Genomic DNA, 520940 nt, shown 5'->3' on the forward strand with positions numbered 1-520940 from the left:
TACTATTCCATGGTTGAGGGAGAATTTCCCTTAATTTTTGTTGTGTTGGGCATGAGCAGGTAAACACACTGGCAGCCATCTTGTGAACAGGAGGGAAAACAACTTTGGGGTGAAGTTTATACTACTCTAGAGAAGAGAGAAGAGAACCTGGGTCCTTGATGACATTATGACTGATGGAACTGTGGCTAGAGCCCACCCCACACTTTTGGACCTTCAGAAACGTGTAACAATACATTTCCTCATTATTTTAAGCCAGAATCAACTGGAATTTTTCTTACTTGCAAAGTATTCTTTCACAAGAAAGATTAAAAAAATAAAAAAAATAAAAATAAAAAAGCAATAAAAACAGAAAGCATAACCTAAGAACAAAGATATATTACATATAAATATAAACTAGTGTATGAAATGAGAGGAATCACAAAGCAAAACCCACTATCTACTATATTAAAATACCTAAACAAAGTGACACAAATATTATAAAAAAATAAAAGCACCTTGCCACAAGTTCTCTGTCCTTTAATTGTCTCCTTCCTGCTCCCACTTCCCGCTCAAAGGGAACATGAGGTAAGGTGTTCAGCACATTTTTCTACTTAAACGAAGTCTAGTATAACCCCTAAAACATTTGATATAGTTGAGAATGGACTACAAGAACTTATTAGTACCAGAGCAGCAGAATCTGCTGGTGTTAGACTTCAAGGGCCAAGTTAGGTCTGAGCTCAGGTGTAGGGTTCTTAAGCGTGAAAAGACTGAATAATGCACTATGAAGATTAACATGCCAGGACAGTGGGGCAGTTCAAGCTGGGCTTTCTCATCTCTTTGCTGGATGGAGGACTAGGCCGCAAGAAGTATCTTCTAGTATTTAAAACAAAAAGAAAAAATACACACCTTCAGAATCAAGTGAGAAACAGATGCTTCAGCCAAACTTCCACTAAATAGTGATGACAGTAATTTCTTGCTCTGATATAGAAGACTTTTGTTGTTTTGGAAAATGATTGTAAGATTTTTATAAATTAGACTGCCCAGTCCACAAAGCAGTATTACTGAGTTTAGTAATTACAGTGAAAACATAGTTCTTCTATAACAATGGAAAAAGTGAATCGTACTGAACTTTCTAGATAATTTCTAGGAAATTAATATGTGATGTGTATAGCCAATAATAATAAATTTTATTTAATATACAAGGTAAGCATTGTTTAATATTAAAAGTTTTCCTTACTCTTTCTACTTTGAAAGCAAAAAAGGAAAGAGATAAATAAGAGAAATAATTAGCCATTTAAGTCACTGATTCTGGAAATAAAATATTTTAATTCAGTTACACTTAAAAAAAATAAAAGTAGTTTCCTTCCTCCCACTATGAGCACATTAACTACATTTTCACGTACAGAAACCGTAGGAGCATTCAACTGTTTGCAAGACATGTCTCCACATAATACATTTACATTCATGTGACGTATATGAACTTACATAATTGTATATATTTGTGACTTTCACATCTGGTACCTTTTAAAACTAACATGTAATAAGCTTATTTTCTAAAAGTCAGTTCATATATGATGATTTAAAGGTAGGAGAGTCTCTTTTGAAGAGTTTTAATAGTTGTATTCATATGAGAATTTAATAATTTTTAAAACATGAGCTTCAAACAAAAGCTTTCACAACTTAAGTCACCTGACTGGCAATGCATGGAATTCTTATCAGGTTGTACTATTTGGTTTATAGTTTAAGTCATTTCAAGTGGTATATAATTAATTATTTATGCAGAGAAAAAAAGCACCACGGATAATGTTTTTTCACATCATAGGTGAAATCACAACACAATGATCTCAATTTCCCTTCAAAATCTAATCATCTGAAAAATGCATTTATTTCAAACATTCAATCTTTAAGCTTCCTTAGTGAGATCAACTGAAACACTAGAGATGGAAATGGTAAAAACAGGCACTATACATAACATCTACTAACTACAGGATTCAGACATTCTTCTCACATTGATGACTTCTATTTTTGAACTGAGTTCTTTAGATCTAAAAAGAACTCTGAAAATAAGTGTTACATTTATAAACTTGTCAACTATATCTCTTAAAAAGAAACTGTAAGGATGCCTTTCTTGCCAATATATAAAGCAAAATTTTCCTGATGAACAAAAGCACCCTATAGTAAGGAAATATATAAAGAAAATATTTTCTACAGATTAATATACAAATTTACGTACGTAAAGGTAGTTATCCCAGCTCTATATGTAACGTTTTAAACAACACAATAAAAATTCTAAAGCACAGATTGAAAAATAACTCATATGCTAAAACTCCAGTTATTAAATATTGCAGCATATATGTAATTGTAACAATTGGGGGGGGGAATTTCTAATCTAAATAGTCAATGAAATCTCTTTGGAAATATACTTTTTATAAGTCCCCAATATGTAATCCTGACCATCAAATTTCAACCCAAGCTATAGGTTTTTACAGCCAAGATGCAATCTCATGAAAATGAACGTGTGATACAGAGGCCACCTCACAGATTCTTCATTAAACAGCATCGTGTGACATTAGAACAGCAAGCTGGGCCTTTGTGTTCCTTTTCTTTACTACAGACACAATGTAAACGCTAGACCTTTATCACCTTAAGTTTTGCTATTCATAAAATGCTAATAAACATTGTTTTCAACATTTCCAAATCATGGCAAAGGTTCCTTAACTGAATGTATATACAAAGAACTCTCTAGATTTAACATATTTTTAAATGAATACAGGCATGAGTAAGGAGGAACATAAACTATTTGCTTTGACAGGTTTTAGCCAAGGCTTAGAATGCGTCTTTTCCTAATAAAGACACGATTTTCCTAAGTATAAGGAGTTCCAGTTCCTGCTAAGATTTCATTTCTTTTTCCCAGTGGGTTTTTTGTGTTCATGCATTTCTGTTTTGCTAGTTATAGTCTTTTTCCGAGATGAGGTATTAGGAACAACTGCACCAGAAGGTCCGCTGGTAGCTATACAAAAAAAAGAAAAACTATTGCTTAAATATTCACAAGCAAGCCAAGTTCAAATAACACTGTTGAGTGTCAAAATAATTGACTTTATAATTGTGATGTAAATGAAACATTGTAAACATTTAATAGAGCACTTTTAACTCTTCACTTTTTAGAATTCAACACCAATACAGAAAAGTAATGTAATGAGCTGTGCTCACAAGGCAAATTACTCTTTTCACTCTACATTCTTCCTGGGAAACTAACTTATTCCATCATTTTTAACGACCATTTATTGTGCTGACAACCTTCAAATACATACTTCTGGCCCAGACCTTTCCCCATACCTCAAGATCTGTATATTCTGTGTATCCTACTGGAAATCTCTATCTATGTATCTGATAGGAAACAAACTTAACACGTTTAAATCCAAATTTATCATTTTCCCTATAAACATCTATTTTCTCCTATACCTCCTATCTCGTCACTATCTAAAAATCTAAAGGGTTAGAAAACTAGAAACATTCTCGACTTAAGACTCATCTTTCTACATCCAAATGAACACCAAGCCCCAATGAGTCATCAGAAAGATAGATATGAAGCCAAGTTACACTTCTGGTATAGATGGGTAAGCGCCTGTCGGACCAACCCTCCCACATATAACAAGTATTAACTCTAGATAGAGTATCAAAACAACTACCTAAAGACACTGAAGAGTGAACAAAGGCAGGCATATACTGGAAAAGAATCAACATTCAGAAGGGAACAACATGAGACGAGTGTGTGTCTCTCTTTCCCCCCAAACTTTATTTTTAAGCTTTTGACCTCAGGACAGGATCCAGTCTGCACCAAGTGGAATGGCTAGAACCCCAACATTAAACTCAGTCTTATTAGCACAAAGAAACAAAAGACAAGTACTGGGGCAACTATAGCTGCTGAAGTCAGGCGGGAATTCCAGAAATAGAAAGGCCCCAATACTTTGTATAAACCCTGATCCAATTTATGGCATGAGCAGAGTAAACTCCAAGTAGTCCAGCTAAGGCTAAAAGAAGTGAAGTGACAGCTGAGCTGCTAGCAATTTCAAGGGACACAGTTTTGCTATCTGAATTCAGCCAAGGTTAAATCTTTGCTTTAAAAAAACCCAAAACAACCCAATACTCTTCGGAGGAACATAACAAAGTCCAAAGTTTCTACAACATACCCTTAATAATGTCTGATAAAATCCAAAATTACTCAATATATGACAAAACAGGAGCATGTCTTTCTTCTTGAGAACAGGTAAATTGATAGAGATTAATCCTGAGATCAGCTAGATTAATAGACAAGAACTTTAAAGGAACTATTTTAACATGCTCAAGAACAAAGGAAAATATACTTATAATCAATACAAATATAATAAATCTCGGAAGAAAAAAAAACTTATAAAGAAGAATAAAAAAGAATGTTTAAAACTAAAGAATAAATATCTGAGATAAAAATTCACTGGATGAGTTTAAAAAAAAAGGAAAAAGGAAACCTTCATATAAATGATACCTAGGTTCAACAGAAAAGCAAAAGAAGACAGTCCATGAATTAGTTTGGTGAAAAGTATGAGTATGAAATATATTTTATTAATAGACATGGGGGAAGGCGGAAATAATAGAGAAAAAAATACAAATATATCAATAGGCTAACAGTAACAGATTTTTAACTCTTAGGGTCAAGTAACTTACTAGACTGTAATGAACCCACTTAAAAACAGACTTCACACTTAAAAAGCGAATTGTCACTACTCCTCTAACTGCTATACAGAATGCACTAATTCACACCCACTCCTAACCTGGTTTGCTGCTTGCTTTAGTACCCTTTAAGGTAGCTGGTGGTGTTGGGAGGATCTTTGCAGGTGTATATGTATTTAAAGATACTTTTCTTCTCATTACTGGACTGGAACGTGAAGCTGTAGAGGCTGAAACAAAAATAAACAGACATGGTAATTCAATAATTTCCTGCCAATTCTATCTTTACATTTTAGAAAATTTCTTATGACATATTTAGTGAATATACACAATAACGGGGAAATACACAAGGCAAAGTCTGCAGAGCAAGTTCAACAAAGCCATCTGCTCTATAAAAAGTTCTCTCATGTTCTTAGCCAAACTGATGTTTTGTTTATGTGTAAATAATAAGCATTTAATAGTATTCACCAAAAGAATGCCAATAAGAATAGAGCACAGACTTAATTTTATCCTGCCCTAACAGAAACTCAGATTCTTAAGGGATGGCAGAGAGAGGATGGCATAGTTTTATTGCTTGGTAACAGAAGACAAAGAGTCCCAAATGGTTTTTCTATCAAAAATATCAAGCAGAGATTCAGGGATAGTTCATTTATAAACATAATGGACTACTAAACTATCATGTTTAAGAATAAACTAACTAGATTACAAGTAAATAAATCAGATTGTCTTCCTATATTATCCAGCCAAAATTTATCTTCGTGCAAGGGAATTTTAAAGATTTTTTTCCCTTTCTAATGAAGGTGGGGAGATTGAGAGGTGTGAAAAAGAAAGGCAGAGATAATTCTTAAGTATGGAGTCCTCTGGGGAAGGACAAGCCCGAGTTGGGGAGCTACTGGCATGAGCTTCTGGGTTTCCAAGCAAAGGGAAGTGTGGAGATAACAACAACAACAAAAATATTTGCTTATTTTTGCAATTTTTGAGGAGGACTTGATAGAAATAAACAGTGTGTCTCTGAAAAACCAATATGTGGGCCAATTATAGCAAATGTGTCTTAGGTGGTTGGTATCTACAGTGAATGAATACAAATTCCACTGGCAGAAGTTCAAAGTAGTCACCATGAAATAATATAAAAGTGACATAAAAGTCCCTAAAACATACAAAGCACTATACCATTAGTTAGCTCTTTTCTGCTTGCATTTTTTTATCCTATTCTGCTAACTTCCACCTCTAACTTACCCAGTTAGTATTCCCACACCTTTTCCCCCAATCGGATATTTTCAATGCCCCATTAGAAGCTATCTACTATTTACCACAAAATTAATTAATTTTGTCCTACATGAGGAAAAATAACTTTGGGGATGACAGAGGATTAACAATGCCTTCTACCTTGTAAAACCACGAAATGAATATAGTTCTATATTATGATGCTACTTCCTCGATAATTTAAGGAATCAAGTATAATGTAAATATACTGTGATTACTAAATATTAATTCTGCAGTTACACTATAAAATACAGGATTCAGATATCTGTATTATAATTGGTACCCTATGTTCTTTAATATTCAAAAATAATTTAAAAATCCCATACATTTTAGAATACCTGGGTTTTGGTCTTGTTTGACCACTAACTAGCTGATTTCCTCAGCAGTGCCTCTCTAAGTTTTCCCCTTGAAACAATAAACTTTTCTCAAATGAAATCTTAAATGGATCAAAGCAAACTTTGGTTGAAGCAGCTATGAAAGACACAAGGCCTATTCAGCATACTTATCTTCCTCTGAAATTTCCAAAAGCTCTTGGGAGTATATAGCTTGAAGTACAATGAACTAGATTAATTCTAAGGTTCACCCAATTCTATGAACTGCATTAACTATACTTACTTTCTTCTCTAGTTCCTTTAGTAAGGAATGACATGAAATTTTAAGAGAACCAGAGGGATTGCGGGACTGGGGTACAATCTATACCCATGATATAGAGAAGAGCTAATTAGAACTGGAGAAGAAATTTAATATCCTTCACTCCATTAATACACCTCAATAATACACTCTGATGAACTGAATTTGCTAACCACAGAAATGAAGCCATCCTAAAATAATAGCACAAATAAACCTTCAAAGATCATCTTTTTGTAAATATTCCACCAAAATTCTCTTTCAAAAATCAGTTATTACTGCTGATATTATAGCTTTAAGTCAATTCATAGAAAATTTTCTAAATTCTAAATAGTACTGATATCTACCCTCAGTTCTTAATTATTAATTAGAATATTCCTTTAATCTCTATATTAAGATTGCAAATCCTTGCCCCAGGGAAGCAGTAAAACATCAAGTATAAAGAAGGGTAAGATGGGAAATGAGAATTTATTCAGGTTCTCTACTGCCTTCTGAGGAGCAACACTGTCATGTTTTCACCTAACAGAGAGCATAAAAGGAGATGAATGTCTTTATTTTTCTGATTTTGACTTTATGGTTTGGAAAAGTCATTTCATTTGGAGTACTATTAATTCTCAGAATCAGACTCATTCCATATGAAAAAATTTGAAATTAAAACCTACTTCCCAAAACAATTCCCAAAGTGAAATATTTTTAGAACATTCATATCAATTGTATTATAATCATTAATTGTATTACAACCTATTATAATTAATGATTGACTTCTACTGCCAGAAGTGGAAGAAAAGGAAAAGGCTACTATACTGCAGAAATGCAGGGGTGCTGGGGGCACCATTTCGATAGAATACAATGTGAATAGAACTCTCTTGAATTATATAATGTGGTAGCCCAGGAAAGGAAAGAGAATAAAGTGTTTTCATTCCAAGACCTCCAGGTTTATTCTTGGGAGAAACATTTATAGCATTCTCTTTACAAAAAGGAGAATGTATACAGTTTGTAGCTTTTCTAAGCTATGACTAGGACTAGCAAGATTCTTAACTCAAGGCAGAGCACTCTCTACTAAAACTAATGCTTCCTAAACTGGAAATTCCAACGTGCCAAAGGATCTCGGAGAGCTGAAAACGATAACAGCCAGCTGACTTCTCACACCTAAAAAGGCAGCCCTGAACATTTCCCAAAATGATGTCCCTCAGAATAGTGCTTCATAATATTTAAATGTGGTACGAAAAAAGTGTTTTCTCAAAAAACAAGTTTTGGAAAATCTGCGTACATAGCTTTCCTTACAGAAGAACCTTAGCTAGTCACACGTTAATGTAACTATACCTCTTTAAAAGGAGATAGGGTATAACATAGTTTCCAAAACTTACTTAGCCATGAACCCCTTTTCTTCACACACACAAATTAGCCTCTTCAGACTATCTTCTTTCTGAACACAATTTGGAAAACTGTTGTCCTAATTTCCTCCCTTAATTTAAGAGCTCTTTCTGAATCAATGTGATTACTTACCAAAAGGGAGGCGATGGGCTGTGTGCACGTGTGGGTTAATGTAGACTGTATTTTGTAATGTTTAAAGAGTTTATTGTAAAATGACATAAAACAGCAATGGGAATAAAAGACCATGACTCCATGACTTTATATTATGTTGTTGACTTCTATGGCTAGGTCTTAGATTTTCTTTAACTTTTTGGAAAAAAAAAAAAAGAATTTCTTGGAGATGTTCAAGAAAAGTAGTACATTACATATTAAACGAAATATTTCCAAATGTTCTTTTACATCCCTTTATTTCCTAAAATTATATTCGCTACTTGAGTTTGTACTTTATAATTATTTTTATATTCAGATAATATCTACTTTCCCCAAGTGAAATACTAATACTAATAGTACTACTACTACTACTACTAATAATAATAATAATCCTACAAATTTCAGGGGTCTTCTGTGGAGTTTCACTTGATGGAGAAGCAATGGAAGCAAGAAATTCATCCACCTGCTTTAAAGACAGGGCATTATGAAGAGTTTCTAGAGGACAAATAGATGGCACCATGGAATACAATTCAAAGCCTGGAAAACAAAAAACAAAAACAAAAATAAAATTTGGATATTGAAAAAAAAATCATTATAAAAGGAAGAAGATCATTGCTTAGAACTGACCATTGGACAGTTTAGGTCTTTTCAATCTATCACATGCAAACACACGAGATCTCTGAAGTCATGACACCAGATGCTATGCAATATGGGGTTGGAACAAGATGTGACAAAGATTTCATTTTAAATGTAATTGCACATAGTACAGCATGCACACAATTTCATTCTATATTTTTGTAAAATCTAAAAATAATACTTAAAGAAAAAGACCTAGGGAAAAAAATACAATTTTTCAGTTTTTGACTTTTAAAAATCAAGTCTATTTGATAGGTGAATAAGCTGATGCCATGATGTGTCCTGACGCCAGGAAGTTACAGGTAACTTCTTGTTGAAAAACAATTATGTAATTACATGTGAAGAGTGATTTTATATACTTTTCTAGTCTTACCAAAGCCAGCGATACTCTCTAATGTGATCCCAAAAGAACATTCATTTACTTACGCTGAAATTAAAATTACAAACCATATTTCACCTACCTTTATTGAATTAACACAATAATTCTATTGTTGGAAATTGCTAGCTGAGTAAAGTTAGGCCAGGTAAAAAGGAATACAAAATACATATATGTTTTCATTCAACAATGGCACAGAAATACAAAAATTTCATGAAACAAACCATGCAGATATGTATTAATACCATCAGTGAAACAATATACAGTTTTTAAAAAAAACAAACAAGATATAAATTATTCATCTTTTATAAAAACGGCTTGTTTATTTAAACTTTATTCAACTGAATGGCTTTTAAAATTGCTTTCATATACAATTAAACAAGACTTTCTGCATTTACTCTTTCAAAATTCAAATTAATTTCCCTCTAAAAACACTTTTAATACTTAAAGTTTTATTTGAAGTCTAATAATATTATAAAAGTAAAAATTAAACTCAAACAGACTGAAAAACTGTCTGCTTTAGTAGGCATGTGCTCATTTTAACACTGAATTTATTTAATCTTAGGAGGAAATACTGACCCAAGAACTGCCTAATTCTTAACTGCAATAGAAAAACTTTGGTTAAAAGGGAATCTAATCTTCCTATGAAAATAACCAAAGGATTTATAAAACTGATATGTTTATCAGGTACAAACCAAAGCATGACGGAACTTTACATATACTTAAAAGGAAAAAGAAAAAAAGAAAAACAACTGTAACAATATAATAGCAGCTAAAGCACCTAAGCTAAGCACTAAAGAAATTAGGCTTGCACAAGTATTACATTTTTTTTTAAAGTACAAGATCCATGCAAATAAGCGCAAACCCTTTCTTTGCTATACACTAAAATTAACAATGTGGTTTCTCATTCTTTCCTCAGAATGTATATAAGTCTTTGGTAACAACTATTTTCTTGCAATTGCCATTTAGACTTTATAAGAGGCAAATGACAATATACTCAAGTTCCTTTGGACTACACATTTTCCCCATTGATCTTCATAAACATTTTCTTTGATGCACAATGAAAGGGTTAGCGCAGCAATTTAAAAAGCCACCCTGCTGTCATGTGTAGAAGCTATAAAAACATACCACTGGAGCCTAGAAATTCCACAGAGGAAACGGACCAGCACCTATAGAGGTGTAGGTGTTCTGCACAGAGGCCCAGAAAATAAGGTAAAGCACTGTCAGAAGATACTTGTTTCACCATGTTCCTCGAACTAAAGATGAAGGGAGGGGTAAGTCCATGATGTGTGTTAAGATGGAAATAACATGAAAGTCAGGGGAAAATAAAAAGTGACAGAGTCAAATGACAAATCATAGGACAGATAAGACAACACAATATAAAAAAGAAAAGCCCCAAAAGAAATATTTCTAGAGTTGAAAGGAATGCATTTCATATGCATTAAGTTTTACAAAGTCTGGAAAATTCACATTTTAAAAACCAAAGAAATACGAAATTATTCTATTTTTCTGTTAAATTTAACAAAAGTTTTTTTTTAGCTACAGGAAACATAGATTTCTCCTACACAAAACTTATAATACTGTCTATAAACACCTAAGCATTCTGCACAAAAATCTATAGTCAGTCTTAAACCTGCAGTGTCTCCTCTTAGAATTTTATGATTTCTGTTTTCCTTGTGTCTTCGGTTCTTAAGCATGCGGGCTCCTTAGAAGCTGCACTGTATCAAATAAGGATCTTTTTCTCCAAAAAGTAGCATTTAAACAGCTACAATGGAGGGAAAGCACATTAAGCTTTAAGGCTTAATTTTCAATTGTTGAGGATGAGACCTTCTTACTCCACCTTCAAGAAGTACCAGTGCATTGTTACTTAGGTGTGCTGTTAAAGGACCTAGAAGGGGAGAATGACTATGAACATGTGCTCAATCCTTTAGTTTCACAGAAGTTTCTGAGAGACCTGACTTGAGTTTATGAAGACTTATTTGCAGTTAAAAAGAAAAAAAATAGTTTCAGGAATAAAAGTACCTTTATTCTGGGTAACAGTAAAAACTTGTACGTTTTCTATTCAATTTTGTGATCCAAAATTATTTCAAAATGATTAGTACATACTCCTTCTTGCAACTCAAGAATGAGCTCTATGTAAGAAAGTTGTAATAATGTAACAATTCAGTTGACAAATGGACACAAAATACTTTCCTATTCAGCCTCAACAACTGAATTTAATCAAATTGGCTTTTTTAGAGTTTTAGCTTAGTCTTCTTCCCGTCAGAAGTTCTCCACAATGTACCAAAGGGAACTGGCTGCTTGACAACAGCAAACCATATCGTCATACGAGGATGAAGTCAATGGTGGATGAAATTTTCAGAGTGCTCCAGACCAAGTCGGGTTTTGCTTTAGACAGAGAGCCAGGGATAAACGATGCCACACAGTGAAATCTGCATCCCCTGGTTGCAAAGAACTTGTCAAAGACATGTATCATTTGGCTATTTGATGAATGTAGCTCTGTATTTTTGTTAAATAGTTCAATAAAACAACCATGTGATCAGAAAAAGAAATTTGGAACAAAAAAAAAACATTAAAATTAAGAATTAAGAATAAACTAAAGAATGCTAATTGTTGTATTTTTAAAATTTGTGTAGACTGATCACTTGAGAAATTAGAAGGAATTTTCAGGTGTTAATTTAGTATTAAGACTCATCATCATTGTGTTCATTTAAAAGTTTGATGAGTGCTGTTAAATTACTGTGTAAATTACAGCTGAAAAACGGAGCCAGACAGTATCAATACTTTGGGTGAATTATAAATTGGAATTGTATGCCAATTGAAATTAAGGATGGAGAAATGAATGATACTGTATACCCCAAATTTTGAAATAAAAGAAAAATAAAAAAGGATGAAGCAGGGGAGTATCTTTTAAAATAAAAGCAAAACGTACCATTGGTTGGGTGTCGAGCAAATGAGATAGAAAACCTTTTAACAGCAGAACCGCGTGTGGCGTCTGAGAAAGAGAAAAACAGGTACCTGAAATTCATAACAGCTACCAAAAGGACACTTAAAAAAAGGGGAAAAACAAATATAAAAGGACGTTAGTATTAGGCGACATGCAAAAGGGACAATGAGAGGAAGTAATAAGCCAAATATGGGTTAAAAGAAGTAAAATGGTTTGATGACAGAGGCAAAGTGTTTCATGAAATATACAAAAGAAAAAAAAAGCAGGATGAGCTGGCAATTCTGAAAATCATGTTCTACTGACTAAAGTAAATTTGTGGATACATGAGAAAAAGTTTTAAATAAAGGTAATCCTGAAAAGACTAATAAACACTGCTATTAACAAAAGGGACAAGCCTCCATGGGCCTCAAAAGACATTCTGAATATTAAAACTTAAGGTATATTAACAACAGTGAGAGGATTTCCTCAACCAGGGATCCTAAAATATTCTCATCCTGTTTATTTTTATAAAAATATTGCCAATATGGTATTTTCTTCTATTTATAAGCATTCCATTCACTTTAGTTTATTTAGATCTGTATCAGTAACATTAGGATTAACAACGAACGAAGTTTAAAAGAACAAAGAAACATTTCTTCTTTATAATATGGCTTACCAACTATCTAAAAGAATATACATGATGCAGTTCTAAATTTCACTCATTGAACTAACTACTCATTGAACAGGTACTGTACTTCTAACTACAATGAACTGCTTGATGAAACATGGATCCAAGCTGTGGATAACAGAGTATTGATAGTCATTTAGGCAAAGGGTGCTAGGGTTCCACTTGACTCAATCAGTGGCCTGAAGTTTGCCTTTGAGAACTACTGTATGCTCATGGGTGTGTGCGTGGGTGTAGGTATGAATCTGTGTGTGCATGTGTGCACATACCATCTATGCAGCCAGAAGAGGTCAGCTTTTTACGATGCGTACGAGCATAATCCTGTAGGTTAGGTGCGCTTGAAGAACCCCCGAGCACCGAGGTGCTAAACAGGCCCGCACAGTGTGACCCTGATGGGAGTTAGAGAAAATACATACAACAACGGGTGTTCTTCCATTCACATTGGGAATTCATGCAGCATGCAATAACATGGTTCTTACCACACGTATTGGCAGTGCCTTGAACAGGCTCACAATTTGCTTGTAATGCCAACTTTAATACAATCAACTACGTACCATTATTTAGCATATGTACAAATGAGGGTATTTAACACTGGACAAAATGTGGTCTTTGAGGAATATGCCCACACAATATTTAGACATATACTTATTAAAAGTATTAAAACACTACAAACACTACAATGAAAATTAATTTAGGATAAGGGATTCTGTCAATTTGCATGAGCAAGACATATGAAAAAAACCTCTCCTAGCACAAATTAAGTCATATTAAATCAATATTTTTGAATGTATGTCTGTAAATAATCTTTTCTGATGCCCCTAAATTAAAAATGATCAATATTTGTTATAAAATAAAGCAAATCAAAGCTTATTTAGTTATGAGACCAGCTGAAAACAATTCCTTTTAGGTAATCTAGGCCTAAATCAGTTTAAATTCTAATACGTTAATGACTTAAGATCTTAATTAGTAAGACCCCAATGAAATACATTATTAGCAAATAAAACAAAGCCAGTATAAACTGATACTTAATTTGTAGCAAAAGTTTTTACACCCAAGCAAAACTTTTACCACTGAGTAAGGATTAAATAAATTTCTATCTAATACATCATGATACATACATAAAGGAAAGAGATATATATGTATATATACACGTATACACATATACATATATACATATATATATTTCTGGCAAGATACCATGGAAATACTAAAAGCTACAAACATTAGCTATATGTAACTAACTAAAGAAACATCTTCAAGTAGGTAGGCAGCATCAGGTAGTTCATATACTTAGTATAGAGATCATCGTACATACATAGTTGAAACTTATTTATGCTTCTATTAAACCTATTTAGACAACTATTTACAAAAAATAATATGCCATTACCTCATATAGCTTATCAATAATGAGCTTAAAACCAAATAAGTTTAGAAAGGTCTTTTTCAATGTTGCTTTGCTTGAGTGTTAGCGAAGAACTAATTATGTTCATAGGTCAATAAGATAATAACACTGCCACTGTGCATTTGCTTTGCTTTGGTTTTCCTCAAGAGATGATCAAAAGAAAAATTAATATACCCAGATATGGTCTGAAACTCTCCCCACTTAATTTTTTTTAAATCAGCAAAGTAGAAGTTTCTTGATTGTATGCCATAGCATATTTTCACCTTTATCAACTGGGGAAAACGAAGTTTCCTTCCTAAAGTGAAACATGTTGGGATTTTAATTTATAAAATACAAGATTAAAAACTAGCATTGATAACTGGACTACATAGTTTAGACTGTGGGCATTCAAAAGGATTATAAAACAAAATTAAAGGCATTTCTTGTTCATTTTATCAAAACTTTATTGTATATTTTGAGTAGTACAACTGAACACTCCTGAATTAGTGTACATTACATAGAAACTAAAGCATAGCATTTGGTCATGCTTTCACCACTGAGGAACTTTACATGTGCGCAAAATAGTGAGTTTAAGAAGGTATGGAATGCAATTTTTTTAGACCACATACCTACAGTAGGGTTCTGCTTCTGTTCCACAAGAGTTCTTGGTGTTCGCAGGTAATTAGCATTTTCAGATACAACCTACACAAGGAAAGCAAAATAGATGAGGTAAAACAGTAAAATAAATCAGAAGTCCTTCATTTGCAGCCTGTTCCAGACAGACAAAGGTTAATAAGCTGTATGATAAATATTAGTAGAAATACATAAAACATGAAAGATCATGCAAGATCCCCTTCTGAAGGGAGTCCATTTCATATGAGGTCCTTGCAATGAAGTGGTGCGAAGCAGGCATTCAGAATGAAATACCATGTATGAAGCAAGACAGATGAAAAGAAATAATTAATAGATTGATATAATTTCACTTTCTCTTAAAAGAAGCCAAATGCCCACTCTTAAACAGCTCCTGTATTCGAAGGGGGGAAAAACAATCACAAACAAAAGAAAAGACAGACAGAGACTGTTGAGATCACCATACAATTACTGATACATGCACAGGCTTTATCAGAGTAACCTTTAAATATTCACAGCCTTAATGGATACCATAATCCCTTTTCCTATAATCAAAAGCATTATATTTCCAAAAGGAAATTACTGAAATTCTCGGAAAAGTCATGTGTAACAGCAGACCTTCCATTATTTAAAAAAAAAAGAAAAAAAGAAAAAAAAAGTAGTATTTTAAGCTTCCAAATGTCATCACAGAAAGTCCTTCTGAAGTCATTTTATTTGACCCATATTGTTGATGGGCACATATACATTGTCCCCTCTTATCTTAAAGAAAACATTAAAGTTTTATACAACTAAAAAAATCATACTGTGTGTGACCTTAAATTAGATACTTCCAGATATGGAATAATGAGGGAGAGAATGATACATTTTAGATGTACCCTGCTAATTAACACAGGACCACTTAAATTTTGATATTTAAAAAAATGTTTACATCCTTAGCAAATTCCAAATGGAATCTAATTTTTTAATTAAATTATTTAAAAAACAATTAAAGGGGGGTAATTTTTCTTACCATCAACTTATGTAATTTTGTTTCTGAATGTTTCAAAGGACAACTGAGTCAAAGAAAGATTTCTTTCCTTTTTAAAAAAGTTTACTAAAAAAGTACCAGGAGTGTAAAATTCATTAATTTTTAAATCCTGAATATTTAAAACCCTCCCAGTAAAACAATAAACACATGCAATTTAAGTGGTTTCTTTCCCTCAAATATTGTCAGCTATCACAAGCATTTTTAAATGAAATCAAAATTAAAAAAACAGAAGGATTTACTCTGATGTAAAATATAAGGGATTAGATGTCCTCAAAGACAGCTGTTTGTTGCTCTGAATGCGGGGAGGAAAAATGTTTAATGAAGTAAAGTTTAAAAACCTGTTGCCATGAGCCAAAAATACTGGATGTGAAAGCCAATGATTTGGGGGAGACAGGGGAAGAAGTGATTTGTTCCCCTGATCTGCGTCTTCGACGCCCAGTACCCACACCACTGGTATAATGCAGCCAGGTACCAGTACCCTCTGGGCTAGACACACTCAGGGGGCTCTCTTCCTGGAAGTGAGAAAGGGGGCAAAAAAAAAAAAAAAAAAAAAAAAAAAGCAGAGCATGCAAAGTTAGATACAACAGAGCCAATGATCAGAAAGAAAAAAAAATACAGTTTGTTTGCATTTGCTTATCAATTTTTAAAAACCTATTCAATAGTAATTTGGGAGCCAAATATTGCAATATTTGAGAAATTGATAGGAATGACATAAATCTAATTGTATGTATAACAATTATGAAAATTACCTTATTTTAAATATGCAAGATATATTTCTACTGCTTAATAGTTGTTCCTTCCCTCTTAAAACTGGAGCAATTTTTAACAATTTTTTATCTTAGCAATTTTTAAAATACAAAAGCATTCTGCTTAATCTTTAATATTCAAGAGGTTTTGTGCTATATTGGGCAAAGTTTTCAACCCAAAGCACAAAAGAATCGTGCAAAGGGTTAAAGAGATTTCAGTGTATAGAATGTAGAAAACAAAATCTGTCTGCCAGACAATTAAAAAAAAAAAAAAGAAAAAAAAAGGAAATTAACCATAAGATAGATTCAAATTGCACTTGTTTATTTACACTTTCAAGCTATCTATTTATTTACACCTTCTACAGATTATTTATAGAGTTCAGGAGGCAAAACATGCAGCAAACATTCTCATTTTACATGTTTGCATGTTCAGATTCCAGACAGTGAGGACACAATAAAATCTACTTGCACAAAATGAAGAGAATAGTCTTTTTCTCTGTGTGTCATTTGGAAGTACAAACTTCTGATATCCATGGAGATGGTAGACGCTGGAAAGAGTCTTCAAGGTTTTACTTGAATAATTTACCTTATGGAAGTAAAAGTTTAGCATGGCACAGAAATAATCTCTTGAAAGCAACTATTTAAGTATTTATGAGAAAAAAGGTTTATAAATGTGTTGTTTTAAGAGTTAACAAAGGGCAGTGATTTTGTTGAAGATTTTACAAATACAGATGAATGCTCTATCAGTTATAGGCTTTTTGGAGTGCAGGAGAAGATTTAATGGTGAAATTCTAAACAATCTGGTTAATTACAGATTGCTTTGTTCAACAATATCAAAATCACTGCCCTCACACAACGGTAGTTTAGGTTGTTTTCTGAAATTAAAGATACCTAAACATAACCCCAGGGTTCATATTTTTTAATTAAGTTACAATAAACAACCCAAGTTCTACAATTGTCAATCATCCTCCTTTATAATTAACTTAAAATATCACCTTTGCAGGAACCCTAACTAGTATACAATTTCCATTATAAAATTATAACAATCTATTTTATTGATGGATTTTTTTCTATACATAATTGTCAGTTTGAGGCATATATATTTGAAATTTAAGAATCAATGAATATAATTTGTTGTTGTTGTTTATATTCTTACTCCCCAATTGCAAGATAATGTTATACTCTTAAGACATGGTATATTTAATTAGCAACAAAAAATATTTTCTAGTTTAGAAGTTGATGGTTCCTCTGTCTTAAATTCTTGCTTTAGATTCAAGCATTTATAAAATATTTATAATCATTGATTTCAATCAATGCTTGGAGAATCATTCTTTAGAGACTATAGATAACCCAAAACAAAGGCATTTAAAGTATAAAGTTGTTAAAGATTTACTTAAGCTTCATTCCAACTGTTCAACTTTCCTTTTAAATGTTATTTTAGTAGCTATTTAAAGGTTATTTTATTAGTAAGCATAAGAATTAGACTTAGCCTTAATTGTAGATCTTAATACAAAGATACATTTTTTAACTATATCATCAAATTTTTAAATTCCTATATTGATTTCTGCCATCAGGCTAGCAATTTTGAATTTCATACCTTAATCTACAATGTCATTAGAATCAGTTGTTGAAGCATCTCTGGCAATTTCTCTTTACTTTTAACCAAAAACTGTTCCTGATCCATTATTTAAAAAGTATATCCTGCTCCATAATTAAAGCTGTATTTTCTTTTCTGTTTTATTAAAATAGTTAGTATACTTTATGAAAAACATGCTCTGACAAATGCACTTACTTCATTGGTAGCCATCTTCCTAGATCTGGGAAGTGGAGACTTCCTGTGTATATGAATTGGCTCTGATACCATAGGTTTGAACAATAGCACACCCCGATCAACCTCATCCTTTTTAGAAGTATGTGGTTCATCATCATTATCAATTTTAAAAGATCGCTTGCCTTCATTCTATGGGCAAAAAGTACAACATATAAAAAAACTCAGATAAAACAACAATCTCTTCTGATGAACAAAATGAACCACCAACTGGTATAAGTCACTTGAAATATATATATATATATATACATATATATACATATATATACATATATATATATATATATATATATATATATATATTTGTTTATTCAAGTGAATTAGTATTAATTAAATTCTTAATAACATCCTAGTATTATTCTGAGTATTGTGAGACAGATGAGAGTCCCTGACTTCAAGAAATATATATACTCTATGAAGAAATTAACAATAAAATGATAATAAAAAGCCATATTAAACAAATTGCCTAATAAAATTTCATCAAATGCCTCAATAACTAAATAAACAATAATACTAGAGTAAAAAAGAGTAGAGATCAGTTTTGTTATAAAGAAATGTCATCAACCAGAGCACAAACTAAAAAATTTGAATTTATAGATTTTACAATATTTAAATTTTATTCCAAATAGTTCCAAAAAAATGTGATGATCACATACATAAATAACAATCATCTGATGACTCACTAAATATTTACTGAGTGGGTACCATGTGCCAGGACACAGATGAATAACATACAGTCCCAGATTGCAAGAATTTCACAGTATAGTATAGGAAAGAGACAAGTTAAAAAATTTATACCAAATACCCATCTATAATAGAATGGGTAAATTGGGGCATAGTCACATAGTAAAGCACATATTTTAAAGAAATAAGAATGGACAAACTAAAACTAAATACAATTACATCAATGAATCTCATAAACATAATATTAGACAAATGAAGCCAAGCAGAAATATGACACATAAAAAACCCTCATCAAAGTAAATGGTACAGAAAATAAAGAGGAACTTTTTTAACTGGATAAGGAATGTCTAAAAACCTGAAACAATCAATACAGTTAATAATAAATCACTGAGAGACAAGAGTGACACCATCACTGAATCTATTCAATATTTTAGTGGACATTTGTCATCATTCAGAGATACAATCATAGAAAATCCAAATGACTCCACAGATAAATGATCAGAATGAATAACAGCATGTAGTAAGGTTGCTAGTTATAAAATATCTGTACAAAAATGAGTCAAAATTCAATATGACAATAACAAAATGAAATTTAAATAAGCCATTTATGAAAGCATAAAAATGTAAAGAACTTAGGAATTAATCAGATAAAGAAGGTAAAACACATACAAAAATCTTAATTTTATCAAAAAGATATAAAAAAATAGCTAAATAAATTCAGAGCAATCCCATGTCCTTGCACTAGAAGATCCAATACGCACTATAAAAGTGTTCTCTCAAAATTGATCTGCAGAGTTTATGTAAATCTCAATCAAAATCCCAAAAAGTTCTCTCTGGAACATTGCCCTTCACTTTAGTTTAAGAATGAACAAGGATGCTTAGTATCAACTTCTATTCAACACCATAGTGGTGGTCCTAGCCAGTAGCACTTCACCAAAAGCATATCCAGATGGCCAGTATACATATGAAAAGGTGCTAATCCTTCCTGGTCATGAGGATAATGTAAATTTAAACCACAGTGAGATAGCACTACGTGCCCCTCAAAACAGCTACATTAAAAACACTGATCATACCAAGTGCTGACAAGGATATGGCAGTATCTTTAGAAAACAACTGGGAAAACTATTTGACTGTACCTTCTAAAGTTGAACATATGCATACCCTATGACCCAGCAATTTACTTCTAGATGTATATACACAAGAAAAGTGTATATTTGTTCACCAAAAGACCTGTGAAAAAATGTTCTTAAAAACATTAATCTTCATAACTTGAACTGGAAACAAATAACATGATCATCAAAATGGAATAATTAATACATTCCACTGTATTTATTTAATGGAATCCTACATGGCAACAAAAATGAAGAACAGAATAGATGAATCTCACAAACAAACGAAAAAAGCCAAACCCACTCCCTACACAAAAAGCATGTATTTTGTGATTTCATTTATATAAAGTTCAGAATTAGGCAAAATTAATCTATGATAGTAGGTACCTTTGGGGAGAAAACAGGGAGGGTGTGATAGGGAGGGGGCACATTGGATCTTCTGGAATAATGATATTGTTCTACTTATGATCTGGCTAGCTGTTTCACAATTGTGTTCATTTTATAATATATCACTAAGTTACACACTTATGTTTAGGTACTTTTATCAATATTATAATTGACTAAAAAAGTTTTAAACAGCACATATTTAACTTTGTAAGGTTATTGTAAGGATTAAAATGCACTAATTCATGCCAAGTGCTTAGCACAGTGTTTAGCATGGATTAATCCTCAAGTAAAACAACAACCAAAACCAAAACAATAACTATATTTTTTCATCCATTCTAAAGTACGGGTCTTAAAAATCCAAAATAATCTAAATAAAAGATAAAATTCTAATATGCCTAAAAATGTTGTCCATCCAAATCATACTTAAAAAAATGTAAACCATTCTGCTACTAAGTAGTTGAGATAAGAATTATAGTACATAATAGACAATTCCTATAGAAACTTTGTGAAAAGCTAAAAGTGTAGTAACCAAGTACTGATAGTCTCATCTTTATTACCTCTCTTGAAGCTGGTCTATATCCATAGCCAGATGGTAAATTTTTGTCTTCTTCACATCCTTTGGCTCCTGGACTAAAGTGTAACTCAACATGAAAGCGTTCCTCTGAGGTAAGATCCTAAAAAATATTACAGAACATTTTTAAAATAAGAAACTTCAAGCTATTTATTTACCTCTGGTAACACAAGCAAATCAAGAGCTGTCACCTTGTTAGGATCCTCATAAAGCATGATAACAATCTGAGTCATGTAGTTGAGTTCATTGACAACCTTCAGATAATCCATAGCTCGTTTCCATTGTTCATCTTTTGATTCCTGAACAAAAAATACATGGACAGCATTTTTCTCATATTGCATTACTCGAAAGTCATTTTATTTTAATTATGGTAGTATGCTTAATCCTGAGTGATACCCCAAAGTAAGGTGAATATTTTACATGAACAAATCTTTCAAAATAACTTGACTATATTTAAAGTCTCAATAAATTACTTAAACTTAAGTAAATTATTTTAGAAATCTCTTACCAGGAGCACTATAAACTCCTGTGGTAACTCTTAAAAAAAAAAAAAGCTTATAAATGGTAAAAATAAAGAATCTCTTGAAATATGATACCCACAATTGAATTCTGAGGGTAATTGAATTCAGTTGTTAACCTTAAGTCCCATGGTGCCCAGTACAGTAGCATGCTTCATAAACAGAATTCTATCCTATAAAAGTAGTGCTATTTTCCCCACCATCATATAGTTCGTATATGTAATACACGCCTATCACAGTAAATATTCCTCATTGTACTGCAGTGGATATTTAGAAACAATCAGCAGGAAGAGGCATATGAAGAGTCTATTAATATTACCATATCCACCATTCCTCCACCTTCATTTAAAGAATCACTGGTCTTTAAACATGTAATCATAAAGCATCAGAACTCAGAGGGATTTTAGAAAATATGTACAAGATTCCAGTAGAAAATTCTATCTGAAAAGATAAAACTACTCAAAGTACAAAGTCTAGAGTTAACGGTCACACAGTCTGCTTAGAATTTACGTATATCACAGATAACTTTCCTTCACAAAGATTGATTATGACAAACATATGATTACATGTTTATGACATATCATAAACATTACAAATATATAAAAACATCCAACATTTTTTTATACAATAATCTGTACTTCGGTACAGAATGTGCCTTCTTTTGAAAACAAAATTTGAACAGCAAAGCCAAAACTTATGAGACCACATGCTGACTACTTCTTAAAACATCAGCACATATTTGCTTTTTAAATTTAGACATTATACATTTGTGAGGGAGCACTGCCCTTTTGAAGTTGTTGGAAGCGTCAAGTTAAAAACAACATAATGTAATTTGTGTAATTACATGTACTCTTAGCTTTATTTCAATAAATGACTATTCACACCTCTAAATGCTCTCAGGCCAAGTCACCAGAGCAGCTCCTCCCAACCTACACAACACTCCAGAGCAAAAATAGCAACTGTGTATGTGTTGTCTGTGTTTGGGGAGGGCATATGTGCAAAGATGTATATATGTTTTCAAAATTCGTAAGAGAAAACAAATTAGCATAGCATCACGAAGTTTTATTAGATATGAATTACTATAAATGATAGGTTTAAATTAAATATTAAAAATTTTCAATAGGTAAAAAGATCTATTAGACCTTCTGATACTACATTATTAATAGGAACACCATCTACTATCTAATTCAGTGCTGCAGTTACAGATTTTGCTAGGTCTGTTTCAATGAACAGATAAAATTAAATAATATTTAGTAGCATCCTACTGAACACAATTAATATGCAAGAACCCATAAAAATATTTTTAAAATTATATCTCATTAAATATAGTCCCTGAAATCTTGCTTATAATCTTATTTCCTTAACAAACCCTTTTTTAAAAATCTGTTATGGAGAGAGAGATTTTACCCAGTCCATAATGAAAATTTAAAACTTTCAACTGGGAACAGACTGAACGAGGTTTTAAGTATATTAGTCACAGGGTTTTAAAAGCATAATATGAGTTGGGATAATGATTACAGTTCAAATATATTAACTTTTAAAAACTAGAAAACAGGACATCATTTTGGTATAGACTTTAATTTTTACTTTAGTAAATATAGGTATTTTTTTTTTTTTTTTTTATCCTGGAAGCACAGATTTTTTTTTTTTTAAAAGAATGGAGTTGTTCGGCTTTTGTTTTTAGAAATGCAGCCGAATAAATGTATACTCAACAAACTCTAGTTCTACTGTTTCCACCCTAATCCAAACTACCATCTTTCTTTAATTTTTATGTATAAAAAAAAATTATTGTATTTTGCTAGATTAGAGATGGCTGAAAATATATTTTTGAAACATAACAGAAGTGACATGGGATTCTCGGTAATCTATGGTTAGAGTTTACTGAGAAAGAAGCGGGATATTAAAATTTATACCTTTTTAGTACAGATCACTTCCATTGTTAATCCCTAAAATGTCATTTTCTTTATCTTTTCAAACGAAAACTCCATGGGCATCTTATCAACAGCCACTATGTCAGCTGTCATAAAGATGCTGGCTTCCCAACTCTATACCTTTAACCCAACCTCTGTCCTCACATAGGAACATACTATTGGTCAGTTTTACTTGACTGGACTACTAGTCCCTCACACTCCATCTGTCTAAAACTAAACTCATTACTTTCCTTCTAATATCTGATCTTCCTCCCAAGTGTTACTTATCTCAGTGAATGGTAAGATCATCTACCAAGTTACCCACATAAGAAATACGGGAATCTTTCTTGACTCTCTTCTTTCTTGTCTTTAATACCTGTAAGCAGTAGTAGGTCCTTAAGGGGCGTGTTGGTGAAAGTTTAAGAGTCTTATAAAGAGAGTGTTAGTAAAAGCCTACAGGGCATTGAGGAGGTTGCTGGTGAGGGATTCAAAGAAGGTAAGAAAAATGTTACTGGAAGCTATAGGAAAAAGGACCCTTTCTACATACGTGGCATAAAGTGTAGAAACACTGTAGCCTGTAGACAGTGGAAAATAAGAAGTGTATCTAATGAACTCAATAAGCTAGCTATAAAGATTTCCAAGAAAAATACCAAAAATGCCACCAAGATTCTTCTCACTGCCTGTGATAAACTATGAGAGGAGAGAGACATGCTACAAAGAACCTGTTAATTAGAAAGGAGCAAAGACTTATTGGGTTAAAAAATAAAACTGTTTCTCCTTCCCAGCCTGTCCAGAGAGCAAACAATGCTATAATTAAAAAGTAGCTTCTAGGAAGAAAGGAAACACAGGAATCTGTCACGAAAACAGGGGTGTGATTGTAAAAACAGGAAGATTTACAGAGGTACTTCACAGATGTTTCAAAGACACAAGAGACTTTCTCAGGATTGTATAAGCGTGTCTCTCAGATGCTCACTACTTAAGCAACAAGACTGCTGAGGGCTCTCCCCCAGCAGCCACACGAGGAGCCCCATGTAGAAACGAGCTCAACCTTAAGAAATTTGTGAATATGACTTGTTTAACGAAAATTATAAATTACTCTGTTTTATTTTTTTAACTTACAGAATCTCGAACTAAAATCAAATAGCCCTTTGCATCTCAAATGTCTTTGGGCAGGAAGCAGGTTGAAGAAAACTACTTAGCTGCAAACATGAGCTACTTTTTATGAAAAAAGAATGACCCAGCTGAAGCAATCAAGAACCCAAAGCATGGAGCCATGAGTCACTGTATACACACAGCTCCCTCCCTACGTAGCAGTATGACAGAGCCCTATAATTAAGGAATGGGCAATACATACCTAGGCTGATTTCAAAATTGCTATGTACCAGTGACTATGGTGTACCTTCTGTTTTCCCCTCTTTTGAAAAAGTTGTCTACAGCAGTTATTCTATGCCCACCCCCTGTATGTTGGGTATTTAAAGGACAGATAATTGGTCTCTTCAGTTCACAGGTCTTTGAATTAAGACTGAATGCTCTTGAGCACTCAAGGACCTGTGTCCAGGGAGCCCCATGCCCATCTGTACCTCATTTACATGAGATCCTAGACGTCAAGTTTATGCTGTAATAGAATAAGACTGGGGGAATACTGGAGCGGTTAAGAGAATTTTGCAGGTGCGAGAAATATGCATCGTGTGGCCAACGGACATACTGTGATAGATTCGATTTTCCAAAGATGGCCAAAATATATCCAATCCCAGTTATTCATTTCACTCCATTCATCTAGTAATGTGTGTGTCTATTTCCCTCCACTTTAACTGGGATGAACCTGTGGACTGCCTCAACCAATAAAGCTCAGCAGAAATGATGCTGGGTCATAAAAAAGCCTTGCACTGTCACCCTATTCTCTTAGGAAGCTCACTCTTGGAACTCAGTTGCTATGTTTTGAGGAAGCAGGTCACCTGAAGAGGCCAAGTGTAAGTATTCTGGTCAAATAACCCCAGCCAAGGTCCTAGCTGACAGCCAGCAGCAAGCACCAGACATGTGAGGAAAGCAGTGAGGTGATTCGAGCCTCAGTCACTGTCTGACTGCAACTTCAGGAGAGACCCAAAGTGAAACTACCTAAGTGATCCCAGCTGGTCCTTTAAACTGTGAGAGATAAAAATAAAATGATGTAGATGTTTTTAAGCCAATAAGCTTTGGTATGATTCATTACATAACAGTAGATAAGAAGTACAATGTCCAACCAAACACCAAGTATTACCAACTCTAAGCCCCAAATAACTGAAATTCATCAGCAAACACTAAGTCTTGTCAATTCTAATCCCTAAATAACTCAAATTCATCAGCTTCTCTTTATCTTACTGCCACCAGCCTATAACATCACCTGAAATACTGTATGTTATTGTTGGCTTAAATCAGGGGTGTCCAAACTTTTTTCAAGGTTTTTCACCAAGGGCCATATGCGGTAAAATACACAAACAGCCGGGTCACTCACTTGAGGTGAAGTACGTATTGCCTCACCTGGTTTAAGTAAACTAAATATATTTTTGGAATTTGCTGCGGGCCAGTTAACAATGGATCATGGGCTGCAGTTGGCCCGCGGGCCGTAATTTGGAAACCCCTGGCTTAAATGGATCTTCTCTAAGGGAAGAGAACCTATCTTTATCCCCAACATTTAGCACGGTGCTTGGTATATAGCAGACCCTTGACAATGGGAAATCAGGAATTATTAAAATTGCACAGTAAAAACAGGTGTTACTGATTTGATTACAAATTCAAGGAAATATATTTGTTAAGGAGATTGGAATAACTTACTCCACTTACATTGCATAAGGCACCATAGCGAAGAATAGATAGTAAAGAATGTACATGACTTTCACTGGTGAAATATAATCTGGTACGGACATGACGTTCAGGAGACAGAACACCCCTGGAATACCTAAAGCGAGAGGCAGACAGTGTTAAAACATAACCATATAGTGAAAGCTTATTAAACATTGAAATCATTTTGTAAAATGGAATTGAATCTTACTAGAAGTAAAATACCATCATAAATAAATCTATCACTCTTCCAACCACAGTTGAGGAATTAGGAGATATTCCTTTAACTTGAAGATAACTGGAACTAACTGGGGCCTCTAAGATTAGTCAAAGAAGAGTTAATATTAGTCAAGTTCACTGTTAATAGTTCATTGTAACTCCTCTATTAACAACGACAGAAGAAGCTCACACTTTATGTTGGCCGAATGGGGTACATGCTGAATAATGTGAATAATGACACATATTATTCACCCCGGTTCTTCTCCAATTTGGCCCCAAAAAGAACCCTGGTTGGAGTTAACTATTAGGAATAATGATGCAACTCTTATTTCCACAGTGTGAAGTAAGATTTCTTCATAGGAACATTAAAAAGTAATTTAGATTTGAAGTATGCAAAAATAGATGCCTGTAGATTTAAACAATAGTACAGTCTCTTACACAGGATGGAGTTTATTTACAGTGTCATCATCTTGTGTCCTCTGAAGGTCTGAGCGAATTTTTCTAACTAGAGGAGTACAGTAGCCTTTGGCAATCTCCAGTTTTTCAGCTTTGGTTATACCATATTCCTGAGCAGAGAATACATGACATTAGAAAAAGGGTATAATGCCAAAGAACTCTAACAAATGCACCGCTAAAGAATTCTAGTGAGCCTTATTTGAACACTATACAACTCCTAGTTTACATTTCTGCAAATGCAAGTATACCATTCAAATATATGCAAGTATGTTCAACAATAGTCAAGTAAATGCAAGTATAGTTTTTGGTGGAATTGAAAGAGCAAGTAATTTCTGAAGAAGGTAGGATGAATGGATAAATGTAATCTTTATGGATAGTTCAACTCCATTGGTAGGTTTTAAATGTAGAAACAGACCTAAAAGAAAGCTGGATTAAGGACACAAATACTAAAGCACAGAACAAATAGTCAATAAACATATGAAAAAAACATAAATTGAAATCATGGGATTTTTGTCTATTCAAATGTTAAAGATTAAAAAGGCTAACAAATTATTTTAAAGCATTTGGCCAATACTTTTAAAGTTTTAATTAGTGGTGAGCAAAAAATGCCATGAAATTACCTAATTTCATGATGTATATAATTATTATGGGTTAATTAAATTTATGAGAAGTTGCGATCTAAAATATCAAGAAAACGTATTAATCTTAATGATAATTGTAATAAAAATTACAGTTCAAAGAGGTAGATAGAAAATAACCTTATATGAGAGGAAAATCTGTGAGAAATTGCAATCTAAAGTATCAAGAAAACATATTAATTGTAATAATTGTAATAAAAATTACAGTTCAAAGAGGTAGATAGAAAATAACCTTATATGAGAGGAAAATCTGTGAGAAATTGCAATCTAAAGTATCAAGAAAACATATTAATTGTAATAATTGTAATAAAAATTACAGTTCAAAGAGGTAGATAGAAAATAATCTTATATGAGAGGAAAATCTGTGAGAAATTGCAATCTAAAGTATCAAGAAAACATATTAATTGTAATAATTGTAATAAAAATTACAGTTCAAAGAGGTAGATAGAAAATAATCTTATATGAGAGGAAAATCTGTGAGAAATTGCAATCTAAAGTATCAAGAAAACATATTAATTGTAATAATTGTAATAAAAATTACAGTTCAAAGAGGTAGATAGAAAATAACCTTATACGAGAAGAGGAAAATCTGTGATGTGCCCGCAGATGGAATGGAGGGAGGGGGGAAGGGGGCAGATAAAGGAAAAGGGCAAAAAGTGATGTGGGGCGGACAGAGAGGAAAAAAAGGGAAAGTAGAGAGAAGGAAGGAAGAAATAGGCATATCCTCTCTCTCTCCAAGTACATTCTGGGATACCTGAATTTAAAGGCTACCTCCTGCTGCCAGGTATTTCCAGATGGTCAAACATGAGTACGGATAATAGATCTCAAGACTGCCTAATAAAGAAAAGACTGATTGATTACAGATGGAAGATTTATGAAAATGGAACTTTTTGAAGTCATTTACCTTACACTAAAGCTTGGTTGGTTTAATAATCTTGCCAACATAGGTAACTACGAATTAGATATGTAAAAAGGATATAAATGCAATTGTGTATGTATGACTAAACAAAAGGAAAATGCTGGAATTAAAAATCATCAGGGAAAATTTTTGTTGCTAGCAAGGTGTGATAAAATACATAATCTCATACACTGCTCATTTGGAAGAAAACCAGTAAAAGATTTCTAGAGCTACAGAAATAGTTTTGAATACATGTACAGACACAGACACACACACACACACACACACACACACACACACACTTAAAGAGAATGAAAAATATTAAAAGAATCCAGATTTCCAAATGCAAGAAAGTGATTAAATAAGTTACTATTACATCACACTATTCAGCCATCAGGAATAATGATGTACATATAGCTTTACTGACATGGAAAGAGGTTCTTGATGCTAAGTGAAAGAAAAAAATCAGGTTATAAAACAGCATGCTTTTTCTGGTTCTATTTTTACAAAGAATACAATAATTAATAAAATAAACAATTTTAACAATACACTATAATACAAATTGTGTGAATGTGGTCTCTCTCTGTCTCAAAATATCTAATTGTACTGTACTCACCTTTTTACTTAAAGGAAGCACTTTATGCTGCTCTGGGGCATATCTGAATTGCTAGCATCATTCCTCTCGTGCTTTGGGGCCATTGTTAAGTAAAATAAGGGTTGCTTGCACACAAGCACCCTTGACTACAACAGTGACTACAACAGTCGAGCTGGTAATCAGTATGGCTACTAAGTCACTAACGGGAGGGTGTGCATGCTGGACAAAGGGATGACTCATGTCCCGGGCAGGAGGGAGGGCTCACCATGCTGCTCAGAACAGCACACAACTTAAAACTTATGAATTGTTCATTTCTGAAATTTTCTGTTTAATATTTTCCGACTGCTGTTTACCATGAGTAATTGAAACCACAGAAAGCAAACCACAGGTGAAGGGGACCTACTTTATGTAAAATTTTCATTTTTTCCCATTAAAAACTAGTTTCACTATAAGTACTATAAACGCAGCTAGAATTTTTAGTTATTTGTTCAGGGATTGCAAAGGCCTAAATTTTGTCCATGGGTTTTGGATTTATGAAGGCTAAAGGAACAAAGCAAAATATTTACTGAACTGAACTTGATGCTCATTTAAAAAGAAATCCCAAGTTTTGGCTACAATAAGGAATATCAAGTAAAAAAATTACGAAGGTAAATCCCACGTTGTCTTCTCCTCCCTCAATTTATAATCTCAAAACTCCAAGAAAGCATATAAAAAATCCTCTGATTTTAAACTTATAAATTTACCAACATTTAATTATGTTTTTAACCAAAATAAGACTTTGATTTCTGGAAGTTGGGGCATAATGTTGTCTGAAGAGTCCCAAGAGTTCAAAGATAAATAATTTGTCCAAGAAAGATAATTTTGGAGATGTCTTCAGGCTGTTATTGTGAAAATCTAACCTAATTACATCAAAAAACAATTACTGTAATAGAGACTGAGAACAACTAAGCATTATGAATTACTTTAAGAGATACAAATGATGTCTCAAATCTTTCCTAGCTATTCTAATTTTCAGTGCTTCTTCTAATTACAATCTTTAAAAAAATTCACTATAAATATTTAAGGAGATGGTGAGAAATTTCTTTGTCTATGTGAACGATATAAATAAGATACATACACAAAAAGCAGGAGAAATTATCATCTAACACCCCATTAATACTTGAGTACTCTTTCAATCCTGACTCTTAGAAACAAATTTTTCATTCCCAATTCTAAAATGTTTAGTATACATGACTGAGAAAGAGGCTTGAGATCAAGTATAACAAATCATTTGTGTATTTAAGGCACTGAGTAGGTAATACACTTAGATATACTGAAAGGCTATCTTGAAAAAAAGCATACAGCCAAATAAATACTTAAAAGGGTCTTGTATTTACAGCTTATCTGTTAAAAAATGTACTTTTAAATAATCTCCATTGTAGGAATAAGTATAACTAAAATGTACTGAGCATGGACTAATGTCAATGCAATCCAAAATAAAGAAAAAAATCAGGGTCTTATTTATACTTCCAATGCAAATTAATAATGTTTACCAGAATTAACAGTAACTATTACTCTCAGAATCTTTAATAAGAAAATTTTGAATGAATTCTCTATCTTGAATTTTGTAACAAAGATGGATGCGGATTTAGTAACTTTACTGAATGAGTTATAATCAAATTAGTGTTAGAACAATGATCATTTGTCTATACCTGTAGCTAAAACGGAGTTTTACAGAACATAGTATATTCACATTGATGGTAATCTTAAAATATCTTAATTATAAAAATAAAACTTTTTATTCTGTAAAATAAAGTTTCTCTTCCATTTAGTAAACAAGAGTTGTTAGTAAATAAAGTCCTTGTTTTCTAAGTCAGTGTTTCTTAAAGTAGGCCCTAAGACATATTCTTCCTGTTTGAGATATTTTTATCCTCTTTTAAAAATAATTCATGTTTGCAAATCACTTATTCACACAACATACTTAAAACTGTCTTTATTATGTATTTGACCAAATAAACAGTTGTTCTTTCATGCTGAAATAAGCTAATCTTTAACATTTACACAAGTAACTATAGGTAAGTTGCATACTGTCTGAATTCCCAGGTTTTCAGTCTGTAATTTTTCCTGGACTTTCTTTGAATATTAGGGAAAAAACATTATTTTAGCCATTTTTTATATATGAATATTTTTAAGTCAGGCTACTTTTATTGAGAATATTTATACTTTTCACGTATTTCATTTTTTCTGCTTCTTAACTTTGGTTCACAACTAGAATGCCTGATCTACTCCCCCTTTATGATATCCATATAATCTTTTAGTAATTGAGCTGAAAAAAGGTCCAGAGAGGGCATCCTGAATTATTTTCTTCTAACATATCTGTTATCTCAACTTGTCTTGTCACTATGTCTTTAGTATCAATCTGATTCTCCACTTAATTGTATTTCAATCACTTGAATTCTTGTTTTACCTTTATTTTTATTTTCCTATAATAAAAAGACCCAAGAACACTCCTCCTTACCAATAACTACTTATATATTGACCTCTAAATAACATTTTCAAAATACTTTCACATAAAGTAAAAATAATTTTAAAATCTACCATGTTTCCCTTAAAATAAGACATAGCTGGACCATCAGCTCTAATGCGTCGTTTGGAGCAAAAATTAATATAAGACCTGGTATTATATACTGTATATTATATTATATTATTATATTATATTATATTATATTATATTATATTATATTATATTATATTATATTACATTATATTATATTAAAGACCTGGTCTTATATTAAAATAAGACCAGATCTTGTATTAATTTTTGCTCCAAAAGACACATTACAGCTGATGGTCTGGCTAGGTCTTATTTTGGGGGGAAACACGGTATATAGGGCCACAACTACCTTTTTCTCCCACTCCCCGCACATTTCCACAGCATACAGCTGGTTGGTGTATAATAGGTACCCAATAAATATTTTAGTAATTTAGTCCATCCTGTTTTCAGTTGTCTTGTTTTGTTAGTACATTATTATTCTTCGAGAGTATCAATTCTTAAATTTTCAAAAGTTAGCACAATCAAACTGTGAGAAAATCAAATAATTATTTAACATAACAAATACAGAGTTTAAAATATAAATACAAAATTACTTACTTTCCTTTTTAAAGTTATGGGTTTTATATGGACATGAAAATCAGCTATCTTTTATACACTGACAGACATTTGTAAAGTATCTATACAACACATAAGAAAAATGATTCCTAGGAATTACTTACCTGAGGGATAACAATGTCTGCTAATGCCTTCGAAAGCCTATATAATTCCATTGTGTTTTCTAATTTCAAGGAACCATTATGCTGGACATCGTATTTTATACAGTCATATATGTCAGGGATTTTACTAATATCATATCTTCCATTTTTTGTTTTAAAGTCTTTCTCCAACTTGGACCATCTACGTAGCATAAGCTCTAATGTCTCACTATGGTAAAGCTGAATATCTAAAACAACATAACATTTTTAGTATATTAATTAAAAATCAAATTAAGACTATATTAAAAAGTTGATAATTAGAACTTTTTAAAATGTCAAAGATAAAATTGTTAAGCTAGGAAATGTTACCATAGGCATATACTATTAGTAACCAGATATTTTGTTGACTTAAATAAAGGTATAAATACATAGGTTAGGAACATGTTACATGTTACATATTTCAATAAGAAAAAAAAACAACAATAATTATAACAAAATTCTTTTAAGCTAATACATTTTCTATTCTGAATTTTAAATTACTTTGATTAGATTATTACTTATTATTTTCATTAGATTCACATCACTAACAGAATAGACAGTCATTACCAGAAAGGGACCCTAAAAATTAAACACCTCAAAGGATCCATTTTCACTAGTAAGCAATCTAAGATGTCAATGTTGCCCAAGTTATTAACCAAGCCAGTCTTAGAATCAAAGCCCACATCACCTTCCTACTGCTTGCTTTTTCTTATTATTCTGCCTATTTCCTGATTAGCTATATGGTAATGCTACATAATTAATCATAGAAGAATGTTTTATTATCTTTTTCATGGAAAAAAGCAACTATAACTTAATTATGTTTTTGCTGGATATATATTAACTCATATTATACCTAGATTTAGTATGAAAGGGTTGATTTCTTAATATTGGTGCATCATATTTTAAAATATTTAGAGTAATTGGATAGTAATTTTTGTTTTATGCTCTAAGAAAAACAGTATTTACCTGATGATTTGGGATCTTCCATGCGATGTCTGATTTGAGAAGTCAAACTTTGTATCAAGGAATAAACTTTGTCACAGGTCTTCACAGGATTTTTAATTAAATGCATTGATTTGATAAGAGAAATGCTTCCAGATGGAGTAAGCTACAAATAAGTAAAGTATACATTTTATACCTGGTTATGCCCAATTGCCCAAGAGAACAATATACAAAATTTTCCAGAAGCTAGAGAATAATTCCACACCATAAATTAAGATGACCCCCAAAATATAGTAATAAAATCAAACAAAAGCAAAAACCCTGGAATTTCATGTTAAAAAACTAATAAACTTTAGCTATTATTAGATTATTCACAGAGAAAATGTAGCAGAAGTAATCTAACTTACAATGACATTTTATTCTAAGTTACGATGACAATTTGCTGACTCACTTAATATGTGCAAATAAGGTTCTAACCATTTCACATATATTTACATGTAATAACCCTAAGACTCTATTATCATCATCATTTATTTTTCCAGATGAAGTACTTAACAGAGGTTAAGCAAACTGCCCAAAATCAAACCACTAGTATGTGAAGAGTAGGATAAAAAAAGTGGGTAGTCTGGCTATAGAGCTGGTGCTCTAAAACATCATGCTCTTAAACACCCTTGGTGATGAGATTTTTCCTAAATCTACAAAAGCCATTAATGAGAACACAGTTTCAAATTCCAGTTTTGACACTTAGCTTGGCAAGTTATTTAACCCCATCAAACAAGTTTCTACAAAAATAAAAAATGTAAAGTGGAATTACACTTCTTGTTATGGTGAAATAGGTAGTTTGCATCAATCTAATCATCAAATATAAGCAATAATCTTGGGCAAACAACTTCTATACTTCTGCTTTAAAGTATATGAGAGATACAGTAATAAATTATAGAACCAAAATTCTTAGGTCAGTGATGTAGAGAGTGACTCTGGCATTTAAGGCTGTTTCTGCACTGGAGACATTTGTTGATCCTGTATAGACAACAGAAAAGTGGAGTAGAACTTTAATAGCCTTGTTAGGTTAAGGAGACAGAAGTGAAGTGAGGGTTCTCAAAGGTGGAACACTGGTAAACTCTCTGTATTTAGGGTTCAAAAAAGTGAGGGTGAATCAGAAGCAAACCAACCCATCAACAAACTGCAGACCAAGTTTAGGTGAACTGTTGGCCCAGAAAGATCTGTTCTAAAACTGGATTAAAGCAATCCTAGATTGCAGTGTCCACAGGCACATAGTAGAAACAAATAAAAAATCTTATTGGAAGATGATGATATAATCTTAAGCTCAATTTATTTCCACAAATGAATAAACAAATCCATCCATAATTAAAGATATTCAGGTACACAAGAAAACAGAACGGTATGGATGCCAATCAGCAGAATAGGCAACACAAACAGAACCAAGGAGACTCCAGGTAATAAAATTATCAAACAGTAAAAAAATAAAGAAACTTCCTCTGTTCAAGAAGATAAAAGGAAACACTGAGAATCATCAAAGAACTGCAAATTATTGAAAAAAGAAATGACAATAAATTATATTTTTTAAAAAAGCAAATGGAAATTCTGGAATTGAAAAATATACGGGCTGAATTTATAGCACATTTGATACAGCCAGAGACACATTCAGTAAATTGGAGACAGTACAAGATTTTATCCAGAATAAAGCATACAGATAAAAGAATGAAAAAAAATCAAAAGAAAGGTAACAGTAAGTTCTGGCAAACATATTTAGAGATCCAGAAGGTAATAGAAGCAATATTTAAAAAACAAACAAACAAAAAAAAACCTTAAAACAACTTTCCAAAACTGAAACCAAAGATCCAAGAATCCTAACAAACTATTAGGATAAGTTAAAAAGCAATTTACATTTAGAAACACAATAGAAAAACTACTGAAAACCAAAGATAAAAATAAAATGTTAAAACAGGCCAGAAGAACTTATTAAGAAGAAGAAACTATCTTCAAAAGGTGCAATAATAAGATCAACAGCTAACTTCTCAAGGTAAACATTGGCAGCTAGAAGATAGTGAAACAACATCTTCAATGCAATGAAAGAAAGTGCCATTCTAGAATTCTATACCCAGTAAAAAATATCCAAGAATAAAGTTAAAATGAAAACATCTTCAAACAAACAAAAAAGAATTAATCATGAGTAGACTAACAGAATTATTGCATTGTCCTTCAAACAGAAAGAGAATTATCTTAAATGCGAACTATGAAATTCAGGAAAAATTCAATGTAATTAAAAGGATAAATTCATAGATAAATCTAAATGAATACTGCTTTATAAATAATAATGACGACACATTGTGGGGTTTAAAAAGTACAGAATAAAAATAAACAATATTGGGCAGACGGGTGGCTCAGTTGGTTAGAGCACAAGCTCTGGACAATGGGACTGCCAGTTCGATTCCCACATGGGCCAGCGAGCTATGCCCTCCTCAACTAGAATGAAGTCAATGAGCTGCCGCTCAGCTCCTGGGTGGCCAGATGGCTCAGTTGGTTGGAGCACGGGCTCTCAACCACAAGGTTGCTGGTTCGACTCCTGCACTCCTGCAAGGGATGGTGGGCCGCACCCCCTGCAACTAACAATGGCAACTGGACCTGGAGCTGAGCTGCGCCCTCCACAACTAAGATTGAAAGGACAACATCTTGAAGCTAAAATGGCACCCTCTACAACTAAGATTGAAAGGACAACAACTTGAAGCTGAATGGCACCCTCGACAACTAAAGATTGAAAGAACAACAACTTGACTTGGAAAAGTTCCGGAAGTACACACTGTTCCCCAATAAAGTCCTATTCCCCTCCCTGCCCAGAAAAACATACTATTATAAAAACAAACAAACAATAAACAATATTAATAGCATACAAATTGCAAGCTGGGCAAATGTTATAAAGATTTTAGGCCTTGAGCTAAATGTATAGTTCAAGGACTAGCAGCACTGGCATCAATTGGAAGCTTATTAAAAATGTAGAATCCCAGTCCCTACCCCAGATGTGATGAATCAGAATTTGCATTTTTTACAAAACCCGAGATGACTCATACGCAAGTTAAAGTTTGAAAAGTACTCTCCTCTATCCTAGAGTCCTTGCATTGTCCAAGGAAAGAGTGAAAACATGATGTAAACATTCAAGTTTTAGAAGTCATAGAAGCCTATCGTTATCTCTGGGGTAACAACAAAACAAATACTAAAAATCTAATAAAAATTGCAAACTAACAGAGAATCAAATAAAGTATTATTTCCAACAAAACAAGAAAGGAGAGAAAAACAGGCAGTACAAATATAAAGCGCTTAAAAGGAAAATAGATTTATACATAAATTTATAATATAAATGGAATGATTGCCCTCAACAAAGATTTTCAAAATTGTTTAAGAAATAACCATATGCAGATTTTAAGAGATACAGTTAAGAAACAGTTTCAGAAATATTGAAAATAAGAAGATATACTATGCAAACACCAAATTAAAAAACAAACAAACTGTTGTAGCCATATTAATCTCAGAGAAAGTGAACTTTGAGTCAAAGAAGTACTGATTGAAATATACCAACCCAAAATGTGTATGCATCTAATAACATGGCATCAAAGTATGTAAAGCAAGGGTTAAGAGAAGTAACAACACAAGAAAAATGCACAATTATAGTGGAAAATTTTAACATACAACAATAAAAAAAGAAAAACATGAAAAAATCAAGAATTTTTGTTTTATCTAAAATGATAGTTAAAAACAACAAAGGTATAACTTAAAATTGCCATAGATTTAGAAACTTTAAAAATGCACTTTTAAATAACCTATGATCTAAGAAAAAATCAAATTAGAAAATGCACCAAATTGCATAAAACTCAAAATTTATAAATACTGTCAAAACAGTGCATAAAGGGAAACGTATGGCCTAGTGTATTTATTTTAGAAAAGATTCATGAGTTAATAAGCATTCATCAAGTGACATTAGTATCTGAGAATTAGAAAAAGAGCAAAATAAAATTATAGAAGGAATAAAATATTAAACAATAACAGTTAATCAAATAGAAGACAAACACATGATTCAGAAGGCCAACAAATCTGACAAATTTGAAAGACAGTTCGTTGAACGAATAAAACTGATCAACCATGGTAAAACTGATCAAGAAAAAAATGGTATAATGTCATGAAACAAAAAGGGATGTCTCTACAGATCCTAAAGACATTACAAATAATGTAAAGAGGATATTATAAACAAACTTCTGGAAGATTGTAACTTAACACTGACACGAGACATAATAACTGAAAACTACTAAATTACTCTGGAATCCATAATTACAAACTTTCCCACAAAGAAAATACCCACAGAATTTATCACAGGATTTACCAGTAAATTTTATCAAACATTTAATGTAACATAAGTACACAGACTATTCCCCCAAAAGAGGACTCACTAACTAATTTTATGATACTAGCATAAGTCTGGTATTGAAAGCTGACAAAGTCAGAACAAGAATAAAAAAGTCAATCTAACTCATGAGCATAGATGTAAAACTCCTAACGAAAAATACTGGGAAACCCAAACCAGTCATATATATTTTTAAAAAATACACAAATATTTTTAAAAAATACATATTTTTGAAAAATACATAAAAAGAGTTGAGCTTATTCTAGGAACTAAGGTAGCTTCACATCCCAAAAAACCGTATGATACAATAGATGAAAAGAAAATATGATAAAATTCAATCACTTTTCATGAGAAAAATCTTAGCCGAATAGGAACAGAATAGAGAGTTTCCATATACTTAAGAGTAGCATAAAAAAAATCTACAGAAAACATCATACTTAATGGACAAGTATTAAAAGCTTTTCCTTTGAGATCATGGACAAGAAATGCCACTTATATTTATCACTGTTTCGAAGGCGCTAGCTATTAAAGTAAGGCAAGAAAAATAATTAAAAAACGTAAGAATTGGAAAGGAAAACCTGTGGATATGCTTTTAAAGGGTCAAAAAAAACACCCCAAAACCATAAATTATTAAATTAATAAATGAGTTCAATAAGGTTGATGCATATAAAGTCAATATTAAAAATTTTTCTACATAGCAACAACAATTAGAAAATAAAATTTTGAGATACCATTTAAAATTGCATGAAAAAAATTGTAAAAAGATATAAATTTTCATAAACTACACATTTAATGCAATTTAAATCAATACCCTAACAGGATTTTTGACCAGCTTATTTTACAACTTATATGGAAATGTAAAAAAAGCCAAAAAAAACTTCAAGAAGGAACCATGTAGGATTTGGGAGATCTTATTCAATGGCACAAAGATTCACAAAAGAATATAGTCTAAAAAACAGACCACACAAATACGAGAAAGACAGTACTACAAAGTAGTGGGGAAAGGATGGTCTTTGCAGTATGTGGTACTGAGACACCAGGATGTACATATAGTTGGGGGAAAAATATCAATTTTGACATCCTTACCTTATAGCACATACAAAAGCCAATTTTAGCTGGATTGCAGATAAATATGAAGGGCAAAACAGTAAAGATATTATAAACAGTATGTTAAAAATGCACTGATCATAAAGGAAAAAACTGAACTTTATGAAAAATAGGAACTTCTGCTTAACAAAAGACATCATTAAGGTTCAGAATAGGTGGTAGTATTTATGAAACTTATAAAAAAGACTCATATCCAAAATATACAGAGAACTTGCACCACTCAAAAAGAAAAACACAGATAACTAGTAGAAAGAAAGGACGGAGACTTGAAAAGAAGTCCTCATGAAAGACAATTATCAAAAACATTAAAAAACAACGAGGTATTACTATACATCTACCTTCCAAATGGCCAAAATTGAATAGTCTGAGAATAACATGAATAGAGACTATGCAGAACAATGACAATTCTCATGGGGGGACTGTGAAATGGTTCAATGACTTTGGAAAACAGTTTGACATTATCCAGTAATACTGAAATCTAGGCATATTGTGGGTCACAATTACACTCCTAGAATACAACCAAGAGAAACACATACTCTTATGTACTAGGAGGCATCCAGGATATTCATAGTAGTATTAATCATAATAGCCCCAAACTGTAACAACAGTAGAAGCATATATAAACTGTAGTATATTCATAAAATAGAACATGGGCCAAACTATGGCCTGCAGGCTGAGTGTTGCCTGTGGTAAAGCCCATGAGCTAGGAATGGTTTTTACATTTTTAAAAGGTGGTTAGAAAAGAGATGCAGTAAGAGATAATATGTGATCTGCAAAGCCTAAAATATTTACTATCTGGTTTTTATAGGAAAAATTTGCCAAGCTCTGAAATAAAATACTACAGAGATGATTATTAAATATTGAAATTCTCAAAAATATGGATGAATTGCATGAACATAATATTGAGCAAAAGAAGCCAGACATAAAAGAAAACATGTTTTATTATACAAGGCTTAAAAAATAGCCAAAACTGAGACTACAGTAGGGATGCACACTTATCCAAATAAGTATTCTGGTTGTGACAAGACCATAAAAAAGCCATGTAAAAAGTCAGGATAGTAGTTATTTCTAAGAGTTATTTCTAGGGAAAGGGTTGCAACTGGGGAGGGGTACACGGGGGCTAAAGTTGTTCCAATGTTCTTGTTCTCTATCTGGAGGGCGATGATTATGAGTATTTGCTTTATAATACAATAAAGACTAAGTTTATGTTTTAAGCACTTTTCTACGTGTGCATATTTCACATGTAAAAGAGTTTGCTAAGACCCACCTTTTCATAATCTTCAGCAGTAAAATCTCTGTCTTTCTGAAGTATTTCATGAAGTCTTGCTTTCACACGTTGCTGACAACTGCTCAGAGAGTCACTATCACTATCCAGAAGACCATTCATGTTTGCACTTTTTACCATCTGAACCAGAATGGGTGTCAGCTCTCCTTCCAGAGCTAATAGCCCCTAAACGTATTAAATAAAGCCAACACAGATTTAAAAATTAGCACGCAAAACAATAGAAAAGTATCACAATTATTGTGTTACATGTTGAATTTTATAAGGTATAAGCTAACTATTTACAATAAGTAAACTTTATCAATAATATGGTTTATCACTGCCATTTTGGGGCTTTAGTTGGAATTTTCAAATTTAGAATTTTAAAATATTGCCTTAGTAAAAATCTTTTTAAAATGCAATATTAGATGAACATTCCAGTAATTCTAAAAGCATTTATTTATACCTTTGCAAAAGCGGCTGCAGTCATCTGCACTCGTCCTTCATCAGAGGCATATATTTTGAGGTCATGTCGGTAGGTACTATGCAATCTAAGTAAACCACAACCAGGAAATCCTGCATAATCTCCTGAAAATAAATCCTCAAATCACTTAAGCTATATTTTTATCTCACTGTATTTCTATAAATATTTAATAACATCTCAAAATAAATGAGGATTTGAAAACACAGTGTATAAATTTAACCAAATTAGAGAAACTCCAAGATTTACCTTGACCTCCAGGATACATACACCTGAAAGCTCTTCCAAGTTCTTCAGCTTGGACCCTGCCTGCCGGGGTTAGTTCTCCTCCCCATTTTAGAACCAAAAGTAAGGATGGTTCTTCTCTTCGGCTGTCTAAGGTATATGAGAATGGATAAAGCAAGTGTCAAATTTGTTTCTTTTAAACAGACATGTTTCAGGATTAATTTTTTCTTTGTCCTCTCTTTTGCAGTAGAATATAGCCCTTATGTATTATTTTATTCCTTAAATGTACTTGTATCTATCTTTGTAGGCTGTTGCTTCTGTCAGGAATACCCCTTGATCTACTTGTTAAGATCTTACTAAAATTTCAAAATCTCCTCTATATTTTAGGAAGAAAGCTCTTTCCCAGTTTTCTGAAAGGCGGTATTGCGTCTCCTTTTGCTGCTATCATAGTAGTACGACAGCAATGGTATTTGCCCAATGTATTTAATTGTGCTAAATATGCTAGATTAAGAGCTCCTTGATCACAGGATCCGGATCTTGTCTTTACATCAAGAGCCTTCTGCAGTGCTGTCACATAGAAGGTAATGTTAACTGAAGTGAAGATACATTCTTTTTTCATGATTAGGGATTAGTGATTTGCATAATCTTTAGGAAGATGGGAGATGATAGAGCCTAATGTATGTTAGAATTTAAATTTATGGGTGAGATACACAATAAATGTAGCTAAGAGCAGCTTTTAAAATTGGAATTGTGAAATGTCTAATCACTATGTTATACTCCTGAAACTAATATAATATTGTATGTCAACAGCAATTAAAAAATAAATTAATAAATACAACTTGGAATTGTGGAATCACTATATGTTCCAGACCAAGTGTTTTCTCAGACATAGGGGAGGTAGCATAAGTGAATGAGTTTCAGTACTTAATTCTGAGCTGCCCTTTATCATGTCCTAAGATTGTGTTACAGAAACAAAGGTAATTAAAAAAAAACAATATAAGCGCAAAATAACTTAATGATGATTCATTAAAAGTGATAGAAAATCATCCTTTCCCTTGGGGTTAGTTAGTAGTTGCATGTGCTTTACCATGCAGACCAATATTAATTTATGGAAGGACAGTTAAATGACTTTTTTATTATAGTTATTTATAAAATGTTTTGATCCTAAATATTAAGATATAGGAAATTAAGCTTATTGCTATTAATCACAAAGTGTGACGAGAGCAACACATCAAATTTTTAAATAAATATATAAAGCCCAACATAGTCAAACTTGTATTTGCATGTATTACTACTTCAACTTTTGCTAGTATAAATAATGCCATTGTAAATATTCTGACAGATCAATCTTTTTCTGAGTATCTGATTACTTCCTCGTGATAAATTTGTATAAGTAGACTTAAGATCAAAGCATATGAACATTTTTTGAAGTTTTTGATATACATATATTGGCAAATTACTGTTCCAAGAGTTATGTCAGTTTATACTCTGACTGAAATCCTGCTGCATTAAATTTTCATTAGCATTTTTTTTTACCAGTTTGAAAACGAATAAAATAAGAAAACCCGATCTGAAACTAGTATTATAAAAAAAAACAAAAAAAACCTTTGTCAGTGTGATAGGGAAGAGTAATTATTACTATTTATTATATTATTTTATTGGGCATCTGCATTTCTACATAAAATTGTTTCTCTAACCCCTGCCCGTTTTTCTTCTGAAAAACAAATGAATTTATGGACATTTGTGCTGACTCCTCTTAGAAGACTAATTTTATTTAAATGCTTATTCTGATTTACTGCGTGGAGGAAAATATCTATTTTAGAACACATTAATTGTGTATTTTTTCAAATAGTCTTTTTGAGCTTTCATCCTGTATACTCTGCCCTGTTCTACCAAAAGAGGAAGAAAGAGGCCCATTAAGTAACATTGAATTATAGATAAATAAGCTTTCTGAAACAACCGCAGAGTAAAAGGGAAGTCCTACAGAGTTTTCAAAATAATAAAATCTACCCTTTAAGGATAAAGAATAAAATCTATACTTTAAATACAAGGCATAGTTAACAAAACTCCATCGAATAGCATGTCAGTCCCTATACTATTAGACAGAGAGTCCAAAGGCAATCAATCAAAAATGAGTACTAAGTCCCTACATCTAATTAAAACACAATAGGCATTAATAATAACATACCTTCCTCTTCACTAGATGTTTTAGGACAACCATGAGGGAGATAGGTTAATTGGACCTTACGATTTATTCCAGAAAAATGGCCATACCTGAAAAGTAAAATGGCAAGCAGAATGGAAAATACTCAGTAAGCGTTCAAGGTGAGCTCCTAGAGAAAAATTTAAAATCCATCTACAGAAAAACAACCTTACACTTTGAGGCCCCCTTCTATTTGTAAAACCTTGTTGAATTCTTCAAAATATGCTAGTAGAAAATCTGTACCATAGATAGTCATTCTAACCACATCAAAAATAAAAATACAAAAAAGTTTCTCAACAAAAAGCTAGACAATTTGAAGAGACGAAAAAGTATAGAAATATATAAAAACCTAAAACTGTATGTGTCTTAAAAAAATAAAGGAAATATTAACAAGATCATAAGTGGTCAAAATTATAAGCCTTATAACAGGAATATTGGTGGTACCAATTTCACTTGATTAAAGCACAGTTTAAAATTGTTTTTTTTTTATTTAAACGGCACTGAGGCTGTGGTCAAGTTAGCAATGTAGCTTTCATTCTAAGTAGCACTTCACTGAAGATCCAAATTTGATGTCCTCTTTTGATCTTCTTATAAAATTAAGGGTAAAGCTAAAACAGTAACTTTCAATACAACAATCTATTTTCTCACTAGTAAAAATAAAAATCTCATTAGACTTTCACTAATTTCACCTCAGTTACAGTGATAAAGAGCAAAAGATCAAACTGTGAAGGACACTAACATGGAAAGCCACAGATATTAAAGAAAAAGCACTATAAGTCATTATCAAACTTAAGGGTTTCCAAAAGATACTCACATCTCTAACACTGTCTTGAGTTGTTCAAGTTTTGGCTTGTTTTCTTCAATGTCAGAATCATTATTTTGCCCCAGCTCCATAAGAAGTTGTCGTGCAATATCCAGCACCTCCTATAAAATAAATTAAGAGGAAATTGAATTTTTATGTAACTTTGCTATTAGCATTAAAACTCAACAAGAAATCAAATGCACTTGCCTGTAACTGTTTTGGCTTTTTGAGTTTTAATTTCCCAGATTTATATCCATCACACTTTTCAAAAAGATCAAAAAATCTTATAAAAAAGAAAGAGCACTATTAGTCACTCGCAATAATTAATATTACCACCATATACTAAAATCAATGATAATAGATATGGAACTAAAACGATAATAAATAATAGAAATGGGACTTGTGGTCTTTGGATTTCAAATACTGTGTCTTCTTTCACTATACCATGTTGCTTCTCTACTTTGATTGATAAAACTTCATATTTTCCTAAATCATATCAAACTAATAATCACTAGATAATTTTTAAGTTTTCTCATGATTGAAACTATGATTATAATACAAAAATACCATATATTCTCGGAAGTCACTGTATACATACACATATTTAAAAAAATGTTTCAACACATATGTAATGGTTTGGGCTTTCAAATTTTATTATTTTCAAATCAAATACTGAATGGAAAAAACATAAACTTCATTCTACTAATTTTCTTCTATAAGGTTGAGAGGTCAGAAAGCAATGTAAGAGTACAATAAACCAAAATTATATAGAACACCTTTACAACAATAACTGAAAGCCAGGTCAGACTGATGGGCATTTGTGGATATAGCCACAATTAATTTTCAGCTGCAGATAAATGTAATTATTTTAAGTGAATTTTGTTTGTGTCCAGGGGTTTAAATATAATGGTCAAAAAACGATGGTACAGTTTTCTATATATTAGTCAAAACAGCTAATCACCTATCAGGAATTTTAAATTATCTCCTGAGTGTTAAATTATTCCCCTTAAAACATACTTTTGATGCCTCACTTCCATTTTCATTTTTTGTTTTGGTGTTCGATCCCCATGACGTATGACAGCTATGACACATCTAAGTTCCATCCTAAAATTAAAAAAATAAAGAGGTTATCAACTTTCTAACAAAGATTTGTATTGTATAAGGCAGAAAAATACAACATCTAATTATTTATTTAGAGTCATCTTTTACCATTTCAACATCTTCCCTAAGAGAATAGTACTTCTAGCAATGAGTCTTAATTTTATCAGATCAAACCCTAAAAAGACTAAGAAGTTAGAGGTGGAATAATATTAAGCTATAAAATATTTGCTTCCTCTCAGGAGACAACTACACTAATGCTGGGAAAAAAGTAAATGGACTGCAATTCTGGAACTTCATTAAACACCTGCCCTAAAGCATAAGTTATTATAGACTGAGATTTCATTAAATCAAAATAAAATAAAGCTTTCCTTGATAGCTGCTATATTTATTTTGCCCATGTAAGAAGAATAAGTATTTCAAAGTCAAATTACTGGAAAATATAACTGTCTTAGGAAAAATGCTAGGGTATAATTTAGTGTTTGCCAAACTGTGAGCCACAGAACACAATCCTGCAGGATTTTAAATGTTACTTGGAAAAATTCTATGTTAAATAAGTTTGAAAATACAGGCTTAAAACCAAAATTAAATATTTTTGTTTTTTTCCCCTAAATCACTATTTCTCAGAATATTTAATATGCTAATGTAAATCTCTAAGCTATGAATATGAAGAATTTGGTCAACTCACCTGAGTAATAGGTAAGTTTCAAGCAGTAACTTTCACTAGTAGAATGTTATGAAAACACTTTGGCAATATTGGGCTAATTAATTTACCTCAGGATACAACTGTATATTTTTTCTTTACATACCGAGAGCACCAACATTGTATGACCACTGACTATAAACCTTTAAGTAATGTACCTGTTGGCACCTTCTTTATTTTTATGTTTAATTCAACAGTTCTATAATTATCCAAACACTTCTCAGAATTTTATTGGTAACAATATAAAAGAATTTTAGTCTAGGTGGACTCTTGTAAAAGCATATAATTTATTTCTTGATCTGCAAAGTGCATCATATGAAAATATAGTAAGGTGTCTAATAATCATTCAGAAATTGATCCAGATTGCAATAAAACAGTCTGATGGGGAAAACCCAACGAATTTCTAAATGAACATTTTCAAACTTACATAGTTCCAGATGTAGTTGGAACAATTGGGATATCTTCAGCTTCTAAAGGTATTGACCAAGGGATATGAAATTGTGGAGCAAGCTCTCGCATCACAGTATTACTTCGAGACAAAGAAAAAAATTAAAAATTAGTTCATTTTAAGACAAAACTGGATCCTTAATGATAAATAATAGAATCACGGGAGTTAAAGTCAAACTGTCTAGTGATTGTGATAACAGCACATACTTGTAAAAACTAACCCAAAGAATCAATCCTGATAAAGCAAAACTAGATCAGGAGTTCTAAACTGCTGTATTAGAACACATTAAATGGATGCCATGAATTTGGAATTATTTACTTATATACATTAGTTTTAAAAATATAAATCACAAAGATTCCAATAATTCACTATAACTGTATCATATCTACTTTACATAGGTTCTGAAATCCAAGACTGTCTCTTCTGTGTGGCCACTAATTAATTATTTCTCACCAGCTTACTGATCATCTACAAAGCTATTCTAAATACCATGCCCATTTTAAACAAATTTCTGTCATTTTACTAATAGAGTTAACAATGGAAACATGTTTAAGTCATTATAAAATATTTTTTGTTTTGTTTAAATTTAGCATTTATTCATGCTAAAATTTAGTAAGCTCCCCCAAACTTCACTTTAAGGGTAAGTTCACAACTCTGAAATATACTATGAAAGCTGACTCCAATTATTAAAATACATTTAAAAGTGTAAGTTTCTTATGGCTTTGTGATATATACTTTGAAATGGTTTAAAAAGTTGTCTTACAAATCTTCAAAATCAAGGTATAAGAAAACAGGTCATAGAACATAAAAATGGCATTTCTACATGCAATAATTTCTTTTTCATTCACTTGATAATCTCATGAAATTATCTTTAAGTAACACATGCTTGTAGAAAGCAGCATCATTCAAAAGAACCCTGAATTCCAAATGTTTCTATTTTACTCTGGTTACTTTTTTCATTAATGCTAATTTTGTGCCATGAATAAGTGAATGGAACTATAGCATTTCTAAATCTATGAAGTTAAACTGCCTTTAAGCCTTTACCTCTACTGGTCATAAATTAATCTGTTTTCGGTAACCCAAAGTACAAGTCATGATTTGGCATTATCATTGGGGATGTCATTTTATGAACACTGATTTTTATTCTAGAGTGCTTACAAAATCCTAATCAATTATGTTTAGAATTATTTAGTTTCTGAATAACTAGCATGCTTTAGCTATAACAAAGGTAAAGAGGAAGAAATATGATGGAGAAAATTCTTACCCAAGTATTTTTGCACAATCATCATAATACTTCATGGAATTCTTCACAAAACTGAAGCCATTGACATCACAGACATAGGACTGTCCATTGGCCCGTAATAAGTCAAAGCCACAAACTGTTTGCTATTTAAAATAAATTATAAACTTTAAAGTTTGAGTTGAATTAAGATTTACAGTTTTCTAGAACTAGAACATATCAAATTTTATAAATGCCTAAAGGTGCATTATTATTAGTTTACTGCATAGTAAGTAAAACAAAAAAAAAAAATGAAAGAAATTATGCATATGTAACACACAAAGGGTATAGGTAAACAAAGGCCTTCATTTATTATGTTTTTATTGGCACTACAAGAATCCCTTGAAAAGTACATACACCATTCAGATGTAACACTTTTTAAATTATAAACCGAAATAACATCTCTTTAATTCAAAAAAAGAAAATTAGAATTCTTTTTATAAGGATCTATGTGGCCTGTATAACATCTCACCTTAAATGCAAGGCAGACTTTCCAAGCAATTAATTTCTCTCGTGCATTGAGAATAACAGGGTATCTTACTTCTTTTCCCTCACTATCTCGTTCCACCTTGCCATCGAGTGCTGGAGATTTTCGAGCTTCAGCATGGGCATAATCTGGACCCACTGTATAAACCTTTCGTGAATGTTAAAGTACATATTTTATTTAAAAACTACACACACACGCTGATAACAAGTTCAAAGAAAAAATAATAGAAAATACTTCAGTCTCCTGACCATTCTTTCACATATCTTTTAATTTACATGCCAAAATTTTTAATACATTTGGAAGAGATTATAAATAATTAATTATGTCAGAACTGGTAAAGTGAAGTTCTACTCTATAGAAAAAGATTGTACTGAGCATCGTGAGGGAATGAAAAGTACGCTGTGTATGATACGATCCTTCTTAAATTGTTTTAGTTTAACAAACGAGAGGTACAAATAACTATAAAAATATTACGAAGGAAGTAACTGCCCAAAGAAAGGTTTAAAAAAGGGAGAGGGGTGAGAGAGAGCATGAATTTGAAGGCAGAACAAGAGAGGGAAAGGCACTGTAATCAAAGGCAATAAACACAGAGGGCAGAGGCATGAAATAGCATGATGTAGTCAGGTCAGAGCAAGTTATTTGGTACAGTTGATACTGTAAGAAATAAGGTCCATAGGACAGACAGAGGGCAGAGTGGTATGTGTCTTGTATATCAGCCGTACAACTCTGACTATTCTCCTGTGGTCAATGAGGTTCCACAAGAGAAATTTTTAAGAAGTTCATGATTAGCTTTAAGAAAAAGCACTCTGGTTAGACAGAGACTGGCTGAAGATAAAGCAATTAAGACCTTATTTGCACCAAGAGAAATCACACATATTTTTATATCACGACAGTGGTCACAGATCTCAAAACATCACTTACATTAATCGACGCTTGGAAACTGGTGGCTATTAGACCCTTACACACTATATTCTGATTTAATGTCCTTTTAAAGAGGCATACATATTATTGTATCACAAAGTTGGTTTTTAAATATTTTGATAACTATATTTCAATAAAATGTGTCTTCTTTTTAATCCTGTATGTTTTATCTTAAGCATTTAAGAACATTATTCTAAAACAATAATTATTTTTTTAAAAAGGCCATACGCTTCAGACCGCCAAAGGCTTTCATAGTACAATACACATTAAGAATCCCTAATCAAAAAGAAAGAGAACAGAGGTTAAATATAGCTAATTACAGGGTAATATATTCTTCTGATATCACTCAAAATTCTAAATACAAAGTTAAAATACACTTTAATCAATCCTACCTTAACATCAGTACCATCTGTAGGCATAAACTCTTCATATATATATGAGCCTGTTTTTCGTACATTGCTTTCTGGGGAATAAACACTACTTCTACTGCCAATCTGAAAACAAAAGATGTCCATCAATATAACAACTAAATTATTCCCCTCATTTTTATAATATAACACTTTTAACATCTATTTTCAGCTAAGATGTTTCCAAAATAATTTTTTAACCCACAAATTTAACACTAACTATGAAGGTGACACTCTAATATTTTCTGCCATAATAGTAACTTACAGGTAAATTAAATAACATTAAAAATACAATGAACCCTAAGAATAATGTTTCTAAGATTCAACCATGTTGCTGCATTAACTCTAGTTTGTTCATTTTTACTACTATAGAATTTTCCACTGTATAAATACACCATAATTTATTCATTGTCCTAGCAATGTATATTTAGGTTGTTTCTTAAGCTTTAGCTAGTAGAATATTCTTACAAGTGTCCCTGTGGCACATATGTGCAAAAGTGTTTCTAAGGCATATACTAGAAATGGAATTGCTAGGTGATAAAATATGCTCATATTCAACTTACACAGATGATGTCAAAAATCTGTTTTATAAACTGTTTTAACAATTCATAGTCTCTCCAGCAATGTGTAAGAGTTGCCACTGCTCTACGTCCTTATCTACCCTTGGGATTGTCAGACTTAAGATTTGTCACTCTAATGGATATAAAATAGTATCTCACTTTGTTCTTGCTTTGCATTGCCTTGATTATTTATAAGGGTATGTGGATTTTTAATCCTGACATATTACTAAATTATGTTGCTAAGAGGCTACACTAAACGCATTCCTGCCAACGTTTGGACTTGTTTTCCAACTACCACAAGCCTTCTGATCTCTGCTAATACAAAAAGTAATTCAATGTCATTATATTTTAGACTGGATTTGCACTTATTTACTATGGGTCCAATTTTGAGAATACTTTTATATATGTAAAAGTTACTGGTATTACTTTTTCTACGAACTATCCATTTTGGAGGCTATTTTTCTAAAAGACTACTCATCTTTACCTAAACTTGTTATATGATCAATATGTAAATGGAAGACAAGGAAAATCAAGTAACTTCATGGTATTCTATAGGCAGAAATTTTGCATAAACAACATTAAGTAACAAAATTATACCTTGATTTTTCTAACAAGTATGGTATCACTTTTATTAATTTATGTCTAAATGATACATTCTCATTTAATCATAGTTTTATTAAGTACTCGATTATTTTTAGTAAAATTTACACAACGTATGAAGAACAGCATCCACTAGGATAACAATGGTTTACCTTTCGAAAAAGCCTTTGACTTCCACCACCAGCAGATGTTGGATAATAAATGTAAACATTGTGATCTTCTGCACTGACTGGCTTTTCTACAAATGGCTTTTGGAAAACTTCCCCATTCACTTCTACATGATCCTCCCCTTCAATCAGACTGCATTCTATAAATCAAACAGAATAGCAAGAAAATTACATACTGTATACTATCTAGATATTATTGACAACTTTTTTTCTCAAATATAGATTACAAATAAAAGTAACCTTGGATAAAGTACTGATTTGATTTTAATTAAAAATGTTGATGCAAACATATGCCCACGTTTATGATACACGGCATTAGGAACTCTAGCTGTTCTTCAAAATCTTATGGACCTGCCATTTCACCCCACTGTCCCTTAGAATTCAAAGACAGATATGAAATGATGCCAACAAGAAAGACTGAGAAATAACTCCAGAATGCCAGCATTTTCTGAAAAATGTATGGGATTATTCCTATCACAGAAACCACAAAACATGAAATTACTTAAGTTAGAAAAGTAACCAATATACAGAGTACGCAAGTGAGTCAATAAGAAAGTAAATTTTGACCTTTAGACAAACAAGCAATGTTCCCTCTTACAGATAATAAATGCTATAACTTTTTTTTAATATAAATTGTTTTAAGGTACAATAAAGTTATCAAAATTCCTTAAAATACTTGTTATCAGAATATCAAAACTTAAGACAGATAAACATTTATGTTGCCTTTTTAGACTAAGTTATGTATAGCTTCACACTGTTTTAGGTAACCAAAATGAAGCAAAGGGTACTTCAAAATATTAATAAATAGAAATATTTCAAAATTCCTAGTCATCAGAAATGTAACTGTGCCTAGCATGAAGTTTCTAATACTTAATTCAACAGTCACAGATGGAATACTTGTATATTCCTAATCAATACTAACTTATTAAAGCATGTAATTTAAAAAGTCTTTATGATTCTCAGAGATGTGTCGTATACAGACCAAAGAAAAACAGAATGTATAATTTCTAAATTATTAATTATTAGCCTTTTAGCTCATAGTGTCACATTTTAACTGAATGTAATGTTTTATTCATGTGTTTGAAAACAACGAATAGAATACTATGAGTTCTTTATATTCCTTCCACTTAACTATAGAAGAGAAGTGGCTCAAGTATGCTGAATGACAGAAAGTAGCTTGATTAAAATCTCTTACTCTACCTTTGGGATTATTTGGGTCACGGTTCAAAATTGCATAACGAGGAAGTAAAATACCTTCAGCTTGAAGAATACTATATACTTCTCTCCTGAAGAAAAAGGAAAACATTTATTGTGTTATAGCTCTATTTCACAATGAGTATATTATTGTACTGTTCATAAAGGATATTATATTGTTCTACTAAAAAAGGAATGTGTATCAAGTCTTTATTTTTTAAATAAATACATAATTTAAAATATAGAAAAAACATTCTAAATATGTAGCAATTAGAACAAAAATATTCATAATACATTTTGTGGCATATTACAATATTAATTTTTAAAATTGAGAATGTAAATGTATAAAAAGAAATGGTTAAACAAAGTTGCTATCTTGTAATGACAAAGCATTACATAACCATTAAAAATCTTATACTCTATAATGTAATGATATGGAAAAATGTTCACAATATTATAAGACAATAGTGATACCAATTTTGTAAACTGTGAGTATATGTATGTATTGCTTTCTATCTGAACAAATATGGCAGATGTAGTGGCAGGGTAAAATGCTTTTCTTTTCCAAACTTCTTAAAATTAATTTGCATTTACACACACACACACACACACACATTTATAATGTATAAACATGCATTAATATGTAAACCTACAAAAAATGTTTTAAAATTTTAGATGTTAATGTTACTATCTAATAGGAAAAAAACAAAAATAGAAAAACAAAAAACTATAGGGCGATATACTTTATAAAGCATTTTCATATATAATCTCATATTGTAATGCTAACACAAAAGGAAATAGAATGCTAGTGAAATGATAAGGGTAGCCATCAGAGTGAAACACCAACTAAATGTAATACATAAATACATTCATATTTTACAATTTCTCTTAGAAATCCATGCTTTTGGCCTGTTAAATGCATGCTAAGATATATAGTGAAATCTTTTGGTTACTCTTTGCCATTAAAAACAATCTAGTTATGTGTACAGCCCTAACTGATGAGTCACATGATAGAATAATCATTCTTAATTTTCAACGGTCTAGTAGGCTTTGGAAATTAAACAAACTGATATAAGTTCTTGTCCCTTACTTGTAGAACTACTTGTGACTTGGGGCAAATTAACTGATATCCCTGGTTCTCAAGACTCGTCATCTGGGAAACTGGATATAAACACCTATTTCTAAGTATTATTTCGAGGATAGCACAAATTAATGTATATGAAAACACCTGATACCATGTCTGCTTATAGCAGATACTAAATAAATGTTAATTTTCCTTCCCTTAATTCCGCCAACTTCACCACTCACCTATCTTGTATGAGATACTGCATATTCAAGTCATTGATTACAAACGGATTCCTGAGTTTTGCATAGGCAACTGCTTTGTCCAGTGGAAATCCTAAGAACACATATTATTAAGATACTCTGTATAATCTCAAGATAAATTGACATCTACAACTTTATCAACTTGAATTTATGCCACTTCCCATAAAAGTTTAATTTCATTATGTATATAACTGCTTTCTACATAAGGCATGGAATAATAAGTACATAAAACTTGATTTAGTGTGTACTATTAAATAAATCTTATTTTTTCCTAGTGTGTTTGATTAATAAGGCACAACAAGCCAGTGGTTATGTTAGTCACTGCCTGACTATTCAAAGTTACCTGATAAAAGGTTAAGATTACCTCATATACAAAGAGAAATCTATATATAAATAAGTATGTCACAATCACCTGGTGATTTTTAAATATACACAACTCCTTTTCTCACTTAAAATATTTTGATGTTTTATATATATATATATATATATATATATATATATAAAACATCAAAAAATATATATATATAATATATAATATATATATATATATATAAATTAACTGATAGTTCAAAGAAGTTATGCATCTTTAAAAAATAGCAGCAAAACCAATAATTGAGTCACATACAATAGATATGCTTGAAATATGAAATATATGAACAAAATCATGCTTGCTCTTACTAGGCCAATGTTAAAATATCAGATATTAACTCTCAGAAATTTCCCAAACTTTGCTAAAATTACTAATTACAATAAATCAAATGGCAGATATAGTAAGAAACCTAAAAAGAAAACCTAATGAATTTTAATGATTGTATTTCACTCCATATTGGCAGTAAAAGTCTGCAACTTTATCCATCAACACACATTATTAAGAAAGGACACCACAGAGGTTAAGGGCATAAACCAGAGTTCAAATCTTGGTTCCATCTTTCACTAGCTATGTGGTCTTCAGCAAATTTAGTTAGCATTTCTATGCCTCTGATTTCTGACTGTAGATGGGTATTATACCATTCTTACATAATAGGGTTCCTGAGGAATTAAATAAGAGTGTACATTAAACACTTAGTGCAATACCTGACATAGCAAGTGCTCAATAAATGTTAACTATTATTATTCCTTAGACGACAATATTTTAATGAGTATCTTACCTAAAGAAAAGAGTAAAAATCAGCAAGCATGCATAGCTTAAGCATTTCACTATAATATATGATGGTGTATACCTGTGAAGACACTGTATTTTGTAGCATTATCAGACTAGTTAGTAGAGGAAGAAAATGTTACAGAATACGGAACTTAAAAAGCTACAGTCAGTCTAAAGAAGATTTATTCCAAAATTCCTCAGTTTTAAAAATTTAAATAGAAGTACTCTATACCAGGAATCACTTGGCCACAAATTACAAACACTTCAAGTTTTAAAAAGACTCTCAGAAAAACTCTTCATTTGTTAAGATGTCTCAATGTCTATGATTTTGAAGTCTAACAGAATTCAGCAACAGTCAGTTTCCTGTTTTTGTTATTGTTGTTAAAGAGGAACTTTTTCCTTAAAAAAAGACAGCATATGGGATATGACCTTAGATAGCACCTAGTTTTTATAGGCAAATAGGTTTTGTAGAAAGAACTATGTGGTAGTAGGGGAAGAACACCTTACCCTCAAGGACAAGCAAATTTTAAGATTCTCTGAAATGATGAACTTCAGGCTATAAAGATCAGGGCCTTGGCTTCTCTATGAAATAACGAAAATCAGTACAGGCTAAGGGAGCATGAAAGGTCCCAACCATGGTCCATCTCCTTCTTGCTGAAGGAGATGCTTCTTGAACACCTGATTAAAGTGAGATAATTTTTTTAACACAGCTAGGGACTACATTTTTTGGTAACAAGAACAATTTATATAAACATTAGGTTTAACTGAGTGGACATCCTTTAAATTATAGTTCTTAGTGAGAAATTCACTTAATTCAGAGTCATAGGTTATCAAGTTTCAGATATACATTTAACAATAATTTTGATTAGCAGACTTTACTATGAAGTACTACTTTATTATGAAGTAACATTAGGTTGAATTGATATTCCTGTTTGTTTTATAAAAGACAACAAGTAAAATCTAAACCTGAAATATTAAATTCCTAAGAAATAAAGTATGAATACATATATGAGGAGTGGCAGATCATTTCCTATATTCAAAAGCACAGGGATTAAAATAGTCAATAATTCAATATACATTTGAGGAGTTCATCAAAACCTTATATTTAATACTGAAAACTGAAAACCATCTAATTGTTAGGATGCTGGTTAAATCTACATGTTATACACTATAACACCATTTAAAATCTGGTTTTTGAAGAATGATAGGGAGGAAAAAAACTTGATATAATTAGTGAACAATTTAAGTATAAAATTACATATACGCTATAATACTAAATGTTTCTACACACAGAAAAAAAGACTGGAAAGAAATATATTAAAGTGTTAACATCACCTATCTGTGAGAGTGGATGAGTTTAATTTTATTTTTCTATTTTATCTAATATTCTACAATTAGTATGTATTAGTTTTATAATCAGAGGATAAAGGGGTTTCCTTCCCCATTCTTTAATACCTTTAGAATGGAAAGAAATAAGACAATCACATAAAGGCCAGTTTTCCACTGGTTCATTCAAAATAACATCTTCTTCAAATACTACTACTGTGATATATTTAAATAAGGAGATCCGTTCAAGAATTTCCTTCATTGGTTTGGATTTGGATTTCTTTGCCATGGAACATATTCCAACCACAATCTGCCTTTCTGGTGGCTAAAAACAGAAAAGAAACAAAAAAATCAGGTTGACTTAATAAGAACTCCAAAGTACAGCTATGTTAACTCTTTTTAAGAGGTAGATGAGGCGTGTGATGAATCAATAAAAGTTACACATTAACCAAAAAAGCCTTTTATTTTTTTCAAAATTACATTGTTATAATACATCCGTAACAAAATAATAGTTTCCTACAAAGGTCTGATAAAAATTTTAAAACAAAAAACTTTCAGAACATTGTTACTATTTTCATTCAGATTTCAAACTTAAACAAATACTTCTTTGTTCCTAGCATTTATTTGTGTTCCTCACACCAGAAGGGGCAAATAAAAGCCAAAACCTATCTAATCCAAGTAGAAAGGCCAATGGGAGTGAGTTAAGAATTCACTTGCCTAAAATAAAATGTTCTGACTACAAAGCTATACTAACTACAAAATATTAACTAATTTTGTAGATTGAGCTTGAATATTAGTTGGTCACCTATGACAACTTGGAAGGAAATTTGGGGGAAAACCACACTGCTCACAAAGGCATCAATGCTTTTTGAAACCCAGCCCCCGCACTCTAATATCCCTCTTCCATGGTGTTGTCCATCGCTGCACCCTTACTACATTTCAAAGGCCATGATTTGGCCTGAAACTTAACAAGCAGGATATGGAAATAATAACTTACAAGTAGCTCACACTTATAAAATCACTCAAGATTCATTCTGAGGTCTTTGCATTCAGGTGCTTAGAGTTTTATCAAATATATAAAGCTATGTCCAGTTTTTCATTTCCATTGTCTATTCCATGATAACTTATATATTTCATATGACATTATAATTCACACTCAAACTATATTAGAGCTAGAAAGTTTTATTAGATTTTTCCTTATTATAAATCTGACAGTATAATTAAGTTGTAATTCTTCTTTAGCCTAGGATTATATTTCTTTATTGCCTCCTCTGACTCATATTAAATTCAAACTGGTATTGGATTTGATTGTAAATCCTAATCTCCCTGGGATCTGCTATCTTTCCCACTGTGATCATCCATTTTTATGTTCCCTTATTCAGTTTTTTTCCTGATTAAAAGCCTCAACATAGCTCATGATGATGTTTCTAAAGTAGATTTCCTCAGATAACAAAAGTACTCCACCTAACATTTCATACTGCTTTACAGTTAAAAATCAAAAAACAAAAAAACTAATATGCTAAGTTTTGTTTACTTATTATAGATCTACTTAATGAACATCTAGTCATTGGCTAAGATGAACTGGAAACATTCAAGTTTAACATGTACAAACAAACCTACATTAAGACAAATTACAGAATTTTCCTATTAGTCAAAAACTTAGAAGCATGAAAATGATTTTTTTAAACAGATCTAAGTTATTTTGTTAGATTTAATGTCTAAATGAAATGCACATCTTTGAAATCTTAAAAACAGAAGAATGATCTGGAATGAATTGTTTTATCAATCTATAGGTCAAATGAACCGTATGTAACGGTTCATGAATGTAAACTCAATTTACTTAGTACCAATAGTCCAAAAACTATATTAAGCACTCAAGAGTCAGATATATAGAAACTACCTGTTCTTAAAGCACTTTTAGACTAGTGGGGAACATAGTAATAATACAGTACATTATGATACATGGATTAGAAGTATGTATGTCAAGGTATAGAAATGGTACTGAGGAAGTATTCCAGTTTCTCAAGGAGAAAAGAGCAAGGGGAGTGAACAACATGAAATCTGAACAGGGTTTTGAAGAACGAAAAACAATTCACAAGTTACTCCGAAATAAGGTTACTTAGAGATAAAGCAGTGCATATAACAGCAAAGAGACGTGATAGCACATGAAATGTGTGGGAAATGAATATTAGCTATACATAACAGGTAGAAGGGATAAGAGACAAGTACTGTTTTAGATATAGGTGACAGAACAAAGTCCTTACATGTAAGAAGACTGGATTTGATCTATCAGTGGTGTTCAGTGTATTCAGAAGAAATAAAGACAAAAGGTAAGGGTAGGAGAAGCAAGTCGGTAGTACTTTCTAGTCTATGTCAGCCAGACAATCTCTGCTTTTCTGTTTCAGTTCCTGGACTTCTAGATAAGACTTCAGATGAAGAAAAATTTTGGCTATAAAGAGAAGCTTGAAAGTAATTTTTTCTGGGGTGGAATAATAATATTAATTCACTTTTAACAGTGATCAGTAAAAAGCCTATCCTGTATTGGTCTTCTCTCATCAGAAAAACAAACAACTTACAGACTCATCCTCCTCTTCATCATCTTCATCTGCATGGTGGAAGAAACGTCTGTAATTTCCAGGATTGATTTCTGTATCTTCAGGCCCAACAAAGAATCTGGGGACTTCACTCATTTTTATTTCATTTGATATAGAGTATAATTTAAATGTGCTATAATAAAACTGCTTCTAAATAAACAGCCTCAGAAGAAAGCATTCTCTCTATACTAGCTGACACATAGGTCTGTTGCAGCTTGTTTCTCCTTCTTTAGTCACTTGAATTGCGATGACAGTTAGTTGGCAAATGTTCTTTTGTTCTCAGATATCATTGCTTCGTGTTGATGCAGTCTAAAACACAAAGATAGTGAGTCTATTGCTTCAGTGAGGTGATACAGCAATCTTTTCACCTAAAATGCAATGAAAATATTAATTTTAGAGACTATATTTCAAAAACATTGATGTAAAAATATTTCTAAATGATTTTAAAATTAGTACCAATAACTTGATATATACCTTAAAAATGAAAAGACATTTTCTTCCATAAAATTAAAAAATTAAGACTCCGATTTTTAATTAAACATACATCTTAGCAATGTGACAAACTGATACAGAATAACCAAAAGCTAAACACTAAAGTCCTCATGTCCAAACTTATGCAACAAATTAGAAGAAAATTATTCAAGTTATAACAAAATTACATTAAAGGCTAAATCCTTCCACACATAGTTCAGTAATATCTGAATAGAATGGAAAAGAATAGACAAAATGTAATGTGGGTTTAAAAAAACATTCACAACTATACATCAATCTGAAATTGCATTAAATCAATTTTTGGAAAGGCTTCAATTTATAAAAGTTTAGTTTGTAAACAGATTTTTTTTTTTTAGAGAAAATAACCATTCTGGTCTCGTGTAAATCAGCAAAACAAGATTAGAGTGAATATAGTATTTCATTATGACAACAGCTCTTAAACTTTTAGAAGTCAAAAAATCTTTGGCAAATATAATAAAATCTATGGATCCTCTCCTCAGAAATAAAGTGTACACGTGCAGTAACATGCAAACTCTTCCACATAAACAGATGCCCACAAACATCGGTTTAAAAACTATCACATAACAGTGACGTAACCTCAAAGATGTTTACATGTACTTATTCGTTGGTCATATTAAAACTATCATAATTACCTACCAAGATGAAACTATAGGTCAAATGCTTCATTTGATTACTGATAAGCAATTACTTGATCAAATATTCTTAAGAAGAGTTGAATATGCTAGATAGAACTGCAAAGCAAAACTCTGCAAGTGCTATTCCCAAAGATCTATGAGTAATTCCAGTAAAATGGGGTGATAACTCTGATTGTTTTGAACACACCATAGCAATTAGCCTATGGTAAGCACTAAGTAAATGTTAGCTGATTACATATCCTGTTAGCTGCTATAATTAAGACAGATTCCTGACCTAAACTTAACTAGCACAGAATACATACAATTCAACTTATCTCATTTGTGCAATGAAACCGGACATTCCTCTTTCCCCCTGCTACTGCTGGAGACCTCATTACATCTTTTCCAGTCTTACCACACTGCTTGAGACTACAGCGTTTTTTTCGGGGAAACACGGTATCATGAACACTACTGCCTGGAATAAACATCGTCTTCTCATCTTCACTGGTCATGGTCAGAGCTACTTACCGTAATCCTTAAAATGACACCTTGTATCATCCATCACTTCCAGGCAGTATTCAGAAACCCCCCTCACCTGAACTTAAAATCTTTCCAAGCCATCAATGTAGTCCTTTCTATAGGTTCCCTCAAGGACCCTAACTATGAACCAGTAAATCTCTGCTCCCCAAATCAGAGAAAACAGGAGCCCCGGCTCCTGCTGCTCGTCTTGAAGACAGACACATAACCAGTTTTCCTGAAATCCTAAAAGCAGTTTCCAGTGGAAATACTGCTACAAATGGTGACTCATTGCAGGGCACTATTACTAAAGCTCCACCATAGGTTATTCTGCAGGCTGGCAAAGGCAGGCTAGTATCATTTATAAGATTACTTATACAAGTAAATTGCCAAGTTCCACACAACCTTCACATTGATTTTTTTCCTTCTTCAAATGTTCATTCAGTACCTTTTTACTGAGCTTGCCTTCCCCTCTGCCTGGAATTCACTCTCCTTAAAAGTTCTATTTCTCCTTCAATAACCAACTGGAAAGTCCTCAATGAATGTTTTTCTGACAACTCTCATGCCTCTGAGAGCCCTCAAATACATATCAGCATCCTCTCCCATCCTCCATGCTCGATAACATTTCAGATCTATTTTTACAATTATCTGTTTCCCAACACCTTCGATATGGGGTTAATACCTAAACTATAAAAAGAACTCATACAACTCAACATCAAAAAAAAAAAAAAATCCAATTGAAAAATGGGCAGAGGACCTGAACAGATACTTCAAGAAGACAGACAAACGGCCAACAGGTACACATATGAAAAGATGCTCAACTTTCCCAGCTATTAGGGAAATGCAAATCAAAACCACAAAGAGATACCAGCCTACACCTGTTAGAATGGCTATCATCAACAAGACAAGCAATTACAAGTGTTGGAGAGGTTGTGGAGAAAAAGGAACTCTCATACACTTTTGGTGGGAAAGTAAATCGGTACAGCACCAATGGAAAACAGTATGGAGTTTCCTCAAAAAATTAAGAATAGAGTTACCATGTGACCCAGCAATCCCTCTCCTGGGTATCTACCCAAAAAATTTAAAAACATTTATCTGTAAAGATATATGTACCCCTATGTTCACCGCAGCATTATTCATGATGGCCAAGACACGAGAACAACTGAGTGTCCTTTGATAGATGACTAGAGGAAGAATTTGCAGTACATATATACAGTGGAATACTACTCAGCCATAAGAAAGGATAAAATACTGCCATTTGCAACAACATGGCTGAATCTTGAGACTATCACACTAAGCAAAGTAAGTCAGACGGAAAAAGTCAAGAACCATATGATCTCACCGTATGTAGGATATAAAACTGAAAGCAACAAACAAGTAACAAAAACTCATACACACAGACAACAGTATGGCGGTAACAGTAGAGGGTTAATGGGGGGGTGGAGGAAGATAGACAAGGGTATAGGGGTCAAATATATGATGACATGAGATCTGACTTTGGGTAGTGAACACAGTGCAATATACAGATGATGCATTATAGGACTGTACTTATAGTATAATGTAGTATAGTATAATGTATAATGTAGGATGCATTATAGGACTTGAAACCTATATAATTTTATTAACCAGTCACCCAAATAAATTTAATAAAATTAAAATAAAATGTTTCCTTTCGAGTTAGGGTTTTCCGCCTCAATTTTTTATTATGAAAAATTTCAATATTGAAAAAAGAAAGAATAGTTCACTATAAACACCCATATACCCACCACTAGACTCAAAAACTGCTAACACTTTGCCATATTTACTTTCTATTTATATACACATATACATACTGTACCATTTGAAAGTTGTAGACATCAACACACTCAGTTCACCTCTAAATACTTCAGCATGCATCTCCAAAAATAAGGACATCCTCCTACATAACCACGATATCATTTCTACTTAAGCAAACTAATTGTTCCAGAATACTATTTTTATGTAGTTGCATGGGAGCTTTTGGAGAACAAGAACTTCACCTATATTCTCTGTAGTTAATTGGTGCATAGTACTTATTTAGGTGATCAATAAATGTTCTACCAATTGTTCAGCGTAATACCCTCACAATAACTACCATGCAAGTAGTAGGAGTTTACAACTTAAATAATAAGGTTTGATTGTACAACTCTGACTTTCTGCACATTAGTTTCAGCACTGCTTTAAACAAGCCTAAGCTACAGTAAGTATAGCATTTTGGTTTCTGAATTACTTAATTCTGCATCACGATACTGAAGCTTCATGAAGACAAATATCATGTCTGTCTTTCATGAGACACATAAGTAGGCATACGAAATATTTTTTTTAGTGAATGAATCCTCTCAGCCACTGCCAATAATAGTGAAAAAATAGGAAAAAATGAAGCATAATGGTACGACAATAGCAATATAATAAATAGTTAAGAATACAGATTTTGGAGTATGAAAAATCTGGTTTGTAATAGAGATTCAAATGTCCAATACTACCACAAGTTTATTAGGGAGAGTCACGTGGCCTCTCTAAGCCTCAATTCCTAACTCCTGTAAAATGAGCGTAATAATCTACCTCATGGGATTGTTGAGGCGTATATGAGAAAAACATGTGAAGCACTTGGCACACAGAAGAATTCAGTTAATGGTAACTATCGTTATTATTTTATCTGCCTGAAACAAACACTTTTTCATTGAAGCATTTTCAATAGTAAAACAAAAGCCTATCCCAGGGTAGAGCAAGGATGGTAGTAAGTGCTCAAGTCAGCCATGCTTCCTACTTCCACTGCTAAACCTTCCAGTACGCTGAAGCAAAGCAAGTGTTAGCCACCAGACTCCAAAGGTCGCAAGCGGCCAGGAAGTCGTCGAGAACATAGTAAATAATACCCCATGGTCAGCACCCTCGCCCCTTCTGCCTCAAAGCGCGAGGATGCCACACTCTCCAAGTGATTAGGTGCGGCAGGGACCGGCAGCCGCGGTCCTCGCTCTGGAAAGCTGCAACGCCTGCAGCTTTTCATTCTTTTGAGGTGCGGCAGCAGCCGGCGCGGAGCAAAGGGATAAAGACCGTGGAATGAAAATGAAAATCGCCGTCTCTCCCCACAGCAGTCTCCAAACTCGAGGCTGCCTAGTTTGGTGGAGCGAGACTGCAGTCTGGAGTACCAGCTGGAAGCTCAGCAGTTCCCTTCTAGTTGAGCTGCAACCTCTGGTATCTCAAACCCAAGAAATGAAAAGGGAAGCAATGGAGGAGGAGGAGAAATGAAGACGCGAAAAGACCCCCAGCGCTGTACTGTTACTCCTCCACGCTCACGCTGCATTTCGCTCTGCCACTTGCCCTCCCACCCCACGAGGAGCGCGTGTTTAAAGCGCCGCAGAGCTCAGCAGGAGACAAAGCAATTGCCCAGAAGCGGCCGCAAACCTGGTGACCGGGTTCCGCATCCCGGTTCTCCTTCGGTCTTGGGGCTCTCACCTGCCACCGCTGCGGTTGTCAGGCGAGCAGCTGGAGAGAGCCGAGCCCATTCAGGTCTCGGTTCCCCTCGGAATCCGGGGCAGGGGCGAGGTGTTGGCAAAGAGACTCCAGCTGTTAGCGTGGACGTGGGTCTTCTCGCTTTAGTAGCAGCACAAGAGCCACATAGAGGTGCTGCAAGGCACTACCACGCTAGCGAGTTTCAGCCACGCCTCCTCCTCGCCCGCTTCGGGTCTTACACGGAAATCTCCCCGGGCGGAACAATTTCCGGCAAGAACCCCACGATCCTTCCTCACTTTCCCTGTCCGAGGCTCCACCGCCTCCGTAAGCACCTTTTCTTAACGACACGGATAGTCCCGCTTCCGGCAGCGCCAGATAAGTCGCGAGAGGAAGCTTAAATCCTGTCGCTTGCATTTAGGACCACTTCGGTGAGTGGTCGTTCCGGTGTGCTTTTCATCCCTAATGATTTTTAAAGTGAGGCGTGACCTGACAGTAATTTCAAAACCATTCGCGTTGAATAGCCTAGGAAGGGTGTAACTGACGGTGGATGTCGCGCAGGCGCCCTGGGCGCGGGAGGGCCTTGCTTGGGCGTTGGGATGTCCTGCGCCTGCAGAGCTGAACGGCGGCTTCCGTTGTCGGGCCTGGGGAGGTGCCTGATCGGTGGATTCGAGTTTTACTTAATGGTAGTTTTTCTGCTTGTGCTAAATTTCGCTGGACCTTGCCCGTAAGATTTATTTAACGAGCTGCTTAAGCTCTGGAAATGCGCCTTCGCAGTTAAAGTAGCGTCCGAGATTCCGAGGAAATTCAAAAGTTGAGTGCGGTACATCGTTGCCATTAAATAATTCTCTCCCTTAATCATAGTTGTTATTTAATCAGAAATATTATCCTTTGCCCCGAATTAAAATCTCTTGTGCGGGGAGAAACGCGAGTTCAAGGGAGAAGCTTGTCCCGTAGTTTTGAAGGAAAAGTAGGCATTTGATCTCAGTATGGGTTTTCCTTAAATGGGCGTTTCTGAGCGAGCGTAGAGAATTTTCAAAATGGAAATTCATGTATCACATGTGGCTTCATGTATCACATGGGTGTGCATTTGAAGATGACGTTTCTGTTAAACGGATTTGTACATTGAAATGAAGCAGATTATAGAGAAAGGTCTGGTGTATTTAGATTTCCCTGCCTTTGACATTTCATAAAATTGTGCTCTTAACATTTTTCAGAGGTTAAAATAGAATAATTCAGAAGTAATATTCTGATCTCAGTTAACATGGTTATGGAAACATAACAGGTTTTAAGATTTTAGGTTGGAACATATGCATAACACAACCTTTTAGAGGCTTTAATTGGTAGCCTTGATGAGTTTTGTCCTTGGTGAAACACTTAAATCCTAATTTTATTTAAAGTGATACTTAACTGCCTTTATTACACACACAAGATAAAATTATTAAAGGAATTAAGTAATAAGTATTTACACATGTATTTATTGATTTTATATGATGTTGTACAAGGGACATAGTATAAAAGTTCAACCAAATATGATCCTGACATTTCCTCTTGAAAAACTAGAAGTTGTAATAAACCACCTTCACTGCCTTTTCTTATTCCTGCATGCTTTAATACATAAGCAATTATTTTAACAAAAATTCTTGAAACTATGAGCATATCCAAAGAAGGCCTAATATTAAATTATTATTTGTTTAATTAAAGTTTATTGGGGGTGATAGTGGTTAGTAAAGTTACATAGGTTTCAAGTGTACAATTCGGTAATGCATCATCTATATATCACATTGTGTGTTCACCATCCAGAGTCAGTTCTCTTTCCATCACCATATATTTGATCCCGTTTACCCACTTTTACTATCCCCTGCTCCCCGCTTATCCTCTGATAACCACTAAACTGTTGTCTGTCTGAGATTTTTTTGTTTATTTGTTTGTCTTGTTCCTTTGTTGTTTTCAGTTTTATATACCACATATCAGTGAAATCATATGGTTCTCGACTTTTTTTTGTCTGATTTATTTGGCTTAGCATTATAATCTCAAGATCCATCCATGTTGTCTCAAATGGCACTATTTCATCTTTTCTTATGGCAGAATAGTATTCCATTGTGTATATATACCACAACTTCTTTATCTAAGGACACTTTGGTTTTTTCCATGTCTTGGCCACCGTAAATAAAGCTGCAGCGAACATCGAAGGACATATATCTTTATGGATAAATGTTTTCAGATTTGGGAATTATTTTTATAACTCAGACCACTTAACTCACTCCCTTGTATATGATATTTTGGTTAGAAATATTTGGCCATTGGAAAATTATGTTTGTGCTGAATATTTAACAGGTTAAAGCCATTTTCTCATTAACTCATCAAATGGATGGTTTCTGGGGACTAAATGGTGAATATACTTTGAAAAATACGTTATTGCTCTATGTAAATACCAAATGTTAGCAGCAAACTTTTAACCATATTACTTAAAATACTACATTTCGTGAACTTATTTTTGTTTCTTATGCATTTTCTGTTTGTCCTTGTCGTCTGTCTTTACTGGTAGAAGTAGAAGCTTTCCCATTAGACCATAATCTCTTTATAAAATATACAACTGTTTAGTCTTCTGAGTTTCATTGTGAGTAAAACATTATAAACATTGCTAGAAAACATTAAACGCCATTAACGAAAGGAATGAGATTTTAAAATCTTTTTCTTGTAAATAAAGATTTTGAGAAAAAGGTTTCTCTGTTACTTTGAACAGCTTGATATGGATGATAACATATAAATATTTTAACAATAGTTATATATTGATTTACCATTTGCAAAGGACTTTTGAAATCTGTTATCTCATTGATCCACATAATTATGAAAAAGGAGGGATAAGTATTATGTTCTTTTTCCAAATATGGATATTGAGGTAATGCACACATTAGAAATTGACTCCTAGGGTAAAAGCCTTACCTTCTTAGGCACACCCTATTTGCAGTGCCATATATATGCAAGTGAAATAATGTTTTCACCAAGTGAAATAATAGTTACCTTGGAATGTGTGCCCTCTTAATTCAGTGATACCTCTCCTGTCAGGAAATGCAGGTAATTCTTTATTCATTCACAGATGGTTGAATGTCCACTGTGTCCCACTGTGTGAAACAATGTAAACATTAAGAATTAATAAGACCTTCTTATTTCTTATTTATAATCTAAATTTTTTATTACAAAATCACATTATAACTTTTTTAGCAGAGGCCTGAACCAAGTATGAAAGCTGAGGATGACAGATAATTACTAGTGTAGCAGGGGGAAAAAAACAACATGAAATTTGAAGCAACAGAGACCAAGGTTCAAATGTCAGCACATTGCACTCACTAACGGTTGCCTTGAGTAAACTGGATAATCTCTCTGATCTCCATTTTCTTGTCTATAAGATGGATATAAAACTAGTATCTACTCCAGAGGATGTTGTGAGGATCACCACAATAAAGTACCTCATAAATGTTTGCAATTATTTTTAAAAATTGCTCCTGTAGTTGTTTAAAATTTTCTTTGAATTTAAAAAAAAAAATATTTTCTCTCCCTATAGTTTTGATTTTTCCACGTATCGTATAAATTGTAGCATATAATATGTTGCCTTTTGTGTCTGGCTTCTTTCACTTAGCACAGTGATTTTGAGATTCATCCATATTGTTAGGTATATTCATAGTTTATTCACTATCAATGTTGAGTAGTATCCCACTGTGTGGATCTACCACAATTTGTTTATCCATTCACCAGTTGATAAACATTTGGATTGTTTTCAGGTTTGGGCTCTTATGAATAAAGCTTCTAGAAACATTCACATATAGATTTTTGTGTGGATGTATACCTTCATGTCTCTTGGGTTAAAACTGTTTTCTAGAATGTTTACGTTATTTTGTATTCTCATCAACAATGATCTGCATCCTTGGCAGTACTTAGTATTGTAGGTTTGTTTTGATGTTGTTTGCCATTTAGGTGGCTTTGTAGTGGTATCTTATAATAGTTTTAATTTGCATTTTTCATTGTCTAATGGTGTTGAGTATGTTTCATGTGTTTATTTGCCACCCATATCTTTCATAAAGTGTCTGCTCAAATCTTTTGCCCATTTTTTAAATTGGATTGTTTGTTTTCTTATTGTTGAGCTTTGAGAATTCTTTATAAATTCTGGATACAAGTTCTTTATTATATATATGGACTGCAGATATTTTCTCCCAACTGTGATTTCTCTTTTTATTTTCTTAATAGTATCTTTATAAGAACAAATTTTTTTATTTGTTTCTTTAATGGATGGTTATTTTTGTTTGCTATCTGAGAACCTATGCTCACAAAGATTTTCTTTTTTGTTATCTTCTGGAAGTTCTACAGTTTCAGGTTTTACATTTAAGTCTATGACCCATCCTGAGTTAATTTTTACAGATGGTGCAAGGTATGTGTAGAGGTTTATCTTTTCTCACATGGATGTTGTTCCAGCATCATTTCTTATAAATATTATTCATTCTATATTGAATTCCCTTGGCGCTTTAAAAAAAAATCAATTTATTATTGCTGTGTAGCTCTGTTTCTGGACACTCTATTCTGTTCCATAGGCCAATGGCTATCATTTTGCCAATACCGCACAGTTGTGATTACTACAGACATACCTCGGAGGTATTGCAGGTTCAGTTCCAGACCACAACAGTAAAGTGAATCATTATAATAAAGTAAGTCACATAACTTTTTTGGTTTCTCAGTACATGTAAAAGTTATGATTATACTATACTGTAGTCTAGTAAGTGCAATAGCACTATGTCTAAAAAAAATGTACATACTTTAATAAAAAATTCTTTATTGCTAAAAAATGCTAGCCATCATCTGAGCCTACAACAATTCATACACTTTTTGCTGGCGGAGAGTCTTGCCTCGAGGTTGATGGCTGTTGACTGATTTAGGGTGGTGGTTGCTGAAGGTTGGGGTGGCTGTGGCAGTTTCTTAAAATGAGACAACAGTGAAGTTTTCTGCATCAATGGGCTCTTCCTTTCATGAACAATTTCTCTGTAGCATGGGATGCTATTTGATAGTATTTACCCACAATAGAACTTCTTTCAAAATTGGAGTTTAATTCCACTTAAACCCTGCCACTGCTTTATGCACTAAGTTTATGTAATATTCTTAATTCTTTGTCATTTCAATGGTCTTCACAGCATCTTTACCAGGAATAGATTCTATCTCAAGAAATCACTTTCTTTGCTCATCCATAAGAAGCAACTCCTCATCTGTTAAAATTTTATCATAAGATTGTAGCAAATCAGAGACATCTTCAGGCTCCACTTCTAATTCTAGTTCTCTTGCTATTTTCACCATATCTTCAGTTACGTCCTCCACTGAAGCCTGGAACCCCTCAAAGTCATACCTGAGGGCTAGCATCAGCTTCTTCAAATACCTGTTAATATTTACATTTTTACTTCTTCATACAAATCAAGAATGTTCTTAATGGCATCTAGAATGATGAATCCTTTCCAGAAGGTTTTCAGTTTACTCAGATCCATCAGTGGAATCACTGTGGCACCTATAGTCTTACGAAATATGAGGTGTGATGAGAAAAAATATGGTGAATGTTTAAATTTAAAAAATGTATTATAGTAAAAGACACATTGCCATTAATCCCTCTCAAATACTCCCTCTCACTTCAAACACACTTATCCCATCATTTTTACCACTTTCTGAAGCAGTTCTGGAAGACTTTCATGTCTTTAGTTGTGCTGTTGTGGCTGCCTGGGTGTACCTAAATCCATTCAAAATGTTTACCTTTCATGGTCATTTTGACTTTGGGAAGAGTCAGAAGTCTCATGGTGCCAGATCCACTGAATAAGGTGGATGAGGACTCACCATAATGTTTTTATTTACCAGAAATTGCTGTACCAGAAGCGATGTGTGACATGGAGCGTTTTCCATTGTGATCAAAACATATGATGAATGCTGCTGCCAAGTGCCATCCAATAGAAAGGCAGGGATCTTTGATATGGGAAGCAATGTGTTGAACCTTAGTAACAGCGTGTGACAAGTTTCAACTTATTTGGTGCAATCAGTTGGGTGTAAGCTTTGGTTGAGAGAAGGTGTGTTTTAAAGTGTGCCTAAAATCATCCTCTATCATGACAATGTTCCCGTGTCACACATCGCTTTTGGTACGGCAGTTTCTGTCAAATAAAAACATTACAGTGTGTCCTCATCCACCTTATTCACTGGATCTGGCATTGTGCGAATTCTGGCTCTTCCCCAAAGTCAAAATGATTCAGGACATCGAGGCAGCCACGACAGCACAACTAAAGAACTAAAGACACGAAAGAGGACTTCCAGAACTGCTTCAGAAAATGGCACAACGATGGGATAAGTGTGTTCGAAGTGAAGAGGAGTATTTTGAGAGGAATTAATGGCAAAGTGTCTTTTACTGAAATAATTTTTTTTATTTTAAACATTTACTGTATTGTTTGATCACACCTTGTATATTTTTTAAATAATAGTCATGTGCCGCAAAATGACTTTTTGGTCAACGATGGACTACATATGACAGTGGTCCCATAAGATTATAATGGAGCTGAAAAATTCCTGTTGCCTAATGACATTGCAGCCATCTTGATATTCTAGTGCAACACATTACTCACATGTTTATGGTGATGCTGGTGTGAACAAAACTGCACTGCTAGTCATATAAAAGTATAGCACATACAATTATGTACAGTATATAATACTTGATAATGATAATAAATGATTATATCACTGGTCTATATATTTACTATACTATACTTTTTATTGTTATTTTAGAGTATATGCTTTCTACTTATATAAAAAATGTTTACTGTTAAATAGTATGCCATGTTGCACCAGCAGCAGCCTCATACATTTGTGTTTACTGCATTTCTTGGTTGCATCGTTTTCTCTTGTGCTTCATTTAATCTTGTTTTACATGGTAACATGCTGTATAGGCTTGTAGCCTAGAAGCAAAAGGCTATCCCATGTAGCTTAGGTGTGTAGTAGACTATATCATCCAGGTTGCTGTAAGTGCGCTCTATGATGTTAGCATAACGATGAACAATGTATTTCTCAGAACTGTCCCCGTTGTTAAGTGGCAAATGCCCGTAATAAGACTTGAAGGTTGAAATTACTTTTTGATCTATGGGCTGCAGAATGGATGTTGCGTTAGCAGGCATGAAAACAACATTAATCTCATTGTACGTCTTCATCAGAGTTCTTGGGTGACCAGGTGCATTGTCAAGGAGCAGTAATCTTTGTAAAAAAAAAAAAAGTAAGAATTTTTTTTTTCTTTTTTTCTTTTTGAGCAGTAGGTATCAACAGTGGGCTAAAAATATTCAGGAAACCCATGTTGTAAAAAGATGTGCTGCCATCCAGGCTTTGTGGTTCCACTTATATAATGCAGGCACAGTAGATTTAGTATACCGTGTTTCCCCAAAAATAAGACCTAGCCAGACAATCAGCGTTCTTGTTTTATTATAAGACCGATCTTATGTAATATAGCATAATACCGGGTCTTATGTTAATTTTTGCTCCAAAAGATGCATTAGAGCTGATTATCTGGCTAGGTCTTATTTTCAGGGAAACATGGTAATTCTTATGTATTCTAGGATTTTTGGAATGGTATATGAGCATTGGCTTCACCTTAAAGTCCGCTGCCTTCACCAGCTGCATTAGACCCTAACAAGAGAGTCCACCTATCCTGGGAAGCTTTGGAGCCAGCTATTGACTTCTCTTCTTTAGCTATGAAAGTCCTATATGACATCTTTGTCATCTTAACTATTTTAAAGTGTACTGTTTAGTGGCATTAAGTACATTTACATTCTTGTGCAACCATCATCACCATCCATCTCCGGAACTCTTTTTTTCCTTGCATAACTGAAACTCTGTACCCTTTAAACAATTACTCCCCCATTACTCCCAACTCCCACCCCAACAACCACCATTCTATTTTCTGTCTCTATAACTTTAACCTTATATGTGTAGAATCATAGTATTTGTGTTTTTGTAACAGGCTTATGTCACATAGCATAATGCCCTCAAGGTTCATCCATGTTTTAGTATATGTCAGAATTTCCTTCCTTTTTAAGGCTGAAAAATTATTCCATTGTATGCATATATCCTGTTTTGTTTATCCATTCATCCAGCAATGGAAAATTGGGTTGCTTCCACCTTTTGGCTATTGTGAATAATGCTGCCATGAACATGGATGTCAAAACAATCTCTTAACCCTAATAGAATGTAAACTCCATAAGAGTCAGTAGGATATATATCTTGTTCATTATTGTATATCCAGGGTTGTGTGTGACACATACCATAGCAGGTGCCCAATATTTTTTCGATCGGTGAATGAACCTCATATTTTTCTCTAGCAACTGTCTTGTAGTTACTTGCCTTCATAACAAAATTTAAGATTACTAAATTCACTTACTCAATGTCCATTTATTCCTTAGGTGGTTGCGGTCTGGTTTCTACCTGCCCCCCTCTACTGTAACTATTGCCAAAACCACTAGACACATTTTACTTCTGATATCACTTAATTTCTCCTCTACTTGGCACTTAAGAACTCTTTATTCCATATGCTTCTATGACTAGAACCTCTTCTGGCTTTTTTCCTATTTCTCTGGCTATTCTCATGTCCCTGGGGGATTTACAATATATTTAGGAGAGAAATATGTATACTAGTAAGTTCAATGAAGTGTTGCAGAGTTTATAAAAGTTGGTATATGCATTGTGGGTGTACCAAGGAAGGTGTGCCCAGTTCTACCTGAGAGGAAATAGATGTGGTCAGGAAGGATTCATAGATGAGTGAACTCATTAATGTGAATGTTAAAAGATAAGGATATATCTACTCCTCTTCTCACTCAGTGCACTTTCCATGAAATCCTTCTTCCCCTGCCTTAACTTCATCTACCACCCATGCTCAGTTCATCCATGAGCTGAATACAACACGTTCAATACTATCATCTTTCTCCCTAAGCCAGAACTTCAGAAGTGATCCCAGACAGGTTTTATTCACTCCACACATCCAGTCAGTCACAGTTCTTACAAAATGTGTCTATCCATTTCCACTGACACTGCTTTGACTCAGAATTTTATCATTTCTTGCTTTAATTATGCAATAGTCCCTTATCTGACTGGTCCTGACCTTTCTATCTCTCCACCTTAGTCTATCATATTGGTGCAGAACGGACTTCGTGGAATAGAAAACTATAACTGCAGTCTGTAAGGGTCAGTCTCCTAGGGCACAGTGGCAGGGAGAGAAAGGTCAAACTGCTTCTGGATGGGTAGGGATGCTGGCAAATAAAATAACCGGCACTGGGTAAGTTTCTGTCAACTGAAAACATGAAAAAATATGGGTTTTTTTCCTTTTTACTGTAGTGGTTTCCCATATTATTTGGGGTTTAAAATAGAGACATTTTGCTTTGTTTTGGATAGTGCAGCCAAAACAAAGGTTCAAAAATCATTTCTGTTTATAATGTAGAGAAGGTATACACAGGACCAAAAATCATTTCTGTTTAAAAAAAGCAGCTTACATGTATGTAGTTCAGAAGAGTGTATGTGACCTAGAATAGCTAAAGATCTTTTCTGTCAGTTATCATTTGAACATTTCTAAAATATATCGTTCTCATAAATGATTTGAATGTGTTTTTTTGCATTTTGCAATGACCATGAATATATTTAGAAGTAATAACGAACTATATTTCTCTCCTTATAAGCTAACATTTATTTAAATGTCTAATAACAGAACCATCCTATATAAGTAACACTTCAATTAATGATAATGAGAGACTTTAAACAAACTTTTTGAAGTATACTTGTTCATTTCCTTTTTTCCCAGTATGTGGAAAATTTCCAGCATTTCTTATCACGTGGAAAGAGACAAGATAATTTGTCATGATGTATCTCAAAAATAGCATTGGAATATTTTAGTTCATATACATCACATTGTTCCTTTTCTGTGTTAGTTATCTCTGTCATAGATAATATTCCGGGAATGTTCAATCCATATGTAAGCAGAAATACGACAGAAGCCTCAACTGAAATAGCAACTGAATTAGCTTATCATTTAAATTAAACCTTTAAATACCTTTTACCTAGGTTCACAATGGTGCGTAGTGGGAAAAATGGTGAACTTCATCTTAAACAGATTGCATATTATAAACGAACTGGTGAATATCATCCAACTACACTGCCAAGTGAGAGAAGTGGCATAAGAAGAGCGGCCAAAAAATTTGTCTTCAAAGGTAAAAGGAAGGCCCCGAATCTTGAATGTAAAATTAATATAGACGCTCTACATATGGGTTCTTTGTGGAATCCTGAGAATTTCTGCAGTAACTGGTTGTTGCTAAACAGTTACCAGTTGAATTGATGATGCCACTCATTCAAAAGCTAAGGTAAAAACCACACTGAAGCTACCTGAAGGCCAGTAAATGATGAGAACATTTAAAATCATAGACAGAAAATGATACCATGAAAAAAACGAAACTTACCTAAATTAAACTCTCCTGCTTTTTCCCTCAGGTGGTTCCTACTCTTATGGTGTGCTTTGAAGCACTCATGTCACTGTCAATGAAGAATTTATTTGATGCTTAACATGAAAATGTTAACAAAGTTAACTTGTGTGTTTATTACATTTATTTCTGTGGTTCCCCCCCACCCACTGCCATTAAATAATTTCAGGATTACGTTTATTTTTGGACCCCCGAATCCTCCTGAATGGATTATATATTTGAAAGGTGATAGAATATTTATCTTGAAAGATTATAATAATTTTTACCTCTTTCTCCTCTTCCAAAGGGGAAGGGAAGAGAAGTTTTGAATGAGATAAGCAAGAAGTAGTCACCAGATAATTAAATGAATTTTGGTGCTAATAATGGGAGGTTTGCCTGGAGGTACAGAATTAGGCTTTTCTCAAAGCAAGTCAAGAAATTTCTAAGATGATAAATAAATATCTGCTCATTTCTCCTTATGTATACCCCTTCAAATAATGTCCTTAAACACTTAAGAATAGGCATATCTATTACCTCTTAGCCTAAAGTGAATATTCATTGATTAATTTATTTAATCATTTATGCAATAAATGTTTACCAAGTTCCTACTTTGTGCAAATCACATTTTAGTTATTTGGGATACATTGATGAATATGATAAAGTTCCTGCCCTCAGGTTGCTTACCTTCTAATTCAAGTAAGGACTGTTCCATGCAGCATGTGCTTAATTAAGCACATTAGTAGCTTAATGCTCTGTTCTGGAGTTTGAACAGTTACCTTATCCACACTGGAGAGGCAGTGATTTTCTCCCGGCCCTGGTTGCTTCCTAGCTGTAGATTGTTCTCAGGTGTCTGTCCCCTAGAGGAAAACAGAGAACTATCTCAGAATTAAGGTTCTCCCACTTTCTGGCTTTACCAACCCTACCTCCTACTCAAATCCAGAAACTTAGGAGAGATGGATGCTTATAAAAATGCAATTATGATAAAATACTGTTTCGGAAAATTCTGTTCCTGAGGTTGCTTATCTACAATTCATTTGCCAATTCATGCCATTTTTAGGAGGTGCCTACAAGTATTTTTCTAGTTTGAGTACTCGCATGGAAAGATAATTTCATACTCCCATAGTTATCATGTGCTTTGCTGAACTAACTAGCTTTACCTGTATTGCTAGATACAAAATTATAGCTGCTAGTGTTCCTCTTATGTATCTAGTAGATGTAACGGCTGAGGACCTTTCAGATTGAATGCTAATCTCATTACAAATAAATATTCTGTCTTAGAAGGAAAAAGCTGTTAAACACCCACCATGGTTTAAAGATAAAAGCTATGATTATCTTAAAACAATATAGATCTCCAAACATTGCAATTATATCTTTTTGGTATCGTTTATTCCAGAAAAAAAGCTGTTTTATGTTGGAAAAGACAGAAAACAAAATCGTTTGGTAATTGTTTCAGAAGAAGAAAAAAAGAAAGTCCTAAGAGAATGCCATGAAAATGACACTGGAGCCCATCATGGCATATCCAGAACCCTTACTCTAGTGGAATCCAATTACTATTGGACTGCTGTGACCAATGATGTCAAACAGTGGGTATGGCTTATGTATTTAAAATATTTTGAATAATGTGTTTGTAATAGATATCCAAAATTCATTATTGCTCTAGATTTACTCTTAGTAGCCCTTCTCATTACGTACTTTTTGTGTGGGTAGTTTCTGTACAAAAACATTTAAAGGGAGTTTTATTTCCCTTCAAAATTCTTTAAAATCACTAAAGTATAATTTGAACTAGATAAAAAAGCACTATTTAAACATTATATTTAGATAGATTTTTTTATTTGTTTGTTTAGAACCAGATTTTCGTCATTGAACTCTTTTGTACAAGCAGAATATAAATAGAGCCGAAATTCCTTTGACTAAATCATTACCTCTTGGATAGTAGTCATCCAGTCTTTTCTTGAGTGGTGAATATGTTCGTAAGTCAGGCCCAGTGTGTGTGCTTTCATCTTTTGTGCCTATTGACAGAAAATGTCAAATACGGAAGAAACCCAAAAGCAACTAAATGCAAAATCGAGTTGTAAAGATAATGAAATTAGTCTGACTTTTATAATTTTATAACCCACTAGGACCTTCAACTTCTTATAATAGAAAATTCACCTAGGGATTCTGGGATACTTGCTGGTAGATCAACTGATCTCTACTCTTCCTAGTATACTCTATTTACAAATGGTAGGAATTCCTTGGTATGTATGTGAGATCCCTTTAATAATTATAATAGTGCATCAAAAAGACTGTCATTTCAGGCATAAAAAATTAAACCAACATTTAACAAAGTATCACTTGTGAGTTATCAGTTTATGAGTCAGTGAAGGTATTCCAAAGACCTCAATATTTGTATTTGCCTTTAGAATCTGCTACAAATTCCTTTACAAACATTTGAGGAAACCTTTGTCAAATCTTTGTCTTTTGAGAATGGAAATGATTTTTGGAAATAACCAGAGGTTATTTGTGCGTAAGTTGGAAAATAAAATTTTTGATCAAAAGTAACTATAATGTAACAAGATAGTTTTAAAAATTTTGTTCAGGAGTAGGTTTGAAAGTAGTTTCCAAAGTGGAATTCCAGAAATATGGAGCAATGGCACCATCCATAAGTTGATCGATTGACTTCATCTCATTCAGATGAAAGCCCCATGACAGCATGAGCTTTATTTCTGTCCATTCTCTTTTCTCAGAACCTAACAGAATTTCTGGTATCTATAAATACTGTTTGAATAAAATTATGTATAATAAATATTTATTTAGATGAAAGAATGAACTTATTAGAGTGGTAACTTTGAAAGAAAAAATCTTTTCTTATAGGAATTTTTATATATGATTTAAAAATTAGAGCAAACTTGTTTTAAAGATCTATTCACTTAATAAATATTTGTTGATTGTAAACCAGAATTATGTTCCATGTAAGCCTCCTTAAGATGGTCATTGAATAGCAGTAGCAATTGATGCTTGCTTAGTATCCTAAAGAGGAGTTTTTATTATGTTCTAGAATAGTCCAAAATTTTCTTCTTTAAAACACAAATTACCTACTAACAATTTTAAAGTTCAGATTTATAAGACTGCTTTTGTTATGTTGAATATATTAACATTTGTCCGTCTTTTTTTATTGTGTGCCTGTTTTGTAGGTATATGCTTGTCAGCATTGTCAAGTGGCAAAAAATACAGTTATCCTAGCACCTAAACAGCACCTTCTCAAGGTGGAAAATCCGTGGAGTATTGTTACTGTTGATCTGATGGGCCCATTTCATGCAAGCAACAGAAGTCATGTATATGCTATAGTTATGACAGATTTGTTCACAAAATGGGTTGTGATTTTGCCTCTATGTGATGTTTCAGCGTCAGAAATTTCAAAAGCTATTGTCAATATATTTTTCTTATATGGACCTCCTCATAAAATAATAATGGACCAAAGAGAAGAGTTCATTCATCAGGTAAGACAAATGAGCTGCTTAGGTCTAAGAGCATATTTTGCTCCCGTTCAGTGCCTAGCACACCTGTGGATTGTAGGGTGTTTAATGAGTTTAGATAAATTGCTGCAGACATAGAGGTTTGATTTTGCATAGTACAAAGGTAGTTGGACTGGAAATTAAGAGACCAGGATTTTAGTACTTATTGTGCCACAAAGTAGTTGTAAATCTATCTTCAGGTTTCCTTAAACTGAAATGAGCTGGTTGGACCCTAAATCTTTGTTTACTTCTCGCATAAAAATTCTGATTGATATGCACAAGGCGAATTGACTAAATGATGAAATACATCATGTGCATGAATGAGAATATTCAATATAGAAAGGTATTGATTTTTCCCATATCAAAATTAATTCATGTAATTAATGAATTTCCAATCAGTCTTAAAAAGGAGGGAGGTTTTCCCCTTGTCCTGGCCTTTTTCCAGATTAAAGTTAATCTGAAAGAATAAGCAGGCAAGAATATACATGAAAAATCTAAAAAAGAATATAGTAATTACTAAACTTAAGGCATATTTAAAATCTTTTATAATTGACAGGGTACTGGTATAAGAAAGATATCAGAACTAGCCAGACTGTCTCAGTTCACAGCACCTTTGATATCTCACTCCAAAAGAAATACCTAAAGTTGTATTTATTAAGTAGTTATGTCCTGTGTCGGGGGTCCCTAAGATATCTCCAGGTATTATGATTTGCTGGAAAGACTCAGCAGGTAGTCCTACTTATGGCTAAGATTTATTAAAACAGAAGAATATGTAGCAAAATAAGCAGAGAAAAAGCTCATGGGAAAAGTCTAGGGGAAACCAGTTACAAGCTTCCAAGGTGTCCTCTCCCATGAGAATCACACAAGGCATGTTTAATTGTCCCAGGAAGGAGCTGTAGCAACACATGTAAAATGTTGTCTACTATGGTAGCTCATTTAGAGGCTCAGTGTCTAGGATTTTTATTGTGAGCTGGTCACACAAGTACCCTCTGCTTGGTATGTGCCAAATTCTAGACTCCCAAAGAAAAAGAAGATGTTCAACATAAACCACCTTGTTTATATAAACCGCTTAGGCACATTGAGCCACCTTTATCATTTAGGGAATGATGGAAACCGTCCCCAAATCCAAGTTCCTACACACTAGTCCAGGGCCAACCTTATAATTAGGCCTTTCAAAGGTCTACCATATGTTAACTCTTTTCTGCACAGGTCCTAACCACTTAACCATTTAAAAGAAATACTCATAATTGAAAGAAAAAGTATTTTTATTTTATTCTTAAATAACCACAGTTGCTTACTAATGGGATGTGTGTACCTATTGACCACTGCTCAACTTCTCAAACCTTGGCATCAGATTGAACAGTGCCATCCTTATTTCCTGTTTCACATTGATTTGAACACAATAATTGCTTTTTATCACAACATCTACACAAAAACCAGTTCTGTAAAGATATGACATCATTGAAAAGAATATAGTCTTACCTACTGTTGAAACCATAAACCACCATAAGCTAGTAGTTTTCAACGTATCCAACAAAACCCTTGGCATAGAGTTTGGTAACCATGGTTAAAATTATAGAGGTGGCATCACATGAGTAGAATAGAGAAGGATTATTTAATTAATAGTATAGGTAACAATTTTCTAATTGTTTCTAATTATTTCTATAATATGATTTTAGAGTCACATACCGCATACCAAAATTACCTTGTTTTCAAGTAAATTAAAAGAATTTATTATTTTTTTAGAAACAAAAAATACAACTGACTTTTTTTTTAATCTCTAGAGATTAAATCTCTAATTTTAGGAACAGTGGTAAGAATTTCAATGGAAAACCTCACCAAATGTGGCTACATAAAAATTAGAAACTTATGTGTGGTAAATTAACCAAAACATAAAAGCTAAGAAGTAGGCCAACAAAAATAAAGCAAATTCATGCAGGAAAGAGCTAACATCTTTATTATAAGAGATTCAAACAAATTTAAAAATTTAGTCAGTGGCAAAAACATAATTTACAAGACGGAATAAAAATAATAAACGGGAAAATATACAAACTCAGTATTAATGAGTAATGCAAGTTAAGACCACTTTCTGCTTATGTAATCAACAAAAATAGTAATAATGCCAAATAGACTACAGGTAGAAGAATATAGCCTTACATTACGGGTAGCTTTGCAACTTGAAACTAGCTCTTTTTGTAAAATAGTTTGCCAACTGTCCGTTAAGAGATGTAGATATATTTTTGTCTTCTGGTTAGCAGTCCTGTATTTAAGAATTTATTACAAGGCAATTATTTAAAGTATAGAAATGGCTCTACTATTTATTATAAACACCACAATGCTATTTATTTTAGTGAAAGTATATCCTGAATATCCAAAATAAAGGAAATGTTTCCCAAAAGTATGTGTAATCAGATGATGAAATAGTTTGTAGCCATTAAAAATGATGTTTATAGACTCCCATTTACAATTGCATCAAAGAAAAAAAAAAGACCTAGAAATAAATTTAACCAAAGAGGTAAAAGACTGTACTCAGAAAATTGTAAGCCATTAAAGAAGATACAAAAAACTGGAAGCATGTACCATGCTCATGGATAGAAAGAATTGACATTGTTAAAAATGTCCATATTATTCAAAGCAATCTATACATTCAATGCAATTCCTATCAAAATACCAATAGCATTTTTCACACAACTAGAAAATATATTCCTAAAATTTATGTGGAATGTAAAAGACTCCGAATAGCCACAGCAATTTTGAGAAAGAAAACCAAAGTTGGAGGTATCATGATACCTATTATCAAACTATACTCTAAGGTTATAGTAATGAAACAGCATGGTCCTGGCATAAAAACAGACACATAGATTAATGGAACAGAATAGAGAGCCCAGAAATAAACCCATGTCTATATAGTCAATTAATCTGTGACAAAGAAAGCAAAAATATACAATCGGGTAAAGATAGTCTATTCAATAGTGTAGGGAAAACTGGACAGACACATACAAAAAATGAAACTGGATCACCTTCTTACCTCATATGCAAGAATAAACTCAAAATGGATTAAAGACTTACAAAACCCAAAGCCCAAAACTTCTAGAAGAAAATGTAGGTAGTAAACTCTCTGACATTGCTCTTAGTAATGTTGTTTCTGATATGTTGCATTGGACAAGCAAATCAAAAGAAAAGAAAACAAATGGGACTAAATCAAACTAAAAAGTTTTTGCACAGCAAAGGAAACCATTAAGAAAATGGAAACAGCCAACTGAATGGGAGAAGATAATTTGCCAATGATACATCTGATAAAGGGCTAATATCCAAAATTTATAAAGAACTCAATACAACTTAACACTAAAAAAACTAACAATCCAATTAAAAAACGGACAGAATAGATATTCCTCCAAAGAGGACAATGCAGATGGCCAATAGACATATGAAACAATGCTCAATCTCACCGATTAGGGAAGTGCGAATTAAAATCACAATGAAATATCATCTCACACCTGTCAGAATGGCTATCAATAAATCAACAACAAAAAAAGTGTTGGCAAGGATATGCAAAAAAGGGAACCCTCATGCACTGTTGGTGGGATTGCAAATTGGTATGGCCACTATGGAAAACAGTATGGAGTTTCATCAAAAAATTAAAAATATGACCCAGCAATTCCACACCTGGGTATTTATCCAGAGAAATCCAAAACACTAATTAAAAGAGATATATGCACCCCTATGTTCATTGTAGCATTATTTACAATAGCCAAGATATGGAAGCAACCTAAGTGCCCCTCAACAGATGACTGGATAAAGAAGATGTGGTACATACATACAATGGAATATTAGTCATAAAAAAAGAATGAATTGTTACGATTTACAACAACATGGATGGACCTGGAAGGTATGCTAAGTGAAATAAGCCAGAGAAAGACAAATACCATATGATTTTACTTATATGTGTAATCTAAAGAACAAAATAAACAAACTCATAGGGAACAAACTAATGGTTGCCAGTGGGGAGTGGGGTTGGGAGGACGAGGTGAAAAAGGAGAAGGAATTAAGTACAAATTTGTAGTTACGAAATAGTCACAGGGATGTAAAGTATAGGGAATATAGTCAATAATATGGTAATAACTATGTATGATGTCAGGTGGGTACTCGAAAAGTCAGGGGAGTTATTTCATAATGTATATAAATGTCTAACCACTATGTTGTACACCTGAAACTAATATAATATTGAATGTCAACTGAAATAGAAAATATTTAAAAAGGGGGGGACAGGGGAAGGGGAATAAGAGGTTCACATTTCCAGATATAAAACAAGTCATGGTGATGTAATGTACAGTGTCAGATGATTGCTGGACTTACCATGGTGATCACTTCTTTAGGTATAGAATAACTGGTGTTGAATGACTGTGGTGTATACTTGAAACTAATACTGTATGTTAGCAATATTTTAATAAAAATCTTTTAAAAATGATGTTTACGAAGAAAAGGAAATGACATGAACAGTGTTTACAACATGTTAAAAACCTGGATAAAGAATTTTATTACATATATTGCATATTCATATATTTACATAGGTAATTATATAAAAAATAGATATAAAAAACTAAAATGAAAATCCATAAGGTTAACTCATGGAGTTTTTTTTAAAGAGTGATTAAATTTTATAGATTGTTTTCTTAATTTTTCAGTTTATATGTATTATGTTTTTATAATTTTTAGTGATTAAAATATACATAATTATATATTGCTTTTGTGATATAAATTACTAGTGCTCAGCAATACCTAGTTATCCTAGTCTTTCTAACGTAGACGGCTCCTTCTAGCCTCTTACAGGTAACCAAGCCCAAGTAACTGCTAGATTTGGCCAAAGAAATCAAGTGGATAGATGTATGCCACTTTCAGCCTGAGGCAGTGAAAACCTCATGCATAACTCTTCAGTCTCCCAATCTTACTCTTTCTCTGGAGAATCGACAGACTATTTCAGATATTATAGGGTGATGGAATTTCTCTCATCCAGAATTGCTGAGGCACCTAGTGGAGAATAGTTGCTTTAGAGAGACAGTGACCTACAGCTGACTTTGAATGAGCAAGCAGCAAAACTGCTGAGTTAAGCCACTGAGACTTCAATGTGTTTTGTGACTACCTGGCTGACACAGCAGTGGTCTGCAAAACAGTGTAAGACAATCTGTTTTGTGGGACTACAGTATTAGAACTTCTGTTTATATTTCTTTTGATGTAATAAATAAAGAAATGAAGCTTTACTAATGTATACAAATTGATAATAGCATTCTGAATCAATAAGGCAGATGATTGTGTGTCACACCTAGTAATGCGAAGGTATCCTAGAGAAAAGTGAGAATCCACAACATGTAGGAGTCTACAGTGGTTCCCTGACTCATTCTTTTGCTTTCAGCAATAATTGAATTTATGGCTGTTGTCTAGTTTTCACTAATCTACTCCTCATAGAATAGCCACGTGGCTTAAGTTTCTTGCAATAAATCTAGATAATATTAACAATGCAGTCACCTATCAACCGTAAGAAAATGATAGAGCTGGCACTTCTTCTTAACTTGTACTAGCACATTAGTGAATAGACACATTAATGAAATGAAAACAAATATAAACCGATCTGATTTAATAGGAAATTTACCACCAAAATTCAAAATTGTCAAGAACACTATTTGATATATTAATTTGCTTCCACCTTTATTAATAAAGAGCCTCACCCTAAGTGCTTTAAGATATTAGATAATGGCAGTTTAAAGCCAATATAAATCATCAACCGTTTTTCAAGTCATGTTTAAAATCATGTGATAATCAATCCAGGACTTTGAAAAATTTACCAAAGTTAACAATAAATGTTTATAAGCCTCTTGTGAGGTTTAATAATAAAAAACTAAACACATATGATTGGGAAAATGTGTTCTTTTTGCTGTGGTTTAAATGGCTTAAATATTATACAGAAAGCATAATGGTGACAAAATAAATTCATTTTGTCAGCAAATACTGACAGAAAACATAGCTAAAGTGTTGAAATAAGATTAGAACATTACACAAAGTGGGAGGTTTATTATACAGTTGGATGAAAATGCAGGTGTTTCTAACATAACTTGGCTTGAAGTATTTGCTAAATTGTTTCAATAAAATTTACAAAGAACTTTTTGTAAACCTCTGAAGGAAATAAAACATTTTCAAATGGAAAATTACTTATTTAATTTTAAAAATACTTCTTGTGGAAAACCAAAATTGTAATCACTAGTGGAATGTCTGGTTTGAGGGGGAGAAAAAGGCTATTGGGTAAGGATATCAAGATAGCATTTCACAAATAGATTCACTGGATCATTCCTAGGCAACTTCGTGAAACAAAGAAGTTGAAGCCTTTTCCAAAGGTCAGTCATTTAAAACCATTGATTATGACCTCAGATTGAAGCTGACCCAAATATACCTATTATCTGGGATTTCTTTTTAATGACTTAAAAGAAGACAGCTTAAATTAGTACATATATTAGCTAGGAACTGGATTCAGCTGCAAGTAACAGAGAATGTCTCTCTTCCCCCCAGTACATAAACTACAATATGAGGTTATTTTGTACTTAGGTGAAAGAAGGCCAGGCTGTTCCAGGTTGGAAGGGTAACTGAATGTCATTGGGAACTGATGCTTCTAGCTTTCTGTTCCACCATCTTGAAGATCTGACTCTCAATCTTATGGTTATAATATGGCTGTCAGAGCCCATGGCACAAAGTACGTTTCAGACAGAAAGAAGGTGGAGGGCAATGGGCACAAAAAGCTGAATCTGCCCAACAACTGTTAAAAGCCCAAGGTAAGGGGCAGCTGGTTAGCTCAGTTGGTTAGAGCTTGGTGCTCCTAACAACAAGGTTGCTGGTTCAATCCCCACATGGGCCCCTGTGAGCTGCACCCTCCACAACTAGATTGAAACAACTAGTTGACTTGGAGCTGATGGGTCCTGGAAAAACACACTTAAAATAAATAAAAGTTAAAAAAATAAAATAAAAAGCCCAAGGTATAACTTCGTTTACATCTTTTTGGCCAAAACTGTATCACATGACTGCACCATTCTGCAAGGGAGCTTGGGAAATGTAGTTTTGTTTTGGTGAGGCTTTTTCCCTTATTTATTTGCTTTACCTTTTTAGTTACTCTGATACTTTTCTTCTTATAATTAAGCAACAAAAAATATAGTATTTTTTTAAAAAAAAACAAGTTTATCAGCCAAAAGTTTACTCAATTAAAAATAATAAAAGTAGTCTGAGGCATAAGGTAGGAGAAATAAGTTATTTTACATTTAACGGGCTTACTGTTAGAAATTTTCTAACCTCATTTTGGCTTCTTTTAGGCCCTGCATATAATAAATATAACAATAATAATAGTAACATTGAGTTATAAAGTGCTTACTACTTGCCAATAACTGTTCTAAGTCTTTACAAACGTTTACTCATTTAATCCTCAAAAGAGTCCAGGGTAGGAATTTCCTTATTTTACAGATGGGGAAACTGAGTACATAGAGGTTTGGTGACTTGGCCAAGGTTACATAGCTATTAATTGGATTATGTGACGTAATGTTTTTATTTTTTGTTTGTTTTTAAGAAGCTGTCTACTGAATGTTATTTGAACTGAGTTGATGTTAAATTCTGCTCTACTTCTTTGCTGTATGTGTGTCTCTGTGAAGGCACTTAACTTCCCAAAGCTTCAGCTTCTTATCTTTAAAATGGGGTTAATAATAACCTATAAGATTGTCATGAGTTATTATGACAATAACGCAAGTTAGTGTCAATGAATGGTAATCACTATTTTAAACAAAATGTGTATGTTTACAGAGAATGACTGTAGTCAATGAAAAGGGCCAGATTCAAATTCTTTTGAAAACTTTGAAGAGAAAAATAAAATACAAATTTTAAAGTCAGCTTTGTTTTATATATTTTTTCAGATCAATGTTGAACTGTGTGGACTGTTTGGCACAAAGCAAATTGTAATTTCCCACGCATCTCAAGCTGTTAACCAAACTGAAAGTATACCTAGCACAATCAAAACATTTCTTTCCAAACACTGTGCTGAACACCCGAACAACTGGGATGATCACCTACCAGCCGTTTCATTTGCCTTCAATATAACTCATTTGGTATGTGCCTCTTTGTAGTTCTACACTTTTGAGTTAGGGCTATCTCTTGCCTAGATAAATGCTTTATTACAGATTGTTGTTTATTTTCCTTCAAATAGGAGCCTTCTAAAAATATACCATACTTTCAAATGTTTAATCGAAATCCTTGTATGCCAGAGACTTCAGATGTTCTCCATGAAGTGGATGGTGATAATACAAGTATGTTTGCCAAAATTCTGGGTGCAATTAAAGAAGCCGATAAAATAATGGAGAATAAGATAACTTCAGTGGTCAAGGTGATTCTATTTAACACAAAACTCTGTAATAGAAAAATCTATAAAGTGATTTGAAAAAAAATTGTAGCATATGTACACACAGGGACAGACAAACACGATATACCTTTAAACCAAAATCTTTTTCTACCAAATGCTGCTTGTCTTGATTAAACAATATGTTTATTAGCTGTGAAATTCTGAGAGACAATTATGGGAAGGACAAACATGCATTTTGGAATCAAGCAGAGCAGAATTCAAATCCCTGGTCTTGTTGCTTTCCAGGTGTTTGACTTGGAAAAATTACTTAAGCTATATCTGTTTACCTTATTTATAAAGTTGGGGTGATTCTGACTTTGAAATATTGTTTTAAGAGTTAAATGGGATTCATGCCTACCTTTTAAGTGGCATCTCAATAAATAATCATTTTGTTATATTATCTGTATTTACCTTCAAGAAACTAGAGTTCTTTCATCCCTTTGTTTTTTTTTTTTTGCACTTGTAGATGGAGAATAACAATGCTGATGAACTAAGTAAAAGCAAAATCATTGTTAAAAAGAAACCAAAGCAGTTAAATCCATTTCATCTCAAAGTGGGTCATGAAGTTTTAAGACAAAGGAAAAATTGGTGGAAGGATGGCCGTTTCCAGTCCGAATGGGTTGGGCCTTGTGTCATAGACTATATCACAGACAGTGGATGTGCTGTTCTGAGAGACAACACTGGAGCTCGACTTAAAAGACCTATCAAAATGTCTCACCTTAAGCCCTATGTAAGACAACCCAGTGAACAAGGTAAATATCTGTCACTTTTCTACATTTTTACTTCTTTTGAATGAGGAGAGAAGTTAAAAATACAACCCTTTCCCCCCTTGGTTAAGTTTTCCTTTCTGTAAAATTCGGTATAGTTTTAGATCCTAGGTAGTCTCTTTTATTAGAGTGTCTCGTCTAGAATTGTCATGCTTGTAAGAGATTTTTAAGCTTTATTTCTAGTGTACTTTTTACACACTTGCTCACAGTTCAGGTGGGAGATACTGAACGTTTCACAAGGAAGAGCTATGTGTTCTGTCTTCACTTTTTCAATATTTTATGAGTAACTTTGTGCCTCATTTTAGCATTAAAAAACAGCAGCTAAGATAATTAATGCCAAAAACAAATATACTGTCCAGAATCCTGTTGTGAGATAAACATATTAGGGGACTTAAAAATGTGATTAATTTTTAACATTGCATCATAGTCAGGTTATGGTGGGTGCAAGGCAGGGTGCAGAGTGGCTTGTATTTAGAATGTTATAAGGTGCTATAAGAAGAGGTGATTGTACCCTAAACAACGCTATACTTGCCCCCAAATATGGTTATGAACAATCAAGATAATCCTGATTTCTTTAACCCTTTCTTTCATAGACTAGAGCTAAGTTATATTTTTGCCATAGCTTTCAGATTAAATCGCACTTTTATTGAGACTGTTTTATTTTGTCCTAGTGTATCTTCTTCCTAGAATTTCTCTGAGGTGGATAACTGAGAGGGAGTTAATTTTTACCTTAGCCAGTTAATTTTGTTTTTTCTATAAAGTAAAGCATCAATATTATTTGAATATGAATAACAATTAATGGGAGATACCATTTAGTATATTTTTAAACAATGTAAACAATTGAATTATTTAACAGGCTTAACTAAATAATAATTATAAGAGCAACAGCAATAGATAACCTATGCTTTATTAGGATATGAAGCCCTTGGGGGCTGCTCCGTAACAGCTCAACTCTGCTTCTAATCCAGGTCACAACTCACATGTTAAAAGCTCAGTACCTTTCCATCTGCTTGTGACAGATCCAGTTGCTCTACTGGTAAACTTATCTTGGACTGTTCTAATTCTAAACAGTACCTTCATTCTTTCTGTTAGAAGATAAGCACTGCATTTCTTGTGCCTCTTAATTCTGAGCTACCTTTATATTTCTCCCTCCTGCAATTTAAGTAGAGAAGATTATACAGGTACATGTTGTCCTTCCTTCGTCAGCATGATTTTTCTCCTTAACCTTTGACATTCAGGACTTGCCCCCTTCTAATGTGTTAACCTTCCTTAGTTAATACAAAATTTACGTTTAAAATGTTGCTGTGTCAGGATCTGTTTCAACATTTTGTAATTTGCTCTTGCCAAAGAAAGGAGGCCAAACATTTTGCTGCTCCTGAATATTTCAGAGTCCAATTGAGCAGAACATTTTCTAAAGAGAGGAAGAATACTTTTTGCCTCATGCTTGAATTCTCTGCAGATATTTCTTCTAGTAATATAAAGGAAATTGCAATTTTAGTACTAGTGTATAATAAGGAACCTGCGATTGATGGATAAATTTGTTTTTTCTTGTTAAGCAAGAAAGTGATGATCCAGCCATCCTGGAACCTGGTTCTTGAGTACTACCGTGTTTCCCCAAAAATAAGTCCTAGCTGGACAATCAGCTCTAATGCGTCTTTTGGAGCAAAAATTAATATAAGACCTGGTCTTATATAATGTAATATAATATAAGACCGGGTCTTATTTTACTATAAGACAGGGTGTAATATAATTAATATAATATAATATAATATAATATAATATAATATAATATAATATAATATAACATAACATACTGGGTCTTATATTAATATGTTCAGTCCTAGAACTGAAATTAAAGCAAACAAAATGGCTTTGAATAAGCACCTTATTCTTTCATTTGACATAAATGTTCTTTTCTACACAAACAATTAGAACTGATTGTCCGGCTAGGTCTTATTTTCGGGGAAACGGCATTTGGTCCTTTTTGTATGTTTTTCTTATTTGCAGAAATTCACAATGTAATTTCTGCAGTCTTTTTATTTTCAATATCACATATTTTCCTGAAAACCTTTACCTCAAAAGCTGATTTTTAAACAGTCTTAGAACTGAAATTAAAACAAACAAAATGGCTTTGAATAAGCACCCTATTCTTTAATTTGATATAAATGTGGGTGAGCTGTAGCCAAAAGAACTATGAGTTTGTCTTAAACTGTACTTGTCATTGCAATTTTTACCAGCCTTGAGATTTCGTAGCTATATTAAAGACTCATTGCCCAAAGCAGATCTGCTTCTGTTGCCAACTTCTTATCCCTTCTTATCTAGAACATAGTGTAGAGAGAACACATTCCATACTAGGGCTACAATATTTCTCACTGCTATTTTCAGCAAGCCTATTTGTCATTTTGTCTAGTTCAATGCCAGCTACCTTCTCAAGACTAATTATTTTAACAACAAATGTTATGATATGCCATAGTGTGTCTCTGTAATGATAATGTTGCCCTTTGAAAGGAAACATGTTATTGACCCATTATTTTGTCCAACATAGATTTTTAAGTACTTTGTTTTGTTTTGTTTTGGGCAGGAGTTATTGTGATAAATTTGTGTCTGCCTTCTCCAACGGTGTTAGTGTGATTGCCCTTCACAGTTTGTGAGATGCTTTCCATTATATTGTAAGTTTCTTATTGCTGCCACAATTAATTATTTCAAGTTTAGTGGCATAAACAACACACGTTTATTATCTTACAGTTCAGTAATTTAGAAGTCCAACCTAGGTCCCACTGGGCTAAAATCAGTACATTGGCAGGGCTGTGTTCCCTTCTGTAGGCGCGAGACAAGTTCGTGTCTTTGCCTTTCCCCCCTTCTACCCACATGGCTTGGCTGATGGCTCTCTTCCTGTATCTTCAAAGCCAACAATGGCAGGCGGTACTTCTCACATCACATCACTCCAACCTCCTGCTTTTCCACATTTAAGGACCCTCGTCCTTGGACCCACCCACATAAACCAGGGTAATCTCCCTATTTTAAGATCAGCTGGTCACTAACTTTAATCCCATCATTATCCCAATTCTCCTTCGCCATGTAAGGTAACATATTCACAGGTCCCACAGATTGTGGACATCTTTAGGGACCCATTATTCTGCCCACCACACCATGGTTTACCTTCATGAAACAAAACAAAGCTTAGTCCCTGTATTATCAAGCCCATGATTTTGACTTTATTATTTTTGCAAAGAGCCTCTAAACGTTATGTAATCTCTAAACTCAGAGTACTTCTGTTAGTATTAGTACTTTATTATAATAACAATTATGTAGTATCAGATTATAGTTACTGTTATTTTTGTCACGGGAAGATGTATTTGTATGGCAACACATTCTAATAGTTTTGAATTATCTGGCCATATATAGGATTAACCTAGTCACTGCTCTTCAGAATAAGAAAATTAAGTAATCTGAAACCTTGTACTTTCTATTTGAAGAAATAAATTAATCCAAATCACTCAGACTTTTCTGAGGCTTTGATTTTTCACTTATTTTTCTCCTTAGGGAAATTTAAAAATGTGTTTCCTAATCTCATTTTTCACTCGTTAAAACTATATAAGTAGAAGTATGTCAGAAATGCTGTTAGTACCTTCCTGGAATGTGTTGAAAATAGTTCTGTTTCTAAAACTAAAGACAATTATTCAGTCTTGTCAAAACTGAAATATTGCTTTTCATCCAACAGATGTCATAATCATAACTAAATTAATAGATTGAGAAGAGAAAAATGCTTTAAGTCTATTGTGTAATGTGACTTAGTGGAAAAGTCCTTTAAAATGGTACGCTTGTTTACCTCTCTATATATAATGAGAGTTTACCTCTCTATATAATGAGGGCAAAAACTTACCTTGTTATTTTCTATGTCCCTAACTCAGGATTATTCTAGGTCAGTATTGCCCATTAGCTATATAATGCAAAAATTATGTAATAAATAATTAAAAATTTTCTAGTAACCATATTAAAAAATACAAGTGAAAATAATTTTAATAATATATTTTAAGTAATCCAGCACATCTAAAATATTATTTCAACATGTACATAAGGTTTCAAGAGTCTCTTTTCTGATAATTTTTGGTAATCTTTTTTTGAAATTAAAGAGCATTTGTATTGGCTCTTTATGGATGTAGACCATAGTAGGAATTGAAACATATTTGACCTTTCTGAATGAATGAGAATTTTGTTCTTTTCTACACAAACAAGGCTTGAAATCTCCAGAGTAGTTTTCCATTGCATATAAAGTGGTATGTGTAGAATTTGCTGAGTATAATCCTTGTTCTCTACAGTTTTATTACAGTAAGTTACTTTAAAGTTATCACTTATTTAAAAGAAACTATATATATATCACTTAATAAAACATATATATATATACATATATATGTATATATATACATATTTGTATATATGTATATTTGTATATATATATACATATACATATATATGTATGTATGTATGTATCACTTACTCATGTGTAGAACCTCTCTTCTTACAAACAGATGAGTTTGGTAAAGTCCATTTGTTTCTAAGTCCAGTATAACTAGGAAGTACTTAAGCTCAAGAATCTATTTCTAGAAAATTAGAGTGGTATTTTCTGTGAGCTTTACATCTATGCGTATTTTCCCTGTTGATACATGTTTACTAGACATATTTTTCTAAATAGACCTACTTCATCTGTATGGGAAATTGTTTTTGAGACAGAAAACTTCATCAAAATGTCTCTAAGGATCTCTGGAAATACCTTAAAAGCTGTGGTTTCTTCTGTCACTGATACTTTGCAGCATTGTATCGGCCATGAACCTATGGAGTTCACCATGGGTTATTAGGAAAATTTCATCAGTAACACTTGTACCATACCTCACCTTTATAAGTTCTCTTATAAACCACTACCTAACCTTCTCCAGTATTAACAGGCTTATACTGAACTTTGATTTTGAACCTCTTAAGTAACATATTCTAAAAATGTTTCAATTTCACTGATCATTTTTTCTTCATACTCGCTGCTGTTGGACATAGCACTTCTCATGGGTTGCATGATTCTTTCATTATCTTTTAGAATTGTACCTCTTGTCCAGCAATCCATCCCATACTAACTACAAAAGTCGTTTCTTGCCACTTTCAATGATCCATACTTTTTTCCCATCATAAATATGTATATCTTCTTAACAGCATTTTCAATCTCATTACTACTTTTGTATTTAAGAATTGGTGGGGTTAAACTTGGAAAACCTCTCAAAACTAAAATACCAACTACACTTAGCCTAATGAAGAACCGAATGGGTAAAACTAAATGTCTATATAAATCCAAGACCACTTAATACCATCTGTTGGTAGAAGGCATAGATTTGTTTGATCAATTGAAGTTTGTAAATTGAAAGTTCTTAATATGTCAACTTATGGAGTTGAGATAGGGCCCGTGAGCTTTTCACATATTAATATGAGGGTGGGTAGAGTGGGATTGTGTTCCAGGCTATCCTAGCAACTTTATCTGCTCTGAGAAAACTTCATTGATCTCTAATCTAAATGGGCAGTTAATCTTCCTTTTGCTATTTCTCGAACTTAAAATTTGAGGGCTCTTTAAGCTATTGAAATCTTCAAGAGAATCTGTTAATGTTTTGGGAGAAAAATCCAGAGAGAGAAGGCAGGGGTCCAGGAAGTTTATCAGCTATGGTGGAAGAATTCCTTGTTGTAATGAATTAAAATATCAGGTGGGGAGGAATCCTTTTATATATATATTAACCTTTATTTATAAAGATGCTACTGCTGTGCCATCAGTCGAACATTCATTTTTCCTGATAGAGATGATAAATTTGCTCAAAATAGAATAAAATGCTAGTAACAAGGAAAATTCCTTGTGAATATTTCAGTATGGAGTTAGCAACACCTTAAAAGTTCATGAACATTTTGGTATTTAAGCTAAGCTTTCTAAACTACGGCATTGCAGTCTGTCTACTTACACATTCCTATCACAGAAGTCTTATTCTAGGAACTCTATCTTCATTTTCATTGATGTAACAATTTGTACATTGATGTAACAACTTCATAATGTAACAATTTGATATTACTATCCTAATATGGGTTCTATAAAGATTGGAGAATTATCTAAAGTAAGGATTTAGCAATTTTATTTTTAAAAATATCTTTCAAGACCCCATTAATTCACCCAGAAATGTTTTGCAGAAGCATTGTAAAGATATTATCAACATCAAAAATTAGTTTTATAACTTTGGTTTTAATTTATACTATAATCCCCAGCCTTTTCCACCCCTTGCCCACACCTACCAAAGACAAGTCAGGGAACAGGAAAACCTGGCTCTTTTTAAATCCTTAGTCTTTCGTGAACTCTATATGAACTGTCAAATTTATATATCATTTTGTTCATTCTTTGACATGTCTATTTAGTAGTTAGGAGAACCCACCAGTAGTTAATCTAATCTTGATAGTTAATTATTACTTGGGATTTTGTTCCTCATTTAACATTGTTTAGTTTAAAAATGATGTTTAATTATAATTCTAAAACACAAACTTATGATGTTTCTTCTTTCAGACAGTTTTTATATCTTACAAGGTTCAGTAGTTGCAGATCATGACTACATTGGATTGCCTGGAATTCCAGTTGGAGCATACCAAGCAAATATTCTGGTAGAAGATGCAGCTATTGGTGTCATTGATAATGAATTGCTGACATCAAGCAAGGATCGTGAACTACTAGAATATAGGAATGCCAAAATCTCTCCATTGATAGAAGATAATAGTACTCTTGAAAAGCAGACTTTCAGCCTGTTGGACTCTTCAAACCAAGTCCTTGAGTACTTAAGTTAGTAAATACCAAAATTCATTTAAAGAGCTTGTTTAGAATGTAGAATTTTTGAATTTTGCTCTTTTCCATCAAAAAAGGTTGTATAGAAGGTATCTTAACTCACTCTTAATGACTAAATCCCGAAGATTTATTTTATAACTATTTATTTATCTAAAGCTGTACCATGTTTTAATGTCAGTATATATATATATATATATATATATATATATATATATATATATGTATATATGCAAAGGAAGCATATAATATATAAAATTCAGTTTTTCTTCTAAAAAGAGAACAGCAAAGAATGCTTGTTTCTTAGGAAGTAAACTAAAATTCCAGCTCAAAACTCTCAAATCTTTGTCTCGTGCGGTACCATGTTTTCAGTTTTCATTTGTTTTTAGAATACTTCTCCTTTTAAAAAATAAGTTTGAATTTCCTATCCTGTTTTCCTGAAAATAAGACCTAACCCAACAATCAGCTCTAATGCACCTTTTGGAGCAAAAATTAATATAAGACCTGATATTATATTATATTATTATTATTATAGAACCGGTCTTATAGTAAAATAAGACTGGGTCTTATATTAATTTTTTTTGCTCCAAAAGACACATTAGAGCTGATTGTCCGGCTAGGTCTTATTTTCAGGGAAACACGGTAGAATGGGATTAATAGATATTTATTCAACCATAACAATGAATTAAGTGAAACTTCTTTCTGTGTCACTGGAACGTCTAAAAACAATATTGTAGGAAAATATTTAGAGTTATTCAAGAGGCTCTTACAGGATATTGGTAATTTCACCTTGTTAGATAGACTCAGGATTAGGATCTGAAACTATATGATATATTGGTTTGAAAAACATTTGTACACTTCATAATGTATATTAAAGCTAAAGTCATTCATTAATAAGATTTTTTTCTGCAATCTTAAAGAAGTAAATACTAATGATAAAATAATGAATATCAGATTTTAAATATAATTTCTATATTTATAACTTCGTTCAACAAATATTTGTTATGGAGCACTTTGAAGAATGCTGTGGAAAAATTAAAAGATGATTCTGGCAGGTATGTATGTGCCTGGCCCTCATCAGGGACTTGCAGTCTGGTAAGGGATAGAGACCCTATACACCTCGTACAACACAAGCACTAGCTCTGAAAAGATTGGCTGTGAAGTTATGCGCATGCTTCCTCCTCACATTCTAGTGGTCAGACATGGTGACACACTGCCAAAGGGTATGGTTTTCTTTTTGTGGTGATGACAGTGTTCTAAAGTTAGTGGTGATGGTTTCATATCTCTGATAATACTAACATTCATTGAATTGTACACTTAAAAAGGGTGAATTTTATAGTATGAGAATTATCTCTCAATAAAATTGTTATAGAGTTTAAACCAAAGTTAAAAAAAAACAAAGAAAAAAAACTTAACCACATCTAATACCAAAGGATAGGTAAGTACAGTCCTGCTACTATATCCCTGGAAAGAGGAAAACCAGAATATGGTGCAGAGCTATAATAGCTGCCATACTCATCTTTGTTTGCAGAGTCTATTGTAGGCCATTTACAATGAAAGTTATTTTTACTTCCTGATAAATAGCCAATACAGGCTATTCAAATAAAATGCTAATTTTATTACTAAAATCTCAGGATTCTAATGTAGAGATTCCAAGTATAGATTTTTAGTAAGCAAATACAAACAAAAATACCCAGAAAATAGATACACACACGTGTCTCTAATGTTTGTAGGGTCCTGTCAAGAGTGAAAATAGAGGTCCACGTGCCATCTACATAAATATTTAGAAGTTATTCATCCAGCTAACATACTGTTCGTACCTTGTCAAATACGCCTTCCTAAGGTTCCTAGAAGTCTTAGACTCCACGAGCCCCGCACTGAGTGCCAAGGTAGGGAAAGCTGGTCTCCAAGCATCTTTGTTCCAACCCCACCATCTCCCAAGGAAAGCCCACCCTGGCTTTGGTAGACACGCCCCTTGGCCAGACAGATCTTTGGAATGTGCCCTCCAACTGTACATCCACCTTCCTGGAACAGACCAGGAAGGTCTTGGAAGAAGAGAGGAGAGCACATTTCTAAGCCCTGTGGTCTCACCCTGCAGGGAGGGACATACACTGAGCGGGGCAGAACCTAGCCCTCAAGCACAGGGCCCAGCGTAGGGTCCTTCTCGCCTGGATTTAAGGGAGGTTTTCTATAGAATGAGTTTATAGTAACTTTTTAACCAAAAAGTCCAGAAATATCTTTATGAGGCTTTGTATGCCACCTTGTGGTATTTTTATGAACACTTAAAAACAAGATATAGAAGGAACTGGAGATGCTGCGTTAAAATAAAGAAAAATATATTCTGAATGAGAATAATTGCCTGATTTGAAAAGTTATTTTTAGATATGATTAACATTTCAAGTGTAAAATTTTCTTATATTGCCATCTAAACAAAGTCACACTAAGACACAAAACTTACTATATGTTTAGTTATGGGATTAAAGACTCAAAATAGATATGTATTAAATGCCTACTATGTTCCAGGTACTGGTCTGGCAGTGAGATTATATCAGTGAGAAACAAATATCCCTGTCGTCCTAGAGTTTACATTCCAGTAGGGTAGTGAAATAGTGACCAGCAGTTCTTAATATATTTCTTTACTTAGAGCCAATCTTAAAACCTTATTGATAACCTTTTGTGCAGACATCTTATTGGGATCCCTACCTTAAGCCTTAAAAAGCATTAAGTGTTCTGTTCCACTTATTTGGGACAGTGTAGTAAGTTGTAACAATGGTTTGTCAGAGGTCTGAAAGGACAGGGTCTTATATTGGGGGAAAAAGTTAAAAAGTAATGAGCGACACATGGAATTTAAGGTAGTATAAAAAGCACAAGTGAATAAACCTAAAGAAAATAGAAGGGTTGAAATCATGAATAGAAATTAATGGAAAAGGAAATGAACATCTCATGCGAGAAGAAGCTGAGCCAAACGTTGCTTCTTTGAAAACACTAATGGAGACAAATCTAGCGAGCCTAGTGAATAAACCTACAGAATGTGTAAACAATTCTGTGATGTAAAAAGGATCGGAACCACATTATGATGCAGATATCTAAAAGACAGAGGATATTACAACTTTATTCCAGTAAATTTGAGACCTTAATAAAATAGACAAATTTTAGAGAACTTTAACCTGCAAAAGTGGTTCAAGAAATAATAAGTTAGATGATTTTACCAAACATAAATTTTAAGGAGTATGTAATTTTAATCTTACACAAATTATTCATGGGTAGAAACAGAAGGAACTCTCCTTATCTTGTCATGAGGGTGGCATAATCTTCAAAATTACAGATTGTGAAAGGAAAATAACAGGTCATTCTCTCATGAACCTAAATACAAAAACCTAAAAAAAATTACCAAACTGAATCCAGTGACCTATAACAATATGCGTTATGACCAAATTGAATAGATCCCCAAAATGCAAGGTTAGTTTAATGTTAAAGCAATTTATACAATTAATGGTAGTATTTCTAAGAGACCTGGCAAGAAAGAGATGAAACACACAACATGGTTTAACAGCCAGGAACTATTCAAAGAAGGATTAATGAAACACAAGAGATGGTGGGACATTTGGTGGCCAGCAATAGCCAGAAACAGCCAGAAACCTCTTGGCTTGAGAGGGCAAGGAGAGGAAATGCCCAGGGAGAGATGGATAATAGAATGGGATTTAACCATCAGTATTCGTAGCCATGGAGGAATGCCAGAACCATAACAACTCAGAACTGCGACAACCATTGTCAAAACTGATACCAGTTTGGAAGGTGGAATGATGGACTGAGAAAGGGCAATGCAGGACTAGTTGGGAGTCTGTTGCAATAATTGCGAGGACAGGTGATGATGGCATTGGAAATGGTGAGACATGGTTAGTATCTGTTATATTTTGAAGTTAGATTAAACAGAATTTGTTGACATTGGATGTAGGTGTTTAGAGGAAGAGAAAAGTCTTTGATGATTCTAAACTTTTTAGGCTTGCATAACTAGAAAGATGAAATTGCTGCTGACCAAGATGAGGCAGACTAGGAAGAGCAGGTTTAGGGAGGAAAAGAAGTTCAATTTTGAACATGTTGATTTTGAGATGCATACTATACATTCAAGTGGCTCTGTGAGATAGACATTTGGATACAGCATGTGGCGTTCAGGGGCTAGGAATTCAGCATTCATTTATGCACAATTCAGAACTCTCCAAAATAAAACTAATTAATATGTGTCCCTTTGGGGAGACCGAGACATTCTCTTTGCTGCAGAGATGTGCACTTGCCATTGACCTGCCACGCTTCTTGTTAATCATTGCTGAGGCAGCGATCCAGAGCATCTGCTGATTGATTATACATATCCTATGGCAGTATTTATATTACCTGGCAGAGCAAACTGATGCTCAAGCAAGTTTCCTAGATTTATGAATGATGGCAGCAGACATTTGGCTCCCTTCCCCCTTTTGATGGATATAGCTGATGCTAATACCACATTTAAGGGACTACAAATAATTCAGGCAAGTTCTCAAGAATCTCATTTTCATTTGCCAGTGGAAAGTGAATGAGGCAAAACATTAATAACTTATTATTTTGAAATCACGTAGTACTTTGGCTTTGCTAAGGAATTTACAATCCAATGTAATTTATATAGAATTTCTGAGGTTGTTCTAATATCACTTTTCTATTTTAATCTCAATTTGTGATTTAAAAACTGGAGAGAGAATTTTTCTTTCCAGAATAAGAATCAGAAATTCTTCAGACTATCTTCGATTCCACCTCACAAACTTGAAGTTGTTAACCTTTAATTCTAAATCTTCCTTTGAATTCCTGTCAATGAATAGTAGAACCTAAAAGTCTTAGCATTGTACATAATTTTACTAAGATACCTAAATTATCTAGGTCATTGGGATACAGGGCTTTGCTGAAGCAATATGACATTTCAGTTCTCTCAGAGGAGGAAGCTGAGTTTGGCTCCAGTGGTAAAGAGTTTTATTCCAACTGTGATAAATTACTAGAAGGTCATGTGTAATTGGGGAAGATAGAGAGGGCATTGAAGGCAGCAAAGAAGCAGAAAGCTAAATGCTTCCTGTTCTCCCCACACACAAATTCAGCTCTTCCCATAGCTAGCTTCCATCTCTCCTCTCTGTGAGGCCTTCTGTCCTTAAGACTTTGAATCTCATAGACTGAGGCTCCCTTAGCTGAGGAAGCTAAAGTAGGAAGTAAATCTACCTAATGGTGGAGGTGGCGGAGAGTGTTATCTATGGCAAGAGGACACCACCAGGCAGGGAAATTCTGCTGTGGGATACAGAGTTCCACAGACAACAAAAGTTTCCCATGTCTGTGGGTCTCTCCCTAAGTAAGGAAGGCAGTGTTGCAGGACACCTTGGTGGGGTGGTGGGGGGAGGGGGCAGGGCATAGACTTGGCCTAAGCAGGCCACCTGCAGTGTTTTCACAGTGTGAAGCTGGGTAATGACTTAGGCCCTTGGTAGTAGGCGTAGAATGATTCAGTATTTAAAGGAGCCATGACTCCGTTTTAGAAGCTATGAATGCATTTCTACATGGCCCAACTGGGGGAGTTTTTAGGCCTTGGGGACAGACGATGGTCTACCAGGCTTGAAGATGATTACATAGGACTTTTTTTCTTACAGCGTTCTATTGAGGTATAATTCACATACCATAAAGTTCACTCATTTAAAGTGAAAATTCAAGGGAGTTCTGGTCAAAATGGCAGAGCAGGTAAATGCTGTGTTTGCCCCCTCTCATGACTACATTAAAATTACAAGTAAACTACAAAACAACCATCTTTGAGAATCACCAGAAATCTTGCCGAACCAAAGCCCTGCAACTAAGAACATAGAAAAAGTTCCCTCGAGACTGGTAGGAAGGGCAGAGATGCAAAATGGTCTGGTCCCACACCTGCGTGTGACCATTGAAAATCTGGAGAGAGATATCAGCTGTGGAGGGTCTCCCCGCTCCATCCCCACCCCCGAAAGAGCAAGGGGTCCCAGAGCCACACCCAGCTCCCCAGCCCAGGGTTCCAGTGCTAAGGAGAGAAATTTCCATGATTTCTGGTTGTGAAAACCAGCAGAGATTGTGGCTGAGTGAGATGGAGGGCAGCTGCACTCCCAGGTACTATTAAAGGAACCATGCACGGACTTACCAAGAGAATCACTGGCTCTGAGCTCCAGCACTGGGACAGCAGCTTGGAGAAGCCACAGGGACAAATGGTGGGGAACTGAGTTGTCTGGTTTCAGGATGAGGGCTGGAGGGGCAGCTTTTTCCTGGATAGAGGAGGTGGCGGAGGCCATTATTTCTTTGTTGAGCCATCCCCCTTCCTGGCGTGCAGATGCAAGCAGCTGCGGTATCTGAGTCTCCATCCAGCTGGCTAGGGCTGTTCGTTGGCCACACCCTGGTGATTTGAGACGCCAGCCTGCAAAACTTTCGGGCACGCCCAAGCTGCTTCCAGTGGCGTTTTCTTACAAACCTCTTACCTTGGCTCATCCTGCAGACTTTTCTAGGGTCTCTCAAAGGTTCACAGAACCCAGAGAAGCAGCACCTGGCATGAGCATGTTCGTACCTCTGGCTGAGCAGCCCTAAGCCCAGCATTAGCTGCAGCTGGCCTTGGTTCACAGCTTGGCCTCTCAAGTCACCTCCAAGCATGGCACAGGCAATAGCCATCTCTGGATTGCTTTGTGGCTCCTGCTGGGTGGCCCCGGGCAGGGCACAGGCTACGGCTGAACTTGGTCTGCAGCAGATCCCCTCCCAGGTTTCCCTGGGGCTGACGTGTAGAGTAGCCAGCTTTGAAATGAGCTGGAGCATCACCCAGCTTTCTCCAAGGATGACACACCCAGGGGGCAGATTGGGCAGGCACCAGAGACCTGCTGAGGCAAATCCTACTCAGTTGGGTCAGCCCCTGCACCACAACGCTTCCACTGTGTAGTCACACCAATCCTCACAACAACTGAGCCCGAGGGTCGATCTCTCCCATTGACATGCAAACAACAGCCAAGGCTTAACTACAACAGGAGGGCACACACAACCCTATAAGGGACACACCTGCAGTGTGCAGCTCAGGTGACCAGGGAGATTGTGCCACTAGCCCCACAGCACACCTACTACCTAAGGCAACTCTACTAAGGCCTGGAGACATAGCAGCCCTACCTAATTCTTTGAAACAAACACAGGGAGGCAGCCAAAATGGGAGATGAATAAACATGTCCCAAATAAAAGAACAGAACAAAGCTCCAGAAGAAGAACTAAACAAAATGGAGACGAGCAATCCATCAGATGCAGAGTTGAAAAACTGGTTATAAGGATGCTCAATGATCTCAGGGAGAACTTCAACAAAGAGATAGGAAACAGAAAAATGGAGATAGAAAACAAAAAAGAACCAGTCAGAAATAACAGAGGTCAAGAATGCATTACAGGGAACCAACAGCAGATTAGATGAAACAGAGTCTAGAATCAGCAATTTAGAAGATAAGGTAGAAGAAAACAATTAGAATAGCAAAAAGAAAAAAGAACCCAAAAAAATGAGGGTAGTTTAAGGGGCCTCTGGGACAATATCAAGCACACCAACATTTGCATCATAGGGGTACCAGAAGTAGAAGAGAGAGCAAGGAATTGAAAATGCATTTGAAGAAATGACAGAAATTTCCCTAACCTAGCAAAGGAAACAGATATTCAAGTCCAGTAAGCACACAGAGTCCCAAACAAGATGAACCCAAAGAGACTCACACCAAGACACATCATAATTAAAATGCCAAAGGTTAAATACAAAGAGAATCAAAAGCAGCAAGAGAAAAGCAGTTAGTTACCTACAAGGGAGCTCCCATAAGACTAGCAGCTGATTTCTCAACAGAAGCTTTGCACGCCAGAAGGGGTTGGCAGGGAATATCAAAGTAATGAAAAGCAAGGACCAACAACCAAAATTACTCTACGTAGCAATGCTATTATTTAGATTTGAAGGACAAATAAAGATCTTCACAGACAAGAAAAAGCTAAAGGATTTCATGAGCATGAAACCAGTATTACAAGGAATCTTAGAGGGATTTCTTTAAGACTAAATAAATAAATAAATAAATAAATAAATAAATAAATAAATAAAATATATGAATAACAAAATTATAATACACACCTATCAACAATTACTTTCAATGTAAATGGATTAAATGTTCCAATCAAAAGGTAGGGGGGGCTGAATGGATGCGAAAACAAGACCCTTACATATTTGGCCTACAAGAGATCAAAAGACACACACACAGACTGAAGATAAAAGGATGGGAAAAGACTTTTCATGATAATGGAAACAAACAGAAAAAGCTGGGGTAACAATACATCTACAGACAAAATAGATTTTAAAATAAAGACTATAACAAGAGACAAAGCAGGACCTAGTAACCCCTCTTCTGGATATTTATTTGAAGAAACCCAAAACGCTACTACTTCGAGGGGACGTACTTATCCATATGTTCATTGTAGCATTATTTACAATAGCCAGGATGTGACGGCAACCTGGATGTCCCTGAATGGATGAATGGATAAAGAAGAAGTGATACATATATACAATGGAATATTACTCAGCCGTAAAAAAGAATGAAATCTTGTCATCTGAGATAACACGGATGGACCTAGAGGGTATTGTGCTGATTGTAGTTAAGCCAGACAGAGAAAGGCAATTGTCATATGATTTCAATTATAAGAGGAATCTAAAGAACCAACCAAACAAACAAATAAATGAAACAGAAACAAACATAGATACAGAGAACATTTTGATGGTTGCCAGATGGGGTTGGGGGTTGGTGAAAAAGGAAAAGGGATTAAAAAGTACAAATTGATTGTTACACAATAGTCATGGGGATGTAAAGTTTAGCATAAGGAATATAGTCAATAATATTGTAATAACTATGTACGGTGTCAGATGGGTACTAGATCTATCAGGGTGATAGATGGGAGGGGCTTTGGGGGGCAGGGTAAAAAAGGTGAAAGGATTAAGAAATACAAATTGGTAGTTATAAAATAGTCATGGGGATACAAAGTAAAGCATAGGGAATATAATTAATAATATGGTAATAACTATGTATAGTGCCAGGTGGGTACTAGTCACTTCATAAATTACATAAATATCTAACCAATATGCTGTACACCTGAAATTAATATAAAATAATATTGAATGTCATTAGTAATTGAAAAATTAAAACAGGGAGGACAAGATAAAGGGGAATAAGAGGTCCAAATTTCCAGGTATAAAACAAATAAGTCATGGGGATGTAATGTACATCATGGGGAATATAGTCGATAATATTGTGATGGTGTGGTATGGTGTCAGATGGTTGCTGGACTTATCATGGTGATCACTTCTTTAGCATAGGGAATATAATCAATAATGTGGTAATGAATATGTATAGCACCAGGTGGATACTGTTGAATAACTATGATGTACACTTGAAACTAATATAATATTGTATGTTAGCTATATTTTAATAAAAACCTTTTAAAAAAGTGAAAATTCATTGGGTTTTAGTATTCACATAGATGTAATTTTAAATCACGTAATATGGAAACTTTAATTATAAACAACTTGAAACCAGCAGTTCTGACAGGGACGGCAGGAGAGAGTGGACGGGAGGAACACCTACCAGCCGCACCCTCCTGTTTAGTATCTCCCCCTTCTTCCACCTCTGTTTCCACAGGATTCATGTCAGGCTGGAGTCATAGGGCCCCACCATGGCTGTGGAAACCTGGGCAGCTGGGTAAATGACAAAGTTAAGTGTGGACTTCTAGCCATTATCCACCGAGAGCAGCTCCATGAGTAGAGATGCAAACCCAGAGCATGGCTGCCCTGAAGCCCCGTCACAGAGTGGAACCAGCTGATGACCAGGTCAGTGATCTCCTCGCAGATGGAGGAATGGCCTCTGGTATAACTCCTGGCTGCATCTTCCTTCCCAGTGATCACCTGCTTCAGATGGAAGAGATGCTTCACCTCCTCTCAGTCCAACAGCACCCACGCAACTCTGTGTGTTTTTTTTAGTTGAACCTAATTTTAATTTATTCTGATTTCTTAAAATGTCACTAGATTGTGCTCGCTTCGGCAGCACATATACTAAAATGTCACTAGATTAACAAAACGTGCAGATGATTTTGAATGACATTATATATGTTATTTTTGCTTCTTTAAGTGCTTATGTATAAAATATAGCTAAACAATTTCGTGATTTTTTGTTGTTGTTTTTTGGTTAGAGACTAGTGACTCTTAGCAAAGAGGACATGGATACTGTCAGTATCTGTGTGTGACCTCTGACATTCCAGATATTTTCAACTATCTGGATGCTTGGCATGATGTAGACATAACAACTGGATGATGAGCAATATTTTACATTATTCTCATTGAAGACAAAGCCGTCATTCACTGAATAGCATCTCTTTTATGAGAGCACAAATCCATGCAAATTTTTTACTAAGTTTTACCACCAGATGTCAGCCATTCACTACACTGGTAATAACTGAAGAACTTTAGGAGAAATCTGTTTGTAGATGTCTCTTTCATCTCTCCATTCCTCCATCCTTCTTTCACTCCTTCCTGCTATGACTGTCAGTCTGTCTACAAGCAATCATTTATTGATCCATCATCTCTTTATGAATAGCACCTATCTATTTAATATATCTAAATAATGAAAGCAAGCATTTTAAAGAAAATAACACATAAAGAGTTTAAATATTTACATATACAAGTGTAAAATGACACTAAAATATTTTCTAAACTTTCATCTGGAATTCAAGTTCTTTTTATCCTAGTAACTTTGGGATTAATGCAATATTTTTAGACTTTGTTTCAGAGCATACTTTCAATTGTCATCCAGAATCTTTGCTTTTTGGAATTTTGATTATATTCTTGTTGTTGCTCTGGAATAATAATAGTCTTATCAGAAGAATATCAACAACATTGAAAAACTATGCAATATTTGGTTTTTAGAAAGGCTTTAGGGTTATTAAAAAGCTAACTATTGGAGAACTATGCAAAGAAAATTTTCCCCTACCAACATCTACCAACAACTTCTATTTTAATTTTTTCTATCTATGCCATTTTGAACATTAACATGTATCTTCCATGATTCCTCACTCCAAACTTTGTCAGATGACTGGCTCTGCTTCCATCACTGAACTTCACACAATGGATTTACATTTTCTTTCCCCTCTGTATTGTGAGCTACTTGAGGTTTGGGAGTTTAGCAGATATCTATTGATAAATACATTTTATTTTCTAAACATGGACTACAGCCAGCTTATAGTGGATTGTTGGTTACCTACTCAGCAACCATTTTCTTCTGTCTTACCTTGCTATCTGAATTTTGTTTACGTGTCTAGCACTTCTCTTGTGGAACCATGGAACCTATGGGAAATTGATCCCACCCAAGCTTCCTGCATTGACCTGGGTGGTCTAAAATAATCCCATTCCCTTTGCTAAGGATTAGCTCAGAAATGACTATGTGATGCATGTGAGGAAAAAATTTTTTAGAGGGTTTAAAGAAAACTTTCCTTACTATGAAAGAGTGAACTACAAGAGGACTAGTGGATATATCTTTGCAAATCCATTGTCATTTCTGAAAAAGAAAACACTATTGTTCTTGTGTTTCTGAATCTCTTTTGGGGGTTGATATAGATATGGGGAGAGTAGGGAAATCTCTCTCAAGATACCTACCAGAGACATCTTTCATATCACATAGAAAGAACATTCTAGAGAATGAAACCAACATGGAGGAAACCAGCATTGGGGGAGAGGAAAGGAGGAAGGAAGAGAGAGAGAGAGAGAGAAAGAGAGAAAGAGAGAGACAGAGAGAGAGAGAGAGAGAGAGAGAGAGAGAGCTGTCATTATCCTTTGTGTCCCTAGATCCTTTTACTCTAGAATTTTTATGAGTCGATGAGCCAATAAATGTGTGTCTCTCTTTCTCCGTTATTTACAAATATACAGCTCAATGAGATTAGTGCTTTGATTGGGGAAGTCTGTCTAGGCAGCTGGAAAAATGTCTAGAAGCTAGTAAGGGCATGGTCATTTCAGAAATAAGTTGAATATGGCCTCTTGGAGTGAGAACTGTGGGGAGAGTTAGGGGTGAGGGTAGGGTGCTGGGGGTGAAACGAGGATAGAGAGTTACTCAGGCTGCTGGGGCATGAAGTCTCCTTAGTGTTCACCTCTCTTTTCAGAATTGAAACAGAAAATTCAGAGCCTTAGTGAAATTCTTAAAGATTTCTGGGAGCCTTATTATGACTGTTGGGAAATATAATAAATGTTGACTTCATCCAAATTAAAAACTTCCCTATGAAAAACAGGTTGAGAGAATGAAAAGATAACTCACATACTTGGGTAAAATATTTGCAAATCAAATATCTGATAAAGGACTTTTATCTTATAAATAAAGAACAACACTCCATTTCCTAAGAATTTGGACTAATTCGAGTTAGTCCATATATTACAAGTATAATTTATTTTCTTTGTCATGTTCAATAAATATTTTTTACTTTTACTAGACCAGTAAAAAAAAAAAAAAAAGAAAAAAGAAAAAATACACACACACACACACACACATATGATAAAATCAAATATATCAATCAAATATTACCTTTAGGAAAACTCAGTGTTCTTCAATCAATCCGTAGTTTGATAGAATTTGCATGTGCTCCTTTTATGCTTTATACTGCAATCATTTATAGGCTTATTTTAGCTCCCTTGATAGATTAAAAAAACCTCAAGGGCAAGACTGTGACTTTTTTAAATCTTTGTATTTTATACATCATGAAGCTCAATCAATGCCTGTTGAATGAATCCTTTGACTTTCAATTTAATTTTTATTGGATTACTCGGGGACATATTTTATTAGAGATGTGAGAATTATGGTTGTTTTTTAAAGAAAGGAGCACTTTCTTTTTAATGGAGGCCAAGCAAGATTTAGAACAAGGCTCCAATAATTTGAAACTCTTATTAAAGGTTTCTGTGAATTCTATGATGTCTGGGAAATATAAAAATATAAGAGGAAATAAACTGAAAAATCTAAGTGTCAGAAACTAAATCAACCTAAAGAAGCATTGGGATTAGTATAACTAGTCAATTCTTTTCTGTGGGTCTCATTTTAAAAAATCTATTAATGTATGTTATGGAAGTACCCAGCCAGGGATTACATTTCTGTCTTTCTCTTAATAAGAAAAAAAAAGAGAGAAAAAAATGTACACACCACTGGAATGTAAATCCCAGTAAAGCTGGGATATTTCCGTTCACTGCGTCCTCAGGACTTAGAATTTTTTGCTTGTTAGACACTCAGAAATGTTTTATTAAATGATAGGGAGTCTCTCTTCTGAAGGGCTAGAGGGCCAACAGCCAGCCCATCTCTGGTAAGGAAAGGCTGATGGATTATTCATAAAATCCAAGAAGTGGAAACAAACTAAACGCCCATGGTCTGAGGAAGGGATAAAGAGAATGCATAATGTCTTAACATTCAGTGAAATACTATTCAGCCTTAAAAAGAGGGAAATCCTGCCATACATGACTACTAAGTGAACCTGGAGTACATTACGGTAAGTGAAATGAGCCAGTCACAGGACAAATAAGTGAAATCATCATGATTTCACTTATGTGAGGTTTCTAAAATAGTCAGACTCACAGACGCAGAGAATAGAATGGTGGTTGGGGGGTGCGGAGGGGGGAGGGAAAATGGGGAGTTGCTATTCAGCAGGTAAAGTTTCTTATGCAAGATTGATTTCTCGAGATCTGCTACACAACATTGTGCCCGTGGATAACAATACTTACAATTTGAAGAAGGTAGAGCTCATGCTAAGAGTTCTTACCACAATACAAAAAGTGGGGGGCTAATGGAAGTAGGTGAGTTTTGAGGGAGAGAAGGCACACATATGAGGATCAGCCCTGACCTGACCCAGGACTCCTGGGCCTATAAGCACCCGCGAAGAAGGCTGAGTATAAACTAAGTGTCCAGCCCTAAAAACTTCGGCTCTCAGAGGCCAAGTACAGCACTGTGGGAGACTGGTCTGAATTCGGGCAACCTCCGAGCAGCAGGGGAGCAGCAGCTTTCTTAAGGACTAGGAGCACCGTGTTTCCCCGAAAATAAGACATAGCCAGACAATCAGCTCTAATGCATCTTTTGGAGCAAAAATCAAGACCTGGTCTTATTTTACAATGAGACTGGGTCGTATATAAATAAAACCGGGTCTTATATTAATTTTTGCTCCAAAAGATGCATTAGAGCTGATTGTCCCACTAGGTCTTATTTTCGAGGAAACACGGTATAGAGAATAATCTTCAACAGCGACATCATGAGGCAGCAAGTAGCAATTGCAGTGTGGACGAATCAGACCTCAACATGACCCTGCGGCATATGCAAACTTGCTGATTCCATGCCCCCTATTCTCCTTTTGCGATCTGGAATTTTTCTGACAATTCCAGAGAAGGAACGGAGGGCAAAGCCAGACATTAAAAGGCTGATGTAAAGACTTGAGCAATTAACTAGGAAAATAAAAGGTATTTGATCATATTTGTACTATGGATTTGGGGAACATGTCACACTAGTTACAAATAAAATGAGGGGATTATTTCATGCTCTTAAGCAGATGCTGCCAATATCTCTTGGGGTGAGTCAGTAAGACTCTCAGTCATTTACAGAAGAATGGCAGCTAATAAATGAAGACGAAATGATAGAATTAGAAAATCATCATTATTTACACATTTGCCACTGATGCAATTAAAGGGGCATAAAAGAGCGGTCAGAGGGAGGAAAAACGTATTCTTCATTTGAGAAAGAAGAATACAGGAATAAAAAAGTGAAGTTTCCACATGAGAAGGTTGCCCAAATTAAATTTTAATAAGAAGGTGAGGTAAACTTTTGGGAAGTGACAAATCAATCCTTCAGATACTCTTTGGTATCAATTATGAGAGAAGGAAAATCTATGTTGTTAGATTTTCTAAATAACAAAGCCGTAAGACTTTATATTTTTTTGCAAGGTACCCTGCATTATATTCACAATTAGTTAATTAAATCTCTAACATCTCAACTACTAAGATGACTGAATTAAAGAAAGGGTTCCAGAATCTGATTATTCTAAAAAGAAAAATGATCAGCTTCTTACTGAACTGCATGGATGGATTATGAAAATGATGTTTTAAAATTATTTTGTACTCACTGTAAGAGATGAACATTCCTGTGAACACATGAGAATTTGAAATTATTCTTTAAAAGAAAATTTAGTAATCTACACTAATGGATTCATTTGATATGCAATCTGAGACACAGTTTTCCTCTTAGCTATGATCACCTTTTATTGAAGTATTAACCTTATGATTGATACACAGGCAAAACTATCTTTGAATTTTAAAAGAGAGCCTGGTTTTACACATGTATGTAAACTCTTAGGCTGCTTTTTAATTTATATCGGCTACATAACAAAATATCTTTTTAATCTTAATACAATACAACATATTTCCTTTGGTTGAAGACATTGAGTAGGTTTCACGATATATGTGGTTTGTGTAATTATTACAAAAGTTGTATATAAAACCCTGCAAATGTGCAAAAACTGCAAAATACACTCTGACAGCTAATGCTCTGAAAACACTTTATTACACAAATTACATTCAGATTCTGAAAATAGTGTTCTAACAGTGTAACCATCTAAAAATAAGACATCCCCAAAACACACCAACTGAAGAAGAAAATTAAAAAAGAATTTAAATAGAGACTTTTTTTTTTCTTTCCCTCCTTGCAATATAATGCTAGTGATTTTAAAAAAATAGAAGGAGATTTAGCAGCTTTGTCATCATGTAGCATAGAGTTTCTCTTCACTGCCACAGGCTGAGAATGCTGAACAGGAAAGGCACCAAAGAAAGACATCGGCAATGGAAGCGCTATTGGGAAAAGACTGTGTTCAAGCAGAAAAGGGGGTTATTTACATCTACAGAAAAGTCTCAAAAATGTAAATGAGCAGACCTCCCATCAGTAAGTTAGTAGTGTGATGGAAGAAGAGGACTGTTTCTCTATTCTCTATAAAGACAATGGCACTGCTATGAACTTTTAGGAAATGCCTCAGCTAGAAACAGAAGCCAACTAAACCAAACAAAGAAAAGAAAAATGTGTATCATCCCGCATAGAGTAGTACAGTTGACAATTAAATACACAAAACGCTAAACGTGCTAAAGGGAAAGGACTCGGGCATTCTTGGTAAATCTTATCAGCCGAATGAAAGCCCAGTTTTCAGGAGGAGGAAGTTGTGGGTGCAGGCAGAGGAGCCGAATACTCCTCTTCTGATTCACTTCCATCTTCTTCATCTTTCTCGTGGTCACTTCCCTCGGTGCTAAGGCGGTCGAACCCTTTGCGACTGTAGCCTTTACGACTGGCAAAGAAATTTCCAAGGTTTAAGCCTCCACTTCCCTTTCCTGAAGAAAGCAAACAATAACATAGAATTGAGGTAAAATTTGCACAAATGACTCTCAGTTTCTTAGTAAATTCTTAAATGGTAAACAAAGAAGCTGGGGATGGGAAAGGGTAGATATTAGCAAACAAAGAAAAAAAAAAAAGATTGACCTACAGCGATCCTTAACCTACAAAGTCAGAAAGATACTACTTCACACATTTATTAAAATACGTAAGAAAAAACCGAAGCTCCCCAGGATTATGTGTTTCTGCAGGATTATTTCAGATTCACTTTTCACCTCCTGTTTTTTCTGGGCTCTGGGGAATTGTCATCCCACGAGCAGCTCTTCATTTCAATGACTTTATGAAAAGGTCATCTTCACTGTGACAGGAGAGACAGAAAATTTACTGGAGACAAATGAAGCCAGATAAAAGGCAGGGGAAGAGGATTAGTTAATACAGAATGGCAAGGTGGACAAAATGAAACTGGGAAATCCGCCACCAGAGCCACACACTTCGGTTCAGTTTCTGATCTGCATTCTGCATTTGACGCTGGGGGGATGCTGTGCTGCACACCAGGAGTGACATTTTCAGAGAGAAAATAAGAGATATCTCCTTGCTTTTTAAAAGTCATCAGCTGGTTGACTTTGAACCAAACATGAAGGACTCTACAAAGTCACAGGCATACCTCTAAGTTTTCCCAGCACTCTTCCTGAACTTGCCTCGAGTTTGTGTTCAGAATCTGCTAGAAAAAGATGGCACATTTCAAAACGATTCCCAATCACCCTCCTCAATCCATGGGCTCAACTTTCAATACAAAATCGGGAATTCATAAATGATTAACAATGCCTGGCTCTTCTCCGTATGCAATTCCAAGGAAAAACGATAATATATTATTATAATGTACGTAAGGGCCAGAGCTGGGTTAGACTCCTGCCTGTGCCTCTTACTGGCTGTGCAATCTCAATAAATCACTTCTTTGAGCCTCAGTTTTCTCCTCTGAGAAAAGAGGGATCAATGACAATCTCTACCTATCTGTAAGGTTTAGATGGGCCATGGCATGTGACATGCTTAGAACAGTGCCTTGTACATATACAGTAAGTGCTCAATAAATATTAATTTTTATCAGGACAAAATTAAATACCAATAATTTATAAAAATTTGGGAGTTTTGGTTATTATGATTTAGGAATAATTGTCTTAGGCTTCAGTCTTTCCATGAAGAACAGTACATGTCCTGCTTGGGAAAGCTTTGGATCTGTATATATCATTTCCCCTTTATAACCGTAAGACTCAAGTGAAGGCAAAGGACCTGAAACCCTGACTAAATTTTTAATCATACAAGGTGACCCAGAGGCTGTCCATAGGGCTTCTCATCTCCATAAAGGATCAACTTTCTTTCCTAATGGGCTGGCAGAACTCTGCTGGACTTCAGTTTTTCCTTTGCTGTGTACCTCCCTGCCCCCTCTGTTCTGGCTTCCACCACTCTGTTAGGGCTGTGGTCAGGGAAGTGAGGCTCAGAGGTTCTCCTATGACATCTCTAACCAGGAGTGGAGGCAGCATCATGGAGAAAACTTGCAGGCAGATGACAGAGGAAGGCAGAATCATGGGTGCGGAGAGAACAGACAAGAAGGGCAGAAGAATCTGACAAGACTATTAGAAAGTAAACAAATTAGTCTATAAGTTCTGCAAGGATGCGGGACAGTCCTTAATTGGTTTTGCATCCCCTGAGCCTAGCAACGTGTCTGGTGTGGAGCTACCATGCAATAAGGGTATACTGAGTAAATGGAAGGTCCTTTATGAGGGTTGCTCAAAACCCTCATGGATTGGATAAGATCTATCAAGAACAAATGTTGAAAAAATGTGAGAGGCTGATCTCTATTTAGAATTAAAAATGTGTTAGATTGAACCCTATAAAGCTGAAGTTTTTTCTAAATAAAATGTGATTGAACAATGGTTGTTGCATTTGTTCGAACTGGGTCTCTGCCTTCCCAACATATTCTTGTGGACTCAGCATTCTGTACCAGGGCCATATTACACATGCTTCACAGCAATCAGGAGAGACCAGATCTTCTTTTCCCCCCACCCCCCGCCCCCATTCCTTCGTCCAGGGTGGGCTGACGACTAACATTCCTGCTATCTACCCCTCCTGATATTCCTGGTAAGTATTTATCACTGCACTTTCCACTCTCAATTATTACTTTTATGTGCTATCTATTCTGTGAGCTCCATTTATTTCTCCAGTCCTTTTTCCAACAATTATTTATTGAACTCCTAGTGCCAGGAACTGTTATTTGTGCTGGGGATATATCAGTAAACAAGCAAACATGCAAGATTCTTGTTTTTTTGAAGCTACCATCTCACTCCATGAAGACAATGACTAAGTTTATTGATCTTTGCCCTCACATACCACAGTTCCCTACCCATAAAAGGGGTGCAACAGATGTCTTTTTTAGAAAGAGTTAACTGTATTTGTGCAGAGCTTTATTGATTGCAGATGAAAAGTAAAAAAGTCCTAGAAAAATTCTCTTTCATAGCCTATTAAATTGAATCCTCTGGTATTTGTTTCTGTGTCACTGACTCCCTGCCGTGGCCGCCTTGGCCTGAAATATGATGAATCAGATGCTGTTTCTTGATCAAATGCTGCCTCCCATCCTGGTCCATGGATTCCTTCCCAGACGTGGCTATAGACTCTTGCCTTAGCACCTGGGGACCCAGCCAAGGGACTGCTTGTGAGAGGTGAGAATCACAGGTCGGATTATTTATTTCTTTGGATGTCCTAAAAAGAACCCAGCTCAAATCATTATACTATGATAATGATTTGATAAAATACTGACTCCGGTATTGAACTCTGCCTTGTTTGCTTAGGGATGGCCTAAATTATGACTGTTTAAAAACTACCAAATGGTTTGTTATAGAAATAGTTGGCTTCTTGAGAATGCTGAGGTTTAAGACAATTATCTTTTTTCACTTCTTATGACTTTTATTTCTTTATTACCAATGGTTATTCCCCATAATCATTGGTGGGATGAACAACAAGCACTTACTTACTAGGTAACAGGTACTGTGATAAATGCTTTCTGTACATTATTTCATTTAATTCTTGCAAAATTTTGTCTTTTATTCCCACATTATAAATGAGGAAATTGTTTTAGAGAGATTAAGTAACTTGCCCAAGGTCATGCAGCTAAGAGCTAGAGCCAGGACTCGGGGAAAATACAACTCCCAAATAACTGACTGCACTATTTTGAGGACTGGACCTGTTTCTAACAGCAGGGATCCCCTCCTTCCTGACTCTTCAGCTAATTTACCCTGACACTACTTATCTATATAGTTTCATATGGAGACATTAATTGGGCTTAAGCCAGTTGCTAAAAGGCAATATTAAAGATTACATTTTAACTATCTAAATTTCTGAGGCTGCACAAATATTTTCTACTGTGACATTAACTACAGACAATATTTGGAACATACACAATATTGTTAAAAAAGGTAGTGAGCACTTAAAAAAAAAACCTGAAAAAAAAATCACAACCGAACTTTGAGGATAAAAAGGCCAAACACTCTTTCAAAAGTAGGTTCCCAATTCAAGGGGCTCATTTTACTTGCCTCCAAAGGCCCTTGATTTTTTCCACCGAATAAATATGGCAATGGCCAGCAGGACAACCACCGGAATAACCAGAAGGGTTGTAATGAGAACAACAGGCACTCCGGAGTCTGGCTCTTTGATCAGTTTCTGTTTCTCTTGTATCTTCTGCAATTCTGAGGAGGCGGGATTGTTCTCCATTTTGGTTTCAACAACTGCCTCGGATTCTTCAGGGAGAGAAGAGTTCACAACATTCAACTGACTCAGAGATTCCAAAACCCTCCCACCCACCCCTACCCAGTCAAATCAACAACTGTTCACAAAGAACTTGTTGAGTCCAATCGACATGGGGTTCATCGTGCAATGTCTGAATCCACCAAGCTGGCAGCATGTAATTTGATTAGTAATTTCCACTGAATGGTTTTTCACCTTTAAATTGGTTTTCTTTGGTTCTATGCCTTATTCCCTCTAGAGCTGTAATTTCACAAAATTATATCTTCCTTTTGCATTTTTTCAAAAATAAAGTTATCACGCAGCATGGTGTAGGGGACAGAACTGGTTTGCAGACTGGAGTCAAATGAATCTGGGCTCCAGTCCCAGGTCCCTGTGTAACTAGCTGTGTAACTTTGGGCAAGTTACTTAAGTGATCTGGGCCATAGTAACTTCATCTGTGAAACTGTGATGATAATGCCTCCTTCATAAAACTACTGATTGTAAATGTTATCAAGAAGATATTTAATAAGTATTTGTTTCCTTGTATCTTTAGTTTCCATGAATCTCTTTCGTGTTCAATGAGTTACTGATACATCATATGCATAGTTGCACATATTAATTCTAGGATTACACACTGGGAAGAGGACTATGTCCTTTTCAAGTTCTTTTCTACAGTTCCCAGCTATCTGTAAGTGCACATGAATGCACTGTACATCCTTTTGCTGTTGATGAAAATAACTTATACAACCATTCTGGGATATGGGCAGGGACTGGGTAGATATCAGGCCTAAAGTACTGTTTGGGAAACTGATGCAATGAAACTATATAAGCTGCTGCAAGGATCTCAATAACTACTGATCTGAAAATGAGGTTGAGCCTTGAGACATTCTTACCCCCAAGAAGTACTTATGTGTTGATATAAAAACCCTAGTTTGCAAAGCCCAGAAGTTACAACCATGTTTGCCAAAATGCCCACAAGGTTTCTGGAACTTCAATTTCTTGGTGTGCCATCTGCCCTATGATACAGAGTGAATCATATGGCCTCATGGAAATTTTGACAAAATGGCAGGGACAGGTGATTTAACATCATCAGGAAAATCTTTGGTCAATGTTTAATACATATAGACACAGTTTAATAGCTTGCTGGACACTTCTCCAAGGAAGCATTTCTCAAATTACTTAAGACATTGTAAACACAATTTATGATATACACAAATGGCAGGTTTCAGCTTTTTGTTTCAATGTTCTGAGCCAGCCCCCTTCACAGTCTCAATGATATCTATTGAGCACTAAACGCTGTATCAGGTATTGTTCTCATTTAATCATCACGCGAAGCCTGTGAGTAAGCACTAGCACTGTCACCATTTTACAGGTGGCCTGTCACAGTCCTCATTTCCTTCCCTGTACCATGGTTAAGTGGAGACCGTTATTTCTCTTCCTTTTCCAAATGGAGTGGCTCTTGAAACTTCAGCAGGAGAGAAGGAGAGGGATTGGTGCATACGTCTAGATGATTCACATTTAACCTTTCTAATTCTCAGTTTCTAAGACGAACATCAGTGTAATTCTCACTTCTCTGAACCACTGGTTTGCCTTTTTCTATACTACTGTAGAAAAGGTATACAAGTTGTTTAATATTTAACCTTATTCTACATTTAAGCAGGAAAATAACAATAGATGATAGGATTTTACAAACATAGGCCAAAGATGTAGGTTGGTAGTCAACTTACTGTCGTGGAAGAAGGGTTTGTTTCTATTTGAAGGCAACTATAATCAGAGAAGGTACTAGTGTTTACTACCTGTTATTTAGTAGGTTTACCTATACCTAAGACAATAGCTATACCAGTTCATATCTAGTTTCTTTTATAAGGCAGAGCTAGCATTGGGCTCCATTAAACTGAAGAGCTATGGAGAAAGTAGGTGACAGACTAAAAGAATCAATTTAGCATTCATAGAAAGTGTGTTGAGATGAGGTAATAAACTTGGTAAGATATACACCATGCATTTTAGAAATTCTTGATTTCCACACTTCTTCTGGTACTTTGTCAACTACTAAAAATACTTGCACGTTCTAACTTTTGGAACCAGCTGAAGTATGTTTAGATTTTAAAAGATGATCTACATTTTAAAGAAGGAGGATAAAAATTTAAAGATTTCCAGTCTAAAAAAAAAGCAATTTGCTGCTGTTCTCAGAAGCCTTTTTATAAGTGGAGAAAAAAGCCTTAAGCGTTAGTTATCTCTTAAGATTCTATTAATTCCATTCAAAAAATAAAGAACAATTAAAATTCTACCACTTTTACACTTTATCCAAAGTTCTCTTATCAAAAACCTCAGAAATTTGGAGTATCCCCGGCAAAGGAGGACTGAAGCAGCTGTAAGATTGGCCAGGACCTGGGGCTTCTGGCAGATAGGGGTTATCTAGTTATGACATTCTTCTGTCATAAAAGATACAAGACGCATTTCATCCAGAACAAAAATGTCTTCAAAAAAGTTCCTCTGGCATCTCTATGGATACTTGGAAATAAACATAACTTTGATAAGCTGATGTATAAGAATTTTTTTCCCCTTCTTTAAAGTAATCATTTAGAAAGTGAAGCTAGGTGTGTTCCTGTGTCAACTCATGTACCAGCATGTGCATGCCTCTCTCCCCTGGATAGAAGGGGAGAAGCCCAGAGACCATTTGGAAATGGATTAAATGAGACAGGAAAGGAGATGTTCTTAATAGAGCAACATAGTGCTTATTACCTTGTTCATCACAGACAGAACTGAAGGCTGAAGGTTTTTAGATGGCATACTAGCAAGCAACCTTTTAGAAGACATGAAAAGTGCATTTAGCCCCAATGACATATTTTTTTTTTTAATGCAATGTGCTTCCTCTACAATATGTTCTCCATAAGGCCTAAAATGCTAACTGTACCAGAAAGTTTCTTTTTCTGTTTCTTATTAGTTTCAGGTGTCTTTTTATTTTCTTGAGACAAATTCACCATCATCATATTTTAAAGTCAGGTGAGGGATGGGTGAAGGCTATGCTTCTGGTGGGATATTGGCATATCTGTTTAATCCCTGGTAATTTTACTTGAAAATTTAAAGTACTTCCTAAGTTTCTTATCATCATAGATTCTCTCATCCCTGCAGCTCCCTGAGAGCACAACACTGGTTCTGAAACTCTGATATTGCTGATTAGTTATATGACCATTTACAGTGGGGATGAGTGTCATCAAGGGTTATTTTGGAAATTTATAATTAAATGTATCTACAGGACTATTACATCTGGGATGGTGTTTCTCCCTCTGTTTTGCAAGGGGTGGTTTAAATTAAGCTTCCAGATTTTGATAAGAGACAAATTCTTGGAGATCCAGCATGATGTATATTTCTTTTTGTAGGAAAAAAAAAAAAAATCTTTACATTAGAAAAAAAAAAAAAAAAGGTTGAATGAGAGTCGTACAGGTTCAAAGAAGAATAGAACAACTTCATTTGAGTTTGGATATTCCAAACTATGAAAATGGGACTGTGATGACCAGAGATTTCAGTAAAATTTACTATTTGAATTGCTGCATTCTGCCTCAAGGCTGGGAGGACTTCCAGCCCAATGGACTCAGGGGTATGCACCGAGGAGAGAGACACTGACCTATGAGAGAGCATGGGCCAGCCAAGATGAGGTCAGGGTGGCTGGATTGTTCTCAACAGGCCACCCAGTACAACTAGGGCTTTTTGGGGAGATCTATTTAAACAGAAATGGTATGAGGCCACTTTGACATCCCAGGCATTTGGAATAAACTACAGCCCTCCTCAACCTGTAGTTCTCAGAAGCATTTATGGTGAATGAATTGGTGGTCTTTATCTGTCCTCAGTAGTATAATAATAGAAGTGAAGTACACAGGCTTTGGTATCAAACAGACCTTGGTTAAGACCTGGCTTTATCACCTATTAGCATGGTAGGAATTCTCATTCTCAATTCTTCATTTGTAAAACAGGGATAGTGACAATTATCTCATGGTTGATGTAAGGATTAAACTTGTTAATTTTTTTATAGCCCATTGTTTGTGCTTCATAAGTGATAGCTATTATTAGTAATACTCTTTCCCAAGATTTTTATTTTAGGGCAAATAGAACTTATCAATAATTCTATATATAACGATAAAAAATAGGGGACCAGGAACTTCTTCATTACAGGAATGTGGTATGAATGTCATTCACTAGTGTCACCTAGGTAGAATCTCTACAAAGGTCAAACTGTTGCTACTTATTTATTTTATAATAGCATCTTACCCTTTCGACCTTGAGCCGGCTATATTTTCTTATCTGCCTACATAAAATCCCTAAACTCACTCTTGGTTCTTGCTTCTTTCGTCTCTTTTCCACCTGCTTTTATGAGAAAGGAAAACAAGTAAGCCTAGGGTTACTCGGAATACCTGGGTGTATCGTTTGTAAAGCAACTAAAAAAGGAATCATTTTGCTACTTAAACATTAGGAAGTCCTCTAGTGAATTCTTAACTGTACATAATGATGTGAAAAGCCTGCAGATAGTAGCAACTGTACAAATATAAACTGATCCTAGGTAAGAGAGAAAATAATTTGACTGGGATTCCATATGAACCAAGTGCTTGCTAAATCCCTGGTTACCAGTGACTAAACCCCATTCCCCCATTCCTGATAATATATACCAATGATATACTTATTTGTATATATGTATATGTATGTACACACACACACACACACACACACACACACACACACTTCTTACGAGCTATAAGTCTCTTGAACTCAGGCAATTTCATTTCCCTTAAAACTGCTATAGTGCCTTATGCATAGATGGACCTCAGTAAATGTTAGGGGCTGAATGGTAAACTAAGATAAGAGTTAAGGGAGCAGCTAATCTTTTCAGGCCCTTGTAATATTAACTCACCAAAGATGTTTTTCATTCCTTTAGATTAGAGCCCCTTAAGAAAAGGCCTTTTCCAGTACACTGAACAGTATTTTTCTGCTTCCCGAGGTTAACGCACTTAGGAAAGTTAGTGACTTACTTTTTTTCCTCGCTGCATGTTTCTGGCCCCTTCATTATAGATTTTTTTACATCCCCAGTCACTTTCCATCACTGAAATCAGTGAATTTGAGCTCATTATTACTACTCCATTTATCCGAAAAAGCAGTGGCAACATACAGGTTTAAAGGCTCAGATAGCAGAAGTTTATCAGATTATATTTTCAGCTTGACATTTTTTAAAGTGCGATCAAGAGCCATAAGATAATTCAACACAAATAGCCTCAGGTTTTAGTCTTAAGAGGAATCTGACCAACCTTTGATTTCCTGGGCCTCAATGCCAGCCTTTTTAACTGATCGATGTTCCATTTCTGTAACATAGCACAGTAAAGACACAGAGAGAATCAGAATCTCCAAAAATAACACTTGAAAACTGAATTTTGATATTTACTTTACTCAGTAGAAAACATTTCCTTAATTCATCAAAGGCATCATCATATGAGAAAAAAGTTGAATACAAACCACTCATTAGGTGCCAGGTCCATGGATCCTGGTTAAAATCTCCCAGGAAAAGCTGAAATAATATTTTTAAGGTCTTCATACTAAAAATGAGATTTACCTTATAGACTTCATAATACTGTTTTATTCCTGAAATATCAAGTAGTTCTGTTTTCATGTGGACATCTTAGAGCTAAATAGTTCTGCCATGTGTGATTGCTAGTCTTCTAGCTGACATACTATGCAGAGGGCTTTTCTATTTCAAAGCTGAAAGTTATGCTGCAGTGCTTCTCAATCAGGGGATGAATCAAAACCACTTGGGAAGCCTTTCTAAAATACTCACATTATCATTCGTCTTTCTATTGATCTTGAGTAGGGTCTGGAGATGTGTATTTTGAAAATCCTCCCCAGGTGACTTGGATATACATCTCTGTTGAATACCAACTATGAGGGTGGTATAAAGAGCCTAAGACTGAAATCTTAAGGAGTTCAAGTATCATATTCCTATCTGCAAAATGAAGATATTGGCTCGATTTCTGAAGTCTTTTCAGTCTTGAAAGGTATTTATTTTTTTCATTCTGAGAAGCCTGGGTTTAATCAAGCAATTGGGAATTATCCATCTATCTTTGCTTTCCTGTCTGCCCACACTTTCTGGTTCCTCTTTGGGGAGGTGGGTGGCGGCAGAGCCACAGTGGCAAGGGGAGAAGCTATTGCTGGAGTGGAATGGGCACCTCTGTGCACTCAACCCTAACTGGGTCCTTATTACAAAAACAGCAAAAATTACCCAAAGGATAATTCTGAAGACAGCAGTTATCAAATTTACTTGTGCTCTGAGACCTATACAGTATCTAATTTCTTCATTATAACTTGTATTGTTTTCCTTGTTATGATCTGCATTTTTTCCTTGTTACAGTATTTACTATCTTCATCAAGCTGACATGTCCTTAGTATTTCTCTAAAACTGCCTGCTGCAGCTCCTGATACCTCAACTTGATCATTCTCAATTCTTTTCCTTAACCTCATCTTCCCCTATCATTTGGATCCTGCCATATTTTAAAAGCAGCTCTGGACATTGAGGTTTGTGTTCTATTAAGCATTAAGTGCTCTTTAATTTAGAAAACTTATGTTTTTCAGTCTGATATCAGAGACTAGGTTATTGTACTTTTCAAAAATCAGAAATGATGTAATTAGAAATTATTAGAATGATGCAATTAGAAAACCCCCAAACTAGCCAGCTTGATCGTGATAGAGAAACTCTTCTGTCCCCATACGTAGTTTTGAGTTATATGAAAATATAGTAGTTCAGTATTTGGAGTAAGCTGAAGCCTAAAGGAAAAATGCAGAGTGTCTCCTGTTTGGGATAATGTGTGTCTGACACCGATGCTGGCATTCACAGATACTCAGCAGCTACTGAGAGCTGAAGAGCCACACAGGAGGGGATGTCTGTGTGGAAACCAGTCAGCCCCTCTGCCTTGCCAAAGCCATCTCCTCCCCCTGGAACTGAGTTGGAATTAAGATTGGCTTCCAATACAGCAGACATCACTTCAGGCATCAATAATTTCTTGTGAAATATCTGTGGAAACAAAGGGATGACTGCCAGCACAAAAAAAAAAAAAAAAAAAAAAAGTCTCTCTCCACTTTAAAAACAACAAAAAAAATTAATTTAATGCCTGAAACGAATACCAAACAGGCCTTTCAACAACTACTAATTATACCTTGATTTCCCACTCCTAGCAATAAAAAAGAGAAGGAAATGCAATTTTTTCACATGCTTTTAAGCAATATGGCTGAGGAAAAGTGTGGACCATAAGACTGTAAAAACCGTACTTTCAGCTGAGGTGAACTTCCACACCGTGTTGGTGTGAGCATCTCCGACGTACACAGTCCCATCTGCAGAGGCAGTGATGTCATGAGGCATGTCAAAGTGCTGCCAAGACAAGAAGCACACATTAGGGTGCTGAGCCTATACTTGAACTTTTCATAAAAGGGCAGAACAGAGCACAGCATGCCACGAAACAAAAAGCATATTACTATAACCCCCCCCGCAAAAAAAACAAAAAACAATAATTCTCATCAAAACAACTCTAGGCTAAAGAGAGTCATTCATTCATTCATTCATTCATTCATTCATTCATTCATTCATTCATTCATTCTCAGGGCACTGACTCTGCCAGGCATAATTCTATGCATTGGTAGATGCTAAGGGACCCTCACCACTGTCTTTCAAGTCTTTTAAAATGTTAACATTTACAAGTAGATTATCTTTTTACAGTGTTCTCTCAGTGTTGTATTATCTACCTATATATTTTGCCTTCATGTTTCCTCTACCTTTTCATCACCATCAAATTTGCCTGTTTTAATCTATATAAGTCAAAAAGACCAGGTATTAATTTTGGTTATTATCCCCATCAAGCTATCATGTGCTACCTTAAAAACTATTTATACATTATTGATAAGAGGAGTCATTTCAAAGATTCAGAGTGTTCAGATTATTTCTGAAATGCACACTAGGAGATATGCAACGTGAGGTGTTATACTCTGAAGCCCAGCATTTGCAATATTGTCAACCTGCGAAGGAAACTCACTGAATATTACCTCCAAGTACTTCCTCAGCTTTTGTATATACTTAAATACTCGGTGTCTCACTGTGTCTTTCTTCATGACATATTTCCATTTCAAGTCATCATCATCTCAGTTCAAGGACACAGAGACAGAGGAGCACTTCAGGTGACTCATGAAGCTAGTTCCTGGAAAAGCAGCCTTAAAATGGTGCACTGCTGCCATTCCCAGCTGTCTACTGAAGTCTCCAAAGGTGCCACATGTCTGCCAGTTGGCAGGACATGAATGATGCTTTTGCCTCTGAGGCCAGCAGGCCTGACTGAATACACCGTTCTCAAAAATATGACCAAGGGAATATGAACAGGATTATTATCCTGACTGTGGCCTTCTCAGCCAGCATCTGCCCACTCTGGTTTGCTGAGTACAAAAGGTACTCACGAAACAATCTGAGGTGCTTGGCTCACTTTAGGAGGGCTGCAATACGTGCTTTGGAGATACTATTGTGCTTTAAAATCAGGAACAATTTGTCACGTGAAAAGAAAAATGAGACAGCAGTGACAGGGAAGCTTGTTCCTTCATACCATCAAGTGAGCTGTGACAAATATGCACGAGAAGGACAGAGAGCCAGAAATCAAAATGTTGCCTTGCTGAAATCTTGCAAGCCTGTCATTAAATGTTCATCTTTATTTGGGGTTCAGCCAACGGGTGGCAACCCACTGTCCAAGTAGAGACAGTTCCTCTTCTATACCAAAATATGTTCTTAAAAACTGCTTTGCAAAATACATAGTTGTAAAGTGCTTCATATCCTCCAATAGGAAAAATATTATAGTGGGTGGCAGAATAAAGGTCGGAGGGGAATGTGTGAACCATTCATCTGTAAATCGCAATGTGCCATCAGTTCAAGGATCCAATAACAATAAACCTCTAGCTGTGATTCTCAAACTGATCCAGGTAGCCAAGGATTCTATTGGAAATACTTTGGGGCCATTAGAGGGATTGAGAGGAGGAGGCTTAGTGCATGGGACTTCGAGACCTCTATTCTTACTGAAATATGGGGCACTCAACTGTAATCTTTTTAATCAACTCTTCTATTGCTCTGTGTCATTTGAAAGGGAAAATTATGTTGTAAGCTTTAGGATTTCAGAGTTGAATGGACTTAAACATCTTCTAATATAGGCTTTGTAAACTCTTCTTTTGAAGTACCTCCCCCTAGTACAATAAAATAGACAAGAGAGAAGAATGACAGCATCCTTCTGAGCCATCTGGTAACATAGCCCGGGGCAACCTGCCCTCAAAATCTGATATTTTGTCTTAAAAATTCATAAGGAATTTGTGTTCTCCATATCATAACTTGTTTCCTTTAATACAAAATAATGTTCAAACTTACTTAATATTAAGTAAAACAGTTCTCTAAGAAGTTGCAGCAAGTTTCTGTTGTGGCTTAAAAAACTTAAAATATCCCTTGGCATACCAATGTGTACTTCTGGGGATTCAAATGTTAAACACATTTTAGAGTCACAAACACCTGGGTTTGAGATCCAGGTGTGCTATTTACTAGCTTTAGATAAGTAATTTAACTTAGGTGCAACTTTCTGCTCATATATTGTTAAATATTGTAATTTTAATCTCTATCATTAGGCTTAGAGAAATAACATGAATCTGGACTCACTTAGTTTTTTGACTTTTTTTATTTTGTTTTGTTTTGGCATAGAGGGGCGGAGATCATTTTCTTCCTTTCCCACATGAGTTGCCTTGCAGAGAGAAAACCAAAAATGCCAGCCTGAAGGGTGTGTGTGAAAGTAGATGATAAGGACCTTTCATGTGATTACGGGGGAGAAGAATTTGGGGGACAACCATGTTCCTTTTGACCTCATAGCTTTTAGATACCTTTTGATAGAGCCATCTATATTGTCCTACGTCTCAGCTTCCTTGCATAGACATAAAGATGAATATCATACATTCAAGACAAAAACATTTCTAAAGAATGTAATGAATGTAAAGAATGTAGTGAATAGGTACAGAGGTGCAGACATATTATGTAAAACTTGATTTTTGACTTGAAAGAAGACGCTCTTCTTATATAGGAGTCGATATACCATATTACTTCCTTCACCCAAACTTAATCTTTGTGATGATAATCTAATTAAATGAAAATTCTGAGAGATTCATAAACTGATTTCAGTTTACTGAGTCAACACAGAACAGATTTCAATGTTCTGGTGTAATATCAAGTGTTGTTTATTGAAGGGAAAAGCAAATTTCACCTTGGGGTTTAGACTCTCTTTTCAAATATGCTGTGTTGACCCATATATTGTGACTCATTCATCACCGAATGTCTGATGAATGCTGATGTACAGGCACAATGCTTTCTGAAATTTTAATTCACATTTTTACGAAAGTAAGTCTCATTTTGAATCTAGCCTTTTGCTTAGCACTTAGTTTTAAGAGTTAATATCCTGGTTGACAAAGTACATTATAATTAAACAATAACTAAGACATATACTACACTAATATAAAGTGAAGACGTAAAAGTTAAGCATTTTGCTTTCTTTACCAATAGATGTGAGGGAGTTAGCTCAAAGGGGCAAAACAACAAAGGTCAGATAATTAATAACAAATCTGAAACACCACTTAAGTAAAATGTATATTATTAACGTAATGAATTCCTTTCAGAAGAGCTACTATGATTGGATATTTGATTGCTTATTGCTTTTCAGGTGAAATACTCTGTGAAAAGTCTTATTCCTATATATGAATAAAACCCCCAAAAGGGAACTTATACTGCAATCTTTAGTTCTGATTCAGTTTGCTTTAACTCAGATTCTGTAATTTTTGCTAAAACTCCATTTGAGGGAGAGGCTGTGTCCTGTTTTGTTCAACATCAATCCTTAGTATCTAGTATAATGCTCGACACAGAGCAGGTACTTAAAAATATCTTGAGAATAAACTCTCATAAACCCCAGACTAGCTGTCAGTATTCTAACAGACACATTTTAAAAATATTGAGGCATCTTAAAGTTCATTTAATTTAGCAAGTTTGGTATCTTAAAGAATACTATAAGAGTTATAAGTATGGAGATATAGTTTGTCCAGTAGTTTACGATAGTTGCATTCTGATCCAAGTAAAGCCAATAAATTTTTATATATTTTGAAAAATAACTCTCATTTACAGCATTTTAGCAAGCTAAATTTTCTAAAATTGAGGTACCACAAGCACATTCAGACAGTATATGTGAACACTATGATTATTTTGGTAATCATATTGCAAGAAAGTAAATTGAAGAGATACAGGGCTATACGCACAGTGGACCATAATCACTGTATTTGTAAATGGCACTGTTAAAAGAAACAGTGGTACAGCATTTGTGAAGTCTAAACTAGCCTTTAGTTTCTTAACCTAAATAAAGTCTTTAAGACTTGACTAAGTTCCAGGAAGGGCTATTTTCAAGTCTGGTTACTCATTGTAGTCATAGCATCAAAAATGCAAACAAGATTTCTGTTGGATCTAAGAGAACTACAAAATCCAGTTTAACATATTGTGGTATCTTTTCTACTAGGATGAAACCAGAAAAGACATTATTATTATTATTATTATTATTATTATTATTTATTCTAACTACAATACATTTAAACCTGCCATTTATGTAAAGTCTACTAAGACCCTTAGAACTGCACTCTGTGTTCATTTGCATCTGAATAAATTGATAGGAACAGAGGGCATTTATTCTAAACAAAACGTTGTAATAGAACACTACCATCAACCTAAAACAGTTATCACATCTCCTTAAAATTTTTGCGTGTGAATACCTTGCGCACTGGCTTGAAGGTGTCGATAATTTCACCATTGGAAAAGTTCATCACAAATCCTTGTACAGGTTCTTGGTCCCCAAAGTAAGGCTTCCCATTCACCGCAAAGAGCAAACCTATGACATGATATTTAGTTAACATTTCTTTAAAACATGGATATGACTGGCCTTCAAATACATGCATGCACCTTACAGAAACAACAAATACAGGGTTGATCTGGTCCCTACCATTGGCAACAAAAGTAGAAAATAAAACACGTAGCACATGTCTCCTTCTGAGTAACAAGATCAGGGGCAAACAGGTTAGGAGACGAACCTGTTTGTAATAAGAAAACCAGAAAACGCTAGGCCTGTTCCATGTCGGAAGCCAATAGAAATCAGGAATATGTAGACATAGATATATAGATAACAGGAAAATGTAAATATAAAAATATATATAGTATATATCCCAGGCATCTTAAATAGGTACTGGGAAGAGCCAGGTTATATAAGCAAATCATTTGGGGGTGCCAGATCTTTAAAAAAATTATATAATATCCGCTATAATGAAGAGGAAAATCAGCTAAAAATATGCTAGGAGATATGTCAGTAAAAACATTACTAAGGATAATGTCTGAGAGTTTACTGTCTATGTTTTCTTTTAGGAGTTTTGTGGTTTCAGGTCTTATATTTAAGTCTTTAATCTATTTTGAGTTTATTCTAGTATATGGAGTAAGAAGGTGGTCCAGTTTCATTTTTTTTTTTTTTTGCACGTGTCTGTTGTTTTCCCAGCACCATTTATTGAATAGACTGCCTTCACCCCAATGTATATTCTTGCTTCCTTTGTCACAGATTAAATGACCATAGACATAGTCATGGATTTATTTATGGGCTCTCTATTCTGTTCCCTTGATCTATGTGTCTGTTTTTATGCCAGTACCATGCTGTTCTGAGTACGATGGCCTTGTAATATAGTTTGACATCAGGACGTGTGATACCCCCAGCTCTGTTCTTTCTCAAGATTGCCATGGTTATTTAGGTAGGGTCTTTTCCAGTTCCATAAAAATTTTAGGACTATTTTTTCTAGTTCTGTGAAAAATGTCATTGGTATTTTGATAGGAATTGCACTGAATCTACAGATTGCTTTGGGTAGCATGGACATTTTAACTTTATTAACTCTTCCTATCCATGAGCACGATATATGCTTCCATTTATTTGTATCTTCTTTAATTTCTCGCTTCAATGTCTTATAATTTTCTGAGTACAGGTCTTTTACTTCCTTGGTTAAATTTATTCCTAGGTATTTTATTATGCCTTTGATGCAATTGTAAATGGATTGTTTTCTTAATTTCTCTTTCTGATAGTTCATTATTAGTGTATAAAAATGCAACTGATTTCTGAATATTAATTTTGTATCCTGCTACTTTTACTGAATTCATTTATCAGTTCTAATAGTTTTTTGTGTGAAATCTTTAGGGTTCTTTCTATATAGTGTCATGTCATCTGGAAATAATGACAGTTTTACTTCTTCCTGTCCAATTTGCATGCCTTTTATTTATTTTCTTTCTTGTTTGATTGCTGTGGCTAGGACTTCCAGTACTATGTTGAATAAAAGTGATGAAAGTGGACAACCTCGTCTTATTCCTGATCTTAAGGAGATGGCTTTTAGCTTTCCCCCACTGAGTAGATATTAACTAAGGGTTTGTTATATATGGTCTTTACTATGGTGAGATATATTCCCTCAATTCCCACTTTGCTGAGAGTTTTTATTATAAATGGATGCTGGATTTTATCAAACACATTTTCTGCATCAATTGACATAATTGTGTGATTTTTATTTTTCATTTTGTTTATGTGGTGTACCACATTAATTGGTTTGCAGATACTGAACCAGCCTTGCATACCAGGAATGAATCCCACTTGATCATGGTGTATGATCTTTTTAATGTTTTACGGAATTTGGTTTGCTAATTTTTGTGGAGGATTATTTCATCTATGTTCATGAGGAACATCGGTCTATCATTTTCTTTTTCTTAAATGTCTTTGTCTGGTTTTAGAATCTGGGTAAAGGTGGACTTGCAGAATGAGCTTGGGAGGCTCACCTCCTCTTGAATTTTTTGGAATAGTCTGAGGGAAAGAGGTGTCAATTCTGTTTTGAATGTTTGGTAAAATTCACCTGTGAAGCTATCTGGTCCAGAACTTTTGTTTGTTGGGAGTTTGTTGAGTACCGATTTGATTTCATTAGTAGTAATCAGGTTGGTTCAGATTTTTTGTTTCTTTTTGATACAATCTTGGAAGATTGTGCTTCTAGCAATGCTTCTAGGGATTTATCCATTTCTTCCAGATTGTCCAATTTGTTGGAGTATAATTGCTCATAGTATTTTCTTAATCTTTTTATTATTTCTGTGGTATTTGTTGTCACTTCTCTTTCATTTCTGATTTTATTTATTTGGGTCCTCTCTCTTTTTTTCTTTATTAATCTGGTTTAAGGTTTATCAATTTTGTTTATCTTTTCAAAGAACTAGCTCTTGGTTTCATTGATTTTGGTATTGCTTTTTTCGCCTCTATTTCGTTTATTTCTGCTCTGATCTTTATTATTTCCTTCCTTCTACTCACTTTGGGCTTTATTTGTTGTTCTTTTCCCATTTTCCTTAGGTGTAAAGTTAGATTGTTTATTTGAGATTTTTCTTGTTTGTCAAGGTAGGCCTGCATTGCTGTGAGTTTCCCTCTTAGGACTGCTTTTGCTGTGTCCCATAGATTTTGGGTCATTTTGTTTTCATTTTCATTTGTTTCATGGTATCTTTTGATTTCTTCCTTGACCTCATTGTTAACCCATTCACTGTTTGGTAGCATGTTATTTAGCCTCCATGTATTTGTGTGTTTTTCTGTGTTTTTTTTTTTTTTTTTTTTTTTAATAATTGATTTCTAGTTTCATACCTTTGTGGTCAGAGAAAACACTTGATATGATTTCAGTCTTCTTAAATTTATTGAGACTTGTTTTGTGGCCTAACATGTAGTCTATCTTGCAAAATGTTCCATGCATACTTGAAAAGATTGCATACTCTGCTGCTTTTGGTTGAAATACCCTAAAAATATCAATTAAATACACGTGGTCTAGTGTGTCATTTAAGGTCACTGTTTCATTGTTGATTTTCTGCCTGGAAGATCTGTCCATTGGAATCAATGGGGCATTAAAGTCCACTACTATAATTGTGTTACTGTCGATCTCTCTCTTAATGTCACTCAATACTAGTTTTATATAGTTAGATGCTCCTATGTTGGGTGCATAGATGTCTATTAGGATTATATCCTCTTGTTTTGGGTTATATCCTCAAATATTGCTACCCCAGCTTCTTTTTGGTTTCCATTTGTGTAAAAGATCTTTTTTCATCCATTTACTTACAATCTGTGTGTCTTGTGATATGAGGTGGGTCTCTTGTAGACAGCATATGTATGGGTCTAATTGTAATTTTAATGTGATTCTGTGAGGCATCAGACATAGTGTTTACCTATTCTGCCATCTTTGGGAACAATTTTTTAACCCATTACAACAGTTGTTAAATCTTTGAGTTCTTCATTATTTCCATATAAGGAACAGTAACCTTTGAGTTGAAACTGATTTACAATGCGCCAACAATTTTAAAATTATTTTAAGATCTGACATATAAGACATCTTTAATCCCTTAATAGGAAAAAAATATATAAAAAGAGCATGTTAAGACAAGTAATTTTTAAGGATACAGTATGACAAAACACACAAAAGTAAATTAAGATGAAAGTACCTGATACATATGAAATTGCAAAAACATTTCTTCCAAATGATGCATGCTTAATCTCTTGCACAAATTCTTTGGTGTCAGTTTTAAAACACTGGATCCGACCATTTTCCCTATCTGCCACACATAATTGATCCAAATGAGGCACAAGGGCCAAACTGTGAGGAATACTGAACTGGCCTGGTTTAGGATTCCTTCCTGAAGACTCTGAAAAACAAGGAGAAAGCGCAGATACATAATTTGTAATATCCAAAAGTCTGACTCTAAAGTTTTCGAATTTTCCAAATTTATGATAGTAAACTATTAAATATCTAGAACCTGGGGGAAAAAAGGTAAAGCATTTTATAAGTTTATTCCATTAATACCTCTTACCCACAAAAACCCATTGCAGATTTTCTGCCTATTTGGACAAAATTCTTTTTCCTCTATAAGATGTGTGTGTGTGTGTGTGTGTGTGTGTGTGTGTGTGTGTGTGTGTACAGCCAACTGAACATATACAGATGCCTTGTTTTCCCCAATGCAGATGATAATTACATGTTAAAGGATGTAAAGGGCAGCCAATCTCCTATTCCTAGTGATATTGGCTAAAAATTACAATTAGAGATTAAGCATATTATTGAGTACCTTCTCCCCACTGTGTGATGAAATTTCCACTTGGTGAAAACTGCATAATACGACTGTTGCAGTAGCCATCTGATACAAAGATGGTTCCAGTGTCTGGATCCACAGCCACATCGGTGGGTTGACAGAAGTGATTCTGATCACTGCCTGGTTGCATGCTCCTTCCCAGGATTAATAGAGGGCCTTCTTTACTGTTTGGATCCAGTTTGAATACCTTTTTAGAAAAGAACAAAAGCCTTACCCACTTTGCATGGTTATTATTGATACACACCCATATGGCTAAGACCACTTGCACAGGAAATTAGAGCGTAAGCTCCTAAAGACTTATTTAAAAGAAGATACATTTTAGAACTGGATGGGACTCTAGAAATCATCTGGTCTGATTCTTTCATTTGATAAATGAGGACCATAGAGATTAAGTGATCTGCTCAAGGTCATCCAGGTAATTAGTGGTGAATGGAGACTAACACGTGATGCTGTCCTGTTCCATCCACACCTGCACTTCTTTTTTATCTTTCCTTAGCTAACAGTACAATGCTCTCCAGACAATACCTGAGCAATAAGTATTTACTAAGATTATGTTTGAAGACCCTTGTAGGTATGTCCTGAGTTCGAGCTTCTTTTTCCCCCCCCAGTGTTTCTAGTTCTTTGCTATCTACCCATAAAACAGGTATCAAACATAAGTTTATCTTTTGAGGGAAAGTCCTTATGACTATTTTGTGACTGAAAAATACAACTTCTTTTAAAAAGGACAAAAATTTGATGTTTTTTACATAAACATGAATGTACCAGAGGGCTTGCCTCAATTTATTGAAGATTAAAGTAGCTTAGAAAAGAAAACATAAAACACAAGTGATGAAATAGAACTAAGACCTGGGACAGAGGAAAGAAAAGCAAATGTGTAAAACCGAGAAGGAAGTTGACCCCATGTTCCTGCCAGTTCATCAGAGAAAGGTGACTTGATCATTTACATATCAGCTTTTCTTAGCACTGATTTCTAAGATAAAAATTTCAGATGTGGCTTTTCCTTTCTCTTGGTATAAACTTACTGGGTCACAGAAAAAGACCCAGATAATGCCCGAGCGTTGTGAAAGTATAACTTCATTAACTTCTATTTAAATAACTGCCAAATGGAAGATTACCTGATGCAGAGCCACGTCTGTGACCCAGTAATTCCCATCTTTATCTACACTCAAGCCATGTGGCAAGTAAAACCTGCAAAACAAAAATAATTGTCTTTAATATATATTTATTCCTGAAGCATACATGAGAGGATTTTTTTGCTAATTAACCTGTAATGGCAATATAAATTTATAAATTGATAAATGTATACCTGCATTACTATAGAAAAGACCAAAGTGAATTGTTAAATGAAAATACCTGTTATAATAGAGACCTCCCTGTGACAAATCTTTGTTTTTTTTTAATTCGTTTATTGGGGTGACAATTGTTAGTAAAGTTATATAGACAAATCTTAATCAGTATTTAATCATTTAAAAATCTATAAATATAGACTACATATAAATTACAAATATTTATTACAAACTATGGTATATTAAACACTAATAACATCAATTTAAAAATAAGTTTTAAGATCATAAAAATGAACATCTTAGAAATTTGTATAAACGAGTTTGTTTAGAGAAATACAGATGGATTTCTATAGCTTGAATTGTTTACATGTACTGCAAGGTAATTTAATTCTGTATTAATATAAAATATCAATTATATGACTCAAAAGCTTTAAGAAAGCCTTCTAAAGACAGTAATACCCAAACAAAAGAACTTTCAGCAGACATGGGCTGTGCTTATCTAAGCACAGTGAAGTGGTTTGCTGGATAATCATTAGGGAAGGTTAATGTATTTAACAAATCAATTGGGGTGATCTGGGTAAGAGAATTGTAAACTACTGCAGACAGAAGCTCACAGGCTTAAGGAACCTGGACAGAATTAAAAAACACATGGACAATATCTTAATGTGGTGGTGGTCAAAGAACATCTGACAATCTGCAAGCTACGTTTGTCAGCTTCTAGCCTGAGTATGATGCTGGCACAACAGATTTCTTTCTTTCTTTCCTTTTTTTTTTTTTTTTTTAATGAGCCAAGACTGTGACACCCTGATCTTGACTAATTAACTGAACTAGATCTCTGTTTTGGTGATGGAATGTGAGGGCTATGATTTGCTTTTGACACAGACACCCCACTGCTGGCCAACTTGATTTAACAGCAATTGCTCTGCCTTCCTCTTTAATTCCTTTCTGGAATGACAATGCTTCTGATTAATAGGTAGAACACAGAAAAGACAGGTTCAAACACACTGAGTGGTAGAGCTGGTATTAGAATTTGGCCCCTGACTCACCATCTTAGAATCCTATAAAAAATCTAATTATTACCATCTCCATAAGCAGCTGTATTCAAAGTAGATGGCTCCCTGCCTTTCTAAGAAGCTGGCTTTCCCTGTGCTAAGCAGATGGAGTACACTTCCTGAAGCTGCCAGGTTAAAACGGTTGAGGACATTCTGTAAGTAGGTGCCCCTTTCTTTTCAAGGACCATGAATGTCAGCCAACTTTCTTTTTGGCTGCCAAATGCCATCCAGGAATAAGATCAAATAATCAGTGGCTTTCAAAGCTAAAAATGACATTTGTTCAGTCTTTGTTTTGAGATGGGAAGAGAGAAGGCTTTTTTCTTAGCGGTGATTACTTGATGAGTTTGGTTCTATAACTTTTCTGCTGAAGAATTTTTTTTAATCTTCAGATCTAGCTGACCACTACTCACTTTATTAGTTATGTGTATCAATGGCTCTCTCAAGCTTGACTACTTATTCTCATAGGTAGAGAGCTTTAAAAAGTACTATTTTGATGCCTGGGCCTCATCAGAGACTAAATCTGAATCTAATTTTTTTGAAGCTTCCAGGTGATTCTAATATTCAGCCACAGTTTAGAACCATCTACTTAGAAAATGAAAGAAGGGATGGCCCAATTAGTCTCCTGCTTTCTTAAGCCATGCTTTCTCACCACTGCTGCACAACAAACACACTCTTTCCAAGAGCAGACCCAATAATACATTTTATACTCAATACTCTGTGTGGTATGAGCCTTAATGACAACATATGTAATTTAACTCACAGGTTTTTCCCACTGGACTGGAGTACTGTAGCATTATTTGGATCTATGACAAGAATAGTGTCTTCTTCAATTGGCCCAAGTCCTCTTTGCTGGTAAACAAACTTGCTGTCAAAAGAGCTAAAAGAAACAAAAGGCATTAGAATGAAAAATAAACCAAGTCAATGAACTTGAGAAATGCCAACCATTTACTTGAGATTCTAAATACAGAATCAAGAGAAGAGCTCAGATGTACTTGACTTCACTCTTTGTCCCTGACACTTCAGTATCTTGGATTCCATAACACTATTAGCCTGCAGAACTGCTGCTCAGAGTGCTTGTGGAGCAGTAGCCTGGGAGATGTAAGGTCTCAGATGCAGCCTCATCTGAATCTCATCTGTGGTCTCACAAGACCCCCAAGTCATTCACACTCAGATGAGAGTTTGAGAAACCCTACCTAGGACTCTTAGGTAATTAATTTTTTAAAAGGTCCCCAAAATATTTTAATTTAGTGGTTATTTTTTTTCAAACTACAAAAGAAAAGCATAACTCATTTTAACTTTCTCTGTGATGATAAGGAAAATGCAAATGATAGCAGGAAAATAAAAACAACCTGTTTGCTCTTGTACTTGCCATAGGTACAACATGCAAATCATATTATAAGGCTATAGAACAGAATGTCAAAAATTTTTCAAAACTATAAAATATAATTGATCCTTGAAAGAAAAGTACACTTAGAGACATAAAACTTTTTGTATACAACAGCTTTTCTATAAGTACAAAAATCCCCAAACTATGTAGTAATTAATATAAAAACTAAAACAAATGTCACAATGTCTGCTTTTTAACTGTACCAACCAAGTTATTATAAAATATTATGAACATATGTTTATATATCTATTTTTTTCCATTTATGTTTTTATCTGAATGTTTAGTAAATCTTTCCTTAAGTTGACAGTTATCACAGACATTGTACTTTATTTCAATTCCTGTTTGGGAAATTATTTGGGATAAATGACAAAGATAAACTCTTCTCATATAAGCTTATGTAACAGGAAGGTAAATATATAAATCATTGAGAGACCAACTTATATTTTCAAAATCGAAGAACTGGATCAGTACATAGTTGAGTGTGAGTGTGTGTGTGTGTGTGTGTGTGTGTATAAAATATGTATATTTTGCCAGATGAAAGTTAATGGATGATCAATGAATATTTCTGTAAAATAAAATTTCCTTTATAGAATCAGACAAGGCTGTAAAAAAATTAATATTTTGTAGTTCAACTGTATCAGCAAAAGAATCTGAATAACATTAAACATTTATGGAGATACATTTGCAATTTGGAAAGGCAACAGACTGCTCAAATCTGTCATATATCTATTGATCAGTTGGTTGATATTTTTATGGAACTTATGTAGAGTCCCAGTAGAAGAACAAAAATTTCAAAATACATTCTCTTGCCATTAAAATTATACATCACACAATTATTTGAGCTCCTTGACTGTTATAGCCTTTGGTGATATTTTTCCTAAGTTCCTGAGGTAGTTCTTATTAATGATGCATTCAATTGTGCACTAAATATTGATTCAGCTTTGTCAACCTAAAACTGAAGTAATACTGTTTACATATGCTATTATGTATAGTGAAACCCACACCGCAGTATCTAGAAAAATATACATACGTTTATGAAATGGAAATCACATCACAAAGCAAATTTTCTAAGATATTCATGGGATTATTGTTAAATTGAAATGAGAAATTTTGTTAGACAGAAGCAATGTAAGAGTATACAAGGTGTTATTAAGTCAGGGGAGACTGAGAAAGGGCAAACACGAAGTCACTCTTACTACTGTGAAACACCAAAGAGTTTGTGCTATATCTCAAACTATTTTCAATACGAATTTCTGTACTGAAAACATCATAACTAATCTAGGCAACAAAGGTGTCATTCAACCATTAATGATCTTTTTTCCCAAACATGACTATGATATTGGATAACGTAAGTTCAACACATACAAAACTCATAGCATGCTGTAAGCTTCACATTCATGTGAAATAGGACGAAGTCTCTTCATTTATTATCTCTTTCATGGCTTAAGTCTTATATTCTTCATTTTTTACAAACATGTCGATGCTCCGTAATGGTACAACAGCAATCTAAATTATGTGAGAATTAGGCTGCCCTGACTATGAAGAGTTAAAAGCTGTTTTCCCTTTTTCTTAAATTGAAATGTTATGACCATTGTAGAGTCACATGCAGTTGTGAGAAATAATAGAGATTCCTTATACATGTCACCCAGTTTTCCTAATGGTAGCATTTGCACAACTACAATACATATCATAACCAGGAGACTGATATTGAGAAAATCCACTGATCATATTTAGATTTCCCTTTCCCTTTTGTATTTCCTGAGTTTTATTTATTTATTTATTGCAGTTTATTTGCTTGGGCATGGGATATACTAGTAAGACACTTCTCTACTCCGCTCCCACCTAGGAGTTAGTAATATGGAAAGTTATCATATCCTCATAATTCTTACCAAGTGCTACCCATTTCATATGTAGATAGTGTTCTGACCTACCATTCATTCACATCTAATAATAGTGGTAGACCAACTGTATATCCTGATAGAACGGGGGCATATTAGACTTCAGAATACCTAATTTCACATTCCCTCTTATTTGTAAATGATAAACCATACAGGAAGCCTGACACATTTACTTGCTTATGATTTCCCCAAGAAATTGGTTGCAGTAATTCTAGAAGATACTTGCCCCTTTGGTCTGTCTTGTCATTCACTTAAATATTCACCATCAGTCCTAAATCTCCGGTCCTACACTTATAGGAAATCACAGTCCTACAACTTATAGATGGGGAGAAAGTATAAAGGAAACCCTCCCACCCACTGTCAGGAACACACACTGAACTTCTGTAACTTAAAGCATGTTTGTTATAGCTCCCGCTTATTTCTCCAGGCTCTCAAATACTTCAAAATATAAACTCTTACTTAAATTACTCACTGGCAGCCACGTAACCTCAGAGTCAAGGATCTGAAATGTTAGACTTGACTTTAAAGAAAACAAGTGATGTTAAGGAAGAAATACAAATAATCGAGACCCACAGTCCTTATTCCAGTCAGATCGAATGAAAATGTTGTAGCTGATAAGTAGGTAAGTGAAAAACATCCTTTATCAATGGTACTGTTCTATATTGCCCACAAATGTAGGAACAAATGTATAAAGTAGTTGATGCTTTGCTGTCACAAACACAATTTGTGTGTGGGCATCTATACTTATACAAATGTCAAGTTTCTAGTGGTGGTAATAAATAGTAAAAATAAGTAATATGAGGATCATATTAGTTAATGACTTAATATTTTATTATCTACTTTTTGTTATTGTTATAGTAAACTGTGAAATAACAAATGAAGGAACCAACAGAAAAATAAGTACCAAAACTAAACAAGCTACAGAGTAAATAAATCATATTTTTATAGTAAAAAATTAAATACACAGAAAATATGAGATCTCTTAACTTGATGTCTTTCGTCTTTCTCAGTATCTTATTACAATGTAATAACAAATAATTTGGTTTGTTTTTCAGTTGTTGTTTTTTTTTTTTTTTCTACCACAAATGACCCTGTCATTAGTGTGTACAGAGGGCATTTTATATGATGCTTAAGACTAGCCACTTTTCCTATGGCATACAGCTTTATGATTATTATTCATAGCATTACTACAATTCCCCTGTATCCATTAGGGATCTCACTGATTAGGCAAATTCTTGAATCTTCTGACCTGAGAATCTGTTAATTTAACCACCTCTCAAAACAGAGGAAAAAGAAAACAAACCACAAAGTAAACATCACAAACATCAAAAGTGACATGCTACTTATCTTAGCATCATTTAAATAGATCAATTTATTTTAGTAACATAAATAACAAAAAATAAAATTTTAGAATTCTTGGGAAAATTATAGCTTTAAAGGAATTAACCACAACATAAGAGGCCTGATCATTACACTGAAAATCTTTTGTGGTAGATATCCTTTAACAGGCAGCTGTTAAACGGGCAGCATCAAGGGACATTCAATCGCTGAATTGATTGCTTGGCCAGTCCTAATGTTTCACTTTGGATGGCTGGGGCCATGCAACTAACAGTTGGCCCCTGGTAATTATGCAGGGCAAGTAATAAAAAAAAAAAGATGCTTCTTCTTAAACGGAAAAGTCAAAATCCCTCTCTCTCTCTGTCTCAGGCACACACACACACACACACACACACACACACACACACACACAAATCTACCAAATAAAGTAGTTTATAAACTATCTTGTAATTCCAAGAAAGGTAACCTTGAATAGTTCACAAATGGATGTCAGATTATAGAGCTGGATACACTGTTGCCATAGCAAACTGCTTATTTAATGTTCTAAAGCAGCTACTCCACATTCTATGCTGCAGAGAGGTCTTTATTTCAACCACATTTAACTTTTTACAGGCTATAATAATACCCTGCACATTTCACACAGTGCCTGGAGCACTGCTGATTTTTGTTTGCTTCTTTGAAAAAGCACTCAGCTGAAAAGCCTACACTGTGGCCTATGGGCCAGAATTCATCAGTCCTTTATTTCAGCAGTTTGAATCCCCCATTAATGGTTTTGCACATTAGCAGCTAATCAAACAGTTTAGATAAGGCCAAGACAAAATGGTTTGCCATAGTCACACAAAGGAAAAACGAGAATAAGGAGAAAATAAAGTTCTTTGGCATCAATCAAAATTAAGGGAATGCAAAAGACATAATAGTGACTAAAGAGAGAAATAAAATATAATGTTGTAATTATACAAATTAAGAAGCTGAAGAAATAATCATAGATTTTCAAGTGAGAAAATAAGTGGAAATGTGCCCTTAATGTTAGGAAAGCAAAGGCATACCATACAAAGCCCAGAGACTTTAAATGGAAAATAATTCAATGCCATGTTAAAAATACTTACTGCTGAATATACGCACACGGCAACAAAATCCCTGCAAGGAGGCAAAGAGGTGGGCAGACAAAGACACCCGTGAGACAATTTAGCGCCCTGCTGGATCTAGCACTAGAGACGTCACAAACAGGGATGAAAAGAACAAAGAACTAGGTATCACGGCAGTGGGCTGCTTGGTCAGCAAGGACACTTGGGGACAAGTCAGTTGACACAGTGCTTTTTGTTACTCAACAGAACGAGGCACTTGTTAAAGCCCTTATTTTTTGGACTGGGGAACTGAGAGTTAGGGAGCTCAAAAGTCTTGATGCAGGTCTCAAAGCTAGGAAATGGTAACCAAGATTCAAACCCAGCTCTCCTGTTTAAAAAAAAAAAAAAAAAGTGGTTTTCTCTTTTAAGACTGACCTCAGTGGACTGGAGAATCTCCTCACCAGTTATCAGATTTAATGTGTATATGTAGAAGGGATGGAAGAATACTCACCTAACCAGGAAGAATTAGAGAAAGTGGCATAACATTGGAAGAAAGTGGCTCGAGTGAAACGGGAAATGGCAACATGAGAGGGAAGGGTAGAAAATGGAAACATTGTTTTTATAGAATTCCTTATCGTTTTCTCTCAGATACAAAGGTACTAAGGTACCCCTCAGTCGCTATGAATTCTGTTTTCTAGGCCCAATTCTTAAGGTATGAAAGGATTTGCATATGTAGAAGCAGAACCGCAAGCAGATATCTTAAGTGAGACTCCAGAAAACCAGTGAGGCAAATCTTGAACTGATTTTTCTGAAACTTAGGAAGCAAACAGATTTCTGAAACAACAGACCTTGGCAAAATTACATAAAGCATTGATGAAGAAAGGGTTTGTGAGCTATTTGGGGGCCAAGAGGGAGAAGATGCCCAGAAGATCATATCTGTAAGAATAAAACTTGCTTAAACAACCATTTAACTATTCAAATTTTATAAACAACATTTATGAAGATACAAAAGGCATGCTCATCAAACAGACCTAATAGAAGGCTGGGAGGGATAGCTCATTCTCTGGTTAATTAAGAATAAAATGGTATCTGTGTCTGTAAATTGAAGCAATGCTAAATCTAATGAAGTGAAATGCCATTGGAATAAAGTCCCAAATTCAATATTTTAAAAATACTGCATGAGTACAAATTACTGGTAAAAACTTGAGCACAATTTTATGAAATATATTTGGAGATCGTAGCCAATTGCAAATTCAACACAAGGCAACAAGGTGACATGACTACTGAAGAAAAGTGAATACAACTCTTTCTAGATTACACATCATGGGTTAACTGTCCTGCTGATCAGACAATACATGAGGTACCATGGCCACTTCTCAACTAAATACTTTAAAGGGCAGAGGAACCAGAGCACCTTCAGATGAAAGTGTCATGTCAGCATGAAAATTGGTTGAGGGTCTGGGGGATATTTAGTCTGAAGAAGATAAGACTTTCTTCAAATGAACAAATAATTGACATGGACAAATGGGAATAAACTCATTCCACATTAGGTTGTCATGAAGTTGGAATTACAGGACTCAGATTTGAGATCAACATAACGAAGAATGTTATAACATCTATATGAGTCTCGTAATTGGAAAGTATGCCTCATCTAGGGAATCTCGTGGCAGTGAAAGAATCCAAGCACCGGATGACTGACTGTGGAAGATTGTGTAAAAAATGTCTGCATCAGGCCAGAAGTTGGAGATGAACTCTCTGGTGGACACTTGTAGTTCTGGGTATCCAATGTGTAGTGCTCTATTTTGAGCTAATGAACCCTCAGTTTTTAGCTGACCCAACGTCTGAGCTTCACTCTCAGCCCATTTGCTTCTGATTAGGTCAGTTCTACATTCCAGGGATAGAATGAAAAACTTAGGCTAAGCCAGAGTGGATTTCATTCCTCTGCCCACAATGATGAATTCAGGGATGGTGGAGACATGACCTCAGTCAGATGGAAGAAAGCTGGAAGACAGAATTTGCTGTTGATTTATCTGGGACACAGACTGTCTCTTCTGTGAGACTATTATGACAATGGAATCTGAAGCTGCAAGGGGAAAGGGAGATGAATCAGGGCCTGAGAATGGTGCCAACCAAGAGAAAAACTGTGGTTAAAAAAAATTTGATGCTGGTGATGTTCTTTGGACTATCACACCCTTGAAGTTTTCATTTATACAAACTAAGAAATGTCCCCCTTTCCTAAGCTAGTGTGTTGTGTTTTCTCTCTTACTGGTAAAGGAAAGAATCCCAGGTGATACAACTTCCAAGACTCCTTTCCACTCCATGTGAAGAAATGATAAAAGATATAAAGGAAACAACTTTTAACAGCTAAAAATTGGGGGTAAAACCCATGGTTTAGTGAAGTGGGTATGTGATGTGAGTCCTGCATAGCAGAACTTCAACTATAGCTGAGATACATTAAAAAAAAAAAAGAAAGAAAGAAAGAAAGAAAGAAAAGCCAAGAAGCAAGCCTTGACAGTGATGGTGTTTTCAGACAGTGGCCCAGGAACAGCTGTTACTGAGCCAGGAGCTACCCAGCTCCTGCTGGGAGACATTTAAAGTTTAAAGAGCTCTAGCTGCCATGCTGCCCTAACACTCGGGCAGACAAGAGGTTCTTTAAAGTTTCATTACATCCTGTTGGTAAGAGACATTTCCCATTTCAGTTAGAACCTTCTTAAAGTAGTCAAATTGAAGTAAGGGACAGAGAGGAAGGGAAATGGAAAGCAAATTGAGAAAGGGTGTGACAACCATCTTTCAGGGGATTAAGTGGTTTATTATTATTATTATTATTATTATTATTATTATTATTGCCACGCTAATTGAGCATGGTTAAGTAGAAGAGAAAGGGCTGATCAGGACCATCAGGTAAGAATGAAGAGTAAGAGTACTTATCACAAGAGTTGATGTGACGGTATCAACATAGCTTTGGGTACTAAGTATAATTAGAGATTATTAATAACTCCAAGCACCGTCTGATACTTAAAGAATAATCACCTAAAAATTTTGGGGTATATAGAGTGCTTCTGATTTAGAGCAAGCCTTGACCTTACGGAACCTATAATTTTATGAACATGAGAAACATCAGGATGGGAAAGATTCCAAGAAAAACTAGTACAGATTTCTCACTACTCCACCCAAGTAGTGGTAGCAACAAGCATGCAATTTCCACACACTCTTTAATTTCCATTGTGTCTCACTAACACATCATAAATTTTACAGGAAGGTGCTTTTTCTTCGTACAATCCCCTAGATACTTAATGAGGGAGAAGAAAAACTATGTACTCCGCTTATTTTATATAATGTGACTTATGTATGTAGGTAGGATGGTCACGCATGACTGTTCAAAGAGCAGAGCCCACAAATCCGAATCTATTTTCCTAAAGAGTAACTAACAGAGCAATCCACTTCTAATTCTCTTCAAGAATAATAAAGGGGACAGTTCAGAGATCTGAGTGCTAGAAGAGACTTTCCTCATAACCACAGATTATAAAGGGTGCTGAGGGCCAACTGGCAACACAGCAGAGGCAGAAGGAAAGATAAATAACAAATATTTTTACATCTGCAAGATAAAGGTGATGAAGAAAGAAGAAACAGATTTAAAGAGTTAAATCAGCACATCTGCTTGGAAGAAGTCTTGCATTTTTAATACCACCACTTTGGTTGGTGCCATATATCAGGGGAAACTCACCAGGGCTTGGCAATGAAACTGGAATCTATCGACACATGAACTGGTTATCTAGATGAAAGCTAGATGCCAGGAAAAAGCAGTTTTTCAGTGAGGCCTGCCATGTAAGTCACAGAATATGTTCTTATGTGGCTCTTGTTTCATAGTCTTGTGTCATCTCATACCATGAGCTGCCTTTCACTGATCCCCTTTTCTATTAAACTATTCCAGCCTCCGCTGTTTACTTGGAATGAGTATCACATTCAAATGGAAAATTGGACTTTGTCCAATTTAGCTTTAGCCAGCTGAAACAGTATCAATGGGAGAAAATGATGCTGCAATTTTCTTGTCTGGTAAAATGTGGCTAGAAATCCATGCAGAAAATGTAGCAATATTCATTAAAATGAAGAATATGCTACAATGAATAGTAATAGTTTGCTTTTAAAAGCACTTGTTAAAAAACCATTAGATGTTCAATAATGACCAAGACCATGTAACAGAGAAGTATGAATTGGAATGCTGAGTTCGGTTGTTTGCTTTGAACTTTGATGTGATCTCTTTCTCTGATTCCATTTTCAAGTGTGACAACTACACAGTAACAAAGCTACCAATCTATTTTGAAATGCTGGTTGAATTCCACCTTCAACTACACAAAGAAAACTACATACGTGTATATGTGACGTATATACATATACACGTACAGAGCAAATTTAGCATAAATTTAATGTACACCTCGGAAAATAGAGGAAAAGAACAATTAAAAAATATACCTATATATCTATATCTATATTTTACATCTATATGTATCTTCAATTTTTCCGACCCTATAGCTGTACACTTGAAAGGAGAAGATTGATTATACTTAATTGATAACATATTTTAGAATTTACTTCATATGTACATTTGTGATAAAATAAATGAATAAATGGATATTCATTATTCTGGAGAACTGAAATAAACTGCTAAATGATGGAGCAAGCTTTTAAAAATAAAATTATATAAATATGTTTACAACCCTATAAAAGACAGTATCTCAAAGTGGGTAAGCAGGCCAGCTCTGGAGTCAGATGGAGAGAAAAAGAGAAGCCTACCTTTCCCACTTGAGACTGAGACTTGGGGCAAAATACTTACCTTCTCTCAGTTTCTTCATCTGTAAAATGTGAATGATGGTTACGAGAAAGGGGTGGGGTGGTGGAGTGGATGAAAAGATGGAGGGGAAAAGAGTCAATAATATTGTGATAAGTTTACACAGTGACTGATGATTACTAGAATTAGTGGGGTGATCACATTGTAAGGAATAAAAATGTGAAATCACTATATTGTACACCCAAACAACTATAACCTATATAAGAGTGTCTACCAATTATACTTAAGTAAAAAAACAAAAATTAAATGTGAATGATGAAAATAATTTAAAAATCATTTTCAATAAATAGTGCCTAACTGTCGTGAGATAATTTACATAAACATTTAGAAGAGTGCCAGGCCCACAGTAAATACTCAACAAATGTTAGACATTTTTATCAAAAATCCCTATAAGAAAGTAGAGGAAGACAGAATGAAAGGTTGGAAAGAGAAATTCAAAGGGAACAGCAGAAGTATTGGATAGTCTTAGTGTGATAAAGTCTTTGGTGCTCACGTAAAGAGCACATTTGAGCAATAAAACTATACATGAAAATGTGAAGGCCAAGGTAACTGACTAGTTCTACACATGTGAGGGCCCAACTCCTCCAGTTGCAATCTCCAGAAGGCTAGAAGCTATCACCACCATGGAGCAGTCTGAAGGAAAGGAGAAGAATGGCCTGGACTAGTCTGCACCCAGCACATGGAAATAAAATGCTTTATTATACTCAGCTAATAACTTTCTTAGTTGATCATTTATCATGATGCACTTCCTCTGAAGTCGTGAAATTCCTCAGCCAATTCCTTAACTGCCTTTAATATTCTTCTTCTTATGAATGTGAAGGTAACTTGAAGGAGGAGGCAGCAAAACGGTAAGCAGGCTGAATCACAGATTGTTATTGCCTTCTTTTCCTAAACTAGTTGGTAAAACTATTTTGTTTTACAATTCATGAGACTTTCTCTCTGCTACTTGTCACAGTCAGACATTGAAAGAACAAATATATTTTGCTCACAAAAGTCAAGTTCAAAAGGCACCTTGATAGTTCTCACACTACTGTTTTTAGTTTAAAGAAAAGTGATGCATGCTCTTTTTATTTACTCCTTGAAGGAAAAATATTACTTACTTTCCATCCCAGATATGGTCACCTCTGTGGAAAATCACCAGGTTATTCTTAGGGTCCAGAGCCACCCCAGAAACCTGGCCTGGTAGCAAGTATACTCCAGGCCAATCCAGTGCCTCTTCTACATGGAAATCTAAAAGATAAATCCATACATTTAGTATAAACAAGAAAGTGAGTATAACCTCACAAAGATTCACATTGGTTATAAGATAATCATGCAGTAATGTCACTAGATGCAAAGAAAAAAAATCAAGCCATGCTCTACATATAATGTACCACATGCACATGCCAAGTAGCTTCCTGAGCCATGACAAAGTAAGCGACTGGGAACTTCTTGGGGAATCACATGCTTTCTTTTCCTGCTGACAAGATGCCTGTAAAACCAGCTTACCCTTAAGTGATCAAAGAGCAAATCTGAGATTACCTTCTTCTTAACAATATTCTTATTTTAAATTACTATCTTTGGGCAATATGGCAACATGGATGGCATTGTTTTAATACAAAGCTTTTAAATGTTGTAAATAAATACCAAGCATAGCCAATAAGTCTGTCTGTCTGTCTCTCCCTCAGTTAACTCCTGTGTAAATTGTGGATGTTCAATATACATTAGACACTACAATAAACCATCATTAATTATCCTTTGTACGAGGGCCTATATAAGATATCAATCTCATTTTTCCTCATTTCAGTGTTCTTACAACACTGAATGGGAATGGAGAGACGCTCTCTTTTACTGCTTATATTTCACTGTTTCCTAACATAAGAGAAAGTAAAAATCACAGAAACTCTGTGACTAAATGACTTCCAAAATCATTCTCATTTCAGATCCGAATGCATTTATAGAGAATACCTGGGGTCTTTTGTGTTAATTCCTTTCATAAACATGCTCACGAATAAAGAGATATGATGTATGGAGTAGCTACATTAACTGAGGATATAAAGTTATGAAGATACTAGTATGAAATCTGTTCTATCAGTGTCAATATTTCTTTCTCTCTCAAATGCTTCAATAGAGATGCCAAGAAGTAGAAAATAAGCAATTCGAGTCTCATTTATCCTCCTCACGCTCTGGAGGATGTGGCAACACGCAGTAAAAGTTCAAAGATAGGCATTAAAGATGAGGATGAAAGAGAACACAGGGCTTGTACAATTAGCTTCTGAAAACTTGAGAGGATGCCATTGTAAGAATAAACACTTTAAAATAATTCTCTCAACTACACAAAAAGAAATAGTCCTTTTTTACTCAAAAATGCTTTTACCTTCACACATTTAATTCTTCTCTTTACTAAAAATTCACAAAACAGCACAATCAATAGGATGCTAGAGCAGCTCTGCCCACAATGTTGCTGAAGCTCTTTAACAAATATTCCGTAAGTGTATTGTCTATGTGAGGCATTATGCTAGATTCTGGGAACACAAAGAGCAAACATTGTTTTTGGCCTTGAGGAACTCCTAGGATACAATGAGAAAAAACAGAAACCAAACACTTGTGACACAACGTAGGGCGGGAACACAGGGGAGGGCCCATGATCCTTCCTGAGGCTTGGCTAGAAGAGGGTAGGATTAAGGTCAGACCTGGGGGGTTTCCCAGAGGAAGAAACGTGTGTTTGCACATAAAGGTAAGTGGGGGTTCACTGAGTACAGAAGTGGGCAGAGAATATTTAGGTCAGAAAGATTCTGAGAGAGGATGTTTATAATTGCAAAATGTGCTTCAAGATGAAGTAATTAGGAAAAGATACTTGTGTATGTCAGGTAGGGGCAGGGTAGCAGGAAGCAGGATTACCAGACCCCAAGATCTGGTTTACACTGGAAAATGTATTATACACCACATGAAGGAGTATGGATTTAAAAATGAATGAATGTAGTTCTGAGCAGTCGTGTCTTGCTCCATATTATGATTAATTTTGACGCATGTTGCACGTACTTTACTAGTAGCAGTAAAGCACAGAATTTGGGAATAATTTACTTTTGAAATATGTTAGAGCACATGAGAATGTCATTCTCAGTCACGTGTGCTTTGATACGCCTTCTTGAGTTGGAGAGAAGGGGGGCAGAGTTACAGCTGGCATTTTTAAATTTGCAAACAGTTCTGGGCACAGCAGTGGATGTGAACGGGGCTGCTAAGATGAATAGCATTCATCATCTATCACGCATGTCACACTAGGAAAAAAGGACACAAATTGCTGCTACAGGCGACTGGGAGCCACTGAAGGTTTTTAAGCATGGGGTGACATAATTAAAACTGTGTTTATGAAAGTAAACTCTGGAAATAGCGCATAAGCGTAATGGAGATGTCTAGATGATCCGCAGATGGATAAATCATACCCCAAAGAAAATGTTTTAAATTTTAAAGTTGCTTGAATCTCAGGTTGAACTTCATTCATTCTCATCTCTGTTACAGCCTGTCCTCTTGGTCGTCATCATTCTATACTCCTTCACCAGCTCCCGAAGATTCTGGGTGAGCTCCAAGAGAACCTCGAACCTCATGACAATGTAGATATTTAGTTGCTTTCATCAGATTCTCAGAGCCCAGAACCACTACAACTAGTTGGAATTTCCTGAAGGCTGAGGTCGTACCATAGTCACTGTTTTGTCACCAAGTCTTGCACAGGACCTGGCTGACTGCACTGGCCTGATAAATGCATCGACCTGAACTCCACGCAGTAGTCTTTCTTGTTTATGTTGTCAACCAGCATTTAAACAGCCTCCTAACCTTCGAATTCACTGTACTACCTCTTTTTACCCCTAGTACTATACTGAAGACATTGTGAAGAGACTCAATAAAAATACTAATTGGCTAATCACTTTCCTTAAAGACAATAAACAAATATTATGGCTCCTGGCACCCTTCTATTCAGTGCCCTACCAACAGGTACTGGAAGCTAGGTGCTCATGAAAGGGCAGAGATACTAATTCTGACAGAAAATATGCAATGTCCAACACTAATATTTTTCTGGGATCAAATGGGATGTTCATAAAATATGGGAAGTACTGTGTAAAGAACTTTACCTAGTAGCTATGAATCCTCCCAAGGATCATTGACCTTAGATTAAGAAGCGCTTACAAGTCTGCGAACAGCACTGACTAATATTAGGTTGTTAACAACTATTTGTCACATACAGGAATCCTTTTCAGTTGGAAATTTTCAAGAAGGAAACTCAATGTAAATACGTAGAACACATTTATTAAAACACACTTTCTGTGAATTTTCAAAAGAGTAAAGGTGATATGTAAGGAAATACCTAAGAGGGCTGACACTCAGCAAACTGGCTATTTTAATAGTGAGTAAATGTAAATGAGAGCTATTCTGTGCATGGCAAGAATGGTTGGAGAGAATATATTATTTTTAATTTCATTAAAAATATAATTGCACACTTATTAAGATTACCTAGCCAAGACCTCAAACCTTTAGGATCTAGGTCTCTATGTTAACCAGAAATTCTAAGACAGATTCTGAGGAAAACTGAGTTCACATTCTCTTCTGCGAACATTAGTTCAGTTAATTGATGTTTTTGCTTCCAGTGTCATCATCTTTTTCATTATTAGGTAGTTAAAGGCTGTTTGTTTAAAGATTAAATGATCAAGAATGAAGGCAGTCATTTAGGACTAGTGATGTATGTATACAGAATTAATACTGATGCTTTTCCGATCCCTGCCCATCTCTACATGAGAATCATAGAATGCCAGAACATACTAGCTCATCCTAGGTCACTTTATCATTTCATAGGAAATGAATTGTTGGCTTGGGCCAAACTTTAGGCATCAATATCAAGGACGATTATTTTCTAATAATTATCTGTTAATAATAATAATTTGTCCACCCAAGAAAAATCTCAAATCCTTACTAAAGAAATTGTATGACAAAGTAAATTTGGGGTCTAACTTAAACTTTACATTATCAATCATGGAGAAGTTAAAATTCTGAGTTCACATTCTTCTTAGCTTTTATTTAAAAAGTGATTCAGTACACGACTAGTTAATTCTGTAGAGTTACAGTTTTAATTTGAAAATTAAATACAATATTTTTACACATGACCTTGGGCAAGCTATTAGCAACTCCAAGTGTCAGCTGCTCTAAATTCAAATCTCAAATAATAGTATTATTTTAGAAGAACCCTGCATTCACTATAAATGAAGGTAAATGTGCAGCCCCATATTCCACCGTATATTTAGAAAAAAAGTTACTCCTTTCAGAAAAAAATGAAATGTTATTATTAAAATTGTATCAATAAATCACTAAAAGGATTAATGACTTATACCTTTCCAAGAAAGAGATTAATGCTAGTGATCAATCCTGCTTTCATATGAAATTATTAATAAGCATTTAAAAGGGCATTCATTTATCTGTGTTACATAAGGACAAACAGATAAAGTTGAGAAAAAATATGACTTCAAGCCCAGAACTATGACAACGTCAGCATAACTAGGCTCTTTATATTTAATCTTAAGGAAAAAACCCAGATGAAATCACTGGAAGACTGCAACAATAAAAACAAAAATTAGTGGTTGCTTTTTCTACACTTGCAAATTCTCATCTAGGGAGGAAAAGATGCCTTATTTTGGTCAGGGGTTGTTATTCATCAGAAGTGCCAGCGATAACTATAATTAACTCAAACTATAGGAAAAATATTTATACTCACTTCAGAAAGAAAACAAGAATTAATTATAATGTTTCATTTAATGAGAGTGAAGTGAGGAAGAGAATTAAGACATAACTAGGGGCTCAGAAACATTAGTAGGATTTCTTTTCTTTTTAAAATTTATTTGCAAATGAGAACATCTCATTGGAGAGTGATCGAGAAAGCATGACCAAAGGTAATATATAACTATAGTTATTTTGATTGCAGAAGAAATAATGGGATGATTGGAAAAACTGTCATCTTCCTGTTTGTCTGTCTGTCTATCCAGCTATCTATCTATCTATCTATCTATCTATCTATCTATCTATCTATCTACTGTTGTTTTTATTTTATTGTGAGAGGCAGAATAACAAAAGTGATTAAAAACCAAGAAACCAAGACTTGGAGCAAGTCTGCCTGACTTTGAATCATGGTTCCTTGAGCTTTGGCACTTCCTTCCTCTCTAGGTGGGTTTCTAAATATGGTTCTTGTTATGAGGATGAAACGAGTTAATGAATCTAAAACACTTAGCCTGGTTCATAGTAAGGGCTATGTATGTGTTTGTTTTTATTATTCTCTTCCCCTCCATAGATGGAAATTCATCCAACTGAATGCCTTATTGCACCCTGGAAATACTGTATGACTTAAACCTAGAGGTAAACGTATGACTGAAATAATGTTAAAAGGAGAGACTCAAGTAAAAGTTGTCCATAGAAATTAAGTAAAATCAAAATGTATCATAGAATATTTAAGGACCCTATGAGTTCTCTTATCTGATGGGAAAGCATCACACAAATACATAAGTATTTTTAGATGTCCAGTGGTATGCAATATATGGTGAATCAGGCATATGCTAGCAAATAGTAGTCCAATCAAATTTGCCAGTGAGAATAACTACTGTAGTTTTTAATTTATTGTTCAGTGAGTCTAGTTTCCAGAAGACAAGTAGAATGAAGACATCTAACATTTTGTTTCTACTCTATTAATGCTGTCTCAATATAGATATTAAACTAATGGTGGCAACCAAACTATGTTAGGTATAAAAAGGAGTGCACTTATTTCTCAATTTAACAAGTTGAATATTTTCACCCTGTATCACAGATCACAGGCAAATATCAAGGCAGATCAATATTTAAGTGATCAGAGATTTGAAGATGCATAAACTCCCGTTATGATAGAACACTGCCAAGTCATTTTCATAATTTATCAAATTAGAGTGCCAAATTTTGCAGCTTTCCTACATATTGCAAGACAATTCTTTCAGAGATGCTACTTAAATTAAAGTAATTACTATTTAGTTCTGCTTCTTTTGTGTTTAAATTTTTGAAATTTTCATCCAACATGACCTCAATGGTAGCAATAATAGTCATAATTATTGTTAATGTATTATAACATTTATTAAATGTTTTTTATGTGCCAGAAACTGTTCAAAGCACTTTCCATGTATTAGTTACTGAGGGACCACATAATAAGTGGTGTAGACTCAAAGCCAGGCAGTCAGGCACCAGAGTCTGAAGTGTTCTGTATCCCACTACCTCCATGGAGTGGTTTTCAAATTTCATTTTAGACAAATGAAGAACTGATCTGGGGCCACCTGTATTGTGTCCATGTGTGCATGTATGGCAGGGAGGCTGCCACGACTACTTCCCACCATTGGTATATCCCATCCAACAACAGCTGGAAAACATTTAGTCTACTCTAGCCGAGCCTATCCAGGAATTTTCTCTATTTCCAACGCTGTTTTCATAACTGTTACCACAACTGTTCAGAACTGACCCTGAACCTCACCAAAAGTCACAAAGACAAGACCTAAAAAGTGGTGGTGTTGGCAGATGGTTGCACTCTTAGAGACACACTGAAGACACAGTCCATCACCATCTCTTCCTAGCAATGCTAAGGACTTCCTCAGCTCTGCAAAGCTGGAAGGTGTCATTCTGTTTTGCCCACTCATACTCAACTCATAATGACGTGGAAAACTTAACTTTAAAGGCAGTTGCCAGGGTATGGAAACAGTGAAATTCTGACCAATCTGAAGGTCCACAAAGTAGTATTTATTTTGAAACTTCCAGGAAGTCTTGAGCCTACCATACACAGTCAAACCCAATTTTTGAGCTGATCCAATAATTTCACCTTTGAATCCTCCAATCAGCTGGATGGGATCCATCACCATACTGCAGTTCCAAAATCTGGGGGATGGGGGGTGGGGTCAATGAAATATAAAGTGCTGCTTCTAAAAATGCCACTGTGTTAGGCTGTGCTGGTGCCATGACCTGGGGACATGAGAAAACGGTCCTGTGTGTAAGTCTCAGCTTCTAAGCAATGAGGGTCCAGAGCCCAGGGAGGTGTATCTGAACTGGGCAAGCAAGTTAGCCCCTCTTTGATGGAGCACAGCTGTACTGCAGTGCAAAGAACTAGAAGGCACACATTAGAAGTCTAATGTCCAAGTTTTAAATTAAGACTCTGTGACCTCATTCAAATGGGTTAACTTCCCTAGGCTTCCGTGTATTCATCTGAAAATTAATAATTGGTATCAAAGACACATGAAATGAGTATGAGCTATAATATTCAGTAACACAATAGCCTTACAGTTTTGTCTTAGTAATACTCTCATATGAAAAGCTTCTTTCTTCTTTGCAGCTAATACAATTCTCTTTAGCAAATTAGGCACTTAGGGAGACAGTTAATTCCTCTGGACCATTAGGGTCCCATTCTCAGCTTTGCCTGGAGTAAAGAAAGGGTATGAAAGAAACACTGGAAGATTATCCATCAAATTTATTTCCCTTCCTTATATGGTGGGGAATATACATGAATTAGACTACTAATATATTTTATTAGGATATTACCTGGTAATGACTTCCTAGTTTTGTTTTGCAATTGAAAGCTTCCTGAGGATGGGTCTTTTACTGGCTTATACAAAGGACTGAACTATCTTCAGTTAAAGTTAGATATTATATTGTGTTATGGTAAACAGTGAGAAAGAATTGAAAAGAAAAAGACTTTTAGAAATAGCTTACCTAAATATAAGGTTTGGTATTTTGCATTTAATTTTTAAGAAGTGTTTAAGTCAGAATAGTGAAATAACACTAAAATAAATCATTTCACAAAGGAAACACATACACCTTTCCTTTTTATAATTAGGATTTGTGTTGTGTGCTACTATTCTATAAAACTCATTGTTTTAGGACTTCACTGACTGATATTCACCCCAATATTTAAAATGAAAGGAAACTTCCTGAACCAGATCCTGGAGCAACATTTTTCTCCTGGGCACTGCCATTTTGATCACCCTGGAAGGTCTGAAGAGATTTGGCAAGTAAAAGTATTTCGGGTATTTTAAGCACTTCTTTCTTAGAAAAACTAAGAAAGTTTCAGGAATACAATGTCTTAAGTTAAACTATGAGTTTTACATTGATACTTATGATGCCTATAAAAGACCATGATATTATTTCAAAGCCAAGAGTAACAAACAAGCACAGGTTATGGAATGAAGCATGCTGAAACTCTAACATTTCACACTTGACTAGAATTATATTCTCGTCAAAGAGGACCTTTTGCCTTTTATATTTCTATGATGTTTGGGTTACAATTTACTGTCCTTAATAGAGAGGTTCAGACAGACAGCCCAGTATGTTTATGAAATGGATAGGGGCTTGATACACTGCCAATTTCTAAGCACCGTACTCAAGAGATGTAATTCATTCTTTGGTAGGATTCTGGAGTTGAGGCTTTTCACAAGCACCTTAGATTCCGCTGCAAGGGGATCTAGGGACCACTTCTTGAAAAACAGCTTTATTAGGTAAATTTAGAATGAGTTAGAGCAGGGCTAATGCTGTTTAAATATGAAGAGGTAAAAATCTGGGTTCTGGTTAACATCTCATAGAGACCCCTAGGCCATTCCCAATGGAGAATGCTAGAAACTTCCATGTGAGCAAAGGCACTGCATGATAATTTCTTTTTTCAATTATAAATAAAAATCAGCTGGGTGTTGAATAATTTATGGTTTCCTGCAAAGCTGTATTTGAAAACATCAAATTGGCAGCCTGTGCCATTCCAGCCCACACATGGACAGCTGCCATGAGGAATATCTGTTACTTTTTTGAAGATTATCACCACATGCTGTATTATCTGGCTTTCCACGTTAGCAAGTAACATGAAACACAATCAATATCATAGAGGCCACAACACAATTAAAGATACAGATGAGGCATCCATTGCTTGCTGGTACAGAAACCTGAAGGGAATAAGGTATTGTCTTCTAATTATGGAAGCCAATCATGGTTAGAAATAAAGATAAATCTGATAGTTATTCACTTGCTGGAGGTTCCTTCAGAAATAACTACTCCACTTTCCAATTATGATAGTAATTGATAAAGGAGCTTAAGAGATCAAAGTCATAAACATGGTTACATTTTAGAAGTCAATTGGATAAGACTGTTTGAAGTATAAGATTCCTTTGAGAAGAATCTGAACACCTTAAAAGAAGGTAGTGGATCAGCATTTCATAACACTGGGACTTTACATATCATGTTTTGAATTTTCAGTTTCTTTCCATGGAGCAAAATGGAGAATGTTGATATAATAAGACTTTGTTATTGTGAACTTCATATGCCATCATTCCCGACATGATGCAAATAGTTTTGGTCCTGGTAATTCTGGCTCACCAATTGAGCAGAAACTAAATTTATGAAGCATTGGGCCAAAACAAAAAGACAGACTTCTTAACAAAATGTGACATCTGATTAACCCAAATCTGAGTAATACTTTTTCTAATGATAAGTCCTTTTAATTGATGAGTTTTTCTCACCCATTCGTTTTTATTCCCTTCAGATTTTGCTAATGTTGATTGCAGCATTTCACATTTTATTCTTTAAAAAATAAAAAGCCCTAAACGCACCTCCTGTGTGTTCTGGTTCCCAGGTGCCTTCACCAGGTAGGGGCTGCTGTAATGAGAAAACTCTGCTCTCTGCTGGCCTCAAAGTAGATTCTAGTCTGTGAAATTTGTGAATTCTGTCTCTGACAAGAATGGCATTGTCCCTCTCCTCATGTTCTGCACTCTCTCTCGTGTCAGATCGACCAAGATCCTTCTTTTGGACTACGTTTGCAATCTCAGCTACCAAGTCTGACTCTGATTCTGCCTTTTCTGTAGGATTATATTTGTGCACATGAACAACATCTTCCCTTTCTCCTAGCAGCTTGGAAAGCAGTGAATAGAAATCACCTGTGAAAAAAAGAGAAGAGAGAAGGGGTGGGGGTTGATAAGATTACAAAATTTACAAAATTGTGTGCCATAAAAATAAGTGAGAGAGATGGTTGCTCTCAGACTTTCAAGCATGAAGAAAAAAAGAAGAGATGATTTTCCAGAACATGAAAAAATAATATGCTTCACATTTCATTTGCTATACCACTTATTTATTTCTGTTATCTAGGGATCCAACCACAGGAGCTAACCTCTATTAGCATATTAGTAGAATCAAATTAATGCATATGTGATTGTATAGCACGTTTCAATAAATACTTTTCCCAGTATAGTTGGATTGATATGGAAGTTACAGTTCATCAGATTTCTAAAATAAAATATTGTCACCAGCGACATCAGAAAACAGCTATCTTTACAGACAAATCCTTTGAAGATGACTTTAGAAGCTTATTAAAATGTAATCCAGAAGAAATTAAATATTTATTTTTGAGCAGGTGCTATAAAACACAAGAAATCTAACAGGTATGAATCTACCTGCCAATTTGAAAACCAAAGTTTTATTGTTATTTTGTTAGCAGTGCTACTGTAAATAGCTCCAGTTGTTTATTTTAAACAAAAAAGGAAGAAATTCCAGAAAAATAATCTTGTGAGAAGACAATACTTTTAAAAGCATTTTAAAACAAAAGAGAAGATTTTAACAAACTGATATAATTGGAATGATTCATCACTAAAATGTATTTCCTGTCTTCCTACACTAGGGAGTAAACTTGGATATGATAATCTATTTCTACGAAAATAAATTATAAAAGATTATGACAGATATAAAATATGACTATGGAAAGTTCATGAAGCATTTTAATCCTCATCATTTACATCTATAGCTTCAAAACTATTTATATCGTGTGTGTGAGTGGGAAACATATGCATGTTCTCGATGGAAACACAAATCCGCTTTCCTAAACCAAACCCAAAGGTAACCCACAGCTCTTCCTTTTCCTTACCCTATTCTAAGTGATGCTAATAAAATTACTATGACTATGGAGTCCTATTGCTTGTTTTAATTACATTTACAGCACCATCAGATAACATTTATAAAATCTTTCTTACTATCATTGAGAAATGAAAATAATAACTGGTTTAACCATGATACAATCTACTAAAGAATATATTATTAAGAAATTGGTGCAAGGGGATAGGAAGCCTTTCCATAATGATGCTAAGAGATCCTGTCATGTTTACAAATAGCCTTGGTTTAATGCTTCAAAATGGGTTTTCAGTTCTTGCCCATGAAAGCTGCTTATCCCAGGTGACATCTTCAATCAGAAAGTAATTACCAAATAATAGCGCCAATCTCAGTAAAATGAACAAAGCAAATTACAATTCAACCAACTCTGTAAGGCCACAGTGGCCTTCTGCCTCACAGAAGAGAAATTAATCCACTACTACTAAACTCTCCTGCCCCATACACTAAATAAAATAGTTTAACATGCTGTTTTATAATGAACCATTCTCTATAGAAAGTAAAATACAAGGTTATTTTAGGGACAGAGAAATAACATAATTTTAAAACTTGAATCAATGTCATTGGGTTAATATTGATGGAGGAACACGAGCTCACAGCTCTGCATAGTCATTCAGGTTTGTCATTAAAAGTCTGAAAGTTGTGATGAATACCAAACGCAGAGCTCTCGGTTCTTTCGAAGTTATCACTTACAATTATTTTTGGGTTAGGAAAACAAAAATTGAGCAACGTAATAGGCTTGGCTGCAGAAAGGTTGCATTGGCCTTGTAAAAACATAGCGTCAGAGCTGCATCTCTAGAAATAGCTCATTACATGGGAATGTCTGAGACCACTAGATGGCTATCTCCTACATTCCTAAACACAGAAACCAGAAAGGTTGTTTTTTTTTTTCTCTTTAGGTGTACAAAATATATGGAATGCTGAAATGTTAGCTATTTTTCTTAGTCATATTAAGATCCCGATTTAGGAAATATATCTAACCTTGAGTGTAACAGAGGGAGTAGAATATAAACAGAGGAAGTTTTGTGGTCTCTACCCCAATCTCCCCTCCCTCTCAATATTCCTCTCTCTTTCTTCACTTTATGTTACAACCATATTGGACTTTCGGTTCCTTGAATATCAACTCTGAGATGTTGTTTCTTCTTCCTGGGACATTCTCTCCCCAGTAATCAACTAACTCCTTAACCTTCAGATCTTACTTAGGCGTCACTTATATCCAAGAAGCCTTCCTTGACAATCACATTTGGGGTCTCTTCTAAGTGCCCCTAGAGCGCTCTGGTCTTTTCCTATGTTGTTATTATTGCCCAATGTCTAGTATGTGTTTCACACCAGTGTTTGACTCCAACCCTGACACTTAGTAAGCTATTTATTCTGTACCTTTAGGCAAGTTAATTAGCCTTATAAAGATAATGACAACTACCTTCAAGAATTATTTTGTGGATTTAAAGATCCCTGAATATAAAATGCCCAGCCCAATGTATATCATAAAATAGACATTACTAAATTATAGTTATTATAATTACCAAGGAAAGACATAAACTCTAGATGCAACATGCATCTGCTTCAATCTACTGTTTACCTAAACTTTAAAAAATCAGTTCTTATTTCATATTCAAGAATTGGGATTTTCATAATGGAAAATAGCTAAGTTTACAATCCTCTATGTTCTCAACAAGTCACTATGGCTGCTGTAGCATTTTGTTTCTTATCTTTGTCAAAAGAGATTGTAGTTATACTTTTTCTCCTTTTATGTTTAGTCTACCTTGGGGGAAAGAACTATTCTACTCCAGTTTTCTGGGTTGCCAGTCCTCCTGGCACCCCATCGCGCCTTTCCTGTCTGGTTTCTTTTCTAATACAGCTTCTTTGCCAAAGACTTGACTCATACGCTATAAACATATTCACTTTGTGCTTATCTTGAGTGGCTGCAGAGGTGGGGAGAGACCCTCCTCAGACACAGTATGTCTTTCAAGCTTTTGCATCTTCCCTCTTCCTTTAACAAGTTCCAACACAGACTAAAATAACTTTCTGTGCTAACGGAAACATTCTGTATCTGCGCTGCCCAACATGGTAGTCACTAGACGCGTGGGGCTAATGAGTACTTGTAATGTGGCTGGCGTGGGTGAGGAACTTAATTTTTAATTTTACTTACTGTTAATCAATTTATATTTGAATTTAAATAGCCCATGTGGCTAGTGTCTGTCTACCATATTGTACAGTGCAGGGCTATGTACTGCTACCTCCTTCCTCACATCCTCTTCCTTCCCTAAATCAAAGGCATCTGTTTCCACTTCTAATTTCACCCCTGTATGACCTGTGCATGAGTTACTTAAGAGTTCCTAGTTGCCAAAGCCAAGAGACTCTTTATCTTGACCTACTGGTGGGCATGTAGCAGAGTCAAAAGTCCCTTCTGAAACTCTCTCCTTATAACATTGTTCTTTCCAAATCTTCTCTGCCTGTCACCTTTGCTTTCTCTTAGTCTTTGGCCCAACCTATGAAAATATTGTTTTCTGAGGTCTATCCCTGGTATACTTTATTTTCTCCTGTTTAAGGCCTTTTCCTATTAAGAGATCTCGGCCATTCACAAGGCTTAAGCAACTACCTCCAGAAAACTGACTCTTAAATCTGGAGGTCTCTTAGTACCAAGCTGGTATATATAACTGACTTCTGAAAATTTCCACTTGGATATCTGTTTCACAGGAATCTGGAACTCAACAAGTCTAAACTGAGATCCTAATCGTCTCCCCATACTTTATCTTTTCACAGTATTTCTCTCAGTGATGAAGCTGTATTTTGGGTCAATCAATCCAGAAAATTAGATTCCTCCCCCTCTCACCAGTGAATCGCAAAGTCAACTGATTTGTCATGTTGACTTGTCAACATATTTTCCTTCCCTATCACCAGTACGCATTTGAGACTCCTATCATCCTCCGACTGACATGCTGAAAGACCCTTCCCTTCCTTCCTTGGAATAGATCCTCATCTCTACCTTTGATGTCAAACATCTGTCTGCAATGGTATTAAAGCTGCTCTACCTCTGTGGAACTGACCTGTGATTGCTCGTAGCTTACCTCTCGGGACACTCCTTGGTTATATCCCACCTTTTCCTCAGCTCTGTCAACCTATGTATTTCAGGATGGTGTTCTCTAATTTTATTCTGAATCCCACTGCTACGGTGACCGTATAATTTATTTCCAAAGCTGGGACAATGTGAGAAGGAAAGGAATGTTGTTAATATCTATTCTTAGTCATAAACTGGGCCAGTGCTGGAAAAACTGAGATGTATTATTGCCCTACCTATTGTTGACAGAGATATATATAAAGAAGTACTTTATAAACTACAAATTATGATAATAGTAATAGCAGCTAATATTTTTTGAGAGCTTTGCATGACCCAGTCACTTTGCTGAGTGCTGAACACAATTTAACACATTTGGTGTCCATGAAATACTTATTGTCCTCATTTAGGATGAGGACACTAATGGTACATGACGAACCTGCATAGCTGGTAAGAAGTTGAACTGGGATTCAAAGGAGATGGCCTCATTGAGGGGCCTGCCTTCTAACTCATCACGCTACTGGATCCAGGTTCTCCTCTCTTTTTAATTCTGGCCAATAAACTCTTTCCTGTGAATTTACCTCAGACCTGTCAATCTTACTATATTTAATTTTTAAAATTTTAAAATTAACTGTCTTCTGAGCTTAGGTGCTGGGTTTATTCTTTGACTGAACAAATTTCTTTTTGTTCTATCCTGGCTTGTCTTCTTCTTATTAGAACATAAAATTCTAGCAAAGTAGTCAATACATACATAACATAGTGTGATGTACACAAAACTGGCCTAAAGAACAGTAATTGGCTTTTTTTTTTTTTTTTTTGTGGTTTGAGAAAGTAGAAGAGTTTTCTGTTTTCTTGGGTACTTTTCACGTACCACTGGCAATATAACTTACATGTACTATCAAATTCTATTAAGATGTTCTAAAAAATGTTTTTTTGTACATTTAAATTATCTGGGAAGGGATAAGTGACAAGGTATAAAGGCGATTTTCATATAAAAAATAAAAACCGCTTATTTCTTGTCATATTTCCAGTGATTAGTACTGTTCCCCTTATAGCAGATCCTTAATAAATGATTCTGGGATAAATATATATATATATTTTTTGTTAAAAAAAAGTCACCCCTAGCTCCCATAGAGACAAAAATATTTCTTTAATGATTTTAGGCTGCAGTGAGCTTCATTTCTGTCTTTTTCTCACTCAAACTTTGATTCTTAATCTTATGAAATGCAGAAATGCTCTAGTCTTTTAAATAATTTGGCTGAGTGGGTTTGGTATTTGGAAAACACAACTGTGGTGGTAGCTAATGTGTCAGGAAAAGGAACAGAGCACAGTATAAGAGAATCTAAAATATCACCAATTTAACTCCAGTTTGTACGTTGTGGGCTAGCATTAACTCCTTCATGCCTCAATGGGAATTTTTCTTTTCAGAAGAGATCACTCCCTACTCCTTGCCACCAGCATGGAAATATCTCTGGTTTACTTTCAGGGACACAGTCAGATCAAACTGAAATAGATGGAAACATACATTGGAAAAATTGCCCCATGAGTTTTTGTTTTGTTTGTTGTGTTGTTTTGTTTTGTTTTGTTTTAAATGCTCTAAGATTGGATGAAAAAAAATAAGTATCACTACTTTTAGACAGCATGAAATCTAAATTGTGGTGGGCATTTTTATTTTAAAACTGACCGAGAACCTCGTGGTAATCTTTCAGACTACAAACTCCCATTGCCCACACAAATCACTAGTACTTTATTACCTAAAATCAACAGTTCTTGTTACTGCTTATCGCTCTTTGATTGCTATGGTACAAAGAGAGTAAGCAGGGTGTTCATCAGCAGTTTAACCACTGACAAAACATGCCAAGGAGCCAAGCTAATGAGATTACAACCTTGGAACACGAAAGATTAATGAGAGGGATATGAGGAATGGAAAAATAAAAGGATTTATTTTTAGATTTTAATGTTTTGGTTTATGACCAAAGTCAGTCATAGCTGACTTTCCCTTCTGGTTAAAGTCTATTTTGTTTATTGACTGTTTACTTACTACTAACCCACAATTTATCCTACAGCCTCAGAGAAATAAAGCACATGGTTACGATGATCAGCTCAAGAATCAGAAATGGACATTTTTCCTCTTACAGGACTCATCTAATTGAAAAACAATCAGATTTTTTTTTTAAGAAAATGAGACAAATATAAAAAAGGTGAACTTAGAAGATGATGCTTTTGCAAATACCAGGCACACTGATCCATATTGGAAAGCCCACCTCTGTGATAAATGATCATGCACACCTGCCTGTTCTGTTATTAGGAAAACAATTCAAAACAGCATCCACTCAGCTGCCCAGAGCCCTGGGGGGTATTTAGAATTGTGTTTGATACATGAGTTCAATAAATAAAGACAGATGAGCCACTCATAAATCATAACAAACTGATACATTTTTAGTGAGTGGGGATACAAACAAGAATTGTATCTTCTTTAAAACAGCAAAGTGGCATTGAGAGTATTTGGAATTAGCTAAGATGCTACTAAAATCCTTTGTACTTTATTAGGGAATGAAGGGAGTACCCTAGTTTCAACAAAGCAAAGGACCAGAAATGTTAGCTACCAAGTCCAGCATTTGTTTTACTGCTCTCGTAAATGGTTTACCAACTGTTACTTTAACAAGCTTTTGCAGTAGATGATTATCATGTTAACTTGCAAACATGTCCCCTTGATTCTGCTTATTTGATAAAACATGCCAATGGTAATTCATTTTTGTTAGCATAAAACCATGTGAAATTATCCTGTTTTGCAGAAGGTGTCTGAAGACCTTTAACTATCTGGGGTCATGGAGTGTTTTCCCTCTACAAATTGTATTTTTGTCATATTCTCCCTGCCTTGGGAATAGAGTAACTCATGTTGACCTTTGAGTAGAAAGATTGATTATATGAGGGCACAAAGACTACAATGAGAAGAGTCTGGAGCAAACTGAATAAAACATGTTAAAGACCTTTTCTGCAGAGAAAGAAATGCCGTCTAGAGCATAATGCACAATAATAAGGACATACTCGTATTGTAGATTTGGACTTTCGATCCTGCCTTGAGTATTTTTAAGACATCAAATCTTCCCAACATAACAGACATAAATTTCAATACTACCTCTATGCTTTGAATTTTAAAGGAGAGAAACACTGAAATTCAGAACTTCTAAATGCAGTTGTATAGATTCTTGCTTGCAGCCTTAGTTTCAGCCCATATTCCTTGCCTAAACAATGTTGATAGAAAACCAAAGTTTTACCTTTGGCACAGTGAACATAAATAAGAAATCATAATGCATAAAAATAAAGGGAATGTACAAAACATGCTTTAGTTCCTTACAAGTGCAAATCATAACATACAAGTGAGGAACATGTGTTTGTGTGTGTCTGCCCTGGAAAACGTCATTGCCACCATCCTCATCCTGTATCGTTTCCTAGGATTCATGTCCTCCACTCAGAACCACTAATTGGGTTTTATTCTTTAGCGTATTGTACTTATTACATACGTAGCTAATTCTTCACTTGCAATGTTTTAAAAGTTGATGACATTTCAGTATGTTTGGAATATCCACTAGTGTTATTCCGCAGGAAGGCATAATCAACTCATTCACAGATAAGCTCACCTACAGGTAAATGGGCTATTTTCAAAGGGCAGGGATATTATGCAGCCATTAAAAACTGGGCTTGCCAATAATTTTATAGCAGGAAGAAATAGTCAAGATATAATAGTTAAAAAGAAGATATGAAACTGCATAAATTATGATTTAAATAATGTTAAAGTGCATATATGGGTAATGCATATTTCACACAGAGATGTACATATACATCCATATTTCTGGGGTTTATGTATGATTTTTTATTTGTTTATTCATACTTTTCTGTAATTTCTGTATCTTCTATAATGAATATTATTTAAAAATCAGTCCAGCATTATTTTAAAAATATCCCTGCAGACTTCATTAAAGCTTTATTAAAATATTTCCCATCATTGCATGATGCAGACAACCTGATAGGTAAAGCTGAGGTTCTTCTTATGTCTCCGTGATTACATCTTTTGAGATAGAGTCTGAGATACATTTGCTTACACCAATTTTGTTCTAGAAGGAGCAGCTATAGATAAGGATACTCCAGAACATTAGTGTGCTTGTGAGTAAGCACAGGCTAAGCTACATGGATTTGCACAACTCAGATGTCTCTTCAAATGCTACTGAATTTCCAATCAAAATTAATATTCTGGCCCAAATTAATAGCTAGCAATTTTAGTGATTAGAATTTCAAAGAAAATAAAATACTTATATTTCTCTTGGAGAAACAGAGCATTAGATAAACCTGAGTTAAACAGATTCCTGGTTTGCTTTGAATTTTTTTCTCCATGTTGGAAGTACCTACTACATCCTGTCCATTTGAGGCATAGCGACATTTTTTCTCAGCCTATGAAATATGAATACTCGCTCTCTCTCTCTTTTTCCTACTTTAATAAATGTCCATTCATTCCAACATAACATATCTTTACTGTTATGTAAAGATATATTTACATAACATATCTTTACATCACATACCTTTATTATATATCTTTACTGTAATTCTTCCTATCTGCTTTCCAATGTATTAAGATAGAAAGTGAGGGTGGCCGGATGGCTCAATTGGTTAGAGTGTGAGCTCTGAACAACAGGATTGCCGGTTCGATTCCCACAGGGGCCAGTGAGCTGTGCCCTCCCCAACTAGATTGAAGACAACAACTTAGAGCTGATGGGCCCTGGAGAAGAACACTGTCCCCCAGTATTGCCCAATAGAAAAATAAAAAAACAAAACAAAAACAAAAAGGGTGTTCCCTTAAAAAAAAAAAAGACAAAGTGAAAGAAAATATTGTTTGTTTGTTTTTTATCAATGTAGAACTATCTCTATCTCTATATTTAGGCACTGATGGGTGCAGAATTTGCCTTTGAGTACATGTGCTCTGATGTTTTGGATCTTTTTTTTCCCTGCCCCTTAACTGTTCTTTTTCCAATGGGGGTTTGACATCTTCTGTGTGACTGACAATGATGCTCTTTGCTAGCCTGTGGCTAGAACAACTGAAATAAATCAGGGCTTTTATTCATTGGGGATTTTAAATATTTAAATAATCAATACAACTTGGAAGAGTACTTGGAACATAAATTGTTTTGGCCAGAACACCAAAAAAAGGCAAAGGATTAAGTGTGAGGGCTTAGTTTAAAAAATTAGCATACATGGCATAATTTATTTGAATAATTAGAGTCCTCCTATTAGCTATGTAGTCAATTTAACCACCCAGCAAATGAATACAAATAGGCATTCGTGCAAACAAACATCTCTGAGAAGAATGGGATATTTTCTCAGTAATAAGTAGATTTGCCCTGCGTATTGTAAGGCAATAGATTGAGCTCATTAATGAGTCAAATGGACTATAGGTACAAATATGTATTTGGTGCATTTCTGTATTTCTCTTTAAATTCTATACCAGTGGTCTCCAATGACCAGTAGAATAATACACAGACTACACTAGCCATTAAAATGCTTTTTAGTCAGGTATTTGTCTTCACATAATCTGGGAGGTGACATTCGAATGGCTCCACTAATTTCAATATATGAATACCATAACCCATTTTCTTCACTATGAAAACTGAATCAGAATAATGCTTTATTTCTTCCCAAGTGAAATAACTTTACAGCATTTTTATTCACGAGTAGAAGAAAACAGTTAACTACAGGAAAATCATTTCTTATGTGTTCATAGATTCTTTTCTCTGGAACCAATAAAGCTTTGGATATATTTAAACTTAATATTATATATATGCTATCAAACACAAAGCGTAAATGAATAGTAAAATATGAACATTTATTAAAGGATTGGTTTGTAGGCATATATGCCACCCCCTAAAACCTATTATTTGGAAAGAACAGGTTATATCTAACATTAAGGTTCCTCTTGGGTTTCTAATCTTTCAGAGGTTCCAATGTCTCCCCTGATCAACTCAACTAAGTTCAGAAGGCAAACATAGTCTAGCCTCAGTTTCCATAGGTACTTACTATTTTACAAGATGCATCTACTGAATGGTAGTCACATTTGTTGGTATTTGGAAATATATTCTAAGATGACTCAAATTATTTCAAAGACATATATTTCAAATAGTATGTGCAATGTCAAAATAATTCATTTTAAGTCTGGTTAAATTTCAGCACAATTATAGCAAATACTGTTACACTACTGCATTTAGGTTGCAATTACTGATTTCCTTACAAATATATCGGAGGTACCAAAAAATGAATATACCTGACTTGTATTCATCTTTTGTTATCAATCTATATTGAGTATTACAATTTTAATACAGTCTTTTCCTTTCTTAAAATGTGTATACATTTCTTTTGGCTCCCTCTGTATTCACAGGATTGATCATTTTAGTTATTGTAAGTCATACTAAATAGTTTAGTATAATAGTTTAGTATAAACCATTTAGTATAAAATCATCTCCTTCTTGACTTAATATAAAAATAGAAACAACTTTGAGCTAAGTTGTGTATTTTAAAAGACCACTTGTTAGAATGAGATGTTATAGAACATACTCTACAAAATTTTAGAACTTTTAAATTACAGTTTACCCTATACTTCTTTCAAAGTGCATTTTTTTTTTCCATTTCAAAAGTCTGGATTCTTTAATTTCGCAAATACGATTAGTGCAGAGTGATATCTTTGACCTAATAGAATACATTTTGAAGAATTCCAGTAGGGGTTTACCATATCCAGAGTCAGAAATGTCTAAATGTTGCTAATAGAAAAATGCTGTCTATCTCCTGTATACTTTACATTGTCAGTAGAAGTGTGTTTGCATTAACATTAAAGTTTTAAAATACATGATATTTAGGCCAAAAATGTCTTGATAATATCCTCCAATATCTAACACAAAGTACTATTTTCCAAACAACTGGCAAGAAACCAAGATTGAGGAGAGCAATTTTTCAGTGCCAGCACATGCAGTATCTGACATAGAAATATTATCACTTCAAATAAATAGAACAGAGAAAGAATGATACTTTCTTAACTCATCAGATGGCAACTTAACACAAAACTACAAATGCATAAAACAAGAATCCCTCCTACCTTACTGAAGGCAGAGAAGAATGACTTAAAAAAGAGGCAAGATGCAGGTTTAACTCATAATTTCTTTTTTCTTGAACCTCAAGCATAGTTAATGAACACACCATACTAAATACATAGGAATTTAAATGGTGAAGGTCATTAGATTTCAAAAGCAACTCACTAATTGTTTCTAATTATTATATTTGCACTATAGATAAAGTTATAATACTAAATAAATTAAAACAAAGAAAAATCTAACGGGACTAAATTACACTAATGAATTTTACTTGCAAAGCTAAATTGCAACAACTGACCATTTTCTCATGAATTATGTATTATATAAAAACAGCAATACACAGGTTTGGAGACTGGTAAACAAAGACCTAAAATATCTCAATAACTTTAAAATTGAATTGTCTATTTGAATAATGAATAATTTTATAGGCCTAGTTACAGAAGTAAGCATACATACCCTGTTCTAACACTTCTTCTTCTTCTCGTTTTGGCTGCTGGAGTAAAGAAGTCTTATCTTTGCTCTCTGTTTCTGTAAAGTATCAAAGGAGTTGAGCATAAATTTGCAGTATATACTACATACTTTAAATATATCATCAACATAAAACATTATTTACTGTCTTGTTTCATAAGAACAACAGTATTAAAAATGTATACAGTATCAAACATATGGTGATGGATGGAGAACTGACTCTGGGTGGTGAAAATACAATGGGATTTATAGATGATGTATTACAGAAATGTACACCTGAAATCTATGTAATTTTACTAACAATTGTCACCCCAATAAACTTAAAAAAAAAAAAAAAAGAAGTGACAATGAAGGATCCAGTAATCCCATTTCAAGGTTTTTTTTTGTTTGTTTGTTTTTTAAATGTATACAGTAGAAGTGCCCTAATTCACAAAAAACTATAGCATAACCACCAGTTACCAGACTTCTGACTTAATAACTATATAAACTACTTTCAGTAATATATACATCACACAGAATTTTCAACATATAATAATAAAACTGCTCATATTTGTTTTTTTAATTGAATTTAGTAATATTTTAAGGCTATTTTAATAACATTTTAAGGTATATTCCATAAATACCAGGGGTGCCAAAATAAAGTATACATATGACTTGTTTCATCTTTTGTTATCAGTATATATTGAGTATTACAATTTTAATATAGTTTTTTTTTTCCTTTCTTAAAATATGTATACATTTCTTTGGTGCCCTCTGTATATTAGGATCTTAATAAATGACCTGACTGCTGTGTTAACTTCTTTCATAAACTTTCCACTAGAAAGAATAAGAAGTTGCTCTGGCATATTCAGATTGAACTTGAAAAACTCAGTAAAGTTTAAGCATGCTCCGTTCAGTAAAATAGGATGTGGGCTTTGCTTTGCAATTTTAAACTAAAGAAACGACAATGAATATGACTGTTTTGTAGATGAACACTAAGTTAAAAAACAATTCTGAGAATGAGACAAAAACGGCCAAGAATAGTAGTGCCTCATAAATCAAGAATTGTCTGTGCTTAAAGAGGCCCATTAAACAGATGATTTAGGGTTTGGTTGGAGATGATAACTATTTTCATTGGCAAACTGTAGCATTCTTTAGAACCTGGTATATAAATTCATAAATTGCATAAGTCATTACTGCTTATATAAAGAATGAAATGGAGAAACTAGAAAACATGAATTAAATGGAGAAAGATCTACATTCATGGAATTGGTACCCAAACTAATCTCTTGCATTACTAGTTGAGATTTTTCACTTTAACTATTTTGATGGGGGCATGTCAGGAGGAGTAACAGGATATATAAGAAGGAAAAGAGGGAATTGGGTTATGTGGGCACATGTGATTGTTTGGCAGAAGAGGGATGGTTTTAAATATTAATCATATAGTCAAGTGAGACAGAAGGAAATGGAAAATACAAAATCATGTTACTTTAAATTACACACCAATTTTACCTTTGTGATGTCCATGCATCATAACCATATCAGACTTCACAGGAATTGGAATATTGGCCTCTGGTGGTATGGTTCTGAACATATCTGGAGCTACATTCTGTGTACAGGTCATGAAAGAAACTGCATGCTTGGCTTCCATATAATACATAATGTATAAGTTGCACATTTCATCACTAGATGTGCCACTGCAGGCAAAATAAAACACACAAAAAAATAGACACAACAAATCAGCCACTCACATAAAACACATTCATAATGCAAGAAAATGCAACCAGTAAATCTGCCAGCAATGGATTCAAAGGTGGAAATATTGAGCATTTATTTTATAGCTTTCATTAAAACCCATCACAGTTTTCAATACCAAAAGCACATTTCCAAAGGCACAGTTCCACTTAATAATAGAGTATCGGTTTGCAGTCGCTCGCTCCATGGGTATCACCAAATACTGCGGATGGAAATGGCATTTAAGTAGCAGTGATAAATCATCTTCCTCTTCTAAATCCTTTCATTCTTTAGTCCTTTTTCCATTTGCTAAGACTCATAGGTTGGGCAAAGCACTTTTCTCATAAAAAAAAAAAAAATCTTAATTATTTACTTAATAACGGTAAAACTCAGAACAGTTCCACAGAAATATCATCTATTATTTACAAGTCTTTAAAAATGATTTTTTCCGTGTAACCCCAAGAGTCTTGGATCTTATTTTGGTTACTGCCTCCTCTCAGATGGTCAGATGAATCAAGAATCATGTGTTGATACTAAGACGTCATAAATGGATCCCTGATAGTATCTGCCTTGGCACCTTGCTTTCTACAGCAGTGATGAAAACAGCTCCTCAGGAATGATATCAAAGAAAATCAGCCCTAATCTCTTCTTGGGGCTCAGACCTGAATGGGGTCGTGCTATACAACTGAATGACTCAATGTTAAAAATAGATTTGACAAGAGTGGGATGGACATTTCAAGAAAAAAGTTCCCACTAACATAAATTATGTCTAATAGTTTATAAGACATGTTTTGTTTAGTTTTTTTTTTTCTTCCTGGATTCACATGGGTTACTACCGTATGTATTTCATTCTCTTCACTATAATTAAGATGGCATTATTTAGGTACACCTTCACAAAACGTTTATATATCAAGGTAATTTGGGCAAAGGCACATTTCCTGTTTGGTATTAATTCTGACCACATTTAGCAAGCCTATACTAATAAAAAACAAGCCGTGAAGTGGACTACTTGCTGTACAGAAATACGTCAGTGTTGATTTTTCCAGCAATGTCACGCAGCACTCACTTCCTCTCCATAGCAACAGTAATGACATCAGCAAGGGAAGGAACAAAATAAAAATCTTTTCCAAACAGGGATGTGGTTTCTCTCACTCAGCTCTGAAAATGTAGAGCCCCCAAGAGACCACAGGAATGAGCCTCTGCCATGGGAAGCTCTGCTTATGCTTTAAAAATCATTTGGCTTCTCACTCTCTGAATCTGATACCTGTCAGCTGTAACTGTCTCTCCCGTGAAATATAAATATATGTTGAAGTGCAACCCCAAACAAACACCTGTTCGCTACCCATATCTTTAGGTGTCAAAACACCATTCCTAAGAATTACATTTTAACAGTATTGGAGTTGGTCAGAAAATTATACGGTATAAAAGGAATGGCTAGTGCCAAAGTAATAAGTCAGAAGCTCCCACCATATTATCCTCCCTCCCTCTGTTCAAAATGAAGAAAAATGTACAGATCAAGAGAGAGAAATGAGGGAAAGGGAATTTACATTGTGGCTCTAGCTTAAAAAACCTTGAATCATCTAGCCAGACAGGGAAAGCAAAATAATCATATAAGCTTTTCAAGTTAATGAAAGGAAAAAATAATAATAAATCTATATAATAATAAATGAAACTTGCAACTCATCTATGGACAGATCCTTCCTTATTTTCTGTTTGGAAACCTCCCACCTATGTTCACTCTAAACACATGAGTCAGATGGCCTAATCAAATCATCAATGTAGTTCATTTAAGGTACTGATTCTACAATACAAAATTGACTTGATCAAATAATTTAAGAATCTTTGCTATCACAAAGAAAATTTCATTAAAGAGCTGAAGAAAAATAGTTGTATTTTATTCCTTTCCATCTGTAATTAAACTTGTAGTCAAGGTAACTCTGAGTTCCTTTCTGACAGAGAAACTATCATATCTTAAACATGTTAGGACTCAAATCATTCTTAATGTCAAAATACACTTTGCTTATTTTATTTCACATTCATCTTTCACTCAAAATGAAATAAGAAAACCTGACTGTAGCCAAACAAATTGCTTTCAGTATTCCTAAGAGAGAATTCTGACACACCCACCCTTATTCTCTGTAGAGAACAACTCTGCAGCTCCACTCTGTGAATCTGAATAATTATTAACAAGAGAAAGTATGGAGGGAGATTGTGTTTACACACCTGCTCTGGCTCCACTGAGTGGTCCTTTAAACATCCCCTAATACCAGTGGGATTCTACAAGTGATGACTCCTGGGCATCACCTAGATTCCAGAATTACAGTGGTGCATTTCTTTCATCTTCTTGCATAATAGAGTGCCTACGGGATAACTACTTCTTTATACCAGCTAGCTTTAAATTTGACAAAGTGTGGTGAGCCTGGAAACAGTAAGCCTTCAATAAATATTTGTTGAATGAGGGAAGAATGAATAATCTATCTTAATAAATGTTTACAACTTATTATGGCATAAGCTGTTAGCCCTAATATATCATACTGCCAAGTCAGGTCAATTTTGCAAACTCGATTGATCTATGGCATTTCTGAAAAACATTTATCCCCATCCATCCATCCATCCATCCATCCATCCATCCATCCATCCATCCATCCATGTTCTGTGAGGGTTTTTATAAAAAATAAATTATTTGATATTATTAAGACATATAATAGAGAGTTTTAAAAGTACCCAGGTATTCTGAAATTTATCATTAAAAATAACCCAAATATTGTCGTACATCAAGATTATATTCCCAACAGTGATATTCCACTTTAATGATTCCCGTACCCCAGCCCCTATCCTTTACACTTAACAATGAGAGGCTTGAAAATAAATTTGGAAAGAAATATGAAAACTTTAAAAAGTTATTTTACAAACTTTTAATTGTTTCTTAAGAGGTTTCATGGTGCTTTTAAACTTACACATTAAGGAGTTATTGATCATATAACTATATCTTTGCAAATAATACATTTTAAAATGATGATTAAAGTGTTGTGTTTGATATCTATGAATATTCATTAGACATTCTCATATGTACATGAAATAACTGGTTCCAAATGAACAATATGACTAACAAAATTGACCAAAGAGGTAAATATCATCTACCGATTCTCCAGAATTTAAAATTTTAGCATGTAACCTTTTAGGCAAATTAGTATACTTACTAAGATTAATCAGCTGATTTAATTCTTTTTTGTTTGTTTAAACTTGACTAAACATTTTAAATGAATTTAGGTGTCACATTGAATATAAAATACATAATGCAGTTAGGCACTTAATATTGCGTCTTCATAGATTAATTAATACTATGTTGTCAGTATATACATTGGTACAACTTTGTCCAAGATATATTAGTCATATTTACTATTCTAAAAGAAACATATCTGGATAGCATAATGTTACCATTAAGTATATTTATTAATACGTTTTGTCTTAAATACATTTGTTTTTTAATGGCTGTATTTTAAGGTGAATCCTGGCATGGGAAAATCAGTCCCTGTTTTTTAAAGTGCTTTGTATTAGTTAACTAACTACTTTATTAGTTCTACTTAAGCAAAGTTTTCTCTAGTCTAAAATTTCCAATTTAATACAGACGTTAGCTTGGATTGGGTGAAAGAATCATGTAACCGAAACTCTTCCTAGTAGGCCGCTGATGATTCAATTTTCCTGTAAAACTTAGTTCTCAGGTGGCTGCAGAACAAGAAGGTTAAAAACTTGAAACTGATAGTTCTCCCAGTGCATGGAGGGGCATCTACTGACCCCATACTACCTCTGGACTTGTATCTAAATCTGCTTCATGCTCAGGGCTGTAACCTGTGCCCAGTAGGAGTGCGTGTTTGTATGTGGATTAGGGGGCAGGTGGGAAGTGAGAAGAGGGAGAGGAGATTTACAGAGTATCATTTAATGTAATAGACATAATAAAATACTAGTTTTCTTTTTCCACTGGTTACATTCTCTACTGTGATTCTATACTACCCCATTGAAATGGTATCCATTACTTTACTAAACTGAGACACACTGCTGCTATTATCTTTCTCAAACGGAAAAGCATATTAAGTGCTGTAGGAATGGGAGGCATTATTATGAGAAATTTTATTCATATTTAAATTTATTCAAACTTCTCTTATTAGTTTATCATTCCACTGGAAGAAAATTGATTCTTTAATATAAACGAAATATTCAGACTATGAACTTATCCAATAACTTAATTTCTTATAATTTCCGTTTCATTTGTATTACAAAATGGCATTTCCTGTAGCCCACATGAGATTTACCGAAAGATAGATCAGTATAGTCATTTTAGGGTATTATTTTAAAGCAAAATACATTAAAAAAACGACTTAGAATAATACTGAACTCATAAAACCGGGAAAGGCCTCTTATCCTGATACTATCACAAGTCATTAATTTCTATGGTTGATATTGCCTCACAGAGATAATACTGAAAGGATAGAACTTGACCAAAGTTACAAGTGTCCCCACCCCCAAATTGTAAAGGGACTTCTAAGCAAAAAAACTCCACACTTGAACTTGTAAACTAATACACAGAATATGCTGAAAGGGATTTTTTTTTTACTACTTTGTCTACTACCAATTACAATGGTTAATAAAATAACCAATGGCATTTAAGCAAAGTTTCTGGAGCTCTACACTAACATACGTCGGAAAACAGTTGTTCGATACCCTCTGAATCTTATTACTTCATGTATTTAAAGATTGTTAAGAAGTGAATTGTCAGACTCTTTCCTTCAAATCTAATTATGTTGACATTGTCAAGCCTTTTTTTTACCATTGACATTTCATGTCATTCAATGAATTTATTGCCTTCCTCAAGTCTTTTTCTAAAATTCTTCAAATTTATCCAAAGTGAAGGTGTTAGAAGCTCCTTGTTTAATATAAATTGATAATTAAAGTTTTTTTCTATCTTTAGCCTTAAAATGGATGCTTATTAATATAGAAACCCTTTTAGAGTAACATAAAAAATCCAACTCTACCATCTCAAATACCTTTTCTCTTTTACCTGCATCAGGATCTTTTCCTTTTCCCTGACAACTAACACCTAGTGTTGTCATCATTAAGAATGAATCATCTTCAGTGCATCTAATGCATATTTTCAGATGCCTGCTTTCCATAACTTCTCTTTGATCAAAAGATAAATGGTTTAAAATTCCAGCTTCCAAGTGGCATCAGTAAATATTTAATGACCTAGTTTAACATGGAAAGGAGGCTCCTTGGTTCTTTCCTAACAAAACGTATGATAAGGGGCTTTATCTTTCATTGTTTTAGGCAAACCCTTTTTGAGACAGTTCATAGTGCTCTGAAATTTTTACTTAGTGCTATAAAATATACTTATTTCAAAGAGGCTCAGTATTTTGAAAATTACTTAAAAGTTGACATTCTGTTTTGTAAAGTGCTGCATATTATTATTCTCATTTGTTAGACTAAACAAGTGGAAAACATTGAATACATGGGCAGAAAAAAAGTCATGGTTCTAAGTGATTAGTGTACACCACCAAATGCAGAACCCATGTATTTGCCCAAGTTTGAACACAGGACAAAGGACACTTGAAGAAATATAATGTCATAATCATTATATTTTTCTTTATTAAGATGAGTCTGATGAAGTAATATATACTTTTGTAGCAACTGTAACATGTAGAGGCATGATGCTTAAGGTCTTGAATAAGAAGGAAGAGAGGAAGCATGAAAAAATAAGCACATGTTCTGGACTTTATCCAAATCAATCAGTTCTAAAATGATAAAACGCAATAGTTTGTTATAATTGTTCATGATAGGAAAATAAATGTGCAATTCATTCTCAAAGGTAACTGTCACCTATAACTATGCCTTGTCCCAATCAAATCTTTTAAAATAGTGAAATTTATGGAATCATACCCAATGTGTGTGTCTTCTGTCCTTCCTTCACCAGTGAATACACATCTTGCTGCCAATATGTCACCAAAACTAACATCTACTGGGTGTTCCACAGGGTAGAAAGCCTGCCAAGAAGACAAACAAACATTCATTAAAATTACCAATAAAACCCAGAACCACATGCTTCAATAAATGTGAGGCTTGGAGCACCCTGGGTAAAAAGGAGGAAGACACACACCCCACTACCACCATGTTTAGAAATATCAAGAGAACTGATAAGGAGACCATCAAGTTGGTAGTTGTAAAAAACGAGGTTATACACAGCTTAGATGTAGTGAAGGTAGATTTAGAGATGTTTAGATTCTAAAGACATTCACAAGGTTTCTATGGGGTTTTTTAAAATTACTACCTGATTATTATTATTTTTTCTCTCAAAATTAAACTATGTTCTACACACCTGTGGCAGCTGAGGGCTCTGGCGTCCAATCAATGTCCACTGTTCATTTCTTACTCTGTATCCACTTACTACCTGACCTGTAATGAACATAAATTATAGTCATATCATATAATAAGGTATTAGAAAAAGAAAAGGTATTATTTACCTTCTTATTTCAAAACAAAATCTGGATATTTTCAGAACCCAAAATGCTAGGTATTTTAATGAAAACGATATGATGAAAAAACATACAGAATTTCAAATGATGGACCAAAATCCCTTTCATTAAAACAGATTTAATGTTAAACAATTTACATTTTACACTTGTAGCATTAGCAAGCACAATGGTAAATATTTATAATTTAACACGTAGTTTAAAGTTCTTACCTAAATGATGAGTGTGAACTCTATACGCAAAGACATGCATTGGATACTTTTTATAATGACATGAAATGTCAGAATTCACCACTGTGAGAAATGAAAATACAGAAAAAAAGTCACTATTCAATTGGAAAATAACATTATCCTTGTCTAAAAGTCTGTATAGGGTATTCACAAGCTGCTAGGCATGGGGTTTTCTTATGAAGTAAACATGCATCCACATACTCAGCACTTACTACCTGCCAATCACTTTACTAGGATGAGTTAAGGTTTCCTTACCCTCACATTTTGTTTCATTCATAAACAAAATAACTATGGACAAATCAAAACACCCTCTCAGTGAAAACATTGGCTAAATTTGCTACATTTATTGTGAAATTTAGGGAATTGAAAACGCTTAAAAATTTGCTTTTAGTTTTAAAACAGAAGGATTTTTGAAAAATTGTTTGCAAACACCTAAGATAACTAGATTCAGAGCTCCTGTTGAGAAGGGACCCTTTCATTTCATATGTTTTTTCAACCTAACACTACTAACACATAGTAGCTATTCCATAAATATATCTTTTATAATAAACGAATGAATAGTTACAATGAGACCATACTTGTCACTAACTTTAAAAGATTTCCAGTAAAAAAGCAAACGAAAAATATTTAATATGGCAATTTCATCAGAGATCAGATACAATGACAAATAATATCATACTTATTCCAATCGTTTTTTTTAAGGTTAGGAAAATTAGCTATTATTATCCCCATTTCACAAATGGGGAAATAAACTCAATATACCTAAGTTCAAAGACTGAGTCGTTGTTAGATTTGCTAGCTTCTTGACTGTGAACCTGATATTCTCTGCTGTAGTTTATGACACAGTACATTATGAAGTTTGTCTCTGGCATCTAAAGAATAGATGATTGATTTGTAAAATACTTAAGATTTTTTCTTTAATTTATACAGCCCACCACCTACCCATGGGCCTCAATTCTTAGCATCTTAATAAAAGAATGAAAAATAATAAACTACTGGCTTGGAATAATAAAAGAAAATCTATTTTAAATCCAAGGATAATAAAGAAGTGGTTTATTTTTCAGGGACTCAAAAACATTGGTCATTTCAAAAGTTTATAAAAAATATACTGTAAATTTCTATAGATTAGGTAATGAGGTAATGGTAAATACTACAAGATCACTACTCACCCTTCTCTCCTGCTGGTATGACAGTGTCAACAGACATCATAAGGTACATGCCAGCAATTAAAGGCTGCCTGCAGAAAACAGTAATGTTTATCAAAGTCAAAACTATTGCCTTGGAAAAATAAGATACACGTCAATACATTGGTCTACAAAATACAATTCATGTGAAAATAATCACACACAAAAAAATTGGAGGTTTTATATATATATATTTCTTTTTCTTAAAAATAATTTATTTTGGGAAGCAAATAGCTAAACACACATTGAATGTAGAAGGCAGTAACTAAATGGCTCCTGTGACAGTTAAGTATATGTGTGGACTTGGCTATGCTATGGTGTCCAGCTGTTTGGTCAAACAGTAGTATAGATGCTGCTGTGAAGGTGTTATTTAGATGTGATTAATATTAAAATCAATGACTTTGAGTAAAGCAGATTAGTGTCCATAAGGTGGGTGGGTCTCTTACAAGAAAAGACTGAGGGTCCCCTAAAGAGGAAGGAATTCTGCCTCTAGACTGCCTTTGGACTCAAGACTGCATTATAGATGCCTGCCAGAATTTCCAGCCTGCCAGCCTGTCTTTCAGATTTCAGACTTGCCAGCCCCCATGATCACGTGAGCCACTTCCTTAAAGTAAATCTCTCAATCTTGGAATCACGCTCTCCCTCCCTCTCTCACTCCCTCTCTCTGATACACATGTATATGTATAAACAGTCTATGGTTCATTTTCTCTGGAGAACCCTAATACAGCTTCCAATGATTTCTAGCTCTGCCATTCATGCTCTTGTCAAATCCTCTTCTTTTGACTGTAGGTTGGATCTAGTAAACAGACCTCATAATTCGTTATTTCTAACAGAATAAAGCAAAAGGGATTTCACTTTTTTTCTACAGGAGTCTCCTAGGATTCATGTCCTCCACCCAGAACCACTAATTGGGTTTTATTGTTTAGGTTATTGTACTTATTACATACATATGTAATTCTTCACTGACAATGTTTTAAAAGTTGATGACATATAATATTTATTAACTTCTGAGATTAGGCTATAAAAAACACTCTGGCTTCCATCTTGCAGGACCCCTCTTGCTTTCTCCCTTGCTGGCTGTGACAGACTCCAGCTGCCTTGTTTAGAGCCTTTCAAATAGCAAGGAAAAGAGGAAGTCCTCCAGCCCACAGCCAGGGAGGAACTGAATCCGGCCCATAGCCATGTCAGTGATCTGGGAAGTGGCTCTCCCCTGGTCACACACCCAGATGACTGACACACTGGCCAAGAGTGAGACCACCATCCACAGCTCCCAGCTAAGCTGTGCCCAGAGCCCCACAGGCGACAATCAGTATTTGCTGTTTTAAGCCACTAAATTCAGGCTAATTTGTTACACAACAATAGATAACTAATACAACGGACTTCCCTGTTTTCAGTTCTCAAAGATCTTAAAGCTGTCACTCAGCTAAGAAAACTGGAAGTACTTACGGCAGGCGTGTGAGGTGTAAGGACACACCAGAACAATCCTTGTGATTATCTGAAAACACATACACACACAGAAAACACACATCTTAAATATGAAAACATAAAAAATGGATTTCAAAATAATAAATACTAAATGATTGTAACTCAATAACTAAAAAACCTATATGTTTCCATTGTGTGATGCTTTATATTTTACAGAGTACTTTCATATTCATGAATTCATTTAATCTACAATGTATTACAACCACAACAACAAAACTATCATTTCAAGCACTTTGTGGTTATTTTCTTGACTCATCAAACTGACCAGTTATGTTTTCCTGCAGATGTACTAGATACTAGTCATCCTCTCACAGAAGGAAGTTGTTGCTACTCTCTATGCATTTTCCATATTGTTGAAACATTCAGAAAAATTGATGAACTACTGAACTACTGAATGATTTGTTTTGTGGGGCTCCAAACAGCTAGCTTTTTTATTTTCCAAAAACCAAAGGAGCCCATTATTTAGGCTTTTAAGGTAATAATATTTTTAGACTCTGTAATGTCTCAAATTTATGTATAGAAATCACCTCGTTTGGTTTCTAAGCCTCGCTCATTCCCACCTTTGGGATAGAAACCTGATACTCATTTTTTTTTTTTTTTAACATCCTAACATCAGTGGAAAGCCTCTGAGTATCTCTATCTTTGCCAAGGACACTTCAGAGACCTCTTACAAACCCTCTCTTCAGTCTTCCTTTGGCTTCCCCAAATAGGTATAAGGTAAAAATTTTAATTATTCAAATTCTTATCTCTGCTGAACTTGCTTATCTCTCACTACAAGACCATGAATAGTACATATTTACTCATTCCTTTTATTTCTGTGTATGTTAAAGACTTTCTACTTCACATGTTTTTCTCAGTAATAATTAGAATACTTTATAACTCAATTTTGAGTTGATTTTAATAGCAATAACTATTGCATGTATGTGTTAGATTGATAGATTTATACTAGAAATTAAGAAGTGAAGTGTGCTAACAAATAACAGCAGATGGAATAGTTTTCTTGAGGAAATTTCTTTTCTTTTAGCTGTAATTCTCATGAGAGAAGCAAAGGTAACCTCATCTACAAATATATAACAGATAACTAACAAGACACGCATTTTATTTACAATACAGTTTAGAAAACATAACAAATCATATTTAACACTTTGGTAATAAAACACACAGGAGATTTATCTGTACAGTACAGTATTGAGTTTGTTCTTAATAAAGATAGTACAGAAATTGAAAATTCAATAATACAGATTTTATATTTAATCAGGTGGGGTTTTGCTTGTTTGTTTTTGTCATTTTACAAAGGCATCTCTAATACCCTAAATCAATTTCAGTGAGATGCTATTTTCATAATAATTTCAGTGAGTTCTTTTTTTTCAATTTCAAATGAGTTTTAAAGAGATGGAGAGAAAATAATAATAATAATAAATAACCAGTTTTATCTTATTTTGTCTATACTTTTAAATAGAGAAAGGATAATTGAATATGGTTTTTCAATTTATTTATTTATTTATTTATTTATTTTTTGAGAGCAAGTTTTCCTAAACATACTTCATGAGATATAGTAAATATGCGTGGTCTTTCAAAATGACTTCACCAAGAATTATGTAAATATCTCCACTGATCAAAAGAGAATGGTAGAAAGTACCATTCATTCATACCAAATGATTTCTAAAGTCCAGAGACTCACCTAATTAGCCTAGGTGATTTCAGAAAACATTTCCCATCTGTATAAAAAACATCATACCTATGTAATAGGTTATTTTGAGAAACAGTAATCATCCATTCATTCAATTAACATTAATTGAGCAATTGTGATATTGAGGCACTGTTCTATATGGTGTGGACACAGTGAAAAACAATATACTCAAGTTCCCTGCTTTCATGGTGCTTATGCTCTAATGGGAGTGGAGACATAGGGAAATGAGGTAGGAGGGATAGGGAAAAACAAAACACCAAATATATAAACAAGATACTGTCACACAGTGAACTCAACAGGGTAAGTGATAGTAGCTGTTTAATCTACTGTGGTCCAGAAGGACAGAGTGACCACGAGGTTGGAGATTGTCCACGCCATGAGGAGAGTGTTAAAAGTCTAGGTTTTATTCTCTATCTGTAAAGAAGCCATTGGAAGATTTTAAGCTATGGAGCAAGAGCCAAGGATCCTGTAATGTGTTCACCTAGCACAGTACCTGGCTTTTGTGGGGCTCCAAAAACCAAAGGAGCCCATTAGTAAATGGCACTTACCAATTACTTACTAATTACTGAATGTCAGGTTTTACGATTTTTTATTTTAAGTAACAATACCAGGAGTTTTTTCCTCATACAACATCTACCCAAGCAAAAGGGTCAAAGTGCAATGAGAAGTGTCTCTTGGTTTTACATTGCATCTTTGCATTGAAAAAATCAAGTTAATCACAGTTTGATATCCACATTGGCTGATATTCTTTACCATGACTCAAAAAAAAAAAAAATTAAGTGGGAGAAATCAACAAATAAATTAACACATTTCAGGAACTACTAAAGAAGATTATCATCAAAGCTGCAATGTGCCACCAAATTAAAAGCTGCAGGAATGTTACTAATAGTCACATGCCAGCTATTGCCATTAACAGTGCATCTTCCTGTTAGATAATGTTCTTTAGTAGAATTGTCTACATTGAGAGCTTTTTATTAATATTCAAAAAAAGCACAAAAATAACTCAAAAACAAATTTTAATTTGAAGATATTTTATAACCAGCTTATCAAAGCTTTCTCCAAATTAAATAATAGCCATTACTATATAATTGTTGTCTATTTGCTTCCCTCTAGAGTTTTAAAAGTGAGTCATAGTCTCAGCACTTACTCCACTGCAAAGACATAGTACCAGGTTTTCTTTTACTCTCACATGTTTATCAACTAGATGCCATATCCTATAAGGAAGTCAAGGTCATCACACAATAACAAAAGAGCTAAAACCTCAATTAGTAACATGAGATGATCAACGCATTCTGGAAAAAAAATATACTGAACTTCTGGCTTATATATTATACAACATAATGACTTTAGGGAAAGTTAAATTTTAGAGACTCTAAGTTTTGTCTTATACAACGTAAACCTTATATGGGTAGAGGGTTGGTGAATATAAAGATCCAAAGTGAAAATCTTGCCTGTTTTACAAAAAGCTTCAGAAATCAAAATATACAGAAGGAAAATTAGTGAAGAGATAGACTTTGAAAACCGCGCTAGCATTTCTAAGTCATGCCTGTGCGAATTTGTTTACGCCAAATATATCTGGTCAATTTGATCCAGTGAATCAGCAAGAAATGAGGTATTTTTAAAAACCATGCTGTGTTTGGGTGCATCTGTGTATGAGCATATAGATATTATGGTTTAAATTATGGATAACACTTCAGATTATCATCATTATTTAACCATGGGGTGATTGAATTACAAATCTATGTGACTTTAAGAAATTCTGTTATTGGATAAATACACATTTTAACAATGATATTTTAGTTGAACAAAATTCTAGAAGTTACCTCAGTAAATACTTATAAAGCATATTTATTTACATTTTAGATATTATTAAGAGCCAGTTCTTATTCACATGTTCATTCTTTTAAAATCAAATTTTACCATTGTAAATGATTGTTATCTTTTCCAGTACAACTTTCTACAGTTTAACCTGAAGGGCCCCATGGGCTTGCACATACTGAAGTCCCAGTGAGAAGTCCCAGTGGGAGTAACTTGAACTCCCTCAAACAATGTGGGCTAGAGATCTGAAGGGCTCCTGAATACGTAGCTATTCCAATAGCAAGTGGCAGCTTTGGAGAGAAACAGATTTCAGCCTAGTGTTTGTGTGAAGATTATGACCTTCTAACTCCAACCTGATCCTTGCTGCATTGATGCATTATTATTTTCATAACGTCCACCCGGATCTTACTTCTGGTGAACTCAGAAACTTCAGCTAGTTTTGCATAATTTACTGATGATTTTCAGGGTTCTCTGACTTTGTCTGCCCTTCATTGTAATGCAGTGCTTTAGCCACAAGATATGAAGCCTCATAAGAATGAATTCATTTCCATTCGCTAGGCTGTATATGAAATCTGTCTCTGACATGCATCATCATAAAAATGAATGACACTTAAAAGGTCTATTATCATAAAGAAATACATCAGTGCTTCTGCTAATATTTTACCACATAAGATGAAAAAATGAAATCAGAACTGAGATAGTTTAGAAATATACAGAAAATGAACTCAGAATATCAAAATCACATGCTGGCTGAAAAAGCTGGTCAGAAAGACTGATTATGTGACTAGAATGAAAGTAAACAGGAGACAGGAGAGGAAATAGATGGAAAAGTTAACACAGGGCAGAAGACCACAGAAACTGAATGCCATAGCTTTAAAAAGATGGGAACAGTAATGATTCAAATAACTAAAATGGCCTGAAATTATAAGATTGCATTTTGTCAGAATGAAAGGTAGACTAGGAAGTGGACTATTCCTTTGATTTATATTTCAATATAAATATTGTACATATGTAAGATTTGTTGGGTGGAGAGTTTAGAATTAATTTGTAGATTTTAATCCCACACAGTCACTTCACCATAGGGCCTCATAAGAGCATCATCAATTTTGAACTAGGTGCTCACTGAGTTCCTTTGTCTAAAATGAGTAGGATGTAGAAGGTCATTTGTTTAATACTTGATAGAATTGTACTTGTGATCACCATTGATACTATGAAGAAACTCCAGTCTATAAGATAAATAATCTATGTAAAGAATGGAGCACTCTTTACATAGAAAGAATCCAATAAATTGGAGCATAGAAAAAATCCAATCAATTTTAGTTATTATTATCGTTCTTTTTATTGGTAGATTCCAAAGAATTTCATCACATGAATATTTTACTTTTAGTAAATATATTTCAGTCATAGGTCTGAATTTTCTTTAACTTAAGAAACTGAAGCCCATCAAATGTGTCCAACTAATAACACAGGAATAGAAGAAAGGGGGAAAGGAATGTGGGAATATTAAATGAGTAAAAAGATAGTTAAAAAAAGATATCAGAATTGAAATGGTATGTTAAAGATATTGCAGGGCCGGCCCGGTGGCTCAGGCGGTTAGAGCTCCATGCTCCTAACTCCGAAGGCTGCCGGTTCGATTCCCACATGGGCCAGTGGGCTCTCAACCACAAGGTTGCCAGTTCAATTCCTCAAGTCCCGCAAGGGATGGTGGGCTCTGCCCCCTGCAACTAATATTGAACATGGCACCTTGAGCTGAGCTGCCTCCCGGATGGCTCAGTTGTTGGTTGGAGCATGGGCTCTCAACCACAAGGTTGCCAGTTCAGTTCCTCAACTCCGGCAAGGGATGGTGGGCTGCGCCCCCTGCAACTAGCAACGGCAACTGGACCTGGAGCTGAGCTGCGCCCTCCACAACTAAGACTGAAAGGACAACAACTTGACTTGGAAAAAAGTCCTGGAAGTACACACTGTTCCCCAATGAAGTCCTGTTCCCCTTCCCCAATAAAATCTTTAAAAAAAAGAAAAAAGATATTGCACAACATAGATATTCTCAAAATGGAAACAGAAATGTTGATTCAGAAGGGTCTGAACGAGGAAGATACAGAACAGAGTGATCAGTGAAATAAAGACATTTAAAGAGCAATAAACACTAGGGTTTGGCTAAATTGACATTCTTGGATTAGAGACGATAGGATGTGAAGTTGCTAATGTGTTGTTTCAAGCTCCTACCATGACTTTTAGTAATAAAGTTCGCCTTGGACAGACCCAATACAATGTGCCTCTTTCTGAGTCTTGAGCTAGGAGAAGGCAGTTCAACACGATCCAATGTTTGCAGAAAAGAGTGAGCCATTTTTATTTTTATATTGATAATGCAATTGTTGCTTTAATCTATATTTATTCTCTTATCCTGTATAACTGTCATCAGGCAAAATTCCTGACAGCTCTTCTTTCCCGGTAGCTTCATTTATCTTATTTTAGTTTTCTTATTACAAAATAAAATCATTCTTTCCTTCACTGTATTGGCTATAGGTTCATTCTCTCTCCAAGGTACACTGATGAATACTTGACTTCTAGCTATTAACGTTCTGTATTTACAGAGATTTGAACTCAAGAAATCCCCATTAAACGGAGCTTTCATGATTGCTGCTCTCTTTCAGTAAACCATAATTTTAGCCTAGTGGATTTTAAGATATGGAGATGAAACTTCATTCGCTGGATATGTATCAGATGAAACTGGAAGGTACATTTGATTATATGTCATTATATTCCATTATAATGTCATGTGTATGTACTAGAAGCTTTTGTAATGGTGAAGACATCAACTGTGGAAAAGTTAAAAGAATAATTTTTAAAAAGAAATGTAAAATAACACTGGTGTTTGAGTCATAAGATTTCTGAAGGGTAGTCTGATAATGAAAGAAACGTGTATTTCCAGACACTGGATGAGACTTGAAAATAGCATTCAATCAGAATCTAATCTTGAACAAGATGAAAACAGGATGACCGCTCCACAAGGGTCTCAGCTTGCCTTTTTGAGAAATTGCTCTTCTCTGCTTAGTCAGAGATGTATAACCACAGCAAAGTATTTTATCAAATATACAGACTCAGAATTTCAGATTGAAAGAGACCCTAGTGATAATGGAATTCAACTCTTATAGTTTATAGAAAGGAAAAAAGAGGTTACAGAGATTGTGTTGGCCAAAGTAATTCACCTAACTGGTGACACACCAGGGTATAAAAACTAAGTCTCCAATGTTAATATGTAGTCAACATTATTTACTTAAAAAGAAAAACAAGACTTTTATTTCTTAGAGACTTCCAAGGCATTTTATCTATGAAATATTAAGCAGGAATGGATAAGTAACCAGCAGTACTAAGGGCATCCATTTAAGCAGGAAGGTCATTTTTCTTAATGGGAGATGAATGCATGGAATATGAGGTTATCCATTCCATATTATTTAGATTGCTTTTGTAATAATAGCTTGTAGCTCCTGCTTGGATTCATAGCTAAGTAGTACAGAAAGTATGTGGAATAATGCATGATAATAATCTATTACATCTTAGGTCCTTAGAAGTCCGTTGGTGTCTCCTACTCTTTCCCTCTAGAGATAGCCCTCTATACTTCATGAGCTCATCTTGTCCTAGTTGTTTCCTGCTTCAATAAAAGGATAGGTTAACCATCGATCCTGAGGGAACCAAAGGATGGTTATAAACTACATTCCACTAATGAGAAAAGTCCTTCAGAAAGACAGTCGTAGAGTGGATTTCAAATCACTATTCTCTCCTAGGAAGGTAAAGTGTAAAGCATACCCATTATCTACTATCCCAACCACAGTTTTGGATAATGGATCCTTTCCTTATGGAAGTACTGAGAAAGCATGCCTGGAACCATTGCCAAGTCTTATGAAAAACAAAGAACATGTTTAATAATAAAAACTTGCTCTACAAAATTTGTAAGCAAATAGTTCTAAACGGTATCATAACCTTCCACCCTTTCAGTGTCCTGAACATAATTTAAAGGGCACTTTCTCCCTGTCTTGAACAAACACAAACAAATCAAAGACATCACAGTACACAGCAATAATTTTGCAATAATATATGTACACAGATATCGTAATAACCATTTGACTATTAAGCTGGCTTGGTATTTACCTTATGGTTCTTTGTTCTAAATTAACAACAATAAATTAATGGGACAGATGATGTTTCACTAAGATTAAATCATGGCTCCCAAGGCGCCCAAGAATAGATTACTTGGGGAGTCATTTCTAAAGTAAGGGAAAATTTCATATAATCAAAATGACTTGGAAAATCCCTTAGGAGAATAGAGTGTGAGTTCTCTTAATAGATCCAACAAAGCCAATTTTCTTAGTGTTGGAACAGATTACTGTCAGTTGTGTTGGCTGGACCATGTTGTTAAAAAAAAAAAAAGAAAGAAAAGAAAAAGTTATTTCTATCCAGTTGGACTGAGTTATTACATTAAAAAGTTATTTCTTTTGAAACCCTGCAGCAGCAGAGAGATGGACACAAGTGCAAGAGGCAAACAGGAAACCGCAGAGGGAACAGCTGAGCGTGTTCATGTGTTCGCTCTGGGCATAGGAACATTAAATGGAACCTGGTTGTAATGAAGGAAAGACACAGCTCCTTTATTGTCTTGTTTTTTTTGGTACCACCTGGATTATACATGCAAGTTCTAAAGTCACTTGACTATACTCAGTAAAAAGATGATCCTCCAAGTTAACCAAAAAATGCATATGTTAACGTATTTTTATTGAGTTTCTTCAAACCTAAATCCAAGTCATGGAATATCTCCTAGAGAATTCATGGATCCCTGAAAGCATGTTCTCAGCATATCAGGACTCTTCGGTTACAGATACATTGATATAAAATAATCTCCACTCAAAAAAGCACTAAGACCTTAAGCTGTCACAGCAAATGTGTATCTGCTTAGCAAATGTAGCTGAAATAGGGGCACTGTTAACACAAGACACAAACAGCACAGGTTTCCTGGAGGCTGTTGAAAGCTGACTTAGCAGACAAGCTTCAGCGCTGAATAAACCAGCACTATGGAAAGAAAAAATCTTCAAAAAAGAATTCCTTTTGAAGCTGTCACTGCAGCGAGTTAGCCTCTTTTGATTTTGTATTCACTGCTATGGGACTAGAAATTACTAGCTTCCATTTGTCCTGTGGCAAGGAAGAGAAAATGCATTTACCCATCCTGCAAGAAGACAACTTTCACAAATGATGGTCTGTGCTATTCCCGAAAGAGATCAAATGGAAGGCAGGCAGGCTCACCAACCTGTTTTTATAATCGCTCTGTGTGTGTAGGATGTTATGGCATGACTAATGTCAGAGCACTTTCCTGTTTCCATCTTTTATGAATGCAAAAAAGCCAACAACAACAAAAAACCCTACAGCAAAGCTTATGATTTGTACTATCTTTTTCTCTCAGAATTATGAACCTGCTTCAGAATCACACTTCTAAGGAAGTAAAATTAAAAGACAAAACCATGGGTAAAACCGTGGGTAAAACACCATGAAAACCGTGTGTTTTTTTCAAAACATCACACTGAGTTTTTAAATTATTGATAGGTTTTTGAACTTTTTGTTGAACTATAATATATAGAAAAGCGCACAAATCAGAAGGTGCAGCTTCAGGAATTTAAAAAAAACTAACACACCTTTGTAAGCAGCACCCAGATCAAGCAGCAAAGGCCTTCCACTTTTGTTCCCTTCCTGCGACATAAAATCTTTATGTTTACATACAGACCATATTTAAAGATTTGTATTTCTGAAGGAGTTGTCTTTGGGTTAAAACCAGGCACATTTAACGTGCTTGTCCACTAGCTTCACCAGCTTTGGTTAGACAATTTTTATTATACCTGGTTATTAACAAATGTGGTTTTTTTTTAATTTCCCCTTTCTTTCAATGAAAAGTCCTATTGACCACTTTTTCACTTCCATATCTCTGTTTTTAATATCATTAAAAAAATGATAACCTCAATTTTCTTTTGCATTCTTCCTGTTATGGTCTGTTCTCCCCACTGAGAGCAGAATGTACCTATAAACTGTAGGAATGAAAAGGAACTTTCAGAGCATTGCTCAAAGAAACAGTTTTCAATTTAATTTGCAATATAAAGCTAAAAACATGTTTCTCAGGTAAAATCCTCAGTTATGAATTTTTGAATCATCCTGAGTATTTATATGTACACACACACACACACACACACACACACACACACACAAGGTTTACTTTTCACACCCTTTAGAATTCTCAACTATTGTGTGCAACATGTTCTCCCTCTTTATGTACAACTCTAAATGAATGATAAACAGAGGGTAACCTAGTGACAACACCATCCTATTTTGTTTTGAAATTAGGAAGTTTATATTCTGCATAAGCTGTAACTTAATTGAAATGTTTTTTGAAAGTTAACATAAAATCAGTTATTTTCATCAATTTAAAATACTATCGTGTATTGTGTTTTAGTTTTTCAATGAAAAAATAAATCCAAAGCATCTAATTTACATATAGTTATGCATGCATATAGTCCTTGGTGTCCATTAGGGAATACACTTTGAACGTTATAGCTCATATATTTGATTTAGCATTAATTTTCAGTCATTCAATATGTTTATGTTGTACTGGGGTATGAGGATTAATAAAGTAACATTTATAAAGCACTTCTGAGTTGAGAAGTAGTATAAAATGCTAAGTATCATTACTATATTAATGGAAAAACATTGAAATCCCTCGGTGACCCAAATTATCTCTCAAAATTCCCTCAGACCTTGAGGAGTCTTTATACTGTAAGACAAAGGGTCAGGATAGAAGGGTCTGTGGTTACTAACCACATTTTCTCTGTTTCAGTTATTGACAATTATTAATAGGTGGTGCATTTCAGTTAAGTTGCGTAAACAAGGGTAAGGAATGCTTGCAAAGAAATGAAACTAGAGAAGTGTGAGGGAGAAATAGCCCTATAAGAAGAAAGACTCTTCAAAGTTTTCAAACATAAAGAAGAGTTAACATGTAATGAAAAGAAATGGAGAGCAGGATGAAGGGTTTCCAAATTGGATAAAGAGGAGAGTACTGTTTCTGTTGGCAGAAATAAGGAGGTTAGAAGCATCTCTTCTGGGCCAAGGAAAAGTTGGAATTTATTATTCTAACAGATTATTTTGTAAATAACATTAAATGTTATATATTTAGGTTATCTTTTCCATTTTATAAGTAAGACAGTCTACTAACATAAAAAGGAATTAATAGTACATGGGAAATGGAATATGCATATCCTAGCATTTCTCTCTAATGACTTTCATCTTTTACCAGAACACAGTAAACAAATGTAAACATACCAAGGCAATGACAGGAGCAGTGAGGGACAGGGTAAGGGATAGAAAACCAGATGTAATATGCAACCAAAAAATTGCCTGGGGTTGTGTTCTTAGTGCCCTGAAATGGATTTCACTGAAACTTAATTGCATCTCCTACTTTTTATTTCTCCTCTTAATTTCTTTTCTTTTAGTTAAAAAAATGTTATCTGCTATTAATTTAAATGGCATTAATTAGTTGATGACTCTGAAGCCCTGACCAGCTTCAAAAAAGGAGTTAATTATGAATGATTAAAAAAGCATGAGTTGCAAAGGGGTAAATAAAGGTAAAGTATAAGGCTTTCCCAAAAAACACAACATGTGAAAAACTAAATGGCATTCAGGAAAATTTTTTTCCTCAAAAAACTCATCACTTAAGCCAAATGTTACATTGTTCAATGTTAAATTGCTTTAAAAAACAAAAAACAAAACCCACCACATTTTAAAGCATAAAGAACATTCTGAATATATCCTTTAAAAAAGAATACTGTAGTGCTTTACATATCTTCTCATAACCAAATAATGAATATGTAATTCCTGATACTTAATGACTATACTTAGATATTAAAATAAACAGGTGCCCCATGGAATGAGAATAAGGATCATTAGTTTTCCATACCGAAAATGATTAACAAAGTTGAAATGCTGGAAGCTAGAGAATCAGGGAGCTCCTATTTATGTGAAGCGATTGGCAAGAGCAAAAGAATACTTCAGGATAATAGGCTTCTTTTAGATCATTTGAGAGGCATTGAATAGCCCTAAAATCATTCCCATGACTCACATCAAGCTGCTTGTGTATAATGAAGGTTAGAGAAGAACATGAAGAACATCCGATTACAGTTATGAAATCAGTGGGATTATCAAGCAACCTGATTTAGAAATATCCCTACAAAAGGGAAGTGAATTACTTCATACATGAGAATAAAAAGGCATAAATGAGAGGAGGTAAAATACTCCAATCTTTATTCATATTTATTCTATTGTGCATGAATAAATTCATTCCTCTTCATTCCTAGTGGTTCAAAGGACTTTCAGAAACATTGACTCCATTACTTGTTTTATATAGTTAGGATGTGAACTTTGGCACATATACAAACTAGAAATCCAACACAAATTAAATTATTTTAGTTTTTTAATAACATTGGACTAGTAACTATACCACCTTAGGCAAGTCACTTAACATTTATATGTATCGATTTCCACTCTGTAAAATACAGGGGGCTGGGCTAGCTGGTCCCTTCCAATCACACTGTTCTCATGCTATCAGCCTGAGGACTCAGCGCTGGTATTAAAAACGAATGCTTTATAAACGAATTAGTACACAAAACCTAAGACCTATGGTTTTCGCTCCTTTCCTTTCACAAGAAAATAAAATAAAATCCATTGTTTCCTCTTCAACAATGCCTTCTTGGCCATGTTTCAATCTCTCCTTTATTGGAGAAGGCCTAAGAGACTGGAATTTCATGCAGGTTGAATGTTCCCTTCTTGCCTATCATTTCTCTAATGGTTTCTGCCTTACGTATTACCCCATACATTCCACTTAAAAATATCGTGCTTCCCTGAAAATAAGACCTAGCTGGACAACCAGCTCTAATACATCTTTTGGAGCAAAGATTAATATAAGACCCGGTATTATATTATATTATATTATATTATATTATATTATATTATATTATACCTGATCTTATAGTAAAATAAGACTGGGTCTTATATTAATTACTGCTCCAAAAGGTGCTTTAGAGCTGATTGTCTAGCTAGGTCTTATTTTCGGGGAAACAATAACAAAAATGTAATAAATGAAGAGATATAACTTATTTTTGCTCATTCTTCAAAAGGTTTATCTAGCTTAAGTGTAAAGGAGAAACATTTACACATCTATATATGAGGGAGGGGGGGGTCCAAGAAAGTCATATGTGTATTGTAAGTGGCTTCTATTATTACAACATTTTAAAATCCAAAGACCGAATTTTGTGAAAAAGTTACGAATAAAAATAAACTCTCCTTCAAATTTCTAAGTAAAATAAAGTGCTAGAATAACCATGCAGTAATTAAATGCATTTTCTTTTTTCAAAGCTCCCCTTTTTCTGAAGAGAATTGATATTTAATTATACTTATTTTGGTAAATTCAAATTACTCTGCTTGTGTCCCAAGTCCCAGGAGATTTTCCTGACACACCTGTAGTACAGGAAGAAATACATATACATAGAAGTAACTTCAATCCTTACTGGGAAAATCTGAGCCTCAGTTGTCAAACTTTAGTTTGCATAAAAATCAACAGGGGAGCTTGTTAAAATTTCAGAATACTGGGCTCAGTGATGTGCACTGGCTCTCTAAAAAAATATGCATACATGTGTACATAAATTTATTATAGTTTATATTAACATAAAGGATGTGTAGCCCACAATTTATAACTAATAATAAAATGTATAATACTCTTTATTGTATATTCCACATAGCCAGTTGGATTTCACAGAATTCTTTCCTTTATTTTTGCTGAACTTTTCCATAGCCAAGCTATGTGTGTAACTGATGATTGAGTAGTTCAGACAAGAATGTTTGTTGATATTCTTGTTTATTGAAACAACTAAGACATATGTTGGAACTACACTTGCTTGTCAAGGAAGTGAGCAAAATCTTTGCTGTATTGAATGGATAACCTTTAAATATTGGAAGAATATTTCCTCAATTTTTTTGGCTATTGACAATAATCTGCATTACTAACATCTTTTCCATCATTTTCCTAAATCTAAACAACCAACAAAATGATTTATCAAGCACTGATGTGCAGCATTTTTCAAGCATTTTTCAACTTCCATGGTGTAAATTTTCCCACCATGGTTGATTTCAAGCTACGGATGAACGCTGAATTGGGAAGAGATGAACAGTTAACACACCATGTTATAGTATTTCTACCATACAAATACAATAAATGTAAATACCTTCAAGAGCACAGATCATAGTAAAATATAGTAAAATAATTAGGAGATGATGATTTTTTTACTATTTATTGCCTTTATTTATAATGCTATAATTTTAACAATCAGTTAACAAAAGACCTGAAAATCAACAACTGGCTCTGGTGAGTCAATGTGAGCCAGCACTTGTACACCACTGCCCTCCCTCTACTTTTTGTGCATCTGATTCAGAAGGTCTGTTGGGACTAGGAATTTTCATTTCAAAAAGCACCCCAAGGAGGTTCTGGTGCAAATCTCAGATCAGATTTTGAGGAATCCTGACCTAGAATATGTACTTTAGAGGTAATCCTATTCAGACTTTCTAACTAATTCTAATCCTTTAATGAAACACTTTGTTTAAGTAAACACTGGGCAAAATTTTTCAAGTGTGAAAACAGTTAGTGCAGGTAAGAATATGGGGCTCCCTCATTCACTGTGGACTGTAAATTAGAAAAACTGTTTTGTCGAGTAATTTGGTGGAATCTGTTAAGGTTTAAACACTCCATGACACAAAAACCCCATTTCTAGAAAGCTATCCTGCAGTGGCAATACATGGGTACCTAAAACATTTCTAACATTAATGTTCACTGCAGCATTGCTTGGTACAGCAAAATCCCCAGAACTTAAATGTCTTTAATAGGGAGCAGGATGCACAAATTATAGCATATCCACACAACAGACTATTAGGCAGCCATTATAAATAATGAAAGAGCTTTATATATGCTGCCTTAGAAATACGCCCAGGGTATATCGTTAAATTAAAAAAACAGCAGATGCAGATCTGTGGTGAATGTCAGCTGATGTTTGTCCAAAAAAGAACAAAAGTGGCGATACATCTATATCTATATCTGTATCTGTATCTGTATCTGTATCTATATCTATCTATATATATCTGTGGTTTCTGTGTGTATACAGAAGTGTTGGGGTAAGCATATGAAAAGTTGGCAGATATAAATGGTAGTTACCTGGAGGTGGGGGTGGGAAGAGAAAGGGAGGTGGGATTCAAGAGGGCATCATCATTTGTTTTCTTTCTAATCTATATACCTTTGCTTCAATAGCTTGAGATACAATTCACATACCATGCAATTCACCTCTTTAAAGTGCATTATTCAGTGGTTTTTAGTATATTCACAGACATGTGCAACCATCACCTCATATTACAGATTTTTAAAATAGTAAGGTATTGTGAGTGATTTTTTTTACTTTTCTATTTAATGCTTTTCTACATTTTCCACAAGATGAAAAGAGAGATTATTTTAATGGGAAAATATTCAAATATATCCAGAGTCCGCCAATCTGTGTTAGTATTTTAATTGATAACTCATGTATTAAGGAATGGGTTTCTTTGTTCTAACACTAGAACTTTTCGCAATTCTGAAATCTGAAAAGCTCTGGAAACCTAAAGTTTTTTTCATAATATTTGATAGCAAAATCTGATCTGAATGAATGTGATGCTATTTACAGTGTTTATTTATCTGTTATAGTGTCACTATTTGAACATTTTGCTATAATAATACTAGCATATTTGATGATGGATGGTGTCCAAGACTCCCAAAGGTGATACAATGTTAATATATAATTTATACACGTGAGTACCTTTCAAAAACCTTAGAAGTTCTTAATTCCAAGCCATATCTGACCCGAAGTATTTGAGTAAAAGTTTGTACCCCTGTATTAAGGAATATTAGAGAAAGAGTAAGTGAGAGTTGGGGAGGGAAGAAAGGAGACTTGCTGAATGGCAGAGGGATCAGCCTTGGGAGAGAAAAGGGAAACTGAGGCGAGGTGCATTCTTCCTGACACCATATTTCTGTATTTACTAGAGATGTTTAAACAAATGGCTGTCCCTGGTGTTGAGAACTTAGAAACATTACATGTGCCCTGGAATGAAAGATCATGGTGGAAACTCACTGCTCTATTCTGGAAGCAGATTCGGCTTGCGGGATCAGGTGCCTGCCAGGGTCCTATTCAGGCAAACCCAGGCTGAGTGCTAGAAAGGTGCCCTTTACATCTCCCTGTCAGTGGAGAGACTCGGTAGCTTTCGGGCATCTCCCTGGGGGTGGCGAAGCATTAACAACATCCTCTACATTTGCAATTTCAAAGGAGATTCTTAAATATTTAAAGTAATCCAAGACACTTAAAAATGCATGGGTTTAAATACCCTGATCCATAGTACCCCTCACTTTGCAGAGGCGTGAGTACAAGCATACTTGTTTATCTCGCTGGAAAGCATGAAGGGGGAAACTGCTAGGACAGATTTGGAGAAGACAGAGGAAGCAACCGACCTGGAGCAATCTTCCACCCAGTTCCCTGCTACCTCGGAAATCAGCTTAAAGGAGTCAAAAGCATTCTAATGCTTAGACTGAAGTCAGAGTCGTCTGCTTTATCCTGGAATGAAATCATTTTAAGTATAGCTGCCTTGCCACTGATCTATGCTCCATCTTGTTCAAAAGTGCATCAGCAAGGGATTTTTCCTGGGCTCACAATTTCAAAGCTTTTTTCAATAGCTTCCTGGCTGTGTAGTCTCGTAAGGAAGAGATGAGGCAGGAGTCACAGTGGAATGAGAATTCTTCTGGAGTCCTATGTTTTCCCTTCTGCCTGCCATTTTCCCAGTCCCTCATACCTGCTGTATTCCTCCTTCAGTTGTGGTGAGATAGGAACTCATCTTGTGTGCCTATGTATGTGCATGAGTATGGAGTGTGCACGCATGCAAGCATGTTCTATGTCCAGTAACACAAACCTGTCTGGAACTAAGCGATTCAGAAGCCACACCTAAATTGAACACAGTCAGCCAGGATGGAATAACACAAAGAGGGCAAGGAGAATGAAACCATAAAGGTCACCAAGTCCAGGCACGAGTGTTCCCAAGATTTCATTCAAAAGTTCCCTTTAAGGGTTTCAATTCAGAGTCCATTTATTGTAAATTTACAAATAATGATATGAAACTTTGCTGCCTCGTGGAGTCCACATCTAAAGCAACGACGTAGAACAAGGGAGAAGGATGCCTGTAGGAAATCAATGTGGCAACATGAAATCTCTTTCTAAACTGGGGGTGGTCTTGCCTGTCTCTCAACCCCCTCTCTCACTGGACTGTCTGTGTGTACTACTCATGTGATTACAGTTATTGTTTTATTTTTATTTGCCCCCACTGGATGGTGAGCTACAGAAGGCAGAACTTGTTCTTATTCACATTTGCCTCCATGCAGTGTTGTTTGAATTAAAATGAGTTGAAGTGGTAGCTTGACAATAGAAGAAACAATAGAAAATACAGAAAAGCAGATAAAAGAAGGCAGCAAGTCCAGTAACATGGAAAAACTCCACCTACTCCTAAAATTGTCTGGGAAATCATTGTGCAGTAGTTGATATTCAGAATGACATTCCAAAATTAGGAAGAAAAGGGGGAAAGGGATAAGGAAAACAACTAATATTTACTGCCAGCTTGCTCTGTGCTGGGCAAAGCTGTAGGCATTTTACTGTCCACCACCCACTTTAATTTCATAAAGCATACACCGTATTTGGGAAAGATTTCTGTGCAAAGTATTTTAAAGTTATAGTACTTCAAGAGTTAAAACCTTAGCTTTCTGGAAAACTTGACTATTGAAAAAGATTCGCTCTCTGAGGGCTCTAACTAGAATTTTATGGTCTGATTTTACTAATAAACCCCAGAAATCTGGAGACGAAACTTTTTAGAGCACACATAAAGAAGAGCTGAAAACAGGGTACTCAGGTATCATTCATCTCATTTAGAATATGAGTATTAAACATCTAATCTAAGGAAAACAAATCGTTTAGCTATATTCCCAGAAACATGCTGAAATGTAGGTGTACTTTAGTGCTGTGATAAAGGGATTGAAGCAAGCCTTGTGTGTGTGTGTGTGCGTGTGTGTGTTTTCTGTGTCCTTGATAACACCTTCTAGTAGTTTTCCTATATGCCTCAAGAGCATGAGGACAGTAAGTCTGTAGCTTGCAATTTTGCCAACCCAAAGACAGTCAGAGCTCGTGCACTTGGGAAGAGATCCTCACCTCCATTTTAATAATATCAGTTCCAACTTCAGTTCCTGAGTGCACAGGTTTTCCAGTTTGAGAAATGAGTCACTGTTGGAGACTAGCAAACTAATGCCAGCAACTCTGGAAAGCAGAGGCTCTTTTTTTTTTTTTTAAGATTCCCCTGCCATGTCCAGGAAAAAAATGTAGCAAATTTCTACAACAATCTCAGGAGAATTTTCTCTTTGGAACAAGATTTTACTGAAAACTTGGCAAAAAAGTGAAAAATAAAAAAAGGACCAGGAAGAATCTCTGGCTCCTACTATTCTAATTTCCTTAAGTGCAGGGACCTGATCTTACAGTTTTTCTTTGTATAATTGAATTACAAATAACAAAAACCTCTGAATTACAAATAACAAAGACCTGATCTTACAGTTTTTCTTTGTATAACTGAATTACAAATAACAAAAACCAAAGAACAGGGAACAGAGAATAACTAGGAAACTAGGAAACTTCTGCTGACAAGGTGACAGATGTGAACACTGTTCTGTGTCTAAACATAACCAGAAATTACAACACCCGTGTAAAGTAACCAACGTACTCTTTATACTATGGACAACAAAAGGTTGCATTTAGGGGAATGTATGTGCCCTGAAGCCTTTTATAGGGATCATGATAATACTAGCTAACACTTACTGAGTACTCACCAGGTACCTTTATATGAACCATTACGATCCCACTTTATAGATGAGGAGGGCAGAGAGGGGCTGGGACTGGGTGAGAATACCAACCTGAACTCACAAGTGCCATTGCTAGGCCATCTGGTTTTAGAGTTCGATCACCTAACCCCTGTACTATGGTATTTTATATGGCGCTTTAATTTCTAATTAGAGTACATTCTATTTGCCACAGCATATTAATTTATAAAAAGTAGACTACATTTAAAAAAGAACTCATGCTGGTCTTCCAGAGCCTCCATCATGACTCGCCTGGGCCTCCGAGAGCCCCATCCTTTCTTCAGAAGGCTCATAGCATTTCCAGGCCCTCAAGCCTAGCATTGAAGTGAAAATCTGATCAGGTTACCGCTTGGCTGATCAGCAAGCTGAGTGTCTTCAGATTAAAGCCTTCACAAGAATCTCTGTGGTCTGGTCCCTCCCTACCTTTCACCTATCTTCTCAGTTCTTGCCACTGCTCCCTTTGTATTTCACACTCAAATTGCCACTAGTGCCTTGTGCACAGGAGGCTTTTCACTCCTCTATGTCTAGGCACATACTTTACCTGTGTTTAGAACGGGTCTTCTCCCTGCCTCTGCCTACCTAGGGTCTCCTGGTCACCACTCAAATTCTTACTGTGGTTCCATCTCCTAAGAAGCCTTTCGGTGATGAGGTGCCCCTGCGTCTCCAGGCAGACCTGTCCGCTCTGCCTTTCCACAGCCTCCTTATCTGGTATGCATTTCGATCACTGCCTATAAACACCCTGTTTTTGTACTTGTTTCTCCTGCTAGAATATACTGAACACCTTCTGGCAGTAAGATTAGTATACCCAGCACAGGTCTGACCCTATGATTGACATAGCATTTAATAAAGTTAGCTGTTTATAAATGATGCTTTTACAGCTTCACATGCTGCGCAATTTCCAAAACAAACAAAAACCAAAACAGAACAAATATTTCAAGCAATCCCACAGAACTCACTCTAAAATCACACTCAAGCTTTTTCAACTAATAGAGATCATAGTCCAAGAATACCCAGTCGGTTTCAGGTTATATTTTCTCCGATACTTTATCATATTCCAACAAATTTTAGTTGGTGCTTCATTGAAGAAAAGTCAGGCTTTTCACCTCTCTACAACTTTCCCTGTGTGGAAAAACGCTCATACCCTTAAGTCCAACCTTTTTGTACTTTTCAGAAAAGTGCAGTAATTTCCTCATCATCTTAGTCTGTTTCTGATTTACAATTTATATACTTAAAATATCATCAACAGTTTTAACAACATGAAGTTCAAATCTCCACTGACACTAGTATGATTATATATGGGTGTGTATACATAATGCATATATAATGTATTTTAATCATTAGAAGAGATGATGATATAATTATTTTCCACTTCTAGATACATCTGGAGGTAAATGTATGATCACAATATAGAAACTTTAAGGTATAAGTCATTGCTGACAGTAAATGTAATCTCTACAAATCAGGCATGTAGAGATTTACATTAACTCTTCTTTGTCAGGAAAGTGTGAGAATGTAGCACGCTAACTGGCAGGTACTGACGGATTTAACATAGTGCTTCTACTTGTGGGATTTAAAAATATAAAGATAATGTTTTGGACATTCTAAAGGGAAAAAAAATCACACAATCCTGTCTTTTAGGCTTATTGACTGTCTCCTTTTTTGCCGTACAAGCATACATACAGTTTTATGCAATCTATATAAAATTTTATGATTAGTTATTTTGGTTCTTCTACCATTTAATTAGTTCCCTATTAAGGATCATCTGTTAACTTGCCAGTTTTTCATATTAATAGTTAATGGTACATAAATAACTGTGGCTAGGTAGCTCATTTTAAAACAAGGGGGAAAATCTCTCTTTTTTAGGATAAAAGCCTAGAACAAGATTTTAATGTTTATATAAAATGTATATAAAATGGTAATTGCATTCCAAAACATTGTACTAATTTGTAAAGCTCCCCAAACTGTACCAGATTCATCCAAACCCTAGCAGTCCTGGGTTTTATAATTCAATTTCCACTCGCCCCTAATTTTAATAAGAGTAAAATGCTCTCTCATTGTTTTAGTGAGATTTGGTATTTTCCCATATGTTTATTTACTATTCTAAGCCATGCGTAACTTAAGGCACAAGATAATATCTAATACTACTGAATGAATTAATGAACAAAATTTTGTGTTTACATTTTCATTATATTACAATAAGGTCTATGAGTTACAGGACCAATAATCGTTCTACCTCAAACCTCATAAATACCTTCTTTCACAAAAATACTGCTAAAAAAAGTGAAAAATGAAAAATTACTATAAAAGTTTCTTATCAGTCTCTAATAGTAAAGAATAACTATATATTTATATATTGACTATCAATACTTTTTAATTCTCCGGGGATTAAACAAATTACAAAACAAATTCTTCATTAGTAATTAACTTAAATTATTACAGTAATATATTTTAAAAGCTAGTATATATCATCCACTTCCCTAGGGCATCAATGCAGTATCCATTAGGAGGTACTACAAAGCTAAGAGGAATTAAGTTGAAAAGTAAAGTCTAGGGTTCTATACAGGGATATAGAGTGGGTTCCGGCGAGTATCTATGGGTATGGCCAACTACTTAGCTGTGGTCAGGGAAAGCCTTCCTTGCCTTTTTAGAAAAATTATAGTCTTGTCAATACTTTGGAAGTCAGCAGTCTTAGAATCTGCCTGTTCCACTGATACCAACAGTAAATTTTTAGAGCAGATAATTTTCTTTGTTCCTCAAACACGAACATTATTTATTCCTTTGTTTTTAAGAAAACCTTGTCTTAGCACTACAGCCAGTTAACAACTTAAGATTAGATTCTGTTCCAAAAATGAAAAGCTATTTATATATAACTCAAAGCATATTTTTTAATATAAAAACCAGTTTTATTTGGACGTTGTTTTCATGGGCTGGTCCATAGGAGCTTGTTTAATAAGATACTTGACAGCAGTACTGATTATAATTGTTCAATTACATCACATTATTTTTTCCAGCATCTTTTCCCAGAAGAAGATGCATTGATTGTCCCAGTTCTAAATGCTGAGAATCTATGGAACCGCTCACCACATGAGGCACTGTCCTCAAAGGCCCCAGAGCACATGTCATAGGCAGAGATGGACATATACTTCTAGACTTAGTTGTGGGATAGAAAGCTAATGTGCCTGGAGAGGAAAATGAATTAGCTTAGTTAACAGAAATATAATGTTAAATTAGAGAGTGTGGGGGACTACGCGTAAGTCAGCAAGACATAGTATAAAAGCTGGCAAACCAAGAAGTTTGCTTAATATTTACATTCCTGTGAACACAAGAATGTGAACCTGGAAGGAATGCAGTTGGAGGGGGACTAAGTGCAGCAGAAGGAGTACCAAGCACCAGTCCTGGCTGCCTTGGGAACAGGGCCCCTTCCTCATGTTAATGATTCTATAATAAGAAAAGGAGCACTTAAATGAATAGACATCTGGGGTAGAGCAACAGGTGTCTAGAGTAGTGCTTAGCAGTGGGTAGCTAAGGAGTGGGTGGTTTTTGCATCAGTGCAGTGGACAATGGATGAGTTCAAGGGGCAACTAAGGTTTATTGATAAAGCACTGACATGAGCCTGAGTGTTTGAGAATCTTCCTGGTATTGTGAAACTTGTCGACTCTCCCAAGGGCCTGCTTACAGTAATGTAAATAAATGCTAGTCCCTATACTTTCTGACAATGCTGTTTGGAAGGAATGCCCTAACAGGAGCAAGTAGATAATACACTGGAAAGCTAAAGAACCCTAAACTCAGCTTAAGAGAAAGCACAGTAGGATGCATAAGAGAATATACCTTTCAGAATAAAAGTTGTTTCCTCAATAGTCCCAAATTAAAGGAAACAAAAGCAGTTGTTTCCTAGTGGGCAGAGGGAGCGGTCAAGTCTTCATTTTATTATGTGGATAATAGTTACTTACAGACATTTTAAACAATATAGTATTGAAAAGTGTGCTTAGTTCCAACATTTCAAAACTTACCTCTAAAAGCACTAATATCCCCATAGTGTACTTGTAGTACAAAGTATTTACTTCCAGTCTCTCCTCCAACTCTGAATCCAACACCTAACAATTTACAAAAGAAGATAAATTAGTATTTTAGAAATGGAAATCTAAAATGAAGCTAACTTCAGGTTTCTATGAAATCCAAAGGGAAATAAAATAGCATATTGCACATGAAATTATGTTATATGAAAACGAAGATAAACTAGACATTCACTGGAAATTTCTAATATAATCTATCAATCCTTCTCAAAGCTCTGATAGAATTCTATATATAGTTCCCACTTCAGAACCAGAGTATCACGTACAGTTTAAGAAGACAACTGACTCATTTTGAAAGTAACAGAACAAAGCAAAACAAAATTCTGTCCTTGATTATTTAACAGACATACATAAACCTATTCTTTTACTTTGTGTTGTGTATATTTATATTCATTTTTATTTTCTGATTGAAAATAGGAAATAGATTTCTTAGGAAGTCTCAGAAGAATTACTTTTCTTTCCATATGAAAACAGATATCTGCAAGAATGTCACTGAGGAAACTGTTACAAACTAGATTACAAAGTCCAATATGCCAATACATTTTTGGACTCTGAAGGGTTCCTAATAGTCTTATTATTAATACAGTTTGCTAGTAAGCTAAAAAAAAAAAAAAATTTACAGAGAAACTATTTACAGGTGGAGAAAAATTTTTTTCTATCTGCTCTACTAATGGATTTTTAGAATGTCAACAAATCTATGACAGACCCCCTTATTAGTTTCCAAACTTATTTGATGGTGGTTGCCTGGTCAACTATAGAAAGGATTCTGAGACTCATTTGAAGAAAAGCAAACTAGATATCAGTTAGAGCTGGCATGAGTTAGGGAGGCAAGAGTGGAACACGTGCTCACAAGATGTCATCCCCAAACCATGGCAGACCTACTCTGTAACAGAACTGCACATTCCCTTTGGTATTAAGAAACATTCAGGTACTAAAAGAGAATCTGGTAATTCACTCATACGTTGGAAGCTATGAACAGTTTAGAAGTGAAGTCAGAAAGCCAACTGAGGTTTGGCATCACATTAAATACCCAGGTTCCAAGACTATAAAAAATAAAGTCTATTTGCTGAAACAGCAGTTTATTTAATTCCTAGCTCTCTTGGCTCATGAAATGCTCCTGCTGTCAAAAGGCAGTGTGCTGGAGGCCAAAAGTGGCTTGAGGTATACTCGGTTATTTTCTATCTAAACTGTTGTGTGCACAAATTACTGAACAAAGAGAGGCAGAGAAAAAGTAACTACCTAAATGAAACTTTTTTCAATATAAAGCAGGTGATACAGGGATTTTTAGTGTGAAATTGCAAAACGGAACACTGTCAACAACTGTTGGAAAGGACATATAATAAAAAGTACTTTGGAATCAGAAAATTAAGCAGCTGAATATGTACCTTCGGGGAGTCTGGTAGGGGGAGCATTTCTTGCCCAGGCATATAGAATATTGGCTTTATCTATACAGGTTCCTTCATCACAATACCTGAAGGGAAAAAAAAGAAGCTAAGAATTAAGATTCAAGTAGTAAAATGCATAAATCATTCACCATGGGCAGGGAGGATACAGGAAAATATTTGAAAGCAAAGTAAAATACATCAATATATTATCATTGCAGTCATAATAACTTAAGATCCTAATGAAGATTGGCACAAAGAATATTTTCAATGTGAAAAAGACACACATAAAAGATTTCTGATTGTTTATTTCTTTCCCAATGTAAAACAATCCTGTGCGGTAGCCATATAATTTCTAATTCAACATGTTCATATGTGGAATGTACACTATGTAATCAGGTACAAAAATAAACATTGAGTTCACACAAACCAAAGGTAATTCAGAGGATATTTAGAAGTAAACTAAAAGAAATGTCACACCTTTCCTCCTTGGGGATCAGTATTATCAATAAATCTTTTGTTGCTGCAACAAACTATGCAGTGCCTACCCTCAGGGGGTGAACAATACAAGCATATTCCACTCAACGGGTTCTTAGTGATTGATATAATATGTATATATATGACTTTTTTTTTTTTTTAGTTTATGAATACTGGTTGTGTCACAAGTTCTTTCATGTCATGCAAGTTAATCTTACAGAGTCTCAGTTTTCTGTCTTATAAAACAGAGAGAGTTATGCTTACCTCACAGAGTTATTCTGTAAGTCAAATGAGATATAAGTGAAAGCACTTTATAAAACTCAAAGCACTATTCCAGGGTAATGCATTATTTAACAAAATGTTCCCGTTATCTAAAGATTCAGCGTGGAGAGGCAGTGTTGGATGGTGAAAGAAACACAGGCAGAAAGACACATCTGAGGTTGAATCCCAGAACCTCCCCTGAACAGCTGTGTATCTTGGGCTTGTCTATAAGCCCTAGAAGGCCTTTCCTGTATCTTCATACATCACCAGCACAGGCCTCTCTGATAGGGCAACGGTGATGATGTGCGTAAGGCACTCAGTACGGTAACTAACACCTTGGTACCTACAATGGCATATCCAGTCTCATAAACGGTAAGCTGTGTGACTCCAAACCATACTTTTTTTCCCCCCATTTACACTATACTTCTTAGTTTGTTCTGTTATAGAATTGGATTTGTTCAAAACACCATTAGGTGACAGTTTTATGTTGCTTTTATATATTTGTGTTTTGGGAAATTGGCACCAAGCAAGGTCAAAGTCAGGAATTTAGGCAGATCTGAAAGGTTTGAGGACTGTCAAGGACAACAACAAACATAGCTTCTTGAGCAGGAGGTGGCACACATATGAAAAAATGTGCACTGCCCATGGCCTTGAAGGGAAGAGAGGGCAGACCATGGTGGCTTCCTATACACGTTAGAAGCTGGGGCTAGCAACTTGAAGAACAGCCAGGTCACAAATAAGAAAATCACTGGTAAGAAGTACCTTCATACTCAAAGGAAAGAACTCCTAACATGTTTCCTGCTTAGAGACAATAATGGGGTAAGAGGACAGGCAGTAAGTGCAGACAAATGTTATATGTCTGATAAAGGGGTGAGGAACCAGGAGCCAGGAGGTCCTACTAAGGTTATGTTCAGCAAATATTCTTGCTTCTACCAATCGGGCTGCAGAAAGAAACTGGATAATGTGCAATGTAAAACACACCAGATAGTGGTTTCTCACTGTTCACTGTCAAAAACAATAATATGCTTATGATGAAGGATCATTACCATGTGATACTTGTGCGCTGGAAAAATGTCTGTAACATCCTTGTGCCAAGTGTGTTAAAAGGCTTAGCGTATTGGAGAGTAGCCAAAAGCAAAATTTTCCATTGTGGCCTCATGTTATAATGGTTTAAGAAATGAGATTGTCAGATGTGATGAACTTCGTATCTCACTGCTGTCAGCTACGAAAATGTAAAGATCTGGGTGGCAATTTTCATAGCTTTCAACAAAGATCATAAATATACAAGTGCCTAACATCAATGTGATGACAGTTTTAGGTTAAACAAGATAATTATTTCCTCTGATACAGAAGTCCATTCAGTGTATGAACAGAAAGAACCAGAATGAAATATAATAGAGAAAACTGGTTGAGTAAAATTTTCTAAGCTACCTATTTGATTATGTTACTTGCTGGCACAAAATCTTTCAAACACTTCCCCAAAACAGGATCACAAAAAAATCCAAACATGGTAGCATAAGGCCTTTCATGATCCGGGACATTGTTACATCTACAGAAAAAAAACCCTTTTTAGTCATGCCAAGCTGCTGCCAGTTTCTAATCTCTCTCTTCAATACTGTTCCCTTTGCCTGGAAAAGCCTTTCCCCAACTCTCTGCCTAACAAACTTGTCCTACTCACCTTCTCCTTCAAGATTCTGCTCGAGTCTTCCTCCTCAGGGAAGCTTTTTCTGATTCCTATCCCATCCAACTTTCATTCTTTAACCACAGCACGCATCCTAACTATCAGATTATTTATCTCCTCTTCAACCAGGCTGGGCACACTTTGAGGTGTCGGGTCATATCTTTCACTCTGGACTCTCAACACTGGTAACCCTGCCTGGCCTTCAGCAAATATTCAAGAAATGGTTGGTAAAGTTAACGTCTAAGTATGTTTTTAACTTTTCATACACAAACACTTAAATAACTGAATTGGCCTACGTTCTATTGTACTGTCAAATATAACAATTATTTTTTAATTTAGTTAAGAAGTTTAACTAAAATAATAAATAGTAATAAATTTGAATTATTACTTGCCTGGTATTTTGCCCAAATCAACTTACATTCACTCTCACAAGAACACTGCAAGTAGCTTATACTTTAAAGCCAAATAAGCTCAGAGAGTTTAAGTAACTGCCAAAGATCACACAGTCAAGCCATGATTCAAAGCTCTGGCTGTCACACTTCCTTCTGTCTCAATTCGTGAGACTGATTTATAGGCAGAGAATGATATTACATAAAGATGAGCTTTGATGATTACTTTCATATCTGAACTAAGATGCAATTTGTGTATGCAATTCTACAATCAAATTCTACATAAAATAAGTTCTTCTGACTTATCCGCAAAGAGACAATGATTTTATATTTAATTCTCTTATCAGGTCTGCTAAAAGAAGAGCTTCAAAAGGAAACTTTGGTTTGATTTTTTTTTCAATCCTGTTTTATGATTTTTTAAAGAATGTATTAAACTCAAGACTGAGTCAAGAATGACTCACTGGAAAGAACTGAGATAGTGAAACTAATCCTAAAACTTAATGAGTGAGAAGACTAAGTGAAGAGGAAAAACAAGAGGCCAGGAGAAACAGATCCTATAACGGATAACACAAGAGAGTGGTGAAGAGCACTGGGATAAAATTCCTGCCCCTTTTCATTTTCAGATTTCCATTTCCCATTTTAAATGAAAATAGCATCATATTTTCTCCTCATAAAATGACCCACAGGATAAAGCTGATATTGCATACTTTGGCTTTCCAAAAAGGGACCTATAAAAATAGGATTTTTACTATCTTTGTTAATTAGAAGAATCTTAAGGCTAAGAAGCAATGTAACCCTTGATCAATGGTGTTGTAATTTCAGGCATCATCAACCAGGTTCCTTATTCTTATAGCAGCTTCTCTTAAAGGCTCCTCCAGATTAAGCCAATTAATTGTGAAGATTCACATAGCTCCCTTGCGGTTTCTCAGGATTCATTGCAAAAATGATAAGAATTAACATTTGAAAATAAACCTATTCTGGATTCTTGAACCTTTGCTGTAGAACCTTTTCACCTCTAATCCATGGGGAAACCATTCAGATGGCATGAATATTTTCAAACTATGCCAAGAACTGAAAAGTGCTAGCCTGTCATTTTGAATTATCCAAATAAAGCATGACTGACTGTTAAAGTACCCTCTGGTTGTATCTGCTAAAGGCTATTTAAAGTCCAAGGTTACTCAGGGAAGATCAGAACCGATAACTCCTTTCGTCTTATGGTTAAAAAACATTACAAAAACAATAATAATAGGTTTGTCAGGCCCTCAAGTTACGTCTAATATGGCGTTCCATTCCATTTGTAATGCATTAAGTATCTAAGAGAACCACAAGAAAATGAATCCAAAGTTAGAGAGTTTCTTTAACAAACACAACATAAAATCAATGGTACATGTGGCATGTCCTTACCTTTCAAAATTGTGTCCAGTGAGTCAGGTACTCAAATCTCATTAACTACTCTATAAACCCATAGGACATATTTCCCAATTCAGACAAATCCAATGTGAATTTTAATGCAATGGGTATGCATTAATATAGTAACTACCCGGATACAGAATGGGAATACGAAACAAGAAGTGATTAAAAGCACCAGGCTGAAAAACAGTATCATGATGTCCATACCCCACCCCTCCATGAGTTTAGAGAGGCAAAAAGTCCATAAAAGCAGAGGGTGTGTCTGTTTTGTCCACACCAAACTCTCAATGCCTAACAAAGTATTTGGCACAAAATGGATGATTAGCGTTTTATTAATAAATGAATAAGGATAATAGGTACCATTTATTAAGTACTCCCATGTGCCAGGCACTGTGCAAAGCACATTATTTACATCCCCCCACTCTTCATGATAGCCTCATTAGGTGGGATTAATATCCCCATTTTACAGATTGGGAAACAGCCCAGTACACTTTACATAACTGAATAATGTTTATTACAACTATCAAGTAGTAGAGCTGAGACGGGAACCAAAGATACTCTGATTTCAAAGTTGTGGCTGTACATTAAATGTTAGAGTACGGTTGCTACAATATTGCTATTGTGTTCAACATAAATACTAGTTTTAGGAGGAAAAAATAAGGTTCAAAATTATGTAATGTTTGTTTCTGTTGAAACTGTCAAAACGGTTACAACCATGACATTCTATTTTACTAAAGTTGACACTAATCTACTAGGAACTGATCGGTTCCTAAGGAACTCCTATCAACGCCTCTAATCCAGGCACCTAAAAATTAGCCAAGAAACATGATCATTAGTGACTAGAAATTAGAACGAGATGCCAAGTGTATTTTAACGAAGATCCTTTATACTATCCTGATATGCAATATAATACGAATTTATTATAATATTAAAGTAGAATAAGGAAATGAATACAATTTAATTTTTAGCCTAGCAAAAATGTATGCCTAAACTTTGCTACTGCACTCAAAGACACATTTTACAGTGCTTAGAACAAGCAAAACAGTAGATTTTGGAGACTGTGTTATTTTTATTTATACTGACAAGGATGTTATATGTATGTTTAATTTTAGAAGTCTGTTAAGGCAGAAACAAAGAGGGGATTGCGGAAGACAGACTGTGAATCTTGCTGCACAGTATACAGATGACGGGTAGCAAAGATATGGGGAGGGTGCATAAGGACAGCATATGCAAATACCATTCTCAACCAAAGAATCCTTATCACCACGATGGAGGCAACGAAGCTTTAGTAACATGATCCTAAAAAAAATCGTCATTCAAATGAGGAACCAAGCAGGTGTCTCATATACAGGTATATACAGAGAGATATGAAGATATGTATATATAGCTATGTATATCTCTATGTATTTATGTATATGTTTTAGCTATTTTCTCTTTCCCCTCATTAGCATCGGTAACCCTGTGGAGATAGTGGCATTTAAAAAGACACAGCAGGTGGTTAATAAATAGAAGCAGTTGAAAGGGATTTAAGCTAAAGCTTCAGAGGATGGTAAAGCACTACTGCTTTAGCTAGAGAATGATTCCAACTTAGAACAGTTGGAAATAGCCTCATTCAACCAGTTGGGATTCTTCTTTAATAAAAAAGATCAAGCAACCCGTAGAAACCATTTTTGATGTGTGAAGAGTAGTTGGTCATAGCGTCTTTAGAAATAGTTTTCAAATCAAATATTAATTACTAATGCCACACATAATTTTAGCTCTACATAGAAGATCATGCCAAATTACACAGCAGGACACATAAGAAGCCCATTCAGTTTAATCACCGACTATTGTGAACACAGTCTTTTACAGTCATAAATTGCTTTAAGCCCTAAGTCCTGTGCTCTGCAGAATAAAGATGCACAAACGTATACAATCTCACATTACAAAAAGACAGTGCTCCGGAATTACCCCAAATGCCAAAAAATTTATATGAACAAAATTATAATTTTCAAATCCTGAAACTCTCCGTAGCTAACACCTCATTACATTTTTAAAAAAGTGATTAGAGTAAACAAAAAAAGTAGAGAAAATATTCATAGGATCGATAAAGGCAATATTTCAATTTCTAAGAGTTCCTCAAATTTACCATTTTTTAGTGGAGAGCAGTAATAAAAAATTTATATCTAAATGATTCAGTTTTCACCACCTCATTTCCCTTTAAGACCCTAAAAAGCTCAAAAGATTACCTACTCACTTAGGGCTCCTATTCAGGCAACAAACCTGGGGAACTTAAAACACTACCCTTTGAATTAAGTATGTCAGTACAAATACAGTCCAACAAATCATGTTATTGTTATGCTTTTGCACCACTCTTGGTGCTATTACTCTCCGTTGGTCCCTAGATGTTTAAATTTCCTTTAAAAGCCTGGGAAAGAAGATATGAGGGTTGTATCTGACAAGTACTGCTGCCTTCTTTACATAGGCCATCGGAGCTGCCGCTTTTCCATCAGCTAGTCCTTATTTATGCACATCCTCCAGAGGTACATTAATTCAGAATGGAGCACCCGGAACACTCTAACTATAAAGGGACCACCCTACAGTATATTAAAAGGTTCACATCAATGTATGCAATTTAAATGCACACGTATATAATTAACTAGACACATTACCAGCGTGAGCTGCTAATTTGGAATGAGACACAAAAGACTGGAATATGTGCAGAGGAAAAAAACTAAAATTAAAATGACTACATAATGAAAACTGCTTCATGCTGTGCCTAGTATTTTCATGTAAACTTAATGTAACTGTAAATATATTTTAATGAACAGGAGAAAGAAGCAATTACAAAGTGCAACGGAGGGCAGCACAACAGTGAAACCCTATCCGAAGAGCTCTTTGCCTCATATTAAAAGTGCCCCGTGAAGACGGGAGGAATTTTAACTTCATAATGTCACAGGAAAAATGTTTTGTTTATTAGAAACACAGACCTATGTACCAACCTGCAGAGAGTGAAACTAGAACACTCAAATGAAAATGAGGAAACCCTAGCTAACGAACAAAAAAAGAGAGGAAATCCGAGCTTAACATTTTGGTGTTAAAATATCCTATTAGTTTTTTCTTCTTTCGCTAAAACAGCTTTGTATTCCCATAAAGGTTTCCCTGAGAGTGTAAATGAGTTCTTGATATGCTTAAGCATCAAAAACCATTATTGGTATCATAACTAAAAAAAATATATATGCAAGTTTGGAAATCTTCATTTAAGTAGTGTCTGTATCTTAGAGAAATGAAGAATACATTTGCATGTGTACAATGAGTGCTATGAATTCCATGAATTAAACATTTTAGAAAAATAATGCAAGGCTTTTGACACTGATAGATTTTTGTTATTAGTATTATAATTTAGGTGGGATGATAAGAGGCTAAGCAGCTGGGAGACATCCGCTGTCTCCAGAGCTGAGCCTATGTGGCCCTGGGGGTGGGGAGCAGAGGATGTTTTGTGAAGTGACAGAAAAGCTCAGCCCATGAAATATCCTGTGAGCTCTAATTCTTTAAAGACGCATGGATTTTGCTAAATATTAGGGAATAAAAGTTTATTCCATTTTTAAATGAAAAGTAAGGCTAGATTGCAGAAGTCAGAGTAACATGAACAGTTTTACTTAATGCATATCTCCCAGTTTTCATATTGAACAGATAATGTATTATCTGTTCAATATGGGAGATATGCCATATATAGTTTTGTTTTCTTGTTTTTTTTTCTACTTTTAAAAGTTAGATGAACACTCTGGGCTTAGTTAAAAGAAGACGAATATCCCAGACAATAAAAAGCTAAACAAGTTCATCACCATGAAACCAGTATTACACAATGTTAAAGGGACTACTTCAAGCATCGAAGAAAAAAAGACCCATCAAAATATGAGTAATAAAATGGCAATAGCTACAAATCTATCAGCAATTGCTTTAACTGTAAATAGATTAAATGCTCCAATCAAAAGACAGGGTGGCTGATCATAAGAAAATAAGACCCTTACATACGCTGCCTATAAAGAGACTCACTTCAAATCCAAAGACACACACAGAGTGAAAGTAAAGGAATGAAAAAAGATATCTCATGAAAATGTAAACAAACAAAAAAAAGTTGGGGTAGCAATACTTATACCAGACAAAATAGACTTTAAAACAAAGACCATAACAAGAGACAAAGAAGGACCCAGTAGTCCCACTTCTGGGTATTTATCCAAAGAAACCCAAAACACTAATTTGAAAAGACATATGCATCCATATGCTCATTGCAGCATTATTTACAATAGCCAAGAGACGGAAGCAACCTAAGTATCCATCAATAGATGAATGAATAAAGAAGAGGTGGTACATATATACAATGGAATATTACTAATCCATTAAAAAAGAATGAAATCTTGCCTGTGAAACAACATGGATGGACCTTGAGGGTATTATGCTAAGTGAAATAAATCAGATAGAAAAAGACAAATACCATATGATTTCATTTATATGTGGAATCTAAACACCAAAAATAAATGAACAAACAAAAAAGAAACTCATAAAGAGAACATTTTGACAGTTGCCAGATGGGAAGGGGTAGGTGAACAAGGGGAAAGGCATTAAGAAGTACAAATTGGTAGTTACAAAATAATCATGGGGATGAAAACTATAGCATAGGGAATATAGTCAATAATATTTTAATAACTATGTATGGTGTCAGATAGGCATTAGGTTTACAGAGTGATCACTTTATAATTTATATAAATGTCCAATCACTATTTGGTACTGAAATTAACAGAATATTGTATGTCAACTGTAACTGAAAAACAAAACAAAACAAAAAAACATTATTTAAAAAAGGAGATGAATAACAGCATCAATTACTGTCCTTGTTTTATGGTTATAAAGTCAATTATAACAAACCTGTAGATTAAGTAGGAATGTGGGCTGCCAGGCAGATTTTAAAAATCTGTTTAAAATGGCACGGGTATAATGTCATCAAGAATTCTGATTACTCAACGATGCAACTGAATGGCAAAATACAGTAGCCTACCTGCTTGTGGTGCTTCAACCAGTGCACACACCTCCAACTCCTCATAATGATGCCTTTCCAATCTGACTCAGTACTTGCATGCAACTTACATTTATAGAACTATGGAATTTCAGAGCACAGGAGAGTTCTACAAATGATCTAGTGAAAGTCCCTTGATAAAATGAAGAAACCAAGGCCAGCCCATATGGGATAGATAACCTACCCAGGGAATCCAGCCAATTAGTTCACTACTCTTTCACTCTATTATGTTGCCTTTTAAGTAATAATTTTAGCAAAATAATATGTGTAGCAATTATTTTACTCAAAATTGCTGATTTTACTTTCATTTACATTTTTCTTTGAATTCTGTTTCCCCAACAGAGAAATCCTTTCCCCAACATAGAAGTCTATAAAACGAAACACTTTACAGACTTAATATCAAAATAGTATACTAAAGAATATTAATAATTTTTTTAAATAAACTTAATTGGGGAATATTGGGAGACAGTGTGTTTCTCCAGGGCCCATCAGCTCTAAATCGTTGTGGAGGGCACAGCTCAGGTCCAAGTCCCGTAGCCATTTTCTATCTTTAGTTGCAGGGGGTGCAGTGGCAACCTTGTTGTTGAGAGCTCATGCTCTAACCAACTGAGGCGTCTGGCCGCCCCCTCTGGCAGCGCAGCAGCAGCTCATTGTCTTCAATCTAATAGTAGAGGGCGCAGCTCACTGGCCCATGTGGGAATAGAACCAGCAACCCTGCTGTTCAGAGCTCGCGTTCTAACCAACTGAGCCATCCGGTCGCCCCAATAAGTATTTTTAAAGAGCCAAAACAATGTGTTTGCGCTGATATTTCTTTAACATGAGAACACTGAGCTAGGTTTAATTCATTTTATATAACTTTTCTTAATTACAATCATAAAATTTAAGTGATTTGTTATTTTTTCACTCATTCTCTTCAACCAAGGTGAAGCTAAAGCAGGTTTTTAAAATTCACATCCTTTCTAGTTATTTTTGCTCATTTTAACCCAAAGGTAAATTTTGCTAATTTCAAAAGAAATATTTTTAAAACAAAAAAACCAAAAGATGTGATTTGCTGAATCAGATTCAGAAAAGCTGTCAGAGAATAATATTTTAATCTCAGCATTCTATTTACAAAAATTTACTGAAGAGCAAAAACTGGAATGTTGATATCAAAGGGTAGTAACTGATTTGCTGACTCCATTTTTACATAAACTTGGTCATGTGAGTTGGGTTCCTATGTGATGGTACCCCTTTCATCAAATAGCTGAAGCCTATTAACAAACGCTTTGATGATACTTGGTCCATGGAGATTTCCAATAATTTCTCTGTGCTTTTAACAGTTCCAAATACATATTACAATTGTTTATTATAAAAATGACTAGAAAGCAGTTGTTGCATGCCTCGCATCAGCCTAATAAATATTAGGATGCAGAGAGAAAGGTCTAGCAATCTATGTGATTACGCAGAAACAGGACCACAAAACAGATCCCTTCTCAATGCAAAGACGCACTAGACATTCTGTTCTAAGTAATTCTGGCTCTTCATGCAAAATATGAGGCTTAAAAAGCACAGCTATTTTCAAGTTCACTGATTTTCATGAACACAAAAGAACAAAATGAAAGGGAATATCTCAAGCCACAATTATGCTGTAAGCTTCTGGGGGTAGAAACGTATCTATGTTAGAACCTCCCACAGCATCTGCTGCCGTTCTGGTATATAACAAGCATTTAATAGATGTTTATTGATTGTTCGTGACATGATATTAAGACTCACCCCAGTGATTAAAATACATTCTAAAACTGCAACAGTTACTTGATAAATGGGACACAGTATGGTGAAATGGAAATAACTTTGGGTTTGAAACCAGACAACCTGGGGTTCAGTCCTGGTCTGACACTAACCAGCTGTTGCCACCTTGAGTAGGTTACAGAATTTGAGCTTCAGGCTCTCCTCCTTGTCTGTAAAGTACGGATGGTAACACCTGCTTTGCAGAGATGTTAGGACAAAATGAAATGGTGTATACAGATCACCTAGCGTGGTGTCTGGGATGAAAGACTACGCAGTGAACACAGCCATGGTGCTCTTTGGGTTGGATCATGAACTTAAAAATATAAACATCAGAGTATCCATTGTCCAAATGTTTTGTCTTTCTTTTCAAGCTCTGTGCACCTTAACACACTACCTATGACAACAGACATATATTTTTTAAGTCAGTGTCAAAGACAGATGGATGTGCGCCAAAGCAGACTAAATAACAATGATAATCAAAACATGATAACCGTTTGATGCAAAAGAACAATGTCCTTTTCTAAAAAAGAAATATTCTGCCTATTGATTAATCAGTTGTAAAATACTTGTACAGATACACTCCGTACTTATAAAAATACACATTTTCTACACCCCTTTGTACTATGAGCCCGTTGTCCCTTACCAGTAACTTCCAGTGGATGAAGGCATATTGCATCCAAAAAGTAACATATGATGGACAGTATCCATGCTGGCACGAGGCTTGAAGTCAACTGATAAGAGAAAATAATATATGAATGTGAATACAAGTTCTAATTCTGTGACAAATATCACAAGAGACTGCAACATTCAACAGTTTGAATAGCTGTATAACAAAGATGTTTTGATGCTCTTAGGATAGAATGCTCTGGTTATATAAACTGTCTTAATCCTGAAGATGAGCATGATTTGATAATTTAATTTAGTAGAATAGTAAACTATTATGTAATAAAAAGAGAAAATAATAACTAGTAGGCTGAAACCACACATATACCCACATATACTTTTTAATGGAAGACCCCCTTTTAAAGTGATGAGAGCGTTATGTGGATATAAACATGAAAGCACCAGGCTATGTATTCACAATATATTTCCTTCCAGATTTCAGTAGAGAGCTGAGTACCATAAAACACTGTACAACACGGCACTGAAACAGAAGCCACAGTGAGTGGTCAAAACATGAGCAAAAGAATTCACAACACAAATTTACTACCATCTTAAAATAACAGTAGTCAGTAGGATGTGATCTAGAGAAAGAAATTTACTAGAAAAGTGGAATATGTGTCTTTACAAAAACACAAAAATGTTACTTTCCTCCATGAGCCCTGTGCACTTATTAAAGGGATACTGAAACTTACACAATGTCGTTTCTCGTTTTTTCCTATTAATAGTGGTGGAAAGACACTAAAATAAACAAAAATCAGTTCAGAGGTAAAACAAAGAAAAGAAATCAAAGATAAGTACACTATCATTATGGTTAATAGTGAGCATAAGTCCCTTTCCTGGTTTGGGTTTGGTTCATCCCCTTTCATCTGCATTCAACATGCTATCCAAAGGGCCAGTTTACAAGTCAACTTTACACATTAAAAACGCTGAGTAGCCTAAAACGACCTTAAGTCTCAAATGTATGTAAAATGCGTCTTTTAGCTCATTTTGTTTGTTTGATAAAATTAATAAAGCACCATTTATTGCTAAAATATGTATCTGAGACATGAGTTTTTATAAAATTGTTCTACATCAAACTACAGCACCATGACCTGCAAAGTGTGGTGATCACAAAACACAGGGCACCTACTATGAGATATCTTGTCTCAACTTTCAGGGAAAATATAAAGCCTTTCACTTACTGCACTGAAAAATAAGAATTTAGAGCCTAAAACTCACATCTTGAGATTTTCATACCACTATTTAAAAAACTAACAGAGAATGGATAGAAAATGGACTTGATGTAACCTGGGGCTTTGTATTCTATTAGAAAAGAACACGGTAAGCCTAGGAGATTGAAGAAGCTACTTGGAAGGAAAAAATCAATTGGAAGTTACAACAGTTCACAAGTCATAGAAAATAATATTGTTACCAAGCTTTAGTTGTTAGCAAGAGAAAGAGAAGGAAGAAGAAGGATTCTGTCTCCGTAGACTCACTCTCAAGTTGAGTGCAGGATTTCCTTCCTCCCTTCCAGAATCCTCTCAGGGGATCAGTCATGGCAGTTGGAAAACCGAAAAAGCCCTCAGATGGGAGTATCTGGCCTTTATTTCTTTTATTCACTTAAAATTTAGTTTGGTATGCGATACAATTTGTTATCTCATATTCATTTTTGTCAAGTGGCTTATATCACTCTGTGGACATCTATAACATTTTGGTCTCACTGTACCCACCTCTCCATCTTTTTTTTTTTTTTTTTAATATTCGTATCTCTCTGCCAATCCATGAGAGGTTTGTCAAATAAGAGGCTGCCTCTGCTGCTTTTGCAAAACCTCATATGTAGATGATTATATGGTTCCCATCTCTTGCAGATTCTATTAATGGTGAATTATATTAGTAGATTTCCTAAAATTGAATCATTCTGGGAATACTTGTATTGAACCAACATGGCCAAGTGCATTTTATCAAGAATTAAATTCATAAAGATATATGTATCCCTATGTGAGCTGCAGCATTATTTACAATAGCCAAGACATGGAAACAATCTAAGCATCCATTGACAGATGACTGGACAAAGATGTGGTACACACACACACACACACACACACCACATACAATGATACTACTCAGCCATAAAAATGATGAAATATTGCCATTGTGACAATATCCATAGAGCTTGAAAGCATTATACTAAGTGAAATAAGTCAGATAGAAAAGAACAAAAACTGCATGATTTCACTTACATATGGAATATAAAACAAAAAGTAGCAAACTACCAAAACAAACTCATAGATACAGACAATAAAATGGTGGCTACCAGAGGGGAAGCGGGTAGAGATCAGTCAAAGGGGGTAAAGAGGGTCAAACAGCGGTAACAGAAGGAGACTAGACTTCGAGTGGGGAATATGCAATAGAGTACACAGGTATCAAATTACAATGCTGTACACCCAGAAATTATATATGTTATTAACCAATGTCACCTTAATAAATTTAACTTAAAAAAAAATCTGTTGGATGCAAAAGAACGTGAGTCTGAGGTGTTAACTAAAAATTCAGGTGGAAATACCCAGTATAATATTGGAATTACGTGATTCTTGTTCAAGAAAGAGGTCAGAAAATTACATATTTGGGAATCATTCAAAAATTGAACCGTAGAGGCAAAAGGGTGGACAAAAGCATGAAAAGTGAAAGTAAGAACCACAGAAAAGGCTCAGGACAAGTTTTAGATCAAGCCTTGAGCCATCAAGGTCTGTGCAGGGGACCCCAACAGTGTCTTTTTTGTATTAACGCACTGTGTGTACTGCTATAAAACAAGGCACACAACATTTTAGAAAAAGTGGGTTATCATTAAATTTTCAAAATAAAATCTTAATAAGCAAAAGACTCAGGTAAGGACAGAGAGGAGACCTGTTGAGAGAGGAATAAATCTTGAAGACAACAACATACAACCTTTGTGGCTTTTCACGTGAAAGGAAAGCTAAATGCATTGCCTGGGTCCCTGCGTATACAAGAGGATCTTCTAATTGTCTTTTGTAAAGGGCAAAAATTATTCAGAGTATAACTTCTCTAGCCATTTTCTGACTTTTTTTCTCCTTCCGACATACTACTTTAAGAGCCACTTATTTGCTCCACTCTGAACTCATACTAGCTACGTGTTTAATTTTAGTTTCTATAATAAGAAATGTAGGGGTTCAGATCCAGGCACACCCCACCTGCCAAGATGTGCCTCAGTGGTATGTGGATTATTTTGAGCTAAAGATAACTGAAACCCTGTGGGCTCAAGAGAAACTTCTGCTCTCTCCCCTTAACTATCTAGAAGAATTTAAATTAGGAGCCTGGCCCATGATGAGCTGAAACCAGAAGTGACTTTTTACTTATTTATACGGCAGAGCAAACTAATAATTACTGAACATGTGCTCTCCCTGCAATGACCTTGAGAAGCCCCAAGGTTCATTACCTCATTCCTAGCTCAGAATGTCTTATATATCTTAATTTCCCTTTCTGTTTCTGAATCTCTCATGTATTAATATGGAGGGCTTGGACTCTTGTGGATGTGGAGTTCCCATTTATATGTATGTAATTAAATTTGGTTATTTTCTCTTGTCAATCTATTTGATTGTTAGACCAGCCCAAAGAACCTTGAGGGTAGAGCAAAGTTTCTTCCTCCCCCCACAAAAACAAATCAATATCTTTAAGTGGTAGTAAAAGAAAATTCTCCAGAGTTCCCTCTTAGAAAAACTTACTCTCACTGACTCATACATTCCTTCAGAAACTCAAGATCTAATTTCAATGCTAAGTATTGGTACAGAGTGAAAACAAGCTACTAACCAACATTTTTATATCTTAAAGAAAGAGTATATTGAAGTATTTACATTATTACAGCTCAAAGTACAATTCATTGCAACTTGAAATGAAAAATATCTCCAGCAAAAAAGAATATCCTATCAAAATGTAAATCTAAAACAAACCGTAATTGCCATAAAATAAAGTAGGACTTGGACAATTTCATTGAAGTGTTTGCTACCAGCAGTGGGGAGGGGTCAGTTGGGAAAAGGCTGGGTGGTGGGTTCATTTCCTGGGTTTGCTGCATTCCCACTTATTATGCCTGGCTGTGCAAAACAAGACCCCACCACTCAGTAAATAATAATGAGGTCCACTGAGTAGGTACATATGAGTAGGTTGGAGATTTCAACACTACACAAAACAGAATACGGGAAAGTATTTTAAAATCACATCTTAAAAGAAATCCTCCCTTTGTTCTATTTATCCCACCATATACCAAAGAAATAAAGGATCTAAGGAGAAGACAGCTAGAGGATAATAATAAAAACAACTGCATTTAAGTGTGTGATTCTGACAGGCGGAATAAACACAGGCGGCCTTGGGATGGTGACAAACAAGCAAAAACACAGCCTTGTGAGCATGCAAGGGAATGTTATAACTGATTAGATTAAAAGTGCCACCGCCTCTTCTAACTCAATAACAAGATGACAGCTGCTTAAGTGGAAATGGTACTTCAGTCTCAATGGATGTTAACATTGAGTTCAGATTGCCTGATGTGTAAGATCAGGGAAAAATTTGTAGGCAAGTAAGTCCTGCGACCCAAATACTTCCGAAGGACTGAGATTCCAGAAACAGTGACTCATGCATATTAATTAAAGGAAATATGATGGCACTGAAAGTGCATAGCTTGAAGGGTTTCTCAAAGGTAATGGCACCTGAAATGAAAGACCTGAAAGCATGTGTATGGGCAACATATTGAGAAAAAGATAACTAGGCCTACTTTCTGGAGTTCTAAGCAAAATTTGTTCTAACTGCATGAGGTTGTTGGGGATTTATGGCCTCTTTTAACTAACATCAGACTACTATCAGGGCCATAAAAATACACTACGATTGTGACCTAGGAGAGAATTTCATTTAGCATTTGGCTTTTTCTCTATATTTCCTTTCCAAGCGGATATCCAGGTCGGCATGTCAAATTTTGATGTATCTGCCAGACCCAGGATGTAGAAAGACTTTAAAGAACTCACACAGCCAAGTAAAGGAACGAATGATTAGGGAGATAACCATGTACATTTAACCAACCCTAAATTACTACTGGAAATGGGAGGAACACCTTTTTGGCTAAAAATATGCAGTAGAGAAACACTATAGACTAGAGAAAAACTACAGATAAGTAACCTATTGAATAAAAAAAGAACTGATTTACAAATGCAAGTGTGGATCTCCAGAATTGTTGTCTGTATATATTATTAGAGATAATTAATGATAACTTTCTTTTTTCCTCCCAGTGGAATCACATTATGCACAATAAACAGTTTATTTTGTTCACTGTGGATATTTTTACATGTTACTAAACAACTTTTGTCAATTGTACGTTTCACTTGATTCTGTGCATTATTAATATTGCCTATGGTACTTGGTCAAAATACGGGTAACCAAGGTCCTGGACCAGTCCTGCCTCTTCCCTTATCAACATCTCATTTAAATCTCCAGAGGTCATTCAAAGCAAGTGTATCTTTAAAAAGTTGCCTTGGTTAGTCACAGATGACTCTGACTACAGTCATCATTTTTAGTGGCTGAATGTATTGTGTGATATGAGCATACTTAGAGTTCAGTAACCCCATCTTAGTTAACTTGCACCACATGGCTCTTTTAAAGGTACAAGGCCAATAGTAAAAACAAGGTTTCTTTTCGAATAAGTGTATAAAAGGAGTTTTCTGAAGGTAAAAATTAGTTGAGCCTTTAGCATTGTCTTATTAAAAGAGATCACTAGACCTCTGCATTACCTCATGCAGTTTTAGCTACATCACCTAAAATTGTATTAGGGCTGAGGTCTGAAGCAGGTGTATGTGCAGCCGCTGGTGATTATGTTCATGTCTGTGACAGAGTCAGTATTCTAATATTGCTAGAGCTTTCAGGCCATGTTAAACATTGAGAGAATAAAGAGGTATTAGGTTCAAGAAACAATAATGTACAAGAGTTGTCATAATTAAAAAAAACATACAGGGCCCCAAACCTTGATATCACCCCCATAAACATTTCCTTATTTCCGGAACATAAGGATTATACTTCAAAAACCATTCATAGGAACTAAAGATAGTGCTCTAAATTATAATTTAAGTGTAGGATATGATCAACCTTAATGTTCATAATCTTGTAGTTGAGCCAAAAGGTTCAGAAAAATGTAAAGCTCACAGCCGTATAGTCCATTTGGCAGCATGTTTTAAACACCCACAGCAACAGCATATTATGTCATCTTCTGCCAGGTTCCCGCACAACCATAAAGCAATTCTACACTAAAATAAAGACCTCCTGCTTGAACATTTTTAATCAGGCGTTCAATAGAGAAATTGCCGTTAACTCTCACTAGCACAGACAATGATGTACAATCCAAAAAGGATCCTTATAGTGGTTTACAAGGTCTCGCAGCTGCCGTTGCCACATTAACCAAGAAATAAGACACCTGAGCAAGCCTATAAATTGAACACAAATTAAAAATGAAATAATCATAACCTCTAAATAAAGGAATTTCAGCACAAAAAAGAATTAAACTAGATGATATATACCTTTTAAAACTGAGCTTTTTGGTATATGCCAGAACCAACTAAATAATCTATAAATACACTCTGCCAGCCAGGCTTTGCAAGATAAAACAGCATAAGTTTTGTAGGGCCATGTATTTTGTAATGCCACTCCTGTAATAGTCCCTTGTTGGTTTCCTCCAGAACGGATCCATATCTTCCTTCTTGCCTTTTCAGGTCCTGCATAATATTGCACCAGTCTCCTAGCCTACCGCATCTCCATCGTGACAAACCCCAGCTTCCACTCTGCACTCTGACTAGGCAGCCCTCCTCACGCAATAGCCAGAACCACTAACATTTATGAGGGCTTATCCTGTGCCAGGATTATTCTCTTCTCACCACGTCCCTGTGAGCCTGGTCCTTTTTCCATCACACAGATGAGCCTCAGGAAAGAGAGGCCGAGTAACTTGTCCACGGCCATGCAGCCAGCAAGCAGTGAGACTCTCGCTTGCACTGTGTTCTCCTTCATTGTTCATACTGATGTACACTGGAATATTCCCCTCCTCTCTGCAGACCATAATAGACCATCTTTCCAGATTCTGACCAAATCTTGCCTCTCTCTTATGAAATTTTCTCTGACTAGAAAAATTCATACTTATCTTCACAGACTTGGCCACCGAAGTCGTCCCTACTCAAATAATTGAAATGGCTACTTCAGAATGACTGCCCAAATGCCATGAACCCCTCACCACTGAAGGACATTTACACATCAATTCTGATTCAGATCTGGGCTTTCTGAATTGGCCATTTTATTCAGGGATGGGGTAATGGTGGCATTTTGACACTGCTACATTAAAACTATGCCAACAGGTCAGTTACTTTTTGTATACATACTTATTTATGGAGATATAATTGACATATATAATTGACATATAACATTATAGTAGTTTCAGGTGTACAACATAATGATTCAATATTCATATATATTGTAAAATGATCACTACAATAAGTCTAGTTAACATCCATCAGTTACTTTTTTTATAATCGCTAAATGTATCTAATTAAAGACATCCCTAAGTCTCAGCTTTATAAAGTATAATAAAATGGTTCCTACTCGTCTCCTCCCTTTTTTATTACCTGAGAAAACCCTAAGGTTTGTTGGGGGTCATGTTGGAAACATGGGTATTTGGGTGACCAACACATAGAGGACATGCAAGAAATACTCTGAGACAGCGTACATAGCAGCTGCTTCTCCTTCATGATTATGGCCAAGCAAATTAGGTTCCATCCACTCATCCAAGACTTCCAGTATAGTTTATTTTATTGGTGTTGTCTCAGGTCTCTCCAAGTAGCTTTCACTAAGAAACCAGGACAACGTCCTAGCGGGCCTGCTGGAAGGTACCCAAAGGTCATGTGGGAGGCAGAGACTACACTATTCATGTTGGAGAAAATCCTAGGTGAGACAGAAGGGAAAGGATAGGCAGTCAACTAATTGGAAGCAGAAAGGTAACAGAGTGATTGCATGGGGATGGGGACTTACACATATGTGCGCGCACACACACACACACACACACACACACACACACACACATTTCTATTTACTGCTGTAAAGCCATAAAATGTAGATATATGAGCCATGTAACCCAGCCAGACCTTGATCTTTATAGTCACACTCTGTAGTAACCCATAAACATAATCAAGATTAGGGTTTCCTGCAGTTTTTGAAGTATGCCAACATTGTCTTAATGTGAGTTTTGTTTAAGAAAGGTCACATTCGAAATATTCAAGTCTCACTGCACAATTCTGCAGTGGAAAGTATTCCACATCCAAGAAAACAAAAAGCAATGAATCATTAGATTAATTTTGTCTATTTTTATATTCGATGGCTTCTATCTCATTTGTATAGTGCAATTTGATAGATAGGGACCTGCCATCACTCACTAAGGGAAAGACACATTTATTTACTGGTCATCCATGTGAGGGAAAGCAAGTGGAGGAAGATGACAGTCAAATTTCTTGGCTGAATGGGCTCCTGTCAGAGCCAATTCCTCTGAGTGTCTGTAAAACACCTCTCAGACAGCATCACAGTTCAATGGTCAAATGCAGATTTTATCATACTTTCACCCATTCCAATTCTGTGATTTCTTATTAAAACAATAAACAAAAGCAGTGCTCTAGGGAAAGCTGTGATTTTGTTCAAAATATGAAAATTATACTTATCTCCATAATAGTATTTCCCCAACCTCCTACTTTAATTCACATTTAACAATCCACTGCAGACAAATAAACAGATCAAACGTGTTGCGTATGCTCATATGTAAATATGCCAGGCATATGCACATATAAATTCCCTGACAATTGTGGTGTCTTCTCAAAATTAAGAAGTATGTTTATCTGCATTACCTAATTAGTCACACAAGCATAAAGCCAAAATTATGAATTATTCAAACGCAATTTTGGCTTTTAAAACCATCAAGGAGCTTGTTTTAATCCTAATAAGCAATCCAAATTATTCTGCTCCTTCTTTGATTTTTTTTTCCAGAAATTTGAGAAGCAAAAGGATAAAATCCTTTTCTTTTTTCATGTGCATTTAAAATTTTTAAAAATTTATTGGGGTGACATTGGTTAATAAGATTATGTAAGTTTCAAGTATAATCCTAGTATATATCATCTGTATATTGCATTGTGTGTTAACCACCCAAAGTCATCTATCTTCCATCACCGTATATTTGACCCCCTTTTACCTCCCTTCACCCTCCTTCCCCTTTGGTATCTACCACACTGTTGTCCGTGCCTATGAGTCTTGTGTTTTGTTTTTTCATTTGTTGCTTTCTGTTTCATATCCCACAAACGAGTGAAATCATATGGTTCTTGTTTTTTCCCATCTGACTTAGAGAAAGTCCTTTTCATAGTTCTGACATTTGTATTCTTTTCTTCTCGAATTTTGCCAGGTTGTGATTTCCTTGAATTTGTACATACTTCACACCCCCATTGCCTAGCCCAATAACTGACACACAGCAGAATTTTAAAACTTTGTTGAATTTATAAACAAGTGGCTTTTCCTAAAAAAACACACACTTATTCCCTTATATTCCAACAAGAGTATCATTTAAGGCAAAAAAAGTAAATTGGCTACTGTTTCATATGTTGCTTTAGAAAATGGCCAAACAGACAAAACACTTTTTTGGGGGGCTAATTCATGTATTAAGCTAGCAATTACTGAGTCCCTACCATATCCTGTGGCACATATCCTGCTGGCATCCAAAAATTTTAAAGGTACAGATAATAAAAGCAGAATGTATAAAATGATAAAAGTGCCTTAAGAAAAGAATAAACAATTGTCACCACAATAAACTTTAATTTGAAGAAAAAAAGTATTATTGGTCTTTACAACTCTTCATTTCCAACCATGTCTAATCGATAAGGCATCCTGAGACCTAGAATCTGGGACAACCCACAGAAAGGCTAAAGCTTCATTCATGGAAAAGCCTTGGTTACTACTCACAAACCTTTCACTGTGGGAGTCCGGAAAAGCTATGTATGATCAACCTCCCAACATACAACCTATATATCCAAGTCCTTTTCCTTCTGCAAATCTTTAAATTTTCATGCGTAGTGGGTTTTATTTTGTAAGATAGTTTGAGGTGTATTGCTTTTTGGCAAAATTGACCAGAGTGTTCCCAGTAGGGAGTGAAGGTAAAGGAATGAAAGAATAATTGTATTTGATGTGAGGAAGACAGAGATGTGCTATTGCTGTATTTCAGCTCCATCTATCCACTTGATCGCTTCTTTCATTTCTCCCCTGTACCACTATCCCTACACTCAAATCTGTTATGATTTAAACGATATACAAGTAAAACACGTAGGTACCACATAGCTAGCAAAAAGCTTGGGCATGTTCCTTAACCTCTCTGATGCTCTGTTTCCTCTTTGGTAAAATAGCTTAAATATGCTTAGCTTTCAGTAGTTTAGTATCTGGCAGGCCCTTGGTAAACTGGCTGGTGGTGGGATGATATATGAACATGGATTCCATACAAATTATTGTCCTAAATCAAAGACACTGATGTTCCTGTCCCTGTTTCACTAACTATAAAATAGGACTACCTTCAGGGTTGTCCTAATAATTAATGAGATAATATATACAAAATTTCCCTTATTTAATCCTTCATATAAATGATTTTGGTACTTCTCTTCGGTTTTCAATTTTCTAGTTCTAATTTGCCTACACCTAAATTTCTGTGGTTGTTGGGTTATGCAAATAATGGTAACCACAGATTGCTTGGAGGTAAGAACATTAAATAACTCACACTGAGGATGAAACAAGCCTGTTTTGAATAGGTGAGAAAATCTTTAGTATTCATGCAATCCTCCCAGCAATAAAGAGAATACTGAAATTAGTTATTAACCTTATATGATCCTTTAAGGACCTTAGAACTGGGAACAGTTTAATCTTAGAAGAGACTTGCCTAAGAAAATGCAGAAATGTTTAGTACCCTGGTTCTAATATAGCCCTTTATGTGTCTCCTGTGAATATTTTTCTTGACTGAATAGATTCACTTGTACGTTTCAATTTTAAATTATGTGAAAGTAAACACATTTATATTAGGAAAGCAGTAACACATTCCAGGATATATATTTATAGTCTTTATCGTCACCAGCTCTGAAATCATACACTACCACCAACTTCCAGAAACAAACCAGTAACCTACTAATGTGAAATCTGTAATACTGCTGTGAAACATGACCACCATATTAATACAGATTTGTAGACTGGCCTTCTCTTTAAAGCAAGTGTGAAATAGGTGGAATCATGACTGTCTCTGAACTTGGACAAAGAAAACATAAAATTGGTAAAGAAAAACCTTCATGTAGAATTCCTTTTTTGGGTAGATAGTGTCTCCTAGGCTGCCAAACATGTGGATATGAAATTACGGAGATCTTTACTGTTGACATTTTAATGATGAATTTATATTCTAAATCACATTTGGTGTTACTCAAAATACTACAATTAGAAAGTTAAATTATTTTTCTGTCTTTCAAGTTAAAGTTCAAGATCTGGGAGCACCATCCTCCTAACCTTTTTCTTGGTAATGTTCAATTATTACACAGCAATCAGACAATGCTCAACTTCCCAGGGTCTGACTTTCATTTTTAGGAATTGACTATGGAGAATATTTTGTTTAGAGAGTTGTTATAAGTGTATTTTCTGTGATTACCACCAACGTGTGTGAAAAAAAAGTAAATGCACATTGCTCTGGCTTTACAGGTTTATAATGAATATTCTTTGGGGAGCGCCTCATGAAAATTCATCCTCAGATGGCCCCAAGGCTACTGTACACATTGTACAATCCACATAATAGCTGTTTCTGACAGCCCACTTGAAGATTAGTTTCAAGGGACCAAAGTACAACTCTCATTACCATCACTTTCTCTCCAAAATCAAAATCAACATTTCAAACCAGAAAAGTGAAGCAGGGGAAAAAACAAATCCATGAATAATTTGCCACTCACACCTCTTCCCTAAACAGTTAAAAGTCTGTCATAAGGGAGGTTTAAATGAAAACAACCTAGACGAAAACAGATGGTGCTTTGTCACTTTTCTTATCTGATTCAAAGATTCAGTTAGGGAAGGGCCTGTCATTTAAGTGTCCTCTTATTCAATAATATAAGCAACAGGACTGACGTTCCTTCTATCTTACCTCCATCCCTTTTCCTCTTCTTTCTCTCAGTCTCCCCTTCCTCCTTCTCTTCATTCTTCCCTCCCTTCTTCCTTCTCTCTTTCCCTCTTTCCCTCCCTCCCTTTCTCCCTTCTTCCCTCCCTTCCTCTCTATCCATCTACCTGTCTGACAGGTAAAATATTACATTCCCCAAAGTTGATTCTAAGTGCATTCGATTTATAGCATGAACCAGCAAGTAAATAAACAGTCGGTTGAGTGGAGCGGAATTAAGCATCTAGCCACAGACAGAAAGCCAATACTATACAAATGGGACTACATAGTATTGGCAGGTATCAGCATCTGCATGCAACTCCTTAACTACTATTACTCATGAATCTCTCCAGGTACAGTTTGTAATCTTGTCTCTCAGTGGCTCTTTCTAGTTTGTTTCTGCATTAGACATGATAAATGCATTTTAGAAGCTGACAGTAAAAGATTAATATGCTCATAGCCATCAAAGAGAACCTTTCACTGATTTCATATAGCTGCTCTCCCTTCAACTGCCAACTACCACCCCCACCATCCAATTAATACTTACTCACGAAGGCTTCCTCATCTGTTGGCAAACGCATGGACATGCAGAAGTACGTATCAGACTGTTAAAGAAAGAAAGGTATAAAATTCAAATTAAACTGTTGTTAGTAAAGTAGAAATAATAACTAGTGAAAGAATGGGCTAGATGACGGAAGAAGAACAACTGGTCCAATCAGATGAAGTTGCCTGACACATGCTGGGTGCCAGGTTCATGCAAGGGCTAAAGTCTAGAACTTAGGCACTCTAAAAGTTTCGCTAAGACTTTTTCATAAATGATTTCAAATGCCATTTATAAAACCAATTATCATGAGTGATACTTCTAGTATGTCACAGTTAAAAGGCAACATTTTAGATGCTTATATAAAGAGTAAATCAATTTAATGCGTTTGATTTTAAAATGGTAGACATTGGTTTTGACCATTTGTCTATTTGCATAATTAAGGATTTAATTTCCTGAATTGCTTTACAACAGCCCAAAATGTTACTTAGAGAAGTACAACAAATATAAGTTGGTCTTAAAACATAATGTGTAGGATATTTAGTTGTTCTTCCTGACTTTAACATTTTTGTGTAGTATATTGAAGAAATCAACATTAATTTAAATTATTCTTGCTTTTGCAGTTACTGGTCTCCTATCTAAATAGCCACTTTTCGCTATCAAATATATTAACATCAAGAATTACATAAAAGTTGTAATTTAAGGAAAATGAGCTTCTGTTGATCTACGCATTCCACTTCCTTAACAGAAATCCACATTCAGTGAAGTATGTGCTATGGTTGATAATATGCAGAAAATAAATAGAGACTGAACTCATTTAATGATTCGTACGTGGATATTACTGCACAGTCCTAAATCAAGAGACTACACAAACACGGATAAAGATAATTTAGGTTTCTGCACACCTACTGGTCAGTGCCAAAAAATTGTGGAATTTGAACCTCATTTTTTTGTTTCTGTGTTGAGACACAAGGGGGTTCAAATACACATTAAACAAGTATAATATAATTTGGAAAATTACGTGCCAGCACTGTGCTAAGCACTTTACACATGTTAACTCTTTCAATCGTCAAAACACATTCCTATGATATAGGAAATACTACCCCCATTTTACAGATGAGGAAACTGAAGCAAACCAAGGTTAAGTAACTTTACTGTTTGTTTCTAGCCAAAACCCGGCAATAGGCAGTTATTGAACCCTTTGTTAGTGCAGTTACTTAAGAAAGTTTCCAATTATAAATCTTTTCTATGGGTCTTTGAAATCTAAGTCTTCTACCGCCCAGGACTGTCTTCTTATATTCAAGGAAGTAATTCTGCTCTGATTCTCAGCCAATGGATGCCCTGCTTTAACTTACATCACTGCTTCCTGTCATAAAGATAAGAGAAGTTTGTTTTTCCTCTGGATATGTGCCAATCTACAAGCCCAGATGGGCTAGTCACATGGACCAACCCCCCAACACCCCTCAGTGCCTTTTTCTCAACACCCTCAGCCCTTAAAAGGCCTCCTGTCTTATGTTTTGGCAAAATTGAGTTCAGTTCACACTGGACCCCCTTCCCTTTTGCAAAAGTTATTACTGAAGAAAGCTGTCCTTAGCACTTTAACTAGTGTCCCCCTGGTTTATTTTTGATGCTAACAAGTGCAGGAGCTGGGATCTAAACATCAGCATTCTGACTAATGCATTACAGATCATTCAAAGCAACGTGAACAATAATGACTTAAAAGCAGATATTAAAAAAAGTAAATTTAAAGTACCTAAGCATATATTTATAACCAGAAAGAATCCAAAGGTTGCAATGAAATGCAAAGCAAACAGAAGTTATTTTACATGTGGACTAACAGCTTTTTGTTTTATTTTAACTTACTTTATTATAAGTCAGCCCAAGTTGTTTTTTTGCAATAGATGAGGTATAGGCATAAATAGATATCTAAAATTCAGCATGTTGGTTCTTTTGATAAAAGAGAAAACTAAGCACAATAATGGTTACATATACAAAATAAAGGAAACTACAATTTATATTGAGAATTGATCAGAAACATATTATAATTCTTGCTCTTATCATCAACTGAGCAATTTAAAATGACAGAATAACTTGGGAATGTCTTTCTTCTAACAATTTATACTTCTTGGTTTATAACTTCTCTAATAATGAGAATGTTTAGATTTCAGTGGTTTGTTTCCTGTTATATTAAAGCCAATTTGAAGAGGAAAACAAGAGGAAGAAAAGATGAAGGAGATCCTCTGTAGAACAACCAATAAGTATTCTGCAAAATTATTCTGGGAGAACCAAGTCTATATTAGATATCTCATCAATAGTCTACCATGCACCATCACGCTATGACTTAGGATTTTACTTATGACCCATTTTTCAAGATAAAGAATAATTCTGTTAGAAGAAAAGAAGGTAATTTCTTTTCTAAAAATCGTGCACATTAAAAAAATACAATGCGCATCAAATCAATAATCAGCCTTTAGGTGAAAGCTCTGAAGACCACAGTTCAACAGAACAGAAAATGGCTAAAGGTAATTTATTCTTTCTTCTGCAACTGTAAAAGGTATTACTGATTTTGGTCTGTAGTATTCTGGTATCATAGTTTGGTTTCTAGAATGAAGTTGAGAGCTCAAAATCTATGTAAAGAAGATATGCTCTTCAGGATCATTTACATGGTTCACTGGGAGAAGCCAAATCTTTAAGACCAGGGCCAAGTTCTGTCTCCCTTAGGCTGGCTGAATATGAGTAAGCACTCTTTTTGTGTTATTCATTTTCTTCTCCCAGTTATGTTATGAGTAGGCCTAAGGGACACTTCATCTTTTTTTGCAGAAATGGAAACTAATTCACACAAAGGTTTTTGACCTACCTAAGGCCACCTAGGTAGGTAGGGTCAAGGTCAGAAATAAAAGTCTTCAAGTTTATGCTTTCAACATTAGAGATAATTATATATCTTTTTTTTGCCACTTATGTGCCATTAAGGTTTTTTTCATTTTTTTAAAAAAAAATTTGATTAGACTTGACATTCAATATTATATTAGTTTCAAGTTTTAATAGTTACATTGTGATTCTGGAGAGTCTTTCAATCTTTATACCTCTGTTTTTCTAACTATGAAACTAAATCTTGCATTTCAAATAAAATTTAAGGTTCTTTATAAGTAAATGAACAACTTATTTTCAACAAGATGTGTAACTTGTTGAAGAATGGATTGGACAATGGTCTTTACTGAACTATTATAAGCTCATTATAGTGCAGGGAAAGATCATTTAGGTGATTACAACATACTGTTTCATCAATACAGATTAATTTCTATAGCACGCCACCACAAATGGATACTTTAAAATTAAATTCCATGCTGCAAGCAGTAGTCAGTTTAAGAATTCAAGACTATAAGAACATGTAATCACGTAGTTAACTACCACCAACCCTGGGATTGAGAAACACTTTAAAAAAAAAAGCCTCCTGAAGCAACAATATTAAGAAAACTAGAATGATACATTTCTCAAAGTAATAAAATAATTACATCACTAATACAAGTAAATAACTAGCTGTGTTTTTCTTTTTTGCAAGATGAACACCGAGAACACTATTCAACAATACCTTGAGATTAGGTAGATACTCATATGACCCCACAACTTCTGTCATTCAACAATACAAAAAAAAGTTCAAAAGATTTAAACTTATGATCACTATTTAGCATATGACAACCTGTAAAAGGGAGAACATTTATTGTGCCTCCCATTTCATTCCAGAAGCTTTCCATCATAGTTTTCTCATGATAATGCCTCTGGGTAGGTATTATAGACACTCTTTGAAAGATGGAAAAACGGAAGTCCAAGAGAGCAAATAACTTGCTTGTGATTAAAAAAAAATAAATTCTGGAAACAGATGAAATGGAATTTGAACCCACTTCACTAAAGCATTTCTCTTTCCGCTATGGAAAGATAGCTATTAGAAGGTTATTTTTCCAATGCCTTTAATATTTGAAAAGGAAATGTCAGTTCTTAGATTCAATTTTAGTTGTTTACTGGATTCATGGGAGATACAAAGGAATCAAAGACACGTATAAAATTTAACAAGAAGTTTTAGTCCAAGTCCCCTAAACTTCCAGTAGCACCTGAAACATTTCATGAAAGCTTGTGGGCAAACTACAACAAACCGGAACCACAGCCACTTAATTTTGTCACCATTTTGAACCTGCAAAGTAAAGCTGTTTGAAAACAAACATAACTCAGATCAATGTTTCTCTCTAACACACTCTGAAGACACAAAAACAGCACCTTACTGCCCGTTATAGTAGTTCCTTCATTTGAACGCACTGTCCTAGAAAGGATGCTTCTATAATTCAACTCAAACTACCAGTACAACCTTTCACAATTTTCCATCGATCATCACCATGAACCCTCTTTTTTTTCTCTGTGGGAAGAACATTGTATCTGAGCTTGGTGCCAGGGGACTGTCTATAAAATACTGCAGATTCAAACTGCTAACATAATGCTCAGAGTCACAAAAAGGGAGACATAGAATGTGAATCTACATAGCCATGTCTCCCAGTGCTATCTGTTATGGCACATCAGCCAAATCTGAATCAAGAGGGATATGATATTGCTGATGCTTTTTCACTGCTGCTGTTGGGAACTATCCAAGAAAAGCATATTTTTCTGACAAAAGAAGACAGTGCTCTAGACATGAAAAAAAAAAAGTGCCTGCAACTAAAGAATTCCTATTATAGTCTATTATTACCCATTTTAAACCAAGTTCTCATGCAGACAGTAATAGCTTGCTTACATGATATAAGAAAAAAGTGCTTTTTATTTTGATTTAGTCATTTGTGAGACAGAGATACAGTGGTTCCTAAGGAATAAGTAGTTAATAAAATCAACCACTTATGTAAATCAATATGGGACAAGCAAAACCATCTGTATACCATTACGTGTGAAAACTGTTCACATAAAACCAGTAATTTTTGTTTTGGGAAACCAGAGGTACCATTCAGATCCTAGTGATGAGCACTGTGATTTGATCCTGGCTGGATAACATCCTCACTGCCCTTTTATTGTTCAAGTTTAAAGAATCCCTGCAGACTAGCTTTCTTAAGGAGCTTATTCGATGTGGTGACACAAATAGGTATACAAATAGACAACATGACCCGGTTTGACCTGGATATGGTCCTTTTGCTTATTTCTGTGGCTATCTGCAAATTGTTTGTTCTCTGTAAATAGGACATCACCCATAGAAATATTATATTCTGTACAGTATGTTCTCTGGTAACTTTTCTCTTGTTAAATAACCAGAGCAGTGGAACTATCTCAGGGTGGCAATTGTGACTTTGTGCCTTAGAAGAGCTGTTAGAAAAGTAAGTAGTAACTTTTCTACAGACCCAGATCATGCACATTTTAAATCCAATCAGGAAAAATCGTGAAGGATCCATGAAGCCCTACATTTTGACACAGTACTCACTTTGGATTTAAATAACTTGCGTTCTGCAAAAAACTAGTGAAAATCTCAGGAACTTATAGTAGTTTTACCAGACCAACAAGAGAAAAGTACAGAAAGTGTTCAGTCCTTTCTGACAAGAATTGGAGTTCTATTGAGATGAAGAAAGCAATTGGAAAATTATTTTTCAACATTTTCTTGGAATTGATCCAGATAGAAAATAGAATCAAATTGTTGTTTCCCAAAGTGATTTTAATATACACATTATTAAGCTTATACTGACACAGTGGTCTTTGTACTTTCAGTCTCATCCTGATTATAAAAGGAAGTTGGAGCAAAGGAAAACTATACCAAAGCATAGATGATTTTCTGGAGCAAAAAACATAGGTTTAAAAAATTTACCTCTCTGAAATCAGAAATGAAGACAGTTAATTACAGATATAATTCCTTAAACTGTCAATTTTGTATATAGCCTATCCTAATTTCCTTTTTCCTGTTAAGTCTTTCTCTTGCCATATAACTTTAAAAAACATGGTGCCCACTTAGATTTATTAGGCTCTGGAAGAAATAGTCACAGTGAAGATTTTATGTTACTGGGTGATGAACACACAATGGGATTTATAGATGATGTAATACGAATTGTACACCTGAAATCTATGTAATTTTACTAACAATTGTCACCCCAATAAATTTAATAAAATAAAATAAATAAATAAAAGGAATGCAAAAACATTCGTAAATGACTATAAGAGAGTATTCTCCGAAGTTCTCCACTCTTGTCCTTACCATTAAGTTAAGCTCCATTCCCAACAACTCATTGGGTATTCACCCCAACCTAGAATGTAACCTTGTAATAATGTCTGCTAGCATCCTAACCATTTAGAATATACTTGGCACATCCTGGGAGCTCTACAAATATTTGTTGAATTTTGCATGTACCTTCTTCCTTTGGTGGCAATAAACTCACAGTTTAGGAAAAGCTGAACTGAAACCTGTATTATACATGCTGCCTAATTAGGGTTTTATACCGCATCCCTTTTTTCATATAAATTTTATCCTTCAGTTGATTCATACCAGAATCCCATTTGCATTTTTAAACTATAATCATTGTGGCTGGTGATCACAACATTTTCAATGCAGTAGCTCAAATGGAAGCTACTTTCCTGGCAAGGGCTCTTCTTTGGGAATTACAAATCTGTACTGGCAAATGATACAGAAAAAAGTATTTTGGTGAGGGAACATCTGTCTCAGAGCTTTTTCACACACTTTCACTTAAGAGCAAACAAAAAGGAACATACTAATAATGGTCTATAATTAATTGTCTAGGCACAGGTGGTGGTAACAGTGATGAGAGCCTCCTTGGCTTTTTGGTTATAGGGGAAGTTGTGAGGGGAAATTGTAGTGTTCTGAACAGAAGTTGCTGATGATGTATCTATACTATTCATCTTCCCCAAAGTTAAGCCAGTTGTTTCAGCTTTTCATCAAGTTTCCCTGAATGTGGAAGCAGTCAATTTTCTGAATCATGTGTCAGAATTAACTAGTTACACCTATGTGCCTCTCCTTTAGCACAGGTGACTGCAAACTGACTATATTTGTCAATCTGTTTGGAGATGCTTCAGAACAGAACAGGCTCCGCAATCACTACTGCCAAACACAAAGTTTCTATGCTAAGTGGCTTACAGTTGATTCTGGGACAATACAGCATCGCAAAAGAGAACCTCTAGACTTGAACGGGTCTGTCAACTACTTTACTACTTAAGTTGCATTTCCAGTCTCTTGAAGTTTAAAATGAACCATCAGAAAACAAAGTAGTCTACTTGATTTCTGTTCTTTCTAGACTTGTTCTCATATATCTTGCTATAGTCATTTTATTAATACTTGCCTACCTTTAAATCTCTTTTAATGCCTGTGTAGAAATCCATTCTTCCATCCATCCATTCATTCATTCAACAAACGTCTATGTTGAACAACTCCCAGGAACTGTGTTAAACTCATACAACTGAGCAAAAATATAAATGATCTCTGTCTTCATAGATCTTAGTCTATTAGTATAAGAGACTATCATACAAATACGTCTAAAATGTTTGCTGTTCTAAATGATATATGGGGGAAAATACAGGTTGCTACAAGAGCCAGTAATTCAAAAGAAATGATCTTGGTGAAGGAGGTTAGCAAAGTTTTAGACATATGAAATAGTATTTTCAAAGGCCCCGTGATTGGAGAGAACTTAGTATGACTGAGAAGACAAAAGCCAGTACATACAGACAGAGGGAACATATTGTAAGCTGGATTGGACACAATGCAGGACTTTGCAGTCCATGTTAAAGACTTTGATTGTTTCATTTTTCTTTAGACCAACAGAAAGCCAATAAAATTTATTGTAGGAAACTTACATGGAGGCTCGAATTAATTATATGAGACAGGTAAAAAGGACATGTAGTTGTTCAGAAACGTGACGATAGTAGCTTGAAAATGAGTGATATCAGTAAAGAAGAGGACAGATTCTGGAGATATAGTTTATTGGGTACAATAGACACGACTTGGGAGTAGATTCAAATGGCAGGTAAGGAGGTGGTGACAAAGATGCTTCCTAGACTCTTGCACTGATGTTCACTGAGACAGAAAAGAACAGGTTTGAAGAAGATGAATTTGGCATTAGACATGGAATTAGACATGTTGAATTTAAGAAGCTTTTCAAATTTTTAATGTAAATGTCAAATGGGCAGTTGGGTAAAAGTTCCTGGAGTTTAGAGGAAAAGTTTGGCTTATAGATGCAAATTTAAATGACAGGAAATTTGGGTGGTAATTAGGCAACGGGTGTGGAGGAGGCTGCTTTGTGAGAGTAGAAAGTAAAACAGTAAAGAGAACTCACAGAGCTGTGAAGTGGTTGGCCAAAAAAAGATAAGCCAGGGAGTTTAGGAAAAAAAACCAGGAAAATATTATTTCATAGAAGCTGAAAGAACAGAATGTTTCAAGAAAAAGGAGGTAGTCGATAATGTCACTAATCAAAATCCCTGTTACCAGTGTTCTCATAGAGGTGGCTACAATACACTACTAATATTTGGACATGTACTTTTTGTGTGTGTTAATATCCCTAACTTATCTTCTCTGTAGCTCTTCCTATAAGGACTATGAATGTGGCTTCTCATGACTCAGACTCTTCTCAAAGCTGTTAAGCTTCAGCCACACTCACTATCCAGGTTACCCACAGCCTCTCTAGTGTTGTCATTTACACTGCTTCCCAATAAAGAAATGTCTACAGCAACAGCATATAGCAGAGTTACCACAAAGTTCCCCCACTAGTTTCTCTGGTGATGGTCACAAAACTTGAGGAAACTTGGGAAAAAGGAAAGAAAGAATATCAATGAAAAGAAAAATGGAAAAGCAAACAATAACAAGAACAACAAAAACCAAACAAAGAGTTAGAAGGCTGAAGAAAAAAAATGGGTTAATAAGTCAATTTTTAAAATATTTGAGATATTCAAAATAAAACAATATAAGGAAAATTATTTGAAGCAATACTTGTATTTATTATATAAACTCCACAGAATATACTGCCACCAAGAAATAAATCTCTATGGATGCTTGCTGATTTCCAGTGCAAGAAACTACTGCTGAATAGACTAGTGGTGTCATTGCAAACCTAGGAATCACAATGCCTGATTTACCCTTTCAGCAAATACTGATTTTAATTTCTTATAATGTATTAAGAACTAATGACAGATTTCTGGTCAGGATGGCTGAGTAGGTAAATGCAGTGCTCACCTCCTGTCATGACTACATCAATTACAACCAAACCACAGAACAACCACTATTGAGAATCGCCTGAAATCTAGTTGAACTGAAGCCCTACAAACAAGGATATACACAAGAAGCCCCCTTGAGACTGACAGGAGGGGAAGAGACATGGAACGATCACATACCCACGTGTGACCATTAAAAATCGAGAGGGCTATCTTGATGCAGAGGCTCCCCCTGCCCCAAGGAGTGACGGGTCCTAGTCTCTCCCCAGCGCAGGGTTTCAGTGCTGAGGAGAGAAGTTCCCATAACTTCTGGCTGTGAAAACCAGTGGAGATTTTGCCTGAGGGAGATGGAGGGTGGCTGGAGTCCCAGTCGCTCCTCTGAAGGGGCTCGTGCATGAACGTACTCATTAACAGAATCACTCTGAGCTCCAGCACTGGGGCAGCAGCTCAAAAGGTGCCTGGAACATACAGGGAGGAAATGTGTTGTCTTGCTTCAGAACAAGGGCTGGAGGGGCAGCTCTCTCCTGGACAGAGGAGCTGGCAGAAATCAAAATGGCAATGCGTAGAGCTATGAAAATGTGTATCTAAAACAGCCCTTTTTCCTTAGAGTGGATTGAGCATATGTTCATTCCACAAAGACCATACTAAACCAAATATCTGCCATCAGAGTCATATGTAAGAGATCTCAGAAAATGTTTATGATCACTAAGAATGAATTCGGTTGCAAATTGTGCAAGAGCAACCCAAAATGGCTTAAACTAACAGAGATGTAGTCTCTCACATAATGAGAAGTCCAGAAGTAGGACAGATGCAGGAATGGTATTTCATCCAGCAACTCAACAATGTCATCAAGGACCTAGGTCCTTTCCATCTTTTTGCTTTATCATATTCAGTTTATTGCCTTGCATCTGCAGGATTTCTTCCTCATGATTCCAAGATGGTTAGAGCAGCTACCAATATCATATTCTCACAAAGCGCTTCACAAAAGACAGCAGAAAGAAATTTTCTTCCTTAAGTTCCTTTTCTTTCTTTTTAAAATTAAAGTTTATTGGGGTGACAATGGTTAGTAAAGTTACATAGGTTTCAAGTGTACAATTCTGTATTACATCATCTATATATCACATTGTGATAGGCATAGACAATAGTTTAGTGATTACCAGATGGTAAGGGGGAAGCAGGGTGATAGATGAGGGTAAATGGGATCAAATATATGGTGATAGAAGTTCCTTTTTCTGTTTTTTTCTGTTTGTTTTAACTTTTATTTATTTTAAGTTTGTTTTTCCAGGACCCATTAGCTCCAAGTCAAGTAGTTGTTTCAATCTAGTTGTGGAGGGCGCAGCTCACAGTGGCCCATGTGGGGATTGAACTGGCAAACTTGGTGTTATGAGCACCACACCCTAACCAACTGAGTTAAACTGTTGTATTTATATTCTTCTCCCAAATAAATCACCTTAGGTTCCCAGCAGCCATTGTGTTATTATTGACCCAAGGAAGAGGACAGGGCAAATGCTAGTTAGGAAAGGAAGAGAACATGGCATAGCAGAATACCCTCCTAGATAGGAAGAGGAAACAAAAGGAAGGCTCAGGCCAAGGGCACGTTAATTTCATAGTCATATCTGAGATATCACAGTTAATACCAAAGGGATCAGATCGCATAGACCCCATTCATTTGATATCTCTTCCACTGCCCATGGCCATTCATGTAAGACCACCCCTTTCCATACACCCAGATATTATTCTGACAATAAAAAAGGGAAGAGGAGGGAAACAGCTTAATCAAAAGTTGAGCTGTGTGTCTTTACCCTGTAGAAAGTGGGATACCTTCAACTGATGCTTTTTAAGATGTTTTTCCCCTTGCTATCCAGAGGGATATCAGGAGCTTAAGAAGCTAAATTCAATCAGTTTAAAAAATTAAAATCTTTATTTTCTTTTCATACTCGAAGAACAGTGTGTAAACTGTGACTCCGCTATATACACAAGCAAAGAATAATTTGTAAATTAATGTGTTATTTAAACTTGTACTATTTGTTATGCATTGATAACTAGCATAAGCATACGTGTTTCCCCAAAAATAAGACCCAGCCAGATCATCAGTTCTAATGCGTTCTTTGGAGCAAAAATTAATATATGACCCGGTCTTATTTTAATATAAGACCAAGTCTTTAACATAATACAACATAATATAATATAATATAATATAATATAATATAATATAATATAATATAATATAATACCAGGTCTTATATTAATTTTTGCTCCAAAAGACGCATTAGAGCTGATGGTCTAGCTGGGTCTTATTTTCAGGGAAACACAGTAGTATATCATTGCCTGATGAGGTTTCCTGTGGAAGAGATGTAAAATATGTAAATAATCTTGTAAAGCTCAAATATATTTACATACTCATGGTAACTATTAACAGAATTTTTGACCCGCATGATGATAAATTTTTTACTTCATTGTTGGTGGTACTTAAAATTGGTACAAATATTTCAAGAAATCAAAATGGCAATGCATAGAGCTATGAAAATGTTTATCAGAAACAGCCCTTTTTCCTTAGAGTGGATTGAGCATATGTTCATTCCACAAAGACCATACTAAACCAAGTATCTGCCATCAGAGTCATATGTAAGAGGTCTCAGAAAATGTTTATGATCACCAAGAACGAATTCGGTTGCAAATTGTACAAGACCAACTCAAAATGGCTTAAACTAACAGAGATGTCATCTCTCACATAACGAGAAGTCCAGAAGTAGGATAGATACAGGAATGGTACTTCATCTAGCAACTCAACAATGTCATCAAGGACCTAGGTTCTTTCCATCTTTTAGCTTTATCATATTCAGTATATTGCCTTGCATCTGCAGGATTCCTTCCTCATGATCCCAAGATGGTTACAGCAGCTACCAATATCATATTCTCACTAAGCACGTCTCAAAAGACAGCAGAAAGAAACTTTCTTCCTTAAGTTCCTTTACTTTCTTTCTTTTTTTTTAAACTAAAGTTTATTGGGGTGACAATGGTTAGTAAAGTTACATAGGTTTCAAGTGTACAATTCTGTAATACATCATCTATATATCACATTGTGATAGACACAGACAATAGTTTAGTGCTTACCAGATGGTAAAGGGGAAGCAGGGTGGTAGTTGAGCGTAAATGGGATAAAATATATGGTGATAGAAGTTCCTTTTTTGTTTGTTTGTTTTAACTTTTATTTATTTTAAGTTTGTTTTTCCATGACCCATCAGCTCCAAGTCAAGTAGTTGTTTCAATCTAGTTGTGGCCCATGGGGGATTGAATCTGCAATCTTGCTGTTAAGAGCACCACGCCCTAACCAACTGAGCTAACTGGCAGCCCAGGAAGTTGCTTTTCAATAGTGAAACTTTCCAAGAAGCACTTCATCACCAGCAGAATTCCTTTCACATCTAAATTTTCACATTCCCATCTCTAAACCAATCATTAGCAAGGGAAAAGGAATTACCATGATTAGTTTAGTCTAATCAAGACTCACTTTCTGGGCTAGGGAATTCTAATACTGGAACAAAAGTGGGGGCCAGTTAGCAAGAAGGGGAAGAGATGTCTGTAGAGTAGACAACTAAGAGGTCCTGACAGCACAGTTTTGAAAACAAAGAAAAAAACCCTCATAATTCTAAATTTAATCAGTGGTAGATAATGTTTGTTTGAGTAACTGGGTCCCTTTCAGAAAATGTACTGATCTGCAATGTTCAGAAATTTTGGAATCTTTGTCTTCTTGTCTAGTAATATAGCTATGTCAATGAAATACATACTCAATTAGATACTTTCTGCTATTAATACATCGTTTAACTAGATGCCAAGATACATTGAAATATGGAGGCCAAGAATGGATAAAATGTCAATCCCCAGTTCAGCAAGCCTGACCATCTTGAGGGAAATAGGAGATGGAAATCCAATTCAGTTCTAACTTAAATGAAGACAATTGTGCCTTCTGAAAAATGATACTTTCTCTTTAAAGAAAGAGGTACAGAGGCATGGGGTATTTATGTTTAATGAAGTCATATATTTAACAATGCTGATCAAGGGCAAAGTCATTCTGCTTCTCTTCTCCTCCCCCACAGTGATTCCATGACCTATTCATTTTCCTTAGACTTCCAATTCCTAAAGAAAAGATTGTAACAGATTTGAATCCTTTGCCTTGAATTTCTAGAAGGAACTATAAAACCAAATATAAAAATGTTCTTTGGAATGCTCTTTGCTTTTCCTTTGCAGGTCATAAACATTTATTGTATGCTAGTCTGTCTCTTGCTATTGGACTGTGTGTTAAGGGCTGAAGCCTTGATTTATTCTTGTTCTGGCAGAAGAAATCGGTACGCAGTGAATGTTGGTTAAATTATTTTGTTGACTTTTGTTATGCTACACGACTAATAACATTTCATAAAGGGCCTATTCCTACCAAAATAGCTCCAGAGCATTGGGTCATTTTTTTTTTCCCTTTAACTGTGTTATGTATGCTTCTTTTAAGGCTATCAAACCAAATTTCTCCCACTATAATTTTCCAATTTCCACTGAAACACAGTATTAGTAATTCAAGAAAAGGAATGACTCTACAAAGGTTGTCTTCTCTTTGTCTAAACTCCCAGAGGTAGATACTTATATAGTTAATGGAGTCGTTATTATAATGAACGAAATAACTGTAGAAAAAACAAATGCCCATTTTCAAGACAGTTTTTACTTTCCATAAGTTCATTTTACATTATAAATATAAATACTGAACTTCAGTGCATGGTATCCTTCTTTAAGCCAGACTGGAAAAATCCTAATACTACATTAAAAAGTACATTCAATGCTTTAAAATCGGCTTTATTTTTTTTATTTTTCTCAATCTCTCTCAATCTTAATCTCTCTCCCTCTCCCTCCCACTCTTTTTCCCTCCCTCCCTCTCCCTCTCACAGCATGATAAGTACAATAAAACTAAATAATCCTAAATTATCATGATTATATAATTAGGTTTCTATAGTCAGCGGCCCTTAGTAGGTGTTAAAAGAAAACCCGACCTTTTATATCTAGCAGTTATAGAACATAAACTGCATAAACAATATAAACTATTTTTAAGAGTGATCAAATAGTTTATGGGGAAAACTACTTTATATAGAAGTATTGCCACTGACAAATTAAGACAGAATGACAGAATTAGAATACTCATCATAAGCAACTTCTAACGAATGTAGGCAATTATAATCATCCATGGTGGCTAAAACCAATAGGTGAAAAACAGGTAGGAAAATTTATAATGGATTAATCAATCTCAAAATTCTTAATTTAATAAGTAAGATTAATGTCATAAGAAGAGAGACAATCAGACATTATATGAGTATGTTTCATGTTGGTACTATATAACATCAACAATGAAATATTCTTGCCAAAAACTCTAATTTAAATCTGATAAAGCCTTGGGATATACCAGCACAGGTAATACAAATGACAAAGGGACAAGTTAAATGATACTCCAGGTACAATCAGCAAAAACCTAGAATGCAGAAAACTCTTTAGGAAAATACGCTGTTGTCTTCACAAACAAATCACAAGAAAAAATAAAAGACAAAGGGAATTTCAAGATTCTTAAAAGAAACATATAAATAAGGTTTACCATGTGGACTACATTTGGATACCAAGGCAAACAAACCAGTATTTAAAAAATATATCACAACCAGAGAAATTTGACACTGACTAGACATTTGATGATTAATGGTAATAATGGTGATTGTGGTTATGTTTAAAAATAAAGTACTTATCTTTTAAAAATGTATATTGAAATACTATGAAATGAAATGATGTCTAGTAGATGCCTGGCAATAATTCAGTGTGTGTGTTGAGGAGGAATCAAGTAGAGGGGTACAGATAAAGTAAGTGACTATGAGTCGATAATCACTGATGGTGGCTCATTACACAAGCCTTTCAATTTTTTGTATACAGAGGGTGGCAAAAACATGTACACACATTTTAAGAAAGGAAAAAAACTGTATTAAAATTTTAATATTCAATATATGCTGATAACAAAAGATGAATACAAGCCAGTTATATACATGTTTTTGGAACCCTCGGTATTAAAAGTTTTCAATTAAAATGTTCAAAATACATAAAAGACACAGTTTGTCCCCTGGAATCTTTGACACTAACCTACCAAGCAATTAGTGCAATAACCAAAAAACTGAACAACAAATAGTCATATATATTGATTTGCTGTATTTTGCTTTGGGGATATAAAAATTGGTATGAAAAATTCTATTCCTTCAGAAACTTTAGAATCTAATGAAGGAGACGAAGGTTACCACTAGGAAATTGTGCAGTGTTGAGATTTGTGTTAAGGACTAGAAGAGTAACAGGAGTTCAGAGAAGAAAGAGATCAGAAGGGCTAATTAGGTCCTAGATGGGACCTGTCAAATCATATGGCAGGAGGGCAATTCGGCTGGTCCTAACATTAGGAGGAACTTTTCTCCTAATAAGGTTACATAGAGACTGAGGGACACAGACAGGACTGAGAAAAGATGACACATCTTAACAACTGTCAACTTGTGTCCAGATCCCACCATTTGTAATGCAAAGGATTTAATATAGTTTACAAACCTGTAATTTTCTTGTGAATGGTACTGCATTTTGCAGTGAATGATTTTTATAATGAAAGTATCAATTTGCTATTTTTAATATTTAAAGTATGTCTGTCAAATTTCCTTTAGAAAACAGAAGGCACAAAAAGGGCAATTGAGGAGACTTTAGCCAAGGAATCGAGAGCAAAGCTGTGGGCTAGGTTAAGGGAAGCATGTATGGGATGGTGAAACACCCCAGGGATTTATAAAGAAGCAAGCTGTTACCACAAAAAGAATAGGCAAGAAGAGGAAGTTATCAAAACCAGAAATTGCTTTAGCCATAGGAGAAGATGACAGGAGCTATAGCATAGGGAGAGAAACCTAGTCCCTGTCAATCAGAGAAGGAGCCAAGGAATAAGCCTTTTGCCAGTTCCTCCCACTGGCTACAGCCAATGGGAAGCCAGGGATCATGGAAGCCTGTTGATGGCATCCGTGAAGGGGAGTCCCCTGGAGCCAGGAGCAGGCTGAAGAAGACTGGAAAGTACATCTGAAGAGGCCAGTGGAGAATATCCAGCACATAGAACATTTCCCTGCTTTTATACTCCTGTTTTGGCATTCCTTAATATTTAAAAAAAAATGATAAAATGGAAGCCTCAAAAAAAAGGAAGTAACCTAGGCTTTTCTTAGCATCTGAGAGGCCCTAAACAGAGAAGCTGTGTCTCTACGTAGGAGGGGAAGAATTCAGATGAATAAAGGTAAGGGGAAGACCCCTTGGGCGGCACTTAGGTTGAACAAAACCCAGAAATGGGAGCAAGTATGGTGAACATAGGGGCAATGTGGTAACTGGACTAATAGGCACAGAGGTGACATTGAACACAGTTCTGAGAAAAAAAGCTGGAGAGACCAAATAAAACCAGATAATAAAAGGGATTGGGAGATAAGGAGAATTTAAATTTGTTCTGTTTAGACGTATGTCAGTCATGGCCAGTGAGTAAGGGAAAGGGCATGAAATCATGAGTGTAGTCTTTTAGAAGAACACTTTGATGGAATGAGAATGAGCAATGAGGACAGAATAGGGGGAAGAAGGCAATGGAGTCTGGAAACAAACCAGGAGGTGTCACTATCCATTTGGGTTAAGTCTATAACACGAGAGTAACAGTGGAAATCCATCCATTCATCTAGCCACATGTCCCATATGTCTAACTATCCTACAAATAATACATTGAGTCTACCACTACCAGGCCCCAGACTAGACAGAGAGGATACAACAGGGAGCAGAAACAGATGTGTTTCCTGCCCTCATATAGTCTGCAGTCTGATGAGGAAACAGAAGCATGAATTGAGTAATGACGTGAAAAAGTATAAAATTGCAGTTGTGAATGGTACCCTGAAAAGAGGCATAAGGTGATATGAGAGCCCTGACAGCTCTGTGACGAGGGGTGGGGGTTAAAGGTGGAGTAGGAGGGATGTGGAGAATGGGAGGTGGTCAGGAAAAGTTTCTCTTAGAAAATAATGCTCATGTTGAGATCTGAAAGCTGGGAAGGCATTACCCAGTGCAGACAGAGAGGAAAGAGCAGAACATAGTGAGAATAAAGCCTGTGGACAGGGAATGTAGGAATCAGGGTCTCTGGGGCAGAAAGGAAAAGAGACAAATTTGAAAGACATTTCAAAAGAAGAAATCAAAAGAACTGTAGACACCCAGAATTTAAATCTAGATTAATGTGGTTCCAACCATTTTAACCAAGGAGATGAGACACTTAACTGCCTAATCAATCTGTATTTGCTAATGTGCTTTGTGCCTTGACCAGAGAACACAACCAATAAATATTTCATTTCAACAAATATTTACTAGGCACTCTGCAAGGTACTGGGAATATGGCCTTAGTAGACAATCTTTATTACATCATATGGTTCATCCGCCAACTTCCGGTCCTACACACACAAGATCAGAAGAAACAGCTAGATATAGGTTCAAGGAAGACCTATTAATCAACAAATATTCACTAAGTATCTTCTATGCAAAACAGTACAAAATGCTATGTATACAATATCTTGGCTGCAACACAAGTATGAGCGAGCTTCTTTTACAAATATATGTTTGCTCAGTATGAGCATAAACTGACAAAATATGCAGCAAGATGAATATAAGATGCAGTCATTGGTTTCAGAGACCCTTTTATGTGAGATATTTAAAACATGAAAATTAATCACTATAAGTGACAAGACAACAGGTCAGGAAGAATGGTACAAATGATGACACTCAGATGAGACTGGTTTGAAAGAAACAGGTAGGTTCCTAGGGAAAGGGATACACATTCTGTAACTTAACGGGGTCTGATTTCAATAGGTGAAGAAGCAGGGCAAAGAAATGAGAACAGGCAGAAAGAATAACGTCAGGAGGTTCAAAGGCATATAGGAATAACAAACAGGCTACGGGTCCTAGAAAATGGGGGAATTCAAGAAGGAGCAAAAAGTATGGACTAAAAAGTAAAGTGGCACCGATGGGGACCACAGGGCAAAGAATTAAAAAAACTAAACAGAGTATGGACTATGGGATGTATTTGGTCAGAATGATGAGTCACAGAAGATTTCTGAGTAGGAGAATAGCATTATCAGAGATGATTGTTAAGGAAATTATACGGACTGAAAAACATCATAACATAATAGTCAAAAGTAGCAGGTCTGGAGCCAGCCTATCTGAGTTCCAGTCTAGACAGCTATGACTTAACAATAAAAAGGAGCAAACTACTGATAAACACAATATCAAGGATTAATCTTAAAAGCATCATGATAAATGAAAAGAAACCAGACACTATATACTATTGTAATTACATTATTTATAAATCTAGAAAAGATCAAACTATACTGAAGGAAAGATCAACCGCTGCCAGAGATGGGGCACGGGGAGAAACAATGGAGGGGAGCACGAAGCAGTGAAAGGGAATGTTGATTTGGGGTGATGGAAATGTCCTTTATCATGTTTTGGTGGTAGGTACACAACTGCATATATTTGTTTGCATGCAATGAATTGTACCCTTACAATTGGTTGAATTTTTATTTTTACGTAAATCGTATCTCAAATAAGCTGATAAAAATGAAAAAAATCATGCAAGAGTAAAAAGTTAGGTAGCCGTTGAAATAAAAGCATTGAACTTAAGACTATTTCTTACATATAAAGAACATGGCAGCAGGGGATTCATAACTTGTGATCAATGTGGAAACAATAAAAATACTCCAGTCACTGGGGTGTGTGTGTTTGTGGGTGCTGGGGAGGGGCAGGAAATATTCTTGGTATAAAGAATATTTCCTTCCTTTTAAAAAAAAAAAAAAGATTTATTCAACTAATCTTTACTGGACACCAGGCATTGTTTCAGGTCCAGGGAATACAATAGTGAACAAGACAGACAAGTTCTTTTCTCAAGGGACTTAAATTCTTGACAGTACATCTCAGGAAAGATAGAGATGCAGATAGTATTTCAGTGAAGTGATGGACATGAAATCAAATGGAGATTTGTTCCTGAAGTGATGAGTACTCAGATGGAATTCAGACTTCCCCCAACCGATAGAAGTAATATTGTCAATAATGGTTAGCTAACAAGGCTATTTTATTCATTACAATGCACAATAGGTTAGGTACATAATAGTGACTGACAGTATACTGGTATCAAAATGGTGACATAGGTTATTTGATAAAGCCCAGGGGAGAAAATGGTCTGCCAGACTGATATTTAGAAAGGGAATAGTTGGAAAAATCATTTCAATGTTGTTTATATTTCATTGCCCGAGCAAGATTACTTTAAAAAAATTATATATGCCTGAATTAACTCTACTAATATTAATATTTATGTGATGATATCTTTGGATTTCACTAGGTTTGAATTTATTGCGAAGAAAAAGCTAATTCTCTGTCAATGATGTCCTGAACGAACTTCTGAAATGAAGAGACAAGATCATTCTTAATTTAATTAATGTTTCCTTTGTAACAGAGTGATTCACACATTTGCAAATTTCTTTCTATTTTCTATAAAGTTCTTAACCACAATAAACACATTCTGGAAGGTTTTTTTTGTTTTTGTTTTTAAATAAATGCAAGGAAACTATCTTGGATTTATATATTTGTAAACTTATTTTGGACAAATGACATTTTTGATCTTGGGAAATATGTACATGTTGAGGAAAGAAAGGAAGTGGGGAAATAAATGACACACAAACTTCCAATAAACTTGGAGTCTTCCAACAGCAGCAGACTTGAACACATCAAAAGAGTGCTAAATTTGGCTTTTATTTGCTTCAGTGGTACTTGAAATCTCTGTGGCTATTGTAGGAGGCTTTCAGGTCATCACAAACCAAAGTGAGAAGTGAATATTGTGGGGAAGTAACTATACTAAATACCTTATTTATTTCAGCCAACTCCTGCCATAATTGATTGAAGGACTCAAGTCCCCTTATACCTAACAGCCACAAGTTTCTAGACCCAAGTTTAATACTGTTGATTAAATAAATGATAGGTAGAAGAAAGACTAGTATATACCCTCTGGCAGAATCCAAGAATTCATATTGAGTAAGATAAACTTTTTTACTCTCAGCTCTGAGCTATTTAGGGAGGGAAGTCAATTTCTTCACCCCTGAGTACAGTTTTCTCCATTTTGTATTATGGAGTGGTGGTGGCAGCAGAAAAACAATACAGAGACTATTTGTTAACTTCTAAACTTGTTTGACCTCACTACAGTCACCTCTTTAATACTTGCATTTACCCAGGCTGCCAATCTATCTTTTTTCTTACATCTACTGTGTCTGCCTTCGAAGTCTGAGGCAAGTGGATGAAACCACAACAGTGAAATATCTGTGAGTACTGCCTTAGTATTTATAAAAATATATTAAGGAGAAAAAATTAACATGTCAACAGGTTTAAAATGGGGAAGCTAAAGTTTATAATAACACAGTTGTAGAAACAGTGAGGTAAACAGAGAACATGCACTTTTATAGCAAAATGATCATTCAGCTGGAAGCGAAGAATTTAACCACAGTTCTGTACAGCTTACCAGATGAAGCAATTTTCATTTCCATAAATGGTGGAGGCTGAAATATTTTAGTGGTATTTTTCTGCTTGTATTTAACTCGATTTTGCTTTTATTAAGTTTGTTGTTTTGTTTGGGGTTCTATTTCCAAATAAAAACCTTTAAAAATAATCAAGTAAAGCTTTTCTCTATATAAAATTATTAAACAAGGGTATTAAAGCGTTAACTGTGTGCACATTTGAGATCTATGAAAGGAAATACTCCATTCTCTTAGAAAAATCATTTGCCCTTTGTAAATCGATGTTGCCATGGCAAATGTTTTCATTTAACACTGGATTAGCTGAGGGTGGGAGGATGGCACAAGGTACAGCAGCGATGGACTCACTATTTTTCATATACCTTTCTCTTTAAAAATGCTCTCAGGTTTGTTGGGTGGGGTGACATTTGCATGCTAAGACAGAGCTATTCCTTTAATGTGTACGTCAGATTTGTCCCTTTATACCTGATTAAGTAGAATACGTTATCTGCAAAGAGCAATCTGTGCCTTGAAAGAATGTGTTCTGCACTTTTGATTAGAGAATGCAACACGTATGTGGAATGGTTCCAAATGCTCTTGAATAGGGTTATTGAAATATTAATTCAGACTACATAAATCTGAAAATAAGTGAAACAAAGAGGATTTTTCTGGTGGCTAATAAGTGCAAAGAAAATCACTTTTCTTGCTAATGTGGAAAGATATGCATGGTTGCCTTCCACAAATATCTTCAGACCGACTGTAATAGAAGAATGACCCCCTGCAAATCTGGCTCTGTTTGTTTCTAAACGTGTGCCAAATTTCCCAAATTAATTAATCAGACTCGCTTAATAGCACTGCTGCAATGCAGAGGAATAGGAATTAAAAATTTATCCATTACAGGCATTGTGTGGTAAACCCCTCTAGAGATTTCTAGAACATTAGGGGTTTACATCAGAAGGTTGAAGATCCTTTGTATTGGGATTCTTTTGTTAGTGCTATTGTTTATTTATTTCTTTATTAATTTTTAATAATTATAAAATAATAGATGATCTCTTTAATGATAAAACAACTTAGATATATACCAAAAATCTGTTGCCATCCTCCTCCACTGTTACCTCTCCAAGGGACCAGTGTTTACAGCTTAATATGCCTCCTTCCAACTTTTTTTTATGCCCATACAAAAGTGTATAACCAAACAGACACACAAGTATAGGGATTTTGCTATTATTTAATTTTATTAAGATGGGATCACACTCTGCAATGACTGTGCAGTTTGCTTCTGTCACTTAACATGTAGACCTACCTCAGTCGTTCACTTTTTACACAATATTCTATAGAATCTGACACAATTTTAAGGACATGAGTATTTTTACTTTAAAAGGTAATTCCAGATAACTTTCCTAAAAAGTTTATGGCACTGAACCCTCCCACCAACAATGCACGTCTTTTCATCCTTAAAAGCTCTGTGTATTATAGCCCTTTTAATTTTTTGGCCAAATTAATGGGTGTAAAAATATGGTATCTCTTTTTTTCTTTAATTTTAACTTACATGATTATTAACAGGGTTGAACTTTTCTCATTCTGTTAATTTAACATTAATATTCTTTATTTGCTTTTCTTTTGGGTTGCTTGTCTTCTCAGTAGCCTGTGGGACCTCTTTTTATACATTAGCTCTTTTCCTGCCATATGTGTTCTTGGTTAAATAAGTCTCATCTTTAAAAGTTTGTGTATGTATATTTAACATATAAAATCTTTTTACCTGTCCAGTCAATGGTTTGTTCAGTCCTTCGATCGATTAGGATAGCTAAGTATTTTCTAGAAAATCACCCATTTCCTCAAGATTACAAAATTTATTTACATAGATTTGCACATAACAGTGTCTAAAATTGTTTCATTACACTTTCTAATACTTAACATATATTTTTGTACTTTTTTTATCTTTAGGCTTGCCATGAGTTTATCCATTTTAATGGCTGTTTCAAAGAAATGGTCTCTTATTTTGTTTATACTTTATATTTTTAAATCTATTTTATTAATTTCAGGTTTTATCTTTTTTCTTCCTTTTCACTGACTTGATTGCTCTTTTTCTCATTTAGTAAGCTGAATTTTTATATACATTAACTTTTATTCTAATTCTCATTATAAAAGATTTTAACGTTATCAATTTTTCTCTAAGTATTGCTTTAGCTGGGTCTCAAGGATTTTATTAGCAAGCATTTTCTTTGCCATTACTACCTAGATAATTTATAATTTCAATTCTTATTTTTCTCCTTTTTTCAGAAGTTGTGTAGAAGAATGGTTTTTAATTTCTAAGCAGTTAAGTTTTCCATGATATCTCTTCATGGTATAAAACTCTATCGTAGTTAAATGAAATTTCTTAATGTCTAGCTCTGTGACTTTTTTTTTACAAATATTTTATATGCATTCAAAAAGAATGCATAGTCTCTTCTTAAAATGTAAAATTTTATATCTACATAGATATTAATTGTATTTACTATATGTTAATTATATATTAAATTATTTTGCTGATTGATTTATTCAGATGCTATATATTTCCCTTTTGGAGTCTAATTGATATACCAAATATCCATCTATAATTGTATTTCAACCAACTTCACTTTAAATTTCTGTTTTACATGTTTAGCAGATGGTTTTTTGGTGCCTTAAGGTATATAACCATTCTCTTAGTAGAGTGTACCTATTAGATTCTTTTATTATTGCTAGATTATTTTTAGGACAGAATTATAAAGTTCTGATTATTTCATCTGTTTATAGCACCATTTCTAGAATGGTGCCTTCATGGGGTCTAAATGTCTGTTTCCAAATCTCTCCCTACTCAATGAACTATATTCTTCAAATCCTATTGCCTCTGCGTAGATTTTCTTAATAAAGCAGGAGACAAACACAGATTGTAATCTGCTTCTATAATGTGCTTTAGAAAATTACGATGCAGTCCTGACTAAAGCATTGTTATTGTAGTCGCCCTCTTCATGCTCAGCTTGATCCTCTGTAATTCTTTATTTCAACAATTCTAAGGTATTTATCATATAAGTGCTTTGCATTGGTTCCTCAATAACATCATTTAACTCATGTACTTCAGGGCAGAAATAATAATAATATATTTACTGAACAGTACCTGGTCTTCACACTTTTCAATTCACTTAACTACAATCCTATCAGATAAGAACGATCATTATCCCCACTTTACAGATGAAGAAACTGAGGCTCACTAAGGTTTAAGTATCCTGCCTAAGATTTTGTAGCCAGCAAGTGGCAGAACTAGAGTTTGGTATTGTTTTATATCTAAAATGACTGATAACAGAAATGAGGGATGAGAGAAGAATGAGAAACGATTGCAGGAAAAAAGGGGGGGGCACTGTGGAGGTCACTATAAAGTTTTTGGCTTTAAATGTGAGGGGTACAGGAAGCTCTGAAAAGGATATTTGTAGAACGGTTATGAGATCTGACTTCTATTTTAATAGGATCCCTATGGCTGCCGTAAGGAGCACAGACTCTAGTTATGCCAGGGTGCAAGAGAGACCAGTAAGGAGAGCTACTGTAATAATCCAGGAAAGAGAGGACGGTGTTTGGGCCAGAGTGGTAAAGATGAGGATAGTGAGAAAAGACCAGATTTTGCATGTATTTGGAAGGTAGAATCAACCGGATTTGCTAGCATATTTTTTATAGGGGGTGAGAAAGAGGAGCCAAGAAAGGTTCCAGTGTATTTGGCCTAGAGGTACTATAACACAGGGATTGCCATTTGCTGAGGTGGAGAAGTTGGAAATACAATATTCCAAATAAGAGAACTCTCATTTGTGACCACTTACTTATGAAACCTGAATAGATAACTAAGGAACAAAGATCAAAGTGCTGTTAACCTTTCATTGGTATTTTTATTCTCCATGTGCTGTAAGTCAGAAGACACAGTTCATGAGATGCCAAAGGTTAAGTCCATTTATTAGCTTAAATGGCATTTGCAATGGTTTCGATCAGGGATCAGGAAACTACAGCCTGTGGGTGGCTGCCTGTTTCAGTAAATAAAGTTTTTTATTGGAACACAGCCAAGCCGTTCATTAACATAGTGTCTATTGCTGTTTTCTGACTATAGCAGTTACAACTGGGATCATATGGCTCACAAGCCCAAAATATTTACTATCTTGACATTTTTAAGAAATAATTTGCTGACCTCTGGCTTAGATTTACACAGGAAGTATTCAAAATTGTGTTAAACTAAACTAGGTTGATTGCAAGATGTCTTTTAACTGTCAGATGATCAGGAATATCTTACCAGAATTCAGACTACTGGCAATTCTTTCTGGATGAACATGAAAAAATGTAATTAAAGAGTTAGTCAAGGATTTAGGATGGAATCAGTAATTTTTATTTTGCTTGTTTAACAAAAGGAAGCTTTGATTTTACAATATATGTGTAATAAAAAGATGTATGTGTGTGCGTATGTACCCCTCACATTTAACCCAAAACACAAATATGCACACATGAAAATATATAGAGCAACACTCTGTAGGAAACACATAGGTCATTAACAGATTGGCAGCACAGAATTATAAAACGAGCATGAATTTCAGATTCAAATAAATCTGTATTTAAATCCTTGTTCTTCTATTTACTGCCTGTTTGGATATAGATAGGTTATTTAATCTCATATAGAAAGCGGGAATAATAGTACCTTGAACAGTTTTTATGGAAATTAATGAGACATTCTTATAAAGTGCCTAATAGTGTTATATAAGGAGCACTCAATAAATGTTTTGTCCTTTAAAAATATACTAGAAAGAAACCAAGAAACCAAAAAGAACGCTAAATCTTATTGAGAAAATAGGTGATCAGAAGAATAGTCTGTTAATATTGTAGTTACTTCTTCTAATATTCTCTTATTATTTTGTTAATTCAACAATATCATAAATTAATTGAATGCAAAAAGTCTCCTTTCTGTTTCTCATTTTTAATAAAGAAAAAAATGGTCAATGTATATTGGCAGCTCTGAACCCAGATATATGACATGTACAGATTATTCTCATAGAGGAAAACACTGTTAATAGTTCAATCATATCTTCCCTAAGTGGACATTAAATAGGTTTTAGCAAAAATAAAGAGCAAGCATCATAATTTAAACTTAAACAACTATCAATGAACCACATGCCACTTTAATTTGCCATTTATAAGATCTATTTAACATTTTTGTATTCCATTTAATTTGTAGAATTGAGCCTGGCTGATGAAGCAAGGGATGAATTGTACAAATAAACACACATTGAGAATTTGACAGATAGCATCTTAAATGACACCCACCTTGAGCTCTCATAATAGAAAGCGGAAAAAACAATTTATATGACACAGCTAAGTAAATAAAACAAGGGCCTGCTGACTGTTCTTTCTAAGCATCACTGAATTTTCTTTGCTATCAGCTTCTCCATTGGTAAAATAGATACTTTTACTTTCTCGGTTTGGGGAAGAGCAGGGGCATAGCATTTTAATCTCTCTTATTGCTCTTTTTCCAAACCTTGGAATTGTATACACATTACCTATGTCTTTCTACATAAAAAGCAAATGTTAGTCCAGAATTAGGATATTTCTCGATTTGCCTCCTTCAATAACAAGATCATCATGTCGCTTTTATTTTTTGTGAAGGGAAAAATAAAAACAACTAAGAATGGAAGAAAAAGAAATACTAAGAGCCCTGAGTCTTGTTCATTTTTAAGACAATGACTTAATGCAATCAATCTTCACCCATTGGTCTATTTTTTTTTCTAAGCAACAGAAATGCACTGGTGCAGGACGGGCTACTGGAACCACTACTTCTGTCTTTCACATTCATGGCCTTACAATTTTTAACACTATTCAGCAGCTCCTCTCAATCACACAGACTTGTGTCAAAAAGCAATCCTCTTTGCCATGTTTGTTCTAGTGTGCAGACTGAGTTACATGAGGGTAAGGGCATATTGACAGACAGGTGAGACAACTAGAGGGGTGGATGGACCATGGTTGCAGACCATGCGGAAGTGGTCAGGGAATCCTCAGGGGTTCCAAATATATAAACTCTGGAGTTGGTAGGGATATTCTCTGGACATTTCCCAGAAATCACCCAGCTGCTTCGGGAAGATCTTCGATCCATTCTCTCCAATGAGTATAAGAGATAACCTACCACTGGTGGCCAAAAGGCTGCTGATGCCCACAGATAATTTTCTCCCATTGTGCAATGAGGCTTAATCTGGAGGTCAAGCTAGCCTGTGAGAGGAAATGGAGAAACGGGAGTGTGGGGTGTCTCCCTTCCTCTCATTCTTGCACTCAAAAGAACACTCAGAATTCTTATTTTTTAAAAATGCAAATATTATTACATACTAATAACCTGAGAGGAGACAAGTAAATCAAAACCCTCAAAGAACTAAAAATTATTCTAATAAAGCATCATTTTCCTGGGGTCCTTGCTAATTTTGTCCTGAATTTTAAGGACTGGGGATACATTTTTAAACGACTGAATTAAAATTACATAGATTTCACACATTATACTAAATATCAGCCAAAAGCCAAACTTCTGTTCAACTAAGTGACTTCACATGAAAATGTCTAATTTAATCAGTATTCTGAACTTAAGGAAAATAAGGCACCACGGCAATTCTTAACTTGTATATTTCCTGTTTGATAAACATATCCTGGGCAAATGCTGTTTATAAGTGATATTATGATTATGGCTTGATATTTTGAAATTTTTTTCTTAAAACAGGTGTAGTAAGAAAATCCTATAAATGCTAGGGTTCTTATTATATGACTATATGTGCATTGTTGAGGTATGGGGAATCTCCTCCTTCTTGTGTTAGAAAATGAAAAAGTTAAAATACATTAATAAACACTTTTAAATATTGTTCATTATTAAGAATAAAGTGACGATAAACACTGTGGGAAACTTTGGAAGAAAGTTTTGTAGGAGTATTTTGTTCATTCTGGTTTTATTTCAGTGACTACATTCTTTGATATTATTTTAAAATAAGCTACAACTTCAGACTCTACTTTCAGGTTTTTCAACTTGCAGCTCTGGGGTATCTGATATGATCTTTAAACTCAGAATTGTCCTATTTCCTGGCATTCCAGGAACACAGGGGAATGCTGCTTTCTGATTTCAAAGCATTATCTGTAACTCTTCAAAACACAAATAAAGAATAAGACAAGAATTTGCAAGAGGTTCAGAAAGAAAAAAGTGTATTCCTCCACAGTTCTCCAACTGCTCCCAAAATAAAGGAGGAAAATGACTACACTAATGACAGTCTAACATCTCCTAACAGAAAAAGATCAATTATATAGCTTCAAGTTATTAAGTTCCAAGAAAATACTTAATTTTGTAAAATTTTATTTTTTTACAAATTAGTTTGCATCTGTAAGTCCATAAGCCAAGGCTGCAGAGGATCAGAGTTGAACAAGAAACAAATAAATAAAATGCTATGTAGACCTAATATGTGAAAGAACTTAAATTATAAAACAGTGAGTTTTTTTTTAAATAAGGTCAATATACAAATTTCTCAGCAAAGTGAAGAAATCCAGGTTGATTTCAAACTGATATAGAAAGAAAAACAAAAAAGAAAGAAATTAAGGCTTCATACTGATGCAACTGCTTCTGATAACTTCTTTTCCAAGCAGTATAAAAGATGTGTAAGAACTTTGAGAAAAATATATCCATTCTCTTTGTTCTTTCATTTCCCTGATCATAACGGACACTTAATGGAAATAACTACCTAAGAACAAGCACACTGACAGATTTACTTTCTCATTTACTTTCTCCAGGTTTCTCTTGCCCAAGTTTCTACTTTCCATTTTTCCTTCCTTTGGCTACCTTTCTTCTCCATCAAAATGATTACTACGATATCTTACTTTTTCCATGACGTCACTACTAGACACATAAGGGCTGGCGATTTTTTTCTCATCTTATGGCTTATTCACATTTTCTTCAACACATATAATAAAAGTAACAATACGAGTTCACATTTTCTGAGAACTTACCATGTGCAGGGCAACTGAACATGTCACTGGTATTACCTTGCTTAGTCCTCAGAACAACCCTGGATAGATAATATTATTACCCTGTCTGCAGATGAAGGAGCAGGACTACCTAGTTAAGAAACACACCCGAGTTGATACTGAAAGGGCTGGGATAAGAATGCTGTCAGCCTGGCCCCAAAGCCTACATTGTAGCCCACTATATTTGGCTTAAATTTAGGCCACAAACTTCATGTAAAATCATTATACGAATTATGGCTCATTTTTTCAAATTTTAAAATCAACTCCCTGTGGGATAGTTAACACATCAAACCGATGATAGCACCTCACTATGACTATGAACTGGCAGATTATCAAACTGTTTTGTTTGTTGATACGAGAATTAGGGACAGCAAAAGCCCACAGCGTTCCTGGTGAGAAAGGGTATCAAATGAGGAAAAAAAAGTGGTAAGAGTCTGGCGATACCACCACTTAGAAGCTCTGGTGGATATGAAGCCACAGCCATTAGACACTAGAATCTACTTGAGGCTACTTAAAAGCTGCTTCCTCTTCTCCTTAATCTTCCCAAAGCTTGAACAAACAAACAAACAAACAAACAAAACCCAAAACAAACAAACAAACAAACAAAAACACCAAGTAATGAGAAATTTATGAAAGAGAATGGAAATTATTTTTTTTAATTTCAAGTCAGAGAAGAGAAACAGCGAGCTTTCTTTGACTATAAAATTGCTATTGCAAAAGATGATAAACTACTTTCCCCATACTCTCTAAAGCTGATTTAATGGGAGCAATTTTTAAAGGCTGCTCTGAAGTCTACGGTATGGCAGAATGCACTGTACTCAGAGGCCTGACATGACTGGATATTCTTTGGTAAGACACTAATCTGGACCTGTATTCCATCAGCAAAATTAATTAGTTGTACTGTCTGTATTCTAGCTAAGGTTCTCTTTGCCTCTTTTCTATATCTACTTGTTTCTCTAACCAAGGCTACCTAACAAATCTCAAATTTCCCAAGGAAAGGATTTATATCAGATTCATTGATGTATCTTTCACTACTGCCAAAACTTAAGGTGTACTCTATTAAAAAAAAGACTAAAAAAAAACTACTGAGTGAATATATTTCTTTAACCAGCTTGGTCTGCCTTTATTATCAACTCAAGTTATGGCTCCTTAGCCCCTTCTTTCTTCCAATTTTGTGGCTCTTCTTGATCTTCAGTGATTAAAAAATAAAAGAAGAAGAAACATTTTGATTCCTCAATGCCTTTCCTTTTTTTTTGTGGTTTCCTTATTCCTCTTTTTCTTATATAATTGTTTAAATATTCTGTTCTTCATATTGTAGCTACTATTGATTCATTTTCCCTTTATTTTTGTCTTGATCGTTCTATATTCTCTTGAATTTCTTTTCTTTTGACTTACACTTCTTATTCCCTACCATCTTTTATTTCTTTCCTCTAATACGTTTACATATTTCTTCCCTTGCCTTTTGATCTCCTTTCCTTTTAAGAATCAGTGTTACATTTAGTTTCACCTGCATTTTAAGAAAATACTTTCTTCAAAAGTACTCACACAATTATAGCTCTGTGTTTTCCTCAACCAAGAACAAAACGTTTAGGAGGAAAGGGGTATAGCGTTTCTTTATCCACCTCTTTCCGAGTATACTCTATAGGGACTGTAACTACCATTCCTCATGAAGGTTTGCAAGGTATATAACCTATATGTCAGCCAGATCAAGTCACTAAGTATTGGTGGCACATGGTCAATAGAGAGTGATGGGGGAAAATGGAAGAAACTTTCAACAACCAGTTCTGAGATGATCAGGGAGAACAAGGAAATCACTGCTCCAGTTAGGTAGTTTCAGTTCCAAGTCAGAGAAAACCCAACTCAACCTGGTTGAAACAAGAAAGGCTAATCTAACATAAATGAAAACTCCCTAAGTAGCAATGTCACCAAGAACCTATCTTCCTTCAGTCCCCCTGCATTGCCTACTACTTGTTAGTTGTGTTCTAGGCATAGCTCCCCTCCTGAATTCAGCAGACCATAGGACTACACGCCTTTGGCTCACATGTAACAGAAAAATGCATTACCAGCAAAAGTCCTAAGATTTGATTGGACTGGTGGTCATACACCTTCTTCTGAACCAGTCACTGTGGAAGGGAAGGTAGGAGGCAGTGATCTGCTAATCCCAGTCCATAGGCTTCAGCTCTGGATCCTGAAGCGATAGCTCCTGGGAACTATATGGTCTCAAGAGAAGAAGCAATGAGGAATTACATGCTGGGAAGGGAACCAGCAAATGTCTACTGCATGAGGCAAAGCTGAATGCAGATAATGCAAAATAACAAGCTTGTAATTTACTTAATATATAGTGTTTTTCCATGGAGTGTTTTAAATTTCCATTATAATTTTGATAATTATAAAATTATAGAAATGAGTAAACATTTTTTGAAACATTTTTGAAAATGGAGCTCCTCTACATGTTTTTATAATCAATTCCTCTAGTAATTCTTTCTGAGAATTGACCCCAACACAATTACTTATTATTGCTATTAGTGTTAAATATTTTAAGTGCTATGACCGTAAAATAATGAGAAGAAAAAACAACAGAATAATGAACCACAACAAATGACTATTTGAGAAAATAATGATATTCTTGAAGGGAAAAAAAGTGCTTAAAGATCATTTAGTGGATTTTTTTAAAAGAAGTAATATAAAGTTAGGTTAAGCAAATACAGAGAGACAAGTCACTTTTAAATGTGAGAAGAAACAAGAAGAAGCACACTTCACAAGTGAGGAACTGTCATTCTTCTCTCCTATTGCCAATCTCATTACACCACCTTTGACTAAATATTAAATAAAGAGCTTATGAAATTAAAAGCCAGGACATTAACAGCTGAACATACAGAAGAGTCATCTGCCTGGTCATCTGAGGACAGGCAGGGGTTGGGAGGTGAGGGTAATTTTCACAATAGTAAAAGCAGTTAATTATAGACAGCTAGATAATATATGGGCATTGATATAAATGAATGTCAATCCTTAGTTCCCCCCAAAAGACCATGTGTATTTTCTAGAGCTTCTGGATGTCCATTTCAAAAGAATTCTCCCCAATAAGTAAAATACTTTTATTTTCTCAGTACTTAAAAATAAAAGAGAAGAGAAAACTAGAATGTTATCTGCAACAATGAGTCATCAGCTACTGCAGCTCTGCAACACCCAGGTCTCTCGCCGCAGCCCTCAGAAAGAAGGGCTATCTTTTAATGACACACACGAATCCCTGCACTGCCTGGTTGCAAAGCATAATTAATTCTGGCCTTTTTATGCTTAATGAAACATCTTGCACACATGACAGCAGTGGGTTTGAGCTTCTTGTGTGTACCTAAAATAGGGAAATCCCTAGCAACAACCTAGTTCTACTCAAAATGCTCTATAAGTTACATTTGTATGAGTTCTGCTGTCATTTCTTCAAAATATATCTCTTAGATCAAGCAAATTGTGCTAAAGAAAACTCACAACCAACCACCTGTATGAACAGTTGTCTTAACTTTTAAAAGTGTGGAATGTTTTGTTTTTCAAATTACTTGGCAGTAAATGCGTGGTTTTATTTCTCAACTTGTGGCTGCAATAGAAGGGTTTTTAAACAAAGTAATCTCTTATCCATAGCTGCTCAATACAATTTCCCTTTATTAGAATAATTTTTCTTATGTTAATACATACTTACATGTTACTGTTCAGAGGCTACAACTCTGTTGAGAATTTCAAAACATGAATTTTCAAGATTCCATTTCAAAACACAAATAACAGTATGAGTAAATTTTTAAAAAGAAACTTAACTGAAAGATTTACCTTGAAAGATTTATCCCTTTTATATATTCAATTATTCTAGCCCTGAGGAATCTTGAAATCAAATGCATACTTTTAAAGGTACAACTGCTGTAAATGCAGTTTCTTTGCTCTAATTATAGATTGTACACAAAACAAGTGAATAGTGAAATACAGAATCCCTCTCACCTGTTTAGGTGTAACCCCAGGCATGCGGATGTCCAACGCAAAATCGGATGAATCAATAGGAATTACTGGTCGGGTGGTACCAAGACACTCATCAGAAAATGGTCTGGTAGTTTCTTTAAACCTTAAAAAAGAAGACAATTTCAATATCCTTGAACATAATGGAATCCTTACTTGACATGAGAAGGAAAAAAATGGAATTGTATAACTATAAGTTTAAAGATTATTGATTGAGACCCAATGAAAACATGTTAATAACTTATATAATGTTCTAAAACATTCTCAGAACTGCATTTAATACTCCATGAGCAAAATATGCCCAATTGTAAACAAAATATAATCAAAGCAATCAAGCAGTTTCAATAAAAACTTGTCAAAATATTTACCTGTTACCGTTAATGAAAATACAGTGTTGATAAATTAGAATTATCACAGGCCTGATGATTCTAATGGAAGAAATGTTAACCATAACCCAGTACAATTTTGTAACTATTTTACGAGTGCCCAGTATTACTAGTAAGAAACAAAAAAACATCGGTAATAATGCTAGGAGGCAGAGTTGTATGGGGGGTGGGGGGGCTGCGATGTGAATTTCAAATGTCCAAGTGCATAAATATTTAATACTTGGTAATTATGAGGAGTGTGTATACAGTTCAATGCTTTCCCATGAGCTATTACAGATCTGCTTCTCCCCACCACTTACCTGATATTTTATTCTTCGAGCTATTATAAACAAGAAGGCATTCAAGTCTAAACGACGATATTGTAGTTTCTGAAATATCTCCCCAAGAGGGAGAGATTTGTATTGGAAATCACAACTTCTAATTGGAGCTTTGAAAGCCAGTGCGGCTTGGCTACAATACAGTGGGCTTTTTTTTTTTTTTTCCTGTAAGGGGGACTTTACAAGAAGTTACTGTGTTAAAATTCCAAGTCGTTTCAGCCAAGGAAATCAACCTTGTATACGTCTCCGACACTCTGGTTCGGAAAAGTGATTACATTTTTCAACAGCATGCACAGATACCACCCGAACGACACTTCGCCTGTGTTTTGATTTTTTTAAATAAATAAGTAAATAAATAATAGAAGCAAACAAACACCCACCTCTTAAAGACAGAAAGGGGGCTTCTGAAACCCAAACAGCTGCTTTGAAAAACCAGGAGGAGAACTAGCAGGCTGCGCACGCCAGCCATGGCCACGCCGCTCCGGCCCCGCCGGGAGAGGACCCGGCAGCGCCGCGCTGGGCTGGGGCCGGTGCTCGGGCAGCAGCGCCGCCAGCAGCCGCTACTTCATGGCCGGAGCGCGGAGGGCGTCCTGCGGCGGCCACACACCATCTGCCTGCGAGAGCGGACGAGGTGCAGGGTCTGGGTCACCAGCTTCAGGCAGACACCCGTGAGCAGGCGGGACTTTTGTCCGGTCCGCAGGCGGAAGCTTTCCTCCTTCCAGAGCTGCTTTGGGCCCTGGTGCTGGGGGCTAGACGTGCGGGTTCCTTATCATTCGGGAATGACAGGGACTGTGAGGGATATCACACAAACCCGCGTCAGTCATCATTCAGAACCTGCAAAAATAGAAGCAGATAATGGATGACTAACACATTACAGCATTTGTCCTCAGCAAATCCCAGCTGAGGTTCTCTAATACATTCGTAGTTTCACAAGCTTGAGCCCAAGCCTGGGGAAAATGCTGGTCTGTTGATCTCCCTCCCCCCACAACCAGCCCCCAAGATTCTCACAAACCCCCCATACCCCCTGTTCAGGTTTTTGCTCTTTTTCCCTCACACCCACTCTCTCCTTTCCTTTTCCTACTTCTTCGCCCCTTTTCCCTCTCATCCACCCCACTCTCCGGATTTCTTTCCCTTACTATATCACTCCCTTCTATCATCAAAATGTACTAATACCTCAGCTGAATGTAAACAAAGTTATTCACATAAATGACAGGCTAAGGACACAAGAAAAGGGGAAAAAAAAAACTTGAGAGGCAGAGACAAACCACTTGAATACAACAGTAATCAGATAGAAAAAGATTGAGAACAAAGGCATGTTTATGTATGTGCATCACAGAGCTACAGATCTAAGGAGAATGATACCCCCTCCCAAGAAGGATCACCAGCAATCCCTGAAGTTCCCAGGATTATTTTAAAACAAACCAAAAAATCTGGACAGTTCACATGATATATGAATGTAAATGTCTATTTAAAAATTCTGCATCTAATACCCAAGTAATAATTACTTACTTATAAGGCATGCTTCCCAAAACACATTCTTTCCTGAATAAAGTTTGGAGATTTACAGTGCAATACATTTAGAAACAGCAGGGAGAATCTCAGCTGGCCCCCAAATGAGTTTATCTAAAGGGAATGATCAAAGCCTTAACATTATTATAAATGAGAGGGGTGCAGAACTAATGCAACATCTCAACATTTTATGAATAGGATTCAACTAGGCTAAATTTTAAAATATGTGTGTTTTGACTTTATTGCTGTCTAAATGTATTTCAGACTATGTGTAAAGTTCGTAAGTTTTAGCAAGAAGGATATATATATATATATATATATATATATATATATATATATATAGTCGCTACACAAAAAAAAGATTCCTTAAAGTTTGATTTTAATCACTAATTATAAACATCGTTTGGAGAACCTCAAATCCAATAGCCAGATAAATAACAGTAAAAAAAAAAAAAAAGTCAGTAAGATCATACAGATGTGCTCCACAGTAATACATTAGCCTCTAAATTATCCTCTGGAAATCACAAGATAATGAAGCTAATCTAAAAACAAACAAAAAGACCCAAACTAAGACAAACAAAAAAGCCATGAACTAAAATTAAATGTGACTACTTCATGGTCAAAGCTTTTTTGAAGACCATCAAATATAAATAAAACATGATAGAATATTGAACCAATCCAAGGATGCTTAGGGCTCACCAGCACCCAAGGACCACAGCTAATTTACATAAGCAATGACATTTTTAAAACACTGATGATACTTGTTTGAACTTTCTCTTTGGCTTGCTGCTTGAGCTTTCAGCAACAAAAAACCTTCACCTTTGTCCCAGTCCCGGGGTAAAGGAAAGAACTCCTTAGGCGGGAATAGAAACAATTGGCCCCAAGGCTGCTATTGCCTTTGTTAGCAACAATGTATAATCCTGTCTAATGACAATACTTGACTTTCCCTGCAGTTCTTTTTGTTTTGTTTTTTGTTGTTGTTTTAATGTATAGGGAGAAGGGATTATATTTTATTATTTCATGCAGAACAGAATTCAAGGACAGTCCTTCCAGTTGGCAGGGAGATTTGGTATTATACAAACACTTGAAAACAAATTTAATATTAAAATTCTTTAAAAGGAACACATCCTGAAGTACTAGCCTTTGAAAAATAAACTCTACTTATCTCTTTGATTGATTTTATTAGCTTTGATGTCTCTAAACCACCCACTAAAAGAAAAGGGAACTTAAGTTGTAAGTGGAAGCAAAGTTGATACATGCAGCCATAAACAGAATAAAAGATCTTATAGGATGAAAGCTAATTACGGTTCTTGGTTCTTGATGCCTTGTAAACTAGAGACAAAAATACACATCATCAAATGAAAAAAAAATCATGTCTAACCATTTCATTTGTTATTTTATAATTCCTGATAATTTTGGAATATATAACATTCAAAAAAAGTGTTAGTAGTCTTCCAATTTAGGATTTTAAAATTTTAACTATATTTCCTTGCATAATTTATTCCCTCATTCAAAACACATACTTCATTTCATATTCTGTACACAATATTGTAATATATTTTGGGGTTTTATAAAATTAAGAAAACTAAGAGAAAATATAGCATATTAAGAGGGATGAGGACTTGACACAATTAACATAAGGTATGTTTACAATGCGGTATCCCTATCAGAGTACTAGAAAAAGGACTCGGAATTTTGAGGAAGGAAAGACCATTTCAACCTTCAAAAGCAGGGTAAGAGAACAGAAGGTAAAGCAGTCTTCAAAGGAAGAGGTGCTACTGAGGGCAGCTTGGAGGTGGTTGGGTTTTCACTGTGGGAGACGGAGTTGGGCCGTCCAGGTGCAGGGAAGGAAGGGGCACAGGAGCCCCGGTGGGGAACAGAGGATGTGTTTGAAAAACTAGTGGACCACAGGTTCTGCCTCCTAGACACCAGCTGCAGATCCAGATTTACTATTTTATTTGTAATACAAAGCAAATATACTGTTTACACATCCATAAATTCTTAGCAAGAATAATTTATAGTTTATACCTGTATGGACATTAATTCCAGAAATGAAGCAATTACGTGGGGAAGTACAGCCTGGTACAGAAGACCATTAAACTAATTTGGCTTTTACAAAGTAAGCAGTTATTCCTTTCAATTTTCATTTGAGAAAAAAAAAAAAAAAGAGTGAAACTGTAACTGGTCAAAGAATTAAATAAATATATTGACCATTCATTCCTTGATTCATTTTCCAACAAGAGAGAACAGTATAGCATAGTGGCTAAGAGTTTGTAAACTGAAGGAAAACTACCTAACCTCCTGGCTCCACCAGTCACTAGACTTGTGAAACGTGGTCCGGCCTCTCTTTGACTCAGTTTCCTCATCTGCAAAATGGAAATAATCCTACTACCTATCTCATAGGGTTGTTACATGGAACAAATGAATTCATATCCTTTGAACCATGCTGGACACATAATAAATGTTTGCTATTACGGTTGCTGCAACAAATATTTATTGAGTGCATCGGACTATCTTAATGCTGGGGATGGTGATAATTAAGGCAGATAAAGTTCCCACTCTTAAAAATATTACTTTCCAGTGGGCAGGGGGGAACAAATGAAAATAACTACCAAATTATAAATTTCATTTTCTTTTAAAGAGATTTTATATGGTTTTCTACAATGACTTCTGATTAAACCGATTAAACGATGCATATCCATTACCAAAGCAATTCGACTCTAGGGTTTTATTCTTGGGCAAAAATTGAACAAGAGCACAACCATGTTTATAACGATATTTACTAGCACTGTTTATAGTAACAAAGAACTAGATGTTTATAATAGCAAAGAACTGGAATCAATTTATATGCCCATCAATAAAATATTGGTAAAATAATTTTTTGAATACTACGCATCCCTTAAAAAAAAAAACGAGGTCTATTTTTATAGGCAAGGTCATATTCTATGACATACTGTGTCTTTCTGCACACCTTTTAAAAATGTTTAAACAATCTCAAACTTATAGAAATATTGCAAGTACAGTACAAATAATTTTTTTTCTTTAACCATCGGAGAACTGCTGACCTGATGCCTCATCACTTTGAATACTTTAGTGTGTGCTTCTTAAAGTACAATCCACTACGTAACCTTAATACAGCTATCAATATAAAAATATTCATATTGACACATTACTAGCATCTAACCCTCAGTCTCCAAACTCAGTCCCAGTAACATTTCTTACAGCAAAAGAATCCAGTTCAGAATCAAGCATTGTATATGAAGTTGTCATGTCTCTAGTCTTTTTCACTCCAGGACAGTTTCTCAGTTTGTCTTTAACTGCTATGACCTTGACTTTATTGAAGATTGCAGACCAGTTATTTTTCAGAATGCCTCTCAATTAGCGTTTGTTCTCTGTTTCATCAGGGACTAGATTCAGGTAGTGCATCTCTGGCAGGAATATCAGAGAAGTGATGCTGTGTTCTTACTGCATCTGTATTAGTGTCTATTGCTGCATAGTTTATTGTTTTCAACTAAGTTTGGGTCTATTGCCCCAAACTTAGTTGAAAACAATAAACTTAGCTGGTGACTCTCTAATGAGGTTACAATCAAGATGCTGGCAAGGGCTGCAACCATCTGAAGGCTTGACTGGGGCTAGAGGACTTGCCGGCAAGGTGAGTCATTCACACAGCTGGCGAGTTAGTGCTGGCTATTGGCAGACACAATGTTTCCTCACTATGTGGCTTTCTCTCCAGGGCTGCGTAAGTGTCCTTACAATATGGAAGCTGGCTCTGGTGAGAGTGAGCAATGTCTTTTAGGACCTACCATTAGAAAACACATACCATAATTTCTGTAATTTCCTATTGGTTGCACAAATCAACCGCACTCAGTGTGGATGAAGACGACCCAAAGGCATGAAAACTAGGAGGCAAGGATCATCTTCATGGAAGCTGACGACCACAGCATCTTATGAAGTGGCATGCAATTTTGATTGGTCCCATTACTGATAATGTTAACTTTGATCATTTGATTAAGGGGGTGTCTTTCAGACATTTCCACTGTAAAGTTACCATTTTTCCCATTGTAATTAATATTTTTTGGTGGAGAGGTTATTTTACACTGTATAAGTACTCCATTTCTCGTCAAACGTTCATTTCATTCATTTATTCATGATATCCTAATGGACTCAGAGTTTCCTGTTTTATTCGAAGGGTTTTAATCTGTCACTAACTTAATTTACATTGCTTACTTTGATGCTTAGGTTGTCTCAGCTGTGGCTCCTTTTAGCTAGCTGTTGTATCCGTCTGGCATGTCCCATAACCCTGAGCCCTTCCTTGCTTATTGCCCTCTCTCCCATTTGGGCTCAAAACCCACCCCAGGGCTTCTCTTTTGCTCTTCATCCCACCTGGCCTTTGCTGACACCCTACACTGTATGTTCCACACACATGGATGCCCTCCTCACCTGGTTTGGGCTGTGACACCCCACTCCAGGCCACCAACCCCACTACACTGATGCCCTCCTTACCCCAGATGGGCTCCACACACCAGACCAGCTCACCATTCCTGAATGTCTGCATGCTCTGCCCACATAACAGCTTTCAGACTGAGTTTTCAGGAAGAGAGAGGAACGACATTAATTTTTTAAAGATCAAATTATAGAACAGGGTACACGTGTATTTAAACATTTGAAGTACTATAACTTCATTATATTTCCAGTGGTTTTCTGTGGGGATAGTTGGGGGGAAAAACGGGGAACTTTCACTTTCCATTCATATGCTTTTGTAGTCTTTTAACTTTCACAAGCTTATATTATTTTCATAACCAGAAGAAGAAAAAATACACATGCACACAGATTTTAGAATATTTTATTAAATGTGATTCTACAGATTTCAATTTATGTGTTAATGCCTACCTGAGTTAGAAGATGTTTTCAAAAATTAATAACTCTCCTTTTTTCTGCTTGACAAGAACTTTACAAGCTAAATTTTGTGGTGGTTGTGTAGCCCTAATGCAGGGTTTCTCAGCTCAGCATGAGCAACATTTTGGCCTGAATAATTATTTGCCGTAGAAGACTGTCCTGTGTATTAGAGGCTGTTTAGCAGCACCTCTGGACTCTACTCACTAGATTCCAGTTGCACTTCCTTCAGCTGTGACAACCAAAAATGTCTCCAGACATTGCCAAATGTCTTCTGGAAGGTAAAATCACCCTGGATGACTGCCACGGTTATAATATTGTTCATTATGATGAAGCTTAATTTGTAAGTCTTATGTGATGTAATTCCCTTCAAATACATGTAATGAGACATAAATGGCCTAAAATAGCGCTTGCAAATATGGAACTTCTAAAAAAATGGGGGAAAAATAATCATTACAGCAAGTAACACGTATTGACTACATGCCAGGCATTGACTTTATGCATATTATCTCACTGAATTCTTATGACTTTGAAGTACAGGTTATAATTCCCGTTTTACAGAGGAGGGATCTAAGATTTAGAAAAATTAGTAAACTTGTTCTGGTTACATTGCCATAGAGCAAGCATTCAAATCCTGGCTTGTAGACTCCAGCATCGATTCTCTTAACTCACATTCTTCAACACATAAAACAGACACACTACATTGACGGGATGTTTTCTTCAAATACAACAAAAGGCAAATCCTTGGAACATCATTTTAATGTAAAACAGTAATAGCCAATGTTTATCAAGCAATTCCTACGTGCCAGGCACTGTGCTAAGAAGCACTGTATATAGATTAGTGCTGAATTCTCACAGCAACTGTATGACATCTGTACCATTATAGCTCCCATTTTACTGAAGTGGCAACTAGAAAAAGACAGACTTGGTAACCTGTCCAGGGTACACAGCCAGGATATAAACACAGGCATACTGACACCACAGTGGAAACCCTTAACTAGTCAGCTGTAAATGTAACCTAATCTTTTTCTCTTTTTTCATTCATGTATTAGGAATCAGTAACATTTCCTCTGCAGCCTTACTAACATTACTCATTTAGATAACTCGCTGAAGAACAAATTGAAGATCAATGACTAGGGTCTAAATCTGATCCAAAGTAAGTTTTTCATTGGCTTGCAAAAATTTTCACCAAACCCTCTCCTGAATTTGAATTCTGAGTAAATATTTCAAACCAAAAAGATTTCACATAAAACCCTGACTTCCAGTGTCTCTTGAAGAGTTGGCATCACATTTCCACATGGCAACAATTAGCTGAGTGTCTTTGTTTTCTGGACAAGTCTGCAATCTGCAGATCACAACAGTCCCCAACATATCCCAACATTCCCGATTTGCTCCCAGATCTTGAAGCCAAGAATAGTTATTTGAACTGCGACTCAGCACTGAGGTGTAGTTGTTGTCAGTCTGTTCATTTGTACTTTGTTTTTATATACCTGGCCATTTTTTCTGATTAACATTACTAGCTGTATCCTAAAATTGTTTGTTTTGTGATCCCAGAGATACACCCTTTCTTCATGTGAGGAGGTAAATTTCACCCTATATAAAGCATAGAGTTTGCCGCACTTAGATATACTAAGTTGCTGCTGCTTTTCTTTTTGTTTCGTTTCTTTGCTTTAAGGCTCTGTTTGTCGTCGTTAGCAAGGCACATCAAATGAGCCCCATCTCTTCTAACATGTAGCCAATGTGAAGTATCCTTCCCTTACAAGTCAAAATTGGCTGGGTACCTATTAGAGGATATATGTTAAATCTCAAGGGTACCATTCAGCATATAATTCTACTGAAATACGTACTTGCCAACAGTAACAAATTGTATTTATTCATTTTCTGTGTTTCCATGATCAGTACCAGATGCCCTTTAATATGTCCATTAGTCATCAAATCGCTCAGTCCTGTAAATACTTCCATGGGGGAAAAATACCAAAAGATTATTCTTAATTAAATTTCTCAACTTTGACTAATACAAATGTTACTTCATAACACATGGATCTAAATTCAGCACTGGCGTATTTTAGTGTAAGATAAAACAGATCCCTGTGCTCCAATCAGCACACATCTTTTAGTTCTAAGGTCTGCCCTGGGAAGTTCTTAAGAGACTGCTGCACTGCCCAGGAAATCATTAGCCATTATTCATGACATCAGAGGGGGAGAATGGCTCCTTTGCATGCTGCTCATTTGCCCACCAGGTATCTTATTTATTTATAAGCTCAGAAGGACACATAGACTTTAGTGTCAGAAGAAGAGCACAAAGCACTTCTGCAGCTATCATGTCCTTTCTCCTTTAAACATTCTTATTGAGTGTGTTTGGGGGGTCAGGGGGAACAGGCCATCAGCCTTGTCCTACACAGTCATTTAGCAAGGTGGCAGCCTTCATTGATTTCTGTCCTAACCTGTAGTGAAGTTAGAGATGAGGGCCTAAACTTACAGGCTATCACAATACACCACTTCAAAAATTAATAAGCTCTGTTCCTCCTTTTCAGTGAAGTTTTTGAGAAACTAGTGGGAAACCTAATACCTCAGACCCAACTAAATTTCAAACGTCCAGTTTGTATCTTTCAATAAAGTGTGAATCATGGAATGACCCACTGATTGAGGTACTGAATTACCTCATTACCTTTTGCATTACCTTCGTAATACTTCCTTTGTGGGTCTTTGCATTATTACTTTCTTCTATTTCTAAGAGGAAGTTAGTGTAGAATGGAAGGTGGGAGGATATGCATTTAAATGTAAATATTTAGTGCCAGGCACTGGATTTAGGTAAATATGGCCTGAAAATGGTGATCTGCCTTCTGTCTTTCTTGCAGTTAATCAATCCACCTTTTTTTAATGAGTTGTCCTCTTTTGTAGGAATATTTTTCCTGTTTATGATTCCACATCGCTAGACATAGTTATTCCCAAAGTATTTTAATACATATTAAATGCCTCCTGATGACTTCAGAGGCAGGAGCTATTAACTACACAGGAAACCTGGCTCATATCCAGAACATGCAATTACAACACAAGTATTCTTTTTCTTGATAAGTAAAATATTGACAGGAAATGTCTAGATTTTCATTCAAAAATAACACTGAACTGTTATCTTTTTTTTTTCTTGTTCTACTCACACAGAAGCATTTTCTCCCATAGCAGAATCATATTTTCAAGTGATTTTTGTTTCCCATTTCAAACGTTCACGTCCTTACAATAAAATGCCCATAAACATACCCTTTTCTATTATAAAAGTTTTGCTATCCTTTTCTTTATATCTCTCAGCTGTATAATTACAGTACTTAGAGTGGAATCTATAATCATACAACACTATTATATAATTTTAAAACTTACAGGGATTTTTCTTTAAGATCAAGAAAGAATGTCAAAATATTCTCTAATTTATATAATTCTGCTCAATCGAGTGTACAGTAACATAGAGGGATTCTATAAAATATACACTGCACCTTGCCCCCTCCATCCATCTCAACTATGTAATGTAAATGCCATTAACAAAAGGAATACAGTTGCTTAAAAACATTTTAATGTCTTTTATTTTAGGGTATAGAAGCTACAATAAAATTTAACTTAATCATAAAAAGACCATTTGAATTGTTAAATATGCAATTTACCATGGAAAGAAGTACTATGTACTGAAGTAGGTTACATTCAGATATTTTAATTTCTAGTCTAGAGTAATAATAGTTTTCTTTGATCAGTGTACCCAAACTCCCCATGAACTGTCAGTGAAGAGCTTCATAATTTTCTTCTAGCTGAAAAAGATCAAAGCATTCTTATGTTTGCTAGAACTCTCTGATACTGCTGCACAAACAGGCGATGAGTTTATTTTATTGCTATTAAACTGCTTCTTGCTGTCTTGAGCTTAGGAAGAAGTGGTTTATTTTAACAAGGTACTTACAGATTGGCTTGCTCTTCCCCAATGTTTAATCTTCCTTACACGATTTCCTACAGTGATTTGCCCTGCACCCTGGGACTGAAAATGAGAGATGAAGAAAGATAAGGCCCATGATTCTCCAGGCCTGAGAGAACACATCGGGTGCAGTCCCAATGGTATCACGCCAAGGAAGTGAGGAATAAGCACCCCGGTGACCTTACTTGCCCTCTTTCCATTATCGATGTTATATGCCCTAACCTTGAATTACATCAAAACTAAAAGTTGCGATTTTAAATCAGAGAAAAATGTGAAATATCCCAATTGTGTTTGTTAATTTTAACCAACATAAAAGAGGCCCACAGACAATATGGCACGGAGAATTGGTTCCTGACTTTGAAATATGAAAATCCCTTTTTAAAATCAACATTTCATGAATCTGTACACTATAATACAGATACTATTAATAATGAAAATAATATTTACTAATTACTGAGTATTTGCTATATGCCAGGCAGCATTTGAAGAACTTTTTGTGTATCATTTCATTTAATTCTCACAACGTCCTATGAGCAATAGTATTGTCTCCATTTTACAGATGAGGAAATAGAGGCATAGAGAGGTCATAGAACTGGCTTGACATTGACATTGGCTGGTTTCAGAGGCAAGAGCTATCAACTACCAGGTTACACTTGACAGAGGCTGTACATCTGGTATTTGATAATTAAGAAAACACGAGGGGTGCCAAAAAAATGTATACAAGTGGACACTTTGATCAACGTTGCTCAAGCAGTAGTTTGCTGTAATCAGAAGTGTCTGGACGCTGATGGTAACCACTTTGAGCACCTCTTATAATTGCAGGAGTCAAACATGACTTGTATTCATCTTTTGTTGATCAGTATATATTGAGTATTACAATTTTAATAGTTTTTTACTTTCTTAAAATGTGTATACATTTTTTTGGCACTCTCTGTATGTAAAGGAGAAATAAACTATTACTGATTCAATAATGCTTTTAAATGACTATTTTATATCACATATAACTAAAATCAATAGTACACACAAGTGTAAGACTTGTTGTTTCACATCACACAACGCTTACTTCCTACCAGTGGCTCCGGGCTCCACCTCAAGTCTTCCTCCCTCCGGTACATTCTGAGCCAACAGGTAGAAATCACTGCTGTAAAATGGAGAGGATAGTCTTGCACTTGAAATCAGAAACTGTGGTTCTAAGTCCCATTTTAGGGTTTCACTTCACATTTCTGAGCTTTGCTTTCCTCCTGTATATATAGCAGGCGTTGATAAATGCACAACCAAAGGGCAACTGTGAGAAAATAATCTGAGCAAATTCTGAAATGAACAAAATGCCATAGAGATGTAAGTTCTTATTAGGGTTTCAGGTTCAGTTTTATCAGTCAATAAATTTTTAAATCTTTGTATTATTTTTCTAATTTTGCACTGTTTACTCTGAATCTACTTATATCTTATCTCTGAATAAAGTTTCAGAGTACTAGAACATCTTCAGGTGGCAGGCACTGTAAAATTATCATGGAAGATTCATGGGGGAAAAAACAGGGCTAAAAGACCCAAATTTAAACACTCTCCTTAACACTAAAAATAACAGCAAAAACAGTAACTCTGTCATTCAGCAAAAATAGAACTAAAATCTTAACCTAAATCATTTGAAATGTGCTCCAGTAATCATGAATAACAATTTACATTTCAAGGAAATTACCAATATTATGTTAAGATTATTGGGAAACATTTATTGGGTACTGGCTCTGACAGGTACTATACGTCATGGCCTCAAGTTTCATGACTTAAACGCTATAGAGGCAGGCTTGCGGAACCAACTGCCCAAACAAATCAGCAATGGAGGTAAATAACATGCATTTATATTCCAAAAGCAGTTACATATTTTCTGGTAAGAAATAAATATAAAATGGTAGAACCAACTAGGTGCTTGGGATTTAAATGAGACAAATAGATTACTAGTAATACCTGCCTATCTCTTTATAGTATTGACAAGAAACGTAACTTATAGTTGCTAAAGTATTTTAAAGATGAAATGTGCTGTACGACTACTAAGTACTACACAAGTACTAAATGCCATATGCTATATGAGTGAGCAACTTTACTACTATTTACTTGATTCAATTGAATTTAACATTTATTCCTAAATAGAGAAATTATATATGCATTGCCTTGCTGCAAGATGGCATTGTTGGAACGGATTTTTTTCAGCTTTTGAAATGAAATTTTAAAAGGATGTATATGTGCAGAGATTTCATTTTTTTATTTGTTTCACATTATGATGAATTTCTATTATTGTAAGGTTAAGTCTGTCTTTCAAATGGTGAAGAAATCATGCAGATAAGAAAACTTTGATCATGATACAACTAACGCATGACAATATGTAAAACTCTTGATAAAGCAAACACTGCCCCTTCCAGTCCAGTAATTCAATTAAAAGACTGTTATCTCTTTTCAAATGGCATATTCCTAAAGACTTCGTAAAAATAGAAAACAAAGAGAAAATAATAGGACCTTAAACCATTAAACGTACTATTAATAAAGGTGCAGACAATAGTTATAGATTTAGAGTGATGATATTTACTATTCCTTTAAAATACGTTAAGGTCATCATCAAATCTTTTAAAATTCCATTGACAAAATAAAACTATAAAATAATCAGTGGTTCCCATAATCAGTCCTGAGGTATGTCAGAATGTACTTACAAGAGGCTCAACATTTTATCTTTCAATATGATTTTTCAGAAAAATTTATGTCTCTATCAATGCATTCAAAATTGATGGCCCATGCTTGACCGGCTGGTCATATCTATCATAACAGCCAGCAGATGACAACTTTGTTAATACAGGGACGGATACCAACTGGGAAGACAGCTTCTAGATGGGTCGTGCTGGTATACATCTAGGAAAAAAAGGTACCGACTACTGCTCTTTTGGCATGGTAGAATTCGTATTTTATTTCACGATATCTTCATCTATGATTAAAGAAATGATAAACTGAATGACAGAATGGAAGACTGATACTGTTAAATATGAGTGGAGTTAATTCAAACACAATGGGGAAATATACTTTAAATTATTCTATTGATTAAAGCTAAGAACAAAAAGTAAAATTTATTCTTCCATAAATAATCATAGGCACTACCATCTGCCTATCTTTGTGTTGAACTCAAGGCCATAGAGTTGTTTGAAGGTACTACGAAAATACTAAATTCTGAATTAGCCAAATTAACATTTTAAGATGGCTTATTTTGTGTCTTGTTTCTGAAACTTTGTAACAGTCTCGTTATTGTTTCATAAAATACCAAATTTTTTTCTTGCTATCAAAGGGATCAACATCTTTTATCACTGTTTTATCTTAACCAAATGCTAATTTTAAAATCAGAAAAATAAATGGAATATTAAGCAGTATTAATTTGCCTAAAAGAGAAGAAAACTGTGATAAATTTTCTCTTTTATTTTGATATTTAAATTACTATTGGTATTACATTGTAATGAGATAAAGGTTCATTAAGACAGCCTTTGTTATGTAAAAACAAAACACACTAGAGGGGAAATTATTGAGTTACAATTACTCTCCAAGGATATGGCAAATGAGATATCATTAAAATATTTAAGTTTAATTATGCAACATTTTCCAATACATAACCAAAATACATATGCACATACCTAAGTACTTCACTCACTCCTGAAACCTGGATTTTTCTCCTAAGAACATTAATAAAATTATAGAAAAATTCTAAGGAGAAACAATTGCATATTTATGCACATAAAATATTATTTTCTAAACTAATTAGAGAGTCCATGGGATCACTAAGCAGAGTTTTCCCCACACATTCAGTATCAGATTCCATCCCACATTCCTACCACTCCACGACGATCCAATCAGTACATTATTCTGCTTTTTGCTTTCCCAAAATGGAAGCTGCTAATTTGAGTGTCCTGTCCCTTCATATTTGCCTCACAAATTAATTCATTTGAACCTGAGATCTAATGGTGATCCATAGCTACTGCTGCTTTTCTTTCTACGCCTACATTCTTTTATCTCTATTCTCCACCTCAAAATTTCCCGAGTGTGAATTTTGTAGGACACCATATGTGCTATAAAGGAGACACACCTAAGTTCCCCACAGCTGGGGAGCTTGTGGCAGAGCTGGGTAGGACAGCCCGGAGTACTGTCTACCAAATAGGCACATGACTTCCCTGAACCAATGAAAGGGGAACAGAAGTAAATTGTGTCAATCCAAGCCGAGGTTTAAAAAGCCATTCTCATAATTCACCATACTTTTCCCCTCTATGTTATCTACAGAAATACCTCCTCCCCCTTCTATTCAGTGATGGGTGATGCTGAGAAGGAGGCTGCCCATTATCCTGAACCCAGACACTCTCTGAGGAAGGCAGAGGGCAAGAGAAGAAACAGCCCCCTTAGAGACACTTGGATTTAGAAATTACCCAAAATGTACATGAAAAGAGAAGGTTAAAGTGAAGAACCAGGTAACTCTAATGAGCAAATTTAATTACTTTTCAACTACCCAGCAGGATTGGGGGTGGGGGGTGAGTGTGAAGAAAGGGTGTGAATTTCAATACACACTCCCATGCCTAGTCCTACCCAAAGTACTGTTTGCTAAAGCCCATACTCATCTCCAGTTAGGAAAAAGCTTGCTCTCTCTTTTTTTAATCCGATGAAACTACAGCTTTGTCCTACCTGTTCCAGCACGAATATACTCAATAAATGTTAAGCAAATGGATGGGAATAAGAAATTAATGGGAACAAAAAAATAATATCACACCATTCTCCAGAGTCTCACAGTAAAGTATGAGAAAAATTATGCATACCAACTTTGGATATATATCAAGTTTTAGAAATAGGAAATAAATTTTTAAAAATGATTTCTAAAATCCAAGTGGTATATCACATAGTTAAAAGTCATATGGTACTAAGATCCTACAATGCAAACAGAAGTCTTCTGACCAGCTACCCCAAGTCACATTCCTCAGATGCAACTCCTTGCCACTCTTGTAGCAGACTATCCTGGTATTTACCTTCATTTTTCCAAATATGTTGATGTTCTAATTTATAAACTCACAGTTCTATGCATTATCTATTGACTTTTACGTTGGAAGATGAAGATTTCAGTCTCTTATAGCCCCCTTCCCATTCTACCAGCTTCTCAATAAATTTATATCAAATTTTTAGTAAAATCAGTATTTAAATTGTTAAAGTTATATACATTTTTTTTCCGCTGAGCCACGTAAATATCCCATGATTGTTACATTTCTCATACACCTTTTTCTTTTTACTAGAGTTCAGGAACTACAGGTTCCTGAACCATGTGGAATATCTTTAGCTTAGCTTCATCATTCATTGTATTAGGCTGTATATAGACTTACAAGATGACGATCATTTTTTTCTAAGAATTTTAAGGGTATTACTCCTCCATCTTCTTTCTTATAATCCTGTTGTTGAGAAGTCAGGTGCCATTCTGATTTTTCATAATTTATCTGTGATTTCTCTCAATAGCTCCTCTCCACCACTCCCACTTTGGAAGCTTTTTAAATTTTCTCTTTAGCTTCCGCTTCTGAAATTGTACTGATGTGCACTGATATGAGTCTTTTCTCCTTCATTCTTCCAGGCATTTCTCATTAATCTTGCTAGCTTGTTTTAATCTGAAGATTTATTAACTACTCTATTGGTAAATATTCTTATCTTTCTTTGATAATTTCTCTTCTTCAATTACCTGTTATCTTTTTGAGAACTCCTATATTGGGATGTTGTATTTGCTGGAATGATCCTCAAATTTTCCTACCATTCCTTTCTGTTGTATCTCCATTCTGTTTTCATCCTTTTTTAGCGATTTCTTCAACTTTACCTTGCAACTCTTTCTACTTTCTAGTTTCAGCTCTTTTTATTTTCTATTCCCTTATACATTATTTGTTCCAGCTTTATTTATTTTTTTATTTTTCCTTTCTTTTTGAATTCTCCCTTTCAAGTCGGATACCTCCCTAAATCCCCCTTCCACCACAGGGGCTTTTTAATTCACTAGAGAAGAATCCACCCATCTCTGAATGGGTGAAATAGACTGCGTTTTCTGGGAGCAAAGCAGGGAGAGGAGGCTGGAGCAGATTCTCACATTAATCGGTGGTTTGAGCCTCATAGAGCATCCCTACTTTCCATGTATTGGTACCATGGCTTGAACCTTGAGGTGGTCTTTGAGGCCCATCAGCTTGCTTCTCACGGGTCTTGCCTCTCAGGGACACTGAGTTGAAAAAGCTCCTACTATAGCAAATCTGTTATCAGTCTTCTACTTTCCACTTTACAAGTATGTATTTTCTTACTTGCTGTGATATTGCTCCTACTCTCTTTATCTTTGCAGGTTTTGTAACTTTTTAAATTCCTTTTCCATCCATTTTAGAGGCATTTGGGGAGGTAAAGGAGATACAAATCATATACTCAATCTGCCACATTGAACCTGAAGTCCCAGAAATACAATTTTAGAGTAGGTTATCTAGATATTATCGAGTTCAATTCCCTCATTTAATGGCTGAGGAAAGAAACAAAGGGAGGCTAAGTGCTCCACTCAAAGTTCCTTCTCCAAGTTCAGAACAGAACCAGGGATAAAATGTTTCCTGTCTCTTGGTCCAGTATTTCTTTAACTCTCAACCTAATGTCTTTCTAAGAAAAGCATTTTGTTGGCTTTCTATATGAGGGGTAAGAAATACACTACTGAACCATCCATTAATTACATAATTAAAAAGAAAACGAATAACACAGGGAACATACACTGGATGCTCTATGTCAAAAAATAATAAGTACCAGTGCATTCAAAGAAGAGGAGATCCCTGAGGGCGAGGGCAATTACAAAAGGCTCCAGGAAGCCGCTAAGATTTGCATTAGATCTTGTGACAGGAACCCCAGGTAAGGGGCGGACAAGGGCAGTGTGTCGGCAGAGGGTCTATGTCAGGAGCAGCGAGGCATGGATGCTTCACAGATTTTCACCAAGGCGACTTTCATGGAAGGCGCCCTGTGCCATTATCATCCTGTATTCTGACAAGTGCTCAGGACACACAAACCACCTGAATCACTACTTGCTCTTCTGTACATGGCAACAGGATTATGTTGACTCTCTCTGTAATTTGCATTGTGGAATCAATGGGAATCAATCACTTTTTATTATAGTAACATTATCTGATTGCTGTTTTCAAACTGCACACCCTGAAATTTATGACACAGCTTCAATATTGCTCTGTAAGACTCTGTGTTTAAGGACTAAAAACCAAAATATGACTGGGTGAGGTAGAATCTTAAAAACTCAACTGAATGACACCAAAAATATCCACAATTTTGGCACTTATCTATGTCATATGAGATAATTAAGTTCGTGAACTCATCCTGGAAAAAGTGCTACATACCTCATTGCTGAATATCACTATGGTCACCTTCAAAGCACTCCCCCGTGGGAAGCTATGCACTGAGGCCAGCACCTAGTCCACCCTTCAAAGCAATTTTGGAACTCTTTTTATGGGATGGCCATCAGAGCTGTTGTCGTATTATCCTTGATGTCCTGAATGTCATCAAAATGTCTTCCTTTCAATATTTATCTTTGGGTAAAGAAAGACATCATTGGGGGCCAGATCAGGTGAGTAGGGAGGGTGTTCCAATACAGTTATTTGTTTACTGGCTAAAAACTCCTTCACAGACAGTGCTGTGTGAGCTGTTGCATTGTCGTGATGCAAGAGCCATGAATTGTTGGTGAAAAGTTCAGGCCGTCTAACTTTTTCACACAGCCTTTTCAACACTTCCAAATAGTAAATTTGGGTAACTGTTTGTCCAGTTGGTACAAATTCATAAGGGATAATCTCTGATATAAAAAAAAAAAAGTTAGCAACGTCATTGCAACAAGTTCATGAACTTAATTGTAGACCTCATATGTCAAAAGATATCTGAGAACTTGAAGAAACATTTCTTGATAACCAATAAAAGCTTAAAATAATGTATGTCAATACTTACCTTTCTTAGGAAGATAACCAAATGTTTAAATAGTTACACAGTGGCAAGAATGCAGCAGCAATTATTTTTGTCATTGTTGGTATTTCAAGGCAGTTTTTATAGCTAAAATATCACCAAACCTCCATTACTCTATGACCTTAGTATATACACTGCCTCTTTCGATGGAAAAAGTCTTGTTTCTATTTAATTTTGTCAACCTAAGTATAAAGGTATCACTGGATATTTCAAAATAAAACAAATGCTTTCAATTAATGAGACATACATAAAAAGCACTTAATCTGTGGCAAAAGCATTTCTATATACCTCCTAATTTTTTTTTTGCTTACTAATTCCATTGAAATTGTAGGAATATTTAGAGATTTAAAATATGTGTACTTTGACTATTTGTTCAGTATTTCAATTTATACAATATTCAGTGTAATCCCATTACAGAGATTGCAATTAGACTGTATTTTGATGAAACTATAACTTAATTGAGGGGAGGTAAAGAGGTAGATTATCCAAATCCTTTTAGATTTAATAATAGAAATAGAACCAAGTATTCCATAACTGTGTATTCATCAATGGTCAAGAAACATTCCTGAATTTGCTCTTGAAGCAAGCTAATTCATGTCTGTTTATCATGTCCAAGCTTGCTCTGCCACAGAATTTTCCAGCACTCATTCTAATTATAGGTACTTAAGGGCAAACAACAAAAGCTATTCTTGTCCTCTTGACCCAGGGATTCTGGGAAGACAAAGAAAGACACTAACCATGAAAGGGATCTGCATATATGACTTTAAAAAACCTTTCTCCTGTGAGGAACAGCCAGGGAGAGAGGGTGCCAAAATGTTCAATGTACTCTAGCATCAATCCTGCAGTATCAAAGTCTGGTCTGTGTCCATTTGCTGAGCTACTCCAAAGCATTCTTGAAAGGTCAAAAAGCAAACTAGAAGACGGTAATATCTTGGAGGCTGTCTCTGAAGCAAAATTAGGGTAGATAAATTCATTCATAAGCTTGCTTGGCCTAAGAATCCTCTGACTATAGAATCTCTGAAGCTTAAAAAAATAAATCAATGCTGAAGCCCAGAACTACTGAGTTAGAACCTCTAGGGGTAGGCAGGGCATACGTAATTTTAAAAAGGACTCCAGATTAAGAACTTCTGCTCCCCGGGTCAGTGCTGTTTTTACTAAAGCATGTCTGCTCAGGTCTAGACGAGCCAGGTCAGAGGTAAAACCAGGAAGCTGTTTCAAACAGAAAGTCTTTGGAATTCAGCTCATGTTTGGGTCTTTCTAAATGTGGGTTTGATTCCTGCAACCCCATAAAATAATGTTCATGCTCTAAAATCACCCAGGGAACTTAAAATGCAGATTCTAGGGTCCACACTTACTGATTCAAATTTAGCAGCTTTGGTTAAGGCCCTGGGATATGTATTTTATAATGTAGGTGTGGTGAGGATCAATTTTGAAAACCATGGCCTAGGAGTTTTGAGCACTCTGCAACAGGCAGGGCGGAAGACCGGTTCTTGTAGAAAACTGACCATCATCTTAAATTTGATGCATAATAATTCATTCTACTGGTAAGAGCCCCAAAACAACAGGATCGCCTCAGCCGTTTAAGACCCAAATCTGACGATTGTTCCCACAAACCTCTCCTCCTTGACCTTCCTTCCTTGCGTCTTCACTTTTTTGGGTCAACTACATCTAGACCGGTCTATAACACTCGGTTCACTGAAGAACCATTCTACTTGTACTAATCTAAGGGTCTACACTTTGTTTCTAAATGTGGTATCTGGATGAGAATAAATGTTCAGAGGCTACCAAGAGGGCATAGGTGGGGTTTTGACGTATGAGGGAAACCAGACATAGCTAGTCTTCTGGTCACAGTCCTCTGCCCCCACCTCACCCCCTTCCAAGAGTGATACACTGAAATCTGAAAGTCAGTGCCTGAGAGCAAAACAGAGCAAGATGACAAGAGAAGACCTTCTTGGGCACACAGTGCGTGTTCTCCCTGACACCTACATAGCTCAGACCTCTGTATGTTCAAGGATCAGTAAAGCCATCGTAGACAACTCCTGGCCCTTGGCAAGAGCCTTAGCTTTACATGGACCAAAAGGATCATGAGGTGTCAGGGAGTACACTACGCTGCAGAATTTTGAAGAACTCCTATATTCACTTTCCATAAAATATTTTTGCTCCCAGAAGGCAGGAAACTATTCTATTAATTGAATGACAATAAGGTAAACTTGGATATTTGTCTACCCATCTAAAATGTTAGGAAACAAATCAACATAAATCCAAATATAACTTACGATACCTGATAAATACAGAACGGATAATTGACAAAGGACTTACTAATTAGAAGCGACTTTACATATGTCTACTCTGAAGGCAATGCTTTCTTTTCTGGGAAATATTCTAACTTTTATTTGATAAAAATGTGTTCAAATTTCTATCCACAACCAAAACTACTTTAAGTTGAAACAAATTGTTTCCTAAACTAAATGACTAAAAATAGAAGCAAAAAGAGAATTCTCATTCATAAAAGTGCTAAATGTCTTTAGTGAAGCATTTACACCATCAATAAATTGCACAAACAGCATTAATTTTCACAAAAGCTTCCAGTGATAATTCTCAGCTTTGGGAATTTGTGAAAATATCACCCATTTGTGCTCAAGAACAATGCTGATAAACTATAATAATGGCCTTTCTTTTTCTACCCTTTTAAAGTTCCTGCTGCAAGCTGTGACTAGGCCTGGTTTTCTTGACTATTTCTGTTACCACAACATTTCAACAAGGAGCAACTGGCTTTTTGGAACTTCGCCAAATTCCTTATACATGGTTTTCGTGCCCTACCAATGTCATGTATACAAAGAGGGTCCTCGGCAACATAAATAAGCAATAGACTGGGAAAAAAACAATCAGTACAATAATCTACTAAAATGTTAATCTTGACAGTAATAAATGTGTTGTCGGCCAACTGTGGCTGATTTAATTATGTGCCTGACGATAATGAAGTCAAAGGGGTATATCCCTACTCCTGAGTCCTTCTTCAACTCTGGGTCAATGCCCTGCCTTTAAAACATACAGATGCGTGTAATGTGGACCTGTTACATTTATTATGTCCCATGGCCAATGACTACAAGTCTAACCTCCACCAAAACAGGAGCCCTGGCTCACAAAGGAAATTTAACAGGAGTATGTGCCTGAACAAACACTGATCAATCAGTCACCACTTCAAGAAAAACAAACAGTGGTGCATAATCACTGTGCATGAACAGCTACCCAACTTGTATACAATGGGCTTCAAAAACCTCCCTCCGGAGCTCTGGGGCCCCTTCCAGCTAATGCCTATGATTTTGATTCTGTGGCTCCAGCCAAGCAATTAAAGCTGTAGTAATTTATATCTCTGTCACAGTAACAACATATAAATTAGACAACAGGGATGGCAGACTTTATTACAGCATAATGATGGTTTTCCTTTCTTGAACATTGACTATATGGTACTGTTCTGCCTCTTCTTCTTCACAGCTATACCCCTGGCATCCACAATAATGCCCAACACAGAGCAAGTGCTCAAAAATATTTGTTGAATGAATGCACGATGAGTGCTTTAGTGTCTCTCAACAATCCTGAGTTAGTCTTTATTATTATCCTTATTGTACAGGTGGGAAAACTGATGCATATGAGGTAAAGTGACATGCTCCAGGTCACGCCGCTATTAAATAGAAAAGCCAGGATTGAAACCATGTTCTGTAAGATGCCAGAGCCTGCCCATGAAACCCACCACACACACCACCTTTCACAGTGACAGGCCAGCACAGGGAACCACTCTCCAATCCTTCCCAAATGGAAATAAGCTCTTCCTCCTACTGCTCTGAAGTACCAGGACACTTTATTTGCACTCCCCTTAGGGTTCTGATCAATTCCTTCTCTGTTTTACCGAAAGGAAGGGAAAGCCCCATTTATTAAATATCTCTCACATTCCCAGCACCACATTCCCAGCACCATGATGTGGAATGTTCCCTTATTCATACTTTATCACGATCTACTGGGTAGGCATTTTGTCTTATCCCCCATTTAATGAAGGAAGAAAATGAGAATGAAATTTTGTGTCAGTATTTCCCAAACTTACCCAACAATAAGAATCGGAGGAGGAGGGGAGGGTTGCTTAAAATCGTAGCAGGCCATACTCCAAATTTTCGACTCACAATGTTCAGACAAGGAGTGTAGATTTGTCTGACTCCCACGCTAAGTTCTAATCCTTAGGGACAGGGACCACATGTCAGCAACCTTCTTCCCTTCACTACACATACAAGGGCCTCAACTGCATCTCATCTTTCTTAGACACAGCAGTTTATAAGGTGCATTCACATTATTGGCCCAAATAATCCTAAGTAGCAAGCATAACAGGTGTCAATAGCCTCTTCTTACAGATGGGAAAAGTAAAGCCTCGTCAAGTTCCATGGCTCCTGATTATAGAAAAAAAGAGGCAGAAAAAGGAAGGAGAGAGAGAAAGAGAACATATTTGACAATTCAAAAAAATTTACTCGATTCTTCTTCTCTTTAGGTTACCCTCCTTCTGACACCCATAATGGTAAATAATTCTTACATTCTGCAAATCTCAGCAGGAAGCAAGAGGTTTGTCAAGAGAATCCTGCAAGCTACTTGGAATAGGCCCCTCAAAAAACAGTGTTTTCACTAGCAATAATCAATAAAACCTTCACCATGTTTTTATTCTCCATATGACAGAACTGGTGTTCTGTAAGATAAATTCTCAAAATAGGGCATTATGGAAGAATTTATAGAATGTGGTATGTATTTAAAGAAAAAACGCTATAATTCTCTGACCAATTTCAGCTTTAATTGAGTTTCTTTAGGGTATTTCCACTTAAATAAGTTTTCCTAGAAAAATTTTGCCCCTTATCATCTAAAGCATTCTCACTGGAATAGTCTTAGGAAGTAGTTTAGAGAGCTGAATGATATTAACCTAAATGTAATTTTACTATCTTTAGCTCACTCAGGTAGATAAATTTTCACAGCACAGGGGCTAAAAAGAGATCTGTCTTTTAAATTTTATTGAAAATTTTTCTTGCCAAATAAATAAAAAGTTGAGTCCCCTACACTAACCAAAGAAAAGATTTTATAATAATCCCACTGAGAGCATGCCCAGTCAAAAAAGTGAACATGGTCTTCTTACTTGTCAAAGAAACCTTGAGAGGGAAAACAATCCCAGAAACTGGAGAATTTATTAACAAGCAGTGAAATGCTGTGCCCTAAAATCTGAGTATCTTACACCTTTTGAGAAGGGTAAGTAAAACAGTGTTTAGGAGCAAATTAATATGGGGCTTGGGAGAAGGTGGAAAAATCATCTACCTCTGAGTGGTGACATTATAAGAGTAGCACCGAACATACTCTTTCAGCCTTAAAAAACATACCCATTAAGGTAGGACCCCACTCCCCAGCCATGCTAACTGACCACAACTTAACTGGGCCGGTACAAATATCACTCCCCGGGAATTTGAAATTGGGAAAATGAGATGTTAGTTGAGTTGAAAATTCATGTAGAATCAGAGCCAAATTGAAATCAGCGTAAACCAAAGTGAGACCATGAGCAAACTGAAGCAACAAGAGAGAAACCAGAATATTACTGTGCAAATCAAAAGAGAAAAATGAAGCAGACACAGAGAGGAGTGACAGAAACCAGGCAACACCATGGGGGCAACCTTGGTTCCCGACTGTCCTGTTCCATCGCCAGTGTCCCAGCACATTTCCTGTCCTATTTGGGTATGTCCATGAAGTGGCCTACTCTTTCATTTATAGAAACATTTTTATTGGTAATACTTTCAGTAGGTTTCTCTTCCTTGAAACCAAACAGCCTTGATTAAGACAGACAGCTTCACAGAGGAAGTGACATCTGAGCTAAGCAGAAGGTGTCGACCAGGTGGCCAGTGGAGAAAAAGCATCCAAAATAGAGGAAACAGCCTATAGGTCGGTGAACCTTGAGTCCCAAAAGAGCAAATTGAGATGTAAGAACTACCAGTAGTTCAGTACCTACAGAGCATGAGGAACAATGGAAAGGTGGAGGGGTTGGGGAAACAGGCTGGAGAGAAGGGCAGAAGCCAACATAGGAAGGACCTTGTGACACACGCCAAGGTATTTATCCTGTAGTTGATGGGATAAGAGGTGTGTTGTAGAAGACCATTCTGGCTATGATGTGGAAACTCAAGTTGGGGAGGTTGGGGCAAGACTGGAGGCAGGAGACCAGTGACAAAGTAAACTTCTCCAGGATAGTTTCATGTGTCACTATATCCACCATCAGGGATTATTTTAAAGGAGGAGGGAAAGGAAAACAAGCATCAACTTGGTCCTAAGAAGCAAGTCAGCACAACACCCTGTGAAATCAGTCTTGCAACTTGGCTGACGGCATAGTTGTACAGTGTTCCACCCGTAAGGCCTGATGTTTTAAAGAAAATGCTATAGCCTCAGGGCTTGGTGACCTATGAGCACCACCAAAAGTTACCTTGTGCAAGATAAAATACAGATCACAAAAGAAGCTCATACTTGGAAATACTGCATAGTTTCACACTTCATTTCCCCAGTTCTCTTACTCATTGATTCATTTCCCATAATAACAGAAAGCCACATCAAGCTTTAGTTACTTCAGGAAACATGGCACCTTTCATGAAGCCTGATAAAAGCATTAATAACTAAAGGCTGACTTTGAGAAAAGGACATTTAAAACTCTTTGGCACAGTGTTTTTGTCCTATTCAATACTATTATACAAAAGGAAAACATGAGTACTCCTGAATAAGTGGAAGCTATGGATAGTCTGATTCTAATTAATTTCGATAACAGGACAAATCAAATCCCCAAATACTTAAATGGATGGAGATGGAGCTGTCAGGTTAGATGACAGTCAAAGCTGCAGACACAGTAAACTTCCTACCTTATCAGTAATTTCTCTTACACATGAATGTAGAAAGTAGACAACATTACATTTATAACAGCTGACTGCAAAGCACGACTTTAACATTATGCTTTGACTCGAGTTCTTCTCTTTCCATTCTCAAAATGCCTGTCAACTGTCTTCACTTATGGATAGATCTCCATGCTTAAACTACACCCTGACAATGGTTTCCTTCCCCTCTCATTCCAGGTGCCCCTGGAGTGTCACATCCTAACCACATCTGAAATGCAATTTGCTATAAGGCATTCTTTAACTCACCTTAATTACAAACAGCCACGAAAAAGATTCCATTTATCCTTGCTGCTCAGTGAGTGGTCCACCAATCACAGCTTTAGCATCACGTGGAAGCTTATTAGAAATAGTCTCAGGCCCCACCTAAGACTAGGACTGCAATTTGCATCCTATCGAGATGACAATCTTATGATATTTTTAAAGCACTGCCAGGTATTTGTGGTACACAGTTGAGGAGACTTTTACTAAAACCTAAGATCTGACCTCGATTTTCTTTGTTAGCCCGGAGAACTGGTTTCCAAGTCCTGTATGTAAAAACTACTGCCATTTATCTCGAGTGAGATCTTCCAAAAAGATGGCATGTGCTTTGGAAACACAGACAAACTAAACTCAGAGAGATCTAAGTTCAAATCTAAGCACTGCTATGCATATGCTGTGGGACTCTGGGTAACACACTGTTTGGTCTTTTGTCCCTTTTCCCTTGAGTTGAAGGGACCATTAGTATTTTGTTTGTTCTTGTTTTGTTTTGTTTTTAGATCCTTGTAGATTGATATGCAGCTGGATGAAATAACACAGAGATCCCACGTATCCCTCACTCCATTTGCCTCTATGATAACACCTCTTACAAGTACAGGACAACATCACAAAGAGGAAGTCTCTTCTCCATCTCTCATATGTTTGTCATTGAAACACTGCTATATATGCACCTGAAACTAATATAAAATAATACTGTCAACTGTAACTAAAAATAACAAATATGAAGATATGCATAGCCTGAGGCATGCCATCAAAACCAACAAAAAATGTTATATAAGAAGAATCATACAGTAGGTATCCTGAGACTGACTTTTTCACTCAGCATAATTCCCTTGAGATCCATCCAAGTTGTTGCATCTATCAAGAATTCATTTCTTTTTACCGTTTAGTCTTACGTCATAGTGTACATGTCCCATAGTTTGTTGAACTGTTCACCTTTGGAAGGACATTGGATTGTTTCCAGTTTTTGGCTTCTGCAAATAAAGCGGCTATGAACAGGCATGTACAGATTTTTCTGTGTGAACACAAATTTCTATTTTTTCTGGGATAAATGCTCAAGAATGCAATTGCTGGGTCAGATGATCATTTTGTGGGGAACTGTCATACTCTTCCAGAGTGGCTGTGCCATTTATGTATCTTTTTTAGTGAAATGATTACTCATGTCTTTTGTCCATTTTCTAATTGGATTGCTTTTTTATACTGTTGAATTTTGAGAATCTGTTATATATTCTACATGGAATGCCTTTGTCAGATATGTGGTTTGTAAATATTTCCGTCTGTAGCTTGTCTTTACATCCTCTTCCCAGGGTTTTGAGGAGTAAAACGTTTTAGTTTTGATGGGGTCCAATTTATCAATCTTTCCTTTTATAGACTGTGCTTTTAGTGTCAAGTTTAAAAACTTTTCACCTAGCCCTAGGTCCTGAAGATTTTCTCCTAGGTTTTTTCTAACAGTTTTGTGTTTTACATTTAACTCTGTGATCCATTTTGAGTTAGTTTTTGTATAAGCTGTGACATTTACATTGAAATTCTTTTTTTCCCCCTTTGAATGCCCATTTGCTTGTGCCATCAATTTTGACCTTCACTCTCAACTTAATAGGAACTGCACAGGGGGAAAAAGTCAAGAGTCATTACCCTAAAAGTACATATTAAATGTAAGAAACCACAGTTCTAGATATCTGGTGGTACATTTGCTTATAGATTAGCAAGCCCTTAGGCTGCAGTGGTTTCTTCAAAACATCAGGCCTGAGGGTAGAACACTGTACAACAATACCACTGCCCAAGCTGTACGACTCTTCCTTTTCATACGGTGTTGTGCCGACTTGCTTTTTAAGACTACGCTGCATTTTTTTTCCATCCTCCTCCTCCTCTGTTTTCCTCTCCTCCACCTGATGGTGGAATGAGAATATCTCTAGATTCTGCAGTTACCCAAATCCTATTATCATTGTGCATGACCAATGGAGAAGTTATGTCTGGCTCAAAGTCTGAACATAAAAGTCATTCAAAACAGCCTGTGCATTAACTGTTTGCTTTTGCTCATATTAGTAATTGTTTTAATGCATAATGCTTTGATTCATTACATTTTTGTTGATTAACACTTAAGACAACATAGTAGTGAACTGTGAAAGACCATCTCACATAACACCCTATATCAATCCCATTTCTTTAAATAAAGTAACTTCTATTAGCAATTTTGCATGTATTCTTCAGTCTCTTTTCTGTACATTTATATATACAGTAACTTCCTCAATAGGGTCTACGACTTCAAGTGAAACGACATATAATGAAACCAATTTTACCATAGGCTAATTCATATAAGCATGAGTTAAGTTCCTATGGCAATTCATCAATGTTATAACAAAATGATATTGAACAAAAGGCATGGAACAGAATGACACTGAACAAAATGTTATTTGAGGTCCTGCTGTATGTGGATATACATATGCATATACATGAACTTAGGTTGTATTTTGTGAAAGCAAATTATGAGCATTATTGCTTTGTGTTTTTTTCTCATTTTTAAGTCCTTCCCCCACCGTGTGATTAAGTGAATCAGGGTTTAAGCTTTGTGAATAACTTTTGAATCCATCTGTAATATATTTTTGTGTATGGCATGCAATAGGAATAACTTTTATTTTTCACAAATAATTATCCAATTTTGTGTATGATCATCTTAAATCCTACCTAGACAGTCTTGACACATGCAATGTACCTATATAAATTTAAACATATTTTCCACATGTTTATTCTATTTCATTGATTTAACTATCCTTTCTGGGGAAAGTCAGAATATAATGAATAAATACCTTTTGACATCTGACAATTCAGGTTCCCTTTGCCTTATTTGTCAATATTTTGTTGGATACTATCACCTCCATCTAATTTTTCAAGACAAATTAATGAATCGATATGTTCAAGTAAAAAAACAATCCTAGTGAGATTTTGATTATGACCAAATTTACAAATACTTTTAGGGAGTGCTTTGTAGTTTTGCAACTATTCATTTACATCCCTCAGTAAAGTTATGAAATGCAGATTGAGAGAAATGATTGGGAATGCTCTCTAAACTTACTTGAAGCACTAAAATTCATGCCTCTCTTTTAACTTTTGCAGCTCTTTCGGTCTTTATGTACACACAGCAACACTGCCACAATCTCCAAAGGACAGAGAGACCATGGGCTGCACATGGTCTGTTAACTACTTAGTTCTGATTTTTTTTTAAATAATGGGTAAATAATTATCCTTATGCTGCAAAGTAGAGAAACAACAGTCTCTGTGTTTGTATGTTTGCAGGAATTCGAGAGTGAGCAGGTGGAGATGGAAGAGAAAGCAAGGCTTGAATCTGGGTCCTAGAATATATAAATAAACAGTGTGCTATTACTCCAAGTGCAGGGGACAACTGCTGTAATAAATGCAAATCAAAAATATTTAATCCAGAAAAAGAGATAGTTTTAAACCAGCAATTATACTAAGTACAGTTTGTTAGCCTGCGTTGCCTGTAAGAATTAGGCAACTTCACTCTAAAGAACTGAATTTTAATAAGGCTTATTATGTGTGTTATTTTTTTCCTGTGCTAGTTTTTTACTATTCACAATGACAAAATTGTCTTAAAAAAAACAGCTCAATAACACATTATTCCTATACTGAAAGGGATATGGTAAACTCAAAGAGGATGTTTCTTCTAATCATCCAACAATTAAATTGGCTAACTTATTAAGTGAAAATATTCACCTGTAACAGAGACCACTAGCCTTACAATACCCCTTTTCCTCTTTCAGATTCATAACAAGGACCCTAATTTTTAGCTGGCCATATTGCTGCTATAGATGCACCTGAAACTAATATAAAATAATATTGAATGTCAACTGTAACTAAAAATAAACAAATATGAAGATATACATAGCATGGGGCATGCCATAAAAACAAACAAAAAGAATGTTATGGGATGAAATGCCCTAGCCTCAGCTCTAGATAGGTAAAGCCACGTGGCAAGGTTTTGTTTGTGCACCCTTCTTTTCCCCTTCTATCCTGATGACTGGGGGGTTACCAGCTGTACTGGACCATGAAGACAGGGTTATATCACAAAGATGGAAGAGTGAGCTGGAAGGATTCTAGGTCCCTGATGAACATATGAAAAAGCCATATCATCTAACCTGCAAAATAGATAAATCTCTTTCATTAGTGATAGAAATTAACATCTGTGCTATCGAAGATATTTTCATTTGTTTTGTTGTATGCAGCTGAACCCAATCCCAAATTATATACCACTGCTGCCCAGTAAAATCAAAGTTTGTAGGACCCAGTGATTGAAATTACTTTTGCACAGAAATTTCTCAAAAAAAAAATATAAAAACTGAAATTTCTCTTTAAATTATCATTGCTCTTAAAATTGGCTATGTCCAAGTCAATACATTTTAATTAAAGAACTTTTATGTCAAAAATTTCTGAAGACAGATAGATAATCTGTTTGGAAAATAGATAATCACTGTTTTCTCTAGACTTTGTTTTGTCCGTGTTTTTCCATCAACAAGAACACTTTTGAATAGAAACAAAGATGTATTTTTAAAATCATAAGCAACAAGTAAAAAAAATCCAATTTTCTTCCCTTTTAAGTATCATCATTGAAAAGGAGTTTGGATCAAAGAAAAAAACATATATTATTTTTAATGCATATTAATTTTATATATAAATTATATAACATAAATGCATTAATTTTAATTTTACATGTATGTAATATTTAAATTTTTATTTTTCTTGTTTTACTGCTATGGTTAAGATCTCTAGCAAAATGGTGAATAGAAGCAGTGAGAGTAGACATATGTCTCGTTTCTAATTGTAAAGAGTACATATCTAATGTTTCAACATCAAATGTGACATTTACTGAGGGTCTTGGTAGACACCTTTTATCCAATTAGGAAAGTTCCTTTCTATTTCCAGTTTGCTAAGAGTTTTTATTATGACAAGATACTGGATTTTTATCAAACACTTTTTTGTGAAATCATTAAGAAAATAATGTTTTTTCTCATCTAATCTATTAATATGGGAAATTACCTTAATAGATTTTCTGATGTCAAGCCCACTCTTTAACTCATTAGATAAAACTTCTTTGATTGTGACACATGTTTTAAATACATGGCTGGATTCAGTTTTCATTAACTTCCTTAGGATTTTTGCATTTAATTTTACAAGTTAGATTTGCCTTTAATTTTCACTTATCATACTCCCTTCTCTGGTTTTGACATCAAGGTTATTCAAGTTTTATAAAATGACTTGGAAAGCACACATTAGTCTAGTCTGTAGATCAGTTTGTATAAAATTAGAATCGTTCATAGAACTTTCTCATAAAAATGTTTAGGCCTTTTTGGATTTGGGGTAAGAAAGTTTTTAAATGATTGAATCTCTAATAGTTACACAACTTTTTGATTTTCTGTTTCTTCTGGAGTTCTGTTGAAATAGTTTTCCAAGACTGTGTCCATTTTGACAATTCTATCATTTGCATGTCGTAAAAAGAGCGGCAACTTAAAGAGCCTTGTTTAAACTCCCAATTCCATCATTTACCAGGCATTTTGTTCCAGGCAAGCCAATATATAGTATGAGTCTGCTCCCTCATTTATAAATTAGACAATAATACCTAGCTCAAAGGGTTCTTTGGAGATGTATTTAATTGTTTCATAGTGTATTGCAAGCACTGTAGACTATATGACATTATACTCTTATAACATATTGCTCTAAAACACACATAGATAATAAAATAATTATGATAATGCTATGAACTATGGCTTTTGTTACTGGTGTTAGGGGGTAGAGATTGTAACTGTAGACTCTCAGAGATGGAAGGTCAAATAGTTTAAGAATCCATCATTATCCAGCGTGTATAGAACACCTAAAGGACCAAAAATTCACTACATCATGAGGTAGCTCTCCCTGTCTTCAGAGAGCTGCACTACCTGAAAGTTCTTTATGCTGAGCCATAAGATACTATTCCCAACTGCCTACACCAATTGGGTCTACTTTTTTTCTTGGAGAAAAATTAAGTCTTTGATATGACAACCTTGAAATATTTAAAGTCAATTACAAAAGTCCTCCCTGTAGCTTTCTGCCGATAATAAAAAGAATATGGATCTGGAATCAAGACAGATCTTGAATGGTGGTTTTGCTATTTGGGGATTAGTGTTCTTATAAAAGAGACACTGGAGAGCTCCCTCGTGCTTTCCTCCATGTGAGGGTGCAATGTGAAGATGGCCATCTATGAATCAGGAAGTAGGTTTTTACCAGACACCAAATCTGCTGATACTTGATCTTGGACTTCCCAGCTTCCAGAACTGGGAGAAATAAATTTCTCACAGTTGTTTATAAGCCACCTCTCTATAGTTATAGCAACACAACTGGACTAAGACAAGAGGATTATGATCTATTTGGAATTTTCCATTTAATATTTTTGGACTGGGTTGACGATGGGTAACACAACTTGTGGATAAGGGGGGATGGGAGGGGCTACTGGGGTTGGATTCTCTATATATTTTGAAGGTAGAGAAAACAGAATAGTCTCATGGATTGCGTATGAGATGTGAGAGACTTAAACTAGAAAATATCTCAACCAGGAAAAGTAAAGGAGACAAAAGAAACAAATAGCTGGGGTTGTAAGACACCTAGGGAGAGATCTAGAAAAAGATTATTGGTTTGTTCTTGTTCTTTGCCCCAACTAGTGATAATAAAAACCAGGACCCTTTAACACATTAAAGAATATATTCCAACAAGAAAACACAACACAATTCAGAGATGCTTCGGAAGCCAGACAAGTTGTTTCAAAATTGATATATAGTATAGTAAATCCCCTTGGTTTTCTTTTCAAACTGTAAAGAGGAGGAGGCAAAACATACAGTAATAAAATACAGTGTAAACCTTGAAGACTGATGTCATTCAAAGCTACTGGCTGAAGATATTTTGTAGAGAATTTTTTACAATAGCATCTATGTTTTATAGGTCAAAATAAAGAGGACCTGTTCTATCTTACACCACATTTAATGCCCTCTGTGTCTGAGAATGCCAGAATATCTCTCTTTGTGAATTGTCGCATCTCTTGATGGCAGCTTTGCACTGGTACAATGATTATTAAGTATATCTGCTACAGAGCATAAAAGTGAACAGGAGGGCAAGGGGGAATGAAAACAATGAAGTTAAAATGATGATACTAATTCTGGTAGGGGAAATATTTACTACACTCTTTAATTATAATAAACATATATATTTAAAAGTGATGGTTCTTTTTTCCCTCGGTTTAGAAAAAAATATATGTAGACTTCTGTATGGCTAATTTAATTTTCCTTCCTTTTTTCTTTCAGTTCCAGTAATCTAATCACAGATTGTTATACTTTGCCAACAGCTCTCCCAGGGGAAGGAAAAAAACAAATGCAAAAACCAGCACCCATCTGCTCCTTTATCACTGGCATCATTTCAATGATGTTTATACTTCTTTCTACAGTAATGAAGTATCTGCTCAGTGATTAATAATTCAAAATAAAGTACAACAAAACCAAACAAATGGCCCCAATGTAAGAAAGCGCATAAGAAATAAGTTTGGACATAACACTGTGTCTGTCAAAATGAAAAAAAGCAACATGTTTTATGGGTAGAGCACAGAGGTATATATTTAAAGATCCAGTTTCTAGTCAAGAATGGCAGTAGATATTTTTTCTTCTGAAAAATCTGATTCTATTACTGTTAAGCCATTTGTCTGATGTCTTATTAATCGAAAATTGCCTTCTAGTAGCTGCCTTCTACTCTGCTATTTCAACAACTGATGCAATTCTACTGGATCTATTATCATGAAAGATGGATTTAATCGGTGTCAGTCTAAGAATCTCTTCTCCATCCCCTCCACTCGAAACCTCTATAACTTTTCATCTTAAGCCTCTGCATTTTTAAGGCAAAAACAAAGGATGCTTTCCACAGCTTATTCACCAAATGCATCAACTGGCACAATTACCTGAGTGTACACTTTTAATTTCAGCCATTAAATGTATTACTGAAGTACCAGGAATGGAAAGACCTCATACATAGACGTCTACGGAATTTAACTCTTCCCAATAATATCCCTTAAATTTAGCGGAAGGAAAACAATGATTCTATGTGGAATCTTTGAATATAAACTTTGAAAACAACTGAATTGCAGAGGTTTTGATAGTAAGTAAATGAAATTTCACATGGAGAGGACTTCTGGGATACTAGTAATGTTCTATTTCTTGACCTGGGTGGTGGTTCCATAGGAGTTCATAGCTATCCTTTAAAACGTCTAAGCTCTATACATGCATCTGCATGTATCCTATACAGTCAGCTCTCCATATCCACAGGTTTCGTATACACAGATTCAATCAAATACAGATCAAAAATATTTTGGAAAAAAATCCCAGAAACTTTTAAAAAGCAAAACTTGAATTTGCCACGTGCCGGGCACTACATTGAATCTACACAAATGAAGTGACAGATAGAAACACCCTGCTGTAGCCTATATGCAAATACAGGTTATACGCAAATACTACACCATTTGATATGACAACTTAAGCTTCCACAACTTTTGGGATCTGAGTGGGTCCTGGAACCAATCCCCTCTGGATACTGAGGGATGACTGTATATCACATTTAAAAAACAATGAAATTTTCTTTAAAAATCTTTAGGAATTCAAATACTTAGGTGTACTTCTACTGAGATTCAGGGAGTTGGAGGTGGTATTTCGAGGTTTATTCCAGATCTCTGATTCTGTATTTATTACATATTAGTCAATCTATCACTGCAAACTCTCCATATTAAAGAATATTTCAATGTGAAAAAGCAGAAACTCTTCTGTCTTAAGATTTTTAAGCAAGAATTAAGGACATTCATGATATATGTTATCATTAATGGATTAGAATATGAAGCTGAAGTTGAAAATTTGCCCTCTTATCACTATTTTCTTTTTATTTTTACTTACTGATGATGAACAGAAACTTATTGTGAAGCAACTATTCCCTTTGAACTCACAATAAATTGAAAATAAAACAAAAGCAGACATCTACCTTTAGAATTATGATTTACGTTTACAACGAAATTACAATGATGCTACATTTCTCTTTTAAATAATAAGATTTATCTTATCAATCAACTAAAACCTTAGGAGTTTAAATAAGTTTCTCTTGCCACACATGAAGAATATAAAAGTTAAGAAAACATAAAATTATATTCATATCTTTTCTTCCCTTCTCTCCATTATATTCAGCTGAATTTATCTTTTTACTGTCTAGTAATTAGCATTTTAGAAGGAACAATATAAAAATGGTCTTTAAATTGTTGTTATTTGTACAAAAAAAAAACCCACCTAAGTATTTGTGTTATTTTTTCCACTTTTTGGTAGTAATGCATGTCCAAAGAACATAATGGTGATTTTTTAAGACTGGTGTAATTAAAAAGAGTGAAATCATATGTAGACTTTAAAAGATCTTACCAGAAATAGTGAAAAGTGCCATGATATTTAAAGGCAATGCTGCTAATTTATAAGTCAATGATACTTATTTACTTAAAAAAAAAAAAGAATAATAATTGAAAAATGCCAACAGCTTCAAAACTATAAGAATGAACTCAGTATGATCAATTTCTCCCTATGTTAGGAGTGGACAAATAAAAGCATGTGCAACTAAATATTCAAAATGCAATTTTCTTTTTAAATATTTCTTCAAAATGTTTAAAATTTTTTCCATGAAAAATTATAAATACCTATACTGATGAGATCATCCACATAAAGTATTTCTTTAGGCCATGGCATTTTCTGTTTTACAGTATAATTATAATGAATCATAAAGATCTTTAAATGACTTATCTAATTTCATGTTGCAGCCTAGAAGTGCATCTATAATTATGTTGCTTCTCTACATGTCTCTTACGTTTGTCCTGATTAATTCTAAATGTGATTCAGCGTCCTACTCTCTTTGGTTGAGAGAAATATAAATAGTAAAAGACAGGAAAGTCATTATTAATGTAACTTTTACATTTTATTTAATTGATAAGAATGCATTAAGTTACTTAAATTAAGCCGTTATAGTACCTTTAATGCTTTCAGCTAATCATTTAGGTATTAGAAAGGAGAGAAGTATATTTGTGGGTTGAAGTTATGAGAGTAAGCACTATAAAATTAAACACATTATTAATTTGGTTTAAAATACACCACATTTATTGAATCTCATTTGCTTCAGACACTGTGTTAGTCTCTGGAAAAACAAAGATGAATAGAAGTGATGTGTATCCAGCTTTTATTGGGGCAGGTAAGGTGGCATTTTGGAAAGGGACAGAAGACAAATATTGTAAGGCAATATGAGAAGGCCCATGCAGCACAAAGAGGATGACGTGAGGGGCAGTGCATTAAGCAAGGGGATGAAGATCAAGAAAGTCTTGCAAAACACCTAATAATTAGTGAGTTCTTAATAGGAAGTAAGAAAGTGAAGAACAGTCCATTTGTCCTCTGGCATATCCCTGGAGAAGGAGGAGAGTATAGTATGCCACTGGTTTCCACTCTGGGTAGATGGAAGGTTGCGAATGCACCCAGGCTGTTATCAATCTGTGGGCTAGAGTGAAGGGGGGAAAAGGCACAAGAAAGAAGGAACAGCTCACTCTTTCTATCATTCAGGTTTCAGCTTCCCTGCAAGGTGAGTGGCCTTCCCTCACCCCCCAATACAATACTGCACTGCTCTCTGTCTTGGCCTACTAATAGGGAATATTTTCATTTCTTTGAAGTTGTTTATTGTTCACAAGACAGTAAGTTTTAAGAGAGCAGGGAGCTATTTCTAACCACTAGAATAATGCCTAGCACTTGATAATTAGACACTTGATAATTATTGCTGAATGGAAACATTATATCAACAAAGCAAAAAAGAAAGAAAAGAAAAAAGTGAAGGAGGAGATAAAGGGTAGTCTACATAAAAAGGGACAGAAATAGAGAGCAATAAAGCACTGTCTCAGATGGCACCAATCCCTCAGCTGCCCCAGAAAACCATTCCCTACCAAAAGTTCAAAAAGAACATTTTGAAAGGACTATGCTTACCACATATTCTACATATTGAAAAAGACTTCTCAGATTGAAAGCCAGAACATCAATTGCATCTTACCCATATTGCTATCTTAACCGAAAAGTGAAAAAAGATACATTTTTAATGGGGATATTATAACTGAGAGCTTATTCAAATATGTAGGTTTTTCAACATAAAATATTAATCTGTTCAATAATATTTGTAAGAAAGAAGTGGAATATTATTATGTGAACCATAAGTTCAAATTCCTGTCCTGAGCACTTAAATTTTTTTCACAAACATCACTGTATTAATCTGCCTTTTTGCATTTCACTGCTGTTACTGTTCAAAAATTCAATCTCCTAGACAAATGATAATTCAAGAACATATTAAAATTCAAGTGATATCCTATTCCCTTTGACTACAAAGGTATGTTTGCCCATTCAGATTTTTTTCATTCAAATTTTACAACAGCTGTTACATAACATATTTCTGAATATGAAATACACACTGCTTTCTCAATTACTTCAGCATATAGCAATGCCTCATCCTTTCTCTGAAAACACTTAAACTATTAAGTGTTTAAATTTAAATTAAATCACAGAGAAAAGTTATTTATGCTATTTCCTTTGACACAACTTGAATATTTGAATTTATTCAATGTATCTTATAAGTTAAAAGAAAATGTCACGAGCCTCATTATTTAAATTCCATATTAGAAAAATCATCTTTGCTTGAAATATTTTGACATATACAAGGCAACACTGCACCTAGTATTACTGCTTAGCAAAAACTAAATATCTTTTGGTATTATAATTCCCCCTACACCCGGGGCGATTCTTCCAGTGTAGTACACTTTTTTTCTATTTCATATTTGGGTATTAAGTGAATCCTGCCAAAAGAAATGGAGAACTTGTAAGGAGAAAATTATGACTGTTCTTCCTTATAAAGAATCTCCTCTGAACAATTTACAGATTCAATTCCAATAACAGTAAAGTTTTTTCAGCTTGACAACCCAGCCACCACCAATGACAGACAAACTCTTTAATGCATCGACAACTGAGTAAATTTCTTTAAGTGTACCCAAATCCCATCCTCCAGAATAGATGATTTTTGGTTATTGCTTAGTGTGTAGGTATTTAGTGAAGCCAATATACACACTCCTGTAAAGAGAAGAGAGCAGCTGCATGACTCGTGGCATGTCCTATCGTCCATTAAACAAGCTATTGCGAGTGCTAGATGTGGCAATATATGTAAGAATGTCTGGAAAACTATAAAAAACCATATACATGCAAGATTCTTGTTATTACCAGTGATGACTAAAAAAACCATGAAACGTCATTGATTTATCTTTTTCCCTTCTGGGTAAGATTTGAACCACAAGGGGAAATATGCAGAGACTGAAAAATAAACCAAAGTAGCCCTTTTGCACTGGTCTCTGTATACAATACACACAGCATTAAACTCACAATAGGTAGACAGACACCATCTTCTCATGCCCGGGTTACTGTAATTGCCTTCTAGCTCATCTCTCTGCTTTTGCCCTTGCCACCTTATAATTTGTTCTCAATAAACAGCAATCATAATAAGCCTTTTAAAATAAAGCAGTTCATATTACTACTCTGCTTAACACCCCTCTGTGGCTTCTCATCTATCTGTCAGAGGAAAAGTGAGAGTCCTTAAGCTGGCACGCAAGGCTCTACGAAACCAGAGTCTCCAGCCGCCGCCCCACCTCATGGGCGTCTCCTCTCTCACCCTCTCCCCTGTGCAAGGTCCTCCAGGCACACCGGCCTCCTTGCTCTTCTCTACACAGGCATGCTCCCACAGCAGAGTGTTTGCACTTGCTCTGTCCTCTGTCTAGAGTACTCTCATCCCACGCATCCATGTGATTTCCTCTCTCACGCTCCTTCAAGTCTTCACTCAGTTGTCACCTTCTTGGTGTGGTCTTCCTTGATCTTGGTATTTAAAATTGCAACCCTCCCCAGGCTCCTGGTATCCCCGAGCCCCCTTTCCTACTCCAAAATATTTCGTGTTATTACAATATGAGGATATCAGTAAATATTTGTTAAATTAAGAGACAAGCAAATTTCACATCAGACACATGTGTGAGCTACCTGTAAACTGCAATTATTATAACAAATTCTGTTGAACTCAGTTCAAGCTAAGAGAAGGGGAAAAGATTACACAAATAACGAAGGAAAAAAGTGAGAGTTTTCTCCTCTTAAAAATGGTCACAAAACAAAATAAACCAAAAAATGCCTAGTAGTGTATCAATAAATGGTCATTAAATTCAGGAGAGTTCCAACATATTCATACAACTTTTTCTTTAACCAAATATCAATGTAGAACTAAAATAACACATTTCAAATCCATCTTTAATTAAATTTTACAAAACAAAATATGGGAACCATTTAATGTCAAACCCATTTAATAATTAAAATACATATGTCTTTGATTCTCCTCTATGTGAAATGTAGATTGTCATTAAAACAAATAGGAGATTCCAATACATCTTCATTTTACTTCCACAAATACATAAAAATAAAGTTTGTATGTTGGCCATTATACTATAACAGCTTATTGAACAATCACAAATGTAAAAGCTCAACGTAGGATTTGTTCTCAGAAAATGTGGGCTCTTGGGGGCAGATGTAGGGAACCCCACATCCTTCACCATGGTAATTCTGGGCTCCACTCATTGGAATATGAAGAAACCAAGTCTCTCTCTGCCTTTCAAGTATAGATGGCAAATGAATAAAACACTTAAAGAAAAAGACAAACTAATTTTTTCTATAAAATAAAAATCTTGCAAACAAGATCTGTAAAAGTATTATTTTTACAGTAGCTGTTTCCGGATTCAGCTTATTGAGTCCTGGTATCAAGCATACTTTTATGCCATTTTATCTCAATGGCTACATCAAAACAAAAGAGTAAATTTGTCATTCATACCGTGTTCGATCCCCACAATGTGTTCATTCCCTTCTCTAATATCCTGTAGCTGTATACTGATGACCTTTATGTAACAAGTTTGGTACTTTTACTGTTTCTTGTGTATCCATATTGTTTTTACACAAAAGCTCCCTGAGGCCAGAAATCCTCCATTAAGAAACAATTTGATGAGGATAAATGCTTGTTTATAACATCATCAAAGAAAAACTAGCAAAAAGATTTATAAATAATGGGAAGCAGAGTTGTAGGCACCAATATGATAGAATGAGTCAGGGTCTCTACCTTTCCCCATCCAATAGAAGGTAAACAGAAGGGCTCCTGCAAAGATAGGATCCCCATAAAATTTGCCTTTGAGTCCTCAGCTTCTCATTTATTCACTTTCCCTCCCTCTTCAGTTGTTCGATGCACTGCTATTTTTGTTGTTATATTGTCATTTTTAGGAACTGACTAAACGTTAAGCAAATCAATTTTTTCATACATTTTTAAAAATAATCTTTCTAATAATACAATTGATGAACCATTATTATTTCATCTCACAGGTGAGGAAACTGTAGTCTAAGTGAAGTCATGTAATTTTAACTTGTTCCAAGTGTCAGAATATCTCAACAAAAAGAGTTACCCCCAGGAAGTCTGACTGAAAGTCTGTGCTACTAGTTCCTTAGCCGTCCTGCCTCCCATATGTCTAGGGTCAACCCTAGACATATGGGATACTATATAGTATATAGTTGATACTATATACTGTGGGTGCCAAAAAAATGTATACGCATGACTTGTATTCATCTTTTGTTGTAGGTATATATTGAGTATTACAATTTGAATACAGTTTTTTCTTTTCTTAAAATGTGTATATATATATATATATATATATATATTTTTTTTTTTTTGGTGCCGTGTGTGTGTATGCACGTGCGTTTGTGTGTGTAAGTCAGCCAAAAAAAAGAACAAATTCTTGCCATTTGTGACAACATGAACAGACCGAGGGCATTATGTTAAGTAAAATAAGTCAGACAGAGAAAGGCAAATATCATCTCTTGCTTACATTTGGAATCTAGAACAAAAATACAAAACAAAATAACTAAATCTCATTTATACAGAGAACAGATCAGTGGTTGCCAGAGGTGGGGGGAGGCAGTCGGAGAAATGAGTGAACTGTTTTTTGTTTTTTGTTTTTTTAGTTTAAATAAATTATTATTATTATTTTAAGCCTGGGTTTCAATGGAATATAGAACTTTGGCACCACTGGTTACTAAGGCAGTAAGATAAAAACATAGAGCATATCATAGGAAAGGCAAATGACTATGGAGGAAGGGGCGGTGTGTGTATAAATGGGACAGACAGAAAGGAAGAGAAAGACTAGTTCCTATAAGAAATAATAACGCATAACAGAATGCCATGGAATTTATTTAGCATCTTAACATATTTTAAAAGTTGTACCACATTAGCAGAGCAGTAAATTTTTTCTCGTTAAAGTGAATACTGTATGGGGAAAGAGTTATCATTATTGTTAGATATTTACTGTGTGCCAAGAAGTTTACCCAGGGAAATATACAAACTACACCCACTGGGCTTAAAAACTGTATGAAATATGGCTGCTTTATGCATAACATCATGACAAAAACAATTACTCTTAGCTATTGATAAATATACTTCTATTCCACACAAATAGATATATGCATGCTTTGACAATTACCTATAAATAATTCAAGCTAATTCCCCAAAGTTTTAATCCATGCTGAAATATGTCCTTTAAAAAGCTGATGGCATACTTTACAAAAGAGCTTAGTAATGAAGGGTCATACTTTACAAATATGCATATGAAGCTATATTTCTCTTTCACACATCTTTTCTGTATTTTCAAATCTGAATAATAAGCATGATATTTTCAGAAAGGTAATTTTCACTTTTTTTGCATATAATAAAAATGTCAGCATCTTAACTCTTTATGCAAACATAATGGATTACAAGGTTATAAAAATGTAAAGGTTTCCAAGAGGTTTATAATAAAATGACTAGGAGAAATGAAATCAGAAGAACTGAGTTCTAATCCTGGCTCTGCCACAAACTAGCTATGTGACCTAGATCTAATCACCTTGAAGAATGTCAAACCCATGGCCTTCAAGCAGCAAAAATCCCAACAGACCACAGCTGACATGGAAGTGAGGTTGGAACCTCTTATCTGCAAATGAGGTTGATTATATCATATATAATGTTAATCTTTGCTGAGAGCCTTGGACATTACATGGCTTCCTTCTTTTTTGTTTGTTTTTGTTTTTAATAAAAAGCAATGACCAACAATCAAACAAATGATCGAGGACACAGCTGCAGTCAGCATGTATCCAGTTTCAAAGCCAAACCCAAATCCAAACCCAAACCCAAACATTTGCGTTTACATTTCCATCTACTATGAACTAGAGAACCAATGTTACTGAGCATCTTCTATATGCCAGACATTGTTAGATGCAATTCAATCTCATGTAACCCTCACCACTGCCTGAGATGTGTATTACTAGCCCATTTTACAGATGAGAAAACGGAAGCTCAGGGAGGCTATGTAACTTATACTAGGCAGTCAGAGAACGGGTAGTAGATCAGTGCTCTGACACCAAACTCAGGGTTCTCTAGGGTGTATCCGTGGTTTCTGCAGCACAGACACAACCGATATTAAAAATTATAACCAGAAGCCATCAAGATGAAGTAAATGCATAGTTAATACAGTGCATCAAATAAGAAAAAGAAATGAATAGAACATTTTAGAAAAACTTGAGAACAGTTTCAAAAGAAAAAAGTTACAATAAATAACAGTTCTACCATGCAATATATGTTTTCATTTAAATTACTCAGTGTAGTCCAAAAGCAATTTTTATGTTAAACGCTTAGGGATCTTCAAAAGATAGTGCAATCTATATTTGATATTCTAGTAGAATCCAAGCTATAAAAATATGCTTCATGAAAACAGATTTGGGCTATTTCAAATGTACAGACATTTTCTAGAAGTAATATTTATTTATAATGTTCAGTCATCATTCATATTAGAATATCATTAAAAATAAAAAGGAATAAAAATTTTAGAATATGATCAGGAATCTGTCATAAAACATATTTACTAAGATTTTATCTTGTTTTATTTTCCAAGGATTGTAATGTCTCAAATACCTATATTGTCCTTCCAGGGAAGTAACAACCTGCTCATTGAAAGAGGATAGACAAGAGAAGAACCAAACAGTTTTTGACTTTCCCTCCTTTTATAGTGAATTCCAACCAAACGAACTGGCTCAGAACGTTTTCAATCATCAAGTGATGTGCTTAAACAGAAACTATTTCTTAGTGTACTTTTCTTTAAAATGTAGTACAAATTAAGGACATTAAAAAGGAAAATTTGTCATGTATGACTGACTGGCTTATAAAAGCACCCACATATCACTGTATTCTAAACTCAGGCTATTCCTCACATTCCTTCAATGATACCATCAGTGAAGAACAAAGATGAGCAGCAACTAATTTGAACTTTCTCAAGACAGGCTACTTGCTGTTAAAGTCTTTGAATTTCCAAATCCAGCAGACAGTAAGAGGTCTGAGGTCTGCGTTTTCCACTCCAAGAGTGTCAGTTACATTGTAAAACCTGTCAAAGAGCATGGGATTACTAGCTAGAACATTTAGAAACAAATGTGTTGCTGTATCCTTGAGGACTGCAGTCCCAACAGAGTGCTAATCCCATTACCTCAGGAAAGGTTTGAGGTTGACTCTAAATGGATTGCAAGAGGTGGGCAATTGCTGGTACATTTTAAATGTATTCTCTCCAGGGCACCTGCAGCTCATCGTGTCCTCAAATGTTTTTCCTCTCAAATTAAGAAAGAAATTTACCCTAGATCTATAGAGTCATACAAGCTTCTCTTGCTTTATACGAAATCCACCAATGAAACAATTTACATTGTTATTAATTATGGCAAACTATAAACAATGAAAGGATCCCAGACATTCCCTCCTCATCAAGTCCCTTAGGTCAGAAAGCTAAAACATTACAAAGAGAGAGGACATTATCTGCTTAGGAACAAAACTTCTCATTCTATATAAATACTTAGCTTGGAAGTTAGATACTTTATAAGGAAGTGTGCGGAATAATAAGTTTTCAACTAAAAGTAAATACCTATTGGAATGACATTAAATATAATAACTTTAAAGACTATTAAATTTTATTACACTATTTTAAATCTCCGGATGACATTTGTAGAGATTTAAGTAAAAATAGTGAGTGGTAATAGCGACTAACATGTTTGAGCTCTTCTTCCTTAACAATCAGATTGCAAACATTGTATTCTTATCCTCATTTTAAGTTGTGAAAAGCAAAGATTTATTGGGTTAAGTAATTTATCCAAAGTTACAATGCAAGAAATGGTAGAATCAGAATTCAAATCCAGGTTTTAGAATGCATGAATCACTTTTATAAACAATCTCATTTTTTTTCTCATAATACTCTAACTCTAGAAAGTAGTTAATGCTTCTCATATACCCTCTTATTAGCTGTGGAGAAATTGAGACTCAAAGAGTTTCCATGACTTGGCTAAGTTCACACAGCCTGATGACTCCACATTAGATGGTCTTTCCAGCATAGCATGCTGACATTAAAATCTGGCATTTGATATTTGATCTCATACGCAAACAGTAAATAACCAGGTTTCAATTAAGATTATCCGTGATTCTCTTCTGAGTCTATCCTCCTGAACTATTAAAGATATATTTGATTTGAGTAATATTTAATCTCTCACCCAAAGTTTAGATCTAAAATTTGCAATGCTTAAGGAATGATAACAATATTATAAAATTGAAAACCACCTGTATCTAGGGAGATCCATTATCCAAGGTTTCTTCTCAGAAGTTCTCTAAAGAAATGTGTGGTTTTAGAAGTAAAACTATTAGCCATGTAATTCATATATTTGGAAATAGCTTAAATTAGACTCTTTTTCTGTTAACTTACACAAGAGGCTGACTTTACTGGTCAGGCACCTGCAGGGCTCCCACAGAGCATCAATGCTCAGGTAAAAAAAGGCAATTCCTCTCCAGCTGTTGAGTCTCTGGGATCTTATGAAGCTCACAAAGGACGTATATCAACAAATCAGACGTATATCAACAGTGGGTTGTTTCCTATTTCCTGACCATTTAAGCATCATACAGGGTCTCCTAAAGTCTAATGTGGCATCTAGACATGTTTTTAGACCTAACAGCAATATGTTAACAACATGAATCATAAAACAAAAAAATGTTTATTTAGAGAAAGGCCTTATTCTAGAAAGTTTACATTTCTTAAAAAAAAAAAAAAAAAAAAAAAAAGAGGACACTAAAGCTCATGAATTTTTAAGTGATTTATTTCTACTTTCATAAAATTAATTAGGTAACCTGTCACCTGTATTTAACTCTGTTTTGAAGCCTTCCTTTCCTTATATTTTCTCCATTTTCCTCTATGACTATACTCCTCATTCAGTCTTCTTTCTCCCCACCAAAGTTTTCTATTTCAAGGAAATATTAGAATGGTGCAAAAGTAATTGTGGTTTAAAAGGTTAAAAATAACTGCAAAAACCGCAATTACTTTTGCACCAACCTAATAACTTTTGAGATTTTTTTTTTTTTTTGGTTTTCAATATTGTATAATTCTATAAAATAACCTCTATCACATCCACTGGAAAAGTTTAAATATCCATAATTCAGAAATTATGGAAGGTTGGCAGCGGGAAAGCAGAGAATAATTTGATTAGCTGAAGAACCTTAAATTTGGACTTCTAAGATTATCCTCAAATTACATTACATCTCCAGCCATTGAGTTTTATGTCTGTGTTAAGAGGAGTTTAACAAGTTAAATGTAGACATCTATAATATGCCAGTTTTTGAAACCTGATTTTGGCATTCAGATTTTAATAATCCAGGAGCCTTAGAAAAAGGAAGTGAGGCTGGGCTTCTCTTCACTTCAAAGAAGCTTTGCTTAACCCAGGTGAGGACTCATTAACCTTGGGGTTTAGAATCTAACCTGGCCACCCACTGAATTATACCATCAAGAATCAAGATTTTAAAAATTGTACAAAGTACCTCAGAAACATGTTTATTGCTTCATAAAATGTTCAAATCCCATCCCTATATCTCCATAACGTCAGACTGCCCATAGCCTATTCCTGTTCTATCAAAACTCTTAGAGTGGACACATTCAGACGTCAAAACCAACTCAAGTTAATCCCCTGGGGCAGTCTGGAGCTAGACAGCTGTCCTGGGGGCCACGGCTACCCTCACGGAAGCTACTGTGCCTGCCCCCATCCTTTCCCCTTCCCAGCTGCCTGAGCATGCGAGTCCAACATGCCTTGCTCTGCTGCAGAACGAGAAGTCAGGAGCACATTTCCTGAACCAAACCTTGGTCACACTCACCGCCTGTGTCACTTGCCCATCTCAGTTTTGTCTGACAATCGCCAACTACTGATGCTTATGCCACAGTTCCATGTCCTGCTGTCACCGTCACTTTCTAAGGTCTTTTTTTTTCCATTTGAGTTTTGGAAATAAGTAACATTGAGCATGGACTTAGGTAAAAGGGGACTGACGTAAAAAGAAAACCCAAAATAACCCCCACTAAATCAGCATGGCCCAGAATGGATTCAAACCAGCAAAAATCTAGATCGCCTAACTTAATGGCACTGGGATAGTATAGAATGTGAGGACCCTCCTGAGCAGGGCAGACATTGCCGCCCTCCCTTATCTTATGTTTCCTCCCATGCTTAATACTTCATCTGGGAAGCTGAGGGTTATTCCAACTTCTTTCATCTCTTCCCTCTCCTTCAATCTTTCCACCTTATTTAATGCAAGACATTTTTGCATAATGCAAGTATAATTATATTATCATCTAACAGTGGCATCATTTAACAGCAGATCACGCACGGCCAACAACTTTTAGACTGGACATAACAAAAGAACCAATTTCAATCACAGTCACTATTAATTTGCTACGTGCACATGTGCGTAAGTTAGTTGACCACCAGAGTGAAAGGAGACAGTGAAATAAAAATTGAAGATTTTAAGCAAATATAAGAATTTTAAATAAGGGGGGGAAGAAACAAATTTTAAAGGAATAGTTGAAAGTGTACAAACACATCATCTCTCTATAGTAGAAAAAGGGTGGAAGTAGGTAGAAGTACATGTACTTGGTTAAACAGAAAAACATGTAGCACGCTGAAGCACAAATAGTGATGTAAACTCAACAGTTCTGTATAACTAATATTTATGGAGTGTTAACTATGTGCCAAAAACTGTATAGAAGGGTAAGCCTTCTACAGTAACTGCCGGGTTTAAAAAAGAAACTATGGAGTGTCATTTGAAGAGATAGCAGCAGCTAAGTAACAATTTTTTAAAAGGATAAAAAATGTGATGCAATTTATAAAAGACAAGGGAAGAGAAAAAAAGTCAAATAGTCTTATAAATATTTCAAGAAACAAAAATAGTTAAGGGAAGCAAAATAATACGATGCACACAAAAAAGCCGTGTCTGTTATTGGGCAATCTTAGGCCACCTTCCGAACTCAGCACCTCTCTAGCATCTCTGGTCGGTCCTTCCTTGGAGTTTGGTATTTGGTACCTCTGCACTGATTTGAGGTACATTTTTTAAAAAAAAATTGTGTTAGTTTCAGGTGTATAAAACAACACGATGATTAGACATTTACAACCCCCACAAAATGATAACCCCCCAAGTCTACTACCCCTCTGACATCATATATAGCTGTTACAACACCACTGACGATATTCCCTATGCTTTATTTACTTATAATTGACATTCAATATTATTCTACATCAGCTTCAGTTGTACAGCGCAGGGGTCAAGCACAGTGTATGAAGTGATCCTCCCGGTATGTCCAGTACCCATCTGGCACCCACATAGTCTTTACAACATTATTGATTATATTCCCCATACTGCACTTCACATCCCCATGACTATTTTGTGACTACCAATTTGTACTCTCTAATCCCTTCAGCTCTTCTTCATCACCCAACCCCCTCCCATCTAGCAACCATCACTTTGTTCTCTGTATCTCTGAGTCTATTTCTATTTTGTTTTATCATTTATTCTGTTGTTTAGATTCCACATATAAGTGAGTCATATGGTATTTGTCTTTCTCAGTCTGACTTATTTCACTTGGCATAATATCCTCTAGGTACATCCGTGTTGGTGCAAATGGTAAGATTTCATTCTTTTTTAGAGCAAAGTAATACTCCATTGTATAAGTGTACCACAATCTCTTTATCCAATCATCTATTGATGGGCATTTTGGTTGTTTCCATGTCTTGACTATTGTGAATAGTAATAGTAGCTACAGTAAATATGCGGGTGCATATATTTTTTTGAATTCGTGTTTGAGATTTCTTTGGATAAATACCCAGGAGTGGAATTGCTGGGTCATAAGGTAGTTCTATTTTTAATTTTTTGAGGAAGAGGTACATTTTCTTTAACATGCATCATTACATTACCTAACTTTTTATTCCTTTGCTGTGTATTTGAATGAAATGCACATCTTAAATGTACAATTCAATGAGTTTTAACAAATTATACATCTGTGTAAGCACCGTATCAGTAGGCAGCTCGCATTCCATCAATCCTCAAGCCCCTATGGGCAACCTCTATTCTTATTTATTTTACCTTATAAGAGTTTTCCCTATATTTAACTTTTTATACCTATTTCTCATATCTGCTCAAATAGACTGTAAGTTCCTTATATCATAAAGTTTTCTCAGAGCTGGTAGGGACTCTACAACTTTTAGCCAAGGTCCCTCATATTACCTACAAAGAAAGTTAGTGTAAAACCTGGGATTTAGACAAGGGAACTCACATTCCCGCAGGCCTATGCACTTCCTATGGTGTTTGAAGTAAGAGATCTGCTTTTCCACAACACATTCAACACCTCGTCCAGGTGCTCATAAATCCCTTTTTACTGGAAAAACAATTCATAAAATAAAATTTCATTTCCACCAAGAAGTACTTTTCCTCACCAGTCTCTCGGGTGCCCATCAGCCTTCAGACTGGACATAGGTAGAGGGACATAGACTGGAATTAGGTGGAGGAACCTGGTGGGCAAGCAGGGCAGGGAGTCTGTGCACTGCAAAGATGGCTGTGTGCCAGGGCGGGGGCCTGGACAAAACCAGTCTCCTTCCTGCCCAGGCTCTTGGGGCTATCATTTGCCCTCCTCGGCTCCTCTTTCCTCTTTGAAGTTTAAGTTCTCATCATGAGGCTGTCTTCTCAGTCTCTTCTGCTGCCCTTTCCTTGGTTTTGATCCAAATGGGGGTAGTGAAGGAGGTGGGGAATTTACTCTTCACACTCAGGGTGGTTCTAGGAGCTGGGTGGGTTTAAATGGCACTAGAATACAGGAGTCTGGGGCTAGTCTGCCTGGGGTAATCCCAATCCCTCTCCTGGACTAGCTGGGTCATGTTAGGCAGTTTCCTCACTTGCAAAATAAGGTAATACTAATAGTACCTTCCTCACAGGGCTTCTGTGAGAATGAAATGAGAAATTACTCGGAACAGTGTCTGGCACGCAGTTACTCAAAAAATGTTGGTTATTATTAACTAAATGATAATGGATGAAGAGAAAGAGAGAGAAAGAGAGAGAGAGAGAGAAAGAGAATAATCATAACAAATAGGTATTTGCAAATGTAAAACATATAGAAAATATCAACACCTTAAAACTGGCACAGGAAAAAGAAACTGGTTGGGAAAGAAGACAGAGCAAGCTAAGCAGGGGAATCTAAGAGAATGAATTTATGTTCAGGTGGTCTGGGCTCCTTTTAATTTGGGAACTCCCTTCTCTGAACTTCTGCAACACTTTGTTTATAGTACTTATCCCAGTTTGTTGTATCAAAATTATTCACATCTTTCCCTCCTGAGAATATAGGCTCCTCGGGATAAATGTTTACTACATCAACTAAAATGCATTTTAAATAACTAATGTTAAAACTTTTTCTTCCTTCTCACTCCTGTTTCTTACCTTGAAAAATTTCAAGCTTGGTTATACAGAGGGTGTCAAAAAAATGTATACACATTGTAAGAAAGGAAAAAACTATTAAAATTGTAAAACTCAACATATACCAACAACAAAAGATGAATACAAGTTGTGAGTGTACATTTTTTGGCATATTCAAACAAAATGAGAGGCCAATTCAAAGTTTACCTTTAAAGTTTCCTGGTAATAGAAGATGATGCATTTCTATACATTCATAATTATTTTCCTTCTTTTCTATCGGTTAACCTCCAAAATGCATTGTATATTTCACTCCAACTGTGAAGTGGTTAGCTTTATGAATTGAATCTTCAAATTCTTACCAAAGTCCAAAAGTCACTCTTGCCCCTTACCATAAGTGGGTTTCCACAAGAACCATAAATAATGAGTGTATTCCAGGGTTCTGCAGAATGTTTTTCAATCTGATTCCTTTATTCTTTGTTCTAACATTCTGTCTGCAATTATCTAATCCATTCAGTTTCCCCCATAAGTATCACATAGCATGTTTTTCATCTTGGCAATCATAATATTTAGCCTTTTGGACAGGGAAGGGGGAACTCAAATCAGCTTTCCATTATTTAATTATATACAGAATTCATGTTATTATGCGTAATACATGTGCATTCTTTACAACTCTAGACTATATGTTTGTAGAAGTACACAGTCCAAAATACCTTTCTAGGACAATTAAATATATTTTTCCTCTTCTTTTTAAAAATGTTAGTTTTTTCTGTGCCTCCAATGTCTTAAATGTATGTTTTCTACATAATAATCAAACTACATTCACTCATCTGCATCAAAATTAGATAAACATAAATTTCTATCCATTTCCTATCCTGATATTTAAAGAAGTACTATTTATCATAATCTATTTCTAACAGTTATAAATAAACAAAAATTTTAAATTAGCATACACTTCTAAAGTGTTTTAGTGTTGGGTTTAGGAGACAGCATACTAAAATATTTTTATTTGTAACTAGTGCTTGCACTAACGGTTCAAAACATAGGACTCTAATCTGAAATTATCTCTAACAACCTTGCTACAAACAAAATGCCTCATCCATTCAATTTGTTTAGAATCTTTAACATTTTAAGATACAGAGATTTGATGTTATGCTGTAAATATTTTAATCAGAAAAAGGGAGCGGTGGATTTCAAAAAAATATTTATTAGTGAATATGTCATTAAATTACAAACCAACTTTCCTGAAAAACCCTTACATATCATATGTAATTTTTCATAAATCATTTCATGATTTCAATAGAGGAATATACTCTATTAAAACTAGCTCATATGATGAGCAGGAAATTCCACTGCAACCACTCTCTCCAAGCCGACTGAAGGCAGATGGTGTCGATGTGTTCAGCTGAGAGAAGTGTTGATCACAGAGTATCTGCCAATCAAACACTTGGGAAAGAAATGAGCTCCATCTGTGTTTTAATTAGTACAGCAAAACCATCCAGTGTAACTGCCAGAGCTGCACATTTTCATAGAGTACAAGAGACATAATACATACTTTCTTTTATAAATGAAAGTAAAAATTGCCATAGAGTCCTGGCAAATATATATACACACACACACATATATATACATATATATTGCATTTTAAATTATATATATATATATATATATATATATATATATATAGCACTGTCAATTAAGAACAAAATCTAGTGACAGTATGACTGTCCTCTCAAAAATATTTTTTTGTGCTGCAGCTCTATGTGTTATTCTCTTTCTCTAAGGCAATTCTAATATATATGAAAGAATTATATTTGTAAAAGTGAAGAGGTAAGAATTGAAAAGTAAATTATTACCTAAATATTTTGGACACCTAAGAGTCATCCTACTAAAATTCAATAAAATGAGAAAATTTACAGGCTTATAAATATATATTTTATATTATTATATTTCTTAATACATTCCTATATTCATATTATTATAAAAGTTTATTTTGTTGAAAGAAATGCCAGAACTTTCAGAACTTTTCTAACAAATGACACACTATTCATTTTCTCCCAAATGATACTAGATTGTTTCATTGTTTTATTTTGTTTTTCTCTTTGCTATTATTCTCATAAATGAATTTATTCTGGGACTCACTTTATTTCATCACTGTGTGAGCAGAAAATGTAAAAGTACAGATATAACTTAAAGTTGGCACTTCTACCCTGGAGGGTGAGTTTCGGGAGTGCTCTGTGACTGGGATTTATATGGGGAAGGATTAAAGGGAAAGCTCTCCTTCGTCTTTCCACTTGTATTCTCCCAACTCAGTCTTGTCTTCCACCCTCTCACTAGCACCAAATATCTGGCATCAAGGATAAGAGAGTAAGTTTAGAGAATCATAGGATCTCAAAGTTTCAGTTATGTTTTGAAGTTTGAGAAGAGATATGAACATTACACATATATTGACAAAAGATTTCTAAACTCTGAATGTACATTGTAACAAAATTAATTCACTCATCTAATAAGCACTTGATCAAGTGCTTATTATTATATGTTCAGAGTTGAGGTATAAAGATGAATAAAGATGGCCCCTGCATTAAAGGATCTCAGAGTCTAGCTAAGGGGTTAATGCAAAACAAAGCCACACATAATAATAAGACATCTGAACAAGGTGCATGAGTGGTGGCAGAGAGCAGGAAAGTATTAATCTTGTTGGGATTCAGGGAGACTTTCAAAGAGATCATGGGCTTTCACTGGGACAAGTACGGCAGAGGGGAAGAACAGACCAAAGAGAAGGTGGCATCTGGAAAGGCAGGGACACTTGACAGTTCATAATGCTTCCTCATGCCTACTTATCTCTTGGGAATGGTAACCTACAGGGTGAAATGCTACCAAGAGGTTATTTGGGATAAGGTCTGAAAAGGGCATTTCACATTTAGCCATTTAACAATTATTGGTGACTTTTTACAGAATAGTTACAGGATTGAAGCAAGTTGGATGAATGAATGAGAAGTGAAGAAGTGGGTAGCAGTTTGGCAGTGAAACAAGAGAGGAAAGAGGAAAAGCAGGAGGAGTAGGAGGAAGAAGGGAATGAAGAGGAGGAGGAGGAAGCAGGGGAAGAAAAGAAGGAAAGGAAGGAAATGGAGATGGGTGAGTATCTTAAAGAGGAGACAGGGTAGAAAAAAGATTTAAGATTGGATCATGTTGAAATGGGACAGAAATGGCTGCTCTTAGTGATATTGTGTAAAAGCTTTGGTTTACTTTATAATTAATTGAAGAATTGGTTCTTTTAATTTTGAATAATCAGAAAAGTTTATCCAATCTTTTAGAAAAATACCAATCTTTTAGAAAAATACCGTTTGCTAAAATAACCTACTTTTTTCTTATTTAAATTATCCCACACACTTAATGCTACCTACCTTTTCATAATGTTATTTCTCCTTTGTATTCCTAGAATAAGTAGTGACAAGACAGTTACTGTATGTTACCTTTTCATAGCATTGGTAAAGACTTCGTCTTGCTTTGAGTCAATTTTCAGATTTACTATGGAATTCAGATATCAATTCATCATCAGACTTCCATAAACATGGATAATTCAGAATTGTGTACATCAAGAAAAACACTTTCAAAATGTTCTAAAGATACAGAACTTTTGAAACAGGTCAATGATCACGATTATAACCCTAAAATCACCACCATTTTATAATTATCGGAACCCTGAGCCTCAATTAAATGCTACTTCATCCACCAACAAAGGTAACTAGGCATCCAATCTAATGCTTATAATGAAAGTTGTCAATAACTGGTATGCTTTCTTTACCTTTTTTTATTTTTTTTTAACTATATTTTTACAGGACTAGAAGCCACATCACCCAATTCCTTTCCCCTGCTCCAACAAATTATAATCATGTTTTTAAAAGAAAATGTGTTCTCCATATAACAAGTTATTTATTAGAACAAATTACTAAATTTGGAGTAGAAGAAAATACATTATGCTCTTAGTTATACTGCTACATTAAAGGGTTTTTTCCCTATATAAGTAAATGTATCTGACTGGATAGATATACCTATAATTGCAGCCAACAGTCCAATTAAATAAAATGGTGAGGAGGCATCTATCATCCACTACAGAAATGGATAAATGTTTCAGAAAATAATAGATTCTTTACAGGGGGAAGGAGGATTTTAAATTAAGAATAAAAAAAAGAAGAATCTTGGAAAGCGGCAGGTAAGTGAAAGTAAGTTCTTTGACATTCATAATCCTTGAGGACTAAAAAATGAGTCAAGGCTACCAAAACCAACTACCAAAGTTCACTATTTTAGATTTCATTGAGAACAATCAGGAAATATCACACAAGGGTTCATTATTCACTCTATAGAAACTCTATTCAGGCCAAAATATTTTAGACTCATCCTTATCCCTGTCTTTCTTTCATACTCAAATCCTTCAGCAAATTCTCTCCATTCTACCTTCAAAATATATTCACAATCTGGTCTCTTGCCTCCATTGCTCCCCTGGTCCCTATCACCGCTCACCAAGATTATCACAGTTCTTCCCAACGGATCTCCCCACTTCCATTCTTGACCACTGAGAGTCTAGTTTCAAAACAGCAGACAAAGTAAGGCTTTTGAAAGGCAAGTCAGACCACGTTCTACCTGGGCTCAAACCTCCCAGCGGTTTCTGCTCTCACCAGGACCTAAAGCGACCTGAACAGTCTGGTTCCTGTTACCTGGCTGACCTCATCTCTAGCTACTCTCACCCTCAGTCACCACACTCCACAGACACCGACCTCCTGGTTGTTGCTCAAATGCATCTGGCACACACCAGCCCGAGATCTGAGCCCTCGCTGTTCTCTGTGGCCGAAACACTCTCCCTGCAGCCCTCTGCATGGCTTGTTCTTCCATCTGTCACCTCCTTTAGGTGTTTGTCCAATTGTAACCCTCAGTGAGTCATTCTCTGACCACCCAAACTAAAACTTCAAACATAAACACAAATACCCCATCCCTCCCTTCCTCTACTTCCTGAATTATTTTTTCTTAGCACTAATTATCCCCTAACAGTCAATATTTTAATTATTTGTTTAATGTCAGTCTTCTGCCACTAAAATGTAAACTCCGTGAAGGCAGGAATTTTTGTTTGTGTTATTGATAAATAGCACTTGACAAACAGTTGATTCACAATGAATGTCTGATGAATGAATTATGTCAGACAGTTCAGGGAAGTAGACAATTGGTAACAATATATCCATCTCTTCATTTCCTGTACAGTGGTTAAAAGTTTAGCCTGGTATAAGTTTAATTAGCTTTCTTTTCAACTTATATTTTAGGTGAAAAATCCCATGGCAAGCTACTTCTGAGGCGCAGCCATAACCTTAATGAAGATCTGGCACCAGGTCTTAACAAAAACTAAATTAATAAGAGATAAAGTCAATAGTAATGTCAATAATTTGAGTCTATCCTTAAATATCCAGAAGAAAACGATGAGATTATCTCTGATGCCCGCAAATAATAGCCAAGCATTTAAGCACCTTTATTTATGGCTCTTTGATGTCAGTACAAAAAGCTTTGGAACTGGCAAGGGCATGCAGACTTCAGTTTTTAAAGAACATCCGAAGTAGAAAATACAATTTCACAACCAAAATAATTTACAATGCATTCTCTAAGTTTCTTTGCATACATGACTAAAATAATTCAATTTGAGTCCACTGGTTGCTCTAAACATGCCAATCTCAACCTTCTTCACCAGCAGCAAGCAAATACTCGACACTAGACATAATTTCTTTCACCAATGCTCCAGGTGGTTCTTAGGCCTGGACTTATTTGGGGGTAATTAATGTCTCTGCCTTATGCAAATCTAAAGTTGAGTTCACTAGATCTCCACTGGCAAATACTGGTAAAAAGCAGTGTTCTCTTTCTATTATCTTTCCCAGAATATCTCCGTAGAGCATGAATTCAGTTGCAGCAAGTGCCCAAGTTTGGTCAAATGTGCTCTTATTATTGAAGAGACTCGAAATGCACATGGAAACATTTCAGGAATTCAGGGGACATCCCTCTTCAAGCTAAAGACTGCCCAAGACAGAAATCATGAACTTCCCTTAAAACTTGCCTCCTTCAGGTTTCCTCATTTCTTTTTTCCCCATCAACTCTGTCACTGAGGATTAGAGCAAAGTCATCTTTAACTACTTGTTCCTCCATACCCATGTGCAATCAGTTGCCAAATCCTATAGTTCATTACAGGTTTCACCAAGCAGCAAAGACCCAGAAGAGGTGAAGACAGAGGCCCTGCAGAGAGCTGGAGGAAGACCATTCCAGGCCAGGACAGTGTGAATGTAAAGACCCAAAGAGGGAAAAGATTTTGGCTTATGATAGGGAGCTTGCAGAAATAAAGTCCCAGGGACAGACGGGCACCAGCTTTTTTACGACATGACTTCTACTCTGGATAAGATGAGAAGCCAACGGAGGGTTTTGAGGACAGAAGAGACATGATTCAACATGCTTTAAAACAATCACTTTGGCCGCTACATTGAGATTAGACTGCAGAAGTCTGGAGACAAGTCAAAAGGCTGTTGCAAGAATCTAAGTAAGAGCTGATGATGGCTTAGGCCTGAGTGGGAGTGTGGAGGAGAAAAGTGGTCAGACTCGGGATATATTTTGACGGTAGCACCAACAGGATATGGCGCATAAGAGGAAGAGAGGAGAAAAGGATAACTCTCAGGTGTTTTACCTGAACAACCGAAACAATGCTATACAACAGAAATATAATGTGAGCCACACATATCATTTTTAATTTTCTTAGTCACATTTAAAAAAGTAAAAGGACAAAGATGAAATCAATTTTTAAAACATATCTTATTTAGCCCAATAAACAAATATTTCAACAAGTAATCAATATAAAAATTATTAATAGGACATTTTACATTTTTTTGAACTGTCTTTGAAATTTGTGTTTTACATTTACAGCACTTGGGAACTTGGACTCGTCACATCTATGTGCTCAACAGCCACATATGCTTAGTGGCCATCATATTGGGATAGTGTAAAACTAGAATGATGAGGTACTTTGTGTCTTTTCTGTAATGGGGATACTAAATATAATGGGGATAGTAACTAGTAATAGTTTAAATTCTAGCAGCAACTAATGAAAGCAATTCAATGTTCACTAGTAAGGCTCGTTAATAAATTATGGTACAACCAAGTAGATACTAAATGCTAGGTTTCCAAAGACTATTTAAGAGTACACAAAACGTGTTCATAGTAAATGGTGTGGGGGGTAGGGTTACAGGAATGAAGACAGTATATACAAAATGATCTCATGAATGGTGGTGAGAAATAAACACACATATCCACATGAGCCTGTTAAGACATACGTACATACCAAAATGTTACCATTGATTATTTCTGGGATAAATGATAAAGGGAAGTTTATAGGAAGAGCAGGTTTGGCATAAAGGGATGACCTAATTAGGATCTAATTAGGGTGTCTATTAGATACTTCAAGTTGTCTAGAGTTCAAGAGAGGTGCAGACTAGTAATATGAATTTGGAAATAGTACAGATAGAATTTAAAGCCAAAAGACTGTATGACATCACTAAGAGAGTGAGTTTCCACAGAGAAGAAAGCAGGACTAAGGACTGCATCCTCAGATATTCCAACTTTTAAATTAGAGTCAGGAAGATGGTGAAGAACCAGCAAACAAGAGTGGGAAGAACAGAAAGTTAAAGGAAAATAAAAAGCACATGGTACTTGTAGGAGTAGAGAATGGTCACCTGTTTCAAATGACACTGAAAGTCAAGTTCAAGAAGGACTAAGAACTGACCACAGTATTGACCTGAAAGCCACTCATGATCATTAGCAGTTTTGGTGGAGAGGTGAGTTCTGAAAGGAGTGAATTCAAGATCGACCAGGAGGAAATGAACTATAGACAAATGCATGGACCACACTTGAGCAGTTTTGCTGTGAAGTGGGGCAAAGAAATAAGGTGTTTCTCTCAGTGAGGTGTCACAGTCCTTATGTTCTCATCTCATCTCTCTCACTTTAAGTTCCTTGAAGCAGAGAAGGCCTAGTTCTCTGAGCCCGATGCTGCTTTTAAGGCAAAGAATTAAAAATGTGTGTCTAGCAGTAATGTAGTAATTTTGCACAGGCTGGCAAACAGACTGCTGAGGTAAACTACTGGATTAACATGAGAGTTAATTCATGATTCAGATCAATAGGAAAAACCTCAGAGAGGATAAACACTTCTGAAAAGTAACTGCAATCTGATAATTACTGGCTGTCAGGAAGCTTCAGTATAAATTTCTGGATAACTCAGTGAAAGCTTTCATCAAGATCAAGAATGATCTTTTTCTTTTTGCCAAATCCCAAGTATAAAAACCACTAACTGCTACATTTCTTTGACATTACTGCCAAGATTAAAAAATCTTCAGGCAGATAACCAGTGAGATACCTGCTATGACACAAAAGACCACAGACTGGGAAACAAATCAATACGAGGGAACTGTTACAATAAAAAAAATACACTGACCAGAAAAATCAATTCTTCTTCAAATTTTCAACATTTTACTAAGTCTGGACAAATTTCAAGCTATTGTTTCTGCACAATCAGTCTTTCAACAATGGTTCGACCTAACTGAAAAATGCTCAGAGAGCTAACATGGTAGGAGGTAATTCTAAATAATTATCAAGTTTAATATATGTTGATTACTGGCATGAGAACATAAATATCTTATTAATAATTTTATATTGATTACTTGTTGAAATAATCAGCAAAATAATATTTGTTTATTGGGTTAAATAAGATATATTTTAAAAATTGATCTTTGACTTTTTAAGTTTCATTTAGAAAACACAAGTTGTTTCTAAATAGAATGTAGGAACTTAATTTTAAAAGTCTGGCAGCCGAGACTGAGAAATGATGGACAGAATAGTGGAATAGCTGCAATGATGTCAAAGATACATAAGGTTCGGAGAATTTTAAACTTGTTGTTACCTAGTTGAAAAGGATAAACTGGTAATCTAGTGCAGAAGTTTCAATGTGTAAACATGGCAATCTAGTTTGCTCATCATAAAATGCCTCAGAAAACACTCAAAATAATTCTGTTGGTGCTGCTTCTTTTCCTTGTCCTACTGACGTAACAAGACTCCGAATTTCCCAACACGATGTCAGTGCTCTATTTCAGTTCCCCTTTTCCTGGTTCGTAAATTCTATTTTCAATTTCTTCTTTCTATAACCAACCATGTCTTTTCACTCTGCCCGTTCTCTCCCTTCGTTTTACCTACCTTGTACCTATCAGAAGGAAATACTGGTAACTGTATAAGCAAGGGTCTGCAGTGGGAGAAAATCAGGGGCAGGGGCCTCAGAGTATAGCATGATGCGTTACACTCAGTAGGATTTCAATAAATAGGAGTTGGATTTCTTAAAATAAATGTCCTAGGGAGACTAAAGGAAGATGTAAACAAAAGTAAAAAGAAGGGCTAGGATTGGAATCATTCATTGTAAAGTAACTCTGTGTGTGAATGTGTGGGTGTGTATGGGAAAGAAAGAAATACATTGTATGACAGAACACAAGAGAAAGATATGGGAGTTTTAAAGTTAGTAATGAGAGTAAGAAAGGTGGGAGGCAAAAGGTTAACAAAGTAACAATAGGCATGACATCAAGTAAATACATCAGGTCATTTAGAATTTTAGGAAAAATTTACTTTTCGAATGCAAATAAAAGGAATTTTTCAGATCCCAACTGGAATTTGCCACCTGGCAAAAATTATTATGGAAATAAAACAATACTATAGTTATTAAATAATAAGAAAGTTATTCTCCATATATAGTTCTGCTCTTAGCTGAAAGTCCTTGAAATCCAAGGTCACGCTGTCCTTTGATTAATTCTGCATTGTGCTTAGTGACCACCATGCACATGAGAGCATTCAATAGTAATTACTGAGATTGCATTTTGATTGAAGAGGACAAAACTGACCTTTGCCAGCAAGGAAAACAATGCCGTGTGACTCCTGTCATACTCTAATATTCCAACTGGTAGGTCATACTCCTCTATCACCTTCTCTCCTGAGACTTCTGGGAAATTTTTAAGCTTAAATCAGTGGCATGTTTCTGTTATTGGTAGGCTTGAATTTATAAAAATCTTTGGGTTGGTGAATATTAAAGGCGGCCTGATGGTCTCCAGTTGCCTCCCCTCTCTTGCACCCTTGAAACGGAGAAAAAAAACATCTACTTCCCAGCAGGAACCAAACTGCTGCCCAACACAGGCTTATCTTTTTTTGTAAAGTCATCTAAAACAGACAGAAAGCACCAGGCATGGGGCACAGTTCTAAGTTTTCCCGTGTCCTGGCTTGTCCTGCAAAGCAGTTGTCACAGCAAACCCCTCTGAGAAGATGGCAAATCTCTGTCCTCATGCCTTCACACCTTTCAAGGTATTGTTGCTTGAACTTTCTTCTATCTATAGCCCCACGCCACAGATTTAGCTTGCAGAATGGGTATCGTGAATTTCCATTAATCCTCACTCCAAAGCAGACTACCTTAGAGGAAACAACGAAAAATATTGGTCTAAGTTACAGAATTTCATTTCCATAGCAGAAATTGGCAGAAATAAGGGCATTCCACAAATTAAAATATGAAGAACTTTCTTCACAAATAATGTCAAAAATCAGAATTTTTTTTTGCAAATTTCATCCATTTTAAAGATGAAAAGCAAATTAAAGCCAACGATAAATTAAAGGAAACAACTGAATGCAACGTAAGGTCAGTGAGGAAAATGAGTAGAGCTTGTGAGCGTTCTCAGATCTGCAGAGCCTTTAGAGCAGCAAGATTTAGGATTACGTCCTAGTTCCATCACTGACTTCCTGATTGTCTTTACTGCCATTCAGAAAAATGCCCCTAGACCTAAAACTCGTTTTCAAAACAGTCAATGAGAAATCATACCTCTTTGAAGTTTTTGATTTTGAAGTCTCCTTCCATCTTATCCACCACCTACTGACCAAATACCATTCAGAACCTCAAAAGTCTCATCTCCATTAGTTCTTTTATCTCTGAATTCTCTCAAAGATAAAATTTTAAGATAATTTTTAACAAAGTTAAAGGATCACTGAAGCAACTGAGCCAGTTCAAAATGATTTAAAGATTAAACAGTCTCTTCTATCACAGTGAAGGCAGCTGCTCAGTGACTTTTTTTTTTCTTTCTTTTTAAATAATCAGAGAGTTGATCTCTACTTACTCTAATTTACCATAGCTGGGGAAATTCAGTATCAAATTGAATATTCTGTATACATATGAAAAAATGTTTAAAGGTATTTGGGTTCTATTTATTTATATTAGCACTTGGTATGTACTATTGATAGATAAAAGAAACTAAACATTGACATGAGTTTCATATATGCATAAAGAAACTCAATTACATATATATTTTTACATATAGAGACATTTTCTGTAGACGCATAGATATTTTGTTGTTTATCAAATTGTGTAACTAAATGGTTTTAATTTTTAACTTCATTGTCAGAAAACATCTTTCTTTTAACGATATTTTGATTGACAAACAATGATGATGGTATAATAATCAGATTTTGCTTTTATATAGAATCCTAAGGTTGTTATATTTCTCTACTACCAAAAAGAATCAATGTCAAAATAATTACTTCTTTCAAAGAAATGTATGTTCCACAAGCCCTTGCCTTCTAAGCAAGAGTCCTACGGTACTGTTCAGCTGTCCTCCAGAAAATGATCCTAAAAATAAAAAGGGACATAAGCAGGAAAACAGCTGGTTTTCCTTCCATCCCCTTTCCTTGAGAGAACCACAGCAAAACATAATTTTAGGCTTTCTGTCCAAAAGTAATATGCTAGAGTAGTTTCTCCTCTGCATCTTTCACCACTAGCATTTAGCAAAGAAGGTTTAAAAACTACTACTAGATATAAATTATCTTATGCTTAGTACAGATGGATCCATGTGCCATGAATTGGCTCAAATTTATGATAAAGACAGGATGTGAACAATAAAAGAAACTATTTTTGCAGCTGGTGGCCTCAAGTCTAGCGTTATTTATTATGATAATATATTGACCTTTCCCAGGAAACTGTGCAGGGCGTACCTGCCAGAGTCATCTACTGGGTCTTGTGACTCATATGGCTACATGCCAGATCAATGAACCACAGTGTTATTCAAAACTCAGGGTTACTAGCGCTCGCATGTGGGTCTCCAGTGGCCCAGCCATTACCCTTCAGTTTCTAAAGAAACCCAAGCTCATTCACATAGGAGTTAACTAATGGAATTTTCACAATCCCAAATCAACTTCGTTTAATTAACTTCATCTGATGTAAGCCTCTCACTAAAAATATTAAACTGAGAATAGTGTTACTTTATAAGGCTCACATCTGTACCTCAGAGTATTGAATGTTTGAGTTGGTGAAACATTTCTTTTAAATCTGATTTTCCTTCATTAATTATCTTGAGGCATCTTAATATCCTTGGGGAAGACTGCATCCACTGAATTAGGTCAAAATTTCAAGGTCTCTATTGGCAATCACCAGTTTAACTTATAGTTGTCAGTAAAAATATATGAATTGTGAATTTAGTATTGAAAGAATCAGCCACGCATTTTGTAATCTTTCTGTGGTGGGCAGAATAATGGTCCCCAAAGATGTCTGTGTCCTAATCCCCAGAACCTGTGAATACGAATTGTATGTTACCTTACAGGTTGCAGATGTGATTAAATTTAAAGACCTTAAGATGAACAGATAATCCTCAGTTATCCAGATGGGTCCTGTCTAATCCCCCAAGTCCTTAAACGTGGAGAACTTTTCCAAGCTGTGGACAATGAGAGAGATGGCTGCATGAGGATTTGGTCTGCTCTTCCTAGCTGTGAAGATGTAGGAGGGCAGCCATGAGCCAAAGAATGCAGGTGGCGTCTAAACGCTGGAAAAGACAAGAAAATGGATGATCCCCTAGAGCCTCCAGGAAGGAGTGCAGCCCTGCTGATATCTTCATTTTGTAGCCTATTGAGACCTTTGTCAGACTTCTGACCAATGGAGCTGTAAGATAATGAATTTGTATTCTTTAAACAATCAAGTTTGCAAGTCATTTGTTATGTCACAAGAGAAAATTAATACACTTTCCTAGTTATTATACTGTTTTAATCACTTCTTTTGTGGGAGAAAAGTTTATTTTAATCATTTCTTTTGTGGGAGAAAAGTTGACTCCAACTAGGGAACTCCAACTAAGGAGGGAGTGCGCTGCCATGAAAATGAAAATCTGCCTGTAAGTGTGGGTATCAAGGTTCCAGCCCTGGCTCTGCCATTGAATGAACATAGAAACTGGGCAAAGCACATAACCGATTCCTCACACTGGAACTTCTCTCCTATCATCAGACAAAATGTTTATTTCCAGGTCCATGTTCCGCATACAACTTCCTCTAATTCTTTTGGATAGTGGTTTGATTTAACTTGTCTTTCTAGTAAGAGCCAAAGTGATCCTTTTTCTGCCATACGTCATTGTCTCATGCTTTACCAAGTCTACAGACTTGGTATTTCCATATTTCAGCAGGAACAAGTTTAAATACCTATAAAACTTAAAACATTCTTTTTATGACATAAAAATAAATGAAAACTCTGCTAAACCAATTTTTAAAACCACCCTGCCTAAAACTGCTTGGAACCACTTCCTGACTCAAGTATGAAGAAAACTGTCATCTTCATAGTACACTCTATATAAACTGCTACTTGTATTACTTGTATCAGTTAAATCAGCAGGAGAATATGTTCATAGATATCTTAAGGGTTCATGCTGCATAAGTATTTTTCAATTACAAAAAATTAGCTACTCAATAGACTAAATTATATCACCCAAAACACTCATACAACAAAGAGCAAAGCCTTGATATAATATACCCTGAAATATAATAGTCTTCTTTTCAACAGAAGCATTATGAAAGTGTTTCAACAAAAGCGTTTTAAAAAGTATGGAACCAGTTTAAATTGATTCAACTTCTTTAATATATAAATGCCATAACCTAAATTAGATAGCACCATGATTTCTCTCTACATTTCAGGAATTTTTAAAATAGCTATCAACCAGCAAACTTTGAAACACATAAACAGGATTAAGGATGAATGTTGTAAAAAAAATTAAAAGTCAAAGCATTTTAACATACTTTCAGGGTAGAAAGGAACTTGCAAAGTAAACATTTATATTTAAGATAAGACATAGTCTCACATACAAGTAATAAAATTTAAAATTTTTAACCTTTTTTTTTTTACATGCTTTCACAACTGTGTTTCTCACTGACTAAAGAAGGGTGAATGAAAAGTATCAGCAGTCTATTTACATAATCTCACACAAAAATAAGGCAAAGTTAGACAGCAGGGTATAGTCCAGAAGACTCCAAAAGTACATGAAACAAAATTGCCAATTTTAATCAATGCCTCTCTAGAAATGGACAGTCTAAACCATTTCCCAACACCTCCAAAAAGCCATCTGTCTACCTCCTCCACAGAATAAAGAAATGGGAACGTTACTTACTTCATCCGCTCCATTCGTATCCTTTTTTCTCTTGCAATGCTAGCCAGCAATAATTAGAAACTGCCTTTACCTACCACTTCCATTTAAATACAGAATTATATTCTTTACAGAGTACACCAAAATAGTCCCATGGAAATCAAGAAGAAATAAATGCATGACTAGCATGATCACATGGACAGAACTCTCAGAATGGAGAGATTCAGAAGTAGATTGGTAGGAAGAAACCTGTCATTTATTGTTTATTGCTGAGGCATACTGAGTAGAAAATAACTGAAACAGAAAACTAACTTTTCAAGGGAAATATTCATTCATGGCTCTTCAATGTAAATATTGTAAGTGGTTCTACAGCATTCTTTTCATAAAGCTGAACACAGCTGGCTTATCCTTAAGAAGCATAGATATGTTCTATGGAAAACTTTTATGATGCTCTAATTATATTTATCACAAAATAGGAGCATTATTTTTACTATCAAATTGTGAGATAGTTTGAAAAACATTAAGTATGAAATAAGTAAGCAATAATGGTTATCAATATACTTTAAACTTCATATATCTAGCCATAACTAAATCTTTGTCCTACCATGTCAGTTTTAATTTCTTTAACATGTAAATTCTCAACCTTAGTTGGCGCTTCTCTCTAACAATATCTTCCAATATCATCTTAGACCTTTCAAATGTTACTATTGTTTAAGCTGGATAAAATATACAAAGTATCAACAGAAAATATAAAATTCACACACTTAAAATATAGCCCCATTTGACACCTGTCAAAATACTTTAAGAGATTCAAATCTTTCAAATAGTTTACAACTAAAAGCTCTACTGTGTTTGCTGTTGCTGTTAACCAGGGAGACTAGTAGGCAGTACATTGTGCATTCACAGTTCTTTTTATGTCTGTTCCACGTGTGCATGCAAACATGTACACACCACATACACACACACACACACACAAATACACACACACACTTTAAGTAGAAACTGTATCTGTCCTATGTAATTGGCTGAAATGCTCCCATGTACTATGATTTCAGTCAGTAGTATATCTTAGAAAGCAAGAAACTGAAACAGAATAATAGAGACATTTAATAATTCTCTGATATGTAAAAGAAGGCACTTACCTTCCATTTCTAGGGACTTCTAAAATCACCCTGGAAACCCAGCAACGGGAGAGGGGCTTTATTGCAGAGTGAATCATCCCCACGCAGATGCTCTGAACAACCCCTGTATGCATACTGACATCATCAGGAGAGACTTGGAGGCAGAGGATACTATGGTAACCAAGCAATGTGCTGGGAGACAGAAGCCCTTAATTGCTTTAACAACTTCCTGGGGCTGGAGCTCCCAGGCTTGGATTCGCTAAGTAGAAAATGAAGCTTGTCACAGAAGCGGTGAGTGTGACACAGACAAGGGGGCTCAATGAATGCTGAATCTATTTATTGCAATGTGACTTTTTAATGACAAATGTCATTACATGATTTCATTAGTAATATTCCTCTCACAGCTGAAGCTCTGACGAAGTCACAGGTCAATAAATAATGATTCCAGGTAGCAATAGTAGAAGTATTCATAGGCGTTTTTTTATTTAACAAACATTAATATTATTGCATTACAAACATCCTTTTCCTTGAGGGGGAATACTTGTTTTCCCTCTGAAAAGAGAGCTCACATCTGTGTCTTCAGAGGTCAGCAGTACTGATAACAATGAAAACTGATTCTCTCTATTTACTTCTCCAGGAGGCGGCAGCTGCCCAGTTCCATTTATCTCAAAGCTCCAGTAAAGCCTTGCCAAATCCAGAAAACACCTCCAGTGAAATGCCTAATTATGACACCCTGATAAAATCAGAAGAAATCTGCCATCTTACTGCTACACAGTATTCTTGATTAAGTCTCCTCTATCACAGGCAGAAAGAACTACTTCTAACAACCCCAAAGCTACACATAATTTAAATCTTCCCTTTGAACTATCTGTCCAACCCTGCATCTGTCACCCACGTTCATAGGGATATAACCCCTCTTAAAAATACCAGGTTAAAAGTAATTGCTTAAAATAACAATGTTTCAACATCAAACTGAGTCTATAATGATATCATGCTTATTTATCAGATGCAATGTTTTAACAAGTATATAGTCTATCATCTATACTATGAAACCTATTGTTTTCTTCTCCATGAATGTTGGATTGACATGTTTTTAAACAATATACCATGGTCTAATTTTTCTACTGCAAATACTGTAATTGTGAAGATATGCAAGTAACTTGGCAGATCCTCTTTGGATAGTCATAATACAATAAAAAAATGAAGGTTGTCATTTTGTACTGTATACTTAGATCTAAGCTATTTCAAAGAAACTGTTATTATCTCTATTTCAATTTAGATGAAGCCAAGCCCACTTTTAATGTTTCCCTTGTGAGAAAATAGCACACAAATGAATCACAATAATACTGCTTACAAAAACAGTACAATGGAATACAACAGCACCAATACACAATCCAGAAAAATGTAGAGAATTTAAACCTAATTGACAAGTTGGACTTTTCACTACTATAGAGGTTAGGGAGAATTCTGAAAGAATAGTCAAGTCAGTCCACACAAAAACCACAACAATTCAGTTTTCCTTAACTTAGGTAGAAAGTGAAAAAGCTTTACAACAAAATGGAATTACTCCTATCCTTTCACTTGCTCTTCTTGAGACCCTCAGTTTGAGAAGCAAAACATGCACATTTTATCAGGAGATAAGTGAAAACAAGACATGTGCAAAATTTACCACAATACAAATGAAAATAGTATATACACACTCATATACAAATACATCATCTATATGATTCAAATTTTAAAATAAATGTGCTTGCTTATTTAAATATGTATTGAAAGGTGTCTAGAAGACACACACACAATTGCTAGTTGTAGTTAACCTCTGGCAGGTTCAATTACAGACTGAGAGAGTCCTCCAATTTTTATATTATATATTTTTAAACTCTGAAAATTTTGTAGCCATGGATATAAATTACTATTGTAATTTGAAATACAGAAATTCATCTATATGTGTTCTGAACTTGCAATCCTGCTTTACCTGCTCTCAGAGAAAACCAATGACAGGTCCAGGGGACTAGATCCTAACATTCTAGCCAGACTATTTCAAGGTTGTTCCAAACAACTTTTAGTAGGAAGTTCTCTAAAACAAAATCAAGATGGGTAAACAAAAATAAAGGTTATCTGGATAACACACACAGAAAAAGAGCAGTTGATCGACTTTTCCAGAGATGTGATGGTCATAAAGAAATAGTCCAACAGGAAAGCTACTTTGTTAGAGTTTTCTAAAAAGGTAGCTTTAAAAAAGAGCCTATCCAAAAATGAGACCAAGCCAAGAGGTCTCTGACCACTACAAAAGGCTGAAGGGAATATAGAAGATCACCAGCAGGAAAGAAATCAAGTGTCAGTGAGTCAAATGGCCCCAAATGGTAGAAGAGGGTAAAGGGGGTCAAATATATGGTGATGGAAGGAGAACTGACTCTGAGTGGTGAGCATACAATGTGATATATAGGTGATGTGTTATAGAAATGTACACTTGAAACCTATGTAATTTTACCAACCATTGTCATCCCAATACATTTAATTAAAAAAAAAAATAAAGTAAGGTGTTGGTCTCTTCCAGTCTAATATTCTATGGCATTCTATAGCAATTTTTTAAATGTCTCCCACACAAATATCCGCCGTCTTCTGCAACCAAGCCCAGCAGAGTGCCCAATGTGTGGGTATTTTTCTCAGTTCAGACTGTAATAGATTGAAATTATTCAAAGTTTTATCCTTAAAGAATTTTAATTTTGCTTTCATTTAAAGATCCAGGACGAGATTCTATACTACTGCTGACCTCACCCAAGACTCAACTTTATTGTTTTCCCAAAACTAAACATGGATTATAAAGCCTTCAATGTTTTTACTCTAAAAGTCAACAGTATTATAGATGATGGCTTATTATAATATCAAAAACTTATTTCAACATTTCATGATTCTAATTTTGATTACAATTCCCAGAGGAAGCACTGGATGAAGTTCTAATATACTTTTCTAAAAAAGCTGGTTTTAGATAAGTTCCCATTTTAGTCTCTCAATTAGAGGAATTTTAAAATACCTTTTCCCTAGGATACAAAGAAAGAATTTTGAGTGAAATGTAGAACATTTGTATGAATTTAAGCACAGATATTGTTTTCATGAAATAAAAGGAAGCTTAAGAGGGGTTAAAGATGCTGCCTGAAGCCTAAGAAAACCAACAGAGCTGAAAGAGTCTGACAGCAGGATATGGGTTATAATGCTTCTGAATGAAATCCTTTCGTGCAAGGGTCTTGAAAAGGGTATCCAGGCAGGATTGTGTGTGTTTGGATTTAAATTAATCAAGTCAGTTCCACAATGCTAAGATTCCTTCTGTTTAACTGATTAAGGCAGGTTTGCTGGCGGTTCCAAAGGATGTCAATAGCTTCTAAAAGGTCAAATGCAGCGACACACACCAAATGTCCTAGAGTAAAAAGCACCAATAACTTCTCCCTCTATAATCGGCAAGGTGTGACTTATTATGCAATGGATTATCCTGTTTTAATCAACTGAACTGGCTTTCTTTTTCTCTTTTCATTTTTCCCCAAAAGTTAACACATATTTTCACATTTCAATGATATACATTTTAAGACCACCTGCTTTATTCTATAGTATGTCTGGCTAAAACAGTATAAATAGCTCAGCTGCAGCATCACATTTTGCATGGCGGATGGAGGATGAAACAGAAAGGCACAGAACTGGAACTATTCTAGACAATAGGTGCCAAGTACAACTAAAGCATTATCTGTGTTATTAACACAAACTCACAAAAAGAAAACTATAGCTGTAAAAAATGCCACTGTCAAGTAACAAATGCTCAAAAAACAGCATGTATATAAGAAGGAAGGACCCAAGCCACGTGGAAAATTCCATCTGGGTTCAAAACCATGAATTCTAGGCCTTTGGAAGCTTCTTTAAAATCCAGTGTTTCTCTGTTGTTCCCAAGCAGTAAGGGATTGAATGCAGTGTTGTAAAATATTAATCATGCGTGTCTTGAGCACTGAGTTGAAAGGAAAAGGGAAGAGAAGGTAAGCCAAGGATACTAGAGCATAAAGTGATCAGGACAAGTTTTTGTGTGACGATGCTGTAGAAACAAAAACTGCCAGCCCAGGGACTCAGAGAAGTTGCAAGAACTCAGCACTCCTGCCCGTCACCCCCCACTTCCTGTTAATGTCCCTCACCTTCAGTTGTGGGAAGGCCAAGTTGCACAGGTTTTCCAACACAGCATTGGGTCGACGTCCCAGCTCTGCTACCTCTGACCCACCTCCAATCTTGGGCAAGCTACCGCACCTCCGTGGGCCTCACTTTTGTCACCTACAACATTAAGAAAAGAATAATCATACCTCTGAAGTTATTGACAGCACTTCTATGAGCCAGGTACGGCGTCAGGTATTTGGAGTACAGTGTTGAACAAGCCGTATAAGGCCACGTGCTCTCAGGAAGATTGCCTTCTGGGTTGGAAGACCAAAAAATAAATAAATAAGTAAACATGTAAATAATTTTATATACATGGAAAAGGACCGTGAAGACACTTATCATAGGACGATGAGACAAGAAACTGGATGGGAGGATGACTTGATACAACTGTCACAGAAGAAATGACATTTGAATAAGGAGAAGAAGCAAGACGCATATAAAATAAAAGGACAGAGCCTTCCAGGCATAAGATCAGCAAGAACAAAAGTCCAAGACAGAAATGAACTTAGGATGATCACGGAACATAAAGAAGCCCAGTGTGGCTGAAGGATAGTGAGCAGTGAGCAATAAGATTATACACCTATTAGACAATTAAGTGAAGGAGCCAAATAATGAATTCATGAAGGCAGGCTGGGTTAGAGGGTGAAAGTGGAAATACAAATTTGGCAATCACCTACTAAACACAAATCTCTGTGAAGCACCCAGTACAGTGCCTGAATACTATGATTACTGATAACCAATCTTTTCAGTCCCACTTTTCCAAGTAATTGGGTTGATACTTGCAGTAGGGAGATTGTCAGCAAACTAGAAAGCGAGAAGACAGGTTAGGGTTGAATTAGCTCAGGGAGAAAAAACATCGACGGCCAATTGCCACAAAAATAGGAGAAACTTCCTGCCATTCCGTGGTGAGGATTCTAAAGCTACGTATGAGCCTATATAACGATGTGTCCTTTATGTGCAAAACATATCCACAGTAACAGATTTCGAAGACTCTGGAATTGGGAGTTTCTTTTTTTCCTTTTTTATTTAGCGTTTACTGGGGTGACAAATGTTAGTAAAGCAACAGAGGTTTCCAATGTACACTTCTGTTATACATCATCTGTATATCTCACATTGTGTATTCACCACCCAGAGTCAGTTCTCTTTCCATCACCATATATTTGATCCCTTTTACCCTCGTCTACCACCTGCCTCCCCCCTTACCCTCTGGTAACCACTAAACTATTGTCTGTGTCTATGAGTTTTTGTTTCTTCATTTGTTTGTCCTGTTCCTTTGTTGTTTTCAGTTTTATATCCCACATATCAGTGAAATCATATGGTTCTCTACTTTTTCTGTCTGACTTATTTCCCTTAGCATAATAATCTCAAGATCCATCCACGTTGTTGCAAATGGCATTATTTCATATTTTCTTATGGCAGAATAGTGGAATTGGGAGTTTTTGTTCACCATAAGTTTCATTTAACCTTCTTTTTCAAATTTGGTAATTATTTCTCATAATAATAATATGAATTAGATACCATTACTACCCCTATTTTTTAGTAAAGAAATCTGAGGCTCAGAATAATTTATTTGCCCAAAGTGACAAGCCTTCAAATAGTTAAAATCTGGGTGTCTCTAACTCTTGAGAAGATGATCCTACCCACTGAGATATATACATGTAAATTTGCTAAATTAGCTCCTTATTTGTATTCCCCTAACTGCACTTTAAGGGTCTTTCCAGCTGAGCCTCCTATCTGGTTCTAGTATGGAATGTCTTGTACAATCATTAGTCTAGTTCTGGCATGTTCTCTGGTTTTTAAATTCACATGTTGCCTTCTGAAGGAAGCATCCAGGCACAATACTTTTCTGTGTTGATGTTAGTGGAAAACGTCCTATTCCTTAAAATGCCAAATCCTACCTGATTTAGTGAATAGGCAATCTTGTAAGCAGGATGACAATTTCCGCAACTGTCAGAATTCCAGGTTATTTTAGCAATCACCTAACTATTCTCCATCACCTATGCTATTCATTAGCTGAGGGTCTCATCTAGCTGCATTTAAAAACACACACATACACTTTATCAAATGAAGTTACTGCCACTGTTGTTATTGTTACCTCATCCACAAAACGGCTGATTCATATACTTTGAGTAAAGAATAGGAATTTTTAGGAACTTAGTCTTAAGGAATAAGAATTTTAACGATTTTAAGACAGTGAGAAGTAAAAACTCTTATACAGGTTACAGACTAACCACAACATAGGCACACACAAAAAAAGGCTAAACTATATTTAAACTTGAACTGCTTTGTCTTTTTTCTCTACCCCCATGGTTTTTTTTTGCCACCTATTTTCTGAGAAAGGGCTTCATAACAGGAAAAAAGTATGCCACATACTACATTGATTTGATTCAGCAAACTAACCAGAATTTGAATTTTTATTAGCAAGAGCCATAGGCAAAAGCAATAATACACTATACCTATCAGAGTGGTTAGTTTTATTCATGAACCCATGCTGGGATAAGAAAAAAAAAAGAAAAGAAAAAAAGCTAACTTCAAAGCATTACTGAGAGATGATTAACTCCCTAGCCACAAATGAGAATCACAAGCTACTTTGATGTGGGAGAATTTTTAGTGCCTAAATTTAAAGAAAGGATATCTACAATACAAATTTAACCATTTTTTTTAAAAATCCAATGATACACTTCTTTTGCATCTTGAAAACCAGTAATTACCTAAGGGAATAAACAAAATTGGAGCTCAGCCTCAGAAATTAAGCCTTAAATGCAAAGCATATAAACACGATTCCTCCCTCATCAGAATGCCAGCTGTAATATGTTCAGTAAGGGAACATTGTCATTGTCATTTTCTCATAGCTAGCCACTCCACAACGTACTCTGGGCATTAATCACGCTGTACACATCTTCATCTCAACAACTGAACTCAGCTGAAATCGGAGTATTATTCAAGGTACAACTAAGTGGCACATGATCGCGAAGACTACAGTTGTATAAAGGCTTGTGCCCATACAAGTCTTGGAAATCTACATTGACATTGATCTAAAATTGCTAATCTTGGAGCCCTGAGCAATCTCTATCATTTATATAGTGTACGTCACGGTCTATTTATGCACAAAAATTGAGAATCATTATTTAGTTTGCATACTTCTTAAAGATTGTGTGAAAATAGGCCATGGAATATACTGTATAAATTTCAAGAGAAAATGGAAATTACAAAGAAGAAAAGTGAGTGAATTATGTGATTTTTAAAAATAATAATGGCCGAAAGACATGGGAAAGGTGGAAGGCTGATACCATGCTTTTTAAATGGGTTTTAATATGTAAATATATCAGGTATAATATTATTTATTAAAATACTTGTATTTATCAATCTGAATACATTGAAATATCCTTAAGACCTAAATGCTATAACGTTACAATTTTCTCTTCTTTCTCCTACCAAATTGGCACATCTCTATCAATAACTACTTGAAAAAATATGCAAGGGAATCTCAAAAAGAATTACTGGGCTTCATTATGCAAGATGAAAATGCAGTTTTTAAAAAATATTCTATCTGACATTAAGTTCTGTATGCTGGTACAGCAGGTCAAAAGCCATTAACCACCTGCTGAAAATACATACTAGAAAATAAAATGTCCTTCAAAATTATTTTGCATACAGTATTCTCCAAATGAGTGAGGTTATATTGTAAATGTTTAAAATGTGATGCCTCAAAGAGAAGTACACTCACCATGCCAAAACTTAATTTCAAAATAAAATTTAATAATGGTCATATAATTTAGAACATTCACACTGGATAAACAAAGCACCATGTCTGCTATCAGAAATATGAATACATAAAATAACCAACCAGCTCAACACTATGTGGCGACTGTCGTCGCCTTTTCCAATACAAGTAACAATATGATTCCTAGGATTCTTAGGACACCCTCTCTTACCATCCTATAGTCTCCTGGGGACTGACTCAACAGTCCTTTTTGTATCTTTAAGACATTCTACAAATGTATTCACACAGAAAAAGCAAAACACCAGCCCCTGTGCTACCGCACATAAAGAATTCCCAATTCTGTCTTGTTTAACATTTTGATACTTGACAATGAAGCACATGGCTCTCTATCATTACTCTATTAATAGGTTCTATTAGCAATTATTATATAACTGGTTACTCAGCACTTTGCACAACCAGGTACTAGGCTAAGTGCTGGACACATCTTAATGCATTTAATCCTCATAACTTTATGATGTAGGTAATAGCCTCACTGTCATTTTACAAGTAAGGAAACCAAGGCACAACGAGGTTAAGTAACTTGCTCATAGTTATACAGATAGCAGGTGGCTACATTTCAATGAGGGAAACTTATAGTTGACAGACTGTAAGGTTCTGAAACTGAAGGGCAATGAAGGGAAAGAAAATGAAGCAGATGAAACTACAAGGAGAGTCAAATGAAAGGATAGAATAGAGACAAATGCTTTCTCTTTCACTATTTTCTCAAATCTTACCTGGCTGACTGTGGTGTGCTTAATAAACAAAAATAAAGAGGTAACAGAATTGTAACCAGGTTTGCAAGAGCAAAGATGATTCCTACTTAAACATTAGGAAGCTCATATTTTCTTGCCTTACTTAAAAGATGGATTTCTACTGTGGGTACCTGCAAATACCCAATCTCACTGCCAAAGCTCTAAGATGACATCTGATGCATAAACACACATTTTGGTACCATGTCAGATTGGTACCAGGCTGTAGAAACACAGATGGGTGTATAAGAGGCCTAGACTAGCATCTATAAACCTGTTCCTAACATGGATAGAGGGCAACCCTGGGAGACTGACTTTATGAAGGGTCAGTGGGGTTCTCAGACTGTTAGCTCCAGAGGTTCCAGCTACACTGGTGTTGCCCTCATTGACTTGATCCAATCTAAACTTGTTTGTAAGAAATGTTAAACTGGCTCCCCAATGTAAATACCTACTGTTCCTTCAGGGGCCCTAATCCAAAACTCTGTCATCAGATCATGAGGGGATGGGGGGGCTCTCGTGGGTGCCATTGCATGTGTGGATTTTCTTTGATTATTTAATTTAAAAAAAAGACCCTTCTCCTTTAAACACAGTATTGCAGTCCTCTAACTCTTCCAGTATAAATGATTTCAAACAAAATGCTCCTGTCAAAATGGAGACTCTAAAACATTTCAGGAAAAATGTCACTAGCTCCTCTGATCACAAGGTTGGAATTTTCTGCCACACCCAAAACCAAGAAAATCGAATCTCTGCTTTAACTGGAGGCTGTTCCTATTTGTTTTATGGATAAAGGCCAGGCGAAGCATATTATTGTGACTTCAGTCAAGAACCAAGGTCAATCACCAGATATTCTCCCACACCAACAACACAGCAGCTACAGGAATACAGATGTCCCTTATCTTTCTCACCGGGATTTTTTAAATTTGGTTTTTCCTCTCAGAGCAGCTAAGATTTCTTCCTTTGTCAGAAGGGTAACCATTAAGGAACTCACTGAGCTAATAAACAAAGAAATTAGCTAGAAAGTCTGATGTAAAAGAGATAATACACCAATAGCAATTTGTACACACAAATTAAGGCAGTAAAGAGTTGCTCTGATAAGCACTTTTAAACTGTTTGTGATATTCAAAAACTGAGCATCACTAGGATTAGAGGTCAGATACCACTTTTACACTTCTTCTTGTCTCACTTGGTTGCCACAAAACTCTGAATAATAATTTTTGACTTTTATGTAAGGATGTGCAGAGAAAGACAGCAGCAGAAAGAGGAAACACAAAAAATATCAGGCTGGGATAATTCCTCTCCCTTTCCAACCATGTTTCTGTATCCTCTTTTATTAGTCACTGTTTGGAGGAACCACCTAACACTTGTTCAATTTTGAGAAAAACCTCACAACCTAAGAGTAAACAACACAACGGAAATAGGACTTTTGAGTCTCATGAAAGATGGTGCCAGATTTGGAAACACACAGTTATCAAGCAAAACATACTAGAATTTTCATAGTTACACTTTACATGCTCAATAGATACATATTTTTTAAAGCTGATACTCTTTAATTTATTCACGTAATTTTTGATGGGGAAATAACATAACCGAATAATTATAATTTTCACTAAACTTCATATTTAATCAGAATGTCTTCAGTTTTCTATAAAAATTAAATTTTGCCTGAAAGTCTACATTGAAAAACAGAGAGATGAGGAAGAATTTGGCTAATTTAACAACATTAATAACCTCTCTCTAATTCTGCCAATTCCTTCCAGGAAAGCAGCTTTCTACCTGCCCAAATCACACCTCTGCTCCACTCCAGGCTGGGCCCCTTCCGGGCCTTCACTGAGATGAACACCCTGCCTCCTCCCGCATCTCAGTGGGACTCAGCCATCACAGTCAGTGCTGCACCATGCTGACCTTCAACAGAACGGAAATAGAAGATAACCAGTAACAGTAATTCATGTTTAATGATCATTTAAATCAGCTTTACAAAATAGGGTCTGAATGGGGTAACTGGCCAAGGATAAACAAACCACTTCAAGTACATTATAAATTCAAAAGTATTAAGCAAGTAATGAATTTTATCTAAAATTCCCCAACAAAGAGGGTCTGTGAATATGTTCAAGGAATTAAAAACAAGAAAGAAGTGTGCATTTAATTTGTTACACCAAAAATTCTTAGATAAGTATAACACAATATATTCAATATGTTTCCCATATTGCTGAGTTTAAAAGATTTTTTAATTCTAAATGTAAGAATAATCTGCTCTAACTCTAATCACTTAACAAAATCGATAAATTAATTCTGTATACAAATCTAAGATGAAAGTGTTGCTATAATTACTTAAATGTTTTCAAAATTCTTTGAAAAATCTTACTAGTTCGGTTTTTTAAATGAGAAAGGATATTACTACTATTTCACTGTTGAGCTTTAAAATAAAATCAGTACTTACCATACTTAGTATACTTAAGCATATATTTATGTATATGATATACTTAAAGTACTTAAAATACTGCACTAAACCAACTATTTTAGTTAAAGATATTCCAATAATTTCAAAGTTTTTTAAAGTTTCATTTATAAGAAGCTTTTGATTTAAGCATTAAAAACAGAAAAGCCTAGACACTTCAGATTTAATTTATGTGGATATTTAAATATGTATCTAGTACTTGTATCTTCTAGGGTTTTTAAAAGCAAATAATCAGGTGTTCTATAAAAAATTCATGAATTCAGAGAAGGTATCTCAAAGGAAGAAAGGAAAAAGTAGGACTAAGACATTATTTTAGTGCAGAAAAGAATGTATTCTGTTCCAATGAGGATCAAGACTCCTGACCATGATGCAAAAGGGTAGATTTTTTAGAGGAAAAAAATATATTTCTAGATTCCTTGATTAACACTAAACTCTACTTGACAGCACTCTTAACATATTTGTTACCCAAGAGTTTTGTGTTATTTTTTTCTAAGATGACTACAGGAAGCACATTTCCTGCTCATAATCAAAATGTCAGTGGGGGGAGACTACCATGAGCCTCAAAAACTGTGAAGCTGTATCCTGATTTACAAGAAGACTAAACCAATGGTGATGTTGTATTACAAATTCTTCACTCAACAAAATTATGGTTTGTAGGGTTCCTTTAAATAAGGAGCACCTCTGATATATTTAAAAGAGACTTCAAATTACAAAAATTAAATTACCCATCAACCTTTCATGTTAGTACACTACTCCATTCCAACTCTTCTCAATGCTAGTCAGTGGCAAATGGATGACCATGTATCTTGTTTTTTTTAAAGCATAAGGAGACTGAACACCAAGTGCCTTTAATTCAACCAAAGAGGCGAACAAGCCAAGTACTTGATAAACAGATAAAGAAAAAGGCGTGTGTAATTCCCAAGTGTCTTTTATATAAATACATTCATTTCCTGGAACTTGGTAAATACTTGTTTTGAAAGTAACCTTATAGTCTTTACACATGCCTTTTTTTACTGCTGGATTGGAAAGCAATTTATGACAATAAAGATTTCATTTACCTTTAATATTTCTCTCAGTATTATGATATGGCATTAATTTTGTCACTTCCCAGCCCCTTTAACATACACACAAAACCACATATACACACATCAATGTTAAGTTTCCTGTATCTGAAGTGAATTTCCTAAATTCCATTCATATCATGTTTAAATATAAATGATAACTTCAAAACATGGCTCTTATCACCATTCATGGAAAAAAAAGACTGGAGAGTAGCTTAAATAGTCTGCTGTAAGAAACACAATTCTATTCAATTGTCAATTTGTTACTATATTCCTTATTAGCATAAATTCAACTTCTCTCAATGTTTGCATATTGCCCAGTAAAAATGTCTATTGATGTTTTGTTTCACAATATGTGGAGCAGACCAAAATGCTGCATTTTACTTCAAGAAATTCCTGGCATGCTGATAGATAAAACTCTACAAACAAGCCATCTGAAGTTACCTAGTTATACGTATATGATATATCATAAGGCTGACTGCTTTACAACTAATTAACAGGGTACGTTTTTCTTACCTGGGGTTGAAGTAATGGAATTTACCATATCTATCTTGCATTCAGAAACAAATCCTAAATAAAGTTAAGCCATCTATCTAAAGAGGCTTTTTGTTTGTTTTTTAATTTATTTTTTTCCTTGGTAAAATTTGACAAAATGTAGAAAACAGAAAAATCTGCTAGAGAAAAAGTACAGCAGGTCTTTGAAGAAAGTTGTTTTGTTATAACATTGATAAGAAAAACATTCGATTCCTCACCAGGGCAACTGCCTATGTGGGGTTTGTGTGTTCTCTCCATGTCTGCGTGGGTTTCCTCCCACATCCCAGAGATGTGCACATTAAGTGAACTGGCATTTCTAAATTATCCCAGTCTGAGTGAGTGTGGGGTGAGTGTACCCTGCGATGGAAGGGTGTCCTGTGCAGGGTGGGTGCCTGCCTTGCACCCTGAGCTGCCAGGATAGGCTCTGGCCACCTGTGACTTTGAACTGGAATAAGCGGGTTGGAAAAGAATTCTCTTACTTATTTTTACTCATCTTTCTTAAAATGTATGGATAGCTCACATTTATTTCAATGTTTAATATTAGAAGGGTTTTGAGTCTTTATTTGGAAGTTTGGTGGTGTTTTTGTGACCAGAAATATGCTGTAGGAACTTAATTCTTGTTTATATTAATCAGCCAGTGACAAAATTGGTTTTGTTATGCATCATTTAATTCAAAGTCACAGTTTCGAAGAACTATTGATGATAGTAAGTGAGGACTTACTGTAGTTGCAAAAGAAACAACACACAAAAACAGGTTAACATCCTTAACATAATAATATGTCTTACAAATAGAAAAGAGGAATACATGTAAAAATACATATGCTCAACAATCACATACAAATGTTTATATATCACCAATGCAAATTAAAATAAATGATCATGATTCTTCATTTCTCCAACTGGCTGTTAAAAAAACCTAAAAACCTAATTCTGGGATGGGCAATGGGTGTTCAGAAGACCATTACAAAAGTATAAACCTGCAGAGTCTTTCTGACAAACAATTTGGCATATATGTATTAAATGCTTTTTAAAATGTTCATATCCTTTTATTTAATTTTACTTTTAGGGGTTTGTTTTAAGAAAATAAATATAGACAAAAGATTAACTTAAAAGTATTTTCATCGTAGTGCCATTTATAAAAGAAAAAAATTTTTTTTTCTAAAATCCCAGTAATAGAGGATTAGTACAGGCATCCGGCATAAGATGAAAGGCAATACAGCTACTTAGGAAGCAGTTGTAAAAGGATATTTAGTATCAGAAGAAAATGGTCACTATTTAATGCTCAGTGAAAAAAATTTCAGGTTATAAAATAGAATGATCATTATGATCCCAATTTTATGTCTACTGGTTTGGATTTGTTTGTGTGTGTGCATATATGCATGGACAGAGCAGTAGATTTTCTGACATGCAAAAAAAAAAAAAAAAGGTATCAGTGTTTATCTCTGACTGGTAAAATATCCCTGAGTGGGTAACTTTCAAAATATTGTCATTTTCATGCTTCTTTCTGTAATTGCCAATATATCATAATAAACAAATATAATTTAAGAAACAATGGAGAGAAAATATAATTATTCAGAAAAATAAAACTGTGTAACTTCTTACAAAGGCAATACTCGAAATAACACTGGAATAACACTGGTTATATATAATAAAGCAATAACACTGCTCAAAACAATGAAAATAATGTTTCTATAAGAGGCTGAAATTGACTCCTTGACTGCAGAAATGAAGAGAGTAGCATCACTTTTTCACCTAGCAAAAGAGTTCATATGAAGAAGAATTATGTAACTTAATACTACACTACTTAATAGATTTCCTACTACACCACTCTGATATATTCCCAGGGTAATAGTCAAATCGACAGATAAGAATCAGAGGCTTAGGTACAGGGAACATTTTCTAAGATATAACACATGTTAGGCAACAAAACAAGTCTCAACAAATTTAAGAAGACTGAAATCATATCAAGCATCTTTTCTGATCACAATAGTTATGAAAACATAAATCGATTACAAGAAGAAAACTGAAAAACACACAAATAATGTAGGTTAAATGACATGCTTCTAAACAATGAGACAAAATAAAATGAAAACACAACAATCCAAAATCTGTGGGACATAACCAAAGCAGTTCTATGAGGAAAATTCACAGCAATACAGGTCTACTTCAACAAACAAGAAAAATCTCAAATAAGCAATCTAACCTCATATCTAAAGGAAATAAAAAAAGAAGAATGAACAAAGCCCAAAGTGAGTAGAAGGTAGGAAACAATAAAGATCGGAGCAGAAATAAATAGAGTATAAAAAAGAATATAAAAGATCAATGATACCAAGAGTTGGTTCTTTGAAAAGATAAACAAAATCAATAAATCTTTAACCAGAATCATCAAGAAAAAAAGAGACATGGGCCGGCCCGGTGGCTCAGGTGTTTGAAGCGCCGTGCTCCTAACGCCAAGGTCGCCAGTTCGATTCCCACATGGCCAGTGAGCTGCACCCTCTACAGTTAAGATTGTGAACAACAGCTCTCCCTGAAGTTGAGCTGCTGTGAGCCACCATGGGCTGCCAGGGCTGTTGAGTGCTGCTGTGGGCTGCTGAGTGAGGCCGCTGGCTACCGTGTGCTGCCATGAGTGGCTAACCCATGACTGGTGACTGACTGCCTCAGCAGGGGGGTCGCGCAATGCTCATAATACCAGCATGGGTCAGGGAACCGTGTCCTACACAACTAGACTGAGAAAGAACGGCATGAACCTGAGTGGGGGAGGGGGAAGACGGAAGAAGGGGGGGAAAAAAGAGAGTACTCAAATAAATAAAAATCAGAAATGAAAGAGAAGTGACAACTGAAATCGCAGAAATGCAAAGGATTATAAGAAAATACTACTAACAATTATATGCCAACCAATTAGACAATCTGGAAGAAATGGATTAATTCCTAGAAACATATTCAAGAAGAAACAGAAAATCTGAACAGATTGATAACTACAAACAAAATCAAATCAATAATAAACAACTCCCAACAAACAAACGTTCTGGACCAGATGGCTTCACAGGTGAATTTTACCAAACATTCAAAGAAAAATTAACATCTATTCTGCTCAAACAATTCCAAAAAATTCAAGAGGGGGGACTCCTAAACTCATTTTACAAGGCCACCATTACCCTGATTCCAAAACCAAAGACATTACAAAAAAAGAGAAAATGATAGGCCAATATCCCTGACAAACATAGATGCAAAAATGCTCAACAAAGACCAAATTCAGCAATACATTAAAAAGAATACACACCGTTATCAAGTGAGATTTACTCCTGGGATGCAAGGTTGGTTTAATATCTGCACATCTATTAATGGAAAAACAAAATGAAGGATAAAAGTCATGTGATACCATAGATGCCAAAAAAACATGTGACAAAATCCAGCATTGATTTATGATCAAAGCTCTCAGCAAAGTGGGAATAGAGGGAATATACCACAACATAATAAAGGCCATATATGACAAGCCCACAGCTAACATCATACTCAACAGTGAAAAGCTAAAAACATTTCCCTTAAGATCAGGGAACAACACAAGGATGTCCACTTTTACCACTTCTATACAATATTTTATCAGAAGTCCTAGCCACAGTAATCATACAAGAGAAATAAAAGGCATCCAAGCCAGAAAGGAAAAAGTAAAACAGTCGTTATTTGCAGATGACATGATACTATATAGAGAGAACGCTAAAGATTCCATCAAAAAAATTATTAGAACTGATAAATGAATTCAGCCAAGTAGCAGGATATGAAATTAATATTCAGAAATCAGTTACATTTTATACACCAATAACAAACTATCAGAAAGAGAAACTAAGAAAACAATGCCATTTACAACTGTATCAAAAATAAATAAATAAAATACCCAGAAATAAATTTAACTAAGGAGGTAAAAGACCTATACTCAGAAAATTATAAGACACTGAAGAAAGAAACTGAAGACACAAATAAATAGAAGTGCACATGGACAGGAAGAATTAACATCATTAAAATGTCCTTACTATCCAAAGTAATATATAGACGCAATGCAATCTCTACCAAAACACCAATGGCATTTTTCACAGAACTAGAACAAATAATTGTAAAATGTACATGGAACCACAAAGACCCCAAACAGCCAAAGCAATCTTGAGAAAGAACCAGACACATAGATCAATGGAACAGAATAGAGAACCTAGAAATAAACCCACACCTATATGACTAATTTATGACAAAGAAGGAAAAAATATACAGTGGGGTAAAGAAAGCCTCTTCAATAAATGGTGTTAGGAAAACTGGACAGACACATGGAAAAGAATGAAACTGAATCACCTTCTTATACTATACAGAAAAATAAAGCCAAAGAGGATTAAAGACTTAAATATAAGACCCAAAACCATACAACCCCTAGAAGAAATATAGTTAGTAAACTCTTTGACATCGTTGTCAGCAATAGTTTTTTTTTGGATATGCACCCTTGGGAAGGGAACCAAAAGAGAAGAATAAACAAATGGGACTACATCAAACTAAAGAGTTTTTGCACAGCAAAGGAAACCATCAACAAAACAAAAGGATGACCTACTAAATGGTAGAAGGTATTCAACAATGATATATCCAATAAATCCAATAAGAGGTTAAGATCTATAGTATATAAGGAACTCATGTGAAAAGATGCTCAACATCAGGAATCACCAAGGAAATGCAAATTAAAACCACAATGAGATATCACTTTACACCTGTCATAATGGCTACAATTAATAAGTCAACAAACAACAAATGTCGCTAAGGATGTAGAGAAAAGGGAACCTTTGTGCACAGTTGGTGGGATTGTAAATTGGTGCAGCCACTATGGAAAAAGAGTATGGAGGCTCCACAAAAATTAAAAATAGAACTGCCATATAACCCAGTAATTCCATTTCTGGGTATTTATCTGAAAAAACCCCAGTACTCTTATTTGAAAAGATATATGTACTCCTATGTTCACTGCAGCATTATTTAAAATAGCCAAGATATAGAAGCAACCTAAATGTCCATTGATAGACAAATGGATAAAAAAGATTCGGTTCCTATACATAATGGAATATTAATTGGCTATATAAAAAGAATGAAATCTTGCCATTTGTGACAACATGGATGGACCTAGAGGAGATTATGCTAAATGAAATAAGTCAGACAGAGAAAGACAAATACCACATGATTTCACTTATATGTGAAATCTAAGAAAATTCATGAAAAAGTAGAAGAGAAACAAATTCATAGAATCAGAGAACTTTTGATGGTTGCCAGATGGGAGGGGTGTTTGACAGATGGTTGAAAAGAAGAAGGGATTAAGATATACAAATTACCAGTTATAGAAACAGACATGTGGATGGAAAGTACAGCATAGGGAATATAGTCAATAACATTGTAATAACTATGTGTGATGTTAGAGGATAACAGACTTATCAAGGTGATCATTTTATAAGTTACATAAATGTCTAATCACTACGTATGTTGTACACCTGAAACTATTATAATATTGCATGTCAACTGTAATTGAAATATAAAAAAAAGTTTTTTAAGAAAGAAAAAACTGCCACCTACAAATTAATGAACTAATTAATTAATTACTGTGCTTTTCATATCTATGACTCAAAGGTATGTCTCCTGATAATGCCAGAGCTAGCCATCTTTTCTCCAGCAAAGTCATTGCTCTTTGGTCATGTCATCCATAAATATTCTTGTTCCCCAAACCTTCTAGTCTCTGCCCTTGAGTGTCAAACTCCCAGGCACTTAATCACCAAACCATTCTATTCTTGTAGCGGATATGTATGTTCTCCTCCAACTATTGACCCATTTTTATCACCCACTTCTAGATAACACATACATATTTTAATAACACCACCACAGTGCTCACAATCTTGCTGTTAAACTAATAGTTGCTTAATGGAAAGATACCAGCCAAATGGAATAAGGTATTTCAAACAAGGCAGTATGTTTCAGATGAAATTATAACCCTCTCTCAACAGAATATTTAATTTTGTACCATCAGAAAACAGTTCACCCACAATACAGATATTTCCATCTGTTACTCAGTGGTGGGATTCCACTATATTATTTAAAAAAAAAATTAATGTGTGAGGGTTCTACCTACATGAATATGTGTTTTTGTTTTTTTAATTAGCTAAAGGTAAGTCAGGCAGTTCACTGTTGTTAGTAGAAATATACAATCTAGAGACACAAAGTCACCATTTTCAAATTCCTAACTGTGAATTACTCACCACTTGAGAAGAGAAATGTAGTTTCTATCAAAAAGAAAGAGAGTTATTATGCCTTGCATACAATCCATAATTTTAAGACACCAGTGGCATGATGAAGTTATTAAAGTCTTTCTGACAAAGCAAAGACCATAATAATTCACTGCCACCTTCATCAAAGCTGGTGAGTTATGGAGTGTATGAAGGGTAATTACCCTTCAAGTAAAGTATGTAGACAGCTTCTTATTATAAATTTTTATCTTTGATACATAAATTGTCATACTTTGTTAACAAACAATTTAAAGCAGGATGAATTATGTGATTAAATTACAAAAGAAAATTACTTCATAGCTGTTCATTTCTCGTCCATCAAATCCATGATTTCTGATACTAGGGTCCAGTGATTGGTACTGAAGTGAATCAGAGTTGTGGAAGTGCAAATTAAGTGAAATAGGACTTTCCTCAAGTATTACAATTTTTACAGAGAGGAAGAGCAAAAGATTTTTCACAAATGTGATACAATTTTACTTCTTAAATCCAAAGCTAATAAATCTATTTTACCAAATCTGTCAACAATGGCAGTAGCAACCTTGAAATAGGCATAATATACATATCATTTAACAAATCCCAACTAATGCACTCACTATACATGCTAACTCATGACTTAGAGAATTCCAATTCCTTAGATGGGCGGGGAGTGGGGGGGCTATAAATAAATATTGGAAATACCCAATTATTTCCAGAGAATGTCCAACATTAGTTTTTATCTCTGTAAAGCCTTACATATTTCCATTCAGTCACCAAGGAACCCACACTCTAAAAGAGCTCCTGAGCCCAGGAAGTTTATCCCAACCACGGGTCACTCGCAGAACAAGCACTCCCAAGTAGCAAAGATAATGTCAGCTACTATATTTAGAACTGCCGGGACATATGCCCCAATTGCAAGGCTGTATGGGTCTGACCGGCCCCGAGACATACAAATACCCACAACCACATCTATCCCTCTTCTGCCAGCTCCACCCCGCAACGGAATGAAACAGGTTGAAAAATGTGAATTGTAAAACTATTTTGAGGATACGTAAAATATTAAAGATGAAGCATTTCTCCCTGGTCTATACCCCAGCATAATGATTTCTAAACTAAGGAGATTTTAAGTGAACAATCAGATCACAATCATTGAAGAGTGATAATGACCAGTCTTAATTTACAAATTTCAGGCAGAAGAGTGAGATCATTATCTGCTTCCAGAGGTGCTACCTTCTTCTCATTGTCCTGTAAGAGTCAAAAGGATCAGCTGTGAATTATCATTATTATTACTAATTATAATCACCATTCTTTTACATAACTTTTGAAGTAGAAATTGTTAACGATACATTCTTGACCTTTATACTATGCATCCAAAGACTAGTAATTTATTTATTCCTATTCAGAGTAAATTATGATTTGCTACTGACTATGCTCAGAATGAGGATTAATGAAATAAGATTTAAAATTGTAAAGAATTTGGAGCTTAGTTCCTCCTGGCCTCCAACTTGGAGCTACAAAACTAGAATGTGTCTAAACTGAAAGGAAACTTTTAATTTCTACCTATTTAGAAATTATACTCCATTTTTGGTACACATTCACATTTTCTCCATGAATGATTGAGAATTTAATTCCTAGAAATCCGCTGTTTTGTAATTGTTCCCTTCAATGTTCAGAAGTTCATAAACAGCTATAAATAGCATAAGACTTACAAATTGCGAATAGCAACAATTTAGAAAATAAAACTAAGTAGAAAGTGAGAAAAATGGTTTGCTGTATTAATAAGAGCTTACATTTAATAATTACTAACTAAATGCTGGGCACTTTTCACAGTATGTTTTACAAGAATCAACTCATTCAATGTTTACAAAAACCCTATCAAATGGGTAATATTAATCTAGCCATTTTGTAGATGAGGAAACCAAAACACACAGAGTTGAAGTAACATGTCCAACATCACACCTCCTGTAAGGGGTGGAACTCAGTCTGGCTCCAGAACCTGTAGATTTAACCATGACACAAAATTGCCTCCTTTAACAGCTTCAGTGAAACATTTATTCTTGTTTTCCCCATCTCAGTTTTTTCTCTGAAAATGAATGTGTTTAGTATACACTTGACTCAAGAGTGAAATAGTTAAGTTTACAAAAAGTAACTTTTGTTTTACTGTAATTGTGCTAACACATTCTACACAGATTCTATTAATTACCAAAAATAACTTCAGTACTCATCTGGTGTCACTTCGTAGATTGTGCAGATGCCTGACCACTGTGCTGTACACTTGAAGCTGAAGTACAATAATACTGAATGTCAACTATAATTAAATATATATGTATATATTTATTTAATATATATATATATATTTTTCCCCCCCACCAGATATAAAGTACAGCATAGGGAATATAATCAATGGTATAGTAACAGCTATATATGACGTCAGAGGGTAGTAGACTTGCGGGGGGTGGTTATCCCTTTGTGAGGTGTGTAACTGTCTAAACATTATGTTGTTTCATACACCTGAAATTAATATAAAAAAATAAACAAAATTAAACAAAAAAATAAAAAATAACCTCCCAAAATAACTTCATATAAATGATCCACCATAAGAGATTATAGATTTGTTTAAAGTTCATCATCTTTGGCTCGATATAAAATGAAATGAACATATTTTAAAATAAATTATTTAATATATATATGTAACCATATATATATATATATATATATATATATATATATATATATATGTAACCAATCACTTGAATAAATGATGTTAAAAATGTAAATATTATGGTGAGAACTGCCAATGCTACACCCCAGTACCCATTTGCTTTAAAAGTTCTAGGCAAGACATCTCTTGGATGCTTAAGGCCACCTCATAGTATTCAATTATCTTTATTGTTTCCCCGAAGCCTATACTTTCTAAAGACATTTCTGCCTTATTTAATGACATCACTTAATCACCCAGAAAGAAACTTCACATTTTCTTTGACCCCATTCTCCCCTTCAACCCCCTCAATCCAATCAGTCACAAAATTCCAGTAATTCTATCTCTGAAACGTCTCCTGAATCTATCACCTCCCTTCTTTCCTAGTATATACACTGCTCTAGCTCTTCACCCCATCTTCTTACCCCCACGATCCTATAAAGGTACCAGCTTCTAACAGGTTGCCTTATCCTCTGGTGTGTTCCTTATTTAATTAAGCCCCCACACCAGAGCTCTCTTCTGAAACACAAAAGTTTTAAAAGCTTTCAACAGTTTCCAATAATGTATAGTAGAGGTTCCAAACTTAAGAGTGTATTAGATTCACCCAGAGGGCTTGTTAAAACAAACCCTGATTGCTGGGGGAACGTCTCCTACTTTGCCCATCAGCAGGATTAGTATGGGGGCCAAGAATCTGCGTTTCCTCCAAGTTCCTAGTTGCTGGGAATGCTGCTGGGAAACTTCAGTTTCTCAGCCAGTGCTGTGCATTAAAACTACTTGGGAAAGTTTTATAAAATGTCCTGCGAAACCCTAAACCGATTGCATGTAGGCATTGATTTTCGTTTTTTAATCCTCCAGGTGATATTGATTTACAGGCAGTATTATGTACTTGAAATTTGCTAAGAGGGTAGACCTTAAGTCTTCTCAACACACACACACACACACACACACACACACACACACACACACACACACACACTGGAACTATATGAGGGAATGACTATGTTCATTAGCTTGATTCCCGTGATTATTTTACAACACATACAGATAGCAAAACATCACACTGTACACCTTATATACATTTTTATTAGTCAATTATAACTCAACAAAGCTGACAAAACAGCAAATTTAGCCAGGTGTCCTTTATTTTTATTTGCAAAATCTGGCAACCCTACCCACATTTTCATTTCAAACTGGGCCCAACAAATTATGTAATTGATCCTAATCACGAAAGCAAATTTAAACACTCACTTCATAAAGAAATGGATGAGTTAAGATATGACATCAGCTGAGATCATACTGAATGAAAGCTTTCTTACTTTTTATTTCAGCATCTTCCTTTCCTGCCCTCTCGCCACACACACCCCCCAAAAAAATACCCTGATATACAACTTTCCTGCCAAGTTTCCAACTGTTAGGAGTGCAAAGTGGTGCTGCCAACTAGGAAATAAGAACATGAAAAAGGAAGCCCATTAGAGATTCAGATACAACCAACAATGTGGAGAATGTAACAGGAAAGAAAACATAAAAAAGATTTTTCACAGAAACACAATTTCTTTAAAAAAACACACACAAAAAAGCTAAGTGGAAAAAGAAGCCAACGTGTTGCCTGTACCAATATCACTGGTAATAAATAAAATTATGGGTGGGGGGGTAAAGAGGGACTGCTGAGAACACAGAACTTAACTGATTCTGCCTTTTCTACTACCTGGAATTTAACATCCTAATATTGACTTTGGAAATATTTCTAAACCCTGTGATGCTATTTTCAGTTTTAAATATTATGTTTAAAAGGTCTGCATCTACTTTTCAATAAATACGGATGTTTTTCCTTCAAGTGTTTTCTGAAATGAGGGTTGGATTTTTTTTTATAGCTGTCAATCAAATATATTATTTGCGTCTACTTCAAACTCATTTTGCAATAAAGGATTTCAAAATCTTCTCTGTTCCCTCTGGGGGAATAACAAAGGGCGAAACAAACAAGGAAGATAACTTTATATAATTCTTTCATTTCAGATCCTGGTTCCTTCCTGCTATGAACTTCATGCCGGAGTTCTGCTTCACTGTGCTTCAAATAGGTACAAGATGAAAGAAGCTCTTATATCCTATACAGACCAAGTTCACCTTTGGTGTAAATGTTGGAGAAGGATGAGGAATGATTTAATCTGAAAACATTCAGGTTTGAAATTCTCCAAATGTTTAGGGAAATCAATTTCACAAGCAGGATATAACAGCAATCTATCCTTCACCAGTTCGTTCTACGCTTAAGGCTTAACGCAAGTAGACCGGAGCAGGTAATGGACATGAGCAGCTGAAGGCCTGTCTTCAGACCCCAGCTCAGCCACTTATGAACCCTACAACCTTGAGCAAGTTTCTTAGGCTCTTGGTACCTCATCTACATAATGGGGATGGATGTTAATTACAGTATCTATTCCATAGGGTCATTGTAAGAATTAAAATGTACAGTTCTTAGAAAAATGCCTAGGCCACAAAAGCACCATGGAAGTGATATTATATTAGTGTGAAAAATATTTCTGGGTTTGATCTATGGAAGCCAATCCCTATGTACACTAGTTAAGCTTGTCACTTATTCTTCCTGGTATGCATACTGGAACTCCAAGTTTTAAAGAAAAGTATTATTTTGTCTTATATTTCTTATCAAGAGTCAGAGCTTGCAGAAAGCCACAACTATTTTACAAATATAGTCTGGCTGAGAAGCACTGTAATGTACACAGAGAAGTGCAGGGGACCCCCAAGATACGGATTAATGTCCTGAGTCACAGTTAGCATTTAATTCTTTTCTCATATGTGACACGAGAAGCTACACATTGAATTGCTAAGATTTCTTGCAGAACTAAAATTCTGATTTTTGTAACCTTTACCACTAACGCTGAACTTGTCAAAAAGAAGTAGGTGAACTCCTACTTATCACAGGGCCTTTGGGGGCAGTTTGTCTTGAAATCGTCATTCCCTATGTGCTCATACTAGAAAATGTGTCACCCTATACTGTACATACCTCCCACCCCTCAAAGTCAGGCAATAAAATAATGCCAACGTTAAAAGACCAGTGCAACAAGAATGAGGAATTAGTAAACGCTTCCATTATTAGCTGAGCCTGGCAGAAAAATTAATATTATCCATTAGCATGGTATGCGATGTTTTTATATTAACGAATGTTACATAATACTAGTGACAGGTTTTTGGAGTTGGTAGAAAACCACAGAGTAGTGCTTCTCAACCTGGGGCAATTTTACCCGCAGGAGACATTTGGCAATGTCTGGAGCCATTTTTGTGGATCAGTAGGGGTGTACACTTGCATCAAGTGGGTAGAAGCCGGAGATACTGCTAAACATCTTCCAATGAACAGGGCAGCCTCACACAACAAAGAATTCCCTGACCCAAAATGTTAGAAGTCTAAAGTTGAGAAACACTACCCTACAGCAATAGTTTTCCGTGGGGGAAGTACTGCCCCTGAGGAGGCGGTTCGGAAATCTGGTCATCAGGGTTGGAGTGGGGTGAGGGCTCCTGGCATTAGTTATTTGACAGTGGGCCAGAGATCCATCATGCAACATGCAACACAATCCTTCTTACTGAAGTACTATGCCACATCCTATTTAACTTTCAAATGTTCCATGAACCAAATAGGTGATAAACCTGTTTCTGGTTATCTAAGCCTAGAATCTAATTCCATTTTACATACAAACACAAAAAACTTTTTGCATGGTTTCAAAACTTCTATGTTTAGAAAATGAAACTGTAAATCAAGAAAAGACAGTATTTTGTTTCATTTGGAACTGTGCCAAAAGTTGCTTATGATTCTGGAAAGATACCATCATCAGCAACAATGCCATTCATAGTATCTGAGTGGTCGATACAACAGACGTAGATCTGCATTTGCAGCCATCACATACACTGTTATTCGACACATAGGCACAAGCTTCTGAATATACTTCATTACATCTTCCTGCAAAGTATCGCTCAGCATTTACATATTAAAAGAGATAAGATTGTATTGTAAACTACTTGATTTGTATGGCTTTGAGGTTACAGTTAAGGATTACATTTTTTAATCATGCATGTAGTCAGTTTATAGAGCATACGAGTATATGAATTTCATTTCATGGCTAGAAAGAGGGCACTACAAAGCATATGTTCTAAAAACAAAACAAAAACAAAAAGAGGCATTGGGTACAACAGGGTTGAGAATCTTTGCTGTAGATTACTTCATTCAATTCCTTCATTTTATTGAAGTCAGGTTGGAGGCCCAGGGAGGAGCCCAGCATCCTGGATGGCAAGTTCAGGAGGTTTCCATAACAGGTCATGCTCTTCTAGTCTGATCTTAGACCCATGCTGTCAATAGATCTCTGAGTATGAGGGACTGCCTGATTCAAATTCACACAAAGTATTCCCTCCAAACACATACTGTAAGACTGACCTTACAGCATCAACATATAAAATATTACCATGGGAACCATGACAAGGACAAACTGGAAAAAATTGTCATTGCCAACCCATCGGAAAACTAAGCTTCATGCATTTGGTTGTCTATGCAATCTTCCACATAAAGCGAATGAAATGGGAATGACTCATTTCAGAGGTTTCTAATTTGGCCAGATTAAATCACCACAGGTCTAGAATTTCCTCTAGAACAAAATGCCACAGGCCAGACGTTGGAAGGAAACAATAACAATAATCTACTTGAGCAGTCCCACAACTCATTTTATTCATCATATGGGGTCCAGTTTTCATTTCACTCTAAATGCCAGGGAGACCAAATGCCTGTTTTGATTACTCTGACTCTTTAATATGATTTTGGGTAATATTACAATCTCCTTCCTGAAACCTTAATTTTCCCTCTTGTTTACCTGTAAGGCAAACATTAATTGAGTGCTTCTTGTTTAAAACACTGTACACAATGCTCTGGGGAATTACAAAGTGGAAGGCAAACTGTCTGCCTTTGACAATGTTAACCCCTAAAAGAGGAGACAGACTATAAACATATGAACACAAGCGCAGGGCAAAATCAAGGAGACTGCAAAAGAGAATTTATGCAAGTATTAAAAGGGAAGACATAGCAAATCTTAACAAATGAAAACATATGGGGAGCTGAGAAGCCGGAAGGCAATCCTCCCAAGTCTCCTTTTTAATTTTTTGTGTTGCAGGCTTTCTTTCTCCTTTGAACTCTTTGTATCTAGTGGGGGTTGGGGGGACAGGGTCCAAGAGGTCTTACTGGATATCCAGTCTGCTTACCCCAAATTGGCACAATACCATTCAAGTCTTAAGTCACAATTAACACAGTTCTGCCTGCAGAAGAAATGACTACAGGCCTCTCAAGGGCAGACAGAAATTTGGCAAATGCCCTTTCATTTTCAGCACCACAGAAGAAATGAACAGAACTGTCCCGCATTAATCTCTAATCTAGCAAAACAGCTTTTCTCTGTCTTTTTAATTTCTATCTATAAAAATGGAGAAAGATAACTTCAATGACCTCTGTTTTGTCAGGGACACTAAAAAGGAGTTTAAACCAATACACTCTATTTCTGAGGGAAAATAAAAGACTGCTACACAGTAAAGTGAGCTCAGGAACTGACAGCGACATTCTCTGTTCCTTGCATATTCAAATATATATCATTTAACTCTTAGCTAAAAGGAGATTTTCATAATGTGCATTTTACACACCAATTCCTTCTGGGAAGAAAAAGCCTCATTTGATGTAGTTTTTAAATTTTCTAGTAGAATCAGATTTCGCACCTAACTCAGACAATTAGGTCACTATTTTCAGAAACCATCTGATTTTTCTCCATCTATTCAGTCCACTAAAATGTATAGAACACTTGCTATGTTTCATGTCTATGTTTATTTCTAAAAATCCTAGCCCAATGAAGCTTCAATTCTAATGGGGAGACAATAAGAGGGAAAAATAAAGTAAATTATACAATATGTTAGATAATAGCAAGTGATGGGGTGATAGAGAGTAAGACAAAATGATCAAGAATTAGAGGTGAAGGTTTGCAAATTTTAGAGAAGTCACAGTAGGTCAATGAGACAGTGGCTTGAACAGTCTTTAGTTCATAGAAAATCTCCTTTGCTCTCTAGATTATGTCAATTCGTAAGTTGCTTCACTTTTTCCATTTGCATATTATTATTTTAATTGCTACATGGTGATCTGAAAAAGATCCATTTCAGCTAAGATAAAGTTCCATGTAAAGAAAATTGCCCAGTAATATAAACGTCCTGCCCCTCTCTCTACCAAAACTTGTCTGCATCCCCACAAAACCAAATTAGAAAATATGAGGGAGCAAGAGGAAAGAAGTGCCCATTCACAACATTATTTTAAAAATCTAAGATATGTAGGAATATCCCTAATGAGAAATGTGTGGGATACAAACAAAGAAAAACAACATAATTTTGCTGAGGACTATAAATGCAGTTAGGCAACAATGGGAAATACATATTACTGCCCAGTATGAAAAGGCTAAATGGTGCAAAGATGTTACTTCTCCCAAAATTTATTGATAAATTTAATGAAATTCCATTAAAAGTCTCAAGGTAGAGTAGAACTGTGTAGAACTATGCTAACATTATTGAACAGTGGTTCTTAAACATGGACGCAAACCAGAACCCATCAGCTTTCTCAGAATACATATGGCTGTGTCCCACCTTAGACTTACTAAATTATAATTTGCAATGATCATATTCATATATATGTGTACGCACGCACACACACACACACACACACACACAAAGCTTCCCAGATGCACAACACTGATATACAACACTAGTTAAAAATCAATGATTGGGAATAATAAATGAGAGAAAAGCTAATTGAGAGAAAAAGAATGATTAGAATGCACAACTCAACAGTCATTACAACCTATTTTCAAGGTACAAAAATGAAATCAATGTGGTACTGGAAGAACAAATAGATACCTCGATGGAGAAAAATAAACTTCCCAGGAACTGACGACCTGTGTTCATATTTGATAAAAGAAAACTCACAAACCAATGGTGAAGAAATAGTCTATTCTCTAAATTGTTTAAAGAAAAGTGAGGAGGGGATTAAATTCCAATTATACCTCACACTACGCACACACACACACACACACACAAACACACACACACAACCAGATACATTGAAAAACTAAAGAGGGAAGGAGGGAAGTACACAGAGACAGACAGTTTAAAAAAATTATTGAAAAAGAAAAAGGAGAAGAAATTTAAGTCATTTTTACCAGATCACTTGAAAGGAAGAAAAAGGGGCAACAGACACAGACCCACAAATTAGATTAGAATACAAACAGCAGGTAAACAGATGAGAGGTTACAATATGGTAAGAACAGTATGCTTCTATTCTATATTTATTAACACACATATTTGTAAAGATATATAGTCAAATGTTAACAGTAATTGACTATGGCTGATTTTTTTTCCTTTTAGTTTGTGGTTAGTTTCTTGATGTTATGTAATGAATTTGTATCACATTTTAATTTTTTTAAATAGTATCTATTTTTTCAAAGCTATTTAGTTCATATGTTCACTAATTTTCTTTCATATGATGGCAATTTGGGCACATACAGGGGTAGGTTTAAAACTCTTTGTTGTTTTTAAGTGTTTTGTTCATCTTAAAAAATGTTTTCCTCTAATTACTACTTTGGCGTTTCATATTAATTTCCAACCTGCTGAAAACTCCTGCTCTGGTAAATCCTAATTATTTTTAAGAGCTGGAATAACCATGTACAGTGATAAATGGACAATCATAGCGACAAATTGTGACACTTAAGTATTCAATAAAAGGGATATATTATAGCAAAACTAAATTTGCCAATGGGGGATGATCATATTTGGCACTCTGCCTGGTACACAGACAGAGCAACTGTTCAATAAATGAGCCAGAATTGGGTTGTTGGCCAGCTAAGCGTCCTACCATAAAAAATTAGCAGATGCAATCTGAATGTCCAAAACAAAATTTTTGAAGCATTTTTCCCCATAAAATATATGCATACTCTTTAAGATAAATATGAAAGCTGCAAGATGTAAAAGAAAGCCATAATCCCATCTGATCAACACTAAATTTAAAAACATTTTTATTACAAACCCAGAATTAGCAAGATATAAAAAAAAGAAAAAGGGTTTTTACAAAGTTCTAAGGATAGGAGGACATTATGCTAAGTGAAATAAACCATTCACAAAAAAGACAAATACTGTATGATTCTAATTATATGAGGTATCTAAAGTCATTAAATATATAGAAAGTTGCATGATGGTTACCATGGCTAGGGGGAGGAGGAAGTGGGAAGTTGTTATCTAATGGATATAGAGTTTCAATTTTGCAAAATGAAAAAGTTTGGGGGACCTGCTATACAACAATGTGAATATACTTAACATTACTGAACTGTACACTTGAAAAGAGTTAAGAGGATAAATTATAATGTTTTTTTTTTTTTTACCATAATTGAAAGATAAAAATTCTTAAAGTAACACAAAATGCTTCATATGATACCAAATTACCTTATACTGAAGACCAGAAAATAGTGTTATATTGACAGCCTTGTTTTAAAATTTGGGAGAGGGTGCAAATTCCATTCAACCACATTTTGTAGAATCTGATAAAGTGGCATTTTAAATCAGTGAGGAAGAAATAATTGTTCAATTAATGATACTGAACTAATTTGTAAAATCTATATTAAAAATATATATTTAGATAATTATACATAAAATTAAATTCCAGAGTTAGTTTAGTATAAAATGTGAGATTATAAAACAATTAGAATAAAAATATGGGTAAATATTATCTGCCATTAGATTGAGAATATTTTTATAAAAACAGAAAGGTGGAGAAAATAAATGTACTGACTCTATCTTCAATAATTGAAATACAAACATAGGAAAAGGTCACATCTGTTAAAAACACACACACGCAAAAAAAAAAAAAAAAAAAGCCACATACAAAAACAGAAGGCAAACAAACAGTAAAAAGTGATTTGCGAAATATCTGACAATGAGTTGATAACCTTTCTATAGACATAGGTATTGTGTCAATATATAAAGAACAAATAATAGATAAAAATGTAGAAGTCACAAAAGGACAAACAAAACATTTTAAATGGCCAATCAGCATGTGATAGACTTCAATAATAATTAAAGAAATAACAAGAGCTAAAGCTACAGACTACATCTCTGTGTTTTATATGTCCAGTATCCTGCAAATGTTACAAAGAAAAAATTTCCCCTATTTTCCAGATGAGAAAATTTAGTCACAAATGCATCATATTCCAAAGGCAGGCAGTGTCACTTCAAAGTCACTCTCTTAATCACCACACTGTACTGCCTCCATGAATAAAAGCAAAACAGGGATACCTTTTTCCTTCATCAAATGTCATCTCCGGCAGCCCTCTACAACCTAGGACCTCAACCCAAATGCCCCAACTCCTGCTTTTGCATAGCCTGTAAGCTAAGAGGAAATGGCTTTTACATTTTTAAATTGTTGAGAAAAATAATACTATTTTGTGTCATGTGAAAACTATAGGAAGTTTAAATTAATAATGTTTTATGGATTGTCTATGGTTGCTTTCACGCCGTAACAGCAGAGTGGAGCAGTTGCAACAGAGACTGTATGTGCCCTGTAAAGCCTAAAATATTTACCCCATTCAGCCCTTCACAGAAAATGTTTGCTGATTCCTGATAGGGGACATAGTAAGCTGGACTCTCTTCTACACTGTCACTATAAATGGCCAATATAATAAAGAGCAAGAACTTGTATTTTCATACTTGTTGACTAAGAAGTAATTTTAGTTTATCACAAAGAAATGTAACATTCATAAAAATTTTTATGTAAAACATATTGTTGCATCATTGTGAACCGAAGAAGTCTGACTCTAGGCACAAAACGGGGCCAGGACTATGGTGAGGTCTACACTTAAATATTTACTCCATAGGGACTGAAACAACTTTTCAAGTTATCAAGTAACACCCACTAAAACTGATATTCCTAGAGTCCTATTACTCTGAACTATCAAATGACAGTTTGAAATTATTACTTCCAAGTTATGCAACACATTTAAGAAGACTCTTTTTCTTCAGGTTGAACCATACAAAACTACAGATATTCAAAAGTTTATAATACATTAATATCATGAAATCAAAAGGTAGACACAGATTACACAAAATCCATTTTGAGTATGGATAAACCCAAAAGTGAAAGTTTACTTTCAGCAAAATAATACATCTGTCACATAAGTTAATGTAATTACTTGAGTTTTACTGGTTTGAAGTTTTGTTGGCACATAATTTGCAAATTTGTATTATTTTATAACTGGACAAGTGCTATACACTAAGACATTTACTCCACATTAGAATATGTTTATGTAACACTAGGACAAACATAATTAAGTCACAGTGGGAGTGAGGATGTTTTTCTTTGAAAGGGGCCTATACATTTCACAAGTTTGAGAATGCTGTATGTACCTCATGTACTGTATAAGCATTGAAGCACATAATTTTGAGCAGAAACAAATCGCAATCCCCTTCTGCTCTATCTCAGGAGCTTGGTATTAAAGGGTTAACAGCCGAGTATAACCATTAGATGCAGAGGGTAGCAAAGGAAAGGCCATTTTCACATGGCCTTCTCATTCAAAATACAGTATTTCACCTTTGTGGGCCTCAATCTTCTGTAAAAGAGGGTTAAGGGTTTACATTGCAGGGCTAGAGGTACTCTAGGTGAGGTACACAACATGTGATGACACATAATGTACACTAAGCTATTAACCGTGTGCCAGGCATTTTGTACTCATTTTATATGCATACACGTTTTATATGCATCACATTAAAGAATAATTACAACCACTGCACTATACAAAATAGGAACCAGCACATCCCTGTTTTAAAGATGACAAAGCTGAGGCACTGATAGGTTCAGTAACTTGCCCAAGGTTACGCAGCTTGTAAGAGGCAGAGCCAAGATTTGACCCAATGCCTAATGCCAAGAAGCTGGTTTTCTTCTCCTCTATACAAAACTACCTCAATAAACAAGAGCAATTATTATGATACCACTGTCCACATTTTGCCAGAATGAGAACACATAAACATTTCTTCTTTTAGACCCAACCACAGACCTTGTAGTGCAGCATAGCTTCCGAGGGGGTCTCCAAGCCACTCGGGTCATAAACCTTACCAGGATTCTATTTTTCAATTGGCATTAGGCTTCCTTCTATACAATCTGGGGCATACTGTGTAACTTCATTTTTGAAAGGGCTCAAAATTCTAGCTGACAGCAGTGTAAACATCAATTTCCTCTTCTTCTCAGGATGCTAAAGGCTAACGGGTCCCTGCCCCAGTCTTTCCTCCCTTTGTGTTTCTGTATTTGAAATCTCTCGACTAAGCTGCTAGGAATGAGTACACAGTGTTTATGGGATTGGAGCCAGATATATTGTCACTACCAGGTTTGTTGTACTGATGAAAAACTGCTTTGTTAAAATTACAAAGTGGTGAGCTTAAACTCCAGAAGGGTTAAGCTTTAATAATAAAACTATTTTCTTCCTATCTTCTATATTTCCCCTATTTAGAATGCAGCACTAATGACAAAGATTTTCCATTTCATTCCCACCTGGCAAATCGGTTTATTTTCATTTTTAAAAGCCACCCTAAATGATCATTATAACAACTCTAATATTTAGAAATGAGGGGGAAGGTTATTAGGTGATATAGTTCCCAACCACCCTCAAAACTTGCCCCTCTGGAATTAAGTACCAGTAGTTCCCCTTTATTCTTGGGGGATACATTCCAAGACCCCCAGTAGATGCCTAAGACTGAGGATAATAACTCTCTATATAGTATGATTTTTCCTATATATATATACTACTCGTACATACCTATGATAAAGTTTTATTTATCAAGTAGGCACAATAAGAGCTTAACAACAATAATAAAATCGAACAATTATAACAATGTACTGTAATAAAAGTTATCTGACAGTGGTCTATCTCAAAATATCTTACTGTGCTATACTCACCCTTCTTCTTGTGAGGATGTGCGATGATACAATGCCTAGGTGATAAGATGAAGGGAGGTGAACGACACAGGCATTGTGACCTAGCGTTAGGCTCCTATAAGGGTGACTTGAACACTAGCACTACGATACCTGGACAGCTGATCTGATAACCGAGGTGGCTACTAAGTGACTAATGGTGGGGAGCTTTTACAGTGTGGAGACACTGGACAACAAGGATGATTGCCATCCAGTCTAGGACAACACAAGATTTCATCACACTACTCAGAAAGGCAGGCAATTTACAACTTATGAACTGTTTATTTCGGGAATTTTCCACTTAATATTTTAGACTGCAGTTGACTACAGGTAACGGAACTTGCAGAAAGCAAAACCATGAATGGGGGCAGGGAGGGAACTTCTGTATATATTGTACTGAAATATAAAGGTTTCAAATTGCTACGGGACCTAACTTCTTTGCAGAGAATCTAAAGTGGCCACCAAGAGTTTATAACTCCCCAAAAGCTTAATTGAAAACCTGTAGCTTTTTTTTTTTCCGGCACAACTGTAAACTTCAAATGGTTCCACTGTACAAAATACTTTACTATATGGACATGCTAAAATATTAGGTATAAAAACAAATATAAACCCCACTGAGAACCAATGCAAGTGTTACTGCCTTGGGAAAAAGAAACGAGAGACACTATTAGAGCCATTTTTCAGAATCTTTGGAGAATATTTAGGAAAATGATTAATTATTATTAAAATATGGTTAGTTATGAATCAGAGTGAACAATATTACTAACAGTAGTTGTCACCATCATATAGTTGTAACAGCAGCCATGGTGACATGGTGAGGAGAAGCAGTAGACCTTGGGCTTGCTATGTGCCAGAGTCCATTCTAAGGACATTACATGATCAGCTCATTTATTCCCAGTGTGATACAGGTCCCCAAGCCAGAATCTGTGGATTCAAATCCTGGCCCTGTCGCTTTATACCTATGTAACCTTGGACAAATTACTTCAACCTCTGTGTGCTTAATTTTCCTTATTTGCAAATGAAGATAACAGTAGCTACCTCACAGGGTTTTTGTGTGGATTAAATGTGTTAAAAAATATGTGACATGCTTAGATAAGTGTCTGATGCATAATAAATACCATCGGGCCAGTTGTTATTTATTATTATTATTATTATTATTATTATTTGATTTCAGAGATGAGGAAACAGAGGTATAAAGAGGGTCAGTCACTTCTCTAAAGTAAAGTTTACTTAAGAACATAGATGAATTAAAATTTATGGTAATGATGACTAACGTAGCAATAAATATAGTTGGCAAATGTCAAACCAGGGGTCTGACCCAGGGCTGGCTGACTCTAAAGTCCAAACCCTTAACCAACTCAAAAAAATTCCTATAGTTGTCAAGTATATCTATATTTCTGTCTCAGGAAAAATGTAGGGGATTCATCAAATAAGACAGCTGGTGTCAGTGGGCTTATGACTGCCCTGGAACCTAGTGGCTAAGTACCTCCTGGGTCAAAACCCGCTACTGGATGCTGAGAATACACAAAACACCAGATGGTCTCAGGTGTGGCCTGAAACTCATGTTTTAGGGAGAAATACATAAAAATATTTTACTTGGAACAACAATGAAAGAGTGTAAAAGTAAAAAGAACATTTAAAATGACCAGAAAGAAGGTCTTTACTGACTCCAGGAACAAATATACTTCTTTAAAATGTACTGCCCTAACCACCACCTTTCTTCCCGACCTCCCCACAACCCCATTCCGTACCACAAGACATTTTCTACCCAACACATTTTTTGGTTGATGCTAACACTTCAGTATTGTTTTAACCTTCTGGTATTTATTTTAGGAGGGGAAATATGTGTCAAAACTTTACATAAGAACATGGAGGAATTAAAATTTACGATAATGATGAGTAAGGTAGCAATACATATAATCTCCTGTCCATTATTTTATCCATTTTATACAAATCTTTCACTCTTTCATAGTTTCAAAAAGAAGGTGTTTTTGACTCTGTTAAAGTAGCAAAGTTAAAAACAATTCAGTGGTAGAGCAACCTGGGATTGTGGTTGATGCAGTGTGTGGTTTTGAAAACATGTTAGGACTAAAGAAAATATAATTAATCTATTTAGATGCTTTAAGCTTCAGCTACTGCAAGGTAGCTTGGACTAGGGTTTCTGGGTGGGAATTCTTTCCCGCCCGTTCTCGGGAATTCTTTTCACTTTCCTGTTCTGGAATCCTGAGAAAAGTTGGTCGGGAAATTGGGAAAATCGGCTCCTAGAACTCAGGAATACCCACAACGGGAAATAAACGTACTACTCACAATGTGTCTCTTAGACATTTTTCCTATTTATCTAAAGTTACACTGTGTTACAATGTTACACCCCTCCAGACAAGCACGTGGAACACCAGAATCAGATATCACATGACCAGCTAATTCTAGCTCTTGTAAATCGAGCACATTTGATTGTGGAGAACAGAAAACAGTGTGTATTTACACAAAGAAATATTTATTTTCACAATCCAGGATTTGACTACAAAGTCATCTTCAGGTGAACTAACTAAGGAAATCTAAGGTAGTTTACCTTAATATGACATTGTAGTCAAATCCTGGGCTGTGAAAATAAATATTTCTCTGTGTAAATACAAACTGTTTTCTGTTCTCCACGATGAATCGTTTCCACAAAGTGACGGCTGATACTACCAACCACATTCGATCAGATTGTTTTCAGCTGACGATTCTGATGTATGTGCATGTTCTTGGCTCTCTCAGCTACTGTGGGTAACTCAGGCTATTTAAAAAACAAAGTGCACTGCTAATATTTTATTCCAGTATTACAATAATTTCCAATCTTATATCATAATGTTTTGTGGCACTTTTTAGCTATAAATATTCGCTGCACAATATAGGTCTTTCTTAATTTTTTTCTTAATGCTTTTAAAGGAAATAAAATTTGAATTGGTTAAATGTAGAAATAGAGATCTTGTGTCTCTCACAAAGTACTTGAGCAACATTAGTTTTCTATGTGAGATGGAAGAAAATGAATGTTTTGCCTTGTCAAGTAATAATGAAATTGCACGATTGGAGGTGTCATTAATGGAAAGACTTTCTAAAGGAACATTTAGCAGAAGAAGTTCCAAGAGAAGAAATAAAGGATGTCCTTACAGAGAGTTCTGACAGTAAAACCAGAATCTGATCTGAAGTGTGAATTGACAAAAGCAGTATCAATTTTGACATCAAAGCCTAGCCCTATGCCTGTAGACAAAATATTTGCTTCTCTAAGGAAGGAAACTCTAAGGAGTTTCTAAGGAAGCTCTAAGGAGATGAAGCAATGCATTCTCTCACTCCCAACTTGAAGATGCTTTTAGACGCACTCATAACAATTCGACCAACGTCTACGGAAGATGAAAGAAATTTTTCCACATCAACTTTATTCGTTACAAAGCGAAGATAACAATTATCTGATCAGGCAATTAATGCTCTATGTTTCTTAAAGTTTCATTTTAAAAATGACAAATAAAAACTATTTGAAGTATTTTTTAAATTTTCAAACAAATGATACTTGCTTTTGTTTTCCATTAATGTTTAATTTAATAAATAAAATATTTAAATGAGATTGGGAATGTTAATACATTGTGTGATATATGTAAAAACACACTGTATATTGTAAGGTTTGGTTAAATAAAGTTTGTATTAATTACATTGTTTATATTTTGAGAAAACCTGAAATCTAACAGAAACCTAGACAAAATGATACCATAGCGACACCTGTTTAGCACTCAGGGCAAGAGATACACTAGTCATGAAATTCTGGTCAAACTCCATTTAGGAAATTTTATTTACTCAAGTTTTACATCAACCTTTTACATAGAGGAGTCTCTCGAAACCTCGGAAAGACTGCGCCAGGGCCATGAACCCCAGTTGCCCCACCTTCTCTATTTATTAACATTTACTGTTATAGCCATTATTACAGAGGATCAATGAAAATTAAATAAAAAGTATTTCGGGAATTCTTGAGAATTCTAGGGAAATATGATTTCCTGTTCTCAATTCCTGAAGGTTCCAAAATGTTGGGAATTTGGAAACCCTAGCTTTGACACCTGTCTTTCTTCCCTCCCTTCCATATTTCTAGACATACTGACCTTCCTGGTATTCTTTGAGGGTGGGAAGTCCTAGGTCCAGCCTCAAGATCTTGTGCTTGTTCTTCCCTCCCCCACTTCATTTGGGTCTTGGCTCAAATGCCACCTCTTCAGAAAGGGCTTTCTTGACTATCCTATATAAGGGAACCCTCCTCTGTCAGTCTCCATTCCCTTATATGGCTCCATTTTTCTTTATAGGACTTATTTTTGTCTGAAACTATATTTATTTTTTAACTTATTGATTAGTTGTCACTCCCTTTAATATGCAAGCCTGAAGAGTACAGGGATCTTGTACGTCTTGTTCACAGTTGTATTCCCATAGCCTGGCCCAGAGTTTGGCCTAGAGTAACAACTCACTAACTGTTTGTTGAATGGATTAAAGAAAATACCATCCCAAATACAATTGATGTCATCCCCTAAAACACTTTTTAATCCATCTTCCCTGGCACTTCCCCCTATGTACAACAGGCCTAGTACATCCAGTCACTTCTACTTGGATTAATGCAGCAGTCACTCAACATCTCCCCACTGCCACCCTGGGCCCCCTTCCAATTCATTCCTCCACAGATCATCTCATCAAAACACAAATCTCATGGAGTCACCAGCTCCTACTTGGAACACTCTCCATGGTCCTTAGGATAAAGACTGAATTCTTGATGTGGCCAGTAAGACTCTATATGGACTGGCCCCAGCCTAGGTGTCCAGCCTCATCTCATTCCACTCTCCCCTTCATTCTCCTGCTACTTGATGTCACTCTGTTCCCTTCTGTTGCAGGGCCTCCGCACAAACCTTCCTCTGCCGTCTGGAACAGTCTTCTTCCCACCTTCTCTCAAATTATCCTACTCATGCTTCAGATATCAATCAAGTGTCACTTCCTAGAGTTCCTGTTATGTAACCCACAAAACCATATGGTTCTATTCAGAACAATTACTTCTGTTTGTCATCATGTTATTATTAATGTCTGAGGGTTTTTTGTTTTTATTTTGTTTTTGTTTTGTTATTTTTAATGAATAATTGGCTTCATCTTGGACTCTGCTCTACAAGAGAACAGACCATGAATTTTTTGCTCACTGTTGAATCTCTAGAGTCAAGAAGAGTGCTTGGTACATGGTTGGCTCTGAATAAATTTTTGTTGAATACGTGAAAGGCACCCTATGAGGAACCAACGAGCTAGAAGTCAATACCAAATACACAAATGTAAAAACTTTCTACCAATTCTGAAGTAAAGCTGAAGACAAAGACATTAGTGAAAAAAATCTATGCTATGATGATGACCTGCTATCAAAACATTAAGGGCAACACAAACTGAAACAGCACTGACAACAGACTGGAGAAGACTGGGACCAAGAGAGTCTGCTTCCTTAAAGAACCAGAAAAGAACCAGTTCAAACAATTTGCTAAAACTATATAATTACAAGTTAGGTAATGACAGCAGCTAGGTGAAAGGTTACATTTACATATCCTATTAACAGCTCCTTGATTCATCAGCCTCTCTGGAAACTTTTAGCTATGCAAGGAAACCATTAAAACTTTCCGACTTGGCATTTTCCTTTACAAAAATTCTCCAAAAAAAATTCTTAGTTCCCTGGAAAATGTTTTAAAGACATTTCACTGTGGTCAATTAGGCATACAGTACTAGCTAGGTGAGGCAAGGCCACGAGGAAATGGCATGTAATAGAAAGAACCCACTTTGCCCCTCATTAAAGTCACTCATGTGCGACTTCAGGAAATCTGCACTCTAAAAAGTTCAGAACACCACAGGAAATCACAGGTTAAAGGACAAGGCCTAATTTGTAACCCTCACTGTTACTGTTTTAATCTCCTAACACTAGAATCCACATAATTTTAAATTCTCTGGTGGGAAAGAGCTTATTAGGGTATTTTTTCCTCATCTTGAGCTTGTTTTAAAATAAGAGGTAATATTGACGTGCCTGAAAGGCAATCTAGTTATCTTTTCCTTTCATTTGAACCCATCAGTGACTCATGCAATAAACAGCAAGTCTCCTGGGTTTGTTTCTGAAGAGATCACACCAACAATTTCAACTGCATACTCCAGTTTTACTGGAACCAGTTTTCCAAAGATGATTTACTACTACCTGCCGAGAAAGGACAGCAGAAAACTGGTGAAAATTCTGATCTTCAGAAATACAACAGACAATGATTATTTCCAATGTCATGCTGTTTGTGTGAAGAGAATGGAGGCACAAGAACTGTGCCAAACAAAATAGAAAGTGAAAAATGAAAGCATGCTGAACAACTGACACTACCAGATTTAGGGGGGCAGGGGAGGGGAGAATGTAGGGAGATAACCAACCTTTTCTACCTGTACAGTAAAAAGATTTTTAAATTCACAATTTAAGAAAAAAAGACATCTAGCAAAGTAGCATTGAAACACTAAGTGGAGTAAAATCTCACTAATTGAAAAATTTATGCAAGGGACCCTATGTTGGTCCAAACCCTAATAGCACATAACTTTGGCCCTCCCACAATGTACTGATATTTGAGAAATATGTGTGAAAATAATGGTTTGTTGATGCATTTAGTAGTGTAAAGAAGAGGTATATGTTTAACCTAAAGAAGTTTCTTTTAAACACTATAGAAACCTCTAGTTATATGCAAACAATTATCATGCTACTTCAAAATTAACACATCTTTGTATACAAGTTTTCCTCAAATTTGTTCTAAAAGGTAACATCTTTAGCAGGTTCTGAGTTATGTATGCTAGCACTTAAAAATAATACGTTCAACTTTAAAAATACTCTAAAATGCAAAAATTTTTTTAAAAACACCTTAATTAGTATTCACATCAATACAATTTTACTGCACTACAAATTAGTACTATTTTAAAGCAATTTCTCCTGGCATAGTTAAATGAAATCTTAATATCTGAAATTTTTGATAAGGCATTTTTTTAGCCATGGAAATAGCAGGTGGCAGTATTATTCTTCCATAATGGCCTCCGCCTTCACTTTTAAAAATTTCTACCACTGTCCTTTGTTTTGCTTATGTTATTTCTATGTGACTAAGCAGTCAATTGCACATTCAATGCAGGTAACAAAACTGTCCTTTGTGACTGCAGCTGCTGGTGGCTTGGCCTACAGAATGACAGAAATAATGGTAGAAAGAATGTTGTGCTTTCACTTCCCGGTACTTGTGGTCCATGCCCTCAAAAAGAGTTTCCCCATGTAACAGGGAAGCTGATCTGCTGCCTTTACTGTTTCTGCTGTGTCATTTAAAATTGTGCTTTAAATACTACCTTTGTGTGTGAGTGTGTGTTTGAATACAGTTCCCTCCTTTCTCAATGCTGTCCTCTTAAACTCTCTGACTGAACAAGAGCCATTTGGAAATCTTGTTCACGTCCTCCCTGCTTTACGTGAGTTCAGGCAGCTCAGCTGGGCTGCAGCAGGCATTGTGGGGATGCTGCCAGATTGGTTGTGTTCCCAAATCTCGCTGCCAATGTGTCGCTCTTGTCCTTTTATGTTAAGCATGGCTAGTAGATGAGCTGAAGACAGTGTTCAGAAGTTCAAACTCCTTTGGGCACAGATCCTAGTCTCATAGTCACACATGATTTTGAGGAATGCCATATATATGAAAAACTTCTGTTGCCACGTGGCTCCAGTCTGCTTAGTCTCCAAATTGGCATTGCAGAAAATTTTCTACTTTTTTTCCCCAACAGGTCTGAACTAAATACTGTATTGATTATCCAAACAGGAATATTTTCTTTGTATAAAGGAATGCCTATGAAGCTAACACAAAAACAAGCATCACTTTTATGCTGTCAAAATGAACAATTTCCACCAGCTCTACTCACCCAGAACACACACACAGAAAAATCTAAAGTTTTAAACCAGCAACGTCTGATAGAACTTTCTGCAATGATAGAAATGTTCTATAGCTGCTCTGCCCACTATAATAGCCACTAACCACATGTGGCTATTAAGTACATGAAATGTGGCTACTAATGTGACTGAGGAATTAACAGCTTTAATTTTAATTAATTTAAACTTAGACAATGTGGCTAGTGGCTCTAAAGAATTGTAAAGGATCTTAGAGTTTGCACTACTTGCAAGCTAACAAAGAAACATGCCACAGTTTCATGGATGCTGGGAGAAGACATGAGATTCCTAGTTTAGAGACAAAGGACTACATTACTCACAGACATTCTAGCAGGAGTATTAGCATAGCTGTGCCAATTCTCCGAAGCCAATTACCACAGTATGATGTGAAGAGGGCAGGTGATACCTACACAACAAATGATTTGCATTACAGAAGGGCAACCCTGAGCTTAGAGTACCCAAATCTTTTCCACTGGGCAGTAAGCCTACCTGTCCTTTGCTCCAGAAGGAAAAACTACTACTATATTTCAAGTCTATCTGCTATACAAATGTCCTTGAAAAAACAGTCTGAAATAAAAGTACTCAGTGCCTCTGCTCACAGAAACCTGAGTGACTAATGGAGAGTTATCTCCCAACAGTGGAGGTATCATCCATCTCTAAAATCCACCCATCTCCCCCTATCCTGCCCCAATACTCCGCTTCTAACCGTATTTATTTCTTGCTCAGACCACTTCAATAGCTTCCTAAGTGGTTATCACTACAGTCTGTTCCCAGGCATTCACCAAACAGTGGTCAGAATGTACCTTGTAAACACAAATCTAATCATGTCACTGTTTCAGTATTTGATGTCACCCACTACCCTTAGGATCAACCCAACTCTCCTTAGCAAAGTCCACAGGCCCTGAATGATGTGCCTCTGGCCATACATGTGGGCATTCCCCTTGCTTCCCCTAAGATACATTCCTTCAGCCACACCAAACTTCTTTCATTTCCTTAAATGCAGAGGTCATAAAGTGGTGGCCCTGGGTTGAATTCCAAGTACAAATGTGTCTGGTTTGGATCACGCAATAGTTTCAAAAGCATTTGGGCCATTTCACATTTATAAAATATGAGTTTTAAGTTCCTCTTTAAAAACCAGGGCATCTGGCAACACTTGGCCTGCATCCCAACCTGACAACACTTGGCTGGAGCTGAGTACCTACTGTTCCCCTTAGACAAAACCTGAGTTCTCTGGTTGCCACACCTCTCCCTCCTGCTCTCATTTATTTATTCTTGTATGTTATCTACTGGATTTCCATGCTAATGCTTCATGCTCTGCTCCCCTTGCTCTGAAACACTCTTTAATCCTCCAACATCTTCACATGCTATCACTTATTCTTCAGGTCTTAGTGTATTCATGGGAAGTTTTCCCTGACCACTACCAGCCCAGTTAGGATGAAGTGATGTACTGTATGGCACCTACCCACCCACACCCCTACCATCCCATCCCATCGGTCTTCTGTGGTTCTCTGCGTTACCACATCAGGGCACAGATCACAGGAGACTAATTTTCTGTTTACAGGAGCTAAATTGCAGGAGAAAAAGATGACCAAAACTTCTCTCAGAAGACTTCAGGGCACATGACACCACCACCAACTTTATTCAAAGCCTTTCTTAAAGCTATTTGTGTGTGGTTGTAACAATTACCTTCTACTAGCTAAAGGAGTGAAAGGGGTAAAGAAAGTTCTTGTGCCCACAAGACACTTCCTGGCTCCATATTCATGACTATTATCCCAAACCACATGGTTTCCAGGGCAGTGACAGGATCTTTAATTTCATTTCACAAATAGGAAACCAAAAGTACTAAGTAATAAGGCCTAGTGTAAATTGAACTTCATATCCCTCAGGCGGGGCCCCTCAACGTGTGGGTCTCCTAGTGTGAGTTGAACCAAAGTTCTCAAAGCCCACTACTGGTATGTGAAGCCAAAGAAATTCTATACTTATCTAGTAGATTGATTAATTCTTCCTAGGAGCAGGAAAGAATCACAGATGTCATTGAGTCACACCAAATTCCACCTAGTCTTGTCAATCTTTCCCAGGTGGAATTCTTCCCCTTCTTTGTGGCAAGCCAGATTTTTTTTTTAATGGTTAAAAACAAAACATAACAAAACAAAACAACTCTCACTAACAATCTTGTAACTTTTTAAGTCAAATTTCCAGTCAATCTAGGGTCAATCAGACAGACCATTAAGTGTTCAAGTTTCAACTTATTAAAAATATTACATTCAATCTCTGTATTTTTTTCTACGCACTATAACATAATATCATTTCTCAAGGAGTGGAGAAAAAATTGCATGTGGGCACCATGAATTGACTTACTGATTGAAGTTAAAACTGAAATTTCTACAACGTTAGTATTTACCACATCATACACGTATAAATGTTTTCCTGAGCTTTCACTCTAAAAAATACAAGTATATATTTCCAAGTATGCCTCCTCCCATTTGGTGAAGTAGAAGCATTTGAAATTTTATTTCAGAAAACATTAGCTTAGCTAAACTTGTTATTTGTTCCAATCTATTAAGTGGATTCACCAAATAATGATCTGAAAGGGCCTTTGGTAATGGACTCTTGATATCTTTCTACTTGTCCTATGTAGTCATTAGAGTATATTTGAAGTTCATATAAAAATATTAGTCTCTAAGTTAGATTGGCAGCCCCTTGAAGGCAAGGAACACATTTTATATCTATTTTTAAAAGCACATAGCACAATACAGAAACTCATGAAAGGTCGTTAAAATTAGAAATTCATGAATGACAGGACTTAGCTATTTAAATCCAAAGCTAACTTTCTTAGGCCATTTACTTGCTTTCTTCATAAAGTAAATAGAATAATGCTAACAATGTTTCTTGTCCTTTGATTTTATTCTGAAAAATTTACAAACGATAGGGCATGTGTTGTTTGTTTGAGCTAAATGTCTGAACTTACTTTACTAAAATGAAGGTCGGTTTCCTGAGTTGTTAAAATTAGAAACGAGTTTAAATTTGCACTGAAGATGGAAAAGAGGTCGTAAAGAATGGCAAACATCTGAAGCAAATATAGTTCTTATTTCCAAAGACTGGAGCCAATAACGATCTATTTGAATTCCCAGGACGATAAAAAGATGTAAGGTCCAGCTTTGTACATAGGGGTCGGTGGGAAGGAGATGATTTCAATACTAACGACCAGATCCTGAAACATGAGTCTTTTATCTCAACAAAGCTACTGGCCAAATCAGCTAGAAAGATGCAATCTCCTCTATGCCGGAAGACCTGAACTCAGACGATTAGAACGCAGGACCTGTCATGAGGCCGCTGCATGAGACCAGAGACCATGGCTCAAAATCAAGTAATACATTTAAGCCATCCCACTAGACAGTCACAAAGACCCTCATTGGTGGCCAGAGCAGACAAACATTTTGCAGCCGAGAACAGAGGGGCCAAAAGGCCATACTGATGGGAATGGAACTGAAACCAGACAAAAATCCCGATTGAACTCTAAGTGGTGGATACATTACATCCCGCTTTTGCGATCACCCTTCGTTGGAGTATTGCATTCTATGGCTGGCAAAACAGCAGGAAGAACAGAGCTGGCAAGGATCGAAGAGAAGAGGGAATTTCCACCGCTTCCCGGCACTCGCCGGTACTCTGGCACCCCCAGGTCGCATCTCGGCTCCAGCCCCTCTTTACCCGCGTGGCGGCCCCCACTTCTCCCCAAAACTAGTCTCAGGGGCGGGCCAGGGCACAGGGAAGTCTTTCTCACCCGTAGGGAGAGTTCTCCAAGTTGGGGGCAGAAAGGGCGAATGGACAAATGCGCCCACGGGGTGAGGGCTCACGAAGTGCGAAGGTGAAAAGGACAGGAGGGGAGTGACCCCGCACCAACTGGCCAAGGTCGTGGTGGGTGGTGGTGAGGGGGATCAGAGAGAGGTTTGGAGAGTGCGAGGAAGGCTCAGTCCCCGCGACCCTCCCCGGCCTCGGCGCGGGATTCTCCGAGACCCGAGCAGCTCCGGAGGAAATCAACAACCGCCGCCGGCTCGGGGAAGCCGCGGGAGCTGGGGCAGCAGGATCCCCGTCCCGGTCCAGCATCTGCCCAACTTCCCGAGCCCCCTTCCGCGCTCCCACCCTTACCTTTACCCTACCCGCAGGGCGGCGGCACCAACCTGCGCTGCCGCGGGCACAGTCCGGGACGGAAGCGGGAGCCTGCCTGCGGCGGGGCGGCGGGGCGGCGGGCGGGGCGGGCGGAGTTAGTTGGGAGGCTCCGGCTCCCTGGGCGGAGACAGGCAGAGCACGCGGCAGGCGCGGCTGCGGCGGGGCTCCCTCTTCCTGGCGCGCGTGGGGCCCAGACTCGTCCGAGGCTCGCGCTCGACTTCCCGGGACAGCTCTCAGTCCCTCCCCCGGGGAGGCTCTGCGGCGCCCAACCGCCCTCGAGCCCGGCCGGCGCTCTCAGCCTCCACCCCTGCCCCCTCGGGCGTGGGGGCCGGGGAGGTTGGGAAAGAGGTCCACGCAGTTACCTCCTGGTCGCGTGCAGTTTCTCCGGGTTTCCCAGAGGGGATCGCTTGTCCTGGGTGTTTGGACTCACGCGCGGGCAGGAGGTGGCCAAGAGCTGGAACTCTCGCCTGTGAGCCACCGGGAAGGGGGTGAAGGCCCGGCCTGAAAGTCTGTCTTTGCTCCGCCCCAGTCCCGCGTCCCGAAAAGCAGTCCTGCGAGGTGGCCACGCCGGCTGCCGGGAAAGAGGCCGAGAAAAATGTCCGACACTCCCTCTGCCCAGCGCGGGCTTGGGAGGACATTCACCTAGAGAACCAAGGACCTCTCGCCCCTCCTCGCGCCCGGGGTTGGGGACTCCTGCAAAGAGAGTGTGCAGAACTGGCAGACGGGGCACCGGGGTTGAATCTGTGAAAAAGATGCAATTTCCACTCACATACACACCCCCTCCCAGTCCGTGGATTCAGACCACTTGGCTCAGATCTTCTCAGGGCTTCTCAGTCAACACCCCTGACCTGAGGGAACCCCCTATCCTAGCTTGGATTCCCACCTCTATCATCACATCCCTTTTCTTCGAAACCTTTTAAAAGCGCGCAGTGCACCCAGCGCGCCCATTCTGACCATTTCGTCCCTAAACTGCAAGAAAGGAATCCAGGAGCTAACCCTCTCCCCGCTTCACCCTAAAGCAGGAGAAAACAGGGAGCTTGGGATCTGGGAAGATCCAAACGGAAGGTTTTATACCCAAGTGGCTAGATGCTGTGTGTTACGGAACCTCCCCCCCCCACACACACACACAAATTGATACGCGTTTAATTCAATGCAGCTGTTTGCCTCTGCTTTTACCCTTCTGCAAATAACCACCTGAGTGGGTTCACCGTGCCTTTTCCCGCTCCAACGTCTCCAAAGCCAGCAGCTTTTCATCTCCCGAAATCCCATCCTCCCTTCTCCCAACCTTCCATCCCAGAACCTGGAACGGACCCCAGAGAAGTGCTCGGGTCTTTCCAGGCACCTCCTCTTTCTGGGGTCTTCGTGTTGGGGGATGGGAGCGGGGAGCAGGCTGGGAGGAGGGACAGTGAAGGCGAGAAAGGAGAAGCCAGTGGACTAAGCCAGTGCGAACGAAATGAGTATGCGGGAGAGAGGCTATAATGAAGGAGGCAAACCCCTCTAGCTATAGGGAAACTCGCAGAAAAAAATTTCTCTGTAAGGAAATCACCGGTGCTAGAAGTGGATAGGTTGGAAGATCTGGACCGCCTTCCAACAGAATTCCCAGTGAGCAGTGGAGAGTCAAGGATAAACTTCAGGACCTAGAGCATGCCTTTACCCGCCCTAAATTCCGGTGAAGGCTGATGATCCCGAGCTCTTGGCCAGAGATGAGAAATTCATCCTGGAACGTGATCATCTCTGATAAGATACAAGAAAACATTGTTGGGTCAGTTTGCAGCTTGCTGGTCTGTTCTGCTTTAGGCATCCCTTAAGTCATTTGTCCATCCCTCCCTCCTGACCTGGATTATTGACTGAAGCTAGCAGTTGGGACCTTACCTTAAATAAGAAGTCACTTTTGGTGAGAGGAGAAAAAAAATGGGGAGGGACAGAAGTATTAGTCTGTGGAGGTTGTTATTTTAAAGCTCAATTCATTGCATTTTTATGTCAAGATCATTTTCCTGTTCAATGGGTGAGCATATTTTTACTTTAAAATGTGGAAAAATGGCTGAGACAACACTTCTAATGTTACCTGATGGCAACCTTCTCTCATACCTTCAAAGTCCTGATGGGCACAGCCACAGCTTCATCTGTGTTGACAGAGAGCAAGTATGTTTGAAGAAGCCACTGCCAAGCCCGGAGTTCGTATTTTACAGCTTCAGAGCAGTCCAGCCACTGAGCACACAAGCTTAATAGGTACTTATGGAGTGGAACCAACCACCTCCACTTCGAGGGTGAGAAGACTCCTTTCTCCTGGCCTCAGGGTTCCACCTCCCCTGAGATTGGCTCTGCATTCTAGAAGTGTCATTACAAAACCAGTCCTTAGTGTCCCAGTTTTACTTTTATAAAGGCTGCCTCCAATTCAATGATAAAAATCTCCTTTTAGTCCCTTATTTCCTCTAGTGCACAAAAGGCTAAGCTATTGCGAGTTCAAGGGACTAGAAGAGACTGGCTTGAATAAAAAGTGTCTCCTTTACTTCTCATTAAAAGAAAAATCATCTCTGAAACGGAACCTTATTAAACTTACACTCTTTCTGAATATGGCAATCCCTCTGTATCTATTAATTATTTTACTTTTATGTTAATGGTACAATCTTGTTGCAAAGAGTGTCCAGTCAACTGACAGGGATAAAAAGTCCAGGGTGTTTTTTTTTTCTTCTGGGAAAAATTACTGTAGACAAAAAGAATGGGAGGGAATTTACAAACAGCATAATTGGCCTCAGGCAGTGTTACAAAGTAGACGGAGATGGATGTCCATCCAAATCCTTCACTTTTTGCAATTTGCCTTTGCAGCAGACTTGTCCACCTAATATTAACAGTTCTCCAAGTCAACCCACCTCACACAAAAGTGTGAAGGACTTCAGATGCGTCTACTGTGTGTCTTGGAAAAGAGTGACCTTTTGAGCGAAGTGACAGAGTAAAGGAAGCTCCATGGAGAATCATTTTTATACTTATTTTTAGACTTTTTGGTAGTCATTTTATTGTAAAGATGGGTCCGATGGACATTAACTTATCCTGTTCAACTTGCAGAATGTGCAGGCCTACAAGCTTCCCTGAAAAGAAAGAAAAGTGCATCCTTCCTCATGCTCTAGCATTTCAAATAAGATCTAAGAGCACCCAACCTTGATTGAGAACAGAAGGTTACACTCAAATAGTAGAATAAGTTTCGAATTGGTTATATCAAACAGTCTAGTTTGCTTATGTATATTCAGAACAACCAGAGAAAATAATTAATTTCAATTTACAAGAATAGCCCCATATATGTTTGTTCCAATATATGTTCGTTCTTTCATAAATAAATTTTTCTCTGAAATATAGACATCTGTCATGGAGTCAATTATCTTGCACAGCATGTGCTATAAAAGCACATAAAAGGAATAATATACTGCATTGCTTATTTGAAAGTGATCAGGAATGCTTGGCTCCATGCTGGCATGTCTTTAATTTCATGGTGTTAAGAAAAAACTATAGGAGTATGAAATAGCAAACCCTTTCTTACCCTAGTACTAATTCAATTACCTATCATGATATATACAGAAGGAAAAAGTTTCCCCATTAACTGGCAGAAACACTATGGGACTATTTTCTTGTCTTCCTCTACTATCCCCCTGTGGAGAGAAGGTGAACATGAAGTTTCCCTTGAAAACAAACGGATCACCACCCTCTGATCAGCTCCAGGGGTTTTCAGAAGAACCAGGCTAGGAATGGCATTCTAAAGACATAAATTATCATCTAAATGAGGCTAGACAGTTAGGAAACTTATGCATCAAACAGACCTCAAGATTTAAAAGGTGCAATAGGACATAGTTAGGCCCAGTCAAACCTCCTGATGTAATGCAAATGTGAAAACTCTTCCTTTTCTCAGACAAACTCCCATTCTCTCCCTTTCACTGTATGATACACACATAAATAACATACCAAAATATTTTGCAGAAAGCTCTGCCAGATTAAGTACACAGAGCCTTCTTGAAAACCTCATATTACTTTCTCTTGTGACGCTTTAAAATAGACTTGAAAAAATTTCTTAGGAATATTTTAATAGCTTCCCAGCGAGTTGAATGTATTATCATTATGGTACAAAGAGCATCATTCATTTTTAATTCTTGGCTCCACAGGTGTTCCCTGCCCAGACTGTGGTTGACACTTAGAGGGCCTAATTATGATTCATATATCCCACATTCCCCAGGAATTGGTCCTTCTAATTTCACACAATCCCTTTATTCACAGTAGAAAAATACATTTCAGTTTTAGTGGCTACACGTAGTGATTCTCAATCCTGACTGCAGGATTTAAATCATCTGGGAGCTTTAAGAATCCTGATGCCTCAGTGGTGCTTCAGACCAAATAATCAAGACTATCTGGGGTTGGGACACGAGGTTAGGTGTTCCCAGGTTTAATTCCCAGGTTTTTATGTGCACTCAGGGGAGCCATTGGTACAATATAAACACATAGGAAATAAAAATAAAACCATTCATTTTAAAAACACTATTTAATATGAACTGATATACTCATTAGATGCAGTTTTTCACTTTTTTTTAAATTAAGAAAGTTGTTAATTTGCTTTAACCAGGTAAGTTTTCCATACCAAATTATGTTCTCTTTACTGAGCTTTCTGGCTAAGATAGCAAGGCTGGCTCACAATGAATGTCCATGACCTCCCCTCATTTGGGTGGGTTTGTTACTGAATCGAAGTCATAGATCACTGCAGGAAAACAGACTTGGGGAATATTGAATCTAATAAATCTTATATTCCCAAAGGTAATCCCCCTTGAGCTATTAAGCCAATATCCAATTTAGCAGTTAAAATACACACATATGCTATAATTAATTATTTCTATAAAGTGCAAGATTTTGAAACAAAATAATTACAAGGACAACCAGGACCATCAATTTTATGTAGATTCAGTGCTAATGAGAACCAAATATTTGATTCTGAAAAAGGAGTTCTAAAATGTTGCTGGTAATTTCACATAAGTCGTTAATACTTTGAATATGGTTGTGGGAAAGAAAATAATCTAATCCCAGATGAATAAGTGATAGGTTTGACATATAATATCATGGTATAAGCCATAAAAACTTTCCCCGTGCACAATTTAGTATTCTGCGATAAAACAATTGATAGAAAATGGATATATTGGAGAAGCTGTATAGACTAGTTGTAGTTAACTGAACAGTAGAAATTACAAGGTCAACTAAAACTTAAGTAAATACTGCTTTTCTTCATTGCCTTATTTGGAGAGGTAGCAGTGTACGATGATGGTATGGCAGAGGTGAAAGCTAGCATAGCCACGGAACCTGGAAATCAATGTCTCCAACCCTGCTTCACGAGCTTTGATTTTTTAAAATAAGAAATTCAGTTACCTTATTGCCAAATGGACTAATTTCCTAATAGATAATGGGAATCCCACATATTTTTCAAGTGAAAAATATACAAAGACTTATTAGTACAAATGAATGATATTAGAAGGACTGATGCATTCTTTGAAATTGAGTATTTGATCTCAAATTTGTTGAAGTCCTTTTAAGATACATTATACAGTATTACGCCTCTTATCTGCAGTATTGCTTTCTGTGGTTTCAGTAACCCTCGGCCAACCCCAGTCTGAAAATATTAAATGGAAAATTCCAGAAATAATTAATAAGTTTTCAATTGCATGCTGTTCTGAGTAGCGTGATGAAATCTCGCGATGTTTGGCACTGTCCCACCTGGATGGGAATCCAGCATCTCCACAACAGTGTGCGCTTTCCGTCTGTTAGATGTAGCAGCCATCTTGATTATCAGATCCACTGTTGGTTTCACAGTGCTTTTGTTCAAGTAGTCCTTATTTTACTTAATAAAGGCCTCCAAACGTGAAAAATTGGCATGCTGACAATTCATATATGCCAAAGACAAGCCCTAAAGTGCTTCCTTTAAGTGAAAAGGTGAAAGTTCTCCGCTTAAGGAAAGAAAAAAAAAATCGTATGCTGAAGCTGCTACAAACTACGGCAAGAACGTATCTTCTATTTATGAAATTGTGAAGAAAAAAAAGAAGCCATCCTAGTTTTGCTGTTGTACCTCAGACTACAAAAGTTGCGGCCACAGTGCGTAAGTGCTTAGTTAAGATGGGCAAGACATTAAATTTGTGGATAGAAGGCATGTAAAGAAAACCTGTTCCCATTGGCCACAACGTGTTGCGCCAGAAAGCACTGAGCCTGTACGGAGACTTCAGCAAGGGATCCCCTGAAACTGGTGACACCAAGCCATTTAGTGCAAGCAAGGGATGGCTACACCGATTCAGGAACAGGTTTGAACTGAAAAACATAGTAATTACTAGAGCAGCTGCATATGCTAATGAAGAAGCTGCTGTCACATTCCTGGCACAGTTGAAGAAATTGATTAAGGAGAAAGAATACTATCCAAAGAAAGTCTTCAATTGTGATGAAATTGGGCTCTTCTGGGAGAAGATGCTCAATAGAACCTGCATTCATAAAAGTACAAAGGAGGAACCAGGGTATAAAACATGGAAGGACAGATTAACTCTGGAACTATGTGGCAATGCTGCAGGGCAGATGATAAAGCCAGTGTGCTGTACGCAGCGAAGAACCCAGAGGGGCTCAAAAACAAAAACAAAATTTATCTGCCCGTGTTCTGGCAACATAATCAGAAAGCCTGGGTGACAGACATCTTGTTCATGGAATGGTTCCAGCAATGCATCACAAGAAGAAGAAAGGTGAGTACAGTATAGTACAATGTTTTGAGAATAAGACCACATTCACCTAACTTTTAACACAGTATACTGCTACAACTATTCTATTTCATTATTAGCTATTGTTGTTAATCTCTTACTATGCCCAATTTGCAAATTAAGCTTTATCATGGGGATATATGTATAGGAAAAAAACAGTATATATAGGTTTTGGTGCTATTCATGGTTTCAGGCATCCACTGGGGGCCTTGTAACACATCTCCCTTGAATAAGGCGGGGGACTACTCTACTACTCTGGATTTCCCACAATAAGTACGGAATACATTATTGGTGGAAAAAAGATCAATGTTATTTTCAAAAGACATAATCTGCATCCTGTGTCATAGCATTCTGTTTCTTTTCATTGACTTGAAAGCGGAAAATGAAGTATATTTCCTGCACACATAGTTTTCTTTCTCATCATATTTGTACTTTCTTTTCACTTTGCAGCTGTAGATTTGAGTCTTTATTTTAGATTCTTAGTCTGATGGTATTGGAGATGTGGTTTCAACAAGAAAAATCCCCAGATGGTTAAAGAATAGCATAGATTTTTTTCCAGTCATATTTAGCAGCAAAAGAAAATCACATAAGACTGATGAAAATTTTTGTTTTTATCATGAATAGAAAAAAAATATTTTCAAGGTAGCATACAGGACGCCAGAATACCTGATTCTTAGTATTGTGCATTTATTGTTAATGAGTTGTGTGACATGCCCATCACATCTTTTCTCTGGGTCTCAGTTTATCTAATGCACAGTGAGGAGTTGGCCTAGAGGACTGCAAATTTCCTTCAAAAATAGCATGAAATTCTTCTATAAACAAATGCTAAAAGTATTGCAAGGAAGTGCTTTGAGAGTAGACCCTTATGCTTCTAAAATATTGATGGCTACAAGAGAAAAGCTATTTTAAAATGCCAGCATTTTCTTAATGTTTGAGCAGCCAGAAACTATGCTGTGGACCTTTAGGAGGACGTTGTGCTAGAAGGATGCACCAGTGGGCATTTTCCCTCTCCTGAGATAAACGCCTGAACCTCCTGAGGAAAGGACACCCAAGACATTGGATGCCTGAATATCTGCAGCAGGTGTGGAGGGATTGGTCCGAGTGTACTCTGATCAGTGGCAGCCACACTGGTCCCAGCAGCAGAGCAATGAGAGAGGTGGCCAGTAGGAGGATTGCTGTGTATGGGTATGAGTAACGGACTCTCTGAACAGGGATGATGAATAGCCAAGTTTAAATTTCCCTGTCTGCATTATATCAACTTCTCATCCCCGTACTCTGTCTCTGCTAAATTTTGGAGAATAAGGGAAAGATGTGGGTCGATGCTTAGGGAAGAGCTGTGCAAAACATCTGTAACAGCTGCAGCAGTGGGGGAATGATGGTGTGACCTGCAGAGCAGCCTGGGGTAGCAGTGCAGAGGGAGAAGCAAGGAGAAATTCCAGGACTGATTTGTAGAACATGTAATGAATCTTGAATTGCTTGGGAAGGGGAACATGATAAAAGGCAGCCCTTTCTATCAGTCCAGCTAGGTGGAGGATTGGATTATTAAAGAGAAGTATTAATATTGGAATATTAAAGAGAAGGCATCTGAGGATGAGATTGTTGAGGGCATTTGTGTTATAAGAGATGTGCTATTTGTTGAATGCTTGCTATGTGCCAGGTACTGTGCTATACCCCTCACTTACTGCATCTTGCTGTCTTCCCGGGGGGGTGGGGGGGGAAGAAATTAGAGAAATATAGTGAATCAAATGATAGTTCTCATTCTTTCTTACCATGGCTGTTCCATTAATCACTACTCCATAGCTACACATTAATAAATATGTGGCTTTTGTTTTTAGTTTTACAATAAAAAAAATCCATTGTGGTATGCAAAATAATGGCTTTCAAAATGTCCATACCCTAATCCCTGGAGACTATGACTACATTACCTTACATGGAAAAGGAACTTTGCAGATATGACTAAGGTTAAGGACCTTGAGACAGGGAAATTTTCCTTGATTACCTGGGTAGCCCAGTCTAATCACATGAGTCTTTCAAAGTGAATGAGGAAGGCAGGACAGTTGGTCAGAAAGATTCAGTGATGGAAGAAGAGGCAAGAGAGATGAGATATGAGAAACACCCCATTGCCATTTCTGACTTTGAAGACAAGGAATATCGGTGGGTCTAGAAGCTGAGAATGGCCCCTGGCCAACAACCAGCTAGGAAACAGGGCCTCCCTAGGGCCTCCAGAAAGAAAGGCAGCCCTGCCAACACTTCAGTTTTGGCCTGGTGAGAGCCACTTTGGACTTCTGACCTACAGAACTGTAAGATAAAAAAATGTGTGTTTTCTAAGGTGCTAGTTTGTGGTAATTTGTTACGATATCAGTAGAAAAGTAATACATCAACTAAATCTGGAATGAAAGCTAAGACCCATGCCTATTCACCTGTGGCTCCCAGTACCTTGTATGGGATTGATCTTTACTTCACATAAATGTTGGATGAAGAAAGGAAGGTTAAAAGAGAAGGAGAGAGAGAGTATTTAAGGTTCTTGGATCCCAAGTCCAGTTAGTGAAGTCCCAAACAAAGGAGCTTCTATCCTCATGGAGCTTGGGGCCCAGCACAGTGACATGTGGAAGCATTCTGGTTCCCCAACCTGGGAGCTTTCTGAGCCCTCTCCTTTTGGGTTGTTTTGGGAGACTTTATTACATAGTCAGGATTGATTAACTCACTGGCCATTGGTGATTGATTCATCTTCTAGCCTCTTTCTCTTCCCTGGAAATAAAGGGGTGGGACTGAACATTCCAACCCTCCGTTTCATGATTGGTTCCCCTGGCAACCAGCCCCCACCCTTAGATGTTTTCCAAAAGCCATCTTCATTAACGTAAACCCAGTTGTGGTAGAAGGGGATTTGTTATGAATAACAAGATAGCTATTTCACCTTTATGGTTCTGAAGTATGTTTTCAGGAACTGAAAACAAGAGACCAAATATTATAACCAAAAATTCTCCCATTGCTCTTATCACTCAGGAAATTCCAAGGGTTTTAGGAGCTGTGAGCCAGGAACTGTGGATGAAGACCAAATATATGTGAGAAATATATTGTGGTCATCTGAATGACCACATGTATGTATATTTCTTATTATGAATCACAGCATCACAGGAAAACATAAGTCTTCATTTTCAAAACATAAATATTTTGGAAAAGTGAAAGAAATTTTATAACTAGTCAGGGAATCAACAGTAGGCATAGACTTCGTGAGACAGAAGAGTGGAATGGAAGGTCAACATGTTACAGCTAATGTTTGGAGAGCTCTATTGCGTCATTTTTCTGATTGGATGTAAACACTCTAGCATGCCTCAATAGTTTTTGCCTTGTATCCCATCTACCAAGCCACCCTTTGTCAAACAAAAGTCTTTTTGCAAAAGACTTTTAGTGTTGTTATTCTTGCATTTCACATAATTAACAGTTTTAGAGCATTGTTGATTTGCATAGTTTATCCTCTCACTCGTATTGCTAGTACAGAATTAAATCTTATAATCTTACTCAAATGAATAATGAATCTTATCACACATGTATACCATCACCCTAGAGCAAGTCCTTCTTATTTGTTTTCAAGTTTTCAACTTGTGAAATACATCACAACTACCAAAGGTTTACAAAAATGTATCTATACAGTTAAATAATCACAAATTAATCTCAGATATACACACTCAGTTGAAGAAATTTAGAATATTGTCAGAATTTCAGAAAGGTCCTATGTGTTCCTCCTCAGTCATACACTCTTCCTTTCCCCAGAGATAAATAACACCCTGAACTTTTTAATTATTTCCGTACCATTCCTTATAGATGTTCCATATTTGTACGTATTTATTCCTAAACAAAAATCAGGTTGTTTTATATATTTTTGAAATTTGTAGAAATGAAATAGTCTATCAAAACAATACACAAGAGAATTTATATAGATACACACAAACTATATATATATATATATATATATATATATATATATATATATATATAAAATTAGCAAGATAATATACAAAATTCTCTTGAGAATTTTTTTTCCAGTAAACATTATGTGTTGGTGGTTCTTACATGCTGACAAAGTTGTAATTGACTCATATTCATTGCTCTACATGAATATGCTGCTATATATTTATTAAACTCTTAATGAATATTTGACAGGTTTCAGGATTTTACTGATGCAAATAATACTGAGCAAACATTCATACGCATGTTTTCTGGTGCATGTGTGGAGAGTTTCTCTAGGGACTATACCAAGGAGCAGAATTGCTGGGCCATGGAGTATGTGCTTGTGCAAGTTTATTAAGTCATGCCATTGTTTTCCAAAGTGGTTGCATGAATTTCATCTTTATTAGTTTTTCTATTTAAAAAGATTCCTAACTGGTGTTTCTGCCTCCAGTTTTTCTCTAAATCAATCTATCCTGTCCACTACCATTAATCTGGTCTTCTTAAAAATGCTACTTTCGGTATATGTATTCTTTCTCACATCCTGAACACTCAAGAACCTACTAGTGAGGGGGAACAGAGTTTTGCCATCCATATGTCTTTTTGGGGATATTGATTATTTTCAGTTAGTTATTTTTAAGGAAAAAAAAGATTCAAGAAGAGCCTTTTACCTCCTCTTTAATTGCTTAAAACAATTCAGATAGAAAAACCTGCTAAAAGGGAGTTATCACCTTAACATAATATGAATTAAGTGTGGCAGACAGGGAGGAACCTTGCAAAGCCATGTTGTTAGATTTTGCTCTGTGTCCCATTGTTTCTGGGTAGCTCAGCAAAAATTTGTTTACCAAATGTTTACTCTTTCATCTACCTGTGAATTGCCTACTTTCCCCTTCAAGTCCCAGAGTCTTACCTCCCTCTATTAAATCCAAAATAGCATATAACCTCAACTACCCGATTTGTCCTCGGAGCCCATATTCTTATGGAACCTCCATATGTACATATGTAATAAATTTGGTTATTTGCTCCTGTTAATACGTTTCATGTCAATTTGATTATTACATTAGCCAGAAGAACTTAGAAGACTAGAAGGAAAATTGTTTTTCTTCCCCTACAATCGCAACTTGTCTATATTAACAAATCCAAACTCTTTTGACATCTATTCATATTCAACACTTGGCAGTGAAAACTTTCTGTGCTATATAGGCTGATCTTTATCATTTTTCCCCCTTAACACATGTTCTTTTTTGCCTTTGAAGTTTTGCTCCTAAAATCTCCCTACCCAGAATCCATCTCTTTCCTCTCTGCTTCCTGAGTACTATGCATTCTTCAACGTCTGTTGATGTCCTCCTTTGCTATGATAACTTGCCTGGCAGTTTCCATCTGCCTTCTCTAAAGTCTCCTAGCAATAAGAACATGCTATTCAGTCATTCATTAAAACACAATTTGGGGGTTCATATTATATGAATTTGTCAAGTATGCAAGGACAAAAGCCCAGGGCCCTAAGATAGTTAAGGAGCTTGCTTTCAGAAAAATGTGCCCATTAGTTATGCATCATTCTTCATGCAGAGGTTGGATGACAATTTGTCATGGGTGCTTGAGGGAAGCAAAGGTTACCTGGTAAGTTGGACCTGATCGTCACCACTGTCCCCTTCAATGTATGATTCTGTGGATCTATGACTTGCCATCAGAGATCTGGTATGGAGAGACCGCTACATTTTGATTCTAACCTTCCTTTCCCCCTTTATCTCTCACCAGGCACTGAAAGGATCCTTTCCTCTAGTCCAATTGGTCTTCTTCCTATCTTCCAAATTCACTCTTCCTGTCTGTTTCCAAGTCTCTTCTTTGGCACCTCCCTCTATGTGGAGGACCTTAACATTCCACCTTGCTCTCCATCCTCAAGAACTGTTTAGAAAGAATTTCCTAGCCTTCTTAGCGTAGTATGGTCCCCTACTCTCAAAGAATTTTTGGTGCTCAACATATATTAAGTTAGCTATCTTTTTGTGTATAAACATGAAAATCAGGAACCATGACTTCAGGTTGGCTGAGCACAGTGTCTTAAACAGTGGTATTATTCAAAGACTAGCTCTTGATTGACAGATCATGGATACTGCTGAAATAACTCTGATTCTGGTTTCTATTTTGGTTTTATAGACGGCAGACATATTTTGCATTCAAGCTTATATTTCCTATGCTGGGTTAACTCACACAGCAAGATTTATGCTTGAATCTTTAACTGGAATATTGTTTTGTTATGGTTATTTGTGTGTTGTTTTACTTTTCCAGCCTACTAGTATTAAATACAGAATGAAAATCAGGATTTGGGACACATATAATCCATGGGTGTTGCCAGATTTCTATGTATATCCACAGTCAGGATATTTTCCATCTGTGATATTTCAATATAATACAGGTCCCCTATTTCTGACCTAATCTTTAAGCTTTTTGAGCATTTTTAATTGTTTTCTTTGTGTTAGACCTAAGAAAGATCAGCTTCTGATGTAAGGTGGTTTGACCTAAGATTAGTGAAAAAAATTGTATCGTACTTAGTTTTCAAATCTTGGTATTTTTAGACACATAAATTTTCTTTTAAGCCTAGCCTCATTTAAATGCTAATGTCTGTTTTCATGCAGCCAGTTTCTTGTTCTACTCTGTATATCCTCAGAGCTGATCTGAGTGTGGAGATTCCATTCACTTCAAAGGAAACTTTCTGCTTGGATCCTCTCCACAGGGGTGCTGAGATGAAGACAAGAAATGATCCCTATAGCTCCCCCCACCTCCAGCATTTGTATGGAAAATAAAGAGAAAGATTTCCCAATGTACTTAACATTCTCAATAATTGAATCAGTACTGCATACTGGAGCATTCATACACTATTGCTAGTTCACAATCTTAAAAAGCCTTTTCATCACTGGGGCATTAAAGGTATGTCGGGATGGTAGGATATCCTAGTTTGCCTATTACTTTCTACAATATATACTGTGTTATTACTTTCATGTACATATACTGAGAATAATTTCATGCTGTGGGAGATAATTCACAACATGATAGATAGACATACTTTATATGCAAAAAATATTTTAAAGGCAGGACAAGATATATTTTTTAATGTGGTTATATAGTAGCTATTAAATGTCCAGTAGGTGTTTCTTCGGTGGTTTGTAAATTGCAGTTAATCCTATTTTAATCTGCTATCTTAGATTTAAAAAATATTTTTTTTTCTGTTTGTTTTCTTTTTTGGGGGGGCTGGGGGAGCCTTAAAATATGCATGATTTAGAGCTCATCAATTTGGAGATAGGAAATGATTATTTAAATTGCCAATACTCTTTATTCTCAAAATTAAGTGGCATTTTCCATTAATTTAATATTTATAATTAAGAACTTTTTTCTTTCCCAGTGTTGATATGACTTAAGAAGACTGTTTAGGTACAACTAATTTGAATTGGAAAAATAGTAATTAACATTACTGTCAGTTGATTTTTTCTTAAAATTTATAAGCCACTTTTACATCCATTACTTCATTGGAAACTCACAAAAATTCTTTGATATGAAATTAATTTTATGATCTCCCTTTTATGTATGAGGGAACTGAGGGCTAGAGAAATCAAGAACTCACCCAGGAAATACAGAGCTGGAGAGTAACACAGCTGGGATTCCAGCCCTCAATTTGTTCCTTCTAACCCCAAATTCTTGACTATACACTACTGCCTGTGAATGGTAGATGGACCTTTAGAAGGAGAAGGTTTTGAATCCTGCTTTTTAGTCTAATAGCTACTTGTGTAACTGACTCTCCTTCCCTCTGTGAAGAAGTGGCTTGTTTTATAAAAATTGTATATAAACAGTGTTTATTAAATATAAAATCTATGCACAGATTTTTTTCCGCTGGCATTTAATCTATAACAAAAATAAAGATGATCATAATGACTATATTAGATGTTTGGGTAATAAGGCCAAATGGATCCTGTTACAGGCATTTTTCTTTTTTATTCTTTCTCTCCCAGGATAATCTGGTTTAACTGATTCTTATAAAGTAATTATAAAGTAAAGCCCATATTTTTATAATGAATTCATCATCTGATTCATCATAAGTGTTAGTACCATCACCTTTTGGACTTGTATGGCAGTTTGAGATAAGAAAGATAAGAAAGATACCTTTTTTTTTTGTTTTTCAATTATAGTTGACATGCAATATTACATTAGTTTCAGTTGTACAGCATAGTGGTTAAACATTTATATAACTTATGAAATAATCCCCTGATAAGTCTAGTATTCACCTGATACCATGCATAGCTATTACATTTTTGCCTATATTCCCTAAGATATATTTTTTATATCCTAGTGACTTATGTAAGTGCCAATATGTACTTCTTAATTCCTTCATCTTTTTCACCCATCTCTTCAACCCCCTTGCCATCTGGCAACCATCAGTTATTTTTCTGTATCTATGAGTTTGCTTCTGTTTTGTTTATTCATTTTGTTTTTCTAGATTCCACATGTAAGTGAAATGATGTGTTTGTCTTTCTTTGTCTGACTTATTTCACTTAGCATAACACCCTATAGGTCCATCTTATCATGCTGCAAATGGTAAGATTTCATTTTTTTATGGCCAAGTCATACAAGTATATACAGAGGGTGCCAAAAAAAATGTACACACATTTTAAGAAAGGAAAAAAAAACTGTATTAAAATTGTGATACTCAATATATACCGATAACAAAAAGTGAATATAAGTTATGTGTATACATTTTTTTGGCACTCCCAGAATATGTACCACTTCTTCTTTATCCAGGCATTTATCGATGGACACTTAGGTTGTTTCCATATCTTGACTATTGTAAATAATGCTGCAGTGAACATAGGGAGGCATATATCTTTTCAAATTACTATTTTGGATTTCTTCAAATAAATACCCAGAAGTGAGATTGCTAGATCATATGGTAGTTTTATTTTTACTTTTTTTGAGGAAACTCCATATTGTTTTCCATAGTGGCTACACCAATTTACAATCAACCAACAGGGCACAAGGGTACTCTTTTCTCCACATCCTCACCAATGCTTGTTGTTTGTTGATTTATTATGGATAGCCATTATGACAGATGTGAGGTGATATCTCATTGTGGTTTTAGTTTGCATTTCTCTGAAGACTAGTGATGTTGAGCATCTTTTCATATGTCTATCGACTATCGGTATGTGCTCTTTGAAATGTCTATTCAGGTCATCTGCCCATTTTTAAAATCAGATTATTTGTCTTTTTGTGTTGTATGAGTTCTCTACATATTTTGGATATTAAACTCTTACCAGATGTATCATTGCAAATGTCTTCTCCCGCTTAGTAGGTTGTATTTTTGTTATGTTGATGGTTTCTTTCAATGTACAAAAAATTTTTAATTTGATGTAGTCCCATTTTTTTTTCTTTTGTTTCCCTTGCTCGAGGAGACATATCTTCTGCCCCCACAAAAAAAAAAATATTACAAAGAGCAGTGTTAAAGAGTTTACTGCCTATGTTTTCTTCTAGGAGTTTTATGGTCTATAGTCTTATATTTAAGTCTTTAGTCCATTTTGAATTTGTTCTTGTGTATGGTGTGAGAAAGTAGTCTGATTTTTTTTGCATGTTATCTGTCCAGTTTTTCCAACACAAGTTATTAAAGATACTGTCTTTACCCCATTGTATATTTTTTCCTTCTTTGTCATAGATTAATTGACCATATAGGTATGGGTTTGTTTCTGGGTTCTCTATTCTGTTCCATTGATCTATGTGTCTGTTTTTATACTCGTACCATACTGTTTTGATCACTATAGCCTTATAGTATAGTTTGATATCAGGTAGCATACCTCCAAGTTTGCTCTTTCTCAAGATTGCTTTGGCTATTTGAGATCTTTTTTGTCTCCATATAAATTTCAGGATTATTTGTTCTCGTTCTGTGAAAGAATGCTATTGGTATTTTGATAGAGATTCCATTGAATCTGTAGATTACTTTGGGTAGTATGAATATTTTAACAATATTAATTCTTTCAATCCATAAGCACAATATATTCTTACATTTATTTGTATAAGTTTCAATATCTTTCTTCAGTGTCTTAGAGTTTTCTACATCAGAGTTTTTTACATCAGTCTTTTATCTACTTGGTTAAATTTATTTCTAGGTGTTTTATTATTTTTCATGCACTTGGAAATGTGATTTAAAAAAATTCTCTTTCTGATAGTTTGTTATTGGTGTTTAAAAATGCAACCAATTTCTGAATTTTAATTTTGTATCCCACTACTTCAATGAATTCATGCATCAGTTCCAATAATTTTTTGGTTCTCTTTCTATAGTATTATGTCATCTGCAAGTAATGACAGTTTTACCTCTTCCTTTCCAATATGAATATATCTGTTTTGTATCCATATTATGTATATTCCTTTATTTGCATCTGACTTTATATATTATACCTCAAATTAGAACTATTTATTAGTTCTTTCTTTTTTCAGGGGTTAGGCACTATTAAATAAGGTGAATTAACTGATTCCTGGCTGAATTATTTGTCTCTGTACATTTCTAGAGTAGTAAAGAAATTTCAACCAAGTGTTTCCAGGACTAATTCATTCATCCGTTCATTCTTTTTTTTTTTTTTTAGATTAAAGTTTATTCGGGTGACAATTGTTAGTAAAGTTATATTGCTTTCAGGTGTACAATTCTGTAATACATCATCTGTATATCACATTGTGTGTTCACCACCCAGAGTCAGTTCTCCTTCCATCACCATACATTTGATCCCCTTTACCCTCATCTACTACCCCCTTCCCCCCCACCCTGTGGTAACCTCTAAACTATTGTCTGTGACTATGAGTTTTTGTTTTTTTTCATTTGTTTGTCTTGTTCCTTTGTTGTTTTCAGTTTTATTTACCACATATCAATGAAATCATATGGTTCTCGACTTTTTCTGTCTGACTTATTTTGCGTCACATTATAATCTCAAGATCCATCCATGTTGTTGCAAATGGCACTGTTTCATCTTTTCTTATGGCAGACTAGTATTTCATTGTGTATATATACCACAACTTCTTTATCCAATCATCTATCGAAGGGCACTTTGGTTGTGTCCATGTCTTGCCACCATAAATAAAGCTGCAATGAACATCAGAACACACATCCATTCATTCTTTATCCAACAAATATCTACTGAAAACCTACTATGTGTTATTTACTGTTCTAGTAGCTGAGAAACACTAGTTGAAGTAAAGAAGCAAAAGATTTGTTGTAACAGAGCAGTGGCTGTTAAAAATGTGGTCCCTGGAACCCTGGAGGTTCTTTTACCCTTTCAAGGGGTCCATGAAGTCAAAACCACTGTAATAATAATACTAAAACATTATTTGCCCTTTTCACTTTGTTGTTATTTACAATGATGTAAAAGAAATGACAGGTGTAATTGCCGGTGCCTTAACATGAATCAAGTCAGTGGCACCAAATTGCATTAATAGTCATTTTTTTTCAATAGTCATACACTCACATAAACACTATTTTGACATTTTCACTTAAGATCTTATATCTATAGATATAGCACTTGATATACTTAATTTTTTTCATGTTCTTTGTGACCTAATGCAAAGTACTTATACCAAATGAAGCACTTCTGCGTACTCTATTACTGTCATGAGAGAAAACACTTGTACACTTTTTGGAGTTGTGAGCTAAAATCACTTCTTTTCCTATGCAACACCACTTTTACCTGAAAAAAAAAAAATACTGGCAGAGAAAATGGAGTTATTTAGACTTAGGTATTTGGTGGATATTTTCTAGAAAATGAACATCTGGGCCTGTGCGTTCAAAGAAAATAATGTTATTTATTGCCAATCATAAATACCAAAATTTGAAACAAAAATTGGAACTTGTGAAAACGTGTATTTGCCAATACTTAAAGACTTTTCTTCAGGTTCAGTGATTATAATAACAAATGTAATTTTTCATATTTTATAATGAAATGTGTCAACATTTGGAAGACTTGCATAACTCAGCGAACCAATATTTTTCAAATAAACACCCAGGATGATACTGGATCATTCCTGGCTAAAAGATTCCTTTTTTTCTTTAACTTTTTAAAAGATTTTTACATATAGCTAACATACAATATATTTTAAATATAGCTAACGTATTTTTAACTATAGCTCAATTTTAAAATATAGCTATCATACAATATTATATTAGTTTCACGTGTACACAAGTTATTCAACATTGATATACCTAAAGAAGTAAACACCATAAGTCCTGCAACCATCTGACATTATACCACGCTATCACAATATTATTGAGTATATCCCCATGCTATACACTACATCCCCATGACTTATTTGTTTTATACCTTGAAAATTTGAACCTATTATTCCCCTTCACCTTCCCCCCTTTTTTTAATTTTTCAATTACAAGTGACATTCAATATCACTTTATATTAATTTCAGGTGTACAGCATAGTGGTTAGATAGTTAAATAATTTAAGAAGTGATCCCCCTGACTAGTACCCACCTGGCATTATACATAATTATTGTCATATTATTGACTATATTCCCTATGCTTTACTTTACATCCCTGTGACTATTTTGTAATTACCAATTTGTATTTCTTAATCATTTCACCGTTTTCCACCCTGCCCCCAAAACCCCTCCCATCTATAACCCCAATACATCTAGTACCCATCTGACACCATATATAGTTATTACAATATTATTGACTACATTCCTTGTGCTATACTCTACATCCCCATGACTACCCTGTAACAACCAATTTGTACTTCTTAATCCCTTCCCCTTTTTCACCCATTCTTAACTCCCCTCCCATCTGGTAACCATCAAAATGTTTTCTGTATCTATGAGTTTGTTTCTGTTTTGTTTGTTTATTTTGTTCTTTAGATTCCACATATAAGTGAAATCCCATGGCATTCTGTCTTTCTCTGTCTGACACGTCACTCAGCACAATACCCTCCAGGTCCATCCATGATGCCACAGATGGCAAGAGCTCATTCCCTTCCCTGGCAGAGCAATAAGCTGTTGTATTGATATGTATGCACTTCGTCCTTTTAATCCATTCTTCCATCAACGGACACCCAGCTGCCTCCACACCTTGGCCATTGTAAACAATACTGTAATGAGCATATGGATGCACTCATCCCCTAGAAGTAGTATTTTGGGTTTCTTCGATAATTACCCAGAAGTGGGATTACTGGGTCCTTTTTTGTTACTTGTTATAGCCTTTGTTTTAAAACATATTTTTTCTGGTATAGTATTACTACCACAGCTTTTTTTGTTTGTTTGTTTCCATTTTCATGAAATATCTTTTCCCATCCCTTTACTTTCAGTCTGTGTGTGTCTTAACCTGAAGAGAGTCTCTTGTAGGCAGCATATGTAAGGGTCTTGTTTTCTTATCCATTCAGCCCCCCTAGCTTTTGATGGAGCATTTAATCCATTTACATTGAAAGTAATTGTTGATAGATATGTAGTTATTGCCATTTTATTATTCATATTTCTGATTTTTTTTCTTTTTTTTGTCTTAAAGAAGTCCCTCTAAGATTCCTTGTAATACTGATTTGGTGGCGATGAACTCCTTTAGCCTTTTCTTGTGTGGGAAGGTCTTTATCTGTCCTTCAATTCTAAATGATAGCCTTGCTGGGTAGAGCAATCTTGGTTGTAGGTCCTTGCTTTACATCACATTGAATATTTTGTGCCAATTCCTTCTGGCCTGCAAAGTTTCTCTTGAGAAATCAGCTGACAATCTCCTGGGCGCTCCTTTATAAGTTACTAGTTGCTTTTCTCTTGCTGCTTTTAAGATTATTTCTTTGTCTTTAACCCTTGAGATTTTAATTATGATGTGTCTTGGTGTGGGCCTCTTTGGGTTCATCGTGTTTGGGATTCTCTGTTCTCCCTGGGCTTGTATATCTATTTCCTTTACCAGGTCAATGAAGTTTTTAGTCATTACTTCTTCAAATAGGTTTTCAATTACCTGCTCTTTCTCTCTCTTCTTCTGGTACCCCTATAATGTGAATGTTGGTATGCTTGATGTTGTCCCAGAGGCCCATTAAACTGTCCTCATTTTGATGGATTCTTTTTTCTTTCTACTGTTCTGATTGAGTGTTTTCTGCTACCTTATCTTCTAAATTGCTGATTTGATCCTCTGCTTTATCTAATCTACTGTTTTTTTAAGGAAGGCAAAGCTCACAATGGCCCATGTGGGGATTGAACTGGCAACCTTGGTGTTATTAGCACTATGATCTATCCAACTGAGCTAACCGGCCACCCCTATCTAATCTACTGTTGATTCACTCTCATGTATTCTTCATATCACTTAGTGTAGTCTTTATTTCTGACTGATTATTTTTTTATGCTTTCTATCTCCATTTTTATGTTTCCTATCTCTTTGTTGAAGTTCTCCCTGAGATCATTGAGCATCCTTATAACCAGTGTTTGGAACTCTGTGTCTGGTAGATTGCTTGTCTCCATTTTGTTTAGCTCTTTTTGTGGAGCTTTGTTATTTTGGGGGGTGGAGGGAAATATTTATTTGTCTCTCCATTTTTGGCAGCCTCCCTGTATCTATTTCTACGTAGGGCTTGTCGTGCAGGGTGTCATGTGGGTGACACTGCTCACTGCGCCATTTGTTGTGCGGGGTTGCCTGTGTGGTCTCAGCTCCCGCTCCCCACACAAGAACGCAGGATGTGGCTAGGCCAAAAAGGAACACCCACGGAGCCATAGGTAGGGGAGTCATACCAGTATAGTCTTACTGGAGGCTGGATTCATGTGACGTGTGACCTGCTGTCCGCTTTTTCTGCCTGCCAACCGACCGACTCCCCTCTCCAGCGCAGCCGCGGCATATCAGTGGCCAATTAGATAACTGGCTACAGCTGACGGTCAACTAGCCACAGCCAACGGCCATCTTTTACCTGAGCCAGCACCTTTCCACGTGAGTCAGAGAGCCTGGAAACTGCTCTCTGGGGTTCTGTCCCCACAGGGCTGCTATGCTTCCTGGTCTTAATAAAATGGCCTTATATAGTAGGTGTCCTGTGGGACCCAGTGGTACAGTCTCCCTGGTCACCAGAGCTGGGTGCTCTAGGTGTGTCCATTGGGTGGGTTGTGTTTCTCCTTTTGTTGTAGTTGAGACTTGATTGGTGTTTGCATGAAATGAGAGGGATTAACCCTCAGCCTGATTGGTTATGAGGACTGGCTCTGACTACAGTGGAGTAGCTGTTTTGCAGGGTCTGACCCTACAGAGTAGGCTTTGCTTTAGTGGGGCTCTGGTGCCTGCCCAGTCTGCCCTTTAGGCATGTCATTTTTGGAGGTGGCTGGGTGATGCTCCAACCCAGTCTGAATTTGGCCACCATATGTGCCAGCCCTGGAGTCCCCTGGGAGGGAACCCACTGTAGGCCAAGTTCAGCTGCAGTCTGTGCCCTGCCTGGGGCCACCTGGCAGGAGCCACAAAGCAACGTAGAGATGGTCACTGCCTGAGCTGTGCCTGGAGGTACCTTGAGAGGCCAAGCCATGAACCAAGGCTGACTGTCACTAGTGCCAGGCTTAGAGCTGCTCAGCCAGAGGTACGGGACATGCCAAAGCCAGATGCTTCTTGTTTGGGTTTTGTGAACCTTTGAGAGATTTTGGAATGTCTCCAGCATGAGCCAAGGCAGGCCATTTATACAGAAAAGCCACTGAAAGTTGCTTGGGTGGGCCCAAAAGTTGGGTGGGGCATAGTCTCAGGTAATTAATAGGGCAGGGGCAAATGAAAGGTGACAGCCAGTTTTGATGGAGACTCAAATACTGCGGCTGCCTACATCTGCACACAGGGAGGGGGAGGGCTCAACAAAGAAACAATGGCTTCCACCAGCTCCTCCATCTGGGAGAAAGCTGCCCCTCTAGGCTTCACCTTGAAGCTAGAGCATTCTGTTCCTCCCTATATGTTTCTGGTGCCTTTTGGCTGCTGCCCCAGCACTGGAGCTCAGAGCAAGTGAGTCTATGAGTGAGTAAGTCCATGTGCGGTCCCGTTAATTGGAGCGCCTGGGAGTGCAGCTGCCCTCCATCTCTCTCAGCCACTATCTCTTCTGGTTTTCACAGCCAGAAGTTATGGGAACATCTCTTCCTGGCACTGAAACCCTGGGCTAGGGAGAGGCTTGGATTTCTCGCTTTTCAGGGAAGACCTCCATAACCAGGATAATTCTCCTGATTTTTAATGGTCACGTGCAGGTGTGTAACCAGGCCGTTCCGTGTGTCTGCTCCCCCTACCAGTCTCAAGGTGTCTTCTTCTGTACGTCCATAGTTTTAGGGCTTTGGTTCAGCTAGACTTTGGGTGATTCTAAGTAATGGTTGTTCTGTGTTTTAATTGTAATTGATGTGATCCTGAGAGATGAGGACCACGTTTACCTAATCTGCCATCTTGACCAGACTATAAGATGTATTTAAATTGCAAGATAGACCAGTTGATTTTAATGTGAAGTGTTGTTGAGTGGAGTGTTTTATAAATGTTGGTTAGATTCTGTTGATTGATGGTGGTTCTTATTAGAGAGCAAGCTCTGGAACCTGACTGCCTGGGTTTGAGTCCAGGCAATATGTCTTATAACTTATTCTCGTCTTTGGTTGCTAGTGTTTTTGTACCAATCTCACAAGTTTGGTGTGAATATTAAAGCAGCTGACGTGTGTTGAGATCTTAGAATTTGTCTGTCAAATAGTAAATGCTCATTTCTTTTTATTACATAAATAATGTTTTTGAGCCAAGTGAAGGGTGTATAACATCAGATATGCTATAGGTTTTGCTGTAGTTTCAATAGAGGTAAGTAGCAAAAGAAATGACTTATTTTACAAATATATGATAGGCTATGTGAATAAAAATGTTCAAAGTAACACTGTTTACAATAGCAAAGATACTGAAAATAACCCAATACCCACCAGTATAGAAGTGAATGGATATACTGCCATATATTTACACAATAAAATATTACACAGTAGTTAAAATGAATGAAGTACAGTACCATAATAAGGATGGATATTGGCAATATAATATTAAAGGAAAAATATTATGTATCATATTTCTTTTATGAAGTTAAAAACAATAAAAATATATAGCTTTTAGAAATAAGAAACCTTTTTGGTCATATATAAAACTATGTATATGAAATAAAACTAAATTTTATAAAGCAGAAAGGATGTTAAATACAGATTTTAGGACAATGGTTGCCATGGGAGGGAAGAACCTAGGAAATAGGAGGTCTGTATTATTAAATTATTGTGAAGATTCTAAGTTTTTGAGTGGTGGGCTCACTGTCATTTATAACATTGCAAAAAGTAACTAGCTAACTAAATAAAAGAGGACCAGGAAATCAATGATGAGAATGTGAGCTGAACTAAAAATTATGATTTATCCGATTTTGTGCATCTGAGTTCTAATGAGAAAGAAAGAAACAGATAGAAATAGAAAGAAAGAAAGAAAGAAAGAAAGAAAGTAAGAGAGAAATGTGTTACACATGGCATGTGATAGTATAAACACGCTGATGAACTACAACAGTATTATATTCATATTAGAAGGGGCGATTTTGTTTCAGCAAAAATCATCTGTAACATTAAGTCATTGTTAAGAATTTGAATTTTATTTTTTTGTTTATATTTACTTTATAATTTTAAATTTCAATTTAATAGTTGTCCAAGTATTTATGCAAGGGGATTTTCACCTAGTTTTTAGTTTATACTTTTATTATATTGAGATAATTTAAGTGATCATTGGAGAGTTCATGAAATTCTCTTTAATCCTTTAGAAGGATTCTGTTCTTTATTTACCTTTAGGAGGCACTGCACTGTACTCGCTACAGTTTCTTTCTCAGGTTCCTTTATTTCAGAGATTCTCAAAATGAAATCCAGGGATAGCTGAGGGATGCTGAAATGCTTTTAGGGTTATACCACACAAAGTATAAAAGACCCCACAATCAATGAGGTTAAATACTAACAAGACAGTTATTTGCCTTTATCACTCTCACTCACAAGTATACAGTGAAGTTTTCCAGAATCTATAAGACATGTGATATCACAAGATATGAACTGTGGAAGAAGATAAGAGAGGCTATAATTTATATTTAATTCTTGCTCTAAGTCAGATATTAAAGAGAGTAGCCAAAATATAAATAATGACACTCTTCTTACTAAATGTCTTTCACTGTGAAAAATACAGGGTATTTTTTCAGACATATATTATTAATGTTACCATGTATTAGGTTTACGGGGATTGTTTTTTAAATGAATTAATAAATATTTTAAAATTTCTCAGCTTTACTTTCTAATATAATAAATATCAATAGACATTATTCACACGAACAACAGCTCTTTGGGGTCCTCAGTAGTTTTTAAAACTGTTAAGGGATACAGAGGCCTAAACCTTCAAGAAATGCTGCTTTAACCTATCTCCTCTTATTTTTATATTCTAACTAGGACTATACTTAAATTCATAAGACGTGAAATACTGCCATGGCTCACAGTGTATTGAGCAGCTGGGAATTTAACATGACTAAGAGGAAATGGGAAACACAGAAGGTTGTCAAGTCGACAGGCTCATGAGAGGGTTATGAGGCAGACAGTTGTTTGAGAGTAAGTAGGTGAGCAGGTGTACACTATTGGGTAGGTAGATGGTTAAAATCTATGGAATTTCTGGAAGACTAAGCTGAGCGTTTTCACATGAATGACATAAAAAAACACCAAAGACATCAGGAAAGGGAAACAAGAGGATGTGGGCATCTGCCCTTCATTTGGCAAGTCACCATGCTTACATGGCCTGCTGAGTGATATCTGGTAGAGGGTCTCTGATCAGTTTGCTTGAAACCCCAGGATTTTGAAAGCACGGTGACATTTTTGTTTAAAATATGTGGAAGTGTATACACACACACACACACACACACACACACACATACATACACACACACACAAAATGAAGGATGCTTAGGTCTCTGCCGGATATATACAAATCACTTCCCATAAGCTCCTGAAAAAAAAAAAAACACACTGTATTTACTACATAATCTCTGTTTCAATATTTGATGAAAAATGTAGTATCTGGTTGGTTGGTTTTGTTGTTTTTTGTTTTTTTGGGGGGGGTATTCACGTAATTTCAGTGAGAAGGGCCATATTTTAGGCATTAATGAAAGTTTCTCAGCCTTTGCTTAAATCCCATGGAGACATAAATCTGAATAATAAACTCAACAAGAAACATAATTTAAAGAAAATTATACCTTGTGTGGAGGATTGGATAATGAAACCTGTGAAATATATATATATATATATATATATATATATATATATATATATATTTTTTTTTTTTTACACACACACACACACACACACACACATAAAGCTTTTCATTTCATGGAATAGTTAGTAACATCATCATTCTATGCCCTACTTCTTGGTCCTTCAATTTTGTTGTTTTCTCAGAAAAGATAAACACTGTTAATTTTATGACAACTTGGAATATTTTTACACACATGTCCCATTCGTCATGTAATTGACAAATTACTCCTAACTCAGACATTTTAAAAGGAAATTCTGCTCCCTTAGGTACCTCACCAGTAAACTCTGGTCACCTTTATCATGTTTTATGGAATTGTCTCACACAGATATTTGTTTTAAGCATATAAACACCACCCATATAACTGAATATATCATAAGATACCTGAGGCATGGCATGTGCAAAGCTTGACACTTTTCTCTATCCTTAACTCAGGTTGTCATTCTGTTTAGTTTGGTATCTTACACAAAACGTACCAATGTCTTTTTTTTTTTTTCTTCTCTTGGTCTTCTGAGGTATACAATTACAGAAATTATCTCATTTCAACAGAAGAGACTGCTGGCAACAAGAAAGAATGAAAATCTTCTAAGATCTCTTTTAAGAATGGAGATTATTCTATAAATTCCTGAAGGCTTAAGAGTTCTTCATGATACTGTGTTTCCCGAAAATAAGACCCAGCTGGACCATCATCTCTAATTCCTCTTTTGGAGCAAAAATTAAATATGACCGTGTATAATATAATATAATATAATATAATATAATACCAGGTCTTATGTAATATAATATACTATAAGACCAGGTATAATATAATTAATATAATATAATATAATATAATATAATATAATATAATATAATGTAATACCGGGTATAATATAATATAATATAATACCGGGTCTTATATTAATTTTTGCTCCAAAAGATGCATTAGAGCTGATGGTCGGCTAGGTCTTATTTTTGGGGAACACGGTATTTTCTCTAGCAATCCCTTACCCTTGCCTTCCATCCTTCCCCCAACCCCCACCCCCACCTCTAATAGCTGATCCTACATTTCATTGCTTATAAAAGGAAGAGAATCCTGCTGAGATCCAGACTCTATCCATCAGGGCACAGTTCTCTTAAATTGATGTGCTGAGCCACTAATATTAAGGAGAGACAAAAACTTTTAAAAAGTCAGTAAAGTACAAACCATATGAATTAAAAGCAGCGTTTAGGATTTCTACAATCTATTTCATCTTTGTATCTGCACAAGTGAGGCACAGCAGAAAAAGCCGAGTGGTGCTGGAATAAGCTAAAAAAAAGTATGCAGTACTTCTCATCTCTTTTATCTACCACCAACAAATGCAACATGTTTTTTTTTTCTGTGCAGCAGCTAATATGGTAGTATTCACAAATTCCAGTTTTGCTTTAAAATGCACTCAAAGGAAAACAAAAACAATTATATGGAAACAATTTAGGAAATGAGGAGATATTTAAAAAACATTTGATATTGAATTATAATTGCTCATCCAATAAAACACTTTACTTTCTGCCTCTTGTTTATATATATTTTTATATTCTAGTCTCATAATCTCAATTTAAGTGGATGGACTTGATAGCTATTGTCTTGGTATTATACTCTTCCCTAATTATTTGAGAAAAGAAAAATGCTTTCACTTAGACAAAAATATTCAATTGGTCTTGGAATCTTTATGTTCAAAGATCACTGAGAGCTTCATCAGCAACTTGTTCCTGCCTGGGTCCAATTTTCTGTCCATCAAAAATATGGATCAGCTTTTGTTTTTATTAAGAAAACCCAAGTTTATTTTGTATTAGTCAACATGATGAGGCATTCATCAAGAATGCCACACAAGAGGGGCAGCCGGATGGCTCAGTTGGTTAGAGCACAAGCCCTTGCCAGTTCGATTCCCACATGGGCCAGTGAACTGTGTCCTCCACAACTAGATTAAAAACAATCAGCTGCTGCTGAGCTTCCGGTGGGGCGGGGTGGCCTGATGGCTCAGTTGGTTAGAGTGGAAGCTCTCAACAACAAGGTTGGCGGTTCAATTTCCACATGGGATGGTGGGCTGCGCCCCCTGCAACTAAAGATTGAAAATGTCAACTGGACTTGGAGCTGAGCTGTGCCCTCCACAACTAGATTGAAGGACAACGACTTGGAGCTGATGGGCCCTGGAGAAACACACTGTTCCCAATATGCCCCAATAAAATTAAAAAAAACAAACAAACAAGAATGCCACACAAGAAACGACTCACTTCAAAGACAACTCTAAACAAACTTAAGAGCTTGAAAAATAAAGTATTATGGAGAGCATAACTGTGTACTGATAAGGTTAAATAAAATGGCGATATGTTATAACATACTCTGCTTAATCAGAGACATGTTAACATAACTTACTTGTGCATGAATGTGTATGTGTGTGTGATGAAAATGAAAGTGGCCTTTCATGGTCTCTAAGTTTTTATTCATTAATTATTTTTACACAAGAATTTTTTATACTAAAAGCCAATAACCTGTATACTGATATTCTGAATGAACCAAAACCATGCTTTTTACTGCAAATTGTTTTGGTTGAGGTCTCAGATTTGCAATGGGCTTTTTGATATACTTTGTTTTTAAAATCCAATTTTTTTCTTTCTTTCAGAATACATTGTGAGATAAAACTTACCTTGCTTTAAATGGAAGGGCCACTTCAATTCCAATGCCAGTCAGCTCTTATGGAGTGCTTATATGTAAGACGGATTGCTGTGGGGTTTGTGTGGAGGACTAGAGCAAGAGCACTGAAGTTATACACTTACACATAAATGCCTCCTTCCATCCTTACTATCTCTGAATTTGGGCACGTTATTGAACCTCTCTGTTTCCCTGTTTTCTCATTTGTAAAATGGAGCTAATGATAGAACCTACTTCTTAAGATGGTTGTAAAGATTAAATGAGATAATGCATTTAAAGTACTCAGCACACTGTCTGGCACATAGGGGTCCAGTTTGTCATAGACTGAATGTTTGTGTCCTCCCAAAATTCACATGCTGAAACCTAATCCCCAATGTGATGATATTTGGAGGTGGGGCCCTTGGGAGGTAATGAAATCATTATAAAAGAAACCTCAGAGACCTCCCTTGCTCCTTCCTCCAGGTGACAGCATAGTAAGCAAGTCCTTACCAGACACTGGATCTGCTAGCCTCTTAATCTTGGACTTCTCAGCTTCCAAATCTGTAAAAAGAAATTTCTGTTATTTACAAGCCACCCAGTTTATGGTACTTTAGTTAAACCAGCATGAAGGGACTAAGACAAGCGTAAGTTATAATGTATAGAATTCTTTTTTTCTTTTTTTGTTTTTTTTTATGGCTATAGACTTTTATTTAAAACTTTTTTTCTTTGTATTTTTTTTTTAAGGAGGGCGCAGCTTATGGTGGCCCATGTGGGGATTGAACCGGCAACCTTGGTGTTATTAGCACCATGCTCTAACCAACTGAGCTAACCGGCCACCTCCAAAGATTTATTTTAAGTGAGTTTTTCCAGGACCCATCAGCTCCAAGTCGAGTAGTTGTTTCAACCTAGTTGTGGAGGGCGCAGCTCATACTGGCCCATGCGGGGATTGAACTGGTAAACCTAGTGTTACAAGCATCGCGTTCTAACCATCTGAGCTAATTAGTTACCCCTCCCTAGAATTGTTGATGTTACTATTAGTATGAAAACGGCAGAATTCTTGTTCTCCAAGAGTTCAGTCCAGTAAGAGAGGCAGCCAATTATACAACTAACTAATATCATATAAACCAATAGTCACCTACAGTAGAGGAAGAACCAATAGATGCAATTAGAGAACAAGGAGATCTTGGGAGATTGTTTGGAGGAAATGAAAATAGAAAAGGTGCTTAAGGAATGGGTAGATCAGTGACAGAGGAAATATATTTGAGGAAGAAAGACTATAAATCAGGATAAGGAAGGTATTTATAGAACTTAGGCAAAAAGAAATGCATGTGTCTAGGACACATAGTGATTGTCATGGGAGAGTGGACATTTCTGGTGTCAGTGCTGAGAAGAAAAGAAAAGAATACTCTAAGTTGATTCCTGAGAGGACAAGAGAGGAAACTTTTATCTCTGCTTGGACCCCACGCCTTGGCCTCTTCTTGAAGATGGCACCTGTGCATATGTGTGCTCCCCTATGCTGCTGGTTTCTGGGGAGGAGGTCTAGAAAGTCAAGAAGCTGTTACCCTGTAGTGGGCCGGAAACTGGTGATGGGTCAACTGTATTACAAATTAGATCCTCCAATTACATATATCTCTTTAGAATTTTCTCTTTTATTCTACCCACACCTTCAGTGAAGTCAGGTTTAAATAGTTCAGCCTTGTTTCTGGCGTGGCTATGGGGTATAAAAGGGGAACTACTTGTTTGTGCAAGGTACATGTTTCAGGTGAAACAGTGCTTCTTTTTATATAGTGGAAAAATTACTCTTGGAAGGAAATGACATTCTTGCCTTAAGCTCACAGAAGAACTAAAAAGAATAAGTTTCTGAGAAAATTTAAAATGATAGCTAGATACCAGAGTAAGAATTGCTTCAGAGGAGGTCTTCTTTGTAACTTAGGTGGATGGCAAAGTTATTTACTAAGAGGAAGGATGACAGGTGTGGGTTAGGGCCTTGAGATGCATTTTCAAACAGTTGCTGTGGCAAGTGCAATAGGGAAACAGAGTCAAATAAAAGAATTGATGAATATCATCTGGGGCCCCAGCTGAGGCATCTAATCCAATGCAAGGAGAGAGAGGGAGTGAGAGGGAAAAAGAGAGAACTCTATTCTTTACATTACTAATAAAGAAGGTAAAGATATAAGATATGCTTCACTGGAGGAGCTCAGTTTGAAGCTGAAAAAAAGGAAAAGGTTATCAATAGTAATCTAGGATGATGTGGAAGAAGAATAATAACAGAGTATGGTTTCCAGTTGAGATCAAGCAGAGGAGTTTGCGTTTTGGCTAGATATCTAAGTGAATTTTTAAACTAGGATGATCTAAAATAAACTGGCAAAGTTCAGTGAACAATTAAGTTATGTAATGGTCTGTGCTTTTGTTTAATTGGTTAATTTTGGAAGATACTGTACTGTAGGTTATAGGCAATTTTAAGAGGATAATAGATATAACGAAACAAGTAGCAGGAATATGAACAAAAATTAAATACAATTAATCAACTGAGATATAAGTGTGATAATTAAAATCAGCCATTGAATTTAATAGTAAGATAAAAGTTTTATACTTGATTGTTCCTGTTAATTGTGTTTTACTTTTTCTAAAATTTCAGAAGCAATGCTGTGGACTGTGAGCATAACTGGGAATAAAAAGACATTGAAGCAGTCAGAAAACAATAGACTTCTTTACACTTCCTGCATGATTGCACTTATTAAACAGATAGCAGGAGCCATGTACAGGCCGCAGTGCTAATCTTATGAACACATTTTGGAAGGTCTAGCATCATTTTTGCAGGTTCAAAGATGTCTTGTGGTACTTCATAGGACTTGGAACTCTGCCTTTATTTATCAGTTCACTATAGGTTCTGAAGTCACTAAAATGTTAAAGAGAAGCCTGTTAAATTGAAACCATCTTGGTAAAGAACAACCTGGTGTGAGGAAGAACTACACATTCATTTTCCAACTCTGATATAGAGCAAATTCCTTTGCAGAGAGAGAGCGAGAGGTAGATTGAGTATTGGTGAAGAGAATAGAAGAGACTTGAAAGCGAATTTCTTCTTCACATTTTTTTTTGTTAGGATTGGGAAATACTAAGGTTGTTTTAAAATTATTTTGCTAACATAAGAATGTCAGCAAGCATATCCTTCAGTACATACTGTTACGTTCTTCATGGTAAAAGTTATTCTTTAGTAAAAAAAGAAAAAAATCATAATAGAGAAAAAGAACCACAGCTTTTCATTCAAGTTTTTTTTACTTTATATGTATAAAAAATCATAACTGAAAATTAAGACTAATACAACAGTTACAATTTAACCCAATTGCACAGTAATAACCATTCAACGCTTATACTTTTAGAGAGGCAATTGGTTAAAAGCTGATTTTTTTAAACCAATGGCATACTCTCTATTTTAAGACTGTCATATGCATCATTTCCACTTCCCAATATTTTATTATAAAAAGTTTTTAAAATACAGAAAAGTTGAAACAAAAAGTATAGTGAACACCTATGCCTACTTTCTAGATTCTGTAATTAGCATGTTGCTATTTTTGCTTTATTATACAAGGTCTGACAATTCATTTCACGAACTTGTTACAACGATGTTGCTAACCTTTTTTAATATCAGAGGGATTACTCATTATGAATTTGTACCAATTGGATGAGCAGTTCACCAAGTTTACTATTTGGAAGTGCTGAAAAGGCTATGTGAAAAAGTTAGACCACCTGAACTTTTCACCAACAATTCATGGCTCTTGCATCACAACAATGCACCAGCTCACAAGGCACTGTCTATGAGGGAGTTTTTAGCCAATAAACAAATAACTGTGTTGGAACACCCTCCTTATTCACCTGATTTGGCCCCCAAAGGTAAAGGAAATATTGAAAGGAAGACATTTTTATGACATTCTGGATATCAAGGGTAATATGATGACACCTCTGATGGCCATTCCAGTAAAAGAGTTCCAAAATTGCTTTGAAGGGTGGAGTAGGTGCTGGCGTGGGTGCATAGCTTCCCAAGGGGAGTACTTCGAACGTGACTGTAGTGATATTCAGCAATGAGGTATGTAGCACTTTCTCTAGGATGAGTTCGTGGACTTAATTGTCTGAACTTGTTTACTTACTCATCTACCCATCCTTCTAGCCATCCATCATTCCATCTTTTTTTTTTTTTAAAGCTCTGCGTCTTTTAAAAAATTGGATAGAATTACTATTATGCGCATATGTTTGTAGACCAACAGAAGGATTGTAATAAATATTTTGTATTTTACAGAGGATGTTTCTTAGGATTGTGTTAATTTCCTCTTGCTGCTACGGTATAAAAAAAAAATTGCACAAACTCACAGGTTTAAAACAACACAGATTTTTTTATCTTGCAGTTCTGGAGGTCAGAAATCTGAAATGGATCTTACAGGCCCAAATCAAGGTGGCAGCAGAGCTACATTCCTTCTGAAAGCTTTAAAGGAAAATCTGTCCCCTTCCCTTTTCCATCTTCTGAAGAATACCTTCATTCCTTGGCTCATGGCCCCTTCCTCCATCTTCAAAGTACAACACTCCAACCTTTACTTCCATCCTTAAGTCTTCCATACCTCTCATCCTCCTACCTCGGGTACATTGGGCCCATCAAGATAATCCAGGATAATCTATCTGTCTCAAGGTCCTTAATTTAGTCACATCTGCAAAATTCCTTTGCCATGTAAGGTAACAGAGTCACAGACACTAGGGATCAGAGTATAGCCATCTTTGGGAAACCATTATTCAGTTTACCACAGGATATTGTGTTGTAGTCTTTACTGTGTGTTTTGCTATGAGTCTCCCTTAGTGCTAGGAGAAAACACGTGCTAAGTTTAATTCTTTATCTGTTCGGCACATTCCATGAAATAAGTAATACTCTCTTATGAATTGCTGTTACCAGGAGACAACAGAAGCATCAGTAATCTACTCTTCTTCATGATCACAAAGATGCACTGCTATTTTATGTGCCAATAAAATGAAAAAAAGAAAAAAAAAGAAAACTCTGCCATGAAACTGGTTCACTACCTAATATAAGATGCATTCTGATTTGATACATGTTAAAATGTGATAATGTGTCCTAAAATAGATGAAATATTTAATATCGTGGTTTCATGGGAGAGATGGCCCAAGAAGTTCCTTCCTTTTCCATTAACAGTATGACTATTGCAAAGTTCCTATTTCAGGTAGGGAAATCTGGGTCTGTTAAAATGCAGCATTGAAAGAAATACCCCAAATGATTTAATGCTTGCAATGACTAAATGTTTGCACATTTCCATTTTAAGTTATTTTTAGTAGTTTCTTTTATTCCAGTACTCTGGATAATAAAAGTAAAAATACGAGTTCTGCTAAGGCCATGTCTTTTGAAGATGGACCTGTTATTTTGTACCTCCCAGTGATAAAATGACAGTATAATCACCTATAGCATGAATTAGATACCTAAAGGTCACCAACATAATTAAGTCTACATTATTTAAATGGAGTTTACAGATCTCAGAGTTGGCAGTTACTTCATAGCCAGGATGGATAGAAATAGAACAGAAACATAGTTTTCCTTAAATAAGAAAGTAAGTAGGCTGTGTCTTGACAATCCTTATCTGCATTTCACCTTTATGGTCTCAGGAGCCATTCTTGCAGCACAAGCCCTTGCATTTTTATTATTTTCTGCCAACAATCTCTCTTTCCTGGGAGAAACATCTAAAGTTAATAAAGAGATAAAACCTATTTTCTTCCAGCTGTGTTTCTTGTTTTCCAGATTTTTTTCAATATTCAATTAAGAAGGGGTGAAAGTTGCAGAAGCCCTTAAAGGAACATTGTTAGACTACTCCAATTTTTTCCCCTCATGATGGTATTTCTCAACTTGGATTGTGAAATGAAACTTCATACTGCTCAGTTAGGCTATGAAACAATGATAATGCTTCTGAGTTCCAGAAAAACTTGAAACAAAAAGAAGATTCTCATTTCTCAGAGCTGTGCTCTGTAGAGCGCTCCCGTACTTTTAGGAATATGTTTTTGAAAATTCTTCTTGTCAGAAAGTAGAGTTTAAGCCTTATATTTTATTGCCCATTGCAGTGAGTAGCGTGACTTGAGATCATGGTCTCGTGAGTAAAATCTACCTGAAAATGTAGCATTGTTTCCTAGCCCAACCAAGAGGAAGAAAAATCATAGATTGCTTATGCTAGTGAGAGCTGTAGACTTAATCTAGTCCTAAATTCTTAATTTTACAAATTAAGAATCCATATAGGAACTAATGCTATCGATTATTTTTTTTCCATTGGGGGCAAATTCCCACTTATTTACTTTCAACGTCTTTTAGGTTTTGAATATACAGAGCTAAGCTAATTTGTAACTCTAAATTAAGACGACTACCTGGAATTCAAGCTACCAGACATGCTGAAGCAAGTTTTGTTTATTTATTTTGCACTTTTTTAGAGAAAACTGTCTGCTGCAGAAATTCCACTAGCTGAGAGCTGTATGTAGTAGAGTTGAAACACTTATTCTTTGGGACTGATACATTAATAACTCCTATGAAAAATGATTTTTCTCTCTCCCTCAGAATTTACTTGGACATGAGACTAGAAAACAATTACTTGGTCTGTGGAACTTGATGGTTTCAAAAGTAAATATCCTTCTTACTAAAAATATTTCCAAATACTTGGACTTTTGTGTCTAAGAAGTTCAGAACAGAAGCAAAAGGGACTGGGCAGCTGAGGTCCTTCTTGGGTTCAGGGTAATGTGTTGGTGACTCCTTGCACTTCCTGTTTTGATGGTAGAAATTCCTAGGAAATTTCTTTCACATTGTAAGGGTGTGATGCAATGTGAATTTTGTAGATTAAACATCTTTTTTTGGAGCCCTAGAGCAGCACTTGCTGAACTTGTTGCCCCTCTTCAGTAAACAGGACCATAATATTTGCGTGTGAGTCACATTCCCAAGTGCATCCAGGTTGTGGGCTGCCCTGAGCCAACAAAGGCCCGAAATGCAGCACTTCCAAACTCACAGCAAGTAGTTTTAATTCCCTGTCTTTCTCTCCTAGCCTAGAAAGAATACTGGATATTACATGCACGAGAGTGTTGGGGAAAGCATTGGCTCAACTATAATTTAGTTTTAAAACTCATTCCTAAGTTTCGATATTTTATTATAGAGAATATTTTGTATCTGATAGAGATAACATGTTTCAGAGCATTATGGCTGAGAACAGCTTTTAGGCAGCATTCACTGATTTGATCATGAAAATGTTAGGAATGCAAGTAATAGATTTTGTTTCCTTTTTCTTTCAGTGGTCTTATTCTTTTTCAATAACTCATATAGTTATATTATTTAAATATCAGAATGATATAAGAAGATATGTCTTATTCTTGTGTCTGTTCCCCTTAATCCTTTCCACTTTCTTGTCCTTTTTGATAGGTATTTGTTTTCAGGTTCTGACTTGTGTCTCATCATGTAAATGCAAACACACACAAATATATATTCTTACTTCCCCCTTTCCTTTCCCAAATGAAGGCTACTACATTCATTGTTCTGTACATGTTTTTTTTTTTTTAATTTAACAATCTATCCTAGCACTCTATATCATCTACTGTACTAATATATTACCACACAGAATGCATGTGTATATGTATATATGTATACAATATATAATTTACAGTTACATAGTCTATATCATTAACTATTTAATCAGTCTTATATTGATGAACACTTGAGATAATTCTAATCTTTTGCTATTATAAGCAATGTTGCAACAAATAACCTTGTATATATGTTATTTTGTATGTGAGTGATATAAATATCTTCTCATTAAAAAACAAAAAGTGTTTCAAATCGCGCGGGGTTTGGGGTCCTAGAAGTTCAGAATCTGAAAAGATAAGGGGGGGGGGGCTGATCCTGACAACAAAGCCCTTCTTGGGTTCGTTGATAAACTCCCAGGAGTGGGATTGCTGTTTCAAGGGGTAAATAAATTTGTAATTTGTATTATTGTAAAACTTCCTTCCTTAAGTTTGTAACAGTAACATAGGAGTTCAAAGTTGTCAAACTTTTGCATTTTTTGCGAATCTGATGAGTAAAAGAGTGAAAAACAATATTTATGTATACTTCTCATTTGCATATCTCGTGTTGTAAGTGAGGTTAAGTATCTATTTATGAGTTGGTTTAAGAGCTAGTTATATTTGCTCTCCTGTGAACTGTCTACTCATATCACACACCTGTTTTATTAATTGTTGGTCAAATTTTTATGGAGTTCAAGGAGAGCTATATATATAGATATATATGTTAGGAGATTAGCTATTTGCAACATGAAACTTAAATAATTCTTTTCCAGTATGTTTATCTGTTTAATTCCTTAGCTTATGGCATAAGTCATCCATATTTAATGCAGAGGCTCTTCTTAACAAGGGTTCCAGCTTTTAATATTTTTTCTACCTTTGCTCTGGAACCCAGAACCCCCAAAATCCTGCATTAGTCACTTCGTTTCTCCATCTCAGATCTCTCCCTTGTTACTAGAAAATACTGAGTTATCCTCAGGAGATAAACATATTTACATATTTCCTATCTTAAAAAGAAAACACAATATCTTCCTTTATCTTTCATTGCTCTTACTTTTATATTCTTTTCTTTATAGCCAAATTTCTTGAGAGACGAGTTTTCACTCTGTATCTACATTATTTCTTTCCACAACTCTGGACTTTGGCTTTTGCGCCATCAAACGCCCAATTCTGTGACTTTACAAAATAGTCCCTAGTTCTCAAATGAGTGGGTACTTTCCTTTCTCATCCTATGTCATCTCTCTTATAGAATCTGACACTTCAGCCCTTTTTCATGACACCATTTCCTTCTTTAGCTGTTTTTATGATACTTTCCCGTCCATATTCTTCAAGTATTCTACTTACCCCATTTTAATCTTATTTGATGTCCTGTTTATACATGTCCAAGCATTTGACTGCTATGTGTAAGTCAAGGACTCCTAAATCTATTTCTGCGACCCAAAACTTTGGCTTCCATGGTCCAGATATACATATACAAATACCTCATTTTGGATCAGGCACAGATGCTTCTTTCTCTCTCTTCCACTTCTCTGCACCCATTCACTTCTGTTTCTCTAATTACTTTGAATGAATTAACACTTTGATTCTAACACACCTTTGCATCTCAATTTAATATGTAAAATGAGGTCTGTAATGCTACCTACCTCATATAGAGTTATTATAAGGATTAAATGGGAAAATAAACACAGAAAACTGGCAATTATCCATCCCTTTATGTTTCCCCTTTTCCTCCTCCTTCTTAATAATTATTATTAATTCTACAATTACTGTTAGTGGTTTTCAAAATTTTGTTCAAGCATCTTCTTTTCTGGGAAGTTGTTCCTGGCAAGGACTCTGCTGACAGTGGTTTTGCTTTCAAGGACTATAAGACTAATCTGAAAAACAGATAAGAGAATGAATCATTTTTATAATGTGTGAAAAATAGTAGGTTAGAGGTAAGCCTTGCATTCCTAAGACTAGCACCGTGTCCTGCATATTAGGTGCTCAAGAAATATTTGTAGAAGGAGTGTTTATAAGCTGGTAACTACTATCATGATAGTACAGGTCAAAAGAGTATAATATACTTACAATTACTTACAGTGAATTAGAAATCTATATAATTTTCACGATAGTAAGATGTGCTACCGTGTTTTCCCCAAAATAAGACCTAGCGGGACCATCAGCTCTAATGCGTCTTTTGGAGCAAAAATTAATATAAGACCCAGTCTTATTTTACTATAAGATTGGGTCTTATATAACATAACATAATATAATGTAAGACTGGGTGTAATATAGTATAATATAATACCAGGTCTTATATTAAGTTTTGCTCCAAAAGGTGCATTAGAGCTGATTGTCTGGCTAGGTCTTATTTTTGGGGAAACACAGTAGTATTGGGCTGTGTTACTTTGTTTCATACTAGTGTTTGTGGGGAATATATTAGAGGCAGTTTAACCTATTATTTCTCTCTTTTCGTAGAATTTTTAAAAATTCCATTTTCTAGAGTCAGAACCTTTGGGTTTGTAATAAATGATGACAAGTTAAGTAACCAGAACTTTTTTTTTTTTTTTTTAAATATCAGCCCTTAAAGAATTTCTTTAGCCCAGGAATTAGTGTCAAAAATCATTAATTCTGTAATCGGTTAGAGCAGAAATTTTATATTATCTTGAATGAATGGTGTTCTCATCCTCACCATATCCTTTATATTTATCTACTTTTCATGTCACTTGGTTAAGAAAAACAAAAGGCACTCTACAACAAAGATTCTTAGAGTATCATAAACAAGAGCTCATGAAAACCAAATAAACTGGAACAGAAAAAAGAGGCATAGATAGAAATGCTCTAAACCCATCTGAATTTCCCTTTAAGTGCTAGGGTTTATTTTCATGTCTGTAAAATAATATAAACTGAGAAATATCGGTTTCTGACCGTTGCCTTATTGTTATTTCACGTTTCTGAATGCTGGGAAGCACAATCTATGTGCTGATAATTTATCTTTTAAGTATAAATCATTCAATATTTTCAGGGCAGAAGTCATATGGTTTAGAGTAACAAGAAAATCACATCAGCATTCCATCTTTATAATGAATGACTGGAGTTTATTATTTCATTGACCTATGGAGACGCTTCAGAAAATTAATGTACTGTACTGCATGTGCTATATACTAAGTTTGACATGTACAAATATTCTGAAAAATTACCCAGTTAGTTAACTGGGTTGTTTAACAGGTTTAGCAATAATGATAATCCTTTTAGCAAATATTTGTTAATATTGGTTAAATATTTGTTTAAATCTTTGTTAATGATGTATGCAATTTGTGTATAGTGTTATCTGAAAGAAAAATTAAAGCAATCATATGTCTGTAACAAGTATTACATCTCCAGTTTCTGGTACACATGAAGCAATTCCTATCTTCCTTAATCTCCAAGATTCCATTACATAACTGGACCTAAAACTAAAATCAAATATGATGCCTAGTACTATATCATATTTCATGCTGAACATCAGTACAGAAACAAATGAGACCCGTGGCTGATGTTCAAATGGTACCTTCCTTTCTGAGGCTTATCATGAAAAATCATATAATCTGTCCATGTTGAGGAGACTGATATTCCAAGAAACGTAGACCTCTCCTCATTTTTTTTTTCCAAGTAGCCTTAACAAATTAATTTCATACTGTTAAGGAATGTTCAACATTAAAAAGAAAATGGAATTAGGTGTTAAGTCTTGAGTCAAATTTTTAGTAATACCAAAGTTTGTGATATAGTCCTGTTACTTTAGAATGTATAGGACTTATCATCTAATTAACTGATAGCCCAGGCACCACCTTCAAGTGAATGATACATGGCAGAATTTTAGCTTTAGCTCAAAAGAGGGAATACTATATAGCACTACAGAGATGAGGCAATGAACTCCTTGATGATGGGAACATATTTTTCCTTTTTTTTTAAAGTTAAAAAGTTTCATGGTTTCAGCCAAATTTCTCTAGGGCTCTGTTTGTAATGGACATTCAATAAATAAATTGGATGTAGCTGATATGAACAAAGAAAAGAAAATAAAAAACACAGAGAAAATTGATTTTCTACAATCAATTCTTACTGTAAAGATGGGAAGCTCTGGGATATTCTTATAAAAACCTATTTTTTTCTGCTCATTTTCTAAGGAATTTTTGCAAGTTTTCTATTTGTGATCACTAAAGCTATGCTTCCATGTTCAGTAGCAGGAACATTAAATAATTGTTATGAGTGTAACTTTTCCTTACACTCCTTAGCCTCGTAGAAGCTTGCATTGACATAGTCAGTGGAAACCTGTTATTTGCCATGAGTCTGACGCAGGGTTTCCTAATCCTGAAACTATTGACAATTGAGCCCATATAATTCTTTGCTGTTGGGATATGTAATATTGTGATATGTAATATTGTGATAGCATCCCTGGGTGCCAGCAAAACTATTCCAGTTGTGATGAATAAAAATGTCTCCAGATATTGTCAAATGTGACCTGAGAGTGAAATTAATCCCAGTGCAGAACTATTGCTCTAATTGATTTATTTGATGATAATTTATATTTTGGATGTAATTGTTGCCAAATATATAGGTGACCTCTGCATGGACCTGTGTTTCTTTAGTCATATATACCTGATAATTCTGGTCCTACACATCTTCACAGGGCTGCCAATGCACCCCAGTAAATATTCAGATACACAAATATACTGTGTTTCCCCGAAAATAAGACCGGATCTTATATTAAGGCTTACTCCAAAAGACGCATTAGGGCTTATGTTTAGGGGATGTCATCCTGAAAAATCATGCTAGGGCTTGTTTTCCGGTTAGGTCTTATTTTTGGGGAAAACGGTAGTCTATTAGTAAAAATGTGCTGAGTCCATATTGTGTGGAGTTGGGAGACACCTTCCTTCGTGTATACAAGATTAAAGACTATCAGCAAAGCACTCTGCACAGTGACTCGCATATAAAAAAATGACTGAAAAATACAGCTACTTTTGTTGTTGCACTTTTATTATTAATAAATTGTAGAACTGTACATTCTCTTCACTTCTAAAACATGGAGTCTTACCACACTTGGCAATTATTTGGAGCAGCAATTGTCTCTTTGTCACGTGTCCTTTGCCCTATCTAAGAACTAGCTGACTCACCAATGAAGTTAAGCTGCCTTTCTTCCACACAGTGACAAATAGAAAATGAATGAATTTCCATTAAGAACATATTAAATGCAGTTTTTTCTTCTAGAACCACAGTAATTTTCTCATAACTTCACTAGACTTAAGAGTAGAGAGTTCAGCTTTCTAGGGAGATTTTCTAATTTATTAGGCTACTTAAACATGGCCTTAGAACTATTGTGAACAACCCCAAATCAGCAGCAGTCCCTAGATTTTTTTAATGGCTGAGCCTGACATATAGTAAGGGCTCAATAAATATTTGCTGGTGAATGAATGAATGAATGGTTGAATATTCTGCAGTTCTCTGTCTAAACCATTTGATTTAAAACTAAAGGAATGTCATAAAACTTAATGGCAGGTGTAATATTTTTATCCTTCATCTTCCATGTCAGAGCATTTATTTGAGGCGAGGGTGCCAGAGGCAGGGTGAAGGAAAAATAATGTTCATGGGGTTTCTTTGGCCTCCTTGCCTTTTTGCTTTCATTTATATCACAATAACATTTATCATTCTCTGTTGGAAGTGGGGCGGGGGATGGGGTAGTAAATGGGGGAGCAATAGTAACTTCTGGATTAAGAGTTATTATCAGTTTGTTTCTTAGCACAACTTGCTACTGAATTTTGGCAACAACTGAGTGATGGCAACAACTTAACTTTTCTAAAGGAGCAATGAAAGTGTAAAAGAAGTCCACTCTTTGTCACTCAGCATATAAAAGCATATGGGACTATATTTCAGATAGTTTTATTTCAGATATATTTCAGCATTTCATATAGAAAAGAGGTACACATAATTTTTTTCTTTTAGGAAAGCTTATTTCTTGGAAGCATTCTAAGGTGTTCTTTAATTGAAACCATTATTCTATGTGTTTTCTTAAATGCTTTAACATTTTGACTTACATCTCATTCTTTAAGTCACATGCCAAAATTTATGTTTATATACGTGAATTTGTGTGTGTGTGTGTGTGTGTGTGTGTATGTGTGTGTTCTATGGTTTCTCTGTCTCTAAATTTCTAGTTTTCTTCTTTAAGCCTTTGCCATTAGCTAAACTAAATAGCTAATGAAAGAACACGGTGAGAGGCTCGCTAACAACTATCTCACACGATAGTTATAAGGATTAAATAAACATTTTTGTTTTTCCTTCTAGTAAAGTGCATAACACAAGGTCTGGCATATAATATGAGTTTAGTAAATATTAGTAGCATGCCAGTTGTAGCCCTGCCCTTTCTCTGTGATCGTACCTCCTCTATGATTTAGTGTTTTCCACAGAGAGAATATTAAAAACAAATCCAAGGCATTTTCTTGAGGTTTGACTGTTTATGTGGGCAAGGAGGAAGCACAGTTTCAGAAACTTGTACTCTGTCCTGGCTTAACATCTTTTCCTGTCATTATCTCAACCTTCATTATGTTGATGAGAATATAGGAACAAGTGTTATGTATAGAATACAGGAAAAGGAGCGCTACTTTTAATAACATTTACTTTTATCTCATCACATTGAGTATTAAAATAGAAAAACCAATAATGAGAAAAAGTAGGAGTAGGGAGAACACTCAGTGTGCTTCCCCGTGGGCGCCCTAATCTGTGGTCCCAGTTACGTCAGGCACCCATCGCTCAGGGACGGCTGGCTATCCACATCCCCCGACTTGAGAGAATCACACTACGCTGTTTGCTTAGTGAGAGACGGCTCACGTATCAGGCGTGAAGACACAGGAGAGGTTAAAAACAAGGACCATTTCTTTTACTACATTTTCCCTAAGTGCTGGTAAGAAGTTTATCGTAAAAGGCATTTTCATGGATAGTTTTCCATGCTCCTTTTCTAGACTTTGGCAGTCCTTTTTACCATTTTGTTCTCTTTTCTCCTGTCAAACACAGAAGACAAGGGAAAGTGAAGACCAAGACCTGATTGATCATTGATAGGCAAAGAGACCATAAGCCACTTTTAGAATTAGAGAGTTGATGACTTACATAGACTGCAAAAGGAAGAGTAACTGAAGATGCCAGCTGCCAGGTCTTATTCCGACAACCAAAAGGGACAGCACCAAAGCCGAAGAGGGTGAATGACCGCAGTGCATGTGGTGGGATACTCTGTTGCTGAACGGCCCATGCTAGACTGTACCTAAGTGGTTTTACAGTCGGCCACTGTACCCTGAAGGGTGCAGGACAGAAATCCTCATACTTCATCAGAGATGATAAGAAACTCTCATGACAGCCTCCTAGGAGAGATAGAAAGGGTGGTGGCAGATGGCTCCAGGGTGGTGCCTCACCAGCCTCCCATTATTTTGCCTTGACTCAGAGAGGCTATGCTTCCAGCCTTCCCCATGTGGCCTGGGGGTCTGTGCAAGGTTGCGGGGCACCGTGGAGGGGCCATCCCACTCCATTTCCCAATTCTTTTGCTCTAAACCTCTCCCCACTGTCTGTTAGGATGCTTTATTATTACCCTTCTCTTTCCTTATACAAACAAAGTTGGACAATATTCTTAGTCTGTAACATGGGCCATGGGTATAAACTTTACCATCCTCAAAACTTGGATGGAAAAAATTTTACATTTCTTTATTTTTCAAAAACAAGTTATATCTGGCTACAAAGCCCTGATTCTTGACAGATGACTAGAAATTCAATCTCAGTCATTAATGTGCCTCCCTTTTCTTCAGGGTTATGCTGAAGCGTGAGGGTTTGAAGCAGTCCTGAAGAGGAGACAGGGTATTCTCAGCTTTGCTCCCCACTGGTCAGTGTGGATCCCCTCACTATCTAACCTCCAGGGCGAGTGTTTGGTTCTCTACCTGCCTTACTTGTACATGGGATCTGTGATGAGGTTTTCAGTTTTAGCCTAGTTTGCAGCTGCTCTGGGGAGTAAAGGGGGATACTCAACCATGCTTCAGAGCCCTGTTAGCTACCCTGGGTGCAATCTCTGCTACTTCTCCAAACCCACCAAAACCTCCTTCCCATACCTTTCTCTTTTGTAACTTTCTCTCCACACTCCAATGCCTCATGAGTCCATCAGTACTATGCTCTCCTTTTTAGGAGTGGGTATGAATGACCTATAAGTTAAAGCCATTAAGTATTTTTTCTTGCTAACTCACTTTGTTAAACATGTTCAATCATCCACAGATGACATGAAGCAGGAATGACATACTTACAGAGTTTGACCTCATCCCCAAAGTTCCTGATGTGTTTTCAGCATTTGCTAAGTAGAGCTCAAAACTTATTACTATGAGTCATTTTTAGAAATATGCCAATGACTCATGGAAATATTATTCAGTCCACTGTTTTTAGCTCCAGATTTTTCCATTTTTCTCCTATTACTTGAAACAAAATGTTTACCATGGCGTCTTAAAACAAGGTCTCACCCTAATTTATTCTTATTTACTGATAGTTGTATCAGTTCAGTGGTTACATTAGATACTTAATTATATTCATGCTGAGAGTAGAGTCAATATAATTATGGGATAATATCTGGGATTGGGATGATGGGTAACTTTATAAGGACAGTCTCGGTCTGCTGTGTGTATAGATGCAGTCAGGACTCTCAAATTAAATTATTTAATACATTTCAATATGTGGAGTGGTGGCCAAGTACCAAGAATGAACAGATTAAAAGAAAACTAACAAACAAAAAAAGACTAAGGCCAAGGGCAGTAAGCTTATGGGTGTGGGGAAATCTAGGAACAAATTCCTGCCAGATGCCAGTCTTGCTTTTCCAAATCTTGCTCAGCCACATTCATCGAGGGCTGCAAACTACCTAGTTCCTGGGCTAATACTGGCTGAGTTTGCCAATTCTGTGTTTCCCCGAAAATAAGACCTAGGTGGACAATCAGCTCTAATGCGTCTTTTTGAGCAAATATTAATATAAGACCCGGTCTTATTTTAGTATAAGACCAGGTCTTATAATATAATACAATATAATACAATATAATATAATATAAGACTGGGTCTTACATAATCTAATCTAAGACCAGGTTTTATATTGATTTTTGCTCCAAAAGAGCCATTAGAGCTGATGGTCCAGCTAGGTCTTACTTTCGGGGAAACACAGTATATACAATAGGATGCTTCTGCTTCCCACATTGGGGGTTTGGAATTTATTCTGTAAGCAGGGGCTCCCTGAGATGAGCCCCTATATATCTGCCTGATTATCATGTTGCAGCTTTCTTCTCAACCTACATGCACTGTGATATACTCAGCTCATTGGATGCTCTGTCTGCATTACAAGTACCCACCTCAAATAGAGCCCTAACAGCAGCTCGCTTATTTCAGACCTAAATATCTTGACTCTCTCTTAATATTTTTGCTTTGTGCATCTACAGTTACTGGTTCAGCTCTTTCTCTCAACTACAGTTGCCACCCATAGCCTAGAAATTCCTGTCTTCTATGTCACTTGACTGTTGGCTATTAGTTCTGGCCTGGATGGAGCCAGAGTTCACCTTGGCACTTTGACAATCATGGTTCAGACAACTGGCACTCTTTGAGTCATGAACCCTCGTCCTTCCTGCACCTGCCTTCCTGACTCCCTTTCCCCAGAAGCCATTATTAACTGAAGTCCTAGCGTGCCTCATAGCTAAGCCTACAAAGATAGTGTCCCCGTGATTCACTGGCTGGCTACCATTCTATCTGTCCCATTTGTCCTGGGTACACACACAAATTTTCTTCAGAATTCTCAGCCATCCTTCTCAACACACTTAAATTCAGAAATCACACTGAGAGGATCAACCTGTTTCAATTTGTGCAGAAGTAGAGCGTTTCATTTTTTATTTTTTTATTTTTGGAAAAAATTATGTGCTTTTCACAAAACCTCCCATCATAAACACTTTTTTCTTTTAGATATTTTTTCTAAAGGGGAGGATGTCAGAATACTGTCCATGCTGAGACAACTCATTGTTTTCTCAGTGTGGAGAAAGGTGAAGGAAATATCAGGACGAGGACAAGGCTCACCGGTTCTCAGTTTCCTCCCACACCCCCCTTAAGACACCAGCAATCTAATGATGTAAGAATCATCTCCAAAATGCAGCCACAGATTTAAACCACTACTCTCAAGTGACCGCAGTGCTTGCAGTGAATTCTAAGATACGGAGACATCAATTAGGGGTTTTAGCGGCATAGGTTTTGTCTTAAGGACATTGGGATTCTCACTTGCATATGTGTTCAGACTTAGTTAACGGTTTGATTTTCACCAGGTTTGGCTGCTGCAGATGTTTCTCTTGTGCTGGCAGCATCACTGCCAGTTGACGAAGTGTCTCAGCTCATGAATCTCTCTTACCACTCACCCTGACAAGTTGGAGAGGAAAAGGCTGACTGCAGATGGTGTTTCAGGATGGTGTACAATGCAGTGGTTCCAAACACATAGGGGTGTTTTTGGGTTGCCAAGACTCACTGTGCTCTCATACATAGTAGAATGCCTCTGACAAAAAGAGACCAATTTATCAGCAGTATTTTATGATTAGAGGGGACAATATTAGCTTTTTTGGCTAAGAAGCATATTTAAACTGAGACTTATGGACAAGAGAAGAAGAAATAGTTCCTAGTTTTAAAGAAGATGCTGGTTCCAGATCCTCCTTTTTGGCACTTTATCAGTGTAGAAGGTCTCGCTAGTACGGCTATGTCAGATCACAAGTGACTGTAATTGTGGACAATGGCACCAAAAGCCTTTGTAATTGCAATGGTTCCCTGTTCCCTTTAACTCTCTGCAGGCTACTCATGGGTCATAGCTATTTCCTCACTATCTGCAAAGGATAAAAGTAAACTTCCATGTTGAGTGAAGGGCTCAAAGTAGGAACACAGATTTACATAACATGGAAAAAAATTGTATCAAAGACTTGTTGTGAGAAAGGACTATTAAGAATGTTGAGGATGCCTAGGTAAACAGAAACTTCCATTTTGGGGGAAAATAAATATTCCTGGTTTCTCTATAGGACTGAGAGCATCTCAGAGACATTCCTTGTGTTTTGCACAGTGCCTCATTACAGTAGACATGCAATACATGTTTGACTGGATAAATAAAGGAATGAAAGGCATTGCCGAGAACAGGCATTGACACTGAATTTAGAACACATGAATTTTACCTTTTTCACTAATACTCTCTTTTGAGCATCCAACAATGAAAGTAAAGAGGAGAAATGAGGTGCCCATGCAAACTGATTTTCTGATTTTAGAGATTATAATGATGATATTTATTTAGTGTTTACCATGCCAGTCATTGTGCTAAGGACATGTCTCATTTAACCCTCATGACGACTATAAACAGGTTCCAGCCCATTTTATAGATAAAGGAAATGGAGGCATAGAAAGGTCATGCAACTAGTAAATGAGGAAGCCAGGATTAAATCCAGGTTGTCTGACTCGTCTTCCCCATTTGCTGCTTTGGCTGTTGCTCAACCTCAAGAAGGTTGAATGACATATCCAAGACCATCACAGGGAGGGGTCTCAAACTTCATCTCATGATTTCCTCTCATTGCTTTTTCTCCTACAACACAGTTTGTTTGTTTGTTTTGTTTTTTAGTAAAAAACATACCTCTGTATGTTTTTCTGTAACACATACCTCTCAAACTACAACCTAAATCAGAGATAACTGGTGAACTGGTGGTGGTATTGTGACATATAAGTTAGGATACTGTCAGCAGCAATTAATCAGAAATCCTGAATCAGTTGGTTTAAACAATACGTACAATTTATTATTGTCAAAACAGCCCCAAGGTTGGATGGTATTGCAAAATAATCTAAGTACACTGACACTCTCATATTTACTGTACTAAACATTTATTAGTGAGCAAGTGAACAAAAGAGTTTACAATTCGCTTGTCGAGACTTCAGGAAGTCCCAACTCCCTACCCTTTTAGCATTTCAGACCACCATCTTATATGAAAAGGTCACTGAAGGCCATCACCAAGATTCCTGAGACAAGATTCTGTCATCCTTACAGCTGGTTGCAGGAAACCAGAATTCTAGAGCCCATGGCTAGCAACTATCTTATTTAGGAATTCAGCCCAAGGCAATATCCCAAGGAATACAGGCTTCTGAGCTTGCTAGATTCTTATTCTCTATTCATGCAAGAGTAGGAAGTGTCTATATAATTTTAGCTAATTCACACAATTTGAATACCTTTAATTTCACCACTGAGAGCCCAGTTTTAACATTCATCATGCTAGTCAACAGGCTGCTATTTTTATCACTAAAAGCCCTTTTCTGACATTTAGTATGCTAATTAGCAAAGTGTAGATTATTGAGTAAGATACAGGTAACAGAAATGCTTGTAATAGCCCTTCTGGAGTATAGACTTCCTGATGAGAATGCCAGCAGATCATTTCTGTATTTTAATTGCCATGTTCATTGATGGACCACTCATGGGCAGGGAATCTTTGAGTAGAATGCTTAGAGCTCAATCCAACTTACACTCACATAATATCTCAATGTATATGAGGAAATATGTTAAAGTAAATTACAGTAATTATAAGAGTGGCTTCCAGATTGCTTAATTCAGTAATTAAATGAAATCCTCAAGAACCCAAGCTTCTCTGATTTCTGGCCTGCCATCTGACTCTTTCCTTGACTAAGCACCATTAATGGTAGTGAGAGGATGGCTGATCAAGTTCTAGGTGTAATCACATGCAGACTTGGTACCATCTAAAAGATTATGGGAGTGGGGGAAGGTGTTAAGAGACATCCTTTTGTATGCTCCTGTTTTCAACAGCAAGGAAACTTTACCCAGAATCCACCCAGCAAACATCCCTCTTCTGACTGGCCAGAATTATCTCACATATTCACTTTTAAGTCAATCACTGGGAAGAAAAGTGGGATTTTTTTTTTGACATAGATACATTTATTAGGATTTAACTCTAAGTGATCTGAGGAGGGGTAGAAAAAATTAGAGCTTCATGAATAATAATGAATAAGGAAGAGGATGTTGGAAAGGCAAAATCCACTACATGTAGAATAATTCTTTTAATGTAACTGCTTTATCTTTAATGGCAATGCTTATCTTTATTTGATCCTTTATCCCATCTTCTTCCTTAGTCACAGCTCTCTTTGTTCCTTTCTTGGTTGATTTGTCTTTGCTGCTGCTGAACTCCCACTCACTGAGTTTTCAATTAATACCCCAACACCTTGAATTAGGGAAAGGAAGTTACAGCTTGAGTGAGTAGCTTTGAGAGTTAACCTAGAGTCATTTCAGTCTCCTTCATACCTTCTCATCTTGGTACATGCTGTTTATCTGTTAAATCTGGGATGAATTCTTCAGGAATGTTCCTGAGAACATAGAGGCTAAAGATAGAAGACTTGCTAGGGCACTATAATCGCTGAAACCTCCCTTAAGAATGCCGTTGGCAGGTCATTTGCTTCCCTTCCTGGTCCAGCCAGAATCTCACTCAATACAACAAGCGCTCTGACATTTTTCAAAAAATGATACTTGATTTCAAGTGATCACCTTCAACTTCTTCCTCTCTTCTGGCTAGTTTTAAGGTAAAAGCAATTGCAGAGTGCTTTAAAAGTGGACTAGAAAGCTTGTGTCAGAGGATAAGGCCATTTTCACTAAATGTTTACTTCTCCAATATCTTTAGAGGAAAGAAAATGGAGCGTGTACAAGTCAAGAATCAGTTTCCTAGAAATGGCAGAAAATGAACTAAACTTTGTACAGATTATATAATAGAACTGGTTTATAAAAATTTAGGATTCTTTAATGCAAAAAAACAGTAGTTCTAGATGGCAAGGGTTCAGGATTATTACAAAGGATTATTATTAGGGTACAGTCAGAGAAATAAAGGTAGATAAGATTGGTATCTTTTTTAACTTTCATTTTACATGTGTCTGATTCAGAGTTAGAGAGTACAAAAATAACATTGAAAAAGGTCTAAATATACTACAAATTGTGTCTTATTCACACCTTGCAGAAGGTTGTCTTTTTTAACTTCGTTTTACAATACATACTTTCCCATCGTGCATTTATTTCCTTTCTTCTATGAGGTCATTCTTTTTTTTTTTTTTTAATTTATTGGGGTGACCATTGTTAGTAAAATTACATAGATTTCAGGTGTACAATTCTGTATTACATCATCTATAAATATGAGGTCTTTCTTCACCCTTTGTCCAAGCCCCTGTCCCTCTATGTACACATACAAAGCAGACACACGAACACAAACCTGCTCCCTTTTTGTGATATCTAGCTTAATAAATTGTGTCACCATTCTTCTAAGTTCCCAGTCCTGAAAATGTTTTTTTTTTTCTCTCTCCCTCTTTCAATTTTCACTATCAATTATTGAGAAGTCATATGGATGCTACTCCCAAACAGGTCTTGCTTCAGTTTCTCCTCTTCTTCCTTTTCGTGGGTATTATTAATACTTCCTTTGTTTCCACTACTATTACACTCAGAATTTTGCCATAAACTCCCAGTGGGATTCATTGCCTCTAGTTTGTTTCCTCCAATATATCTTTCACAGCTACTGCCAGAATATTCTTCCTATAGGACAATTCTATAGATACGCTGCACAACTCATGAAACTTGACAGATAATTGAAGATTTCAATTGTCTTTCTTTGCCTAAAGAATTTTAACCCCCAAGTGTGGCATCCATATTCTACTTACCAAGTACATTTAAAAGCTTGTCTCTTCATAATTCCTTCATTCTAGTCTCAAGCCACTAGTCTCTTTTTTTTTTTACCCTCTTTGTGTTTGTTCTCTTACCATAAAAATTTGTCCCATGACCTCTCATGTCAAGATGCTTCCCATCTTCAAAGGTGTAGTTCAGATGCCACTTCTTCCATGATGCCTTTCTCTGGGACCTTCTGTGCCTCTTTAATAATCTCCAGATTCCCTTCCCCCGAATAACTTTATCCACATTTTTGTTATAGTGCTTATCATGATCTATTTTGAGTTGTTGCTGATTATGATTTTTTTTCTAAATCAGTTACTGCCTAACACAGTTCTTCACAAATATCTTGGGTGTTGCACTGGGTTGAATTTGGGAGCTGACACTACATGCTATTAGCTTATTTAATGCAGAATCCAATAGAGTGTAGTCTTTTACTTTCTATAGAGCCCAAGGATTAGGGGAAAGCTCAGTGCAGAATAAAAGTCATAACATTTCTCTTAAACTCCACTGTGGTTTTTATACATGCATCATGACAAGAACACCCTCTATACCCTACTCTAATGTTTTCTTTCCCTTATATATGCTTTTTGAATTTCCTAAGCTAACTCTCTTACCTGCACTCCCTTTAACACTGTTTTATGATTTCTATCTCCCTCTGCTTATTTATGTACCTGTTTCTATGCTGGAGTGAACAACTTTAACTGTTGCTTTCCCAGTATCGTTCTCCCTTATCTAGAGACAGATTTTCCTTTGGAGGATGATTAGCATTAGGAATAGGCACAGGACCTAGTTCTAATGAATTATATTTTAGCCCCATGGCCACTGGGATGGGCTTGGGCCCAATTTGATGGGCATGGATCCAATGAAACTCCAACATTATAATACGACTTTGACGGTTGGAATAGAAAGGTTCTCTGTTTTTCATAAGATTGCTAAAGTGATGAGATCTAAGCCTGGAGTTCTGGTTGACTCTTTCTAGTCCTCCTGGAACAGCTGACCTGAATGTAATTATCACAGAGGAAAGCAGACCCAATAAATGGAGACAGACCAAATGCTGAGGACACCATTTGAGTCCTTGGATCCAAATTTCAGTTTATACATGCCAATAAATTTTCATTTTAATTAAGTTTGTTTGAGCTGGATTTTCTTCCCATGTAGCCAAGCATTTCTACTCTTACATGTATGAAAGACAGGTTTCCTCTCTAAGGCTCCCCCTCTTAGCCTGTCTCTTTTTCATTGATCTTATAAAGTTCACCCCACTACACACCCAAGCCTTTTATGGAAGATGTTTTAAAAAAGGATAATAAAGCTACCCATATTATATATGGCTTTTCTGAGGGTCAAATAAATGTAAAATGCTTGAATTGGTGTTTGGCATGTTGTATTATGCTAACGTTAGCTGTTGTCATTTTCATCATCATCACCATCATCATTTTCATGTTACTCTTTGCAATGATCAGATCACAAAATTGGAGATTTAAATTCACTGATACTTCAATTTCTAGAAACATTTATTCACAAATTTACTTTTATTTGGCCAGCATATCACCTCTTGGTGTTTTGTTTCCTTCCTTCCTTCCTTCCTTCCTTCCTTCCTTCCTTCCTTCCTTCCTTCCTTCCTTCCTTCCTCTCTCTCTCTCTCTCTCTCTCTCTCTCTCTCTCTCTTAGGAGGGTGCAGCTCACAGGGGTCCATGTGGGGAACGAACCAGCAACTTTGGTGTTATCAGCACCACACTCTAACGAACTGAGCTAACCGGCCACTCTTCTTGATGTTTTCTACATTATTAGTTTCCTGAGTAACTTTCTATATGTTTGGCAGTACATTCTATTTAAAAAATATATAATATAAGGATTGTACCTGTCAATTCTGCTCCTGGGGGATGCATACCAAAAAATATCGCAGAATAAATTTGTTACTGTCATTGGCCCATAATATTTGTACTGTGGATTTGTCTATCACTTTAAGGTGGTTGAGAAGATTATTTCTTTCACTTTTCAGATAAAAGAAAGGTATTACAAAAGAACATATGATTTCTCAGTGGTGATCTTGTAATGGGGACAGAACATTTGCCTCTAGATTTTTAATCCAGGAAATGAGTAGTTATCTCTTAAAACATTTCAGTATGATCCTTTTTAGTATAGCGTTATTTTGATTTGGAATTAAGTTCCTTTTGTTTTAGTTTTTGCTCTGACATTAAGTAGCTGAATAATTCTGAGCAGTCATGGAATCTCTGTTGACCACAGTTTCCTCATCTGTAAAATGAAGTTTACTCTCTACAATTAATGTGCATTCCAACTTGAAAATTCTCTTAATTTCTCTCAAAGGAAGATTTATCATGGACAAATTTTAGAATCACTGTTATCCACAAGAAGAAGGGCTGCAGAGAGAGGCACTAAAATTCTTCCTTCAAGTATGCAGATTATATTCAATTTATAAGATTGAATCGGGAGAAATAAAGAGGAATAGCAGCTATAATGCAAAAGAGTTTAGATCAATTTAAAGTGAGTGCTTAAAGGTGGCAAGTTCAGTTCATTGTAATAAAACAATGCTAATTAAATTGAGACTTAAGACCCAAATTGGGAAAAAAAGGTGATGAACTGTACAATCCTACAGCACGACAATTAGAAAAAGGGTTTGGTGACTATGACAGAGGTCGCTGAAATTATCATCCTGTGCTAGAGGTAGGTGAGGAGAGGCACATTTACTTCGACCAGGAATTACAACTGGTGCATTTATTAGGCACTGCACACTTGTGCAGAACTGGTAAGGGTTGTGAGACAGATGAGGATTTTTGCATGACTCTCCCTCTTGAGGTGCACCCAGGCTATACAACTTGGCAGCCATTTATCAACCAGAGCTCTTTTCCCCAAATGAGCATGTGGACAAACACACATAAAAGATTTATTTCTTTGGGGTCTGTGTTAATTAAATGCAGTCAAAGTAAAATCAATTCCCTCTCAAAGTGACAGGCTTGCTGCCTATCAAAAGTGCTGCAACAATAAGCTTGGACCTAGCAATTCGAATCACTTTTTCCCCTACTGGATTACCTATAGCCAGCAGTTAAGTAGATAGATAGATTGATAGATAAATTTAGATTTAGCTTTATACAAATAGGTATAGATAGGTATTGCTGTGTAGGCATTTATAGCTATATATTGTTATGGGCTGAATTTTGTCTCATCAACATTTGTGTGTTGAAGTCCTAACACCCCATGTGGCTGTATTTGGAGACAGGGACTTTAGGGGAGTGATTAAGGTTGAATGAGGTCATGAGGGTAGGACTCTAGTCTGAAAGACTGATGTCCCTATAAGCAGAGGAAGAGACACCAGAGATCGCTCAGTATACATACAGAGAAGATGAGACGTGAGGACATGATGAGAAGACAGCCATACGCAAGACAGAAAGAGAACTCTCACAAGAAACCAGCCCGAAGGCACATTCATCTTGGACTTCTGGCCTCCAGAACTGTGAGAAAATAAATGTTGTTTAAGCCACCCAATCTGTGGTATCTTTTAATGGCAGCACAAATGGACTCATCTATCTATCTATCTATCTATCTATCTATCTATCTATCTATCTATCTATCTATCTATGTATCTATCTAAGTACATTTTCTTATATAATTGAAAGCTTTACTCATTTTCTTTGCCTATTTTCTTCCCAGTCTTTCAATATTTGGCACCTCACAGTGGGGTGTAACTGTACACTGATATTTAATTCTGAAATGAGGAACACAAATCCTGAAAGAATATCCTGTAATTCAATAGATCACTGTGGTGAATGGTTCTCAATCTAAGGGCTAATATTAGAACCACACAGGAAGCAGCTTCAAGCTTTAAAACAACATATTTTCTTTGGGGCTTTATCAGAAGCTTCAGAAAAGAAATGGGATATGAGTTGTTTGAAATAGCTCACCCACTAGTGTCTGTCCAGAATGTCTTATCTCCTTCCTCCTCTAACTTTCAGGAGAAGAACTCGCCAGGCTCTTAGAGTTCCAAAATCATAGTCTTTGAGAGTTTATTCTGTGTCACTTAAATGTATGTTCTATCTCCCCAATCAAATTGCTTGTGTTTAAATGTATGGTTTCACTTTTTATGTTTCTAGTATCTAGTCCAATGCTTTAGAAGGTATTGGTACTTTCTTGGGTGTGGAACAAAGTCTTTCGGCTCATCCTGGCATCACCTATTCCAGAGACCCAACAGAATTATCCTGTATCAAGAGGATTGACAGTGTCCCATGTGCTAGAACAGTGCTTTCCAGATTTAGTTATGTGCTCATATCACCTGAATTTTCATCTATGTCAGTAGTTTTTGTAGTTGAACACATCTCCCCAGATCTCCCTAGCAGGCACATTATATCTTATTAGGTCCAAACAGAGCGCCTTGTAGTACAACTTAATAGATGTTGACACCCTACTTGCAAGTTTATTGTATCAGCAGTCTTCAGTCTTTCAAAATCCAAGGGTTTCATTCCATCTACTAGGTAATTTGATTCTTTCTTACTTGCTTGGCACAACAATTAATCCCTTATCTAGCTTGTTTTTTATTGTTGAATCGTTCAATCTATCTTAATTACATTCAGCCATCTGACTCCTAGGTTTTTATGCTACAAGGTTCAAAATTCAGAATTTAATTTAGACCTTAAGGAATTAAAAATAGCAGATCTTGGAAGTTAAAAGCTATGCATATGAATAAAAGTGAAGAAAATAGAGAATGAATAGTTTGTGGCATTAAAAAATGAGAGTGAAGGACATTATAGAAAAGGAAAATAATGGAACTAATTTTCACTCATTTGAGTCAATTCCAATTTTAACTTAAAAAGAAATTGCCATTTAGAAAGTTAAAATTATCTACGCGTATGGTTTTTACCCCCATAAATTATGGTAATAAGTGAAGTTTGAGCAAGACATTTTGATTGTAACAATATAGAAAGAAATTGTATTTTAAGAAGAGGTCTGTCTAACATTACTAGAAGCACTTTTTAAAAATTCTAGGTTTACTGTAAATGTTTAAAGATATAGGCTGTAGTAGAAATGGTCCAAATCTCTAATATGTTGCTTTTAATTACCAGCATTATAAGCACATGTTTTTGAGTGATTACACAAGTATTGCTTCAATAGCTACATGTATTTGAGAAGTATTTTAACACTGTTATTGAGGTTAAGTAAGTACAAATGAAAGTTATAAAATACAAATAATCAAATAATAACCCCAGTTGAGATTCCATTATTTCCCATCACATGTACTTTGTGCTAGAACAGCAAAACAAAAGAAAATTGGAACTCCTTATCAATAACAATGAACACACATGCTACACAGAAACTATAAAGCTCTGATAAAAGTAATCATAATAGCATAAAGTATTTTAAGATATCTAAACCACATTTGAGGTCATTACTTACTTGTCTGTCTAGAATCCCCCTTTGGAGGACCATGTCTTCCTAGCTTTGTAAAATTTCTCTCCTTCTTCCTCATGCTCACATCCCAGCTATAACCACATAGTCTGAATTGGAGCTTTCTTCCCGCCCTGGCTTTAGTGATGAGACTGTGGTGAATACTTCAATTGTTCATCTTAGAGAGGTTTCAAGACTAAGATTAGGGTAAGTAGGAGTTAAGAATGGAGGAGAAGAATTTCTTTTCTTTGACGGTGCATCTGGGATGATCTGAACCCCAAGCTTCCCGCCAATTTGTAAGTCTTCTACCACATGGAAGGACCTCCCTGCCCTAGGAGACATTAAGTCATGGCTAATTTACACAAAGAATCAGAAAACAGAGAGTGAGAGACCCCGAAACTGTGTGAGTCCTTTGTTCCATCCGCCCTTGCCCTTGCCTTTGTTACGAGTTAATGATGACTATGTCTGCCCAGGTTAGCGCAAGCTGAGTTTCTTCTCTTGAAATCAAGAGGCTAATACACATTCTGACCTTCTATACAGAAACGGTAGGAGTGTGTGTGTGTGTGTGTGTGTGTGTGTGTACACAAGTTCCTCCAAATGTGAGAATGATTGATTAGTGCAAGTCTAGTCTCTTGCTTGAAATTTTCAATAAGAATTTAGATAATCAAGAAAGAGTGGCTTTAACAAATCTGTTGTGTAAAGGATCTAATATAACAAGTGTGAGAACAAAATTGTATTTTCTTTTACAAAAACAAAGTTCCAATCTTTAGTCAGTGACCCACTTATCCAAAGTCTAAAAATAACAAGATAATTTGGATGATAACTGTGTCCTTTATAATGGAATTTGATCTATCACTCTTTCCATGGACTAATTGGTAGAAAGTTTCCTCCTATTTCTTGTGCTGGGGCTTGAAAATATTCCTTCCAGTTGTTTATATAAATGAAAGCCTCTTAAATGAGACCAGCAGCAGGCCTTAACCCCTCACTTACAGACTTTTATAACAGCCCTTTGAGTGCATGCTCTGTCATGCCCAAGAGCAAGGACTGTGTATTTTCAATTTGTGTAGCCAGAGGCCTGAACACCCTATGCTATGTACTATGTACTATGCACTAGTAATTAGTGAAAAATATTTGTTAAATGAGTGAATGAATGGAAGATTGGCAGGTGCCAGATAATAATTTTATCTTGAAAAGAATTTAAATCCTCTCATCCTACTGCCTCTAATTGCACTTGTAATTCCTTCTTCAGGAAGCACGTTTACTTTATAGTTTATAAATGGTACAAATAGACATTTTCTGTTTTCTGTGCTGCTGCTTTTTTGCTATTAACAAAACAAGAAGAAAAAGGAAAGAGAAAGAAAGAAAAAGGAAAAGCTGTGCTTGCACTGTGGGTTTATTGACAGTCTCTCTGTTAGCTGGAAGAAGACAAAACACTGTGGGGTTGATGGATTGGTGAGAGCTGGTGCCAGATGTTGACCACGACAGGTGCATAGTGAAAAAACACCCTTTGTGGTTTTCCCTCAGAATTTTAAATATATTTGAAAATAAGGAAAACATCTGCTTGATATTTCATTGACAGGCTGCTATAGCTTTTTGAACTATGAATTTTTTTTTTTTTTAAATTGGGGGCTCTATTTTGTGACATTGTAAGTGCTTTAGCTACATGTTCTTCACAAGCAAAATTCTAGCAGGTTTTGATGCCATTTCACTGGCTAAATGGCTACATTGTTTATTATATTCCTGCCCATCTGTCTTTTGGTTCAGAGCAAAGTCATGAATGCTTGGTAAAACAGGAACAACCCTATTTATTATGATTTCAAGAAGGTAAAAATTGTACTGTAATCTGAGTCACCACATGGTGAGCATTCTTTTTGCTATAGCCCGACCTGTAGTAACCATGGATGTGACAGCTTGGGACACAGTTCTTCGTGGCTAAGTTAAAGCTACGTGTGAAAGCTGTATGAAAAGTAGTGTATTTGGAATCAGTAGCTTTATCATAACCCTAACATAACAGTAAGACTTGATGAGCAGGTAAGAATCAGCCAGACCAAGGAAGGTGGAGAGCGGGTTCCTATCAGAGGGAATAGCAAAAAAGAGCAAAAGTATGGGGGCAGAAAACAGCACAGGGCATGAGGGGTGAGGGGCTAGTACACAAAATTGTAGGCAATTTTGCCAAGCTTAGATGAACTGGGGCAGAGCTGTGACAGAAGCAGGCAAATAGTGCTCAGAGCTTGGACTGCCACACACTTCCACATTGAGTAGCCTGGTAGGTTGATGTCATTATGTAGATGATGGGAACTAGAGAAGGGTTAAGAAGGAGTGAAATGGTCAGATCCCCTTCTGGCTCCACTGTGGAAAACGGAGAGGAGATGGGGACAGGGTTTATCTCCTGGATACCCTTTAATCCACCAATATCCTACGCGAAAGCTTTTCATTAACCTGTATTTTTCCTTTCTCTCTTCCCTGCCTTTTGTTTCTATAATCCAATGGGGAGATCAGAATTTAATAATTAAAGGGGCAGATAGCCTCTGCCTCTTCTATTATTTTTTCCATCGTTCTTCTGTATGTTTAGTCTGATTTATTCAAACTTCCGTTTTATAGTTATGTCTGAGTGAGTCTCGTTCTCTGACTAGCCCTGGAGACCTAGCTTATGTCAACTTAGAGGTCCCAGGCTTTTCCAAATATTCTGTTGGAATTCTCTCAGAAGCGGAATAAGAATCCCTAAACCCCAAATCTGAAAATGATCTGTATTGTTTGCAGTAACACCTAGAAAACTATTGGAGGCAAAGAACTTAGGAGAGTAACATGAAGAGATAAGAGAGAATCTGTTCTTCATAAATAGAAAGCTTGTGTTCCCTGGAGTAGAGAGGGTGAACTGGGCTGATTTATACTTAAAGCTCATAGTGAGTAAAGCTCAAAGTTAGCGTCTGGGTTGTTTTTCTTAATTACACCAGGGGTACACATGACAACTCATTCCCTTGCACAGTTCAGTTCTGCAGGGTGAAGTAGTGGTTCTCAAAGGGGATAAAGGGCACAATCAAAACCAGCTCTGGGCCTTTTGGAGTTTTGTGGACATTCTCCCCCTGCTCACTCTTCCCCCACACCTCACTGGAAAGTGAGTTACAATTGCTGATGGGGTTGTGTAACATCCCCCAGGTGCATCTGGGTAAGTACGAAGGATGTGAACTACTGCAGGCATCCTCTGGTGTATGCTGTAGCGTGCAGGGAAACCTACCGGAAAGCAGGTATGATTTTGCAAGGCTGGCAGCCATGTCCGCCCAGTTCCCCACTGTCGGTTGTGTTTCCTTTTGTGCCAAAGACGTAGTAACTTACAGTATGCTGTAAATCAAAGTCTGTTCTCTTACTTTAACTAGTGTCTAGAAGGCAAGGACTATGTCTTATTTGTCTTTCTATTCCCACTGCTTTGCACAATGCCTGGTACAAATCAATCACCCAACATGTGTACTGCAAAATGAATGAGAAATGATCTTGGAAGGAGGTGGTAAGGCAGAAAAGCAAAGATTTGATAAACTTCTAATGATTTAAAACACTGCCTTTTTCTACCAAACTGTTTGAATTTGTCCTTTTGTACATTAAGCATTAGGCTTATTTGGTAATTATTATTCTGTTACCTCACACTTAGAAAACTTAGCATTATGAATAAAATAAATTTGAGGTCTCTAAAGCAACTGTTGATTTTCAAATACTTTTCTTCCCCACAACAAATAATACTCTTCAGGGAATATCCCTCCTACCCCCAACACCGTGGGTATTTTTATTTTTTTAGTTTATCTTGATGAACTAAACAACAGTAATTTGACTTGAAGACATTTAAATCATGCACTTTAGTGCAATTCCCAGAGCTAGAGAAGACAGGCCACTGTGATTGAAGCAATGGATTGAATCTCTGCTGCCAGATGGCAGTTGAAATATAAAGGGCTCACAGCCCTCAGCCCCAGCTAGAGGTCTGCATGCAAAGGGTAAGCCTTTCAGTGATGGAAAATGAAAAACTGGGTGGTTACTTGAAATTCTTTCCCTGTTCTAATCATTCTTGAAAAGCACATATCAACAGGAAATGGCTTCCCGCATCTCAAACCGCTTTTAAGCATCATGAGATCTTAAAATTTTCCCTGATGAATGATTTGATTTTCCTTCCTGTGCTGTATACTACAATTGGTTCAGAACAAAAGTACTTTGAATTCCTGCTCCATGTCAGGGTAGCGCGGAAATAATATAATACTTGATAGGATGAAGCTGTTCTCCATGTTTCCATAACTTCTGTTAGAGAATGCATCTGGATCCATTCAACCATGTCCAGTGTTTTTAAATGCCAAATGAGAACTTCACAAGAACCCCTTGAGGAAGCAGAGATGACATTTGCCGTGCTCTGCTAATATCAACTCAGGAAGAAGACTATATCTGGCAACACATTTATCCTGATAAACATGATGATAGGGAAAATTTTTGTTTAAGCATTGGCAACATGTATTTACTGCTACATCTGTATACAGGCTGTCAGGTCGCATAAAACAGGCCATAACAGAAGACAGTTGCAGGGAATAGGTTATATAATGAGATCAAGCCAATGAAAGTCTGGCATCCAGCTGTAATTCTACTAACAGTGTGGAGAGTCTGCTTATCCACCCAAGTCAAGGATATATATATTTTTTTCTTTTTGGTCACTGTTCATGAAATTACATTGTTATCCCCTTCAGCTGTTCAATGAGCCAATAACAAGAGGAATAAAATGCATAAAAATAGGAGAAAAAGGAGAAAGGCCTCAAGCTATAGAATTTATGGCTAGAGAACTCAAGACTCTATTTAGGTAAATTTCCTGAATAGAAAAGGACCACAGAGTTTTGAGCCCCTCAGAAATAACTATGCCGTTCTAAGTTTATGACGTTCACAAAGCCCTGTTGTATTGTAACTCTCACTCGCACAAATACAGGACACTAGTGTTTAGAACAGCCTAAAAAATCATTTAAATGAGGGAGATATCAAAAACTACTGAAGCAGGGATTCCTTAAGTGTAAGTTAGTAGGTTTTCAATCACTTTAGTTTCACAATTTGACACTATTAAGGCTAATTTATAGACGCCTGCCAGCACAGCTACCATTAAGAATCTATCAGTATTTCCACTATAAATTTCATTTTTCAGGGGTTAATAACTTGGTCATAAAAATGCACTGCAGGCTGAAATCCAGTCTCGAAGGGAAATGTCTTTCCTTAATCCCAACAGAAGAGTTTGTTCATGTTTCTGAGACTAAGATAGTCAGAGACCAAGAAAGGTATAATATGTATAAGCTTTCATTTTTGAAAATTTAGCATCAACCCTGGTGCTGTCAGATGTAGTGATATGTCCTGGTATTTTACTTGTTCGTTGGCTTGCCTGCTCTTCTTTCCTTCCTCCCCCACCTCTCCCCCTGCTCCTCCTCCCACTCCCCTTTCTTTCTGTATCATGGTCCTGAGTGGAAGTTGATCCTTCTAACATGATCAACGTACAGACTTTGTTCAGTGGAGAAAGAGCAAGGAAGTCAGAGCTTTACATATATTCATTAGATAATAAGCTCTGGGCTCCTTTTCCTTCTGGCTCCCTTTAATCTTTTCAGCACTGAAATGTTCCACACAGAAACATTATAAGTTACTCCAATAAGTTGGGAAAGCCATAAGCTCTTACTTTGTGGCTAAGTGAGAAAACTGATCTACCATCTCAAAACATTTTGGACTAACCAGCAAACTATTTATCAACTTGCCCTACACTAAGAAGGAGTGCCATATTAACACAGTGAAACTAGTTAGGAATCAAATAATTCTACATTTTCTCATTGCTTGAGATCTTTTAGCTCTAGCTTAATTTGTTTCACGGCCCAGCTCTGTGGGCATATTCTGAAAGGCAAAGACTAGTCCACTTTTGGACCAAACTAACTTTTCTGCAGTTATGCACTACTGAAAGTGCCTCTTATCCTTTCCTGGGGGCAAAAGCAGTCAACCTGTCATTCTTCAGAGACCACTAAACTACTCAAAATGCTGAGGAGCTACTTCCCATGCAGGCTTAAAGGCAATGAGGAGAAGAGAGGAAAAACTCTCAGATTTAACTGGGAGAAATCAGGGTAAGACAATCCCATTTTATACTGGTTTAGTGAATTTGGTAGGAGAATTGAGAAATTGCTGCGCATACTGCCTTCTAGAAGCATAAACATTCTCACTTCCAACCCATAGCTTTCCGTTGGTGTGCATAAAATTTTGACCTGTGTATTCCTACCGTCTCCTCCTTCTAGTGTCTTGTCCTGACCGATGAGCTTCTATATGATGCTGCTGTGCCTCATGTTGCCCCCTTAGACACTTCCTAGCTAACCTGGCAAACCGCCCTCAAGTTTCAGACGTTGAGGAATCTGGTGTGCCCTGCTGCCCCCTACTGGCGACCAAAGACTGTTGGGCTTGGGTCTTCACGACAATCTTAAGATTTTTTTAATTAATGAGAGCTACTTCTTATGGAAGCTTTTTATAAAGTTTTTTTAAAGTTATATAAATATTATGTAGTAGTTATTATTACTGTAAAATTAATGGTTTTGTTTTTTAAATGTTTAGTTTGACTTTGCTTTCCTCCATCAATAAGGAAGGAATTTCTTCAGTTCTCTTGATCTTTTTCTAAAAGTAGCACATTACTGAAAATTCAAGGCAAAGTTTTCTACCAGAATTGTGCAAAGATTTTCTTTCTTTGAACACTTAAAGAATTGATTTCTTATGGCTTTGAATGTAGTTCTTTCTCTAAATTGAAAACATAAAGATTGGATTTGCATATTGCTTCCTTAAAACAGGTTTATTTGATTTGTTTTAATGGTGTATTAGTCTGCTTGAATTGCCATAACAAAACACCATGGGCTGGGTTTTTTAAACAGAGAAATTTATTCTCTCAGTTCTGGAGGCTGGAAGTCCTAGAGCCAGGCCTGGTATGGTGGATTTCTGGTGCAGGCCCTCTCCCTGGCTTGCAGATGGCTGCCTTCTGTGTGTGTGTGTGAGAGAGAGAGAAGAGAGGAGAGGAGAGAAGAGGAGAGAAGAAGAGAGGAGAGGAAGAAGAGGAGAGAGAGCTTTTATGTCTCCTTCTCTTTTAATAAGGGCACTAACCCTATTAGGTAGGACCTCACCCTAGTGACTCCATTTAACCTCTATCACCCCTTCCAAATGTAGTAACACAGGGGGTTAGGGCTTCAACATATGGATTTTGGGGGGCGGGGGGGGGACACACAAACATGACCAATGCTGACATGCGGATTTTAGTAATCCAACTGATTGTCAATTAAGCAATCAAATTATCTTCTAAACAGAATATATCATGGGCTAAGAATAAACTGGAATGGGATTGGTATTAGAATGATAATGACTAGGGTGTTATTAACTTCAGAGAAGAGGTAAGAGGAAGAATATTTGACCACAAGGAAGGCACTGGCTTCAGGATGAATACAGAATATGCAATACTATTTAAGGAGCCTGGCCTGACTGTCAGAGAGGACATTTAAAGGCCATCTACAATAGAATGTTATCATTTAATATTCTCCGAGTATCCCTAGAGTGCTGGTTCAGAATATACAAGACGCGGTCTTTGTTCTTTGGAAGTTTGCAATCAAAGACTGTAAATACTGAAGTCTGACAGCTTGGTGCTTTCAGAATTTGCTTAAATCACCTGGTATTTTCCCACCAGGCTACTGTTCCTAACTAAAGTAGTAGGTTACGTGTCTTGGGCTGATGCATGCGACAAATAGTCACTGATGTTTGGCAAAGAAAAAAAACAAAACAAAACTCAAAACTCTCATTCCCTTGTTTCTCTTTGGGTGATGGCCTTGTGGTGGGTCCAGACTAATTTCAGAGCACCCAGTGGAGCCCTTAGTTATTCCACAGGGCAAGAGGTTGGAAATACTGATTGGTTTGGAAACCTTATTATCTAATACTTTTTGTGGCTTCTCTCTAAGTTCCACTCAGTAGTTCATTTATTCACTCCTTCAACTATGGGGAAACCAAGCCCGAAAACACTAATATATATATATATATATATATATATATATATATATATATATATATATATATATATATATACTGACTTATGACTGTTAAAGACACACACACAGCTCGACCTACGAGCAACACCTGTGGGCACAGCCTATCACACTGTGGACACTGACGTATTTCTAATTATACCATCTCTGATCATATAAATGCTCTGGGATGATCAGAAATAACAGAAGATATCACCATGATCAATATAAGTTTACAATTTAAACTGGATTCCCTACCACTAGCAGCCAAACGATTGTTTTTAAAAAATTCATTGTGATTAAATCATATCTCCTTTTGCAGGATCTGGTCTGAAGGAAATGTTGTGTGGTTGAAATTTGTCTTTGACTTTGTCTCTTGGTCTCTTATTTCAAAATAATTTTCCTCCCTTAATCAGCCTCTTCCCAGCCCAGGTTATTGCATTTCCCTTGTGTTCTCACCCCTGCTCTTGCTCCCCCATTCATCAAAGGACAGTATCGCTTATCAGTCATGTAAAACCTGGTATGAATTTAAGTCATGGTGTTATCTTTCTCTGGGGGATTTATATTTTTGGATTTATCTATAATTCTGAAGAAAGGTCTTTGTCTCCTGTAAAAGAATCTGTAGGCCTGAGTATAGCAAAGAGAAGTGTTTTTGAAGTCAAGGGGACTTTCTGTTGCTGTTGAAATCATACAGAAGAGCTAGCAGTCAACTTCACTGAGAAGATTGGTATCTGAATTGTAAAAGTATCTCCAAGTTAGGGATTTAAAATGCAAGGTCAAAATAACTAAGGGACATATTACTAAAACTATTTTAGAGATGGGAAAATGAAACTAACACTTATTGGGTATCTATGGTATGCCAGGCAATATGCCAGCCATCCTCCCATTTCTTTAGCTCGTTTAAAGCTGGCAGTAATTCTGTTAACTCTTCACCCCATTTTAGCATTGAGGAAACAAAGTTCTGGGGGTTAAGTGTCACCAATACCCTGCAGCTAGCAAATGATGGAGCCATGTCTCTCTGCCTTAAAAGTTTATTATCTTGGTACAGGGGGATAAAAGTTGTCAGACATTTGAACGTATGATTTTGTTTGCTCTATTAAAAATTTGCTTTCAATATTTTGAATTAAACTCCTTAAATCACAGAATGGCATGTACTTTGCACCATACTATCTTGATGGTTTTTGTTATTCAGAGTCAAGATGAATTGCCTTCAGACAAATGTCATTTTATTTCTATGATCAGCAACTGTCAATATATATAACTGAGTCTATAATGCAGAAACTACAAGCTTATTGAAGAACTCCCTCATACATGTTAGTAATGTTACTCTCCCACTGACCTCTGGATATGAATATTTCTGCATTAATTGAAAATGGGCCAGCCAAGTCAATCCACACAATCATATGAATGGAGCAATCATATATCTTGAACCAAAAATTGGGACACATCAGTGGACAAACTGTTTGAAATTATGGCTGTCCCATTATATCCAGCATGTTAGGGTTAGAATATTAAGGGTTAATGAGAAAAATTTTGTGTCTCTTCTCAGTTAAATTTAACTGTAGATTAAGTTAAGAATATGTTTTAATGCCTTACTGAATGAATCTTCCCACTCTTAAATTTTATTGAGAAATAAAGAGCAAATTTTGTGGTAAATAGAAATTATGACTTTACTATCAATTTGTAGAGTAGAAACTGACTTAGTGACTTATTTTTCAAGCTTGTTTTCTTTGGAAATACATAGAGCATCTTGGAATTCTTAACAGTACGAATGCCTAAGCACTATTGTGAAGGGAATTAAAAACAAATCTTGTTGAGGTCAACAAATACACTGACTTTTTTTTGTTGAATCAAAGCCTTCTATCTGAAATAAGGCCAGTTTGAAAGTCAATTTTTATGCTGGGAAGTCCATTTTGTATATCAGTTTAAAAAAAGTTTAAAATATAAAGTGTCACGTTTTTTTCCAAACTCTTTAGGAAGTTACATTAAATCAATGAGAATAATAACAAGAAAGCTTTCAAACTTAACAAAGTGTTTTCTTTAGGTATGTGCTATACAGTACATTATTAATATTTTTTTATCAGAAATACTAATCTACAAAAACAATAAGAAGTACATTGTTAACTGTTAATTACTTATGTAATATGAAGATAATACAGGCTCTTTGATTTGCCTATTTTCCCTCTAGTTACCTGCCTTTGAATAATCCTCTCTGTTTATAATTATCATGACCAGAGATTGTTAAGAAAATGAAAGGATACAGGAATTTTTTCAGTGCTTAATCTGTCCTTGCATATGATGGTGGTGGGCAAATTGAAACAGATATATAATGTGATACTTGGGTTTTCCAAGGGTTCATCTATATATACTATTTATAATCTCAATTTGGCATAAAATTGAGGCTCTGACAATGTAATTTTTAAAATTGATTCATGCCACTATAAAAGTTGGTTCCATTAAAATGTATTTTAAAACGTTATGACAAAATATTCCTGCCATCTTTAAAAAAAGACTTCGACTAATATGGAAGTTCCCAGGTCATTTAAAGAGGATCTTTAGGGGGCCGGCCCGGTGGCTCAGGCGGTTGGAGCTCCGTGCTCCTAACTCCGAAGGCTGCTGGTTCGATTCCCACATGGATCGATTCCTCGAGTCCCGCAAGGGATGGTGGGCAGTGCCCCCTGCAACTAAGATTGAACACGGCACCTTGAGCTGAGCTCCCGGATGGCTCAGTTGGTAGGAGCACATCCTCTCAACCACAAGGTTACCGGCTGAATGGCACCCTCCACAACTAAGATCGAAAGGACAACAACTTGACTTGGAAAAAAAAAAAGTCCTGGAAGTACACACTGTTCCCTAATAAAGTCCTGTTCCCCTTCCCCAATAAAAATCTTTAAAAAAAACCAAACAGGATCTTTAGTTATCTATAGAAAGTAACATTTATAACATCTTGAAGCTCAAAGGAAAGGGAACTCAGGGAGAAGCATGGTCAATAATTTCCAAAGTAACATGGATGTATACTATGTGTGCTTCTTTCATCTCATTTCTTACTGCCATGGCCTTTCAGGGAAGAAAATAATGTATTCTTCATCAGAAAAAAACAAAACAAAACAAAAAGGAGCGAAGGTAGGGTCGGAAAGATGTAGGTTGAGAACTAATTGAAGTGCTCATGAGGCAAGTTAATGCTTTTCTGCCAGTAAGTTGTATGCAGATACAGAATGGATTTTCGGGTCCCCTCCAAAACTGGGATTCATTAACTGAAAAATCAAGAATTGTTCCGGCATTTTATAAAACATCAAAAGGCATTTAATGTGCATTACTTTTTACTTAGCACAGTAGAGGAAAGTCAAGGTAATTAATCAGTATAGAGTCACATAAAAGCTGGGTGTGAGGAGGGCCCTGAGATGGTCACGATGGCCTGTGGAGGGTAATAAACTGAAATTGGATGGGAGCAGGGTGTGGACACGGGCTGGCTCTAAATTCTCTTGTGCCGCGGTGCATTGGTGTGGACCGCACAGCTGAGAGAGCCAACAAAGGGGAAGAGATCATTGCCAGGGTCAAAAGAAATTGGAACAGGAGAAACTTGGAAAGCTGTTGTGATAAAGTCAAGGGTAAGAAGCCAGATTCTCAGTATGGGTATCTGGTCATGAAGCAGAGAACAGCATGTCATTAAGAATATGATAAGGATCGAGTAACTTCTGGCAATTTACTTACAAAGTGACTCTTGCAACCCTGGGTCCCAGAACTGCTGCGGGGATCACTGAGGAGTCTCATTACAAAATACAAAAGAAAGACAAAGAAAAGAAATTGAAAAGATCTTTGTCAAGTATATAGGAGCAAGTGGTGTATAGCATTTTTGTTTACTAGTGAGATTGACTATTTTCCATGTTTTTTTTTCACTAATTTTATTTTTTCCCCTTTACTCAAATACAGTGCCTTACCTTTAGTAAATATTATTTACCTCCTTTTTACTGGTGATATATGACATGTACAGTAGAATGCCAATGTTCTGGAGTGGGGGCAGTGGAGAAATTAAAAGAAGAAAAAGACAAATCCCTTCTTTTAAAGCCATGAACTTGAGTGGGGAGAACAGCATAGGTAGAATAATGTGGAGGAAGGAAGGAAGGAAGGAAGAAAGAAAGAAAAAAGAAGGAAGGAGAGGATTGAGGGTGTGTGGGGGTGGGGGTGGGGGGGAGCACATTGTTACATGCAGACACACTCCCAGGCAGAGAGCCTCAAGGTTCTAAACAGAACCACAGGAACTCACACACCTCTTTTGAATTCTGTCCCTGTGGTCAATGCTAGAGAATTATCTATGGCTCTAGGGGTAGAAGAGTAGACCAGATGGAAGATCCCAGAAGCCCTCTGAAACTGAATAAATGCTTTATAATATGTTTACCTGCTGGCACATGAGTTAAAAATGGGAAGAAATGTTTAGATGTAACTTCTGATGAAACAAAACAGTGATCTGCCCCTGATGCCCTGTAAAGGGCTCACTGAGGGCTCCTGCCTTCATTTGGGATATGTGTTCACAGTGGACACTCCTAGGGCCACTGGCTGAGGGTCTTTCCATTTTAGGGAAAACAAGTGTTGCGTTGAGTACAGAAGACATTGTATGCTCCCTCTGGGCTTTGACAGTGTGCCCAGCCTTCCACAGGGACAGTCAAGTTTGATTCCCTTCCCATGGTCTTTGATTAATGAGCGAGACCATTCATCTAATTCACTGACCATGTTAGTGACTTTCTCAAGGGCTCTCAACTGGGGAAGTCAGCAGATGGCTGGGAAAACCCACCTGCTGTTCATAGTCAGGATGAGACTTGTTAAACTGGTTCTTCCAGGAATCTCATGTGGACAAGAGTAGCCACCATGCTATTTTATACACATTTGCAAAATCCCTCTTTTGCTCTCGCTTCAACTATCAGATGGTCAAACGGCTCAGGTGAAATATTTTGCAGTTCCTCTCTCTGAGATATAACTGGACACTTATATGAAGACAGAGAGAGTTATATTACGGGCTTAGTAGTGATAATGTGGACATGAGACTTGGTAGATCTGCTAAAACATGGAAGTTAATCCATCTATCAGTCATTCTCTGAATTAAGAATTGGATAGTGGAGAGAGCACTTAGATTCTTTTTGTGGACATGTCATTTATTTATCGTCAGGGTGATTCTGGGTTTTCTGATTAACTACTCGGAATTATAGTTTCCTTTATTCTGCAAAATGAGGATTAAAAACAGCAAGCCAGCATAATGCACTGGGTTATCATAAGGATCTAAGACAACTGTATAAACTAAAAGAATTTACAAACTATAAACATGATACAGATATGAACATATCGCTGATAGTGACCTGTGCAGATCGTCTATTACGTTCCTGACACAGCTCTAGGTACTTTGGAAGATACAAAATGGATAAAAGGGGTAGCTCCTGCCTTCAATCTTCGCATGCACCAGAGCCCTGAGGGCAGCACAAGGCAGTTAATCAGGACCTATGGGGGTTGCTGCAAAAGAACTGCCGTCAGTGTAGAGGAGACTGAGATAAGCAAGGGTTACTGTGCCCTCTGACACTGTGGAAGAGGGAGGTACTGAGTTGCACTTTAAAAAAGGGGACTGGGGAAGTTGAAAGGACTAATATGTAAAGAAACTGAAAAGGATTTAAAATCCTAAATTCAACCCTTTTCCAATAATGTCCTTTGCCTACTACATTCACTGTCAAACTCCTCACAAGTTAACCCCTTTCTAAATGCTAGGAACTCTTCTCTGATCCTTGCTAATGCAGCTGATGCCTCTTTCCACTAGTGGTTCCTATTCTTGAAAAATGCATATTTACATTATATAAGTATCTTATTGTGTCAAAAGAGTAGAGTATCATTTTTGAAATGAGACAAACCTAGTCTCGGTGATACTGCTAATTGGCTCTCTGACTTTGGGCAAATCGTTTACCCTTTACCGTTTGAGCAAGACCTCAGGTCTTTCGATTGTTAGCTGGAAATGATAGTACCAATATTCTGAGCATTAAATGAGGAATAGTGTCTCAAAGAGTACTGCATATAGTGAACACCTAAAAAATGACGTCTATTGTTAATTTTTATGGATCTGTTGCCCTCATTAGATGGTGTGGAATTCTCATAGTGCTTTTCTTTAGATTCTAGCACCGATCATGGGGCCAGACACATAGTAGGGACTTGATAAATATTTGAACCAAAATGAATACTCAAGACAGAGAAGGCATTTTAGGAAATGGCAGCAGCACAGATATGGAAATAGAAATAGAGATAATCTATATGAATAGTCATGGATGTGGGAGTGGGCAGGGAGCGATAATGAGATAATTCCTCTCATGTGATCAGAGGAAGGATTTATGTAGGGGAATAAATTATGCCGTGTGGATTAGAGGGGCATAGGTAGAGGAGGACCAGGACCAGGACCAGGAGTTTTGAATTTGATGCAGTGGGTAAAAGAGAGTCATAGTTTTTTGAGGAGGATGACATGATAAAAATAATGAGTAAATCAACTGAGACTTTCATAGTCCAATAAGCAAATTATTTTTAGAATAATCATTATATCACTATGATCATTTAAGGTTGTAATTCACTGCCTTCTTACTTGATTGTAAGAGGAACAAGTCAATATTTTTCTCTTCATTCCAAGTTTTTAAAGGGAAAAAAATGCTTTAAGCTTTATTTTTCATATTAGATGTGGGTGTGTGCTGAAAACTCCTTTAAATCAGTGAAAATACTCCCTTCTGAAGACATTGAAGGGTGTCTTAACAATAATGATTAACGACTTTAAAACACCCATAAATCTTTGAAGAATGAACAAACCACTATTAAAACCATATGGCGCCCTCATTCTTTGCATGGAACTTCCACGAAAGTCACTAGGAGTTCAGTGGAATGATGAAGGGAAGCATATGGTACTAGATTTGAACTAAATTAATAACAGTATGAAAACACAGTTAAATAGTGATGATCTGCCTTGTTATCCAGATTTTTTGCTTTTTAGACAACCTCATGGTGTATAGTTAAGCACCAAAAAGACACTTGTTAAATGGGGAGAACTGGCATGCAAGGAGAAACCATGTGGCATATCTTTTTAAGCAAGCTGAAGAGGCTGTGATTTGGGGCTTCCTTGCTCCAGACTGCCGTGGAGTCACTGGGAGATCAAAAAAGAGCCTAAACCTGACTATGCTTTAGGCACTCCATCTGTCTCTGTCCCACACTGTTGCCATAGTCACTCATCTCCTAGCAACAATGAGCAGCATTTTCATGTCTATCTCTAAAGTGACAACGCATGTGACTGACACATAAATATAATCACAACGGGCTAATAATCTGAGAGGTTATCTCATGGTTAAAGGTGACTGTGAGTCTTTGGTTTTATGATCCCATCTCTCCTGAGATGGGTTTTCATAAGAAAATGCCTTGGCTCAAATTGAGGCAGCCCCACAGCTTGCTATTGAATAGAAAGACTACAAATATCGTTACATAGAACACAACAAAGGGAAACTTTATTTTGAAACGTGGAAAAAACAATGATCAGTTTGAATCACTTATCATTACCTAGAACTCTGGGTGGAATGGACTGGGGGTGGAAAAACCCGGGCCCTGGGTCTGGGAAAAAGGAATATTCCATCCTAACACATTCAGGCTCAAAACAATCCATCAGCAGCCTTTGTGATGAACAGCAAGTCTCAACTGAAGTCACTAATCAGAAGCAGTAAAGAAGCCAAAATAAAGATAAAAGGAAAAGGTTATATGTGCCATGCTTGTCCTTGAGGCAAAGTGGAAAACAAACTATGTAGCACTTCTTAGAGGATCTTTAGTTGTTTATTTCTAAAGTTTTGTACCATATTTTCAAATAATCTTTATTTAAATATTCTGCCAAAAGAAATCCATTGAGATACCAGCCTTGTTCTTTAAAAATGTCATAGCTTGAATGCTGATAAACTTTGCTATTATAACAACCCATGTGCATAACCTTGAATCCTGATACACTTTGCTATTATACTGACCCATGTGCATGACATGGAAACTCAGAAGAGTTTAGGTATCCACAGTGATGTTAGTAATGCAGAAATCAATGCTAATTTTCATTTTAAAATGCTATTTTGTGTGTTATTTACTAGTTCCATCAGCTATATCCCATGACTCACTTCTCCTTGAGAAATAGAAATACATAGTGCATCATGGTTTGGATAGTGGTTTCCTGATTTTGCAGCAGAACCTGTGCATTTGGTAAATGCGGATGAAAAATGCACACTGTGGGAAGTAGATTCAGGAATGTCACTGAGACATTTTACTTGAGGGGAGGTACAGCATCTAAACAATGTTGTCTCCAAGATGAAATGAATAATCCCCACACCTAGGCAGGCCATTATGATGTGTTTACACATTACATGCAGAGCGGAGTTTAGCTGTGCTAACTGCTTTGTGAAAGGAAAATCCTCCTAAAATTAAATAATCAAAGAAGATAGGTGAGTGCTGATTTTGTGAAATAAACAGTGATTGAGGAAAGAAGAAAACCCAGCAGGACTCAGTGTGAAGCAAATTAATTCATGTTGGAGATTTACTCTCCTGAAGAAATTAAATTGCCCACTTCCTAATCAGTACAGTTCTTGGCATGCCATGTCTTTCTCTTTCTTCCTAAATTTGTTTCATGTTGGAACCCCTTAAGTTTTTACTCCACTATTTTTAAAATTACAGTTTGAAGCTCCAGGTTTTTCTGTGGTTCTGTGAAGTTTGGCACTGAGTCAGGTCCTTTACCATTTATTTGTTTTGGAAAATAAAATTCTTTTCCAATCAACTCATTAGTTTATTTCATTTGCCTGTGCTTGAAAGTAAAATACAAAGAGATACCACGACTACTGCGTTTCTTCTGCATTATACTGATTTAATGGCTCAAGGGATAAGCATGTTTTCATTATACTAATTTGGAATCACTGAAGGAAACCGTATCTTAGTGTTCTTTCACAGTATATGGCTGTTCAATGTAAATACAGATTGCTGGGTTCATTCCCTATTCTCATCCTGTAGCAAAACGGAAAAAAAGCACAAACTGTTGTTCTTCTAGTTAATTCTGCACACAGAAAAAGATGTCAACACACATTAAAACTGAAACCACATTTGAGAAGACACGCAGAACTTTGCAAATGCCATTGCTGTTTGTAGAGCTTTGAGCTGGAGGGGATATCATATGTTTTTCAATCTGTTTTTTACTCTGCTGCTGTCTTAAAATAAACCGTGTAATTCTTGTTCTTGGCCTTGGAACATGAGTTATGCCATCAGTCTGTTGTGATTCATTTGCTAAAATATTCTGGTGATGAATGTCTCTTCCTTCCTGTAATAACTGTTGTGGTGTCGCTTTTGCCTAATGGAAGCCATTGTGTCTCTTGGAGGGCTGACAAATAGGGAAGGGCACAAGCACGGGATGATAATCAAACCTTATAAGATTTTATTTGAATTCTCTCCCTTCCAGGCACAGTTGGCTGGTGGGAAAATTCCATTGGCACTACGGGCATACCAATTCTGATATCAAATGTTGAGACCAGATTTCCAAAAGTAAGGTCTGGGAATGTGGCCGTGCTTCAGAGTTGAAGTCAGTGTTATACTTTGCTCTGAAAGTTATGTATATGAAAGTAGTTTTTGTCATGACTAACATGTCCTGGTAGTTTTCTTCTGTCTGACGTAACTGGATTTGACTGGTTTTGACAAAAGCATGGATGTGGTATTAATATCTTTGGGCCATTAATTATAGCTTCTTGTAACCATCAGAAGACAAAAGAGCTATCCTGAATATCTAACAGCTGGGTCACTGTTTAGCTGCCAAATGTTCAGATTACTAATGACAAGGGAGAGACTCCTTTTGGCTCTTAGTGGAAATTGTCTGCTGTTGCTACTGTGGTTTGAAGGTGCCTTAATATGGCTGAAGATCAGCATCCTGGCATGGGTTAATTGCAGGGAGGCATCCTTTGAGGAATGAGTGAGGAGTGGTGAAATAAAAATTCTAAGTCAGAAGGGACTTGGTCAGCCTTTGGTCTTTGGAATGTCAGTTCCTTCTATTTTGAAGATAATCTCACTTTGGAAATAGAGCTTGAGGTAAGATCAAATAGAGGACTGGTGTCAAAAGAAGAAGAGAGAGAAAACTTCCAGGCTATAAGTCTGTTGAGATAATTGTGTTTGGCATCTATGACAAAAGGACCCTACGGAACCCCACCAGATATTGGCTAGAACAAAAGGTGAAGTGTGGAATGAGTCTCAATACCTAATTTAATTAGAGTTAAGTTAGTACCTGTAACAAATAAACTCCCAAATTTCAGTGCTTAACACAATAGAAATGTATGTCTCCTCATAATAGTCCAATGCAGGTGTTTTAGGTAGGCAAGAATCTTTCCTAAATATAATAATTCAGAGACCCAGGCTCCTTTCATCTCCTGGCTCTACCACTAGTAGGGATTTCCGAGTTTTCTGATTCAGCTGGTGAAAGATTTTTAAAAAACATCATGGAGAAGGCACACCTACTTTCCATGATTGTTGGCCCAGAAGCCATACTCACTGCTTCTGTTCACATTCCATTGGCAGGATGTAGTCACATAGACTCATCAGATGCAAAAAGAGATGGGAAATATTGCCCCATAATAATCCAACACTATGCATAGGGAAGCCTAAATTTTAGTGGATAGCCTACTTGCAAATGTGTGTCAGGATAGGTGGTAGGGGAAGAGCTCTTTGGGTCTCACATAGGAAAGTGTTTTATTATAAATGTGTGAAGAGCAAGGGCAAGGATAATACATGCTAATATGTCATGTAGGCAGATGGAATAAATTGAAGTTTTATCCTAGAAGAAAATATGAGTCAGATTCTAGAAAAGACTAGGGATTTCATGACTCTTCAGCAGTACCACTGCAAAATATCATGAAGCAAAACCTGAATAACTGGACCAAACATTACCAGAAAGGATTGGTGGACGGTTGGGGGAATATATAAATTTCTAAGATAGAAACTTCTGACCTTTTGCAGAGTAATCTAAAAAGGAAGAGATGTCTGGTTTCAAATGGTTTCTGGCTTGGAGCCAGCTTCCCCATATTTCTGTTAATGTTGTTAGAGACCCAGAAGAAATAGGACCTACTATTGAAAACTAAGATTATCTAATGTGAAAATCTGTTTTTACCAAATATGAGGAAGTTAGAGCTGGACTGAGTAAACAATAGCTAGGTTTCACTCTTATTCAGGCCTCTACTAACCAGAAAATTGTTCAGGTTCCCTTTAAATGTTTGAATTCTACTTTTTAAGATGGTCCAAATGCTTTCCCCTGCTTTGTCTTTTCATCTAGAAACAGACAGAGGAATTAGGCCTGAACATTGGATCCTGGATGATAAAGTGGAACGTAGAAAGAAAAAGCTTTAGTTGCAATCCATACTGGATGCTGGTATTTTTATAAAGTTTATTAAATCAGAAAACCAGGCAAGGGAGGTGGTAGAAAATTCCTTTTTGGCACAGGAGAGCTGCATTATAGGAATGCCTGTGAGGAACTGGGATTGCGCTAAAGCTGTGTACATCAAAATGCTCCCCTGCTGTAGATCTGAGATGGGAGGGCAACCAGCATGTATAATTTCCTTGTAGGTAGAGAGTGAGCCTGGGTCAATACCTCTTGCTGAAAAGATGATAATAAGTGTGGGGAGAGAGACAGGTTTACTGCCTAGAGTAGAATTCTAGGTCATGGGCTATGCCTACGTATACATGTTCAGCTTTAGTAAATATCACCAACTAGTTTCCCAAAGTAGTTGTACTCCCACCAGCAGTGTATGAGAATTGCAGTTGCTCTATATCCTTGCCAACTTTTGCTATTTTCTGTCTTTTTCATTTTAGCCATTCTATAGGATGTGTAGGGGTATCTCATTGTGTTTTAATTTGTTTTTCTCTGATGACTAATGAAGTAGGGTGTGTCTGGTGAATTAACAGCGCAATCTCTAAGAGACGAAGAAGCCAGCTGGGGTGAGGTATCATCCAGGGGTAAATTCAAAATATTTAACAACCAGTAAGACATAGCACTCACCAATTAGAACACTGTCTTGGAGTGATGAAATAAGGTCCTACAAGCCCTGACTGTGCCATGTGCTGACTCCTGGTTTTGAGAATGTTGCTCGGTTTGAGGGGTCCTGGAGGAGGGCCTAGGATGGCTGGGGAGGTGGGAGGAGGCTTTCAGGGTCACAGTGAGCAGCTGTATGCAACTCATGAAGATTGTTTCAGTATTTAATTAACGGCATGACCATAATGGTGTTTACTAGCTGGATATCAGCCATATCTCATCCTAGGGAAGAGAGAATCAGCCATATAAAATTAATGAAATAGAGGGTGAGGGGAGAAGAAATTTCGGATGTGGCACAGTAATTAGTTCAGTGTGTCTGAGTACATGGTGGTTGGGGACAAAGACTGAAGGACTGTAATCAAAACCAGAAAGAAATAATTTACTAAAAACTCTCTGAAGTATTGAGGAAGAAGAATCATAATTTCGATACATGCTGTGTAGAAGGCAAAACCAAAAAGAGATGATTTACTCCCAATTTTGTTTTGACATCTTGGATCCATTTCTTTAGGTCCTAGTAGGAGATGGTGGTGCTCAGTGAATAATGGATGGAGCTGAATAGAAAAAAAAAAAATTCATGTACATTCTGCTACAGCTCAACAGACTTATTCTTGAACATACATGAGAAGCTCCTCACAATGCTCAGAAGTAAGAGGTAGATTCCTCAGAGAGCTGGAGGACTTTCACGAACAAATCAATCAGAGAGCCACGGCTACATTTATTTGTTCTCTTTCTTTTTATTATTGTGGTAAAAAAATACACAATATAAAGTTTACCATGTTAACCATGTTTAAGGGTACAGGTCTGTGGCTTTGGCAGCAATCCGTTAAGTACATTCACATTGCTGTGCAACCGTCATCACCCTCCATTTCAAGAACTTTTCCATCTTCCCAAACTGAAGCTCCAATAGAAAATTAGATGTCAAAATGAGCATTTATTCGGAACATAAATCACAAATTTCAATTAAAAAAACTAAATAAATAGATAAACTTCAGATAAACTTCAACAAATATCACAAATATTTTCTTTTGGTTTGTGATTTTGGCTTCTACTTAGGTACTTTCTTCTTGATAAATTTGAATTTTGGTATGCTCAATAATTCTGGAAAAAAAAACTAGTAGAAGGAATCTGAAATTAAGGAATACAAAAGAGCAAGGCAAATGTACTCAGAATTGGTACTGTGTTGTAATAGGCTACACAACTGTGTAATTGAATTACTCTTATAATACACATTGAATAAATATGTGTAGGAATTTGGTCATAGAAACATTTGTTTCCTCAGGGCATTTTGTTGCCTTTGTAGTATTTTTGCATGTCATTTCATCTGGAACCTCTGGTCTTCATCAGGGCAGCGCATTACATATATTAGGATGTGATCTAGTACAATGGAATTAATAAAACGTGACTTTACATACAGTTACACTTGTTTTTTTAGTAGTTCTTCAGGTTTGTGCCCTATAAATTCAGAAATCCTGATAAATTCTGTTTTGGACTGTTCCATAAGAATTGTATATAGTATATTACTGGTCGTATTTCTGACAGGAGAAAACTTCAGTTTTGATCAGTCATTGATGAAAATTGGTTCCTCTTATTACAATTCTACATGTCTGATGATTAGAAGAATTTTCCATAGGCTGGTTTCTGGCTCTGGATTTTCAAACCTCATTTCTTTACTACTCATATATTTAAATCACAATAAAACTTTTGGCCCTGTACCTTCCTGCAGATGAATCATCATTTAGTCATTCCTGGAAGCCATTCCTGCATCAAGATGATTAGTAATGCACAAACCTATGTATATAGATAGATACATAAGTCACTGGTGGCCACACTAAACCGATATTAAATGAATTTTCATCTCAAATTTTCCTTAGCTGGATTCAAAATGCTCATGGCTACTTCAGTGCCACCAAATATATAGGACAGTATGATGGAAAGGAAGTTGGAGTGGACAGAGGACACTGGTCTTAATTGGTTGCAGTTAAAAAAAAAAAGCTAGTTTGCAAATTTTCCAATACAAAGAATCATATGAATTTCTCTCTATAAGCTCTCAGGCTGACAAAAGTGCCCACAAACGTGAAGGGATCTGAAGGTTAAGCTTCATTAGCTTCACAAAATCTTCCTATCTCTCCAGTGGAGGAAAAACTTACACTGCTTAGGCCCTTACTGGAGTAGTTCAAGTTTGCAGTTTTTAAAAAAATTAAATTTATTGGGGTGATAATGGTTAGTAAAATTACATAGGTTTCCAGCAAACAGTTCTGTAATGCACCATCTATATATCACATAGTGTGTTCACCACCCAGAGTCAGTCATCACCATATATTTGACCCCTTGCTCCTCTTCTACTACCTCTTCTCTTCCCTTACCCTCTGCTCTTGTAACCATTAAACTATTGTCTGTGTTTTTGAGTTTTTGTTTCTTTATATGTTTGTCTTTTTTCTTTGTTGCTTTCAGTTTTATATCCCACATGTCAGTGAAGTCATATGGTTCTTGACTTTTTGTCTGACGTATTTCACTTAGCTTAATAGTCTCAAGATCCATCCATGTTGTCACAAATGACACTAATTCTTCTTTTCTCATGACAGAGTAGTATTCCGTTGTGTTTGCAGTTTGCATAGGAACATCCCAATTTTCTCAGGTCATGAATAATGTGAACATTGGATTTGACTCAATCCTTTTACAGCTATTAAGAGCTGAAATGGGTTAAATGGGCCCATTCAAAGCTCAATGCCAGACATGGCACAAAACTCTCCTTTGGGAAATTGTAGGAGATACCAGGAAGCATATTATGACATTAAGAGAATGGTGATGGAAGCAGAATCCTGTACCCCTACTGCATTGTTGCATAGCCTTTGGCCTCAGTTTCCTCATCTGTGAAATAAGATAACACTACTGACCTCAGGGCTGTGAAGATTTAAAATATGCTGCATATTTAGTGTTTAGTGTTAATACTGGCACATGTTAGGCATCCAATAAATATTAATGAAATATCAATGGAAGGAGCGTTCAGAACAAAGTCCTGTTCACATTGCCATGTTTTTGTTTTCTTTACCAGCCAATGTTGTGACTCAATTTTCTAACTTTTGATGAAAGTACTCCTTTAATAAAAGCATGATTGTGGTTCATAATGATAAAAGTTTGTGTTATGCTCAATAATAATATCTTATTACCAACATCTTGCAAAACTCATAAAGCATGTAACTGGATCAGAGGCTATCCATCATGATAGAGTGAGTGTACTCATATGAAATGATGCTGCTGTTGCAGAAAAGATTGAAATAATTTTCCTGCTTTGGGCTTTAATTTTGAATCACAGATGTATATAGCATTAGGTTAAACAATTGCACCCTTCTCCCTTTTAATACTCACTGGTTCCTGTGTAGGGGAATAGTTCCTGCCAATCCCTTCTGGCCTACAAAGTGTCTATTGAGAAATCAACTGATAGTATTATGGGAGCTCCCTTGTGGGTAACTAATTGCTTTTCTCTATATGCTTTTGAGATTCTTTGTCTTTAACCTTTGGCATTTTAATTATGATGTGTCTTGGTGTGGGCCTCTTTGGGTTCATCTTATTTGGGACTCTCTGTGCTTCCTGGACTTGTATGTCTCTTTCCTTCTATAGGTTAGGGAAGTTTTCTGTCATTATTTCTTCAAATAGGTTTCCAATTCCTTGCTCTCTCCTTCTGGTACCCCTATAAGTTGAATGTTAGTATGCTTGATGTTGTCTCAGAGGCCCCTTAAACTGTCCCCATTTTCTTTGGATTCTTTTTTCTTTTTGCTGTTCTGATTTGGTGTTTCATGCTGCCTTGTCTTCTAAATCACTGAATTGATCCTAATATACTGTTGGTTCCCAGTAATGCATTCTTCATTTCTGTTATTTTATTCTTTATTTCTGACTGGTTCTTTTTTATGGTTTCTATCTCCATTTTTATGTTTCCTATTTCTTTGTTGAAGTTCTGTCTGAAATCATTGAGCATCTTTATAACCAGTGTTTGGAACTCTGCATCTGGAAGATTGCTTGTCTCCATTTTGTTTAGTTCTCTTTTTGGTGCTTTGTTCTGTTTTTTTTTATTTTATTTGGGACATGTTTCTTTGTCTCTCCATTTTGGCCGCCTCCCTGTGTTAGTTTCTATGTATTAGGTAGGGCTGCTATGTCTCCCTGTCTTAGTAGAGTGGCCTTATGTAGTAGGTGTGCTGTGGGGCTAGTGGCACAGTCTTCCTGGTCACCTGAGCCACATAATCTCTTGTGTGTGCCCTCCTGCTGTAGCTGAGCCTTGGTTGCTGTTTGCATGTCAGTGGGAGGAATTGACCCTTGGGCTCATTGGATGTGAGGACTGGATGGGACTACAGTGGAGGAGCAGTGGTATCGGGGCTGATCCTACAGGGCAGAATCTGCCTCAGCCAGGCTCTGGTGCCTGCCCAAACTGTCCTTTGGGTGTGTCATCTCTGGAGGTGGCTGGGTGATGCTCTAGCTCATTTCAAAGATGGTCACTGAGTGTGCCAGCCCCAGGACCACCTGGGAGGGGACCCACTTGAGGTCAAGTTCAGCCACAGTCTGTGCCCTGCCTAGGGCCACCTGGCATAAGCCACAAAGCAATCAACAGATGGCCGCTGCCCCCACCCATGCCATGCTTGGAAGTGCCTTGAGAGGCCAAGCAATGAACCAAGATTGGCTGCCACTAGTGCCAGACTTAGGGCTGCTCAGCCAGAGGTACAGGAAATTTTCAAGCTAGATGCTTCTTTTCTGGGTTCCGTGAATCCTTGAGAGAACCTAGGAAATCTGCACATGAGCTAAGGCAGGCATTTTGTATGAAAAACATTGGAAGTGGCTTGGGTGTGCACAAAAGTTGGGTGAAGTGGAGAATCATCAAGGTGTGGCGAACGAATGGTTTTAGCCAGCTTGATGGAGACTCAGATATGGTGCCTGCCTGTGTCTGCACACAGGGTGGGGGAGGGCTCAACAAAGAAATAATGGCTTCTGCTACCTCCTCCATCCAAGAGAAAGCTGCCCCTCCAGCCCTCATTCTGAAGCCAGACAACTCAATTCCCCAACATATGTCCCTGTTGCCTCTCCAGCTACTGCTTCAGCATTGGAGCTCAAAGCAAGTGATTCCATTGATGAGTAAGTCCATTCATGGTCATTTTAAGGGGAGCTCCTGGGAGTGCAGCCACCCTCCATCTCACTCAACCTTAATCTCCACTGGTTTTCACAACCCGAAATTATGGGGACTTCTCCCCTTGGAACCGGAACCCTAAGCTGGGGAGCCTCATGTGGGTTCCGGAACCCTAAGCTGGGGACCCCTTGCTCCTTTGAGGGGGACCTCCACAGCTGAGCTATCCCTCCCAATTTTTAATTGTCACATGTAGGTGTGGGACCAACCCGTTCCACATCTCTGCCCTGCCTATCAGTCTTGAGGTGGCTTCTTCTGTGTGTCCTTAGTTGTAAGTCTTCACTTCAGCAAGATTCATGCAATTCTCAATGATGCTTGTTTTGTAGTTTAGTTGTAATTTTGATGTGGTCATGAGAAAAGGTAAGCACAGGATTGATCTACTCTGCCATCTTGACCAGAACCCTGTGACTTCATTCTTAATCGAGAACCCAACTTTTCTGTAACTCTGTCCAGGATTAAAATGTATAACCCATATCCAGAACATTCTTGGATTTAAATCTGGAATTAAGCCTGAAGGATTAGCTTTCCAGTTATGCTTCTTAGTCTTGATTTTCCTCTTCCAACTAACATATGGATGATTGTAAGTTTCAACTCCACATTCTCATTACTTGCAACAAGCTAGAGATGACTCTGTGTGCGCGTGTGGTGTGTGTGTGTGTGTGTGTGGTCATGGTCTTTAAAAATTATGATGATGACAGGTATGAGAGAAAAGTTAAACGATTAAGTTTGTATTTAACACAGTTGAAAAGACTTGGGAATCATTAGGGAAGGTTTCTGCTCTCAGTTTTACTTCTAGGTAAGAACTAGATGTTTCTTGGGTGCAGGTGAGGGAATTACTTTCGAGGAGGAGGGTATTGCTCTGTGCATTGCAACATTCAGAGATATGATACACTTCAGTAAGCTGAAATTGTTAAGGAAATTGTTGCAGGGAAACAAACATTTTGCACCTGGAATTGGATGATCACATTGATTTGAAGGATGGATAAATCAAGAAAAGAAAGATAAGAATGGTTTTAAACTTACACTTGCCATCTGTAAAACCCTCCCACTGCTTCTAGCTTGCTTCTAGCTCCCACCACCTGCCCTTGCTCCTTTATAAATTCTGGTCTTATGGTCTGTGTGAAAGAGGGTAGCACAGATGTGCATCTAAGTGTAGCATGATGTAGTAATGAGAACTTTCATTCAGATTTCTGTTTTGCTGTAGGTCTTTTGAGGGTCTTAGCAATTTTAATTCCCCAGCAAAAGTTACCAAGTTTATCCAGTGTGCAGAGATAAGTGAGATTCTTTGAGATTTTGGCAAGACACTTGCTATAACTATGGTGGGTCTCCAGCTTCATGCATAAATGAATTTAATTGAATGGAAGAGGAGGCTTCAACTAAACTGCCTGGCATTTGAGCAAAACTGGCCTAAAAGAGAGGATGATGGGGACGGCGGTAAACCATAGCAGTGCATTTCAAATGATCTGTTTGGATTCAGTAGACATATGGTTAGTTTGCCAAATTTCTATGAAACGTTTTAAGAGCCAAAGCCCAATTTCTGTAGTTAACTAGTTGCAGACCAGTAACAGCTTATGGACTGAAACCAGTCTATGGATGAAACTCAGAGAGGGCTAAGGGTATTAAAATTCAGAAGTTCTAAAAATGTGTAGAGATCAGATAAACTCTACCTTCAGACAAAATCTGACATGCACTTGTGACCTCTAGTTGGGTTATGACTGGAGAACTTTTAATTTCTTATATTTCATTTGTCAGTTTGTTCTGCCCTATGTAAGCCTGGTCTAAGTCTGTTAATGTTTAATTTCCCTCCTGACCTGTATTCAACACATCATGCCCCTCCAGACTAAGTCTGTATGTTTTAATAATTCATTTAACTTCTCATGTAAGTTTTACCATCTTACAAAATCTGAAAGTACAGTGACATGAATTTTTAACTTACTGTCATTTATTTATTTAGGCACTCACATACATGAGGTCAGACAATTAAGTTTGTGAACTCATCCTAGAAAAAGTGCTACATACCTCATTGCTGAATATCACTATGTCATCTTTGAAGCACTTCCTTTGGGAAGCTATGCACCAATGCCAGTTCCTAGTCCACCCTTCAAAGCAATTTTGGAACACTTTTTCTGGAATGGCCATCAGAGCTGTCGTGATATTACCCTTGATGTCCTGAATGTCATCAAATTGTCTTCCTTTCAATATTTCCTTTATCTTTGGGTAAAGTAGAAGTCACTGGGGGCCACATCAGGTGAGTAAGGAGGGTGTCCAAAACAGTTATTTGTTTACCTACTAAAAACTCCCTCACAGACAGTGCCCTGTGAGCTGGTGCATTGTTGTGATGCAAGAGCCATGAATTGTTGGTGAAAAGTTCAGGCCATCTAACTTTTTCATGCAGCCTTTTCAGCACTTCCAAATAGTAAATTTGGTTAACTGTTTGTTCAGTTGGTACAGATTCATAATGAATAATCCCTCTGATATAAAAAAAAAAAAAATGTTAGCAACATCATTGCAAACAGGTCACGACTTTAATTGTCAGAACTCCTGACATTTCTCTAGGAAATCTCTTTAAATGAAATCTACTTAACATCTTAAGTTCAATATGATTTTAGGTCATCATTTTGAACATAATCTGGTAATGTTCTAAGGGACTGTTATGGAGGGCTGATTGTCAGTTGTCTTCCCAGAAAATGGTCTCAGACTGCTTTTATATCAATTAAAGATTTTGGATTTTGATCTTGGAGGCAGCAAGGAAGGAGCCATTGAAAGATTTTAAGCAGAACCATGAGAGAATCGGATTTACATCTTAGAAAAGGTCATTATGACAGCCATTTGGAACATGGGTTTTTAAGAGGTAAGATAAGAGACCAGATATTGTAAGAAAAAACAGTCAAGAACTTTGACCAAAGTATACAATGTATACACTGTATATAATGTATGCAGCTTAAGAATAACAGGTGAAAAAAAAAGAATTGAAAAATTCCACTTATAAAATACCTGAAGGGGGCAACTGGTTGGCTCAGTTAGTTAGAGCACGAGCTCTCAACAACAAGGTTGCCAGTTCAATTCCCGCATGGGATGGTGGGCTGCTCCCCCTGCAACCAAAGATTGAAAACAGCAACTAGACTTGGAGCTGAGCTGCGCTCCCCACAACTAGATTGAAGGACAACAACTTGGAGCTGATGGGCCCTGGAGAAACACACTATTCTCCAATAAAACACACTATCCCCCAATTAAAAAAAAAATACCTGAAACCGTTTAGTAATAATAGTTACATTCACTATATCCAGCTTAAAAAAATCAAATTAGAAAATTTACTAGTCCTACTCTGCTTTCAGCTTTTAAGAAATGGAGATATTTACACGAGACGTTAAATAAGTTTTTATAAAATACAGAATGAGTCTGAAATGGCATTAGAATCTTGGACTCTGTTGAGGTAAACCAGGCCAAATATTATACAGAGGTTACTAAGGCACTGGAAGTGGAGGTGGAAAGGAGAGAATGGATTTGAGGGTTCAAAAACCATTGAAAATTGGAATCAATAGGATTCAGTTTTCAATTGAATATGAGGGTTGAAGAAGAGGGAAATGTCAAGGACCTCTTGACTTGTCCAGTAGGAAGATAAGGACAGCAAGAGGAGCAGCCGGTATTGGGAGGGGATAGAGAAGATGGGATATTCATTCAGGATATGTTGAGTTGGAGGTAACTGTTGGATATTGAAGTAAGGACGTCCTAGAGGCAGTAAGATACATAGATCTAAAACTCAGGAAAGAAAGCTGATTTGGAAGGTAATTTGAGCAGTCTTTAGCTTCTAGTGATGGTTACAGCCATAAATTTGAATCAGATCCCTTATGAGTAACTGTTGCATGATACAAGCAAAAGGTCAAGGATGCCACGCTGAGGAACATAAATGATAATCTTGTTCAGGAAGGCCGTGTGGCATAAAAGAGAGAGCGCTGCTGGAGCCTAGCTTTTCCCTTACTAGCTTGGATGAATTCTCAACCTCTCAGTCTTGGATTCTCGTCTACAAAATGAAGGTAAATAATGTCTACCTTTAGGATAGTTAAAATGGTTATCAGGATAATTAAAAATCATATAAGGTTCCCATGCCAGTGCCGAGGATATGTAATCATCATCAGCATCTTCTTCATCACTATCATCACTACTAATCAAGACTGTTACTAAGTGACAAGACAGAACGAAAAAGCCCTTCAGCGAAGACAAAGATACTGTCCAAAAGGAACTCATGGACTTCGGTGTTTCAATATTAGAGTATCCCTTTTGGATACTCAGGGAGCTTTTATGCTCATTACTATTTCCCAACTACTTTAGGGTAGCTAAAATAACTGGAAATACAGTATTACAACTCTTTCATCTACGTACTTTACATGGGTGTCAAATATTGGGGTAAAAAGACAAAAAATTTTCTCTAGATTGTCATGGGACAGGTTTTTATCTCTACCAAAGACAGGAAATTATTATCTCTATATGGAATAAAAAGGAAACTACAAGATGGAAATTGTTTAACTTCTTTTTCTTGGCAAGTAGGGGAGATGCCCCCTTCACCACCAATATTCCTTTCCTCCTATACTTATCATGTCAATGAATAAATATTAAGCCATCATTCTCCTAGGCATACAAGCCAAAAACCTTAGACTCATCTGAGTATGACTAGACTGAAGAATATGAGAATCACTGAATATAGAAGCCACAACTCAGTTTTGAGGTAGACAGTGTTCTTCCCTCCCCTCCCCTTTGAGGCAGCCTGTGACTTTGTGGGCCTGTCATATCCTGTCTCTGGGAAGAGAGAATTAGGCAAAATGTGCAGTTTCTTTTATCCTATTAAGACAAGGGCTAGTGGATATACTATTATGTAATTCACTGAAATGAAAAGCTCTAGGACAAATTACTAGGTTTATCAATCAAAAGAAATATATCCAGTTTGATGCAAGAGTTTAGGATGTTTCTCTGTAGAAGGCACCAACTTTGTGCTGAAGCCTGATAAAGTCCCTTTTCATAAACCAGTAATGTGGTAAGCTGATAGCTAGAAGGCAAGCAATAAATGTGCAAGGTCAGCGTGTTCTGGGGCTGCATCGGTGCTTCAGAGGGTAAGCCATTTGCAAGAGGGAGGAAGGCATGTGAATGTTGTAGCACTTCGGTAACGTTACTTGAGTGGATTAAGTCATGCCAGTTTTCTCGTTGCTAGAACATATCTGAATAACTTATTAAAGGTTCAGGGGTACACCAGGAAGTTGGTTAGAAAATAAGAACGTCAGGAAGATTAAGTGAACTGGGATTATTCTGCCTGAAGCCTAAAAAGCTAGTGAGGAATTTAATAACTACCTGTTTCTATCTTCATTGCTTTTACGGGTTAAAAGAGCAATATATGCATAAAAAATTCAAGTGATAAAGAAATGTATATACACAATGAAGGATCCCTGTCATCCTCTAGCAAAAACCACCAATAATATATATATATATATTCTTCCACACTTCCCCCATGCACATATCAATATATTAATAAAGCTTTTAATTAATAATGAAATTCAATTCCAAAGCTTCTTAGATTGGTGGAGGCAGAGGAGAAAGGGGAAAGCAAATGTGTTACAATAACTCCAGAGCTGAAGAAAGCAGTAAAATATTTGATGAATATTTCTCTCTATGACCAAAGGCATATTCGGTTGCAGTGAGGAAGAAAAGTTGTGTCTCTAAGAATACGGAGAATGGGGATTACCTCCCTATTCCCTACAAAGTACCTATACTTCAGTGTTGGGTGAAAGGGAAGAGTCCACATCAACCTATAGATCCCAAGTCACAACTTGGATCCTGTGGCAGATCTTTAGTTGGCTCAACCCACATGTATTTCCAACTTCCATCTCTATTATTCACCTTCCACCGGCTAGAAACCCACATACTCCTTTTGGCTAGAGGTGACCAAAAAGATGTATTTTAAAGTCTGCTGATGGAAGGGTTGAATGAAGTTTGTACTAATTACTTTACCTCTTCTTCCTGTTCTAAACACAGCATGATACGAAACTGTCGTGGCCATCCTGAGATCATGAGGTAGCAAGCTTGATCGTAAGCCAAAAGACAGAAAGAGCCTGGACCTCTGACAGCATTTTTGAGTGGCAGTAACAGTGACAGAACCACATAATTCTAGGAGTTTGGGTTGTGGAAAAATAACCCCAACTTGTTTAAACCACTGTCAGTTGGGGTTTCTATTACTGATAGCTGAAAGCATTCCTAATTGACACAATGTCAAAGCTATATCTAATATCTGCTTGGACAATATGGTGGATAGAATCCCAGTGTCAATATGTTTAGGGATTAGAATCAAGTGTCTTGTAGGCCCAAGAAGAAATACATCAAATAAAATCTATAGTTCCAAATTAGAAACCTGTTAGGGAGTGACGACAGTTCTTTTCTTGGATATCTTGCTATCTCAGGGACACACATCAGAGACAAAATTTTCTTAGAGGTACGAGTATGTAAGAATACATATCAGAGATGCACGGGCTGGTGTTTGCATAGGGAACCAGATTAACACCCGCCCTGGAGTCGGAAAGTGCTAGGTTGGACCAGGCACCAAAAACTACTATTGCTAACAAAAATATACATCTAACGAACTTGAAATAGAAGCACTCGCTTTTGTTCATATTATGAGTCATTATAGCATAGTTAAAAAAAAAAAAGACTATGAGGTTAGATCGCCTGAGTTTTCACTCTATCACTTCCCAGTGTGAGTCCTTGGTGAACTAAACTCTATGATTCTGTTTACTCACATGCAAATTGAATAGAACAATAGTACCTACCTCACAGGATTTTCACTGGGATTAAATGAAGTGCTATATATCAATTCCTTAGAAATGCCTGATTTTTCATAAGTCGTGGGTATACATAGAAGGCTGCTGTTGCTTTGCCTGGTGCCTGTCACATGAAAAATGCCCAATGATGTGAGATATTACTCTATTTAATTTAGTCGTCCCAAATTTTCTGTATAGTATTGTTGGAGGCCATAAATAGAAAATGAAAATATCATGCCAAGAATGTTTTAATTGGAGTGCTCTTCTTGCATTTTTGCATTAAGCTTAATTAATACTTTTATAGATTATTGCTCATGCCCTGCCTTATAGATATCCTTTTGTTGTTTTGAAAAATATCTACAAAACAGTTTAGAGGGTACTCTGGATAGCTTTTTACTTGAAACAATTCAGCTTGAACTGGCTTTAGTATTGCTGTCTTGCCTGAGGGATTACTTAGCCACAGGTGCTCTATGGGCAGCCACTAAATAGGACAGCCATGCAATTTATTGTCCAAACTGGGACATTTTTATAGAGAAAGGGAGTGCTACTAATAAAGAACCAGGGCAATAGAAAGAAACCTACTTGTACAGTCCCTAAATGGCTCTCTCCTTCCAGGTACCATTGTTTCACGGAATCTCCGCAAGCTCTGCCCATCTCCACCCATCCAGGCTCTTACATTAGCTTCCAGTTTTTGAATAACAGATTTATTTTGCCAGGGTTCAGGGAGTCCCAGAACAGGATCATGTGGGGAGAGGGAGAAGCGAAATTTCCTCATACTGCACAATAAGGAATGTCCTTGGAAAAAGGCATACCAAAAAGCTAAAATTATACATATTGTAACATTTTTATTTGTAAACTTTGCAAAGTGTTTTCTTTTGAAAAGCTCCACACTGTGAGGTCTTCCTGAACCTGTCAGTTAGTTTGGGCTGCTATAACAAGTGCCATAGACTTGATGACTTAAACAACAAACATTATTTCTCACAGTTCTGGAGGCTGGGAAGTCCAAGGTCAAGGTGCTGATAGATTCTGTGTCTGGTGAGGGCTCTCTTCCTGATCTGCAAATGGCCATCCTCCACTCCTTGTATCCTTACGTGGTAGGGATTGAGGGAGACCGATAGAGAGCTCTCTTGTGTATAGTTTTATAAGGGCACTAACCCCATTCATGAGGGCTCCATCCTCATGAACTAGTCAAGTCCCAAAGGCCTCCACCTCCTAATACCATCACTTTTCAACATATAAATTGTGGGGGAACCCAAACATTCAGTCTATAATAATGACCTTACTTACTTCTTAATTATTCCATACACAAACTCCTTGCTCCAGCCAAAATGTATCGTTTATTGTTGTGAAAACATACTGCTTGGATTCCTATCTCTAACCTTGTATACACCTGGTCTCTTCATGTAATACCCTCTCCCCTAGAAGAAGGTATCCTCATAATCTCATAAAACATTTATAGGAATAAATAACACATTGCCACTTCTTGTCATTAAAATGATATAATATATCACATGTCATTGAAAACATGACAACGTAAAGACTCCCCCAAATGACCAAATTAGAATGAGTGCTTCATCTCCTATCATATAATTTCCTTAGTCTTCTTAGCAATTAGGTTTATGAACCTGTAACTATAAACAGGTGGGTTTTTTCTTCCTTTCTCCTTCTTAAAGGATTACATTTCTGAAATTTTTGATATGGTCTTTATGTTGGAATTTATTACACAGAAGTTATAAGTAAAGATTAAATATTGATTTGTTGCTATGATTGAAATAATGAGTAGACAGTGATAAAAAGTAGTCTGTGTGACTCTGTCCCATTAAAAGTATTCAGTATGATCATATATATACCTCCCAGGTTCTCCTCATCCCTTCCCTCTCCTCTGACCTCACATCCATTCATGTGAAACTGAAGCTTGGAGGTTTAAAACTGTCTTGACAATGGGCAGTGAAACTCTCTTGACTGCTTAGCCTTACGGAGTCATGAAAATTGCATGATAGTATTTAATCATTTGTTTAATGTGGAGGGTGATTTGAAAACATGAAAAAGTTTCACTCCTTCCTTCGTCTCTAGTTATCAGGATTAAGTTAGAAATCTGTAGTTAAAAGCGGGTTTACAGACTACTTATAGCATTCCCAAAATGCTCAGTGTATACTGTCTTCCAGATCTCTACTAATTTATTTTGTCAAGTTTCTAGGATTAAATTCCTATTCCTAACTCTGTTCTATTTCAAGTTTGCTCAAAACTGTGTTATGATCAGGTGTTGAATTTCAGTAAACATTTTGTCTCCATCTATTGAGATGACCATATAGTTTTTCTTCTTTAATCTGTACAGTTACAGTATTAGGTTTTCTCATTCAAACCATGTTTGCATTCATGGAATAAACCTAATATAGTGACAAGTATTTTTGATGTCAGTTTGCTAATGTTTTAACATCCGTGTTTATAAATGAAATTATCCCACAATGTTTGTCCTGTCCTGTTCTTGTCTGGATTTTTATTAATCATGGATTCTTCTCCAGGCATTTGTACTGGTTCAAAAGTAACCCCTGGCCCCTTACTTGCTCCTGACTTACTTGTAGTTTAAAAGAAAAAACAAACAAACAAAAAAAACAGTGATGTTCATTCCTTGGCTTCTTGCCACCTCTTTCTTTTTCTTTTGGTTATTTCCCTACCGCAACAAATAATTAGTTGAATTTATAATATAAAAAGGTCAGATACACTGGAAAAGTTAATTCTAAGGAGAGTCTTTCCAAACATAAGGACTTCATTCTAAAATCATTCAGGAAAAGCTTCTTCTAGAACTAAAATAAGATGGTTAACTAGATGTTTAACTGCAGAATTGATCCTTTGCTTTTTTATAAAAAGAAAATGTAATGCTTATTCAAGAGCAGAAATAAAGTCATGTTTGTCATTATAAAAGATATCTGTACGATTTGAGGAGCTAAGATAAAAGAGGTTATCATTGTTCTCAAAGTAGGAATAAATAGTTATTAAAAATATATGTCTCATAGGCAAATGGTTCATTAAAAAAAAAGTCACTTTTGCAAAGATAGGGAGACAAGGTTAAGATGAAGGCTTGATCCATCTTCCCAGAGCTAAGAGATGTCCCTTTATCATTCTTTTAAGCAAGTTGGTGCTATTCTTACAGGGCACCAGGCACAAACAATTTAAAAATTAGGTCTGAGAGCCAGGTGTTACAAGACGAATGTGCTATGGTTGAGTTATGAATGTCAGCTAACGTCTCTTCATGTCTCAATTAAACACCTCACTAAATCGGCTGACAGAGCTTGAGCTACTTTATCAACAAGCTTTTCCTCTCACGAGTAATCCTGGCAAGTGGCACCCTGGTCATCCTCAAGAGGTGTGAGAAAGGTCTGGGAGGGCGCCTGTGCTGTGTGCTCCCCATTTGAGGAATGGCATGTGAGGATCAGCTGTGGAATTTAGCAGGTTTGGGGTACGCTGGGTTAAGAGCATGCAATATATACACAAAACACTCTCTGAGACAAGAAACAGACTGCAAATGTGTAAAACAGGAAGCAGGGTGAGCTTTTGCTACAGTGATCAACAAAACATATCACTAGGTATTCTTGGCAGGAGAATATTAAACTCCCCAGACCCTTAAGCACTTAGCCAATTGATATCAGTTTATGACACTGATGGTAATTTTAGTGGAGTGACATGATAAGTTACGCAGACAAGCAATTCATTTCTCTTGGACCACTACAAAGCCCTACAGGGTTATAATTTTCTCTTTACATTTACCATGACCCAGGGTTTAACGGCTTTCTCAGTCTCATTTTGTTAAGTATCAACCATCCAAACATTAACACTTTGGTAATGGAAAGGAATAGTTCTTAACAATTATAAAGTTATGAAATTTCATCTGCTGAATATAGGATAAGTAGATACAAGTGCTGAATATTACTATGGTCTATAAAATATTATGGATAGCATTTTTACCATTGCTGAATCAAAGAAATTTCTATGATAACTATCCAATTTAACCTAATGTGCAATAGTATATTGAATATGATATTACGTATTCTATGTGTTTTAATTATTTATTTATTTAAAAAACTATATCTGTTTCCCCAATAGACCACAAGCTCCTGGAGGGTAGGAAAAAGATTGTATTTTATTCATCACAGGGTCTAGTAATAAGCAGCTGCTCAGTAAGTGTTAATTAAATAAGTAAATAAATAATTACCAGATCTATTTTTAATAAGTTAATATGAATAGTTACTATGTATTAGGCCGTACAAACCCTATTTTATTTGTTCCTAAAGGTTACTGTAAAACCTAGGTACTTGACTTATTTCTAATTTAGGGAAAGAAAAGGAGGCCTCGTGGGTTAAACAAAGTATCTAATGTTATAGCTGGTGGGCGTTGCCGTCAGGATTTGAAAGCAGGTCTTCTTCATTTCATCATTAGAGCTGAGATGTCCAGTTAAAATAAATACTTAACTGAAAAAACATATTTTGAGAAAGTGTTTGTGTTTCAGTAATCAAAAAAGAAAGACTTGGTTATACTACTTTTTGTACAAAGGCAAAACCAACATGAAATTGGGCTAATGGCTCTTGGGAACCATTGGTAGTTTTGAAATGCTATGGCCCTTAGACATTGAAGATCTTTAGTTACTTGATTGAAATTATTCTATATAAAAGTTTTGGGCAGTAAAACTTGCTGATTCTAAGTATGAGCCTAGAAGGATGGGCTGAGTCAGAGCTCTCTGACCTTCTCAAAAATGGTCTGGGAATGATGTCTGCCTGCTAGACTGCAGGATGAGTCATGCAGGGGGAAAAATCACTGTATTTTATTAATGGAAAATTTATAATTGGTTTCAATTGAAGGATTAAAAGAAGGAAATGAGAATACTTCAGACTTAAATTCCTCTGTGATTTAGGCTTCCAGGCTTCAGAAATTTTTCCCAGGAAGACAAAAATGGCAAGGACCGGTCAAAGTAGGAATAAATGCTGCCTTTGTTTGGTTTCCCTCTGAAGCATACTGTGAGACAAAAATTCAAGTACAAGTGATTTATTCAAGGTCATCCTAGGAAACAGCAGCAGGAACGTGGGCAAGTTAGGGTAGGAAAGGAAACCTATAAAGAGTTTATCATCAAGCAAGTGACTACTGTGGTTAAACTGGGCTTGTTCCCTCTGGGGAATGCTGGGAAGCGCTGTAGGTGCACCTCAAATTATTCCACCTGCGGGGCAAAGAAGCTGGGGTGTTCTATCCACCAATCTCTCTTTTGTCATTGGCTAATGGCTACATCTGAGATAAGTAACTGGCTTTTCCTGCTTGCCTGGACCAGGCCAAACTTTCTTTTATGACAAGAGAGTCACAGTTCTTTTCAGTGAGCAGCCTGGGGTTTACAGAAGTGAGTGCTGAGGGAATGTGGTGTCACATACCTCAGCACCAGTTACAGGTATGGAGGTAACAGTGTGCATGTCCCACTGTTGTATCTTTGTTTATACTGGACTTACTTCCTGGAAGGTCCTTCCTTTTCATCTGCACAGGCCACTATACTTTGCAAATGCAACTTTAGAATTTGACATTTCTTCCAGAAAGTCTTTCCTGATACATTCAGGTAAAAAATCATTTTTACTACCTTGTCTCAACATTGTTTTCATAATCAATATCAGTATATTAGTCTTATCAACTCATTAGACTATATCCTTTACATGCCCCACTCATAAGAGATGTTCAAAATGTTGTTTTTTTTTAATGATTAAAGGGAGGTAATATAGCTCTTCAAATATAACATCAAATTAGTAATGTTAAACATTTTTGTATTATTTATTATACGTGGACAGTGAATGATTTTTTTAGAGGTACAAATTAAACAAAAATAGTTTCTTATGCCACGTAGCACAGCTATAAATGTTGCTGATAAGTTAAACAGGAATGTGTGAAAAGTCATTGCAAACTCTAACATATCTTGGAGTATATCTCAAGGCCTATAAATACCCAAAGAGGACTGTGAAGACTGAAGAATGGTTTTAATAGAACATACTGTTCCATGCAGATTATGTAAACACATGGTTTTAAAAATACAAAATTAGACTCTTGTTTGTAGTTCTATACCCACTGGATCTTAGCAGATTTTTTTTATTATTTTTTTTATTTTAAAACCACTTGAAAAGAAAGAACTGGAAACATATAACATAAATGAGTTTTACTATTTTTAATCCCATGTATTTTTTTAATAGAAAAATTGTCTTCCTTTGAATCATCATAGGTAATATTTATTCTGATGATGAACATGTTTTCAAACATAATTAATATTTTATAATTTCAGAATGGAGAAGCAATATTGGATTTCACATATTAAAATTGTTAGCTTTTCCATCTCTTTAAAATTTATTTGAAATGTGGACATTTTCATTGATTTTTGTCTCCATGGTCTGTATTCCAAGAACACTACATATTTTGGCTCCAAATAGTATTTTCTTTCTTTTTACTGCTTGTCTTTGTGAAACAGGAGAATTTGGATGACAAATGAAATGGAATTTGGGGGCATCCCTCTAAGCTGCAAAAAAATAGTGTCAACTGAATAAATATTCCTGAGCCACTTAAGATCTTTTGTAGACTTAGAATTCCTGTGTGTTAGGTAATCTTGAGTATAGAGGACCTACTTAAAGAAAAGGAAAAACATTCCTTTCTTTCTATAATCTTCCCCATCTCCTGGTCTTCAAACAAAATTTGAAAGCGTGCAAGTTGATTATATAACCTCATTTGAAAATTATAAGTTGAACACACAAAAAATGAAATCTCTATATTTCAAACAATTAATTCTTGGTCTCAGGAACACCCCCAAAGGGAACCAATTTTGGTCAGTGTCTCAAGATGAGCCAGCTCAAGAGTAGTGTTACATTTCAGAGACGAAACAAGAAAATGGCCGATCCTGAAAAACAATGTATGTATGTGAGTGTTTTTAAAGACAGATTGGGAAACTGGCCTATTACAATATGCATTTAACTATCACCCAGCAGTCATTCCTCTTGCTTTTTGTGCTCCAATGGAAGGAGACACAAGGAGGAGTACCACTTCCAAAGATCTCCATATTCTGCTCCTCTTTGGCCCACATTGATTGATAGCCCTTCACATCCCGTTTCCCTCCACTTGGTTTATATGCACAAGGTGACTGTTTTTTGGGCTACCTGAGTAAGTATGTTTGTTTGGTAGAATTGATGAGACTTGACCTCCAAAAAACTGTATTGGAATGATACAAAACACAATTGTTTTCAAATCCAATAATTTTGCAATCATTTAAAAGACTCTTTAGAGAAAACATAATGCATTATTTCAGGCTGAAAAATTCAGTGATTCATATGAATGCTTGTCCCTCTTTTGCTCTTTTGTTGTTCTTTTAAGTTTCCATCTTATGAGAATGGCCTACAAGCCAAGAATAAATACATTTACAAAGCAAATGTTACAGGCTGATACTCTATAGTGTTTTTATTACGTGGTTTATATATCTTTCCTTTCCCTCGTGTAGCATTTTGATAATTAGTTGCTTGCTTTCTCAAATTTAGATTCTAATTCACTCTTTAAATTTAGCTAGGGGAAAATTTAAGTTAAAATGATAAACATGGTGGCTTACGTACACTAATTAAATTGTCTTATGAAAAATTTGGCTAGTATATGTATCTGTTTAATATGTTTCATCAAAACTGTTGCAGTGGTATGTAATTTTAATGTAAAATAGCCCTCTTTGCAGGGAATTGAGCCTGCTGCTGGATTTAAAAATTTTCAGTGTCTGTTGTCATAGCAACCAGAATTGACTCTGGTACCCACTGTGTTCAACATAAATTAATTTAAAGACATAGCATTTGAAAGTGTAGTCAATTTTAAGTCCATGTCTGCCTAGGCCTCAGATTTCAATGCTGTTTTATATTTAAAATGTCATTAAAGTGTTTTCTTTTATTCTAATTAGACAAATTTGTAGGATTCAGTAACTTACATGTAATTGAAAAAAAATGTTAGAAAACTACTTTCTGAATTGTTTGTGAGATGTAAGCTTCTAATAGTGTAAAGACTATTTCATTTTTCAAAACACTGGGATGTTACTACTTGTCACACCCAAATACCCTGGCATTATCCAAATATATAGGTTTGATTTTACCTAAATAAATCTTCATTTTGCATGCTTTTGTGAAAGATCCCTTAGGCCCTATACTCTCATAATCGTCTGAGGAAAAAGAAGCTGGCTATCTTCTGCCACTTTTTGTGCCTAATCGGTAACTATTACCTGGAGGAGAGGTGGATTTTCTCATTAAATAATTCTAACCAGCTTTGAAATATTTTTTCACATAAGCTTTGAGGCATTTGGTTTTCCAGGTAGACACAGTTAAGAGACCAAAGAATAAGTTATATATATATATATTTATTTATTTTGGTGAAGTTCAAACTTGTCCTGCTTTCTTTTTTTGATGTAGGCAATTTTGGCATCTATACCTATTGCATTTGTTCAGTGAATATTTTAGCTTTTTCATACTCTGTTATTATAAAAGCAAATATATGAAGGAAGACTACACATTGTGATAAATATCAAAGCTTAAGGGAGAAGCTGTGATGTTTTTCACAATAATATGGTATTCATATTTTTATTATAGGAAAAAGATTTTCAATATTTCCTAATAATTATACCTTATTTCTGGGGAATAACTTTTTCACATTGCTATTGAGCTTTATGTCATGCTCTTCTGATCACAAGAAATATATGGCTACAAAGTAGAAAATAAAACACACATTTAAAGATTTTTTTCTTTTCCTTTCTAAGCATCACCTTTAACAGTTTTATTTCTTTTAAAACAACTAATATCAACGTGAAGTCATCTGAACCATAATCCTTCACCTTTGGATTTAAAAATGATAGACTAGCTTGTGGGATTCTACGAGCACTACCTTCATATTTCTTCTGAAATTAGAAAAAACCCGTACATTAAATATTTAGAACTTTACTTATACACATAAGACTCAGCTGCCCTGCCAGCCAAAGGTATATACACATGAATTGTCTTCCACCTTGCTCTACTGATATAAACTAGAATAAGACATTTAAGAAAGACAGGAATCTGCTACAGCCCTTGAGTGACTCATCGATGCCCAGCAGACAGTGTCATTAATAAACCAGCAGAGACAACACATCCGAAATTCACTGCCCCTGAGGGGATTTGTTCTGTGAAAGAGATATATAAAATCAAAATGTGGAAGTCTGAAAACTTTCCTGTTTGAATTAAATCCGATGAACACCTGCCTCTAGATGAGTATGCCATCAATCATTGTGCTAAATCTTCTTTTGTTGATTACCATAAGTAAATCTGGAAATTTATCACTAGGTTAAATTGCAAACACATTTTAAAAAGAAGAATGATAATTCCTTAAATAATAAACACATACTTGGGAATTAAAAACAATCATAATTTAGTATGATAATTTGACCCATAATTTAAGGTTTGATATAAATGAAATATAATACAATTTATAATGACACAGAGGAGGTAACAGTTAATGATGGAGAAAAAAAAAATCCAGTAGGAACTTTGTGGGCTGAGATACTATTTTCTCCAATAACTCTTCCATCCTGAGAAGCTTAAATTTGATATGGTGACACAGATTGAGAAGGCTGGGGAAAACAGCAATTACTTTCATATAAAGTATTACCATGAGGTTTGTGACCAGAGATACACCCTTCTGTAATCTGAGCATTCTATGCTAACAAATTCTGTCTGAAATGCAAAGGACTTCAAGACTCATATGATTATTTAAGTTATCTTGAAATGAATTTATACCTTATAGCTCTGTCCATATTACACAGTCATAAGTAAGATAAATTATAGAGTAATCATATTTAGAAATGTATCTCTCTCTCTCTCTCTCTCTCTCTCTGTCAGCTTCAACAGTCCAAATGTCTGGGGAGAAATCAGAGTTTGCTGGAAAAGGAATGCAAAGACAGAGAATACATAGCTTCTGCTTTGCCAAACAAGATTATAAAGCAACAATTACCAGGCAATTCTCTTAAGAAAGGATTTCCAAATTTTCTTTATCCCCTTCCTGCTCTTAATAGCTTAGGTATTAAGGTTGTCTGACTCTGCTTATAGTATTCTTCTGTAGAATAGTTTTTCTTTTTGCCTTTGACAATGAAGCCACCAGATGGTTCTTAATGATGGAGGGAGAAGGGTAGATAAAATACAGGATGTAAACATACCTTTTCCTGGCCTGGGAATTTTGTTACAGGTTGCTGAGAAAGCAAGAAGGATCTCCTCTCTCTAAGTTGAAATCCATAGTGTATAAGATAAGTCTGAGAGTACCCATAGGTTTGGGAATGGAGTGGATAGGGAGACGTGGGGGGGAGGGGACAGGGAGAAGGTGTCATCTTGCCCTCCATTTATGACTCTGAAAAATGATTGCCTCTCTGGTTGTACCTGTATCATCTAGGCCACATCAATGAGACTGATTAGTGGGTAGGCAGGAGGCATGAAGGTCGGGATTCCAATGTGGCATTAAAGCAGAATTAAGCCAGCAAGTATATCGTGGCAGCAGAAGCTGGGGTAGAATCAATGGACCTGAGAGCTGGAAGAAGAATGTGACAGAAACTTGAGAGTCAGGAGGAATGGGAGCTGGGGTGAAGCCCACTCAGCCTCTGTCCTGCCCATGGCACACCAAAGTTCTACTAAACACAAACTTTAGTTGTAAATGCCAGGAAGGGCAGCTGCATTTGAGTAGACAGGGTCATCATCCCAGAGAGCAGAAGAGAAGACCGTGTGCCTGAGGACACTGCTCCTTCCCCTCTAACATGAGGTCAGCCAATTGCTTCTAGCATACCTCTAGGCATCGCCTTGGGAAAAGAACCCAGGGAAACAGAGAATGTGAAATGGAGCCCTTGTGTCCAACAACACTGCTACCTATAGAAACTACTTAGATTTTTCAGATTGAACTGAAGTTAAAACTGAATTAAAACATTTCTCTCTCTCCTCCCCCCACTCTGTCTTTCTATCTGTTTGCCTCATTCTCCCTCACCTTTCTTTCTCAAGGACTATAATTACTATGTGTCCCAAGTTCATGGAGTCTTTCTTCATTATTTTTTCAATCATGCTTCCCTCTGTACTTCAATAAGGATCAATTCTTTTGACTGTCTTCAAGTTCACTGACCTTTTCTCTATTATGAATTTCACCTATTGAATTTATTTTATCTTTTTTAAATTTCAAATTTATTTATTTATTTATTTATTTATTTTTATAGTTTCCACACTGTTCTGAAATTCCCTATCTCTTCACCAGTATATTCAATTTACCCTATAGATTCTCTAACATATTTATTATGATTATTTTGAAATTGTCTATTAATTCTAACGGTTTGTCTTTGCCTAGTAACTATTTTCTTTCATCTTGATTATAGATCATGTTTTTCAATTTGTTAATATGTCTGTTAACATCAGTTGCATACTGGATATTGTATTGATGCACTGTAGAGACTCTGGGTTCAATTATCTTCCTCTGAAGGGTTTCTTTCTTTTCTATCAGGCAGTTAAGTTGTTGGTAAATTGCTCAGTACTGTTTTGTAATTTTTAGTTCTGGACACCCCGATGTATTTATCAAGCCACTTTAACTTTGCAAAACTCTAATCCCAAAATCTGATTCCTGCATAGTGTGCATTCACTGAATTCTCTGCTAACTGTTGCCTTCCCCCCAACACTCTATCAATCTGCAGTTTAGGAGTCAAAGATTTGAGTGAGTTATTCATAGATTTGGAAGTTTTCTCTTTTGTAGTTGTTTCCTTTCCAAACCCCCTGCAATTCAATTTCTAGTCACTCAGGCAGCCCCCAGTCCTCTCCTCTGACTTCTCAAGCTAATAATGTTTTGCTTGAGTTCTATCTACCCTGGGCTAGATAGACTGAGAAGTGCCATTAGGAGAAAGGTATATAAATGTGGATCCCTACCAGTGTGGTTCCCTCCTTCCAAAGGGGAATCTACTTTGGTTTATGCTGATTTTGTCACTTCTCCATGTTTTCAACCAGTGGTTCTTTTCCCCAGAGTTTCTAATTGTTATCAGTAGGAGGGCTAGTTTAATACAATCTACTTTGCCGTTATTGAAAGGCACAATTCCTAAAGTGGTGATGAGCTGCAGTATAGGGGCCAAAGAGAAATGGTAGCAAATCAGGTTGGAAATATAACCAAAAGCTTAATCATACATGGCATTGTAGGCCTTGGCAGGGCAGCTGAAGTTTATTCTAAGCATTATATAGGCATTAGAGAATTTTAAGAAGTTATTCAATCTTATTTAAAGATACAGTGCTAGTTCTACACAAAACTACAGTTAATAATAGTATTGGTAATTCTACATGGACATAAATGATAAATAGTTTTGGATAGTGTTTATTCATCATAAAGCTTATGTCCAGGACAGTAATAAGTTACAATATAAAATTTCATAGTGGGGGATAACACTGATGACTTACTCACCAAGTAAGGATGCTTACCAACTGACTTATTAGAAAATAAAAGGGGGACAATTATGGCTTTAGAAACAGATTCTTCTGATAACTGAGGTAAAACACTTCATTCATTTTTTTCTTGAGCACTTCCTAGCTACTGGGGATGTAACACTGAATAAATACATTTTTTTTTTGAGAAACATAAAATTAATCTATGTGGTTTTGACATTTCATCTCTGACATACCCCAAATAAAGTCAGAGACTTACTTTCTCAATGAGACTTGACAATTGAACTTTTCTTTAGCTTCCTTTATGAGAGATCAAATTCTAACCCTAAATTACAGAGAAAAAAAATACATCGTGAAAAGAAACCTTCAAAGCATGGAGACAGTATGGCAATAAAAATTTCTTTCAATTTGAGTTTCAATTTGAGTAAATTAATTCCCGTTTTTATGTTACCAAAGATTATGTCTGACAGCATCGACTACTTCACATTTCTTCTGGCAAAATGATGAACCAGGGTTGTAGTTTATCTGTTAATGTTTTAGTCTCACTAAGGAGACTGTAAAAATGATTTAAATTTAAGAATCAATCCAGTTCCAGAATGAAAACCATGTGTCTCCTGAGGAAAACCTCTGAGGCTTTTGTGTGTGTGAGTAGGGCAGATCAAAAGCCAGCAGCCAAACAACAAAACTAAAAGGAATATTTACAGATCCATTCCATGCAAATCTGTTCTCTAGGACTGTCAGGGAGTCCTACTTAACTTTTTTATTTCAAAGCTTTTGGCTCAATTCTGAATAAACAGTGCATATCCACGTGGGGGCAATGAGGAGGAACTGTAGCATCTGGTATGACTTTAAAAATAACTTCTTAGTTATATAACTGAGATTTCACTAAAGATCAATGAGATTTTCCAAGTCTGAGACCTATGGTTGGATAGCACAAAACAGTTCCTTTGGAAGCTGTTGATTCATGTAGCACTGCTATTTTGCAAGAAAAAAACATTCCTAACCAAGAAGCAGATGTTAACAGACCGTAGCCCTAGAGTCATAACTCTAGGTTACTGAGATCCAAGTTTGTGTTCTCAGCTTCATTTACAATCATTAAGAGACTTTTACTTTTAATTACTTCTTTATTGATCTCATACCACACATTTCTTCTAGTCTATACAAACTGTCAGCTTAAGTGGAGTGGGCAGGGCTGCATTCAGAATTCACAATAAAGGTAGCCTGCTTAGTTACTACCCAGAATGGGGCCTAGCAGTCCATTGTTTGTGGATGATAATGTTATCCATGGTGCTGTATGTTTCTGGGATAAAAACCACTTTATTGCTTTAGCAGCTAAGCCCTGTGCTGCTTTTGAAATATATTGGAGAACTGTCTTTAGCTTTTCAGCTCTGGATTGCTATGGAACATGCTGAAATCGGGACTTCTTTGTGGCCCATCTAAAAAAATAAAATGTATCCCTCCTGGTTCTCTTTTAACCTTTCTTTGGAGGATGTTTTTCTTCAACAAGAAATGTGTCTGTAAGTGGAAAGCACTTCCCGAAGAATTCTCTGTTCTGACATGTCACAATAAATGTCCCACCACTTCTGATAAGTAAGAGCTTTCCAAATATTATATTATATAGCCCAGTGTATAGTGATGGATATTAGTCATAGGCCCTTATGCAATACTTTTTTAGAGGGCATGGCTAGGATTCAAAAGTGGGTGCTCGCAATCATTTCTTCACAAATTATAAGGTACTTTTGTAACTGGAGAGTGGGCCCTTCTTGGTGCAGTGTCCAGGTTCTTGGTGTCTGGCGCAAAGAATTGAACGAGACACAGAAATAAAGTGGTGAAAGAGTAGTTTATTAGAAGAAATAGTACACTCCAAAGAAATAGGAGCAGACCCGAGCAGTAGAGAATGGCTCAGTGGCCCCAATTAACGAGACCTTGCTTGTTTTTATTCCTTTTTCTCTCAAGTGGGCTGTTTCTTTTCAGGTATGAGCTCACTTGATTGACACCTGTGATTGACAAGAGGCTATTACCTCATCTTTTCAGACTGCAGAATGTTCCTTCCCATAATTCAGTCTGTTATAATGATATTAATGAACTTCTAGGCATATGCATGATATTATAATAATTGTATAATGAGGCCCAGGTGAAATGAAGGTCATTGTGGCCTTTACTGCGTAGGTGTGAGCGACCAGTTTAATCCAGTCCTGTATTTTATACCCATTTTGTTTCCTCGTAGGGGTATATAATTATAGTGAGAAGGGGAAGTTTTGGGCGGAGAGGGGAGGTCTTTTGGGCGGTCACATTCTGTGGGTTATGTTGGACATGCAGGAATGCAGAGACCTGATGTCTATCTCTAATTACCTGCCTTGTTTTCCCCTTGAGAGACATGATCCCCATAAAATCTCTATGGGAAGTTGAGGGACAGGAGGTCTTTTCTTCTATATCTGCTTCCTGCTGGGCAGGGGTGTAGAGCTGTCCCTACCTATTGGGGGATTCATGGAACTCTCCCCCAATCTGATCTTAGATGAGAGGAAAGGGTCTCAAGATCCACCTGGAAGACTGTGTTGGCTTCTTTGGTTGGGACTGGTAATCTTGCTGGGGTATCATCTGTATCCCAAGGCACCTGAATGAAGAAAAATAGATTTTGGTTAAACAGTTAAGAGGTCAACCTTCACATACCATCATGAAGAAAGAAAGAAAAACAGGAGGAGCATGTATTTTAAAGGCTGTAATGACACCCAGAACATATCTATGGTCTGTCATTTCATTATCTGGTCATCAGCAGTTGATTTAGATGTTACAGGTTTTTTTAGTTTTTTAATTAAATTTATAGGGTGACAATGGTTAGTAAAATTACATAGGTTTCAATTGTAAAATTCTGTAATACATCATCTATACTCGTATATCATATTGTGTGCTCACCACCCAGAGTCAGAGAGGAGGGGGGATGGTAGAAAAAGGTAAAGGGTATCAAATATATGGTAATAGAAAGAGAACTGACTCTGGGTGATGAAGTAGCTCTTATGTTTGTTTTAAATATTTCCCGTCTCTTTTGAGTTCTAGAAAAATCATTTCTGGATCCTAATTGGCCATCTTTGCTTTATTTCTTTGAATTATGCAAATTTTAGTCATTCCTATACCCCCAAATAATCAAATTACTATGCTAATAAAAGCAGACTGCATATACTTAAGCCACAGACTCAGCTATCATGTGCAACAAGAAATACTGTTGCTTTCCTAAATCAGATTAAATGTAATAAAGAATTTTTTTCATGGAGAAGGAAATAGACCCTGGAAAATTTTAGAAAAGCATTATGCAATGTGAACAAGAATGGGGCAAGGAATCAAGGAAATAGATTTGATAAAATACAGATAGGAGTAAACTTAGAAAACACCTCTTTTATGTATATAAACATTTCAATAAACATCAAATAATGCTAGTTTGCCTTTGGTTATTCATTATATCCCAGTATGTACCCAGACTTCTGTGAGAGGAACCCAAACACAGTTAAAGCTAGTACCCACAATGTAACATTCAAGCCAGTGACCAAATTTACATTTGTATTACATTTTCCAGTTGACCAGTTGTGCAAAATACTGATTTGGCATATTTGTTTTAAGTTCTCTTAGAATCTTGATAGTAGTTAAATGATGGGATATATTTGTTAGCCATCTATGAAGCTGACTGTGAGATTATTGTAATGGAGATTAACTACTAGGAAATAACTTGCCATAACCTTTGCCATTAAATTGCATATGAGAACTGAGGCTCTCCATTCTAACCCAGTCCCCATCTTTGTGTGGCCTTCTCTTTACTTAAAGTAGATTGTCTTCTTGCTTCATCTTTTCTATAATTATCTGCTGCCTGCTCTCAAAGCAGCCCTCACAGCCTTCCAAATTAATTCTCTACATTCCCAATGTGTGCAAGGCCTCCTGGGTTATTTGGAATCCATTACTTCTACTTTGTGCCTCTATAAAAAGAAAAATTGGTGACACAGTGAATTCTTTCTTTGCATCTTATTGTTTTTATATTTTCTCTTTCTGTAGAAAATCTGACATCTGAACAAATAGAATGCAATACAATTTGCAAAGTCAAACCAAACCCAGCATATTCAAATATGGTTATTTCTTTTTGAATATTTCTTCTATCCTTCAATTTGTAACAGGGTGTTCTGGTTGAGTAAGTTGCTGAGACTCATCGGTGCTATTTGTGTGTGGTTTGACAAACTCTATGTCCCTAGCCCCTATCCCAGAGGTAATTTTTGTATTTTCTTTCTCTGTGCTCTGTAGAAGCAAAGGCTTCTTAGCAGTCATAGTTTCCTTGGGGATGCTATCGGCCTCTTGAGAGAAACATTCCTCTATGCGAAGAAATGATCTGTCAGGGTAGGCGAGACTCAGCAGCAAGCCCTAGTAGTGTTTGACTCATCACATCAAGAATGGTAGCACCACCTGAGTGCATTGCAAAGGAGAGAGAAGGGGATAAATGTGAAAGGACTGTATTATTAGGGTCTCCAGCCCCTCTGCTCCTGTGCTGCAAAGAGACTAGACGAGGAACCCCAAGAGTGAGAACTAGTGAAGGGAAATGCTTGAAAGTAGTGCTTCTCACACTTTAGCAAGCATGACAATCCTTGGAGAGCTTCTTAAAACAGAATTCTGAGATTCTGATTCAAAGTTTAAAATGCGGCCAGAGATTATGAATTTTAATAAGCTCCTAGTTCATCTGAAGCTACAGATCTATGGACCACATTGAATAGTTGTGCTCTAAAGCAGTGACTCTAAAATTTTAGTGAGCTTCCAAATCAACTAGGGTTTGTTAAAACACAGATTGCTGGGTTCTGCCCTGTCATGCGGGGGACCCTGCTCGCTGCGCCATGTGTCGTGCAGGGCATCCAGTGGGGTCTCTGCTCCCGCTCCCCATACAAGAACGCAGGATATGGTGAGGCCAAAAAGGAACATCCACGGAACCATAGGTAGGGGAGTCATACCACTATATTCTCTCTGGCGGCACTATACTCTCACTGGAGGCTGGATCCACACTGTCCGCAAACCGCCATCCACGCTTGCCAGCCCAGCTGCCATCTCCTTGCTAGCCCCCATTCTTCCTCTCTCCCTCCTAGCGTAGCCACAGCTGTTATATTAGTGGCCAATGGCTCACTGGTTACAGCTGACGGCCAACTAGCCACAGCTGATGGCCATGCAATCACAGTTGATGGCCATTTACTACCTGAGCCAGCACCTGTCTATGTGAGGCCGAGAGCCTGGAAACTACTTTCTGGGGCTCTGCCCCCACATGCCCCCAGGGATTCTGATTCATAAGTCTGGGTGGAGGCCTAACAATCTGCATTTCTAACAAGTTCCAGGTCATGCTGGTCCCTGGACGACACTTTGAGAACCACTGCTTGAAAGCATGGAAGAAAAGGGAGAATCACCAGCACTGTGTGGGGAGCCCAAGAAGTCTATCAGTAGAGTCTTTGGGGCATAGCCAATCTGGGGATAGACTGATTTGCTCTAAGCAGCAGGGACATCAGTGTTTTTGCAGCCCATTGGATTACTGGAGACACTTGGAGACATGTTGCATTTTGTTCAAACCACATTTTATTTGAATCTCAAGGACCAAGATAACTTCACCTGACACCTGGTGTATAAAATTTGTAAGAGAGAAAATACAGTATTCCAGGCATAACTCTGACTCTATGTAAGGCAGTCTCCCTTTTGGGGATGACCAAAGAGGCATAAGAAGATGAAAGGCTGAGTGAAACGCTCTCTTTGCCAGAGTGGGTGGGCTGGGGGACAAACTCTTGCACTGCTTAGGCCCTGTGAGTAAAAGAAAAGAAGGAAGGCATTTGGATGTGATATTTTAATATGAATAGTTATGTTTAAAACACCCCCAAGAACCCCATTTTCCTTATTTTTGAAGTGGAATACTTAACTTTTCCTACCAAAATGTTGAGGGTGAAGTGTTTTCAGCATCTCAGGAGAGTTCCTTTCAGAATACTTCAAAGTAAATCTCTTAGTAATAATCTATCCACATGCATTTCAGTTTAATCTCAGAAATGTATGTCCCTAAGGGAACTCAGTACTTAAATCCTCCACTGGAATAAAACCTCTCTCTGTGATGGAGATATTCTCCACAGCAGGCTACAAGTTAACTCATCATGGAGATGCTTGATTAGAATCACATGGTGGGAAAATACCACACATCCTTCTGGTATCCTGGTATGGCTTCTTAGGTGAGAGTCTCTTCCCCAACTCTTCCCTCCCATGCTGGAAGCCAACATATGGATAAGAATATGTCAGATTCCTTAGAGATGTTGTGGTATATAAAAGGTAATTAAATACTAGAGTTGAGCCTGGTGCATTAAGATTATGTTCATAGATTCCATCCACTGAGAGTTTTTATCAAGTCACACTGTCTTTCCCTTAGGCCATGTATTTTCCTCTTGTGGGGAACTTGGGTTAACAGTTAAAAGGTTGGGCAATTGTTCCTCCTTGCTGGAAATAACTCAAAGTGTATACATGTCTTATCAACTGTGGATAAGTCAGGTCATCTTCCCACATATATGAAGAACACACAGATCATCATCAATACTTTATAGAGGAAGGCAATTATGATTTGACGCCATCTGTAAAAATCTTTCAGGATACAGAGAGAATGTGCCAATTGTAGCTTAAGTATGTTTGCTTGAGTCAATGAGTAAAATTTTTTCCCAAATTTGGGCCTCTTCCCGCTAAGTGAAGCTTTGAAATTTGGTAACTTCCTAAAGCATGCCCGATAAATGATCTCTTGAATCAAGGACATCGCTGTTAAAGTGATGACAATCCTGCCTTTTGGTTCATTACATTTTTGGAAGGTAATGAATTTGGAAAACATCACATTAAACTTCTTTTTAATGATCTAGAATGAAGAGGATAAATTTCAAAAATTAATCAATGAAAAGAAGATAAAGCAATATCAAATAAAACTGATATGATTTACATTTAAAACACAGCTTGGCTCAGTTCAACAAATATTTATTGACTGCATGTTCTATTCCAGGTGCTGGTGATACAAAAATGAATAAAACATTGTTCCTGTTTTCAGTTAATCCCAGTTAAAGGGTTGGGGAAGCTGATATGAACAAATACATGCAGAAATAGGAGGTAGAGTATGGCAGTGACAATGTATAGACTTTGGCGACAGATAGGCCTTAATTACAATCCCGGGCCTTGCTTTAATTTTGTAGCATTAAGTAAGTGACTTTACTCTTCCTAAATAACCTTTGTTTTATCATCTCTGGAACAAAATAAGCAGACAGCAAATGAAAGTTAATAATAATAAGTACATAAGGTACTAAGGTAATATAACAGAGAGAACGATTTTGAGGGACTGATCAGGGAAGGCTTCAAAGAGGAAGTTGTGTCTCTAAGGTGTTTTGAACATAAATAGGAATTTGCCAGGTAGACAATATTTGTGAAAGGACTTACGTAAAGAAAGTAGCACTTTCAAAGGCATAGGAGGCAAGAACTGTAAAAACTAAGTTTATTATTTCTGTTGCATTCATTATTTGTGGAAAGTAATTGGAGATGTGACTGGAGAAGAGGAAGGGGCCAGTTCCTCATCGTAATCTGTGCTCTGAGAAGTTTGGCCTTAATCTTTTAGGTCAGAGATTGAAGATGTGCTTTTCTGGTAATGAGTTTTCTGTTCCAGTTTTATGTTATCCATGGTTTAAAAACAGGGATGTTTCTCTTAAAACCCCAGATTTTTTTCTGACTTTTCTTGGAAATTTGCCACAATGAATCTGCGTTTGTTTATGGCAACAATTAGTTGGAGTTGAGTAGAGGCTGCCCTGTCACGGATGCATATGTGCTCTTGATAGACAATGAGGAAACTCCAGAGGGCTTTGTTTATACTGAATGATTTTAGGTTTACTAGAAAAAAACAACAACAACAAAAAACAAAATCCTAGCTCTGCATGTATATTATTAGGTTGGTTATGTGGTGAGCTATGTCAAGGGACTGTCCTTGTCCCTCCTGCTGCAGTTGAGGGAGAACAGGGCAGGAACTGGGAAAGGGTGACTGGACATGACACCATCCAAGACTAGGTTAATGGATTTGTAATGTTCTTAAGATTGGTAAGGTTGAAAAAAGTAAGGTTAAATGTTGCTCTAGGGAAGAGAATGTGAATGCCCTATATAGACAGGGTGTCTCTTACTGGTTGGAGAATCACCCCTGCAGGACAGGATCTCTGATTTGTTTTTTAAAATACCTCTTAAGAAAAACCAGAAAAACAAGTTTAAGCCACAATACAAAGTGGCAATTAATCCCACATCCTTTCTCTCTTCTCCTCAGAACTAAAAATTCCCTTGCTCCCATAACCATGAGTAGAAGCCAATAGGGAGAGAATGGCTATGACTGACTCACAACACAATTCCAACAACCCTCAGCATACAACTTGGAGACCATAAACATTTCCAAGACCCAAGAAGAGGCCAGAGGCCTGATTACTACTGAAGTTCCACTACACAAGAAGGGAGGAGGAAGAGGAAGTAAAGCACAGGGGAGGCAAGAAGAGGGTAGCAAGAAGAAGGGCGAGGAAGCGATCCATGGGGAAAAGCTCTGCCTTTGGTGGGAACATCCATGTGGAGACGGGCTGAACGAAGGTCTAGGAAGGAACCTTCAAGAATGGGGATTAGATAAAATAGGGATGCAAAGCCATCCAATGTCCACCCTGACCCCACCCTATCACTCTAAACAATTTGTATTTTATCTTCTGAAACCTTAAGTAAAGACCTGTTTGGATCTTCTTCGGGAGTCCCATGCATTTGGGTTCACTGGGCAGAAAGAAGGGAAAATACTACCCCTACCCTGGAATGGCAGGCGTGTTCACCTTTCTTTCCAGTGAGAGACTGGGCAACAAAGGGAGCCATTTACGGACTTCACACAGCCAGAGAAAGAGGCAGAGTGCTTCCCTGACTACCTCCCCACCCACACTCACACAACCTATGGGCTGAAACCAAAGCCCTTGGGTTACGGGTAAATCCGTCACTAGATGCAGAGTACAGACTGAGCTGAGATGTGCGAGTACAAAACTGGGGATGGGGAGGAGATGGAAGCAGTTAGAAGAGTTTCGAAATAGTTTGAAGAAAAAGGAGGGTCTGAACTAATGCTTGGGAGTATGAAGAGAAAGTAGGCAGCGTCATGAAATACTACGGCTCTGGGGCTTTGCATATTCCTCTTGCTCCCCCTAGATTGTATTGCTCTCACTCCCTTATCGATTCAAAGTCAGTGCTACCTCCACTGTGAAGACTTCCGTAAGAAGATTCAGATATTTGTCCTTATATGTACACTTTCTACTTTAAAAATAATTTTAACAGGGACGTGTTTCATTGAAACCTTGTCTGCCTGCTCACCAGAATGTAAGTTTCTGAAATCCAGGGCACAGCGTCTTTGAGAACTGTGATCACCTATATCGTGTGAAATAGTTATTAGGACTAAGAACAGAGACCACCTGGGTCAACATGAGTTAGTATTTTGTTCCAGGGAACATTTCCCCACAAAAGATAAGACTGTAAACCAATAAATAGTTTTACTATTTGTGTCCAATAATTCCTGCCAATCAATTTATCTAAGACCACAATCTGCTCACCTAGGCAAACAGCTCACTTTTCAAGGAGCAGTTTACTCACCATTGACACTCATTTCCCCATGACAACCAATCTGAAACTATTATGCCATAACCATCACTCAATCCCAATCAGTTTTCTACTCTGAAAGACCCTCCTTAAATCACTTGAACATAGATCCCCTGATTCCTATGCCACTCTCTTTGACATTGCTAAAACTCTGCAAGGTGATGTTCTCCCTTACTACAGAAAGGACATTGTCTGATGGTGATATTTTCGGGTATTCAACATCTTTCATCCTTAATCCAGCCTACACTAGCATGTGGGAGCTCAATAAATATTTGTTGAAATAAGTACTTAAGAGAGAAAAATGAGTATGACACTGTGCTTTGATTGGATGGGGGCAGATGGGGAAAGAATCAAGGATGCTTCCAAAGTGCTAAGTGTTAACTTGTGCCATCACTTAAGATGACAAAAACACAAGAGCAGGTTTTCAGTGAGAGCATCGTAATTTCAATTCTAGACATGTTGAGTTTGAGATTCAGAGGACGTGGAAAGAGATATATCCAATTCTATGTTCAATGATAGAAGGACCCAGATATAAGGTTTGTCAGGGAGGTTGGGAACTTATTTTATAATATCAGTGGTTCTCAAAATACGGTCTTTAACACCACTTGGAAACTTGTTTGGAAATGTGAATTTGTGGGCTCCATGTCAGACTTACTGTATTGAAAACCCTATGGATGAGGCTCAGCTACCTGTGTTTCAACAAGTCTTATTCCAGGTGACCTGATGCACCACAGAGTTTGAGAACCATTGCTTTAGAGATTAATCACAACTACCAAGCTTTAACACAAGATGTTCCCCAAACTTCTGCTAATACATTTTATCTTTGTATGGGCAAGTCCTCTGTAACATGGTGGCCTGAGAAGCTATATAGCAAAGCAATGAAACCTCCTACTTGCTGCTTTTGAATCTAGCTATACCGCTTTCTGCTTATATGCCTTAGGGAGTCAATTGTTTAACCGTTTTCAGCCTAGGTGCCTCTTCTGTAAAATGGGAATACTAATAGTACCTATCTCATTGAGTTGTTGTGATGATTACATAAGTTAATATATGTAAAGTGCTTAAATCTGTAATAAGTTTACTACTTTAAAAATCTTCACCTCTTTAGAAACTCACTGACCTTTTGTCTGCTTTTTGTTAAAGATTTCCTTCTTTGCAAATTCACCTCAAACCTCTCATCTGTCAATAGCTTCTACTTTAGTCATAGCATTAATTATCTTATATTGCTTGGCCCACAGGAGGTATTCAATAAATTTATTAGTTGAGTGAATGCACTCTAGTCCTTATTTCTTTTCTGAGTTTTATAGCTTTTATTACCAGTACCTCTGATTTCAGCACTAAATTATACATGGTTTTATTTATGCCTTGCTTCCTGATTATATTATAAGCTTTTGGAGGGGAACTATTGTGCCTTACTTATCTTGTCCACCTACACAGCACCTGGTGCAGTGTTGTTGACATAAAGGGAATTCAATAATAATCTGTGCAAAACAAACAAAATAACTTAATTTTTTTTTTTTGTTGGTCTCAAATCCATTTACCCTGCTAAATTTCTGCAATTTCTTACTCCCTGCCCCCATCCTAACAATTTCAAAAGCTTAAACCTCTACTACCACTTTCTCCCACGGGTCTCCCAGATGAAAAGACCTGGGATTCTCTTCCTGTTTCTGATGTCATTCAGTCAGATGGCTCCTATTATTTTCATCCTCCATGTCAACCTCATAAATCCAGCCTAATATTCCTCAAATTATTTCTTGAGTCAAAGCTAGGGTATCACTAATGACCTGTTACTCTTAAACCAGAATAATGGTGTGCTATCTCTATCTCTCTAGAAATATACCCTTTAAGGCTAAGATACAATGTTGCTTATCCTTTATGTAGCCTTAGCCTTATTTTTACCAGCATCTTCCTTCAGCATTCCATGAACCTTTAGATAAGCTCACTGCTTTTTGTAGCACTGAGTTGAAACTCTGCTGTCATGGAGGACTGAAAATGTCTCTTCTTAAATAGGTATGAAGCTCTTTTAAACATTTAGAAAAATAGTGTAAGGTATATAATGAAAGAAGGCAAACTTTGGAGGCAAATAGGTCTGAGATCAAAGTTTTAGCTCTTTTTCTAATTTGCTGCTTGGCCTTGAGTATGCTCGTCAACTTCTCTGCGTCTATTTACTCATCTACAAGCAGGGACATAAATATTTACCTTGTGGTGTTCTGTGAGAAGATTAAATAAGACAAGTTACATGTTGTACCCAGCACACGGAAGGTATTCAATAAATGGTGGATATTATTACAAAACAAAGGAAGAGGAAATTACTGTAAATGTCAGAAATAGAGGAAACTCAGAGTCTACACATTGTCATTATCTATAAAATATGATCTCTAGTAGTGTGGACATTAGTTCTATTCTGAAATCCTATTTAAATTCTGTTCAAGAACAACCCCATCAAATCTCAAATCATTTTGCTTTTGATAACTAATCTCTACATAAAATATCCTAATTAATTATGTAACTGAAGGGTCTCCTCTATATAGTGGGAACCTGCTACTCTTCTACCCTGAAAACTCTGGTCACTGGTCACCTGTGATTCGGTAGATGAAGAATTTTCCTAACCCCCAGGCAAAGGCTGGTGCAGCTAACAAACCATTCACTAAGCCTGTCTCAGCACCTCCTCTAGGAAACATTGAATGGCTTTCTTCTAGAGTCTGTTAGGAATAGTTGTTCTCCCCAAGGTCTCTTCCAATTTTTTCATAAAACTCTAGATGGGACAGTGAGAAACTGAAAATCCAATCACAAGTGTTTTCTTCTTCAGAATGATATATGCATTCAAGAGGAAAACAGAAAGTCTTTCTGGATAGGCAAGAGCCAAGTGGTCCTGGTGGCTGAGAGACTTCTGAAGGGCAGTTTTGGAGATAAGACTATAATGAATTACAAATATATTACGTGGTTTGTAAGGGTATTATTTTTTTCTCACACATGAGAATAGCTACTGTCATTCTTGCCATGCTCCATCATCTCCTGCAGGGCCCAGAGTTACCTTGGGACCTACCATGGGGGAAATGGTGCTCTTAGATAACTTGGAGTTCAGAAGTGGAGTCGCAAAAAAGATAGAGCAGGTTTACAGGAGTTGGCTTCAAAGAACGTGTCCAGTCAGAGGACAAAGATGGCTGTAGGCATTCTTCACATTTCTTATTCACATTGCCAAATAGAGCTTCATTTATATTAATAAGCTTTCTATATTTTAAAAGGCAAATCTCTTTAAGGGGTCTAGAAATTCAAGTCATCCACACATGGACATAAATTACTTGCTTGAATTAAATCTGTTATTACTGTCTGGTAGTCTATGAAACCTATCACAAATGTGTGATAGATTGAATAGAAAAGTAAACCATTGACACCTATAAATTATAGTTGATTAAATTATAGCTAAATATACTTTGTGCTGTAATTAATTTTCATTCTCTATTTCTCCTTCTCCTCTGGAGACAAGTGAAGGAGTGTTTTTCATTCTTGTATAAACATGAGCTCCAATCCTTTCACTTATGACTGTAAAGAAATACGCGGGGAGTCAGGAAGAGTCAGAATGATCTCACTATTCAAATGTGTCTTTGATTTATGAATGACCCCCATCCCTGCATTTGTGCTTCCTCGTTATTTTGGTGCTCATTCACTGTAATGGTCTCCATCTTTTCTCCCATCATCCCTTTTAATATCTTGAAAACTTAGCCTACATCTACTTCTACTTCCTCTCCCCCATTCACTTTTCAAATCTTTGGGATCCAACTTTTGTCCCCACCAATTTGCTAATACATTTCTCCAAGCAAAAAGGTGCCCTCCTGTTATTCAAATTTGAAGGCCTCTTCTACGCTGTCATTCACTCAATTCCACTGCAGAATTGAATCATCTTCTCATACCTTTGATTCAGTAAAATTTCTCCCATTTTATAGAGCACCTGATTTATTTACTTCTTTCCTAATACCCGTAGTTCAAAGGTAAAAATTCCTTCAAGATTCTTCCACAGCTTAAACCAGTGATGCTCAATCTTATTAGAATCCCCTTACATTAGAATCCCCTGGGAAAGCTTTACATGCTAATGTGCCTGGGACCCATTCCCAGAGGTTCTAATTTAATTGTTCTGGGGTGTAGCCTGAGTACTGGGAGTTTTTATTAAGTGTTCCCTTGGTAATTCTGATAATCCACCAGGATTGAGAATTGTCTGAAACTGTAACTCAGATTTCAGGGGAGGCTATTATTTTCTCTGAGACTCAGAATTGGCTCAAGCTCCCATCCCATGGGAACCAGGTCCTCTTTCAGATAACTGTGAATCCTGAGGGCTGACATTCTCAAAGTCCCTTCTGGTTCCAAGTTCCTAACATTGTGAACATTTGGTATCATTCACATCTCACTTCCTAAACCAACTGGTCGTCTAGCCTCTGCTCTACATTAGTTAAGATGTAGAACTCAGCTTCCTTTCCTTGCTATCACTCTGAACCACACACTGAAGACAGTTTTATGGTAGTAGAATTTACTGAAGGTTTGGGTCAAAGTCAGGGTTTGGGGGTCAATGTAAGTGTTTTTAAAATAAATAGACATGGGAAATTTCTACATAGACTCCAAGATCTGGTCATATACCTGAGCCATTTCTTTTCTTTTCTTTTTTATTTACAGAATTTTTTTTTTTTTCACAGGACTTTATTGGGGAACAGTGTGTACTTCCAGGACTCTTTTTTATTTCCCCAAGTCAAGTTGTTGTCCTTTCAGTCTTAGTTGTGGAGGGTGCAGCTCAGCTCCAGGTCCAGTTGCCGTTTCTAGTTGCAGGGGGCACAGCCACCATCCCTTGCGGGAGTCGAACCGGCAGCTTTATGGTTGAGAGGACGCACTCCAGCCACCTGAGACATCCGGGAGCTCAGCAGCAGCTCAGCTCAAGGTGCCGTGTTCAATCTTAGTTTCAGGGGTCGCTGCCCACCATCCCTTGTGGGATTCGAGGAATTGAACTCGCAACCTTGTGGTTGAGAGCCCACACCCCAACCAACAACTGAGCCATCCGGGAGGGAGCTCAGCTCAAGGTGCCATGTTCAACCTTAGTTGTAGGGGGCAGAGCCCACCATCCCTTGCGGGACTCGAGGAATTGAACTGGCAACCTTGTGTTTGGTAGCCCGCTGGCCTATATGGGAATCGAACTGGCAGCCTTCGGAGTTAGGAGCACGGAGCTCTAACCGCCTGAGCCACCGGGCAGGCCCCCTGAGCCATTTCTTGCTGCAAAACCTTTCTCAAACTTTACTATCCTCATATTATTAAGTAGTTTAGATTTCCATCCTTTTTGGTACCTCTTAGCAGTCTTCTGCCAGTCTCTTAAAATGGAATTGGAGTAGTAAACAGATTAATTTTTCCTCTCTTGTAAATTACATCTCCTCTTGCCTCTTCCCTTACCCCTACATTCTTTAGAAGAGAGAAGACCCTGCATTCAATTCTGGTTTTGAGAAACATTTTTTTTTTTCCAGTTTACCACACATAGCTTCAGCCATCAATTCCTGTGGCAGAAGACTAAAGATGTCCCTTCAACATTCATGTCCTCTAGTTATTCAATCAAATACTTATGTACGTATTATTGTGAAGAAACTTAATAGATGTAATTAAAGTTATGGACCTAAAAAGAGAGATTATACTGGATTATCCATGTGAGCCCAGTCTTATCACATGAGCTCTGAAAAGCTGAGGTCAATAGAATAGAAAGACTTGTTAAACACCCAGAATATGAAGGATCTTGATGTGTGATGAAGACATTTCAGTCAATGACATGTGGGACTTTCTCACCCAGGTAGCATAGTAAATGTATGATTTGCTCACTCCCTCTGGCCCAACCATATAGCAACAATAGAATATAAAAAGAAGGAGGGGAATGAGCCAATCTCAAAAACAAATGAATCATCTCCATGAACTGAGAAAGTAATAGAAACACAATACAGTGAACTGGGCTGAATCTACAGATTATTGGTTTCTGAATTATTGTGCCTAAGATTTGAGATCTTTCAGGGTAAAAGGTGGGGAAGGAGAGTCAGAAGTCAGAGGTTGGGGTGGGACTGCTGCCCTTGTGAAAGGAAGCTTAAAAATAAAAACAGACACAATGTACCTGACCTCTGTCTTGGACTTTGAGGAAGCTCTGGGCTTAGGAAAGCTAAAGGAAACAGACACAGCCATGGGACCAGGAACTGAGCCAAGGTACCTCTTGTTCTGTGACCAAACCTGCAAAATCTACAATATCTCCATAAGCAAGCCCCCAGATCACTATGATAGGTTCTGGAGGGGTGTATAGGCAACTGCAAAATCAGTAGACTGGTGGTGGTATGGGTGGGGGGGGTACTGAAAACTAAAACAAAAACAAAAAACAACAACAAAGCCTGTTATTCACAGTGTATTTGTAATTTGCCTTCCTCCCCTCAATGGACACAGAGGAATCTAATGCCAGAACAGACAGACAACAAAATCAATGGTCAAAGCAAGAATTTACTCCAGATTAAAAAGATTTAAAATAAGTATGCTTCAGATGTTCAAAGAGATGAATGAATCATGGTTTCTATTTTAAAAAGGCAGTAAGTTATTAATCAACACCAAACAAAAATGGAATAAAACAGATAGTTATGAAACAGAATTAACTACAAGTCTTAGAAATGAAAAATATAGTCATTGAAATAAAAAAAGTAATTAGTTTTCTGTTACAATGTAAGAAACTATAGCAAAACTTAGTGGCTTAAAGCAGCAGTCGTCTCATCATTCTATGTCAGAACTTGGGCAACGCTCAATTAGGAGCTTGGCAGATTTGACTTACTTGGCTGCAGTCAGATGGGCAGAAGTTTCCAAAAGCTTTCATTCACAAGCCTCAGGGTTTCACCAGGTAGTAGAAGTTTCCAAAAGTCTTCATTCATAAGCCTCAGGATTTTACCATGTGGCTTTTTTCTTTCCACATAGTGTCTCATAATTCATTAGTCTAGCCCATGCTCCTTTAAAGCATGGGGGCTGATTTCCTTGAGAGAATATAAAAACAGAAATGCCAGGCCACTATAGGGTTGAAATTGGCACAGTGTCACTTCTGCTACAGTTTATTGGTCAAACAAGTGATAGGGCCGGTCCATAGACTCAATTGCTTCCTGGCAGGAATAGCAAAGTCTCACTGCCAAAAGCATGTGGGATGGAAGATAGTGTGTGGCCATCTTTAGAAACACAGTCTATCACAATAGTACTGAATAAACTTTATAGAGAAAAAACTTAGTGAATTTCAAGATGGTATTGAGCAATTAACCCAGGAAGTAGCATGAAAAAAGATATAGACAAAATGAAAGGGCAGAGAGGAGAATAGATTGATAGGAAGGATAGAGTTCAGTGAATGACAAAGAAGCAATTCTCGGTGAGATAGCTGCTAAAATTTTTCCAAAATTGAGGGAATGATAAGTCCTAAGGTCAAAGTAACTCTGCATAACAAGCAAAATAAATAATAATGAATCTATACCTAGAAACACTGTAATCAAAGTGCAAAATGTAAAAAAAAAAGTTATTTAAAGCTGTTGGAGAGTTACTCTACAATGAATGAGAAATGAAATTTAGACTTATAAATTCCAGAATGCAATGGAATATTTTCAATGTTTTGAGAGAAAATCATCCTTAGTCTAGACTTTATATCTAACTAAGCTGTTAATCAAGAATGCTGGCAAATGTCAGACATTTTCAGTCATTGTAAGCGTTAAAGAGTTTTTGATCCACAGATTCCAGTTAGCTTTGCAAGACAAAAAAATAAACTGAAAGTGAGGAATGCAAGAAACAATGGAAAGCACAAAAATTGATAATAGATGTTAGTAAACTTAATTATGTACATTAAAAAAAACAATTGTAGAGTTTGTTTTTGTTTTTGTTTTTTTAAGACGGGTGCAGCTCACCGTGGCCCATACAGGGAGTGAACCAGCAACCTTGGTGTTATCAGCACCATGCCTAACCAACTGAGGTAACCAGCCACCCTGACAACTGTAGAGTTTTATTTTGATAGTTGTTGATACTAAAATTTCAAGTGAAATAAATAATAAGATGGGGTGGTGATGTAAAAGACTGCCAAGATTCTTGTCATTGTCAGGAAGAGAATGAAAATGTGGAATAACGAAAGGCTTTGTTAGGACAATTTATGGTAATTACACGTGTTGCGATTTAAGATTAAGATCTAAGATTAAAAACCAGCAGAAGTTTGTGTAGAAAACATAGACTATGTTAACAAATTAACAAAAGGCAAAGGATTAAAAAGAAAAGAAACAGGAAAATAACAGAAAACATAAAATAAAGATGTCAGAAATGAGTCCAAATATATCTGAAATCACAATAATATAAATGGATTAAACTCATCTATTAAAGAAAGGTGGTCAGATTAGATTTTTAAAAATCCAGCTGTATGCTACTTACAAATAAAAGGCTGTGTAGCAACACAGAAAATATAATTTAAAGCAAAAGGCATGACTAGGGATAGTGGCTCTATACAATAACACAATGCACAGCCCATCAAGAAGTCATATTAATTATAATTGTTTTTCATTACATCTTAGCCTCAAGATATATAAAACCCAAACTGACAGAATTGGAAAGACAATTGGCTAGATCCACAATCATAACAAGAGGTTTAAAGATACCCTATTAGACGTGGTTAACTTCTGATACAACAGACTAACAATTAATAATGGTATAAAGCAGAACTTTTATGAGCCCCTTCGGTTAGAAGTATGCTAAGACATTGCCTTTCTCACCTTTGTGATTGCTAAGTGGGCCTGGGGCATGTAGAACAGCCCTTCACTCCGGGCAGTTGTGAATTGCCTAACGCAATTATAAAACTGATCGTGCACCAGCTCAAACTGGTGAGCAAAGATTAAAAATGAAAACAAAATATCTAGCAAAGGGAATGGAGTCTGAAAATTAGTACATTCATGCAGTTTCAAGGTGTTTAAATTGCTATAAACTCTGCACTATAATTTGGCAAGGCCTTTTTTAAAAGCCTTGGAATTTTGTATATATTTTGATACAGCAGTAACAATTCTAGAAAGTAACAATTCTAGAAAGATAGCTATACGTGTGACAACATGGGTGGACCTAGACGTTATTATGCTAAGTGAAGTAAGTCATACTGAGAAAGATAAATACCATTTGATCTCATTTATATGTGAAACATAAAGGACAAAATAAATGAACAAACAAAACAGAAATAGACTCATAGATACAGAGAACAAAGTGATGGTTACCAGATGGGAGGGGGATGGAGGCCTGGATGAAAAAGGTGAACGGATTAAGAAGTACAAATTGGCAGTTACAGAATAGTCATGGGGATGTAAAGTACAGCATAGGGAATATTGTCAATAATATTGTAAAAACTATGTATAGTGTCAAGTGAGAACTACACTTAACGAGGCGATCACTTCATAAATTATATAAATGTCTAACACTGCACTGTACACCTGAAACTAATACAAAATAATATTGAATGTCAACTATAATTGGAAAAAAAAAGTCACGAGGATGTAAAGTACAGCATAGGGAATATAGTCAATAATATAGTAATAACTATGTACAGCTTCAGGTGGGGTTATCACTTTGTGAGGTATATAAATGTTCTTTTGTACACCTGTTCTTTTGTACACCTGAAACTAATATAATTTCATATGTCAATGGTAATTGAAAAATAAATTTTTAAAAGTTAAAAAAGACAAAAATATAATTCCGCAAATGGACAAGTAATATATGCATAAGGATGTTCATCATGGTGTTACGTGTAACAAGGAAAAACTGAAAATAACTTATGTGTCCGAATATATGGAATTAGTTAAAATATATCTGCAATTATATGATAGAATAATATGTGGTATTAAAAGGGATACGGAAGTGGACTAGCAAATATTTGGTGTTTGTAGCACCGCCCCCCTAACCTGGATTTGTGGAGACATTGCTAAATTGATCAAAGCATTCCTTCTCATGTAGAACATAGTCTCAGAATCCTCTTAATATCAAGCTCTCAGCAGCCATAATCAGGATCAGAAATGAAAGGAAACATGAAACTTACGAACCATACTTACTGTAGAGGAATAGCTTATGACATAGAAAAATGTTCATTACTCTCAAGGGGAAAAACGCAGATTGTTAAGGAGTATACACAGATGATTGTATTTTCTTTAAAGAATATCCATGCTTACATAGATAGATAGATAGATAGATAGATAGATAGATAGATAGATAAAAATGTTGAATGTTAAAAGTAATTATCTTCAAGTAATGGGACTGTGTGATTTTTATCTTGTTTTATTCTCCACAATGAAGGTGTATTACTTTTGAAATAAGAAAAATTAAAAAAGATTTTTACTCATTTTCTTTAAGCCCCAGCATCTCTCCTTCCTCATATTGAATCAATTTCTCCCTTGACTGCCTCAAGTGTCTGAGCCTCTTTTATCATTCTTATCAGAATCTGACCTTTACTAATCTGTGTATGTGTGTCTTTCTCCTCACCTACACTGGGGCTCTGGAGGGAAGTGACTCATATTACTCAACACAAGTGTATTGCTTTTAATAGGTGCTAGAGCACATTTTGTTGAATTGAGTGGAATGAACTTTTGGAACACATTTTCATCTAAGTCAGATAGCAATAACTCCGTACACCCTGAGCTCAAGTAGAGAGTCAGTAATTGGAAACTGATTTCAAGTGGTTATGGAACCTTGAAAGAAAAGAAACTGGTTTGTCAGACTCAGTGGACCTCTTGAGTTCTTTGAAAAGCTTTCCCCATATAACATCATCATTTCGTGCAAACAAAGGCAGATAATTTAGTTCTACTGTGTGGAACTTGCTGGGTTGGATATTTAGGCGGTGATTTTCCAGTTTTCTGTCTGTGGCTGAGGAAGAGTTAATCTTTTAAGAGGTTCTTGAAGTCAGCAGAGGTCAACTGTTTCCATCTCTGAACTCTGAAGACTTTGGTCTTATTGCTAAGAATGGCAACCTGGAATAATTTCTCCACAGGGCAGAATACTCAGTGATCTGCAGAAACAGTTCTCTGATTGGATGCCTTTGTCTGTATCTTTAGCATTAATTTCTGGTAAAAGGCACACAAAAGAGGAAGTAATCTAACATCAGGACTGAAAGAGGAATGGGAGAGAGAAACTTCTGGGACCTATTCAACGAAACAAACAGAGAACTTGAGAAGCTAATCTGGGATTGAAAAAAAAGGCATTGGGACTGAAGAATAGAAAAATCATTTCCAGGAAAATGAAACTAAATTTATTATCAGTTAATTTTTTCTTAAATAGAGGCTTAAATAACAATAACAAATTACTATGCTGGAGTCCACCTTGTTCATTGTTTTGCTTTTATATTGGTCATTACCAAACCTTTTCAGGAAAGAAAAAGTGCCCTTTTAAAAATGATCGTCAAAGAAGGGAAGTACATAACCTTTCTTGGTAAATTATTCCAAAGTTGAGTAATGCATGCTTTAAACAGAAAAGGGCATTACATATATAAATAACTGACATTAAAACTGAAGATGCCCTTTTGTTCTAGTCTTAATAGATATGGGATTAGTGATCCTGGTTCTCAATATTATAAAACTTCACATTTTTTGACAACTAGTACCAGCACCAGAGTTATACTTTTTAGGGAGACGTCAACAGAAGATTTAGATGTGCCTGAAGTTTACTGCAGTCATTCTAATTACTTGTAGGTGCTTAAAGTGATCATTTGGGTGGCGGAATCATCTGTCTACATCCATGTATAATTTTGTGTGGGTCATAGAGAATAGGGTGAACAGCATCTATGCAAATATAGTTACCAAATAGTGACAATATTTTCCTCCTTTCTCTACTCCATGATAAATAATCTAGCTCATTTTTTTTTCTTCAGAAGTCTTCATTTAAAAATCTTTAATCACAGAAACATGAGATTTTTAGAGTTGAACAGGAATGTTAAAATAACCTAGACTTATCTCAATTTGCCAGGTGAGAAAACTGAAGGACCAGAGAGTTTTCATTAGTCAAAGAGCCTGTATAGAACACAAGGCTTCTGACCTCTAGTCCTGGGCCTTTAAGGCCATGTCATTAGACTGCCCTGACTCTCCTGCTGCATCAGGGGTTTTCAGTTAGACACGCGCATATACCAGCACCTAAATTAGTGCTACTCCTAGAGTGGTTCATGGACCTGTGTTGAACCATGAGTGTTCCTGTTACTGGTCCATGATGAAATAAGTAAATACATTGAAAGCAAGCATTTAGAAGCTTTTGTAAGCAACTTGACAGAGTAATTTATGTCTGTTGAATTTATGTCTGTAAAAATAATGATTTGGACTTGTGTTTTTCATGTCTGGTTTTATCATTTCATTTACCTATAATTAGTTTTTATAGTATTTTGTAAGACCATCAGTGTTTAAAGAATTAGAGATAAAAAGCAGTCTGTTACCACAAATGGACTGAGAGGCACTTGTCTGAGTGGGGCATTAAGTTTTCATAACAACTGACGAGACAGAATAGAATGCTTGTAAACTTACAAAAGCAGTTGAAAGAAGTAATCTTAGTATTTCCATTGTGGCGGGACCTGGATTCTTTGAGTAGTGGAAAAGCTGAAGAACGCTGAGTTATGCCCCATTTTCATGGCACTTTCGTAATTACTTTCCAGTGTCTGAAGTTCTTTTAGAAATGTGATTTTTTTTTTTTTGCCGTTGTCAAGAAATCTTTTAAAAATTCATAGCACATAGGACCGTGATTATACACCATGACTCTAATACATTTTTTCACCACACTTTTTGATACATAGTCAAATCTTCCCTCTTTTTCCTTATTTTGAATTTTCTCCCTACATATGCTAGTATCTGATCGTACTTACCTCGTCAAGTTTATTCTAATCTCTACTCAGATTTTATCATGATTATAAAACGTCTAATTCAGTCCTCTGGGTTTGTTTCACCTCTAGATTTAATAAGCATAATTGTCTCCATTATCCAAGTCAACGGAAAATGCACGAATGCTTGAATACAGTATCAGTCACAATGAAATATTCCTGGATAGTTCCTCCAGAGTTGATAATGACCTGCTGATAACTACTTCAGCCACTACAACCATTTATTAACCCATATAATGCAATAAAGGCAGAATCCCAGCAACCTCAACTACCTGACACAGCTTAAACCTGACAGTGCATAAAACCTCTGAGAGCAGTGAATAAGAGCTATCATAAAGTCTGCACACGGTTCTGAATCCCAGGTTGGCGTGTAAAGTCTCAGCGTTGTGTGTGGGCTTAGGTTGGTAACTGATGCTTTTCTTTGCACTCTGAGTAGCCTACTCACCCTGTACACAAATGACTCAAACACCACTTCTATCAAATCCACTCTAAGCCTGTCATTCTCAGGGCACTGATGGTCCTTGTATGTATTTCCATGGCTCCTATACAACTTTATTGTACTTTTTTGTTTGCATGTCTGCCTGTCAGCCATTTCCCAATGAACAGATAGAAGGCAAGGACTGTTTTACGTATATTTGTATCCTTGGCACCTTGTACCTAATAAGCATTCCATAGTGTTGAAGGAACAAATAAACAGTTACCTGATTTTGTCTTCGGTTCTTCTGTAGTATAAAAACACCCATATATCCCAGCTATCTTATTTTTCCTTAGTTATAAAATGCACATACAACCATAGTGCTTCTAACTACCAGCAGGTTATAGTTTCTTGTTACAAACATCTATGATTTCCAATAGAAAATATAAAAGGGACTGGAGTAGAAGGTACTTGTATCAAGAATAAAACTCATATCTGTATTTCCGCCTCTGGTGCCCTTTTATTAATCTACCTGCCCTGTGGTCTGACTCTTACTTGCCCTGACCAGTGGAGAACTGACTGGCCCTTCCGTCCAGTCAGATGAGGCATACGCCTTCCCTTCCTGCCTCTGCCAGACTGTAAAACATGCACTGTCCTTTTTCCTCTTCTTTACCCTTACTTGGAATATCTGTCCCATGTAAATAAGTATGAACTATGAATAATAAATATGAAATATTGAATTTATAGCAAGATCGTACTTTGCATTAGGCTTCTTATTATGTACAGTGGACAAATAGAAAAGCAGTGTGTAATCCTTGTTCTTGAGGAACTTGCAATTTAGTGGGAAAAATACATGAGTTAATAAATTATTAAATTACCTAGAGCTATCATTAATTGAACAATCTCTCTGCCGAGTCTTTTACTTTTATAATCTCATTTACTCTCCTTTAGATATTATTTATTATTCCCATTTCATAGATAAGGAGAGTGAATCTTGGGGACATTGTATAAATTGCCCAAGGTCTCATAACTTGTAAGAAACAGAATGAGGATTTAAGCTTAAGGTGTTTGAAAACCAAATCTGTCCAAGGAACTGTGTCATAATGTTTCTCTACAGACATTTGGGTCACTTCCCCAGCTCCTTTCCTATCTTATCTAGAAAATTCACTAGATGGAGAAGAGTAGACCTCAATTTCCAATTATGTTTAATAAAATAGCAGGTACGATAGCTGTCAAGTGTGGACTTATTTTCTTGTAGTATTGATGGAGAACGTCATGGAAAATCTTAAGTAAATTTGTAAAAGATTAAAATCTATAGCTCTGCCCTAATATACCAGGGCTGTTACCTTAGCATAGATTAAATTATTGTTTTAAAATTTACTATTTAAGAAAACAAGAAGGTTAATACCGATTGCCATGTCTTCTATAAGGATCTTGCAAATCATGTTGGCCTTAATTTCCTCTCAGTTTTCTTTCCACGTAAACTAATAAGGTTTTACTCTAATTATCCAAATTTCCTTTCTGAAATAGAATCACCTTTGTTGTCTTCTGAATCCTGTGCGATGTTGTTCAAATTCTCAAAAACAATAGCTAGTTGACCCATAAGGACCCTGATAATTTCATAAACATCTCATTATGAAAGTAATCAGGCATTTGAGCCTTGAACCCATTTAATTTACTCCCAGGTATCCCCCTACTGTGGCTTGATTTCTTGCCCTGCCAACTTCTGTGAGGTCTGTTCTGTTGCCAATTATAGTTCATTTTACTAACATGATTCTTTAGTGTGACCTATGATCAAATCGCCATTGCACTATAACAAAGAAAAATCAGTGTGTCCCTTTGTCCTTCCTACAGTGAGAAATGAGTCATATTGAGCCAGGGTCATGTTTTCCTATGATACAGCAAAACCTTGTCTTTCTTATTCTGCAAATGACTGGTAATGACTGAGTGGAAAATGCCTTCTCTACTTTATGTGTTAATGCTGCCATGTATGATACTTTTTTTCCTCCATAAAAACAAAATGGAAACCCCATAATATATTGGAAAAAAATAGGTCTTGGTAACTCACTGGTGAGTGAATGTATAGGTGAGTGCTTGATGCAAATTTTTTATTTTTACTTAAATTACTTTCTACAATATGTGAAACTATCTACTTGTATTGAAAACCCTACTACCTAAGGAGAAGCAACAGTCAATTCACTTTATTTAAATGAAGCCAACACATTGAATTTTGCTAAACATTTGATTATTAATGCTGCAATTAACTTTTTAAAAAATTTCTAGTGGGATTTAAATAGTGAGATCTATGCTGTTGATATATTACACAAACCAAGCAGCAGAATATTTCTTGAGGATTTTATAACAAGAGAGATTACTGCATCAAAGACCTTTATTTTACCATGTTGGTTTACTCATATAATATAGTATGGTGTATTAACCAGGGCTCTCCAGAGAAAGAGAACCAACAGGATGTGTGCATATATATAGAGAGATTTATTTTAAGGAATTGGCTCACATGATTGTGGAGGCTGGCAAGTTCCAATTCTGCAGGGCAGGCTGGCAGGCGGAGTCTCAGGGAAGAGCTGCTATTATAGCTCCAGTCCAATGGCAGTCTCTTCTTCTTCCTTGGGAGGCCTCAGTTTTTTCTCTTAAGACCTTCAATTGATTAGAGGAGGCTCCCTCACAGTATGAAGGATAATCTGCGTTACTCAATGCCTGCTGATTTAAATGCTAACCACATCTAAAAAACACTTTTGTAGCAATATCTAGACGTGTTTGTCTAAATATCTGGACACCATTGCTTAGCTGAGTTGACACATAAAATTAACCGTCACAAATGGTCATATTTTTAATCAGTTCTTAATTATTTCCAAATTCATGACAAAATTTAAAGACAGAGCAATACTAAAAATAATTAAAGCATGTATACCTTTCTAGACTGGATACAAGAAAATTTTATAAGATCCCATATAAGATGAGAGACCAAATTGAGGTCATTTTTCTTTAGTCCTTCTACGTTAGGCACATGTGTTTTCTAATGTAGAGATGGAGTTTGAAGTTAAAAATCTAGATGGCTGGAAAGGAGACTGTCATCTCGAAGCTAAATCAAGAGAAGCATCCGCACGTGAAATTCTTGTCTCTCAGATTAAGTTGTAAACTCATGATACACATCCGATTTCTTCTGCACCTCATAGATCTTAGCATATTGTTGTATCATTTAAGTGGAAGAGTGAATCTCTGAAAATGTTAACTCACAGATTCAGTAAACAAAGGGATCAAGTAAAGCCGAAAGGCATCAGGGGAGGGTAAAGTATAGAGGACTGAGTGATTGTAGGGCTAGTGAGGGAGGTGATCAGGCACTATGAGTGGTGATGGAATAAGGGGTGTTTGAGAAAGGGGCTGTTGTTGAAAAAGAAAACAGTGAACTGGAAGCCTTGGTCATAGAATAATGCTTTTTAATCATGTGATCCCCCTAACAGGTAAATTTCCCAGGTAAAAATAGATGGATGCCACTGATGTGAGGAGACGTAGGAATACTATGACTTGCATGGGCTCATAATTCATGCATATATCGTTGGTTACTTGGGATGATGGCAAAGGATATAGGTTGAGAGGGAAAATGGGAGCCAAATACGTGTATACCATGTTATTAGAAAGGTGAGAGAAGTTCAAGGAAGTTTTATATGAAGGGAGCATTGTCATTATTAAGGTAATTGACAGGTTTATAAAGGCGACAGAGGAAAGCAGCAGTTTTGGAAGGCATTAAGGCCTTCAAGAAAAACATGCCCAGAGAACGTTTCTTCCACGACTCTTAAAATGGCACTGGGAATGGAAAATTGTGTCAGTTCAAGGGCTGGTTTGGGTAAAGTAGCATTGTGGTAAAATATGTGTAGACTGATTTGGATGAGTGTTTAGGGGGGGCAACTTAGGTAAAAAGTCTGATTCAAAAATGGTTTGGAGAAAAAGCTATGGATTGAGAATAAGAAAAAGTTATATATTAAAGACATAGTCCTCTTTTCTAGAAATGCTGGGGAATTCAATGCTTTATGAAACTTGTCTTACACACACACACACACACACACACACACACACACATAAGCAAACACATGCTAATCATCAATGCCTCAGATTCTACAAAAAGAATAAGGAGTAAAGTTAAAATTCAGAAGGGCAGCAGAATCTCTTATTGTTTAATTGCTAATGGTTAAGGACACTGATTTCAAACAATCTATGCATTCAAAAATGTTTTTAAAATTTAAGTCTTTGCTGAAAGAGTTCCAAAGAATGTTGTTACATAATGCTAAAACATGCAGACATTATTACACAGACTTTAGAATCAAATTTCCGGTCCAGCAGATTAAAACTGTCATTGGTGATAAGCAAGACTTGGGAAATAGGCTGCAGAATAAAAGTGAAAACAAAGGGGAGCAATTAGTAATCTCCAACCTAGTAAGGCGATGAACCAAAGTCACTACCAGGTTGTTATTTGCACATGAATGATGGATGGTGAGTTACAGTGAAATAAATCCAAATGATAGTTTACCTACTAGATATTCAGCTTCCAACACTGTTTTGAATCAAGGAGTTTACTGATACAAGTGCCAGACTCTGAGTTAATCTGCCTTTCAGCACATGACATGATTGAAAAAGCAAATGCAGGTAGAACCTGGCCATTCAAAAAGCAGCGTAAAAAGGAGAGCTGAGCACTGATCACCAAGCCTTCCTCGAGTCCTTTGATAGGCTTCTGGCATTTTCTGCTGCTCTCTCCTTTCATGCTGAAGCATTTGTCTCCTTTGAAGGTCTTTTCCTAAGGAGCAGACACAGAGATATTTCCATGTATCCAGCTCTGCCAATCGCTCCATCACATTTGGGGTACCACTAACTTTGGGAATCCACCCGTCTCATTACTGCACAAAGAACAATCAGCTCATTTTTCCCTTCTCATTCTGCAGCCTGCAGCAACATGTCCTCTGTGGGGAAAATGCAAAGAAACTCTCTCTCTCATCCTGAGGGAAGAGGCTTTATTTCCTCTTCCCTACAGGAACCTGACAAGGCCATGTTTCTGTGGCACAGCTTTGACCATGGGTTGCAGAACTGGACAGAATAACTCCAAGCACCTTGTGAAAGTCCCTTGGGAGATGCCTCTTCCGAAACAATGCATGTTCCCTGAAAACATATAAAGGAAAAACTTTGGGCTTTAAATGAAAAGACGATTTTGAATCTAATCCCACAACTTGCTAGCTGTATAAAACTAGGCAAGTTTCCTTTCTGAGTCTCCTTATAAAATGAGAATAATAAGTTTTGCCCCCAGGCTGCTTTGGAGAAATAATAATATGGTATATGAGCAATAACCTGACAAAGATCCTGGTCCAAAAAACCTGCTCAATAATTGTCAATCCTGTCATGTTTTTAATGGGTAACTGAGAGAGGCCGGCATCACCCTAAGTGCCTTCCAGATACTGTCTCATTTAGTCCTCCCAGGCATCTGGTGAAGGAGACATTATTTATCCCCATAAATCTGATGGGGAAATGAAAGCTGAAAAAATCAGATAACTTACCCAAGTCACCCAACAGTAAGTATAAATCCTGGGATTTTAACTCATCTGGCCACACACTCTTTCTTTTAGCATGTACTGACTCTTAATTTGAAGTAGGAAGTTAAAAAAACCATTATAAAAAAGTAAATTAAAGCTCTGCTGGACTTCTGTTGTCATATCCAGGTTACTTGGCACTTTTCTTACTTGACACCTGTTACCTTATTGTTCTCCAAGAGTCATTAGAATATAAACTTCTGGAGGACCTGTTTTATTCTTTTTTTACTGTTGCTTTTCAATGTATCAGTATATTTCAGTGCTTAGAATATAGTAGAACTTCAATAAAAGATTTTTGAAAAATTGATGATATCATGTGCATGCTGGTGGTAAAAGTTTGGAAATTGCATGGAAGGAGAAGGGCCCACAACTGCACAAGAGATGAGGAATGACTATGGTTTCAAATATGACTCTCCCAGAGTTAATAAGAATTTACAACAGAGTTTTGGACTGTTATGTCATTCTAAAGATTCCTTAAACTAGGAATCAGCTTGGAAACTAGCCCAGATCTGAAGCAGATCTTGCAGTAATTTGGGTACCTTTGACATTCCTTGTCAAACTGGCACTGGTTTCACAATACTAGTGTCTCTTCAGGTTTCCATGGTGCAAGTCAACCCCTTGTTAATAATGCCATGTACAAGCGATGGGGATGCACCCAGAATTGCAGCTATTTCACACTTAAAGGGAAGGCATAAGTAAAGTGATTTATGGGGGATATTGCTTCTCTTGAAATTCCATCGCAAGAGGGGTTCTGAAGAACTAGGAAAAGAAATCATAATAACATTTCAAAATACTGAGAGGAATCCTCCTGGGAACTTCATCAAGGGCTTTGCCTAAGAGAAGAGGGCTTTTCTCTTGGACATTGATTCTGAAAAATTTTACCTTCTTTCCCCTTGAGGCATCTTATGATCTCTATCCTATAAAGAAGAAAAAAAGACATAGAGAGTGAGCTGTTCTCATCAGCTGGAGACATACCTGATGGGCAGGTTTGGAAGAAGGAGGAGAAAGTCAGGCTGGAATGAAGAGCTGGAAGTAGCCCAGTAGGTAATGGAAGAGAAAGATTATGGACAAAGAGTTCCACCCAGAATTCAAAAAAAGGATTTTCATACCTGATCCACTATTTTCTGGTAGGCCCCTAACACTCATAGTTTCTGCTTTTTTGTGATACTATTCCAATGTAGGTCTTGGACACAATTTTTAAGTTATTTTTTTCGAAAGTACTGAGATTATTTACTTAATTAAAAAAAAAAAAAATGCTGCTTTCCAAACTGGAATACTCTTATCAGATTGCAATTTCTCAGTAAATAGGTCTTAAAAAGTTAGACTTCCCCTTAGATTAACATGTTAGCAAATTATGCTTTTAAGTCCTAGGGTTTTTTAGGGCTCTTTAATAGTCACAAAACTTAGGATTCTAGAAAAAAGGTGGCATAATGTCAGTGGGGAAAAACAACAATAAAAGTAATCTCTAATTTAGTAATCACATACATTTTATTCTAGTTCAGATCCTATATGAATAACTCCTCTCAATCTCAATGCAAATTTTAAACAGTATCTTATGTACATAACATAGGACAGTGTTCTTAGGTCGGAATTTCTATAATAAATATTTCCAAGTTCCTTTTCCTTCCTTTCCCACCAGCTCAAGTGATTTGACGTCTTTGTGGTATTAAAGTGTTTGTTCCCATTATTTAAAAAAACACCATGCAGGGTGTTTATATATGCTGCGATTGTATCTATGAATATAGATCTGTTGTATCAAGAAGTATTATTACTGTCGGGAGTTCCAGAAAGCACAGTACAAAACCAAACCAAAAGGGGTGTCTATTCCTTTCTTAATGTCTTGGTTAGACATAAGAAGGATAAATGAGACACTGAAGGAAGCTTTGAGCTCTGAGCAGGACGGCTGCTCCATGCAGTCAAGACATCATGATTATTAATTACCTTTATTCATTTTCAAATCATCTGTTTCCAAACACGACCACTTGTGGCCCAATTCTCCTTTCTCAGTGCCCCCCAGAGTGTCCCTCATACGTATTTAATCTTTAGCCCATTTCAAAATAAGCAACGTCTTGTAGAGCTGGATGAGGCTGGAACAAAGGAAGAAACCTTAATCCATTTCTTTGATGATTCTTTTGTTTGAAACAAGATTATTCACTCTCATATTGATCTATTTTGAATACTTTGCTGCTGGCATTATGTTAGTATAGTGGTATTTTTTTTTTCTTTTGATTTTTAAAAAACTAAATAATGCCATCTGGTGGGGAAAATAAATACATTATTAACTAGATGATATTTCTAGAATTTTTTAATTTCCTTTTCGTATTGTAATAGCTTCATTACTGTAATGATTTTTAATGAGTTGACTGAGATCATTGGGAAGTAAAATGAAGATTTTTATACATCAGATAGCAATAAATAGTTTGGAATATATCTGGTTTGATCCAATTATACAGTGACAAAATTCCCAGTTCAAAAGTTCTTTCACTCATAAAGAATGGTGGGAAATTGAGAGAATTGTGTTAAGCTGTGGAGCTGGTTCTCATTTTAAGTAGTTAAGAGTGGTAATTTCCTGATATCTAATGTTATAATTTCCTCTCTGGTCACACAATAATAAAATGAGATCCATCCATGAAATTCAGGGCTGCTCTTGTGGGTGATGGCTGAAGAGATATGATGCTTTCACTGCTTCCTTCTAAACCAGGGGTGTCCAAACTGCGGCCCACGGGCCAACTGCGGCCCGCAATCCATTGTTAATTGGCCTGCAGCAAATTCTAAAACTATATTTAGTTTATTTAAATTAACCAGGTGAGGCAATATGTACTTCACCTCGAGTGAGTGGCCCAGCTGTTTGTGTATTTTACCGCATATGGCCCTTGGTAAAAAACGTTGAAAAAAGTTTGGACACCCCTGTTCTAAACTTTGCTCACCTCTGGAATCCCGTTATGTCTGAAACCCCAGTGGGTAGACTTGTTGGAAGTTTGTTCTTTTTTTTTTTGGTGACAGTCTGAGGAGCCTGCTATACGAACCTAATGGGGATGAAACTAGAGACCAGTGTAAATTAAAGACTATATTTTACACATCTTTTCTGCCCTTTAAAAACCAAGGTGTGTCCCAAGAGAGAACTTATCAAAATGGGAAATGTCTCTAGGCAACAAATGTCATTCCTCTGTCTTTCGATTTCACTGAAAATTGGCTTTTTCTAGGAGGACTGGGAATAGGTCTGGCATAAAGACAATGTTCAATAAATGTTTGTTGAGTTAAATCAAAATGAAGAATGTTTTGTTCCTTGCAGCCCTCATAAGAGGAGACTCCAACCAAAATGAAATTTCGCATATGTCAATCTACCACATCCCTCCCCTGCCTAAAAATCCTTTAGTGGCTTCATAATCAAGTCCAAACTCTTTACAAGGTCATTCACAATTTGGCCCCTGTGCACATTTGTTGATTCATCTCCTCTCACTGCTCACTCCCCAACTTCACTTCTCTGCCCTAACACATACATATATCCATGTGCATACATGTGCATGTACACACACACAGACACACACACACACACACACTTTGAATAGATCTTATGAAACTACTTGCTGTTCCCCAAAGCCACTACTTTCTACCAAGACTTTGCAGACCAACACACCTGTTCTTATTTTATGTGGTAAACTTTTAATCATTTAAAAAGATTCAGTGCAAACACTACCTCTACTACGAACCTGTTATTGACTTTCCCATGTGGACAATCATGGTTTTTTTTCTCTACGCTCAGGGAACCCCATACATGCACTTCAATGGAACAGTTATTCTGCTAAAATTATTTCCGTGGATGTCTTCATTACACCGTTTCTCAAGAGCAGTAAATGTGTTCTAATTTTGAAAATCTTTTTTGTTGTTTTGAATCATAATTGACCTCATTAAGTACTTACTAAATGCTTGTTAAGACATGAATGCTAGATGATGGAATTCAAGCTCCAATATCCAATCTCCTCTGTTATTTAATAGGTCTCTAACTCATTCCAGCTTCTCCATAACTACCCAGGTATGGCCATGGGATTAAGTTCTTCCAGTAAAATGAGACTGAACTGAACAAGAAATGTGACACTTTCCGGTTACTTCCTTATTAGGAAACTGCTTGTTCCTCATTTTCTTTGTCTTTCCTGCTTCCCACTGACTGGGAATGGTGACAATTGAGCAGTCTTCTTAATCCCAGAGATAGAAACTAATGTTGAATTTAGCTGAGCTGCCCTGATAACATGGAAACCTACGTAACCTTGGTGATTGGAGCTGCCAGACCACCCTATTCTGGTTGTCATATTTGAAAAAAAATAAACTTCTGTCATATTTTAGCCATGATAGTTTGGGGTCTCTTTGTTAGAACAACACAGTTTTTACTCTAACTAATACATGGTTCAAATGGAAACTATTTTCTGTCATACTGGAGTATTATTTTCTCAGCTTTGTACCACAGAAAATAGTTTCCATTTTTATTATGTATTAAGGTATAACCTGAAAATATGTGATGAGAAACATTTAAATATTACTTTTAATGATGAGCTACAAGATTATATCAAATTTCTCAAATCATACTCCAACGTTATTATTCATTACCTGTTGAACTCAAATCGTTACAAAAAAACAAAAACAAAAACCAACGATCTCAGAGAACAAAAACTTTCCTTAGAATTAAAAAAAAATATCCTCTACTCTCACAACTCTACCTTACTCTCAGCTTCCCATGTTCAGGAACTGATCTTTAGCTTTAGGCTCCGCCTTGGCGCATGTTCTAGGAAAATCTTGACCTTGGGTGAGAGAGTTGAAGGTACCCCAGACCAACAGCCAGGCATCAATTGCTAGCCTGCTGCTGTCCCTTAGCACCAATTAAGGTTATTGTGCGTTTTATTCTGAGACCCAGCATCTATTCTTCTTTCTATCTCTGTGATATCTGCACTCATGTTTTAGAAACCTGAATGGTAACCCAAATACTACAAGACTGGAGTTCATTCCTTCCTTGCAGTTGCCAATTACCTCTGTCAGGGTACATTCTTTTGATCTAGATCATATGACTTATTATTTGACCTGACTATTAGACATTCGTGTTGTTTGGTGATTCCCCCCCCCCCCCCCCCCGCCCCGGCCCCGTACCGGCCACTGGATGTGTGTTGTTATAGTCTGTACATATCGTTTTCTGCTTATCAGGAGGCTATCATTATCCCTACAATCTAGTTGGTCACCTATCCCACCCCAGTGCATGATGTTCTCACATGAAAAAGTCCTCAATCCTTTTAGTATTCCTTTGTTCATGGGTTAGTAGTTATAATGTCCTAAGATATGGTAGTCTTGGTAAGTGGCTTCCATTTGTCTCTATCCTGAATTTCTTTTCTTCTTTCTCATAAATTACTCTCTCTCTCTCTCTCTTTTTTTTCCTTGTAATTATTTGTCTCTCTCATTTGGCAAGGCTAATAAATCAAATGTCTCTCCTTCCACTCCTTCTGACTTTATAGGGGTGGGCGTGTGAGCTGTACAGACCAATAAGAGCCCTCCTTCCACTGGGAACATTGATTGATCCAAGGATCAGTAAATGGCATAAGCAAGGCCCTAATATCTTTTCAAAAACCAGAGGAGAGAGCATTTGTTGCTATGATTGCTAAAGGAGAGAGAATTTTCTTTCTCCTCATCTGAGACCACAAGCAATTTAGGCATTTAAATCTGGAGATGATAATTGCCAAGAGGTGGTGAGAAAATGGGTACTTGAAAACATCTTTTAACAACTAGACTAAGAATTTTTTTTTTTTTTTTTTTTTGCTGCCATTCCTGCCAATAACCCGACAAATTTGAGCTGGTTTTATTTTACTTGCAAGGAAGGTAGTGTAGACCAAACAAACTATGGCCCTACCACCTGTTTTGTAAATAAAGTTTTGTTGGAACACAGGTCCACCCATTTGTTTACATATAATCTGTTTCTTTTTCCCCCATTACAACGGCAGAGTTGAATAGTTGTGACAGAGACTGTAAGGCGTCTGTCACAAAGCCTATAAAGAAACATTTTCCTAACTTTGATCGCTTTTGAAATAGACTTTCTTAAAGGAAATTTACCTTTTTAAACAATTTGAAGTATTTTTGAATACAACTGCTTCCCCTCCATAAGCACTGTCTTTTCTGAAGTGCGTAAAAAAATTATAGCAGAAGGTGTGATCCTAAAGTTACCACCAAATATCTTCTCCCATTTCACTGAGTGACTGTGTTTTTTTGATGGTTTCTTTTGCTTTACAGAAGCTTTTTTGTTTGATACAGTCCCATTCATTTATTTTTGCTTTTACTTCCCTTGCCTTTGAAGTCAAATTCATAAAATCCTGTCTAAGACCAAGGTCCATAAGTTTAGTACCTATGTTTTCTTCTATGTAATTTATTGTTTCAGGTCTTATATATAGATCTGTGATCCATTTTGAAATAATTTTGGTATATGGTAACAGAAAGCAGCCTAGTTTCTTTCTTTTGCATGTGTCTCTCCAATTTTCCCAGCATCATTTATTGAGGAGGCCTTTTCTACATTGTATGTTTTTGGCTCCTTTGTCAAACATTATCTGTATATAGACATAGATATAGATATATATAAATTATCTCTGTCCATATATATGTGGTTTATTTCTGGGTTCTCAATTCTATTCCATTGGTCTGTGTGTCTATTTTTCTGACAACACTATGCTGTTTTGATTATTGTCACTTTGTAGTATAAGTTGAAGTCAGGAAGTGTGATGTCTCCGGCCTTGTTCTTTGTTCTCAAGATTGCTTTGGCTATTCAGGTTTTTATGTGATTCCATACAAACCTGATGATTTTGTTGTTGTTGTTCTATTTGTTTAAAAAATGCCACTGGAATTTTTATGGTGATTGTATTAAATCTGTATATTGCTTTGAGTAACAGGGCCATTTTAACTATGTTGATTCTTTCAATCCATGAACACAGAATATTTTTCCATTTTTTTGTATCTTCTTCAATTTCTTTTAAATAATATCTTATAATTTTTCATGTGTATGTCCTTCACATCCTTTGTTAAGTTTATTCCTAGGTATTTTATTCTTTTTGCTGTAATTGCAAAAGGAATTTTTTTTTCATTTTTTTCTTTGAAATTTCATTGTTAGTATATAGGAACTCAATGGATTATTTTAGATTGATTTTTGTATTCTGCAACTTTACTGTATTGTTTATTGTTTCTAATAGTTTTTTGGTGGAGTCTCTGGGGTTTTCTATATGAAGAATCATGTCAGCTACAAAAAGTGACAATTTGACTTCTTCATTAACAATTTGGATGTTTTTATTTCTTTCTCTTGCCTGATTGCTCTGATTAGGACTTCCGATACTATGTTGGGTAGCCATGGTGAAAGGGGGCATTCTTGTCTGGTTCCTGATTGTAAAGAAATAGCTTCCAGTTTCTCACCATTAAGTATGGTATTAGCTGAGGGTTTGTCATATATGGCCTTTATTATGTTGAGGTACTTTCCTTCTATACACATTTTATTAAATGTTTTAATCATAAATGGATGTTGTATCTTATCAAATGCTTTTTCTACATCTATGTATAATCATATATAAATTTTTATCCATTATTTTGTTTATGTGGTCTATCACATTGATCTGTTTGTATATGTTGAACCATCCTTGTGGCACTGGAATGAATCCCATTGTGGTGTATAATCTTTTTAATGTTTTATTGTATTAGATTTGCTAGTATTTTGTTTAGGATTTTTATGTCTGTATTCATCAGAGATACCAGTCTGTAGTTTTCTTTTCTTGTGTTAACTTTACCAAGTTTTGGTATCAGGGTAATGTTGGCCTTATGAAATGAGTTAGGGAGTATTGCTTCTTTTTCAATTTTTTGGAAGAGTTGGAGGACAGGTATTAAATCATCTTTGATTATTTGGTAGAACTCACTAGTGAAGTCATCTGGTCTTGGACTTTTGCTTTTGGGGAGGTTTTAGAGATTGGTTCAATTTCCTTACTGTTGATTGGTCTATTTATATTTTCCAGTTCTTAGTGATTCAGTCTAGCAAGGTTATATGCAGAGGGTACCAAAAAAATGTATACCAATTTTAAGAAAGAAAAAACAACTGTATTAAAATTGTAATACTCAATATATACCGATAACAAAAGAAGAATACAAGTCACGTTTGACTTCTGCAATTACAAGAAGTGCTCAAAGTGGTTACCATCAGTGTAATTTTAATACAGTTTTTTTTCCTTTCTTAAAATGTGTATTCATTTTTCTGGCACCCTCTGTATTTCTAAGAACTTGTCCATTTCCTCTAGGTTATTGAACTTGGTAGCACATAGTCCTTCATATTATTTTTGTGTGATCCTTTGTATTTCTGTGATATCCATTGTAACTTCTCCTATTTCATTTCAGATATTATTTATTTGTGTCTTTCTCTTTTTTTCCTTAGTGATTCTAGCCAGGGGGTTTTCAATTTTATTAATCTTTTCAAAGAACCAAGCTCTTCGTTGAATTAGTTTTTTTCTACTGTCTTTTTGTTCTCTATTTCATATAATGCTGCTCTAATTTTTATTATTTCCTTCTCTCTGCTGATTTTGGGTTTCATTTGTTCTTCTTTTTCTAGTTGTTTAAAATGTAATGTCAGGTTGTTTATTTGGGATTTTTCTTTTTTCTTGAGATAGGCCTGCAATGATATAAATTTCCCTCTTATTACTGCTCTTACAGTATCTCAGTTATTTTGTTATGCATTTTCATTCTCATTTGTTTCTGTGTATCTTCTGATCTCTCCTTTTATTTCTTCTTTAACCAAGTCATTTTTATACCATGTTGTTTAAACTCCACATAGTTGCGGTTTTTCCTATTTTCTTTTTGCAGTTGATCTCCAATTTCAAAGCATTGTGGTCAGAGAATATGCTTGGTATGATTTCAGTCTTCTGAAATTTGTTGAGGCTAGTCGTGTGTCCCAACATATGGTCTATCCTTGAGAATGTGCCATGTGAACTAGAAAACAGTGTATAGTCTTGTGTTCTAGAATAAAATGCTCTGTAAATGTCAATTAATTCCATTTGGTCTAATGTGTCATTTAAGGATGACATTTATTGATTTTCTGTTTGGGTAATCTATCCATAGCTGTCAATTGGGTATTTGTGTCCCCTAATATAATTGTGTTTCATCAGTTTCTCCCTTCAGTTCTATTAGTAGTTGCTTTATATATTTTGGTGCTCTCTGATTGGGAGCATATATGCATGTATTAATAAGTGTTATGTCTTCTATACCATTATGAAATATCCATCTTTTTCTCTTGTTATGTTTTTTTATCTTGTAGTCTGTTTTGTCAGATATAACTATGGGTGTACCCACTTTTCTCTGGATGCCATTTGCTTGAGGTATCATTTTCTACCCTTTCACTTTGACTCTATATTTGTCCTTGTAGCTGAGATGTATCTCTCAGAGACAGAATGTTGTTGGGTTTTGTTTTTTTATCCAGTCGGCTACTTTGTTACTTTTTAATGGTGAGTTCAGTCCATTTACATTTAGGGTGATTATTGATATATGAGGATTTCCCATAGCCATTTTATCTTTTGTTTTTTGGTAGCTCGGTGTCATCATTGTTTCTTTGTCTTTGTGTTTGTTTGTTATTTTAGTTTGGTGGTATTCTGTGATTTCCCCTCCTCTTTTTTATGTTATGTGTCTTAGTCTGGATTTTTTTTTTGGGGGGGGTAGTTACCATTAAGTTTATGGAAAAGAAAGTTTCATATATACAGTAGTCCTTTTTCTTCAGCATGTATCTTATCTCCATTCGCCTTTGCAAATTCAGACCTTTACTCACTCCCTTTTTATGTTTTTGTTATCACAAATTACCTGTATTTATGCTGTGAGTTCAGTTTTTAGTTGCAGTAGCAAATTGTCTTTTTCTTCTCCCTTTGTTTTTTATGTTTTAATCTCTTTCACTCTTTATGTTATATTTAAGTGTATAGTGCCCTATTCTGAGTAGGGGTTGCCATTTCCTGCTTCTATCTGTCTGTTAGTCACCTTACAGAGAGTTTTTTTTTATCCTTTTGTCTTTTTGTTTCAGGTAGGATAACCCCCTTCAATATTTCCTGTAATGCAAGGCTTGTGGTGGAAAATTCCCTCAGCTTCTGTATATCTGGAAAGGTCTTTATTCTTCCTTATATATAAAGGATAACTTTGCTGGAAATATTATTCTTGACTGGTAATTTCCCTCTTTCAATAGTTTGAATATTTGATTCCACTTCCTCCTGGTTTGTAGAGTGTCTTTCGAAAAATATGATGATAATCTAATGGGCTTTCCTTTATAGGTTACCGTCTTCTTTTCCCTGTCTGCCTTGAGAATTCTTTCTTTGTCATTAATTTTTGACAGCTTCAGTATAATGTGCCTTGGAGAAGACCTGTTGGGATTGAGGTAATTAAGTTTTTTGTTTCCCTCTTAGATTCAAGGATCCAGTTCTTTCCATAGGTTTGGAAAGTTCTCATCAAACATTTATTTGAATAGACTCTGTTCCTTTCTCACTCTTCTTCTTCCTCTGGTATACCCATTATTCTTATGTTGCTCTTTCTGATGGAGTTAGATAGTTCTTGTAGAGTTCTTTAATTTCTTTTAACTGTCAAGTCTTTCTCTTCTTCCATCTGCATCATTTCCAGATTTCTATCTTAGATATCACTAATGTTTTCTTCCATCTGGTCGGCTCTATTTCCTAAGCTTGCTATTTCACTCTTCATCTCTTTTACTGAACTTCTTCAGCTTCAGAATTTGTGTTTGGTTCTCTTTAAACATTTCAATATCTTTGTGTAAGTATTTATTTCATTCATTGATTTTATTTCTGAATTCATTAAACTGCATATCTGAGTTTTCTTGCATCTTCTTGATTTTTTTCACAACTGCAATCTTGATTTTCTGTCATTTAAGCCACATATTTCCATGTCTTTAACCTTATTTTGTGGAGATTTTTAATTTTATTTCTGAACTGCCTTGTTACCTTGATTGTTCATGCTTATTGATGGATTATTTCTCTTCCAAGGCATCTGTGGGAATTAATTGTGCAGCAGGTTGATAGGAAGAGGTCTTTCTTTTTTCTTTCAGTAGGTAGCGCTAGAGCATTTTATATTCTCTTGCCCTGTTCTGGCTTCTAATTGTGGAAGATTTCCTGGGGAGGTGGGCATCTCCTCTGTGACCAGGTCACCTAGATCTTAGGACATTGCCCCCATGAGAGGAGGTAGTGGGCAATGAGGTCCTGAGTCCCTGAAATCCCAGTGCTGACCCTGCAGCCAGATGCAGAGTAGTCCACCTCAGCAGCCCTGGGTGCCCCCACTGGAATCAGCAGTGAAAGGTGGGGGCAGGGTGGGCTGGAGGAGCCTGCTTGTGTGTTTGTGGCTTTGTTCTCCTGTGAGTAATGGTGACTGCCAGCCCACAGCTGCCTTGCTTACCTGTAGCTCTTCCCTTGTCTGTGCGATTAGTCACAGTGTGCCTCTGCTGCTCAGGAACATTCTCTCCAGTTCTGTAGATATTCTGACAGCTCTTTAGTCTGACACTCACTGCTACTGTTTCTTCTGGGGCCTGCTGTTAGCTCTTGGAGGATGCAAGCAGGAGAGCTCTAGAAGAGTGGGGCGAGGCAGCCAGGCTCCATGGCTTTGTGTTTTGCCTGGCTGTGTGGGCTGTTAGACCACAGCTGTCACACTTCTGTATTTGGTCTCTGCCCTGAGGTTTCTGCTCCACTGGTTCAGCTGTATTATATGCTGAGTACTTAAGGAGGAATGCTCGGGGCCACAGATAGTGTGCCTGCAGCCCGAATCCTCCCCTCTCTTGGGATCTCAGTGAGCTATGAGCTGTGTCCTCACCCATCTCAGCTCTTCTCTCTTCTGTCCTCTCCTGTTTGCCCTAATTCACCCACATTCAGGTGTTTCGATGTACAGATCTCTCAGACATGTTTGTGTGTTGTGCAGGGAATCCTTTGTTGAATTATAGCTGTTAACCTTGTAACTTCAAGGGGAGAGATCAAAGGGGATCCCTCACACTGCCATGTTTCTGACATCACTCATATGATTATTAAACAATGCTGACCCAGAAATTATAGAAAAGCTTAGGATGACTGAAGATTAAAACAAACTCTCATGATTTTTAAAGTATTTTAAATATTTTATTTTTAATAGGATATACATAAACATCTTTCTGTTATCATTTTCTATTCATCTGAGAATAGAAATAATGAAAATGAATTATGAATATACACAAACTTTTGAACAAATATATAATTTTATTTTTTGTTTATAAAATGTGAGTTCATTTAAAAAGTATTTTATATATATATATATATATATATATATATATATATATATATATATGATTAATTATTAGATACTAACAGCTCCTTATTCTTTATACTTAATTTTTTAGAAATCTATGCAGGAAGCTTAGAGGAGCATGCATAGTTGGTTTGATTCTTTAAAAGAAAAAAAAACTCTATTATGTTCTTCAGTCAAGTATGTCTAAATATATACAAATGTCTGAACATTGTAGGTATAATTAAAGTAAAATTTTTGTTTTGTCCATGTCCAAAGGCTTTGTCCTGTGAAGTTTCTTATGGTGCAAATATCAATAGAATTTTCTTTCCTATTCATCTGGTATATATTGTTATACCAAAATTGATATCTGTAGCATCTGCAGGATGATGGTTGAAATGGAAACTGTTTAAGGGTTCCAACCAAATGACAGTCTTTTTGATTTGATTGCTTACTTTATGTTAGCTACTATTTTTAATTTAAATGTACCAATACATGTCTGAAATGAATACTAATGCACTTGCACTTTTCCTTCTAAATGAAAGCAAGTCTGGATAGCATAATGAATTCAGTACATATTTTATATATTCCATTCACATCAATGAATTTAGCGTATGTGTTGACAGTATGGTATATTTGAATAAGAAGGGTAGCTGTTAGGATATGAAAACTTGGGCTCAAACCTCCATGTACCTCAGCTTACCAAGTCAATATGAAAGGAGTATTTTTAGCTTCCTGTCGAACCTTTGTGGTTGCAAAAGGTTTATGCGTATTACAGATGAACACATATCTAACAGCCATTAGACAGTTTTCCAATGATTTTTGTGCACTGTGATTTGTGGTGAAAAATAACATATGCGTCATACACTGTGTTTTATTTAAGAATTTAAAAATAGACTCATAACACAGTCTATATACTTGAGACATTAACAGGTCCTGGCTAACTGCCAAATGCTTTGTTTTGCATTTGTTATTTCAAAAGGACAGCACTGTATTATGCAACATTTTTGACTATTTAAATTTTATATTATATAATTTAAAATTTGAAGTTTTTCATCAATGATCACAGAGACTGTATTGAGAACATTTAATAACAAATTATTTAGATTGTTTTAGATCATAAAATATACATCTAGACACCAATAAAGAATTACAACAAGAATAGCTTTTATAAAGGTGTAGTTAAACTGCAAACAAATTGTTTTTAGAATTTTAGATGTTTTCATTGTAGGAAGGTGAGTAAAGGGATAATACAGGGATCTCTGTGTTATTATTAATTTTTATCATTATTTTTAGGTGTACAAAACAACATAATGATTTACCCACCTCACAAAGGGATAATGCCAACAAATCTATTACCCATCTGACACTGTATATAGCTATTATAATACCATTGACTATATTCCCTATGGTGTACTTTAATACCGTGACTATATATATATATATATATATATATATATATATATATATATATTAAATATATTTTATATATTTATATATATTAATATATATATATATATATTAAATTTTAGCAGATATTCAATATTATATTAGTTTCAGGTGTACAACACAGTGGTTAGGCATTTATATAGTTTATGAAGTGATCCCCCTGATAAGTCTAGTACCCATTTGGCACCCTACATAGTTTTTACAGTACTATTGACTATATTCCCCATACTATATTTCACATCACTGTAACTGTTTTGTAACTACCAGTTTGTACATCCTAATCCCTTCACCTTTCTCTCTCATCCCCCCAAGCCCCCTCCCATCTACCAACCATCAGTTTGTTTTCTGCATCTATAAGTCTATTTCTGTTTTGTTTGTTCATTTATCTATATTATTTTTTACAATAACATGTAAAATAGATAAAAATATTAATTAAGCTTAGACTGATAAGAGAGCCCAGTATGATAAAATACAAAATCAACAAAGAAAAATCAACAGCTTTGCCATTCCAGAAATAATCAATTAGAAAATGAAATAGAGAAATATCTTATTCATAATAGCATTAGCAACAGTAAAATGCTATAGAAGAAACATAATAAGTAATGTCTAATATTAAGAACTTAAGGAAAACAGAAAACTTTGGTGAAAGAATTAAATGAAGACATGAATAAATAGATATATGATCATAAAGACTGGAAAATTCGGTATTATAAATAAATCAATCCTCTCTAACTTAAGCTATGAATTCAATATAATTCCAATAAAAAAAAGTCCAAAGTGATAAACTGTTAGAAAAAAATTACAAACTTTCTAAATACCAAAAGGTATACTGAGAGAAAGAAGAAGAAAATAGAACACATAATGAAAATAGTTATAAAAGTAGACCACATACTGGAAAAAAGACAGCTATATATCTGTCTTTTGTGTATAAATATGTATATCTATAAAGTAATATGACAGAAGGTGAAAACATTGATCATATCAATAAATATAAATGAACTTATGAAATTGTCTCCAGGAAGTATTAAGTGAAAGAAGCAAAGTGAAGTAAAATATGCATAGTGTGCTGTCACTTATATGCATAAACACATTTGCTTATGGTAAACTAAAACAATGGAAGGATAAACTGTAAAATTACAAATATTAATATCAATAAAGATAGCATAATGGGAAGAACTGGGTAGAAGCTAGAATTCTTAAGCTGTAATTTGTTTTCACTGTACTTCATTTCTCCAAAGAAGATATGTAAGTATTTAGTGTAATTATAAAATAGTTAAACAAAAAAATAAAACAAATGAGCTTAAAATTTTGTCTAGTTGGTGTCATAACTACACAAGTAGGAATTATTCCAAAAAATTGTAAGACAGAGTGATCTTGTTATATATCTTTGGAGGATATACTCAGAACAAAATTAATATAGAAAAAAGTTCTATTGTTTTCAACGTTATTGCATTCATTGTTCTGAGATTATTAAGTCTGTAATGTTAGATAAAGCAAATTTGTATTTTTTTTTTCTTTGAGACCTTGGATTTTGGGCATGAGAGAAAGTATATCTAGATTTAAGTTCAATAAATCTAGAATTTTTAACTGGAAGTATTATGATCTGCTGAGTTACAATTTTGTTAAAAAAATATTTCTAGCTTTGTCCACTGCAAACCTGTAGAAACAATGACCAGTCCAGTAGCAATACATTTTTTTAGTGCACATATTGTAGTTTCTGAATACAATTTTCCACCAAAAGAAAACAGAACACCTGGGAGAAAGAGCAGACTCCAGGTCTTGGTCAGAAAATATACAAATTTCTTTTATAACTTCCTGTTATACTAGAAAGCAAAAATGATATGAAAGGCTAATCTGGTCATGTCTAAAGAGCGAAAGAAATCATCTGAATAGGTTTCCATTGGTCAAAGAAGGCACAGTAAAGAATTGAAACACATTAAAATGTATATTTATATTATTAATTAACATATTGATAGTGAATGTGTTACACACCCATCTACCTATGATACAATGATAATATTTTACCAAGTTAGGAAATACCAGCCAGTTTATTCCTTAATGTTTCTACATCTTTCACAACACTTAAATTGCTCTAATTTTAGTTGAGGGTTACCACATCCCTTTTAATGAAAGAAGAAATATATTTTTTTTTCAGTAATCTGTAACCTGCAGTTATCCTTCTGCCAGCATCAAACTGCTTCTCAAATAGGGTCTTATTATCTTTGTTTATCTTTCTGCAGAATACGTGAATTGCTTTTTCAATGTAATTCTGCAGAACTGTTTAGGCACAGGTACACAGACTTCTTACTATATTTGTGCATGAATATAATATTTAATCTAATATAATATAAATAATATACACAAACAAGCACCCTCCAGGTGGTGCTATAGCATTTTATACACTGCTGTGGGGTAGCAGCCTTTTTAGGGATCACCACTGTAAAACACCAGATAGATAGCTATTTACCTAAACTTTTTAACAATGAAGGAAGAATTAAGTCAAGGGTATACCATTATTTAAGAAGCCTATTTTAGCCTTTGATAACCATAAGAAGATTGCTATGAGCCTGGCTAATTTCCCTAAGAATCTAGAACTAATAGAGTTCTGACTACTTTGGAAAAAGGAATCTGGATGGACATAAACTGAAATCTGATCAAGAGTTCCCTAATTTGTTAAATAAACCAATAAACATGTTGTACGCCTCTCAGAATTCCTGAGAGATTTGGATATGTCCATTCATTGAAATTCCTGGTATCTTAAAAATGAAGAGCTACCAAAACAGGGTCCCTGACAACATAAGCTTTACAGGCTTATATCAATCAAATGCAGACTTTTTAACACAAATGCAATTCTCTGACTAGCCGTATAATAACTTCTTTGGTGCTAAATGGCAAAAGGCTACATCTGAGGCCCTTTGTGGACTTTGGAGCCCAGTGGCGTCTTTAGCTTGTGCTTCACCAGAAAGCCTAGGACTCAGGTTTGCTCTTCATTTCTGCTGCTTAATTAGAATATGTCAATGGACAAGGAGCCCAGTCTCTTGCATTCAGTTGCTGTAGCAGTGAACTTGGATTAAAATACTTAACATACTTGAATGGAGCTGAATCATATCATCTCTTCCACTCAAAAATTGTATGATGTACGATCACTCTTCTACTAAGGCCCTTGGTACTCCTGCTGCTCTTAGAGAACTCTTACTTACCCTGGGTGTGGACTCTCATCATCTTAGTGTGTCCCTTCCTCTTCATTATCACTGCGTTCAGCAGGCTGGCCTCGGCCTCATGTGAAGGGTGACTGCATTTTTTACCCTCAGTGCCTCCTGAAACTCTGCAGGAAAATCTGACTATTCAATATACCTGATTCTGAAGAAAGGGCCCTGGGCATTTACCATTTCTCCTCCAAAAGACTATGTTTGAGAAAAAGTGATAAGGCCATTCCAAGTAGCAAAAATATATTTTTAAACCTCTTTTCATAGTAATTATTTTATGGTTTAAAGTAATAACAATAGGATAATATTTTGACAACATTAATTGATGTTTCAATAAAAAGAGGTTAAAATTACTTTATCACAGGACATTGATGCCTTCAAGTTTTTTTTTCCCTATTAATCCATTTATGAACAATATAGTTAGGAAACCAAAACAATCATCATGTTTAAAGAGTTAACCTGTAAACACAGCATTTAGAATAAAAGTAATTATCAGTCTAGAAATTAGAATAACTGATATTTTGTAAAGAATTTTCAGCAACCATGATTACTACTACTACCTTGAAAAATTTCCACTGTGTTTATAAAGGGCTTAAAAATACACACCAATGAACCACAAAAGTTAACCTCATTAGCTCGAAGTCCCTCTGGCCAATCATTTCCTGAGGGGAAACAGAGTTTCTAAGGACACCACAGAAGCCTTTGTTACAAACAATATTAAGTACTGATTTAGAGGTATTCTGCAGATAAGAAATTAAACTATCATAGATTAGAATACTTGATATTTGTTTCAGAGAATATGTTTAATCAATTAGATACAATCTCTGATTTCAATTACATATTTTTCTAACCTAGAGTAAATTTTAGGGTGAACACTATGTAATGTCAAAACTTTAAAAAGTGTCTGTTTTCTCTACTTTTAATTTGCCAGGGTATTAAGACACAGAGGAAAAGTATAGCAGGTCTTGTTTTGTTCAAGTGACCCTAGAATGTCTAGCCCAATGAAGGAGGTAGGACTTATATCTCCTACAAATAACAAGTTTAGATTTTTCTGTTATTATTTTGTTCTTAACTAGTTCTTTCTAAATGACAAAGAGAGTTATACGCAATAAAATGTAATTGCTATAATGAATAAAGTTCAGGCTAAATCTTTGGGCATATTCATAAGAATTTCCTTAGAATACATTTTAGAAGCAGATTATGCATGTTTTAATCAATGACTACAAATGGATGAAGTATGCTCCAGAAAATTTTAGGCAATTTTGTGTTCCCTTACTATTATATGAGATAAATATTTCCCTGGACAAAAGGTGGGCATTTCTGGGGCATATTTAATTGTACCTGGACAATATATGAAAAGATAAGTAATAGAACTTTACAAGATATAAAGTATATTTTTCCATTATTAATATGTAATGCACATTGGGGGAAAATGTGTTAAAGAGTATGCAATGAATTCAGAGGATATGCTAATGACTATAAGGAATTCATATGAAGCTAAAGGAGAGAAAAAAATCACACTTTTAATAGATTTGCATTATATTACAACTACAGGCAAAGAAATAGTAGTACCCCTTACTTTGTTTTATGTTGGTACACAAGTACCTTTTAATGGATGAAATAAGTTCTGCTAAATATTGTAAGCATAAAATATTGAAAAAAAAAAGATATGTGTGCTGTTTACTTCAGAACTATGAAAATGAAGATATTTCATCAGTGGTTATTATCTGGTTTTATGAGGGAAATAAACTAGATAAGAGACTATAAATACTGAATTGTGTTAATGAGAAGAGAATAGCAAAATTAGTGTATTTAATTGTCAGATGTTCAGCTCTGTTATAGACTCTGTTTTAGTTTGGTTTACTTTCCTAGAATATATTTGCCTTTTAATTATTTAGAACTTAAGGTTGATAAACTAGAAAATGTTTCCTATTATCTTAATTTGACATAAATCACTACTTACTCTACATTTCATTCTTATTCTGTTGAAATAAGTATGGGAATAGTGTTATGTGTTAGTCTTATGAAAGAATACATGAGATCAAATACATGGTGATGGAAAGAAAACTGACTCTGGGTGGTGAACACACAATATGATATATAGATGATGTATTACAGAATTGTACACCTGAAACCTATGTAACTTTACTAACATTTGTCACCCCAATAATCTTTAAGTAAAAGAAAAAAAAAGAAAGAATACATGAACAACAAGCATTAATTCTACTAGTATTTATTGCGTGCCTACTATGTTAGGAGCTGCTTTATATGCTGGGAAATTAACAATGAATAAGAGACAAAATGTTTGTTCTTATGTAGCTCACATTCTATTGGCAGGAGATGGAAAAGGGAAAACACACAAGTAAACAAGCACTTGAACAAATAAATTAAAGTAGCAATAAGGACCATAATATAAAATAAAATAGGGTGAGGTGTCAAAGTAACTGCTTTAGAAAGGTACATACTTGTTGTGAAAGTGAAAACTAAACTCAAATGTGAATGACAAGAAGCCAGTATGTGAGGTCAGATGGAGGAAACGGCTAGAGCAAAGGCCCAAAGATAAGTGTGTTCCAGGAACAACAACCCCCTTCATCTTCCCAAGCAAAAAGGACAGAAAGAGAAAAGTTGGTGCGACTCGGTGGAGCATTCATTGTACGACATGTGGTAAAATCTGGGTCCAGATCATGGAAGGCTTTGAAATCTATCTTCCAAAACACTCTTCTGGACAGTTGCACAATTTAGAAAACACTTTATTTTTAGGGTGTGTTAGTGTGAAGCTTTGACTGTTCCATATGCTATTTATGGGTACCATTTTCTTCTTATGGCTGCATTTTCTTGTGTTGCTAATCTACATCCAATTTTGAAAGTCTGGAAACTCTGTAACCCGATGAACACATTTATATATCTTTCTCAGTCACTTCTTGGCCTATTTGCACCTGCCAAAAGATGGTGAGCATCGGACAGCTGTGCACCTTACTGATAGTTGCTATCTTAATTACCTTTCCCTCGAGGTTGAAAGGTTTGTGATGAGTGACACCAGTTCTCTGGCCTATATTCAGAGTTTGGCTCTTGTACTTTAACAAATGCATACCTGGCTAGTTTCTATGCATATTGTGCGTGCCCATTTGCAGTTTTAAGCTTCTAAAGAATTGAGACAGTTTAGCGCTAACTACCCTTGATATTGCTGCCATTAACGTCAAGTATGAAGATGCTTATTATATTGCAGCTGATGATGAAAAGTGGAGCCGGTCAAAATTCCAGCAAGTGTAACACCAGCTGTGAATGGCTCTATATTAAGAAAGTGTTTCTTTTCCAGAGCAACTATGAATGGAGGAAATGGAACATATTTTTGTGTCCATCTGTTTGTGGCATGACTTAGAAAAATATTTTTAAATGATTTGAGGACCAGTTCCTAGGTCTCTTCCACACTGTTTCATGCACGTATTTCATAATTTGGCAGGCATTTAGAACAATTTGAATGCAATTGGCTTAAATAGCTCATTTATGTGGCTTCCGGAATATTCAAATATCATTCCAAAGGGCAGCATTCTATTCCTGCATGCATACTTCATAACCCCTGCTGGTACTCCAAGGAAACCAACTCCCACACACCGACAGACCCATATGAGCTGTTTGCATCATCATGCTCTGAAGTCTATGATAATTTTTCTTCCCCTCAGCTGACAAAACAGATACATTTGTACAGATAATGTGAACAGTTAAAGAGATAGTGAAATTAGAATATCTGAAAGGACTGTCACCTTCTTGATAAAAACCATCAGTGAGGCTTGCATAAAATCCCGTCCATCAACATCATGGACAGAAATCCTTAAAATTGAATCTCTCATTCTCAGCTGCCAAAAGGTAAATATTAACCTCAACAAAATGTATTTAAAGTTTTACAATGGCAGTGATATTTCCAAGAGGGCGTCTTCTGCTCTTAAGTTCAGCACAGTGTGGCAGCTCCCAGTCTGGCTCTGTCAAGATCCCTGATGTATAAAACTTCCTTTACTCCTTTGCACAGAAGGAACAAAAAACAGTGCTTTCAAAATGATGATCTGTGAAGGATCCAACAATGTCTCCATGAGGATTTTTATTTAACTTTTGAGATTGCCACTCGTAGCTATGATTTGGCAAGTGTTTCTCTTTTCTAAATACTTCATTACCTTTCTTAGAACTTTAACATTTTTTTTAGTGTTAAGAGAAACTTTGTGTAAGAAAAATTGGCTGAGGCTCTAGAAGTTTATCCAAGAAAGGTAAAAGCAGTCAGAGAATATTTGTTGATTTCCTGTTATGAACTAGGTATGATCAGCAAGGTAATTTTCCTGCCTTCAGGTAGCGAATTATGTATTGAGGGACTGGAGCAAAGAGGAAAATCCAGTACAATCAATTGTGTGTGTGTGTGTGTGTGTGTGTGTGTGTGTGTGTGTGTGTGTAGCATTCAGAAGGAGACTTCCTGAGGAAAAGAATAGCTAAGCTGAGAGCTGGATGATACATGGGGATTGGCAAAAAAAGGAGTAGGGAAGTTGAAGGGAAGTGTGTCTCGGGGAAGGAGACCAGCATATGCAAAGGCCTGGGGTCTTTGAGACCATGGTCCATTGAGCGTCCATAAGAGAGCATGGTCCATTCTGAGAACTCAGAGTAGTTTGAAATGACTAGATCATCAATTGCATTTTGTTAAGAATGGTGTCTTAGCTTGGGCTGGTATAACAAAATACAATAGACTGGCTGTTTTATGAGTAAATAATAGACATTTGTTTCTCACAGTTCTGGAGAGCGGAAAATCTAAGATATAGGTGACAGCAAATTCGGTTCTTGGTGAAGACACACTTCCTAGTTTGTGAACAGTTGCCTTCTTATTTTATCCTCATGTAGCAGAGAAAAAATCTCTTATGTCTTTTCCTCGTCTTACAAGGGCATTAATCCCATCATGGGGGCTCTATCCTCATGACTTCATCTAAACCTAATCGTCTCCCAAAGGCCCCACCTCCAAATATCATCACATTGGGGGCTAGAAATGCAGCGTATGAATTTTGGGGGTCAGGGGGACAAACACTCAGTCCATAACAAATGGGATTTTCCTTAGTGATATCAAAACATATTAATCATTGTTACATTATTTATTAACTGTTATTAATTTAATAATGGTGTATGGGACATTATGACTAAGTGCTCAATACAAATCTTTGAGTGAAATAAATCTGTAAGACAATTTCTATACTGAGTTTTCCTCCCTAGGAATCTTAGAACTAGAATTTAGATTTTTTTGTTCTTCCTAAAATGATTTCCTAGTATTTTCTTTGGTTTAATGAGCAACAAATAATATTCCATTTTTGGCTGGAAAAGAATGTGCAAACTCTGGAGAGGAATGTTTTGTTGAGCAAGCACTCTGGTTAATGTATTTAAACCAGGATCAGGA

At 35.8% G+C, this 520940-nt stretch overlaps 3 protein-coding genes across 72 annotated transcripts; 1 reads left to right on the plus strand and 2 right to left on the minus strand.

The window, feature by feature from the left end:
• Window positions 1–1285: 1285 nt before the first annotated feature.
• PPIP5K2 (diphosphoinositol pentakisphosphate kinase 2) lies at window positions 1286–63337 on the minus strand. 26 transcript variants are annotated; one of them, XM_019727951.2, is made up of 33 exons: window positions 63202–63337; window positions 58070–58455; window positions 55623–55818; window positions 53009–53099; window positions 51707–51792; window positions 50492–50646; window positions 49165–49266; window positions 47837–47998; window positions 47350–47471; window positions 46065–46166; window positions 44854–44940; window positions 44044–44119; window positions 43849–43958; window positions 43020–43105; window positions 40856–40981; window positions 40592–40710; window positions 40132–40314; window positions 33368–33509; window positions 32387–32610; window positions 26986–27113; window positions 26332–26446; window positions 21275–21382; window positions 21070–21186; window positions 18297–18464; window positions 16974–17090; window positions 16097–16270; window positions 14731–14803; window positions 12990–13109; window positions 12042–12104; window positions 10238–10297; window positions 8494–8634; window positions 4788–4913; window positions 1286–2989 (listed from the first exon to the last, which is right to left on the minus strand). In XM_019727951.2, the coding sequence occupies exons 2-33, from the start codon at window positions 58181–58183 to the stop codon at window positions 2877–2879; spliced, it is 3906 nt and encodes a 1301-aa protein (XP_019583510.2). In that variant the 5' UTR covers window positions 58184–58455; window positions 63202–63337; the 3' UTR covers window positions 1286–2876. The 26 variants fall into 26 exon arrangements, with proteins under 26 accessions (XP_019583510.2, XP_019583508.2, XP_074184730.1 ...); XM_019727949.2 differs by having other exon boundaries at window positions 40592–40713; XM_074328629.1 differs by having other exon boundaries at window positions 40592–40713; window positions 63151–63281.
• A 151-nt stretch (window positions 63338–63488) lies between these two features.
• GIN1 (gypsy retrotransposon integrase 1) lies at window positions 63489–98604 on the plus strand. Of its 7 annotated transcripts, none has more exons than XM_019727969.2 (9): window positions 63492–63626; window positions 67782–67895; window positions 73303–73448; window positions 75088–75281; window positions 76868–77173; window positions 85129–85320; window positions 85419–85595; window positions 86077–86362; window positions 92955–98604. In XM_019727969.2, the coding sequence occupies exons 3-9, from the start codon at window positions 73310–73312 to the stop codon at window positions 93227–93229; spliced, it is 1569 nt and encodes a 522-aa protein (XP_019583528.2). In that variant the 5' UTR covers window positions 63492–63626; window positions 67782–67895; window positions 73303–73309; the 3' UTR covers window positions 93230–98604. The 7 variants fall into 7 exon arrangements, with proteins under 7 accessions (XP_019583530.2, XP_019583528.2, XP_074184741.1 ...); XM_074328640.1 differs by lacking the exon at window positions 92955–98604 and adding an exon at window positions 88959–89805; XM_019727970.2 differs by lacking the exon at window positions 63492–63626 and adding an exon at window positions 63786–63881.
• Window positions 98605–108825: 10221 nt separating this feature from the next.
• Window positions 108826–369780, minus strand: PAM (peptidylglycine alpha-amidating monooxygenase). 39 transcript variants are annotated; one of them, XM_074328650.1, is made up of 27 exons: window positions 369555–369780; window positions 327502–327634; window positions 258585–259038; window positions 257487–257607; window positions 224722–224779; window positions 211947–212034; window positions 200269–200354; window positions 198821–198904; window positions 176230–176278; window positions 174769–174836; window positions 173582–173662; window positions 173216–173292; window positions 172780–172883; window positions 166627–166811; window positions 165124–165195; window positions 153159–153482; window positions 143649–143778; window positions 132776–132892; window positions 130793–130865; window positions 129654–129864; window positions 129036–129236; window positions 125276–125391; window positions 120737–120836; window positions 118729–118782; window positions 113245–113448; window positions 110325–110378; window positions 108826–109659 (listed from the first exon to the last, which is right to left on the minus strand). In XM_074328650.1, exons 3-27 carry the CDS (start codon window positions 258671–258673, stop codon window positions 109478–109480), a joined length of 2928 nt encoding a protein of 975 aa, XP_074184751.1. In that variant the 5' UTR covers window positions 258674–259038; window positions 327502–327634; window positions 369555–369780; the 3' UTR covers window positions 108826–109477. The 39 variants fall into 39 exon arrangements, with proteins under 39 accessions (XP_074184751.1, XP_074184748.1, XP_074184745.1 ...); XM_074328647.1 differs by having other exon boundaries at window positions 110325–110381; XM_074328644.1 differs by having other exon boundaries at window positions 110325–110381; window positions 166618–166811.
• Between the last annotated feature and the right edge of the window lie 151160 nt (window positions 369781–520940).

The sequence above is a fragment of the Rhinolophus sinicus genome, linkage group LG03 (genome assembly GCF_036562045.2).
Source record: "Rhinolophus sinicus isolate RSC01 linkage group LG03, ASM3656204v1, whole genome shotgun sequence".
Taxonomy (NCBI): Eukaryota; Metazoa; Chordata; class Mammalia; order Chiroptera; family Rhinolophidae; genus Rhinolophus; species Rhinolophus sinicus.

Coding starts and splice junctions, on each gene's coding strand:
- GIN1 (XM_019727971.2), top strand. CDS start 73,310: ATGGTGCGTAGTGGGAAAAATGGTGAACTTCATCTTAAACAGATTGCA. Junction 77,174..85,128: donor GAGAAGAGTTCATTCATCAG/GTAAGACAAATG, acceptor ATATTTTTTCAG/ATCAATGTTGAACTGTGTGG. Junction 86,363..92,954: donor AAGACAACCCAGTGAACAAG/GTAAATATCTGT, acceptor TTCTTCTTTCAG/ACAGTTTTTATATCTTACAA.
- PPIP5K2 (XM_019727949.2), bottom strand. CDS start 58,183: ATGAGTGAAGTCCCCAGATTCTTTGTTGGGCCTGAAGATACAGAAATC. Junction 53,100..55,622: donor TATTTCTTTCCATTCTAAAG/GTATTAAAGAAT, acceptor ATGTGTTCTTAG/GATTTCCACTGGACAAAGCA. Junction 47,472..47,836: donor AAGTCTGCCTTGCATTTAAG/GTGAGATGTTAT, acceptor TATTTTAAATAG/CAAACAGTTTGTGGCTTTGA.
- PAM (XM_074328644.1), bottom strand. CDS start 258,673: ATGGCTGGCGTGCGCAGCCTGCTAGTTCTCCTCCTGGTTTTTCAAAGC. Junction 224,780..257,486: donor CTGGGGTTACACCTAAACAG/GTGAGAGGGATT, acceptor TTTCTTTAACAG/TCTGATACGTACTTCTGCAT. Junction 174,837..176,229: donor TTACACCTCACACGCCTGCC/GTAAGTACTTCC, acceptor TGTTTTCTGCAG/GCAGCCTTTAATTGCTGGCA.